At 34.5% G+C, this 575,005-nt stretch overlaps 2 protein-coding genes and 1 long non-coding RNA gene across 4 annotated transcripts in view; 1 reads left to right on the top strand and 2 right to left on the bottom strand.

Annotated features, from left to right (window-relative positions):
- LOC141549998 (guanine nucleotide-binding protein subunit alpha-14) overlaps positions 1 to 32,301 on the bottom strand; it is a 266,321-nt gene extending 234,020 nt beyond the window's left edge. Inside the window, exon 1 of the mRNA XM_074280104.1 lies at positions 31,211 to 32,301. Within this exon, the coding sequence (XP_074136205.1) occupies positions 31,211 to 31,334 (124 nt within the window). The 5' untranslated portion in view covers positions 31,335 to 32,301. The remainder of the gene's footprint in view (positions 1 to 31,210) is intronic.
- A 13,069-nt stretch (positions 32,302 to 45,370) lies between these two features.
- LOC141554813 (uncharacterized) lies at positions 45,371 to 59,600 on the top strand. The gene is made up of 3 exons (XR_012485967.1): positions 45,371 to 45,879; positions 58,625 to 58,720; positions 58,845 to 59,600. It is a non-coding gene; the product is annotated as an uncharacterized LOC141554813 (long non-coding RNA).
- A 16,647-nt stretch (positions 59,601 to 76,247) lies between these two features.
- On the bottom strand, positions 76,248 to 472,681 carry LOC141550000 (guanine nucleotide-binding protein G(q) subunit alpha). Of its 2 annotated transcripts, none has more exons than XM_074280106.1 (7): positions 472,408 to 472,681; positions 328,279 to 328,463; positions 191,187 to 191,341; positions 167,884 to 168,012; positions 162,472 to 162,601; positions 90,951 to 91,104; positions 76,248 to 76,540 (listed from the first exon to the last, which is right to left on the bottom strand). In XM_074280106.1, exons 1-7 carry the CDS (start codon positions 472,541 to 472,543, stop codon positions 76,350 to 76,352), a joined length of 1,080 nt encoding a protein of 359 aa, XP_074136207.1. In that variant the 5' UTR covers positions 472,544 to 472,681; the 3' UTR covers positions 76,248 to 76,349. The 2 variants fall into 2 exon arrangements, with proteins under 2 accessions (XP_074136207.1, XP_074136208.1); XM_074280107.1 differs by lacking the exon at positions 472,408 to 472,681 and adding an exon at positions 341,783 to 341,868.
- Between the last annotated feature and the right edge of the window lie 102,324 nt (positions 472,682 to 575,005).

A 575,005-nucleotide genomic window follows, 5' to 3' on the forward strand; every position in this document is an offset into this window, starting at 1 on the left:
CTTTAAAAGCAACATCATCACCAAGAACAGAAAAAGCAAAAAATACAACAAAGTCAATTGTTAACTCTAAACAAGTAACCGATTAGTTAATAATGTTAATTAGTTAATAATATAAATTAAAATATTACTTTCCTTTATAAATTTTCCAATTTTGATATGACCTTCCATGAATTAAACTTGATTTCTGAGAGTTTTGATATTAGTAAATCTTGCCCTAATTTTGAAATGCTAATTAAATACAATAGGTAAACCATTATGGCCAAACTTTGAGAGAGAAAAATATTATCTATTCAGGGTTGGCCCACTCCAGCTATTAGTATGGCATCCTGCCCGGCTCAAATGGCCGTTACCTTTGTAACAGCTGTAGTTTCAGGATTTTTCAAACCAACATGCTAACCTAGCAACTCTATTAAAATGCAAAGTACACTAGAAGATATTGATTTCTTCCTTGAAAACACCTAAAATGGGATTAATTTATTCAGATCAATACAAGTATTGTTGTGTGTGCTAGGTGCCATACTATATTCACATTGAGGATAAAAGGCAAAAACCAAAAATAGCCTCTGATTTCAAGATTTTTTACATACTAAGGGGCAGAGCCTTAAGACCTGAAGTCAGGAAAATCTGAGTTCAAATCTAGCTTCAGCAACTTAATAGTGAGAGAATCCAGGTAAGTCATTTACCTTCTGCTTGCCTTAGTTTCCTGATCTGTAAAATTGAAAATAATAATTGCACATCTAATTCTCAGGATGTATTCTATATATGCATTTGTCTGTATATACATACACACACACACACACACACACACACACACACACATATATATATATATATGCATATATATATATATATATATAATTATTACTAACAACTGAAAGTTATGTGCATTTGATAAGAATACAGCTCTTCTTGTTGTGCCTGTAACCTTTTATTTAAGCATTTTCTGTGTAGTAAAAGAGAATAGTTTAACTAGAATGTTAGTATATGTTCTTTTTAGTGACATCCTCCTTCCTGGAGCTAGAGAAAAAACAAACAAAGCAGAGAGAATCTATAACAATGTTGCATGAAATTTGTATTTTAAAAATATCTGAGCTTGGAAAAGTGCCCAGACTTTAAAACAAAAACAAACCTTTTGCTTCTGTTTTAATTAAAAGTATCCATCAGTGGAGATCCCTTGTACACAGGTGAAAAGTTTTAGGGGACATCATTTGACCTATAATATATCCAAATCTGTATAATAAACCTGTGAAAAAAGTAGCAGAAAGGGGGACTCCTGATAAGCAGGAGTAGAAATGTATAGGTAGGCAAAACTTTATTTCTTACATTTACTTTTTCATGCTCATTTTCTATCCTATCCACCCACTAACTATCCCAACAATGGAAACTCCCTAAGGGCAGGGACTATTTCATTTTTGCCATCCTAGCACTAATACTTTCTCCTATACATAAAGAGAATTTGGTCAATATCCCTTTTTACAACTTTAATATTTAATAACTTTGATATTTATGTAATTCTTACTAAATAATTCCCAAATATGTATACAAAATTTAACATCCATTTTCTAAATTTTAAGTTCCGAATTCTCTCCCTTCCTCCTCTTTGAGAAGGCACACAATTTGAGATCAATTATACATATGAAGTTATGCAAAATCTATTTCCTAATTAGCCATATTGCAAAAGAAAATGTAAACTGGAAAAAAAATCCCACTAAGAGTAAGTGGACAGAAATTTGTGATAGGGAAAAGGAATTGTCTCAGTTTAGCTAAGGTTGAAGAATCTCAGCGCAAGATTCAGATTGATGCTAGAGTAGCTTTCTACCAACTTTGAACCAGCCCCAGTGAGGAGCCCTAAAGTCAGCAGCATGGAAAAGAAAGAAGGGCTGTATTAAAGTATCTACAATTGTTGACGACCTCACATCCCAGGATATATTAGGGATGTTCTCTTCCTCCCCCCACAGCACCAGGTTTGGATTTGATCAGGCATGCCAGAGTGTCAAGGAAACTTTCCGCTAAATTCTCTCATACCATATTCTTTTTTACTCCAGTTTACTTTTTCCTTTTAATTCTTTTAAAATTCCCTATTGATTGATTTAAGAAAACTCCAACACTTTCTGCTCCTAAACACACTATAATTTTAGACCTATAATCCAAATAGTCCATTTATACTATATCTATCTCTCTATATATCTAGTACATACAATTTTTTAAATGATGTTACTCCCTTTGGAATATGAGCTCCTTCAAAGGAAGAAACATTTTTGCCCCCTCAACTAAAGATTTCTGGCACTTGGCATAATGCCTGATATATAGGGAATGTTACACAAATATTTATTGACTAACCCTAAAAGATTTTATTATCATCTAGTCCAAGATTTCTTATCTTTTTTTGTGTCACAGACCACTTTGGGAGACTGATGAAGCCTATGGATAATAATGTTTTTGAATGCATAAAATAAAATACAAAAGATTTCAAAGAAAACCAATTACATTAAAAATAATTTTAAAAGCCTAGTATTACAAAGAAAACTAATTTTATTAAAATGCCATTATTTTAAATTAAACAAGTTCATACTTTAAATTACAAGTGTTTGATCTAGTTCAACCTTTTAATTTAAAAATAAGTAAAGTAAAATAACTTGTCTGTGAGCACACAAATAGTAGAAGATCTAGGATTAGAAATAAAATTTCCTAATCTCTAGCATTAGTCCACAGCTATCTCTCACTTTGTTTTTCTAAGAATGAGTTGTTTCTCATCTTCTTCCTGAATACTCTGCCAAATTAGACTTATAACCCAGTCCAGAAAAAAGTAGGCAGTAGCAATAGAGTAACAGTCTCTTTTAAGATGCACTCATTCAGATTCTTAATCTCATTATTTCTGGAGAAACTGAAGTCTATAGAATTAAAAATAATACTATAACTTCAGATAACATTTAAGACATTTTCTAATCAGACAAAAGTTTCTCCCTATTTCAAATATGGAGTACTCTTATAGGTCATGATTCTGAAGTATCACTGTTACATTATTTAGAAAACTACTGTAAAAATGGTATCTGACACCATAAAATGATTATCCAAACTTTTTTGTTAAAGATTTTTTTTTAAGGACTAAAGTAGTAAAGATGACAGAGCCATGAAATGCAAAATGGCTAATTTCGATTATATTAAATTTAAAAGGTTTTGTACAAACAAAACCAATGCAGTGAATATTAGAAGGGAAGCAGAAAACTGGTGGGGGGGGGGGGAGAATTTGCATACAAGGTTTCTGATAAAAGCCTAATTTCTAAAATATATAGAGAATTGACTGAAATTTATAAGAATACTCCAATTAAAAAACAGTCAAAGGATATGAATGACAATTTCCAATTTTATTTTGACATCCAGGATTTAAGGAATGAGGACCTTCTTTTTACATATAATAGGCAGACAAAATTTTCCATTCAATAATTAGAGAAAATGCTTAAAATTTCACAAGGGTTAAAATATATTGACAAACTCATACTTTACTGATAATGACCAGTAAAGATTCTTTCCTTCAGGGTCTGTTTTCAAAAGGAATGGGGCAACAACCTTCTTCTAAGAAAACTATTTTTTAATGAGCATATCTATCAACCAAAAGTATTTATTCATAATTGTTCATATAATAATAATAATGTCAGTTGGTGGGAAGAAAGCTAGTCTTGAAAGTAGCAAATCTTACCATACTGTTGACACATACTGTTGCTTGATTCTAAGCTTGTCATTTAAGGCCTTTCTGCCCTAACAACTCTATTCTGAGAAATTGCCACCTGCATTGGAGTTCCTTATACTAAAGAGGTCTTAGTATTTTCCTTACCGAATGATAAAATTTCGGAAAAATAATTCCCCAACTTTGAGGGGAAGTAGAGAGTAAATCTTAGTAAGTCAGAGAATTCCAGGAAAGGATTCTAACCTTTCAGATACAGTTACTACAAAGTCCATTTGCAATTTAACCTATCATGCCATTTTGAGGAAGTTAAAAAAAAACTTCCTTAAGATTACACCCAGTTAGATATTGGCAAATCCAAGACTACAAGCTGTACTTCTCTCCTCCTGATTTGTAGGCCATGGTCAGTTTTTCTTCTATGAGAATAGTTTCCTCATGTGAGCACTTTTTAGCCATTAATAAAGTTATTGAAAATATGGTCCAAAATTTTTTTTAAGAGGGTAGGTATTGGAGCAGCTATATAGTACAGCAGAGGACCTAAGTCCAAATCTGGATTTATACACTTAATACTGTGTGATCCTGGAAAAGTCACTTAAGCCCAGTTATCTTCCTCCCACTCCTATCCCCCCCTCCAAAAAAAAGGGATAGATATTCTATGAGCAAGGAAGGAAATTTCTCCAGGACAAGATTTAGAATAAAACCTAATAGACAAAATTTAGTTTTTTTATGTTCATTCAGGAATAATGAAATGATGGTTTTGATAAGGTAAAAGTCATTCATATTTTCAATGGTTCTCAAAATTCTTTCAAATATTTATTATGTGTATATTTTTAATATTCAAGATTCAAATTATGCTTCTTTCTCATTGAGTGACAGGGTAGAATCCTTCATAAAACCAGATTTTTGTTGCCTTCTTTTTTCTTTGTTGTTGAATATTAGACTAATCATTTTTTTTTCTGAAATTAATGCAATCTTGTTAGTCCTTTAAAATGGGTTGTTAAAATTCAAATGATCCAAACACAACCATTAAGTGTAAAGTGCATTTGCTTTAGAGTTCAAATTCTAGGGCTGATACTTAGATGACTTTACTGAAAACAGTTACTTCTTTTAGTCAAATTCTTTATCTGTAAAATGAAGGAAATGAACAATCAGTGGTTTCAAGCTCAAAAAGAGCTACTGAAATAGAAAAAAAATTTCAATTCCATAAAGTTATTAACATTATCTAGATTTTATTATATTTTTATTTATCTTGTTAGACATTTTCAATTACTTTTTAATCAGGTTCAGAAAGAAATTGGGAGTTTTGAAGGTCCAGATTTTGACCCCTTTGACCCTCTAAAATCTCTTTGTGCTAATTTTTTTTTTAAATCTGTGAATCTCCTATTCTTTTATTGCAAAAGTAAAAGCCTAAATATCTTGTAAACAACTTGAAGACAAAGATCAGATTATATATTACCCTGTATCCTCTTTCCCAAAGTCAAATAAATGAAGAAATCTGCCTTAGATAAGCCATTCATATCTATAGGTTACAGAACAAATAACTGAAATCTAAAACACTCTACCCCAACAAATACTCTCCTGCTGTGGTTAACCTTTTCAAATCCAAAACAAGAAGAAAAAACTGAAGCCCTGAGTTGTGATAAGAATATTGGCCTGGATGACAGAAGACTTGACATTTCCTTCATTACTAACTAGCTGAACAACCTAATCTTTGAACATCACTTGCCCATCCTCTGAGCTTGTTTTTCTCATTTTCAAAATGAAGGGATTTGAGCAGAATGCTATTCTAGGACAAAAGTAATATACTATGTCCCAGGCACTGAGCGATAGCCAGTGAAATTACATCCTTGAGGGCAAGCATTGTCTCATTTTTGGTTTTATAATTCCAATACCTGGCACATAACAATAGGTTAGTAAATACTTCTTGGAAAATTATTATCCAATCTAACAATTCAGTTAAAATGAAAAAAATTATGAAGCAGCTACAATTGGCAAAGTTTTATGATTAGTGCTAGGAAAGAAACAAAAAGAATGGAACAAGCCTTTATTAAGTGCCTGCTATGTGCTGTGCATTGTGCTAAGTGCTTTATTTATATATATTATCTTGATTCTCAAAACAACTGGAATGGGGTAGGGAGGTTGAGTGTTATTATTACCTCCATTTACAGTTGAGGAAACTGAGATAAAAAACATTAAGTCACTTATTTATGGTCCCCCCAACTTGTGTGTGAGGTAAAATTTGACTCCATAGAGCTTTCAATCAAGAGAATTGTCTCATGTGTAATATATGAACATATGTGTATACATACACACATGCATATATATGTGTATATGTATATTCAATGCATATATATGTACACACATACATAAACAAGTCAAAAGAGGATTATAATTTACTACTCATGGCAAAAAGATGTGTTACCACATAATGAAAGAGATTCCCAGGTAAGCAGCAGTGCAATGAAGCAATCAATGTACCAAGGTGTTTCTTATTCCCAAAGAATATGAGAAAAACCATTTGTCTATCCTGTCCTAAATAAGTCTGGATTTGGGGGCAAATAATCCAGTCATCTGGAAAACTGGTGAGCAATTAAGCAATGAGATATATTGCACCTAGAGATACCTTTTCCTGGATGAGAATTTTCTAGGATTCAAGAAATGAATCTAATTTTCTCTAGAATTGACAACCTTTAAATTTTTACAAATATTTGCAAAGTCTTGTTCATTTGTGACCAAAACTTAAAATCAAGTCAGTTATGTTTCTATTACAACTAGTTAATAAGTTCTACCTCCTGTGACTTCCATGGTGTCCTGAAAAACCAGAAACTCAACTATTTTAGATTCCTATTGCATGCATATGCAAACTGAATCTTTTAGTGCCAGGCTGATGAACCAATCCCCACATTACTCATGAAATTAAAAACATTTTTCCCTTCAGCTTCAGTGTGCATTAAGTAGTAGGGGTGTGGAGGGGAGGGAGGAGTCTGAAGAAATGGGAATTATAGTGTAGTGAAACAAAAATAAACCAATACCTACTGTGTACTTTAGGGCTGAGCAGATGCTTAGAGAGAGTTTATGAGGGAAGATTTCCTGAAGGAAGTTAGTTTTATGAAGTGTTTTTTTTTTTTTTTTTTTTTTTTTTTTTTTTTTTTTTTTGAGGCTGGGGTTAAGTGACTTGCCCAGGGTCACATAGCTAGGAAGTGTTAAGTGTCTGAGAACACATTTGAACTCGGGTCCTCCTAAATTCAAGGCTGGTGCTCTATCCACTGCGCCACCTAGCTGCCCCTATGAAGTGTTTTTAAGACATGTGTCATCTTGGCCATGCCAATTTCACCTTTGTAGGACTAATCTTCATTCAAATGAGAGAATTATGATTTCCAAGATCAAGTCTATAATTCTAAAAGGGAGGGGAAGGCTTACAGATTCAAAGTTGGAAGAGATCTTAAAAATCAGTTAATCCAACCCATTTTACTAATAAAGCAACTGAGGTCCTGACAGGCTAAACCACACCCAAGGTCATAAAGAAAATGATGGAGCTATGATATAAACCTAGGATGCTGACTCTAGATCCAACATTGTTCACACTGAGTCATACTGAAAAACTCCTAAGGCAATACTAAAAGATCATATCCTGGGAGAGAAAAGTGGTGAGAAATCAGGCTAATGAGTGGGAGAACTCTTGAGCCTGGAGTAGTTAGCAGAGTCTTGGAGAAGCCTTTATATTGTGGAATAATATCTCTTCTTGGGTTCTTTTTCCTCCCTTGCTGAGTGTCCTCTTCCCCGGATCCTACTAGCCCATTCTTTAGTATAGATAATAGAAAAAGAGATCTATTGTATACCTTGTTGAATAAGTTAACAAATAAAAAAAATTATGAAACATTTACTGTGTACATTTTGCCAAATAATGGAAAAACAAATACAAAATAAGCTTCTACCCTAATATTCAAAGAAGATGAATTAAATCTATATGGGAAAGTGGTAGCAGGCTGGTTAATATTTAACAACTGGATTTCCAAGAGGAAAAAATATGTGAAGGACAAGTTTCATCTGCATCATTCACATTTTATCCATCACTAAATCTAGACAATCATCAACACAATAAATCAAGCTTATATTTGTAGTGCTGCCAGTTACTGGGTTGTATAGCCCACCCCAAAATTTAATAATAGACAGCTGGTTTTGAGCCAGCTCCAGCATACTCCTGAGTGATCCTCAGAGAGAGGTATTTTGATGAGTGAAGGTCAGATAACCTGTGGAGTTATAGGGCAATTAATTGACATTTCTAGAAAGGGTACTGCTGATTTGCTTACTGTTCTTAGTCATTAAGAAGATGCAGAGTGGAATGGAGTTCTATGCCATGGAATGGCTAGGGAGCAACATGATGAGTCTGGGTTGAGTTTATATATGATAAATGCTCACCAATCAGAAGCCTAAGGTCAAGTCTATTTAAGAATAATGTCATTTGAAAATTCTAGAATTTCAGATAGCACCAACATTGTAAATTCTAAAGAATCTAAAGATGACAGTTTGTCCTTAAAATGTAATTTTGGGGGAGGGAAATACTCTTAGGAAGTGAAAAAGTGGATACCCCAGCACAGTCCCTAACAGAGTTTGGTTAAGTCATCAACATTTGGCAGATATTTTGTTTGTGACCTTGATGGTTAAATAGAATAAATATTATGGGAGCTTGAATACAGAACAGCTCAATTTGAACTGAAAGAAGGCTTCAGAAAGAATGTGGGATTTGAAGTGAACCTTGATTGAGAACATGGTTTGAATATGTGGAGGCAGATTATGTGGGGGCATTAATGTTAATTTTTCCTTTTCTTTTAAATATTTTATACTAAATCAGCTTGAGACATTCATCATCTCTAGATGCTAGTGCTGCTGACTAGCTATGATCAAGGGTGATGAAAACAAGATATGAATTGAATGATTTGATGAAGAAATAAAAAAGCTGTCTGCCATCATGCTGAGCTCAAATTAAAATGCAGTACATGGACCAGAGCTTTACAGTAGGATATTCAGTAAAAACAGGGGAGAAAGTGATGGTTTGCCTCTTTAATGACAGAGAGAAACAGCAGGGGTCTATTCTGTAATACTTTGTGCCACAAGGGGCAAATCAATTTACTTGTACATCTATGAGAGGGGGTGAGGGGAAGAAGAGTGAAAGGAAAAGGGAAGGAAGGAGAGGGAGAAAGAGAGGAAGAGGGAAGGAGAGAGACAGAGGCAGAGACCAAGAGAAAGAGACAGTGACAGAGACAGACACACATACTATATATACACACACACACACACACACACACACACACACACACACACAGAGAGACATCAAGAGAGAGACAGAGGGAAGAAAAGAAAGATAGAAGGAAAGAGAAAGAAAGATAGAGAGAGAGGAGAATAAAAATGAACTACTTTTCCCCTCAGAGGGAACAGGCATGCAGCTTTCTTTACTACCTTACATTGTCAATAAGAAATAACCATGATACTAGAAATATTCCCATAAAGGAAATACTTTTGGTCATTTCCACCAAAGTTTTGTTTTGTTTTGCAGAGAACATGAAAGTTATATAATAAATAAAATAAAATAAAAATAAAATAAAAATCATTCAGGATTAGAAAGGCATAGAGAGTATTTGATCTGTGTGAAAAATAAATAAATGAAAAAAGAATTTAAGTATTTTCTACATACAAAGTACTGGAGATGCAAATAGAAAACTGAGAAAGTGCATAGACAGAGTTACCACATTAATGAAATCAATAAACTATAAAACTATAAAAATCAAGTCACAGTTGATGCCTATAGTACATCTGGCTAATGGTCATGTATTATATTAATTTAACTTCTTGCAATCTGAAAAATAAGTTCTATCCCTGAATTGAATTTCTTACAGGTCCATTAAGGCACAGTAACAATTTACTTAAAGGAAAGATGAAAAGAAAAAATATGACCACAAAAAATTAATACCTTAAATTCTTTGCATTACAAATGATCTTAAAACTACATTGCCCTTCAGCCCTCTATGTAGTGGCCAGAAACTGGAAACTACGTGGATGCCCATCAATTGGAGAATGGCTGAATAAATTGTGGTATATGAATATTATGGAATATTATTGTTCTGTAAGAAATGACCAACAGGATGATTTCAGAAAGGCCTGGAGAGACTTACATGAACTGATGCTGAGTGAAATGAGCAGGACTAGGAGATTGTTGTATACTTCAACAACAATACTATATGATGATCAATTCTGATGGACGTGACTCTCTTCAACAATGAGATGAACCAAAACAGTTCTAATAGAGCAGTAATGAACTGAACCAGCTATACCCAGCTAAAGAACTCTGGGAGATGTCTATGAACCACTACATAGAATTCCCAATCCCTCTAATTTTGGATTTCCTTCACAGGCCAATTGTACACCACTTTAAAGTCCAATTCTTTTTGTACAGCAAAACAACTGTTTGGACATGTATACATAGATTGTATTTAATTTATACTTTAACATATTGAACATGTATTGGTCAACCTGCCATCTGGGGGGAAATATTAGAACAAAAGGTTTGGCAATTGTCAATGTTGTAAAATTACCCATGCATATATCTGGTAAATAAAAACTATAAAAAAAAAAACCAAAACTACATTGCTCTTGCAATTCTTATTGCAAGAAGAATTTTCTTCTTTGTTACAACTTTTTATACATTGAAACATATTTTGCAAGTTAAACATAAAGATGTTAAGATGAAGTTAATTAGGAGACAAAAAGTATTTAAAATATTTTATGGTTACATAATTTTAAGAGAAGATTGATCACAACAATCTTCTAATCCTAACAAATCAGAGGATCATAGATTGAGAGAATTTTAAAGATCAAGTCCAATCTTCTCGTTTTACAGAAGAGAAAACTGGAGTTCAGAGATTCCAAGTGATTTACCCAGTCATACAGTTTTTGTTTGGGGCTGTATTCAAATTCCAGTCTTCCCAACTACAAAACACTGCTCTAAAATTAATAGATCTCGCTTAACTTTAATAAATGAAGCAATAGCTGCTCATGGATAATACCAAATGACTTTGAATCTCATGGTTTGGAACTAAAAAGTATCTTATGAAGCCATCTGGTCCAATAACCAATATTTATTTTAGAAATGAAAAAAAAACAAAAAAAAAAAAAACTGGACCAATTTGTTCAATGCCACAAGTAGAAAGGCTAGTGTTCAAATTGAGGTTCTCTTGCTCCAAATTCAGTGCTCTTCTCACTGACTCACTTCAATAATAATGAGCATTAAACATGAGATACACTGGAGCCACAGGGGAAAAAAATGGGGAGGGGAGGGGAGAAATGATATAGTCCTGTTCTCAAGAAGCTTATAATGAATAAATCATACTCTGAGTGAACCATGGCAGTCTCTGACCTAAAACTAAAGTCACTTGCCTTAAAGCTCATGAATCTTTCTCCATGACCTAAAGTGAATTCTTTAGGAAACATACTCTTCTCAGAAGGGTAGAACTAGTAGCCATCATGTAGATACACACTACATATTTCTGTAAACCCATATTCAAATCTGATCTATCCTGTGTTGTTCAACATGCTACTAGGTCCTGCTACTAGGAGATTAAAGCCTATATTAACTATCTGGTTACAAGAAAATTCAAATCTGTAAAGTAAAGGTGTATGAGTCACAGAGTCCATTCACTTATAAGGCAAATAGCAACTATATGTACCTGTCCATGGTTACACTATAGTCCAAAAAAAGTATTTCCTTTCCTCCATGGGATAATAAAAAGTAACTAAGTTATTCAGGAGTGGTAAATTCAGTACTTTTACTTCTGACTTGAAATTATTATATGAAATAAAATTAAATGGTATTAGAAAAAATCCAATATTTTAAAGTGCATGATACAATCAACATTGTTAACAATGAACAAGTAAAATTTGGAGATGTAACAAATGAAAAATAAATGTATTCTGAAGATGGATTATGCATTCATCTAAAGATATAACATCTAACATTTCATAATTTTAAAAAAGCAAAATGTTCTTCTCACTATATTTTGAAAACAAAGCATCATTTTATAGTTTACAATGATCTTAAAATGAGTTTTCTAAATTTAAATTAAATATTTTTGTTAACTACATAATATACTATTATGTATATTAGAAACTAGAGATCAAAATCATAAGGTTTTCAACATCTGAGGCAAATTCCATTGGGGGTGAAAGAGAGGAGAAAAATATCTTTGTGATTAATGTTCCTTGAATATCTCATTTGGGTTTTCTTAGCAAAAAATACTAGAGTGGTTTGCCATTTCTTTCTCCAGTTCTTTTACAGATAAGGAAACTGAGACAAATAGGGTTAAGGGACTTGTTCAGGGTCATATAAGGGTCTGTGGTCAGATTGAAACTCAGAAAGGCGAGTCTTCCTGACTCTAGGCAGGAGCATTATCTACCTAGCTGCTCTTTTTTTGGTGTGTAATTGGTAATGTAACATTGCATGATTTGATTAATTATATGAAGATTTATCATCCCAGCCCAAATCAAATGTTCCTTGGGCAGCTGAAACTCAAATTGTTCAAAATAGAATCCACTGGTTATTTTAAAAAATAACCTCCCTGAAAATTCTCCCTATTCACTATTTCTGTCAACATTGTTTTTTCTCATCTTTCAGGATCATAATGGCAACTTTATTGTAGATCTCTCCCTCTCCCCTTCTCTCCTCTCCCCTTTTTTCTCCCTTCCTCTCCTCTTCCCCTCCCTCTTCCTCTCCCTCTCTCCACATTTCATAGGCAACTACCAAATCTTATTATAATCTCTTGAAAATGATTCCATCTCTCTGCTCACATAGCTACTCACATAGCTTACCTAGCCTATTACAAAAGCTTCTCAATTGATTTTCCTGTTAAACATCTCTCCCCACTCCAATTTAGCCTCAAGTAGTTTTTCTTAGAACTAAATCTAACCATAATACTCCTCTCAAACTCCATTGGCTATTTCCTCTAGGATGAAAAATAAACTTCTCTGTTTAACTTTTAAAGTCCTTCATGAACTGATGCTAACCTATCATTCTAGCCATCTTTACATAATATTCTTTTTCATAAACTTGATAATCCAGCCAATCTATTCTTCACACATAGCACTCAATTTTCATCCTTGAACCTTTGCACTGGCTGTCTCACCACATCTGAAATGCACTCACTCCTTCTCTTTGTCCAATAGAATCCTTCTCCAATTTCAACCCCAAATTTAAGAATCACTCCTAGATGAAATCCCACCAACTCATCCCCACCAATTTCTAGAGCTTTCACTCACTAACTTTCTTGTATTTATTCTCTCTCTCTCTGTGTCTCTCTCTCTCTCTCTCTCTCTCTCTCAATACACATACACATATGTCTGTATATTGGAATATAAGCTCCTTTTTAGTAGGGGTTGTTTCATTCTTTGTGTCTAGGATAGTATCTGGCAGAATAGGTGCTTAATAAATGCTTCTTAATTGATCAGTGGTTGAGATATAATAAGGACAAAAGTTATATTCGTATTACTATTATCAATTACTACTGAGGAGGTTAAAAATATGGTAGTCAAGATAATAGATGTAGAGTTGGAAGGGACTTGGAATGGGGAAGGGTTGGTGTGGAAAGGAAGAATGGGAACCATATTCTTAAAGTTATTAACTTATTAGTGAAGAGAGTCCATAACTTGGAGGCCCATAGATAATGCAACAAGGATCCAAATAGGATGGAGCAAATTTCTGAGGAGAAGTTGCTGCTGAGAGATGGCTGCTGAGAGATGGCAGCTGAGGGGGTTTAGAAATGGTAGTGGGAAACAATACACTGACTCATACTTCTATCCCTTATATATTAGTGAGTACAAAGAGTACTGTCCTGGACCAGGCCTAACTCAGGCTAGTCCAATGATTCAAACTCAGAACTAGACTGGAATAAGGCACCATAGATTCTAAAATGTAACAAAAATATTTTTTCCTGTTGATGAAGAATAAAAAGGGACATAATTCCCAAGATTAAGAAAAAACTAATTTAGATAATAACTACTTCCCTCCACATCTTCATTCACCATAGCCACCTAGGAACAGTAGACCTCATTCTAGAAAAAGGCCTTCTGGGGAGTAGAGCAGAAAGCTATTTGGACAGTCTGAGGAGAGGAGAGGGTTAGGAATCTTGTCTCCCAGGGAAAGGAATTACATTTTCTTGGGAGGTCAGTATGTAAGACAGAGTCTTGGCTTCCATTCTCATTTCAACTCAGCTGGAAATTTTGCTTGTCTTAGATTAATAGGATAGGTCTTTTACAATTAATCACCCAGCCTCACTACAACTTCAACACTTCAAAGATCTTTGATTTCATCTGCCTGAGTGCACTCTCCATCAACACAGAATGACTCAATAGATGGTCTTCAATTAATCATTTCTGTGTTTGTTTTAAACTAAGATATAGGTCATTTCAAGACATACACAAAGCCAAAAAATCACTACTAGATTAAAACATGACAAAACAGGGCTTTTAAATATCTTAATGGAAGACTCAGATTCCCACATAATAGATCTAATTAACTTTATGGACATTAAAATCGGTATAAAAAATGAAGTGACATAAGGTTGACCTATTTGGTTATGAGATGAGAGATGCCATGTCCAAGTTCAATAGCAGACTGATTGCCAACATTATAACTAGCACTTATATAGTGCTTTAAAGTTTGCAAAGCACTTTACAAATATTATATTTTTTTCTCATAAAACTTTGGCCCTGGTATTCATACTTTAGCAGTACCCTCTTCCCTAAGACCTCTCTGATTAGATGGTAGAGTGGGGCTCCTCTTAGAATCTCCACTTAAGGAGGGTACTCTGGTTATCCATCTCTTCATTTCCCTCCTAGTTTTCTCCTCATTCCCTGAACCAGTATCTTCCCTTCTCTTCTTCCTCTCCAGCTTTTTTTTTTTCTTTCACTCAAGTAAGGATTATATCTGAAACATATGAGTTTAATAAATGTTTATTGGCTGACTGACAAGATTTATCAAGAAAGTTAGTCATAATTCACATTTTTATGACATCTTAAGGTTTACCAAATACTTTCTTCTTAACAATCCTTTGAGGTAGATAGTGCAGATGTTATTGTTGAAAGAGAGGCAAAATGATTTGTCCTCATTTTCCTTTTACTTTAAAGTCAGTTTCTCAAAGGAAAGTATGATCATAGTATTTTTGATAATATGTTTCATTACTCAAATTCAGAAGAGGAAATATAAAAAGATTGGAACATTTTGGGGAAAGGGAAAAGGAAAAAGTTAAGATGGGGAGAGAGAAGGAAGGGGAGACAATGAGAAAGATAGGGGGAAGGGGAAAAGAAGGAAAGGAAGGGGAAGAGAACAGTGAAGGAAAAAACATCAAAATTTCACTATAAAATTCTAGTTCGGAGCTTGAGAATTATTGATTATGATGTAAATTTCAAGAGCAAAGAAAGAAAAACATTGGACATTGCTCTTTCTAGGTATTGTCAAGAAGTCTTGTTTGCAATGGAAAAGACAAAGAGTCTATGACTAATATGAACAGTGATTTTTCTCTTCTCACTATTTTCTCTCAGCAGCCTTGAAAAGAAAACCAGGGGTGGGAAGGACAGTGCAGAGCTTAGGGAGTAACAAGACAAGGTCACACTTCAGGGAAGCTTCAAGGGAGTAACTAAGAAAGCATGGTACCACATACCAGGAGGGGACCAGAAAAAAGAGACTTGCCCTCTTTACCATCATCACCAGTGCCACTTTTATTCCCCACCTCCACACCACTACTCTATATATTTATTTTTCACTGCTTAGGTTTACACTGAATAATAAATAGGCCCTCAGGCTAACATCAGACAGTATCTTGTAGAATATTAGCTAAAATCTGGCACTGCCTCTGTCATACTCTATTGTCTGAATCCATAGAAGAAAATATGTATTTTTTGGGGGGGAACAAAAGGTTTTACAAAGGTGAATGTTGAAAACTATTTTTGCATGTACTTGGAAAAAATAAAAAGCTATTAAGATATCAAAAAATAAACCTTATAAGCATTAAAAATTTGTATTTTTGCCAACAATTGGTCATTATGAGAAGGTAGACCTCATGAATATGTAGGTAGATCTTGGGAGAATTAATCATTAAATATTTATTTAGTGCCTACTACAAGCTGGGCACATAGTTGTTGAATGCTATGGCTAGGAAAAAAAGCAAAAGCTAATCACTGTTTTCAAGGGGTTCCCAATCTGGAGTACTCTTTTTTTTTTTTTTTTTTTTTTTTTTCCCTGAGGCTGGGGTTAAGTGACTTGCCCAGGGTCACACAGCTAGGAAGTGTCAAGTGTCTGAGACCAGATTTGAACTCGGGTCCTCCTGAATTCAGGGCTGGTGCTCTCTCCACTGCTCCACCTAGCTGCCCCCTGGAGTACTCCAAATCAGGAGTACCTGATCTATTTAATCCTAAATAATTATGTGCTTTTACATGAGATAAATGACTAATTAAAAACCCATATCTAAGTATGAATAAATCTGACTTTAAAATGTTCAATCTCCTGCTCAAATTACTTCAGATTTATTAAGGTAAAGCTGTTTGATTTTCATTTTGTCACTTAGATTTTCTAAGGGAGGGTAAGGGGCAGTAAAAACAACATCAAATCATCATAAATATATTCAAGAAAACTAGAGAGTTAATTTTAGAATTCTTGGCAATTGTCTATATTTTGCAAGGTACACATTTCTATTTGTGGTACTTCATCGTGGCATGACAGAGAACACAGGAAAGAAATTCCAATCTAATATAAGCTCTCATAGAAACCTAACATTCTGGAATGATTTGATGAATGGTGTTGAATGTCAGAGGACATATCTAAATCAGAAGTAGCTCATCACCACACTGACAAAAAGTCTTCAAAAAATGTGGCTCAACATTTTATATCCTATCTGCTAAGCTACTACATATTACTGAAGAAAATATATACAGAATGTAGATGAAATTATAGGTACTTGATTTATCAAACTAGGTAATTTTGTAAAAAAAAAAAAAAAAAAAAAAAAGCATGGCCTTTGAGAAAACTGTTTCACACTAGGGGAATTGACAAGAATCTACTAATTGAATACTGGAAAAGACAGTGTCTGATTCAAGAAAGGATATACATATCATTATGAGAAAAGTCTTGCTTAGCAGCCCCATATAGGTCTGCCATGAACAGAACTAAGACTCAGTTTTTGCAACTGTGGAAGGTAAAGGGCAATATTTAGTGATCTGTATTAGGTGGTATTGATAATATGTTTTTCTAGAGCCAATTAATTTGCTGTTATTCAGTTGTTTAAGCTGTGTTTAATTCTCCATGACTCCACTTTGGAGTTTTCTTGGCAGAGATACTGGAGTAGTTAGCCTTTTCCTTCTCCAGCCCATTTTACAGATGAGGACACTGTTAAATATGACTTAACAATGACTTACCCAGAGTCATACAGCTAGTAGGTATGTGATACCACATTTGAACTTAGATGAGTCTTCCAGATTCCAGGACCAGCACTCTGTGCACTATGGGGCCACCTAGCTGCAACTAATAACTTTATATACCGCACATGGGTTGGTCTCCAGCTAGTTGGGAGCTTGAGAATTATTGATTATGATGTAAATTTCAAGAGCAAAGAAAGAAAAACATTGGACATTGCTCTTTCTAGGTATTGTCAAGAAGTCTTGTTTGCAATGGAAAAGACAAAGAGTCTATGACTAATATGAACAATGATTATCAAGGAGTCTATAGTATTCTTTGAAAGAATGGAAGAAATGCTCAAGAGGGAGGGGGGAAAGGAGTAGAAACTAAACAGATTAATTTCTGGAAAAGGTGAAAGAATATGATTTGGAGAAGAAACAGTTTAAACACCAAGGAAATATAAGAGGGTCAAAGTTATTTTCGAATAAATAGAAATGAATACTCTGTCAATGAAGCAACTTTTTGGACTCCATGGAATCAGTAGCAACACAAACATCCTCAGGAGAAGGAACAGTTAATATTGGCTGCAAAAGATGTCCTTAGGGTAGGCAGTAACTTGTTGAGGAGTAGAAAGACATTCATATATCAACATCTTGTAAATAAATTAGATATATGGTCTTTCCAGAGTAGGTGTCAAAATAGTTTTTAATCAAATGAAATAATATACAAAATTTAGCAAAATGTTGATAGCATTTACAATACTTCTGTAACACAGAAACAATAGGATTTGACAGAGAGTAAAAAACAGTTATAAGGGAACGAGGCGGTGCAGTGGATAGAGTGCCAAATCTGAAGAAAAATCTGACCTCAGACACTTGACACTTACTAGTTGTGTAATCCTGGGCAAAAGAGAGAGAAGGAGATAGAGCAAGGGAAGAGGGGAAGAGGAAGTGGGGAGACAAACAGATACAGAGAGAGACAGAAAGAAAGGAAATAGTTACAACAGGCTGGTTTGCACCTGTAAGATCCTGGGTAAATCAAAAAACCTCTCTGAACCCCAGTATCCTCAACTATAGAAAAAGTTTCCCAATGACCTCTAAGTTTCTTTTCAGCTTTAAATCTGATTGTGTGATGTGATTGATTCAGTGCTCTGTCTCCCCATCAGCTGTTTCATGCTAGTGCCCCAGAATCTCTATCTGTACTATGGAAAGGCAACTGATCTTTTCAAATGAAGAAACACTTTGTGCCACTTGACTTGGATGCAATTTGTTGTACAAAGCTTTACTATAATCTAACATTAATTATAGAGGCACATCACGATAGCTGACATGGGGGCAGTGATAGAGGACTTCAACCAGGCAGACCTCTGGTAAAAGTTGAGAAAAAGATGAATTAATTTAATGATGATTTCATCTATTAAAAGGTAGAAGCAATTGAGGGGAACTGCTATTCTGGACATAGCTAGTACAGGAACTGAGGTTCTCAGAGGTTAAATAGTTTACCCAAATCACATAGGTAGAAAGTAACAGCATTGAGATTTGAATGTGAGACCTCTGATTTTAAAGCCAGCAGGTTTCCTGCCGCATCATGCTTCACTTTAGAGTGTAAAAAAGCTGCTCATGTTACCTAGTGATGTTATTTTATAGGTAAGGAAACAAGTCCAGGAAGCAATAACCACCCTATCTTGGAGCATATCATGGATAAAGATGGGTCAGCCAGCATGATGTGACAGATCTCCTTAATTTTAGAAAAACAACTTTCAAAGTGTTTAAAGAATGCAGGAAATTGGCTCAGGTGCAATGAGCTCAAAAATGACATGATAAGAAAGGAAAAAAAGAGCTTTCTGAAGTGACAGACTTGTCTGCAGAGAGATCTCAACCAACTAAGAATTTTAAAGATATGTACAGAAGGAGCAGGTAAGTGAAGACAATTAAAAAAAAAAAAAAAAAAAAGTTATAGCCCCAAAGAAGTGTTGGGAATGCTAAAGCCCAGGGTGGAAATAGGGATTTTCAATGAATGCCAAATACAACCAAAAAATAACTTTAAAAAACAAAGCTATGCTGAGTACAAAAAGAAAAAACAAATGTCAAACTTACTTGGGGTAGAGGAGAGAGAAAGATAGGATTACTTAGTATTAATTTGGTTTTAAAGAGTGAGCACATGAAATAGGAGAAGAGAGATTCAGAAATACACAGAGGAGAAACAAGATGTGTAACATTTATTTTCAAGTTTCTGAAGATAAAAGGATATACAAAGTACAGTTAGAACTCATTTACAAGAAAAAAGTCACTTTGTTTTCAATGACCAAAATAACACTTTTACAAAGAAATCTTCCCTTTTGTCTGGCAATACAAATGCTCAATGCTCTCAACCCAGTTCTTTAAAACTCCATCACTAAAGACAAGCCCAGATTTACTAATGTCTTCGTATTAAATTAATCCAATTAGGAAGATGGCAACAGGAAGAAGAATGGATATTGTCTAGATGAGTCTAGTTTGGAGAAAGAGGAGGAAAGTGACAAAATCAGAAAATGAGCATCAAATGACAGATTATAGCAGTTGCCAAGAATTTCAGACTTAATAATCATCATTTAGTAACTGCATGAGAATAAAGAGGGGGAGGAAGTAGTGACAAGAAGTAATCTCTCAGAAAGATACTTTAAAGCAGAGAAAATTTGAGTTAAATCATGTTATTAATAAGCTTAAGTCATTAGTCTAAGGAGATGATTCTTTTTCTCCCCATGTAAAGTACATTCTTCTATGTTTGACATAATTTTAATACTTGTCTTTCATAATAGTCTGATTCATTTGCCATTTTAAAATTTGGTTCTTAAAGTTTATGGGCTTGAATTCTTTTATGCAAATTTCAAAAGATAATATAGAGTATCCAATCTCATCTCCATTTGCTAACGACAAGTTGTTTCTGAAGATGCAAATATATACTTGGAGAACTGAAGTTTAACAATCAAAGACATGTCAAATGGAGTTTTTGGTCTTTTAAGCACTAACTTTCCTTACTCAAAGTGATCTTCTTTGATCTTTTAATTTAACACACGGACTAGTCTCTGGAAACTTCTCAAAGTTAGGTTCAAAACCTGTTATGATCCATTTGTAAGTTTTAAAGGAAAAAAAAATTAGGTTATGTATGTGACAAGAGTCAAAATTAAATTTAAGCAGACATTCAAAATATATTTTCAAACATGAACAAAATATTGCCAGTTCTATATTGAAGAAATTATGCAGGTTACATACTCAGACAGTAAAAGGGGTATGTAATTATATTATTGAAAGGAAGCTGGGAAGCCGTTAGGGACAATGAGGCATTGCTCTCTCTGAGATAGGCCATGTAGCATGTATGTTAAAGACCATGCCTAAGTGTGAAGGAGCAGGATGATTCTCCCAAAGCCCCCACAGCTATGAATCATAACATACTTGAAGGAATTGCAAACCAGCTTTACTGACGCAGATGTTGCTTGTGAATTGGGAAGGAAATAAATTGGAGGCAAGAGGGAAGAGGAGAGAGGTCAGACAATGCACCTCCATCTCAGTCTCCTTGTATCCTTATCATCCTCTCATATTAAGGGAAGAGCCATCTATTCCCTATTGAAATCAATCTATTTAGAACTTTCCCCTTATTTGTCAAGAATAAATATCTTTGCAACTCCCACCCATTGTCTCTAGCTCCATCCTGGGAAGAACAAGTATAATCTTCTGAATGAAGAAGGCCCTCAAATAATACCAAGCAGAAGTTCTTTCCCTCCCTTCCTTCTCTCTGTTCCCTTTCCCCACTTAAGGCTTCTCTCCACCAAGCTAAACTACCCACATTCCTTCAACCAATCCTCCCAATGGAGAAAATAGCTGGAAATTATGATCCCAGATGACCAGGAAACTGTATTAGTGAAGCAAGGACCAATCAGGTCCCAGAGATCTTTGTCATTGACCTACCTCATTTTGATTGGAAGAGATGGGAAGTGAAGAAATAAAAGCTGAAGCCAGACCAGCTTGGGGGAAATTCTTTTAGGTCAAGACTTCCCATGTCATGGGTGAGAGAGAAGAAATAAGATGCTAGATCCAACTGGTTCTCCTTCTCTGGAGGTTGTCCAACTTGCCTCTCTAAAATGTAGTGTTCAGAACTCAATATAATGCTCCAGGTGTGAGTTAATACAGGCAAAGTCCAGGAATCCCGACACCTTGATGTTGCCTAAGATTATATTAACTTTTCTAGCTACCATTTTGCATGCCCTCCATATGGTCAATCCTGTGGAAGATTTACAAGAAGACAGACAAGAGAATTACACTATGAAGTATGATTTCTATTATTGGAGATAGTATCAACATTGACAAAATCACAGATTCACCGAAGGAAAAAAGGAACATGGTCCTATTGAGACAAATACTTTAAAGTATCTTGTAGATCATTTTTCACATAAACTATTACATTCAGTGATCCACATGGTTTTGCTTTTACTTACTGAAACCACTGACCATCAATTCATTATTGGCTAGTCTCATCAATAAATTGACTATATCTAGAAATTGTCTCTCCACTTTTTCCTTTGTTTCACTATAAGTTCACAATCCTATGATTTGTTGGCCTTAGAAGATTCCTAAGATCTTTTCTCCTTAAAGTTATGTAAACCAAAAATTAAAATGCAAATATACTGGAACAATTGAAAGGAAGTATATATTGACAAAGTGTTTCTACTCTAAAGGAGAAGTAACATGTCTACTAAGACCCTTATGTCCTCAAATATCAAAGAATTTTAGTAATATTGAGAGTCTATGGATTTTTTCATTTGAATCTTTAAATTTTATTTTTAATTTATGGAATAAAACAAGCATTTTCTATAACAGTACAATCAAAAACTTTTACATGAAACTAATTGTAAATCTACCTCGCACAATTTGCTATACAAAATTATCATGTAAATTTTTCTCTCTTTTCCTCTTTCCTCTCCTCACCCTACAGATAGTTAATAATTTGGTTTTGATGAATTTATGGGAAGAAAGAAAAATGAGGATAGAGGAATACACTAGGGAAAAGAATTAGAACTTAATATTTATTTCACATAAGTATGTCAAGAAAAAAAGAGTATACCAACATAGAGGAAGAAAGAGGAAGTGGGAATTTTTGCCTGAACTGAACAGAAGACAGTACACACAATAAAACAGAAGGAGTTTGAAGTAGAAAAATAATAAAAATCAAACAAGGAACTATGATGAAGAACCAGGAACAAGGAAAATAGCATTTACAGAGGGTAGATAGAATAAATGGCAGATTAATTTTATGCAAAACAATTATCACCTTTAGAAAGGAGATTATGAAATAGAAGATTAAAGTGATGAACAAAATCCTTTACATGCGGTCTGAAGGAAAACGAAGAAGAGAAAGGTAGAATGGAAGCAGATTTCTCATAAGTATTGAGCACACTCATACTCAGTAGTTTCTTCACTGTAAAACAAAGGGGTTGGGCGGGGTAGGAGGAATAGGGTCTCTCACATATTATCATGTCTATCCACAGTGCAGATCATCGTTCCTGGCAATATAGTGAAGACCTATTAAATGATTTTTTTTTCTCTTTAATTTGTAACACTATTGAATTGTTAGAGAGGGAGGATCCAGGTGTTCAGCAATAATTTTACTGCCCTTTCCTACCCACTTTGTCTCTGGAGATGTAATCAGTCACACCCTGTTACATTAAATAACCAGCCCATTCTAAGTTTAAGAGCAATATTTAGCCCATCAAGTCTCATAAGTTCCTCCTGTGTTCCTTTAGGGAACCGATAGTTCCTTAACCAAAATTGCTCAAAGCCCCCAAGTCAAGAATTCCTAACATATGGGATTTTGTGCTGTGATTAGAATTTACTTTTTTTCTTTAGTTAATCCCTCTTTGAGAATTGAGGCAAAGGTATGTGATGGGCGTCTGCTACTAGGCAGTCACTGGCAGGAGAAGCTGGAGAAAGAAGAGACTTTTTTTTTCTTTTTTAAGAAATTATTTTGAATTTATGGAATAAAACATTTCCATAACAGTATATAACAACGAAGATGATTGCACATGCAATCACAAATCAATTAAGTACAACTTGCTATTCCTTTTAAATATATAATAAACTTACCATGTAAACTTAAAGCCACCCTGATGACTACCATTACACAAAAATATTGTTCAAAGATCTATCCTTGACCTTTTCTCTCACAATACTCTCTATTTTGGTAAACTCATACTACTGAATGGCTTCAATAATAGGCTCTATGAAAGCAATTGTACAATATACCTTTTTTTGCCTTTTAAAAATTCATTTTATTTTATTTTTAATTTATGGGATAAAATAAGCATTTCCATAGCATATGACAAAAAAAGACAATTGTATATGAAACTACAAATCCACTATATAGAACTTGCTACTACTTTCAAATATACAACAAAAATATCATGTACATTTCTTTTATTTCTTGCCTTTTTGTCTTGCTCCCCCAAGAATGGCTATCATTGACCACAAATAGGTGTGAGTGAGTGTGTGTGTGTGTGTGTGTGTGTGTGTGTATGTATACACACACACACATATATATATATATATGTGTGTATATATATATATATATATATAATTATTCTAAACATATTTCTATTCATCAGTTCTTTCTCTGGATGCCCTTTATAGGTAATTTGGGCATTTATAATGGACAAAATGACTTATTTTGAGTGGACCTCTTTTTTTTTTTTTTTTTTTTAAACTTTCCTCAATCCTTAAGAACATGGTTATAACTGATAGTTTCAGCTAATCTTTGCTGAGAGATGCTTGCAAAGATGATGGTCCTCTTCATCTCTTCCCTCTTAGTTATAGTTAAGTCCTAGTCTGTATTTTGTCTTTTGCCTATGAGACTTGTGCTGTCAATCTTTTTTTTTGGGGGGGGGGGCTTAGCTCTTGATGTTTCCACTTCCCATGCCCTGAAATCTCTAATTCCAATTTAGCTCACTGAGTTTATATAGTCCTCATGGGCCAACCCCTTTAAATATTCAGAAGTTCTATGAAGAAGTCTGATTCACATCGTGTGTATATATGGGGGAAGGGGGATGTGTTCTAGTTCTTTTTCCTTTTCTCTCTAGGTATTTTAACTATTCTTCTGCTAATTTTATTTTGCATCATATATGCATCATGTATTTTGCATCATTTCCTCATCATATTTATTTTTGTTCCATGTCTGCCTTTGTTTTTGTTTTTCTTTTCCTTTTCCTATGCCTTTCACCTCACAATGTAGCTATACTTTAAGGCCTAACAGGAATAAACTGACCAGAGACATCAGAGAAATTCAACCATTCTTTCCACTCAAAACAGGTTTTTTCTATCCAAGCTTGTCAATGATTGGGGACTGGTTCCAAATTATTTTACTTTAAAATGATAGAAAAAAAAATGCAGTCATTTACAAAAATTAAATTCAAACCACTTACAAAATGACTCTCCTTATTTCATCAGCGACCTTCCTAAAAGTAATTTACTTTGCTTCTCCTTCTTCAATTTAAAGGTCTTTTTTTGTTGTTTGTAAAACTAACTATTCTTTTGTTTTTGACATAGAACCAAAGAACAATAGAGTCAGAAGAGACTTCTGGGATCACCTAATCCAAGCCTCTAAATCACAAATCCAATCACAATATCCTCATGTGTGGGCTTTATTTTTGCTTAAAGACTCACCATTACCTAAGGCACATATTTGCATTTCTTTTTTGGACAGCTCCATTAGAAGCAATTTTTTCTTATGTTAAACTGAAAATCTTCTTGGCTCTTTATAACTTCCACCCATTAGTCCCAGTTATGCCTTTCAAAGCCTGTCAGAGCAAGTATATTCTCTTTTCTCTTTAGTTCTTCCACTTACAACAACTGAGTTCAAATAACTGCCTCACTCCACCAAGATTTCCTTCACTCATTTTTTGTATGTCATGTTTTAGACTGTCCCATCTAAAATGTGATGCCAAGAACTAAACCTAAGCCTCCAGATGTAGTATGATCAAAGCAAAGATAAAGGAATTATTTAAAACATATTTTGATAATTGCATTTTAATATAACTAGTTTCTTTTGAATCTTGTATATTTTACTTTAGGCATTTGGAAGCATTATTCTGAAAATTATCATCCTATTTTCCATTATTCTGAAACTAGATTTCACCAGACTGCCAAAGATGCTAAAATATTAAGAATCCTTGCTCTAGACTGCAGCCAAATATTAATTTTCCCCTCCTTCTATACTAACACTGTTGATCCATACAAACACAATGACCTTGCCATCCTATAAAATCCCCAAGTCTTTATCACAAAGAAAAGTTTAGTAGCTACTTTCCAGAATTGGCATCTTCTCCTTCCTGTTCTTCTTTAGAATGTGGGGTTTGGTGGTATAGCTTTAACTCTCAAGTAAGTCTCCATAAAGTCATTGTGTTTTTCTCTGATAAGGCCACCTCCTATTCCATTATTTATGTATAACAGCTGAAAGAGCATTACAATAGAAATCAAGATCTGCAATTAACATCTTAATTTTAAGAACCTGAAGAGGAAGGAGAAAGAAGGAAAGAAGGAAAAAGAAAAAAGTCAAGGATAAAAACAAATTATCAGGAATGGTACTAAGAAATAGTTTTGCTAAAATATAGAGACAGAGACACACACAGAGAGAATATTAAATGAAAATTAGTTTCCTTCTATCTTCTTTAGAAGTAGCAATTCTTCTCTTTCCAAAAACATTTCAGTCACTTAAAAAGAAAAATCCATTTGAATTTCCAAAACACACCACACACAAAAAAAGATTTTTCACATGAATTTGCTGCCTGAAATATGAGCCAGATCAAGGCATGTCACAGATTAGGTTTCAATAAGATTATATATTGGTAACTCTGATGAGGGCGTAGCCCCCTTTAAGATTCCTTGTCTGATCTACCTTTGGGACTCATCTTTGATTTACAAGATCTGATCAAAACCCCAAGGGGAGAGATCAGTATCTGAGCCAGTTTGGGCTTGTACCCAACCCCCCACTATCTGCTCAGGTTTCCCCCAAAACAGTTTCTTCCTTATCTGAAAAGCCCACCAAAAATCTGGCCTTCCAGGAATCAACCTGAGTTCCGCTCATATGCTCCTTTAAGCAGATAAAGGCAGCAAAAGTGGAGTTGTCCTTTGTCAGAGAGTTGATAGATGCCAGCAAAGATGCTTTGCATCAGAGACTCTCTGTCCCACCACTTTCGGCGTATATCTTCCTCTGTCTAATGCCTCTTACTAACCAGACTTTAACCTTGCTTCCAAACCTTGCAATAAACCTTGTTTTTACCCATCTAGGTTTTCGGGCCTATAAATTCATTTACAGGGGACTCTCACCGCCACTAGACCTGATTTAACTTTGTATCCTTGCGCCGAATCCTAAGGGTTTGCAGGGGAGCTCCATGTGACTCCCTGTACCCCGATCCTGCCACTAGACCTTAATTAATCCTATTGAGGCATATACCTCACCATTAGGTATTTACCTCAATTATTTGGTTCCCTGTTACCTCATCAACTCAACTGCTGCTCTTCTCCAAATGATAACTATAAAATAATATGCTACATTCTTTTACCGGGCAACATTTAGATGATGTTTGGAATTATCTTCTAGTTTGGTGCTGCATCCTTTAACAAAAAAGTAAGCTTACTAGCAACTGGAAAAAATGCAATTTAGAAGACATTAAAGATCCTGCTCAATCACACTGGCAACTGGAATAAATCAATGACGAGCTAAATCCAGGGAAACAAAAAGATAGGAAGATGAAGAGATAACTCAAAATCTTTGCTTTTGTTTCCCCTTACTAGGTCTGAGATATTTTTCACTTGCTAATGAATGAGGAAGACTGCTCTTCATTTCTTTTTATCTCCTGTTCTTACTACTGGAGAAAATGATCTCTAGCAATTATTCATTATAAATCCATTATATCAAATCAATCTATATTGCCTACTTCCAATTATCCTCCATTTGATGTAATTTTTAAAAGAATGTGGGTGAATTTGTGAGAAGAGTACTGGCCTGGAAAGTCAAGAGACTTGGGTTCTAGGTCTTAGCGCTAGAACTAGTCAACTATATAATCTCCAATCAAGTGGCTCAGTTTCTTTACCTTTTACATGATTGACAATAGGATATTTAACAACCCTAAGGCAACTAGTCAATATCAACCTTAATCAAATATACTATTTTTTTAGTTTACATAGGCTAGAGAAATTCATTATTAATGAATGGCTAGCCAAGACAAAGTAGTTTCCAGTCCAATTCTGATTCACATTGAATTACCAGAATGGCCATTTAGTGGATGTCTCTATCTCTTCCTTCATTATGAAAGCAATAGGAAGAAGGAATGAATTTTCCCATAATACTTTTTCTAGAACATTTAAGATAAAATACAATTTTATTTGAAAATTAATCTTCAGGAGTTTGCCTGACTATCTGATTTATTATTTAAAAAGGAGCTTTGTTTAAGGATGGGTTGATAGAGTTTAGAGTTACTGCTGTTTTAAAAAGAAAAGGAAAAGGGAACATCAATGAATAATTGTTTTTTAATATTTGCTTTTTTTCTGAACTTAAACATCCCTTTCATTGGGCATCTCTCTACATTGAATAGAACAGAAAAAGATAATTCTGCATGATATTGTAGAACTCTGCAAGATTTTTAGTAAAATTCATACTCAATCTACAGCTTTCAAAGCTGTCTTGCTCGTCTGTAGTTCTGTTTTTTCTTTTGTTTCCTTCAATGAATCATGTGTTGAGAATTCATAGAATAAATTAGAAAGAAGTCCAGAAGGGAACAGAACCAAACAGAGCAATGTTAGAATTACTTATGACAAATTACCATGATAAATGTTTAAATTACTGTGATACATTTTTAAGTTTTCTGTGTAAGGTATGGAGGATGAAAGGAAAAGTAATGACCAAGGAGAAGGGAAAGCTTTTAGAAGGAGTCTGAGTTGGACTTTAAAGGATGAATAGGAATTCAAAAGGTAAGAAGCTATGAATGGAGGGCATAATCAGATACAAAGAAAAGCACAAAGACATGAGATATGAAATTAATGGGGCATTTTTAGGGGAAAACAAATTGTCCAGTTTGGCTGAAACAGAGTACATGTAGAAGAGGGGTTACGAGGTAAAGCTAGAATGACACGTCACCAAACCACCAAGAGTCTTGATAAAATTTTATTATTGGTAAAATACTGAAGATTTTGAGAAAAGTGATGAGACTACATATATGTTTAGGGAAGCAGAGTCTGGCAGTAAAATAAAAGAATGACCAGAAAGAAGATTAGGTGGAAGCAATAAGACCTGTCGAAACAACTTCTAATAAAGTAACACCGGGACAATAAGAATGCATTGTGGTAGGCAGATAGGGATAAAGTTGCAGAAATAGAACTGATTGGACTGTGTGTGAGGGAAGAATCTAAACCATCAAGGTTTCAAACATGGAAATTGTTTTCAGAATTCAGAAATTATCATCACAAGAAGGGGCAGGTCTGGAAAGATCTGGTTTGAATACTGCTAAGGTTGGTAAATACCTTGGTAGATAGTTAAAAATTAAATTCTGGGGTTTGAAGAGAAATTAGGGCTGGGGGAAAAAAAAGACATGGGAGTCATCTCTCTACAGGGGAGCGTTGAAGCTATGAGAAGGAATGAGATGGTCAAGGAATCAAGAACCTTCAGAAACATCTACCTTATAACAACTGACAGTTAAATAAAGAAGAAAGTTTCTTCAAATAAACAAGATTTAATGAAATAAAAGATGAACTGAGGAAGTGCGTTGTCTTGAAGCCTTAAAAGAGAAGATAATCAAAAGTAAAATATGAGCAGGGAGTTCAAGGAAAAAATAATTACAAAGATCATTGGATATAGTGATTAGGCAGTCACTGTGGGTTCTTAGAGTTTTCAAAAAAACAAAAAAAAAAGTAGCCGAATTTCATTATTAGCTAGAAATTGGACATAGGGGTGAACTAAATAAAATAAAATTCAATGGGCACAAATGTTCCCAAATATACCTTGAGTTTAAAAAAAAAAAAAAAAAAACTTTACAAGATGGAGAAGACATAGCAAGATATCCCTTTGTCTAAAAGTCAAGATCTGGGTGGGGAAGAGAAATTTTAAAGGAAATATTTGGAATGTTTAATCCTAAAAAAAGACTTGGCGATAATAGGAAAATTGTCTTGTACAAAAGATGAGCTTAATCAATGGCTGGATGAATTCTTATGGACACCTTGAATATTATAGCTTATCTGTGAATACCACTGGATCTGGGATTTTAACAAAAAAAGTCTCATTTATTGGCTAAAAGCATAGGTTTTTAACTTTTTCTGTTTCATGTATTTCTTTGGCAGTGTAATGAATGAAAAATCTGAAGCACACTTTCTGAGTAATTAATCATCACTTTATTCCTTAGATCTGCTAATAATCAAATTGATAGCCAGTGGTTTCTCTTTGTATTTTATGGTACAGCCATGAAGAACTAAGATACTTTTGGAAAAGGGGGTGCCACTTGACAGGTGAAAATCAACCCTGTGTTGGTGGACATTTAAATAAGAGGGTGGGCTAAAAATCTTTAGTTCTTCCTGCTGAGAAAGTGGATCAATCGAGAGACTCAAGCCAACTTCAGCAATCTGGATAGAGACATTCTCTATATACCTACCACTCTAGTCAGTTTTTTTCTTCATTACCTGGATCACCAGGTAACAACAATAGAAGAGAAGCAAGGACATGGGCTTGTTCTCTACAGTCAAGAATTTACCTAGATTAGATTCTGTTTACACTTCAAACAGAAGTAAGGTCTCCTAGTTGGGTGAGCTCTTGACCAAGATTGAGGAACAAGTACCCCAAAGATTAGAGCATTTTCCTCTATCAACTATGCTTTTCAGAAATTGACTGAGAGACCTATAGGGACCAGCCTCACAGTGAGTAAATAAAAAATCTGAACCCTAACTAATAATGAGATAATTTAAAGAAATAGAATAGAAAATAATTTATCTCAACAGTTTCGTGATGTCTATAGACATCATCAGAATCATTTTTAAATGCATAAAATATATAGTTATGAAGATCAATTGTATTGCAGGAGTTATCAAATTTTAAACAACTGGCGTTTTCTGACCTTGTTCTAGAGTTGACTGTTCTTAAGAACTTGTTTTAGAGAATTAAGTTGTTTTGAAGCACAATGATTCAATAATGTGCCGAGGATCACATAAGTATAGTAAGAGGTGGTAAAAAGCCCAAATGTTGATTTTACTCCAAGCCTAGCACTCTACGGACAAACAAATCTGTCATAGTAAAATAGTACATAAATATATTAAAATGAGATCCAACATAGCTTTGTCCGTCTGGAAAACAGTGGGAACACACAGACGCACACACATTAAACCACTTGCGGAGCTCTGCTGTGCTGGCTGGGTTTCCGACAGCAAAGTTCCAGAACTTTTTATATAGGGTGAACAACCCCAGAGGGTTTCCGAAATGACAGCCAGGTCTAAGATCAGTGGGGCTTGAAAAAGTAAAATGAGTATTGGGAAAATTTGAGGAGGGAACAGACTATTCTCAGAGCATAGAGCAAAGTGGAATGAGCAATGGCATTGTACTCTACCCCCAACAAATATTTTTTCATGTAAAGGCCACCTCCAAGGTTCAATCCAACTGGGTCTTCGCTAAGGAGGTGAGAAAGAGGAAAAGGGACATTTATTATTTTAGGAGGAAAAGGGAAAGTGGGAAGGCAGCGGGTTAACAAGTAGTCAAGTCCTTTGCCCGGGTAGTGTGGTAGGGTGGGCTGTCACCGTTATCAAGGGGAGGGAAAAAAAAAAAAAAAAAGTTTCGTGGAAGGAACTTAGATCTCAAGTTTGCAAATCACCTGACAACTTTTACGGAAAAAATGAAAAATATGCCAAACAAGAAATCAGAGTAATTAGATTACTAGTAATTATTCTTACTGTGTGGCGTTGGTATTTCCATCCGAGCATCTTCTGAATGGGAATGATCAAGTCTATGGAGTGTGTGTGTGTGTGTGTGTGTGTGTGTGTGTGTGTGTGTGATGGGGCTCAGGGGGACAAATTTGCACCCCACAATGCACTCACCTAGCAGCAACAACTTGAGCTCTCTGCGCGCATCCTTTTTGTCCCTGCGCAGCTGCCTCTCAATTTCAGCACTAATGCGCTGCGACTCCTTCTCCTCCGCGGACAAGCAGCAGCAGCCGGCCATGGTTTCGCTCTGCCCTCTAAATTTGGGTCGTCTGGAGCGTCGGGACCAAACTTAGAACCGACTTCGAATTCTCTCCTTTAAAGTGGTTTCTCTTTCCTCAGCTTTTCCAACACCAATGTAATCGAAGGATTAATAAACAAGGAAGTTTATTAGTATTGAGGGGGTGGGGGGGGGAAAGAGGAGAATTTCTTTTTTTCTCTAAAACACGTCCCAAGAGCTAATCCGCTCTAAGGGTTTCTTTCTGGTTGGCTGAGAAATAGTTCCTCAGAAGCAGAAACAAGGCAGATTCAGGGCTCCTTGAACTCCAGGGTGTCGTTTGTGCGGAGCGCGCTATCTGCTCGGGTCCGGAGTTGAAATAACCTTATTCGTTTCTTCCGAGATCAAGAGAAGGTCTCAGTTGGCTTTCTGCAAACTCGAGAACTACTTCTTGTATGCGCCTGAGAAAGTGGACCCGAAGAGGGGGCCGCGCTTGGGAGGAGGGGGCGCGATTCGCGCAAAAGTTGGGGTGGAGCGCCCAGGCACTCCGAGAGCACTGGCCAGAGGGAGCAATTGAGGAGTAGGAGACAGCCTCTTCAGGAAGCTAGGGTAAGAGGACTGGCTAGGGATATTCAAGCCCTAAAAGCAGAAGGAGCCGCCACCCTTCTAGCAGACAAGGTGTGAGGGAAAGGTTTCTGGTTTCTGCTGTTCGCGATTGAGGAGGAGGCGGAGCGTCCAGGAACACTACGATGCAGCTTCTGTTCTCAAGCTGGGCACCCCTGCCTAATGGCGTCTGTTAGCTATGAAGTGGATCCCGGTGGGGCTGAGGGCCGCTAGCTTTTCGGACTAAACCTTCCGCACCTGCGCTGCTCCTGGCTCTTCACTGCTGCAGGCGCTTTAGAGGAGTGGCAGAAAAGTTCAGGGTGCCCTCCTTCCTTTCCTCTGCAAATCCGGGTTCTGACAGGTGAGGGAGTTTCCACAACTCCCCAACAACGGAGAAGGCTAAAGAAAGTGAACGCACGAGGAACACAGCCAAAGTCTCACTTGAAGTTGAGACGCCTCAGACCTCTAGCGTTCCTCAGTCAAATTTTCCCTAGATAGATTGCTCTAGAATTCCCAAATAGCTTTTGTAGAGATAATCTAAGGGTACCCGCTACAGCGATTTGGAAAGTGTTAAAAACCCCTAGGCTAAGGAGTCCTCTCAGCTGTATTCCACTCAAGAAGTTAAGAAAAGGCGCGAACAAATATTATCTCTGGGTCCTGTCCTTTCCGCACGCACCGGATTTGGAAAAGGGCGTTCTGGAGAAAGGAAATGGAAACTGATGAATAGTTTGCATATTTTAACATAGCAAAAAAAAAAAAAAAAAAAAAAAAAAAAAAAAAACCAACAACCCTTCTGGAAGTTAGAGCATCTGAGCAACACCTGACGTTTTCTTAATTCAAAGCAGTTGCATGACACAGATCCTTCTATAAGTCTGTCCACCTAAGTTATTTTATTTGACAACTAGATGTAAGGGTTTTTCTGCCACGCACTTTGATGAATATTTGTGGGTATGAGATATATATATATATATATATATATATATATATATATATATATATATATATACTTGAAACTTGAATATGCAAATAAATGGGAAATACTGTAGGGACTAGATGGCTGGCCTGGGAAGCCGGAAGATCTGTGTTTAAGTATTGCTTTTAACGCTTGGTCGTTAGTAAGCAAAGTTTGTCTCACTTAAGCTTTCCATGCCCCCAGTTGACGGTTTAAAGCACAAAGTTATAGATGTACCGCTTATCTGCAGAGGAAGTGGGATTTCTACCAGTGGAATCACCTAAACTGATAAAAATCATTGATGAGGAGCAAACAAAAAAAGTCAAATCTAATAGGCAGAATGCATCCGCATCCTCCTCCTCCTCCTCCTCTGCACCAACCGAGGCATCCAGCACAGGTATATCTAGAGGAGAGAGTAGAAAAGAAAATGTGAGTAACTAAAGTTTCTATTACTTCAAGTCTTTGAGTCAGCATTTGCACTGTAAACATTTTACAGCGGCAGATAATTAGCTTGTGATGCCTAATTAAGAACAGGCAAATGTAAGTTTACTAGGAGAATCGTATCTTTTAATCATTGATAATTGGGTAGTATGTTCAGTGAAATGAGTTGCGTGTCTTTTTTATAGAGCATAAAGAACTTGGCAAGGTGGAACTATTTTGCTGCAGGGTTGTACTGTTTATTTTACAGTCCAAAGAATGTAAACTAGTCATGCATTAAAAACTTATTATGTTCATGCATTCTTAAACGTTTGCGGCTAATTTCTTCCCCCTTTACTATAATAGAAATTGTCTGGTGCTAACAGTGACCCCTACCGGAAAGTAACCTGACTTGAATCCTAAACTATCTAGACTGCTGGAGTGTGCTAACCACGCATTTTCACTTTTTTCAATTTCATTTTGTATTTGGGCTGTGGATTTTTAGAACTTTCAAATTAATAGTTGCTTTACATTAGATAAGATTAAAAACAAAATTAGAAAACAACAACAACTTTACATCTGCTCAGAAAACAGAGTTCTCAGCCATTTGTGCTACCAGCTGCCAAAAATGTCGAGGGAAGAAAAAAAATCCAAGATAGGTAGTAGGATTTCATTTCTCTTTAACAAGAGTTGATTAAGAGCATTGGCCTGGGGAATCAGGGGTCCTGGATTATAGTGGTTCTCTAGAACTAATTGGTAAATTATATAACCTGCCAGTTCATAAACAGTTATTAAGTATCTATTATGTGCCAGGCATTGTGATAAGCTCTGGGGATATAAATGTTAAAAAAAAAAAAAACCCAACAACAACAACAACAACAAAAACAATAACAATAACAACAACAGTTCCTGGAGGACAGGGGAGGAAAACACAGAGAAAGAAAATTAAAAAGGGAAGGAGAGAAATATCTGGAAAGGGACTCTAGAGTCATAGGAAAAGTCGGAGAGGTCCCCAAAGCACAGCCAAGTGAGAAATAAGATCTAATCATGGATCCACCCAACAATCAAAGGAAACTAACTGATCCGCTAACCTTAGGGCAAGTCATTTAATTTCTTCACCTTTAACAGCAAGTTATATCAGATAAGGTTTCTTAACTTGGGATGGGTGAACATTTAAAAAATGTTTTAGTAATTTCAATGTAATGGGTTTCTTTTGTAATCCTAATTATTTTAATTTTATGCACTTAAAAACATTGTTCTGAGAAGAGATCCATAATCTTTATCAAGATGCCAAAGAGGCCCAAATTACCAAAAAAAAGAATACGTATGAGATATATATAGATAGATATATATATATATATATATATATATATATATATACATATATATATATATGTGATAGTTGATAGATTTTAGAATTGAAAGGAATTTTAGAGATCATATTTTCAATATATTTATCTTACAAATGAGGAAACTGAGGTCTAGAAAGAGAGGAGGGGCAGCTAGGTGGCGCAGTGGATAGAGCACCAGCCCTGAAGTCAGGAGGACCAGAGTTCAAATGTGGTCTCAGACACTTAACACTTCCTAGCTGTGTGACCCTGGGCAAGTCACTTAACCCCAGCCTCAGGAAAAAGAAAAAAACAAAACAAAAACAGAAAGAGAGGAAATGAATTGATTTTCCAAGGTTTTCAGTATTTTATGAGATTTTGAATTCCAATTTTTTCTCCCTTTCTTCTCTTAGCCTTCTCCAAGATGGCAAGCAATCTGGTATAGGTTATACATGTGTAATCATGTTAATCATAATTCCACATTAGTCATTGTGAAAGAAGAAACAGAACAAAAGGGAAAAACTATGGGGGAAGGGAGGGAGTGAAAACAGTATGCTTTGATATGCATTCATAGTCCATAGTTCATTATCTAGATATGGATAGTATTTTCCACCATGAGTCTTTAGGAATTACATCTTGGATCATTGTATTGTTGATCTCTGCACAATGTTGCTGTTACTGTATACAATGTTCTCCTGGTTCTTCTCATTTCACTCAGCATTAGTTCATGTAAGTCTTTCCAGGACTTTCTGAAATCTACCTGCTCATCATTTCTTATAGCACGATGATATTTCCTTTACATGCATATCCTGAAATTTGTTGAGCTGTTCCTCAATCAATGGACATCCTCTCAGTTTCTAATTCTTTGCCACAATAGAAAGAGCTGCTTTAAATATTTGTGTATATGTAAGTCCTTTCTTCATTTTAATTATCTCTTTGGTATTGCTGGATCAAAGGGGCACAGTTTGATTGCCCTTTGGGCACAATTCCAAATTGCTGTCTATAATATTTGGATCAGTTCTAAGTTCAAAATTCTTTAAAAATGTTGAGTACACTGAAAGAAACTGTACAAAATATAGCTGATTGTTTTACATACTATCTATAAAAATACAGAAAAGGTCAATTGCTCATACCTAAAGGAGGAGGCATATAACTTTAGCTGGAAAATAAAGTTAACACTAGTCAAATTTTTCATCATACTGATGAATGTTTTAAAAATAATTGTTAATAAAATTGATATCTATCAATTGAGGAAAGGGTAAAGTGTGGCACTTGAACATAATGGATTGTTATTACGATAACAACAATGAATATGAAGAATACAACAACCTTTGAACAGGTTATCCATGATGACCAAAAATACTCTTTACTCCTCTATCTCTTAGAATCTCTAAGTTTCCTTCAAAAAACAGCTGAAATGTTCTATCTGAGGCCTTTTCTGATGCCTTTTTTTTTTTTTGCTAAATTTTGTAATTATTTATATATGTATATGTTGTATCCCCCTAGTGTAATGGAAACTGCTTAAAGGCAAAGGCTATTTCATTTTTGTCTTTCTATCAGCTCCTGACAAAGTCCTTGGCACATAGCAGTTGTTTGATAATTGCTTGTTGCTTGCTTAACTAATTGATTAAAAACCAAGCTAGAGGACAGTTGAAATCCTATATTCTCAATTTGGAATAGGAGTGATTCTAAAACACAAATTTGGATCTGAGAAAGTTTGAGGTAGAAAAAGGAGCATGAGATTGGTTTATAATGCCTATGGGAGGCTTAGTCACAGGTCTGACTTAATCTGATTGATATTATGGAAGGTAGATTTGTCCTATTATTTAGATATATTACAAGGGAAGTATGGAATGGAAGGGTTAGGGACCATCAAACCAATCTACATATACTGTATGGCAGCTAGATAATGCAGGGAATAAATCACTGGATCTGGGAGTCAGGAAAATCTGAGTTCAAATCCCAACTCAAATACTTAGCTACATGACCTTGAGCAGGTTACCTAGTCTGTCCCTATCTAATAATAGCACCTTCTAAAAGATGATGAAAAATGTTGGAGGGGATGTGGGAAAACTGGGACACCAATGCATTGTGGTGGAATTGTGAAATGTCCTAGTCTTCAGGAGAGCAGTTCGGAACTCCAAAGACCAGCAGTCTTACTACTGGGTCTGTATCCCAAAGAAATCATAAAAGAAGAAAAAGGACCCACATGTGTAAAAAGTTTGTAGTAGTACTTTTTGTGGTGGCAAGTAATTGGAAACTGAGGGAATGGCCATCAATTGGATAATGGCTGAATAAGTTATGATATATAAATGTAATGGAATATTATTGTTCTTTAAGAAGAGATAAACAGGCTAATTTCAGAAAAGTCTGGGAAAAAACTTACATGAACTGATACTGAGTGAAATCAGTAGAACCAGGAGAACATTGTACAAAGTAACAGGATAATTGTGTGATGATTAACTGTGATAGACTTGACTTTTCTCGCAGTGTTGTGATTCAAGGAATTCCAATAGAGTTGGGATAGAAAATGCCTTTTTTTCCCTTTTTTCTCTGATTTTTTTTGTATATCATGAAAAATATGGAAATATATTTAAAAGAACTACACTTAGCTTGCTGTTTTGAAGGGAGGGAAGGGAGGGAGAAAAAAATTGGAACATAAAGATCTTACAAAATGAATAACCTCTCAGTGATGTAAATGATTCTGTTAGGCTATCAATTGCAGAGAAGGTACCAGCCTGCAATGGGGAATGGTGAGGAAACAAGAATTTCTTAAGTGCCTACTATGCCAGGCATTAAGCCAAGAATTTTACAGATATTATTTCTAATTTTTTCCTTAACTTGGAATTCTTTATACCAGTGAAAGCACAAGCCCAGTCCTTCTCTCCATTCTATGATAAAATATATTATGAGTCTGAAATAATCAACTCTTAGATCAGGGGGAAAATCTATTTTTATGACAGGAGCTAAGTAAACTTTTTTTCCATTTTCTGACCAGTTTTATCCTACAAGTTAATTTTAAAGTTAGTTTGAAAATTCTAAATGCATTTTCCATAAAACAATGCTTAAATAAATGATGATCAGGTCTCTAGGTCAACTCACAAATGCTTTTTAAGAGTTAACCCTTAATGTATTTGAAATCTAAGTCCTATGTGCAGTAGCTCATATAATGTGATAAGAATTAGAATATATGCTCTCTATTTTTTTCAGAATAAAAGAGATGTCCTAGATGAGGGGTTTCTTACCCCTTTGGCTGTCTGGTAAAATTTATGGATCCCTACTCAAAATAATATTTTAAAATGCATAATGTAAAATATATAGAATTGTTTAATCAATTTTATAGACATATAGTTATCAAAATATTTTTTAAAGGTTACAGATCTCAAGTTAATAATTCCTATTTTAGACCACAGCTTTAAATGGACTTTTGTCCTTTGATTTCCTCCTATTTCACCATATTCCTCTCCCCAATCCTATTATTCTTAAGAACCCAAGACTCTCATATTACCCTAAAATAATCCCACTGGAATATTCAAACTCACTGAATATTAATGACCTAAAAGTTAATCAAACTCATCTTCTTCATATCACAGAGAAGAAATTGAGACCTAGAAAGATTTCCCCACAGTCACACAGTTAAGTCCATGACAGATTTAGGATTAGAATCCAGCTTCTTATGAGCTAAATCCCCTTAAAAACAGAATTAATCTTTAAGTAAATCAATTCATGCAATAGTGCCTCATGTATATAATATTATGACAAAATAATCTATGGCTGATAGTTTGCCTTTTTTGGCAAGGCAATTGGGGTTAAGTGGCTTGTTAGGGATCATAGAGCTAGTAAGCATTAAATGTCTATCTAGCTGTCCTAATTTGTGATAAGTAGTCTTAATATTATAGAACTACGAGGTCTTTAGGTTGAAAAACATCTCAGTAACCACATAATCTGATCCAAACTTTTAAAATGAATATTTATTAAGCACTTACTATGATATGTCAGGCACTGAACTAAATGTTTTTACAAATGTCTCATTTAATTCCCACAGCAACACTGAGAAAGAGGCTATTATTATTCCTGTTGGATAAATAAGGAATCTGAGAAAAAAAGATCAAGTGATTTGCCCACAGTTACACAACTAGTAAGTATTTAAGGCCAGATTTGAACAATATTCCCAATTCTAGTATTTGTATTCTGTCCATTGCACCACCAACATTTCAGAGACACTTTCTATACCCACACTAGACTAGTTATTAATTCAGTCTTTCATTAAATACTCCTAGTGAGGACTTAGCCACTATCCCTGAAGTTGATTTTTCTAGGAAGGAAGTTTCTGGGAAGATGATAAATAGCTTTCCAAATATCCCCCATAAACAAGACAAAATAGTACCTCAGGGTGGACATAGAGTGGTAAAAATAAAGAGTTAGGATAGAACAGTAGTCTTCCTGGACAACCTGCAAAGATTCAAAGAAAGATAACAGGAGAGAGGTTTAGCCCTTATGAAGTAGAAACACTTCCAAGTAAGCTCCACTGAAATAATAAGTGGGCAAATGTAACATGCCCTCCCGGCAGTTACTATTACCAGTCTGTCCTAGGCCCAACAGAATACATTTGACCATTGACCTTTGCAGTGTCAATTCTACCTGGCTCGCCTCCTCTGAGGCCTTCAAAGGTCTCTGGCCACAATCTCTTAAATCTATAGTTTAATAACCAGTAGCACACTCAAGAACAGCCACATGTAATCTTAAAAGCCTTTATTATACATACTCACATAATGCCCTGACTTGTTAGCTCCCTAGTGAACACCTGGTCTGAAGACCCACGTGTTCACTACCAAACTCCTTACCTCTCTTGGCTATCCATCAGCTTGGCTCAGCTACCCCAGGCTAGGGAGCCGGGTTAAAGAGAGTGACTTGCTGTCTGCAGTGGGCTTATAAAGGGCCTGTGAGGTCACACACACCGCCAACCAGTGAGAGAGCCGTCACCCATTACGAAGCTATCTCAATATGGCCAGGATCCCACCCACAGGGCAGTCCTATATCCACAGAGAGTACTTCTGGGTAACTCAAATCTCCTGTTGTGCTGTGGCTGCTCATTTAAAGGACCCTTACAATCCCTTCTCTTGTTTTGCGGGAACCGCTCATCTCATCAAGCTAAACTTTTAGCACCAGCTGTAGTTCACTTGATCCATGAGATGACAGAGTGTTATGCCCAAGGAGGTACAAAGCAGCAGATCAGTAAACAGAAGTATGACAATGAGAACTGGGCTCAACAGTGGCCAAGTGTTCAACTCATTTGTTAAAGTCGTACTCAAGGAGATAATAATCCAAAGAGGTTGGATGCCAATGAGGTAGGATGTCAGCACTGAGGTGGGAAGTCAACAAGGTAAAAACATCACAATTCTAGTTAACAATTAAATATTAGTGAGATGGGTTGTCACAATTCTAATTACATTTATCACAATTCTATTGCACTTGTCACAATTCTAGACCAATTCTAGTTTCTCACAATTCTCTATTGCACTTATCTCAATTCTAGATCAATTCTAGTTTCTTACAATTCTTTATTGCACTTTTCACAATTCTAGATCAATTCTAGTTTCACGAATAAAGGTGCACATAAGCAAAGTCATGTCCAGAAACATTGTCTCAATAACAATGGCAGGTGGGGGCATTGGTTTTTCACCCACTAATTTAAAAGCATAGTCCTTAAATAGAAAGCACAGGGCAAAGCCTCTCCCCAGGCCACCATATGGCAAGTAGCAATGGGAGGAGCAAGCAGGCCCATTGTCCATTTGCAGTCTTTATATTGCATTTCACCCAAGACAGTCCATTTCAGCTGCAACACTGGAACTGTGTCTGGTGTCTCTGGTGTCACGGTCAGGAGGGGCATTGCTGCCATCAGTGTCTGAAGGGCTGCTGACATCTGGCTGGTCCCTCTGGGCTGTTGTCTGGTCCTTCTCTTAGATCCCTAGGTCACAAATGTCTCTGGTGGGGATCAACTCCTCCGCTGTTGGATCTGCATCTAGAATGAAAGGAATGTACCCAGGGCCCCAAACCCTGGCCCAGCTTGGATCTTTCCAAATGCCATCCAGGCCTTTCCACATCACAGTGGAAACAAAGTTGTTGTCAAAAAGACAAAAAAAGTTAGGCAAAAATCAGTCAGTCTGTCACTTAGCTGCACTTTCTGTGTATGCCAGAAGTGCATTGCTAAGGTAAAATGCAAAGAAGTTAAAAACGTAAAACCAAAATAACTTAAAAATATAAAATTGAAATAACTTAGGAATGCAAAATCAAGAGTTTAAAAATGTAAAATCAAAATTTAAAAATGCAAAATCAAGAGTTTAAAAATGTAAAATCAAAATTTAAAAATTGCAAGCAATCACATATATGTATTGCCACATCTTGTGCATATCCCAAAATTCCCTTCTCTTGTTTAGAAGAGAACATCTTGGGGATATAGTCTGTCCAGTAATGACTTGACTGGTAGGATTATAAGAAATGCCAATGGAATGGGCAAAATCAAATTCAATGCAAAAACATCTAAAAGCAAAATATTTGTAAGCCAATCCATAAACTGTCTTAAATGCATGTGAAATTTCTACAATGGAAAAATGGTTGATCACATGTCTCGCTGCTTCTCCAGATTGGAATGAAACCATAATGTCCATTGATCTTAAATTTCAAGCCATAAGGGTTTTGTCCTATAGGGAGCATAGGAAAGTGAAAAGAAAGATAAGCTATGGAACCTTTTGCCATGCTCCTAGCTTCCTCTTTAGTTATCACAATTTGCAAATGTAAGACTCTAGCAACCTGATCATAAAAGATATGATTTGAAAGTCCACTCTGAAAATGGACTTGTAGGGTACAATATTTATCTGAGCGCTTTCTCAATCGCTCTTGAAGTTCTTTAAAGAGCTGATAATATATTTTTAAAACTACAAATTTTATTTGAGCTGTGGTAATTCTTTGTACCACATCTATTGAATAAGCTGAATTAAAATTTCTTTTTACATACCCACGTGCAAGGCTTAGAGCTATAGCCAATACATTTTTACACTCTGGGGTGGTTTCACAACACACATCAATTTATGCATTGATATGAAAGATATTTATTTTACCAGGTCTTGTCTCAGATAATTTTACTACTTTCTCAATGGCTTTTATTAAATTTTTTACCACAAGCATTGGGTAAAATTTAAATTTTTTATCTGATTGTGCTGGAAAGTTCACCCACTTCATACTGTCTCCTTGATGAAGGATTTCAATGGGTGCCCTTTTTGTAACCAAATTTGATATTTCCAATACTTTTTTAGTCATTTTTTCAGTCATGTTAAATAAAACCAATTCAATCTCTCTTAGAACTCTCTAGAGCTTCTTTTTTAAGATGGTATTGTGAATCTAAAATACTGTTTGCTCTTAAAAGTAGTTCCACCTTTACTTTTGGAGATACGTTTCTCACAGGAGTAAGGTCATCAGCCACACTCTTTTGATTCAAAGTAGCACTGTTCTTTATGCCATGTGACGAGGTCATCCATTTAAATCCTCTATAAGGCTCATCTGAGTTAATGCTGGGCACTGAAAATATAAATTCCTTCATATCCTTATCTAGAGAAATAGAATTCTTAATCCTAAAAGACCAAGCAATTGAGGAGATGGAAGCCCAAACTGAAGAGCTTCTACTATCTCCACGTGTCCATTTATTTTTCTTAGATCAATAAACATTCTCCAAACTTAACAAATTTAGGGGAATCCCAGGGACTTAGAGAAGCTTGTAAATGTCCTTGGTTAAGTCTTTTCTGTCCTATGCCTAATGAAATTTGAATTTTCTCATTTTTTAAGAAGTTTCTTCCCCACTGGTCAATGGAGGACCTTTCCACTGTAAAATAAATAAGTTTTACTGTTTTAAATTTAAATTTCCATTTCCAAGAGGTAGCACTAATTTTAACTACTATAGATCCTTTTATATCTGATACATAGGTATTTACTGTGATTTTTAACCAATTACCAGTCCAGCTGGCACATCTAATAACTATATTACTTACATCTGTGTCTGCCAACCTTTTAATGGTATGCCATTTATATAGATGGTGAGCATAGGTCGGTCAGCTGTCACAGCTGCTGTCCAGTATATTCCTGAGTTTTTCTGCTTGGAGTCAGAACGTGGGTGACTGTCACCAGATTGCTTATTAGGTCTGTATCAATAAACCGGATGCTATTACTTCCCCTGGTTGATAAGTCACACATTGTCTACCTGTGTTAGTGACTGGGATATTATCTACACATTCCCCAGTTTCCCACATCAGTGTATGAATGAACACTGTTTTGTAAGTACTCTCAGGAGGTGAAACGGTCAAGCCTACTGTCTCTGGAGGGGACAAGCCTCCAGGGACAGTAGGCAAGGGATCCATAGGCTGGAAAGGAACAGATTTCACCTCTCCAGGGGGTGTCTCAGTTGTCCAGCTGCGTACAACTCTATCCTCCCTAATTGTAGTCCCTTTCTCCCATCATGTTGCTTCCTGGCTGATTGGTCATGTCTAGATATTGGACTTGGAGGCACTCTCTGGGTGTGGCATCGGCTGCCATCATGCCCCAAGTATTTTTTGCCTGGGGCTCTGGAGCTGGGCCCCTCATCCTGTTTCCCTGAATCAGTCTACACTCTGATGCCCAATGGAGTCCTCTGTTGCATTTTGGACATGGGGTTTTGGGTCTTGTTCTCCCAGCCTGTTTTCTCACTCTGTCTCTATGCCAACATTGAGCTTTCAGTTGGCCTACTTTACCGCATTGAAAGCATTGACAAGTTTCTCTGGAAATCCCTTGCCAAAAGGGATCCTGTCTCCCCATGTTGGGATCTTGGGAAGTCTGCACCATTGCCTGGCTATAAAAGGTATTTGTGCCCACTGTGGCACAGCATCTTATGATCTCTTCTAAAGGAGCATCCCTATGTAGTCCTAGTATAATCCTTCTACAAACCTCCTTGGCATTGTCTCTAGCAAGCTGCCTTACCAAAGTGTCTGTTACTGCATTTTCACCATTAGTCTGTGTGACAGCTGTCTGCAAACGTGCCACAAAATCAGCAAAAGGTTCATTTGGTCCCTGTACAATTTGTGTAGGTCTCACCCTTGTCATTTTTACTGGGGAGAGAAGCCCATGCTTTGATAGCAGCAGCAGCAATTTGCTCAAATGCTGTTATGGAATAATTAATCTGTACTGAAGCATCTGCATAAGAACCTATACCTGTTAGTAGGTCACAGGTGATTGAAGTATTAACTCCACTTTGACTATTTTGTTGGGCTTGAATGCTACAGAGCTCACTAAATTCAGAAAACCACAACAAGTTTTGTCCAGGTTCTAAGCACACCTTTGCAATGATTTTCCAGTCACTAGGGGTTAAGGTTTCATAAGCCAAATTGTGTATTAATATCTTAACATAATTTGATGTAGCCCCAAAGACCATGCAAGATGTTTTTCAGGTTTTTAAGGACATCCATATTAAAAGGAGCATATCTTCTACTCTCTTGACCTGCAGAATTATACTGTTGAATCACTGGAAAAATTTGAAGTTTGAAATCATTATCTACTTCTTTTCTATTTCGGATCACTTCAATAAGCCCTTTTTCTAATCTAGTTATAGGGGTTGGTAATTGCTGGGGGGGAGGTACTGATGATGTCACCGCCCCTCCCACTACTCCTCCTCCCTCAGTCCCCGAAGGTGGAGTTGATTTGGGTTGATCAATAATCTGCTCTGTAGGAGGGGTTGAACTTTCTTCAGGACAATCAGAGTCAACACACCCTGACTCCTCATTCAAATCAACTTGCCCTCTGGCAATGTCTTGAGTTTGCTTATCTTCTATCTTTTGTTCCTCACACTTCCTTCTCTGTTCAGTTTTAGAACTTTTCCTTCTCCTAAAACCTGCTTGATAGCTTAAGTCTAATTGAATCACGTTGTATATATAAAATACCTCTGGGGAAACTGAACAAGGCTCGTTTTTTGCGTAAAATTCTTTCATTTCAAGTCCCACTAGCTTCCAGTGATCTACAGTTAGTTTTTCTTCCTTTATGAACCAAGGGGAAGTACATTTCAATGTGTCTAAAAGATTATCAATCTGTAGGCAGGTTACAAGTAAACTCTTCTCCTCAATTATCTTAATTATATCCTCTATAGCATTACTACTAGGGAAGGCTGGAGCAGGGGCTGGGGTTGGAGCAGGGTCGGCTGAGGTCAAGGGAATGTCTTTAGCTAACATCTTAACAAGGTAAGTTCCTTATTTGTCTATTAGAATACTCACCTAATCTCCTGAAGGACTTCAGTGGAAGTAGGGTGCCGGCCTCACGTTGGATGCCAAAATGCTGGAACTCTATCTTCCAAGAAATCAGCCGGAGTCAGGATCACTAAACATCTTTATTCTTGATCTTTTACGGTCAAGGTCAGGGGATTAAATCTAGCAATCTCCACACACACCTTCCTCCCTCCAACGCTATGAGAGAGACAGAGAGAGCGTCTCAATTTCCTCTTCCTCTTCCTACTTCTCCCACATATATCAGGCAAGCCTTGGGGCTAGCTGATTTGGGAGGTGGCCCCAGCCTAACCCCAAGAATTTTGATCTCTCAGACAATGTGAAAAGTCAGGTGTCTGAGTGGGGGAAGAATGAGGGAATCTCTACTGATAAGGAACACCAGGCCCAGCTGTATTAACTAGATACCATGATTAGTGATAAGGAACCAATCCATGCCTGATGAGTTTAGAAGAAGTAAGATGGGGACTTTGTTGTCTATGGGCACTTACAGGAAGATGGAGCTCTTGGTTTCATGTTCCAGGTCAGAAGGGAGAACTTAAGGAGGATCTAAGGCTGGAGGCATTATTTTCATCACACACTCCTTCACTCACACACACATCCCAGAACTAGAGGTGATTACTGTAACAAACTGCTATAAATAAATTTTAAAATGTGTGGGCAAATGAAAAAGAACTCAACCATAGAAAATTACTATGGGAATAAAGAAGACCAGGATTTATCTTCAGAAAATAATGCTACAGGAAAAAAAGCCTCTCCTGTACCCAAGTAATGACAAATGATCATCTGCCCAAAAAGAATTCATAGAAGTATTCCAAAAAGACTTTAAAATGGAAAAATAAAAAAAATTAGAACACTCTAAGAAAAACAAGATTATGAAAGTCAACCAACTAGAAAAGGAGATCCAGAGTCTTAAGGAAGAAAATGAACTCCTTGAAAATGACCTCTTTAAAAGACAGAAGTATACATCTAGAAAGGTATAAAAGTCTTCTCAATTCTAAATTCAGAAAAAAGTTAATGGGAGAGGGAGGTTTTTTTCCTTTTGGGGTCTTATTTTCTTATTTTCTTGGGTTGTCCTAGGAGGACTCCAGTTCTACTGCAAGTTTTATTTGTTTTTCACTGGTCCACATTTGTCCTGAGGTGAAATTTTACTTTGCTTTTTTTGGGGGAAATTTGGAAAGTTTGAAATTTTCTGACCCTCTCTACCATCTTCCCAGAACCCTCTCTTTTTCCTATTTTGCATTTATGTTTTAAATAGATAAATTAATCAACTATTCAACTAGTTACTTTTTAAAGGGAAGAAAAACAGGTGGAGAAAGAAAGATGGACTTTCTACTTTGGGATCACTCTTATTACTAGTTTATCCTAACATAAAAACTTGATTTTTCCTTTTTATTACCATCTCCTCTTTTGCTCCCCATTCTATTTTCTGGGGCCAGATAGAATAAGTTTAATCCTTCTTCCATAAGAAAGCTCTTTGGATATTTAAGGACAGTTATAATGTTGCCAGCTTCCAATAAGATATCAAACACTGAATCCTTTCTCAAATTAAACTGCCAGACATTCCAATTCTACTGCACCCCTTGGGCTGTCCACATAGTTTGAATGCCAAATGTATGCTTGCCAAAAAGACTACTTTATGGGGAACTCACAAAGGGGAAGTGCTTACAAAGTAGTCAGAAAAAGCATTATAAGAACACTCTTTAAGTTCTCTTTTAAGAACTTTAGAATTGATTATATAACATAGGAGATACTGGTACAGAATAGGTGCTGTCCTCTATGAGCAAAGCAGAATTGAATTAGCTCAGAAGAAACTTGGGGTGCATAGTTAAAGAAGTCACCACAAATATTCATAGGTACTATTTATGTTCAATCTGTGGCCAAGCATTTTGAGCTGATATTGTTCTGATCAGCCAGTTGGACATACTGTAACTCTACTAACATAGCAATGTCATTTTGGTCTTCTTTGAAAATGAAGGATAATAACCAACCAACAATCAAAAATTATCTTGGGCATTATTGTTCTCCTAGTTCTGTTTATATTAATACATATTCCTCTCAACGATGATGTTCTATGATTATACAGGGTGGCCCAAAAGGTAATATGCTAAGATTTTTAGGCCACCCTGTATGCATTAATGGATAAGCCTAGTTCCAAGAAAAATTGAAATGTAAGAAAAATTTGCTCTTTTATACCCTCTCTCCTGTCTCTGTGTGTATATTCACACATATACATTACACACACACACACACACACACACACACACATATATATATATATATATATATATATATATATATATATATATACATACACATGGGCACATTATGTCTCTTACTTTCTCTTGATTTCTCCTCAAATGTTCTCCTAACACCAGATTTATCTTACTATATTCCCTCAACTTTTCTTTTTCACTACTAAAGCCTCTTCTTTGTGGTTGTTTTGAATATTAATGATCGAGAATGGTTGTTATTACTTCAAGATAATGGTGACATCACTCCAAGGAATATTTGCATTTTAAGAGGGGAAAAAAGTAGCTTAAACCAAAAGAGCAAAACTAGCAATAGGGGATAGTTTTGCGGTAAATATATATTTTTTTTTGTACAGGAGGATTTTTCAGCACCATAGCACATCTACTTACATTGGAAACCACTTACATTGTCTCTAGGAAAAGTTAGTCTTATAATGAAGCAAATTTTGTTCAGATGCCTAATTTTAAGTATATTTTCCTCAAAAATCTCTTCTTTTGAATCTCCCCATTCTTGCTGAAATATTTCCAGTCTTTAAATTTTCAACCTTGGAAGTATACAAGTTTCATTTTGTTCAAATTAAAATGATTTTCTTTCATTTATCCAATGACTCCTCACTCTCCCTTATTTTACATATCTAGTCCGCTGCCAAATCTTGTCTATTCTACCTCTAATATATGTCTCAGAACTATATTTCTTTTTGTTCATTCACAGAACCACTATCCTAGTTCAGGTCGCAAACCTTATATCTGGACAATTATAATAGCATCTTAATTGACCTTGCTTGTCTCAAGTTTCTCTCTTCCCTGTTACATATTCCACAACAATGATAGCATTATTTTCCAAGCACAGATACCTCTACTCAGTGAACCTTAGGGGTTTTCTATTACTTCTAGATTCAAATACAGACACCTCTGTTTGGAGTTACAAAACTTCACAATCTGATTCCAACCTACCTTTTCTATGTTATTCCTTTTTATATACTCTTAGTCTAGTCATTCTGGATTTTTTTATGTTTTCTATATATAATACTTAATTCCTCTCCTTAAATTCTTCTCCTTAAAAACTACTTGCTTATATCTTTACTCATTACTTACCCTACCAAAAACTTACCTTCTTTCAAAACTCATTCAAGTACTACTTTTGATATGAAACTTTCCCTTATATGTGATACAGAAATTGCCTTGTATTTTTGTACACATTTTATATGCGCTTATGTATTCCTGTCAGTCAATAAGAATTTAAGTTGTAATTAATTAATTACATGTATTTAATTACTACATATGTAATCAGTTATATACAATTAATATAGAATTATATATAAATGTATGTAAGTTGAATATATGATTAATATATATAATTTTATATAAATATATAATTCAAATTCATAATTAAGTCTATTAAATAAACTATTATTTATTTGCTACATGTGTACCAGATACTATATTAAGATCTGAGGATAAAATTTAAAAAAAATTTCTGCTCTAGAAATTCAGAATCTAATTGGGAGACAGTAATAAAACAATTATGTACAAACAAGTTGTATACATGATAAAAAGGAAATAGCAGAGGGAAGGTACAAGAGTAAAGAGGGACTGAGAAAAGCTTCAGATAGAAGGTAAATTTTATCTAGGAAATGAAGGAAGCTAGGAAAGCCAGAAAATAGAGATGAAGATGGAAAATATTCTATGCATAGGGCACAGCCAGAGAAAATAAAAACAACACTCCCCCCCAAAAAAAATAATAATCGAGAGGATTGTCTTATTATGAAACAACCAGGAGGCCAGTGTCAGGAGATCAAAAAACAGAATGGGGGAAAAGTATATAAGGTATAAGAAGATTGGAAAGATGAATGTGGGGATGGGGAGAGAAGCTAAGTATAAAGGACTTTAAATGCCTAACTGATCTTGGAGGCAATAGAGAACCACTGGCTTGTATGGAGTTACATACTTGATCAGAACTATGCTTCAGTAAAATGGTAGCTAAATAGAGCATGGATTGAAGTAGTAAAATCAGGATTTGCATTCAAGTCCTGTGATTTCAAGTTTAATACCCTTTCCACTCTATCATAGTGTCTCTAGTACTGCTTTCTCATGAGAATGATCCCAAGAGAGATCCCCAAAGATGTGTATGACAAAAGTAGGGAGTAGGGCATCACAGAGTGTGCATAATAACAGACAATCTGAGTATTGTATCAGTGGATACTAAGCATGAAACCAATAGGGCTTCAAATGCATTGGATAGATAATCTATGGTTAAGAATCACATGTGATGAGAAGACCTGCTTTAGTTCCCCATTCACTGATGGATCAGAAAGCTGTAGAGGTCATTTAGTCCAACCCTTTCATTTTATTGTGCTTAGCATAGTAGTATGTGCTTAATAAATGCTACTTAATTGACTGATGAGGACAGAGATCACCAGAGTTTGTGACTTGGATAAGACCACGTGGGCAGGAAGTGTTAAAAGTAGGATTGGGACCTTAGTTTTCTGACTCCCAAGCCAACATTCTCTACATTAAACTGATTTGGATTCATGAAACATCTGTGTTAATAATATACAGTGAAACATTAAGAATTATCACATGTTCCTATTTAAGAAGCAGTCACCATGAAGAGATTTAAAGAACAACAAAGAATACTCATTTATATTTCAACATTTTCATTGATCTTCAATCTCATCAGAATACTCCTTCCATGTTTTCTCGTCCTGTGGGATTCTCATTCTTTTGTAAATGTTCCATGATGCCTGCAACCCTTAGTCAATATAGTTATCACAATCTCAATAAACTCTCTTCCTGATTTTAATTATCAAGCTGACTTCTTCCATCATGGCACCATGCCTCTTTTATTTCTGAGAGCCAATTTATAGAGAGAATGAGGTTAAGACTGTATAGGTGAATCTACCAAATACAGGGAATGGGTTAAGAGCTGACTGTCCTGGAGATGCAATTTAGAATTCAGCGGCAAAGTGAAGTATATTAAATATTACTTAATCAGACTAAACAATTTCTCTTCACAATAGATGCTTTAAGTGTTTGGGTATTGCTGTTTTAAAGAGTAATAAAGTTTCACTCCAGTTGTCTATTTTATTTTCTTTGGCATTTCCAATCCTCTCTGACAGGTAATTTGTAGTGGTTGTTACATGCCCTGCAAGGAACAGGCCCAAAAAAACTTGCTTACTGGTCTGAACAAATCTGTCATCTCTGATGACCCTAAAGCAACAGTACCCCGAAGAGGATTCAGGTTCACTCAATTTCTGAGAGTGTTACTTAATGACGTCCGATTTTCATTTTCACTTTATGGCCAGGATTTTGATTCAAAAGCTGCACTTCCAAATGTGTAGTAGAGTTAAAAAATCTCATCTTTTGAAAAAATATTTTAAATTAGCTTGGGACAGCAGTTTCTCCTATTAGATTGGCCAAACTATCAGGCCTTTAATAAGTGCCATTGCTTGCCAGACAGTTGGCATGAAGATGACATCTTCTTACAATTCAGATGATAAAGCCCTCATCTTGGCATAAATACATTTTTTTAAAAAAAGAGACAATAATTCATACTAAATAGAAGAAAGAAAAAGAGAATATTATTGCGTAAAAATCATGTGCAATTTTTAGCTAAGTTGGATGAAGCAAGGAACTAAGACAAACTTCCATGTAGTGAAAGCTTACTTTTCTTAGGATAGCAATTTTAGGTCATATCAGAGAGTCATTTTACTGGATAGATTGCCATCACAAAGGAGATACAGAAAATGTTGTCACAGATCATAGAATCTTGGTCCTAGTGATAGAAGGGATCTTCAAGATCATATATTCTCATCATGCATTCATTTCACATATGATGAAACAGATTTAGAAAAGTACATTGATTTTCACACAGGTTGTAAATCACACATGTAAAATTGGCAGATGAGATTTAAACTAGATTATTTTTACTCCAAAGCTACTGCTATTTCTATTGTAGTTAAATCCAGATATAGATGTAGTTATAGGTGCATGAAGAGAGATGGAGATTGACAACATATGAAATAGCCCGAATAGAGATTTGAAATGTTGAGAATGAGAGACTGAATATTTGTCATAAGGTCTTTTTCTTGATCTAATCTAGTTCAAACTGGCTCAGATCATCAGGACATCAAGCCTAAATTTGCCTTTTTGCCACTTTTCCCCATTGTTCCTGGTTCAGTTCTTTGGGACCAAACAGAACAAAATTAACCATTCTTGCAAGTGACAACCTTGAAAAATATATTTGACAGCCATTGTGTTCCCTGTGAGACTTTTCTTCTCCAGGATAAATCTACCTTTGGTTTATCCTTATGTAACATTGACTTAAGTCAACCATCCTGAATGGTACTCTATTTCCTCCTCCCATACTTAATTTATTTCTCTGAAGAAAATCTGTGAGTCATTTTACTTTTTAGAAGCAACTTTTTTATTTGTTCATTAGTCATTTTTCAGTTATGCCCAATTGTCTGTGACTCCATTTAAGGTTTTCTTGGCAGAGATACTAGAAAGATTTGCCTTTTCCTTCTCCAACTCATTTTACAGATGAAGAAACGGAGGTAAACATGGTTAAGTGACTTGCCCAGGCTCAGTAAGATAGTAAGTGTCTGAGGCTGCATTTGAACTCAGCTTAAATTGTGTGGTATAGGTTGGCTGTGTCAGAATATAAGGGACCTCTTAAATTTGACTTTGACAGTAGACATCAACAAACATAAACTGAAAAAAGGTTTTATTCACTGAACACTTATTACTAACTGAAAACATTAATAAAGAAGAACTTAGAGTTTAGTGCTAACCTAACTCTTTTAGGTATGTTCCTCTATATAAAACTAAGTTAAACTAATCCCAAACCTCTCAAACCCAGAATTTTTGTTTGCTTCCAAAGAGTACTTTTCAAGTAAAGTCAATCCAATGACATATCTCAGGAGTCTGAGTAAATTAGGAGATAAATAAACACATCTGAGGTCAGCTAAGTAGTGCAGTGAAGACCACTGTGCCTGGAGTCAGGAAGATTCATATTCCCAAGTTCAAATAGAACTTCAGACACTAGCTGTGTGAACCTGGGCAAGTCACTTAACTCCATTTGCCTGTTTCCTCATCTGTAAAGTGATTTGGAGAAGGAAATGACAAACCATTTCAATTTCTTTTCCAAGAAAATCCAGAATGGGATCACAAAGAATTGAAAATGACGAAGAAAACACATTTTTGCCTTGCCATTTTATATTTAATGTAGGCTTTTTAAACATTAGAATTTTAAATGAGGTATAGCTTAAAACACTTTTTTTTTTTTCTTTAGAGTTTGCTGAGAGGAGGATTGACCTCAAATAATCTTAGCCCCTGGTCTCCCTAAAGACAGATGTTGAAGGATGGGGCTACTAGAACTGCTTTCCAATATTATGACCCAGCTGCATTTCTCTAAGTTACCAAATAATCACCAGGGGGACCTCTACAGCTTCCTTTTTTTTTGAGAGAAACAGCATGACTGGACAGCTTCTCCAGACAGAAAGGATAAAATGGTCCATGTTTGTTTATCCCATTAGGGATCCAAAGTCTTTGTCAGTGAATTAAATTGTAGAGAGTGATGTCTTCTGCATGATTTCATAGCTTTCTGGCAGGAGATTTCTAACTAAATGACTTTGCAAAACCTCTTCCAGCAGGAGATGATCTATGCTTTTGTCTCTGTCGAGTCTTTACCCTTCCCCCCCTTCTGTTGTTCCTAAACTAAGTCCTTTGAAAATTAGTTCATTGCAATGTACATAAAAATGGCTTCTTTATCTCTTTCCTCTCTTCTCTCCCCCACCTTCCCCCACCTCTATCTGTCTCCCAGCCCATCTTTCTTCCCTTCCCCTCTCTGTCTCTGTCTTTAAAAAAACAGAGAATTGACTTTAAAAGCAGTCAGAGGTACCATATAGGGAATTTAAGAACTTCTCATTGTTCCTCTCCCCCTTTTCCCCTTAACTTCATAGCTTCCCAATTGTACTTCATTAGACTGATTTCAGTTTCATTTTTTGCAGTTATATAAACTTGGCAACATACAGCTATTTTATATTTCATTTATTCTTCTACGTTCTTCAGCTACAATGCATGTGTAAGGAGGGAAAACTACTACCAAAAGACCTGAAGTTTTCCTTCCTGTTTTTTTTAATAGGTTAAAGTAGGGCAATAATTAAGCTATCATCTAACTCCCTATACTACCAGAATCTATTTCTTCTATGTACACACCTTAAATAAAGCATTTGAAAGATAAACAAATTGATCTAGGATTAATTATGATCAATCAATGAGAAATTAGAACTAAAATATTCTATTTTCTTTTTCCCCAATTCAGTTTCATCTGATTAGATTGGATTTTGGTTCAAGAAAATATGGCATCATGGAAAAAAGGTTTGTTTTGGAGTCAGGAATTTGTTTCAATTAAAGTCAACAGATATTAATTAAGCAACTTCAGTGTCAGTCAATCAATAAGCATTTATTAAGCATTCACTGTATTCCAGGCATTTTGTTAAGCAATAGTGAGACAAAAAGAAACAATAGACAGTTCTTGTCTTCATGTAGCTCACAATCTAATGTGAGGAAGAGCAACTAAATATGTACAAACATATAAAAAGAAAAAATAACTGAAGAATTAAGAAGGGATCTAAAAGCCTTCCTGTAAAAGGTAGGATTTTTAATTGGAACTTAAGGAAGTGAGAGGAGCCAGAAATTATGCTAACCACTGGCCCTACAAAGACCATAGTGAAAACAGTTCTTGCCTTAAGAAAATGCATATTCTATGGAAAGACCTGGATTCATGAACTTTTCTCATGTGAAAAAAGGCAATTCTCTACTTGTTTCCTTTACATGTCTACATGTTTTAGATTGATTTGTAATATTCATCCATAGAGGAGATTCTATATCAAGAAATACACTGTCCAATGGAATCACATTGGATAAGTATGCATCAGAAACTAGAGACTTGGGAAATCATCACAATATTGTGACATAAAGCCTACCTCTGAAAGGCACATAGATGGGAAAGATAGGGTAGCTATTGAAGGATCAAATACAAAACATTTTGCTTGGCATTTCAAATTCTTCATAACCTAGCCACCTTCTGCCCTTCCATTGTTATCACATCTTACTCCCCTAAATATACTCTTCTGTTCAGTGGTACAAGACAGTTTATCTCTTGGCTCTTGACATTTTCTTTCATTCCTGCAACACTCCTCTTCCTCCATTCTGACTATTGATCCTCCTGATTTCTTCCTTTAAGTTTCAACTAAAATACACCTTTTTCAAGGAATCCTCCTCAATCCTTCCTAATTCTAGTATCTTCCCTCGTTAATTATCTTCTATTTATCCTGAATGTATCTTTCTTTGTGTAAATTTGAGGGCAGGGACTATCTTTTTCCTCTCTTTATATCACATAGTACATAGTAGATACTTAATAAATATTGATTGATTGGTTGGTTGAATAAAGCAAAAATAAGTAAATAAATTAAGCAAAACTTTCACATTGTCTCCATCTCTAGGCGCTTGATAGGGCAGCTTGAATTATTTGACATTTGTGTGTTGGAGCCTTTGGCAATTTCTTGGCTCTTAGTTTCCATATTTCCAAGACGATGATTCATTTCTTATACCTTATCTTCCTCCCTTATCATTTCCCCAGCAATTTCTTTTGTGACCAAGACATTTTTGAGAGTACTACAAATGGATTTAATGACCATTCCTGGCACCTAGCTACTGGTCTTATATGTCTCTGGGAGATTAATGAAAAGCTGTAACTTTTGTTGTTTCCTATCTAGTGTAAAAGAATAGCCCAATTGCTCTTTAATCTAGAAAAGACTTTGTGAAATAATCATGGAAAGTCTATCTAGGGGATCCTGAACAGACTTTTAAGTGTCTATTTTCCTATATGTATGCATTCTGCCTGCATAGAGGACATTTTGTATAGGCCAGTGGTTCACTGTAGCCAAGAATATATTTAAACAAATGGGATACATGGAGCATTCAGGGAACACTAGTATCTTTGCCATGCCTTTGGTGCCCACCTTTCAATCAGCTCTCACCTCTCCTTCCAAAATGGTAAAATCATCTGGGCAGATAGTTTAGAGTAACTAACAGACTTCAAACTCATTGGGGAGTTATGGGGAAATCTTCCCCTGGTAGAATGGATGGACGAGAACAATTTCTTACAACAGCCATAAGGTAGTTGAAGAAGATGTTATGAAGCCTGGATAGACATTGAAGATATTAAGGACATCCACTGAATTCCAAGCCATCACACTTCAGTGATTCTGGAAGAGAAAGTGAGGCTGGTTCTGCCTCTAATTCATGTAACAGTCAAAGTATCACTCTATAATATCATTGGTCCTCTTTGAAACAAAGGATCAAAACTACCTCTAACCAAGTAGGCAGCTAATACACATTGAGAATTGTATCTAAGTGGCCTTAGCTTTTTTACTTTTAAATAGTATTTTATTTTTCTAAATAGTTTCCAACATTCACATCCGCAAAACCTTGTTTTCCAAATTTTTCTTCCTCTTCTCTCCCTAAACCTCTCTCTAAGACTTCAAGCAATTTGATATAGGTTAAAAATGTGTAATTCTTCTAAACACATTTCTACATCTGTCAAGCTGTGCAAGAAAAATTAGATCAAAAGGGAATAAAACATGAAGAAAGGAGAAAAAACAAGTAAGCAAACAACAACAAAAGGTGAAAATACTATGTTTTGATCCATATTCAGTCTCCATAGTTCTTTCTCTGGATGTGGTTGGGGCACTTTCCATTACAAGTGTGACCTTAACTTTTAAGTGTTCTCTCCTAAGCCAAGTAAAGCAGAACTTTCTCATATTCTGATTATTTTAGCCTTTCTGCCTTAGGTAAACACTAACAATTGCTAGAGAAAGAATGAGTTGGGAGAAAGTAAGTGAAATTCATACCATGAAGAAGGATCAAAGGATCTTAGAGTTGGCAACAAGGGAGGAGCCTTGAAAGCCACTAATCCAGCTTCCTCAAATTACATAAAAGGAAACCAAGTTCCAGAGAGGTGATTTGCCCAAGGATGGAGAATAAATCTAATAGTAGTCTACATTGGCCAAAAAAACAAAAACAAAAACAAAACCTTTTTCATTTGCAAAGTACCTTGCAGTTCAAAAAATGCTTTTCTCTCTTGATCTCTGGGAAACAGGTTCTACAAACGAGTTAAGTCTCAGAGAAGTTGCTTGATTTGCTTTAGATCACAAAGCCCAGAAGTATCAGGATCAGAAAAGTAAATCTCAGATCTTATATATAATTATCTTGTATAATATTCTTTCTCCTTTCTTATAATGTAACAGATAGAAAATAAAATAGTAGTTAGCATTTGTATGGTGCTTCAAGATTTACAAAGAATTTTACTTGTGTTATTTCTTTTGATCTGCATAACAATCCTGTTTACTAGTACTATTATTACCCCCATTTTGTAGCAGAAGAATTGAGTCTCAGAGATATTAAATAACTTGCCTACAGTCATATACCCTATTAGTGTCTTAGACAATATTTAAACTTGGTTCTTCCTTGTAAAAAGGCTGAAATTTGTGTTGCACTGAGTCCAAGCACTTGAGGCTAATTACCAATTGGACAATACTCTATTAGCATATGTTTGGAGAATGACGTGGTCCACTATCCTGTGCAGGCTTGATTTGTGTGTTTACTGTAAATGAAAAGAGGCATCGGAGGGTGGGGTAGGATAATCGGGATCATTCTTTGTTGGTGGAGAGAGAGAAAGGAGATGTGGAGATTCCTATATCTAGTCTCCTGACAGAGATCCCAAAAGACCAAGAATAAAGACTTTTGCTTATCCTGACTCCTGCTGATTCTAAGGTATCCAGGGTACTAACTCAAGTCATTACATTTCCTGACTCTAAGTCCAATACTCTATCTACTAGACCACCTAGATACACACACACACACACACACACACACACACACGTAGATTTAGACACCATTTGAATACAGTCATCGATAATAGATTTATAATAATTTCTTAAGAGAGATTCAAGTTTGGGTTAAATCTATAACCTTTTGAGGGTTAGAGTAAGCTCCTTTGGGGCAGGGATCCTACTGCACCTTATTTTTTATTGTATTTCCCTCAGTGCTTAGCAAAGTATATTGTATATAGTAGGTACTTAAATTTTTTTTGTTAATTTCTGACCACCTCATACCTATCCGATTGGCTAAGATAACAGGAACAAGATAATGATAAATGTTGGAAGGGGTGTGGGAAAATTAGAACATTAATGCATTATTGGTAGAATTGTGAACTGATTCAGCTCTTCTGGAGATATTCTGGAGAGCAATTTGTAACTATGCTCAAAGGGCTATAAAACTATACATATCTTTTGATCCAGCAGTGTTTCTACTGGGCCTGTATCCCAAAGAGATCATAAGAAAGTGAAAAGGACCCGCATGAGCAGAAATATTTGTAGCAGGCCTTTTTGTGGTAGCAAGGAAGAGGAAATTAAGTGGATGCCCATCAGTGAAGGAATGGCTGAATAATTTGTATTTGAATGTATTGGAATACTATTGTTCTATAAGAAATGATAAACAGGCTAATTTAGAAAGTCTGGAAAGACTTACATAAACTAATGTTGAGTGAAGTGAGCAGAACCAGGACACCATGTACACAATAACATGATGAACAACAATGATATATTTAGCCCTTCTCAGCAATATAGTGATCCAAGACAATTCCAATAGACTTAGGATGGAAAATGCCATACGCATCCAGAGAAAGAACTATGGAGACTGAATGCGGTTTGAAACAAACTATTTACCCCTTTTTGTTTTCTCTTTGTTGTGGTTCTTTTTTTTTTGATTTTTCTTTTACAACATGAGTAATATGAAAATATGTTTAAAAATTACTGTACATGTATAATCTATATCAGATTGCTTGCTGTGTTGGGGAAGGGAGAAAGAAGGAAGGGAGGGAGAAAAAAATTTGGAATTCAAAATCTTACAAAAGTGAATGTTAAAAACTATCTTTACATAGTTGGAAAAAATAACATACTGCTAAGTGAGAAAAAGATATTTGTTAAACAAATGCATGAATGATAATCTGATGGGTTGGCTACTTCTAATTCATTAAATCTTTGGAGTTGCAGATGTACATGTGTAGGCTACCTGTCACAGTGACACAGTTTATATTAATTGGTTATATAACTTTTATATAATTTTATATATATATATATATATATATATATACATATGTTCAATATAATTTTATTTAATTTGTTTTTATGAAATATGGAGTACATGTAGATTGCATTATTTGTAACCACAGAATGATTTTGGTCAGGTTCCCAAAGAGCTAATAAGGTAGTATTTATGGCATTCAGAGTAAAGTTTGAGATACAGAACCATTGATGTCAATAGTCAAGTGGGAAATCCCAATAGAAACTAAATACATAGGTTAAGGAAAGGTGGACTTACTTGTCTGTTTGCTTCCTTCTAGAGGTATTAATAAATAACCAAAAATTAAGACTTAGAAAGACCAGACAGTAAAGACCAGACCTTATCCGAAGGCAAAAGCAGGAACCAATAAATTGAGGTAAGTAGAGACTAAGGTTTTTGTTTTGTTTTGTTTTTGGCATTTAATGATTGCTCAAATACCTTAATGATTAAAGCATATGCTTCTCATAATTTGTTGCCTGTATCATTTTTTTCCCTTGGAGATTTCATGATTTCCAGCTTCTTATAAGAAACTATGACTTCTGGAGAACCTCCATCTGTTGAAGATTCTCTACAGGACTCAACTTCTGCTTTCTAAAGTCCTAAATTATCCAAGATCCAGGACACCTGAACTAGTGATTAAAATTTCTCCTCCTCCAACCCAGTGGCTATTATGTAATAGCTAGTTAATTTAACTTGACTAGGAAGCAGTAAAATATTTCCTACTCAAAGACTTCTTGGCTCCATAAGACCTTTTAGGGGGAAAAACATTTAAAGTCATCTCAATTGGGCTCTTATCCTGAAAACACATCTGGCCCTCTCCATTTCATCCAGTCCAAGTCAGGGGCTGAAGAAATATTAGAAGAACTGGCTGTTTATGTAAGTTTGCCACCTCCAAGAAAGCTTTTTGCTACCACAGCAATTAGTTGTTAAGAGAGCCTGTCTGAATGGTTGGGACAGTTATTTTCAATTCTAAACCATGTGCTTGCTGTTGCCAACGGTTTTTTGGGCTAGGAAATAGGACTGCTAGTCTGTTGAAATTTTGTATGTAGGATAATTATGAACAGACTTTCTAACCAGAGGTGGAACTAGCTCCAGCTAATTGTTAAATTTTTAGTGTCACCATTTACACTTTGGAAATCAGAAAATGCTGTTAATAAGGCCTTGATTTATTGTTTTGTTGATTGTCTAGAGACTAAAGGAGGTGTTAATGATGCAGATTAAATTTAAAAATGTCTTGAGTGCATATGTTATTGCTCCAGGCTGTTCAACATTTATCTGTACCTCCTGCCTTCTCTGCCCACATTTCCTAAATTCATCCTATAGCCAGTGTATAACTTCCTCGGTTTTCCTGGCAATTCAACCCCTTCCTTCCACTCATATCACAAGCTTAAATTTCAAATCAAATTCTACAAGGCTCACAAATTTTGGCATCCAACTTCCTTCGATCAGAGATCCTGGGGTGATTTTCTTCTTTTATTAAATAACTTTGTCTGAGACTGTTCTAGTTGGTGCAGTAGGATGAACATTGGGCTTAGAGTGAGAAAGATTGGAATTCAAATATGACCTCAGATATGTGATCTTGTGTGATTCCCTCAACCTCAATTTGCCTCAGTTTCCTCATCTATAACATAGGGATAAAAACTTCACCTATCTCACAGCAGCTATTGTAAGAATGAAATAATGATATTTGAAAACCACACACAGTTTTTGACATTATATAAATGCTCCTTCCTTCCTTGCTTCCTTCCTTCCTTCCTTCCTTCCTTCCTTCCTTCCTTCCTTCCTTCCTTCCTTCCTTCCTTGCTTCCTTGCTTCCTTCCTTCCTTCCTTCCTTTTTTCCATCCACTCATACATCCATTATGATATCAAGCCCATTGCTTACATTAATTTGGCTTACATTTCTAGGCATGTGTCTTATTATCTTTCAGGTGGTCTACATTTTAGTTGAACCCAGTTGTTCTTGAATTCAAGAATGGCATCTTCCCCTTCTGTACATCACACAAGCTGTGCCCCACTCACTGCCGGGGTTCATCCCCTACTCATGTTTGCACTTTAGAACCTTCTAAATTCTTCCTTTTCCTTTCTTTAAGAAGCCTTTTGTCAGAAAGGCAGATAGGTTCTGCTCTCTTTTTTTGGAGGTTATTGGGGCTAAGTGACATGCTCAGGGTCACAAGCTAGTAAATATCTGACACTAGATTTGAACTGAGGTTTCTTGACTCCAGAGCTGATGCTATATTCTCTGTGTCACCTAGTTGCCCCAACAATTCTGTTCTTAAGGAATTTAAGGGATTCCATACCTTGGGGGTTATGACACATGCATATGATACAAAATAGAATTTAAAAAGGGAAAGAGATCATAATGTTTGGGAGTATGGGAAGAGGGAGAACATGAAAAAAGCAGGAAGGATCAGGGAAGGCTGCTATATTGCAGAGAATTTGAAACGAAGAAATTGTTATCAATGTTTGTCTTAGTTGCTTCTGTCATCTTCCACAGTGTGACAGTGTCCCATTCACTCTGTATATAATATTACACTCAGATGCCATATCCCCCAATTGATGGGTACTTACTCTCTAGGAGGAATAAAATAATTCTTTGCTTTTTTGGTCAGTTTTGTTTAACTGATTTTCTTTATTACAAAGGAGGGTTCAGTGGAAGGAAGAATAAAGGGATATGATTGTGGTACAAAAAAGGGGCTAAAAAGAGATTAAAAAAGGCTTCAGTGAAGCATATAAACAAGTATTAATGAACCTTGATGATGAGGTAGATAATTAAAATCTGATAATTTTCAATAATTATTTAAGTTCTTACTATGTGCAATGTTCAATAAATTGAAGGACTGCATTTTCCCTACTTCTCTCTCCGTAATTGTTGGTGTATGCATTGTCATTTTACTGCTCTTGGATATGCTAATAAATCTTGATAAAGACAAAAGTTATCCACAATTTAACCTCTGATTAATTGAATTTCACGTGTATTTCAGTAACTGAAAAATGGAAGGTAAGGAAGGGTAAGATTTTGAGAAAGAGTAAAAGAAAAAGATTAGAGGCACCTAATCAGTATGAGAGAAGCAGAGATCATTCAACATTTTTTTTTTTTTTTTGACCTCTTGGTTATTTTATTCTGAACAAGGAAGTGATGTCATGTATCCATTGCCTTATTTCCATTGAACTTAGCTGATTTCATTTTCTTCTCCCCCTCCCCGCCTTTAAATTCTAGGCTTATGGGTGTATGGCCACATACATGTTTAATATATGAGTTATTTTTTACTTAACATTTATGAAGCAACCACAAGTTCTTGCCTTGCCTTAAAATATCCCCTCTCCAACTCCAGGACCAATGCTCTATTAACTATTATCTATATCATCATTAAGGCATTGGGCTTGAATGTTGCCTCAACTCTTTTGAAAGTTCCTTAATTCTGTACCTCAGATTTTTCATCAGTAAAATGAGGGGTTTAAACTAAACTTCTAAGAATCCCATTGGATTCTTGATCTGTGAACCTATAATCTTCCACTGCTTGAATTGATCCTGAGCAGGAGGGGGGGGGGGGAATATCTGTCTACTACTAAATGATACAAGTCATACATATCATTTGGAATCTGAAAAAAAAAATGTATTTGACTATAAGGATTTGGGATTGGACAGAAATGTATTTATTCTTGGGGATCCAAAAAAGACTATGAACACAGACAGCCTCCAATTAGAAACCTGTTCATCGAAGAGCTCTACAAAGGTCTGCAGAAATTTAATAAAGTGATTAAACAGAAAAATATAATTTAACCATGTCTTTGAACACAACAAAATAATAACAAATCATTGTACTGGTATATCTTTTAATTTAAATTACTTTAGAGACTTAGACAATTATCTAGAAATAGTGGTTCCCTCTTTCTTCTTTTTTTAGTGTTCTAAAGATATATATCTTAGGAGTCATCTGGATTTTATGAAGCTGACTTCATTTTTTTTTTACACCTAAGTATTCCCTCTCATATCTTGTAGTTAATAATCCTTTGCATTTGAAATATCTTCAAATCATTGATTCATCTCTTTTTAAAATTCCTTTCTCTCTCTTCCTTCCTTCCTTTCTCTCTCTCTCTTCTTTTTCTTCCTTCCTTTCTCTCTCTCTCTCTTCTCTCTCTTCTTTCTCTCTTCTCTCTCTCTTCTCTCTCTCTCTCTTCTCTCTCTCCTCTCTCTCTCTCTCTCTCTCTCTCTCTCTCTCTCTCTCTCTCTCTCTCTCTCTCTCTCTCTCTCTCTCTCCTCTCTCTCTCTCTCTCTCTCTCTCTCTCTCTCTCTCTCTCTCTCTCTCTCTCTCTCTCTCTCTCCTCTCTCTCTCCTCTCTCTCTCCTTTCTTTCCTTTCTTCTGAGGCAATCAGGATTAAGTGTCTCACACAGGTTACACAGCCAGGAAGTGTTAAGTGTGTGAGGTCACATTTGAATTGAGGTCCTCCTGACTTCAGAGCTGGTGCTTTATCCACTATAGTACTGCTGCCTCCTAAGACTTACTCAAAGGACACAATTTGTTTAAAGTTAATGAGTTGATTCCTGAAGGGAAATATCAAATACAAAGTATTCACTGAGTGAAATTAAAGAAGGGTTTCAAACAAAAATAAAATATAAATATTTCAAATGGCCAGAACAATATTTGTGGGTGTTGTTTTTTTTGTTGTTGTGAATTCCCGACTATTTTTTTTCTTCTTTTTTATAGGGTAAAGGTATCTTCAAGGAAAGATTGTTATTTTAGTCATAAGGTCAAACTTGTCTCACACTTATGAAATTAATGGTTATGTTGTAGGCTATCATATGCTAAAGAATAAGCTTAAAATCAAAGGCAGGTGGAAACCAATTTAGCTTCAAATGTCTTACCTGTGAAACCAAAGGGAAAGCTCTGGTTAAGATCTATAGGAGCTGAAATTCCAAGAGACAGATCCTTATGGTTGTCATTAACAACATAAAACATAAAACAAAACAACAGAAAAAAATCTGGGCTTGTATTATCGGTGAACAGATATGTGGATAATCCAAAGATTGGCACATAATCCAAAAAGTCATGGTACTGGGCTTTTGAGTGTGCCTTTGGATTTAGATCTATACAGGTCCTGGGAAATCATAGGCATTGAACAGGGGGTAGGGATGGAGGGAAGATCATAAAACCTCATTGTAATTTGTCTGACTTGGGGGTAGCTTAAATTAAAATCCACTATTGAGATCGGGAAGAAAGGAAGAAAGGAAAGATGGAAGCTCTATGTATATTCCTTATATTCTAATATAGATCTAGTTATCTTTTGTCCTAGAATATAATCAAAGCCCTAGCCCAATTCAATCTGCCCACTTTCTAAATTTACTATGTTGTAGTTTATACTTTCATTGGATGGACAGATTTCTATTGGGTGTGTGAGGGGGAGAGACAGGGACCAGACATATGATTTCATTAGTTCAGGAAACTCCCATATGAGAAACTCCTTTTCTCAGTGCAGAACTTCCACCAACTTTACATAAGTTGTTGCCCTTTAAGTAGGTGACTTGCCTAGAGTCACATAGCTGGAATGGGTCAAAAGTGGCACTTGAATCTGGCTGTGAGAATAGCTCTCTAGCTAGTCTCTGGAAGAAGAAATAACTGATGATAATAGATTTTAATATCTCATCTGCTTAATTAGATTAGTAAGGACTTGGGAATATGATTTATTATAGATGAGTCTCAATGCAAACATTCTTCCTATCCATGGGAATTAGCTGTTTATTAGCACACATATACATTCTCAGAATTTTAGTGAGCTAAGACCATTTTTAGATGCTCTTCTATAGCTGGAACTGGATTAGATGTTAGGCACATGTACAGGGGTTTAGTTATCCTGTATTTCAGACTATATAATCATCTGAGTATGTTACTCCAGAGCCTTTTTCTCTTATTCACCAAAAAAGATATCAGCTCAAAGTTTCTGGCAGACTGACACACATATGCACAAAGCTGAACATAAAATACGGTTGAATTTGCATTCCAATCCTCTGATTTAAGATCCATAAGATCCGAAGGACTAAAATTCTAGGACACAAATCCCTATGACTAGCTTCCATCACGAACAAAGAAAATTCCTTTTCAGTAGGATTTCATCTTTCTAATAAAGCTTCTTTGTTTTCTGATCAAGGCATGACAAGAATGATCTTTTGTCCCTCCTGACTCCATGTTCAGGAGTTCATGAAAGGGAGAATGATGCCAAAGAAAATATTCTTACTATCATTTTGATCAGCCTAATTCTTCCCCCATGTAAGGTCGGAGTGCCAATATTGCACTCAAGTATTTTAAAGATGGCAATAAGCAAAAAAAGAAAGATGGTTTTGTTCCCGAAGATTAGTTTGTTGTGGATCAGTCATGTCCAACTTTTTGTGACCCCATTTGGAATTTCTTGGCAAAATAAAAATGGTTTTCTATTTCCTTTCCAGATCTTTTTACAGATGAGGAAACTGAGGCAAACAGTATTAAGTGACTTTCTCAGGGTCACACAGCTAATGTCAGATTTGAACTCAGGAGGAAATGTCTTGTTGACTTCAGTCCCAATGTTCTATCCACTGTAACACCTAGCAGCCCTTACTATTTTTCAAACTAATAATGGCTGAGTCCTCTTCTGTCAGGATGATGCCACATAACTACTGCTCCACTCCTGATAGACAATAGGTCCCAGTGTCTCTATTGGCAAGGGTTTGATTATACTCATTACAAAGCTTCTCTTAGCAGTTGCATCAGATTACATGCAAATGGATGGAGACCCTGAGCAGAACATCAGTTTGGTATTTTAGCTTTACCTCTCTGTCTACTGCCTTTGAATATTCCTAAAGGGACTATAATGGTATGTACAAAAAGTTCAAAAGACCTGAAGACTCTTTACAAATAATATAAATCCAGAGTTCTGATAATGAATATTGTTATCTCTCAATAGAGAGGTGATAAACTAGATACGTAGAATATAACATATTTTTGGACATGTCTAATATCAGAATTAATTTTGACTATGCATATTATTTTTCTTTTTTCTTCTCTCCTTCCTTCCTTCCTTCCTTCCTTCCTTCCTTCCTTCCTTCCTTCCTTCCTTCCTTCCTTCCTTCCTTCCTTCCTTCCTTCCTTCCTTCCTTCCTTCCTTCCTTCCTTCCTTCCTTCTTCCCTCCCTCTCTCCCATCTTCCTTTCTTCTTTTCCTCCCTCTCTCACTGTCTTTCTCTCCTACCTTCCCTCTTTCCCCTCTCCTTCCCTCTTTCCCTTCCTCCCTCTCTACCTCTCTTCTTCCTTCTTTCTTTTCTTCTTTCTTGTTTTCCCAATAAAAAAAGAGAGGAAGAAGTAAGCAAGAGACAATAAATTATTATTTTTAAAAAAAAATCAATAAGACCACATTATTCCAATGAATGCCCTTTCTAGATTCTTGAATCCTGGCCCATTTGCAGGGACTTCAAGTATCGCCACAGGTATATGAGAGGACAATAGAGCAAAAGAGAGAGGCTCTTCTCTTTGTTTCTTTAAAGGCTACAAGAGAAGGGAAAGCAAATATGCTAGACTCTGATGTTTGGATCTAGAAGAATTCTCAGTCCAGGCTTCGTATTTTATAAGTGAGAAAACTGAAATCCAAAGAAATGATATGACTTGTGCAAGGCCTCTAAGGTGCTAAGTGGAAGATCAGATTTTGAATTCAGATCTTCTGCCTCTAGAACCAATATCTTTCCATTGAACTATGCTGCCATATTTATTTTAAGGCACTGGAATTGCTGAAGAAAGTGATCTTCAATCTAAGATCAATCTTCCATCTGCTCTTTTGCAAAGTCTTGAACTGTTTCTTAGGGCTTTTCCTGATAATGACTGTATGACATATTTCTTAAGGACATTCTCATTTAATTCTTAGAGATAGAATTAACTGAATCTTCATTAGTCATGGTATCTGAGGTAAGGGAATCATTGAAAGACAGAATGCATATAAAGGCATCTAGGTATAATGGATTGAGTGCTAGTACTAGAGTAGTTAACCTGAATTCATACCCTACATTTTATACTTACTAGGTCTGTGATTCTGGCTAAATCACAAAAACTCTGGAAAGTGTCTAATTTTTATTATTTACTAAATTATATAGTTTGGCATCTACTTATTGTTCAGTTGTTTTCAGTCATGTCCAATTCCACTTGGAGTTTTCTTGGCAAAGATACAGGAGAGGTTTAACATTTCCATCTCCACCTCATTTTAAAGATGAGGAAACAGAGGTAAACAGAGTTAAATAACTTACCCAGGGTAACATAGCTAATAAATGTTTGAGGCTGTATTTGAACTTAGAAAATTAATCTTCCTGACTCCAGCCTTAGCATCTAACCATTGGACTACTCAGCTGCCTTTTGTCATCTACATTTTACTCTCACATCCCTGGCTCTCCTGGCTGTTGATCATTTCTTCCTTTGCTCCAATTCTGAATGACTCCCATCATCTGCATTCTATGTTCTAGCTTATTGCTACCAATAGAACTGGAGAAAGTCACTCAACCATGCATATGTGTTCATTATAAATTTATCTTGTTTCATTTCAATAAGGGCCTCTGCAAAAAAAAAAAAAAAAAAAAAAAAAAAAAAAAAAAAAAAAAAAGGCAATCATTTTACTCTTCCTAATTGATTCCCTCTTCTCACAATGACTTTTCCAAATAGTTTCTTTTCACCTTAATCTTTCCACACTAGTACTCCCCTAATCTCACAGGATTCACTTTATGGAAGCCATTTCCCATGAGTTTCCTGCCTAATCCTTGACATTGTATTACCACTTGAAACCATCCTCATTATCTCCTACTTTATTCCAAAATCTGATGAAGATGTGATGCTTAGTGCCCAGACTAACCCCTAATCTCCCACCTTCTCTATCAAATTATTCATACAATTACCCCCTCCCTCTTCATTTTTGATCTCTCCATATTTATATATTCTTTCCTGCTACCCTAAAATGTGTCCATCTCCTCCAATCTTGAAAATAAAAATCTCCAATTCCTGTGATCTCAAAATGTTGATTTATTCTCTTTCTTTTCTAAGCAAAAGATTTTGAAAAATTGGTCTATATTTATTACCTCTACTTTCTTTCCCCTCAGTCTCTTCTTAATCCTTTGCAATTTGGCTTCTAATGAAATTCTTCTTTTCAAAATTACTTACTTTCCATATCTATAGGTATGATCCTTCTTTTTCTACCTCCTTTGCTGGTTCATCAATATCTTACCCTCTAATTGTGATTGTACTCCAAGACTCTGTCCTTGGGCAGTCTGCTCCATCCATATTTAGTGACATTTTTAGCTTATATAAGTTTCATTTTCATCTCTCTGCTAATGATTCTATCCTGGGTGTCCCCTAAGTACAGTTTTATATGTTCAAAGTTTAAAATAGCACCAAGACTTTTGAGAAATCCTCTATATTCAGCCCAGTTTATCTCCTGAAAGCCAACCTTTCATGACTAACTTCTATTGGTCATTTAAAAGTAGTTGCTCTAAGGCACCTCAAACAAAAATTTCTAAAATAGAACTTTCCTCTCAATCTCCTTTGTGATCTTCAGACTTACATTTTCAGCCTCTACAATGCGGAAAGAAATCTCCAGGTTAACTCCATTCCACAATGAGTGAAGCTTTTTTTTTTACTACCCTGCTGATTCTACAAATTGTCCTTTTCATATATGACACTGACCTGAGGGTAACAACTCCAAACTATCCTTAGGGAAATCCATAGTGAAGCAAGAGATTGATCTAACCTTCCACACTAAGCAGGGAAAAACTACATTGTTCAGATGACAATATTTGGTGGAATAGGAAACTTGCATTAGTTCATATTCAAATGTGGAAAGGCTCTAAAGGTGAGTTAGAATTAAGGAAGAAGGAGGAACAAATGAGGGCAGATTACCTTTGGGAAATTTCCACTATTCTTCAAGTGATACCTTATGAATACCATGCTCTCAGAAGAATAAAAATGAATAAACTAATGAGGAATAGAAGGATGCAAGGTAGACATATCTAGGTCACAGTGTGTCTCTCAAGACACAGTGTAAAAGACATAATGAAGAATATGTTTAACTGGAATAGGAGATTGACTGATATATCAAGAAAGAGCAGCAAGGGAGGAACAGGCTATTACATTTATATCCTAGAGATGGAAATAGAACCAAAAGTCATCAAGGATGTCAGGAGGGACCTCTGTGGAGGATTTATGGAACACAATCTTGTGAGATGCAAAAGTTTAAATGTTTTGAGATGTATGAAGGCTCATACAGATCATAGCAATATAGATTTAAATCTTAAAGGGACTTTTGAAGCCAGAGTTCAAACTCCTTATTTAAGTGTTTTAAGGTTAACTGATTCAAATCACATTACACAGTTAACATCTAAGGCAAGATCTAAACTTACCTTCCTGAATCCAAGTCCAGTGCTTTATTCACTTAATTTGTGACTGTACAAATTGCCAAATTTGGCCCTTAGGCTGTTATTAAACTCTGAATTTATATAATAATTTGGTGGGCCCATAAATTTATGTGTAAGTTAATTAGATGGTATAGTTATGGATAGAGTACTAGACTTGGAGTCAGGAAAATTTAAATTCATATCCTACCATTAAAAAAAATGTAAAACCTCTCCCAAAATCAATGCAAAGCCTAGTAAAAAACAACAACCAAAAAACCAAAACCAAAACCAAAAAACAAACAGGCAGCAGTCTGGATTTGGCCATCAGATCTTATTGTGCTGACTCTTGGATTATATCTGGTCTCTCAGAGATAGACCCTTCTGGAAATGATCAGAAAGCAGGTGGAAAAAAACACAATATAAGAGAAGAATGGAGGCAGAAGAAGAAAAGATCATTAATAAAAAGAAATTACTTTATGTAAATCGTATTGGACTGCAGAGACTTCCAAGATGATTAACTGGGAGACTTCTCTCTTAGTACATATTTTTTTGTTAATATATCAATTTACAGTAATTGGCTGAAATAAATTTCATGGAATTTCTTTTAAAAAGATTTTTCTTCAGTCTTCCCTTTCCACTGAATTCTATCTCACATGGTATGCTACATAGAGAATAATGTCAGAGGTCACTTAGCCATGATATCAGGTATGTTGATTAACAACATGTTTTCTAAACAGTTACCTACTTAGAATTTATGACTCTTGACCTGCCCTGAAGACCAGGTCAATTCCAATTCATACTTACAACTTTAAAGGATCTAGCAACAACAACAACAACAACAACAACAACAACAAAAAACAACCCCCCCAAAAAACTATTTGACTGGTTTCCCCACACACACACAGATTATGTATAGATAGATAGATCTTTTAACCCATAAATCCAAACAAATTTTGACTTTCCCACATCCCTATATGCTCTCATCTTAATTCCAATTTTGTACCAAAGTTGCTATGTAGGAGTGTAAGATCTTGAATTAATAAAAATAACAAATATTCATTATTCACAGAATAGTGAGAAATGTCCAGGAGGTGCAAGTTACTTATAGAACATTATTAGTGAGAATGTACATGCAAAGAATAATGTAAAATGCATCATCATCAAGGAACTATGGAAACAGAGAAAGAGGTGGTTTGACTTGGCCATGAAACAAGTTTGAAAGATATTAGATGGAAAGTGTGAGTGGTGAATTTGTACTTCAAATGTTGAATAAACCAGAGGGAGATTTCTAGTGGACTGAGTGGTTTAGGTACTCAGAATTCATAAGACATGTCTAAAGATCATAGTGGAGATGGAGGAGACATGAGATCTTTCTTCCTGCTCTCCCCCCCCTTTCACTCCGCCCACTGTTCAAGGCAGTGTCCACAGTGAGGTGTCCTGGTTTAGTTCAGTTCCATGTGTTGAATACATATGTCTTTTGACATATACATCTCATACCTGAAAGCCAGGACAGTTCAATTTTATCCTTGGCTTTGTGTTTAGCTTATCATGAATATCCACGTTTTCTTGAGAAAGCCCTTACCATCATCATCCCAGAACCACAAACTCCCTACAGATATGAGTTCAATTTCTGACTTCAAAAGTCAAAATTATTAAGCAACCACCTTTCATAGGGTAACCACAACGAAGTCTTATTTTCCCCAAGGTGAATTAAGATGCGGGGATGCTGGCATTGCCATATTTGCTGCGTGATCGGAGAATCTGCAAAGTACACTGTACCTACAGACTTTAAAACTGTCAGCCCCACAGACTAGAGGGAAATTATCTTTCAAAGCTGCCTCATTCTAACTACTTTACTCAGAAGGCAAACAACTCTTTCTATAATTGCTTAAGCAACTATTTCAGAGGAGAAAAAAACCAAATTTTAGAATCAGATTATTAACTGTGAGAAATTATATTTTTTAGGGAGAAGAGTAAACAATTTATCTTGTTATCATAGAAAGAGAGCTTCTACTCAGAAATGTATACTTACTGAATATAATTTTAGGAGAAAAAATTTTGGAGTGGAGAGTTTGTGTCTTCTCTTAGGGGTTAAGTGAGTTCACTACTCACAAAACTAGTAAGGTAGCACTATGAATTTAGGCTTTCCAGGGTTATCAGTCAGCTCTCTATTCCTACTGCCACTGCACAAATCAGATGCCAGGCTACATTAGTTAGTAGAAGTGATTTCCCATGTCAGTCGAAGCAAAGATCTGGATTTTTTTCTAAATGTTTCTATTTAGGAAAAGGCATGTAGTAGTATGAAACATCGTTTAAGGAATAAAAATATTTATTCCAATACTCATCATCATAAAAAGCGTTCTAGGACAAGTAAGCTGGGGAATTTTGAAAGAAGCAGAATTCAAGGAATGAAGAATACTGTAGTACAAAAAAGTATGGCCAAAAATACTGTATTTTTAACCAGCAAGATCATTTGGGGTATTATTATACAACATTAGTTTTTTTTTTTCCAAAACTATTTCCCCATCCCCGAACAATAGACAGTACATGCATTTGAATGACATTTTAAGAACAGCAAGTATGATTCTTTTAAATACTGCAAGTTAAAAATGTTTCTGACAAAACTCCCTAAATATACATATCTCTAGTAAGGGCTTCCATCACAACGGCAGGTGAGGAGTCCAGCAATAGTCGTGTTTTAGACCATCCTTTGAGGGGGAAAAAACCTAGCAAAACATTTCTTACAGTTCAGCTCATCTGGTTAATTTTTGCATAATACTTCTCACCCTTTCCCCCTAATCAGTTTCCAACACTCTCTCTTTACCTCTCATTTCTCTCTGCCCCCTCCAGCAATCTTTCTTCTCCCACCCACCCCACCCTAGCAAAGGGTTATATGAAATTATGGATTTCCCTTTATCCAGGAAAGACACTGATTATCCGAATGGATGTTTGAATTACTGATATGTGCCATTTCCTTTGTATATATTATTTTGTCTATAACTGAATCATTTGGAGGAGCGAATATATTATATGGGGTAAGGACAAATCTACTCCTTTGAACATACAATCCTGAGAAACTAGTAAGACAAGTGTTTTCTACTGAACTAACAGTAGTAATTGGGGAGGACCAATAGAGCAGTTTGTTTTCCTGTGAAAAAACCAAAACAAAGTTTAGACAGTATGCCACATAGGGATCATATATGTTAGATAGCAAATGTCTGAATGTCCAAAGGATTGTTTGCTAACCACATACAACTAAATTTCATTTTCTTTTTCTAGTTTGATGTATCAAAAGGAAATTTCAAAGACAAAGATAACCAGAACAGAGCTATTTAACGCTACATATGCTGACAATATAGACAGACAGAAAGACAAACATTATTAACTTTTTGCTTTTTTTTTTTTTGAAATCATATGTGATTCAAACCAAAGGCAGATCTTTGAAAGGCCAATTTAACATATGCTGTATATACCATATTAGTTTTATTCATCATGGTGGTTGTTAATTATCAGTAAAGTGGTTGGTAATCCTTAGTTTCAAGAATAGCAGCAATATACATTACAGTTTTTGGGTAGACTTTATTTTGTATGTGTGTTAACATTATGCTAGGTTTTTTTTTTTAAAAAAAAATCATCTTTTTTTATTCTTTTTTGTGGAGGATTGAAAACAGAAGGTAATTAGGATAAGTATCTGGAAGGTCATTTGCAACCAGTAGCTGGGAGTCTTGCAGTATCATAGAATTCAGCCCTTTCTCCCCATTTAAAGTTTTTGCAAATCATGCAGTCAGTTCTGACTGAGGTCCAACATAAAAATCCCTGCCCCACTTCCAAACTTAAAACAACTGAAATTTACAATCATGTGGCAGTAAGATTTTTTAAGTTACAGTTCATACATCTTGACAATCAAGATCGTCTGAGTTATAAAAAGTAAATTGCCCATTAGCTGCATTATCTTCTCGATAGATCAGGACGGTGCCAGCCAATTTGTCCAGTAAAGGCATGAAAAAGTTAAGGTTTTTCTTAAAACACATATTTATGCAATACAGATTCCTTGTGCTAGTGAATATCTAGAATATACAGATTCCCGAGAAGGATTTTAAAAAATATTTTCACTCTATTCATGACATTCAACAAGAGTTCTTTGTTACGGTAAAGTAAAAAGTCAACAGTTGTGGGGCTTATTTTTGTTGTTGCTGTTTGCGAGTGTGTGTGTGTTTGTGTGTATGTGTATGTATGTATGTTTCCCCTCAGTTTCTGAATTGAGGCACAAACTTCTGGACATAAGCTCTGTAAGGCATAGTAGAAACCACCAATTTGCAAATAACGAGTAATTCACTGTGAGTGGGAATTGCTGTGTCACTCAAGAGGGGAAAAATGCTTTGTAAACTGGTACACTGTGATGTGTTGAGTGAGTCATGAAATGGTGGCTTGTCTTGGTATGTGGAAGAAAAAAGAAAAAAAATAGTGTTTTTTTTTTTTTCCTAAAACATTCCCAAGTCATCTCAACATTTGCCACAGGCCCCATTTACCTACAGCTTCAATAGAAATATTCCAGTGGCACACTCTTAGACTCTCGCAATCACAATAGAACTACTGAGCATAAGTAAACTTTTTTTTTTATACAAAACTGAAAAGAATCTCCCCCCCACCCCCAGACCCTTCAAAAGTAAAACAAAAGAAAGGAAGATCCTTTCAACTCCATTGACTAGTGTGGATACAGTTCGGTTTATATTATAAATCACTGCAACCAGGGTGATCAATTTATTCCCTCATTAAGAGAAGGGATATTGTCATGCACCCTAAGATCAACAGTGAAGACACAGCCTCAGTTGTGCATAGCAAGTTCCATCCTAACAATGACCAATGCAACAAGCTTTGCTCATTTTGTAGAGCTTTGGGATTGTGTATAACTGTCTATGTCTAGCTTTATTTATTAAATAGAGTATCTCAATTCCCTACGACTAATACTTGTGATGAGGTTGGATTTTTCCCACTGAAAGTATCCACGTGCCTCCAGAGAGTTAGTGTGTGCGATAAAATTGCACGAAATTCATCACCACATTTGCAAGGAAGCAGTGGTGTATGGCCATTCAAAAATTTCCTTAATAAATCACAACAGTTTCTAAAAACCACCTTTCTAATAAAGGCCATCAGGGAGGTGACGCTAAACTAAGCTGCAAATTGGCCAATTTGATTTGTAGAAAAGATAATCTTTCAATCGGGAATCAGTGGGCAAAAATCCTATCGAGTTGGAGACCATGTTTGTAACAGCTCCAACAGAACTTAGGCATTTTGCTGTGAAATGGCCTTTGGGTCTTAAAATAGGTAATACCTCTGCTCATGAATGTGCAAATGATCTTGGATAGCACAATGCTAGTACCGCTCTGTATGATAAAAATATTTTTTTTGTTTGTTTTCTAAATGGAAAAAAAAATCCTTAGTCAGAAATAAACTGACAACTTTACATTCTCCTCTCTTAAAAAAGTAAATAAAATAACATTATTCAAAATGTGAATTAGCTATAAGACAGACAATACAATTATATAGATACATATCAATATAGCACATTCAATCTGCCAAAAAATTAATGATTACAAAGCCAGTATGGATGCTGCCATATATATAGAGATGTATGTATGTACAATGATTATAGCATTCATAATTGCACTATACCTACAACCAGTTTTTGTTTTAAATTACAGATTTTTTTTTTTGAGGGAGCAAAAAATAAGTAACCTTTGTTTCTTGGGGTTGGGAGAGTTAAGAATGAAAACATTCCATTAATGTTAATTAACTTTGGTACTCAACTAATACATCATTAATTTTTCCCCTCTCCTCTCTGATGCCCCAAACTGTGATTTCCAGGCATATCTATCCTAGGTCCTAATGGTATCCCAGCAAATCAGACCAGCATCTGACTTAAATGGAAGCTTTACTAGTCTCATGATTTATCATTTTAAATCACATTTCAAGTGAAGCTACTTCGTAGAGGCTCATTGATATGTGATTTCTTTTTCCTTTTTTTTAATTGCACATTTAAAGTTCCCAAGTTTCTTCTTAACAGGTTCAATTATATAAATAAATCTTCTATAGAACACTGAGAGGCTACTTTAGAGTTAAACCCATTTAGCTTCCCTAAATCCTTGGAACTAGTCACCACTTAAATAAAAGTTTCTCAATTGGATAAGCAGTCAGTGACTCCCAATCTTACAATTAAAAGGTGCCATTATAATACTATAAACATATGTTCTCAGCTGCCTGACTCTACCTTAGAGGGAGTAACTAAGCAGAGTAAAACTGTCTTCAAGTAAAGAGAACATAAGCAGAGTTCATGGTGCACCTCACAGCATGCTCAAGCAGTGCTGTTCTGGATATCAAAAATGGAGAACTTCCATGAGGGCAAAGAAAATGGTGGACCATGAGAGCTGAATCTCGAGTTATTTATTGTCTGGCGGTTGTCTTAGCTGGTTCTTTCTCAACCAGTTCATTTTAGCTTTTCAATCTTGGTCATATTTTATATTTTATGATATTAGAATTTCTATTTTTATTTTATTTTTTATAAAAAAGCCAGTTTTGGCAACACAATTTTTATTTCCCAAAAGAAAGTATCTTAAAAGTGTGAAGTAAACACACTCAAAACAAAACAAAACAAAAAAAAAAGGGGGGGGGGAGTTTGAAATAGGAAGGAAAAACAAAAAGAAAAACAACTACCCTAACTAACAAAGTTCCAGGCTACAATCACTAGGGAATGTAGTGTCTGTTGGCATATTTGTTTGGCATCTGCAATTTATTTTAAAAAGTCAAAAAGAAAAATGGCACACAGCAAGTTAACAGGAGGGTCACTTTTTTTTTTTTTTTTAATCTTTGCAATTACATTACTGTCTTCTGTGCATTTCTCTGAATCACTAAGGTATGGATGAAGGTAAAATTCCAAAGAAATGACACTTTACCATTTGAGGATTATTCAGGCCCAAAATGAGAAAAGACAGTATCAAAAACCATATGGATTTTATACCCAGATCAATAGTTTAAAAAGCACAGTAGTAATACTTCTGATCCTTCAGAAAAAAGTACATACTGTTAAATTAGGTTCATGAACAATGGCTTGAAGGACATTTTTCCTGTCAATATCACTCAAGAAAAAAAGCTTTACTGAGGAATACAACTGGGAAAAGAAGGCTATTGTAACCTCAAGGAAAAAAAATGGAGAGAAACAGGCAAGGAAAGGGAGGGAAATAAACTCTTTATACTCATTATCAAAAAAAAATAAAATAAAATAAAAAAAAGAAAAAACCCAAACCCCTATCCTTTGTGAGTGCATTATTGAGAATTTAAAATACATTGAGTCACAAGGTTTTGTCTAAAAAAAAAGAGAGAGGAAATGTGCTGGAAATGTACTTCAGCATCTTTTGTTTTTCCCTCTCATAGTTTAAATAAAATCATAATATTTACTATAAACTCTGTGGACACTTGCACAGAGTTCAGGACAGCAATAAATTAGTATTATGCAAATTGTTTTTCACAGATAATACAGTCCCTCTTGTATTCATCAGTTGGCCTCAAGGTTTTAGAAAGGAAAAGGAAAGAGGCACGTCTAGATACGTCTATGAGGCACATCTAGACCAAGTTGTACTCCTTCAGGTTTAACTGTAGGATGGTGTCCTTGACGGCAGCAAAGACAAAACGGATGTTTTCGGTGTCTGTGGCGCATGTGAAGTGTGAGTAGATAATTTTGTCACTGTCTGGGTTCAGATCGACAAACATCTTCAAGATGAATTCTCGTGCTGCTTGTGCATCTCGCTGGGGTCCTGTGAGCCAAAGAAGAAAGGGAGAAGTTAATTCTACCTGAGTAAAATTTCTTCTGAAAAAAAAAAATCTTATATAGGATTTCCTAGGAGAAGAAGGGGAAAGGAACTTCTGAAAGATGTGGTATCATCTGAATAGAGCCATAATTAGGAGGTTTTTTCTTTTACCTAGAGTGAAAAATGTAGAGGAATAAAGGTATTTGGAAAGTAGAGGCAGTGGAATATTATATATTTTGTCTATAGGCACAGGTGAAGATGTCAGAGACTGTGCAGATTGACCCTTACCCTCATAGGATTTGGAATGATGGAAGTGAGAGGGCCTCTGTGGCAATGTTCCTGGGATTGTACCTTACAGTGTTGCAATGTGGCGTAAAAGCCAGAAATAAGGTGAAGGGATGATGAGTCATGGGGAGAAAGAGTATCCTCCCAGAAAAGACATACACCCTCCTCCCTGGAGGAAGAGGCAATCTCTCTGCCATGGGACAGGCAGAGAGCTTGGATCAAAATTTCATTTGTCCCAAACTTGTCATGGATCTATATCTGTTATTCATACCTATGCCTTCAATTTATTCAATAATTCAAAAGCATTTATTAAGATCTGTGCTATAAAATAATCCATATGAACTGATCCAGAACAAAAATAAACAAGAAAAGAATATACCCAATGAGTACAACTATATGAATGAAAGGAATAAGAATAGTAAAGCAAGTGAACTTAAATCTTATGATCATGCTTGGACTCAAAAAGTATTAGAAGGCAGCTTTCTTCCTTCTTTGCAGATAATATCAGATTCTTTGGATGTATTGGTTAGTTTTGATGAGTTTTCTCCTCTTTCTTTATTAAAAGAGTGGGAGAACAGGGATAGTCATACACTGGGAAATAAAAGTTATATATAAAAATATCAATAAAATTCCATTTAAAAAAGACCTGTGACATATCTATATCTACCATTAGCTATAAAATAGAAAAATTCATGTTCACTATACTTAAGAAACTTTCAATATAGACAAAAAATATGGAATATAAGCACATTAAAAAGTACATAAAAATACAGAAAGGGGGTAAGAGAGAGAAGGAAAGAGGGAAGAAAGGAGGGAGAGAAAGTGGGGAGTGGGAGAAAGGGGAGAAGGAGGAAGAGGAGAAGATGGGGGAAGGGAGAGAGAGAATATGTTTCTTTTAAAGGCAAAGAAATGGAAGCTCAGAAATTTTAAGTGATTTGCTCTGAATGACACATGGGGAGTTTCATAGAGTCACTCTCTTGATTAATTTCCATCCAGGAGACAGACCAGTTACATACTTCAAGTAAACTTAAGCATGGAACATTTTTTTGAAAGGTGACAGGTCTTAAAATAATGACATGGACTGATGATGTTAATTTGAGAAGGTCTTTTAGGTTGGGGAAAGTCTATGAGCAAAGTTGGAGGTGAAAATGAATAGGATGCACTCCTAAGCTATTCAGTAGAATGACTTAGCAAAGAGAGGAAGAATAACAGCAAAAAGGAGAGAAAAATTCAAGGAGATATGGGAAAATAGAAATTAACAAGCATTTATTCAAAGCCTACTATGTGGCAGTCATTGTGTTAATCACAAACAAAGGCAGTCTTTTCCTTGAAGGAGCTATGATCTAATGGGGAAGACAAGCAAAGAACTATGATGTATATAGAAAAAATCTATATAAAGGATAAATTGGAAATAAATACAAAAGGAAGACATCACCAGTGCTGAGGGACTCCAAAAAAATTAATAGATAAGAGGTCATAAATACAAGGCTGAAGAGTTTCTAATTGAGCTGGGATATAAGAACAAAGCCTTTATAGGGGCTAAATTCTGCCAACACCATTTTGAACATATCAAATGGATAACATTCCCTTCTAAAATCAGGCCTGTTATACTAGCATATCTAATAATATTCCTGTAAGGACCCGCTTTGTAGATTACTAATGTCTACAAGAACATTGCATTAAAATTACTATGTGATAACTATGCTTAGTATGAGACCCAACTAGAAAAACTAGGTACAGGTATATAGATGAAAACTAGAAGGATGGCAACAAACAGTTGGAAGATGAAACATTTGCTATTTTCTTCTATAGTGACTTGTTCTCATCATTGATGACTTTGGAAGCACCACATTTAGAGAAAATTCATAGTGCTCATAGTGCTATATGATGCAAATAAAATGACTCTTAAAATATAAAGTCAGAAAAATCAGCTGACCATTTCAAGTACACATAGAAGAAATTTTTATTGAAGGGGATATATTCTGAAAACACTAAAGTATTACTTTTAACACATCAGAAATTGGAAACAAATCATGGCTAGTATTATTACCAAAAAATGTAACTGAGAAGAAATCATCAACTACTAAGTCATATAATTGTTTTTTTTACAATCTCTTTAACATTTTTAAGAAACAGAAAAGGAGAATAAGTGAAGGGACTTGGAGGGAGGGGGGAGGGATACTAAAAAAAAAAAGGGAGGGTTGCGCGTCACAAGGGGGGTCTGTAAATTAAATATCAGGGAGGGGGATCAGGGGGGTCAAGGGAAAAAGCATAATCTGGGGATAATATGATGGCAGGAAATACAGAATTAGTAATTTTAACTGTAAATGTGAATGGGATGAACGATCCCATCAAATGGAGACGGATAGCAGATTGGATCAAAAATCAGAACCCTACAATATGTTGTCTGCAGGAAACACACTTAAAGCAGGGAGATACATATAGAGTAAAGGTAAAAGGTTGGAACAGAGCCTATTATGCTTCAGGTAAAGCCAAAAAAGCAGGAGTAGCTATCCTTATCTCAGATCAAGCAAAAGCAGAAGTAGATCTAGTTAAAAAAGATAAGGAAGGAAACTATATCCTGCTGAAAGGTAGCATAAATAATGAAAGCCATATCAATACTAAACATATATGCACCAAGTGGTATAGCATCTAACTTTCTAAAGGAAAAGTTAAGAGAATTGCAAGAAGAAATAGACAGTAAAACTATAATAGTGGGAGATCTCAACCTTGCACTCTCAGATTTAGACAAATCAAACCACAAAACAAACAAGAAAGAAATTTAAAAAGTAAATAGAACATTAGAAAAACTAGGTATGATAGACCTTTGGAGAAAACTGAATGGCAATAGAAAGGAATATACTTTCTTCTCAGCAGTTCATGGATCCTATACAAAAATAGACCATATATTAGGGACATAAAGATCTCAAAATTAAATGTAGGAAGGCAGAAATAATAAATGCCTTCTTCTCAGATCACAATGCAATAAAAGCTACACTCAGTAAAAAGTTAGGGGTAAATAGACCAAAAAGTAATTGGAAACTGAATAATCTCATCTTAAAGAATGACTGGGTGAAAGAGCAAATTATAGAAACAATTAATAATTTCACCCAAGATAATGACAATGATGAGACATCATACCAAAATCTTTGGGATGCAGCTAAAGCAGTAATAAGGGGAAATTTTATATCTTTAGAGGCTTATTTGAAGAAAAATAGAGAAAGAGAAGATTAATGAATTGGGCTTACAACTTAAAAGGCTAGAAAAAGACCAAATTATAAACCCCCAACCAAAAATTAAACTTGAAATACAAAAATTAAAAGGAGAAATCAATAATATTGAAAGTAAAAAAACTATTGAATTAATAAATAAAACCAAGAGTTGGTTTTATGAAAAAGCCAATAAAATAGATAAACCTTTGGTAAATCTGATCAGAAAAAACAAAGAGGAAAATCAAATTGTTAGTCTTACAAATGAAAAGGGGGATCTTTCCACCAATGAAGAGGAAGTTAGAGAAATAATGAGTTACTTTTGCCCAACTTTATGCCAATAAATTTGATAACTTAAGTGAAATGGATGACTTCCTCCAAAAATATAGGTTCCCTAGATTAACAGAGGAGGAGATAAATTGCTTAAATAGTCCCATTTCAGAAAAAGAAATAGAACAAGCTATTAATCAACTCCCCAGGAAAAAATCCCCAGGGCCAGATGGATTCACATGTGAATTCTACCAAACGTTTAAAGAACAATTAGCCCCAATGTTATATAAATTATTTGAAAAAATAGGGGATGAAGGAGTCCTACCAAACTCCTTTTATGACACAGACATGGTACTGATACCTAAACCAGGTAGATCGAAAACTGAGAAAGAAAATTATAGACCAATCTCCTTAATGAATATTGATGCTAAAATCTTAAATAAGATATTAGCAAAAAGACTTCAGAAAATCATCTCCAGGATAATACACTATGATCAAGTAGGATTTATTCCAGGAATGCAGGGCTGGTTTAATATTAGGAAAACTATTAATATAATTGACCATATTAATAATCAAATTAATAAGAACCATATGATCATCTCAATAGATGCAGAAAAAGCATTTGACAAAATCCAACATCCATTCCTACTAAAAACTCTTGAGAATTATAGGAATAAATGGACTATTCCTTTAGAATAATCAGGAGCATATATTTAAGACCGTCAGTAAGCATAATATGCAATAGAAATAAACTACAACCTTTCCCAGTAAGATCAGGAGTGAAACAAGGTTGCCCACTATCACCATTACTATTCAATATAGTACTAGAAATGCTAGCCTTGGCAATAAGAGCCGAGAAAGAGATTCAAGGAATTAGAGTAGGAAATGAGGAAATCAAACTATCACTTTTTGCAGATGACATGATGGTATACTTAGAGAACCCCAAAGACTCTGCTAAAAAGCTACTAGAAATAATTCAAAATTTCAGCAAAGTGGCAGGATACAAAAAAAACCTTTTTAAGAAACAATTGTATGTGTGTGTGTGTGTGTATATATATATATATATATATATATATATATATGTGTGTGTGTGTGTGTGTGTGTGTGTGTGTGTACATATATATATATCAAGGGTATGGAAATATTAAAAATATGAAAAGAGAGCAGTTAGTCTTTTGAAGAATGATCTAATAATAGAAAACATTTCAGTAATCATAGGATTGATGAAGAGGCATAGGAAATAAGGATCTTGCTATATGTAATATTTATTAATTCAGAAAGAAAAAAAGGAGAGAAAGAATGAAAGAAGGAATGAAGGGAAGCTTAACTAGATAGCCTTAATGGTTTTTTTTCCACTAATCTTCATATACATATGAAGATTTATATAAGATCCTTTATTAAATGCAACCCACAAAGTTAATTTTATTCAATAATCCTCTTATTATCAATTGAAGTAAAAGAAGTTCAGAGTCACAGAGGAGATTCTTCCTAGAACCTAAGAGGGAAAGGGGTTTTATTTTCTGTAAATGAGAAAATTGGATCAAATTATTTTAAGGTCCTTTCTAACTCTAAATCTTGGTGAAGGCCTTCAGAAATTTCTGCTTACAGCTGGCACTGTGATGATTATATAAAATGCTACAAACCTCTTTAATGAGATCATCATTCAAAAGTGATCAGACTAGCAATCTACACAGGAAAAATCATAGAAAAACTTATTGCCAAGAATATGACATGAATTTGGTTAGGTTTGTGTTTAGTCCATCAGCATCCATTTATCATTCATCTACCTTCTCTCTCTCTGTCTCTGTCTCTCTCTCTCTCTCTCTGTGAAGTACAGAGGGCCAATGAACTAGATAACATAATTAAATGGGGGTGGGGGAAAAGACAGTAGGCTAGATTGTATTTAGGAAATGAATTTGAAAGGCAAGAGAATCCCTTTCTATTAAGCTGAGTTGCTCCTTGACACAAAACTCTATATTTATGACACTAATATACTATTAGTACTGCTATATGACTGTGACTCATGGAATAAGACAGTTCCAGAAGAACTGTGGCTGATGTCAAGGACAATAGAGAAATATAGGATGGATGCAAGTAGGCACCATATTTCCAAGAGGCATTTGCTTACCACAAAATGGCATAAAAGAAATCATCTGTGAATTGTATAAACAGAAAAAAAAAGGTAGATTAGTCATATAGCAAGAATGGGGATGACAGATGGGTACCAGTGCAGGCCACATGCCATATATCAAAGGAGTACCCATGAGATAGATGTCAGACAGCTCCTCTATGGAGGATTCATGGGAAGACAAGACAGAAACAGCATAGAGTTAAAAGGCAAAAAGTATTGAAAGGAGCACTCTTGGAGAACATACCCTTATTGATGAGCTCATGGATTTACTGAGGTATGGAAGCATAGACTTACTTTTGCCTTTAATTCTATCCTAAACTATCCTAAATATGGGAAATATCAGCTTCATTTTCCTTTCATCTATTATCTTTATATATTAATACTTATTTTTATAATGTTCTTTAGAAATAAGCCATTCCACAAAATGAATTTCTAGATAAAATCACAATACTCTTGTATCACTTCCCCAGACTTTCAAAATGAATATAGTATACAGAATTTAACCTTTTCCTGGTGAATTAGAGTCATTATCAGACTACAGTGCTGTCTTTGAGTTGTGCCTGCTTTTAAAATCTTTCTCTGTTCTTCTTTGCTGCTTTCATGAGGCTTATTTCCCTTTCCTAATTGTCTGCTAATGAAGGCTAAGGAACTAGATAACCAAGACTATTACAACTGTGTCTAAAATGAGAACAAATGAACTCTGAGAACATAAATAACATGCAGGAGTTTGAGTGCGTGCACTTTGTGACACCTATTTTAGTGACTCTTTATTCTCCCTTACTTCTGGGTCCTTGACTGTATTGTGTGTAGACAAAGCTACCCAATAGGTGACTCTGGGTAACTTAGGTATCATACTGTATTTTTATTTTCTTGTCTTATACACTTGACCTTCAAGTTTAAATTCCTGAAGTTCAAAGATTTCACTAAGGTAGTTTTTCTTTTCTTTCAATAATCAGAATAATAATATACCGTTAGGTATTTAAGATGATAGGATTTAGAGCTCAAGGTATTTAAAATGTCATTTATTTCAACCTCTTCATTTTCCTGATTGGGAAATTGAAGGTTAAAGAAGTATCATAAACAAAGGATGATATTTAAAAATTGATTGGAAGACATTATTAAGATATTAAAAAGTTGATCCTGTAGTCAGAAAGTAGGTCAAAGTAATACTTCTGGCACATATTAGCCATGTGACTCTGAGCAAGCCACTTAACCTCTTGATAATTAGAGAAATCTCTAAGACTAAAGTGCAGAAAAGATGGCCAGGACATTATACAGACATGCTATGAAATTATAAGTATTCTAGATATCCAAAGTGCTCTGCAGTTATGTGAGAATATGAAGCGGCCTGAACATAACGACATTTATAACTTCTTTCTTTCTTTTACAATTGGGGTTAAGTGACTTACCCAGGATCACACAGCTAGGAAGTATTAAATGTTTGAGATCAGATTTAAACTCAGGTTCTTCTAAGTTCAAGGCTGGTGGTCTATTCACTGAACCACCTAGCTGCCCCTCTGAGTATCTGTTTTCACAAATGCTTTCTTCATGGTCAACGTTGTCTAATCATAGACATGCTGCTGGGGGAGGCAGCAGGAAGTCTTTTCAGAGCAGTCCTGAACATAATGGCTCCTGGTGGGATCCTGGTGGGAACTTTGGATGGCCACTTGCAGCACCCGAGATCATCATGGCAGGCCCAGAATGCTGTGGGGGCAGGCTTTTCCTAATATCCTATATTGTATCTCATTTAATAAGTGTTTTTATAATATTATAAGGATGGATAAGCATAGGGATAGGATAAAATTCCTCCCCCCCCTTTCTTTTCAGAAGGACAGTGTGTAAACCAAATCTAAGTTTTAGATCTAAATGATGAATATGAATTTTTATTTAGAAATCATGTAGTTTGAAATAATTTCTACCCATAGTTACCCAGAAATAAATTGCTAGGTGCTACCTATGTCAATAGTGGAAAGTAGATTGGATTTGGGATTAGAGAACTAGGGTTCACATTTTGGCCCCGCTTGCTTATTAATTTGTAACCTTAATGACTTAATCTCCCTGGGCCTCAGTTCCTCATCTATAAAGTAAAAGAGTTGGGCTAGATGACCTGAAAGATCTCCTTCAGATCTAAATTCTATTATTTTTATTTTTAATGATTTTTAATTGGTAAAACAGTAATGTGTACACAAATAGAATTTAGGGCAAGAAAAGAACTTAAAGATTATGTAGATTAATTCATTAATGAGTAAATAGACTCACAGCAATGATATGATATGCTTAACAAATTAATGTCAGGACACACCTCCTGATATCAAAAATCAAAGAAAGTCTTTACAGGCTAGAACTTTGGAATGCAAATTCTATTTTTCTAATCAGTGCCATTTCACCTCCAATTCCCTGCCATAGCCCCTTGTTGCCTTTAGCATAGAGATTATCTGTGGGTTCAGAAGTATAGAAAGGAGTTTGTAAGAATAAGTGATGGCCAGCTCCTGATCAGGGCATGTAAATGAATCATGGAATAATGGAGCTAGAAGGGATATTCAAAATCATTTTGATACACCTGGCTCCCAGGCTTGGAGGGTAGATCCAAATGCCTAAAGTTACACTTCACTCCCTTAGACTGTTTGTCCTAGACAAAACCTTTACTGAAGAAATGAAAACTTCCTCCTTCCTCCTCTATTCTGTTCTTATAATTCAGGACTTGGACTCCTAATGTATGAATGCTCTGTTCCACCCACATACACACAAATACATAAAATTTATGTGTGTGTACATACACATATAGTTTATGAAAAATATATAACAATTTGCTTTTCTTGCTCTAGGTGTTTTGTGTTGTTTTTTTTTTTTATCTCTATGAGGAACTCTCAATATGGAAGCTCCCTTTATTGAGGCAGAGTATCAATTATTTTGTACCATTTAGATAGATACATGGGGAACTAAGAGATGATGTAACTTTTTACGATCATCTAACTAGGACATGAAAAAGGCTGGAATTGAATGTAAGTCACCCTGCCAGGATAGTGATGAAGGCCATCTTATTGTCCCTCACAAGAACTTCTTATGTTCTCAATTTATTAATCAAAATAAGATTAATTATCCCAATAATTTGTTAGAATATTATGAGAGTAATAGTAATATAGTGTTTATAGGATGTAGTATTAGGTAATGAATAAAGAAAGGGCTGGCTTTGGGGTGCAAGAAGGCCTGATGAGCCCTCAAACACTAGCTCTGTGTGATCAAATCCAATCATTTAATGACTTGGTGATCTAGGCACCTTTCTAAGTTGATACATTATGCATGAATTTCCAAGGTGAATCTGAAAAGAGCATTTTCATTCTGGGAGTACATTATACCTTAAAAGTCCTGCCTCCTCATTATGGTTTTAATGTGTAATGACACCACATTGTAGTATTATTAATACTGACATTCAATTAAAGAATAAATTGTAAAAGTTCTAAAAACTGATCTGGAAGCTTATTGACTACTTATTTTTTCAAAGGAACATTTTGATTTACCAACAACTTGCCTATAACTCTTTCTTAAGTCAAGGGTTCTTCATACAAACAAAGCTGTGAATATTTTCTAGCATTTGGGAGTAGGGCTCATGAGAACAATTGTACAATTATTGCATGTTGATTATGCCTAGAATTTTTACTTGAAGTCCCACTGAGGGCAGCTAGTGGATAAAGTGTAGGGTCTGGAGTCAAGAAGACTTATCTTCATTAGTTCAAATTTGGCTTAAGACATTTATTAACTGTATGAAACCTAAGCAAGTCATTTAACTCTATTTACCTCAATCTCCTCATATATAAAATGAGCTAGAGAAGGAATTGGCAAACCCCTTCAATATCTTTGCCAAGAAAACCCTAAATGGGGTTATGAAGAGTTAAATAAAACTGAAATAACCAAACAATAAATGGAAATGGACTCAGACAAGGAAGAAAGCCAATATCACTAAATGACATTGGATTGCCATGACCAAAAAATTTATTACCTAGCAAACAGGTGAGAGTGATGGGTCTATTAATAACAGTAATAGTAGTGGTGGTAGTAATAGCAGCAGCAGCAGCTAGCATTTATTTAGCATTGTAAGATCTGTAAGGTACTTTACAAATATTTTCTTATTTGATTCTGGCAACAACCATGAGAGGTAGATGTCATTATTGTCCCCATTTTACATAGGGAAAACTAAATCAGACAAAAATAAGTGACTTGGCCAGTATGGCAAGGGCAGGATTCAAACTTAGGTCTGCACCCTGGGCAAATCACTTAAGCCTAATTGCCTTACAAAAAAAAAAAGTTACAATTTTGAAAGCCTTTAACAATCCATGATTACAATTTTGTCCCCCCTTTATTTGTCTGTTTGTTTTTGGCAATTTTAAAAATTAAAGCTCCCTTTCCCCCTTTCCCCATCCAGGCAACCGGGTTTAAGTGGCTTGCCCAGGGTAACACAGCTAGGAATTGCTAAGTATCTGAGGCCAAATTTTAACTCAGGTCCTCCTGACTTCAGGGCTAATGCTTTATCCACTGCACCACCTTGCTGCCCCTAAATTAAAACTTTTTATTTTCAAAATATATTTGTGGATAATTTTTGATGTTCACTCCTACAAAACCCTGTATTTTAATTTTTCCCTCTCTTTCCCTTTACCCCCTCCCTCGGTTGGCGAGTGATCCAGTATATGTTAAACATGTGCAATTCCTCTATACATATTTCCACAAATACATTATTACAATTAAAAAAAAAGTATAACCATTAATTATTATATTATTAGTTTAAAAAAACCTTACTAGTTCTAAAGTATTGTTTACAAAAATCATGAGCTACTCAAGTTTTATAGGGAAGAATTATTTTCTAACTTCAAGTAGTAACAGAATCAGGATTTAAGAATAAAAACCAATTTCAAGTTTCTTGATGTGCTTCCTATTTATGAGCATAAATCATAGTGTCTGATGAAATCTAATTTATAATGAAATTATTATAGGTATCAAATCATGCCCTAAATCCTGCAGACAGTATGGTAATTTGTGAGTTTACAATGTACAATAGAAATGATAATTCTACTTACTAAAGATAAGTATCAAAGTGATATTCACTATAATTTTGACTTTATAACTGTATAAACACAGATGTGTGAATTTTATAATTTAACTTATTTTAACACACTTATTATGTTTGTTATTAAAAACAACACAATGGAAAGGGCTTGGGTTTTTCTTGGTTTTAGTTCCTCTCATAAGAATTATGATGTTCTCCCCATCTAACCAATATTTAGATTCGCTAAAAAAAAAACCTAAAACATTTTATTTATAGTAGATGGGTGTGTATGTATTTGCTTGTGAATTCCCACAGCATATCATGTCTCTCTTTTGCAATTACTATTCTCTGAATATATATGTGTATAAATCCCTTATGAAATTATCATAGGCATCACAGTTTTGAAAAGAAAAGTGCTTTCATCATCTATCTCCTATAGGACCTAGAGACATACTATCTTTCACATTTTCTTTGAAGAGTGGTAGTGGTGATAAAGCATACTTGTGATTTCATCAGCAGAGTGAATTCCTCAATGAGAAAACTACTACTGCAAATACACAAGCATTATGGTACTTCCAGTCTTAAAAGAGTTGAGTGGGCATTGAGGGACCAAGTTAATAGTCATTTATCAAGTTCTACATGAGCTACTATGATCTTAATAAATATTTGCTGAATGGATGGATGAGTGAATGTTGAGGTAGGTGTTCGTTAACAGTAGCATATTTTATTTAAAAATATCAATAAATTATTTTTATGGCACCTATCATATGGGGGTGAATTGAAAAGCAAGGAGAGTTAATGAAACTAATGGCTGGGGAAAGTTATTAGAGAAAAGCCAAATGAAAGGAATTAGGAAGAGATGGAGAAACAGAGTAGTTCCCAGGCCTCACTGACATTTCACAAGAGGAATAACTAAAAAAGACACAAAATGATTTGATGCTCTAGGTTAAGATGAAAAAGCTTGCTCTGAAATTTGTTTAAATTATGCAAAATTGATTTGTCCATTTTTGTTCTGCTTCCTCCAGTGTTACTAACTTTCCAACCTGTGTTGGAGAAGCAGATGTCTAATCCTGGTAGTGGAGAAGGGGGTGAGTAGGGATGAAGAATGACCACTTTAAAGTATTCTAAGATCTTCCCTATAATTGATTTGCACACAATTCTAAAAGATGGGGATGCAGCTCAGAACCTTCTAGGCAGAAAGATACAAGTTGACAATTTCAATTTTTCTGAAGTTTAACTTCTAAAAAAATTGGTCTTTTGTTCTGTAGAAATGCCTTTCCTCCCACTGAGCAGCTTCTCCTTGCTATAGCTTTTACTGTCTAGAGATACATTCTCAGGAATTTATGGCTCAAGGCTAGCAGTAAATTAAGAGCAATAAAGAGAAAGACTATTATACTTAGGGAAGAATTTGCTTTTACAGGAACAGCAAAACATAAAGGAAAGTGTACCTATGAGAAATATGAGCCCCATTTCTTACTTAAGAAAAAAGCTATTTCAATACCTGGGAACATCCAGTGTATTACAGTGAAAAAACTATGTGTCTAGAAGCTTAGAAAGCTAAGTCAGAGTTGTGATTCTCTTGTGGGCACTTTTATTTCCCTTGGTCTCAGTTTCTCAGCACCAGTACAAGCACACAGTAAGTGATTAATGAATGCATCTTAGTTGAAGGCTCACTTTCTTCATTGTAAAACAAGGAACATGTACTCAGTTTCTAAGGTGACTTCTAAAATTCTATAATTTTTCATATATTTAAATTTACAATCCTCTGGTAAGCAAAATATAGTTATAATGTAAATAATATGATTTAATGTCTGTGAAGAGATTAAAATTTAAATATCTAAGGGTACTTATTAATTTATGCATAGTTATAAAACCAACTAATATTATTTTTTTAAATTGAGATTATAAAAATGTAACAATATGACTCTGAGGCCAAGTCATCTCATATCATGTGTATGTGTGTATATGTGTATGTGTGTGTGTGTATATAATATATTTTTCTTTTGTTGTTATTCATTTGTTTCAATTGTGCCCAATTCTTCTTAGCAAAGATACTCAAGTTGGTTACCATTTTCTTCTCCATTTCATCTTACAATGGGAAAACCGAGGCAAACAGGAAGAAGTGATTTGGCCAGGGTCATACAGCTAGTAAATGTCTGAGACCAGTTTTGCATTCAGGAAGATGAATCTTCCTGATTCCAGGCTCAGCACTCTATTCACTGTGCCATCTAGCTACATACATAATATGTGAAACATAAAAATGTATTTATTATCTTTTTTCTCTGACCACTGCATTATTATTATATGCTCCAATATATTTTTATAATGTGTATGTGTTTTAATGTCTATTTTGCAACACAAGCAATGAAACTTAACTTACTTTATCAACATCCAGAAAAATGGCTCACAAAGGGAGAGATTGAATAAATTATCATTGATAACCAGTGATTTAAGTAACAACTACTGTATTTCACAATGCAAGAGTCGATGGGAGAACAAGAGGTGAGATAAGAAGGATCAAACATACTGTCTATCTTCCAATATTTTGTAATCAGTAATATAGTGGGGGAAATGAGGTTAATACACTTAGAATAGCTAACAAATAATATAATGCATCAAAAAATTCTAAAAATAATATAATTCAGACTTATATAGTAATATATATATGTACACATATATATATTATATGATTTTATATAACTATATATAGTGTTTTAAGAATAGGCCTTTTTCTGGCCTTGCTCCCCATTTTCCTTCTCCAAAATTCTTTCATATTTACTTTGTTTGTATTTTGCATTCAAAGATTGTGTACAATTTGTTGTTTAGTCATTTTTCAGTTGTGTCTAACTCTTCATGATCCCTTTTGGAGCTTTCTTGGCAGAGACATTAGAGTGATTTGCCAATTTCCTTCTCCAACTCATTTTATAGATGAGGAAACTAAAGCAAAGAGGGGTAAGTGACTTGCCCAGTGTCATACAACTAGTAAGTATTTGAGGCCAGATTTGAACCTAGTCTGACTTCAGGCCTGACACTCTATCCACTGTGCCACTTTGTATATATACTATGTGCCATGAATAAATGAGCTTTGAAGCGTCTGGTGAGTTATGATGATATGGTGTTGATGAAAGTCACTAAGGAGACTCATCAAAATTCGGTTTTCTATTAGATTTATTTTTTCTTCTTTCTTAGCCTTTTAGATGATTAGATATTACTTAACAATGTTCATTTTTCTAGAATTTCCGTTTCATTATAGAGAGTAATCTTCTAACATCATTAAGAATAGCCAAAAGGGAAAACATTAATGGGTAATCTATCCATCATGATGTGCAGGTTTCCAAAGGCAATGATAGGATAGTACTGGCTGCATTGTAATGTAATAACAGGGAAAACCAGCTCTTGCATCGTCTACTGCCCTGGAAAAAATGTTATTAGCTAGAGTTCCACCTCTTTTGAAAATAGAGAGAGAAAGAGAGAGGGACTTACCATCATATTCTGGGAAATAGTCAACTAGATGAGAATACATAATTTTCTCCTCTAGAAGATCTTTCTTGTTTAGAAATAGAATAACAGAAGAGTTCTGGAACCAGGGATATGTGATAATTGTCCTAAATAGTGCTTTGCTTTCTTCCATTCGGTTCTGGAATAAAATCAGAGAAACAAAAAGTGAATGATGTGGTAACCAAAGCTGCTGGTTTTATTCATTCTTCAAGACCAGCCACGTTTATCTCTTGAATCTAATTCATGTAGCATAGAGTTTTTATAGCTTCCAACAGAATTTGTTTTTAAGGGATTCATTCGATGTCTTGGCTGTTTTCTTTAAGCAAACTCACGAGCAAACTCACAATGCAGAAGGAAACAATAATAACAATAAAAAGACATGTAAAAAAACTTTATGATTGTAACAAAAACTAATCAAAGCCCTGAAGTATATATGTGGCTAGTTTTACAGTCATATAACACCACTAAAAATTATACATACTAAATCAAAGCATGAAAACTGATGTAAGAACTAGAAACCATTTTGAATTTCCTAGAACCTTGTGTTTTGATGTTAAGCTTAATTGTTTATGCACTGCTAAAGTACAGGCTGGTTTAATATTTTTGTCACAGAGTGTATTCATATTGAGAATGTTATAAATATTTATTAATGCTTATTTTTCTTGATATACACAAAAGGAAATAAAAATATATATTACATACATAGATACATACATATCTGTGAATAAATTTCTTATTTTACATATATTCTTTTGTTACATATATATTTATATATTTGTATTTAAATTTATGCTATTGTTCAGGTGTTTTCAGTTGTCATATTCTTGGTGATGCCATCTGGGTTTTTTTTTTTTGGGGGGGGGCAAATATACTACAATGGTTTGTCATTTCCTTCTTCAGGTCATTATACAGATGAGGAAATGAAGGCAAAAAGAGTTAAGTGACTTGCTCAGGATCATATAACTAGTAAATGCCTAGAGGCAGATTTAAACTCATGAAGATGAATCTTCCTAGTTCTAAGTCCAACATTTCATCCACTGAGCCACCTCATCACCCATTTAAAAATATATGTAATATACATTTACATATTTATATTTATCTATTATCTTTTTGCCTATAGTTTTTTAAACAACTAAATACCTATGGGGTATGCAAAATGTTCCATTAAAAATACACTTGATACTTGTTAAAGATGTATACATGTACATGTACATCTATATCTATCTTTATTATTTGTATAACATCTGTGATAACAGTGGAAAGAGCATGGAAATTAGGAAGTCAAAAAAACAAGTTCAAATCCAATTAATCTGTCATTAATTCTATGCAATGTTGGTCAAGTCCTTTAACCTCTGCACCTTTCACCTCTTCATCTACAGAAAAGTTTCAACTTTTCTGTAAAATAAAGTTCTTGGTCTAAATGAAGTTTCTTCTGTTTCAAAATCTAGGATCCTTTTATTTATCTATTTTTCAGAGTATTTTTCCTGGTTTTCATGTAGAATTGTTGAAAAACATACAAACATTAATTACTTGTAGTTTCTGCCCCCAAAATCTTGGATCTCCAAAGTCAATCTTTGTTACAGCTCTTGTCAGAAATGTGTATGGACTTCAAATGATCAATCTGGTTGCTAATCAATACCAAGTACAAGTCAAATAATTTTCATTCTTAAGATCTGTACTTGTCATCTAAGAACCTCTTTTTTGCCTTCCCCACACAGCCTGGGGCTTTGAGTCAAAGATTCCCTCCTAAAATCATTTCCCAAACCCATTTATCTTTATGCTACATAGTTACAGATTAACAGCCACAAAGTGAAAGGATGTGAGTTCAGATACTTTATTAAATGTACAACTTTTGGCAAGTCACTTGACTGACCTACCTCAGTCTCCTCAAGTATCAAATGAAGAATAATCCTTTATCTTTCTTTGTATCCCCATCACTTAGCATAGTGCTTGGTATACAATAATGTTTTCTAACTGACTAACTACTGCTATGATCTTATGACCTTTACGGATGATGCTTTTAACCAATTTCTGAGTGGAATACCCTTGTTATTTCATTAAAGAAATTTTTTTTCAAAAAAATTCCTATAAATTTAGTTGAATGAATGAATGATATAAATAGATAAACGATCCATGTGTGACCAGCAATTCAGGCTTGTAAACATTGTCAACTTATTTGACTTGCTAACATAGAATCATCTTTCCCTAATATTCATGACAGTGAATTAGGAGGCAAAATAGAACCGTTTGCATAACCTTCTGATCGCTGTTCCAAGAAATCTCCAGGAAACTAGGCTCAGCAAACATGATTATTAGGCACTTAGCATGTTTTCATTTTTGTTCTGTAAATTGTGCCAACCAAGATGAAGTCAAAACAGCATACTTGGCTGTCAGCCTCCATGCTTCAAGTAGATTGTTCACAGTATCCTTCCCTCATTATCTTTTTGCCTATAGTTTTTTAAACAACTAAATGCCTATGGGGTATGCAAAATGTTCCATTAAAAATACACTTGCTACCTGTTAAAGAGACTCATTTATTTGATACACTTCTTCAGATGGACATAAATTACAATGTTGCTCATAACTGTTTATATGCCTATAAACCTTGAACAGCAAAAACTAGTATATAAAAAGCATACCTGTGTCTATACAAATCTACATCAACTTCTCTGGTTACTAGAGTCCAACAAATCACAGATGTTTACAACCTCAGAATTCAGTCACTGAGAAGTGGGTGCTTAGCTTAAGAGTCAAAAAGTTTTATAATTTTAGGCTTAAACCATAGAAGAGCAGATGTCTTAATGACAGAATCACAAACCCAAGGAAAATTCTTTGTACCATAAAAAGACAGAATCATATATTTTTTAATAGAATATTACCACATGATGGAAGAATTGGGATCCAAATCCACATTTATGGCTGAAATTGGTGATTTCTAATAGTAGAAAATTCCACTATCATAAAGAATGTACAAAATTTAATTTTGTTATTTTTTCACTGCTCACTGAAAAAAGTGTATTTTGTTTACTTTTTCTCTCAATATTTATCTATATATGTTCCCTCTGACCCAGAAAAAAGACTAGAACCATAATCAGCAATTCTGGAGCCTACAGTAAATTCCACAAAATGATTCTGGAATAGAAACCACAACAGGTACCCTCACATTAACTTTTGAAATGATGGCTAGAATTTTTCTTTAATCATGATTTTCAAGTAGTCTATTAATTTTTAAATTATCTCTCCTATTTCCCATTTTCTTCTTTTTTTTCCCCCATTCTTTTGACATGAAGTCTCATAGAGTCAGTTTTTATATGCTCAATTATAATTTTTAAGAAATTAGCTTCTTCAGTGATTTTTTTATACTTCTTTCCCCCATTTGGCCAACTCTATTTTTTTTTCCTGAGGCAATTGGGGTTAAGTGACTTTCCCAGGGTCACACAGCTAGGAAGTGCTCTGTGTATGAGGCCAACTAAGTCTATTTTTAAAGTGTTATTTTCTTCAGTATTTTTTGTACCTCTTTTATCATCAAACTGCCAATCATCTTTTCATAATTTTCTTACTTTGCTCTCATTTCCTTAATTTTTCTCTACAACTTATGATTTTGAAAATAGATTGTTGGCTCTTTCAGGAATTCTTGTTGAACTTATATCCAATTCACATTTTTCTTTGAGGCTTTACTCATAACTTTTTTACTTTCTTGTCTTTTGATTTTATGTCTTAATTTTTCAGGTTCTTTTTTTCCCTTTTTGGTGATTTGTTTATTTACCCATCCTATTTCTTGATTTTGAATTTTATATTAAAGTTGGGCTCTGTTTTTGGTGGCTGTGTGTGGGAAGAACATATTCTTAGGTTTTAGGTTTTTGTTTTTTTGGTTTTGTTTTGTTTTGTTTTGTTCTTTTTTGTACTACCATTTTCAAAGTTAGTTCTAGGGTTTGGAAGCTTTTGGTGCTTTCAGGTGGTATGATCTGAGGAGAGGTATGGTCACTGTTCTCCTGATATTCTGATTATATCTCCTGATATTCCTTACCCAATCCCTTGGGATTACATGGATACTCTTCCTTGAGGTCCCTGATTCCTTGTGATCCAAGGCAATGATTCCCAGAAGGACTCCCATTCCCTCTTCATCAAATGTATTCCTATTTGCCCTTAAGCAATGACCTAAAAGTGAGTATAGACAATGGAATTGGCAAACATTGTCTGATTCTGCATTTGGTATTAGCATAGAGGTCCCTTGAATTCTCTTTCTCACCAGTTGCCAGGCCCTTTACCATCCCTGATATGAGAGTTCTTGAGGCTGTTTCTGCTACTTTTATCTCTACCTTCTAGTTCTATCAGTGGTGTTCATCTACATGGGCTCTGGGCCAGCCTCCTAAGTTTTGGGCTGTAAGAATGTCTCACTGACCTTTTGTTGGCTCTGCAACCTCAAAATTCAATTTCAGGTGTAATTTTAAAGTTGTTAGAAGGGGGATGTTCAGACAACTCAGCTAAGTTCTTTCTCTATTCTACCATTTTGGTTCTCCACATTAATTTTTTAAGACAGAAGTGTGGAGAGGTGGGTATTGAACAGAGGACAAGAACTAAAACTTGAAACTTTGGGAAACATAATGCTATGGATGAATTTCCTTGGGAAATTGTCCCTATGAGTATAGATTGCAAGATATCACAAGGTCAAATCTGAGGAGGTCACCAATATGGGAGAAAGCAGTACAAGGAGGAGTTCATTTAAGGGAAGTGGAAGAAGGGTAGCATATTATCGAGTAACTTCCTTTTGGCTCAGCCTAGCTATTTCTAATATTAAAATAAGGAATTCTTGAGAAGGAAATGTACCTTACCAAAGCAATATCTATAATACCTTAAAACCTAATGGAGCTGTCCAAGGCATATGAGAAGTTAAGAGCTTTACCTAGGATCATAACCAGAATGTGTCAGAGGTTGTGTTGAATTCAGGACTTTCTGACACCAAAGTAAGTTCTCTATCTATTTTGATAGCCTATATCTCAACAATTTCCTATATCAACTGGTTATTCTTCTTAAATAGGCACAATATATTGTTTCTATCTGTTGAAGGATTATAAGTGCTATTAGTTTCCTTCACATTTAGGTTCCATTGGGACAAAGCTCCATTTGCACCATTGTAGTTATGGTTCTGTATAGGGCTGTTATTCAGTGTCAAACTCAAGAAGAAATGAAGATGACTAAACTGTACATAACCACTTTGTTTTAAAATAATATTATTTATATTGTATTTTTATTTTATTTCACTAAATATTTCCCAATTATAGTTTAATCTAGTTTGGAAAATACTTGGAAGTGTTGAGGGCTGAATGTGACCTATGCCCTGAAGGTTTGACAACACTGGATTAGGACAGTGTTACAATGTCTCAGATTATGGTACTTTTAGGAGGTAGAATATAATCTATTCTGCCCAGAAAAATGCAACCCCACCTGAGAATATTATGATCCAGTCACTGGAGGCAGGTATTACATATTTTAGTCATATCCTTTAACTTAATTTTTAGTAATTTTAATTTCAAGGAGGCAGTTTCTAAGGATTCTTGTAACTCAAAGGTTCATAGTTGAACAAGAAAATGAAATGAAATGAAATGGAATAAGAGCTATCAGAATTATGAAAAAGCAAATTTGAAGTTGTTTCCATCAAGGAAAAGAGACTAGAAGGAAAACCGCATGTCCTAAAAGCTCTAACTGATGTTCAGTAGAAAGAAGCCTACCTCTAATCATTGTGTATACTGGCTCTAGCAGTGTGTTATCATTAGTTAAAAAGGCACACAGAACTATGGAAGGTTCTTTAAAATATATGAAAAAGGCAAAAGTTACATATGTTTTCTCTTATATACTTCTAAAAGTTCTTTCTCAGAAACCCACACTTGTGTCTTTAGTAATTTCCACATTCAATGCCTTGTCTCATTTTTACGGATAAAACTTTGAGTAGAGAAAGAGTTATGTGTTAGGTAACTGAATTTAGAGCTAGGAAGAACTGTATTTAAATTCTTCCTCTAACAGTAATTATATGATTCCAGAGGCAACTCATTTACCCTCTTATTTGCAAAATAAGGGGAATGGATTTTTTTTGTCTCTTCTACCTCTAAATCTAATATCCTATAATGTAGGATCAAGATTAAAGCATACCTTTTGTCAAGGATGTAAAAAACAATAAACTAACATGTCTTTTAAAACTCCCTAAACAAATTCATCTTTCTAAAACCCATTTGTCATGTCCATGCTTGTTCAAAACCCTCACTGATTCTCCTCTGCAAAGGGAGACAGTTCAAATTACTTTGTTTGACATTCAAAGTCTTTCACCATGTTCCTCCCTTCATAGCTTTACAGCATAACCTCCAACTACTCTACACAAACCCTATGCTCCACTCAGACTGGTCTAGTTACACTTTTGACATCTCTTGGTCCCAGTGTCCTTATCTGCAAAATGCAGGGGTGGGATTAAGTGACTTCTAAACTTCTTTTTAGTTCTAAATGCATGTTTCTATGATACTGTCCTCACTTAATGTATTCTTCCCTCAAATTGCCCTTGATTTCCTTTCTACCTCTTTGAATCCCACTCTTTAAGGCCCAACTCAAAGCCTTTCTCAACAACACACATAGTAAGGTGGTAAAGCTATAATAACAAAATGATAAAATTGTTCTCATCCTCAAGGGGCTTCCATTTAGTTGGTGCTGCCCATCATTTATTTTTAAAGAGAAAGGACCAACAATATCAGGAGAGTGATGTTAACATGCAAGTGAATTGGATTTAAGTGAGACAGAGCTATACAGAATTATTATGCAGAATCATTAGCCTCACTCTTTCCTTTAGAGTCACTGAGTTCAGTGGCAAGAGATAGGTCAAGATCTGCCTAGGATGCAGTGGGATAATCTGGACTTTTTTTTTTTTTTTAAAGGTAAGGCCTTTCCCTAATCTCAATTTGTCTGGGGTAATACCCATTAGTAATTAAAGACTAGGTAAGAATTAAAGCAAAAGATGGCCAAGTTGGCCTTCAGAAAAGAATCCATCTGGGAAGGGAAAAACCTCAGAGTTTCTGACTAGAATAGAAATAATTGCTATTTATACTCAATCTGAGCCATCAAACCCAAACAACAAGCAAAGGGAAGGCTTACATTTACCTTCTATAGCAAAAACTTCTTTGCTCAATCAATCAATGAATCAATCATCATTTATTAAACAACTTCTAGGTGAATGACCATCCCAGCTGATGGGGACTATTTCCTTTTTTGAACTCTTTTAGAACTGAGGATCTGTGCCATTCATTTGGCTGAAGTGATATCATCTTACACTATAAATTAGCTCATATGTTACTTTTCCCCAAATATTGCCAGAGAGATCAGAGATTGTGTCTTATGTGTTTTTGTTCCCTACAGTGCCCAGAATTGTGAAATACTCACAAAAAGGTACTCAATAAACACTCACTGGTTAATTGGGTTCAGATGAAGAAAATGAAATCCAGATGAGGGAAATGTAATTGCTTTACTAACAATGAGAAACACAGTTTCTGTACACAATCAACCATGCACAGAGGCCTTGACCAGTTGTGGTCTAAAACTCATAACTAATTCCTAGTACCACAGCTCCAGAGACCACCACTTCCTCCTCAATATAAGTTGATATGGCCATTTCTTTACTCTTTTGCATTCCATTTTTTTGGGATCCCAGCTAATTCTGTTTTAGTGTAAAATTTTTTCTTCAAGATATCTAGTATTTAAGGCAAATTCAGGAAGACAAAGAAGTGAATGCTGAGATGATAGGAGGATGGAAAAAGACACTGAAGAATTTCAACATGAGAGAGTCATGAAAGTTCTGGCTAAAATATTTCATTTTTTCTTTTGAATCACTATCATTGCTCATTAAGGAAGAAAATTCATCCTGTTAGGAGTGAGTGGCATTTCTTCCTGACATAAACTTTATTAGGATGGAAAACTCAAGAAAATGCAACTATCTATGGAGAACATACGAAGTCCAATCTTATGCTGTATAGGTGAAACGTAATCACACATTTAACAACAGCAATAATAATAATTTCATTGGAAATATACAGATGATGATGATGATAATGATGATGAATTTTATTCAATTTATATGAATGACATTGAAAATATATTGAATAATACTCCTTTTTTGGCTTAAATTAATTGATAATGAATGGTGATGTTTAAATTATAGGTAGGCTTGATAATTATCTGCCTGAAAAAAATAAAGTGCTACATGCTTCATTTCAATAATTGAACTTAAAGGATAATGTCCTCATTTTGGATTTGAAACTATGTTCTCTAAACCAGTAATTTTTCACTCTACACCTGTGCTTTGCCTCTTAAAAAATTGAGGGCTCCTTAGTAGTGTGTTACTCTCTACATTGAACAAAACATAGTGCATTCTGAGGAATATATTTATTGCATTTGCACAAATTTATTTGAGAAATAACTAACTATAGAGCTGCAGAGTTTCCCTCAAAGGCATGCCATCAAGAAGCAATGAGGAGGTATGGTGGCAAGGACATTGGATCTGAAGTTAGGAAATCTTGGGTTCAAATCTCACTCAATACCCTTGATCTGGATCATCCTTGAATTTTTGAATAAATTTCTTTGTAAAGCCTTAAACTAAATCTAAATCTATGAGGGAGTAGATTTTGTAAAATAAGCTAAAGAAGGACATGGCAAACTACTACAGAATCTTTGCCAAGGAAACCCTAAAAAGGGTCATTAAGAATTAGATATGATTGAAAAACAACTAGCAACAAGAAGCTTAAGCCAGAGAGGGCTTAAAAACTTGCCCAAGATCCCACAGTCTTTTTGTCCTTAAACTGGCCCTCCACACTGCATCTCATCTAAAACAAAGTTACTGGCAGGAAAGCACTTTGCAAATCTTAATGGACTACATACATGTAAATTGTTATATTAACATATTATATTAATGTTTGCTTAGTTGAATTGACTTATTGAAATGTCTATTAACATGCTGAATGTCAGGAAGTTTTCACTTTGGCAAACTATGGCTGTATAAATTCTGCATATCCTCAAAATGCAAATCGACAACTCAAATTAAAAATAGAAAAAACAAGCACTGAAGGTAACAAATGAATCATTAAGTACCTAACCCTAAGATTCATCATCTTCTCATAGGAATCCTATAGAATCAGCAGTCTTTCTTTGTGGCGAGAATTTACCATAGCACCTGACACTTAAAGGCTTGCTGACAGATGGACTGGTATCATTCAGAATTCTCCGGTTAAACATTAGCTTCTTTTAACCAGTATTAACCATTTTCTTATTGACAAGCATCAAGTCTTGGAGATCACACAAGTATTCTCGAGTTTTCTGCCAGTAAGTGAGAAAAAAAAGAAAATGAAGTGGCACAAGCTGATTCTACTTTTTTTTTTTTTTTTTTTTTTTGGTATAAAATGCCTGCTATTTATCCAGGGTTTTAGACTTAAGAGTGTTTGCTTAAGTTACCTTCCTTAATGTCCTTACTATAGTTCTATGATCTATGAAGTGCAAGGAATGGACTGTTATTTCAATTTCTTAAGGATGGGGAAGTTGAGGACCAGAAGAGTTAAGTGATGGCTATAGGGTCAGTAAATGTGAGTACATTCTGGAATGCCTCGACTCTTAGCTCAGTGTTCCATCCTCCACTGCTTCACCGAGAAGTGGACACTTGGCAATGATGCAATATTAATAGCAGGAGACTTCACTGAACCCTCTGCTGAAAAGCCAGATGAAATCATTAGTTATACTCAGACAAGCAAAGGACAGATAACAAGCCAGTGGAGAGGATTAATGAGTATGTCTGGGAAATGCTTTGTAGCAGCAAGATTGCTCAAGAGAAGAAAACATTCACTGTGTCGTTTTACAATGTTTTTTAACATGGATCTTCTGAGTTAGACAGTATGGTAACATCCACCTCTTACACAGTTCACTTTGATACCTTTACATCTCCAAAGTGAAAATGCACACAGGCCATACATTTTACATTTTTAAAAGAATTTTTTTTGAATTAAACATCAATCAATTAACATACACTTATTGAGTACCTACTGTGCATCTAGGAATTGAGCATACCAAAAATAAAATGAAACTCTCTCTGCTTTCAAGAAGCTTCTAGTCTAAATGGTAATCATGTTTATTATCCTCTTTTGCTATCCAGCCTTTGAAATAAAGGTCAGAAAAAACAAAGAGAAAACCCCCCCCCACAAATCATCAAAGCTAAACAACATATTAACTAAGTCTATCATTACATGTAGTGTTCCAAATCAAGAGCCCCTTACTTCTGTAAAGGAAAGAGAGAGAGGTGCATTTTCTCATTTCAGAAAGTGCATTTTTTATGATTGAGTAAAGAACTCGAAGGTATTAGTGGGGAAAAGGAATCCCAACTGAGTACATTCAATAATATCCCATTTTAGACATTATCCTTCACTTTTTAAATTGCTGTAGCAAGATTTGCATGTCTTCAATCTCTGCCTTATTAAAGTCTAACCTACAAGTAGATCTTTAAAGGGTCTATTTTTAAAAAGATCAAGGCTGGCTGACCCTGCCTTTGTATTTAATGTTCTGCAGCCAAGGCAAATTCCATTCAAAATGTATTATCATTTATAGTTTACCAAGTCCGCAACCATTTGGGAATCTAAGTTACTAATAAGAATTCTTTCTGGGCTTAGCCTATGTGTTTTAAGAAGTTATTTTATTTTCAAATGACTACTGGATAAATATGCCACATCCTCAGAGACAATGCTAAAGCCTTAGGGGGGAAAATTTGCAAGCTGGGTCATTTGTATGTTTTTTCCCCTCCCTGATCATTCAGGATAAAACTGTTTGTTTGACTTTGTATCCTCCTCAGGATCACATCATTATGTGTCCTATCTGATGTAAATACTACAATAATGCAAAACATATTTTATGCCAAGTTCCTGTTGCTCAGAGAGAGAGAGAGAAAGGAAAATGAAAAAAAAAAAAGACATAAATCTGTTATCTGAGAACACTCTGTAGGTTTTTTGTTTTTGTTTTTGTTTTTGGCAAGTACAGTGTTGATTTCAAAAGTTCTATGAAGGCTAGTTTCTAAGGTGCTGTCTTGCTCTGCTCTTTGCTTCACATTTCCAGTCTAGCTGCAAAATATGAATGTTATAATGAGTTGGAAGGAACTTGGGAAGCCAACTAGTTTAATCCCCTTCTTTTTCAGGTAAGAAAACTTTTTTTTTTTTTCCAGAGGTTAAATGACTTTCTTTAAGTTCATAGCGTAAATAGCAGACTAGGCACTCAAATACAGGTACACTTACTCCAACACAGATATAGAATTCTTTTCATTTTAGCATACTGCCTCTTGCTGGTCAGTTTTCTCCCAACTTCTCCAAGCCTGTGTTTCAGAAGGCACATTTTAAAAATACATACAGCTGGAAAAGTATCTGGGTTTCAGATACTCCACTCACTTGGGAACATTTTTATAAATATTTTATAAGTATTTATAATATTTTCTCTCATCTTAAGATTATCCATTTATCCATCTCTCCATCCATCTGTCCATTAATATATCTTTACCACATGCAAAACACTATGTTAAGTATTGACGGAAATTGAAAAAATGAGACTTAGTTCATGTCCTCAAGGATCTGAAAAATCTAGTATGAATGAGACTTACAAAACAACTTATAATTCAAGCTAAAATAGTACAAATCCATAAGTTAAGCACAGCAAGGTGCTATGAATTAAAAAGGAGGAGAGATCACTCTCATCCTAGGGATCAGAGTTTGACAAGGAAACTCCAAAACTCAGAAAAATCCTTACAGGAGAAAATCTTCTTGGACTCTGCCTCAGGGAGGGGACTCCACCCTAAGCACAGTTTCATCTTTGTTATCTGGCTCAGTCCTGAAACCCATTGAATTCAATTCAAATTCCAATCCTGGCTGAAATCCAGCCAGGAGCCAACCTGGGACTGTACTCACAGCCCCCTTTGTCATTATAAAAGAGCCAAGTTGGAGTCCTCTCTTTGCAGAGGTACATGGCAGCCTTATGCCTGGCATGCCCAGGATCTCTGCCCACTGGAACCCTGGTTCTGGTGCCCTTTTATCTCTACCTTCAACTTTATTAAATAGACTCTACTTCCAAACCCCATAATAAACCCCTTTTATCAATCTAGATTTTCGGGTCTGTAAATTCCTTCAAGGGACTCTTGTGCCACTACTAGACCTCATTTAACTCTGTATCCTTGCACTGAATCCAAAGGGGTTGCAGGGGAGCTCTATTTGACTCCCTATACCCCGAACCTGCCACTAGACCTCAATTAAACCTAATTTCCCCCAATTCTAAACCTTATCAAGTTTTTAATGGAAGAGCTACCATTTTGCTATGCCTTTAAGAATTTTTAGGATTTCAGAAGATGGGGTTTGGGTAGGTAGAGAACCTTTTCAGACAAAAAATGTCTGAACATCTGCAGAGTAGTCAAAGCACAGAGCATATTCAGGGAATGAGAAATAATTTACTTAAGTTGAAGTGTATAGTATATGAAAGGAAGTATAAAATAAAGCTTGATAAGGTAGACTGGAGTTAGACTATACACAGTTTAAATGTCAGACAGAGAAGTTTGGACTTGATTCAGTAGGCAGTGGGGAGCCATTGAAGGTTTTTTAAGCACTAGAGTGAAATGATTAGTTGTGTGAAGTAAAAAGATAAATTTGGCAGCCTTGCATAGAATGAATTGTAATAAAAAAGAGGGAGGCAGGAAGATGAATTAAAGAGCTATTGCAGTAGTCCAGGTGAGAGATAATGAGAATCTGTACTAGTATGGTAGCAGGGAAAATGAATGAATGAAGGTGATAGAGGTGAGAGATATTATAGGGAGAATTGTCAGAATTGGCAACTAATTAAATCTTGGGGAGGGGAAGAGGAAGAGGAAAAACTAAAAGATGATGCAGAGAATAGGTAACTTGAAGGATGATGATTCTGTTAAAAACAAGGTCATTAGAAAGAAGATCAGGTTTTGGAGGAAAAATGAATTTGGATTTAGACACAGTATCATAGAGTTAGAGGTAGAAGTAATGTGGTATAGCCCTTAGGAAGGATATAGCAATAACCCCAAGGCTACCTGGTTTGGGAAGTGATGTAGTTAGAAATTATATATTTTTTCTCCTAGGTTATATTGCCCCAGTTTATTCTATATAATTAAGATGCTGAGCCCCCAAATATTGCTGGCTGTCAGATAACAGTCTGTTGGTCAGTGAAACTAATCAGCAACAATAATGAAGTACTTAAAGTTACATAGGTGAAGAACAAAACTGGGTGTCTGCCACTTGACCCAGTACATTTCAGGCCTAAAAATACACCTCTGGAAAGTGCCTGTGAATTCTGCCCAAAGAACTATAGGTACTGCATCTGTGCACAGTCAGAACCAGACCACTTCTCAACTCCACCTCTAAGCCATAAAAATAGCGTATCAGTTACAATTATAATAAACTTTTCCCCTTAAGTTGGAGATAGGTCTGAGCCTACAAATTATTTTGAGATACTGGTCTGGAACCTCAAAATTTTGGGGTTCCCTTGAATCTAATAGAAGAGAGCTTGGGGACCATCAGGTCCAAATTTCTCATTTTACAGATGATGGAAATGGGATCCGGGGAAATTAAGTGCCTTGTCCACACAAGAGGTAATCTCAGAGGTAAAATTTGAAACCAAATCATCTGACTTCAGAATCATTGTTTTTTGGCATTGTTCTACATTTAGACCCTGGTGTAATATAGGAATAGGGATAAGGGGCTGTACCTATGATTTCATTGGTTAAAAAAAAAAAAAAAGAAAAAAAAGAAACAAACAAACAAAAACTCCCAGGTAAGGAAATTTCTTATACTAGTATAGGTTTTGTACCTTCTCTGCAACCTGTGGTCTTAAACAACTTCCTTGAGCATAGGGAAATAATACACAGATGGGAATTGGAAGCCCAAAACAGAGACTGGGATAAGACACACAGAAAGAGTTGTAGGTGTTTGAATAAATGAGAAGGTGAAGAGAGAAAAGATGACCAAGAACATAATATTAGGGAATGTTTATGTTAAGGCTGGAGGAAGAGGAAGAGGAACCAGTGAGGGAAATTCTTGATTTAAAGCTGTGTCACTTCTCCCACACATTGACATCAGTCCCAACACACATACACACATAGAACACATTAATGAAGTCGATGAATTATGGCATTTAACTTTGCCTCCTAACAATACTTTTTTCCATTATTCTGATTGGTCAATGGGCATAGCAATGATAGCAAGATGTAGGCTGAATAATTTTATCTTAAAGCTTTTCTTAGTTGAGAGCCAATAATAATTTGAAATCAAACTTGGCATAGTCTTTTGGCATGAAGATGACTCCAGAAGGTTTACATATTATAATTTCAGCATATGAATACATGTAAGGCTCTTACACCGGATGTTTACTGAAGAAATAAAATGGGATACATTTGGTTTACACCTCCAAGCCAGGCTTTGTGAAAAAGTGGGAAGGTTCTTGATCTTTCCCCAGCTCATTAGTTGAAATCTCTTTAGTGAGAAAGAAGTTTAAAACACATTTTAGCTTAGGTTGTGCTATTAGGAAAAGAAGATTTATAGAAAAACTATAGGAAAGAAAAAAGGGAAAGAAGAGGAGCAGATAAAAGGAAGGTTGTAGATGAGATATCTAAGTGGAACAGTGGAGAGTGCTGGACTTGGAATTAGGAAGATGAGTTAAAATCCTGTCACAGATATATTTGTTAGCCCTATGAACTCTAGGTAAGTCAGTTAATCTCTGACTGCCTCAGTTTCCTCATCTGACAAGTGGGAATAATAAGAATATGTACCTCTCAGAATTGTGAGGTTCAAATGTGATATCTGCAAAGTACTTAACACAGTCATGCTTAGCACATAGTAGACATTTATTAAATGGATACCCATTAATAAATGCTTATTTTTGGCCTTCTTCCTAGAGACAGAAAAGAATTATATACTGACACTATATGCTGAGCTTTTTTTTGGATGTCAGTTGCTATTGAAAGTTCAAGTATTTTTCTGGTGTTTTAATTTAACCAAGTCAACAGGGAGCAATTTGTTTTCAAAAACTATTTGGTCTCTATTAGGATCAAAGATCTAGAACTGGAAGAGTCTTGTTGTTTATTGAGAACATCTTAATTTTATTGAAGAGGAAACTCAGGCCCAATGGGATTTAAAAGACTTTTCTAAAATTATACTGGTAGCAAGTGGCTGAGCTAAAATCGTCTCCTGGGGCTTTAAGAATATCTTTCTTTAAGTATATCTTAAGTATATATTCTTTCCACTGTACAAAAAGAATCCTCTGGGGATCATCCTATTTCTTACTCATGTGGTCTGTCCCCTTTCCAATCATGGGTTATCCGAAAGCCACTCCATGTCCAAGGTACTTTTAGGTCTATATCTACAGCTCATGAGCCCCCATTGGTGTTTTATTTTGTTTCTATTCAAAGTATAAAACACATAGGAATATATTTAAGAAGACAAGTTATCATAAATGGTTCTATCAAGCAGGATAATCCCTGGCCACTACAAAAAGGGCAGCCACAAACATTCTTGCACATACAGGTCCCTTTCCCTTCTTTAAAATCTCTTTGGGATATAAGCCCAGTAGAAACACTGCTGGGTCAAAGGGTATGCACAATTTGATAACTTTTTGAGCATAGTTCCAAATTTCAGCTAAACAAAATTAAGAAAAATAATCATATGAGCCAAGCATCCCAAGATACTTTTTTCTCCTTTGGTTCCATGCCTCTTGGTTGCAATCTGTTTTGGCCATCTGCCTCCACCACTGATGTTGGGGTATGGCTTTGTCTTTTCCACACAATACTTTAGTCTAGGGAACCATAGGCATCTCTCCCTGTTGTTGACCTATCTTTGTCCTTTCCTTTATTTATCTCCTGCTCCAGTTTTCTTTGCCATTTTTCTTACAGTTCAGCTGTAATGCAGGATCTACTGAACACTACATAAAGTTATCACTTCTGTACTTCATTTTATGTCTATCATCCAAATTGAACCTCTTAATCAGAATAAACAAATCTTTCTTCACATCAGGACCACTGTCATTCACTTGCTATATAATCAGGCCCCATATAAGTGAATAATGTGTGTGTGTGTGTGAATGTGTTTGGTTTTTCCAGGATAGGGCTACCAGAATCTTGAGAAAGGGATCATCACCTCCCTGCTCTATGATGTGATGTCTCATATTCCTACATTACACTGGCCTTTTTTATTGTCATATCACATTGCAAACTCATATCTAATTTTCTGTCAACCATTGCCCCAAGGTCACTTTCATCATAACTTCTTTCTCTTCTACAGAATATTTATGGTTCAGATAACATCCCTGTACTGATGCAATTTATACTTTTTCCAAGCTAAATATCATATTGATGGATACTTTCTATATTTAAAATCTCTTTGAATCAATCATTTCTCCCATTAGCATATAGTAGAAGGTGTGTTAGGAAATATCAGAGCCCATAATCTCTCTGATGAATCTGAGTCAGAAGAAGAGTGGTAGTAGAATGGACTGTAGCACATGACCACACTCATGCAGCTATCATAAAAAGGACAAAAAAAATTTTTTTTGGGGGGGAGATTGAGGCAAAGAAAGCATCTATTTCTCTTCCAATAGTCACTATATATATATATATCTTTTTTTGTTTGTTTGTTTGTTTCAGTATTGACTTACTAGTTTGAATCTATTCATAGGATCAGTTTCTTACTTCATCTTCAACTCTTTGGATTTTATACTCTGTATAAACCCTGGTACCAGGTACTTTATCTAGCCTTTTGGTTTAAGCCTTCTTGAATTTGGATTAAGTCCATCAGTTTGTATTTATGAAGCATTTACTATGTGCTAGATTCTAAGGGTCTGGGATTCAAAAAGAGGCAAAAAACCCCCCAAAAAACAGGCAAACAATTTTGTGAGAAACTAAGGGACAGACATAAAGGAGAAGAGAATTCTGTCTACAGAATACAAATATGAAAAGGCATAAAGACAAGAGTTCAAGTGTGCATGAGGAAGAGTAAGGTCAGTATAGATGAACTGTAGACCTTTTTTAGGTAGGGAAAGTGTTAGAAGTTTAGAAAGGCAGGAAGGGGGACAGTTTGTAAAAAAACTTGATATTCCAAACTAATTTTTTTCTTGGCAAAGATGCTAGAATGATTTGCTATTTCCTTTTCCAGTTTATTTTATAAATGGGGAAACTGAGTCTTTCAGGATTCAGTCACACAGTTAATGAGAGACTTGAGACCAGATTTGAGACCAGTAAGATAAATTTTCCTGACCACAGACCTGGCACCCTAATCACTATGCCACCTAGCTGCTCATTCTTTGCTTTAGGAAAATCATTTTGACTGATTAGACTAGAGAAAGAAGATGCTTGAGGCAGGGAAATCAATTAGAATTATTGTGACAGTCCAGGTAGGAGGTGATTAAAGTCTCAAATACAGTGGGGACTGAGTAAAGACAAGAGGACTATGTGAGAAATGTGAAAGTAGAAAAAAAAAAGGATTCTAAATCCATCATTTTCTCCTGGAAGAAACTTCTCTACCAAAGGGTTGTTTGTCCTAATCAAAAATACATGCATATCTTCCTATGGAAGGATAGATTATATAGGGATAGGAAATAAACTATCCAGTTTCCAATTCTAGATAGGATAGGAAATAAACTATCCGGTTTATCCTCAGCATTCAGAAGTCATTATTTCCTCAGAGTTCAGCTTTCACCTCTTCCAAAATAAAATAAAAACAGCAAAGAAACAAACAAAAAACACATCCAGATATTCAAAGAAAAAAGAAATGGGACACAATTGCTTTGTACTTCTAGATCAGTTTTTAGGAAGACACAGAATAGCTCCTCTTTAAGTGATTTTGCTTCAAACTGTCATAGCTAAGATATGATGGTGAGGGGGTGTCATCATTAAATGACTCATGGATAGAGATAATGGAAAAGGGAGGGTACCAAAGAACGCATATAACGAATTCCACGAAGTGGACACATAATTTAAATTTTCACTGAATATTTCTACTGGGCTGCAACTAATTGTCTTGTTTTACCTATGATTACAATGTTGATTAATGTGAATTTAAATAGCACAACTACTTCACAGGAGTCATAATCAGGTCCTAGCTATTACAGAGACTGAAAAGACCTGGCAACCGATTGGATGTGGGAGGTGAAGATGAGGACAGATTGAAAGTTGATTCAAAAGTTTACAGATTTATAAGGAAGTCAGAAAGAATAGCAGGTTTGGGGGGAATGAAAACCTACATTATTTTAAGTCCTATAAGAGCTTGTTAAACAACTAAGGTTATGAATTATGACTAATTCTATAGTTGAAGGATATCAAATATAGAATCCTAAGGAATGCTCTGGAAATGTGTCAAAATTAGAGGCAGAACTTGACTGAGTTTGCATCTGTTGCCATCCAAATGAAAAGCACAAAACCAATCTGTTTGCTTATAAGACTAGGTTCCTCAGTAACACTGCATTAACAGATTACTATTGGGTTAAGCCATTATAGATAGACATCCCCATAAAAGAGCCAGTGGAGAGGAATTTACAGATTAGGCAGGTAGCCAGTAATAATTCTTCCACTCTTGGCTTTGCTCCTTTTTCATAACCCTGGGAGAAATACCAATAGAACTCATTGGTGGGCTCCAGAGATAACAAGAAATAACAATAGAGTACTAAGACATAATTTGAATTAAACTTTATGTTGTTTTATAATGAAAAAACAGTGAATTAGCCATATTTATACCACCAGAAGACAGTTTATTTAATTACCTGATTCCTTTCAACATTGAAAACCAGATACTTGGATTTACCCCAGGAATTAGACTCTCCTCCCAGTATCAAGGGGGTACCCAAGGATAATACCAATCTGTGATGTTCTCAAAAGGCTATTACATTTATCTCTCAGTTTTGCCCTTTTGTAGTTGGAAGATAGTCATTTTCCTAGTTTAGGAAGTGTGGTCAGTGTGGATTTGTCCAATCAGAATCTTAGTTTAAGCTGCTTTACAATGGGAAACTCCAACTACCTGTCTAGTCTGCTACTCAATAAAAATCCCTTCCTGATTCCTTATTATCTCTAGACAAGATTGAATATAAACTTTTCTGTTTGACATTTAAATCTCTTTAAAATCTGATCTCTTCTACTTTTTCAATTTTCTTATACTAAGACAAATTCTAATTAATTTAGGGCCTTCCTCACTACGAACAGAATTTGAGATTCTGAGACCTTTATAAAGTTGTTGATAACACACAAAAAAAATGTAGTTGGAGATAGGCTCATTTTTTTTAATCTATATTTTTTAGTTATTCTGTCTCTCCCCAAGTTGTGAATTAGGTGATGCAGGGGATAGAGCATTACACTAGGAGTCAGGAAGATGTTAAACTCTCATCTCTCCCACATAGCAGTGTGACATTGGGCAAGTCACCTAACCTCTTTGCTTCAATTATTTCAATTGTGAAATAGGTACAATAGCACTTATCTATTATGTTTTTGTAAGGATGGAATGAGATAGTATTTTTATGGCGTTTAGAAGGGTGCCTAATACATAGTGGGTACTATGTAAATGCTAATTGTTTTTTTCTTCTTCTTCATTTAAACTGTAGGTGTGTTTCTCAAATGACTTTGTCAGATACATGTTTAAAATCAGTTTATTAAAAGCCTTTAAGTTGTTATTTCCATCTACTATCTTCTTTTAGTTTAGAAGCTTAAAAAATTCATTTGGAAAAATGATTGTCAATTTTCTAACTTTCCTCCTTTTATTCAAGGTATTTAAAGGAAATGATTTTTAAAAATATACTTCTAAAATAGTCAATTCTGTCATCCATAATCATTGGACATGGAACTAGTATATATAAATATGATCCATATAATATTTACTTTTATTTTAGTTGAGAACTTTAACTATTTCTAACTCTCAATCTTATATCTGAACTTGTTAGCACGGAGCAAAATTCATTTTTATTTTCTCTGCCCACTTTTCACTTGTCCCTGATTACTGCAATGGCCTCCTAACTTCTAATTATTTATTTTTCCTTTATCTTTCCTTTATCTTTCACATTCCTATAGAGAAATTATTGGTTCTCTCTTGTATTTAAGAGCTAGTTATTTATTGAATTAGGACCAAACTTTCTTCCTCTTTTCCACTTTTTGCCTTACTCCACCATCTTGGCTCTGCCTCCCTGCCTTGTATACTTCTTTATCCAGAAATCTTGGAACTTACCCAATCAGGCTAAGAGGATTAGTGGATTCCTATTTGGTCAGACAGACCTGGGGTAGAAGTGCATTTCCTCTTTGATATCTCTGACCAAAATTTGGATAATCCAAGTTAATAACCCCCAAGACCCTAAGTTGAATGAACCCATATCTCATTATTATATTCATTTGCTCATTAATTGTTAACCAATGAGATTTTATTGCCACCCTTAGGAACATCCAACTCTTTCAAGGGTACATAAACTGTGAGCCCATTGTCATGATTCATTTTTGATTCAAGAGACAGTCAAATAATTTTCCTCTTATTAATAAAACACTAGAATTATTAATAAAATTACTAATTGCCCAGAAATGATATCTCTGGACTTTTAGAGTGACTTTTTTAAAAAAGAATTTTCCTGGTGTTTGCTACTTACAATATCATTCTCTACTCAAAAACTCTATTATGCTTCCCTCTTGCCAATATGAAAAAAATATAAATTTCTTAGCCTGGCATTTAAGGCACACTGCAATATGATTTTTATCTACTTTTATATTTAATTTACTTTCAAATTATCTTCCTATATGCACTGTTTTCTAGCTCGGCTGAACTATATTATTGTATCTTATTTTCTACTCTCCTGACTCCATGTATTCATGTGGGTCAGAGGTATTAAACATGTAATCCAACACATGCAACCCACAACACTCCTGAATGTGTCTTGAACTATATTAAAATGTAATTGAGAAATATTTAACAAAATCAAAATACAATAAAATATAGATAATTCTAATTTGTGGTTTTCTAAGTCAATATGTGGTCTGCAGAGATCCTTATGTACACTTTAATGTGACTAATTCAGGTTAATTCCTTTATCAGAAATATATTCCTTCCTCAACTTTGCTTATTGGAGTCTTTCTTTTTAAAGCTCATTCCAGGAGTCTTTCTTTTTAAAGCTCATTCCAAGTACTTTCTCTTTCATAACGTGTTCCCTGTTGACCTTACTTTTAGAGTATCCCAGGATACTTTGATTGGATCCAGAGATAACTTTGCTCCTTCCCTATTTGTGATGAGTAGTAAATTGAGGAGTAAATTGTGGTCTAAACCAAGATGGGTCAGTTGCTTTCTCTCTCTCCTTCCTTCCCCAAAGTAACCAATGGCGGTTCGGCAGCAAAGGAATTTGCTACTTAATGCTGTATGGAAACATAGTCTTTATTGATTAGAATGAAAACACCGGAGAGCCGGTGGGCAAAATGGTTGCATGGTATAAGGCCATTTGCAAAGAGAAGATCCCCGAGTTCTCTCTTTTATGCAGTGATGTAAATAAGATAAGGACTCTCTTTGTTATCTTTTGGGGACAGACAGAAGTCTCTTCCCAAAAAGGAATTTCCTGATGCCATTTGGTCTATCTGAGCAGATTAGAATGGGGGCTGTAAAACCCTGGCCACCTCAGATAGCCCAAACTAGTTTGACCACATCTTGTATCAAAGGTCCAAGTCCCAAAGGGAGTTGGAGATCAAACAAGGAATACCAAAGGGGCTACCGCCCTCAACATTTGAGCTTTGATTATTCTTATTGAACACATAGTAACTATCATGAGAATTATTGTCATCAGTAACCTACCCAAATTTATGTCTACAAGATTTAAAAGCATGATTACACATTTATCCACAACTTATGTAAAGAACACAAAAATAAATGCAACATATTGTTGTATGAAAATATTAATACAGTTTTAACTTTTTGAAGTAATGATGAAAATTATGTTTCTCATCATTTGGATTGCAAGCAGAACAAAAAAATTTTTTTTCTCCTTAATTTCCAGCCTTGGTCTTCTTCCCTTCAATGTTCATAGTTCCCAAGTGGGTGCTAGACCTTTAAGATTCTCCTCTCTCTTTTCCTTAATAAAAAAAAAATAATCAGTTTTCTTTTATTCCCAATGCCCAGGAGAGGTGAACATATATGGAATCAGATCTTCTATCCATCCAATTTTCAGTGACATTGATGTACATGAATATACCCAGATGATTCACATGTATAAAGTTTCCTTCTAGATGTTTTCATTCAACACACCAAACCTTATTAGCAGGGAAAGGAAGCAATCACAGTTAAATGACTTGCCCCGGATCACACAGGACAGATTAGAACTCAGGTACTCAACTCTAAGGTTAGTGGTCTATCTGCTATCTAACTGCCTCAGATATACCTACATTTGAAGAAGATATACCTACATTTGTTTCTTTAAATTCTATCTGTTCAAAGTAAGTATGGAATTCTCCTTTATTTTGTTTTCTCAGTGATCTTACAGGCAATATTTCAGAGGGACTTGTTATATACAAGAGGAATCAGGTGACCAGAGAGACAGAAACAGAGACAAGAGATGAGAGAAACTGAGAAAGAGAGAGAGAAAGGGACAGAGAGATGCTACTTTGCTATTTGCTAACAGTTCTGAAAGGAAATTTGGTTGTGAGACTTTACAAACCATTTTGTCTTTGCTTACAACACATGTGATATTGTTGGGAATGTGCAGGCTTTTGATGAGACAAGGCGCGGGTGAAGTAAAAGAATTTACTAAATTATAAGTAAAATTAGAAGTTTAAGTTTATTATAAATCATCAAGAGATCTCAAATGGAGCAGAACTCTTTGATGGAATTAGAGTTCTGTCCATTCTGCCCATCTGCCCATCTGCCCATCTGCCCATTCTTCCCACCCTTGTATAAAAGATTAGAGACAATACAGAGCTATAGGGTTTGAATAGGCTTCAGTAAGGCTATAGAAAGTTTGATTAGTGATAGTTCAAATTGTATAGAACTTAAGTGGAGGTACTTAACGTGAATTCAGTTCTATTGAAAGTTAGGTGGGGGTACCTAGCATTAGTTCAGCTCTATAGAAAACTTGGGTGGTGTCAGCTGAACTCTATAGAAAGGTAAATTAGTGGTACTTAACAGAGATGGGGTTGGGCTGGCTTCTTAGGTCACGATGTGTGGGAAGTTATTTTGGGGGGGTCTCCAGGCTCAGTTTCCCTTGTCAGATTCCCATCAATATGACATTGTAAATTAACATTAGCAAATCAGGCAATACTTATTGAATCCAGCTTTGTACTCAGCAAAGGGTTATACAAAAGAAAATTTCTACTGAAGCTCACAGTTTAAGGAAAGAGTCCTTAAACTTGGGTCCAACTGCTATATTGTTGGTGGAACTGTGAACAGATCCAACTATTCTGGAGAGCAGTTTTGAACTATGCTCAGAAAGTTAGAACTGTGAATACCCTTTGATCCAGCAGTGTTTCTACTGGGCCTGTATCCCCAAGGGATCTTAAAGGAGGGAAAAGGACCCACATGTGCAAAAAATGTTTGTGGCAGCCCTCTTTGTAGTGGCAAGAAATTGGAAACTGAATGGATGCCCATCAAATGGGCAGTATATTAATAATACAGTATATTAATGTTTCTGTAAGAAACAACCACAAGGATGATCTCAGAGAGGCTTGGAGAGATCTACATGAACTGATACTAAGTGAAATGAACAGAACCAGTAGATCATTATACATGGCAACAACAAGACTATAAGATGACCAACTCTGATGGACGGGGCTCTCCTCAACAATGAGATGATTCAAACCAGTTCCACCTGTTCAGTGAGGAAGAGAGCCATCTACAACCACAGAGGACTGTGGGAACAGAGTGTGGAACCCAACATAGCATTCTCACTCTCTCTGTTGTTATTTGCTTGCATTTTATTTTCTTCCTCAGTTTTTCTTTTTCTTCCTTCTAAATCTGATTTTTTTCCCCTGAGGCAATTGGGATTAAGTAACTTGCTAAGGGTCACACAGCTAGGAAGTATTAAGTGTCTGAGGCCAAATTTGAGCTCAGGTCTTCCTGACTTTAAGGCTGGTGCTCTATCCACTGCACCATCTAGCTGCCCCCTTGATTTAATTTTTCTTGTGCAGCAAGATAATAGTATAAATATGTATACATATATTGGATTCAACATGTATTTCAACATATTTAACATGTATTGGACTACCTGCCAGCTAGGGAGGAGGGTGGAGGGAAGGAGGGGAAAATTTGGAACAAAAGGTTTTGCAAGGGTCAATGTTGGAAAAATTACCCTTGCATATGCTTTATAAATAAAAAGATTTAATTAATTAATTGATTGATTGATTGAATCTTGGGTCCAGAAAAAGAGTACAGGGATGGGATGTTAAAATATTTTAATGTATTTCAATATAAATTATTTCTACTGTAACCTTATATATTTTACTTTATGCATTAAAAAATGTTATTCTTATAAGTGGTTCATATGATATGCCAAATCGTCAAAATGCTCCATGATACAAAAAAGATTAAGAACCCCTGATCTGAGGAAGAAGATAATTCCAAAACAAATTGAATTATATAACAAATTGAAATATATAATTATAAGCCCAAGTGACATAAAGAATTGCATATGGCTGGCTACTGCTATAGAAAATCATATTAAGGGTGTATCATCAGACAAGAAAGAATAATATAGGAGAATCACAATTCCTAGAATGTTACGTGAAAGATGCTGTATTTTGAAGATATCCATTTTGTCAAAAAACATCTTTTCTTCCTAGGTGAACAAAATTTCATCATCTGAGAGTGTGTAAATAAAGACTTAAACCATAGTTCTATCACAGAACTTCCCAAGAGTCTTTCTTAAAAATGCAAATAGGAGTGTTAAGCCATTATTAGTCAATAATACTTTATATTTGTAAGTCAGTTTGTTGCTTATCAAGGAGCCAAGTGGGACAAGAAAATGTAAATGGATAATAGGATACAAGGATTTACAAGGATAAAGTGGACTATAGGATATATGGATTTTCTTGTTAGACACCAAGTCTTGTAGCATTAGCCAGGGAACAATATGAGGGTACTAGATTTTGAGGGACAGGGAAAGTAGAGTTGAAAGGGAGGTGAGAAGTGAACTCCTGATTTCAATCTCTATTGCAATTTTGTTAAGGGCAGGGAACAACTGAAGGGGCTAGAAAGTGAGTTTTGAAGTGACATTTTATAATTTCATGGTTCAAAGTGGTCTTTTAAAATGTATCCTTGCAAACTGTGGCCCAACAGTAAAAACTGGTGGAAACCATGCAAATGAAATAAAAATACATTCTATTGTGATGTTTAAATGACTTCTCATTTGTTTGGCACACACTTTATTATCTCACTGGCATTGTACTTTGGAGTCTATTGTTATGCCTGCTTGGATTTTCCTATCCTTTCTTTAATCTTGGACCTTAAAGGCTATATGTAGCAGTTTCAGGGAATTGAAAAGCTCAAATCTAGGTAATAAAATTATATTAGTAAAACCTGATTGAGCTAAACTAGAAGAATGCTGGCAGAGATCAAAGGAATTGCTGCTGTTCAGTGAAAAGGAAATGTTCTTGGCACCCCAATTAACTTCAGTAGCACTTAAGGACAAATGACAGTACTTTGTAGAGCATGAAGTCTTGTGTAAGCAGCAAAGTAAATGTTGGATGTAATTGCCTCCTATTAGGGAGAAGTGGTGAGGTTGATTACAGAGTAGGTAGGCTTAAAGCCTGGTCTAACTCAGGAGAAATGACCAATGAAAATCTAAATTTCAAGTCTCATCCTGGGCTGACTCCTGAATCATTCTATGAACACTGGAGATCACTGTTAAGCTCTGTATTACATTCTCCCTGACTTCTCTCTTGATGCCTCTAAATCCATAAAATAAAAACAGGAATAGGTGTTATAAAATGAATAAAAATGACTTGACACTATTTTGCAAATTAAGTAGTGAATCAAATATTAGATTGAAGAATTAGGGAGGAAGGTTTGGATTCAAATCTCATCTCTGCCACTTAGTTCATTTTTAAATGAGAATAACTTCACCTAGAATACTGTTCTCATAGCACTGACTGAGGCTTATAGGAGCTCGTCACGTAAAAAACAAAACAAAACAAAAAGCCAATAACAATAAATTCCATCAGTTATTGTTCCAGTAGAATATGAAGGCATTATTTCCTTTTTGTCTTTGTATTTTTAGGCCTGGGAAAGTACCCTGAATTATGAAGTACTTAATAAATGCTAGCTAAATTAAATTGAATACCTCAAAAGACCAGATGTGTACTGTCATTTCCGGATCATGTTGACTGCTCTCTAACCATGATCTTCATCTTTCATCTACCAGAACTTCAGATTCTGCCCCTAGAACCATTCTGGGCTTTGATAGGTGACCTTTAATGTTTTATTGAACAGAACTAGATCTCAATGTTTTATCACCATTTCTACTTTTCCTCTCAGTTCTCCTTTGTTCTATTCAAATGTAAGGGCAGGGTCTGTCTTGACAGAATATTTTACCCTGGTGCTTATCACATTCCTTGCTAAATATAAGTGAAGAATAAGTGCTTAATCAATTCTTTGTCTAGTATGACCTCAATATGCAATTTGAAAGAATATAATGGAAAGTGAGAGAGTGAAGTTGACACTAAGTACCAGCCCCTGTTTCTTGGAGATCGTGATTTTTGTTGGCTGAATGTGAAATTTTAAATATTCTACATAGTGCTTCCTGCTGTATTTAAGTTTGTTGCATCATTTAAGTAAAGATCTAACTACCAGTGTACCAGGAGTCAAGAGAAGATAGACATTATATAGAGGAGAATATAGAATCTGAGTGCTAGATAGGACTTCAAAAAACTATCTAATTTAGCTCATGCCTGAGTAAGAATCCTTTCTACAAGGTACTCAGTAAAGTCATCATTCAGCTTTTGCTTGAATACCTTCAAAGAGAGGAAATCAATTACCTTCTTTCCTCTTTCTTTTTTTCTTTCTTTCTTTCTTTGAGGCAACTGGGGTTAAACAACTTACTCAGGGTCACACAGCTTGTAAGTACTAAATGTCTGAGGCCAAATTTGAACTCAGGTCCTTTCTCACTTCAGGGTAGGTGCTAGGTTAGAGCATTATAGGTAGGTGCTCTATTCATTGTACCATCTAGCTACTCCTAATCAATTATCTTCTAAGGTAGCCCATTCTACTTCTGGACAGCTCTAATAATTAAGAAATTTGTCCATACATTCTATTGCAATCTGTCTCCATGTAACTTCCATTCTTTACTACTTCTTATATTTTGCCCTGTATGGACATCCAGAACAAGTGAAATACTTGTCTCACATGACAATCCTTCTTATAGGTAACATACTTGAAAAAAGCTCTGGGCCAAGCATCCTTAGCTTCTTCAAATAATTATCCTGACATGTTCAGAAGCCTTTTCAGCACCTCCATTCCCTTCAATTCACTTATATCTACCTTTTCTAAAATATAATATCCAGAATTGAATTTAAGAAACACAGATATAGTCTGACTAGAACACAGGATAAGAGGAATGGTCTTCTTTGTTCTGAACACTGTCTTCCTTGATGCTGCCTAGAATACTATTAGCTTTTTTTTGGCTACCATGACACCCTATTGACTCATCATGAGCTTAGGCCAGTCCTTACTTCCATCCCCACCCCCTGTGTAAATATGATCAACTCATGCTAAATGAGACTGGTAAGTATAATTTGCCACACCCAGGGGATTTTTCTGACAAAAGCCCATATGTCAAGGGCCTAAAAGAAATAACAATCTTCTCAAGGAAATCAGGGAAACAATCTAAAATGAAACTTAATACATTCTATTCTTTCTTGTTTGCTTTTTCTATGAATCTTAATTTTGTGAGGAAAGTTGAAATAATTTATCTGAACCTCTTAGCTATTTGTTCAGCATTTTTTTCTATAGCAATACCAAGTCCAGATAAGAAAATGAATATATTCTTTTTGATTTTACTGTTTCTGAAAGAAGAACTTCATCACAGAACTGTAGGTTAGAGACTTAGAGCTGGAAGGGGCTTCAGAAATCATCAGTTCCAACATTTTATAAATAAACATACTGAGGGACAGTGAAGATATATAAGATTAAGTAATTTGCCCAGGTCACACAGGTAATAAATGGAAGAATTGTTTATCAGTCAGCTAGATAGTGCAGCAGATAGTGTGTGGGGGCTTGGAGTTAGGGAGAATGGAATTCAAATCAGATGCTTACTAGACATATGACCTTGGGCAAAACAACTATTTTCCTCACAGTTCTCATCTGCAAAATGGGGATAATAAAAGCACCTAATCTCTTAGGAGTTAGGAGGATAAAATGAGATTATTATTGTAAACCACAGTGATTGACACATAATAAGGAGTATATAAACATTAGCTATTATCATCGTTTATTACTATTATCTACTGGGTATCTAATAAACTATTAAGCATCTACTTAATTACTAAATAAGTGTTATTTCTAGTTCATACATATTAAACAAGATTATACTACTAATAAATACTTACTGAACATTAGCAAAGCACAATACTAGGACACATAGAATTAGGCAGGGAAATCAATCACTAAGTAAGAATATAAACATGGAAAAATTGATATAAACCCAAAAGAAATGAAATTAACATTATAAGACTTAACTAAACACCAAATTAAATTTCTAATGAATGTATACCTTTGGATAATTTGTGTTAATTCTTCTTCAATTCATTACTATGAAGTCCAAATGCAATTGCTTTCCATACTTCATTTTTTTTTTTACCCTATGGAGTCAATGGAAGTCTCCACGTGGAAAGATGTAGAGTAAGATATCAGGCATCAAACTTTAATACATTTCTTGGGGATGGAAAATGACCCATTATACCCAGGAACTAGTGCCACATAGCTTGGCATTATGGGAATTTGCCTAGCTTTTTTTTTTTTTTTTTTTTTTTACCAAGGTTGACTATCGTACATGGTTGAACCTGCTCATTTTTTTTTTTTTTTAAATCCATTGCATCTGGAGGTGTTTCCAAGAGAGTGGAAATATTCCATATTGCCTTAAGGACTTTCCTAATTGAACCCAACTGCCAGAAACAGTTCTAAAAGGTGAGAGTAGAGGAAATAATGTGACTCACTTCAGAGAACAAGCAGCTTATGTGTTTTACATTCTGGAATCAACAGGTGACTGTTGAAGACTGATAGGTGTGTTTTCTGGACTCCAGGTGTTAATAACTGTGGCAGGGATTATAGGTAAAATGAAACAGGTTTAACCCAGAGAAAAGGAAAAAGAGGCTGCTGACCTCATTAAAAGCAAGGCTACCCCCCCATAGTAACCAAGGGTTACAATCTGTATCTGAGTCAGCAGGATTTCATTCTCTCTGGTAATAAATAAGAAAGACCTTTTACTTCCTGCAGTTTCAGGTTGACAGACTGTTGTCATAGCAACCAGGAAAGGGAGCCAAGGAACAGTGACCTCCAAGAAAACAGGTTGCTAAAGTTATTATATGAATTCCAAAAGGAACTGTTACTCTGCCAAAGGAAATGTAAAAAAAAAAAAAAAAAAATTGGAATGAGCTATGTCATTGGCCTGAATTATGATGAATTCAATTTACACAGCCACTGTAGAGCCAATTTCATCAACCCTGCATGTCAGATCACAAATATTCTTTGGATTGAATGATAAAATGACATGGGTTAATGCCCATGGACAAACAGTAGAGAGAAATAAGAGGCTGGAATAGAGAGGGGCTCTGAGGCCTCTTCTAGTTCTAGCTCCATGATCTATAAGTTTATGAATAAAAGATCACATTTGTCACTTGAAGTCAGTAAATCACTTTGGTTTATGTTTTACTTTATGAAAGAGTTGTAAAATGGAAAGAAAACAGTCTCCCCAAATGCCTTACTCTTTGATACCTTTTTCATGTTTGCACGCTAGAAACTGGATCACTACTAGACTCAAGTGGCATATGAGGACTCTCTGGTGACTATAGTTACTATTGTGTTGCTAACATAACTAGGATGTGTATAGAATCACAGATAGGATTTGTAAAGCTAGAAATGTCCTTAAGAGATCATATATTAGGACCCTCTCATATAGATAGAAAATAAAGCAACCCGCCTTCCCTCAAGAACTGAAGTGTGCCTAATATTCATACAGTAAGCAATAGAGCCAGGACCTGAATCTGTCTTATGACTCTTAATTCCTCCCTCTTGCTTGTTCTTCCCCTTCAAAGATGACTATTGTTTTCCTTAGATTTCCAAACTCTGTTTTACAAACTCTATAGAAATATTATGCAATGTTATAATGATAATATAATCTACTAGTAAACAGAAGCTCCCTTAAGGTAGAGGCAACGTCATGCACAAACTTCAAATATCTCTAATATATCACAAGACACTGGACCACCATATATATATATATATATATATATATATATATATATATATATATATATGTTATATCTTTATGTTACAGTAAAGATACTGGGAGGAAGAATCTATTACTTAGGAACTTCCCTCTCTCTTATTAATGCTCTTCTCCCATTAGTGAGCTCCATATAAAAATGCCTGCAAATGGAATGCCATGTTGGAGGATTAGAAAGTAGGTCTGTATAGATGGATCAAAATGTATATGGCAAGGAAATACCGTGAAACATTGGAAATGTAAGAAGGGGCCATATAGTGAAGAGCTTTAAATGCCAAACAAGATTTCAGATTTGATCCTAGAAGTACCTAGAAGTCACTTGCGTTTTAGTAAATTGGGGTTGCCATGGAAAGCACAGACCTGTGCTTTTAGGAAAATCATTCTGGTAGCTAAGTGGATGATGGATTGGAGTGGAGAGAGATTTGAGAATGGGAAACCAAACTATTATAATCATTAAGTAACAAGATGCTGAGTACCTGTAACAGAAAGGAATTATGTACAGGACATACTGTGAAGGTAGAAACAAGAAGACTTACTAATAGAGTGGTTATGTAAGATATGCCCAAGTGAAGAGTTGAGAATGACACCAAAGTCAGAAGTCTGAGCAACTAGAATAGGAAAGCCTTCAATAATAATAGGAAAGTTGAGAGCTAGGGAGAAAATGAAAAGATGGATGAGTTCTTTTTTTTACACATATTGAGTTTGAGATGTCAAGAAGTCAGTTAGTGAAAGGAGACTCAAGTTCAGTGAAAAGATTTTGGCTTCATATCTATACATGCATGATCCCAGAAATGCTTGTGTAAATGTTATATTAAAAAAAAAAACCACACACACAAATTTTATTAACTTTTTTTTTTTGTTGTTTTTGTATCATTCTTTCCTGACATTCACGCTACTGAATTCCCTTTGTAATGAGGAAAAATAGAATACACCTAGTAATGTACTGGTCATTCAGCACTGAAAATCTGTAATCCCTCACCTCTCTCTTTAGAGAAAGGAGATATATCATCATCTGATCTATTGAACTAAAATTGGTGATTGTAATTAATCTGAATTGAACTGTCTTTTAGTATTACTTTGTTTCACATCATTGTATTATGTATTATATATATTGTTCCAATTGTTTACATTGTTACAAATATTCAATTGTGTATGATGTTCTCGTGATTTTGTTTTCTTTCTTTTTCATATGCAATTAATTTCTTGGATTTCATTGGGTCCCATGCAGCTCTGTCATTTATAAGACTAATTTAGCTGCCTCCTAATTAACTTTAAATTGAAGTGAACCTCACAATAAGGAAGGGATTTATTAGAATTTAGTTGTTTTTACTTATAGTTCTTTAAGTAAAAGGCATTATCAAGAATTTGAATACAATTCTTAAATCAAGAGACCAAACAAGACCCAGATATAATATAGTACAGTGGTTCCCATTTACAAGTTTGTGGACTCTTCAGAGGTTCATAACAATGGTGCAAGGGATTTGGTCTAAATAGTCTGTAAAGGAATTTGTAAACAACAAATAATCATAATAAATATTATTAGTATTATTTAAAATTATCCTGGGGTTCATGACATATTTTATTTTTGTTGTTGCTGACAGTGATACTCAGAACAAAATGAATTGGGAATCAATGATGTAGTGGAAAAAGAGTTAGCTGTAGAGTTAAAAAAAAACATGGTTTCAAATATTGGTGCTGCCATTAATTCTTGCTGCCACTTTTAGTGTGTTACGTCTCAAACCTAAGTTTTGTGCTCTATAAAATAAGAAGTTTGGATTAGGTGAACTTTAAAATACTCTTCAACTCTGACCCTCAAATATTATTATATGTGCATTAAATGACAATGCTAAGGAACTTAAAAAATCCACAACTGAAAAACAATGTCACCGATAAATAAATAAATAAATATATGTATATATAATAAAATGTGGCAATAGTGCTATCCCAATTATGATAAGGAGAGAATTCCACACATGGTACCAAAGCTTGAGAAATCTTAGTATATATTACATTAGTACAAGAACTAATCTTGGAATATTCCAGATTAGGGCTTTGAGGGATTGTTTTCATTTTAGTGGGATGGATGACAATTATTTTCTTGAAGACCCATCTTGAATAGAGGCAAGTATCAGGCAGGGAGGGGGACTGAAGACCTGGTTTTGATCACTCATTCCAGTTCTTATTCACTGTTTGACTTTGGTCAAGTCTCATAATTGCTCCAAGAGGCAAAAATGAGAATAATAATATTTGTACCACTTACCTCCAGGGTTTGTGTTAACAAATCACTTCATAAGGTGTAAGAACTATTATTATTATAAGATGATATTCCAATTCATAGTGATCTGCCTCACTACCTGAAGTCAGAGAAATTATTTTGTTTGCATCATTTATTTAGCATTTATATACATAATATCTGTTGATAACTTTGTATTGTTTATATTTTTCACTGGACCATGCCAGGGGTAACTTGGAACTTAATGCATAGTAGGTATTTAACCAATACTAATCAATATATTGATTGTGTTTGAGTTCATGTCTTACATAGAATCACAGAATGTCAGATTTAGTATAATAGTCATGTGCTTCAGTGTACCTCTAACAGAGGCCTGTAATTTAGAAGCATTTGGTTCAGGTGTGACCAAAGTAATATGCTAAAATTCATTTCTTAAACAGATTAGATGAACTCATTACTTGGGTTTTATGAAAAAGTATGTAAAAATTTATTGATGTACTGCATTCAAACCAGCTGGTGCTGGCACATAAAGCTATGTATTTCATGCACATTTTAATTGCTTTAAATCTTCCTGAAACTAGTCGACTTCAAAACTGGAAACTTAAATAAAGCTGAATCCTGATGAATGCAAACTCAAGTGTCCTGAACTTTGTAATTTTTTTTGGTTTCAATATACATTCAAGTATTGGGTGGGGAATATGGAAATTAGTTCAGTTAAAATGCTAGAAACTCTCATTTGTAGATCTTGAGATAAATTGATTCAAGACATGTGTATGTGTGTGTGTGTGTGTGTGTGTGTGTGTGTGTGAGAGAGAGAGAGAGAGAGAGAGAGAGAGAGAGAGAGAGAGAGAGATCTTGATCTCTCAGGAAAGTCAGTACATAATGATGGAAAGCATGCAGAACCTGGAGTGAGGAGACATCTGAGTTTGAATACTATGTTTTTATTTTTGGTATCACCATGGATAAGACACCTCACTTCTCTTGATCTCAATTTCCTCATACTTAAAATGGAAACAATAAATTCTAGAGCATACAACTCTAAGAGTTGTTATGAGGACCAAACCAAAGTAATATAAATTTGAGAATAGGATGTAAATGGCAGTCATTATTTTATTTTATCATTTTACTATCCTTAGGCTAAACCAGACATGGTTATTTTGTTTTATGTTCTCATGTTCTCTGGAACATTCTTCTTTATCCAATATAAATTATCCTTTCCTGTGAAGCAACACACACACACACACACACACACACACACACACACACACACACTTCTTATTCAAGATTATACAATGATCAGTTTTGATGGATTTGGCTCTTTTCAACAGTGAGGTGATTTAGGACAGTTTTTAATGGTTTTGTGATGGAGAGAGCCATCTGCACCCAAAGAGAGGACTGTGTGGACTGAGTGTGGATCACAACATAGTATTTTCACTTTTATTGTTGTTGTTTTGTTCGCATTTTGTTTTCTTTCTCTTTTTTCCCCCTTTTGATTCCTTTTTTCCCTTTTTCTTATACAGCATGATAATTGTGGAAATATGTATAGAATAATTGCACATGTTTAACATCTATTGGATTACTTTCCATCTAGAGGATGAGGGGGAGAAAGGGAGAAAAAAATTGGAACACAAGGTTTTGCAAGGGTGAATTAAAAGCTTTACAACCCCCCCCCATATAATTGTTGTTGTTCACTCATATCTGAGTCTTCATAATCTGAGGGACCACACCATATCAAGTCCTTTTGACCTGAGAGGCTCATCTTCTAATACCATGCCTTTTAGCATTTTAAAATATTGTCCATAGGGTTTTCTTGACAAAGATACTAGAGTGGTTTATCATTTCTTTCTCCAATTTTTTATGCAGGCAGGAGTTGTAACTTGCCCATAGTTAGTAAGTATCTGAGATTAGATTTGAACTTTGGTCCTTAGTGTACCACTTAACAGCCCCTTACACATATACTTACACACATACTATATATACATACACACATATACATATATACATACACACTGATATACGGGGTATTTTGTGTTTTTGAGATTTTTTTTATGTTATCCTTTACTTTATTAGTATTAGCAATTAACTAGTAAATTCCCAAACAACTTGGTACACAGCATTCTAAAATAAGACATTGATGCTGAATGATCTACAGCTTCACTGATGTGGTTGCTTACTTCGGTGGATGCATAATAGAGTTCCTCAGAGAACTCCTCAGAGGTTAGAGTAAAAGAATATTATTTGTGCTCAGATTTATACTTCCATATTCATTGAAGCCAGTAGGTGGTGCAGTAAGGCTTCCAGGGAACAATAGATAGAATATGAAGCTTGAAATCAAGTAGAGTTGAATTCAAATCTCCCCTCAGATTTTTACCAGTTGTGTTCTCTGGGCAAATCTCTTAACCTCACTGTCTTAATTTCCTCACCTGTAAAATGATGGATTTAGACTTAACCTTTTATGTCCTTTCTAATTCTAAATGTAGATCCAACTGTGCATTTTAATTGAAAGAATATATAAATAACAAATAATACTAATATAAATATAATTTATTTAAATACCATTTAGTTTAAATAGTACTAAACTTTGTAAGGTTTCAGAACAACTTTCCCTCTTCATAGTAGTTTAAGAAAGAAACTCTAAACAGTGTATCCAGAACTTGAAAGTATTTGAATATTCATAGTGTCTTCCCAGAAATGTTTCCTTGGCATGCCTCCAGCCTATCCATAAAATATAAAGTGTTTCAACTTCCACAGATGAATGGTAACAGGATATAATATTTTATTGGAATTGGCAATTTCAGCCTCATCCCCATAGCCAATCAGTCAACCTTCATAATGTTTCTTACTTCCATTGACCCTTTCCCTCCACTCACATGCCTATCATACTGGTTTAGGCTTTCATCACCTCTCAACTAGACCATCAGAACCTCTTTAGTCAGCCATCCTGACTCTCCTTTCTCTCCTTTCCCATCAATCTTCCAGCCCACTGCCAAATTGGTATTACTTAAATAAAGGTCTGACCATTCTATCACCCTATTCTACAGTCTATAGTAGTTTCTTCTTGCCAAACTCCTCTTTTCGGCATTTAAAGCTTTTCACTCTGATTCCAATTTACCCTTCCTGGCTAACTGTACATTAATCCCTTTAGTGCATTGTACATTCCAGCCAACCTGGCTTTCCTGCTGTTCCCTGTACATGGCATTCTGTGTTCTGTCTTTGAACCGATGTTCCCCATACGTGAAATGTTCTCTCTCTTCTTCTTTTTATAGTTTCTGTGTCTCTTTAAAGTGCAATTCAAATGTGACCTCCTAAGTGAAATAATTCCTAACATTATGAGTTTTTAGTATTCTCTCTCACTCCCAAATTCCTCATATTGGTTGTAAGTATTTATTTTTTTGGGCATATGTTGTCTCCTTTGATAGAAACTGCCCTCAAGGAGGCTAGAGATTGTTTATGTCTTTGCATTCTAACATGTTTCATAAATCATTTTACTGATTTCAGACAAATTGAAATGAAGAACAGTCACAGCGCAAATGACAGAAAGAATCTTGTCCTTTAATTAAGAAATGTGGAGTAGTCTGAGTTTTGTTGCTGAGGACCTATGGCAAGACCAATGTCTCTCTGAGTTTCAGTTTCCTCATTTGAAAAATGAGATTGGTAAGACCAGGTAACTTTGAAATTTCTTTCCAATTCTAGATCTATATTCCTACAATTCCATCCCCAAAATGATGTATTGAACGAATTTCTCAGTTCTCAAAAATCTAGAGCATCCTGAGACCTTTATATTTTCTACAGAGAGTATGTGGTTTGTATGTGGTGGTTCTGCTAATAATTGGAAAACAGCAGGAGGCTAACACATTATAGGAAACATTAAAAGAAATCTCTTGTATTTTTTCCCTAAATCTAATGTCACATCCATCTCCAGATTCTGCATGTTTTCTCAGGCTATCCTCTACCTGGAACATTTCTGTCTCCTTTTTAGCTTCTCTGGCTTCCTTCCAGTCTCACTTTCTACCAAAAAACAAAAACAAGAACAAAAAACCCTTTCTTAGTTTGCGTCAATCCTAATGCCTTACTTCTAGGACTATGCCCAATTTATCTTGCTTGTACATATTTGTATCTAGTCTCCTTCATAGGATGGTGAGCTCCTTGAGAACAAAGATAGTTGTTGTTGTTGTAGTTTGGGCTCTTCTTTGCATCCCCAGAATTGGCACAGTGTTTGCCACACAGAAGTAATAAATGCTAGTTGACTGATAGATACAATTGTATCTAAGTTAGTCTCCTTTCATAGAATGCCTAAAACTAATTGGAGATGTAATAAACAAAAAGAAAAGAATGGAAAAAGAAAAGCATCACATTTGCTGTGCAGGTTTTTAAGATTAGGATATTCTGTTAGTTCAAATGTGCAGAGACCTCTTTTACATTCATTATCAGGACAAACATAAGCAGTTGTTCTGAACAAGATCATCAACACTTATTGAACTGTACAGAACACAGAATCAGACAGTGTCCTTGTCTGCTGAGTTCACAATATAAACAGACAAGACAAGTGAGAAATAAAGCACACGGGAGGAGGATAAGCAATTCTTTTTGCTTAGAGAAAAGATAGGTAAATCTGTAAATGATCAAGTAGTCTAAATTGTCTAAAAATGGAAAAAAGTATAAAAGCTATGTGACTTTTTAATCTAATAAACAGCTACAAATTCATGATGCTTTGGGAGAAAAAAAGTACTGTCAACCAGTATCATTGAGGAAATGGACACACAAAGGTTATATTAAAAGATAACAAGAAAAATTATTTTACTCATTTCTCTTTCCTTTTAACCTTTCTCTTCTTTTCTTTTTTTTTCTTTTCTTCCATTCTCATACAGAACAGTTTTATTATATGACACACTATTATATATTATTCTATTATTATATAACTATGATGAAATATGATGCAATCTATCATACCATATCATACTATACTTGAGTGTGCTGGTATCAGCACAAATTTTAAGTGTGAGCAGTTATATCCTCAAATTGAAACTCAAGTTAATGTTTCATTGATTATTTAGATTTTAAAATGCCATGGGTGCATTTTTTTCTCTCTTTTAGAGAGCTAGTTGTTAAATGATCAGTATACCTTTGTGAAGGCTGTGCTATACTGCGAGAGACAGTGTTACATAATGGGTAGAGAAGTTAGTCTTGCTAATAGGTCTCAGATTTTTTTATAGCTATGGATTAAAAAAATCACAAATGAAACCATCCTTATTCCCAAGGAATTTATATTTTTTTGGGGAGGATGGTGGAGTGATACAACATATACCAGGTAAGTAATTCATGTAGTCTTCTCACCCAGACTATGAATTCTTTGAAAACAGAGATGTTTGCTTTGCATCCCCAGAACTTGCACAATATCTGCCACATAGTACTAATAAAGCTTGTCTTCTGTTTTAATATAAGGTAGCTGTTTGCCTTAAAGTTATATAGGCAAATCACTTAAACTCACTGGGTTTCAGTTTCCTTTTATATGAAATTAAGTTTGTACTTGATAACCTCCTAGGTTCTTTCCAGTTCTCAATGTGTGAAACCATACTACCCTATATCATGGAGGAGTTTTCAATATTAAGGAAGCAATTTGGAATGGTGAAAAGATCATGAGTCTGGGATTGAGATCTGGGTTATAGTCCTGACTCTTCTACTAACTGGTTGTGTAAGTTTTACCAATCCACTTAACTTCTGCTACCTTCAGTTTTCTCCTTTAGAAATGGAGAGGGACGAGAAAAGATTAAGCTGGATCATTTCTAAGGTTCCTTCCAATTCTAAAATTTTATGTGCTCTGGGGGGGTATTTAATAATGCAAATACACCCACATAAATATATATATTTCAGAAGCAACAGATTCTTTTTCGTAAGGTTTATGAAGGTTTAGGAATGTATGTTAATTTTCACATGAAATGCTGTGATTGTAACTCTAGTACCACCTAGTGGACATTTAGTTGAGTTCATTCACCATAAATGTGGAGCACATAAAGTTCATGAAACTACCCGACTGCTGCTGTTTATCACAAGATCGAAGTTCTGGAAGAAACTTCAAACGCTCTTAACAGTCTGTTCTCCCTGATTTCAGGAAGAGTTAGAAATAAATCATCTTGGGAAGATGAGAATCAATCATAGTTTTATGACTAGGATTACGAGTACATGGTTTGCTGGGTTAGGATAAAAGCATTGGAATTATAAGCACTTAAAAAAAAAATACAAAAAACCCTACAAGATTTCCCTTCCTCTCTCTTTCCTCTTCCCCCTTCTCTCTCTTTCTGTCTCTCTGCCTGTCTCCTCCCCTCCCTCATATACCCTTTTGTGCATATGTGTGTGTGTGTGTGTGTGTGTTTGTATATGCACATGCATATAAATAGGAGGTGAATTTATGGAGACTGAACTACTACTAGAGAAGTTTTCTTTGTCTTAAAAAAAGGTAGCTTTTCACATGCTTTATTAATGTCAAATGAACTGAATGCCTTTGGATAAATTTCTTGATATTTCTCAGTTTCCTCATTTGAAAAATCAGATTAAATGCTATCCAAGGCCCCTGCCTGCTATAATATCCTATGGTTCACACTGAGCAAAATAAGTTTCATAGCTTATATGTAATTCATAAGGCTATAAAAGGCATACAAGAAGTGAATTGCCATTGGCAACCCATGAAAAGCCTTTAACAACAGGAAGAGAAATACTGTATTTACAAAGAAGAAAAACAAACACTTTTCTCCCTTGTGTAGCAACCTGCAGGGGGTTGCTTTCTACCAAGAAATCACACACATTTGATCAGACAGCTGGTTGCCTCAGATATTTTTTTTTTACTTTGATCCAAAAGGGGAAAAAATAAAACAATTGTGAATGACATGATAAAACTCTCTTACTTACAGCAGAGCCCCAGCAATTGGGGGAAGAGGATTCTGTAGTAAGGTACAGCTATACATATATTTTGTGGACACAGTTTTGATGCTATAGTTAACCATCAGATGGCATATGTGAAACTATTACAGCTGGCTCTTTCACCTCTGCCTCCGGGAAGCTCCTTGGGAGTAAAGAAATTAGCAAAAGCCCTTTGCTCCTGTTTTAGTATGAATGCAGAGATAAGGAGGACTTTGGGACCTCTGCCTATTGTATGGTACATCAGTTTGTCCAAGGAATCTCTAAGATGCCAAACATTGTGATAGGTGCAGAAGGGCTTAAAAAAAAAAATCAAATGTCCTTTTCTTCTCAGAGCCCTAGTCACAGTCAATAATAAGAAGCAACAGTGTTTTTCTTGTGGCTCCAACCTGTCCTTACAAATTCTTCTCCTCTATCTTCTCCATAAATGCATATTTTCTCCCTATTAAAATCTGTACAGAGGCTCCAGGGTTAGGAGGGAATTTAAAGATTCCTTCCCTGCTTTAAAGTTTAATACTCTCATTTTGGGGAGGAAGATCCAAAGAGGTTAAGCAATCTCCATAAGTTCATATAGGTAGTAAGTAGGAATATGGGATTTGAAACCAGGTCATTAACATTGATTGTAGGTCATATTGTTGTTGAACTACTTATTCACCATAAGGGACATGTGACTGCTCTGCCTATGCTATGACAGAATATGACAGACTTCTTTAAGGGGTACTTGATTTTAAATGGAGGAAAAATCCAAAAAATAAAGGAATTACACTCCAATGGTAGAATTTTAATTATACAGTGAACTGGGGAAGGAGAGAGGCTTTCTTGGGGGAGGGCAGTTTTCTAAGTACCCCTAAGATCATGCCCTATGGGTGATCCACCACTTGCATTGACACATGAAATTCCTTGATAGGGTTAACTTCATTTAGATGATAGGACAACAATAAAAATGAAGACAATAGCAATGCTATTTAACATTTATGTAAGGTTTTGAGCTTTATAAAGTACTTTTCTTTGATTATTCAATTCAACAAGTATTGACAAAGCACCTACTATGTACCAGGTATTGCACTAATCTCTAGAATGACTAAGACAAAAATATGAAAGCAACTTTTGGTCTCAAGAAGCTAACATTATATCAGATTGTCTAATTTTATCTTTATAATACCATTACAAAGCCAATTTTGCTAGCATTTCTAGCTCCATTTTATTTATTTATTTTAAATTTATTTATTTAAAATTTTTTTTTCTAGCTCCATTTTAAAGATGATGAAACTAAATTTCATGATTGGCTCATGGTCATATGATAAGTATTGAAAGTAGATTTCAAATCCAGATTTCTCTTGATTCCTAGTTCAATGTACTATACCATAACACAATTAGAGATTAATACAAGGTAGGATATGATTAAAGGTTAAAATGTGTGGTATAGACCCTAAGGATAACAGGAAGTGAGAATTTTCCATTGCACTTTGAGAAAATCAAAATATTTAGGGGAAGGCTATTCTTTGATGTGATAAAGAATTCTTTAATGCCTTTTTTCAGTTGAGAGTAGAACAGACTTCAAATTGGGATATAGTTTTTAAGCTCTTAGGATCATTTCTCATATTCTTATTCTGAAGTACAATACTATCAGAAACTTATCAAGAGATTATTAGTAAATAACTATACTAGCTTAGAGAATTTATTTATTCTTTTAATTTTTTCTGTGACTTTCTTAGCAACCTCTAAAATGTATATTCTTTTCATTTTTAAAGGGGGTGATGGGAGGTTTATTGAAAAGGAGTATAGAGATTGAAAATGGCTAGGAATCCCCAATGTAGTATGTGGCCCCATTCTGTACTAGTTTCTGATTTACCAGGATTGTTTTGCTATTCATGTTAGAATATATGAGAAGGACTCACCTTGACCTATTTAGCAATGTCAATTTAGACTGGAGAATGATTCCCCTTATATGAACTCTCTAGCCCACTCCTGCAGAGGGATAAGTTAAAAAAAAAAACAAAAACAAACCTATATAATTATCAGGATTTTTTGGTATAATTGGATTATGTCTAGCATTAATCAGTAAAGCTAAAAAAGGTTGCATCTTGGACCTTTATTTTTGATGGAGATAAAAAAAAAAAAAAAAAAAGATTGAGAATTCATTCCAAGTGCCATGTAGGAAGGAAAATCAAAACTAGCATTTTTGAATTTTACTGAAAAAAGTGAGCAAATTTCTCAAAAATAACATCATTAAACTGTGGATTAAGAATAGGGCTTCAAGGTGGTTCTTTGTTAAACTTGCTAAAATAAAAGTCCATTGGCAGTAGTAGGTGGTCAATAAATATTTATTAAGTCCCATTATAGCAGACATTTTGTTAAGAACCTGGGATGCAAAGGAAGGCAAAAGACAATCCCTTGTCTTAAGAAGCTCACAGTTTATTGGAACAGATGACATGTAAAACAATTTTGCACAAACAATAAATAAAAAATAATCAAATGAGAGATGGTAGTAGAATTAAGGGGGTAAGGAAAGGTAAGATTTTAGCAGGGACTTAAAAGTAGCCAGAGAAGCTAAGAAATAAAGATGAGGAGGAAGAGCATTCCATACATGAACAACAGCCAATGAAGATTCCTAGAGTTGGGAGATGGAGTTTCTGGCTCAAGGAATAGCAAAGATGCCAGTGTTACTAGGTTGTAGAGTAGTTATAGACATATAAATAAGGTAAAAGAAAACTAGAAAGGTGGAGGAGGAAGCAGATTTTGAAACTCATAGAGGATTTTATATTTGATCTTAGAGGTGATAGGGAGCCACTGGAATTTACTAAGTAGGGGGTGACATGAACAGATCTCTCTTTAGTAAGATCACTGTTGAAATTTTAGAGGGATCCTGGATTAGTATTTTGATCAACATATTGGGTGTGTTCATAACAGACTTTACTGAAGGAACATCAGCTAATCATACTTGGAGCTTTAGTTATGTCCACAAAACTATAGAGAGGAAAAATCTGTCCTCTTTTAAAATAAACAGAAAAGAGCATTGAAAGAAGGAATTTGTCCCTCTCTAGATGCCACCCCTCAAAATTATTGTAGAGGAAAAGTCTAGATAGGAATTCATAGACTTTGTAATTTTCATCTGTTCCTTGATCACTGAGTATTATCTCAATTGAAATTTTTAAACACTCATGACATTCAGAAAAATAACATAAGATAAAAATTCAATTAGCCCACTTATTTACTTGGCAAGAATAAGAATCTTAATGGCAATTGTGTATCCATGTAAGTAATCTGGTCAGTTGACCAGTGAAATAGTCAGTGAAATGATTAAATGAATGATTTTAAAAGTTTCTGTCTAGTTTTAGAATTTATATTTAGCATCTTGACATTCAACATTAATAATTCTAGATGCATATAAAGGAACTATGCTTTCATGTTAAAGTGATACTACTTAAATAGCATTTAAATGAATTTAAATTTAACTTTAGTTTTTAAGAAGTATACTTCTTTTACTCAGAGAATACTAAATACTGTTATTCTCTGAATAAAAGAAGTGTACTTAGAGAATAATAGGATGGGTAACAGTATATACTACTTACAAGGAAATTTCAGTTTTCATTCTTTGATTTTTCCAGTGTTTCAGATTTATAATCTTTCCTAGTGTTTGAATTTCATAGAAAATCATTTGTCAAATCTTGTTGTTTCTACCTCCATACTATTGCCCCTTCTCTATGCATACCACTACCATCTTCAGACCCTACTCACCTCTCACCTAGATCAAAGCTTCTTAAACTATGGGTCACATCTATAACTGAATGTGTGTGTGGGGGTGAAATTATGAGTCATTATAAGTAAATGTTTGGTTTGTATACCTATTTTATATGCCTATATATCCATGGTTACATAAAAATTTCTCAGACAAAAAGGGAGTAAAAAGGGTTTAAGAAGATCTACTTAGATAACTGTAATAACCTTCTAATTGTTCTTCCTTCCTCAAGTCTTTCTCCATTCCAATTCATCCTCCACACAGCTGCCAAAGTCATTTTTCCTTCATCACAGATCTGCACCCTAATCAATAAACTTTAATGGCTCCCTATTGCCTCTACAATAAAAAAAATACTCTTGTTGGTTTTTAATGGCCTCAATCTCTCCAACTTCCATGGATATGAATTCTTCCTCAGCTTCTCTTATTGTGCCAAAATGGCCTTATCTCTTCCTTACACATGGAACTCCATCTCTTGTACACTGGAATGTACTTTTTTTTTTCTCACTTTTCTCTCTCCTTGCAAGGTCAGCTCAAGCACCACTATTCCTACCAAGCCTTTACTGATGATCACATTTATATGTCTGGCATCTATATAGCTAGAGCCCTCCATTCCAAATTAACTTGTATTTAATTACTTTCTATTTATTCTGAATATGTTTATATATGTACCTCTCTCCCATTACAATGTGAAATCTTTAAGAGCTGAGATTGTTTCATTCCTATTAACTATATTCCTAATAACTAGCATAGTGCCTGACTTATAGTAAACAAAGTTTGTTGACTGGATTGATTAATCCATTCATTTCAAAGTCATCCAATGTATTAATAAATATTTATTGACTGATTACACTGAATTCTGGACACACAGAGATCTATTATCTATATATCTGTAATCTGTCAATCTTGTTTTTCTTCTTATTCTAGGAAACAAAAACCTCAATCTCAAAGCAAAGAAGAAAGATCTATATTGAAAAAAGAACCTTATCCTGAGTGTATACAAACTGGACTTTTCCTCTTCCCACTATATCTTATTCCTGCAAATGATATGTGCTAGTGATCTGTACAGTTACTTGGGGGAGGGATTTTATGGCTCTTCATTACCTCTAGGTTCAAACAGAAACTCCTTGATTTGGTATTTCATCCCCTTTATAACCTGGCCACAACTTGCCTTTCCCTCTTGATTGTACTTTATTATCTTTCAAGCCTGCCACATTCAAGCCAGCGATCTGGCCTTCTTTCTGTTTCTCATACCCAAGACTAACATCCTCTGAAGTCTTTGTATTCTTTGCCTCATGCTTAGAATACATACCCTTCTTACCTTTTTCTCTCAGAATTCCTAAGTTCTTTAAAGTACTACGTTTTTTAACATTAAAATATTTTAAAATTCTTAACCAAGAGAAATGATCATGATTACTAAATATCACAAGTACCTTGCCTTTCCTTTTAAATAGATACTAAATTTGACATGTAACTTCAAAGCTGTCTTGCTTGTTCTTCTTCCTTTCTTCCTTCTTTCCTTCCTCTCCCTCCTTCTTCCTAATTCCTCTCTTCTTCTAAATACCCAAACTGAAAAAAAGTAAAACTAAACCCTTGTAAAAATATGTATAGTTAAATATGCCTAGTTATAACAGTGCTGAGTCAGGATTCCATAGTACAATGATGGAGGCTAACTTTTGGTCTGTAACATTCTTTTCTCTGGTGGGGGTTGGGAAGGGTTATTTTAAGAATTATCCTCAATAGCATTCAATCACCCATCTAGTCACTAACTACCAGAACTGCAGCATTTCTCCATCATAGACTTTATATGGCTGGTAATTCTGAAAACATGCTGCAGCCATCAAGTCTTTGATAATAATATCTGAGATATTAGGCAGGTTTCTTTGGCTCATGAAGTTGTCATTAAAGAGGAGTACCTTTAGATCTAGCAGTGTTTCTACTGGGCTTATATCCCAAAGAGATCATAGAGGAGGGAAAGGGACCCACATGAGCAAAAATGTTTGTGGCAGCCCTCTTTGTAGTGACTAGAAACTAGAAACTGAATGGATGCCCATCAATTTGATAATGGCTGAATAAATTATGATATATGAATATTATGGAATATTATTGTTCTGTAAGAAATGACCAACAGGATGATTTCAGAGAGGCCTGGAGAGACTTACATCAACTGATGCTGAGTGAAATGAGCAGAACCAGGAGATCATTGTACACGGCAATAACAAGAATATACAATGATCAATTCTGATGGATGTGGCTCTCTTCAACAATGAGATGATTCAGGTCAGTTCCAATAATCTTGTGATGATGAGAATCATCTACACCCAGAGAGAGGACTGTGAGAACTATGTGTGATTTACAACATAACATTCTCACTTCTTTTGTTGTTTGCTTGAATTTTATTTTTTTTCTCATTTTTTTCCTTTTTGATTGGATTCTTCTTATGTAGCAAAATAATTGTATAAATATGTATACTTATATTGGAGATATATATATATATATACTATGTTTAACATATATTTGATTACTTGCCATCTAAGAGAGGGGGTGGAGGCAAGGGGTAAAATTGGAACACAAGATTTTACAAGGGTCAATGGTGAAAAATTATCCTTGCATATGTTTTGAAAATAAAAAGCTTCAATTAAAAAGAAAGAAAGAGAAGGAGCACTTCTCATTGCTTCTACCAAGGCGGGATATACAACTTGTTAAATGAATTAAAACTTAGGGAGAGAGAAAATCATGTTCAAGGGATCAGGCATTGATTGATTTGCTGGATAGCCTGAAGATGCTTTGGGTGTTTAAAGCCAATATATGAATGACTATGATGATGGTTTTGTGGGTTTTTTTCTCCATTCAGTTAAGATGAAATCTTCAAATGTGGCTTTTACCATGAGGAGCTCTTTCCTTTAGATTTTATAGTTCTTGTAGGAAAAGTGAACATATAAGGCAGGAACATGGAGGTGTGCAAAATAACCTCTGCAAAAAGGACCGTCATGATGGATGATACTGATTGCGTCATTGATCAGAAGCTTAAAATTCAGAGCTAAAAGGAACTTAGAAGTCACTTAGTCCAAACTCCTCACTCTACATATAAGGAAATGAGGCCCAGAAAACACAAGCGACTTGTTCTTGTAATAAAAAATGTCAGATCTAAGATTCTGAACATCAGTCCAGTGACTAGAAATCTAGCTCTTTATACAATTAAGAGTTTCTGTGAATCTGGGTATCAATACAGAGGTTAAGGTGAATCAAGTCTTTACGCTATTAAATATTTCTTCTGCATCTGGTATCCACTGGAAAAACCTTGGGTTGCTTCAGCAGGAGAGAAACCTGCAGGGGTAGAAAACCTAAATGTAAAGGGGTGGTAGTACCTTTCAAATCTGAGAAATGGAAGGCAGTTTGATACTCAACACCTTGGCAACTCCCTCTGCTAAGTTGACTCTGCTCTCTGGAGGACTGGAGAATGGGGCAACAAACTTTTCCCAATGCTTTCCTTTATAGAAGGTTCAGAATTCTGCTGGAACTTTCTATTTTCTATCAGTGTGTACTTGTGCTAGATACGCCTAGTTGTCCCTTTCCCTTCTACTTTCAAAGTTTTTTTGGTGTGTTCTTGCCCCATTAGATCGAAAGTTCTTTGAAGGCAAGGACAGTCTCTTTTTCTTATTTGTACTTAGCACAGTACCTGACACAAAGTAGGCGCTTAATAAATGTTTGAATTGAATGGAATAGGCCCTTTGCTGAGGATGGGGAGATATGCCCTACTGCAATAGTCAATGTTCTGTGCATACAAATTCCTCTTTGGTCTATTACATATTGTTGGAATTTCATCTCTTCCTTCTCAAAGAGGCATTTCTCTTAATTTGGCAAATGATGAGTGCTGGCTTGGGTGCTATGGGGACAGTTCAGACCAATCCAACGTGCTGGGAAGAATCCCAGGAGTAGATGATAATATCATTGAGATTAACTATCATCCCTCAGTCCAGCAGATCTTGAAATGCCAAGTTTGTGAATCACTGAAATACTGTAGCAGCATTATACAAGTCCAATGACAAACAGCCCAGTATTCATAAAAGCTGTACTAGTTCTGGAAAGCCACCTGATGCCCAAGTCAGAAGTCTGATTTCCACAAAGTAACAATTTATCTTCACAGCATAGCCAAATATTTTAAGACTTTTAAGATTTATAGCCTCTTCCCTGGGGTCCTTATGATCCATAATACTTCAGGCATTATGTTTAATGAGTTAAACAGTACTGTCAAAAAAAAAAAATCAGAATAAGGTGGAGGTTAGGGATGGGGTGGGAAGCCTGACTTGTGCCAAGGATTAGGATAATCACTGAGGAGGGGGATGGGAGTAGGGCTTACAACCCTGAAGAAAGAGGGTGAATGCTGAATTAGGACCAAAGATAACATATTATGGGTTCTTACATTGGATTCATGGACAGATTGCAGGAAGTCTTTGAACTTGAACTAAAAAAAAAATCTTTCTTTTCACTTATCTAACTAGAATCTAGCATTTCTTTAAATTATTTAAAAACATGATTCTGAGAAGGGGTACATAGATTTCATTAAACTTATAAAGGAGTCTATCACATAGCAAAAGATGAAGAACTGCTTGTATAAGCAAAAGTCTAGCCTTGCTAGAACCTAATTTTCTCTAAAGAGCTAAAATCCAAGTTGTATAGAAATGTTGGTAATCCGTCTCAACTGGTCTTCCAAAATCTTTGGTCTTTTTTTCAAGGCTTGTGGGTATGATCCTAGAGATTGGACATACCTTTCCTGACTTGGCTAAGATGGAAGAGTAGTAGATGTATAACTCCTTTCTCTTCATCCTGCCTCTCCCAGATAAATGAACACTTGTAGTTCCAACCTGTGTTTCACTAAACAGGATGTTTTCTTTCCTTTTGGTCTGACAAGTCCCAGAGAGAAATCTCTTTGGCAGACCCTTCCCAGACTGGAAGGAATTGAATTATGTTATTTTTCTAGGCACTGAGTTGCCTTTGGAATGTTTTTTTTTTTTTATTACATATGATTTTATAAACATTTTATACACGTGCCCTGGGAGCTTTTAGAGAATGTCATGCATTTTAGAAATCTAATAAACAAAAACATGTTAAAAAAAAAACTCTGAAGTTTTTGTGTATATGTTATGGAAGTACCAAAAAACAAAAAATCAGCAATGTAGGCTACAAATGACAGTTCTTTCATTATTAATACCCCAAATAAGGAAACAGCTAACTAAATTTGTAAGGGGCAAAGCTGAAAGAAGAGAAGAAAACATATGTGTCATTAATCCTGGATGTTAGGAACTCAGTTTAATGAATGTACATTCAGAATACCAGCCCTTCCTAATTCAATATTGTATTTTCCCTTTCAGTAAATTGATGGTCTGCATCCCATTGGAAAGCAAAGGTGTACATTAAGCAGTGAATTTTGGTTTGCCACAACCTTAATGAATTCTTGAGTTCTTGAATTTTCTTGAACATTGACACGGTTTACATACTAAAGTAAGATTGGCATCTACTGGGAAAAGGAAACAGGAAATTAGCTGCTAACTGTAGTCTATATCAACATGTGGCAAACGACCACCTGCTGACCTACTATCATAAGTATGGATATACATATATGTATATTTGCACAGTATGTAAATAAAACAGGTGTATATCATATATGTATTTGCACAACACATGATTTATATACATATATGTACACACATACATATATACTCACATATATATAGAGAGATGTCGTGGCTATTTATGTAGAAACTTGAGGATTCCCTCATTTTATAAAGTTGGAAAAAATGAAATAATTTGCCCCAAATTATGCACACCACTAGAATTTGTTTATCAAAACAAAGAATTATGGAACCGACCTATCCCAGTCCTGTGATTTTCATTTGTTCAATGTTCTGATTCAGACTCTGTCCTCTCTTGTCCAAAGGCACAGAATTTGCTTCTTTGTCTCCAGTGTTAAGTATCTAATCACTGACCTATATTGGCTCTGATCTGGGCAAACTAGAAAACTGTAAAGTATAATAAATGTAAGATTCTGTCACTCAAATGTATCCATTTGAAAGTGGGAGTGGGGGAGTAGAGGTGAAGCTGTGGGTTCAGAAGAACAAAATACAGGTTTAAATAAAGTATCTCTGACATATATGTTTAAAATAACAGGAGATTCAATGTTAGCTAACAACTAGGTACATAACTTAGTTCAATTACTTGTTGAGTAACATATGCTAATTGAGTAATAACATTCCTTAAGATGTTCACAAATGGAACAGAAGATGCATTAAAATCCATACAGGACAGAGATTTCCTACTGATGGCAATCTTATTGCTTTCAGATAATACTCTACTCATACAACTGAAATGGACTTTAGACATCTAGTTCAGCAGTTCTCAAAATTTTTGGTCTCAGCTTTTAAAAATTATTGAAGACTCAAAAGAATTTTTGTTTATATAGGTTGTCTCTCTCAATATTTACTATATCAGAAATTAAGAATTTAAAAATATTAATTTATTTTAAAATAACATGATAAATCTATCTAACATGTTCACATGAATAACATTTTCATGAAAAAATTATTTGCTAAAAAATTAGTGAGAATGGTAGTAATGTTTAATATGTGGCTTAACAGAAGACATCTGGATTTTTATATCTGTTTCTGCATTCAATCTTTTGAAATGTGCTCTTTTGGCTTAAGTATATGAAGAAAATCTGGCCTCATATACACATATGTTGGAAAAGTATAAAAATAATTTTGATCACATAGACTACTTTGAAAGGATCTTGGGGACTCCCACAAATCCTCAAAGCCTACTTTGAGAACTACTAATCTAATTTAACAGTCTGATTTTAGAGATGAGAAAGCAGAGGCAAAGTTATTTGCTTAACGCCACATAGCTAATTAGTTTTATAGGTGGGATTAAAATCAGGCTTCTGGAATTCTAAATCCTACTATTATTTCTCTATTTCTGAAAGAATAAATAGTAAATGAATAGGTTAATGAAAAAACATTTGTTAAATACTTATTATATGCCAACTAGGATACAAACACAGAAGCAAAGCTATTCAGTTCTTGAGCTTATATTCTAATAGGAGGATATAAAACATAAAAGAATGAAATAATTGAGATGGGGAATTTTTGATTTAGAATGTTATGATGATACTGAATAGAGGCAGAGAAGACAAAACTGACATGCCTTCTCTATTTACAATGACAGTATTTATTTTATTAGGATTCCAGAATTAGAAGGCAATTAGGAGGCACAGTGGATATAGAGCATTGAGCCTAGAGTTAGGAAGATATGTGTTCACTTGGGGTCTCACACACTCACAAGCTCTGTGACCCTGTGCAAATTACTTATCCCAGTTTACCTTAGTTTCCTCATCTGTAAAATAAGCTGAAGAAAATGGCACTCTAGTATCTTTGTCAAGAAAACCCCAAATGAGGTCCCAAAATGTGAGACATGACTAAAATGACTGAAAAACAACAATGAATTGCAAAGATATACATAAGGTACTAAGATAGCTCCAGAGAAGTTGAAAAGAAGTGAAATAAAATATGGAAGGAGCTGGCCTAGATAGGGTAATCAACATAAAGTAGTCATTAATAAGCATAATATGTACCTTAAGGAGGCATCCTGGAAATGAAATGGTTAAATCTTCCAGGATTTCCTTCTCCCTCCCCTCCTTTCTTGGTCTGGACCTGTGATTTTATTGGTATAGCAAACTCTCATAGAGAAACATCCTCCCTTGAAGCAGACTAAATAACTTAAAGTCAAAGAGTGGCCTGGAGCGGTGAAAGATAAAGTGACTTGCCCATGTTTTAGAGATAATATTGCATGTTTCAGAGGTAAGACAAATACAAACATTTGGAATAAATGACCCATTCTCGAGGACCTTTCTTTATGTATACTACAAGTTTATAATTCTTTTAAAACATTTCTTCACATATTTTTACATTTTAATTGAATCACTGTAGGGAGTTCTCATACCAGGACTTTCCCAAAATTACTCAATAATATGTCTTCTCTTCCCTCCCACCCACCCCCCAAAAAATCAACCAAACACTGACTATATCTATGACTTCTACTATTTATAATTTGAGACTCCAACATTCTTTTCAACATTGTCTACTAACCTGATGAGATGATTAGCTACTAGTTTAGAAATAAAAATTAGATGAATTCTTCTTTCACACACACACACAAAATAAAACAGCATAGTCTAGTAGACAGAAAGCTGACTTCAGAGTTGGGAAGACCTGGGATAAAGTCCTAGAGACACTGTGTGACCTTACTGACTTACTCAACTTGTCAGTGATTTAGGCAATTCTCTAAGACTAAGCCTCAGAATAGTTGCCAGATTTGTAGGATAGAATTTCCCCACTGGGAGTTCCTTACACCAGTGAAACCACAGGTCAAAACCTCAAACCACTTCTTTCACCACTATTTTAAGATTTATTCTTTGAGTTGAGTCAGGATATCAGGTGCCAAAAATCAAACAAGAGCTTGTCTCTTTTGACAAATAACTGTTATTATTTAAATCACCCATTCTAAACATATATAGTTAATATTCTGGACTCCTAATTGTTAAGGCAAGTTATTGATTACTAGTTGGAAATATAGGTTCATACACTCATAATATGAAGAATAGTACCTTAGAGATAATTTATTTAGTCTTCATGTTCCCTTACTTTCTTGCAGGCTGATGTTAGGAAAATCTATAACCTATACATTTACTATACATCCTTATTATTTATATTTCTATTAATTCATCTATTGTAAGCATACTGTACAAAAATATCAATTTCTTTGGAGATTTAACTAAAGATAAAGTGTTAAATCTTGAGGAAATACATTAAAAAGTAAATCTTTCATTTAGAAAGGCGTGATCTAATGGTCCATAGGAAAAAAAAAAAAATTCAAGCTGGTTAAATTCATGGTTTTAAAAATGGCCAATCGAAGAATAGGCCCTGGCTCAGGACCTGATATATTGTCATTTGATTGTATATTGGTGATTAAAATTTCATTTAAGCTTTTCCATCTCAACATTCAGATTTTTTTTTTTTTTTTTTTGAGACAAGCAAATTGGTGCTAAGAGACTAGCTGGCTGGTCTCAGTAAATCTCTCCCTTCTTTAAATGTACTCCTTCAGCTGCATTATTATGACTAGTTAAAAATGGCTTCATTTTTACAGACATGTTTTGGATGAATCAGTGTTCAGTATAAGAAATATTGATCATGTGTTATGTGGTCTCTTCAATCATTAGTTTGTACTTATTTTCACAGAGACTTGTACTTTCATCTTTTTTCTTCTAAGAAGTTGCTGGGAAATGAGAAGAGATCCTAAGGAACAGTATTTTTTAAAACAAATAAACAAAAGCCTTGCAAGTTACATAAGCTTCCTAGCTAGAGGGGGATTCTTCAAAAGGGATTGTAGTAAAATAGATAAGGATTTGGAATCAAGAAAGGCTGGATCTGATTTCTAGCTCTCTTGTTTACTACTATGTTGGGAAAAAATCAAAACAAAAACCCAACCCCACCCCACCCCCAACATTTTAGCCCCAAAGACAGGCCTGGACTAGGACAGATTTTTAATCTCAGGTTCATAAATTTGTTTAGATAAGGTCTCTATGGTCCCTTTAAGTTCTAATTCTATAAAACTATATTTTATGAATTTGTTTTTAAAATTCTCTGTTTTTTTCTTTAATATTCTTCTATGTCCCTAGACATAGTTATCCAATTCATTCACTCAGACAACGTGATAATAATAGCTAGCTACCATTTATATATTGCTTATTATGTAGGAGATAACTGTGCTAAGCATTTTACAAATATCATCACATTTGATCCTTACTACTGTGATACCTATTCTTACCCCATTTTACAGATGAGGAAACTGAGGCAGACAGAAGTTAAGTGACTTGCTCAGGCTCACACAGATGATCAGTGTCTGAGACTGAATTTGAAATCAGGCCTTGCTGACTCCAAGCCTAACACTCTATCCACTATACCACCAAGCTGCCCAATTTAATTTTATTTAACTTATTAAATTTCAATTTTAGTAACTATTGATTAAATGCTAGGCTCTGAGAGCTGACTCTTGAATACCAGATGAATTTGCATTTTATCTCAGAAGCAATAGGGAGTCATTATAACTTTTTTAGTAGAATAGTAAATGATCAGACTATATTCAGTAAAATCTGGAAAGGGGAAACTGGAAACATTTCTGTCTCTTGATTTCCTTGATTTTTTCAAGTCCCAGCTAAATTGTATCTTCTATAGGAAGTCTTTCCCTGTCCAGTATATAGCTTGTTTGTACATAATTGTTCGTATGTTAACTCCCTCACTAGTTGTGAGCTTCTTGTTCTTTACCTTTTTTTATGTCACTAAACTTTAACACAATGATTGGCACATAGTAAGCATTAAATAAATGTCTGCTGACTATTATTATTACAACATTTAAAATTTATTAAGTGAACTCAATTAAGCCCTTGTTTGGTATTTGAGACTAAAACATTATTCCTCCAAGTTCAGGAAATGGGATGTCATCAGTAATGGGGAGGGGATAAATGTCTGCCTTTCACTACTTAGATTTAAACATGATACTGTAGTTTTTATAGTGTAATATTCTTTCCTATGGTACTCTTAACACCTCACATACACAACTGACACACAAGCACACTCCTTTTCACATAGGACAGCACTGGCACAAAGGCACTTTTACATCACAGATAGATTCAATGCATTGAAATCATGCCCTGAAAAGTTTGTCTATCATTTTTGAATGTTAGACAAGATATCAGCATGTTGCTGGAGAAAGGTAAATTGCAATGTCATGCCCTTGTTTTCACACAACACTATCCTAATTCAATACTTCTTACTTGGATTATGACAACAGCTTCCTAATTGGTTTTCCAAGTTCCCATCTCTCATCTCTTACTCTTTCTTTATATAACTTCTTTCTAAAAAGTTCTCTCCCTCCCATTACATGTAAAAATATTTTTAATCTTCATTTAAAAATTGTGAGTTCTAAATTTGGTCCTTCTCCACCTTTGTCCTCTCCCTAAGAAGAGAAGCAATTTGACATAAGTTACACATGCATAATCATATAAAACATTTTCATTTTAAAAATTCATATTATGAAAGAAAACACATAGCAAATATTTCCTCACTAGTATTTATTTCATTTAGGTTGCCTGATTTATTGGCATATAATTGGAAAAAAAGTTTCTGATAATTAATTTCCTCCTCATTGGTAATAAATTTGCCCATCTTTTGATACTAGTAATTTGATTTCCTTCTTTTTTAAAAAAATCAAATTAACCAACAGTTTATCTATTTTATTATCCCTTCCATAAAACAGTTCCTTCTTTTATTTATTAGTTCAATAGTTTTCTTACTTTTGATTTTATTCATCCCTCTTTTGATTATGCAGATTTCCAATTTGGTACTTAATTTGCCATTTCTGTGTGCAATGTTCTCCTGGTTCTATTCACTTCACATAGCATCAGCTCATGTAAGTCTCTCCAGGCCTCTTTGAAATCACAGGATTTTGATTCTTAATTTACTCTGCTATCTATTTCCATTTTATAGGTGAATTTCACATTCACAGTTATGATTACTAACAATGTATTTCCCTCCATCCTATTTTTATGGTGTCTAACCTCCTCTTTCTCCTTTTACTATAACAGCCTCCTAATTAGCTTTCCAAGTTCCCATCTCTCATCTCTTACCCTTTCCTTATATAACTTCTTTCTAAAAAGTTCTCTCCTCAAAAGTGTTTTACTTCTGACAACTACCTCTCTCTCTATGCCCTTCCTTCTATCAACCTCTTCCTTTTCTGTTATCCCCTTCCTCTTCCACTTCCCTGTAGAATCAATTCCAATGACAATGAAGTTGAAGCACTCCCTTCCACCTCTCTCCTTTTCCCCTTTTGTTCTTCTTTAATATGAGATAATATTCTACCTCTGTCCTTTCCCCTTCCACCATGTATTCTTTCTCCCCATTTCATTTTATTTTTAGACAATCATCTCATATTCAACCCCATCTATGCTTTCTATGTATATTCTTAACTTCCCTAATAATGAGAAAATTCTTAGTTACAAGTATCATCTTCCCATGCAAGAATGTAAACAGTTCAACCTTATTGAATCCTTTGTATATTCTTTTTCCTGTTTATCATTTTATGCTTCTCTTGAGTCTTGTATCTGAATGTCAGATTTTCAGTTCAGCTCTGATCTTTTCTTCAGGAATGCCAGAAAGTCCTGTATTTCATTAAATATCCATTTTTTCCTCTGAAGAATTACAGTCAGTAGTTTTACTGGACAAGTGATTTTTGGTTAGCTCCTTTGCCCTCTGGATTATTATATATCAAGGCCTCTGACCCTTTAATGGTAAATTAAGCTGGTAAATCCTGTGCTATCCTGACTGTGCCTCCATGATATTTAAATTGTTATTTTTTTTTTTTCTGGATGCTTGCATCCTGAATATTCCTGAGAATTTTCATCTTGGGATCTCTTTCAGAAGGTGATTGGTGGATTCTTTCAATTTCTATCTTACACTCTGGTTCTATAATATCAGGACAGTTTTCCATGATAATTTCTTGAAAGATGATGTATAAGTTCTTTTTGTGAACATAGCTATAAGATAATTCAATATTTTAAAAATTCTCTCTCTTGGATCTATCTTCCAGGTCTGTTGTTTTCTCAATAGGATAGTTCACATTTCCTTCTACTTTTTTTATTCTTTTGATTTGGTTTTTATTGTTTTTTGATGGCTTATTGACTCATTAGCTTTCATGGGGTCATTTCTAATTCTTCTTTAGCAAGTTTTTGGATGTTTGGCCAATTATGCTTTTTTAAAAATTAATTTTATAATTATACATTTTTTTGACAGTATATATGCATGAATCATTTTTTTAAACATTATCCCTTGTATTCATTTTTCCAGATTTTCCCCTCCCTCCCTCTACTTCCTCCCCTAGATGACAGGCAATCCCATACATTTTACATGTGTTACAGTATAATCTAGATATAATATATGTGTGTAAATCCAATTTTCTTGTTGCACGTTAAGTATTGGATTTCGAAGGTATAAGTAACCTGGGTAGATAGACAGTAGTGTTAATATTTTAAATTCAATTCCCAATGTTCCTTCTCTGGGTGTCGTTGTTTCTGTCCATCATTGATCAGCTGGAAGTGAGTTGGAGCTTCTTTATGTTGAAGATTTACACTTCTATCAGAATACATCTTCATACAGTATTGTTGTTGAAGTGTATAGTGATCTTCTGGTTCTCCTCATTTCACTCAGCACCAGTTCATGCAAATTTCTCCAAGCCTTTCTGAATTCATCCTGCTGGTCATTTCTTACAGAGCAATAATATTCCATAGCCTTCATATACCATAATTTTCCCAACCATTCTCCAATTGATGGACATCCATTCATCTTCCAGTTTCTAGCCACTACAAAAAGAGCTGCTACAAACATTTTGGCACATACAGGTCCCTTTCCCCTCTTTAGTATTTCTTTGGGATATAAGCCCAGTAGTAGCACTGCTGGATCAAAGGGTATGCATACCAGTTTGATAACTTTTTGGGCATAGTTCCAGATTGCTCTCCAGAATGGCTGAATTCTTTCACAACTCCACCAACAACGTATTAGTGTCCCAGTTTTCCCACAGCCCCTCCAACATTCATCGTTATTTGTTCTTGTCATCTTAGCCAATCTGATAGGTGTGTAGTGGTATCTCAGAGTTGTCTTAATTTGCATTTCTCTGATCAGTAGTGATTTGAAACAATTATGCTTTTTTAAGGACTTATTTTCTTCAGTGAGCTTTTATACTTCCTTTTCCATTTGGTAAATTTTGTTTCTTTAGGAGTTGTTTTCTTCCATGAATTTTTATACATCTTTTCCCATTTTTCTGTGCTTCCTTTACCAAGCTGTTAGCTCTTTTTTAAAAATGATTCTCTTGCACTATTCTCATTTCTTTTTCCAAATTTTCTTTGCTTCTCTTATTTGATTTCTAAAATTCTTTTTGTGCTCTTCCAGTAAATCTTTTTGGACTGATTTCACCTCACTTTTATTTCCTTTGAAGACTTGCATGTATATGTTTTGACATTGTTTTCCTCTTGAGTTTGTTGGGGTTTTTTATCTTATCTGTCACCATAGCAACATTATATGATCAGGCTCTTTTCTGTTCTTGTTGCTTGCTCATTTTTTCAGCCCATTTCATGATTTTAACTTTATGTCAAAGGTGGGAATTCCTCCCATGGTAGAAGGGGCATTGTCCCAAGCTTTAATTTTTTTGTGTGTAGTTATTTTCAGAGCTAGTTCCTGGAGTCTATAAAATTTAAGTTCTTCCAAGTATGTTTTAAGGAGAGATATGGTCACTGCTCTCTTGATCTATAACATGATTTATGAGCAAACTCAAGCATTATTTTTCACTCTAGAACTATGACCAGACTCCTTGCTCCCCTGTAGCTGTGACTTCTTCATTTGAGTCCCAGTGCAAGCAAAGTGTCCCCAATAATCTCTTTCTGACCAGTTGTCCTGTTCTCACCATTTGTGTGCTGAGAAGGTAATCCCCTTCCCCCTAAGATCTGCTGCTGGCTTGCCAGCTCACCCTGTTGTTGGTTTGCTAAGTACCGTTGGCTTGCTGGGTACCTCTTTTACTGCTTGCCAGTGTGCTTTTTGCTGCTGGCTTAAAGTGGGCAGCCTGAACTGAACTATACTTCACTTTCATCCAACAAGATATCCTTTCTTATCAATCTTCTAAGTTGCCTTGGATTGAAATGTTGTTTTATCCTGTCCTTTAATTGATTCTGCTTCTCCAGAATTTGTTTTAAAGTGTTATGTTAAAGTTTGAAGACAAATTTGGGAGAAATCAAGTGAGCCCCTGCTTTTACTCTGATATCTTGGATCCTCCCTTTCTCCACATAGTTTCTTAGGCATTCTTCCTGTGATACAGTTCTGATTATGACACACCTTTGCTCAAAAATCTTCAGGGGACCCCTACTATATCTAGAGTAAAAAATACTCCTTCAGCATGGCATTTTAAGCCCTCTATATTTACCCCTACTTATATTTTATTTTAGTTAACATACCTAATGAAGAATAATTATATTTATTTTCTCTGCTATTAGTAAAATAAATGGTTTTTCAAAAAGTTGTCATGTATTCTGCAAGTTGGTCATCAGAGGTTAGGGTTAACACCTGAGGAACCAAGGTGTTTGGTTTTTTTTGGGGGGGGGAGGAGTCTAAGATGTTAATTTAATATAGTAGTGACATTTGGAATATTGCTAGACTGGCAAAATGTTAATACATGAGTATTTTTGGACAGCTGAGAGAGAGACATTGTTCATTCCCTTACTCCTGTATAATTCTGAGCCTGGAAATGAGAACTAGCTTTGTTGGAAGACCCATAGCTTTACTCCCATTCCTTAGTTTTCTTTATTAGCTGACAATAGACTATATTCACAATTTATATACTATTATTTATTTTTAATTTTTTAAAAAAGTCATTATACTAGCTGAATATTCTGCAGTGGGAATTCTTTTTCTGCTGTAGTTTGAAATAAATATTTGATGAGTTTCCATCCAACTATAAAGTTCTATAATTCCCTTAAAAACATATTCTCAGTTTGTCACAACTGTGACTATAAAGATTCTGCGACTATATGAAAAGAAACATTGCAAATTCTTATTTGAAGTAATCTAATCATAGTAAAATTATGCTACTTATGGAATATATGCAGAGCAAGGACTCAAAAAGTGACATTGATTGGGGAATGGCCAACCAAATTGTGATACACAATGGAATATTCCTGTGTCTTATAAAAGTATAAATATGAATAATTCAGAGAAGCAAGGAAAAAATATATGAACTGATTAAAAAATGAAGTAATATACCCAATGATTACAATATATGTAAATGGAAATACCAAAAAAAACCTAAAATGAAATGATATAAATTTATAATAACTTTGGAAAAGAGAAGAGTAAATGCATCTCTCCTTATTTTCTTTGCATAGGTGAGGGAATATAGACATGGAACATTGCATATACTATCAAAATAAGTTGATGATCTAGGTTAGTTTTGCTGAAGTGTTTTTATTTTTTGTTGTGATGGACAATTCACTAGGTAGGGAGGGATATATTTAGAAAAAGTGGTGATGAAAAAAAAGAAATGATGGTGATATAAGGACTAGAGATATCTACAATTATTTTAATAAAATTTAGCAAGACGCAAGTAGAATTTATCAGCTTCTGTGCACTATATTCTAGGAAAGCATAGATTTAGACCTAGCAGGGATCTTAGAAGCCATTGATGGAAAAACACACAAAATATTTAAATGACTTGCCCAGCTTACGTAGTTTTTAAGTGTCTGAGTTGGGATTTGAATCTATGTTTTCATGACTCCCAACTCAAATGGCCTCTCCATTACATCATTCTAGCTCTCTAAAATTAGAGGCATTGTGTGCCAAATGCTTCCAAATGGAGAAAAGAAAGAATTTCTATAGCTCTCTTCAGTTTAGGAAAAGACAGAAAAATTCAGGTGTGAAGGATGGATGTGGAAAGGCAAAGTTTACTGGAAAAAGTACCCTCTCTATCCTGCTCAAATAATGCTGGGATCAATGTAACATCCAGCCAATATCTGACCAACTTGACAATGTTTGAACACCATTAGTTAACTAATATTTATATAGCACTTTCAAGTTTTCAAAGACTTTTAAAATATTATTTAATTCAACCCTAACACAAAAACCTATAAAGTTGGAACTATATTATTCTCATTTTATAACTATGGGAACTAAAACATAAAGAGGTTTGTGAAAAATTTTAATAATGCCAATAAAAAACCAAAAGTTAAAGAGATTCTGCCCTCCAGAAGCTTATATTGTAACATAATGAAATGATGCCAATTTCCAGTAATAATCCATAACTAGGCTGGGTGTGGAATCCTTACTACCAGACAGACTAAGCCTGGTGGATTTCTTGAGCTCAGGAATTCTGAACTGCAATAAGCCGAGCTGATCAGACGTTCAAACTAAGTCCAGCATCAATATGATGAATTCCCAGAAATAGGGAACCAGCTACCAGGCTGCCTACAGAAAGGATAATTAGATTAAGTCAGAAGTAAAGCTCTTATTTTAAAGAAGGGAAAGGGACCTGTATGTGCAAGAATGTTTGTGGCAGCCCTCTTTGTAGTGGCCAGAAACTGGAAACTGAGTGGATGCCCATCAATTGGAGAATGGCTGAATAAATTGTGGCATATGAATGTTATGGAATATTATTGTTCTGTAAGAAATAACTAATGGGATGATTTCAGAAAGGCCTGGAGAGACTTACATGAACTGATGCTGAGTGAAATGAGCAGGACCAGGAGATCATTATATACTTCAACAACAATACTATATGATGATCAATTCTGATGGACTTGGCCCTCTTCAACAATGAGATGAACCAAATCAGTTCCAATATAACAGTAATGAATTGAACCAGCTACACCCAGCAAAAGAACTTTGGGAGATGACTATGAACCACTACATAAAATTCCCAATCCCTTTAATTTTGTCTGCCTGCATTTTTTATTTCTTTCACAGGCTAATTGTACATTATTTCAAAGTCTGATTCTTTTTTTTACAGCAAAATAACTGTTTGGACATGTATACCTATATTGTATTTAATTTATACTTTAACATCTTTAACATATATTGGTCAATCTTCCATCTGAGGGAGGGGGTGGGGGGGAAGGAGGGGAAAAATTGGAACAAAAGGTTTGGCAACTGTCAATGCTGTAAAATTACCCATATCTGGTAAATAAAAAGCCATAATAATAAAAAAAAGAAGTAAAGATCCTGTAGAATCCTATAGGATAGTTCTGTAAGTTGTCTTCATACTTCTACTTGAGAAAGAGAGACCCAGTTTTCAAAAATCTGTTATTAGCTCTATATTGGACAGGTATTTTAAAAATTTGTTTATGCCATTATTTTGGTAATATACCAAATCTTATGGTTCATGGAAAGAGTTAGGGCTGACATAGAAGTAATAACATCAAGAAAACCTTGCTAATTTATTGTATTACTTGTTTTATTTTTTTAATTTATAGCCTTATGTTTCTTTTTTTTCAAATTTAAATAAGCTCTAAGTCTTATAATTTGTACTTTTAGATACAACTGCTACAAATCAGTGGTTCTCTTGATAATAAATCCTTCTGGTATTTGTCCCCGGGTGACCCTTCTGCATCTTTAAAAATTCTGGATATATGCTTCTCTCCTCCAAATCCTTTATTGCCTTCACTACATCCAACAGTCTCCCCATGCTTCATGTCCACTTAGTGCCTTTAAGATTATCTTCTCTCCCTGAAGCTTCTGTATCATTTAGTTACGTCTAAAAGTACATACATATATTGGAATTCTGGAGCTACAGACCATTTTATCTGGCCTCTTTCACAGAAGAGGGATGTTATTTAAGGACAATACCCTTGGTTGGACCCTATGGACACTGGCTCTTACAATACCTCTATTTTGTAAAGGTTGGCACATTGTGCCATATCGGGTATTTGAGTTCACAGAACAGTACTGGAGGAAGAACTGTGCTTAGTGTATCTATCCCCAATGTTCCAACTCCTTTGAGGGGGTGGTTCTTTGCTGACAGATGGGTTATAATTTTAAAGGGCCTGTAAAGATTTGCAAAGATATTGTTCTTTACTCTCCCTACTTCCATTGACTCCCTGTCCTTTGGAAGCATGGAAAAAAGAGGCCACTTTTCCACCTCATTCCTGTATCCTCCCCTGTGGGCTTTACATGCAGATTGTGTTCTGCCAGCAGCTGGCACTTGTTCATGCCCACTGTGATGATTTATTTTTATTAGAAAACAAAGTATTTCATGGATTCTTATGGCCAAAGAATGCATCACTTGGGGCCAACTTTCTGATAGTGAACATCTTCCTATTTAGGTCTACTTGTCCTCAGGCAGCAGTCTGTTCCCGACACCAAAACTGAAGATTCAAAGATCCTATTAGAGCTTCTAGTCATTGAGTTTTGACATCTCTTCTAAATCTTTATGAGATATAGATCAGAAGTCTGATTATGAGTAAACTGAATGACAAAAGATAGATATTATTTGAGTTTTGCATTGATACCCACAATATATTAAAAGAACTAACGGATGTAGAAAGACTCTAGATACAGAGTAAGAGATCTTAGTTCAAATTTAGGTTTTGCCATTCCCTGATTGTATATCTTATTTGGATCTCAGTTTCTTCTTGTCAATATTATGGGGCTGGCCAAGGAATCATCCAGCTCAAAAACTAAGTACATTTGATTTCCAATGGAGTGGATATATCTTCTATGGAGGCTTTTATGGAGGTCATGCCTAAGACTAGCCCCTGATGGAAAGATTTATTCCGATAGAAGGGCTCAATCTGTACATTTGAAAAAAGAGCCTAAATGATGAAAAACTGTCCTGATATTCTAGAACCAGATGGTAAAATAGAAATTGAAAGAATCTATTGATTACTTCCTGAAAGAGATCCCTAAAAGGAGAACTCCCTAGATTATGGCCAAAGTCTAGAGTTCCCAGGTCAAGAAGAAAATATAGTATGTGGCCAGAATGAAACAAGTATAGTGTGGCCAGTCAGAATAATGCAAGATTTAGCAGCTTCTATATTAAAGATCAGAAGGTTTGACATATAATATTTCAGAGACCAATGGAGCTAGAATTATAACTAAGAATCACCTACCCAGCAAAACTGAGTATAAACCTTCAGGGGAAAAGGTGGACATTCAATGAAATAGAGGATTTTCAACCATTTGTGATGACAAGACTAGAGATGAACAGAAAATTTGATTTTTAAATACAGAACTCAGGAGAAGTATAAGAAGGAAATCAGGAAGGAGAAATCATAAGGTTTATCTGTTCACATTCCTAAATGGGAAGATTATCTTTGTAACTTATGAGAACATCTGCATTTTTATGGCAGCTAGAAGGAGTATATATAGATAAAGGGCACAGAGGTGAGTTGAATATGAAGGGATAATATTTTTAAAAATAAAATAAAATCAAGGGGTGAGAGGGGAATGTATTGAGAGAAATGGAAAGGGAAAGGTGGAATGGTGTAAATTATCTGCCATAAAAAAAGCAAGAAAATGAATCATATTCTCATTAGGATTATCTCAAAGAGGAAATAACATACACACTCAAAATTAGTATAGAAATCTATCTTACCCTTTGGGAAAGTAGGAAGGGAAGGGGATAAGAGAAGAAGGGTATGACAGAAGAGAGGGGGAGGGGATGGTCAGAAACAAAACACTTTTGAGAAAGTACAGAGTGAGAGGAAAGAGAGAATACGATAAATGTGGGAGAAAGAGTTAACACTAGTAATTATGAAAATAATTTTAAAGCAAGTTTTATTGATAAAAGCCTCATTTCCCAAATGCATAGAGAACTGAGTTAAACTGATTTTAAAAAGAGCCATTCCTCAATTGATAAATGATCAAAAGATCATTTATAACCCAAAGGGTTATAAAATCATTGACTTAACAATATCACTACTAAGCATGAAATCCAAAAGAGATTTAAAAAAAAAAAACTTATATGTATAAAAATATTTATATCAGCTCTTTTCTCAGGCCAAAGAATTGGACATTGAAGGGATATCTATCAATTGGGGAATGCCTGAATAAATTGGGGCATAGCATTATGAAAGAATATTATTGTTCTATAAGAAATGATGAGCAGGATGCTATCAGAAAAACTTGGGAAGTGCTCCAAGAGCTTAAGCAAAGTGAAATATACAGTGTACATTTGCTAGTAATAGCAAAGGTGTGGGATGATCAGCTGTTGAATGACTGCTATTCTTAGCAATACAATGATCCAAGACTACTCTGAAAGACTCATGAAAAATGCTACTCATACTCAGAGAAAGAAATAATTGCCTCTGAATGCAAATCAAAGCATACTTTTTTTTAAACTTTCTTTTTTTTTTTTGAGAGTTTTTTCCTGGGAGAGAGGGAGGCCTATGTTTTGCACAACTTCACATGGACTTTTACCTTCTCGATATGTGGGAAGATGTGAATAGAAAGGGGGAGAATTGTGAATTCAAAAGTTTATAAAAATTGTTTTACATGTAACTGGGGAAAATCAAATATTTAAAAAAATTATGGAAAAGATAGCAAACAAATGCAAAAGAAAATAGAAGGCAAGGAGATATGCAACAAAGAAATGAATAGGGGGAAAAAAAACTCCAAAAAAGTAGAGAATTGTCTGGGAAAATTTAATGTTAAAACTATTTTTACAAAGATACTAAGAAGCTATTTGCCTATGAAAATACTCTTTCCTTTTTCAACTTCATATCCATATGAGGCCAGATTTTCTTTATCTATTTCAATAAAAACAAAATGTAATACATTGAATGAAGAAGCAGATATGAGAATCCAGCTGCCTTTTATTAAACTAGGTTTTGCAAATACAGACACTCTTACTTTTTTTTGTTTCAGAAAATGTAGTCCTTTTTTGACAAGAATATTATTTATGTTAACATGCAATAGGCTTTTTATCCTTATTTTAATTTCTAATATGGTTTATATATATATATATATGTGTGTATATATATATATACACATATATATATATATATATATATGTGAGCTATTAGACTTTTCTTTAGTAGTAGCTTGGGTTTTGGGTCACAGCTTTGGCACTTACTTGCTATGTAAGACTTAGCAATCCCTTTAATTTCTCTTTGGGCTTCATTTTACTCATCTGGAAAATGGAAGTTAAAGTAATTATACTATTTATTTCACAGGATTGTGGCTTGTAAGCTTTATAGTGCTTTATATAAATGTGGTTTATAATTATTTTATTCTTCCCTTTCTGATTAGCTGCACAATTTGGGGAGAGCATGGATAGAACTAAAGAGTCAGTATCTTGAGGAGTCTTTAAAATGTTCATCTAAGTCCTTAAAAAACTAACATATGCCAATAAAATTCACAAATGTTATTTAGTATAATTTATAGAGATTTCCATTACTAAGAAAGCACACAAGTAAGATTATTGTATAATGCCTAAAGTCCTTTGAGATCCTATATGTTATATAAATTCAGTTAGAAGAAATCAGGCTGGCCGGTGAACTCATGTGATAAATAAGAAAGAGCAATGATCCTGAAAATGTCTCCCTTCCCCTCAGAGTTCATACATCTGAATGAAATCAGTGAAGAATTAAAAAAAATACTTGATCAAAAATACACTGATAAACTGAGTTATATTTATGTAACTAGCTGACTGCTGTAATCATGCCTGAAGTAGATGGCCCTGTGCTTGAAGTCACCATGAAGGAAAGTACAAAAGGTTTCCAGATCAGCATCCCAAAAGAGGGCTAGTGCCTCATCATTTCAGTCCATTATTAGGAGGTCAGACAGTCAATAAACATTTATTAATTCACTATTATTACTGTATTAAGTGCTGGGGATATAAAGAAAGGCAAAAACAGTTCCTACTCTTAAAAAACCCATAATCAAACTTGTGAGAGATATGAAAAAAAATTGCTTTTATGTACAAATAAGTTACATGCAAAATTAATTGGACATAGTCAATAGAGAAAAGGCACTATAATTGAGGGAATTCAAGAAAATTGTCATATATAAGGTGGGTTTTTAGCTGTGACTGGAAGGAAATCAAGGAAGTCAGGTGGTAGAAATGTAGAGTGAGTATTCCACGCATAAAGAGCATCCAGTGAAATGCCCAGAGTTGAGAGATGAAATGTCTTCATGAAATAGCAAAGAGATTCATGCCATTGAATCAGAAAATACTTGGAGGGGTGTGATGTATGGTATAAAAAGACTGGAAAGGAGGAGAAGGTCAAGTGGTGAGGGACTCTGAATACCAACCAGAGTTTATATTTAATTATGAAGGTGAGAGGGAGCAACTAGAATTAATATATTGAGTAAGGAGAGTGACATGGTTAAACCTATGTTTTAGAAAGACCAGGTTGATGACTGAGTAGAAGATGGGACTGTATTGAGGAGAGACTCATCCCAGAGAGACTACCTAAAAAGCTGTTGTAGTAGTTGTTATTTATCCTTCATTTGGAGAGGACTAATAACTTCTGGAGGTATACCTTGACTTGGCACATGAATTGTGCAATATGAGACAGCATGAGGTGGACACCTCTACCAGGGAAATGTCAGCATCATGAGAAAAGGGGTTATATATGATGGACTTTATGAAAGTGAAACTGATAAAAATTAGTAACATATTGGACATGGAGAGTATGAATGAGGAATCAAGAATGACAACTGAGGTTGTCAGCCAAGGTAACTGGGCAGACAGTGGTACCCTCAGCAGTTACAAGAGAGGGAAGGAAGGAGACTGTTCAATTTTGGATATGTTGAATTTAAGATATTTAAAGGACATATAGTTTAAGATGTCCAATAGGCTGTTAGAGATGTGATACTAAAGGTCAAAGAAGAAATTAGAGCTGGATAAGTAGATTTTAAAATCTTCAGCTTAGAGATAACAACTGAATCTTTGGGAACTGATGAGATCACTAAGTACAGTCTGATAGATAGGAGGAAAATCAGGGGTAGTACTACAAAAACTTAGTTATGGAGAAGAGGGTGATCCATAGTGTTCAAAGTTACAGAGAGATTACAAATAACTTTGGAGAGAGCAGTTTTGGTTGAGTGAGGAATTCAGAAACTATATTATTAAAAGTTAATAGTGAGAAGAAAGGGGCCAGCTAGATAGCAAAATAGGAGCGCATTAGCACTGAAGTAAGGAGGACCTGAGTTCAAATCCAGTCTCAGATACTTAATACTTACTAGCCATGTGACCCTTGGAAAGTGCCTTACACACACACAAAAAAAAAAAAAAAAAAAAAAAAAAAAAAGTGAAAAGAAAGTGAGAGGAAAGGAAGAGGAGGCATCTATTATATAGATGACATTTTAAGTTAAGCCATAAAAAAGAGGAGAAATATGGGGCAGATGATAGCTAGAGGGAAAACATGGATCAAGTGAGAGGTCTTTGTGAATGGAGCACATGCAGAAATTTATATCAAAAAGTTCCAGAAAAATCCACTTGTCTGTTCAGTTGGAACAAACAAAAGCACAGCAATACAAAAGTTAAAGTATAAGGTATTCAGAGTATTTTTTAAAAATCAAAAGCAAAGACACAATCTAAAGGCTCCTTTTTTTCTTCCCTTCAGCTCTCAGTTGTTCACTTTTTCTACCTTTCTAGGATAAGAACAGGACTATCAGAATCTCTTCTCAGATCATTTTTGTAAGTATATACAAGGTGAGGAATAAAGAAATCTCCTTTAGATTAAAGTGATGAACATGAACTTTCAAACCTAAGGATAATCTTTCAGGAATTTCTTTTTATTTTTATCCTACCAATGCACAGAATATATTTTTTAAACCTTAGGAAAAAATAGAACTCCTTAGCTATGAGTATCCTTAAATGATTTAGGGGGGGATAGTGAGAGGTAGAACTTTATAGATAAGGAGAATTCAAAAGAAATGCCCAAATAGAAACAAGTTTATGAACGTGTTCTCACATTGCTACCAGGAATGAATTTGTAGATATGACCAGAACAATGAGTAGCATTTCCCTCTCCTCCATTAGTTTTCCTGACATTAATTTCTCCTGGTGCCCTTGCTTGTCTGATCTCTTCTTTTTTAGATCATCATCCTTTTCCTTCCATCTTAGTGTAGGTAACCAGAGTTCTGTTCTAAGCCTTCTTCTTTCTCTCTTTATATACAATTTTTTAAAGTTCTAATCCATTTTTACAGGTTAAATATTATTTTTGCATAGATGATACCTAAGTCTATAAGTCCACTCAGGATTTCTCCTGAATTTCACTCTTATAATGTCAGCTACCCATGGAATATTTCCTGAATGTCCTTCAGGCATATCGTACTCATGTTCAAAATGAAAATATCCTCACTGTAAAATCCAGTATTATTCTGTAAAAAATATCACTATCTTCTCAGACAGTTAGGCTTGGAAGATGGATGGATGTAATAAACATTCACCATGTACTGAGTACTGTATGAAGGACTTTACAAATATTATTTCATTTGATCATAACCTCAGATTTGTTACCTCAGTCATCCAAGAATCTTTCCCATTTCTCATCCTTCTTATCCAATCTTGCCAATCTTATTTCTACAACTATAAAATGTATAAACAATGAAAAAATGCTAGATACAAATTAAAAAGGCAAATAAACAATTAAATATAAGAAACCGCCTAATTTAAAACTTGATAAACAGGTTAATTTATTCTTCCTGTTAGGTTTTTTTTTTTTTTAAACCATGGATATTTCCTTTGTTTTAAATTAGTCTGCAGGGTACAAAGCATAGGGAAGTTGCATAACAACAATAAAAAAAGGCAAATTGAAGCATCCCTGAGATTTAAACCTGAAAACTGGCAAAGATGATAAAAGATAGAAATAGTCAAAGCTGAAAGAACTCATTAATATGCTGTCAAAATGGTCCAAATGTCCTGGAAAATAATTTAGAGTGATACACTTTAAAAAAAAGTTACTAAATGTTTTATACCATTTGATTCAATAACTCTTCTACTGGGGCATATGCTTTGAAGAGGTGAGAGATAGGAAAAATAACTCCCATATATATCAAAATATTTTATTTTATTTTATTTTTTGGTATTGAACATTTCTTTTTTAAAAAATAATATTTTAGGGGCAGCTAGGTGGCGCAGTGGATAGAGTACCGGTCCTGAAGTCAGGAAGACTTGAGTTCAAATTCGAGCTCAGATTTAACCCCAATTGCCTCAGCAAAAAAAATAAATAAAAAGAATTAAATAAAAAATAATATTTTGTATTATCTCCTAATTATGTATCAAAATATTTAGAATAGCATTTTTGGAGCAACAAAAAGAAATGGAAACAAAGTGAGTACTCAATCAAGTGAGAAATAAAGAGCTGAACAAATTGTGGTATATAAATACTCATTTATGTGATATTACTGTATTGTATAAAAAAAGATGAAAAAATTTATAGGAGCATGGAAAGATTTATGCAAAACTATATGATCAAATAAAGTAGAAGCAAAGAAAAAATATCTATACCAATCACAATGTTTTAAAGAAAAACAACATTAAAAGACAGCAGAATTCAGATCAAATACAATGTCCAATTTTGCTTGGTATCCAGACTGATAACCAAGCACATGTTCTTCTTTTTGTTAGAAAGGTGGCCTACAAATTCAGAGCTGGCTTTGTTTAGCTGCTTTTCTTTATTGCTAAGGAGCAGCCTATTAGTGGGAGGGAGGAGAATTATTCAAAGAGTTGGCAGTTGGACAACTGAACAAACCACATTCTTAGAAAGAAGCATTTCCTTGATCCAGATACTTATTCTAAGAACCATGACAAAACTTTAAAAATCTAAAGGCAGAGAAATTTAGGCAAAGGATATCATACATTAAGCATGTGGTCAGTATCTGATATTTTGCTTTCAAATATGATCAGGATGTAGATCTATATAAGGGATACTCATATAACTTTTATCAAGGATATATATAGAAGGCAAAGTGATGCTGAATTGCTGGCATATTGTACATGAGATATTTGTTCATTTCAACAACAAAAAAGACAGAAAGTTAAAATGAACTGAGACTAGCAGCTCCTACATGTCTTGTAAACATGTTATTTCCTTGAGAGTAAACACAGAAAATATACCAAGGTTTATCTCAGTCAACCTTGGAAGATATAACACCAATTTTTCCACATATTCTAACCTTTAAATAAAGGTAATTTAATATGTATATGAAACATATGAACTTTTGCAAACACCAGATTAAATTTTCCTAAATAAAACTAACCCTTTAGGGCAAAGAGCTTCCTCTTCTTTCCAGCAAGACTACCCTTTGAATCAGAACTAACTATTCCAACAGATAATATCTTTAAACATCCTGCACATAAGTTCACCCCAGAAGTCCTGATTAGCTTACAAAGCATAAGGGAACAATGCCTAAATTATGTTAACAAAAGAGGAAACTTTTACATTTAGTCCACATTGCATTTGTCACTTGGAATCTTTTATTTTTGTGCACACACACACACACATTAATTATTGCTAACCTCTGAGTTGTGAATTCTCATTCAGCTAAGTTAATATGACAGAAATAGATCCCAGCATTTACCATGAATATCTCCTAGATTGCACCAACCAAGGGCTCAGACTTAAGTGATTAAAAGTCTTATCCTCTGTCACATGTAAACCATTTTTAACTAACATCTTTTCATGTATAGAGAAAAGTCACAAAACAATTTAAACATTTGCAAAATAATTCTTTATAGTAGTGTATCACTTGTTTTCATCTTTTTGCTCACAAATTCAAGACATGAGAACAAATCTCTAAACATCTAGCACAGGTTAAGAGGCAACATTCTAGAGAATTCCTGAACAATCTACAAAAGCAGAGAACAAATCCTCAAAACAGTTCATAATATCCCTAAATTGGCTTAGCTACAGTCATCCTCATCTAAAAAAAAAAAAAAAAAAATCAAGCTTCAGATTCTCTTCAGGACTATCTGTCCATCATTGATAAAAAACAAAACAAAACAAAACCAAAAAACAAACAAAAATCCCAGGTTAATTACCATACCATAAGATACCCAGATCTACCATTCAAAGGAAGCTATCTAGCACATAGTAAGAACTAAGTGCTTGTTGAAATGAAGTGAGTACAAGGGGTTAAAATTAAAATTGCAACCATATCTGTTCATACATCCTGGTAAAACAGACTTGATTTAGGACATATAAATATATATGTTCAAGTTATACATATATGCTTCTATAAACATATACTATGTATGTGTAAATACAGAGACTTATTTGTGTATATAAATAAATCACATTATGGTTTCTCAAAAGTTTTAGCACACATAGGCATCTAAACTGGACATATACTGGGGTTTTTTGTTGCATATTAAATAGATCCCAAAGTCAGCTAGCAAGAGATCAGGAGAGAACATTTGTTTTTTCTGTTCTTATTTTCTCTTCCTCTCCTTTTCTCACACCCACAATCACATACACACCACCACTATCACTTCTATTACGTACTAAGAATATAATCGATTAGTAGCATTTCCTAGTATGCACTTACCTCATTGTCTGACTCCACAAGAACTTGATCATATTCACTAAGGGCTACTAGGAACATAATAGAGGTGACATTTTCAAAGCAGTGTATCCATTTTCTTCTTTCTGATCTTTGGCCCCCAACATCCACCATTCTGTAAGGGTGAAAAATTACAGATCAATTTCAGGTAAGGAAAACTTAAGAAAAATCAATACATATTTATTTAGGGAATTTTGTTCACTAACACAAATAGCAGGGTGTAATTTGAAAAAGAAACAACTTGTTTTCAGAAAGTGATATTAAATTCAACAAGTAGTCATTGAATGAATGCCAATTTGTGTGGTAAGTTGGAAAGAGGAGTGTTCTGAGTAATCAAATATACTAGTTAATAGAAAATTTTTACATATATCATACATAGAACATTCATTTTATGATTATTCTCTTTATCTTTTTTCAATTCTCAAGCATTTGTTTTCTCCCTCCAAGTACTCCTCTACTGGGAAAAAAATGAAATGAAGAACAAAATCCATGTAGAAAAGAAGTATAATAAATCAAAACAAGTTCCCATAGTTGCCATATCCGAAAATGCATGTCTCATTTATATACTATATCACTGTCTTTCTATTATGATGTGGGTAGCATTCTTCAAAATTGGAATCACAGTAGATTGTTACATAGGCAATCAGTTTTAAAAGAATGAATCCAAGAAAATGAAATACACTAAACCAGTGTCATTCTAAAATTGTAGAGCAAGTAATTTAATATTTCTTTGATGAGATAAATGTACTTGTCTTTAGGGTGGCCACAATGATATTTTTATATTTTTATTTTTTTTAACTTTTTAATTTTTTTCTGAGGCTGGGGTTAAGTGACTTGCCCAGGGTCACACAGCTAGAAAGTGTTAAGTGTCTGAGACCAGATTTGAACTCGGGTTCTCCTGAATTCAAGGCTGTTGCTCTATCCACTGCGCCACCTAGCTGCCCCCCACAATGATATTTTTATAAACAATGATGATCACCATTTTTTTCAAAGTGAAAGAGTCCATTAGAGTCTTAATGAGAGTTGCTAACCAATTGAATTCTAGGAAACAGAATTAACTGTATTATTTAATAATAATTTGTATGTGATAAGAAGGGGAAGGTCATTGTTTTATTCTTTTAAAAGTTCAGTAAAACTCAGAGATCAATAATTATGCATTTAAGTACATGACCCTGACCTGAAATAAGAAAAAAAACTTTAGTATTCTGTGTCTTTGGCCATACACAGTAGGAAATACCTCATATGTCATAGACATCATCTGAACATAAATATTCAAAAGTATTATCATGTATGATAAAACATGACATCCCTTTTTTTTTTCCTAGCCTGAAAATTGTATAGTCCAATTTTATATCTTCCTTAAGGAATAAAGGACATAATTTAGAAGTGAATTTAAATTTCCTTGCAAATGACTTTTTTTTTGGCAAAATGTTCACATCTACATTTGTTGTACATGATTATACATCATTTGTAATTTTTTCTTTTTCTTGCCCTCTCAATAGATAGGGAAGGGGAGAGAATTTGAAATTTAAAATAAAATAAAATTGAATTTTTAAAAAGTCCACATTTACTATCAAGTCAAACAGTATGGATTTTTCCAATGAGAATTCAAAAATAATGAATGTCAGAAATTTCTAAGTTTTAGTCCTGGGTTTACCACATGTTGAACATCTGGAGACAAATTGCTGAACTTTAGCTTCCTCTCCTATAACACAGGCATAAAATTTCTGATCTACTCTAAGGATGCCAATTAATTAATGTAATAGTTATTTACTTTTAAGTTGTTACTTTTGTAACTTTTGTTTACTTTTAAGATGTTACTGGTCCTCCTATCAATGAGGCATTCAGTTTGATTTATCATTATTATAATAATATGACAGAAATCTTACCTTTTCTAGGACAGCCTAATCTGGGACAGAGGAAAGAGCAAAGGGAGCCTACTGTTGTAGCAGTTTTTTCGCTGCCTGGACATTCAACATCCCTTAGATATATATCAGGAGCTTATCATTAGGAGGTTGAGCAATAATTCCTGGCATGGAACTGATACTAAAGTTAATTAGATAACAACCATATTTGTTAACTTAATATGCTAAATCATGACTGAAAGTCGAACAAAAACAATTCTCTGTCAATATATTAAATTTCCCTGAACTAAGGAAATAAATGCTAATTTAGCAAATCATAGTATTCTACATAATAAGAAGGACTTAGAAAAAAATACTTGTTACACACATATAGTTTTCCAGCTAGCCCTTTTTCAGTTATTGATTGTATACATACGATTTGATAATTTGATAATTTCAATAAAAACATAAAAAACAGTTTCTGAACATTGTGTCTGTATGAACTACAAGGGGAAATTAACTTCTGTTGGGAAAAATGGTAGGAATGAATGTATAACAGGATAGTAGTCTAAATCCAGAGAACATTGATTTTTGTTGAGGAGATTAATTCTAGATACAACTAAAGCAAGAAAGTTGTATGTAGAACTGGATCAAATCAAGATCCACAAAGTCGTTCACAAGATCTATTTTCCCTAATGGCTACCTTAGAGGCAGAACTCCATTGCTCTGAGGAAGAAAAGAAATAATAATTGGTGGTAAATACTTCAGACATATATATTTATCTATCTGTGTATCATCCTTTCTCTCTTTTTTCTCCTTCCTTCCTTCCTTCCTTCCTTCCTTCCTTCCTTCCTTTCTTTCCTTCCTGCATTCCTTCCTTCCTTCCTGCATTCCTTTTTTCCTTCCTTCTTATATTAGAAAATAATTGACCTCTTAGAATTCCAAGAAAATCTGCAGGGGCTTTATGGATATCTAAGCTAATGATCTTAAAGATTGAGAAAGCATTGGAATATACCTCAGTCACCAAATTCAGGAAGATAACATGAACAAAAAGGGAAGAGAGTAGGCAAAGTGGCCCAAGCCACATTTGAAAAAAAATGAGGGTATGATCATAATGATTAGAGCAAACATGTTAAACTTCCTGTGCTGAAGATTTACATATTGGAATATTGATCTGGAATTAAATGTGAATAGCAAAAGTATGTATATACCCAGTATTCAACTGAAAGAATAATGTACAAATGATGAAAAGTTAAGGATAGTAGATTATTGGAGACAGACTATTATGAAAACAAATGTGCTAGGAAGTCATGTAACAAGGATTGCAGTCAACAAATAAGCCACAATCTTAATTTGTAGGATCCAGATTGGATCCCACATTACTGCAAATAGTCAGGAAGCAGAAAATTCTGTCGAATGATTCAGTGATTTGATTGTTATAAGGAAAAGACCCTCACAATTGTGGTATAGGTTAGATATATGTTTTCATTTTAATGAATTATGCCAAATTCAAATGTGGATGTGAATGTATAACCCAAAGAAAATTATTCTTAAAGTTCTTCTACTAAATTAAATTAGATGTAAAACTTAGAAAGTAAGACTCTTGATGAATTTATCTCAGCATAATGACTTTTAGTTGATAGAGCTGAATATAAATTAAAGACTTAAAGAGTGCTTCCACAAATTTTGGTTCAGGAGCAGGGTATAGAAAAAAGATAACTGAACTTAGAAATAGACCTGCATTTAAATGCCAGCCCCTATCAATAGTACCCATATAACTTAGGAAGGTTATCATCTCCCTAGATCTGTTTCCTCATTTAATCATTTTAATAATTATTATATTACTTATCTCAAAAGATTATTTGGAAGAAAGAGTTTTGAAATCTTTAAAGAATTCTATAAATATGCCTCTAAAAATAGGAAAGAAATGACATAAGATGATGGACAGTAAAGATAAGAATAATAAATGGAGGAGGTTATCAAAATAGAACATTTTTAGGTCTATGTAGAATACTGTAAATGTTAAAACACTTCTCTATTATCTCAACCTGGGGAAAAAAAAACAAATGAAAAACAACTATTAGGTGCTTATATCTGAACCAGAGTAGGTTTTTCATCCCACATAATTTATTTCCAGATCAATTGTACAAAAAAACTATTGTTGGTGGCATCTCATTGTCCTTGTTACACATTACATTCTCTAGAACAGAATCATGTTACTAAAAATGCTTTGATAGATCAATTTGTGAAATGTGAAATAAAGAATAATCTGGATTGATGATCAATCAGTTCACATATGCCAAGTGCCTTAAAGATCAAAATTTCCATTTTTAAATTTGTTTTTTGAAAATTTTATTTTTTTCTCAAAATCTTTCATGACATGAACTAATAATTAAAACATAGATATTAAAGCACAGATCTTTAAAATGCAAGACCAAGAAGCTATTCCATTTGGTCATTGTTTTACTGGCATGACTCTTCTAGCAACTAATGGTAACCATGAGACATAAGGTAAAAATTAATTTAAAAAGAGCAGGTCCTAGACTGGTATAGGATGATAAAAGACCTGACTGATCTTAATTAGCCTATATTTTCTTTTTAGGTACACTGGCAGAGTATACATCCACAGGGAACTTTATATATTCTTGCTCAGACACATATTCAAGGTGACAAATTACTACAGATAACAGCTCTTCATTTTTCAAAGTATAATGAGAGTTGGATTCTAATTAGGAGTATAATCAAATGACTATAGAAGAAGAGATTAAACAGAGCTATATCTACATAGCTTATTTTCTCCTTACTTTTGGGAAAAACCCACATGATATTATTTTAAAATTATCATCGGTCAAAAAACATCGATGGGTGGCAGTTTATTTCTCATTTGCTTTGTAACATGAGGCCAACTAATCCCTATCAGTCAACAAATGTAATGTACATTTAAAAATATTCAACTTTATAAATAAATGTTTTTTTAAAAGTTATTTGATTAGTAGTCAAAAATCCTGCATGTGGTAGAAGTTAATTGAAAGCCAATATGAAAATCTCTGTAACATACAATTTTTCCTTTTAATAGCCTCATAAAAGCATCAAACACAGCTTATGTACTTCCAATAATGGGCAAGTTGCTCAACAGCTAATATGAATTTATATAAGAACAGAATCAATATTTATCCAATTGAGTTTAATTCCACTTCCTACAAACATAAACTTTCTTCTATTTCTCCCTTCATGGAGGTATCCAATAAACCATGAGGTTGTTTTAATCAAGATTATCTTTGTCAAAAGTCCTGTATTTGGTAACAGAAATAAAGTTGAGGAAAGCCAATATGAAAATCTTTATAAACAAAATTTTCTCTATTGACAGATTAATAAAGCAAAGTAAAAAAGAAAAGATTATTTTAATTACCAGAATCATAATGATAATTAAAGGACAGTTTAAAATAAATTCACAGTTAGACCTACACAAGCTTTCATTTTCATTTTCATTTTACAAATTTTCATTGTACACATGACATAATTAGAAAATGGGTTTTAGGGACTAGATTACTACCTGAAAATGACGCTTTGTAAATCAAAGGGATATTCAATGATCCCTGTAGTGGGGACTCGAACTCTAAGGACATCTTGTTGAGTAGGCAAATAGGCAGGATCTGCTACACGGTCCAAGTCGTTAAGATAGCTACAGGTGGGAAGAAACAATAGTGATATCAATGACACCATAATACCAAATTCTATTAAGAGAAAGGGTGGGAAGACAAAGATGGGAGGAAGAAAAAAATGAAGAGAGAGCTGAGAAGAAAGAAGGGATATCTGAGAAGTATAAAGGAAAGAAAAAACTTGCAGTTATTAGGAGGATAAATAATACAGTTTGTAATTACCCAGTTTTCATATTTTGTCTCCTTCCTCTTGTCACCTTTGGACTATTTTATTACTTATTGGGACAAATTCAGATGTGATTCAAGGAGGAGAGGAAACAGGAAATTAAAATGAAATCACCTCACTTCTTTGCTAGTTAGCAGCTCTGGTAGGGGGTTGGGATGCAGAAGAAGATAAAGCTAATGTGTTTTTTGGATTATTTGTGGATTTCATCTATAATTGTTATTTTCACCACTGATTGCGAAAGTTGACAAAACTGAATGAATACTAGCTAGTCTATCTGCAGGATACTAGAGTAATTTCCTTTGGATAAACCTTATTATCTCCCAAAAGGACACAAATTCTTAATTCAATATTCTCTAATGTAAAAGTTGCTCTTCATGTAAAACTGGATACTTAAGAAAACACACTGTTGATATGAAACTCTTAGGATAGCAGCTAATATACTTATAGCACTGTAATGAATCCTTTTGGGACAGAAGCATCATCTAGTGGAATTCATTTGATTCTATGACCCCTCCATGTTTCTTCTACATACTCCAAAGTGCTCTATTATATACATTTATTAAATTAAAATGAATGAAAATTAATTGTAAATTAAATTAAATTGAGTTTTAAAGGATATCACTTGTTATAACTGGAGGTATTCTGAGGAAGTACAAAATACAGGTACACCATTCTAAATGGTACCTAAGTAACTCCAAAATTAATATAATTTTCTTAGGTCCTAGGAAGACAATGATGCATTTAGATTGTCTTTTTCTTTTTGAAGAGGTCACTTTCCCCCCACAGTTCCTGGATGTGGGCTCTAAAATTTTAAGATTCATAATTTTAAAATACTTAACTTATTTTGGAAATTAAGGAAATGTGTTTAGAAAAATTGCACATTTTAAAATCTATATTGGATTACTTGTTGTCTAGGAGAGGGGGAGGAGGAAGGGAGAAACATTTGGAACACAAGGTTTTGCAAGGGTGGATGTTGAAAACTATCTTTGCATAGCAAGTATTTTGAGATGTAAAAAAAAAAATCAAAACTATTATTTTAAAAAAGAAAATCACAAATAAGTCTTAAACCAAAAACAGAATAGCTAAAACCAATAAACAAACCCTAGTGATTTGAGATTTAGAATAGAAAGAACTACAAGTCCTTTCAAGTTATGGAAGTAAAATACATAAATAATACCAGTGAAAATACTATGGACATTGAGCTGTCTTATAAAGAATTTTTAATCTCTACACAGAAACATAGTTTTAGTATAGCTTTTATAGCTATCACATTGCTTTCCTCTCTTCCCTCCCGCCCATATTCATGAAATTGTTTGGGAATGAGTAGAGGAATGATATAAATCCTTAAATACTCTTCTGTTTTGCAGTATCATATCTTGAAGCATTAAGAATCTGTCAACTCACAGAATTCGGAGATTGAAAGAGATTTTAAAAGACACCCTCATCAGAGGATTTTAGATCTTAGATTTGGAAGGGATCATTATCAATCCCTAAGTCCATCTTAGTTTATAGATGAAAAATAAAAGCCCAGAAAAATCAGGCAACTTGCTCAAATGAAATCTATATTAAATGACATTCTTGGAATAAGGATCATATCCTTTTTGCAGTATGGAAATTCTTAATATATTTTTACTTGCTAAGAAGATTTTAAAGTGTTCCATTAAAGCATTACACTTACTTTCTGATCAACTTCAGTCCCTCAAAGGAAGGAATAAGTTCCTATTAATGAAAGAATAAGACTGGACCTGGGTTTCATTTCCACAGAGAAATCTAAGATATGAAAACTCTACTAACTCAGACTTCTCTGCAACTTAACAATAAAGTTCCAAAGGCACTAAAAGGTTAAATGACTTGTTCAGGATCACATGATAGTATCTGTCAGGGGTAGGACTTAAACTGGGGTCTTCCTTGCTCCTAGGCTAACTCTTTAGCCACTATAACACAGGTGCTTCTCTGACTACAGAGGGGAAAGAAAATAATCCTTTTTGTTTTTATTCATTCATTTAGTTGTGTGAGGCAATTAAGTGACTTCTTCAGGGTCACATAGCTAGGAAGCATTAAGTGTCTGGATCTGAATTCAGGTTCTCCTGAATTCTCCCGGGCTGGTGCTCTATCCACTGCACTACTTAGCTACTCCAATGAGATCCCCTTTTTGAAATCCATTATTCATAGGGAGCACTCTCTAAATGTATAAGTTATAGAGAAGTTGTAGAGACAGGATCCTCATGGGGACAGATCCAGGTTTCCCTATACTTTTGGAAATCATAGATCCAATCTTCTATAGCAGGGGTTCTCAATCTACGGCCTGCGGCCCAGATACGGCCTGCTGAGGACGTTTTTGCTGTCCTCTGGGTTATGGCAAATGGGCTGAGGGGCGGAGACAGAGTGTGAGTTTTTGTTTTTACTCTAGTCCGGCCCTCCAACAGTCTGAGGGACAGTGAACTGGCCTCCTATTTAAAAAGTTTGAGGACCACTGTTCTACAGTATCATTCAATGACTTCTCCTAGGCAACTAATTATTATTCTTTTGGGTCTAACCTCGAACAAGTGAATGTTTCTTAAGATAGCAGTTTATACTCCTCTGATTACTTTGAAGCAGTATAATTCCTTTAAATATGAGAGCAAATGGAGATTTCAGATGGGGAGGGAGGATAGGAAATAGGGTGAAAGAAATGTAAGGGTAGAGATGGCACTTTAGATTTGGAACAATGGGCACTGTCTCAGAATGTGGTCTTTATGTATTGATAGGTATAACTGGGACACAGTATTTGGTTTTGAAGATTTTCCAAAGTATATGACATAGATTCCCTTTAAGCACAAAAGTCAATCAATTAATAATCTATTAAGCAAATACTATACTAAGGAATTGTACAAAAAGAGGCAAAAGTAATCCCTGTCCTCAAGGAGTTTCTCTTCTAATTCCTATGCTTCTCAGTAGCTAGGGTTTTTCTCACATGTCACATTTACAAAGTGGACAAAAATATGAGTCACAGTATTAATAGATTTAGAAAACCTGAGAAATTTTCCAGTTTTTCATGTGTTGATTTTATTTTGAAAAGCTAAAACAAAAATCCATTTTGAAACCTGTGCTGCATATATTCAGCTACATACTGTACAAAGAACAAGCCTGTCAGAAATTAAATAAATTTGAAATTATACTGGAAAGTTTACACTGAAATCTATTTGCTACAATGGATAATCAATGGTTACTTACTTAACTTATTACACTGGGAACTACTGTTACATCTGGGATGTTGAGTTTTTTGAAAAGCAAGAATTCTTTTTGTGGTGAGCAAAAAGCTTGACATTAAATTTCTTTTTTAAAAAACAAATGTTTTATTGTTGTTCTATTTAAAAACATTATTGTCACATCTCAAAGAGTGTTTCTATCTATCTTTCTCACTAAGCCTTCAATAAAATCCTTCCTTATAACAAAGAAGCACAGTTAGATATAACAAATCGATACATCAACCAGGTCTGACAAGGTTCATTTTGCAGGTAGAGTTCACTACTTTGTTGCTTAAAGAAGGGAAGTAAGTTTTGCTATTAGTCTTTTGAAATCAAAACTGATTACTGCACTAATGAGGGAGTCTTGACATATTTCAATGTTGTTTTACCTGATATTCTTTGGTCATTGGTTAAATCATTCTTTTGCTCCATGAACTTGTGTATTCATGCACTGACTTAGTTTCACAAAGACTCTACTAATATGTGAATCCACAGACTACCCTTTGATACTCCTCTTTTAACAAGCAATGATATTCAATTGTGCATGGGATTTACAGAAGAAAAGCACATTAAGTGGGGCATCATTTTGTCACAGTGAAGCCTGGGAATCTTGGTCAATCTCAATCTCAGCTCAGTAAGAGAAAATGCATTCCTAAGGAACATGGATTTATACATGGTACCTGATTTTAATTCCTGACTTTAAATAAATAAATAAAAATAAAATAAATCATGCCTATCTATAAATATGAAATCATGATTTAAGTCATCTGTCTGTCTGAGACGTTCCAAAATGTAAAGGACCAATTTGCAAGAAACCTAATTTTTTTTCCCTCCTGCATCTCGGTAGGATAGCAGAGTAGCTGTCTGACCTATGAAATACTGAACAACATACAAATTTGATAAAAGTTCAGCCCTCTAGGTCTTTTAACATGAAAATTTTATATTCAACACTCTAGGTCTTTTAACAATGCTTTGGTATTTGGGAAGTGTGCTAAAAGAATGTGTGATTATAGTCTTAACCTCCTTTAAAGATCTCTGACTTAATACTTGAAGGAGCTATAATTTTGTCAATGGAGGGAACTCCTGGTATAAAAAAAAGAACTATTTCACCAAGACAATTGCTCATCTATAACTTAGTTGTTTAATTCTAAGGAGTCATGTAGAGTTCAAATGGCTTGCCCAGATTCACAAGGCAATAGGTGGAACAAATACCTTTCAGACTCCAAGACCAAATCATTGTGCTGTTCCATAAACTTAATATCCCTCTTAGAACTAAATTTGCAGACAGCTGGCAAAGTAATACCCTAGAATAGATACTTAGTATTTAATAAAATAAATCCAAACATCAAATGAACAAATAAAATATATTTTGTTTTAGTTGGGTAATTTAGTTGTATACTTCATAAGCCTTTGGGCAAGTCCTCAGATTCCTGACAAAAACATTTTTTTCTTCAACTGGATGATCACCCTATGTGTTTTCAGATATAGTGCAATTATATGTCCATAAAGAGGCAAATAAATTTAGTATTTAAAATAGGATTCCAGTCTAATATGTCAAAAGAGAACATCTCTACATTCTAATTATATAATGGTCTTTTGTAAAAAGTGAGAATCCAGAGGCTTCCATTCACAATACCTCATCACAAGATTTCATTGTAATTGTGAAAACAATCTAGAAGTGTGACAGAAGGATTTAGAAATCCATTTTCAGGTGTCCTGATTGGTGAGTTAAAACAAACTCACCTAACCCACTCTATCTAGCCAAGCCCCAGACCATATTTCACATTCCATTCAGTTAGGGCCCACTCGTGCATTTCATTCCCAGTCTCCTGCCATATGTGTACTGACCTCCCTGCTTCTCCCTTTCCTTTTCTATCTCTTTCTCTGGAAACAGTAATCTGAAAACTACAATTGTCATTGCAAAGGCATTGACAATCCAATCCATTTTCCCCAGATGAAAAACTCCCTGTTGCCTTCCAAAATGTTAGCTTCTGAGATATGAGAACAATCTTGCTTTGGTATTTATATTCTCAGCACCTTAACAACTAATGCATGATATATGCTTGATACTTTTTTATACTTGATACATTTTAAAAATACAAATACTTGATACATTTTTAAAAATTAATTGAAGGATATGAAAATCTATTTAGGATACAAATTTTGGTTTTTGGTCATTCACAAATTGAATGATATAGCTCCAATGAATTAAGAATTGATTTTCTGATCTTACTACAAGTTGAAGTTCTCCCATTTTACAACATATCCCTAGTGCATTTTGTTGTTGCTAAGTTGTTTCAATCATGTCTGACTATTTATGACCCCATTTGGGGTTTTCTTGGCAAAGATAATGGAGTGATTTACTATTTTTCTCTCCAGATTATTTTAATGATGAAGAAACTGAGGCAGAGTGAAGGGTTATGCAGCCAGTGCCTGAGGTTGGATTTTTACTCAGACCTTTCTGATTTCAGGCCCAGTACTCTGTCCATTATGCCTCCCAGCCATCTTTATATGCCAGGTACACAGCAAGTGCTTAATAAATGCTGGATAATTAAGTGACAATCCTGGTAGGGTTAGAGTTAACAACTTTTCATCCCACAGAGTGTTTTCTTCCATCTGTGTTTTTGCATGCCCTTTGAAAAAGACAGAGAACTCCTGTTTCATAGAATGAACTCTATTGCCCATTTCTCCAGGAGAGAGATAAAATGTATGTAGCTCATGTTTACAACACATCCTACTCTGCTGGAGAGACAAGAGAGAGGGAGTGTATCTGTTTCATTTGTCACATTCTGAGAAAGATACACGAGTTACAATCTCTTAACCTTATTGTACTCATTCATTATTTTGTAAGCCCTGAACAAAATAAAGGCTGCTATGGGAGAGAAGGAAGGGAGATGGCATAGATTATTCCATTCATTTAACCTTTTAAAAAAAATCACCCAGGTTTGAACAAATTTATATCACAGAGTAAATTCACAAAGTTAATTATAGCTATAATTTGTTTTTTAAAAATGACTCCCAGTGGCTGCTAAGGTCATTCTCAGGGGGTTGCTATGGTGACAGGCACAAGGTACATTACCAAGGCGATGTATGTGTAACAAATGGTTGGCAGAAGCTCTTTCCTGACATCGGGAAGCAATGGCTAACATGGCACATGTGAAACATATTACTAGGATAACCGACAGCTTCATGATCAATGCCAGAATATAGAAGTCTTAAAACTACCCCCTCCAAAAAAAAAAATTCTTCAGCATAAAATATCACCTAATGCTGCTTTTTAAAAAAGTCACAATTCTTTATTAAAAAAATAAAGTTGGGGAAAATGTGATAGTTGTTCATCATTAAAAGAGGGATGAGATGCTTGGGTTGATTCCAGCATGGCATGGAAGAACTGGAATTTGTAGGTCTCCCTTCTCCAGTATGAACAACTACAAAAGGGCTATTATATGCCTGTCTATGCAATGGCCTTTCACATGTCATTTCACTCTGTTTATGAGAGTAAGTAGTAATGTAATATCAAGGAAGAATTGTGTAAATGCTATACAAAAAGAGAGTAAGTAATCATAAGAAGGATGGCTAGAAAGGGAGGCAGGTTTGCCATGTAGTAGTTTTGAATGATAGACAACCCGTGTTGTCCATTAATAATTTCCTTACAATTGGAGGAAGGCTTACCAGTATATTAAATGCAGGAGTTATGGGAAAACCATAAGCAAAAGTTACCCAAGATGAGAAGGCATGGATAGATTTTGCTTAAGCTCAATATCTGGCAAATTATGATGGTGATAAAAAACATTAACTTCACTTAGCATTTACTACATGATAGGCACTGTGCTAAGCACCTTAAAATTATTATCTCATTTGATTCCTGGGGGGGTATTATTATGCCCATCTCACAGATGAGGAAACTGAGGCAAATAGAGATTAGGTGATTTACTAGAGTCAGACGCTGAATTCAGATCTTTCTGACTCTATCCACTGTGTCATCTACCTGTCCCTACAAAGTAGATGCTTAATAAATATTTATTGACTGATTAACTGATAGTGAACTGTAGCATTGCAAATTATATGCACTGAAGAACTAAAGTACTAAAACATGTGAGATTCATATTCCAAATGCAAACTTATGATAATAATAACACATATTATGTTAGGTTCTTACTAAGTGCTAATGAGATAATGAGATATTAGGTTCTTACTAAGTGCTAAGTCAGTACTTAACAATTCTCTAGTTCCGGCCTTTACTGGGAGTTTTACTTGTGAACTCCTGGGGAGGAGCTTGCATGCTTAGGAGGAGCAAGTTCATTGGTTGAAGTAATTTTTCCCAGAAGCCCTTGCGTTATCCCACACCCATTCTCTGGGAGGATAAAAGAGGGCGGCACTGGAGAGATAGAGAGTCTTGTCTGGACCAGACTTGAGGCGGCTCTCCGGAGGAAGAAGAAGTCTCTCCTCTAGACCAGAGAGCAATTGGCAGTTTCTGGAGACGACAGCATGTTACAAATAAGCATCTGAGGTCAAATTTGAACTCACCAAGAGGAGTCAAAGACCTCAAAGTCGGTTTGTTCTGATATTGTAGTCCTGGGGAGCTTAAGTCATAAAGGCTGTATCCAACTAAGAATTGATAGGTGCATAAAAAAATCATAAAGAAGAAGCACAGACTTCTTAAAAGCAATTTTTTAAAAGAGAGAAGAAACTAGGAAATATAAGACAAACGTTAGCAAGTGAAATACATTGTACTACAACTGGGATTTTAAAAAACCTATCAGAAAAAAAAATTAGGCATAATCCTCAGTCATAAAACCAAAAAGGAAAAAGTATCTCTGGGTGGCAAGAGGAAAAATAAATCTTTGGTAACATTTGGTTATCATAAAAAGATCAATAAATCATAAAATATCATAAAAAGATAAATAAAACAGAGTCTTAGACTAAAGAAATAACATAATCCAAAAAATGGAGGAATTCTCCAGCACCTGATGTTACCTCCATTATAGTATAGCTTTTTTACTCACATTACTAGTATGATATAAAGCTGAAGATATGGGACAGTTAAGAATTCTGTCAAGCTTCTTACACTTTAATTATTGAAAAGAAGGTTACAGAAACTAGGTTTGTTTTATTAAAAAAATTAAGAGGAGGCCTCATTGTGATAGTAATATTGTTAAGGGAATTAAAAAGCTAGATCACTCTTCTAGGCTTTAGGAATCATTATCAAAAGCATGGAAGCCAAGGAGAGAGCAGAAATCCAGTGATTTTTAAGAAACTATAGTTGAGACTGAGGAACCAAAAAGGGTCATTGGAAAAAAAGGGAGATAATTGATGTTAAAAATCCATTAACATAACAGTGGAATAAAGTTGCCACTAGAAAAGGAAGAGGTTCAAAGAGTCTCTTTTTTGCTTGCCTCATGCACTACACATCTAAGTCTATTGGCTGTTTTCAAATCTTTCACACCTGTTTGATGTGATCCCTGTTGCTGAGAGGCAACATAACCCTTTTATCTACTTGGTTAGTCATAAAAAGGTAAATCAACACATCTATTTTCATCTCATTCAAGAAGAAAATATATTTTGTGGAGGTGAAACAATTTTTTGATTCTCTATCAATTCTAAGTATCCAAATGATGGCAGGATTTTTAACTTTTGCCATAAATAGTTTTCATTTATTAAAAAAAGTGGAAATTAAAAACAGCAACAACAAAAACCAAACATAATAGTGGACTCTAATTCTTTTGTTTGTGTGGCTAGGAGGTATAGTGAATTGTGTTGAGCCTAAAACTAGGAAGATTTCAATTCAGAAATGGTTCAGATCTTGGACAAGTCCCATACTTCTGGTTGCCTCAGTTTCCTCAAATATAAAATGAAAGTAATAGCAGCATCTACCTTTCAGGGTTATTGTAAGGATCAAATCTGATCACTCAATCAATATATTTTTATTATAAGCTAGGCATTAGTGATACAAAGACATCCCTAGCTATGAAGTAACTTACATTCCATCTGGGGAAATAGCAGATACATACAAATATCCAAAATATACATATTAATTGGGAGCAAGACAGGTATTCATTACTGAGGGATCAGAAAAGGTCAGAGAGAGAAGGTGGCAGCTGAAGCCAGGATTCAGGGCTGCCAGAGTGATGAGGGAAAATACTCTATGAATGGGGAAAGCCTGTACAAAGGCAAGGAGAGAGAAAATGAAGTTTCATAGATGAATACTGTAACAGCAACTGGACTACTGGAGTCATGGATTTATAAAATTCATTTTTTGGTAGGCTATTAGAGCAAGATATAAAAGGTTTGAAATTCTAAACAGAAGAAGCAATAGGGGAGCATTGGAGGTTTTTGAATGAGGAGTGATGAGGTCATGAAAGGGGTACAGTTTCTAAGGGAAATATCACAGTAATACTAAGATCCCCTGACCTTAGAGCACTATTGTTTCAATAATCTGTATGCCAATGATTCTAAAGTCTTCTGGCCTTAGGAGAGTCCTACCAGCATTGCTGACTACAGTATAGATCATCTGCTGGTCAGTGATAACCAAGTTTGTGAGACAATAGTGAACAAACCACCCCTCAAACCTATCTATAAGCCCTAAAATTAGTAATAAAAGCTTTGGTTTCTCTTTATCATACAAATTCATCTTCTTTCTCTTGGTTCTTTGCTAAATTCTTTTGCAACTTAGCCCACTTCAAGTGACATTACAATTACAATAAATTTTGCCCCTTGATTTGGAGAAGGGTTCAAACCTGCAAATTCTTTTGAGATACCTCCTGACACTGGTCTATGATCCCAATCTTTGGAGTCTTCTGAACCTCAACATTTGGTGGCTTGTATGGGGAGAGTCTGATATCCCCTGGCTTCATCTCCTCCTTATCAAGTTAAGTTCCCCATTTTTTTCTCCCTCAGTCCTATAGCTAGGATATCCTAAGCAACTGGGAGAAGGCTAGTCTGGGTCTTCTTGGGTTCCACACTCAACAAATTTTCCTTGACTGGGGATGCCCAGACTTGGAATTCTTGCAATTTTTGGCAAAGTTCTTAAGGAATCTTTGCCACCTTTCCACCTTCTCAGGGATGCCAAAGAACATGTGGTACTATAAGATGGCTTTTGGCAAAGAAATTTTATGGCTTTTGGCAAAGATGGGACAATCTTCTTCCATGTCATTTTTGTCTGTGTCTGTCTCTGGGCTGAATGTCTGTGTCATGTTTGTTCTGTGAGCTAGATTTGCTACCTAGAAAGATTTAAAATGCAGTCAGCAAGAAAAAAGTTCTATGTTATCTTTAAAATGCTGGGAAAGATTTCTTAACATTCTTGATTCCCACCTTAAAAGAGAAAAAAAGCCTGAATCCTTCCTGTGGACCCTACCTCTGACCAAGCTGGAAGCTTCAGAAATAAAGGTAGGTGATTAAAATTATAGAACTGCTAAAATAACATTTTAGCAGATTCTCAAGGTTTTGAGAGCAATGATTAAAGAATTTTGCAATTAGTCATTTTAAGATTATAAGAAAAAAAATTCCTAAGACATTGGGGATAATTCCAGGAATTTACCCCATTCTAAAAGAAGGGAGTGAAAAAGAAAAAAAAAATAATAGATAACTAGCAATGTTTTGCTAACCCTTCCATGACTCCTATCTTGTCCAGAGTCCTCTTCTGTTCCATTGGGAAAGCACTCAGAAGGTATGAAAGGACCCTCTCCAAACTCTGATCACTCAGCAAGCTCCACTTCCTGGAGTCCTGAGTGTATCTCAGTAATGTGGATTGCTAACAATATCGATATAGCCCAAGTGCCCCTGTTTGCTAATCCTTCTCATCTCATATCAGATTAAGAAAAGAGAATGCTAAAGAACTGTAGGAAAACTCAAATTCTGCCTCACCTGTAAATATGGGGGGAGCAGCAATAACTGTGAGGACCCCATACAAACTTGCCCAAATACCTCCCCAACCCAGCTTGAAGGAGTGGGGAAAGGAGTTGGGGTAAGGCTCCATGGTCAGTAATACCTGAATTCTGGCACCTGAAACTACCATCAAAGGGAGAGCTTTGCACATCACCCTATTCTTCAGCAAGCTTTGTCTAGTACCTGCCTGGGAGGAATCCAGGTGCCCCTGACAGCATGCAACATGGCAGGTGAGGTGAAAAAGCCAATCTCTGCATTTGGTAAACCCATCATTCTCTGTTTCAGTTCTAAGTATGTATTATTACATATTAGTTATGTAATTTATGGCAAATTATTTTATCTCTGCCCAGTTTTCTGATTTGTAAAGAGATATAATAATGACTGTTGTTATTAAGATCACACAATTGCAAAAGTGCTTGAGTGTAAAACATATGCTATATGAATGTTAACTGCTTTATTGTATATAATTGTATAAACTTTACATGGGTTTTTAGATGTGACATACTTATGCCAGTGTTAAAATAAGTGCGTGTGTGTGTGTGTGTGTGTGTGTGTGTGTGTGTGTGTGTGTGTGTAAACTAAATTAAACAAATTCAACCAAATTAAGGCCTCCCTAGGACTAGGAAGATAATGCACAGAAGAAAAAGAGTTTCATTCCCTTTTTGCCCCTTTCCTCTTTCCCTGACTGCAGCAGGGATAAATGGATGAAGGGGTGAGAAGGAGAGAAAGAAAATCTACTCAGTTCAGTGAAATTTGTTATTTGAAACATAATAGTAAAAGCAGTTTTAAAGGAACCCTAATCAAAACCCACTAAAGGGATATGTAAATTGTAATCATTTACACTGACAGTGTTAACAAAAGATTTAAGAGTTTGAGAACTTTAGGAAAACAGAAAAGCAGTTCACTGTTATTTTTAAAACTCTGGCAACAAACAGCCTGCTTTTGGGTTATTCAGAGTCAGACTTAGGAGGGTCCTGTCAGTAAAAACTGGCATCTTAACCCTTTCCTGGCTCACAAAAGAGAAATGGTTTGTGTGAACTGGAAAATAACCAAATGGCAATTCAGTTTGTCTGGAATGTTTAATTAGAATTTAGGGACTCTCATGAACTAAAGTTGTCAGTTTTAAATTCTCCTACCAATTAACATGGACAGTTCTCCCCTCAAACCTGGTTCATTTCTCCCCACTCTCTCATGGAAAAATCCTGCCTCATATTTTATGGAAAAAAAATTGAGAGCATCACTGAGAGTTCTCTCTTCTACCTTCCATCTAATCCAGATTCCTTCTGCTACCATTTCCTCTTCTACATCCATCTCACAAGAAGAGGTAACTTCTCTTCATGCACAAGGAATGCCATTCCATCTCATTTTCTTTAGCAAATTGTCCCCTCTATTATGCTTACTTGTCTTAACTCTTTCTGTGTATACTATTTCACTGTTGCCATAAACATGTTCACATCTCCTCCAACCTTTAAAAAGATGAAAAACAAAATAAAACAAAACAAAACATTTCTCACTTGATCCAGCCATCTCTATTAGCTATTATCCCACATCTCTCTTCTCTTTTGTGGTTAAACTCTTTGAGATCTGTGCCCACAATAGTTGCCTCTACTTCCTTTCTTCTCATTCTCTTCATAACTCTATACAGTCTGGCTTCCAAATTCATCATTCAATGAAACTGCTTTGTCCAAAGTTACTAATGATCTCTTAGCTGATAAATCTAAAATCTTCCTCTTTGACCTCTTTGTAAGCTTTGGTACTCTTGATGACTTGATACTGTCTTCTTTTGAGATTTTTAAGACACTCTTACCTTGGTTCACCTGAACCTTTTACCCTACCTTCCTGACCACTCCTTCTTGGTTTCCTTTCTTGAATTTTTATTTAGATCATACCCACTAACTGTGGGTATCTCACAAGGTTCAGTCCTGATTTTTTTTCTTTTTCTTCCCATTAAAAGCACTGGATAGAATACTGAACCTGAGTTCAAATTTGGCCTCAGACAGCTATGTGACCCTTGGTAAGTTATTTAATCTTGGTTTGCCTAAGTTTCCCAACTGTAAGTAAGGATAACAATGGCATCCACATTGCAGGATTTTTTGAAGATTCAAATAAGATAATATTGGTTTGGCATAGTATATGGCACATAGCAGATTTTATATGTTTATTATTCTTCCCTCTCTTCTACATTAGATCGGATCAATTTTCAAGGATTCAATTATCATCTCTAGGTTAATTATTCTCAAATCTCTTATCTAGCGCTAATCTTTCAGCAGATCTTTAAATCTGTATCTTTACTTGGCTACTGGGATATGTCAAACCAGATATTCCATGAACATCTTAAACTAATATCTTCAGAATTGAATTCATTATTTTTCTGAATATATAGTCTCCTCTTCTGAATTTCCCTGTTACAACTGAAGGCACCAGTATACACCCAGGCACCCAGGCTCCTAACCTGTCATACTTTACTCTTCACTCTCTCACCACCCTAAAATCCAACTTATAGACAGGTTCAATTGATTTTTGCCTTATGAACATCTCTTGAACACACTCCCTTCCCTCTTCTGACACTATCACAACCCTTATACAGGCTTTTATAACCTCATTCCTGAATTACTCTAATAGCCATTTGATTGATCTCAAATCCTGCCTTAAGTCTTTTCCAACTGTCAAACGTTCATGAGCTGTCAAATCAATGCTCTTAAAACTCAGGTCTGGGGACCTGTCACTTCTCTACTCAATAAACTTCAATGGCTTCTATCACCTTCTATATAAAATATAAAATCCTTTGACATTTAAAGCCCATCATAATCTTGCCTCTCCCTCTTTTTTCAGTCTTGTAACACTTTAATAATCCCTGCATGTTTATTCTGGGATCTTGTGGCATTGGCCTTGATTTTCCCCACATAAATATACTTTATATCCTAATTCAATATTTTCGTTGGTTGTCCTCTCATGGCTGGAATTTTCTCTCTCCTCATTTCTACCTCTTAGGCTTCCTGGTTTCCATAAAGTCCCAGTGGAAATCTCACTTTCCACAAAACAGCCCCTCATGATCCCTCTAAATTCTAGTCCCCTCCCTCTGTTATTACCTTCCATTTATCCTACTTATACTTTGCACATAGTTTACCTGTTATTACCATTAGCCTGTGTGTTCCTTGACAGAGAAATTTTTTTTTTTTGGGGGGGAAAGGGAGCCTTTCTTGTATCCTCACCTAGTAGGTGCTTAATAAATGTTTACTGACTAACAAGATCATAGGTTGAAAACTGACAGTCTAAATCAGTCATCAAGTCTAATTCTCTCACTTTATAGAGGAATGACTGGAGACAGAAAAGGAAGCAATTTGTTCATGGTCACACAAAATAGGAGATGATAGAATTACGATTTGAACTCACATGTTCTCATTTTAAAGCTAGTTCTCTTTTCTCCATAGAATGTTCTCTCTCAAGTCTTTGGATTTGACACTCTTATAATTTAACAATAACATATTTCTATAGAACTTTAAGTTTTACAAAATGCAATCATGTGTGGTATTATATCCCTATTTTGCAGATGAAGAAAATTAGGCTTGAAGAAGGTTAGTGACTTACCTAAAATTTTATTTAAAATTTGTGCGAAAATTGGAACCTGGGTCACTGGAGAAATCCAAAATTATTCACTATACCAAAGGGGCTCCTTTAAGGATAGTAAGACAAGGAAATAATAAAAATAAAATAATACAAAGAAAATTATATGTGCCATAGGAGAGGTACAGAGAAGGCCTATAAAAGTTCAAAATGAGGGAGAGATTACATCCAAAAGGCAGACCATAGAAGCTTCACAATGAAGACTGAATTTGATAGAATTTTAGAGCATCAAGGAACCTTAGAGACCATCAAACCCAACCTCCTACTTTTTCACATAAGAAAACAAAAGCCAAGAGAAGCTTCAGGCTTTGCCTACTTTCAAACTTAAGTATTCTGACTTTCCCTTCTCAGGATTGTTTTCATCATGCCATTAATAAATGTTAAGGAAGAAAAGGATTTCAATGAGAGATTCAAAGGATGAACATTCCAGATCAAAAAAAGGAAGACCAATGGGCAAAAAAACCATTGACTTTTTTATTTAAAAATATCAAATGAAACATTGTGATTTATTAAAATTAGAGATAATTATAAAATAACAGAATGGAATTTATATCTCGGAGGACCAGAGACTTTCCCCCCTTCCCTCTGCTCCAGTGTCTTATATTTTGATTTACTTTCAATCTGAACTCCAGATAAGCATTTCAAAGAGAAGCATTAGAAGAAAATAACTTCAGTATGTATTTGCAATTGCCACAGTCAGAAAAAAAAAAAAAAGAGTAAATAGGTATACTGATAAATGACTGACATTATTAGATAATTTGCTATAGTTATAATGAAGCTACTTTAAAAGGAAATCCTGATTAGAAGTAGGAGATAATCTGATTCAGGCACACACAAAACCAAACAAAATAGAAAACCAGCCAAGAATATTCTCCCTAGGAGACCTTTGGCAACTGTGTCCCCTGCATTAGAATCATACATTAATTTGCTGGCCACAATGTGCTGTGTTCTTACAATAATGCTCCAAGAATGGAGGCACAAACAAACTGCCAAGTTGTAAGCATATGGCAAATCAATTGAACAAAAGCAAATCCAAGTGTTTTGCCATTATCTTCCACCCCTTTTTCTCCCTCCCAGGGAAGCCAGGTTAATGGATAAGATAAGGCACTGGCCTTGAAGTCAGGAGATCTGGGTTTCAGTCTTAGCTTTTGTTACTTGCTATGTGATTCTAAACAAGCCACACAGTTAACTTCACTTTTCTCAGTTATAAAGTGAGTATCAAAATATTTTTACTACCTACTTAACAAAAGTTATGAGAAGTATTTTGTAATCATTAAAATGCTATATATCAAGGTGAGTTGTTGAGAGGCAGCATGAGGTAAAAGACAAGCGGGTTTGAAATCAGGAAGATCCAGTTCATTTGAATCCCACTTCTGACAAATGGTGGCCATGACTCTTAGTAAATCAGTTAATCTCTTAGTGCTCTAAGAATCTCTCTAAGTCTAGAAGTTGCTGAGAAGGTACCAACTTATACTACTAGGAGTTTCCTCCATCAGTGAAATTACATGTCCAGTCTCTATTCCCATCAATATTGCTTATGACCAAGTGTACCTGATCTAAAGCTATATTATATAGCAGCAGTCACCAAAACCATTTGGTATTGGCTAAGAAATAGACCGGTAGATCAGTGGAACAGATTAGATACAAAGGACAAAAAAGGGTACATCTATAGCAATCTAATCTTTGACAAACCCAAAGATTCCAACATTAGGGATAAAAATTCATTATTCGGAAAAAACTGTTGGGAAAACTGGAAATTAGTATGGCAGAAATTAGATATGGATCCACACTTAACACCATATACCAAGATAAGATCAAAATGGGTCCATGATTTAGGCATAAAGAGGGAGATAATAAATAGATTAGAGGAACAGAGGATAATCTACCTCTCAGACTTGTGGAGGAGGAAGGAATTTATGACCAGAGGAGAACTAGAGATCATTATTGATCACAAAATAGAAGATTTTGATTACATCAAACTAAAAAGTTTCTGTACAAATAATACTAATGCAAACAAGATTAGAAGGGAAGTAACAAATTGGGAAAATATTTTTAAAAACAAAGGTTCTGACAAAGGTCTCATTTCCAAAATATATAGAGAACTGACCATAATTTATAAGAAACCAAACCATTCTCCAATTGATAAATGGGCAAAGGATATGAACAGACAATTCTCAGAGGAAGAAATTGAAACTATATCCACTCACATGAAAGAGTGTTCCAAATCACTACTGATCAGAGAAATGCAAATTAAGACCACTCTGAGATACCACTACACACCTGTCAGATTGGCTAAGATGACAGGAACAAATAATGACAAATGTTGGAGGGGATGTGGGGAAATTGGGACACTAATACATTGCTGGTGGAGTTGTGAAAGAATCCAGCCATTCTGGAGAGCAATCTGGAATTATGCCCAAAAAGTTATCAAACTGTGCATACCCTTTGACCCAGCAGCGCTACTACTGGGATTATATCCCAAAGAAATACTAAAGAGCGGAAAGAGACATATATGTGCCAAAATGTTTGTGGCAGCTCTTTTTGTTGTAGCTAGAAACTGGAAGATGAATGGATGTCCATCAGTTGGAGAATGGTTGGGTAAATTGTGGTATATGAAAGTTATGGAATATTATTGCTCAGTAAGAAATGACCAGCAGGAGGAATACAGAGAGGGTTGGAGAGACTTAAATCAACTGATGCTGAGTGAAATGAGCAGAACCAGAAGATCACTGTATACTTCAACAACGATACTGTATGAGGATGTATTCTGATGGAAGTGGAAATCTTCAACATAAAGAAGATCCAACTCACTTCCAGTTGATCAATGATGGACAGAGGTAGATACACCCAGAGAAGAAACACTGGGAGGGGAATGTAAATTGTTAGCACTAATATCTGTCTGCCCAGGTTGCATGTACCTTCGGATTCTAATGTTTATTGTGCAACAAGAAAATTATATTCACACAAAAAAAAAAAAAAAAAAATATTGCTTATGACCATTCTTTTCTAACAATGTGAGTTGAAATTGCTTGATAACTTTACCACTTTGCTCTCCTAAAATGACTGATAGCATATTTAAAGATATTAAGCATATTTAAGAATAAAAATGTTGTAATCTAGACTAAAAATGGAATAAGTACACCACATCTGGTACTCATCTGAATTGTCCATGGAAGACAAATGTACAATTCTAAACTTTTGACTGGCTTATAAGTACAAATCTAGAATGATTCTTAGAAAACAACTTCTACGAGATATCAGACAATGGATAAAAATAGTCAAAATAAACAATAGTTTCTTATATTATTGGTACCTTTTTATATGTTATTGGTATTTTCTTTAGCTAAATTCACCTTGGCTACTTTTTTATGTTCAAGTAATCACTACTAATTTACTGTGCTGTGGTTCAATTGGTTTAGTTATATTCAGCTCTTTGTAACCCCATTTAGGGTTTTCTTGGCAAAGATATTGAAGAGGTTTTCCATTTTCTTCTCCAGTTTATTTTACAGATGAGAAAAGAAGGTAAATAAGATTAGTTGTCAGGCTATAAGTGTCTGGGACCAGATTTGAACTCAACAGGATGAATCTTCCTAACTTCTAAGTCCATTACTCTTTGCACTATGGCATCACCTACTTGCTTTATTGTACCTTGATTAGCTCTAATTATAAGGTTGTTTGCTTTTCTTTACAAGATCCCATTCATAGATGGTTCCAATCTGTTCTCAATCATATGGTTTCTATCTTTACACTGCCTCTTGTTCGCAATATTTTTTTCTGAATTCGTATAGATTTTTCACTACTTTTTGGCCAGATTATTTCAACCTGTTTTTAATTCTTATTAATTAAAGACCTTAGACTTCATGTTAATACTGAGATACGAAATAATGGATTCTTTGAAACTTTCCAGAATTTCAAGAGATGTATGTGTTTTCAAGAACAAATCAAAGCTAATACTATTCTTCAATTTATTTGGTACCACTTATCTAATTAATGAGTTAGCCAATTTTCTTTCACCTACTCTTGGACCATTTCACACCTTTATTACCATCAGAAAGTGGATAATCAAGAACAGGAGAAACTCAAATCAGTTTACTTTTTTTTTTTTTTTCTTTACAAGTAACTACAAAGAAAGGTTTTTCAAGGAAGAAACCTGAAACTATGGGTCAAATGAAGTTTCTGAAATATCTGTGGATTTTACCCCTACAAATATGGATACAACTTTCAAGCTGTTAACTGCAAGCTTTCTAACTCCTCTCCTACCTCAAATTTCCTTTTAAAACCCATGGGCATAAAAAGCCCCTACAGACAACTTAGATAAGGAATAATGATTTTCAAGTACATGTTCAGTGATCCCTAAAAGTTCTGATCAGAAAGATTTAAGCAGATAGAAATTTATATTCTGGCTTTAAAGCTCTGCCAAAGTTAAACGGATTCTTCAAGAATGTCATTTGCATCATCCTGAAATCATATAGCTTGTCTATAGTTTCAGAAGTGAAAGAACTGCCTATGTGTGCATTCCTTTTGTGTTTGTTAATTAAATAATCTGTATTCACTATGATCCAAAGTAGAACTTCAGCTGAGAGAGGTTTAACTCTGACTTCCCTGACAACAAAAAATTCAGAATGGTAATTTAATCACATTATTTGGTATTTGGAAAATCAACCCAATTTTTTTTTTTATTTTCAGCCATATTATTAGCCAATTCATATTGTCACACAATAAGTTTTATTGACTAGAGAAATGAAATGTGGCAGTGACCAGTTCCTTCCTTGATTCCATTACACTTGGTTGGACCTGGTTGCCTGCCTGAGGGATACTGAATGGTAGTTGAGAGAAGGTGGCCCTGATTATAGAAGGACTTTGCATAAAATTAGTTTCCAGATACTATGATATTTGGATTTTTTGTTCTGTTTTTTGAAAACTCTAAACAAGAAACCCCAAGTGAAGCAAAATTGGAAGGAGATATATTACAAGTTTGCATTAAAAAAAGGAATGAAAAAGAAAAAATAAGTAATAACAGCTTTTTTGAATGCAAAGAGACTCATTTTCATATGAAATTTGCTTGATATTTGGGCATGAATGATCTGTAATAAACATGACCTGAAGTCTGGTTCTCATTATCCAAGTCAGTTATTCCAGCATCTGCTGTGAAAGCATTTCAGAAACACATGGAACACGGCTGCATAAGAAAGAATCCAAGAAACCACAGACTCAAGCTGTATGCTTGCAAAGGCAACATGCTTTCCACTTTCCTCTTTTGTGAAAATACTAAAAAGGAAGAATTAAGCATCTCAGAATTATAACAGGGGCAACAGGGAAAACATATCTATTTTTGCTTCTGTATGTCTAGAAAAGACAGTGTCGTATAGTAGATAGAGAGCTAGTCTCAGAGCCAGGAAAGCCCTATCTGTTATTTAACCACTTAGTGTCCTAGGCAGTGCTCTGAGATAATTTTTAAAAATAATAATAACAATGGTAATAATACTTAGTATATGCACAGAAATTTAAGGTTTTACAAATCCTTTAATATTTAATACAACAACCCTGTGAAGTAGGTATTATTATTATCTTCATGTTACAAATAAGGAAACTGAGGTAGACAGAGATTAAGTGACTTCCTAGAGTCACACAACTAGTTAAAGCCAGATTTGAATTTAGATTTCTGAAAGGAGTCAGGAAGTCACTAGAGTTCACTGGTTCTACTTATTGCATCTAGCTACCTAATTGCATACTAGTTGATCTTTATCAGGAGATTTCCTTACCAGGAATTACAACCTATACTAGTAAAATCTGGACCTACTGGGGGGAGTAAGGAGGGTAAGGAGAGGAGAAAGTCCCGGTAGCATTTTTGAGGTAGATTTTCATACTAGTCATTTAATCCCATGTAGGAAACTGATGGTGTAGAAACTTTCATTTAAACAAAACTCATCTGCAACATGTACTCTTAGAGGGTTACCTGTGTTACTGAGAAATTAAGTGTCTTACTCTTGGATATTTAGCTAGTAGGTATAGACACCTGGAATCAAATCAAGACCTTCCTAACTCCTCAGTTGGCCCTCTATATACTACAACCAGGAATGTTTGCTAAGCTATCTTACTTTATCCTGCACTGGCATGTTTCCCAGATGGTGGCTTTCCTAGTATGAGAAGGGCATTATCTGATAGACCTTTTCTTTCTTTACATGGGGGGGGGGGGGCAAAAAGCACTAATTCTCAATCAATTCCATAGACACACTCTCAGGGCATCCCTGGGATAACTGAGAGAGCACCACTATAAATAATTGTAGGACCTCACCAGGAGAGCTACAACTAGTAGATTGTGAAGATGATCACCAAGTTCTCAATGAAGGACCTCCTGGAAGAGTGCAAATCAAGAAATGCACTAGGTGAGCACTTACTTCATTTCTGGTATGGTGTTTTGATTCCCAGAAGCAAAACCCCATCAGGAGGGGAAGAATAGGCAAAGATTAGAAAAAGAAGCACAGGGAAGAAATAAAACATACGCAGAAGGGTAAAAAGTACAGGAGAGAAAAGATGAGGGCTAGAGGAGAAAGAAATAACTTATCCCAGAACAGGCACCAACAGAATAAAGTGAAAAGGGGAAAGTGATATTAAAAGGTTGAGTAGCAGGTAGAACTGATATTGCAAGAGGTGAGGGGGTGGTAGGGTATGGGTAGAGAAGAAACATAAATCCAGAATCATGGTTAGGGAATGTAATAGAATGTGATGGAGTTATTGGAAGCTGAGATAGCAGAGAAAGACCAAAGAGGAAAGGAAACAAACCATAAGGAAATGGAAGCCTGAACAAATAACTGTAGAGGCAAAAATACTGCAACAGCTGAAGATGTTAGGAGGGGAAGAAAATGGTGGGGGGAGGGAAGACAGGCTAAAAAAGGAGAAAGGCTAAAAAATGAATGATAAGAGCAACAAAGGCATTCCAGGGAAGACACAAAATATTTTAACCACAAAAGACATGTGGGCTAAATACTAGTCAAAATATGATAGGCTCTTATGAGTATTCCACTTCATATTCCAAGAATTTTCAACTCAAGTTTTAATACTACATTATAGGAAATATTTTAGTCAAAAGATACTGTTATAGATTACCTAATAAGTTATAGAGATAATAAGAATTAAATCACAAAGAGAACCGAATTTTTAAGTGGGAACTCTACCAATTATATCCAGGGCATTGCTGTTTCAATGCCAATTTGCCATTTTCCTGAGTGTACTGCACAGTCTCAGAAAAATAAAACAACAACAAACTACTAATTTGAGATTCCACAGAATATTTCCCACTGTGCCTTTGTCTATATACATCCAGATCAAGTGAAAATTCAACAAATAATTGGTTTGATGTTCAATGAAGATCCAAATATGGTTAAGTAACAGGCTAGTAGGGGAGAAATCCATTTTAAGGCCTGATTGAATTGTTGTTTACATTCATCACATTAACCAGATATAATTGCCAAGTCTTTACTTCCCTTTCTGCTAGGCAGACACAGAAGAAGTAAGGAATAGATCTCTCTAGGAAGCAAATCATTCTCAGCGCATACTATTTTCTTTGACAGCTCACAAAATAATTTGGGAATGCAGGTATAATTAGACTCGCACACAATGCTCATGAAAAGGAAAACCTGCCAATCAGAATGATGCTGCCTTTGGGGGAAAAAAAGCAGTAGATTCTGTGTGACAGCCAAAGATAGGGTAGTTTGAAGTTTTTTCCAGGAAGCTATAGAATCAAGCTTGTTTTTTGTTTGCAGTTTTCAAATGTGTGTAGGTGTTTTGTAGCATCTGAACAAGACAACAAATTTCTACTGAAAATTATTATTATTATCATTATGCTATTTCAACATCACAATGGAATGTGTACTTGGGAAGAGCTGGTTTGCAATTTGGGAAGGAGAAGGGAGGGTGAAGTCATATCCCTCCATTCCTCAGTTACTTTGGAATCAATCAACAAGTTGCCTCCTGTATTCCAGGCATTGTATAAAGCAATGGAGATACAAATTAAATGAATGAAAGGATCTCTACTCACAATGAGCTCCTTCATAATGTAGCTCAGAACTATATGTGTATAAAATTTTATGTCCACAAAAAACAATTTTGAAGTTTAACTCAAATGGAACACTTAATAATAGAAGTTTTACATTCTAGCAGAGAAACATGTTATCCCAGCAAATATCTAAATGACACGAGGAGAAATAGCCAAGGAGCCCTCATGACATTTACTCACTATTTGGTTGAGTCAGATAATTGATATTCTCGTCTTCTATCATAACATTCTTGGATTCCAGGATCATTCCATAAACTCTTTATTGCATCTACATATGGATTCTCAAAAGCAGACACCTTCTCCACATCAACTTCTCGAACTAACTGTGCATGGGCCTGTTTCCAAAAAAGAAAACAACAACTTTAATTCTCTTTTAGTCATCTTTCATTTGAAATGCTTATGTTACATTTATTGGTCATATTTCTTTTCATAAAATAGATAATTTTTTTAAAATGATGATCAACCAAATTCTTTTGTACAGATCAATCTTTTTTTTTTTTTAAATGTTGGGTTTTGAAAGATAACCCAGTTTCCAGTTTTTTTTAAGAGTAATCCTTGAGAATACTATGGACATGATTAAAATTAATTGAAGACCAAGTTTTGTTCAAACCTTCAATAAAATGCTAATCTCTTATTATCTAATTATCACAAACTTGGTGTAGTTAATATTAAAAGGAGTGGGAAGAGGGGGAAAAGTGGAGAATAAGAAGTTTAGACTTTATTAGTTGGTTCATATTAATGTTTTCCTACTTGTATCAACTAACCAAACATTCAGTTAACTAGAATTCTCCAATCCCTTGCCATCTTCTAATTTTAAAAAGACAGGAAAAACAAAACAACAACAAAAATCTAGTTAAATCAGATATTTAAGTCTTTTTTTAAAGGAATATTCACAACAATTTATAGATACATTGTAAGGTCAGTACATATTAAAACATTTCTCCTATGCCTACAATATTCTATAAAAACAATGATCTTCAGAAAATCTACCCTGAAATATTATAAGACCATCAATTTAGTTAAATTTAATTCAACTCAGTTTCCTTACCGGGGAAACAGGAATATCAATTAGCACCTACCTTACTGGGTTGTTGTGAAGAAAATTGTAAAGGACTTAGAACAGTGCTTTGCATATACTAAACATTATATAAATATCAGCCATTGTTATTACTGTTTCAGTTGGATGAACACTTAAGAAACTATATGAGAATAATTAATCTCCATCTTGGCAATAGAGGACAAAAATGAAACATCTTTTCTTCAATGAGTTTAAACTCATTTGGGATGATGCAATAAGCCACATGGTTCAATGGAAAAGTATTGGATTTGAATTCTGGCTCTTTGTCACTTACTACTTGGGAGGCTGCAAGTAAGACCCTTACTTCTCTGAGAGTTTGTTTTTTCATTTGTCAAATGAGTGTAGTTGAGCTACATGAGCTCCAAAATCTATAATCATATAAAAACAGAAAGTAATAAATCAAAAAAATTGATAAAGGAGAGAACATGAACATCCTGGGTAAAAGGAGGCTTTCATGAATATGTCAAAGTTGAGATGAGGAGAGTGTGCATTCCAGGAATAAAGGGACAGTTTAGGTAAATGGCCGGAGATAAAAGTTATGGCATCCTAAAGGCAGGGAATAATTAGTGTATTTTTCATAGAATCTGAAAGGAACTAAAATGTGATATGGATAAAAAAGATAGCCACAGATGGATGTGAAGGATCTTAAATGCTGGGCTAAGGAATTCCAACAATTCTCTTTTAACCTCTAATTATTTAACTAGCTTTAAGTGGCACTTTTAGGACATGCTGTATTTTGCCCTAGGACCAGTTAGGTGAATAGTCAACAAGCATTGATTAAGCACCTGCTAGGTGCAGACATTGAACAAAGGGCTGAAAATACAAAGAAAAGCCAAAACAATATTTGTCCTTAGAGGAACTCAGATCAGAATAGGGGATTACTTGCCATAGGTAAATCAATGCTGGGAGAAAGAGGAATAGGGAAAGGCATTTTGGAGTTGTGAGTTGAGTTACTTTGAAAATTTTAAAGCAGAAAAATGACATTCTCAGACCTGTGCTTTAGGAAGGTTATTTCAGTATATGCGTACAGGGCAGATCAGAGGGAGAGAAATTTTAAGCAGAAAGACCAATTAGAAGGATGTTAAAATAGTCCCAATTGAAAGGTGATAAAGGCTTGAATAGGGTGGTAGTAGGTGTGAGTGGAGAGAGTGAAGTGTTTAATCAACACACAAAAATTCAGTTATGTTCATGATACTATATTAAGGCTAAAGAGTATTTAAATAGATACATTTTAGAAGGATTTTTGACAATGTTGAAACAGAAATAATTTTCTAATTAAATATCAATTGTCTAAGAGAAAAAACCTAAACTGACCATGCGTGCTAATCAAGACTTTACATCCAATATGTTAAAATTAAAAAAAAAAAAAAGCCTCGCATACTTACATATAACCATAATAACTCTAGTAGCTTCAATATTTTGAAAATAAAGCTTATACATTAAAGAAATCTCTCGTTTCAAACAAGTCAAACATTTGACACATGTAGTGGCTAAATCCTATCATTTCTACCTTGCTAACATCTCTTATATATTCTCTTCTTTCCTCTAACACTGCCATCACCCTGGTGGAGGCCTTCAATCACCTCTTACTTGCATTACTGCAATAGCCTGGTGGACTCTCTTCCCTGCTTTTAGTTCATTCTCCATTTAGCTGTCAAACTAATATTTCTAAAACATAAATCTGACCAGATTATCAATCCCTTTTTTTAATAAACTCTAGTGGTTCTTTATTGCCTCCAGGTTCAAGTATAAGATTTGGATTTTAAAGCCTCCCATAATCTGGCCCCTTTCACCCTTTCCAGTCTTCTTATACCTTACACTCCCCAAATACTCCACAATCCACTAACAATGGCATTCTTCCAGTTCCTCACACATGACACTCTAATTTCTGTTCCCAAACATTTTCACTGGCTGTCTACCATGTTCTCCCTCTTCATTCCTGCCTCCTAGCTTCCCTGGATTCCTTCAAGATTCAGCTAAAGTCCCACCTTCTATTTGAAGCCTTTCCTTGCCCTTCCTAATCTTAGTGACTTCCCTGTGATATCACTTTTAATTCATTTTGCCTATATCTTTATAAATTATGATTCATATGCTGTATCCCCACTTTCCTTCTCCCTCTCCCTCTCCCTCTCCCCCTCCCCCTCTCTGTCATCCTGGCTGAGTTTTCAGACTTTTCTGAACTTCTAATGCTTCCTTAGCAATTTGTTATTACATGGCTTGGGTGAGAACCATGTTGAATGCTTCCCTTCCATTTGTGCAGCTAGATGGACATGGATCCAGGAAGACTTGAATTCAAATGCTAAATCAGATGCTTAGTAGCTGTATGGCAAGTCATTTAGCCTTTCTCAAACTCAGATTCTTCACCTGTAAAATGGGAATAATAATAACACAAATCTTCCAGTGTGATTATGAGAAACAAATGAGATAATTCATGTAAAATGCCTTGAAAACCTTAAAGCACAATATAAATGCTAGCTAATTGTAGGACACCAATTCTCAGCACTCCAACTCTATTATGATCCTCCAACCATTTGCCTTTTCTATGCCTACTCATGAGATGTTGAACATTCCTAGAGAAATTTATGCAATGGTGTCAAGTTCTACAAATTCATAATACTTAGTCTTAACTGAGGTCTCATTGCACCACAATAATTCTTATTTTCTCCTGATTAAATTATATCAAACCTCCCATGATACCTGTTCTAGACCTCCTCAAATACCCAAATTACTCCCAAACCTCTTCGTCCGAACAGAATATCTCATCTCCTACTTTTCTAATAAAATGAAGGCCATCTCTTAAGAGCTCCCACTTGGTTTCATACATGGTCTATTTCTCTATGTCTCTGTCTCTCTTACTCCTTCTAACTTCGTGAAGGTTCCATTATCTCATATCCTTAAAAGAATTTTATATGCCTCTGATATTCCTTCAAGCTTTCATGGAGTGAAAAAGTAGGAAAACATATTTCAAAAGGCTAAGAAATGAGTGGATGTGAAGAAACAGAAGCAGTAAGCATAATCAACTCCCCCCTCACACACAGTGTGAAATTTGGCAATGAAAAGGAAGACAGATATAGGATGAAAGAATGGTTACAAATGATATTTCTCAATTTCTAAATTTGATAGCACTTTCTGAGATTTCTTCCTTTTAAATATTTCTGCAGCTTATGACATTAGTGACCACTCCCAATTTCTTGGATATACTCTCCTTTTGTCCCCTAAGTCAGGAATTCTTAACCTTTTGCTTGTCATGGACCCCTTTGGCAATCTGGTGAAATCCATGAACCCTTTCTCAGAGTAATTATTTTCTAATATTACTAAGTACTAAATCAGATAAAGGTTACTGAAAACAAGGATGTAAATGTTCCCTTCCCCCACCCATCCAAGTCCACAGATTCTTCAACCTCATTCATAGACGTAAAGTTAAGAACTACTTCCCTAAGCACAGTACATAGCTTACTACTGGATATTCATCTTTAACTAATTTTTATTGCTATCTTTTGTTTTTTTATATCACCTCTATTTCTGAATATATTTCCCATTTACCCTGTAGGCCAATTCTTTTAAAAAAAAGAATAAGATAAAGAAGTAGAATCAAGATGGTGAGAGGAGACAGATCTTTGTCTGAGCTCTTACTTGATTCCCTCAGATCAATATCAGATTAAGGCTCTGAACTCATTTTGGAGAAACAGAACCCATAAATATTTGGAATGCAACAAAGTTCCAGGGGAAGACATTTTGGAAGAACTTCAAGAAAGGGATGAGGGGTGGGGAGGGAGGTGGCCCAGTGCAGACATAGTTTAAGAAGACCCAGGGCAGCCCAGAGAGAAGAAGCTTCCATGCACTGGGAGAATCTACTGGGAGGCTCTTAATCAAAATACAGCAGCATTGGCTACTCTGTCCCGGTTCAGAAACCAGTGAGTGGATCCGCAGACTAACTGTGAGACTGCACTACTACAGAAGGCAAATAGTACCATTGAATCCCCTGAACAGGGGACTTGACCACACCCACTCAGCACAGAAGGAAGGCAGCAGCACCAACCCCAGGGCAGTGTGAAGCTTTTATCACCTGTAGAGGAAGCTTGGGACAATTTCCTCTTTGCCCTAAAAGCAGACTTCAACCTTTAATAAGAAGCAAAAAAGGAAAAGAGCTCCAGCCATAAATAGATTTTATGGTATAGGGAAGAACAGACCTCAAACTGAGGACACTAAAGACAAAACATCACCAAATGAAGGCTCAAAGGGTGATATGAGTTGGTTTTCTTCTCACAAAGCTCTCTTGGAAGAATTTAAAAAAAGATCTTAAAAGAGAGTTAGAAGAAAAATGAGGAAAGGAAATGAGAACTTTTAAGGAGAGCTTGGAAAAAAGAAACAGAGATTATTTGAAGAAAACTTCCTAAAAAGAGATATAGAAAAATGAAAAAGTAATCTGATTCCTTAAAAAATAGATTTAATGAAATAGAAAAAGAAAACAACTCCTTGAAAAATAAAATTTGTGAAATGGAAAAAAAATTAATGAACAAAACAACTCATTTAAAAGTTCAATTGGCCAAATGCAAAAGGAGATAAAAAAGTTAATGAAAGGAAATAATTCACTAAAATTAGAATTGAACAAATGTAAGTGAATGACTCAATGAGACACCAAGAATCAATCAAACAAAAAAAAAAAAAAAAGGAAGAAGAAAATGTAAAATAGAAGAAAATAGACTCAGAAGAGACAACCTAAGAATTAAGAATTATTGGACTACTTGAAAACCATGATGAAAAAAAGAACCTAGACAATATCTTTCAAGAAATCCTAAAAGAAAACTGCTCTGATGTACTATAATCAGAGAGTAAAATAGCCATTGAAAGAATTCACTGATCATTTCCTGAAAGAGACCCCCCCACAATGAAAACTCCAAAGAATATGTAGTTAAATTTCAGATTTATCAGATGGAGAAAATACTGCAAACAGCCAGAAAGAAACAATTCATATAAAAGGGAGCCATACTCAGGATTACCCAGAAGCTAGCAGCTTCTATTTTAAAGGATCAAAAAGCCTGGGATATAATATTCTAAAGGGCAAAAGAGCTTGAACTACAGCCAAGAATCAACTATTTAGCAGAATTATGCATTGTCTTTCAGGGAAAAAGATAGACATTCAAAGAAATGGGTGAAATTCATTTTTTTTCATGAAAAGAGTAGAACTGAACACAAAATTTGATCCTCAAATACAGAATTCAAGAGAAGCATAAAAAGGTAAAAAAGGAAAGGGAAAAAAAAACTATGTTTTTTAAAGGTTAAAAAGTTTACAGCCCTATACAAGAAGATTATATATTTATCACTTAAGAACTGTATCTTTATTTTTTTTATTATGGCTTTTTATTTACCAGATATATGCATGGGTAATTTTACAGAATTGACAATTGCCAAACCTTTTAGAACTGTATCTTTATTCAGGGTATATTTAGGCATAGTTATAATTTGACTTTATTGTGATAATATAAAAAATAAATTAGAGGTGAAAAAGGGATACTGGAAGAAGAGGAAAGAGGAGATAAAATGAAGTAAATTAAATCACATGAAGAGCCAAAAAAAAAAAAAAATTAACTGAGGGAAAGAAGGGAAGGGGATGAACACTGTGTGAACATTAATCTCATCGGATGTGGCTAAAATAGAGAATATAAGACATATTTAATTTCATAGAAAAACTTATCTTACTCTATAGAGAAGTGGGGGGAAAAGGGCAAAGGAAAGGGGGAGGCTAATAGAAGGGAGAACAGAAGTAGAAGGGGAAAGGGATAAAATGGGGTAGAGGCTGAAAAGGGGATAGCTATTTAAGGGAGGTATTGAGCAGAAATAAAAAAATTCAAATGAACACAACTCTGAGGTACTATTATACACCTCTCAGATTAGCTAAAATGACAGGAAAAGATAATGATGAATGCTGGAAGGGATGTGGGAAAACTGGGACACCAATACATTGTTAGTGGAATTGTGAACTGATCTACCCATTCTGGAGAGCAATATGGAACTATGCCCAAAGGGCTATCAAACTGTGCATAACTTTGATCTAGCAATGTCATTACTAGGCCTGCATTCCAAAGTGATCATAAAAATGGGGAAAGGACTTACATATGCAAAAATGTTTGTAGCAGTCCTTTCTGTAGCAGCAAGGAATTGGAAACTGGCTGGATGCCCATCAGTTGGGAAATGGCTAAATTAGTTATGGCATATGAATGTTGTGGAATATTATTGTTCAATAAGAAATGATCACTGGAATGATTTCAGAAAGGTCTGGAGAGAGTTACATGAACTGATACTAAGTGAAATGAGTAGAATTAAGAAAACATTGTCTATAGCAACAATAAGATTATATGATGATCAGTTCTGATGGATGTGGCTCTTCAACAGTAAGATAATTCAGGCCAGTTCCAGTGGACATGATGGAGAAAGCCATTTGCATCCAGAGAGAGGACTGTGGTGACTGAGTGTAGATCACAAGCTAGTATTTTTTTTTTTACCTTTTTTCAGTTGTTTCCTTGATTTTGTTTTATTTCTAATTGTTGTCTTTTTTCATCTGATTTTTCTTGTATAGTATGATAATTGTGGAAATATATATAGAAGAACTGCAAATATTTAACATATATTGTATTACTTGCTGTCTAAGGGAGGAGGGTCAAGGGAAGGGAGGGAGAAAAAAATTTGGAACACAAGGTTTTACAAGATGAATGTTGAAAATTATCTGTACATATATTTTGAAAATAAAAAACTAAAAAATAAAGAGAATATTAATCTAAAAAAAAAAGAAATGATAAGGTACTATGCAGAAATGACACTGATTGTTCTTATAGTGCAGCAACATTCTATTACATGGAATTTGGCACTTCAACAATCCTGGGATAGAACACAGTGGATAGAACAACAAACTTGGAGTCAGAAGGACTGTGTGATACTGGGTAAGTCACTTAATCCTGACTGTCTCAAAAAAATTTATTGGAGAGAAGGATGGGGGCAGAGAGATTGGGAAGAAGATTATTATGATAATCCATATGAATGATGGTCTAAGTATGGACTAAGATTGTGGCCACACAAATGCAATGAATGGGGAAGTTATGAGATCAGTGGGTATATCCCCAATGCTCTATCCTAGGTCCTCTTTTCTCTTTATATTCTCTTCTTTGATGCCATTTGATCTAAACTGTCATCTTTATGATGATGACTTCTAGATCTTTATCTTCAGCAAGTCCCTTTCTTAAATTTCAGATCTTCTAGTTCTACATATTTGCAGTGTAGCTATCATCAAGAATCTCTCACTCTCTTATCCTATTTATCCTATCATATACTGAATCTTGTCATTTTTATCTTAATATCTCTTCCACTTGTCCCCATCTCTGCACTCACAAAGTCAATAGATTCAAATTTCATCACTTCAATTGCAGTAGAATTTTTTTCTCCCAGAAGTTTCTCCCCATTCCAATCCATAACTGCCAAAATAATTTTCTTAAAAGCACAAATATGAATATGATTACACAAGATATTTCACCAGCTTCCTATTAGTTCAAGTATTAACTATAATTTCCTCTAACTGACATTTAAAACCTTCTATAACCTGGTCTCAAGCTACTTTTTCAGCCTTATTACATATTATTCCCCTTTCATTCCAAAATGGTATTTTAACTATTCTTTTAGACTCCCTAATTTCCTTTAAGGATCTGCTAAAACAATATTTTAAAATATGAAACATTTTCTGATCTTCCTAGCTTCTAGTGCAATTAAATCAACTTATACTTAGTAAAGCATAAACCTATATGTGTACATACTAGACTTTTAACTAGATTTTAAGTGATTTGAGAGCAGAGACTTTCTATTTTTTTCTCTATGTATCACAAATGTATGTTGTCTAGGATACACCACGTACTTATAAATGCTTTTTGAATGGTTGATTGATTTATATAATGGGCAAGAGTGGTCAATTAACTGGAGATGGGGAATGAAGTAAAGGGAAAAATTTAAAAAGAATCCAAGGTGACAAGCATGTGACAATACAACCAAATGGAAGAAATAATTTTAGCGAGTTCTCCATTGAAAGTAAAATTAAAGAGTTAATAAGCTTTGTTTTATCATGTATCCATCAACAAAAAATACTTTGTGAACCATTTGGCTATCTCACCTAGAAGTTCTCAAAATGAGAAATAACTATGATGAAGATAATTGTTATTAATTCTAATTATTGTATTATAATTTATTATATTATATGAAGAATTATAATAATTAATTATTTTAATAACCCATATTCATTGCAGAGCTTGAAGAAGTAAAGAAATTCCATGAAAAATGTCCATGAAGGGACATCAAAGACCACTTAAGTGCAGCCACCTCATTTTTCAGTTGAGAAAATGGAGGTTTAAGGAAGTACTACCTGCATAGAAAGTAAGAAGAGGCTCTAAACCTAGACACAATGATCCAAGAAAATTTAAATTGTACTGTGCTGGCAGAATCAGCCATGGAAAGACAGGGAGTACTCTAAAAAAATGACATTCTAAAGTCAAAAAGAGAAACAATTCTGACCACAAGAACAAAGTAGAGTTATTGAAGAGATGATGTGGACATATGGGGAATTTGTTATATCCAGTTTTTTAAAATACAGTATAGAAAATGGAAGCAAGAGTAAGTAGATTGTGGATGATGAATATATAACATAATATAATCCTCTAATAGTGTCATCAATGTTATAACTCACACTGATTTAAGAATGATGAAGAAAATAAGAAAAACTAAGGTAAGTTTGTCTTTAAAGTTCTATACATCATAAAAGGATAGGATATCTCCTTCATTTGATGATGATAATTGAATACAGAGATACTCAATTCAACTTAGCAAATGTTTTCTTTGAAAAGAAGTGATCTTTGGACTGGAAAGCATAAAACAAAAATGGAAAATAGAGATTTTAAACCTAATCACTGAGATAGGAAGAGAATACTTACTATTCTTGAGATGTTCAAGTTTATATTTACCTGGCCCAAATTACATACTAATGATTAGACCCTCCAAATTAAATTATTTTATTTTAATGAAAGATGGCATAGTAGCTAGAATTGTCCTGAAAATCTGGAAGATCTCAGTTCAAGTCCCGTCCCTTGTACACAATGGCTGTGTGACCTTTAGTTATTACTTCTTAGTGTCCAGGACAATTTCCTAAATGTGTAAATTTCACATATGTACTTGATTTATACTGGTAAAAAGAGTTTCCTACTCATAATTATCTACACCAATAAAATCAAAGGACTAGGTCCAACACACACACACACACACACACACACACACACACACACACACACACACACACACATTTTAATTTTTAATTATGTCAAAGGATATAGGGTCATCCTTCCCATTCTCTGCCTTGTGTTAAGAAAATATGTCTCAGAATGAGGATAAATAAAGATAAAGGTCTATAGACTACTCAGAAATCTCATGCTTATATATCATAAATACTTTTTTTAAGAGACTAGGAAGGCAGGAAGGCAATGGGTACAGTGAGCACCAGACAATATTATAAAAATGATTTTAATTCTTAGATAGAAAATGACTGTTTATTGATGTGGAAGTTACTTCTAAAGCAACATCTTTTGTACAATCAGTCCATTAACTTGTTGGGGAGAAAAATAATTCACAATCAAATTAGAAGAAAACAAGGATAAGAAGCAATAGTAGACAATTAAAATAACATGAATATAATTTGTTTAAACAAACTATTGACAAAAATTGGAAAACAGATAAAGGAACAGATACTGACACAAATATTTTCCTACAGAAGTTTAATCAATATATAACAATTGCTACAAGAAGGGAAAGAAAAGTTCCTAGAAACTTCCTTGACTAGCAAACATTTGATCTTTTTGCCAAGTTGAGGGGAAGAAAGGGGAGTGAGGAGGAAACATCTGTTTAGAATAGAAATTCATTTGCAAAATCTTTATAGAGGAGAATGACAGAAGATTATGAGCACTAAATCCAAAGTTATAAGAGAGTGAGAAGTGTTAGAGGGAAAAAACAAATCTGTAAAATGCTTGGATTGATGCCCAATTATGCGAAATCATCCCAAATGCATTTAAAGTTGAAACTTGAAGACAACAAATAAAGGAACAGTGAAAAACAGCTGTCAACATTTCTATAACAAACTATTTTCTTCATCAGTGACAACTGAACCATCATATTCAAATTCATCAGAATTCTCGCTGTGCTGCCTGAAGATATAGAAAAGGCACTAAAGAAAAAGAAAAGAATAGCAGCTGGACCAGATCAAGTACATAGAGAAGAGATTCATGCTTCAGGCAACAGAATTTTGAGAGTATTAAAGAACTTAAGTCTTAAGATATCTGAAAAGGGAAAACAAAAACAAAAGCAACTGGGGGAAGAACACATATGGTATCACCACCAAAAAAAGACTATTGAACAGTCATCAATAACTACGGAAACATATGCCTATTTTCTCACCTCTACAAAATCTTATCAGAATAATCTATATGTGTATCAAGGGCATCATGAAAGAAAATATGAAAAGGGAAAAGAAAGACTTTCCAAAAAATGATAGCCTAGTAGAAAGTATCTTTATAACCACACAATTGACTCAAAGTTGGAGAGAGAACAAGCTCTCACTTTTTAATTGTTTGTTGATAATAAAAGAGCCTATGTAGAATTAAAGTTTCTTCCCCCAACAAAGTGTTTCCCATCTGTATATTAAGATGAGACACCAAAGATAACACTACACAACAAACATCAGAGTATTAATTTAAAAAGCAAAAACAAAGCTAAGATGTAGACCCAGTAAGACATAATCTTCAAAAAATGTTTTGCTTTTTTTAACTTTCATGGAATATATCTAGCACAGAGTCTGTGTGAAAGAGATTCTCTTCATAAATGGTACCTTTCTCCAATTGTTTCTATTTGTGAATGATGTCCTTTATTCATCAGGCACCAAAACCTTTTAAGCTAGATTAGTAACCATTTACAAATCCATGTGGGAAAAAAGTAGAAATTGTCTAGTCTCTAATAAGCCCTTAAATGCAGAGTCCCATCAAGCAGGTTCATTAATACATATATCTTGGACAGGCACTGGAAATTTATAATGACTCAGACACAAAACTTTACACAGGAGGAAGAGGGAAAGCTGCATTGTATTTGGAAAATTGTCCAATACTTTTAAAGGTCTTAAAAGACCAAAGATCCCTTAAATAGAAAATATAACTTTTAAATGTTATGAAAAATGCTGGCTATCATTAACACTAATATTTTCCCAGCAATTCTATATAGTTATAAATAATGGAGAAATATGATCTCTGAAGAATAAAAATTATAATGCACACAAATGGCAATGGAGAGTTATGTATGATGGATATAATTATTACAAATGATGATCTATGTATAGAACAGGCATAAAACATATTACTTAAATATTTATGGAACTATTACAAAAGACAGGCAAGATCATGTGGGGAGAATGAACAACAAATTGACAATCCATATACTGGATTGGTCTTATAATGTTAACGTACATAGAGGAAGATCCACAGTTCCTTCACTGGAGAATTTATATGAGGATATAGGTGAGAGAGAACTTCTCTCATCATGAAATGAGAGAAAGCATGAATGAATTTCCATCTTTTTCACTGGAGGGAGTCCCTATAATGATGAGATCACAGATCCACTGAAGTATTATGATATAGGTATTGTTTTAAGCTTTACAACGTTTTTTCTTCATAATGATCCCATAAAGCAGGTAACATAATTACTTTTATATGTCCTACACAGACAGGTAACTGAGACATAGAGTTTAAAAGATCCTGTCTGACCAGTATAAATAGTAAACTATTAAGTGTAGACTCTGATCTTCTTTCTATTCTACTATAGAACTCTGAAATTTTTAGAGTTGGAAGGTTATCTACTCTGATCATCTTATTTAAAAACACACATGCTAAGGAGAAGCTGATCAGAACAATATGATCTCAGTACATTGTACTATAATTTGACTGTAACAGTGATGTCATTTTGGTTCTCTTGGAGAATAAAGGACAACAACCACAACAAAGGAGTAACACATGCCTATTAAGTTCTGTTACCAAGAGAATCTGAGGAATGTTGTTCACTTGAGTTTTGGTGTTCTGAGCTACAGTAGGCTAAAAATTAATCCAGGGGTCACACCAAATCCAGAACTAATATGGTGTACCCTTGGGAGTAAAGGGTTACCAGTAAGCTTAAGGAGGGGCAAATGGAGAAGATTAAAATTTCTGTACTGAACAGCTTTGAAATGGGTTTAGGAATGATCAGCGTATTTCCAGCCTGAATGGGATAGGGAAAACTAGTTCGCAAAAACAAAATAAAAACAATAATAATGAAAAATACAAAACTTAAATTAATATTCTGGTTTTTCATAGTTAAAATTTAAGAGTTACATGCAAGTCTAAAATATTGCTAGATCCATCATGAGGAAAACGTGGTTACGTGATACTATACTAAGTTACATCAGTTATCTTTTCTGTAACATGGTTTTCTCTTGGTAGTCAAGAGGTTATAGAAATTTGCAATGATAATGTGTCCACAAAGAGTAACATGAAAGATACTATCAAAGAAATACATGAAGTGGTATAGTAGATGGGGCAGTCATATAAAAAGAGTGATATATTATATATAGTCTGAATACTTCAATGGTAAAGCCAAGAGATCTAGAAGAATACTCTTATATCAGAGAGAATTCCTGTGAAAGATTTACACGAGACCAGAATGGAATGGTTTGTGATGTACAATTATGGAAATAATACATTAATGGGGTCACAGAGAAATCAAAAATTTTAAGTATATAGGTGGTTCCTTCATCAAATACACATATTCAACTTATCATAAGACTACTTTTATTATATTTTTGGAACATATAATTGAATAAGGTCAAGTCTTATTCTTGTTATGTTACAAAATTAGAATCACTGGAGTCATATTTATTTTGTAGATATTTTCTTTAAGACCTATCAGTTTTTAAAGGAATTGTCATACCCTTAAAGCATCCAATTGAAAGTAAATTTGCCTCGATTTTCTAATGAAAGAAAAAAAGTCTTTAAAAGATATTGTTATTCCAGAGTATGCTTTTCTCATGTTTAACTAAAGTATGGCTGATAATCCTATGGTACAATCATAAGATTGAATTAACTACTTCCTATTATCCATAGGAATAAATGAAAGAGAGTATTCTTTAAACTGGGTAAAAACTACATGGTGATGTAGGCTAGTATAGGTAATGATTCTAAAATAAATTTCACATCTACTATTAGGCCAAAAGTGTCATTTGAAAGGCATACTCTTTTTGAATCTGGATCATAGTTCCCTTTTGTCCGAGAAAACAGTTTTGACATATAATACACTTTTCATTCTTTTAAAATGTATATACAGTACCAGTGTGGCATGGGACAATAAATCAAACCCAGTGTTGGATAGAAATGATTCCTGCTGGGGAGAGAATTTATAAGAATGACAACAATAACAATATTATTAGTAAGTACTTGCATATCCCTTTAAGGTTAGCAAAGTGTTTGAAAAACATCATCACACTTTATCCTCATCACAACTCTGGGAAGTGGATGTTATTTTTATCCCTCTTTTACAGAGGAGAAAAAAGAGGTTTAGTGAGAATATGTGACTTTTCCAGAGTCATACAGCTGGCAAGTATATGAGGCTGGATTAAGAGCTCAAGTTTTTCTAATTCATGTTCAGCACTCTATCCATAGTGCCATCTACTTGTCTCATAATATAAACAGTTCATATAAGTATAAACAATATAAGCAGATATGAGGAAAACAAATTATTGGCTAGAGTGCTCTGGGGAGAAGAAGTAGGAGGAACATGCTATTATTTTCATCTTTACTGTGAGCAATATTAAAAACATTTCAGTAAAATTAACATTGTCAACAAATAGCAGAGTGATAAATCTGTCAGAAATGCTTTAGTTATATTTAATTTAACAGGAGGGAGCTAGTAAATGCCTGAGCCAGCTTGGACCAGTTCATGAGAGCCCATTATTAAATTTTCAGTGTGAGTATTTACACCTCAGAAATCAGCAATCACTACAAATCAATCATCACTAAATTACATCATTTATTGTTTTGTTAATTGCCTAGACTTTAAAAAGTGTTAATAATGTGGAATAACTGCCCCTCCTCCAGGTAGTTAAACATTTACAAGCACACTCCTCTTTGCTCTATAAACACTACTTGAGTTCAGCAGGAATACAGCAGAAGGCTCAGCAAATGAAGTCATCACTATACTGGAGATCTTGACTATAGGGTAATACTAACAATAACAAGGGACATTTATATAGTGCTCTAAGACTTGCAAAGTACTTTATATCCAGTATCTCATATGAATGTTGAACCCTGTAGTTCACAAAGTGAGTGGGGTAAGTGAGATTATAACTCGAGATTTTCAGGTGAGTGAGTGTATTAATCACTCACTTTTTTTGTGTGTGACCATGAGATTCAACTAGGCAACATTCCAGTTCCAAGATTTTATGAGCTCTGATCTTGGGACAGTAACTTTCTCTTACCCAGGTCCTTTCTTTGTCTGGTGGGACCAGGATATTTGACATCTATGAGCTGAAGTATTTACTATGTTCATATCACATGATTCACATTGCTCAAAGCAACAAGGATAAAAGATACCACCATGTTGTTGTCCCCATGCCCAGAAAGAACTCCTGCTTAACCTCTCCTATTAGAACCCTTATTTTCTTTCAAGATTCAACCATCTTTAGTTCATCTTCCTCATATTATAATGTATATGCTCATTACAAAAGAATAAAAGAAACAGTCCCTGCCTAAAGGATCTCTAGTCTTGGTAAGGAAATAAGACAGATACATATGAAAAAACTGATAAGGCAAGATACTATGAGTGAATAATAAAATAAGTCATGCAGGTTTTTGGAACTATAAGAATTTTGAAGAAGAAGAAAAAAAAAACACCAGCATGCGTTAGTTTGAAGGCTGGCTTCATGAAAAAGATGAATTGTCAGACTGGCCACCAAAAATGTGGCAACGTACACAATTTGACTAGGTCGAAAGGATGCGGAAGAGAACTCCAGTCAAGAGAAAAACACTGACCAATAGCTCAAAGGAGAGTAGAATAGGATACACTTTATTGGACTGATGTGTATTGATTTTGATGACAACTCATTCAGTGATTTCCCGTCAAAGATAAAATATCAATTCCTTAGCTTGACATTTAGAATTCTTCATAATCTGGCCCAATCTTTCTTTCCAGGCTTATTGCATATACCTTCTCTTTAGATATTTTACATTCTAGCCAAATTGTCCTACTTCTTTCCAAATAAAGCATCTTTCTCATTTTACTCTTTATCTGCTCCTCTTCCTGGTTTCAACTCCACAGAACAAATGTCACTTCCAAGTTAAGCTCATTATCTCTAATTTCATCACCAGGCTGCTAACTCAAGTTTTGATTGACACCACCTTTCTCAGTCTCACCCTTCCATTTTGATTAGAAAGATGAAGGGGTGAAAGTACCAAATTCCTCCTCATGCCATCCTTTATAGAACTGGACTATTTGGACTTAGTTCATTCTGTATCTACCACTCTTCCAATTCCATTGAATAAGATGTTTTTATTCTGGGGACTTCCTGATGTCCTCCCCTTTGCTGTTCCTTTTGTGTAGTTTCTTCCCCCATTAAACTATAAGGTTCTTGAGGGTAGGAACTGTTATTCTGTTCATTAATTGTATCTCCAAGTACCTGCACAATAAATGGCACATAGTAAGTCCTCAATAAATGTTTGTTGGACTGGATTGGATCTTGTACCATGCTGTACCCTAAGCCCAGGATGAACTCCTTCCTACCTTCTCCTCTTAGAAGTCTAAGTTTTTTTTTTTTTTAAAAGTTTACCTCATTTGTTACTTCCTATGGGAAGCCTTGTCCTTGTCCCTCAGCTGAGGGACAGACAATACTCAATATTCTCTCATTTAACTTTCATGACTTAATGACACTTTCATTTTTATGTTGGCAACCATGTACATTTGTGGCTATACACAGTAGAGGGAGAAAAAAGAGAAGTGTCACATGCAAGTTTATATCCACAAAAATGAAGAAAGTATTCATAAAAGTGTTTATGGATCCATTCTGGAAAGTTCTAAAGTAATATCTTAAGTGCATTGCGAAAGAATTGAAAAAATGAAAAAGTGGTTAAGTTTGTGGGTAAATGGCATGATGATTACCATCCCTCCACCCTCTTTCTGGGGTTCACCAAGGAAGCATCCCTACCTCCCCTTGGCTTATAAAGAGAAAAAAAAATAAGGCAACTTGCCCCATGGTGTCACACTGAGTGAGATTTCTGAGTTCTGACTAGGGTTGCAGACTCATTCTGAGGCATGCGCTTTTCAGGGGAACAACTGAGTTCAAATACTGAGCAGAAAAATTAAAGATGGAAAGTTTTCTTTTTCACTTTTCCACTTTGGGGTTTTTCTGACATTACCTATCCCTCCCTGTCCCATCTTCTCCTCTCCCCTGAATTTATGGGTTATTGCATGGTAATTATGTTAGGAAAAGTATATATTATAAAAATTAAATTTTGTTATATAGAAGTATATATAGAAAAGTGCATTTTTGGTGTTGCAGGAACTTAACCCCTTATTTCCCATAGTGTTTTTGAGAGAATGTTGCCCTGGAAAAAGTTGATAGACATAAAAGTGTTAACTTTTAAAAATTATATCAACCTAACATATTCAGGCACTTTCATATCCCACCTAAATCAGAGATCTACTCTAAAAATCAAATTACACCTATAACCATAATAAAAGAAAAATAGTTCACTGTTAGAAAAGAAAGTGTTTTTACCTCTTATTTTAATTAAAAAAAAACAATAGGATACGAAAAGGCAAAATAGATGTGTGTTTAAAATAAGTGTAAACATTTTAAAACTCTAATTCCTTCCATTTAAAAAAGACAGTAGAATTTGGCCTAGATGATTTAATCTGGAGTATTGGCTTTAGGAATGCTTTGGAAGCAGGTGGCTGCCTCTGAGGGCACCCAATGGGCAAAAACAAACAGATAGATAGATAGATAGATAGATAGATAGATAGATAGATAGATAGATAGATATAGATATAGATATACACATACATAAACATACATACACATAGAGTTATGTATAGAAATATCACCAAGATCAAGGTTTTGTTATCATTGTAAGTTTTTGAAAAATTCTTATTTTCGTTCTTTTTAAAACAATTAAGTTTTTTTTTTTTTACATTGCCTTTCTTACCCAAAATATTTCTCCCCTTTCCCCTAGTCAGCAAGTCATGCTATAGCAAAGAATAAAAAAAATCAGGGCCAAAATAGCAGAGCAACAAAACTAGGCAATATATTTTTGGACAAGTATATATGCATGTATACATACATACATGCATACATATATGTATGCATATTATATCTATATACTTAACAAAACAGATAAACTTTGAGGCAAAATATGAAACAAAATAACTGAAAACAATTGTACATGTACTCAGACTCATTTATTTCAGATTTGTTAAGAGAAAAAAAGGCTGTATGTTTTAATAATACAATACCAAAGCCAATCCCACTCACTAAGCACAATATTTGTTGTTTCTAATTTTGTTTTCCATATTGTAGTCAATGTGTACATATTTTTCTTATGGCTTAGCTTTCTTCACTTAGCATCATATAAATCTCCCCCATATTTCTTTAAATTATTCATAGAAGTAATTTTTTATGGTATAACAATAGTCTATTGCTTTCATATGCCACAGTTTATTTAGCTGTTCCCAAAATGCTGGGCACATAATTGGTTTCCACTTTTTTTTTTGTCACTGAATATTTATATATATATAGGTCTTATCTTCTGGTCAATGACCTCTTAGGGTATAAACCTAATAGTGGGATCAGTAAGTGACAGGACAGGAATGAAACTGAACTTTACTTGTATAATTTCATGTTGCTTTACTATACAGTCAGCTTATTAAGGACTCTGGCAAGAATTTGCCAACAATGACTGTGAGAGTTCCCACCCCTGTGACTGTCACAGGACAATCTGTTCTTTATACAGATGGACAATGGAGGTGCTCTTGAACTCCTGGGGTATAATCTTCTCCTGCCATATAACCCAGGAAAATTTCAGTTAACTTTTGTATGAAGAATGGACTGCCTTCTCTACTTTCCCCCCACTCCCCTCATCCCCATAAGTCTGAAGGAGAATAAAATCAGCTACACAAAAGGAATCTAATGGCACTCAAAACTTCTTTAGTGGAACTTCAGCTAAGGAGGGATTAATTTCAGAAGAGGTAAATGGTCAATGGCTTTAGTACTGATTGATGATGGAGTCTTGAGAATATTATACAAATGTTCAGCCCATCTCTCTAGAATCACCTCCTTATCACTAATCAATGTGGTTCAACCAGAATTGAGTAACTGACATATCTCATGTCTTAAGCCCATAAGTAGCCCTCAGGACATTATAAAAGCACTTTGCAATGTTGCTATAAACCTAAAACTGAATTTCATCTGCCTTCTCACTGAGCCAGGAATCCTACATTTCCCTAAGGCTGACACTTCACCTGGAAGACAGTCATGCATGTGAGAGCAATGTTGCTTCGGAAAAGGCTGAGGAGCAGTCAATATGGTGTTTGCTGACTGCCAAACTCTAGGAAAAAATATCAGAAACAGAAGAAAGGTCTATGTACAGTATGTTTAGATCTGACCAAGGCGTTTGATAATGTCAGTAGCAAGGGTATATGGAAAATTATGCCAAGTATCAACCTAACATAATTGGTTGCCCAGAAAAGTTAATTTCATGATAGCAGGCTTGCCTGGATTCTGGATAATAAATGATGCTCTAATGCTTTCCCAGTTATCAGTGGAGTGAAACAAAGCTGTGTGCTTGCTCTCAAGCTTGTTAACATGTTTTCAGCCCTGTTAAAGCTTTCAATGAGTACAAACATAGCATCAAGGTCAGTTATGGCATTGATGGTAAATTCTTCAACTTGAAGAACTGAAAGGTTGCAAGCCAAGACTAACGTAGAGTTAGTATTGATGCATAATTTTTGTTTGCAGATGATTGTACACTCAAAGCAGCCACAAAGCGGAGATGCAACAAAGTATTAATCAATTCTCTGCTGTACTAATTTTGGCATAATAATTAACACAAAAAAAAATACAGATACTCTACTGGCCAACATCACATCATCTACATGTGAAACTATTGGTTACAACAAATGAGTAAGTTTTGAATTCTAATAGATAAATTCACTTAAGTTGGCAGTATACTTTCCAGGGATATACATATTGCTAATTAAGCTAATATGTGTATTGTCAGAGCTCAATGTCTGGAAGTTTCAAGGTCCTGCTGTCTCTAAATGTAATCTTTCTCTGGGAGGAGATCTCTTTTCTGTAAAATCTTTTCTCTGTGAGCAGGTTTCTTAGGAGCTCTGAATCTCCTCCAGCTCTTGTCCTTCCTCAATCCAGATTCCTCCTCCAGGCCGCTGTGCCAACTCTGGCCCAGACTCAACTCACTCCAGATCCAATGCTGCCCTCTTTTATCCTCCCAGAGAATGGGCGTGGAATAACTCAGGGGCCTGTGGGAAAAATACTTCAACCAATGAACTTGCTCCTCTTAAACATGTAAACTCCTCCCCAGAAGTTCAAAGGGGTAAACTCCCCTTAAAGGCCGCTACCAAAGGTGTAAACTAGAGAATTGTTAAGTACTTAGCACTTAGTAAGAACCTAACATGGGAGGTTCTGAAGGAAAATGTGGGAGAAGAGATAGTATACTGACTACTAAACTGAAGTTCAATAGAGCTATTGTGTTGACCTCATTGTTGTATGCCTGTGGACAGTATACCAGTGACATACCAGGAATTGAATTACTTCCATTTGAATAGTCTTGGGAGGATTCTGAAAATCACCCAGCAGGAGAAGATACCAGGGAAAACACTTCCATGGTGATCAGAAAAAGTGATACCCTCACTTTTTCTCATAAGTAAGAACTCTTAAGTTCTCTTAAGAACTGTAAATTTTATTGTGTGACATGGAAGACACTGGCACAGGACTGCCTAGTATAGCATATCCTCATCAAAGAAAGTGCTGTGGTCTATGAGCAAGATAGAATTAGGGTATCACAAAACAAATGTGAGATGCACAGATTTAGAGATTCCATTCCAAATGTTCACATGGACTATTTGTGCCTGGCCTGTGGTAGATCATTCTGTTTCACACTGATCTAATCAGCCAGCCAGACATACCAGTGATTATAACATAATAATGTCATTTTGGTCCTCTTTGAGAATAAAGGACATCAATCACTTTTGGTTGATACAGTAGCACCAACACTTCCACCAGCAGTGAATTACCATGTTTATTTTCCCACAGCATCATCAACTCTAATCCTTTTCATTTTACACTCCAAATCCTATTCCCTAATCCTAATATCCTCTCCTTATTATACAATGTAGGAAACTGGTCCCAGGGAGTTAAATGGCTTAATTAATTAATATTAACACAGAATTAAGATTAATGCCAATCCCTCTTGCTTGCAGTCTTTATTTTCACAAACAGTTTTCATTCATTTTTCTTTCTTCTTTTTTGGTGATTCTGAACATTTTCAAATGAGTGTTGACCTTCTGAATTTCTTCTTTTGAAAGTTGTTAATATTTTTGACCTGCTAGGGAATGGTTCTTAATTGTTGAAACATAAAGATTTAAAAAAAAAAATCCTCTTTTCCCCACATATATGTAAAACAAATTTTTACATTGTTTTTAAAACTTCCAAAAAAAAAAAGTTCCAGATTCTCTTCCTTCCTCCCCCACCTATTTGAAATTATGCAAAACATTTCTACAAAAGTCATCTTGGTAAAGAAAATATAGGTTCCCCTCAAAAAAACCCTCAAGAAAAATGAAGTTTAAAAAAATGTATGCTTCAGTCTATATTCAGATACAAGTTCTTTCTCCTGGGTATGGATAGCATTTTTCATCATAAGTCTTTCTGAGTAGTCTTGGATCACTGTATTATTGTTGAGAATGCAAAGTCATTTACAACTGATCATCCTACCATATTACTGTTACTTTGTATACAATGTATTTCACTTTGCATGATTTAGGAGCATGAGCTCGGATTTTCCAGGTTTTTCTGAGGGCATCCTGCTCATCTTTCTTATAGAATGATAATATTCCATCATAATCACATATCACAATTCATTCAGCCATTCCCCAATTGATGTGCATCTCTTCAACTTCCAATTCTTTGCCCTGAGAAAAGAGGTGCTATAAATAATTTTGTACAAAAGGATCCTTTTCTTTTCTTTTTATTTAATTTTATTTATTTTATTTTTTTTTAGGCTGGGTTAAGTGAAAAGTCACACAGCCAGGAAGTGTTAAGTGTCTGAGACCAAATTTGAACTCGGGTCCTCCTGAACTCAGGGCTGGTGCTCTATCCACTGCACCACCTAACTGCCCCCTTCCTTTTATTTTTTAATCTCTTTTGGGATACATGCCTAGAAGTGGTATTGTTAGGTCATAGGGTATTGCATGATTTTATAGTCCTTTGGGTATAGATCATAAAGATTTTAAATGTCATTGGGAAGTGCATCTTCCCAATCTGTAGTTCATGGAAAGACAGAAAGTTTTTGTTTATTGGAAGAAGCAGAATGAGGTGGGGTAGTTAGATTCATCACAGTGTAGAGATACCCATATAAGTTAGGAGTAATGAGAGAACACAACACAAATCTGTAAGAACTCAGCATCTTTCTGAACTGTGAGAGTTGTGGCTTGGACTTTTGAGACATATCCAGATGGAAGTCCTAGTCTTAGGAGGCATAATTAGACACAAAAAAGTCACTCTGGCTAAAGCCCCTGATTTAACACTTGGGATTCATTAGCCCTGAGCAACTTGGCTAGACAGCTTTAGCATTTTCCTTCTCTTTAGCCTATTTTTTTTCTGGCAGGCAGACCTTTACTGCAAGAAAAGCTGAGAGTCTATGGTTTTTGCAGGGAGTAGAAGGATATATATTAATAGTTTGAGGTTGGTATAGGCATCCTCTTTATTTCTGCTCTCAGGTAGGAAAAATAACAATGATTGTAGGATCACAGTTCCAGGCAGGAAGTTACAATGACTAATGTAATGTCCTCAAATGGGATACTTCTGGGTATAGGTATAGCCAGGGATGACCATGTTGAGCTTTAATAGTCATAATTGCCAAATCTGTTTTATCCTCCATCCTGAGTAGCTATCTAGATCAACTTGATACGGTAAGAATCTGTATTTTTAACATACCCAACAAATAGTAATTCAGTTTCTACATGAAGACCTCCAAGGATTAGCAACTCATCATATCTCCAAGCAAATTACTAAACTCTTAGATAGCTCTGATAGTTAGGAAGTTTTTCCCTAACATTGGCTTCTTTTCAACTTCTAGCCATCATTCCTGGTTCTTCCCTCTGGGGGTCAAATAGAACAAGTAAAAATCTATCCTCCATAAACCAGCCCTTTATGAACTTGAATATAGCTATCGTGCCCTCTCTGATTCTTCTTTTCTACAGGCTATAACATAAGTCCAGCTCCTTTACTCATTCTTCATAAGTCATGAACTCAAAGTCTTTCATCATAATGATTGCCCTACTCTGTTTTCCAGTTTATCAATATTCTTAAGACTGTGATGCCCAGAATTCAACCCAGTACTCCATGTAAAGTCTGACAAGGGCAGATTATAGTGGGATTATCACCTCCCTATTCCTGGAAACCATGCCTCTCCTAATATAACTAAGAATTACAAGATTTTTTTTTGTTTTTGTTTTTGTTTTTGTTTTTTTGGCTGACACTTAACATTGCTAACTCATAATGAGAGTGCAGTCCACTAAAACCCCTAGATTCTTGTCAGAATAGCCACTGTTTAACCATGTCTCTCTATCTTTGTATTCAAAGAATTGAATTTTTGTACTTACATGCATTTATCCCTACAGAATTTAATCTTCTTAGATTTAGCCTAATATTTCTTTATATAAGACAGATATTACTTTATTTCATTTATTAGAAACTCAGGATTCTTATAGAAGATTTAGTTATACTTCAGGCTGTCTTATTATTGTTATATTCTTTTTTCTCTTTATTTGGAGTTCTCTAATAATTTCCCTTTATTCTCCAAATATCTTTTGATTTGGAAATGTTTTTTTTTTTTACTTTTCTGCTTATTTATATGTTCAGTTATTTGTTTCCCCTTTATTTAAAGTTATTTTTTTCATAAAATTTCTATCCTCCTTTTTTGTTGTTGTTCTTTTACTTTATTTGGCACATTCGTTGCTATTTTGAAGTGATGAAGAGGATATACACATTCACAATACATATTTGTACATATACACACAAAAACACATGTTTATGTATAGCTATATATTATGTACATGTATATATTGTGTGTATATGCACATATACATATGTATATGTGAGTATTTATATCTATATATATACATATAGAAAGTTATTATATTTCATCTGATTGATATATTCTAGATATTAAATTATGTTCAGAGTTAATAGTACGGGGAATTTTTTTTCTATCAAAAGCCACTGACCTTTAAAGGATTATTTAAAAGTCACATGAATAAAATTAACTTAATTATCTGTATATGTGTGCTTAAAGAAAAAAGAAAGAAACAACAAAAGGCATTTTTAAAGCATATGCTTTGTGACAGGCAATATGCTAAGAACTGAAGATACTTAATATTTCACCCATCTATTTTTACAGTTAGGAATAGAGATTTTAATGTTAGTACATAAGTATGATAGTATAAAAAATTCAATTATATATTATGTTCAATTAAAGAGGAGAACAAATATATAAAAACACACCCATATGGAGAAAACAGAAAGAGGAATGGTCTTGAACCACGTTATATTTAGCCAATAAAAAAGTTTGATTACCTACTGTGTACAAATGCTATGGAAAACACAAAGATAAATATGACAGTATTCTTTCTAATGAGGTACTCATAGTCCACAAGAGAAGAAAAGGGTAAGAAGCACACTAACAACTGTAATCCACGGTAGAAGAGAAAAGAACAATAAAGAACAATGAAAGGTTTTAGAAAATGCTGTTGGAACTTAAGAGCAAAAAATGGTTGGAATGAGTGCTAAATGGAAAGAGTGCTAAATTTAGAATACAGGAGGACCTGGGTTCAGGTCTAAATTTAGTCCCCTAATGCCTTGCAGGATCTTGGACAGCTCATTTAATCTCTTTAATCTTTGAATATACAAAAAAGAATGAATTAGACTAGACTTTGAAAGTCTTTTCCTATTCTAAATCTATAATCCTGTAATTGAAGGAGGTAAAACCAGCCTAAAAAAGAGGAAATGTAGAAAGACATTATGGATCTCTCCAACAATTTCAAAAGCTGTCATATAGAAGAGGGATTAGATTTATTCCATATAGCTTTTGTAGCCTAGGATTAGAAGTAACAAAAAAAGTAAGAAAAAAAAATTGGCTTCATCAAAGAATATCAAAAGAGCCACTCCATAGGAGGTGACAACCGATTTGAACCTTAAGAGGCAAAGAATTATGGGAAGCAGGAATGAGGAAAGAATCCATGACAAGTACTTGAGATGGCCTTTGCAAAGATAGGAAGACATATGAAAATAGTCCAACATATGCCAGACTACAGAGGGCTTTAAGTGCCAACTGAGGACTCTGTTCTGTATCTTGAAGTTAATAGGAAGTCACTGAAGTTGTATGAGTAGGGGAACAGCCCAATTAAGTTAGACATCTTAAGGAAAGTCAAGGTGCTTAAGCAAGATTATATTAACAGTTGTTTAGAGGATGGCTTGAAGAGAGAGAGGAAGACAAAAAGTAATGTGAAAATTGGATAAGGGTTTAGTTTCCACAGAGTTATGAAATTTAAATTAGAGAAGTTCAGAAAAATGAAACAAATCAGAAAAATAAAATTGAAATCTAAGAAATGGAGCCTAAAAGTTAAGCTGATGTGAAACAAAGGAAACTATTGGAGGGAAGTCATAAATTAGAACAAGAAACATGCTATGAGCTGCAATCAAGGATGGGAATTCACACTTCCGTGGAGGAATTAGTCTCAGCCAGTGGGGAATGAGAGGAGAAACTGAACTATGTCCAAATAAGACCCAAATAAGACCAGTGATTTCATTGATGTAAAGAACTCCATAATAAGGAAGTTCTCCCATCTACCAAAGCAGGTGACAGTTTTCCTGCAATTTGCAGACTTGGACTACTGTCTCTCACATCCAGGAGAGGGTGAAATTAGTTGCCTTGGGTACAGATGTGTGCTGATAAATGATTAACAACTAGCTTTCAAATATACTTTTGTTTAATCTACATTACTAATATTTTCTTCATCACTTTCTTAATTTTTTAGACAAGGAGCAAAATGATAAATCAGAGAAAGAACTTGAATTCAGATTTTCTTAAATTTTTAGACAATGAGCAAAATGATAAATCAGAGAAAGAACTTGAATTCAGATTTCAGGCTTTCAATCTACTATATCAGGACTTATTAAACTTTTTCCACTTGCAACTCCTTTTGGCACAAGAAAATTATAAGTATATAAAATAGGTATAGAAATCAAATATTTACTAGTAATAAATCATGATTTCACAAGCTCTATAATCAGTTACAAGACCCCCTATGGAGTTGTGAATGACAGTTTAAGAAGCTACATCAAGATGCTTCTCTCCTGTTGATAGCCAATCAACTATTTATGCAATGATTATGCATCCCTTCTTAGACTTATTTTTTTTTTAACATGAGAATAATCTTCTCATTTTGAAATGGATTTCTACTCTTGGGAAAAATATTTGGAAGTCAATGAATTTGGGGAGAAAACAATGGGTCAGTCTAGCACAAACAGTTGCTTTTCCCTCAGCAGACAGATTTCTGAATTATACCAGAATAGAAATAGCCTTATGAAAATAGATATCATTCTTAAAAAGATTCATAAAACTTGGTTTAAAACGAGAATCACAAGATTGTATCTCTGAATGGGGCTTTATCCCATATGAAAAATTTACTGCTTTTACCATAATCCATTCAAAAACAAATGCAGACTATAGGTCTCAACACTCTAGTCCACAGAGGCTTTCATTCTAATATATAAATTGTTTTCATTTTCAAAATCATTCATCTAATCTGGGTGACAACATTATATAGAGGAAAGCATATTGGATTTGAAGATGAGAGACCAAGGGGAATACATTAACTTTTTTGAACTTTAGCTTATTCATCTGTAAAATAGGGATAATAATACCTGTAATACTATAGTTCTCTGAACATTACTAGTGTGACAAAAGTTTGCTGCTTATGATTTGAGAGAAACAGATAAATCTGGCCCCAGCTTTGCAGAGGTTCCAAATAAAGGCTTTTTGAGAAAAGCGAGTACATTAGGAGAAAAGCAACCGCTTCTCTCCACCTACCCATGCTCAGAATAATACCATAGGGTAGTAGAAGTGAATTTCAGCCATCATCACTTGTGAGTTGGTCATTTTATTTCCTATAACTTAAGTAACAACTTTATTTAAGAAGAATTTGAAAATGATAAGATGACTAAAGGAGTCAACCCAAATGTTCTTAGTCATTGAAAATATTAGGTGGAAGAAAAGGAGCACATCCATCTTACCCTATTAAAACAAGAAAGGAAATCATAAGATTATAGGTTTGGAACCTGAGTGGTCATTTAAGTCTCACCTCCTCATTTTGCTGACTTAGAACTCTTTAAATTAATCATTTCATGTTACACAAGAAATAAATAAGAGAGTTGGGACTTAAGAACAAGTTTCCAGATTCCAAATCATATACTCTCTTCACTCTTTTCTCTGTGTTAAGTATATGTGTGATGGTAGGATTGTGGGAGAATAAAGTAACCCGTTCCACACCAAGGAAAGCTTTAAGACAAAATAAAACAAACAAACAAAAAAACCCACAACAACTGTAAAGCTGTGTAATATGTCATGAATTCTCAGCAATTTCCAAAAGGAATAAAACTTATTTGGCAACTGCCATTTACAAAGTGCTATGATGTAGGTGATTATTTTCATCTCCATTTTGTGAATGGTGAAGCTGAAATTCAGATAGGTCTGACTGACTTAACCATAGTCACATATATATTGAGTCAGTAGCAGGATTTGAATTCAGCATCTGAATGATTCAAATAGATTCATAGTCTAATGTTTTTTTTCCAAAATGACAAGAAGTGAACCTGGAAACAACTATTAAAAATTATTTTGATCAGTGTTGATAACTTTGTGTTGCCATTCTTTGTCTTTGTGTATCATTTTTGTGCACCTCTATATAAACTTCAGGCGAGAGACTTTTTTATCTGAGGGTAATTTGTTATACCCTTCTTCATAAACACATTCCCAAAGAATAGCTGATCTACTATCCTTTGTAGATTTTTCTTCATGTTAGGCTTATAAATTTCTGGCCTGCATCTGTGAGTAATGTAAACTTTGGGTGCCTGGGTGACATGAACTACTTACTGCTAATGGAATATATTTGTGCATAGAAGGAATAAAGGACTGCTTCATAAGGTTTAAGAATGGCCCCATACTGTCCAGAATATGGCATACAGTCATTACTATAATAAAGGGTTATCATGTTAACATTTACTTAGACATATAAATGGAACTGCATTTGCTATGTAGTTAACAAATTTCCATGTCATTTTATAAGGCATCAATTTCTCTTCTCCCAGTAAATTTTTAACAAAACAAAGAATGAAAAGGTAAGATTTAGAAGTTTTGCTCAAGAACAAATAACTCCCTTTTAATGATATTCTAGTCTGTTAATTTCTGAATTATTTTGCTAGCTGGGGAAAAAAAATAAACATTCCTTCTTTCACCTGTCCTTAAACTATACACCTATTTGAAATGTTTTCATGAAGAACTCTGGAAAATGAGTGTGAACCACTACATGGCATTCCCAATCCCTCTATTTTTGTCCATCTGCATTTTTAATTTCCTTCACAAATTGTACATTTCAAAGTCCAATTCTTCTTGTGCATCAAAATAACTGTATGGATATGTATACATATATTGTATTTAACATATACTTTAACATATTTAACAAGTATTGGTCTATCTGCCATCTGGGAGAAGGGAGTGGGTGGAAGGAGAGGAAAAATTGGAACAAAAGGTTTTGCAAGGGTCAATGTTGAAAAATTAACCATTTATAAAAAAAAATGAAATGTTTTCATGTAATATCTCATATGGTTAACACTTCCTTTGTCAGCTAATCTGACAACATCTGTTTGATAACATTCTGATCTTTACCCTAACCAGTCTATAGAAACTGCTTTGCAAAAAGCAGATAACCTTTTACTAACCTCTCGTATGCCTGTTCAATACCTGCCAGCACTTGCAGTAGAGTACTTGACAACATAAGATTACTACTTCCTTTCTTTTTCTAGGTTTTGTAGACATTACTTGGATATATCTTAGAACTCTTTGTACTTGATGTCTCTGAAAATCAACCTCTCTAGTGCAAGGGCTTAATATGCTATAACTCTAATTCTCTTGTTTGAAACAAGATAGAAAATTAATCTCTTTTGACCTCAGGATTAAAGGTGGGGGAGTATGAGGAGTCAGTGGAAAAAGAAATGTGATAGGGAAAAAAGAAATGATGGGTCAGTCACTAAAAAAAACCCCAAAACCAAACCAAAACAAACAAACAAAAAAAAAACCACATTTACACAAAAGAAGAAGAAAAATCCAAGATTATATAAGGGAAAAATAACAAGTCTCTAAACTCAAACTTCTCTTTAATTTTAAAATTCTTTTGACAAATATAAAGAGGATATAACAGTGCAAGTATTAAAGTGATAGAAAATCAAACTTGATAAGAAGGAAAAATTCAGTCAATGAAGCCTAGCTAGGGGCTGATAAAAAGCAAAGTCAAATGTGGAATTAAATTTAAAAACTCTTCTTTAGTTCAACTGGATAAATTAATAAATAATATTCCTCCTCTCTAAAAGCCCTTTCTAGAGGCTTCCCATTCCCATCCCATAGGTCAAAGACAAAAGGCTTTTCTTAATTAATTAAGGGTGGAAGCTAAATTTTATAAATAAAGAATAGCTCAGTCTAGTAAAGAATATTGTCTTCTTACTTCCTAAATGTGGAGGAAGTCCTTTCTTTAACTAATCCCTGAGGCTATGGTTAGAGAAGGGAAAGGCATCTTTGCCAAGAAAACCCCAAATGGGGTCATGAGGGGTGGGACCCTATGGAAACTGAAACACTATAGCACTATAACCCACCCTTCTCTATTCAGAAAAAAATTGCTAACATTATGAGAAAGAATCCCTTTTCAATCCTAGAAGAGAGAGCTCAAAAAAGTTATTAAGTGGTGAATATTGTTAGGACTGTTAGGGTGAAAGGTTATATTTCAACTTACAATCATTTCCTAGATCAAAAAGACTATAAATGTTACCTCAAATCACCTGGAGGGAGCCATGTCCTGAGGGTAGGTATGGATGGACTATGACTTTTTCTCTCTAATGTAGAAATGAGTTGGATTTAGAATAATACTAAATTAAGTTATTTCTGGTAGACTTATACCTAAAATGCACAATATTAATATGATTATTCTTTGATATAAGAAACATATTAACCAAGGTTAGCCACAAGAAGAACTAGGATAGATGGATAATTTTAAGCCAAGGAATCATATCCCATAGCATTTTGATCTTCATTCCAACTCAGTTATAGCAGAAAGATAACTTTTCATTGGCCTATTTTATTTGAATTGCTTTACCTAGACAGAATGTCTCAGTGGGAATTAAAGATTAACAGTTATATACTTTTCAGAATTCTGAGGTTCAGCTCAAGTACTAAGTATTCTTTGAACTTTGAACATTCTGGATCACAATACTCTTCCTACTATATGGTCTCTTCTAGTCCCCACTGCCTCCTACTGATTGTGATTTAGTCACATACTGTCTTGCATTTGTCTTTAGATCTCTCCACCCCATCATCTCCAACCAGGAAAATGATATAATAGAGCTTTAACCCATGTGGAGGCTATACTATAGTACATGTGCCATGTAGCCCAGGCAATTTCCGGGCCATGTGTGCCTCAGCACTATAGGACTTGGTGGTTTCTTGGTTTTATATTCTTCTCAAGCTCAATCCCATGACAGTGGCAGAGAGGTAGGGTTCAAAATCAGTTTTAAAAAAATAAAAAGGTTTTAGTTTGTCTTCTTTCTTTAACTCTTCTGTCTAGGAATATGTATGCTCTCTCTTAAAAGAATTCTCATTAGGGCACACCTCCCCCCTCCTTGTAGCATGATGCTGGCAAGGACATAGTTATATCCACTTTGTGTTTCCTCTTCTGAGTATAAGTGACAAAAGAAAGATCCTAAGATAGACAAGTCCATGTCCATTTCCATGTAAACCTTGTAATTCATGAGGATGGGAGATACTAACTAGGCTTTCAGTTAACTGCATGACGGCAGGTGTCCTCTCTACATGTACTAAAATACATCTTGTAGGCAATGACTATCAGACAGAGGATAAACTCAAAACTTGGCCTGGCTTACCAAAAGAATAGCTTTGTATCCTTGGCACTTAGCACAGTGCCTTGAATATAGAAAGGCTCCATAATTACTTGTTGACACAGAAGGAAAGCAAAATATACAAGAAGAGATAATTTTTATTACTACCTTGTTAAACATGTTTTTAAAAACTGCATATAATGAAAATTCACATGTTCTTATACAATATTCCTTTCATTCTTAATGTATTGAAAATTTTGTTGAAAAGCTCAAAGTTTAAAAATATCTTTCAAAAAAACACAAAAAATACTTTTTGCATAAAAATGCTTGTTGACTAACTTGAGAAAACTAGAATTTAAGGAATAATCCATCTATGATCTAATTGAATGAGATTTTGAATGAGATTAATTTATTTAGATTATAGAATGCCAAGGTGAAATAGTAAATGACTATATATCAATCTCCTTAAGTCTCAATTTCCTGGGACAGAAGTATCATTACTATTATTTTACTTCTTTCTTAAAGTTTTATTTTTCAGTCAACATGTAGTTGCTTTTATTCATTATGGTTTTTTTTTTGTTTTGTTTTGTTTTGTTTTTTTGTTTAGAGGAAATAAGTAGTTATTCTACACCTAAATTACACAATACGCTGAGGACCTTCCTGCTTCCCCTCTTTTGGGGAAACCATAGGTACCAAAATCTAAGCTTTAATTAAATTAACATTCCCAAAGTTCTGGTGGGGAGTATAAATGTTACCAAAAGTACAAGAAAAGGAGTTTAGCCCTTTTGGGGTGGTGATGGTGGTAATCAGTCTTCCTATGCATAACTTTCCCAAAGTTAAAAGGAGCCTTTATGTAGTGAGAAAATACCCTAAAACTCTACATTATCTGGGCCCAGCAACAGTTCTTATTATAAAAGCCATAAGAGACCATCTAGTACTCAGCTTCTTAAACTATGGTTCATGACCCCATAAGTGTCTTGTAACTGAATGTGGGGGTTGCAAAATTATGATTTATTATTACTAAATGTTGGATTTGTACTTATACTTATTTTATATATCTATATACTTGGGGCCATATAAAAATTTTTTGGGTGAAAAAGGTAATAGTGGAAAAAGTTTAAGAAGCCTTGATCTAAAACACATATTCACATGTACATCCCCCCACACACATATACATACACACACACTCTTTAACTGGAAAGGTTAAGTGACTTGCCCAACCAAAATAGTAAATATCAATCCATTTCCAAATCCAACATTCGTTTGTTTGCAGTGTTGTCTTTCATAAGTATATGTCTTTCTTTCCCAATTAAATTATAAATTACTTCACGTCAGAAATTATCTAATCTTTGCTTTAAAAAATTATTGTCCTAGCACATATACAAGTAAACACTTTCTCAGCTTGCCAATGTCCTGCTTACAGTGTGTCACCCTCAACTGAATACAAAATTCTACATGTAATCTGTAAGACTGACACATCCAGAGTTTAAAATTTAGTCAGAATTGCCATCTTAAAACATTAAAGGCAATAAAAATTATAACTTTTCCTACAGATACACTTGCAGCTATGAGACCTTGGAGTCAGAAATGTATCTGATTACCTGATGGTGCATATTAGTAGCTCATTCATTTAAGTATCAGTATTTGGCATAGAAACTGATATTCCCACCAACCCACTCACTAGATGATGCCTTTCCTGTCTTCCACCCTCACCCCCAATCCTTTGAAGGCATAAATAGCTCTGAGTTAACTTGAGATAGGTCATCATATCCTGGGATTCATCACAGTAGCACAGTTCAGCTGACTGAAACCTCAAGATTATAATATCAAAACACAAATAGTATCTCTGTTCCTTGATCTGTCTGAAGGGATCTGTGATTAAGTTGCACTCATTCTGGAAGAGAAAGGAATAAGTATCTATCTTACTCTTTGCCAAGCACTGTGCAAGGTGCTTTACAAATATTACCTCCTTTGATCTTCACAATATCTGCAAAGTAGGTAGTTATTAATTATCCCAACTTCACAGTTGAATAAAGTATGGCAAACAGCCATTAAACAAATTACCCTGGATCACAGAGCCAGTAAGTGTCTGAGATTAAATATGAACTCAGGTCCTCTGACTTCAGGCTCAGGACAATGTACACTGTGCCAACTTACTGTTTTCTCTAGTCAGTAAATACCAATTCAAATCCTACCTTTGAATCTTACCTATATAATTTCCCTGAGTCTCAGTGTTCTCAACTATAAAATGACAAATAGCTTATAACATCCCTTCTTGTTCTAAATTAGAACTTCTTAATCTGGGATTTATGAGTCTGCTTTTAACAAATATGATTTTGAAATTATTTTAAATATTTAAAAATATTTTTTAAAAATATATTTTAATGACTGTTTTCAACCCAAATCTTCATGATCCCATTTGAGGTTTCTTGGCAAAGATGTTGGAGTGATTTACTATTTCCTTCTCATTTTATAGTTGAGGAAATAAGGCAAAAATGATTAAGTGGCTTGCCTAGGTAAATGTATGAGGCCAGATTCAAACTCAAAAAGATGAGTCTTCCTGATTGTAAGTCCTATACTCTATTTGCTGCACCATCTCATTGTCCTTTTTGATGACTGTATTCTACCTAATATAATGGACTTCATGGATCATCCTACATATTTTCCTTTATGCATTTAAAAACATGATTCTGAGAAGGAATAAGCTTTACTAGACTGCATAGATTTTCCTGTGGGTGGAGCTGCATGTCGAGTCTCTGAATCCTAAATTCTGCTATCTAACATTATTAGCTGACCCCCACTCTGACAAGTACACTCTAACTGGAAGAGGGGCAGGTGGAGAAAAAGTTGTATCATTTACAACAGCACAGCAATAATAGCTAACATTTATAACCACCTCCCAACAACCTTAAAAAGAAAATGCTCCTATAATCTCAATTTTATAAATGATGAAACTGAGGTCCACAAGGTTCACTAATTTGTGCAGAGTCACACAGCTAGTGAATGGCCTAGGAAGAATAACAAATCAGGTTTTTCTGACACCTACTCTAGCATTGCCTGCCTTCCCAATGCAAACAAAGCCTCTGTGCTAGGTACTGGAAATAAAAACTTCCAAAACAAGCCCTGCCCTCAATTTTCCACATAAAGAACTATCACTGGTTTAGTCAACATTAGAAGAAAGAGAAAGATAACAAAATCAACTCCCCCAAAATCAACAGCATTTCCATGTAGCAATAATAAAATATAGGAGCAAATAATAGAAAGAAAGGTCTTATTCAACACAAATCTAAAAAGCATAAATTATCTGGGAGTCAATCTACTAAAGCACCCAAGACCCATATAAGCATAATTACAGAACAGAAAAGAGAAGGGGAAAAAATAGAAATGCCATCCTGGAAATGAACCGAGGGAGTAATTTTTGAAGTTTTGCTAAATAATTATATGTTGGGTTTAAATCCTAAAGGTTAAACCTAAAGGTTTAACAGTCTGTAGTATAATAATTCTTTCTCCAATAGTTAGGAAAACCAGATTCTGGTTCTAAACTTGCTACTGCTGGTGAGATCTAGGGCAATTCAAATAAATTAAATTCCAGAAATGTTCAGTAAGCATTTATTATTCAAGGCAAGTCATAGCCTCTTTTAAGTCTCACTTTCCTGATCTGTGAAATGTTGCTCTAAGCCAAGACTTCTGAAACTTTTTCCACTCACAGCCCTTTTTCACCCAAGAAAATTTTACATGATCCTGGGTATATAAGTATATAAAATAGGTATACAAGTCAAACATATACTGATATTCATAATTTTGTAACTCCCATATTGAATTACATGACCCTATATGAGATCACAACTCAATTTAAGAAGTTTTGTACTAAGCCAGTGGTGTCAAACTTAACTGGAAAATGATCCCTGCAGGCAACATATTACTTTAAAAAATCACAAATTAACACTATCTTTGTTGCATTTTAATTTATTTTGTTAAACATTTTCCCATTGCATTTTGATCTGCTTCAGGCTACTCTGTGTAGTTTCCTGGTGGATCACAGCCTGTTTGACACGTCCAATCTAGGTGATAGGGTTTGGATTTGTGATTTCATTGGCATAAGGAACTCACAGGGGTGAAACATACTCTTTTGATACAGAACAGATCTTCTCTATAAGTATTGCCTTAGGGAGCTGCTTAGAGTTGTCATCTATCAAGTAATCTAGTGAGACTTGTACTCAGGTGTTTCGGGCTTCAAAACCAGCTCCATTTACTATACTGTGCTCCTAATTAATTAAATTAGACATTTCTTCCAAATTTAGATTTTTGGATTCCTTCATTTTGTTCTATCAACTACTTAATCAATCAAACAGGTAAAAAATACATAGTAAGTTTCTAATGCATACAAAAGCTTCTGTGCTAGGCACTAGAAATAAAAACTTCTCAAACAGCCCTCACCCTCAAGAAAAGTACATTCTGTAGGAAAGAAAAACAAGTATACATAGACAAAAATATTTACAAGTATACAAGATTTTCTTGAGACAGTGGTAGTTGGAGAAGATCAGCAAAGATAACTTGGAGAAGGAGACCCTTGGAGTAAGCTTTGAAGGAAGGAAGAAGCAGAGACTAGAAAGGGAAGCATTTCTATGCAAGGGGAATGGCCTATGCAAAGGCAATGGAGATCTAGTGTTACATAAGGTGAACAAAGAAACCAGTTGGATTGAAGTATAAAAGAAATTAAAGTAGAAAAACACCCCCCCCCCAAAAAAAAGTCCAGAAAGATGGGTTAGAGTCAGAGCATGAAAAGTTTTAAATGCCAAGGAGAACATTAATAACTACTTAAAGGTAATTCAGGGTAATGATGTGGTCATAGCTGTTCTTTAGGGCTGACATTTTGGCAGATCCATAGGGTATGGATTATATGTTGGAGAATTTGGAGCCAGGGACATGAATTAGAAGGCTATTGAAAGAGTCTGGATGAGAGGAATGAGGGTCTGCACTAAGATGGTAGCTTCATGAGGGTAAAAAAAGCAGAATTGGGTAAGAAACGCTATGAAAATAGAAGAAAACAGATTTGGGAAATTTTTGTGGAGAGGAAATGAGGAAAAGATGAGTTGATGTTGCAGAGCAAGATGAATAACTAGAAAGTTGATGAAACAATGAACAGTCTTTTAAAATTTTATTTTATTTATTATTTTTTGCTGGGGCTATTGGAGTCAAGTGACTTGCCCAGGATCACACTGCTAGGAAGTGTTAAGTGTCTTAAGACCAGATTTGAACTCAGGTCCTCCTGACTTTAGGGCTGATGCTCTATCCACTGCGCCACCTAGCTGCCCCAATAAACAAGTCTTTTAGTAAAAGTTACTTGAGGACAAGAACTATATTCTGCTTCTCTCCACCCCACTCCAACATCTCTCTTTCATTTCTCCTTTATACTCTGTGGATTTGCAATTAATGATGATTGCTAAAGGAAAACCACTTCTGATCATTTGCCCAGAAAACTGCCCTGTATTAGTTATGTACAGTGCACAGCATTTATGTTCACTGATGCAGCACAAAATCCTTCACTTTTTGGTGTTTGAAAATTAGTTCTGGTATTACAATGATCATCACTAAAAGTGGGGAAATTATTAATTAGCATCACATTTTAAAACCTTCAGTTCAATATAGTTTGATGGAAAACTATTAGTAAATGTTCTGAGAAGACATCCACTTTCTATGTGTTGAAGACATCATTTTCTCATTCTATTAGTATTCAGTCCTATGCCCAGGAGCAGCTGGTGGGGCAGTGGATGGAGTACTGGTTTTAGTTAGAATTGACTTCAAATTTATCATGAGACATTTACTAATTGTGTGACTCTGGGGAAGTCACTTTAACTCCTCTTTGCTTCAGTAAACAGAAATAAAAGATAACATCACCTATTGTGCCGGGATGTTACAAGGACCAAATTAAATAATATTTATAAAGAACTTAGCACAGTACCTTGGACACTGGAGGTGCTTAATAAATGTTTCTTTTCCCCTTTCTTTCCTACTCTATGGCTAGAAACACTAAGCATAATTATCTCAGCACTGTTATGTTTGGAATACATATTTCATATGAGAAAACATTAATTTTACATGTAAAATTACTGCCAAGCCATCATTCCTATCCTTCTTATGCATTACTCTTTCCAGAAAAGGTGTGTACAGAGATGAATGGAACAATGTCATGTTATACATACACACAGTCACACTTTAAAGATTTTTTTTTTTTTTTTTTTTTACAATTTGGTTGGCCTAACTTCAGTTCCCTAAGAGTATCTCATATGACTTAAACTACTTCTTTGTTATTGCCCTCCTAAGCTTGTGTCACCTAAATTCATTAGTTAGTGACTATAATTCCCTATTGGCTCAGTGTCACATGATATCATGACCTGAGGTGCCTCATTTCTGGGTAATTCTGAGGATACAGCACATTTAGGTCAAAGACATCCTTTAAAGAAATTTAAATGGATCCCACATCTCCTGTAACAGTTAGAACATATTTATTGACTCATTCTACTTTTTTATTTCTTCAATACAGGGCATAGAAATATGAAGTGAATGGTTTTTCAATGGTTTGTAGAAATAAATGTCTCATTTCCATTCATGAGCTCTACATAGTACCTATTCACAATTAGAGGTGTGACTCAATTTACTACAACGCACCCCATTTTGATTTTATTAGATGGAAATATTTAACTGGGGAGTTATAATAAGAATAACAAATATATAGCAATATATGCCCCCCATGTGCCTCTAAATCAATACTAAATATTTCCAATGTTCTTATCCCCCTAAGGCCTACTTTTCCTTTGTGCCCTCTAGAGCTCCTCTTTTATTATCAACAAATAGATAGCCCTTCATATTGGCCCTGTGCCTTACTCTCTCTTCCCTCCCTTCCTCCATTACTTTGTATATATTTCAACATATAGTGTAACATAGGTGTATGCTATCTTCTCACCATTCTGATAGAATGTGAGCTTCTTGAAATCAGCAATTATTTATCTTTTCTTTGTATTACAATATAGGAGATAGCACATAGTAGCTGCTAAATATGCTCATTGAATTGTGACATTAAATCTAGAGTTGTCCCCCTTCTTTATTAAAATGGCTTAATAGTGTAGGGAAAGAACAAAAAAATAAAATCAAACTTGAAGTTATAGTATGTGGTATTTTTGTTTTGCTTGAATTCAGATATCCTACAACAAAATTCTTGCCACAATTATTTCACAACCATTAGATTTGTAAACTATGATGCTTTACAAAGTAACACATTTTATGCACTGGAAATATAGAGAGAACAAATGATTCTGTGTTAAGTCTGTGTACTCTGAGGTGGGAATAAATCGATGCGATACAGCTGGCAAATGATTTGTACTACAGATGCTTGGTGTGGGAGTCTGTGGCAATAAGGTGTTTGAAAAAGAGAAAAAAATATGGTCAATAAAGATAACACTCATATGTTTTTTCCAAAGTAGATTGGAAGTTCATGAAAAAATCACCTTCACACTATTTACTTGCATTATAACACAAGAAGATCATAGGAGATCACAACTTTAGGGGTGGTAGGGATCTCTATAGTCCCATCTTGGGGCAGAGTACAAGTTAAAACCCAGGTCTTATACCTGTTTAATATCAACTAAAACCTTTATTTCCCACTTATTTTCTACCTACAATTATTACTATAATTTATGGAATATTTAATCAGTCATTTAGTTAACAGGTATTTATCAAATGCTTACTATGTGCCAGGCACTGTGATCTCGGTCCACAAAATGACTCTTTCCCTTAAGAGTGGAATTGTTCTTTTAATGCCCATCTTTCTAAACTGTTATTATTGATTGTTTCAGTCATGTCTTTTCCTCACATCTTGGCAAAGATACTAGAGTGGTTTGCCTTTTCCTTCTCTATCTCATTTTGCAGATGAGGAAACTGAGCAAAGAGGGTTAAATGACTAGCTTAGGGTCAACCAATTAATAAATGCCTAAAGAAGAATTTGAATTCAGGTCTTCTTGATTCCAGGACTGGTGCTCTACCTACTGTGCCACTTAGTTGTCCCTTTCTGAAGTAGCTGATTATATATCCTTAACTTCTTAGGGACTAGGAAGCTATCTGTCACAAAGATTTATAAAATCTGTACTGTGGCATTACAGAGAAGAAAACTAAGGTGATCTGAACTGGGAGAGCTCACACTAGTGCCTGATCCTTCTCTAAACCTCAAACAGCATTTAATTGTCTAATTGTTTAAGTGTTCTCTAATTAACATGTGTTAAGTTTGTTTAGTCAATTAGAATAGGCTCCTTGAGAGCAAAGACTGTATGCCTTAGACTTCTTTATACCTTCTCAGCACAGGAATTAAGAAGCCACAGTTTCCCTCTTGAGCTCCCCTTAGATGTATATTTATGTACATATTTTAGATATGTAAAAAAAAAGAGAGAAGAAAAAATGAATTGGGAGGCAAGATCCTATAATTTTATATTAATTATATGAAATTATTATAGCACACCAGAGGGCTTGATAAATATTTTTTATTTGTTTTCAGAGGTCTTTTTATTTATTCCTTAGCCTCTGCAATTAATGTCACTCTTAGAAAGACATTACCTTTCCTAATATGAAAGTTATTCTAATTTCCATTTTTAGTAGTTCATATTGAAAAAGTTCTGTATTTTCTCAATAGAGTACACATCAGTTTTATGATGGCTTCTTTATAAAGAAGAAATTTCCTTTTTAACCAGTAAGTCTAGAATAATAGATGAGGTTTTTCAAATGAGGTATATTCCAACTGCTTTACATTAATCACTAGATCATTTAGGTTATTTCATGGAAGTTGATTATACACAATCATATTTTGACTCAATAGCTAAATCTTTACTGTAGATCAAATTAAAAGCCTAGGGAGGACAACACAGTATGTTTTGCTCTTAGAAAGCATTCAATATTCTGTCTTGGTATATTTGGAATTAGGGATCCAAGAATTAACTAAATAGTGACAGTTTGTAAACTGCACCCCAATTTTTTAATATATTAGAACAATTGTCATGGTATGACAACTGTGCATTTGTAGCTGCTGAAGTGGTGAGAAGAAAAGTTTTATAAAGGGACCAGGGTTAATCACATTTTTGCATACTTTACCTTTTCTCTCTTGTAACTTAAATTTATTGAAAAAAATCTGTGGCTATTAAGAAACTAATTGGAACACATGATACTAACTGTTAATAGATGAGATAGTTTGCTTTTTAAACCATTTATCTAAAGCCTGAGATTATCTGATGATAATATTTTTAAGTTTAAATATAACCATGGCTTTGTAGCTTAAGGTAAAGAACAGAGTAAAGGTAAAGAAAAGGGTAATTTAAGAATTAAAAATTACTACTTCAAAACTTCAGGATAACAAAAATGTACATAATATTATTCATTATAATAGCTTATATGTGTATAGTTACAATAAAAGTAGTAGTAGTACTTAGCCTTTAAATGCTTTAGAGCCTATAAACATTTTACAAATAATATCTCATTTTAACCCTACAACAACACTGAAAGGTAAGTACCATTATTATTCTCACCTTTGTTGATGAGAAAAATGAAATAGAAAAAGGTTCAGTTGACATGCCTAGGATTATGTAGCTAATAAACATCCAAGGCTGGATTTGAACTCATATCTTCCTGATTCCAACACTATCTATTGTGTTATCTAGCTGCTGTGATTTATATATGTCTTAATCAAAAGTTTCAGTACCATATTCTTGGCCAGATATACTGTAATTCTGCAAATTCTGCTTATTTGAACAAGAATTACAATGTACCTTGGAGAGGAAAATTGCCCTCCTTTTGAATGTTGTAAGCATTTTACTTCATGGTATGGCTGTAGACTGAAGAAAAGAGCTGGTTGTAAATATATGAAAGTTAGCTACATTCTGATAACAAAAAAGTATTTCCAAATATTCTAACCATTGTCTGTTTCCCAAACATTTTAAAATTCAGGTTCTTATTCTCTCCCTTCTACTTTTCTTCTTCCTTCCCACACTTCACCCAGTCTCTGTCTGTCTGAATGTGAGTCTAGTTGTCTCTATTACTCTCTCATAAGAGGGATGAAAATAATAAAACTCTGCTTAAGAGTAAATAGTAAAGATATGAAATATGATGTTTTATTTTGCTTTACTATGTATATTTTTACATTTTAAAACTGAGACTAGATGGGAGAGAGAAAATTATTAATTATTAATTTTTTAAAAAGTAAAAGTAATTAATAAATTCATACTCAACCTAAGGTTGCCACAAAGATGTAATTTATTTTTTAAGAGGGCAAATGTAGTTATTTAAAATTTACTGAGCATTGAATACTATATCATGAAAAATGACAAATCATATAAGCATTTTATCCTCTTTGCTTAGGACTAAGGTGTCATGGCACAAGTTACATAGAGTAAAGTTATTTTCTTTACTTTTAAATTTTTTCTACGGTAATACTTTATTTATCTGCTATTTTTAGGGAATGAACTCATCTACCCTTGCTTGCATATCAATGTTTTGTGAAACAATACTAAAATTGTTTTAAAATTGTACATCAACGTTCTCTTAATAATTTCCAAACATCTATTCACTCTAAACTAGTGTGACCCTATGTTGCTTTATCTTTCTATTTGGCATGCTGGATCAATGTTTGTTGATTGAGACAGTTTCTGGGCCTTTCTAAGTCTACTCACTATGGTGACTATTTTCCATCAAATAAACTTCTCTAAAAACTGGTAGTAGAATCAATGCTTCCTCCCCACCATTTACCATTTTTCTAAGTTAAAAATCTTAGACCGATTAGCATTGTTGTAGCCACATGTAATGTGTTCTCAGTTTTATCCTTCTAATTTGTTATTGATTTAGACTTTTGCTCTTGTAGTTCAATTATCTAAATGCAGACTCTGATTTTGAACACTAATAACCAGTTCTTTCTTATCTGTAAAATTAAGTGATTCATTTTTTTGTGTGCATGTGTGATATGATGTTCAATACATTATGTATCCAAAACTTATTTTCTGAAGAAAAATGGCATGTAGTCATTAGATTTCTAAGTAATTCATAAAAATGCTGAGTTTCCTTTAATTCTTGATCCTGAAACATTTTTCTTTTATTTCTTAACCTTTCTACTGAATGCCAGAAATTTATCAAAATGTTTCTAATTGTTATCTTTTGTGGAAAAGATGGAAAAGTGATGGATTTTGAGCTTGTTGAACCTTCAAATGGATCATTATGTGGGGAGGTCTCTTAGTGAAGGGCCCCTAGGATTAGTACCCCTCTTCTTGTACCTTTCTATCTCTGGGAGATCTCATAGTCTTTGTCTTTGCCTCTTCCCCTCCCTCTTTTCATTGGTGATTTCCTCTTGGAACTTCTATTTTGAGGAAGTGCCTCCATCCAGACTTCTTTTGCAGCTCCACTCCTGATCCTCTAGATTTTATCATCATGTATGTAACCACCATATGTCCTCTAGCTTTTTCAGTCCCTTTTTATATGTTGTCCTCCCTCATTAGAATGTAAGCTCCTTGAGGTCAGAGAACAGTTTTTCTTTTTTCCTTGTATTTTAATTCCCAGTTTCAGGAACATGTGTTCTTCTAAGTACTACTGACAATTGCTTCTAGACTTGACTTGTCCTTTGCCTTATGATGTTTAAAATTTGTGTGTCCAGGTGGCTTGGATAAAGATTCAGATGACTTAAATGACACAAAAGTGGAAAAGATAGCTACCTAAACGAAAGAGTCAGAACCCAAACATTTTTCAACAAGATAGAATGATGTACTAAATGCTAGTAAAAGGTAAGATGAAATATTACAGGTACAAATATAAAGTCCCTCACTGAATTGGGAAAATACATCACAAGTAAATGAGGAAATATGGGTAAGAAAAAAGTGTATGTGAAAACAACCAAAGGATTTTAGAAGACAGAAAGCTCAATACAATTCCACAATGTGAATAAAAAAGTATAGATGAAATAATATGTGTAAAATAGCTTGTAAATTTGAAAATGCTGTATAAATATCAGCTCATGTAAATAAATAGTTAAGCAACATATGATCCAAGAAAAAGACTGTGATGTTCTCTATATATGCTCCCTTGATCAGATCTTGACTGACTGACAGGTTTAAGCATTTCTGGGGATGAACAGATCACACCATTCTAGACTAATTTTGTATCAGTCCTCTTTATGTTTTCTGTGCTCTACTGAAACTGGACTGACTATTCTTCAAACTTGACATTCTATCTCCTTCCCCTGTATATTTGTTCATGACATTCCCTATACTTGGAATGTGTTCTCTTCTAATTGCCACCTCTGAATCCTTATCTTTTTTCAAGGGTCAGCTCAGGTACTATTACTTTCCCTCCTGCACTTTTTGTTCCAGTAAAACTGGCCTACTTTCTATTCCTGGGATATAGCATTCTGTCTTCTTCCTGGATGTCCTCAATGCCTGAAATGCTTTCCCTCTTTTTCATTATCTCTTGTTCCCTCTTATGCTTTTTTCAAGGCTCATCTTTAGTGCTACCTTTTTTCATAGGTGTCTCCTAAATTCCTCAGCTATTGCCTTCTCCATATTACTTTGTAGTTTACATATGCATAGTACATATACACAGATATACATATATTACATAAAATAATTCTCAGAATAATTCATTTAAAGGCATAAAAGAAAATATATAGGATTATATAGGAAAACAATTATGTTGAAATAGTTATCAAAATATATGTTTTTAAAATTCAGATCCAAATTAAGAACCTCTGATATAGAGAATCTCCTTGCTAAGATGAATGAGTGAATGAGGATACACTTGCTTTCTTCATGCAACCAAAGGAAAAAGAAACAGTAACCTTATTCTCTAAAATCGATTGCAATCTTGGCCCCCTTTTCTGGCATCCTAATATCGTTACAGTGAAAGAAGAGCGATCCTTTTTAATTTTTATCCATTTCATAGATAAAATCCATTTTATCCATTTGATAGTGATTTTAAAAAACAACAAAAATGGATAATTTCGATAAATCTCATGGTTATGTATCTTGCCATATTTACCTAAACTGTTAAGGAAGATAATTGCTGACACCATGATAGCTATAATAATTACTTAACAGAATGGAAGGAGAAGATGGCATAAAAAAGAAAAAATGAGGAGAATAAGAATTGATGCTACCTGAAGGTTTGATGGAGGCTTAAAAAGCCTGATCTTTATGGTTTCTTTGAATAATTAATAACAGAATCTGATTATTAGAATTTACTAATTGGGAGTTTAGTTTGAAGAAAAGGATAAGCGGTTTGAACTCCAGGCAGCCAGGAAGCCATAACTAAATATAAGGGATTAAATTGGGGAGTTCAGGTATAGAATGTAAGTTTGAAAATATCAAGGAATCTCATTATGCATCTTTCATTCTCTCCCCTCCCTCTCCTGTCCTCCATCCTTCTCTTTTTTACCCACTCCCTCTTCTCTTCCCCTCTCCTTTTCCCTCTCTTCCTCTCTCCTTCCCTCCCCTCAAAAGATCATGACAACTTAAATCCGAAAGTATTTATTCAATTCTATTCAATGAAATAAGCTATTTGCATAGACATATTGATACTTTGCCAAATATATGAAGACAGAGGAACATTTTCTTTTGCCTTTCACATGTTTACCAATGCAATTTCCTGTCTAACTGATAGGTATGTGCATGCTCTTCAAGCTGTAATATATTTAGAAAATGAAGTATCATCCTTTATGTGGTGTACTTGTTATGATTTTTTTATATTTAAAAAACTGAGCCCTGGAAACATGCTACATCAAGACTTTTATGAAGGATTTTAAGTGTATGAAAATTATTTTTGGAATTTTTATCTGAAATTTTGGGAAGCCAAGAGGCTTTTAAGTAACATATATGAAATATGAAAGAAAAAATATCTTAGCTTCTGTGAAATCCCTATTTACCTCTCTCCACCCCCCCTCTCTCTCTATATATATACACATACATACCATATATATATATGCCTTGTATACCCAATAAAACTTTGCAAAATATGTGAAAATCTATTTTCATTAAGCTTTGATAAATAAATAACTATGGGAAAGACCAAAATTCCAAGCAATTTTCCAAATTGTTTTGGTATACTAGAATCTTATTTTGTTGAAAATTTTATTTAGCCATCTGTTGGAGCTTACAATTTTAAAGTCTATTTGCTTTATAGAGATTTTATTGTAATAAAATTATATCTATATTTCATTCTTTTCAGTCCTAGTCATACTCATAAGCTTTTTGAGCCTTTTTATATCATGATAATAAATTTCTTGTGTATTCTAGTTCTTTCTGCATGGGAGGAGGGGTAGAAAGCTGCCTTATTTTCCCCAGACTTTCAAGGTATAGAGTACTTCTAAATGAATGCTAACCTCAATGATGAAGACTGTTATCACTTGCAGCAAGACCATCTGCTCAAATTTACAGCTTTCACCTGTTGTTAGATTCCTTTTCTCCTATTCAGATCCTCTTGTCAAATTTGATAGTCAATGAATTTTGATGAAGTTCAGAGCAGAAAAGTGCCTCCCCTCCTTACCTCCTTCTTTCCTTCTCTTTTTTCCTTTCCTCCTTCTTTCCCTCCCTCTCTTCTTTCCTTCCTCCCTCCCCTCTTTCTCTAATGAGCTTGCTGAGTAGACCATTGTTTTCTTTTCTTTGTAAGTAGCCAAAGAATGAAATCGTTTCTAATGAAGCAGCAGTTTAACTATAATTTGTTCCCCACCCAGGAACTTAGACATTCTTATCTGCAGCTGGTTAGAAAGTGGTACAGTTTTTTCATTTTTGAAAATGCTACATTTCCTCTTCATTTTGCTATTCTCAATGTATTGAGCATTCAATAAACATTTATTGAATTATAGGTTGTTAATTTTCTAGGTAATAGTTTTGAACCACTTGGAATCTCCAGATTCATTTAGAACTCTACCTCTGTTCTAAAGGTCCGACTTAATCCTAGGAATCTAAAAAAAAGTTAATATTCCTCCAAAAATATTCCTCTCTTCTTAAAAATAAATGGATCCTTTTAATCATTATTCACAGTCTACCAGTTGTATAGTTGGCTGATAGTCTCATCTGAAGTGAGGTCCAGGGAATGCCAAGATGGGTATTAGTTCACCTATTATTAATGATACATACTCTCTTTTGCACCTCCCTGAACTGAATGTAGAGTAGGGGTCATTAGGGAAGAGTGGTAAGATGATTAGAGGCACTTGGGGCATGTAGATGATCCAACATATAATAGTCATTGCTGAGTCTTAACAAAGTGCTGGCTTGAGTCAGGAAGACTTGCATTCAAATCATTCCTAGGACATGGCCTAGCTAAGTGATAATGAGAAAGTGATTTAACCTTTTTCAGCTTCAGTTCCCTTAACTGTAAAAGAAGGGAGAGTTGGATTTGATGGCTAGATCACTGATCTTTTGACCCCTCCATGACAATGCAAATAGCCTAAACTGAGTTGGAGTTTTGGCTTAAGATATTTGCCTTAGAATGATATCCTCTCACCATTCAAGATTCCCAATCCTTGTTATATACTCACAAGTCCACCAACATTTCTTTATACACACTGAAAATATGCGGGTCTAACCACAAGAGAATGAAGGAAAAAAAAGTTCAATATTTCTTAACATCACTCCCCCTCCCAAATCTCCACGGGAGATTTTATTGACCTATAAAAATCTCTTTACATACAACATATATTAGAAAACCTTTTCTTAACAGCTTTGTGGTGAAAGACCAGCATTAAAAACATACCCAGGAAGCATTTAAATAAAAAAATTATCCAGAGCTTCCTCCTGAAGTCAAATTTTGCATTGACATTTCTAGCAAGGGCAAATGGTAGGGGGAAAATGCTTTCAGCATCTATTTAAAACAGCATGGCCACAGAGGAATGATTGGCAACTGAACAATCATCTTTCTGCAATTTTCCCACAATAAATTGGGCAAAATAACTGCAATTTTGAACAAATGTTCCTTCTGGGGAATCTTTCTGAGTTAACGGTATGTTTTATTCTAATGCTCATTTTCTTGTTACCCCCAACTTGGTTACCTCTCAATAATTTTTATTGAAATGAGGACCAAGCTATTCCCACCTTTCATTTGTTTCTGAACTCCAAGGATGGAGTCAATTCATATGACAAGTAGTTAAAACACATGTATACAATTAAGTAGCCAAATCAAGAGTGACAGGAATGATACTCATTTTTATTTCAGTGAATATATGACAAGAAGAGTCTGGTGACTTATTCACTACTTGTAAGTATATAGAATAGGGCCCCACCTTTTGAACTCTTTAAAATTTAAAGATTTAGAAAAACTTGGAAAGTTCATTTCAAGGGAGGGAAAAGTTAAGGTATATAACAAGCACAAGAGTAATTGTAATGCAAGTACATCTTTGGAGTAAGTTCTTTTTCACTCCCTTAATTTTTTTTCTGAGAGAATTCATCCCTTTGGTTTCATAATGATCTAAAAGGTTTTTTTCTATTTGGTGTTTTAAGCTTGGGAGTGCCCTCTACTGCTGAAACTAGATCTTTAGTTGTGTTTGCTGGGAAATTTTGTAGGACATTGGGAGAATTGTTAAGGGGAATGGTTTCTCTACCAATCTGGACTGATATATCTTACCAATCATCTCATGACTAATTGGCTAGGGAGCCTCCTCTCTGAAAATCAGATCACCTCAGGAGAAGTACTGTTCTACCCAAAATTACATTCATTGTAAACTCCAGTACTGTGTTTCCCACATAGAGAAAGTGTTTCAAATGTAATTATGTTGCATGAAAAGAAGCTTCTCAAAAGTTTGCTTTAGTTTCCATTTCCGCTTCAATCAGCTTGACAAGGAATCATTCACACTATCCTTCAGTTCTTACCCAAGCATTATAAATCTTCCAAGCCTTATGGTAATATGGCTAATTTACCCTGACCTCCCTGCTCTCATGGAAGTGAGGAAAGGAAGATTTCAATCCATTGTGTGACATCCCTAAATTAGTCAGTAATAGATTCTACAACCAATATTCTGTAGCTAAGAAAATAGGGCAGGTTTATATCAACACAAGTTTAAACATGCTAATGGATGAAACTGATTTTGGGGGATAAGAATAAATACTTTAAGACTAAACAGCCTTATAGCCTTATGCTAGTTTTGCCTGGAATCTGAGGTAGGAATCTATAGATGAAAACTGATGGCAAGGGGCTTGCATGATGTCTGAGACAGCAGGTAACAGTTAGTTGGCTGAACCCTGAATTTCATGCATGGGCTGTGGCTGGCTCTGACGTTCATAGACCTTAGGATGGGGGCCCTTTTGGCAAGCCTCTCCAGTGATTTTGAATGGTTCAAGTTCCTCCAGAAGACTGAGATCAAAACAAGCACTATCCACAATCTTGATCATAATTGTGGGAAGATTTATTACTGATCTGTTCCTAAAGTAGAAGTCTCTGCCATCAAAATCCAGAAATGTATCTCTTAGGCTGGTATTTATTTTGATAGAGTTAATGAAAAGGGAGGGATAGTGGATAAAGCGCTGGACCTAAAGTCAAGAAGATCTGAGTTCAAATTCAGATTCAACACATCTTACCTGGATGACTCTGTCACTTAACTCTGCCTCAGTTTCCTCATTTATAAAATGAGCCACAGCAGGAAATGGGAACCAATCCAATATCTTTGCCAAGAAAATCCCAAATGGGATCATCAAGAGTCAAATATGGCTGAACAACCACAACCCAACAACAACACACAACAAATGCAAAGGGAACAGAAGTTTTTAGTGCTCCTAAGATATTGGCCAGAATCCTCTATAGAGTAACATCAAATACAAAATTTGGAGGCTTATCAAAGGAATGAATGTGTGCAATTTGGGGCCATACCTAGCCAGTGGTATTTTCTTAAAAGGAATATAGTACTGAAAGTCACCAGAATCAACAGATTTTAATAGACTAATGATGAAACATATTGTACCTTTTTTTTTTTCCTTCACAGTAGAAGTGTAGTAGTGTTGGTGCAGAATGAGATGTACATTGTGAGGGCCTATCAATGTCTTGATGTGTTTTTCTTAACACTGTAGAATTTTCTGCTACAAGGGAATGTTTTATTTGGGGAAGTAGTTGGAAAGTTATAGAAACATAGAATATAAAGATCCTTCATTAAAACTCAGTATATTTAAGATTTGATGGGAAAATTTGTTTTTTGGGAGGTTTCTTTTCCTTTTGGGGGAGGGGAAGTTTGTGTTTTTGTTGTTTTGGTTTGTTTTTTGCTAGAATTCCTGTTTTTTTTTTTTTCTCCCTGAAAAGAAAAAAACAAGGAGAGTTCCATGTATTTTAGTTCTTTTGAAGGGATGTGGGAATAGTGATTATAAGGGCTCATTAATTGTCAGAAGCAATTGTTGGACTAAAAGTGACTTGAAATATGTGGTACTAATTTGCCCTAGGTGTTTTCTAAACTTAAAAATCTTTCATGGCACAATCTTTGATTTGTTATTTAATTATATGCTTCAGGTGGGCAATGGAAATTTCATATATATGTAATTCATCTGGCCTGAATAAAGGAAATAGGTTACATTAGTAATGCATGCTGGGAAAACTAGAAAATACACTAAGTTCATTTGGGGACATTATTTAATAAGCAGTTTAATCTGAGTTGGGTTCATGTCCTTACATGAACCTAAAAATCCATTATAAGTGAAAAAATTCAACCTCACTATATTATTATAGGGCTCAAGAACTGAATGGAACAATAATTTGTAAACCATGGTGATATTCATTTTAGCTGTCTTGGCACAGATTGTAAAGTATATAATGCAAGATAAAGAAGATCTCTGTGAAACACCATTAGGAGGTAATCTTGAAGTCTTTCAATGAGACTTAGGCCAATTAGAATTTTGAGACACAGCCCAATAGCAATGGAAATCTTTGTATAACCCCATTTGGTACACAATGCTACTTTTCAGACACAGTGGTATAGAAGGGATAAAGGAGGTGAGGAAAAAGGAATCAAAATGGAGAAACCTATTATCCTCCCCTTAGTATAGCCATTATTTTTTAAAAAATGAACAAATCACATAATAGTAATACAGTTATTTTACAGGAGTACTTCATTGGCAGTCCTCCTGAAATCCTATGGCTATCATGTCTTCAGAGAAAATGTGAAAAATCCAGAAACACTATAAGTTAAAAGTCATGCATTTGCTTACTCAGAACTGGAAGGGACCTTGGAGGTAATTTATTCCAACAAATACTTGAGTAGTAATCTCTTTCATAAATGCATATTCCACTTTCTTTATGAAGATCTTCAGTACTGAGAAACCCCCTATCTCCAGAAGTAGCCCAATCTATTCTGAAACAACTATAATTATTAGAAAGTTTCCCATTATTCTAGCTGAAATCTATCCCTATGGAGCTTCTGTTTATTATTCCTAATTGTTGTCCTTTGAAGTCAAGGAGAGCAACTCTATTTTTTTCCCTTTTATGTAAGGAGGTGAAAGATAGAGAACGTACTTCTGCCAATATTCATAGAATCTCATATTCAGGTAAACAATTCTAAGTAACTTCAATCACTCTTCATAAGGCATGTTCTCCATTCCTCTCTCCATCCTTCTTGCCTATTTGGTGATCCTGGAAAGCATTAAAAATTACAGGGCCAGTGGCTGAAATTAATAAATGGGTAAAAAACAAAATTTATTAACAATTATATGCCAACCATTATATCTGAGTTCTGAGGATTCAACTGTAAAAGCAAAGACATTCCCTAATGGATATATTCTAATAAGAGGAGAAAACACAGATGGTGTAATGGTGTATAGAAAAAGATTATAGTTTGGAAAGTTACAGGATGTTGAATAAAACTATAGATGAGTAAGTAATGGTTTGATTATTAGTCCAGGGCTGGAAGAGGGAAAGAAAAAGGTGAAACAGTGTAGAAGATATCAAGAGAAATATGATGAGAGCCAAGTGGACAGTTACCTGCTCTCTAGATATAGTGAGCTAAGTAAGGCATCCACTCTAAAGGTGGGAATTCCAGAGCTGAAAAAGTTAAAGTCTTCTAGGGATTCAGGAGAGCTTTTCTTTACTTTGCAAGAGAAGAGAAGAAAAGAGGCAATTGAAAGGGGCTGATGTTGACTGGGAGGGAAGAAATGGGAGTGATGAGATCTTTAAGTAGGTGGGAAGGTGTAAGGTCAGAGGTACATGGAAGATTAAGATTGAACAGGAGATCTCCCTTAATCTGAGGCAGGGCAAAATCAGTGTGGAGAAATCAGCAGAGGAAAGGATAATTGAAAGAATTCACATCTGGGGCCTCCATTAACCTAGCATCACAGATTTATAGCTAGAAGGGACCTTTAGTCCAAATCTCTCATTTTACTGAAGCTCAGTCAGTCAACAAGTATTTATTAAATACTTATTAAAAAATAATTTGATCAAAGTTACAGTTACTCATTTAAGTGGAACTTGAATCCAGAATACCTGACATTAGAGTCCATGATTTCTCAACTGCCCCACATTGAAAAATAAATATTCTATAATGAGGGGTAAGATGAAGTAAATGTCTTGTTCAATTTAACCAATGAACATGGCTCTCCACTGAGTGTCTTTTTTCCCTCTAATTGGCCAAACTACCATTAAAGAACAAAATCCTTTTACCCAGTGCTACAAAGACCTGCTGAGTTGCTATCTAAGTGTTTCCAAATGGAGTGATCTTGGGGTTTTAGGTTTTCCTAACAAGGATTATCTTCCTTTCAACACACCATTCTAAAATTCCAGTCCATATTGACCTCCAGGGTTTGCCTGGCCCAGAAGGCAGTGGGGCCAGTTTTACCTAGTTCTATCCCTTATTTGTTCAAGAAAACCCTGCATATATTTTGGCAAATAGACTGCAAAAAAGCGGAAGCGCTAATTATTAGCAAGCGAGCACTCAGTAATAATATAAACAACAAAATGCCTTTTCTGGGCTGCTTATTCAATGGCTTTCCTGTTGCTTGTGCCACGAAAAACATGATGGGAATAAGCAGAAGGAGATGGAAGAGGAAATGACTTCTTTAAAGACTTCATCCTGTGGGCAGTGTTGGCTTATGATTTGCTAGAATAGGATATCAAAAAGGAAGGGTGGGTAGTTTAAGTTTTAAGGAGAGGAAAAAAAGGCTAGAGAAACTTTGAAGCTGTTAATTTTGTATAAAGTGGATATTTAAGATAATGCTTCACTGAATAAGCTCTCACACTTTCCCCTTTCCCAATTTTTTTCCCTGAAGAAAGGGGGCATCAAGAGAGAGAACCAAAATAAGGGGTTTTTAATAATTTTATGTCATGAAACCCTTGGGAAGTCTGGTATGGTCTATGAACCACTAGTCACAATGTTTTGAAATCCCTGAAATAAATACAAAGTGTCATAAAGAAAATCAATCACAATGAAATGTGGTTATCAAAATACATTTTTTAAAGTTCATGGACACTAGGTTATGAACCCCTATTTTAAAAGGTTAAAGAATTGTGACCATTGATGATAAATGTCTCTAAACCTAACCTATTATCAGAACAAAAGACTCACAAGAGTTTCTGTGATCTTCCTAAAAATCCATGTCCAGATAAGGCAATGGGGTCACTGGGATGACATAGTAGATTATGTCAGAAATCACTCATACATTTTTTTCCTCTTAATTTGGAACTTAAAAACCAAATGAAATGAGCATTTATGTATACAAAGTAGAACAGGAAAATATTATAGATGAAAGTGAGAATATAACATATAGCTTGCTTTTCTTTTTATAAATACATGTATGTATGTGTACATATACATGCACACATTATACATAATATAATTATAACAATAATGATATATTGTGTATTTTAAAAACACATAGTATCTATAAAAATTTCACATGGAATGTTCAACACTGTCCTTTCAAAGTTTGTCTGTACTTTCTTCTGGGCTTCCTTCCATTCTCTGCTGTTCATTGTTTTAAAAAAAAAATCAGAAGCCATCAGCTTCAGTGCCAGATTTGCAACATATTTTATGACCTTAGATAATACTTAAGCTCCATATCCTTCAGTTTCTCTATCTGTGACAATGGAAATGTCACTGGCTTGCCTCTGCTATGTGAAGGAACCATAGAACCATAGATTTAGATGTGGAAGAAACCTTGAAGGTCTTCTGGATCATTTTTTCAGATAAGGAAACTGAGGCCTGGAAAAAGTGACCAAAATTTAATAAAATTACACATTAAAGCATTTTGAAAGATAGGCACAATATAAATCATACCCTTAGATTTATATAGTGCCTAGTCTTTATAACCACTGTCCTACAGCAACATTATACCCTATCTTTTCCTCTCAGAAGTTGAGAATTATATATAAAAAGAGAAAGTTCTAGGAAAATATAATTTTTTTAATATGCTAAGCACTAAAATACTAAATGACCTTCTTTTAAAGGGCAGTTCCCACTTCCTTAGCCAATCCCATCTTTTTATGCTGTTCTATCCAAATGACCATCATTGATCATCAAGGCATTATGCTGGAGTCTAACAGTGCAACTCTATTAACAAGCCTCCCATTGCTGGCATCTTTGAGGCAGTACTTAAAACCTGAAGTTGGCTCAATTCCTCAGCTGACTGCTGGGATTCATATTCTACGCCAAAGTATAGAAAGTCTGGCAGCTTTCTACCTCTTCCAGACTTAGCTTGGCTGTGGTAATACCGGAACAATTGGTCTCATTGCCCTCTGAGATGACAATTAATTAGTGTTGTGGGAACAAGGAACAGTCTATCTGGGGAGTTCAGTCTTTGCCCATCTGAGGGCTGTGGCATTGGCATCTCAGCCAAAGCCAAAACATCGCACATCTTAAGACATGCTGGAGATTGCTGTTGGCTTCCCTTTGGGCAATGCTGGAAGGGAATTGAAAACAGATCTTTCCCATGATCTTTCACTTGAAAATAAAACAACTACAACTAATAAAATAGAAATTTTAGTGCACAATGTATTGTAATGGAGAACATCATAGAAAAGCAAGTCTGGGCAAAAGAGGGAAAATGTGGCAAAGATTTCCCAGAGAGTTACTCTATACTACAATATGAAGAAAGACTTATAGTGAGTTGGATAGTAGCCCCATTGAGGAAAATGGAACTAGTCTGGCAATATCTACAACTGCCAGCATGTGTTATTAGGCACTAGCTTAAAAAGTATATTACTCAACACAGTGTGAAGAAGAACATATGACTCATCCTGTTCTCTCCTTAGTCTATAAGCCAGCAAAGGACATTAGTTACTTAATCAGAGCAGAGAGTGATTACTCCTAAGGCCCTCACAGAAAAGAGAATAATACCTCACTGGAGACAATGCTGAATTGAACAGAACTTAATTATAATACAATCATCCCAAGACTTCGAAAAAAAATTAAAATGAATAATTTTTCTTTAAGGTGTGGGGGGGGAACAATCTAACAAGTTGTTCATGGCTACGGACAAAGAGTTTCAAAATATTTGTTTTATTCCCTCAATATATTTTAAAATATAATAAATTTTGAGGTATCAATACCATTTTATCTTTTACACAAAAGCTTCTGACTATTCTGGGATCTTTACCAGCTGTCAGGAAGTTTATAACTGCAGGTTTACATGCAATGCAATTAGATCAATATTATTATGATTAGAGCACACAGTATATTATTAGGATAAGGTTCAAGGGAAATTCAATGGTATCTGGAAGCAGTATATATTCATGCATATCACATTTGGTAGAGATGAGAGGTAAATCTAGATGAGTTAATTCATCAATGAGAGTATTACCTAATATGAAATTCCCCCTATTCCATCTAATGTGAAACATATGGAGGTTACCTATAACTTAAAGTCTTGGTAGAGGTGAATGGGGGCACTAGGTGACTTGCCTATGATCACACAGCAACCATGGATCAATAAAGACTTTGAACCCAGATCTTCTTGACTCCAAAGCCAGTATTTTATCCCTCTCTTATACTATTAATATACTCTTAAAAAAAGAGTATATTAAATATCCTAAAATACAGAGATTCCATTTTGAGCTAAATATAGGTATATAGCATGGGTGGGTAGAAAAATAATCCAGGAGTTCAAAGTCCCACTTCTGATACATAATAGTGATATTATCCTGAGCAAGACACTTTGCCACATTCTAAAACTATGAACTGCAGAACATGTATAGGTTTGCATGGGCATAATAAGTTTCCTTATAAAAAAACATCATATATGAACGAAATCTCAGGGTTGTTCAAAATATAAATGTACACGTGTACATATAATAGGAAAAAAGTATGTATCAAAATATTTTTTGCTTGACTTTTGTTAAATTCAACAATTTCCACAATGACACATTGTTCTTCTTTCTGTGTAGATCTCAGGAGTTATCATTCTCTCCTTTGATTAAGGAAATAAAAGAATCTAGATAGTTACCTAGCTTAGATAAACTTTGATAAGCCATATATTAAGCATCCCAGATTTCTAGATTCTGAGGCCTGATCATGTTCTTGTATACCATAAGCTCCCTACTTCAGGGTGAATATCTACTTCAGAGGAGTAATTTTTACATACACACAAGCAGAAAGACACACACACACACACACACACACACACACACTACTACTACTACTACTACTATTACTACTACTACTACTACTACTACTACTACTACTACTACTACTACTACTACTACTACTACTACTACTACTACTACTACTTCTAATCAAAGAGGATGCTTTTGACAATATTGTTTGGGCATATATAAGTAGGGGTGAGGAAACCAATGCATGCTTCAATCCTTCCCATGCTCTTTATGAGGAATTGTGAGGTGCTTTGCTCAAAAGATTGTCCCATTACAAATCAGGACCATCTAACAGGAGTTCTCAAACTACAGCCCTCGGGCCAGATGCTGCCCGCTGAGGAAATTTATGGCAAATGGGCTGAGGGGCAGAGACAGAGTGTGAGGTTTTGTTTTAACTATGGTCTGACCCTCCCACAGTCTGAGGACCAGTGAATGGCCCCTAGTTAAAAAGTCTGAAGACCACTGATCTAGCAGTTTAAGAGTTATAAGGCATTTTTTCACATAGACCTGTAAGGTTGTTAAGAATCTTCTAAGTTAACTTTCTATATCTCCATCCCTGTGCAACAGAGTGATAAGAAATTAGATAGGAGCTTATTCTATATAAATTTCCCATGTCTCCACCTTTATGTTCCCACACCCATCCAGTTTAATATAAGAAGCCCATGACTCCCTAATCTATCACTTCTCAGCCAGAGACAAAGTGCCAACCTATATCCAAGTTAGCATTTCCAAAGAGGTAATTATTTTGGCTCAAAAGGCTTTCTCTTTTAGCTCTGGGCTAGAATAAATAAAGGTTCTGTTTTTCATCAACTAAGTGCTTAAATAAACAGGGCAATTGCCAATGTCAATAAGATATAGAAAGCAAGATTTTTACTGAAGATGATCTGCAGTGTAGTTCCTCAACAATCAGATAATCAAGAATCCACAGTTTAAAAAAAAAAAAAAAAGGAGGGGAATGGGATGAAGTGATTGAAATCCTCTGTGATCTTGGACAAGTCACTTAATCTCTATTTATCTGTTTTTTCATTTATAATGGGTGGGAGTTAATAATAGTCCTATCTCTCAGGGTATTGTGAAAATCAAATGAAATAATAATGGCAAACTGCTTAGGCCAGTGCCTGGCACATAAGGACTATATAAACGTTAGCTATTTATTCATATGGAGCAACTAGGTGGCACAGAGGAAGATCACTGGGCTTAGAATCAGGTAGACTCATATTCCTGAGTTCAAATTTGGTCCTAGACACTTACTAGCTGTATGACCACAGGTAAGTCATCTAACCTATTTGTCTCAGTTTCCTTATTTGCAAAATGAAATGGCAAACTCCTCCAGTATCTTTGTCAAGAAAACCCCAAATGGAGTCACAAAGTTGGACACAACTGAAATTTATTAATATTATATTATTATTGTCATTGCTATTTAAAGCAGAGTCATCTTCCAAAAAGAGGTGAAATACCTGTGATATCTGTGTATTGAGAAGATCTTTTATATAGGTATGGCTTTTAGTTATTCCTGAGTGTTTGCTTGCTATAACAATAATAATAAAAATTATAATACAGGTTTCTATCAGATTTTAAGTTTTGAAAAGAGTTTTCCCCTCAAACAATGTTATGAAAATAAGAAGTATCATCATCTCTTTCATTTATTGAGAAAACGAGGCTATGAAAATCTAAGTGGCTTGGCCCATCATCATTCACAATGAGGCTTGGGAATGGATGGGGAAAAGGGACTGAAAAAGGGTTTTTGAGAAGTCCTCTCTTATGAAACAATGGTAATGCCTAGTTGGAAAGAATTAAATAATAGTAGTAACAATTAACAGCAAAAAATAATGCAAATAAGAATGCACCTAGTTCTGCCCCCTTAAGTAAGGTTAAGTACATACCTAGCTCCCTGATAGATGTAAAGATAAAACGCTGCACTAAATTCCATTGATGATTCATTAATGTTGTTATTCAAATAATATAATTTGGTCATTCTAGCAACATAATAAGAAAACGGCTGTTATGCTTGAGTTTTCTACTCATAGAAAAACAGGCTTCAGAGGCAATGGTGTGATGAGTGGAAAGACCAGCCAAAGGATGCTGAGGCAGAATCTCCATAGCAACACATAACCCATCTCTGCCCTTCCCTGACCTTGGAAGATACCCCATAATTGGACTTTGATGTTCAACACAAACAAGTGCAGAAAGAATATTCAAAGCACTACTTCTTTCCATGCCAAGGTTAAAAAAAAAAAAAAAAAAAGAATAAAGAACAAACTAGACTTCCCCCTCCTTGGGGTAAGAATCAGGACCTCACACTACCTTTTTTGTTCACTTTCCCTTGTTATTCCCCTCTTCACTAAGTCAATTTGTACTATAACAATTTGTACTTTCTGATTTGAGATTTTGAAAGTTCTCCAGTAATTTGAACTATATATGCTGTCTTTCCTATTTAAGGGCAAACTTTTTGAGAGCAGGGACTCAGTTGACCATTTATTTTGTGAATGCCTCTAATACAATGCTTTTGTGTAGTAGGGTTCAAATATAACTGATAGCTGATAAGGCAACTATCAGACTGTAATTCATGGTTTTGCTTTGTAGTTGTTGTTTAATAAATAATTATATACCTTTATCTGGAAATAAACAGTTTTTAGAATTCCCTACTTTCCTTGAAAGCTCAAAAATTTTGCAACAAAAAAGCCCTGAGGTGATAATGTCATTGTTCCCAAATTACCTAGTATTCTTTTCATATATTTTTATATAAAGTGTCCTCTTCACTTAGAGAAGCATAAATCATTCTGATATAAACTAAGATCTTTTGGGGAGAAGGGTTGGAAAGGCATGCTCTCCATACATAGCTAAAGACAGGACATGAGAGGTATAGATAAGTGTTCCTTTCCAGTAAGATAGTATTTTGTATTTTTATATAAGAACTTCTCAAAGAGTGAAAATGTATTGGACTTTGATATTCTGCATTCTAACATGTTTATTTCTGTTTCCTTGTTGTCATGACAAAGAATATTTAAATTAGTTTTAGAATTCATTTAGGCAAAGAGTCCAAATTTTCTATAATCTTCTAAATGTGATAAAGATAAACTATTTTGTAAACCAAAGTTAGGGATTGAGATGTTTAGTCCCTACTAAATTCTTCAAAATTGTAGGTGACTCCAAAGGTTTTTATTAATATTTAAATATAGTTCTGCACTTCAAAACTCAGAATTTAGACAATAAATATTAAAAACAAAAGCAAAGAACAATAATTCAGCAGATGGAACCTAGAACCTCAAACCACCAAAAAAAAAAAAAAAAAAGAAGAAGAAGAATGTCAGTTCTTTACACACTTGCAGAACTCAGAATCCAGCTTTAATTGCTACAGATTTGGCTACTTCAAACTTATTCTTTCACTTTAAATATTCCCTTGAGACCAGAAACAAATCAACAAGATATTAAAATACCCTATTTTCCTTGCCCAAAGCTGCCCTACTCATTCATGCATAAATTTCTGAATGCTTTTTGTAACTTAAGGAAATGAGAAATATTGAAGCCTAACTCTTCCCTAACTTTCCTCCCCTCCGTCCATAGCCATACTCTCCAGAGGCTTAATGTATTCTTTAAAGATCTAATTATTAATGAACAAAATTGGAAACCAAAATGTTCTCTAAGATGATGGGATCCATCTTGACTCCCTAGGAAATATAATATTAATTGTAATCCAACATTTACCACATAGCAAGAAAAAAAAAAAAAGGTGCAAAGATATTATCTCACTTGTAAGGAATGACTATTGATGTGCCTAAGTGACTATCTTTAAAATGCGTTTTAAACAATTAATATAAGATTTGCTTAGAGAATTGAAATGGCACAGAGGAAAGGACAATGGATTCAGAAAATACAGTTTTAGGTTTAGGCTCTGTCCTGTTTCTGTGGCTGTGGATGAGTCAATCAACCAGTCTGAGTCTTGCTTTCTTCAGATACAAAGAAGGGATAATAATACTTGTACTACTTGTTTCACAGATGTGAGATAAGGACTTCATAAACTATTAAGAATTATATGACTGTGGGCTATTATCATTAATCTGTTTCTTTTAACATAGGGTGCTGATGCATTTATTAAAAAAAAAAAAAAAGTACAATTTTATGGAGTATAGAGCTTTTGCAATCTTTTACCCAAATGGAAAATAAGCACTTCATGGATAGAAAAATCTTTTTAACTAAGTATGTTACTTTTCTGCTTTATAAAATAAGATCATTTGATGTTATGTAGAAGGCACAACTATTCCTCTACCCCAGGACAATATCTGGCACTGGGAACCTAATGCACTATCCAGAAGGTACTAATCCTTAATAAACTTTGGTTGAATTTATCTTTGGTCAATAAGGTGATGAAAAATTGATAAAAAGGTGATGTAATATATATCTTGATATTTAGATGGAAAACAAGAAAAAAAATAAACTAAAAATATGGGATTTGAGATAAAAGGAAAAAAAAGAAGAAAAATATATAAAAAGAATTGTGGGAGAAGCAAGTAAAGTAAGAAAAAATGTAGAGACTATTTTACAAATGACTTACATGGCTAAACCCAATTAAAATATGTTTTGCAAAAAGTGATCATTCTCCTCCAGGAAACTTAGGCATCATGTTGCACTTTAGCAACTACAGGAATCACCACATTAAGTTTTTAATGACTCATCTGTAAACAAAGGCTAGATGACCCCTTGCTTTTTGTTCAGGTATGAACTAGAAGGCTTCTGAAATCCCTTGCAATTCTGAGAGTTTCTAATTCTGTGGTCATTTTTTGTCATGCTTATATATTAAATAGTTTCTTATATTTAAAAAAAAACTACTTTAATACAGGACATTTTTGCCCTTGTCTATTAAAATGAGATATGACTGGAGAAAAATGTCAAAAAGTTGCAACCATAGGAACAACAATAACAACAATCAATCCTTAGCTAAACATGCAGAAAGACAAACAGTTCAGACACACAGCAAGATATAAATCCCCATTACTGGAAGCTTTTTGTAATGCTGAGTAAAGACCAAAAGTGGCAACTGATTTTTTCATTTTCTAATGAAGTTCTATGAATTCACCCCTGTTAAAGTGGAACAAAATGGATGCCAAATGAATTTGTTTTGTCATTTGCTAAAATTGCCTTTACCTGTTTCAATAAAGGAAAACACTTTTAAAACTGTATTACCATTAAAAAAAAGATTTTAATTCAGTTTTTACATTGTTGCCCTTTCCTTTTTGCATCCTTTGATTTATTATCCTCTATTCTCTTCAAACTAATGGAAGGGGGCATAAATATGAATAATCTGGAAATAATCACTTCCACTTCCTCTTAGAATCTACCATGATCCATGTAGTCCCTACTTTTAGACACAATAAATTCAAGAGTTGTTTGCTGTCTTAAGGCAATCAATTGTAAGGTAAGATCCTGACTGTTCACGTTTTTATAGGGTAAAAACAAAATACAAAATTAACATTAAATGGGAAGGAGGCAGAAGGTTAAAATCAGGAAGCAAAGTAATTAAATGTAGGTCAGCATTAACTGAGCAAAGCAGCAACATGCAAAGTAGTGAAAAGCAGGACCTGCCTGTTCTTAGATATTAAAAATGAAAATTCACTTTTCCCCTTTTCTTTTTAAATAAAGATACAATGTGGAAACATCTCTGTAGGAACTGGGAAGCTGTCCAAATTCTCCATCCTGTGACCACCACACCCTGTCCTGCCCTGACTCCCTGCAAAGCACCTCCTATTAAGAATAAATAGCTTTCCCATGGATACAAAATATCAACCTAATTTGAGAAGACCTAAAGCTGTCTCCTCTCATCACTTTCCTGGTGCTAGGGAAATAGTTAAGAATTTCAGATGCAAAAATTTACCTAGTTTACATGTGTGGGTAGAAATTAGGGTAATCCAGAGGCCTTCTAGCAATGTAAGTAAAGAAAACTTATAAATAAGATTTATTACAGGTGAATCACAAACTTGGTAAACCACCTAAATAATATTGAATGGGTTAGGGATGACATCTAAAATCTTTAAAGTATTTTCTTTGGGTATGAAGCATTCTGTTGACATTGATCCTATTTTGGTCTTGTTGCTATATGTACCCCTTAGCAATTCAAAGGAGCATGAACTCAAAAAACCTTTCACCATGACTGAGATAAAAGAAAGACTATGAAAGATAAACTTACATGAATAAATCCAGTTTGGGGGAGGTTGCTAGTTATTTAGATGCTCCTGTTTTCCAAGGACTTTTGATTTAAGTGCCAATAAACATTTTTTTGAGGGGCTGATTATTTGGTAGTAATTAACAAGAAATCAATTAATTCAACTTATGACAATTCTGAAATCTGAAGGTTACCCAATCTCAGCTACTTTCTCTACTGATTACATAATTACAGATGGCCTTATATTAGCTTTGCCCTATAAATTATTCAAATCCCAGTTGTCTAATTTGCAGATTATCTTATTTCTTTGCTTCCTTTCCAGATACTTTACTTTTGTCCATTGCACTATTTTTTTGTATTATCTTTTAGAAACTCCACTTAATATATTATTCAAAGCTTGATTATCCAGTCTGTAGATTATCACTTTCCTAGCTACCTATCTACCTTGAAATCATAGCATTTTTCCTTCTCCAAAGGTAATGAAAGGAAATGTAATCAATAAAGTAATCTTTTATTGGAATCTTTTAAAAATTCTTTTTGAAGAGGCAGCTAGATAATGCAGTGGATTAAGTACCAGCCATTAAGTCAGGAGGATCTGAGTTCAAATGTGCCCTCAGATAATACTTCCTAGCTATATGACCCTAGGCAAGTCATTTGACCCTAATTACCTCAGCTAAACAAACAAACAAACAAATAAATAAATGAAATAAGTAAACATTCTTTTTGAGGGAGACTGAAATAATTTGTAAAAATCACAAATGCTAACATTATCTAATAATCTCTGAAATTTAGTCTGTTTCACCTTTCATCAGTATATATATTATCAGAGAGCTAGACATCCTGACAATATAAACTTCCCTGTCTCTGGAAGAGAAACCACTGAAATGTTGAGAAAGTACTTGGTTCACTCCGGGTCTGGGTTCTGAATCAGATTTCCCAAAATGTTAGCCTCTTTGTGGAGCTTTCTGGGGTGGAGAATGATGATGCTGAATTGATTTTAATGAACCATTGTGTGCTGAAGGTGCTGTTGAAGCAAATCATCAGGCATATTGAAACCGTTAGGGAAAAAAACTGGTATTCTACCAAAGAAGGAGTTCCATGAATTCTATCTACTTTTGTAGCTAGAATTCCAAAAGTACAAGTTCTTTTTAAGGTTCTTTATGCAGAATGCCTACCTATGGCTGACCTGCTTTACCAGGTTAATCTTTGTTGATAATGGAACTCTATATTGTGCAATTCTTCAGGGAAAAAGAATTGGACCTGGGTCACATAGCTTTGTGCTATCAGCGGTGTACATTTCTCTGAAATACTCTGTGACTATATTACATCGCTTATCTAAGTGTTTGTTTATATGCTGCAGGTCCCAGAGCTATCATATTTGTTATACCTAGATGTTTAATCCAAATGGACAGAGGAAAATGGGAATCTAGAGAAAAGAATGACTTTGCCAGATTCTAATGTACAGAAATGAAAAAGAAAGACCTTTAGACATTGCTAAAATGTATATCTCATCCCCCTACCCTCAACAATGAAAATAATTTTATGGGAAAATCATGTTGAAAGAACAATGAAGCTTTTTTTCCCCCTAGGTTTGCAATGATGGCACACATTTCAAATAGCACTATGCTCTTTTTACTTCTATACAACTTCCCAAAGTTATGTTTAATTTCTTTAAACAGAGCTGTCAACTCTATTTGTACTAGCCTCTGATTTACAAAGAGTCCATGCATCACAGCAAGCCCTAGAAGAAGGATGGCAGTTGCTTCTTGTGCCATTTCTATTTTCCTCAGAAGTAGGATGGGTCTAAGTCTTCAGCTTGTTTTCCAAGGTCAGTCAGCAGATACTCTCCTATTGCCCCACTTATAACAAGTGGATAAGTTCTAAGGATAAGCAGTGGGTTACTTTACTAGAAATTCTTGCTGACTCATGGAATCAAAATATCACCAATGCTAGACAGAACGATGGCATTTCAGTTGTTCTATAATCCTGGACAGTGGACTGTGGGGTCTGTGGATAAATTCCAAAGAGTCCTTGAACTTGGATGTAGGGGGTGAGGGCTGGGGAGGCAGAATGTGTATTTTCACTAACTTCTTACTAAAATTTAGTGTTTTGTTCACTTAAAAATGTAGGCAGCAAATATTATTTTTAAGAGGTGTACAAGAGATTCACCAGATTTCTAAAGGGACCCATGACAAAAGAATCCCTCCTCTAGAAGATTTGTACCAGAGTTATATAGGTGTCCTGTAACCAAGACAGTGGATAAGGCACAAACATAAAGGGCCTGCTTCTTTAAATCAGGTTGGTTCCAATCACTTTGTCTTTTCTCTATTCCTTTTTATCACCTAATTTCACTACCATGACCTCCTGGGACTAATTTTAGCTCCCACTACTCTGTTGAAACTAGCTCCTCAGATAAAATAAAAATCCCCTCTTTGACTTTTTAAGTTATTTATGAATTCATCCTGGAGTGGGAGCTAAAATGGTAGAGAGAGAGACCAGGAAGTTTCTTGAGCTCTCCCTGATTTCACTTGGAAACATTAAATTAAATTCTAGAGTGACAGAACTCACAAAAATATAAGTGAAACAAGTTTCTAGCTTAAGATAACACAAGTACTTCAGGAAAATTCTGTCTCATTTATTATCAGATCTCTTCCAGTCTTCTTATACCTTACTCCCTGATCACATATTCTGTAGCCAGTTACTCTTCGCTTCTTCTTACAACTCCAAGCATTTCACTAGCTGTCACCCATGCCTGGAATGCTCTCTCCTTCCAATACTCTATGATTCTGCATTTAGAACAATGCCTAGCACATAGCAGAATGTTAATAAATATTGATTATTTCAGTGATTTAGGGAACTCCCAAAACACATCTTCTCTCAATTCTGGGAATTTTTCTGGCTGTCCTCCCATTCCTTGAAATATTGGTCCACCCTTAATTCTGAAACCACCTGTCTAGCTTGGCTTTCTTCAAGACTCAGCTAAAATTCTACTTTCTGTAAGAAACCTTTTCAGGTCCCATTAAATGCCAGTGCCTAGCCTTTTAAGATTATCTTCAATTTATACAAACATATATATACGTACACACATACATATATATGTATGTGCATAAACATATACATGTGCACACACACATATACACACACAGAGTTTATATATAGTTATTTGCAAGTTTTTCCCCCATTAGACTGTTAGTTCCTTGAGGACAACAACTTTATTTTGTCTTTATTTGCAATCTATTGTTTGGCATAGTACCTGGCCTATATTTAATATATACTTAAATGCTTGTTTATTTTACTCCAAAGTCACCAATGGTCTAACTTTTTTATGGAAATAGGAGGAGTGGGAGAGACAAGTAGGGAAATTATTGAATTATGAAATTGGAGGTTATTTAAAAATTCCTGAAACATAATTTTAAGTTCTTTTGTTCTTCCATTTTATTATATGCTATCCAACTGTTCAAGGTCTCTCCATTGAGCCCTACCATTTTATGCCTGCCTTCTTTTGCTCTTTTTTTTCCCTTCTTGCCACTAAAATGTATTTGACTTATGTCTAATTCTCTCCCTCTGGACTCTTGACCCACTTTCCAATTTTTGACCATAAAAATTTGTTAAACAGAAGCTAATATTTTTATGGCTATCCATTATAGTTACACATCTGTGCATTTTAAATGGAGGCAGAGTCCTAAAGAAATTTCTTTATACAAATTAAGGATTTTTTTGGTTAACATTTCAGACACTATGGTCAGTAAACTATTGATACTGTAACTAGTAAAACCCAATAGTACTATGTGAAACAGTTGAACTATATCACAATTATTTGGGATGGAAAGATCAAAAGCAGAGGAAAATGAGAGATGAGTGATAAGTATTGTTAGTAGATAAAACTGGTCACAGTTCTATTGTCTTTACCAAGATTTATCTGACCAATGAACAGAGCTAAACCAAGTAAGATTTGAGGAGAATAGGGAAAGAGATTGCCATTCTATATGGATACTCCAGCAGGGACATCCCTGTCATGGCTCTTTCTGTGTAATGTACTTACCTGCTAAGAAAGTTACTAGTTGCAGGGTAGGAAAGTGGGGGCAGATGGGGCAGGGAAAGAAGGAGAAAACAACTGTGGTATGTCTATATTTTCTTACTTCCCAACCCTAGACATCTTATATATCCTGTGTTTGATACCTTTTATGGAGTAGAATATTTACTTACTACTAGAAGGATATATCCATGATGATACAGTCATTCAACAACTTTTGCTTAGAATCTATGCCTTATTTCTCTCAAAGTATGTTTTAGAATCCAATATTCTACACAGTTTAATTTTTGTTGCAGGTGGGTGGAGCTTTGTGCCCAAATCAAACTCTAGGAAGCCACCTACTCCAATTATCATTAAAAATTTCCTGCTTGGAGATGATGTGCTTCCTCCTCACTCCTACCTGGAAAAATATAGCTCATTCCAAAGATTTCCTTAGGAACAGTCCCATTCTTGACAGGTTTCAGTAGAGCCCAGAAAAATAAAAAAGAATGAATTGGCAGAACTCTAAGGTTCTCTTTATATCTTCCATTCACTGATTCTACAAGTCTATCAAAGATCCCCTTAGGTTTGAATGGCAGAGAGAACATAATTTCTGATAAAGGAAGGCTTATCTCAATTCTTTAATTGAAGTGTTGTACTTTTATGAGGATATTTTAAAGCCTACAGAGGCCAATCCTTCTATTGAACTCAAATCCTCAGAAACCATTAACTGTAGTACTTCCTTATCAGAAGTTATTTAGCTGTTTTGGGATGAGGTGTCACATTGTATTAATATTCTACTTTGTAGTCGAAAGAAAAGTAATTCAGTTATTTGTAACATCTTGGGAAATCAATAACCCTTCAAGCCAACCATTCAGGGGTAATAAGAAATGGTGGCACACCCCCAAATTATATTTTTAAAATATCATTTTAAAATAACAGTTTATCAATTACTTTATAGCTTGCTTTTACTATTTTACAGCAGCAAAGAATTTGAGATGGAAGGGACCTTAGTAGCCATCTACTCTAATTCTTATCCACCCCCCCAAAGATTTTTTAAATGTAGAATTGAAATAATAAAATAAGTAACTTCATTCCTTTGGGTCTCAGTCTGCAAAATGGGTTGGTTGGATTTGATGATAAAGATTCTAAAAGTGACATACTTGTGATTCTTACTAAATTATTTCAGTGATGTAATGGGCAGCTTATGCACTTACTTTCTTGTCTTGTACTGAACAGTCAAAATATCATGAGAATTTTTAAGATGAAAAAGAAGTGAGTCCCATACATTCACAGGGGAATTTCTAGTTTGGCCAAAATGTAAAGGTTAAAAGGTGGGTAAAAGTTATCAAATATAAAGTAAACACATTTTCAGAATACCTTATTTATGTGCTTTCCATATTCCATTTTTCATTATTACCTGTTTCATATTAGCACACAACTTTTTTTTTTTAATAAGAGAGATTATGGTTGATTCTTTGTAACATAGCAACAAAACATTGGGGCTATACAAAACTTTGTTTTATGACAAGATTCAAGGTTCAAGAAAAAGTTTAATACAGGACAATTTCAGCTCTGGTTTGGTTTATAGAATAAGACAGATCTGTATAACAATTTGTTTAAAGGCAAGACAAGATTTTTAAATGCCCTATCACAGTAACATGGAAAATCAACTTAAGACTGGCAAAAAGGCTTTAGTAGTCATTTGATGGGTAAGGCATGATGGATAATGTGAATAGAAATAGCTGGACTTTAAAAGGGTTTTTGTTCCTATCAGTTTCAGCACTTTGCTATGTGACTTGGCAAAAATTATGTCACTCTATATTGAAAAGGAAATAATGTTAAAAACAACAACCATCAAAAAGAACCTTTAGGAGGGAAATGTACTAAATTAATGCACTATCATTACTGTATTAGTCTCTGAGGCATGATGGTTTAATCCACCTTTTGAATGAGAAAGACCATAGGAAGACTTTTTTTTTTATTAACAACTTACTTATTTTTCTTTAATAAAATATATTTGTAAAGTGCTTTGTAAACCTTAAAGGGCTATATAAATGATAATTGTTATTACTATTAATCATATTTTATATAATAAGTAAAAATGACATGCCCAGGTTCACAAAGCTGGTTCATTTCAGTTCAATTCAACAAATATTTGTTAAATCTTCACTTTATGATAATTCTTGCTCTAGATGTTGGGGAAAGAAGGCAATAAAAGTAAATGGCGGAAGCTGCTTGAAAGTAGAGGCTACTTGATTCATTGTATTTGTATTCTTAGTGCTTAGTAAAGTGCCTGGTCCATAACATATGTATAATTGATACTTATTGAGTGATTAATTGAAGGACTTAACATTCTATAAGGATATAACATGAATATATAAAAATAAGTACAAGATTACTTAAGGAGGAGAAAGTATTAACAACTGAGGAGATAAGATATGACTTCATGGAGGAGGTAACTCCTGAGATCTGCCTAAAAGAAGGGAAAAAAAAAAAAGAAAAAGGATTCTTACAAAATAAAGTAGCAGGGAGGGCATTCCAGATCTGGCAGTCAATTTATGCAAGTTTATGGAGACAATAGATGGGAATTCTAATGATAGCAAATAATCCAGTCACTTTAGAAATCAGAGTATTTAAAAAGGGGCAATATGAATTAAAGCTAAAAATACAGCATTAAATACTAAGTTGAGATGTTTGTATTTTATCCCAGAGGGAACAGGAAGCAATTGTGATCAGGGAAATAATATATTAAGACATATGCCTTATAAAGATTATTTTGGTAGTTGTGAGGCAAATGTATTGAAAAAAGGGGAAGCCTGGAATCAGGAAAACCAAGTAGAAAGCTATTAAAATGATCTAGGAGAGATATGGTAAAGGCCTCAACTAGGATAAGGGCTGAGTTGAGAGAAAGGGGCTTATATAATAGAAATTATAGAAATAGCATGGTCAAGACATGGCAACAAACAGTGTAGAAACAGAGGCAAAAATTCAGAAGGACTGAGGATATGTGGGTGTCAGTCATTTATTAAGCCCTAATTATATTCCAGGCATTGTGCTAAGTCCTAGAAATAAAAAGACTAGCAAAAGACAGCTCCTGTTCTCAAGAAGTTTACAATCTAATGTTGTGAGAGTAGGAGATAACATATAAACAATTATGTAGAGAGAAGCTATATGCAGAATAAATTGGAAATATCAACAGAGGGAAGACATTATAATTAAATGGGAACAGGAAAGTCTTCCTGGAGAACATGGGATTTTAGCCGGAATTTGATGGAAATCAGGGAAAATAGATGGCAGAAATGAGAGCAGTTAGACATAGAGGAGAATCAATGAAAATACCAAGTTGGAATATAATGTCTCATTTGAGATACAGCAAGAGATCCAGTGCCACTGAATCCCAGAATAAAAGGTAAGGGAGTATAAGGTAAAAGAACACTGGAAGAGTGAGAAGGGACAGATTATAAAGAGATTTGAATACCAAAAAAGAGATTTTTGTTTGGTCAGATCTATATTTTAGGGAAATCACTTTAAAAGCTAACTAGAAGATGAATTGGGCTGTGGAATTACTTGTGGCAGGGAGACTAACAAACAGGTTATAGAAACAGTCCAGTATTGAAGTGAAAACGGGTTATGTGAGAAATGTTAAAATGTAAAATCAAAAAGGTTATGGATGAAAATTCAGCAAAGGAGACTGAGAAGAATGGGTCAGAGAGAAGGAGAACCAAGAGAGGACAGAATCATGACAAAGTAGGGAAAAGAAATTATCCAAAAGAAAAATCTGGTGATTGACCATGTCATACACTACAGAGAGGTCAAGAAAAAGGACTTAGAAAAAGAAATTAAAATTAGTAATTAAGAGATCATTTTTAGAGAGAGAAATTATGTTGAATATAAGGAGTTAAAAAGAGAGTGAGAAGAATGGAAATAGAGGTATCTATTGCCTTTGAAAGGAATTTAGCCACAAAAAAGGATGAGAGAAATGGGATAATAGCTTATAGGGAGAGATGGAGTGAGGGTTTTTTGAGGAGAGGGAATAGGAAAGGGGAAAGGGACTTCGAGAGGGGAGAGGAACTGTGATGAGTCTTGAAAAACACCCACACCCAGGGGTCATGTGGATGAGCATACAGTGGTGCTCTATCTGAAAGGTTGTTATAAGCCAGTATACTGTGGTGTGGACAAGGGCTTCTTTCTCCCCATTTCCTCCATCCCAGAATTGTTGTGAGTTATGACACTATGGGCTAGATGCAAGTTACTGTGGATTAATTTTATCCCAGATGAACAGGACTGAAGCATATAGCTATTGGCTTTTTGGGCAAATGTATATAAGAACCACTCTAAGGATTAAATGGGAGAACCCTGACACCTCATGAAACTTCTTATGAGCTTTTACTTCTTGAGCACTTTTACTTTCTTGAAGATTGCTTTAATTTAACAGTTACTAAGAATGTTGTATTTAATTTCTTTTAACTGAATCCTCAGGCTCTGGTTGATTCTTTGTTCTAGATGTGGATCTCCTTCCAGGACAATGATAAACTAGCTAGAGAAGACTGAAATTGGATGGATAGAGAAGTATGGGAAGAACTGGGAGACAATAATATCCCCAAAAGTCCAGAGACAAAAAGCCCAGGAGACCCAAAAGTATCTAAGTGGATGAAAAGTGAGAAAGAACAACTGAGGTTGCAAAGCCAAGACTGGAACCAGATTTCTTGATTCTCTGTCAAATGTTCTTTGCCATACACTGCTCCGGCTTTTCGACACTGACTCAATTTTATCCTGTGTGGTTAGATATAGTGTCCCCAAAGCCTTAGTGCAAAAGTTTTCAGCTGAACTAAGACTTTTGAGACACCCTGTAAATATATATTTCCTCTTCTTAGCAGCAAGAATTTTGCCTTTGCATCTCCAGTATATGAATCAGAGTGAGCCTTCAAATGTTTCCTGAATGATTAAATTGATATAGTTGCTGAAAAAAAAGGCTAAAGTCATAATCTACAACTGCCTTTTCTATAGGAATTCAGTAAGAATGTTGTTTGTCCTTTCTTCTCAAAGAGGACCATGACATCCGGAAGCTGATGCCATGGTATACAAATGAACTAGATTGAAGTGAGGGAGGCTGTTCAAGCTCACCTGCCTTCCCTTCCCTTCCAGGACCATCTGGGTCCAGTAGCTAGACATATATCAAGAAGACTGGAGATGGCTCAGGGTGAAATAGGAGACCTTGGCCTTTTCAAGCTAAGGTATTTCCCAGGCCTCAGTTTGATTAAAGCTGCTCCCATTCAAGTGATTGAAGTTAGGTAACAATCGAGGCAAAGAATCTAGTCTAAACAATGACCAAATAACTTGGTTTAGGACCTTTTGGTGGACAATGAGAATCAGATTGGGTTTGGTTTAAGGCCTGGTCCTTAAGAAAGATATGCACCTGCTAAACTCCAACATATCCTCTTATTTTCATGTTCACTGTTTTCCTATATGTCAAAGCTGGAAGCAGCCATAGTCACTTTTTTAAGTTGAAGACTGGCTCCTTAAGCCATGGTGCTTCAGGCCAACTTGTCCTTCCATCTTATTCCAACTAAATGAATGTTAGTCACCATTTCTTCTCACTCTAAATTAGTCATAGGAGCAAGAATCACAACCTCAGGCTTCCTTGAATTATTCACAAAGCTGTAAACTTGTCTTACTCTATGTGACAAAATACTCTAATGGCAAAATAAACTTCAGCCTCCAAGAAGTTTAATCTTGTAACATTTATTCTGGCATGTACTGTTTTTTATGCTTCCCTTTCTTGGTAAAATGGTTACCAATTAAGCATACTATCTGAGCAGTCCTTTGGACTAAATATAAAAATAAGAGCATCTGAGACAACTCTGACCTTTTAAAAGCATAATTTTAATTTTAAAAAATAGCTTATTAAGGACCTACTAAGTGCCAGGCACAGTGCTTCCTGTTTAGTACAATCTAATAAAAGAGACAAATATGCAGGACTAGAAAGAAGCTGGAGAAGCCAATTTGGTCTGGAAAATCACTGAGAGGGTAAATGGAACCATAGACCAGTGATTTGACACTTTCTCTTCAGAAGCAATGTAAGTGTTGATTGGATTACAGTTTTCAGAGTCAGAGGGAAAATGCACAAAATGATCTTTTTAAAGAAGCATGGTCCCAGGAAGTTCTGAACAGAGTGACTTGACTCCTACTTAGTATGGTCTTTGAAAATCCAGTTTGGTTCTCTAGTTTGAAATCCTACAATTATTTTTTGATCCTATGATTCATATAATTTCATGGAATAGTCATAGGCCTAAGGCAGATGTAATGGACATAAAGGACAAAAGAAGAATTATAAAATAAATTACAGCATATTTATCCATTTGTCAACTGATGATCAGTGTCAATGCCTGCTTATATGCAACAATATCATTTAGTTTAAACACACACACACACACACACACACACACACACAAACACACACAAAGCAAATAAACAAACTTGTCTACTTCATAAACCAAGACCTACCTAATGCTATGTGACATACGCTGATTAGTAGAAACTTTAGATTTAATAGAGAAGTAACTTGCTCATGAGTATCCTCCAAAATGACCTTACTTACTCAAATGATTGTAAATTGTTCAAAAACTCAATAAAACCATAATTGCTAGATGTTGAAAGAAACAAATTATATTATCTAGTTTAACTCATATCTATTTATTTGCAATTATCTTGGATTTGTCTACTTTTATTAATATTAATTATAATACTGAATTTGTTCAAATGAAATTAGTCACTTTAGATTTAGTTGAAAAATAAAAATGCAATTTTTGAGGGGAGTATATAAACAATATATGGGAAATATAATGTTTCTTTTGTCCTTAAGTTTCTAACCATTTTTCTTCAATGATGGGAATAAAACAAAATTCAAAACACTTGGTAAAAATAATATGATATAGTAAAATGTGTGCTGGACTTTGTAGATATGACATGTCAGTTTGTGTGGCATGAGCAAATCTACCCATCTGAAAAGTAGAGATAATACTATTTGTGTTATTTAAAGGATCAGAAGAAATTTCACATTTATTTATTTACTTGGATGCTTTGTAAATCTTAGCAATGTAGTAGCAACATCAGTTATTACTATTATCTCTGCATTTCTGGTTATGAGATGCAATTGTATATCCTGTTATATCCTAACACAAACCATTTGTTCTAGCAAAATTGGGTTTTTATTCACTAAACATAATTTCCTCTTAATACATTAGGAATTCCTCTTAAATGTTACCTACTGTTCAAGACTAATGGAAACCTCTCCCTTTCCTCCATGACGCCTTTCTATTTTTTTAAATTTATTTTTTATTAATTTTTATAATTATAACATTTTCTTTGACAGTACATATGCATAGGTAATTTTTTTTTAACAACATTATCCCTTGTACTCCCTTCTGTTCCGAGTTTTTCCCCTCCTTCCCTCCACCCCCTCCTCCCCTAGATGGCAGGCATTCCCATATATATTTAAATATCTTATAGTATATCCTAGGTACAATATATATGTGCAGATCCGAATTTTGTTGTTGTTGTTGCAAAGGAAGGATTGTATTTGGGAGGTAAAAATAATCTGAGAAGAGAAACAAAACAAAACAAAACAAAACAAAACAAAATGGTCACAGTTTACATTCGTTTCCCAGTGTTCCTTTTCTGGGTATAGCTGATTCTGTCCATCATTGATCAATTGGAATTGGATTAGCTCTTCTCTATGTTGAAGATATCCACTTCCATCAGAATACATCCTCGTACAGTATCATTGTTGAAGTATATAATGATCCCCTAGTTCTACTCGTTTCACTCAGCATCAGTTGATGTAAGTCTCTCCAAGCCTCTCTGTATTTCTCCTGTTGGTCATTTCTTACAGAATAATAATATTCCATAACATTCATATACCATAATTTACCCAGCCATTCTCCAATTGATGGACATCCGTTCATCTTCCAGTTTCTAGCCACTACAAAAAGGGCTACCACAAACATTTTTGCACATACAGGTCCCTTTCCCTTCTTTAGTATTTCCTTGGGAAATAAGCCCAGTAGTAGCACTGCTGGATCAAAGGGTATGCACATTTTGATAACTTTTTGAGCATGATTCCAGATTGCTCTCCGGAATGGCTGGATTCTTTCACAACTCCACCAACAATGCATCAGTGTCCCAGTTTTCCCACAGCCCCTCCAACATTCATCGTTATTTGTTCCTGTCATCTTAGCCAATCTGACAGGTGTGTAATGATACCTCAGAGTTATCTTAATTTGCATTTGTCTGATCAATAGTGATTTGGAACACTCTTTCATATGAGTGGAAATAGTTTTAATTTCATCATCTGAAAATTGTCTGTTCATATCCTTTGACCATTTATCAACTGAAGAATGGCTTGATTTCTTATAAATTAAAGTTAATTCTCTGTATATTTTGGAGATGAGGCCTTTATCAGAACCTTTAACTGTAAAAATATTTTCCCAATTTGTTACTTCCCTTCTAATCTTGTTTGCATTAGTTTTGTTTGTGCAGAAACTTTTTAATTTGGTGTAATCAAAATGTTCTATTTTGTGATCAATAATGGTCTCTAGTTCTCCCTTGGACACAAACTCCTTCCTCCTCCACAAGTCTGAGAGGTAAACCATCCCATGTTCCTCCAATTTATTTATGATTTTGTTCTTTATGCCTAAATCTTGGACCCATTTTGATCTAATCTTAGTATGTGGTGTTAAATGTGGGTCCATGCCTAGTTTCTGCCATACTAATTTCCAGTTTTCCCAGCAGTTTTTGTCAAATAATGAATTCTTATCCCAAGATTTGGGATCTTTGGGTTTGTCAAACACTAGATTGCTATTTTTATTCACTATCTTGCCCTGTGAACCTAACCTATGCCACTGATCAACTAGTCTATTTCTTAGCCAACACCAAATGGTTTTGGTGACTGTTGCTTTATAATATAGTTCTAGATCAGGTACAGCTAGGCCATCTTCATTTAATTTTTTTTTTCATTATTTCCCTTGAAATTCCCTTTTGTTGTTCCATATGAATTCTGTTGTTATTTTTTCTAGATCATTAAAATAGTTTCTTGGGAGTCTGATTGGTATAGCACTAAATAAATAGATTAGTTTAGGGAGTATTGCCATCTTAATGATATTCGCTCGGCCTGTCCAAGAGCATTGAATGCATGACGCCTTTCTAAACTAAATGAATCCTTTCATGGTCTCCAATGCACTTTATAGTACGTTATTTGGTTTTTATTACTATCCAGCTTTTATCAATTATTCTATCTTTTTTTGTGTGTGTGATTATATAATATTCCCTAAATAGATTAGAAGTCTTAATGGCAGGTGTTATCTGTCTCTTACTTTGCCTTAGTCATCAAATTTAGCACTGTGCTTTCCATATAGTAATTGCTAAATAAATACATGTTAGTTTATTGAAAAATTAAATTTTTTTTCAAAATTCAAATAATCCATACTTTATTTTTATGATCTTGTACATTTCAGAACATTAATCTCAATACATTGGTTATAATTATCTTTAGAGAAATCCATAGTAGTGGAAAAGAGATTGATCTAATCATTCATTAAAAAAAAACCAAAGTAAATGAAAAGCACATATGGCTCTATAAGCAGATAATTAAAATGGCCCATCAATATACACATATTGATGTTAAATTGATGTTATTGGTGTTAAAGATGGACAATGCACTAAATTCAGAACTGAAAAGTTGGGGGAGATTGGGCTAGATTGCATTTGAAAATTATGCAGCACTTTCAAAGATCCCAAAGTGTTTGCAGAAAGAAAAGTCTAATTCTTTAACACTAATCATTGACTAATGGTTTATATGATTCTAAATATGATGGAATGCCATCAACTTACAAGAATCAAAGTAACAAGTAAATTAAGGAACAATGGAGAAATATATGATGATTTTAGGTAGGCTGCAAGCATATAATCAACCCAATGTGCATCCAAGGAATGAAGAAAAATGCATTAGCAATGACATATAATTCAGGAAAATGATGTATACAATAATAATGAGAGAAGAGACACTGCTAAATGGTATACTATTGTCCTAAAGAATATATAATCAAGAAACCAAGTAACCAAGTTACTTAAGGACAGGGAATTCTTATTTGTTCTCTCTCTCCCTGTCTCTCTCTGTCTCTGTCTCCTCCCCTCCTTCCATATCTCCATCTCCATCTCCATCTCCATCTCCCTATCTTTGTCTCTATATCCCTTGTTCCCTCCCTCTCTGTCTCCCTCATTCCCTCCCTCTCTCCTTCCTTCTGTCTCTATCTCTTTGTCTCCCTATCTTTCTCCCTCCCTAACTCTCTCTCCTGTCCCCTCTTTTCCCCCTCCCCCTCTCTCTTTCTCTGTATGTGTATGTCCTTTCTAAGCATAGTATCTAGCACATAATAGATGCTTAATAAACTTTTTTTAATTGACTAAATATTAAAAGAGCAAGAAGACTTCCAATGGACTTATTACATCACCTATAGAAGATTTATAGGCAATCATAGAAAAGAATCATACAAAATAAGGAGGCATGAAGGGATTGGGTTCTATATCAGCAGAAAGGATACCCATATGAATGAGATCATGGATTCCACAACATACTGAAGTCCGGTTTTCTCCTCCTTTCTTCCCTCCGAATTCCTAATAAAGACTCTTTCAAAAAGACTATGAAAGTTATTTAAATTTTAACCTGGGACAACTAAGTGATTCAGTGGATAGGCACCAGGCTTGGAATTCAGAAGACTCATCTTCCTAAGTTCAAATCTGGCCTCAGACATTTACCAGCCTGTGACCCTGGTTTGCCTCAGTTTCCTAATCTGCTTCCTGTGAGCTGAAGAAGGATAAGACAAATCACTCTAGTACCTTTGCCAAGAAAACCCCCAAATGGGGGTCACATAGAGTCAGACACAATTGAAAGGATTGAAAAACAACAAAGTAATCTGTATTACTATTTGACAAAAAAATGAGCCAATCTTTTAAAAGTGAGATGGCTAATCAGGCCACAATAACCACCAAGCACAAAATGCTGTATGCCATGGTATCATAGCAAAAACTGAAACGTGAATAAAAGTGTTCATGTCCTGCTCAATCTCTCCTTTTTAACTCATTTGCTATATTTAATATGACTTTAAGGAAGAAATTAGAAAATATTGGCTGAAAATATAGAGGAAAAGTTGGGGGTGAGTCATGTTAAAATATTCCCACCTCTAACAGGTACCTCCTTTTAACCTGACTTTAAATAAAAGACCATCATATGGATTAAAAGGTGGGAAATATGCATGGTAAAATGGGAAAGAGACCTTAGAAGAAACATAGAGTCTAACTCCCTCATTTAGTAGATGAAGAAACTGAACCAGAGATAGATTAAGTGACTTGATCAGTGTCATACAACTAGTAAGTATCTGAGACACAGTATTAACCCAGGTCTACTATAATCAAACCCCACTGCTCTATTAAGCATGGCACAATGCTGCAGGAAATCAATTTAAACAGATTTTTCAAACCTATTAGAGGCTAAATAAAATTATTTATAAGAAATCCTTTTAACTAAACTTCTCCTATGTGCACTGGGCTAAGAATTCACAAGCATGGAGATTTTTGTGATTGACCATTTTTAATACTAAGACTCTCGAGAATCCTTAGCACAAGCTACTAATGAATCATTAGCAGTAAAGTTTCTCAGTAATATTTTTATAAAGTGATTAAAGCCCCTAAAATTATGCCAGACTAATGTCTCTAGGAAATATTCTTTGCTAGCTATTCAGAATCTCCAATCTTCCAAAATCTGTCTTCTCCACTCCATTTCCTGGAATAAGCTATGCTTATTGTTACTTTATCATGATTATTGTTAAAAATACTACTTAGTGCCTTAAACACTATTCCTCATTGTCTCAATAATGGAAATCGTTGTGCCTAAGCAATGAGAACTAGCAACGAGGCTTTGAAAAATAACTATTTTCAAAGAGTACTTAAAATTTCCATTCAACTTGACAACTGACAACACATACTTAATTCAATTTCCAACCAATTCTGCACATAAGCTAAGTAGCTTGGTATGGTGGTTAAAGGACTAAATCTGGAATCGGGAAGCTCCAAGTCCAAATCCCACCTCAAACACTAAACAGATGTGGAACCACAGGCAAGTCACTAAACCCATGAGATCTACAGTTTTTTCCTCTGCAAAAAGAGAATAATGAAATTTGTAACTTGCAGGATTGTTGTTGCAAGGCTTAAATGAGATAAATAATGTAAGGAGCTTTGTAAATCTTTAAATATAAATATAAATAAATATTTATAAATGCAAGCTGTTATTATTATTACATTTGGAGGGGAACTGCTTCACTTCAATTTAATTTCCAAATTAGGGGATTATAGTCACTTCTGATTGGGCTGACTACATCAAGTACCCAAAGCTACAGTAGTCAGTGATTTTTCTTCAACAGAGATTAATTTGGGGGTGGGATGGTCACAATAAGGCAACACAAAAAGTGATTCAGGACAGAGAAGTATTTTTTTGGGGGGCAACTCAAAACATGTCATGTTTTTAATCTAAGATTATCACAATCTCATTTCACACTTTTAAACCACACCAATTGAATATGAGACTATAACTGATATTCATGATCACTAGTTAGCCATTTCTACTGAGGAAAGGAAGAATTAAGAATTGATCTAAACACAGAAAAAAAGAAATTTAGACAAGACATTCCCTTTATGCAACTGGTTCTATTTCCTCTCCTTGGACTTTCCAAATTTTACTCATCAATCAAGCTCCAACACAAGTTCTTAGAGATAAGTTTTCTTGTCTCTAAATACCTACTTCACTGTTAGGACCTCTGTAATTCAATTTAGTTCAGCCAGTATTTATTAAGCCATGTATGTGCCATGTATTTGATGAGGTAACAAATGATGAGGTTAATACCTAATGGTGAGGTATATGCTTTAATAGGATTAAAAAAGGTCTAGTGGCAGGATTGGGGTACAGGGAGTCACATGGAGCTCCCCTGCAGCCCCTTGGGATTCAGCGCAAAGATACAAAGTTAAATCAGGTCTAGTGGCAGCGAGAGTCCCCTGTAAATGAATTTACAGGCCCAAAAACCTAGATTGATAAAAAGATGTTTATTGCAAGGTTTGGAAGCAAGGTTAAAGTCTGGTTAGTAAAAGGCATTAGATAGAGGAAGACACCGAAAGCGGCAGGACGGAGAGTCGCTGATGCAAAGCATCCTTGCTGGCATCTTTCAACTCTCTGCCAAGGGATGATTCCACCTTGGCTGTTTTATCTGCTTGAAGGGGCATATGGTGGAGCCCAGGTTGATTCCTCGATAGCCAGAACCCACCAGGTAGGGGAGTTGGGCTGCCTGAGCAGATCATTAGAATGGGGCTGAAAACCCAAGCCAGCTCAGATCTGGTGGGGGCTGGGTATAGCCCAAAACTGGCTTGACAAGATCTGAAAAATCAAAGATCAGTCCCAAAGGAAGCTGTAGATCAGAAAACGTTAGGATTACTAAGTGAGAACTCAGGTTGTCTGGATAGTGACAAGGTGAGAATTCAGGTTGGACAATTACAAGGTGAGAACTCAGGTTGACTTGATGGAAGGAGCAGGCTCATTGGCTGAGGTGGTTCTTCCCAGAAGCCCTTGCATTATCCCACGCCCATTCTCTAGGAGAATAAAAGAGAGAACAGTGGGCCTGGAAAGTGAGTCTGCCTGGAGAAGGATAAGAGCTGGAGGAGATTCAATAAGAAGACTCTGCATTGCATCAGGCTTGATGGGGCTCTCTGCAGGAAGGGAAGTCACTTCTCTGGACAAGAGTTAACAGCAACTGCCTGGAGACAACGGTTTTTTACAGGAAGAAGAATCTGTCGGAGAAATTTGAGTAGAAGACACAGCAGATCTCTTCCCAGAGAGCGATCCAGCAGCTTCTGGAGACGACAGCTCGTTACAAGACAAGGAATCTTAAAGGGCGCTACGCCTGCATCATATTTTATTAGTCACTGAATATTTTTTTAAAAATTCACCATACAGTTCTACCTATCAAAGAAGTGTTTATAACAACATCTGCATGTTCTTTAATTGCTGTGTGGCTGTTATTTAAATATAAAATTCTCCATTTGGAGTTCAAAGGCTGGATTCCTTGCATCTCTTCTGTCTTCTTACACTCTACTTATTCCCTCTTAATCTAAGATCCAGTGATACTAGCCTCCTTGGTCTTCCCCAAATAAAGATATCCCATTTCTCAACTCTATGTATTCTCAATGGCCTTCCCTCATACCTGGAATTTTCTCTTTCCTCGTCTTCATCTCCACCTCTTGATCTTAGACTCCCTAAAATCTCAACTAAAATTCCATCTTCTTTCTGTAAGATACCTTTCCAGTTTTCCCCTTAATACTTTTTTTCTTCTCTCAACTGATTATCTCCAATTTACAAACACACACACAAATATGTGTATATTTAATATATTATGATTAATAATTAATATTAATTAAATTAATCAAAACCATTAATTAATAATAATTACTATAATAATATATAATTAAATAATATACATACACACATATACATCCATCCATCCATCCATAAACATACATAAATATCTTGTTTGTACAGAGATATTTATATATTGTTTCCTTTCTTTCTCCCTCTAGTAGATTGTGAACTCCTTGAGAATAGGGATTGGTTTTGGGAGTTTGTTTTACTTTTTTTTGTTGTTGTTTTTGTTGCATTTTACTTTTTATAATCTTGGAGTTGGAAGAGGCTCCAGAAGCAATCTGGCCTAATCCATACCTGAAAAAATTTAATCTATGACATACTCAAAAATGATTATTCAGTCTTTGCTTAAAGACCTCCAGAAAGAAGAGGGGAGGGATGGATAGTAGAGAGAGACGGATAAACCATTCTGAAGTTGCCCATAACCCTTCTGGATAGTAAGTAGCTCATTTATTTTTACATCATGTCTAAATCTGCCCCTCTGAAACTTTCTGTGATTACTCCTCATTATGCCTTTTGGGGTCAAAGATGACAAGTTTGAGGATCCCTCTTCAAAATTATATCTCTTTAAATACTTGAATAGGAAGCAAAGAAAAAATTAGCTTTTGGATTACACATTGGGGAGAAAAAAAAGTTTGCAACCCAAAAAAAGTTTTAGAAAGGATTACACAAAATTATGTGTTTGGGTTAAATAAGTTTTAAAAGTTTTTGCATAAACAAACTAATATAATTAAAACTAAAAAAGGAAGAAGTAGCTAGAAAAAAAAAGGTTTTTAAATAAGTTTTCCTAGTTGTTTTACTATACAAGATATATAAAGGATTTATTCAAACTTATAAAAAACAAAATTAAGAGTCATTCCCCAAGAGAGAAATAGTTAAAGCATATGAACAGACCCATTCTCTGTCTGCCTTATTTTTATCAATAATATTTTATTTTTCCAAATACATATAAAGATAGTTTTCAACATTCATTTTTGTACAACTTTGTGTTCTAAAATTTTTTACTTTCCTCTGTTCCCTGCGCCTTCCCAAGACAGCAAGTAATCTGTTATGAGTTAAATATGTGCAATCTGAACAGGATATTCTCAAAGGAAAGCATTCAAGCTAACAATAAGCACATGGGAGAAATGCTCTATTTTACTAACAATTGAGAAATGCAAATTAAAGTAATTTTAAGATCCTACCTGACATCTATCAGACATAGAAGACAAAAAAAAAAGGAAAATGACAAATGTTCAGGTGGCAACAGGAAAATAAGCATGGTCAGTAGAGCTGTGAGTTTGTCCAGCCATTCTGTAGAGCAATTTCAAGCTATGCCCAGAAAGATACCAACCTGTGCTTATATATCTTTGGACTCACACACACCACCTATAACCCAAAGAGATAACTATTTGCTAATAGATTGACTGACTGAATAATCAATATTAGGCAAAATATGGTCATATTTACAGCAATTAACAAAAGCAACAGTCTAACTTTCCTATTCAGAAACTTTTCTGAAAAAAGATAAATGATTACAATTTTTGACTATTTAAATGTCAATACAAAGGAAGGAAAGACATTGAATAATTTGAATAAAATATGCTAAACTTCTGATCCTTTGATTTTAAAGATCATAACTTAGTTTTTTTAAAAATTGCATATAAGCCCCCCTTTTTTTGGTTAGTAGGAATTTAAATAGTATTTGAGGGCAAAAGTATCTTTCTGTTTAATAGGAATTTAAATAGTAATTGAGGGCAAGTATCTGACAAGTGTTTAATGCATCTTTGAAACAGAAAAATGTGAAAAACGTTCTCTTCTATGTAGAATATGTCTTTGGAGCTTATGCATTATGGTTTTTTTCTTTTAAAAGAAATAAAAACAGCTTGAAAACCCTGTAATAAACCCAGATCATGTGAGGAATCACAGCCAATCATTGCTATACACAACAGGAGCATCTTCAGTGAATTATTACTATTGTGCATCATAATAGAGGCTTGTAACTTTGACAGAGATGCTAAAAATCCTTCTCTTCACCCTATTTTGACAACATTCAAATCACTCTTGTTTAAGGTCAATTTGTCCTTAAGATTTCATGTTCAATCATTATTGCAGGGCCTATTACAAGTTATTTCCCCCCCAAGATATTTGTGAAGGAAAGCTTGGTTTACTGGGAACTAACCTGAAAGCATACTACAAAGTCATTGCTGTTGCGGTTTCTGAATTATATAAGCTAGTTGCCCATAGGGATAAAAATAAGTGATAAATGAATAAACAAAATACTTTTTTCTTCCCACAAACACAGGGAATGACTATGACTTGCTGGACTTGAAAACTCAGCTCAAATCTCAATTTATGTAAAAGATCATCCCAGAACTTCCCCACTGCTGATGTTTTCTTCCTGAGATTATCTCCCCTTTACTTGGTATTGTATGTTGTATTTATCATTATTTGCTGTCTTCCTCATTAAGACTGAGCCTCTTGTGGGCAAAGGCTATGTTGTTTGCTATTGTCTGTAGCCTTGGTGCTGCGCATAATAAGTGGTATAAGTTATTGTCATTGAGTCATTTCAGTAATATCTGACTCTGTAACCCCTTTTCAGTTTTTCTTGGCAAAGATATTAAAGTGGTTTGCCGTTTCTTTCTTCAACTCATTTTACAGATGAGGAAACTGAAATAACAAGGGTTAAGTGATTTGCCTAGGGTCACACAGCCAGTAAGTGTCTGAGGCCACATTGAAGTCAGGTCTTCCTGATTCCAAGGCCAGGACATTCACTATACCACCCAAGCTTAATAGAAATTTGATGACACAAAATTAAATGAAAACAATTAAGTTATCTATCTGTTTGGTTTTTTAATCCAAAAAATCATCATTTTAGAGCTTAAAAAAATTTTTTTTAAGATTTTTATATTAAAGGGAATTTTCCCAAAGTCACACAGATCATCAGAGAAAAAAGCCAAAATCTGAAACCAGGTCTTCTTGGCTTCAAATCCAGGACTCTCTCTATAGTAGCAAACTGCATTTATTAAGTACCTATTATGATCAAGAGATTGAGTCATTAGAAAAATAAAAATAAAATGAAATATAGTACTGGCCCTTGGGAGACGCTTATTGCTTCTTTGGGGGATACAATATATACACAGACACGAAAGTCTCTTGATTACTTGATCCCTTGAGAAAGACGGAACAAGTACTAATAGTTGATGAGCAAGTCAGCAAAGAATTAGCGTTTTTCAGTCCTAATCCAGTTGTTGGTCAGTCAGTTTGCTTGCATTCATCATAGCTTCTAATCATAGGGCTCCAATTTGTAACTGGATTTGAAAGGGTCAAGTCAGCTAAATGCGACAATCCCAGTCTGGTTATTTTGTGCATGGATTAACATTTTTCTTCATTGTACAATAAAGAGTTCTATAATTCATTTAATGTCCAGGAGTGCCCCCAGAGCACATTAAGGAAGCCTGCAGAATCGATTATCACCAAGGGGAAAGGTGATAAGAAATTACCTTATAATTGGTGGGATTTAGAAACAATTCATCAGTCAGCCCTTCTAATAAACAAGCAGATGTGACAAAAATGCTGTGACTCTGAGAGAAAATAATGTGATAAAGCCAAAGTGTCAGGGCCCCAGGCAAAAGTTCTCTTTTCAGAGCCTGAAACTTTGGAAATGAATGCAATAAGTGACAAGCACCAAGAATTCTGAGATTCTTTCTCTTTAGGCCCCAAGAACAGACACAGAGATGCTTCCATATGTCAGATTTCAGGGATCTCTCAACACAAAGGAATTAAAATCTCATCTTTTTTTATTTCACTCTTCCCAATTCCCTCCACCCCCTCCACCTATTCTCCTACTACTCAAAAGGTCTTTTTTAGGATAGACTATTTTAAAGTTGTACTGCCTAGGAAGCCTAATACATATCTCTTCTCCACTGGTGATGGGGTATAAAAATGAACATGGATGTGACCCATCTCTTGTTATTTAGTTGTTATCTTCTATTTAATTTGGACACTCTGTTCTAAATCAATGCACCTAAAAAAAAGAACTAGATCCTGAAGATAAAAGCATTAAGGTAAAAGGCACTATGGAAATTCCTGCTTTATACATAGCACCACAAGTTTATATGAAATCTTTAATCTTTTAATTTTAATTTTTAATCAGGATTATGAGTTTCTTTCTACTTGATAGGTATTTTAAACAAGAGGATGATCTGCTGAGGGTAGGAGAAATGATCCTCCTTGATTTTCATTAAAAGTATGGTCTAGGTGGTTCTGTAATGATGAATAGACTAGATGAAAGCCAACAACTACAAAGTTAATCCAAGGACTGAGGATGTACCAGTAATGAAGGAAATGAGGGGAAACAATTTTTATTCTGAGGCATGTGAACTAGAACTGCATTTGCCAGAAATTAGATTGTCAAATGAAATTGTTGTGCCAGGAAGATCCATCTACTGGTAGAACAGAACATATAGGCTACAGAAAGTCCAGAAAGGAGCAAAACACTAGGATGTCAAGTAGAAGATGTGATCTTTTCATCCAACTATCCATGAATTCTGGTGTCTGGAATCAGTTGGCCTTTTCCCCTTCTTAGGGACATGAATGCCAGTTCTATGAAACTGAAAATACAAAGAAAGAGGAAGGAAGGGAGTCACTATTTTCTGACTCTTTCATCTAAATGATCTCTATCTCTTATGAACCTAGAAAAAAATAAGACAGAAGCAAAACTGTATTTGTGCAGATAATAATAAAGACTAAAGCCAAAAGTGATTATATATCAAAAATACTTAAATGCTAAATACACTATTTCTCATAGCATTTACTCATTATATGTAAATATGACCTGTGTGTGTCTAGCATTCATATATGTATGTATGCATATGTAATATACTCTTATGGAAGAAGAAGAATATTGGCCACATTTGGGAATCTGCTCCCAAAGTATGCTAGAGATCCAAATTGGCACAGAAGGTGCCAATCTACACCAGTAAAGGGAGGTACAGGAATTTTACTGGGAATTCTCTCTACTAATGACATAATAAATCTAGTCAAATAAATTACAGAATCACAAAAAGGAACTGAATAACAAAAAATTCAACCCTCTCATTTTACAGATAAGGAAACTGAGGTTCAAAGAAGCTACTTAATCAAGATCATACAGTAAATGGCATAACCAGAATCTGAACCCAGATTTTCTGAATCCTTTTTCTCCAAGCAATGTATACTTCAGTCTGTAATAAATTGTTTTGTGAAAGCTAAGAGATAGCTCTAAAATAGAAACATTCAGGTTTATAGCCTTAGAAATGATTTGTATTTAGGAGTAGAAAGTACCTGATAACAAAAATAAAACATTTGAGTGATTGGTCTGGTTCAGTAATTAGAAATATGAGAGGGACCCTTTCATCTGTAGGCCACCACTTAAGTAATCAAAAGCAATTAGCTGTTTTAAATTATCAGTTCATTAATAGCCAAGAAAGTCTCAACAAACATATTTTCATTCAATCATCCCTCTTGGTCAGACAGGGGAGGTAGTGAGCACAAATACTATTTTGGTGGTCTCAGGACAGCCTCTATCATGTAAGGTCCCATCAGCTTTCAGACTATCTGGACAGTTCACCCTGATGATTTCTCATTGAGTTAGTGAAAAGCAATAAAAAAAAAAAAGTCCTCCAGGACTTTCCAGAATCCTGATTCCATCTTATTAGAGAAAAATGGAGTATTTCCTTTGGATGATGTTTTGAATCGCTCCTTCTGCACCTTCATGAACTAAGAAAAAAAAATTTTTTTTGTTTCAGCAATCTCCTTCCTCTTTCCTTTTCTACAGGAACTTTCTGTTCCAGTCAAGCTAATTCTGCTCTTCCCTGCAAGGAACATTTTCAATCCTGTTTCTGTACCTTTGCTCTGGCCATTCCATCAAGGATGCCTTTCCCTCTTTATAGGAAAAGGCCTGTATCCTTTAAATTCTCCAAAAAACATCTTTTCTTATCTTTTTCTTAGTAGACACCCTATCTTTTCCCTATTTTTGGATTGTGGTACTTGCATAATCAGTTTGTGCCATTTAAATTTTTCTCTACTGATTTTGAGGATCAATAATTTTATATTTCAATGCTTTGTGTGTTTCATAAGCTCCTTGAAGGCAGGAACTAGAATTTCTTTTGCAATAAAGAGTTTCTTTAAAAAAATACTCACAATACAGATTAGTGACAACAGTTGAGAACTTGGTATAAGGGACAGAACAATGGAGACTTAGAAACTGAAGCCCTGGTTTGTTTGTTTTTTTTTTACAAGTTAAGTGTTCATAGGCAAGTCATTTAATTTGTTTGAATCTCAATTTTCTCATCTACAAAATGAAGGGATAGATTAGATGGTCTCAGCTCTAGAATTATGATCATATGATTTTAAATTCCTACTACTATTAGCACAGTAGATCTCTGATAAAGAAATATTGATGGAATGAATGAACTAATCTCAGATTGTAGGTGAAATTGCTGTTTCTTCCTTTTTTGACTTTACAATAGGTCTTCTCATGGGAATTTGTCCTAAAGAAACATCATGCTTTACTATCATCAGTATTTATTTAGGAATCATTTGATTCTACATCTTAACAATGATATATGTCTGAATAAAAGATATTTTTACTGTTTTTAAAGATGCTTTTGGTTTGTATCAAGTTATTCTGAAGTAGTATAGAAAGGAACATTCCAGACAATCTGACAGATAATATTTCCTTTCATCAAAGACAAAATCACAAACAACAACATCAAGTAATTTCATCAAATAAGGAGATATCCTAGAGCAATATAGCAAGTAATTGAAGTACAAAAACATACTATGATCACAAAGAACACACTATACCTCTTATAAGGCAAATCACACCTGAAAGATACTTGGATATTTGACTACTTTCACTGGTATATGGAAAAAGAGTGGCAATCATCCATGGAATTTGCTGAAAAGACACCAACTTGTTTTCCTCTTCACAATATGACCATTCCATATGGTTAATATAACTAATCATAATAGCAGATGGTTGTGGTTAAGATTGTCGATCAGTATTTGAATTTAGTTCCCATTCCTACCTTTATAGCTTTAATTTTATTTGAGAATACATTTCAATATCAATTAAGTTGGAAATTAAAGAGGAATTATCAATGAATAGAGTTTGTACTTAGATCTCAAAAGCAACTGAAAAAAAAAACCATAAAGATACAACAATTAACAAGTATTTAATAAGCACTTATTATGTCCCAATGGCTATGTGAAGCATTATAGCTACAAAGACAAAAGTGAAAATATTTCTGCCCAAGAGGTAGCCAACTATCATAAATCTAAGGAAGACTTTATTTGTTTGGGCACAGTGAATTAGCTTTAACTATAGAGTTATATATTAGATATAACTATTTGAAATATAAGGCTGATTCCCTGATTGCATCATTTAAGGTAATTGTCAAAAAAGAAGATAAAATAAGTTGTGCTACCATAATTCTTAAAATTTAGTATTTGATAATCACCTAAGCTATATAATTAATAACAAGATTTTATTCTTCCCCCTCCGGATTTTTGTCTTTCCAAAAAACTTAGCTTTATAGTAAGGCAAGACTATGTCTTTGATATCTAAGTCCTCTTTTGAAAAAACTTGAGGAGTTATGCTACTTATGAATGGATTCTCTGGACTTCTCCTATTCCTTGCCTAATAAAATACCATATTCCTTACCTCCACCACTCCTACCTTCTAGTTCCCCTTTATCTACTGTCAACTGTTAGAATATATAAACTCCTTGAGGGAAAAAAATGAATTAATTGCTTCTATCTGTACAAATCAGTGCTTAGCACAGAGAATGAAATACAGTACTTAATATGTTATCTGTCTATCCACCTATCTATCTATCATCTACTACCAATATTATCAGAAAAAGATTCCAGTGAATGATGCCTTAAATGAGTAACAATTCTTTTCAGAACACTCAAAAAAAACTAATAGCCAAGGAACTATCTCAAGATAATGGGTGACTGTCAGTACTGGAAATAAAACTATGAAAAACCTCAAGATTTTTAATGACAGCAACCAGATTCATTCATTAATGGAGGAAAAATTCTTTCAATTGAGATTTGTAGGTGACTTCTCTAGCTCTTGCATACTGTATGTTCCTGTGGAGGAGGAAAGTATTCCTCCCCCGCAGTCTGCAAGGCAAGCTGCCTTTAAAACTGTTATGAACCAGCTGTCACTCATCACTCTGCTGGCCATTTTACTCAACTCTGTCTCTGTTCTGAAATATTTAGAGGAAGAGAAAAGGGAAATTGTTATAAAGCTGAAGGGAGGTTAGCTGAAGAAGAAAATTTTTCTCTTCTTAACTAACACAGGAAAAGAAATAAGCTACTAAAATAGCCAAATTTCCTATAATAGTTGGACTAAATAGTAAAAGATCAAGATTCTTCTTGCATATAATAAGGGCACATACCCAAAGAGTGTTGTTTTTCCCAATCCTTGTTCATTCTTGCTACTTCATGTTTTACTCATATATTTAATCATATTACCTGTCAAAGTTCATTCCTCCCATAAAGGCAGAAGTAGAATGTAATTAACTTAGCTTTATGACAATACTGACATTTCAGCCACCCTTATGTTTTCATTATCAACTTACACCCTAAAATTCTGGTGAAAATATATGAACTACAAAAGCTAAAATTCTTATCAGAGAAAGGTGGCCATGCTTGAAATATATTCTAAGGAGGTCAAAGAGAGAAAGATCTGACAAACAAAGATTCATAGCAATGTTTTGGTTTTTGGTCACAATTAAAAAAAAAAAAAAAAAACAGGGAATAAAGTTAGTTTCTAGCAATTGGAAAATGCCTGAACAAATTGCTATATGAGCAAAACAGAAAATTATTATTAAACAAAACAATAAATGTGAGGAATTCAAAAAAACATAGGAAGATTATACAAATTGGTGTAAAAAAAAAAAGAATGAAGAAAACAACATATGCCATGACTATAATAACATAAATGAAAAGAACACTAATGTGGAGATTAACAATAAATTAACTGCACTGGCCAAACCTATGTTCAGAAAGAGACAAAGATAGGTACCTCCCTCCTTTCTGGGAAGAGGTGGTGAATTATGAGTGCAGAATAGTGCATATACTGCAGGACTTGCTTAATTGTTTTGCTGGGGGAAGGCTTAGGAGTTTGAGAGAAGGTGGAAGGGAGGTGAGAGACAAATAACTTTATGTAAAAAGCAGAAGACATCAATACAATGTTCATTCTTTAAAAGAAAGTGATGTAGCCAAAACCACGGAGAAAGACTTAGTTATTAAACTCTGATTATATGTCAAGCACTGAACTAGTTATAAGAATTCAAAGACAAAAATCAAATAATTTCTGTCCTCAAGTAATTTAACATTCTATTAGGAGGACATAGGAAATTAAATATAAAACAAATACAAAGCAATCTCCAGAAAAAGGACATAAGTATTTATATAGAGTGTACTATATACCAAAATACTTTATAAATATCTGTGCTAAGACTTTACAAATATTTCATTTGATTCCCACAACAATCCTGTAACGTTGGTGCTATTATCATCCTCATTTTATAGTTGAGAAAACAGACAGAGCTGACTTGCCTAGGATAACATAGCTAGAAAGTGTCTGAAGCTGGATTTGAATTCAGGTCTTTTTGACTTTAGCACTCTAACCACTGCACCATTTAACTGCCTCAAGGTACTTAGGAGAGCACTAGCGAGTAGAGCTAGTACAGCAAGATAAGGTTACTATTGAACAAAAGTTTTTAACCTCTTTTTAAGTCAGATATTTATTTGACCTTATGGTGAAGCCTATGTACCTCCCAGTCTCAGAATATTTAAAAATGCATAAAAATATAGAAGATGACAAAGAAAGCCAATTATACTGAAATAATACCCCACCAAAGTTCAACACCCTCTATATTAGGAATCTATACTCTAAAAGTGGCACTGAAGTTAAGCTTTGAAGACCACTAGTGCATCTGAACACACCAAATACAGGAGATAACCTGAGCAATGGAGTTGGGAAATGGAATTTCATACTCAAGGTCAGCAAAATGACTTACTCTGCATGAAGTGTGTAGAGTTCAATGAAGCCTGGAAAAAGCAGGCTAGAGATAGATTTTGAAAAGTTTTAAAAGTCAGAGCAGTTTGTATTTTAACTTAATGGCAAGAGAGAGCACATGACACTTTTAAGCAGAGGAATGAAGAGTGTTTTAGGAATATTAATTTGGTAGTTGCTTGGAGAATGAACTAGAGATGGAAGCCTACTGCAAAAGGATAGGTTAAAAGTTGTGGCAATGAAACTGAAACGCCTTAGTAAGTTAAATATGGGAGGAGAAAGGAAGAGTGAAGATGTCTAAAGTTGCAAGCCTGGGTGATTGGACCAATGGTACTTTTCAACAGAAATAGGAAACTCAAGAAGATGGGAGAGTTTGAGGAGAAGATGCAGAGTTCTGTTTTAGACAAAATTGAGTTTGAGATGTGTTTGGGACTATGCTACTGGGTCAATGTGAAAATCTTCTTGTAAATTGATGGCAAAAATGAATGTATCATCACCTCTTGGCCATGTTATATTATATAGTCATTCTATATTTGTACAAGAAGATTGCACAAGAAGTGAAAGAGAGGCGGGGGGGGGGAGAAGGAGAGAGGAAGGGAGGAAAGGAGGGACAGAGAGACAGACAGACACATATAGAGAGTCAGAGAGAAAGAGAGACAGACAGACAGACAGAGAGAAAAAAAGAGAGACAAAGACACACACACATACAGAGGGGTGGTGGTTATTAGGTCAAGAAAATCTACAAATACTTCAGCCAAGATTTCTTGCTTAGACCACTCTTCTGAAGGACTAGGATTTCAATACTATACAGAAATAATTCTCATTTTTGATGGGAGGGAGCAAGTATTTTTAAACTTTGGCTATTTGCTAAAAAGAGGGAAGAAATAACTACTTTCCCACTTAACCACCCAATGCCTTTACCTAATGAAAGAGCAGAGAAGCAGCTTAATGAAGTATCTAGAAAGTTGATCTTGAATCTTGGAAGACTTTAGTTCAGGGACTCCCTCTGAAACATATCAGCTGTGTGACCCTTAACTTCCAAGTGCTTCCGGCAGCTCTTTTAAGATTATAAATTCCTGAGAAGATGCTGATTTGAATTGGTAGAGATCCCATGCATGTGAGCAGGTCCTATCCTATGATCCTATTAGGAAAGGGGAAAGAGATAAGACTGGTGAGGAAATTCCTTTGCCAATGCAAGTCAGCACCTTCTCTTTGTGGAATCTAGAGTGAAGAAAGATACTATCTACATCCAGAGAAAGAACTGATAAATAGAAGGATGTATAAAATGATTTCACACACACATACACACACATTTGTGACTAATGATAGCCATGGGGGTGAGAGTGAGAAGAAAAAAAAAAAAAGGGGGGGGGGAGAAAGTTATATAACTTTATTAAATACTTAAAGGGAATAGCAAGTTGTATACAATACATTTGCAATTTCCTGAGCAATCATCTTTTTTTAAAAAATTCTACTATGCTATGGAAATGCTTGTTTTAATATATAAATTATTTTTTAAAAAAAGAAATTAAGTAGCTTCTTTGGGATCATATAACTAATAAACATCAATGGTAGTATTTGAACACAGATATTCCAGTATCCAAGATCATCTCTTTGCATTATAACTTCTTCATGATCCTATTATCTGATCCCTAATATCCTTAGCACATTAACCCTTCAGTGGATCCCAGATCTCTTTCATATGGCTTTTCAAAAGTGCAGATTGCAACACATTTACAAGCCTGTGGAACTTTTACCCATTTTCTATAAATCTTTCAACATTCTGAGAGATCTTCTGGCTTTGTTGCTATCACAAAGATAACAAGGTAGCCCATGCTGTCCTCCATCTCTCTCAGTATATGATCAGTTCATCACCTTTCCCCACTGTTTAATTCTCTGACATTGCCCTCTAATTTCATATATACAATTCATCCCAATCCACAAGTACTAAGTGTATCTATTTCTGGAATGTGGTTCTCCCCTATCCACAATTTTCATTTCTTAGAAATTGTGTTTTTCCTTGATTCCAAAACCATGTCACATCATGAGATGAGAGAGAATGTGGGAGGAACATTGATGATAACAATGTAGGGGGTATTTCAGGAAAATTTGGAATCATTTAAAGATCTGTATAGTCATGGCTATCGAGGTGCATGCCTGTGTTGCCTGCTACTGGGGAGGGAGGCTGAGGCTGGTGGATAGCTCCCAATTTTGATATAAATTCATGTGCCAGGAACTATGGTAAGCACTGGGGAATATCAAAAGATAGTTTCTGCCCTTAAGGAGCTTATAATCTAATGGAAATAGCTTAAGTAGGGCTATGGCCACTAGTTGTCTGCACTAATTTTGACCCTAATGTGATGGAACTTCAGGAACAGAGGACTACCAGACTGCCTAACAAGGGACAAAACAGCACCAGTAAGAAAAATATTTTAAAAAATATTTAAACATGCACCTCGGCAGCACAGTGGCTAAAGTACTTACTGGTCTGGAGTCAGGAGGATCTAAGTTCAAATTTGGTTTCAAATACATAGTAGCTGGGTGACCCTGGGCAAGTCACTTATTTGTCTCAGTTTCCTCATCTGTAACATGGGAACACACTGGAGAAGCAAATGACAAACCATTCTAGTATCTTTGCCAAGAAAACCCCAAGTAGAGTCATGAAGACTTGGACATGACTGAGCAATATAACAATAGCCTTAAGTTACTAATATTGAATAAGTATTAATATTTGTTTCATGGGTGGATGTTGTATTTTCAAAGTAAGCAAGATAGTGAAACTCAGTCTCAAAATAAAACTTTGTACAATTTCCGAAAGGTAATATAAGCCATTCTTTTCACCCAGTTCAATTCTAGTTTTAGCTCAGTATGTGTACTTTTTGTACATACTGCAAAGCAAAAAGTACACATACATACATATGCACAAGAATATATAAATATATATACATACATATATTGATAGTTATACATACTCAAATAGCTACACAATAATAGAACTGTTATATGAGTTGTCCCATCAAGCTCCTTATCGTAGCTTAGAAAATAAGCATTTTTTTAATCTCCTTCTTTTCTTTGAAAAGTAGAGTACAGGAGGGAAACATTGCATACACTGTCAAACTGTTGAAGTGTTTAGTTTTGCAAACTAACTTTTTTTTTCTCTTTCTTCCTTGTTTTGGAATGGCCTTCTGGAAAGGAAAGCAGGGAGAAATTTATTCAGAAATCAAGGTGATCTAAAATAGAAGACATCAATAAAAATAAAATAGGCATTTTTTGTCTACTTGAATTTTTTTGTTGTGTGAACACTCAAGCTGAAAAAAAAAAGAAAATGAAACAATGAAAAATATCTATTAAGACAATAATGATTGCTAATAATTACATAGGGCTTTAAGGTTTGCAAAGATTTCTTTGCCTTTACATAGTCAGATATATGTATATGAGTATATAAACATACATGTGTGAATATATGAATACACACACACACACACACACACACACATATATATATATAAAATCTCATTTGATCCTTACAACAACTCAGTGATGTAGATACTGTTATTTCCCCCATTTTACAGATGAAGAAACTGAAGTTTGAGTGCCTTTCTAGTAAATGTCTAAGATCAAACTAAATTTTTTCTGATTCTAAGTTTAGCACACTCCCCCCTATGACACCTGGCTTTGGGGAACCAAATTGTTTCTCCATCAATGATAGAGGAACTACAACATTTGAACTCTAAGATCACATTCCCCGATATGGTTCATGAGGAAGTGGAAATATCATTAAGCAAAACAAAGACAGGAAGGGTAGCTAGACCAGACCAAGTACATGCAGAATACATCTGTACTGGAACTGGCATAATTTTGAGAGGATCAAAAGATCATATCTCAAGATACCTGGAAAAAGCAAAGTTCCAAATGATGGGGGTAAATATCACAGATATTATACTATACAAAAGGATGCACTGAAAAATTATCAATGACTACCAATGAATATGTGTTTACTTTCTCATCTCATCTGGGCAAAAACATCATGAAAAGAAATAACACACATCAAAGGTACTCTTTAAACTATAAGAAGGAAAACAGAAATGATCTTCCATAGCAGAAAAAGACTTTTACAAGCACATGAATGAAATGAAAGATAAAGAGACTTCAAGATTCCAAGCTAATTGCTGAGTATTTTTTAAAAATATTAAAAATGTTCTGGTAAAGCAAAATGTTGCCTTAAAGGCCATCTTCTCTCCTTGTACCTTAAAGAATTTAATTCACCATCCACAGTTAATTCCCGCTTGCTTTCCTTACTATTCTCCTCAGATCAAAAATACACAAAGACACAAAACTCCCAACTAGTCAGTTCCTCTAATAAGTGAGCTTCCTGAATATTACACAGCTCCACCCTACAAACACATCAAATTCAACTGAACCACAGAGAGATTATATTCTTATAACTGTGCTGCCAAGCATGATCCCATTGCATGAGAAATGCAAAGAAAAACCAAGCACAAGGCAAAAAGAGAATGAAGAGGAAAACAAATATTATCATAAAGAACAAGCTAGAGTTCTGAGATCTTTTTTTTACTTTCCTGGTGTGGGTATGGAAGCGAAGGTGGGTAGTGGGTGGGGTGTGGGGGGAGAGAAGAAAAAAATTAAAGAAAATAGGCTGTTCCCTCTCATTTTCTAGCATAAATCTTTTCCTTGCTCACAGCCTTCTATTAACAGAATTCCAGGGGACAGAATGTAGGAAATCAACTTCTTACTTCCCTACCACCAATATGTTACTTTTTCTTCCGGTTCTTAAAGGCCATCAATTCTCTGTCTTTGTAATATCAAAAGTATTTTTCTTCAAAAAGAAAGTCATTGACTTATAAAAGGTAGGGAATAACTTTAAAAATTGCTAAAAGTGACTGATTACAAAATCAGAAAATTATGAAGCATTCCTTTCTTTGGGATATGTGTGTGTGTGTTTTAAATAAAAGGATATGGTTTTACTCACCTAAAAAAAGGAGGAAAAAATGTACCCATAAATAGTAGTATTATTATTTTATCAAAAGGTTCTTTTGTGAATTTAATAATTGTTGATACTGAAGAAACCACAAAAAGCTTCCTCTTAATATTCAAGCCTTTAATAAGATAGTAATCTATTAAAATACCATGCAGTGGCTCAAACATTTAATAAGAAAGCAAAAATAATTTTTCTTTCTCAAGACTAAATTTATTATGAAAACCTGTCAGAAAAGTATCTTTACCAATTTCATCCATTGAGATGGCTGCTGTGAAGCAGAAACATTAAAAAGAAACATTACATAGTAAATTATGTCTAATATTACTATTTTGCCTCATGAAAAAATGATTTCTTAAAAATTGATAAAGTATTACTTATTTTTAAGAGTAAATTTAATAAGCACATGGAATCCAGGTCTAGTGAGCTCCTAAAAATGGACTTTTTCAATGCCCACTTAAACAACAAAACCAAAATTTCTGAGGGGAGAATAGGTTGCAAAAGAAAAGGAATGAGATGAGAAATTTTCATGTTCCCAACATTTGATGTTAGGAAGAAAAATAAAGATGGAATAGAACTTTGAAAGAAAATTGTCTGTGATTGTTATGGAAAAAAGAGACTATATAACATGCTACTGCCTTCCAAATATTAGATCATCTTCTTTTTGCCCACTGGATCCTTCCTTAAGCAAAGCTCCAATAGACTTCACTAGAAAGCAATCAATTTCTTTTCTCCCTCCTCCCCTTTTCCCCCAGAAAAAGAAAAAAAAAAAGCTGACTGGAAAAGTTGAATGGGTACCTCCCACGTGTGTGGAAGAGCTAAGTGAGAGAGCTCCAATTGATCGCATAACAAATAGATGAATCATAATGAGTCCAACATACTCTGACAGACAAGCTTATGCTGCTAAAAAACTGCATGTGGGTTAACTGCCTACTCTGCAAGCATTGAGGTGTCTAAAAGCAATCAGTTTTTTAGCTCAGAGCCTAAGCTTTTCAATTTAAGGAGGGGGGTGCTAAGTTGTTCTCACTTTAAAAAAAAAAAAAGAAAGAAAGAAAAAGTGAGTTTTCTATGCTCCATAAGGGGATATTTATATTTAAATGCATCACAAGGATGGGCTGATAAATATTTAACAACTGGCTCTCCAAATAAGGGAGGGGGGAATACACCATTTAATCTGCTTTATTAGCATTCTCTCTTTTCTGAAGTCTAGACAATCAATATAACAATAAATCAATCCCCGGGCTGAGTGTTTGCCAATTATTCCAGGCATGAATGCTTACACTGAAGATTTCACAACCAGATCCCAGGAACTGGCTCCAGCCTACTCTTGTATGTCTCTATTTCCTATTTGTCTAATCAATCACTTCCTAGTTTCACCTGTTCAGTAGCAAGTTAACATTTTTAACTGAAAAGATAATTAAATCCCTATGTAGCTCTGGGTTACATGAACCAAAGGAGACATATGAGTAAATGGGACAAGTTTTCCCAGGCCTTTTTAGAAGGACAACTGTGACAGGACAGTAGAGACATTTGAACTCGATTATTTGGGCTATATCAAGTAGGAACAGTAGTATTCTGAAAACTCCACTTCCACCATATTTAGGGATAACCTAGGACACATACTTAAAATCCTGGAACATGCCTTTTAATTCCCAAAGACTTCACATCATTTTCCATTTCTAAAACCTACAAGCATCCAAATATTAATAACTGGATAATTCAGCAGTTTCTTATGTTTTAATATGATTATCCCAGGCAAACTTGCTTTTAAGGAGGCATAAAAATGATTCAGTTATAGACATTAGCACTAATAAAAGTGACCAATACATAGTAAGTATATTTGTTAAAGAAATAAAGATTCATCAAATTGCTTGGCCAGTAACCCCTAACAAGTTAACCCCAATTCTTATAATGAACATAAAGTATCTTTTGTTCTCCCAACAATTCCAATTCTAAGCATTCCAGATAAAGTAGATGAGTAGAGTTCTCTTGGTAAGCTATTATATAAGGGTGGCACCATGGACAGGATGCTGGACTTGGAGAGGAAGATCTGAGCTCAAATTAAGCCCCAGACTACAGGTTACAGATTGGGATAATGTAAACTAATGACAGGAAACCCTTGGCAGGTTTAGGATAAGAATGAGGAAAATCCCAGTTCCATTCATGAGAGGAGTAATTCTGTGGCTATTTTGCTTTAATCCTGTATGAGGATTAAATGCAGCTCAAGATGCTGATGCTAAGCCACTCTGCTTGCTTAAGTATAACATGTTCCTTATGCACCCATTCTAAGACCACTCTAACCAATGCTGTAAAAAAAGAAAAAAGAAAACAAAATGAGGAAAAATATGTGAGAACAGGTGTTTGTCAAGAAGTGAGAATGTTACATTAAAAAATGTCAAATAATCAGCATGTGATGTTGAATCAAGAAGCATTTACAGAGATTTCCCACATCACCTCCTAGAGTCCTTGTGTACTCCCTTCATGATATCATACAACATTAAATCATACCTTAGTATTTATGTGTTTGTGATATCAATTGACAGCTCATTCTTCCTCCTAGTTTACTTAGCCAAAATGTATTTAATTTTAGAAATGCATTCTCATAATACGTTAATCCCTCCAGTCCTTAAATCAGTGTGCTTATATCCTTCTATGAATTTTTTCCAGACACTTCACTTTCCTTCTTCCTACAAATGAGATGCTTATACCAAGTTTCATATTCCAAGAAATTTCAGTGCCTTTGGGCACTGAAGTAATCATTACCCCCTTCATATTGATCCTTTATATTGGTCACTTTGTTTCCCATACTACATTTGAATTTTCTGATTTAACTCTCCATGATTACGGTCAAAGCTCTTGATGGTAATGCTTCTCACATTTCTTTTTTCATTATCTGTGTTTCTAATGATTCTTCCAGATGTACTAGATTAGCCATCATGTCTTCATCAAGTTAAAACACATTTTATTTCCTAATCTAAGTGCTCCTAATCACTGAGTCTACTTGTCCTTCTTTTTGTTGCTTCTCCTCTAAAACAACTTGCAGTTATTTTGATTTATAGATTTTGATAGGCTACTGTTTAATATCCTCTTCATGCTAACTGAAACATTGGGTCAAATTCAGCTTAATCCTTGTATTATATACACAAACTCAATCAAAGGCATTGTTAACTTTTAGCATTGACAACTTTGCCAGATATCATGATGCCCCATTTTTCTAGCAGTGTAATGATGTTTCTTTTTTTCTGAATTTTTTTCTGAATTTTTATAATTATAACATTTTCTTTGACAGTACATATGCATAGGTAATTTTTTTTTTTTACAACATTATCCCTTGTACTCCCTTCTGTTCCGAGTTTTTCCCCTCCTTCCCTCCACCCCCTCCCCTAGATGGCAGGCATATGTAATGATGTTTCAAAGCCAATTTGCATTAATTTAAAATTAAGATTTTAACAGGCCACTGCATAACATACTTTATCACAATTGAAAGAAAGGATGACAAACAATACCTAACAAAACCCTTGGGGTTTCTGTCCAATAGAAATGTCCAATATAAACACGTTTATATGTGTGTGTGTGAATTTATATATATATACATATATATGTCTGTATTAAATATGAATTTATAGACTTATGTGTGTATATATCTATACATGATCTCTGATACATAATGTGTGTCTATATATGTATATGTATATATGTATGATGTGGAGAACAGAATTCTAATCAGTTCATCCAGCTCTATTAACAGTAACTAAATCCATCCATCCATTGTCAAAGAGCTAGGTCAAATTCTGAGACTGTCTTGATTCACATATCTTCAGACAAGTCTCAGGCTTGGTCAGTCACCACCTGGATCCTCCTTGATACCTCCTGGCCTCTTCCTAATTTCTCCCTGGTTATTTCCTTTACTCCCCAGACTCTGTCTTTGCTCCTCCTCTCCCCTGAGATTTCAAAGTTCCTGAACCCTGGAAAAATGTTGCTTAATCTTCTATGATTTCTGTCTTAGCCATATTTAGTAAAATGCATGAGTCATGTAATAAATAGAAAATCTTAGTGACCCATGATAAATGTCTGACATGATTTCTTCATGTGAACCATTAGTCTCTAACAGTCTAAAACTACGCTCTCTTAGTCTCCTAATCTATACACACACACTAAACACAAGATGATTTTTGGGAGGAAGCAAGAGTAGGGAGGGAGAAATGGGAAAAGCTTTGCTTCTGAGATGATATTGGAGCTGTGTTCTAAAAGAAGGTATAGATGGTGTAATGTATCAAGTGATGGAAGTGGTGCCAGAAAAGACCTGAATTCAAAATCTAGCCTCAAATGCTTATTATCTGTGAGACACTGGCCAAGTCACTTTAATTTCTCTCCTTCCTTGTCTGTAAAATGGGAATGACAATAGTTCTCATCTCATGAGGCTGTTATAGGGTTTAAATGATGTATGTAGTTCTTTACATGAAGTAACAGGTCAATCTTAATGACTATAATCATTGTTGTTGTGACAGCCATTAAAAGGAGAATTTAAGAAGACATGGAGATAGGTGATGAATGAAGAATAAGCTGTTCCCAACTCACGTTTTAACATAAACAGTCTAAAAAAGTAGCATTGTCACTGCAGGTCTTCAGTAAGAGAATGCCACTTAGGTACTCTGACAGGCTTATCCAGAACATGGAATTTTGAGTGCAAGAAGCCAGTTTATTATGCCTACATTTGGCATCAGAAGTTTCCCAGAAACCTCTAGAGTTGTTTAGGTTATGTCCCTGGGGAGGATGCTCTGAACAATTAGCAGCAACTTCTTCCCAGATGCTTACTCTACCCTTGAAAACAGCAGCCACAGAAACATCTGAAGGAGAAAATGTGTTGCCAAAGAACATTACCATAGCAATAAAGATTCAAATAAAATTTTACTGAAGAGGCATAATCAGAATATTCCTTTTTATATTTTTCAAGCTGGCACCACAATGAATAAAAAATATTTGTCCAGAGATTTTTCAATGGGCAATCTCTTCATTCAAAAGCATAATATAATATAAAGATAATAGCTTCCTTTCTCCATTTGCCTACTTAAGAATTCCCTTATCTATCTTATTTCATAAAGTCTCCTTGTCTTCCTACTATGTAAAAATCATTTACTTTACAAATTAAAATGAATATTAAGCATTACTTCTGGAAATACTGTTATTTTCTTTCTTTTTATTTTTACAATGACCTCTGAATCAATTTTTCAACCCTCTACCATAACATTTATATAAATTATTTTACCTAAACACTGGCATTATATTTTACATGATGTTATTACACTTATTCTTTCTTCCAAAGTTAAAATTTTCTTCATTTCTATGTTTCTTCTCCTATAGAAAAATTTTGAGTGATTTTATTTTGTTTTGAAATTTTTATTCTAAAAAAGGCTTCCAAAATTCTTAGATTATCAACTTTTATGTTAAATGAGGTAGTTTTATTTTAAAATTCTGGAAGGGCATTTTACTTGTAAGTAATATTTGTAGGTGAATTTTGCAAAAAAAAAAAAAAATCACATCTATTACTTGGTTCAGTCTTGGTGGATGGAGGATATATCCCCTTCATATTTTGAAATTTCAGTTTCGAGGACCCTGACAGTTACTGTAAGGCACGTAAATCTCACCTCATGCTCTGGAATAAGAGAAGAAGATGAAAAAAAGTATCATTTCTATTTCTTCTTCAGCTACATGGGGGGGGGGGGGAGCAATACTGGAGCCTCACAAACAGTGTTTAGAAATGCCCATTTAAGTACTTCTGACTCATCATCCCCAAGACAATAGAAAAAAATACACTTTTGGATGATATTCCACATATTTTTCTGGTTTTCTTTATAGGTCCTCCAAAAATTTCCTTCACTCTTTTCCTAGCACATTTTAGACTCTGGGCAATTGATCCAGGAGGTCAAGTCCCTTCTTTGAAGTAAAGGAGAACTTTGAAGCCAGGTCATCACCGCAGGCATGAAGCAAGATGAACAATATACCTTTAATTACTCATTTCAACAAACACTGTCTTTCTTATAGTCCAAAATTCTTAAAAAGACTGCATTGAGAAAACCTTTTCCTTCCCCTTTCCCTTCCCCCAACTAGAAATGAGATAATCCTTAATGTTTTGTACTACATTTCTTATTAGTTTACTTGCTCTTCTTTATCATTTTTCCTTTTTCATTGGTTCTTGAGACCCGGACAATATTTAAATCAGTTTGCAAATTAAAATAGTTTCCAAAATTTATTAAGTACACAAATACTATCTATCCCATATGATTAATATGCTATTCCCCTGAATACCCCCAGCACCCATAATTAACTTTCCCTCCCTCTTTTTACTACTTCACATTTCACAGGAAAATCTATTCCCAAGAGCAGAAATGGCAAACAACATTAAGGGAACAGAAAGAGGAAGAATATAACTTTTCCTTCCTTGTAGAATCACTATCTGTTTTACACTGGTATAACCTGATTTCTTTTAGGTTCTGACCACATAAAGCCTAGTTCTTATGCCTAGTTCAGAGCATCATGAATGTACAACAGATATGAACTCTGAAAGTTTGGGTTCAAATCAAGTTGCTACTTACTTAAATCTTATGTTTTGGGGATATTGGTTTCTTTTTAAGTGTAAAATGAAAGGATTGAACCTTTAAGGCTGCTTCCAGGAAAAAAAATTCAATGAACTCCATAGGCTTGAGACAGGGACAATATCATAATCACAATACACATTCATTATGAAATAACATGGTGTAACAAAGATGAAGGGTGAACATTTTATTAACAAAGGAAGCTAATGAATGCTCATTATTATATGAGTGAACATGACCAAAGAATTCATCCGTGTCGCCACTTAGCTCTTTTAAACTTAGCTAAGATTTAGTCAGCAGACACCCCTATTAATTCCCTGGACAGTTCTTTGGACAGGAGGCACACATATTGGAATTTTGTACCATTACTGAAATTGAAGTTAAACATACTACTGATTTTCTAAATGGTGGAATCTCTGATTGAGGGATTCTTCCTACACCTCCATTTTAAAAAGGGTGTCCAGGCCAAACATGTCTTGACTTCTCTCTAGGTTGTTTCCTGACATTTCCAGACTTTTCTCCACAAAATCTCCATAAAAGGTACCTTCCGTAGTTTTTCCCACATCTCCCTTTTCAGTTTCCTCCTATGAGTTATCTTCTACCATTAGAATGTAGGCTCCTTGAGGGCAGAGACCATTTTTCTTTTTGCTTGCATTTGTACACAGCCTGGCACAAAGTAAACACTTAATAAATGTTGACTGCTGACTTGTCTGACTTAGGGACATTTGTAGAGATGAATTCACAAGTAAATTAAAAAACTTTTCTATATAAACTCCATTTAGAAACCAGTTAATGGTGCAGTTAAAAAGCAAAAATTCCAATTAAGTGTCCTTTGAGGGAACAGCTATTAAAACAATTTTTTAAAATTTCTTTAATGATACATGAAAAATTAAGGACATATTTAAAAGACCTAATGGTGTAAACAACGCATAGAAGACAACTTCATAAAAAGAACTTCTAAATAAGACTTTCTGTAGAGTCAATTCCTGATTTTCCAAAGAAAATAGTAGTTAAACAAGATTATACAATGATCAATTCTGATAGACGTGGCTCTTTTCAACAATGAGATGACTGAGGCCAGTTCCAATAATCTTGTAAGGGAGAGAGCCACTTGCACCCATAGATAACTGTGGGAACTGAGTGTGGATCACATGTTATTTTCACTTTTTTGTTGGAGTTTGTTTGCACTTTGTTTTCTTCTTCATTTTTTCCTTTTTGATATGATTTTTCTTGTGTAGCAGGATAAATATATAAATATTATTACATATATTGGATTCAAACATATATTTTTTAACATGTTTGGCATGCGTTGGATTGCTTGCTATCTAAGGAAGGGGAGGGGAGTAAATTTGGAAACTCAAGGTTTTTCAAGGGTTAATGCTGAAAGATTGCCCATGAATGTGTTTTGAAAATAAAATACACGTTGCTATCGATATATATTTTTTTTTTTTTTGCTATCAATATTTGGTAAGAAAGTTTTTTCTACATGAGTTCTTGGGTACAAAGTTTGTAGCGTTGCAATGTGCATGAGTACAAGGAGGACCCACACAGATGAAATCATAGCGCCAAAGGATGCTTTTCTTTATCTTTTTTTCCTTTCCATGCATTTTCTATCAATACATTTTATGATTGGAATAAGGGAATGGGAGAGTAGATAAAAAGAGGAAACATAAACACTATTCAAACCAGCTGTGCTTTTGGTTTTTAAAAGAAGGTTTGTATTAAGATTAGATGAGGGAGGGCATAGTAAGTAATATTTTTCTAATGAATGCTCTTATTTAACATCAGCAAGCTTTTGTCCATTGTTACTTTACATGCTCAACAACATTTACCATATAAATGTAGTGAGCAATTCCCCCCACCTCTTAAAAAAGTTTTATATTTAATATTTTTAAGGAAAAACAATTATAATTTTAAAAAAAACACATATAGCACACCATGCCAGAAGCTTTGCTGTGTTTTACAGGAGCTATTTATCTACATTACTATGATTATCCACATCTGTTATTACAATGGTGCTTAATTAGGATGGAAGACATACTGAGATCCTATTTTAGGGAGTGGTGAAAGCTTGGCCAACACATCCCTATGCCCCATTAAAATGCGATACTATAGCAGAACTTGACTAATTCTCTCTAATAAGAAAACCACCTACTAAAGGCTATCATGTTTGGAATATTATAAAAAAAAAAAAAAAGCAGAAGATTGTGATACCAAAATAGATAAACAGATGGATAGACAAAAAGATAAAGATGTTAGATAGATAGATAGATAGATAGATAGATAGATAGATAGATAGATAGACAGACAGACAAACAGACAGATCAACTTGAAGCATCAGAGGATATGTTCAGCTCATACATTTTGTTAAGCATAGCTTTGTTTTTAATTATTTATGATGATGCTCCATTGAAAGCTTTGTAAGACTAATGAAGCCTTTGGAACATGAAACTTCAACTATTAAATCTTTGCTTACACTGAGATGAAACTGCTAGGATTACATGGGTTTCTCTTTTTTCAGTGAGAATTGTCACGTCTGCATGAAGATCAACAAAGTGAGACCTTGTTAGATCTGAGTAGAAAATCCAATTTGGACCCTAAAGTAGCAAGGGCAAAACATCCCTGAAATGTTTTCACTTTTCATCACATCATCACATGGTTCTACTTTTCTGCTTCCATTCATGTTATCTTTATCAAAATGCCTTGTCTGATGAGCAAATGATTCTTTTGGGTTGTGGTTCTAAGTGTTGATTAGGCTTGACAGTTGGCTCAAAGGCATTACTTCCTAAGAGAATTTTGCCTGGGATTTTCATTAGGGCTGTTTTGTACCTGTTCTTTACACTTTTAGTGTATTTTATGCAAGCTAAAATGTTCCCCAAAAGGTGCCTGTGGATGAATTGAACCAATTATGGCATCTGTGTTGTTGGACACTACAAGAGCCAACAATTAACAAAGTACATGATGGAAAAAATGAATCATCTTGGAATCTGTCATTTTTTCCCCAACTCATTGTCATTCCATATTTATTTATTCATACCCATTCTTATTTAAATGATAACAATGGTACAAAAAATGATCCAGTGGTATAGGTGTTTATGTTTGTTCAGAAGGAAATGAATTTTGGTAAATTCTTATTTGTTCTCTAAATTAAAATTCAACATTCCCATGAAATTTTCCTTGACTCTTACTTGGTAACACTCTTTCCCCTCAGATCTTTCATCATACTTAAAAAGTGCATTTTAGACATTGTGGTGAAGGAAAAGTACACAGCCTAGTGAATGAATGTGTTGAGGTAAGAGGAGGCATGTTGAGATTGAAAAATAACTAAGAATCCAAGTTAGCTGAAATACAGAGGCTATTAAAGGAAGCAATGTGTCTGCGTATATGTGTGGGGGAATGTATAAAAAGTAGGTTGGAGTCAAACTGAAGAGTTTTCTTTTTATCCCAGAGACAGTCAGTGAAAGTTTTTTAACATTAAAGTAACATGGTCAGATTTAGACTTTAGTTCAGATTATTTTGACAGCCTTGGTAAAGATGGACTGAAGGAGGAAGAAACTGTGAAATTAAGTAAGAGTGAACAGAAATTATGATAACTAAAAGGAGTAACAATAAAAACTTAACCTTGAGTGGACAGAAAGGGAAAGAAACAAGGGATCCTATTGATTCAGATATGAAAGGCGAAGCAGAAAAGAATCAAAGATAAGTCAGTAGTTAGTCACCTGGATGACTAGTAGCCTGGGAAACACAAAACAAAATAGAAGACTCTTCTAGCATTAGACCATATTAAGTCTCAATTGTTTAAAAAAGTCTCAACACACATTACTAAACAGTTTGCTTTCATACTGCTCTTTCCATTAGCTCCAATCCTTCCCCCCCATAGTAAATATTGATATCTCTTATTTGCTGGTCTTACCCGAGTCTCAACAAGGCTGATATGAAATGTTCTGAGCTGGCTACTGCTTTAGTACTAGTTTGACCCTGGTACCACCCATATTGCTGACTCATACGGTATCGAAACAATACATTGCACAGGAAATTTGGCAGGAAGACCACAGAGGGTTATGAGTATCTAAAGATGGTCACACTAGGGACTCTACCATGACAAATCAACTTAGCAATGTCTAGCATCAAGCATTAGGAAAATAAAAAGACAGTGGGAGGTAGAGGGGAGAATCAAAAAGAAAAAGGAAAAGAAAAATTGAACTTTTTAAAATGGGCAATTAACTAGATATCAATTATGGTGCTACTTTCATTGCTAATTATACCATTAGGTAGAGAAATAAAGTACTTTTCCCTTTGATCTCTCATGATATTTCCTACTTTTCCTATATATTTATTATCTATTTTGTATTAAAATAATGATACATACTTATTAAAACTAGGCCTTTAAATCAGAGGGGAAAAGGAATACACAGTTTAGTGGCTAAGGTTATTTAGTTTAACTTTCTCGATTTACAAGTAAGGAAATATCTACAGAGATGAATTAACTTTCCCAGGGATATAAAAGACAGTAAGTGGTAGAAACATAATTTGGACTCAAGTTCCATGATTTCAAATCCAGTATTCTTTCCATCATTCTGTAACATGCTTCCTGCTTAAATACCTAGGAGCTTGACAAATTTCTACCAATTCCCATGTTTAACCTCATTAGATATAATCATTATTAGAGAGTATTTAAAGGCAGATGCAATTCACCACACATTAGAGCAACCACCTTCCTTTGATTTTTTTTCTGAATAAAACTCATCAGATATCTATAAGTCACCTAGAACTTGCCAGTTGCCTAAGCTGAACCATTAATCTGGTGTTCATCCAGAGTACATGGATCAGGTTAAAGTAGGAGTTCAGAATGACAGCAGGGCTGCATGTCTTGTACCTTCTTATGGGTTCTGTGGAACTGGGGTGAATTTGTGAGGAATCATTTTTCTTGTGGCCACTGGAAAGGAAGCATGTCTGTACAACTCTGGTGAGCTGGAAATGAGATTACATAAAATTTGGTTATCTTGGTTTGCCACAGCCTACCCTTAATGTCAAACAAGTAATGAAGTGTAAACTTTAGGCCATGAAGCATTCACTATAGAGATAAGGTAAAATGGACCAAGCCAGCTCACTCAGTAACCCATAAAAATGTAGCCTTAGAATTTCCATTTTATGAATTTTGCAAATTCGTCTCATGCCCACCAACTAATTTGTTAGTGAATAAAGAGGAAAAGCAATAAAATGTTGTTGCCATCAAACAACAGAGAGTACTCTGTGTGATTTACTTTGGAAGTTTGGTGTGGCAATGAGGCAGAGCTGTACAGAAGAGAAACAAGGTTTGGTTCGGCAGAAAGGTGTGCTAACTAACAAAAGCCAGGTCCAAAGAGGTCAGATAATACCAGAAGGTATAAGAAGATACTGAGCCACAGAGAATGGAGGGTCAAGGAAACAAAGATCCCAGTTAGGAGTTGAGGAACAAAAGGTGGAAGGATGTCAGACTACAGGCAATGGAATAGATGTGGGGCATCTGCAAGTCAAACAAAGACTTTTTATGAAAGGAGCTACAAAGATAATTGATGCCCAGAGTCAATAATCCACTTAGGTTATGAGTTAGCCCAAAGAGAAGGCCTTTAAATGTTACATATGTACACGTATATATGTATGTATGGTGAATAATCCTATGTTGTAAACACAGTCTAGTGACTTGCCTAGGATCATATAGCTAGTAAGTATCTGAGGATGGATTTGAACTTAAGAAGATGAGTCTTCCTGATTCTAAGCCCAGTGCTCTAACCATTGCATCAGCTAGCTGACCCAATACAAAGTATATTACTCAGCTATTATATTACTATATTACATAATATAGTATATTACTTGTCTGTTGCCACAGGGTTTCCTGTGATGAAAATGAACTTTTAAAGAAGAATATTTATAGAGAAGCAATTATAAATTTATATAATATTGATTATATGAAATGCTTTATTGTATTTTTATTTTATCATCATATTATGTATGTGGATTATTTGTATGTTTTAATTTTATATATCTGTATATTTTCTTATCATTAAGTATTTGTTTATAAATGCTGTGAAGATCACTGTATGATTAAAAATATCTTTAAGACTGTTCATTTTAACTATTAGTTGAATATAATATGTAACTTGATTATTACATTTTATAATATATTTGGCTATTATAATATTACTTGACTAACATATTATAATATACAATATATTATTTGGTTTTGTTTTTTTCAGTATGTTCATCAATGCCATGGATAAAGATAAGAGACAGTTTACTGAACTTATAGATGGCAGAAAGCAGAGGTGGATATAGAGAGGAACAACCAGGATAATAAGGTGATTGAAGCCATGTCACACATGAAATACAAAAGGTAATATAGCACAATATAATTAAACTGAATTAAGAGAATATTTTTTAATTTCTGAGTATTATCACAGTTCCCTAGACTAGATCTAAACAAAAACATAGAATGTTTTAGTCTGAAGAAAAACATACTTCCAAGAGATATGGTTGTTATTTTTGCATTTTTAAACTCAGAGGAACATAGATTCTCTTGAACTGTAGTTTATGAACTTGTGTTGTTAATATTTTAATAATTATTTTAATATGATTGATTTAATTCACAATCCTATGTATTTTATTCAGTTAAAAACAATATTTTGAGAAAGGGTTCATAGGCTTCACCAGAATGCCAAAGGGGACAAAGGCACCTTTAGTCTGCATCTAGAAACTACCTCAAATGCCATAGAATCCCAAACCCTCATTTTAAGGATAAGAAAACTAAGGGCTGTGGAAGCTAAACAATGTGTCCATTTCCATACAGGGAATAAATGTCACAGATAAGGTTTGAATACACAAAATCTACAAAGTCAGTTTTCTTGCCTTTCAATAATTATTATGTTGAAGTGGGATTTGGTTTATTCTACTTATTCTATTCCAACAGAAAAGAAGCAATGGGTAGACATTGGCAAGAATCTAGGTTTTGGCTTAATGTGAGAAAAAAAATTGCCTAACAATGAGAACCATCCAAAATGGAATAGCTTGCCTCAAAAAGCAACACTAGTTCCTGATCATGGTTGTTCAACTTAAAAGTCTTGTTGAGGATATGTGTTGAAACAAAATTTACAATGGAACTACAATGCTTTCTAAAGCACAAGTCCTTCTCTCTGAGCAAAAAATATTTCCATGGTTCCTGTGTCCTTCACATACAAAAAAAAAAAAAAAAAATTTTTACCAGCTTTTTCAAGATCATTGTCATTATTACTATATTGAATATGTTGGCACTAGAAAATGAACCAATACTTTTCAAGATGGAGAGAATTTATACCTAAGATAAGGTTTGGACCAAAAAACCTTTGAGGTCCATTCTAATCCTAAAATCTTAAGACTTCATTATTTCAGTTTAATGCCAAAAAAAAATAAAAACATTTAGTTGGAACATGGAAGTGAGTGTAGAGAAAAGGACAGTTCCAGACATTGCTTTTTATAGTTAATATTTTTTTTTATAAAAAGCAATGATACCATTCAAAAATATCTTGGAAAATATCATTTAACTATATTGATATGTGATATACATAAGGTCCATTTAGCCAACATCACTGCACAGTAGGATAAAATGAATCTTTACTATGTCATTATTATTCCTTATTTATGACATTATTGCCCTTTAATTCAGTGTCTAAGATTTGACAATCAGGTCTTTTTATGCAACCAATGAACAATATTATGTACTGTACATCTAAAAATTAATATATTTGTTTCTACGATATATGTTTAAATTACAAATGGAAACTGGCAGCTCTGGAGCAAGGCATGATTTTCTAGTTTTTAGCTCCAGAGATGATTTTGTAATGTGCAGAGAATTCAAGCAAGTTTTCAACACTTTCAGTAGACTTCTTGTGGCAAATTTCTGGGCAAAAATGGACAAGAGTTACATTGAATGACTAGGGCTAGATGGGTTGTGTGATTTGCATGGCTATAGACAATGTTCACAATATTGATATTATTATCATCAATAATGTTGTGATAAGATCACAGATCTTTTGAAATCTAGGGCATAAGTGATCATTACTGCATAATTTTCTTTCTTTCTTTATTTTTTTGCTGAGGCAACTGGGGTTAAGTGATTTGCCCAGGGTCACACAGTTAGGAGGTGTTAAGTGTCTGATGCCAGGTTTGAACTCAGGTCCTCCTAACTTAGCTACCTCAGTACTGCATAATTTTCAACAACTGAGTTGAGTAGCCTCATACATAAACACAGGGATAATAGTTCTCAGGCACTAAGGAAAGAAGTTAGTATAGCATCTAGAGGTCAAATGACCTTTATATAAATGGCATTTTGAAAATAAAGTATGTTCCAACTAAATGTTAGGTGGCACAGTGCATAGAGCACCAGCCCTGAATTCAGGAGGACCAGAGTTCAAATCTGGTCTCAGACACTTAACACTTCCTAGCTGTGTGACCCTGGGCAAGTCACTTAACCCCAGCCTCAAAAAAAAAAAAAAAAAAATCTAATGAAAATAAAGTATGGCAGTCCTGATGGGGTTAGAAGCCTTTTGTTTTCCAATATATTCCATCTAGATTAAGAGTGATACATTCCAGAAATTTTGGCATTCCAGTAAGTCTAGAAAAAATCATCAGTTGATCCAAGATACATTCAAACCTTTTAGACAGCTAGGATAGGCATTTCACTGGAACAAGTTCAGAGAAGAATAAAGATACATTCTGCTTGTAATGGGGCTGCAAAAACAGTCACTCACAATACTCTGTCACACTCTGCTTTTACTTTAGATGACTATAGAAGACATAGAGAAACTAATCAATTTCTAGACTTCAAAAGAGATTCTGGTGGTATAATGGGTGAAAACTAATCCTTGCTTATGTTTTATAGACAGACAAAAACCATACAAGATAACAAAACTTTAGACAAAGCTTACATTATTTGGTTGAGCCCTAATTCAAAGTTGGTTATGGGAAAACTTGTATACAACTCCTTGTGTTCTTTTTTTTTTTTTTTTTACTAGTCCCGCAATACATCCCAAAAATGTGACGGATTTTGTGGGTTTTCTTTTTTTTCTTTTCCTCTCATTTAAATCATTTAGCACCATGTTTTAATACAATTACAACTTTGTAACTTGTAAAGTGTTTGTATGCAATTGGATTCTTTACATACGCCTTTTAAACTAGGAAGTGTCACACATTCAGTAAATACACACAGATTGATGAAATACAAAAAGTAATATGGCACAACATAATTAAACTGAATTATGAGAATAATTTTAATTTCTGAATATTACCACAGTTCTCTAGACTAGATCTAAACAAAAATAATTCCCCCAAATTTTTTATGCCAGGTTAAATGGGGAAAATTTTGTTTCATGTACTTTTTAAATTCAAGGAAATTATGGTTTTCATTCAAGTTTTTAATACACTCTCTGAGGAAGAAAATTGGACAAGTGATTAAATATGCCTTCAGCTCTTAAGAGTTTTAATTCTTAAATAATGGAAGAAGTGGACTGGTATTATAAAACACTATATCACTATTGCTTCTGCATAATTATTTAATCTAGAGTTAGTCCTCTTAGCTTTAAAGAGAATTCTCTTTAGACCTAAAATAATCCTATATTCATTTGCTAGCATTCTTTAAAGGAAGCACAGAGCCTCTATACTAATTTATACTTGTCAATTTACTCAATGAAATACATCCAAAGGGCCACTGGACACTGGTCTACTTATCCTTACTTGCAAGCTGTTGATACAGTTGGGAAGATTACCAACTGAACCCCACAAGTGTGAAAGATATTAGAGGTCTAGTTAACAGTCTGTAGACCCTGTTTAAAATAAACCTTATAAAAATAAAATCACTTCATGAAGGTTAGATATTTATATTATTGATAGAAAATTAATGTTCCCAGAGGATCCAAAAAAGTGTTCTTCCCTAGATCAAGGTGAATGGAAAGGTCATTATCAATAAACCTAAACTAATAACTTTCAAAATATGCTTCCAAAAAATTCTAAGGTCTTTTCAAATACATGTAGAGTTAGTTTTGTGAATTACTATGTCTTGATAAATAATTAGTGTTCTCAGGAAATCAAAGATCTAAGATGAAAATACATTGAAAGATTATGATCATTAATCTAACCACTTTTAAAATATACCAAACAAATTCAAAACCAATTTCCTCCCCTCCACCCATCCCTACATAGAATACTTATTGAATCACAGCTTTAGAGTTAGGAAACCTCTAAATCCATCTAGATATTTATAATTGAGGAATTTGAGTCCTAAGATTAATTAAGGGACTTGCTTAAGATCCCACAGGTCACAAATGACAGTCAGGCTTGATTCCAGCTTCTGTGATTCTACATCTGATATTCTTTCCCTTGAACCACAACTGTTAGTGTTTATCTTCAGTTTTTAAATTGAACTATAATTTTTATTGCTACTCCTATCATCGATGGTTAAATTTTACATTGGGATTATATTAATATAGGCCATTTTACTTGTACTTTCTAGCCTTCAGAACACAAAATGTGTAATGGTGGGTAGGCTGTGGTTAACAATGACTCTTTGCTTTCTCTAAAAGAAAAAGGGAAGTTTAGCACTCTTAAAGCTATCTGAATGATAGCTTTTTTGGTTGAGAGATGTACATGCATCAAGATTACTCTGACACCTGATAAATTGGAAAACATCAGAAAGAATTAGCTTTAATGTAAATGGGGCGGGGCAAGAAGGGAAGAAAGAGACAAAGGGGAAGAAGATATGGTTTCCTATTTTCTATAGTATTTCTCACATACTTGGGACAGATAACAAATTGATAAAGAATTAGGACTAGATTTAAAGCAAAACAACAAAATAACATGGATTATTTATGGAAAAATGCTCCTTAAAATGAAAGCCCATCTTTTTTCTTTTAATACCAACATTCTTTTTTTTTTTTTTTTTTTTTTTTTTTTTTTTTTTGTGCGAATATCATTTTCTTGTTGCACAATAAACATTAGAATCCGAAGGTACATGCAACCTGGGCAGACAGATATTAGTGCTAACAATTTTCATTCCCCTCCCAGTGTTTCTTCTCTGGGTGCAGCTACCCCTGTCCATCATTGATCAACTGGAAGTGAGTGGGATCTTCTTTATGTTGAAGATTTCCACTTCCATCAGAATACATCCCCATACAGTATTGTTGTTGAAGTGTACAGTGATCTTCTGGTTCTGCTCATTTCACTCAGCATCAGTTGATTTAAGTCTCTCCAGGCCTCTCTATATTCCTCCTGCTGGTCATTTCTTACCGAGCAATAATATTCCATAACCTTCATATACCACAATTTACCCAACCATTCTCCAACTGATGGACATCCATTCATCTTCCAGTTTCTAGCTACAACAAAAAGAGCTGCCACAAACATTTTGGCACATATATGACTCTTTCCGCTCTTTAGTATTTCTTTGGGATATAATCCCAGTAGTAGCGCTGCTGGGTCAAAGGGTATGCACAGTTTAATACCAACATTCTACCAGATAATTTCAACACTTACAAATATGCAACATTATCCAAAAGGTCAATGGAAAGTAATATAGTGGGTATGAATAGGCTTCAATATATAACACTTAAGAAACTACAAAGAAAACCCATAAAAAAGGATGTCATAAAAAAATGCAGAACAGGAAAAGAAAATGGACTGCTCATGTGGCAAAAGAAAGATCTAATCATTGAATAACTCATGAGCTACACTGATATCCTCATTAAGTCAAATTAATGCCAGGAAGGTTGCCAGCACATTGAATGGATCCTTGCAGTGAACTTATGGAGAACATGGACAACAGTTGCACAAGATGGAAAAATGTAAATGAGTTACAATCTGTATGTGGCAGGGAACCTCTTCATTAGTGATCTTAAAGCATTTGTTAGCATAAAGTATACATTTTTCACAGATTAGTTTGGGTGTTCATGTTTCGAATCACCACTAGGACTATAAATTCTTTGTGGCTCGAGGTTATGTCTTAGGGGCTCTCAAACTAGGGCCTGTGGGCCACATGCGGCCCACTGAGGACATTTATGAAACCCACCAGGTTATGGGCAATGGGCTGAGGGGCAGAGACAGAGTGTGAGTTTTTGTTTTTATTATAGTCTGGCCCTCCAACAGTCTGAAGGACAGTGAATTGGCCCCCTATTTTAAAAGTTTGAGGACCACTGTGCTTAGACTTTTAAAATTATCCAGATTGGTGCCAGGCATATGTTAAATGTTCATTAAACTGACTGAATCATTTTAAAACAAGAAAGACAGAAAGAGGATAGTAGAAGTCAAGCTAGGAAGAGAAAAGGTAAGAGAGTGGAAGGATAAATAATAAAACTTAAAAGTTGAACAAAAGAAGCAATAATGCTATAAAGATAATCATAAAATTGAAGAAGGGAATTATAAAACTTACATATTAAAGATGCTACATTGCTGGACATTTTTCTCAGCTAACAATCTTAAAGGAGAGACAAGCTCCACGTATCTTCTCTACATGGACAACATTTACACTTACATATTAAATAGATTTTAACTTTATAGCATAAGTTCCTGTAGCATAAAAGTTGAATTACCTTTGTGGAAGTCAAGGTGGAGGAAGAGATCATATTTATTCATTCATTTGTTCATTCAATAAGCATTTTATGTTGAAAACGTGCTCTGTGAAAAGCACTGTGCTAATCACTGAGGATTCAAAAAAGCTCCTTTTGCTTTGACTTCAGTCAACAGACAAAAGCTGAGATTTTCTCTACTTAATAGTCTAACACTTCCCTACTTGTAAGCTCTCTGCATACAAGTACTAAAAAATAAACAAACAAAAACCATGGAATAGACAGATAAACAATGCTGGGTTCCTAATCACCAATCTATACATATCTGCTAAAGTGACATTTCTTGAAGTCTGACCATATTAGTTCCCTTTTCAATAAACTCAATGGTTTTCTACATTTCTAGGATCAAAGATCTTAGGCTTAAAGTTACTTCTAAAGTCCTTTCCAACTTGGCTCCAACCTACCTTTACAATTTTATTATACATAATTGCCTTTACTATATACCATATGAACCAGACAATCTGATCTTCATTCTCTTCCTCATTTATTACCCTCTACCTCCTATTTCCATTTCTTTGCATTGGCTGTCCCTCATTTCTGCAATGGACTCTCTCCTCATCTCCTTCTCTTATAGTCTCTTGTTTTCTTCAAAACATTGCTCAAGTAGAAAGAAGCCTTTCCTGATTCCCCCAGCAGTTAGTGTACTTTTCACTCCCATCCTTAATTAACTTTAATGTATTTTATATATACATATATTTATATACACATATCACACATGCACACACATACATACACTCATGTATATATATATTTACATATACATACTTATGTATGTAATACATAAGTATATATATATATAAAAGTATATATACTTACATAAGTATATATATACATATATATATAAAATCATAAGGGATATATGTGTGTGTATGTATAAACTTCTAGGAGTTTCCCTTTCATTGGGGAAAGCAATGCAGCTTCCCATTGGAAGGGGAGCTCTTAGATGTCAGAAATGGCTTCTTTTTTGTGTTTGCACTCTTGTGCCTAAGAGAGTACCTGCCACATAGTAGGCACTTAACAAATCCTTCTTACAAATAAGTTAGTGTCAGTAATGGCAATAGTCCATTGGCTCACTGAACAAAAAAGGAATGTTATCTTTTGCTATTAAGAACTATTCTTTCTTTCTCTCTGTCTCTCTCTGTGTCTCTGTCTCTGTCTGTCTCTCTCTTTCTTTTCAACACGTGGTTGATCAGCAATACAAACAAAGATACAAGCCAGTCCCTTATCTCAAGGAGTTCACTGTCTAACTGGGGACACAGCATACTAACAACTGTGTGAATACAAATAAGATATTTAGAGAATAGACTGGAGATAATCCATAGAAGGAAGACATTGTAGTTTTGAGGATAATGAGAAAAAGCCTCTTGCAGAAGATAATATTTTAGCTGAAATCTGAAAAAAGCTAAGAAAGTCAGGAAGAAGAGATGAGAAAAAAGAAAATTTGAGGTATTAATGATACCCAATGAAAAGGCACAGTGAGGAAATGCAATGGTCCTCAGCAAAGGACACCTATGTCAATGGATCAAAATAATATGTGAATGAAAATAAGGTGCAAGAAGACTGGCAAGGTGGGAGGAGGCTAGGTTTAGAGGAATTTGAAGGACAAGCAAAGCATTTTCTATTTGCTCCTATAGGCAATAGGGAGCTGCTGGAGTTTACTGAATAGGAGGGTAACACATTCAGACTTTAGGAAGAACATTTACATAATTAAGAAGATAATGGACTGGAATGGGGAAGAGACAATGCATGCAAATCAATTAGAAAGTACCACAAGTATCCAGATATGAGGTGTTGAAAACCAGGTTGGTAACACTGTCAGAGTAGAAAGAGGGCATAGACAAGAGATGTTTTTAATGGGATTTGACAACAGATTGGATATATCACTAACTCAAATCTTAAGTCTAAAATATAGAAAGACTTTAGCATGAGCCAATCCTGAATAGACAAGTACTCAAAGAATAAAAGCAAAGAGCTTTCATAAGAACAATTACAACCCTAAATAACATATGAAAATATGATCCAATTGCTAAGAGTAAGAAATGCAGATTAAAAAAAAAAAACAAAAAAACCAGCTCTTCAGTTTTGCACCAAGCAAACTAAAAAATATGACCAAAGCCTGGAACAGTATTGACAATTTTGGAAGTGCTGTAAAAGACAGTCATGGCAATGAACCCTTGATGGAACTGTAAATGTGTTGAATCAATCTGGAAGTCAAATGAGAATTATACAACAAAAGTGATTAAATTGTCCATATCATTCCACCCAGAGAGACACCATTTCTTGGCATATACCCATAGAAAGTCAAAGCCAGAGACAAATTTATGATTTCACAGTAATAAGTACTCTAAGATAGCAAAGAGCTGGAAACAAAGTGGAAGCCCATCAATTGGAAAATGGCTAAAAACTACAGTGTGTGTGTATTCACATGTACACATACATATACATATATGTCATTTTTGTTAATTTAATTGATGGAAAACTGAGGAGTTGTTTTTATTTGTGTCTCTCTTACTCTTAGCAGCTGTATCATATTTTCATATATTATTTAAGTTTGTGATTGTTCTTATGAAAACAAAGTTAACATGAATATCAGTATGTACTAAGCAATAACAAATATAAGGAACAATTATATGACCTGATACAAAGTAATCAACACCATACACAATGATTATAACTATGTTATTGAAAAGGATGCTATTTTCGGTGGAGTTGCAAACTGATCTGGCCATTTTGTAAAGCAATTTGGAAATATGCCCAAAGAGCTATAAAACTGTGCGTACTCTGATTGAGCAGTTGTCACTACTGGGTCTGTATCCCCCAAAAAATCATAAAAGATGGAAAAGGACAAACGTGTGCAAAAATATTTGTAGAAGTTTTTTTTTTTTTTTTTTTTAATAGTAGCAAGGAATTAGAAATTGAGTTGATCCCTGAGAAAATGGCTGAATAAATTATGGTATATGAATGTAATGGAATAGTATTATTCAACAAGAAATGATGAGCAGGCTGATTTCAGAAAAGTCTGGAAAGACTTACAAGAACTGATTCTGGTGAAGTGAGCACAATCAAGAGAACATCATACACAGCAAGATTAGGTTATGATCAACTATGACAAACTTATCTCTTCTCAGCAATGCAATGATCCAAAGCAATCCTATTAAGACTTGGGATGGAAAATGCCATCCACATTCAGAAAGACAGCTATGGAGACTGAATGAAGATAGAAACACGATATTTTCCCCTTTTTTGTTGTTTGCCTTTTCTTTATGATTTTCCCCTTTGTTTTGATTTTCTTTTACATCATGATAAATATAGAAATATGTTTAAAATGATTGCACAAGTATAGTCTATATCAGATTGTTTTTATCTTGGGGATAGCAGAGGTAAGGAGGGAAGTAGAAAAACTTGGGGCTCAAAATCTTATGAAAATGAAAGTTGAAAACTATCTTTACATGTAATTGGAAAAATGAAACACTATTGAGGGGGAAAAGGAATGCTAAAAGAAAGTCTAACTCTAAAAATTCTTGAAAAACCAATGAAGATCCCAGAGAAAGATGCCATTTTCCCAAGATGGCAGAGAGATGAGGGATTACTAGAATAAAAATTATCTGCAGCATTGAATATCATTGTGTCAGATGCTTTTAGTTAACTTTTCTTTGGAGAAACAAATTCATATAATAGACAAAAGACATCAATAAGATGATCAGAATACAAACAAGCAAGCAAAAAACCCCATAACAAAGTATTGTAAGAAAGCTTTAAAGGGAAAAAAAAAAAAAAAACAGTTGAGTCCCCTGCTCTTTTGAATGAGGTCACACATCTCTTGATCACTGACCTTTTCCATGACTATATTCAATCAACACCTCTTCCCCAACCTCAAAAATGAACAATGATAGCTTCATTTTTGAGCTTATGTATCTTTTTCACCATAGCATGCTGTTCTAAATTCTAAATTATAGTGTCTTGCCTCTGAGATTATTTCCAATTTATCCTGTCTTTGTATTTGTTTGTACAAAATTGCTTTCATGCTGTCTTCATTAGACTCTGAGGATAGATACTGGCTCTTGTTTCCCCCTTTTTTGTATTCCCATTGCTTAGCACAGTGCCTTGAACATAGTAAGTATTTAATAAATGCTTAGTTTACTTGCCTCAATTTTCTATAGAACAACTAGATCAGGAGACTTCCTCAATGACTATCTCATTAATCACGTTACAGTTGGGAAATCATCCACAGGATACACACACACACACACACACACACAAGTTTTAGATCTGACACTTGCTAGCCATGTGGCCACAGATACCATAAGTCTCTCTTCACATTTATAAGCCTTGACATTATCATCTACATAACTGGGAACAATATTGTTTATATTGCCTATCTCACAAAGTTGCTGTGAAAGAAGTACTGTGTAAACTTTAAGTAATATATATATATATATATGTCTGAATTATTATTATTCCTCACATCCTAGCTCTCCTGGCATTACCATACCAGCTACAATTTATCTTTAATTCATTCACTCCTATGAAGTATTGACCCATAATATTCAAATGAAACACATAGACACATACTCCAACCATCCCCCCAAATTTCAAAGGATCATAGCAATGATATAAACAGACTCTACAATCAAGCACATCAATTATATAGACATAATTCCCACTTCTCCCTCGCTTGACTGTGATGGCAATCTGTCTAAGGAGACTAAAATAAAAAATATTTTCTAGCCTTCACTAATCAAATCAGACAATCTTTTAAATTTGTCAGACTTATTATGTAATCAAAATATCATTTACAGCCAAAGGATATGTTTTGTCTAATTAATAGAACCCATACTTTTCATTCTCCTTAAGCTTTGTCAATTTTCTGTATTATATTTTTTAAAAATCCTCTATGGCTACTACCATGCTAGCTCTCTTATGTGTCTCCTAAAATTGGAGAGGGTGGTTTATTGGTCCCTACTAAAAATTAAGCATTCAGAGTACTTTGAAAATATCTGTAAACACCAGACCAGTTGTTATACTATATTACATAAGAACACTTATGAATTATTGTTAGGTTCTTATTAAGTACTAATGAGATGAGATATTAGGTTCTTACTAAGTGCTAAGTGGGTACTAACAATTCTCTTGTTCCGGTCTTTAAGGGAAGTTTTACTCCTTTGAACTTCTGGGGAGGAGCTTGCATGTTTAAGAGGAGCAAGTTCATTGGTTGAAGTATTTTTTCCCAGAAGCCCCTGAGCATTCCAACAACCCTAAAAAAGAGCTCCTAGACATTCTATCCAGCACATATTACAAAGTGTCTTCAATGTGAACTTTACAAATTATAAATTATAAAACATCAGATCTAAAAGTCTTTTTAAGAGATTATTTTATTTCACTCATCTCATTTTATGAAGAAACTGAACTACAAAATTGCTCATGGATACAGAACGGTTCTTGCCTGGGGTCATATAGGCCAGTACTAAGACATTTTCTTTGCTTAACCCCAAATTCAGTGCTCTCTCCATTATACTACTCTACCTTTGCAACAGAGAGAAAAAGTTTATTTTTAGGGAAGAAAATGTATGGTTCACTGCCCCAACAGATTAAAGACAGAGAATGAGAGAACTTCATATTTCCTATCAAGTAATATCCCCTACTTTGTCACTACCCCCCAACTTCCTGTTCTCAATGGAGAAGAAAGAAAAGAGGGTAAAACGATTTAATTTAAATTAAGAATACCCTAACTATTCTCTCTATGTTGGAAGGTAGGAGGTCATGAAAAGAAGGCAAGACAGAAGTATAGAAAGGAAGAGCAGCATCCTGGGGAAATAACCTTCTCTCATACGAGCTAGAAAAGTCATGCTGGAGTATACAAACTCAATTTTAGATTAAACCTAGAAAGGCTATTAACACACGCACAGGTCCATTGCTGTTATCTTAAAGATCAGGCACATATATTCTTGTCTCCTATCTATGAGGGCTATTAATAATGTTCTGAAGACAGTAAGCACTCAAAAAAAGTTGTCAAGTGACCAAAATGCATCAGCATGGCAAAAAACAAAAAATGAATCACAGAGAATTAAAGGAAATTAAACCAAAATATACAAAGATAATCTTCTAAATAAATGGAAAATAACTATAAAATAATGATTCCCTTCCCAGAGAAAAAGGTTATCTATTTTTTATCAAAATCTTCTTTACACCTCAAAACCATTATAGTTTTTACAAGTTACAAAGGAAGTATGCATTATGCAAGGAGATGGCATACTTATCAGTCTAATAATACTCTGCATCTCAGGGAGGGTGATAGACTTTTTGGTATACTACAGTAATGTCAACTCCTGTAAGTGGCTTAGAACAATTAAACAATACATGAAACTAATGCATATGAATCTAGATTTATTAATTAAACAGTAATTGAAATAATATACTTAAAGCTTTACATATGAAAATTAAAATCAGGAAGATACAATATACATTGTGTTTATGTAAATGAGCCTTATATACATCATATAATCAGATTTTTAAAGTCTCTAATGAAGAAATTTTTATGATTATACTATATGACAAAAAGTATACATTATATACTTTAAAAGTATATCAATTTGTTGATACATAGTTTTTTTAACCTATTTCTGCAAATACAATTATATATGGCTGAAACATATAAGAAAGTGTTAAAATATGATTTACAAACATAATTATGAAGCAAGTATAACTATATGTGTGTATATCAGAATGTGGATAAAATGAAGAAAAAAGTATATAATTCTTACAAAAACAATAAGTACTTTATACCATCTATAAATTCCTCATAATATATATTAGTAATATAAAGAGAACACAAAGATAACAGCAAAATGATGTATAGGAAAGGAAATATATAGGTGTTTCTTGTATCCCAAATGGCCCACAGACATCCTTCTGTGCATCCTTCACTCAGTTTTAATTAAGTTCAGTTTTTCTCCCTAATTAGAAACAAAAGCATGACTTTAAAAAAAATTTTTAAAGGTTCATAATTCAGATTATGGTTGGTTTGTTTGTTTGTTTGTTTTAATGCTCTTTCAGGAATTAACCAGAAGGATTAAAGTCATTAATTTTTCAATTTTCTATTGAAATAAGTGAGACTTGCCTTTGTCCTATAGTTGCTGGTAATAGTTTTAAAAGAGTCCATTGTAGCCCTGTTCTTCCCTACCAAATACAGGATGGAGAACCCTGAGTTTCCAATACCATCATAGCTGTTATAACAGTTCAAGATTTGTTTATGTTGCACATCTCCCCTTAAGATAGTGAGGGTTTCCAGAAAAAGCCTAAGAACTTTTGTGTTTGTTGGCATTTTGGCTTGTTTGTTTGTTCTGTACCATTCTCCTCACTGAAACAGAATCAAATTTATGATAGGTCAGAGGATCAAACATTTAGAACTGGAAAGGACTTGGGAGGTCATCTAATCCCCTCATTTTACAGATGAAGAAATAAAAGTCAGAGAGATTAAATAATTTCTCAAAATCACACAAGCAAACAAAAAGGCTGTTGTAATTTGAACCCTAAATCTCTGAACCCAATATTCTTTGCATGATGTTACACTACCTTTTTAGTCACTTATTTACTGACATTAAGGTAAATTTAATTGTTGTTATGAAGACATTTTTTCCAGATTCAGATTATTAAACTGTTTTCTGGATGATTTAGCAGGGTTTTAATCTCTCCTATAATTAAATTTAGTAGCATCATATGATGCTGAATTATCCTCACACTATCCTTTTGAATTTCATTATCAAGTCTTTGATTCATTCTATGCAAATTTATTAAGGGCCAACTATATATGCAGGTTGCTACAAACTTGGGAGCAAACTCACTCATTCCTACCCTCAAGAAGCTTATGTATTGAGAACACCATGTATACATATAAACAAATATACAAGATATACAAAGAAATTTGGGAAAGTAGGAATTTTAAGAAGTACAGGTGAAGAGGTGAAGAAAGATTAGATTCTTTATGGGCATGAGAAACAAATCTAGGAAATAGGATGTCAAGTATGAGGAACAGAAAGCAGACCAGTGGGACTAGAAAAATAGAATGAAGGGGAATGATATCTAATAAATTTCTAGAAGCAAGCTGGAATCAGATTGTGATTTTAAACACCCAAAAAAAGGCATTTTTGTACAAATGCTCACCCTAAAAGCAGTAGAGGCAGTAGAGTGCTTCAAGCAGGAGAGTAAATTTGTTCAGCCTATACAGTAGAAACAGTGGGAGAAATCATGAGGAAATTCATCATCATAATTCTTGGTTATACTTCCCACTACTTGATTCATTCCCACCAAAACTGTCCTTAGTATTACTCAATATGGTTTGCTAGACTTCTTGTAGGCCTGTCTTTGGCTTGCCCTCTCCTTATCATGTTTCCCTGAAAATAAGAACTATGATTAAAATACTGTAACTTTTTTTTTTACATTTCTTTTTTTTATTATAGCTTTTTATTAACAAGATATATGCATGGGTAATTTTTCAGCATTGACAATTGCAAAACCTTTTGTTCCAGTTTTTCCCCTTCTTTCCCCCACCCCTTTCCCCAGATGGCAGACAGATCAATACATGTTAAATATATTAAAGTATATGTTAAATACAATATAAGTATGCATGTCCATATAGTTATTTTGCTGTATAAGAAGAATCAGACTTTTAAATAGTGTACAATTAACCTGTGAAGGAAATCCAATATGCAGGCGGATAAAAATAGAGGGATTTGGAATTCTATGTAGTGGTTCACACTCATTTCCCAGAGTTCTTTCATCGCGTGTAGCTGGTTGAATTAATTACTGCTCTATTAGAACTGATTTGGTTCACCTCATTGTTAAGAGAGCCACGTCCATTAGAACTGATCATCATATAGTATTGTTGTTGAAGTGTGTATAATGATCTCCTGGTCCTGCTCATTTCACTCAGCATCAGTTCATGTAAGTCTCTCCAGGACTTTCTGAAATAATCCTGCTGGTCATTTCTTATAGAACAATAGTATTCCATAACATTCATATGCCACAATTTATTCAGCCATTCTCCAATTGATGGACATCCAATCATTTTCCAATTTCTGGTCACTACAAAGAGGGCTGCCACAAACATTCTTGCACATACAGGTTCCTTTCCCTTCTTTAAAAACTCTTTGGGATATAAGCCCAGTAGTAACACTGCTGCATTAAAGAGTATGCAGTTTGATAACTTTTTGAGCATAGTTCTAAATTGCTCTCAGAATGGCTGGATGTATTCACAACTCCACCAATAATGTAACAGTGTCCCATAAAATACTGTAACTTATACAAATATTCACATGTAATAAAGCAATCATTGTTCTCTTTCAATTTACTTTAATAAGTATTTATTAAATTTCAAAAATATTTATTAGAAATGTTGAGTTGTTTTTGCTTTTGCTCTTATTTCTGTAGCATATTACTGACCATAGGTTTTTCCATTGGCAAATATTTGGAAAGGTAGAGATGAAACACATTCTAGCTATCCATCTAGATCCATAATAGAATTTAACACTGTGATGTATTTTTCTGCGATGGAAAGAATAAATAAGGTCTCTAATTCAACTCTAATTCAACTAAAGAAACATTCATTAATCACATTCTGTCCCTTTTAAACACCATAGACACATCTAATCGTTGTGTTTTATGCTCCCCCAAAAAAATGTTTGCTCCAATCTTTTGGAGCAAACACACTATTCACAAGAACAGACATCACACATAATTGAGGTCTAGGGTCTAAGCCTTTGTTGATTCTTGCTCAGAGGAGCTGTAAGAGAGATCAAGTAAAGGTTTTAAATAATTTCTATACAGGCATATTTTGATCCATAGTCAGGGGTCAGAATAGAGATAGCGTTAGTGGAATATGTCATCAATTGAAATAACTAACAATCAAATAAAGGATGGAGAACCCTGAGTTTCCAATGTCATGACCCCACTTAGGGTGGTTAACTAAGTGGTGTGGTACATTATAAAAGTGGGATCAATACTGCTTTTTTCTATTTCTATTCAGAACATTTAGCATTTAGAGAAGAAAACTTGTTTCCTTAGCCCAGCATTTTACAAATATACTGTTATTTTTGATTAAAAAGTTTATTTACATCAAAGATTATTTCACTTTTCTTTGAAACCCTTTTATAGTCCACTGACTGGATTAGGCCTGATAAGTACTTAATAAGTGACTATTGATTGATTGATCATAAGAAATGCCTAGAAAATGCAGATGAATTTACTATTGCTACAACTGGTAAAACTACTCAAAATTACTCTTATATTTTTATGTCTTTTAGCTCCATGGTCTAATAAGAATAATTCAGCAACATCTTCATTTTATCTAGAAGAAACTCATCTTTAAATGTAACTAATATGTATCATCATCATTATTGTTGTTATCATTTTTTCTTCAACTTCAAGCAGTGTGGTTTAACTGAAGATAGGTATATGAGCTATAAACTATCCAAAGTGAGCCAAAAAAGAACACAAAAGTCATATCCTCTAGCTGATGGGAAGGGTGTCTTTAAAAGGAAAGTAGAATTACTATGACACAAACTATGAAGATAGTACTTATAGGCAGAGGTCAATGAGCAGTCAAATCACATATGCAGCATAAAAAGGATGGCTGGTCTTCATCAATCTTATCAGTCAACACTTAAATACATGCATAGTAACACCATTAGCATGCCCCTTTTAAAGCAAAGACCAACACATATAAAACCACATAGAGACAGAGGCTCAAAACACCTACTTGACTGTTCTACTGAAATGAGATGACTAGTTTTATCCCAAAAGAAACAGAAAAATGAAGTTTTATGCCATAGAGTAGCATTGTTCTGCACTGAGAAATACCAGTGTTATGGTGGTATTGTTTTCAGTAAAAAAAAATAATAATAAAAACAATCTTTGACATCGCCTTTAATGTTTAGTCCTCACATAGAGGATTTTTTAGTTCTTTGCGCCAGTGGTATCAAACTCAAATATAATCATCGGGCCACATGCTGAGATAGAAAATGATACACTAATACTATCTGTAGAATCATATTTTTATTCATTTTATTAAATATTTCTCAATGACATTTTAATCTGGTTTGGGATATTGCTATTTTAGACAACAGATTGCCACCAAATTGGAAAGCACAAAACAAAGAGAAAATAAAAATTCAGGTAACCTTGCTCAATTCTTCTCATCTTCTAATGATTGTGAAGATCATAGAAGAAAAATCCTCTGAAATCAAGTCCTCTTATGCAGAATTCTGGAGCCCCTAAACAGGGGTTGAGTGGAAAAATAAATGTATATTTTGCAAAGTTTATTAACTTAGTAGAGCCCCATTTCACTCAGCCCAGCTCTCACTGCTGGCCTTGGGAGTTCCATGTAAAGTATGAAGAAGGAAAATGATCCTAAGTCTGAGTGATTACAAAACAATGGAGCAGCTCCCTGACCATTCCTAAATGAGTAACCAGTAATAAAAATGCCATATTAGTAAATTGAGAAAAATTAAAGGGTTATTATGGCACTCCATGACTAACATAGCCACCTTAAGGAGAAAAGAAAATTACACCACAGGGAGAGAGGGAAGATGTGTGAAATAAACATTACAATGTTAGCAATTAGACTTTGCTTCTGCAACCTGCCCATCAGGAAAGGAAAATTATAAAAGCCCACTGCTCTTTTTTCCCATGGGGCACAAAATGCAGGACAATAAACTCAGGGGGCCACAACCTGGATATCTAATACTTAAAGCTCATTATCCTTCACAAACACTCTAGACAATATCTGTTGGTATAATTTATCCAGAGTACGTGAAATGGAACTTAAATTTTAGGATTACAGAGCTGGGGATAACAAGTGGGTAAGAAAAGAAAGTCAAAGAGAAAAAAAATTATATTTTATGATGGTTTTGGGGAGAAGAAGTCCTGAATGCTCAAAGAATAAAGAATAATACTGATGAGATAATTACTTTTTTCTTTTTCTTTTTTTGGCTGAAGCAATTGGGGTTAAGTGACTTGCCCAGGGACACACATCTAGGAAGTGTCAAGTGTCTGAGGGTCAGACTTAAACTCAGGTCTTCCTGACTTCAGGGCTGGTGCTCTATCCACTGTGGCACCTAGCTGCCCCAAGAGATAATAATTCTTGATACATATTAGAGAATGTGATGACATACCCATGTCAAGATAGGAGTTCATATATCATCTGGAAGGTCATTCAGATAGTTCTACAAGGCAGGGTGGTACAATGGATAGAGTGCTAAACCTGGAATCAGCATGATCTTAGCCTGAATCTAGCCTGATACTCAGTAGCCATACTCAGTAGCCATGTGATCCTGCATAAATCCCTTTCCTCTACTCCTCAGTTACCTCATTGAGAAAATAATAGCACCTATTTCTTTGGGTTATTGTGAAGATTAAATGAGGTAATGTTTGTAAAGTGTTTTGTAAACCTTAATATGCCATATAAATGCTATTGTTATAATTATTATTATAATCATGATTGTATACAATAATTAATTTTAGTATTATTAATTGTATTGATTATATAATATAATAATTATAATAAACAAGAATTATTTTGTAAGATTTGTAGAAGTCAAAAGTGACTCTAGAAAAAAAGCAGACAAAAAGAACCAGATTAAAATGTAACTGAGAAATATTTAATAAAATAAATAAAAATATGATACAACATAGATAAAATGTATCATATCAATCTCAGTATGTGACCCAATAATTCTATTTGAGTTTGACATCACTGGTGTAAAGAATTTTAAAATATCCTATTTGAGGGCTTTATCATTAAAGAAGATGTCAAGGGATGTTTTTATTATTTTTACAGAAAATAACTACCACCACAATACTGGAATTTTCTATTTTTGGTGGGGGGCAGGGAATAAAGGTAGTCATCTCATTTCAATAGAATAAGAGTCAACTAGGTGTTTTAAATTTGGGGGGGGAGGAGTATAAGTGGTCATTTGTTAAATATTATACCAAATACAGAAAAGTAAGGCAATGATAAGAAAATTTTCTGTGGTATCAGGGTTCAGGACTTACAATCTCTAAATGTTTAGATAATTTTAATTTTACCCATAGTGAAAATTACATAATTCTTCAAAAAAATCCAAAAGTAAGTCAAAATCAAAAACCTTTGCCATATAATTACAGTATCAATAATTTCTTGTAAATGTTTTTTGAATCACAGAAGAAATTTAAATGAAGTTGAACTTAATGAAACCCATACTTTCTACTCCTGAGAACAGCCTTAAAGTATTTTACATGAAAAACAAAGTAGTCTATTGAAGAGAAGGTTTCACAACCTATCTACGCACTAATCCTGTCATTTTCAATAAAGTGTTTCTTAATTTCTAATAAGTTTGGCATGGAACTAACTTAAATCTCTCCTGCCTCGAACAAGAAGACTATGAGGAACTATAGGTCATTGTTTTGTTTTGATATTCATTTCTACTTACTATGCCCTTGTAAAATTCTAGGTTAATTAATCTCACTTCAATTCCTTCTCAACTCTGCATGCCCCTATTGAAAAGTAAAGCTTGAAAATTAATTTTGAAGTGATAGTACTGATTATTATCAATAATGATTATAGCATTTACAAACTGTATTGAGGTTTACAAAAGGCTTAACATATCCCCATCTCATTTTAAAGGAACAGTCCCTTCCATTTTAGCATCCTAATATCATCTTACTTTTAAAAATTGATTGTGAACTTTTCTTAGCAAAGTTCCATAAATGACAGAAGTGAGAGAGTGTGGAAGAAACAGAGACAGAGAGACAGACAGAAAAAGGGAGGGAAGAAGAAAAGAGAGAGGAAGAGACAAAGAGAGTCACTGATAGACAACTATTTAAGACAGATTTACTAAATTACAGATATGTTTAATTACAGATAGCATTTCCATACTCACATTGTAATAAGTCTTCAATGTTTTGAAAAATTACAGCTTATTTTTTCTGGATTGACAAAGGGACCAAGGATCAAGTACTTTGTATTCGTCCTAAAGCATATCCAAGATTTATAGTTTGAAGAAAATATGAGCCATTACTAAGAAAAAAAAGCTACTCAGATATCCTCACCCTCAATAAGAATATTAAATTCAATCAAGTATTTGTTGAACTTTAGTAAAACTTCTTTCATTATCTCCATTATGTAGCATAGATGTATAAAAAAATGAATTGTCTTTTAGTATTTCTTTAAAATGAAAAAAAAAAGTACTGATTGATTATATTGTTATGGTAATTTCTTGTGCAGAGTTCAAAAGCATGATGAATTAATAGCTAAGTCCTCTGAAATGTACTAGGGGAAAGGTCTGTCTAGTTTTGTTTTTTGTTTTTTCCCTTCTCCATGAAATAACAGTTTCAGGAACCCCTTGGTTTGTCAGAAATAATGGTAGCTTGAATACTTCTTTTTATGTTGTTCTTTTTTACCAGAAAAGATCTAGAGAATGCAAGAGCATTAAGATGTGCTGGCCAATGTGCTCTCCAAAGTACTATTAGAAACATAACAGGTATTTTAAGGGAAATCTCAGATATCAAACATGATACCATGTACTTCAAATACTGTCTCAGTCTGGGTGCCTAGGAAGCTGGGGTATAAACCCAGCTGTTGTGTCTAAGCATAAAAATTACATTTTTTTTTAAAAAATTACACACAACAGATTTTTAGGATATATGTGGATTATTTGAATTCCCTGGTGGAAAAAGCACCTACATATTATTTTTTAATAATAATAGTATAATATTTTCTCTTTCCTGGATTGGCAAAATGAGCCAAGACATGTGTGGGATTATAAGACATGGTCCTTGTCCTCAAGGAATGTCCCCTTGAACAATCCTACTGAAGGCAGGATACTATATACATATGAAAAGATAACAGGAAAGGCAATTTACCATGACTGCTATATGAGTGATATCAACAATAAATACTCTAGAGGATAGAGAGGTTCAAATCCATAAGATCATCTTTCCAAAGTTGTTGATATAAATGACAGATACACAACCACGTTGATAAGCTTCCAGGTATTTTGTCTCTTTTTGTTAACAGTTGATGCAAATAGCAAAGGCAGTGAGGCAAGAATAAGTCAGAAAAATTTATGAGGACAGAAGAGATACCATAAAATGTCATAACTAAGGATGGTTTCTTTTGAAAAAATAACCTGAACCAAACAAAGCCCAGGGTCATATATGTAGAAAAAAAGGAACCAGCATTTATTAAGTACCTGAAATGTGCCAGACTGGGATAAATATATCATGATGATCAATTATGCATAAATACATCCTCTGGAGTTGTCAATTCTCTTTTGGGATAAAAGAGAATTTTTTTTAATTTTATTCCCATAAATGAAGATATTTTTGTTTTCACTTTTTAGTCAAGGAAACTGAGGTAGATAGCAATTAAATAATTTCCCCAGAGCCACATAACTTGTGTATATATGAGCCAATATTTGAATTCAGGTCTTCCTGTCTCTAGGCCAAGCTCTCTATCCACTATATCCATTGTGCTACGTACCTACCTTTTATACCACAGTTATCCAATAGGTACTTAATAGATGTCTGTTGACTGGATTTGGCTAAGTGCATAATACTTAACCATTTTTATAGCTCTTTGTCCAGTGACTGGTAAAGGAAAATGTTAAGTAAGAATTGGGAATAAGTTCAAATTCAAGATAAAGCAACAAAGTTCTGGGGAATAAAGGAAATGGGGGAAAAGAGGCACAGATCTGCTCCTTTCATTAAAAAAAAAATCCATATCCTTTAGTTTTCAGATCTTCCATGTAAAACATAACTTTAGATAGTTATAGGCAATCTTGAATGCAAATTTTGATACAAAGTTGTGGAAGAACAGGCCTTTACTTCTGAGAAGTAAAGATAAATTATGTTATTTCCATGATTACTATTACCTTTGTTTCCTCTGGGTTCCTGTGGCCAATTTCATACTCAAGCAGAAGCAAAAGCAATGCCAATGTTTTGGCTCATCACATTCACAACTTAAGATCACTTTGCAGTAAACATAAATATTAATTCCCTGATGTCTTTGAAAATAGTTATTTTAATATGTAAGCTATAGCAGTTTTGCAAAACATTGCCTTTGAACCCACAGTGAATATGGTAAAGCAATAAAAATTTGAATTCAACAAGTAAATAGTAGCGTTTTTTAAGTACCTGCTATATATAAGATACTGCTATAAAGCTTTATATCCAATACTATATTTGTTTTATTACATGCTAACTAGTACTGAGCTATTTTTTTAATTGTAAAATTGATTAGTACTCCATCTCAGTTGTAATTATCAACAGAAAATTGCATTGAAAGACATAAAAAACTATCAATTAAGATGCAATTGTGTCATTTCTACATAATTACCATTTATACACATATATGCATCAATCTGTATTTTAGATGTATATGCAAACATTAACCGACATATGTACACATCTCTGTGTCTGTCTCTGTCTCATTAGATAGATAGATAGATAGATAGATAGATAGATAGATAGATAGATATAAAAAGAAAAAGGTATATAGGCTTATAGATATCCCTAATCTTTCTCCTGAACTCCAGTCATGCATTATAAACTGCTTACTGGGAATGTATTTTTGGATGTTTCAAAATCTTTTTAAGCATGTCTATAGGCATCAAAATCAATCTCTCCTCCAAACTTCTCATTTTTGATTAGAATACCCCCATCTCTCAACTACAGTCTCTCCTCAAAATCAACCCTGCCTCTTTCTTTTCCTTATATCCAAGTAGGTCATGTGGGCTCCTCATCTGAAACATCTTCAGTATCTGTTCTTTCTCTTCACTCACATGAACACCATCCTATTTCAGACTTTTATCATCTTAGAGTAGTTTGGACTTTTCTAAGAGCATCTTAATTGGTCTTCTCTTCCATGAACCTCTCCTTTCTCCAGTTCATCTTCCATTAATCTAAAATTCTGATTTCACCATTTCATTCTTCAAGTGCAAAAAGCTTTAGTAGATGGCCATTGCCTTTAGGATAAAATATAAAAACCTCATTGAGCACAATAAGTCATTTAAAATATGCTGCCTTCTAGTTGCCACCAACCTTTTCAAATTCTTATTTTCTAGCCAAATTGCAATATTAACTATTCCCTAAACCTGATTGTCCAACTCTCTAAATTTGCACAATCTGTCCACTGTGACTGAAATATAATAATCTCCCTTCTTCATTCCATTCTCTAAGGATCATTTTTTCCCTTCAAGATTCAGCTCAGGTGGCTCCTTCTTTATGAAACCTTTCTGGAATTCCCTATTTGTTATTTTTCTCTCCTCAAATTGCCTAGTATCATACTTATCAAAGCTTAGGGTTCCTTTTGCGTCTATATCCTCAATACAGGAATAATGCATTGTATATAGATTTGTGTTTAATAAAAGTTTTTAACTGAATTTTTATTCAGTTTAGATATAATTTTTGGTATATGGTGGATACAGGGTAGATTATAAATTCCTTAAAAGTATATTTGTATCTCCCAAACTGACTAGACAATGCTAAAGACATAGAAGATCAACAAAAATTTCCTAAATTAAATTAAACAAATCAACAGATTTAAGCCTAAAGGCCTGGCATTCAGCTATTTTGTAAACTTCATTAAGATTTTATTAGTCTTATTTTCAGTTTTGAAAAACAAAAAGTCTTTCATATAAGTTCCTATTCTGATGCTTCATCATAGCATGGAGATTTCTCTGGGATGCTAAAAGTCATACCCCCTCCAAAATCCATGCTCTGATGTATTTACAACCAGAAAAGCTTTGGTTGAGTATGAGCCTAAGAATGAGATCATGACTTTGCTATTCAGTGAACTTTAGCTAAACTTTAAAGCTTAGCTAAATTCAGACACTCAAAAAAGTGTCCTTGAAGTGATTACTTTTTTGGCAACAACCATCTATTAAGAAAGTGAAAGATTGTGATTTGCATAGAATGTAACATGAACATTGTAGGGCACCATGGTAGTAATAATCATAATTTGAGTGACCAGATACTTTCACAAACAAAAGACAAACAACTTAAAGAACAGGGAATCATTATTTTTTGTGTCAAGTCAAAAAAGTAGTTTGGAACATGGTCCACATGTAGATGTTTGAAAATTTTAACAATAGATGATTATGCCTTTCCTGGCAAATGCTATGTAGCCAAATGAATTTTTATATAATAAGTGGGTAATAGAAACCTCTAAGGATCCCCAGGAAACTCTCCAAGATGTAAAACAGTTGCCACTCTGAATTGAATTAGCCAAAGATCTCTCCACACCAGTGAAATTACATACAGATCCCATACCAAAATAATAATAAATATGACAAATAGCACTGATGCTTATCACTTAAACCAAATTCCTTGAATTCCTAGAATTATCTATAAAATATTCTAGGTTAATAAAAACAAGGCAAATGACAGGTAAAGATGAAGTTGCTGACATCAATAATTAATACCTCCCTAATAACTTTCTATTTTATATAGGTTCATCTGATTGTCTCTTAATTAGTCAGAATGTAACAATCACAGGAGCAACCAGTACTCAAGCATTGTTTTTAAAAAAATAATCAAAGATGAAACTTTTCAGGATTATTTCATCTGTTAACTAAACAAAAAAAAAAAAAAAATCAATCACAGCAGTATAAGACTAGACCAAAACTACACAGAGACTCTCGATATGATAACTAGAAAATCAATTCTTAAGTTTTAAATGTTTGGTTCCCAGAAAACTGGGTAGCCTACTCTAGTCTGCTATAATAGTCCAAATATTCAGCATCCTCAACTACCCTCTTTGGCATATCTTGTCAAATAAACATATAGTAATAGGCACCACAAAATATGACTTTTAAAATACCAAAGACATCTTGAACTTTTACTTTCTTCCCTTAGAATTTCGTTGATTTGGGGTTGGTTGGTTTGTTTGTTTTCTTTTCTTTCTTTTTTTTTTTAAATGAACAAGGCTATCTTGAAATGAGCTCTGTATTCCTATAAGGCTTGGTAATAGTCACTGCATTAAGCTTACATGGAAGGATGCCACAGTGCATGAGGAAATAGTTAATAGAAAAATAAAAGGGGAAAATCCCGATTTTCTATTGTTCAGATGTGAAATGCTTTTTGAGTGGTAATTTAAACCCAAGATAAATGGAATTCCATTATTTTGCTTTCAGAATTTAATCACAAATGGTACTATATAGCAGGGGATTACACCTTCACATATCTTTCACTTTTCCTGACTGAAGAGTTCCTAGAATCACAGAGGTCATCTATTTAAATAGAAGTCAAAAAAAGTTTAATTCTAAACTTTAGATTACCATACATTCCTCACTTCTTTCCAGAATTTAATGCTTTGATCAATGACACTCAAACATCTCTCAAGTAATAAATATATATATATATATATCTTATTAATTAGAGGTGATTCATTCTCTGTACTTATTATGGATGGACAACTCCAGACAAGCATAAAACTACCAAGGAATCAATTCAATGATGATCTCTGATGTCAGCATAAGATTATTCTATACCACAGAGCATCTGAACTTTCACTAAAAGAAACCATCCTATTTTTTAAATTATTATTTTAAAGACAAATGCCTCAAAGGCATTTATCTTCTTGGGTTGATATGATCTATTTTGCTGCCCTTTGTAGAAGCTGAATTGTGCTGCTTTGATTTCATTTTCAAATCTAGATACATGTACATATAATCTATCCACTTTATTCTCAAACTTTGAATGAGGATCAATACAAAGCATTAGCAATGGAAACAAACACCATAGTTAAATTCAAATGTCAGTAGGAACTTGTATTAAGGGTCTATCCTAGATGTTTGTCATTGCTCTTGAGTAGTTTCAGTCATGTCTAACTCTCAGTGAGGACCCTCTCTCCCCGACAGGCTGATCTGGAGTTTTCTTAGCAAAGTTTGTCATTTCTTTCTCCAACTCATTTTAGAGATGAGGAGGGGAAACTAATAGAGTTAAGTGATTTGCCCAGGGTCATATAGTTAATAAGTATTTGAGGTCATATTTGATTCTAGGGCTGGCATTCTATCCACTGTGCCATCTAGCTTGTAGATCAGGAGTCTTCAAACTATGGCCCGTGGGCCAGATGCGGCCTGCTGAGGGCATTTATGTGGCCTGCCTATGGCAAAATCAGACTCGAAGTGATGTTCAACCTAAACTCGTATTAGCAATGCACACTTCTGCCACTGGACTGGGGCGGTGGAGAACAGAGCGTGAGGCGCTTCACTGTCTGAGGGACAGTGAACTGGCCCCCTATTTAAAAAGTTTGAGGACCACTGTTCTAGATACTAGAGAATTTTTTTTTGTTTTGAACTGCTGACATTTTTGATGTAGGGAATTTCCAGTGAAGACAATTCCAGTCAAGAAATTAGTTCAACAAGTTGTTGTTAAAGTTATGGTTTCAGAAAGTTTTCTAAAGTTCATAACCTGATAATGGTTAAGTGCTTTGCCCAGGATCATGCAGGAGAGTATATTTAAGAAAAAGGATTTGAACCTAGGTCTTGCTGATTCATATTGCCTCTAGAAAAAAAAAAAAACAGAAAGAAATGAAGGGAGAAAGGAAGGAAGAAGAGAGAGAGAGAGAGGGAGGAAGAAGAGAGAGAGGGAGGAAGGGAAAATAGGAAGGAGGGAGGAAAAGAAGAAAGGAGGATGGGAGAGACAAAGGGAGGGAGAGAGGAAGGGAGGAAAGAAGGAAGGAAGGAAGGAAGGAAGGAAGGAAGGAAGGAAGGAAGGAAGGAAGGAAGGAAGGAAGGAAGGAAGGAAGGAAGGAAGGAAGGAAGGAAGGAAGGAAGGAAGGAAGGAAGGAAGGAAGGAAGGAAGGAAGGAAGGAAGGAAGGAAGGAAGGAAGGAAGGAAGGAAGGAAGGAAGAAAAGAGGGAGAGAGGAAAGAAAAAGGAAAAAGGAAAGGATTTTCCCCAGATGGAAGCTATACACCTTGAGGGCAGCAACTTTTTTTGGGGGGGGTGGGGAGTTTTCATCTCCCTAGAGTATCACATGATATATTCAATGTCTGATACAAAATAATAACAAAAATATTTGCTAATTGATGGAATAAACAATGACAACTTCTAATGTTGCAATCTCATAAATGCTAGATTTTTGATATCCATTAACAAGGAGCTTACATTCTCCCAGGCGTAGAATGTGGCAGGTACATAGATTAAGTATGCCACAAAATAAGGAATAAAGGTGTCAAGAAAGAGGGCAAAATGCCAAAAGAAAAATCTGAATTATAATGAATAATAATGATTGTCATTTTGTATGCATCATCCCCCATTTAACTATGAAACTAACTCATTCCTAAATCACATCTTTTCAGTATTTTTCCTAAAATTTCTTGCAGTCTGATCTAATCTATCATAGTCTTTTCTCCACTTCTTTCTTTCTTTCTAAACAAAGTATTCCTTAATATATGTGCTACTATATACTTGCAATATTTATTTATTATTGTTTAAAAATAAAAAACTCAAAAAATTTGTATTTCTTATCTAACCATTCCTCAAGTTAGTTTAGAAGGTGTCATTGACTTTCACAAGTGTATTTAGCTGGGAGTGCTAGATGGATGAAGGATGACATGTATATCTGGGTAAAAACAGATGTGAGATTGGATTGTTTTGAAAGAAAATTGAGGCTGCAGCCCTCCAATAGGCAAATCAGGAAGTTTAAAATTAAACCAGGCACAATGGCCCTAAGATGCTTTCCTTTCTTTGTAAATGAAGTGTACTGGGTGGGAGCTAAGACAACACAGTCAGCTTCTTTTTGAAGTTTCCTGGCTTTAGACATTTTGTCATAATTTTAAATTGGCTAACTTTACTTTGGGGTTTATACAAGCTAGAAAACCAAGTTTACATCTATTCAATATGCCACAAAAATAACCTTTAAAAGAAAAAAGCCCATCTCATTTACAATAATGTTCACATTTGGCTTTCCCTGGTGACACGAATATTAATAAATAATCATGCTATTAAAGTCTATCCCTTACAAGTAACTCACTGTTTACTGAACATATTTTTCTTTGGGTAGAGCTCAAAAAACTCTATTTCAGATGCTTTCAAAGAACCATTTGCAATGCAATAGTGTTTTTATCATGGGAATTGTGAAAAAAAAATTAGCAAAGCTTACCTTATTGTGTTCATATTTGTATGGGATTTTGAGTGTGTCCATGGCTCTGATCATAGCCTGCATTGCTGTAAAGATGTTCTGATACACCAGTTTTGTGAAACCTCTTTTGTCTTCATCAGAGTAACCTGATCCATGGATAATTCTCATCTGCTTGATGAATGTACTTTTGCCACTCTCTCCTGTACCTGAAAGACAAGCAATAGCAATAGCTCATCAATCTAGAGTGCTAAGACATGGTTCCTCAGAGAGAAGTCATATTGGGCTAAAAAGTATAGGATGGTTTTAAAGCCACATTGCATGCATAGTGCATAGAGGACTGGTCTTGCCATTAAGACCCAGATTTAAATTCTGCTACTGACACTGACTGTGACCATGAACAAGTAACTTAAGCTGCCAATGCCCACAGCATTTGAAGCAGCAAATTAGAGTACACACCAGTTTGCACTGCAGGAAGGAGTGATTTACAACAATAAAGTCTTTGATAGGAACCCTCTCAAACAACAAAACAGTAACAAAAAAACCCTCCACACAATAAAGACTTATATCAGCGAAGATTAACCTCTATTGGAGATGAAAATGCAACTACAGGCAGCTTTTGATACCTAATTTCATGAGAGATTATCTCCTCAAAACAGATGGTATCCAAAAACTATACCAAATATTCTTCTTTGAAGTGCAACATCATAAACTTCTTTTAAAAGACTGTTTTAGTCATGCTTTTTGTTTTCTACAACATAGAAATTTTCAGGAATGCCCTCCCCTTTGACACTGACCTTTCCATTATTAAAAAAAAAAAAGTTATGCAAAAATAATTGTCACTTAGGCCAAGCGAATGTAATCAAGATGACAATACTCCCTAAACTAATCTATTTATTTAGTGCTATACCAATCAGACTCCCAAGAAACTATTTTAATGACCTAGAAAAAAATAACAATAAAATTCATATGGAAGAACAAAAGGTCGAGAATTTCAAGGGAAGTAATAAAAAAAAAAAAAATTAAATGAAGGTGGCCTAGCTGTACCTGATCTAGAACTATATTATAAAGCAGCAGTCACCAAAACCATTTGGTATTGGCTAAGAAATAGACTATTTGATCAGTGGAACAGGTTAGGTTCACAGGACAAGATAGTGAATAAAAATAGCAATCTAGTGTTTGACAAACCCAAAGATCCCAACTTTTGGGATAAGAATTCATTATTTGGGAATTCAAATTTGGAAAATATTTTTACATTAAAGGTTCTGATAAAGGCCTCATCTCCAAAATATACAGAGAATTGACTCTACTTTATAAGAAATCAAGCCATTCTCCAATTGATAAATGGTCAAAGGATATGAACAGACAATTTTCAGATGATGAAATTGAAATTATATCCACTCATATGAAAGAGTATACCAAATCACTATTGATCAGAGAAATGAAAATTAAGACAACTCTGAGATATGTCAGATTGGCTAAAATGACAGGAACAAATAATGATGAATGTTGGAGGGGATGTGGGAAAACTGGGACACTGATGCATTGTTGGTGGAGTTGTGAAAGAATCCAACCATTCTGGAGAGTAATCTGGAATTATGCCCAAAAAGTTATCAAAATGTGCATATCTTTTGATCCAGCAGTGCTACTACTGGGCTTATATCCCAAAGAAAGACTAAAGAAGGGAAAGGGACCTGTATGTGCCAAAATGTTTGTGGCAGCCTGTTTTGTAGTGGCTAGAAACTAGAAAATGAATGGATGCCCATCAACTGGAGAATGGCTGGGTAAATTATGGTATATGAATGTTATGGAATATTATTCTTCTATAAGAAATGACCAACAGCATGAGTACAGAGAGGCTTGGAGAGACTTACATGAACTGATGCTGAGTGAAATGAGCAGAACTAGGAGATCATTATACACTTCAACAACAATACTAAATGAGGATGTATTCTGATGGAAGTGGATATCTTCAACATAGAGAAGATCTAATCCAATTCCAACTGATCAATGATGGATAGAATCAGCTACACCCAGAGAAGGAACACTGGGAAATTAGTGTAAACTGTTATCATTTTTAGTTTTTCTCCCCAGGTTATTTTTACCTCCCGAATCTAATGCTTCCTTTGCAACAACAACAACAACAAAATTTGGTTCTGCATATATATATATATATATATATATATATTATCTAGGATATACTATAATAAATTTAATATATATGGGAATGCCTGCCATCTAGGGGAGAGGGGAGAGGGAAGGAGAGGAAAAATTCGGAACAGAAGGGAATACAAGGGATAATGTTGTAAAAAATTACCTATGCATATGTACTGTCAAAAATGTTATAATTATAAAATTAATTTTTTAAAATTGTCATTTAAACCTGGAATGACCTTCCTCTCCCCCCCAAAGAGAAAAAGAGAGAAAGAAAGAAAGAAAGAAAGAAAGAAAGAAAGAAAGAAAGAAAGAAAGAAAGAAAGAAAGAAAGAAAGAAAGAAAGAAAGAAAGAAAGAAAGAAAGAAAGAAAAAAGAAAGAAAGAAAAAAGAAAGAAAGAAAAAGAAAGGAAGGAAGGAAGGGAAAGAAGAATAAGGAAGTGGAAGATGATATAAGGCAGAGGAAAAAAAAAGTAGAGCAATGAAAAAGGGTCTGCTCTCAAAGTTGGACTATAGAAAATCTTTCTTTTGTTGACAACTTTAAAAGTTTAGTGTGCCTCAGTTCCTCATGGAAAAAAAAAAGTAAATAAATAAATTCTGTGAAGTTAGAAAAAAAAGTTTAAGAACCATTAATACTATCAATAACATTTTTCAAGAAACAAAGTAAAACTAGTTCTCTTCCCACAAAACAAAATTTTAATAAGCCTTCCTTCTTATGTAAATTATTTGATCTGTAAGAAAGGACCAGCAGGATGATTTTAGAGAGGCTTTGGGAGGCCTACATGAACTGATGCTAACTGAAATGAGCAGAACCAGGAGATCATTATATATGGCAACAAGAAGACTATATATGATGATCAATTCTGATGGACGGGGCTCTCTTCAACACTTAGATGATTCAAACAAGGTCCACTTGTGCAGTGATGAAGAGAGCCAATTACACACAGAAAGAGAACCAGGGGACAGAGTGTGGAACCCAAAATAGCATTCTCACTCTGTTGTTATTTGCTTGCGTTCTGTTTTCTTTCTCAGTTTTTCTTTTTCTTTCTTCTTGATATGATTTTTCTTGTTATCTCAAGATAATTGTATAAATACGTATACATATATTGGATCTAACATGTATTTCAACATATTTTACATGTATTGGACTACTTGCTAGCTAGGGAGGGGGTGGAGGAAGGAGGGGAAATTTTGGAACAAAAGGTTATACAAGGGTCAATGTTGGAAAAAATTATCCATGCATATGCTTTGTAAATAAAAAGCTTTAATTAAAAAATAGTTAAAATTATTTGAAATGATTTAGGCCATTAAGACAGAATTTGGATCCAGAACCTCTGCTAAAGGCATTCTTTTAGTCAACTAATTAATCCCTAGATTCTAAACGGTTATTTCAGCAGAAATATGCAAGTCCTAATAAATAAAATTTTTAAATTGCACATGAAAAACAAACAGAAACTTGAGCAAGTAGAGATGGGGGAAGTCAGCATGCTTCATGGAGGAGGTGGAACTTGAGTTGGCTTTTAAAAGAATGAAGACACTTGAACAGAACATAAGGATCTATTTCAGGCATGAGAGATGGTGTGAAAAAAGGCAGATGGGTCAAAGGATCTAATGCAGAGCTGAAAATTACCTCAAAAGTCATCTATTTCAATCCCCCCTCATATTATAGAGGAGAAAATTGAGGTATGTGGAATCAAACGATGCCCCAAAACACACAAGTATTAGCAATTACCCATTGAGGAGGTCATCTACCTCCAGAAGAAGTACTCCTGAATGAAGACTCATTCTTAATTCTTAAGCATCTCACCAAAAGTCATATGGAAATTTTTCCACTGATGGAATAAATCAGATCATATCTCTTAGAATTACTCCACAAAGACCTAACTAATCATGGGAACTTGACCTCCAAGGATATGAAAATGTACCTTCTTTGCCAAAATAGGAGACTATAGATAAGGAACATTGCATTTAATTAATTAATTTTATCTTTTCTCCATATTTTGGTTAGTTTTATTGAACTTATTTCTTCCCCCATTTAAAAAATTCTTGGCTATAAGAAATGCTCTGGAAAATAAAAGGAGAGGGGAAGGGATACACTGAGGAAAGAAAGCTATGTAAAAATAAAAGATATCAATAAAATTTACTATTAAAAAAGCATCCATGGAAAAAGGATGGACTGGAAGGACTCAGGAATGGAACTGAGGACATTGTCCTTCTGGTTCTGCTCTCATTCCTCACAGGGAATGATATTATTAGAGACATCCTTGCTATGACTATCTGAAAAATCAGGCTACTATCAGTCTATTAATCAGTAATATAAAGACTGATGCCACTGAGAGTAAGATCTCTGTCACCAATGCTACCTTTGTACCACAGTACTGACCAAAGTCCCTCACAAGTGTCAGGTACTCCTTACAACTGGGTGGATGGACATTCCCATCACCATCACTCTGTGTCATCACAAAAGGGGAGTTAGTCCCACCATCCCTGGCCTTCACCGGCATTGTTCCCCTTATACTACATTTTATTGCCCATCTCCATGGCTTCCCAGACTGTCCCTCATGTCTGGAACATGCTTCCTACTCATATCTACATTTTGGAATCCTTTGTTCCATTTACTATTGAATATCTAGTAATTACTAATTCACCATGGCTCCCTTCTTAAATCTTTATACAATCTCTCTTCTGAGACTGCTACTTTAATGAGACTGTATTCATAAAAGATACCATGAATCTCAATTGCTAAGTCCACCAGCCTTTTCAAAATCATCTTTCTTGATCACTCTAAAGTTTTTAGCACTGTTGACTAATCTTTTTTCAGATGTTTTCTCCTTTGGCTTCTATGACATTGGGGTTTCCTGCTTCCCTTCCTAAATACCTTAAGCTTTCTTCTCAAACTACTTTAATAACTAGTTATCTATTTCCCAATCTATAAGAATGGATACTATCCAAGACTATTCTGTACACTCTTCTTTTTTTATACTCTTTTCCTTTGTGAATTCATATGCCTCCCATGATCATCTGTATGAATATAATTCTCAAATCTACATATCCATCCTTGATACTGCTCCAGAACTATAATTCCTTTACATCACTAAATGCTCACTAGGCATGTCTCATTACCAGTTCAAATATAATGTAATATGTGGAACTGATTTATCATCTTTTTCCATCCAACTCATCTGTTCCATTGAATTTTGCCATGCCTGTTGAAAAATACCACTATCTTCTCAATCACTCAAGTTCATAACCTTGTCATCATTACTGCCACTTCCCTCTTCTTCCTCATTTCCATATTCAATTAGTTGCCAAATCTGTTTAGTTCTACCTTTTCAATATATTTTCTATTCATCCCTTTTTTTTTCATTCCTACAGTTGCCACAAGATCAATCCTTTAGCTTCTCCCACCTGGACTATTGTAATATTCTCCTAATTGATCTTCCTTTTTTTCAGTAGCCATTCCCAATGCCTACAATTCTTTCTCTCCTTATCTCTACCTTCTGGCTTCTTTAACTTTCTCCAATTCCTAGCTAACATTTCACTTCTACAGGATACCTTTCTCAGTCCCTCTGAATGCTAGCACCTTCCCTCTTTTTATTATTTCTAAATTATTCTGTATATAATTTGCTCATTGTCATCTATATGCTGTTTCCTCCATTAGATTTTTTAATTCCTTGAGAGAAAGAACAGTCTTTTGCCTTTTTTGTAGTCCTAGAACTTAGCATAGTTCCTGACAAAGAGTAGATAATTAAAATTTTATTAAACATCAATTTATCAACATGTCCAATTCCTTTACATATTTCCCAGAAAGCAATCTTGATGCTACTTCTTGCATGCAAATTATCCTGGTAAAATTTTTCAACTTATGATTTTGATTCAATAGATTGCTTACACTTGTGATGGAAAGAGCCATCTGCATCCAGAAAGAGAAATGCGGGGACTGAATATGGATCACAACATGGCATTTTCATTTTTTTGTTGTTTATTTGCTTTTTGTTTTCTTTATCATTTTTTCCTTTTTGATAGGATTTGTGATATTTCCACACATAAATGATATTTGTGGAAATATGTATAGAAGAATTGCATATGTTTAACATATAATAGATTACGCACTGTCTGGGAGGGGGGGAAGAGAAGGAGAAACATATTGGAACACAAGGTTTTTAAAGGGTAAACACTGAAAACTATTTTTGCATATCTTTTGAAAATAAAAAGTTATTATTAAAAAATAAAATTAAAATAGAGATTGCTGTGTTCTTTGATTTGCAGGCAAGCCACATCACCAGAAAACTAGTATCATTGTTTAAAAGTGGGGTTTTCTGTCAGGGGGAAGCTTGGGGTCATTGAAAATGCAATTCAATCTCCCAAATGAAACCAATCCTCTTTAAAAAAAAAAAAAAAAAAAAAAAACTTTCTTTCAATCCTGTCCAGTTCACTATCCATCAATGAATTGACTCAATAGACTATGCATCCAAATTCATATCCTACTATGAACAACATATATTTTAATACTTATTTAGTTTTTCCTAGATTGTTACATTTGTCTCTTGATTTGGCTAGGGATTTCACTGATGATTTCTTTCTTCAGTGATACACCTCTGGTATCTGGTGCTTGATGCAATCAGCAAAATGTCATATTCAAACAGTAACTGGATCTCTTTCCCACCTATAAGGAATCTTTCTTCCATTTGGATTCTAAGCATGATATCTTCCATCAATTAAACACAATTAGCAATCACATGCTTAGTGTAAAAATTAGGTGTTAAAATCATTGAGCATTATCTATTCCCTCCCTTTTGGGGGAGAGAAACTGTGATCAGATCATGAAACAAAAGACTTTTTCAGAAGCTGCCTCTGGATTGGTTTTTAAAGCTGCAGAAACTTATTTGCCTCCTTTGCTTTCTCCTTCCCCCTCCCCCCACTTTTAACTTTCCACAAGGTTTAATGAACAACAAATGGCTTTGTTTCCACAAACAATGTGAAAAAAGTGAAAATACCTATTGAGATTCTAAACACAAAGAAGGGAACAGAAAGTGCAGGATGACCTTATGACCCCTGTTCTCTTAACTGTAATTTCCTCTCTTCACCTCCCTCAAATTTTCAAGAAGGGGTGGAGAGAAGAGAGGAAAAGGGAAGGAAAAGAACCATAGCATTTGTCCTAATTTCAGTTTTATTTTTTGGGTAGTTGGATTTTATTACTATCTTTATAAACAATAACTAATAAGTCAAATAAGTATTAAGAATTTAAATCCTCTTAAGTGATTGCAGATGTTTAAACAAACACACCATTCTTGTACAAAAAAGGAAAAGGAAAGATGGCTGTTAGTTTCCCATTGCTATATTCAACTATTTATTATGTTGTTGTGTTTTTTCCTATTACCATTCCTCTGCGAATTTCAGAGTTTCTTGAAAAAAAATTAATTCAACCATAAAATGTGAAAATGACCATCTCAGTTTTACATATGGATCTAACTAGATACTAACAGAGTTAGAGGCAGACAATATATGGAAATCATGTTTTAATCTCATAATTTCAATTTTTTACATGTAATAGAAAAAAGGACAAATTTTTCAGTAATTCTAGTTTCAACTTCCACATATCTAAAATGGGACATTGCATTCAAGACAAGTATTTTTAAAGTGTTGAGGAACTGAGATATAGAAATAAGGCTATGGAATGGAGTGTTCCTCATATAAATGAGATCCAGTTTATGAAAACTAACAGAAAAGCATCTTCACTTCCTCTGTGTGTTTGAATATTCTACTTAGATTCAATAAAAACCAGGGTTTCAATACAGTATGTGACACTTATTAGCTGTAGGCCATGGAAAAGTCATCTAACTTCTCTCAATCTCAGTTTCTTAACCTATAAATTGGGTTAACAATGGCATTCCAATTAGTTTTTTTCAAAAGAATATCTATAAAGTGCTATGAAAACCTTGAAACATTATATAAAAATCAGATATTATTCCTGTTCTTGTCATGTGTTTTCCCTACTCTGCCCCTTTCCTTTAAGTATATGTAAAAAGGCATTCAAATTATCTTCCTTAAACAGTCTAGGACTTGGTTTTCCAACATTATTTGAAAAATCAATCAGTAAATCCAAATCACAGTAAGAAAGCCAAAGTGATTCTAATACATTGTCATCAATGGTGAGATAGAAGAAAGGGAACTAGATGATTATCCCTCCTGCCAGTATTACTTGAGCAAGGTTTGAGTTCCAGGCCATTCAACAAAATAACAGTAATAGGCAAAATGGAATTTTTCTTGGTTCCTGTTACATTTAAATAATATTAATTAGATATGAAATCAAAGATGGGGAGAAGGAATAGGGGATAAAAAGGAAGGCAGGCAGAAAGGAAGGCAGGCAGGGAGGAAGAAAGGGAGAGAGGGAGGGAGGGAAGGACAGAAGAAAAAAAAAGGAAGAAGGAAAAGAAAAAAGGAAGGAAGGGAGGGAGGGAGGAGGGAGAGAGAGAAGAAGAAAGGAAGGAAGGAAGGAAGAAAAGAAGGAAGGAAGGAAGGAAGGAAGGAAGGAAGGAAGGAAGGAAGGAAGGAAGGAAGGAAGGAAGGAAGGAAGGAAGGAAGAGAGGAAGGAAGGAAGGAAGGAAGAGAGGGAGGGAAGGAGGGAGGGAGGGAAGGAGGAAGGAAGGAAGGAAGGAAGGAAGGAAGGAAGGAAGGAAGGAAGGAAGGAAGGAAGGAAGGAAGGAAGGAAGGAAGGAAGGAAGGAAGGAAGGAAGGAAGGAAGGAAGGAAGGAAGGAAGGAAGAAAGAGAAGAAGGAAGGGAGGGAAGAAATAGGTCTTAGAGAGATTGAATATACTGTGTCTACTCTTTTCCTGAAAATTTGTGTCTACTCATAGAGGACTGGACACTGTGATGTGAAAGTATTGCCTGCAACATATCCTGGTCATATGATGATGGACAAATTGAGGCCTAAGGATATTCTATGAGTCTATTAGCATCGGTGAATAGAATTCCCACACAAATAAAAATCACACATCCAGGACAAAACAAACAAAATCTTCTTTTAGTATGTGCCTATATTTCCTTCACTAAATGGGAGATGGTAGTTGAGAATTCTGTCCAGCTTCCTATCTCCTGGCTTCCTTCATGTCTCAACTACAATTCCATTTTCTGGAGTAAGCCTTTCTGGATTCCCCTTTAATGTTAGTGCCTTCCCTCTCACATTATCTCCAATTTATGTTGTATGTATTTTGTAGGTACACAGTTATTTCTGGGTTGTCTCGCTAATTAGAGTGGGAGCTCTTTGAGAGTAGGGATTATTTTTGCCTTTTTTATATCCCTAGTGTTTTACATATCTTTCAAATAATATTAGTAAGAGCAGTAACCATTCAATTATTGAGTTTATTTGGTTTAAAAAAAAAAGACTAGACAGGATCTAGTTTTCAAGAAGCTGTTCGTCCTAACAAAACAAAAACTTTTGCAAGGCTTGTATGATTTGTCTAAGATTTTAAGAAATTTCTAAAAGATGTTCTCTCCCTCCCACTCCCTCCTTCTTCCTCATGTTTTGTTGATTGTCTAGATTTAAGAAAATAATGGAGAAAAAGTTAATAACATGGATTAAACAGAAAAGTGTGTCTGAATGTTTTCAGAGAGCTGATGGTTAAACGTTTACCAATATACCCTTGCCTGCACTAACCATTTGCATTATCTCCCTAAAGTATGTCTACCTAGGAGTCAGTTCTATAGTTTGTCCATATTCCTGTGCATCAGAAATTAAATTTCAAATTCCTCCACTTAGTTTTTCATCTGAGAATAGTTCAAACAAATTCACTTCAGAAAACTCTACATGGTACTCAAGTTTGACACAAGTAACAGAACGTCATTTGTAATCAAGAACATCTGGAGGACCAAAGGAATTCTTTTATTTGGACTCTATGCTGGACAACCTGATCTAAAAATTTCTGGAACACTTGTAGCTATGGAGTATTTATCATAATCTGGGCCCTAAAGAGAAAGCACATTTGTGTATACATGTAGTTAGAATAACCATTGAAAGAGTGATTATGCCTCAATCATTTATTTATTTTACCTTTGTCACTACAATTAAACCATTGTTTATATAGGTGATTTGAAAATGCCAAGCAAGCAAAAGAATTCAGGTCCCTTTTATCTGCTAATCAATGTTTTCTAATATGAAGACTAAAGTGTTCAACTTAAAAAAATTATATGGGCTCAGTTCTATGTATTTCTTTCCTATATCTGCTAAATAGTCAATTAATTTTTACCATCTCTTCAACTTGAGTATCAATGACAGTTTGACTATTTTTTCATTAGTTTAGCTTTATTAAAAATATAATTTCATGGGTTATTATGTATCTTTCAAGAAAAGAATGAAGGGAAGGGGGAAATAAAAGCAAAGATGATTCCAGTGTACTACAGGGCTGTTAAAATAAAGGAACTATGATACAAAGTTTGGCAGAGTTCTATATAGGTTTTACTTCATTTAGCCATGGATGCAAGAAGCAATAATTTTGTCACAGCAAAGTAAATGACTCATGGAATCTTCAATATTCAATCCCAGCTGGATTCCATCTTCCAGCTATAAAATTATATAAGTCTCTGAGAACTTCCTTATTTACTGACTTGTACAATTCACTACTCCAACATGTAGACTATTCTTTTATTCAAAGCTAGATCATAAAATCTTTGAGAATGAGAATCAATCCTATCTTAGGCTTCTATATTTCATTCAAAGCTGAACACATAAAAAAGCAGTCAATGGAAACTTGCCTACATATTATCAAACTACTAAAGAATAAAGGCATACACAGATATTTTCTATTCTATCTGCCAGGCATCCTCTTGCATTCTTAAAAATGTAACAAATTTAGTTTAACAAATAGTTTAATATTTGAAGTTCAAAAGCAAGTTTCTTTCAAGGATCTGGTAGTTTAACACTCTTCCCATGACCTCTTTAACTTAACTTTGATTATATTGAACTTTCCCCTGATCAAACTTAGATTTTGTTGGAGCAAATAAAAAAGAAAATGACAAAACTTGGGAGATATATGGATTCTTAGTCCTCTTACAAAAGCTCTGCAGCCAGTCTGAAGTCTGAGATCTTTGATAATTTTCTGAAGAAGTATAATGTACAAGATCAATTTATATTTTAGTGTTATGTGAGTTGGATATCATCTGTGCCTTCAGTGATCTTGTTTTTTATTTCATTGGTTTTTTTTTTTTTTACTGAAAAAAAAAAAAAAAAGAAAGCAATTTGCTGTCTCCAAAATAAATATGATGTTTCCTGAAATAGTATTTATGATGCAAATGTATTTATGGCTAGAATCTGTGTGAAAAGTATTAAGGAGAAGACAAAGCATTTCTAATAGTTTAGAATTTTGAAAAGAATAAAGTAAGAAAAAAAAAAAATTAAAGGACCTCTAGAACCACCTATCTGCAGAGATTATCCCACATGGCTGGATTGCTTTCCCTCCTCTACCTCTGCCTTTTAAACTCTCAAGTTCCCTTCCTTCAAGGTTCATGTCATGTGCAACTCCGAGGAAAAGTCTTGCTCCCATTTGTTAGTGATACCACCTCTCCCTCAAGGGTGCTTTATATACTTTGATAGTACTTAAACTCACCTATATATATATTTTTTTTTCTTCTCTTTGATAAAATGAATGTTTCTTATGGGCAACTGTTTGGTTTCTATCTTTTTTTTTCTTAAATCACCAACATCTATGATAGTATACTAGATGTTTGTTGTTGTTTTTACAGATGAATGAAAAATGCTAAGCAAGTAGAAGAATTCAGCACCCTTTTTTCTGTTAATCAAAGTTTTTTACCATGGAGAAAAATATGTTCAACTTTAGAAATTGGTGAATTAAGTTCAGTATATTTTTCTTTTACTGAGCAGAACAATATTTTCATTTATTTTTACAATCTGTTCATGATGAACAGAAGACATTATTTAGCACAACATGAAAAGCAGCGGTTCCTATGTCAGATAAAACCAATTATGTTTCCTCAGCTGACATACAAAGTTTAATGAGACTTCCATTATGCTTTATCTTCAAAAGAAAGTAGAACTTTCCACTAGTAGCAAGTTTTGTGGATTGGGTTATGTCTAATCTCTCAAAGCAAAGGGCAATGAAAGGCACCAATAACTCTAGTGCCACAAAGGGAATATTAAACTAATGTTCCCCATGCCTTTGTGAAAATGAAATAGATCAAACTAATTTACATAAAATGGAGAAAGAAACACACCTTGTTTCCAAAATTGCACATTTCTGCCATAAAATTGTCAAATAACTTTAAAAGGCAAAGCAAACACACACTCGGGGAAAGTCCAATAAAAACTAATGCATCCTTTCAGGCAAATTTCTTTGGAAAGCAAGGCATAGCTTTCCCCAGGGAAATCATATGTATCTCCAAGTTCTGAGGTTTAACACCTCTGCCTTCTCTAATTCAACCCTAATTGAAGCACCTAGTAATAATGCTATACAATAATCACTTCATCTGGAGAGAAACTTTTATCTAAAGTACCTAACTGCTTTGGAAAGAAGTTGGATTCTTTGTTTTTTTTCTTCCACTCATCCTCCCAGGACAAAGCAGTAAAATCTTCAGCAACCCCCTTAAGGGAACATGATGTAATGAAAAAAGGAATCTGGGCTAGGATGAAGAAGACCTAGGTATAATCCTGACACAATCATTTTTTTGCCTCTGATTTTGGTCAAGTCACAATTTCTCAGTGCCTCTCTTTCCTCACCTGTAAAATGGGGAAAATGATGCAGGACATGTTATGAAAATCAAATAAGAAAATGTATGTGAAAATCCTTTGAAAACTTTAAAATGCTATATAAACATAAGTCATTATTCAGCACTTTTCCATTAGAACAAAATATCAGTTTTAAAAATGAAGATAGTTTGGGTTTTTTAATCACTTGATGTTATTAGATTACTGTGAAAAATATAATAATATAATATAAAAAATATAAAAATATAAATATCTCCAATTTGCAAAAGGAAAGGAAAAAAAGTTTCCCAAGACACTTCCTAGAGAAGCATCAAGTAGTAATAAGACTCAGAAGCTAGTTTAGTCTTCAACTCCCTTGTAAGTATTACAATAAATTGCATGTCAGTTTAAAAACAGATTAGGAACAAAATCTATCAGGATTATAAATCACATACTGAACTTTAATTAAGCTCACTAAGTTTATTCCACTAGAATAAAGATGGCAAAATTGTAGTATAAACTCTTAGCAATTCCAAAGTCCAAACCAGGATTATATCTAATTTCCCCTCAAGTTTCACCTGTACTGAGTACAAAGGAAAATTTTAATCAGAAATTTTCTTTCCTATTCCAAAAAACCTTTAAAAAATAAAAAATGTATATAAAATTCCACAGATCACCTGCTTTTACTAATCTGTTTTTCTTTTTTCTCTAAGCAGTCTGCTTTCTCTGCATTATCCTACAAAAAGGCCACCATTCTTTGTTTGGGACATCACAGTGTGCTACCATGGAAATAACTGTGATATCACCAATTTGGCATTCAAACTGCCATATTGGGTCAAATGGAAAGAAATAGGTTTTGACATGGCATATGAAGATCAACTGAAAGAATGGGTGGTTTTAGACTTGACAAGACTAAGGGCAACCAAATAGTATTTGAAGGATTATCATATGAGCAGCAAGATTGTACAGTGAATCAGATCCTGGACCTAGTTTCAGGAAGACCTAATTTCAAATCTTACTCTAGATACTTAATGACTATACAATCGAGGGCAAGTCATTTAAACCTTTCTGCCTCAGTTTCTTCATGTGTAAATGAAAATCCTAACACCACATTCTTCTCAGGGATATTGTGAGAATCAAAAAGAAAAAATATTCCTTTTCCTTTTTTTTCCTCAGCCCTTTCATGTTATTCATAATATCAGCCCTTTTTCTTTGTTTTTCTCCCTCATTTCCTTTTTTTCCCCTCTCCCTAAGACAACAAACATTCTAATATAAGATATACAATATAATATGATATAATATAATATAATATAAGGTATACAATACAATCATTTTAAACATAGTTTCTTAGTAATGGTGTTATTATAAAAGTAATATAACAAAAGGAAAAAAAGAAAGAAAAAAGCAAAATAAAAGTAAAATAAAAAGTGTATTTTGATTTGCATTCAGTCTCCACAGTTCTTTCTCAAGATATGGAGGGCATTTTCCATTTCAAGTCTATTGGAATTGTCTTGAATCACTATGTTTCTGAGAAGAGTTAAATCTATGATAATTGATCATTACCCAGTACTGCTGTTATTATATATAATGCTCTCCTGGTTCTACTCATTTCACTCAGCATCAATTCATATAAATCTTTCCAGGTTTTTCTGAAATCCTCCTACTTATTTTTTCTTATAGGACAATAGTATTCCATTACATCCACATCCCACAACTTGTTCAGCCACTCCCCAGTTGATGGAGATCCCATCAATTTTCAATTCCTTGTCACCACAAAAAGAGCTACTACAAACATATTTGCACATGTGGGTCCTTTCCTCTTTTTATGCTCTCTTTGGGAATACAGAATTTCTAATGTCATTTCTGGATCAAAGGGTCTAAGTTTTATAGACCTTTGGAGGGATAAAATATTTATAAAGTGCTTTGTAAACCTTGAAGTGCAGTGCTAGCTATCATTCTTGGATTTGTTTTGTTCTTCAAAGTAGATGACATGGATAGAAATTACAAAGAAGCAATTTTAATTCATACATGGAAATAACTTTCTAAAAGCTACAATTTAACAAGAATAATATAGACTCCTTCTGGAGATATTAAGTTCTACAATACTGAAGATATATGATACCATAGGCGGAATTCATCCTTAGTTCAAGGCTGCTTTTACATAAAAGGATCTTAACTTAAGAGTTTGTCTTGAGAAAAATCTGTTTTCAACTTCAATATATATATATATTTCAATATAGTTGGTTTCTTTTATCATTCCATGTATTTTATATTATATTTTAAAAGTTCATTACTCTGAGAAAGGGTCCATAGGCTTTCTTAAAATTCCAAAAAAGTGCTTATGATACAAAATAAGGTTACCAACCATTGCCCCAACTGATCTCTGAAATCAGATAATAATTGATTTTAACAAGACGAAAAATATCCCAATATATTATGTTAGATAATATGTTAGGTTAAAAAATTTAAAGACAATCATTCCTACCCATCTCATACTTTAATACTATGACTATAAAAGTCAATTAATATTATTTGGCCAAACACATAATGAGCTTTGTTCTTCCTCTTCATTCTAATGGAATGAACTGAAGCAAGTCAATAGTCTATGTTGAAAGATTTTTGTTCCCCCAGTTCAAGTGGTTCTTTTGGATAGGTAATTTTTTGCAACATTATCCCTTCTGTTACAAAATTTTCCCTTCCTTCTCTCTACCCCCTCCCCTAGATGGCAGGCATTCCCATACATATTAAATATGTTATAGTATATCCTAGGTACAATATATGTGCAGAACCGAATTTTGTTGTTGTTGTTGCAAAGGAAGAATTGGATTCAGAAGGTAAAAATAATCTAGGGAGAAAAACAAAAAAATGCTAATAGTTTGCACTCATTTCCCAGTGTTCCTTCTCTGGGTGTAGATGATTCTGTCCATCATTGATCAATTGGAATTGGATTAGCTCTTCTCTATGTTAAAGATATCCACTTCTCTCAGAATACATCCTCATACAGTATCATTGTTGAAGTGTATAATGATCTCCTAGTTCTGCTCATTTCACTCAGCATCAGTTGATGTAAGTCTCTCCAAGCCTCTCTGTACTCATGCTGTTGGTCATTTCTTAAAGAAGAGTAATATTCCATAACATTCATATACCATAATTTACCCAGCCATTCTCCAATTGATGGGCATCCATTAATTTTCCAGTTTCTAGCCACTACAAAAAGAGCTGCCACAAACATTTTGGCACATATAGGTCCCTTTCCCTTCTTTAGTATTTCCTTGGGATACAAGCCCAGTAGTAGCACTGGATCAAAAGGTATGCACAGTTTGATAACTTTTGGGGCATAATTCCAAATTGTTCTCCAGAATGGTTAGATTCTTTCACAACTCCACTAACAATGCATCAGTGTCCCAGTTTTCTCACATCCTCTCCAACATTCATCATTATTTATTCCTGTCATCTCAGCCAATCTGACAGTGTGTAATGCTATCTCAGAGTTGTCTTAATTTGCATTTCTCTGATCAGTAGTGATTTGGAACACTCTTTCATATGAGTGGAAATGTTTCAATTTCATCATCTGAAAATTGTCTGTTCATATCCTTTGACCATTTATCAACTGGAAAATGGCTTAATTTCTTATAGAGTCAATTCTCTGTATATTTTGGAGATGAGGCCTTTATCAGAACCTCTAACTATAAAAATCTTTTCCCAATTTGTTACTTCACTTCTAATCTTATTTGTATTAGATTTGTTTGTACAAAAGGTTTTTATTTTGATGTAATCAAAATTTTCTATTTTGTGATCAATAATGATCTCTAGTTCTCCTTTGGTCACAAATTCCTTCCTCCTCCACAAGTCTGAGAGGTAAACTATCCTATGTTCCTCTAATTTATTTATGATCTCATTCTTTATGACTAAATCATGGACCCATTTTGATCTTATCTTAGTATGTGGTGTTAAGTGTGGGTCCATGCCTAGTTTCTGCCATACTAATTTCCAGTTTTCCCAGCAGTTTTTGTCAAATAATGAATTCTTATCCCAAAAGTTGGGATCTTGGGTTTTGTCAAGCACTAGATTGCTATTTTTATTCACTATCTTGTCCTATGAACCTAACCTGTTCCACTGATCAACTAGTCTATTTCTTAGCCAATACCAAATGGTTTTGGTGACTGCTGCTTTATAATATAGTTCTATATCAGGTACAGCTAGGCCACCTTCATTTGATTTTTTTTTTTCATTACTTCTCTTGAAATTCTCGATCTTTTGTTCTTCCATATGAATTTTGTTGTTATTTTTTCTAGGTCATTAAAATAGTTTCTTGGGAGTCTGATTGGTATAACACTAAATAAATAGATTAGTTTAGGGAGTATTGTCATCTTGATTATATTCTCTCACCCTATCCAAGAGCACTTAATGTCTTTCCAATTATTTAAATCTGACTTTATTTTTGTGGCAAGTGTTTTGTAATTTTGCTCATATAATTCCCGACTTTCCTTATTTTATACTATCGACCGTTATTTTATTTTTTTTCTTTTTCTGAGGCTGGGGTTAAGTGACTTGCCCAGGGTCACACAGCTAGGAAGAGTTAAGTGTCTGAGACCACATTTGAACTCGGGTCCTCCTGAATTCAGGGCTGGTGCTCTATCCACAGCGCCACCTAGTTTCCCCTTGACAGTTATTTTGAATGGAATTTCTCTTTGTATCACTTGCTGTTGGATTGTGTTGGTATTATATAAAAATAGATTTATTTTGTATTCTGCAACTTTGCTAAAGTTCTGAATTATTTCCAATAGCTTTTTAGCTGAGTCTTTGGGGTTCTCTAACTATACCATCATGTCATCTGCAAAGAGTGATAGTATGATTTCCTCATTACCTACTCTAATTCCTTGAATCTCTTTCTCAGCTCTTATTGCTGAGGCTAGCGTTTCTAGTACAATATTGAATAGTAATGGTGATAGTGGGCAACCTTGTTTCACTCCTGATCTTACTGGGAAAGGTTCCAGTTTATTGCCATTACATATGATGTTTACTGACGGTTTTAAATATATACTCATTATTTTATGGAATAGTCCATTTATTCCTATACTCTCAAATGTTTTTTAGTAGGAATGAATGTTGGATTTTATCAAATGCTTTTTCTGCATCTATTGAGATGATCATATGGTTTTTGTTAATTTGGTTATTGATATGGTCGATTATGCTAATAGTTTTCCTAATATTGAACCAGCCCTGCATTCCTGGTCTAAATCCCTCTTGGTCATAATGTATTATCCTGGGGATGATTTTCTGTAGTCTTTTTGTGAATATTTTATTTAAGATTTTAGCATCAATATTCATTAGGGAGATTGGTCTATAATTTTCTTTCTCTGTTTTCAGCCTACCTGGTTTAGGTATCAATACCATGTCTGTGTCATAAAAGGAATTTGGTAGGACTCCTTAAATCCCTATTTTTTCAAATAGTTTATATAGCATTGGAGTTAGTTGTTCTTTAAATGTTTGGTAGAATTCACATGTAAATCCATCTGGTCCTGGGAATTTTTTCTTAGGGAGTTGGTTACTAGCTTGTTCTATTTATTTTTCTGAAGTGGGACTATTTAGATTATTTACTTCTTCCTCTGTTAATCTGGGCAAGCTATATTTTTGAAGGTATTTTTCCATTTCATTTAAGTTATCGAATTTATTGGCATAAAGTTGGGCAAATTAGCTCCTAACTATTGTTCTAATTTCCTCTTCATTAGTGGTGAGTTCTCCCTTTTCATTTTTAAAACTATCAATTTATTTTTCCTCTTTCCTTTTTTTAATCATATTTACTAAGGGTTTGTCTATTTTGTTGGTTTTTTTCATAGAACCAACTCTTAGTTGTATTAATTAGTTCAATGGTTTTTTAACTTTCAATTTTATTAATCTCACCTTTTATTTTTAGAATTTCAATTTCGTATTTCTCTGGGGGGTTTTAATTTGTTCCTTTTCTAGCATTTTTAGTTGTAAGCCCAATTCATTGACCTTCTCTTTCTCTATTTTATGCAAGTAGGCCTTTAGAGATATAAAACTTCCCCTTATTACTGCTTTGGCTGTATCCCACACATTTTGGTATGATGTCTCATTATTGTCATTTTCTTGGGTGAAGTTATTAATTGTGTCTATGATTTGCTGTTTCACCCAATCATCATTCTTTAGTATGAGATTATTTAGTTTCCAATTATTTTTTGGTCTATTTTCCCCTGGCTTTTTATTGAATGTAATTTTCATTGCATTGTGATCTGAAAAAGATGCATTTACTATTTCTGCCTTACTGCATTTGATTTTGAGGTTTTTATGTCCTAGTATATGATCAATTTTTGTATAGGTTCCATGAACTAATGAGAAGAAAGTGTACTCCTTTCTGCCTCCATTTAGCTTTCACCAAAGATCTATCATATCAAACTTTTCTAGTATTCTATTTACCTCTTTGACTTCTTTCTTATTCATTTTGTGGTTTAATTTATCTAATTCTGAGAGGGCAAGGTTGAGATCTCCCACTATTATAGTTTTGCTGTCTATTTCTTTTTGCAGCTCTCTTAATTTCTTAATTTAGATGCTGAACCATTTAGTGAGTATATGTTTAATATTATACTGCTTCATTATCTATGCTACCCTTTAGCAATATATATAATGCCCTTCCTTATCTCTTTTAATTAGATGAATTTTTGTTTTTGCTTGATCTGAGATGAGGATGGCTACCCAGGCTTTTTTTGGCTTTGCCTGAAGCATAGTAGATCCTGCTCCACTCTTTTGCTTTTAGTTTGAATGTATCACCCTGTTTCAGGTGTGTTTCCTGTAAACAACATATAGTAGGATTCTGACTTTTAATCCAGTCTGCTAACTACTTCCTCTTTATAAGAGAGTTTACACCATTCACATTTATGGTTAGAATGACTAATTCTATATTGCTTGCCATCCTGTTAACCCCTGCTTATGCTTTTCTCCTTTCCTTCCCTCTTACCCCCCCTACCCAGTATTAAACTTGTGAACACCACTTGCTTTTTCACAGCCCTTCCTTTTTAGTATCCCTCCCCCACCTTAAAGTTCCTCTTCCTATTTTACCCCTTTTTCTCACAATTTCTGTATTGCCTTCCCCTTAGCTTACTCCTTCCCTCTCACTTTTCAATGAAGTGGAAAAAGTTTCATCATAAATCGAATATGCCAATTGATACACACTATGTTCATCCCCCTCCTTTCTTTCTCTCAGATATAATAGGTTACCTTTGCCTCTTCATGAGATATAGTACCACCACTTTACCCTTTTTTATGATATATTGTCCTTTCCACCTCTGGTTTCTAGGACAAATTATACATGTGTTCTTTACATATCTTTATGGCAGAAATATAGTTCTCAAGATTTCTTTTTACCTTTTTAGAAATCTCTTGAGTTCTGTATTTGAAGATCAAACATTTTGTGTAGATCTGTTTTTTTCATCGAGAATAGATGGAATTCATTTATTTCGTTAAATGTCTATCTTTTTCCCTGGAAAAGGATGCTCATTTTTGCTGGGTAAATTATTGTTGACTGCATACCAAGTTCCTTAGCCTTTCAGAATATCATATTCCAGGCCCTTCGTTCCTTTAATGTGGACGCTGCTAGATCCTGGGTTATCCTTATTGTGTCTCCTCCATCTCTGAATTGCTTTTTTCTAGCAGCTTCCAATATTTTTTCCTTCATCTGATGATTCTTGAACTTGGCCATTATATTTCTTGGCATTTTGATTTTAGGGTCCCTTTCAGTAGGTGATTGATGAATTTTTTCAATGTCTAATTTACCCGCTGTTTCCAAAACGTCTGGGCTGTTCTCTTTGATAATTTCCTGGAAAATAGTGTCCAGGCTCTTTTTTTCCTCACTTTTTTCAGGGAGTCTGATTATTCTCAAATTGTCTCTCCTGGATTTGTTTTCCATGTCTGTTGTCTTTCCAATAAGGTACTTGACATTCTTTTCAATTGTTTTGTTTTTCTGGTTTTGCTTGACTACTTCTTGGTTTCTCCTTGAGTCATTCATTTCTACTTGTTCAAGTATGTATTTCAATGATGTCTTTTCTTCACTCACTTTTTTTATATCTTTTTGTAATTGTCCAATTGAGTTTTTAAGTGAGTGTTTTTCTTCTATGGAATTTTTTTCCCATTTCATCCATTTTATTTTTTAGAGAGCTATTTTCTTTTCCCAACTGACTAATTTTATTTCTCAATGATTTGTTTTCTTTATCCACTCTGTCTTTAAATGCCTGGGATGACTTCTCCAGACTCTCTTGCCAAGCTTCCCTTTCCTTTTCCCATTTCTCTTCTAGCTCTTTTGTGAGAGCCTTTTTGATTTCCTCTATGAGAGTTTTGTGTATTGAGAAGCAGATCATATCTCCCTTAAGGGATTCCTCTGGAGACAGTCTGCTTTTAGTCTCCTCAGGGTTTGAAGTCTGCTCTCTATCCATACAGAAGCTGTCAATGATTAGAGCCCTTTTAAATTTTTTTGTTCATTTTGTCAGAGTGGAAATCATTGACCAGAGAAACAATTGGTTTGTTTCGGGGGGGAGGTGGGAAATGGGGCTGGATGGTGTTAGCAGGCTTCTTCTACAGACTGTGGGAGACAGCAGTGAGGCACTAGCAGGACAGTGATGGCTGTGCTGTCTGTGCTCTGAGGCTCTAAGAACACAATGAGTCACTCCGGGTGGGGGTGGGGGTGGCCCGGTCAAAGAGACACTAGCTTTCTGGGGGTTTTATTCTTTACCTCTGGTGTAGACACCTTCTCTGCTGCTCCTGGCTTGCTGCCAAGACAGAGTATCCACTCTGGGGTAAAAGTCTTTTTGCAGAAACGGCAGAGATCGTACCCCTCCCCCTCTGGTCTGAGCTGTGTGAGCTGCCTGTCTCGCTCTGGCTTGCCTGCCCTCAGTCTGCGCCCACTCTGTTCGTCCCCTCCCCCAAGCAAACACAAACCTTTTCTGGCAAATTTCAAGGATATCTTCTGTTGGTAATTATTTGTGAGTTTTTTTTCTGGTCAAGCATTAATTCTGAGGCTTGTCATGAAGTAAGTTCTGAGAGAAAACACGGAGCTCAAGCAGCTGTCTGCCTTCACACCGCCATCTTGGCCGGAAGTCCAGGAAGTTTCTATTAATATTTTATATTGATCTACTACTATGCTAGAATTCTGTACCTTCTCCTTGCTTACCATCACATCTGGACTTCAACATGCTCCCTCTCAGATCTAACTGATAAGAGTAGGTATAAATTCCTCTTGGGAACAATTTAAGTTTGAGATAAAAATAAATAAATAAATAAACACTAATAGAATTTTTAAAAGGTCTAATACTAATTTGATTATTAGATACTTATTTCAATGTGTAAATTCAAGTGTGAGAACAATACTTTTTAAAAAAATTATGAGATAATCAGATAGGTACTTAACATTAAATACGTTTTGCCATGAGTTATTTAAAAGGGATTTATGAAATATCTATTGCATGTGTATCAGAGGTACAGAAAGATGTACATAAAACAAAAGAAACTATCTCTGCCCTTTAACAAATACCTTTTTTAAAAAGTCCTCTATATAAGCCATTGCTGAATTCACTTTTCTATGAGATGAGTCAAAATAGGATTTTATTTTAAAATTTCAGTCTTAATCTTACTCCAATAGGAAAACTTTCTTTTAGTTAATTTTATTTGAAGCTCTGGGTTCCTCAGTATGCCATTTGTAAAATAGGGATAATGCTTCATGTCCCTTCATTGGTAGGTTTGGAAGCAATAAATGTGTGAAGAACAGCTCTAGGATAAAAGGGTCTGGGATTTCATCAGCTTTCTATCCACCAATATACATGCATGATAAAGGCCGCTGTGTACCAACCCATTCCTTCTGAACATAAATGACTTTAGTAGAGAAATTTTAAAGCACATAAAGATTATAAGACCTAACCTCAGACAGAGAGAGGTGAAATGGTTTACCTAGGCTACACTGCTTCTGTTAGAGGCAGATAATGAATCTAGGTCTTCCTGACTGAGAGAGTCTAATACTCTTTACATGATATGATACTATCTTTATACCTTTAGTTTAGTGAATAGTTTAGTGAAATATAAATTACACAAGACCCAGAACCAGAAAACAATGGCTCTTCTCTTTCCTAGTCACATGGCTCAACAAGTCACTTAACAAGTATCAGCTTCCTTTTCTATAAAATATGAACAATATCTGCCTTTCCTAGCTTACAGGATAAATATAAAAATCATGTGAAATAATGCATGTTAAAGTACTTCATAAATTCAAATGTACATTTATAATAAAGTACTTTAATTCAAAAATTAATGTCACACTAATCTTCTACTAACATTATTTTATCAGTTCAAGTATTCTAAATGAATTTATGAGTGTGAATGTCACATACATTTCAAATCCAAATTTTAGAATTACATTTTCTAAAAGTCCTTTCAAAAATCTTAATATTAACCAATACTACCACAGGATAGAAACTGGCTTATATTAGACTCCCTAAAAGATAGTTACAAATCAAATCAAGAAGAAGAAAAATAGTCAACAAATATTGACCAAAAATACCCTTTTCCACATTTGACAAGAGATTATTTTATCTGTGTATATGAACTTTTGATAACAAAAACAATACATCTTTAATATTAAGAAAAGTTCAAACAGAGAAAACGTTACTCCTCACAGTTGATTTCCATTGTCATGGGATAGTTTACCAAAATTCTCCAAATATTCCTACTTGAAAATAGATAGCATTGTGTTGATTGCATCAAGTCTCATAACATTATAGGAACTCCTCAATGAGATCTTCAGTCACTCAAATGAGACTAACCTAGCAAATCACAGAGGAAAAACAAAGTGGATAAAGAATGCACTTTGCCCATAGATATAATGGAATCCCGTACATAAGGTAGCCACTTTATTAGTCCATTAGTGTATGTATCATATATGGGAACTTAAAAAATAATAAAGATGAACCAATAATTGAATATTTAGATGAAAGTGAACTGCATTAAAGAAATTGAACACACTTGTAATGATCCTAGTCAGAGCCTCAGTATACAGACATGAAAAACCCCAACCTTTTTAACATCAATTTTCCCCAATGATGTCATATCACAGCAGATCACAAAATATTAACATTTTACAAGAATCAAAATTACAGTTAATTCAAAATCCATGGGAACTGGAAGGCAGGGTGGGGTAAATAAACTCCATCACATTATATCAACAATGATTCTTTCAAAAGAACCACATAGTTTCTTCATTAGGAATTCTCCCTATGATTAAAATTACAGGACCAATTAAAAGAAAAAATTTCTCCATTGATGAAGATTATTGAACACAGGCAGAATTCAAATTCAGGTCTTTCAAATTCATTGTATCACATGAACAAGTCACTTAGTTACTTTCAGCTTTGACTTCCTCATCCATAAAATGGAGACAATAGCATGAGGAGCAAATGATACATATAGAGTAATTTGTACCTTAAAGAGTCACATAAATATAGCTTTTACATTATTATCATTATTATTTTTTGGATTTTAGGAAATTTTTTTGGAATTTTTTGGAAACTATAATATATGTAATACTGACTTGCAACCATAATGTATCATTAGGCAAATAGATAAATGGCAAAGCAAGAGAGCCAATCACGGGTCAAGAAGATAGGAAAGAGAAGGACTGCCCATTGGAGGACTGCCCATCTAACAATATACACGGAATATTCAAAGTCTTAGAGAAAAGCCTCCAAAGTTTTGAGTATCCATGTGAAGCCTCCATGGGAAGATTATAAACAGAAATAACACAGGATGAGAAGCTATGGTGAGTATAATCTTCTCCAATAAAGATAGCAGAGTAACATAATAAGTAGAAAGTTGAACTTAGAGTCAAGACAAATTGCAATTCAAAAACTGCCTCAATCATTTATTGTCTAATCCTAAGTAGGTAACTCACTTTTTGTTAGCTTTAGTGTCCTCTGTAAAATCAGGATAACAATAGCAGCCAATTCACAACACTATGAGGATCAAATGAGACAGCATGTATGAAGCACTTTGATAACTATTATCATTATAGGATTGTTGTTCAGTCCTTTTCAGTCATGTCTGACTCTTTGTGATCCTATTTGGTGTTTTCTTGGGAAAAATACTGGAGTGGTTTGTCATTTCCTTTTCCAGCTTATTTTATAGATAAGGATACTGAGGCAAACAGGGTTAAGTGACATGCCTAGGATCACATAGCTAGTAAGTGTCTAAAAGCCACTTTTGAACTCAGGAACAAGAGTCTCCCAGATTCCAGGCCTGGCATTCAATCCACTGTACAAACTAGCTGCCCCATTAGTAGAGGGAGCACTCACTAATAATATATGGTAAATTCTATGGTACTGTCCAGTGCAAAACATGGGCAAACAAACTTATAATGAAGCCGAGAAATACTTTAGCTGTTATTTACTGTTTGCTAAAATATTAACAGAAATGACTGAAATCGTCTCTCTCTTTCAAGGTTAATGTGTCAGAACTTTTTTTTTTTTCTTGCTCTGACTCTTTACTGTGAACTGCCTAAAAAAAATAATTATCTTTTGAAAGAGACTGATAGGGGAGCAATAAGGGAATTAAACTGCTGTGGCAAGAGAAAAAGTAATGTTCTAATTAACCCTTCAAAGAAGCAATGGGTTCCATATATGATGCCAGAAGTATAATTCTAACAAATAAAGATAAGGGGAAAATTAGAGATTCTGTGTTTGGTCAGAATGAAAGCACAAAATGATACTTACTGAAGGAATATATGTTGGAAAAAAGGGTGACCAATTTTATTTAATATGTTTGGCTGCTGATTTAGAAGGGCATTAAAAGTCCTATTGTCTATGCAACATGCAAAGGTCTAAAGGACAGGTCATCTGCATATTAGGTATTGGGACAGTTAAATATAAAATCCAAATTGGATATAGGTCTAATTTTCCAAAATAAAAGAGTGGGCACTATGCACATATATACATATACATATATACACACATATATGTGTGTATGTGTATACATATGTGTATATGTAAGTGTAAATCTATAAATATACATTCCTATATACCAGTATATATACATTCTCATAACCACACACATACACACACACACACACACACACACACACACAACACAGTAGAACTTGGCCTGGAATCAGGAAAAATCATCTTTCTGAGTTCAAATCCAGTATCAGCCACTTATTAGCTATGTGATCCTGAGCAAATCATTTAGCCCTATTTGCTTCGGTTTTCCCATTTGTAAAATGAATTAGAGAAAGAAATGTCAAACCACTCTAGTATCTCTGCCAAGAAAACCTCAAATGGGGTCATGAAGAGTCAGATATGACTGAAAAAAATTACTGAACTGAACACATCCACACATTTGTACATACAAACTCTTTTCCCACTTCTAAGCAAAAAGGATGCCAATGAACATTAAAATCCTAGCATATTACTAATTCTCTGCTAGAGATTTTTTACCAGTACCATACAACCTAGGGAGAAGGGCATTAGGAAATCATTTAGCTCTCACTTCCCAAAAAGAAAAAAAAAAATTTAAGCTGCAGAGAACCAGTAAGAATGGAACTCTTATGAAAAGACAAATTAATATAAATGAAAACACAAAACAGTTGAGTTTTTTTGTGATTAATCTGACAGAAGCTTGCAGCAGAGTTTATTAATTCACATATAGTAGTTGCTATTTAACACAGAAAAAAGGAAAACCTACCTGGAAATATCAAATAATGACATGAACAATTCTTGAGCACTTTAAATGTCAGCTTGTGGCTTATTTTTTAATTTAAACTCTGTCCTTCCAATTTGTTTTGCTTAATTTCCATGTGTTCCCAGCATACTGAAAGGTGTGACAAGCAGTAATAAGAATAATAACATACTCCATCACATCACTTCCTTTCTCTTCTTCCTTTTCCTTTCCAGCTACTTTTGATACACTCTAATGGTTAAAGTGAGATAGCCGTCTGAATAAAATTTTAATAGAAAAGATTCTTTTTTACACACTCTTCGGGTAAGTGATGTCTGAAAATACTGCTTTCTAACATAACAAATGGAATGTTGTGTAATTATAATGACTAAGTTTGGTCTCAGAAAAGAAATGAGAAAATGTAACTCTCTCCTTTCTCTGCAAGAACAGGAGACTGTGTCATCCAACTAGCATTTATTATCGTGTTAGGCACTGTGCTGGGTACTAAGGGTGTGCACATGTGCCCCACCCACCCACACACAGGGTAAAAGACAATCTTCCTAGACATTGCACACTCAGATTAAGCTTTGTAATGGATAGTTTTGCTGAAGATCTCCCCCCACCCCAAACCTTCTTTTACAAGAAAATGTTCATTGGTTAGAAGAAGGGAAATAATTATATTGGTATGTTATGTTGTATCATATATAATATCACATCATATTATACAGTGAAAACTGTATTCAGAAATTATTTTTAAATGGTATCAACATAAATTTAGAATCTAAAAACAAAAGTAAAGAAAATATTGCTTTCTTTCTGAAAAGAGTATACACTCTTTCCATTGAAGAATGGTACCTAGAAATTCATAACTGTGGAGAGGAAGGCCGGGGGTGGGGAGGAAAGCTCCAGTTTTAGTACTAAATTTGTTCCTGTAAAAGAAGGAACTGTACAAGGCCATATTGATGCTTTTTTTATTTTTGGCCTGGTTGCACACGTTATGATTTCCTACCATTTAACTGATAAAAAGGAACTGAAATCAATTACCCTTTTAATTTAGGACTAGCCTCTTGTCTTGCTCAATGGCCCATAGAATAGATCTAACAAAAGAGAAACATAAAAGGGGGGGGGCGCAAATCTAATACTAAAACCTGTTAAGAATTCTCAAATTCTTTGTAACACCTGAGATTCTGTGACGGTAGTGGACCCAAAAATGGAAATATCACAGTATTAGCCCTAGGGATTCTTCCTGAACTGATCTGAGTACTTGCATACTTCTATACCAATATACACACATGCCCCACACTAGTAAAAGGATGTTGGTCGGCAAAAGAGATTTTGGTATAAAGAGAATGATGATAGCAATTGTGTTTATGGGCAAGCTTTTCTCAAAAAGGTTCTATATTCAAAGAGAAGGGCGAAATGGCTAGGCAACAGCATCTAATGAAAGTTGTGCATCATGCAGGCTGCATAAAGGCTTGAACCAATAAAGAAAATAATTGAGAAGCAAAGGGTAGAATGCATATCATTATAACAAATAACAACAACAAAAAAAAAAAATGGAAACAATGAATCACTGTACTTTGTAAAGTTAAGTAATATCCCCAATTACAGAATTAATTCCTTACGGGGGTAAAATCATCATTATTATAGACTGACACACTAACTGGCATGTAAATTTTATAGCTTGAGATCCTCACTTTTTCCTCACCTTAAAATGGCACCAGAAGCTTTGTCTTCTACTTCATAGAATTGTAGCGCTAAATTAAATCTGGAAAGGACATTATGTAGTCTATCTAGTCTAACCTCTTCATTTCAGAGATTAGAAAAATGATACCCAAAGGAGTTAAGTAATTGTCTAAAATCATACAGGCAAGAAACAAGACTGGGCATTGAACTGACTGAATTCAATCCACTGTCCTTTCCAATACATCAAGCTGTATTCCAAAGCATACCTTCTTACCCAAGTATCAATTCAAAATGGTTCATTAGCCCAAACAGTGTTATTAATACTATCTTACCATGTCACAGTAATATGATCAAAATTAGCAAGCCTAAGGTCTTATTCTCTCGGTACATTACTTTTCTCAAAAAAAGGACTAAGGTCCTTGGTCATGGTATTTACTGAGCACTTAGTATGAATGAGGCTGCAAAAAGCACCTATGGGGAATAAAAATATTGTACTTTGTGGAATGTCCCATTATCCAGAGTTCCAAAACACTACTTCACTTAGGGAAAGGAAACAGATCTAAATTAACCTGCCACTTGACCATGTTGCTATGCATTCTCTCTCTAATCTTCACCGACTACAGCCTTGTCACCAAGAGATTAAGCACACAGTGTTTACCAAAGTCTAGCTGTGGCCCATTTCAGGTTATGAATTTGATACTTGGAGCACCTACTCAGAAATGTAACAACCACTGCAGGGAAGGAGACTTAGATATACTCCAAAAACTCCTCCTAGACTGCAGACAATTTACATCTGATGTGAATAAAAAGTGCTACCAAAGGTGATGGGTTTCCTTTCCTTTAAATTTGGAATTCTTGTGTCAGAGACTGGATAATCACTTATTGATAATGTTATTATAGATATTTCTTGAGGGGTATGGTTTGTACAGAGGTCCTTCACAGCACTGGGAGGGAACCTCAAGGATAGATTCTATGACTCAAGAGAGAGGAAGGGTTTTAACAAGAAGAGAAAAAGGAATTATATTTTATGGGGAAGGAAGAGCATGAACAAAGGTACAAAGGTGGGAGAACATAAGAGATGGTTGGAGAATAGCAAGCAGCTAGGTGGAGTTGGAATGTAAGTGAAATAATGCAGTTGGAAATAAGTCTGAACAGGTGGGTTCACAGACTTTTAAACTTAGTAGTCTCCTTCTTCTCCAATACCTCCTCCACACAGCTATCAAAGTAATCTTCTTAAGTCTTAAGTCTAACTATGCTACTCTCCTGCTTTAAATACTTTATAGCCTCCCAGGATCTCTATAATAAAACCCAAACTCCTCACACAGGCAATAAAGATCTTTCACAAGCTGATTCTGACCTACCTTCCTGGTCTTGTTTCATATTATTATTTCCCTTGTACAATGCTACCCTCTACTCAAACTGGTTTTCTAGTTGTGCTCAGAATTCTTTACCACATTTCCAGCACTGTCCTATAATAATACTTAGTCTTTATCTCTGCCTATTGGAATTCTTATCTTCTTTCAAAAGCTATTATGGTTTGGTTTCACTTTCTGTATGAATTCTAAACTCCATCACTTCTAATTAGTATTTTCTCTCTGCTCAAATTACACCAAATTGTAGATAGGTCATATATCCTTTCTTCTTCATAGGCTATAACCCTCTTAAAGGCAGAGATCTTTGATTTTTGTCTTCTAATCTCTAGAATCTTGCATGAGGCTTCCATCTAATAGTCACTTACTAAATCTTTGTTGAATTATTATACTAAATTGTTACTACATTATAATAGAAGCTCATTGGGAATGTTCTTTATAGTTGATTCCCCAGTGCCTAGCATAAAGAGGAATCAAGTGTAGATGGTCAACAAATATTTGAACAAAACAAACTAGGATTGAGGAGAAAGAATGGAACTGGAAATTCAGATTTGGAAGTAATCTGTAGCTAGATGAAAATGACAACTTGTTAATGGAACCATTTCTGCCCTCGTGAGGCTAGATCTACTTAGAAGGCAATAAGCAAGTGAGGAAAGATACTCCCCCCCCTGCCCTGACTGCTGGCCAGGAGTTAAAGGCAGACAACTGCAGCATCAATAGATAATGAGAGTCAGACAGATAGAGAGGAGGATTCCACTGAATGTTGGAATACTTACTCTAACCTTAGTTGTCACTAGCATAAAGGGAAAACTGGCATGGTGGTACACTCCCATTACAGCACTTGTCTGATTCTCAGGCATGTTCCCATCTCCAATTCTTCCCTCCTTGTCCCAGCAAGCAAAAAGAAGAGAGTATCACAGCAATACAAAAGTTCCTGAAAGAATCCCTTTTCTGCAACCCAATATGTAGCCCGACATATTGGGTATTTCATCATGACAAACTTTTGAATTGTGAGGGGGTTATCCATGTACCCGAATATGAACTAGTTGGCAGCAGTTCAGTCTCCCTTTCCTAAGTAAAAGTTTCTTAGAAATGGAGAGTGAGGGCTACAATAAAAACTATTCTGGGCTATTTCATTTCAGTGTTTACTGAAGAAAAGACATACATTTCTTCAGTCACTAGGCTCTGATGGTTGGAAGGATGCTGAAAAACATCAAGGAATCCTGTCATCCTCACCAAGTCTCCCATGGAATTCAACAGAAAGTTGGCTGATAAGATCTCTAAAAGGAGAAAGTGTTAAATAAAAGAATCAAGGAAAAGAAAAATAAAGATAAAGAAAAATATATAAATTATGGATTAAAAAAAAGACTAAGTGCCAACAGTAGCTACCCCCAGTGGTCAGCTCTGTTGTTTTCAGGAAAGATCCTATGAAGCACTGTCCTATCCAATGATCTTTTTAAGCCCTCCTTATTAATACAAAGAAAGTAGGATTTACGGGCTAACATGTGAAAAGCAATTCTGTCATTTTCAGTCTAGGAAACACTGAAGAAGTCAGTGAACCTCAATGAGCCTGTCTTCTTCTATACTACCCATTTCTACTTCTTGACTCGGCTTTTGCCAATTGTGGATTGGAGGCAGCTCAGACTTACTCTGAAGAGCTCTGAAGAGCTTGTTAAATTTTCAATGTGAACATTTTGACCCAGGAAATCAAGACTTGATTGATTGTTTTCTTAATTGTCTAGACCAGGGATAGGCAAACTATGGCCTGTCAAGCTCTCTGAGTTAAAAACAGTTTTTATATTTTAATATGATAAAACTTTATTTAAAAAATATAAAAACCATTCACAAGCCCTATTAAAAGAGGCAAGAGCTATATTTGATCCCTGATAATTTGATGATCCCTTGTCTAGACTTAAGAAGGTGATGGAGAAAATATTATTGCTATATATTATCAACCCTTCCCCAAGCAAATCAAATAAAATATGCAACTGACTTTAGTAAAATGACAAGGAAATAGACTGTGTAGATCTTCCTGAGTTCCTAGCCATATTTCCAACTATCTGATGGGCAGCTCCAACATCCAAGAGTATGTCACTCAAACTCAACATGCTAAAAATCACAATAGGCATCTTTAGGACCCTAACCTCACAACCAGCTTTTTCTTTCTGCTTTTATTATTTCAAATTCCCTCTCATAGTCATCATGAATCAAAACCTCCTACTTGATTATAAATTCACTGAGAACAAATATTCTCTTGCTCATATTTATATTTCCACAGAGCCTTGTAAATAAAGGTATTTTAAATATATTTGTTGAATTGAACTAAAAAAAAGATACAAAGTAGTAGAAAAGACTTGAAAATAAGTAGTAATGACTTTCATTTGTGTAGTGCTATAAAGGTGTACAGAGCATATTTCTCATGATGCTATAAATAGTAAAGATATACCCCATTTTTCAGATAAAGAACACTGAGTATCAGAGAGGTAAAGTGAATTGCCCAATTAAAGTCACACAATTAGTAAGCAGCAGAATTAGATTCAAACCCAGGTATTTTGTTAAAAATTTACTGCTCTTTCCATGACCCCATAGTGCTTTTCCTATAATAAACCGAAGGCAAGTTTTGTTTTTGTTTTTTTAATCCCACCTTGTATTTTTTACCATTGGGTTCTGCTTACTCCCTCTGGGTTTGTTTATCTGGATATTTTTATATATGAAATCTAGGTCAAGGTGCCCTCCAAATGTTCCTCATGTGGCTTTTCTTGAAAGCTCAAAATGAACTGTAAATTTATTAAGAAAGAGAAAAAAATGTTCACAATATGAAGGAAGCTTTTTAGCAGTGTTTAATTACCTAGGTTAGGTAAGCTGCATTTTTAGGAAGTAAAATGGAAACTGGATCCCTTTAAGAAAAGAAAATGGATGCCCTAGGATTTCCAGGGATGATCTAATTAAATTTTTGCTCACAATCCAAAGAAGTTCATAATAAAATGTGAAACAGAAATAAGATAAAAGACATAAAAACCCATAACCTGAGAGTCATGCTTGATTCCTTTCTTTCCCTGCCTCCCCAGTATCCAAGTTGTTACCCTGACTATTGATTTCACCTTTTCAGTTCCAGAATGCGCCCCCTTGTCTCCTGTGATACTGCCACTATTCTAAAGCAGGCCCTCATTTCACACCTGGATTACTGAAATAGTCTGCTGGTAGCTCTGCCTGTCTGCCTGCTCAAGTCCAGTCTCTCCCTACTCCAACCCATTCTCCACTCAGCCATTACATTTTCCTAAAATACAGGACCAATCATGTCACTTCATCCTCCCCCCAAAACATACATACATACACACACATATGCACACTCTGTCTGCCTTTCTGCCTGTCTCTCAATAAATTCCATTGGCTCCCTTTTGCTTCCAGAAGCAAATATAAAATAATCTGTTTGGCATTCAAAGTCCTTCTTAAGCCAGTTCCTTCCCACCTTTCTAGCCTTCTTACACCTTGCTCTGTAATATATACTCAGATTCAGTGACACTGGCCTCCTGGCTGTTCCATCAATAAAATACTTCACCCGTGGCTTCTGGCAACTTTTTCTGGCTGTCCCCCATGCCTGCAACACTCTCTTTCCTCCACTCTGTCTTCTGACAAGCCTCTCCACCAACTTCATTTAAATCCAAACTAAAATCCCACTTTCTATATAAGTAACCTGCTCTAAGGCCTCTTAATTCCATAGCCTTCAATCTCTTAATTATTTTCTTTTTGTCTAGTTTATAACTTGCTTTATATATATTTATTTGAATATTATCTCCCCCAATTGATTGCAAGCTTTTGAAAGACTGTCCTTTGCCTCTTTTCGTATGTTCAGCACAGCTTGGAAATGGCTTGGATCACTGTCTTGCTTAGAACAACTAAGTCTACCATAACTGATCATTGTGCAATGTTGTTCTTACTATATACAATGTTCTCCTGTTTCTGCTCACTTCACTCAACATCTGTTCATGCAAGTCTTTCCAGGATTTTTCTGAAATCCACCTACTTATCGTTTCTTATAAAACAATAGTATTCTACTATATTCATATACTACAACTTGTTCAGCCATTCCCCAATTGATAGGCATCCCTTCAGTTTTCAATTCCTTGACACTACAAAAAGAGCTGCTACAAATATTTTTATGATCCCTTTCGGATACAGACATAGTTGTAATATTACTGAATCAAATGGTATGCAAAGTATGGTTGCCCTTTGGGTATAGTTCCAAATTACTTTCCAGAGTGGTTGGATCAGTTCACAATTTCACCAATAGTACATTAGTGTCCCAGTTTTCCCATATCCTCTCTAATGTTTATTTTGTTCATTTTCTGTCATCTTAGCCAATCTGATAGGTGTGAGAGAGTATCTCAGAGTGGTTTTAACTTTCATTTCTCTAATAAATAAGTGTGATTCTCTTACAAAAATTTATATCCTCTCTACAATTGTCATATCTGACCTGTATCAGCAGCACAAAATACTTAACTAGAACAAGTGAAGGACTGGATCATTAATTAAAACAGAGAAGCTGGCAATCTTAAAGATTTTCTCAAAAGAAAAAAAATAAATAAATAGAAAGCCTTGGGAAAAGGAAGAGTTGCTTTCTAATGAGGACAAAGGAGATGATCAGTTAAGACAATGAATGAATCCAACAAATGAACCATGTGCAAGGTACAACAACAATGGCAAAGTGGATAGAGTGCCAGGCTTTGACTCTGGAAGATCCGAGTCCAAATCCTGCCTCCCATATCAGCTGTGTAATCTTGGGCAATATATCTAATCTCTGTCTGCCTCTATTTCTTCATCTAGACAATACAGATAATAATAATTGTGATAATCAAGTAAGATAACATAAGTAAAGTGTTTTGCAACCCTATAAAAATTGAAGATAGTTATACAAATATATGATAAGATATATAAACAATATAAATATATTATATATGCATATTATATACAAATAAATGATAAATATAAATTCTCTTCATAAACATTAGCTATGGTCATATATATATATATATATATATATATATATATATATATATATATATATATATATATATATACTATAAAAATTAAATAAAATTGCAAAACCTTTTACAAACAATGATTATGTATCTAGAAAACTAGAGACATCTTTAGAATCATAAGGTAGCTAAAGTGTCTTTATACCTAATAGAGGGAGAGGAAAACTTGCACAACATAGCTTAAGTATACTCTAAAATTTTGGAATATCTCTGGTGAGTAGGTTGTTGTTGTTTTCAAAATACTAAATGAAGTAGATTTTGCCATGATATTTTCAATGAGGAATTCACTTTAATGTACAGGGAAAAGCAGAAGAGGAAGAACATTAGCTCCATGACTTGAAAGTAAAACATCTTTAAAGATTCCAAAGGCTTTAGAAGAATATCTAAGCAAGAGCATGTGCTGGCCAGAAAGAACAATGATGTAATATTGATCAGATTTTTGAAGTTCATATTCAGAAAATCTGTTGAATATTACAAGATAGATAATATTCTTTATTCATCACCATAAAAATTCAGATATTAAAAGTGGTTCTGAGAATTAGAAAGTCCAAAAGGCCCAATAATGGACAACCAAACCAAAAGATGCACATAGGATATTACAACCCACAACTTAAAAATACAAAGACCTAGTAGAATGTTCTAAACTTACAAGACTTTAGTAGTTTTCATATTTCTAATGATATTTTCTCATAGCATTTGTTAAATCACTTCTTCAATAGTTTGTTGGTATCGTGCATAGTCTTTTTTCCCTTTTATTTATTTATTTATTTAAAATTATTTACAGGGGCATCTAGGTAGATAAAACACCAGCCCTGAAGTCAGAACCTGAGTTCAAATCTGATCTCAGAGCTGTGTGACCCTGGGCAACTCACTTAACCCCAATTGTCTCAGCAAAAAACAAAAAAATTAAATACACAGTAAGAAAAAAACAAAATATAAAAACAACAGAAAAGAAAAAAAATTGCCATGTGCCCAGCAGAACATTAAGGAGGATTCAATATATGTAACAATACATTTCCCCTTTAAGAAAACATATATAATTGAAGAGAGATTTCTTGTAGGTCTTTTAATAATAATTTTTAAAAATCTCCACTTGCTACCCTATACACATAAATTCCATGGTTTTTCACAATTTGGAAAGCCTATAAAGAAAAATTTAACTTATCTTTCCTAGCAAAAAATAGAATGTCCATAGTTACACCATAAGGTAATCATTAATACTACAAAATAAGAAAAAGTCTTGAATTATACAGGGAGGGCACCATTATGGGCATCTTTACCATGTCCAGAAGGCAATTCTCTATAATGAAGTATAAGTAGTGTTGAAAATCATTAATATTAAACCAATGAAAATATATCTTAACTCATATCTCTGAAATTTTCAACCCCACTGGAATCCTTATCTCATCTCTAGTATCTCATAAATGATAACCTTACTTTTTTTGTACTCGGTATTATTTCCAATTACATATAAAGGTAGTTTTCAACACTCGTTTTTTTTTTTTCCTCTCTCCTTTTCCTTTCCTTTCCCCAAGACAAAAAGTAATCCAATATAGATTATAAATGTACAATTATGGATAACCTCATTTAAAAAAAGACTCCAACTTCACATATAAACTAGTATTAATATTTCTTTGCCAATGTCTCTCTGCTTCCCTGATCTCTTTGTCATTTTCCCTCTGTCTTTTTCTCTTTTTTTTATTCCTCCCCACAAAAAAAGATCTTCATATAACATGACCAAGTCCAGTAGTTTATTAATCTACCCAGTTTTCAATTCCAGTCCTTGGGAATCTCCAATCTCAATGTTTGGGCTGATAATTCCACAGATATTTCTTGGACTTTATTTCCTATGTTTTCTTTTCTGTCTGCTCTTGGTACTTCTCTTAATTAGGTCATCTTTTTTCCCCCTCCCTTAATTATATTTTGTACTTTTTTTCAAATCATACTCCATACCTAAAATTTTGTTTCTCTTTTGTCAGTCCTGAATGCTCTCACTGGGGTTATATCAGTTCCTTGACCAGCTCAAAAACTGATATAATCTGCCTTACCAGGCTTACTACTAAACTTCAGCTGTTTAAAAAAATTACATTTTGATATGATTAGTATCTGCTTCTAAAGAGGATGTCAAAGAGAATATGCCCCAAACTCAAAAGGCTATTCTAAATATGAATATAAATTTATATACATATATATATATCTATATATGTATTTTCCTCAAAGTGTTTTCTTTGAAGACATAACTTACTTGGATATGTGAGTTCTAATATACACACACACACACACACACACACACACACATTTAAAGTCTCATTCCTTCAATGTCAATTTATATGTTTTACCAAGTACCTACAAGCAGCACAGCATATTAAATAGAGAATTAGAAGAACTGGGTTCATATTTCACTTCTGATACTAACCATGTAACCATGGACAAATCACTTCTTTTTTATTTTTCTTTTTTATTTTTTTTTTTACTGACTCATAAAATGGGCATCAAGCCCATCAATTGGAGAATGGTTGGGTAAATTATGGTACATGAAGGTAATGGAATATTATTGCTCTGTAAGAAATGACCAGCAGGAGGAATACAGAGAGGCCTGGAGAGACTTACATCAACTGATGCAGAGTGAAATGAATAGAACCAGAAGATCACTATACACTTCAACAACAATACTGTATGAGGATGTATTCTGATGGAAGTGGATATCTTCAACATAGAGAATATGCAACTCACTTCCAATTGATCAATGATGGACAGAAATAACTACACCCAGAGAAGGAACACTGGGAAGTGAATGTAAATTGTTAGCACTACTGTCTATCTACCCAGGTTACTTATACCTTCGGAATCTAATACTTAATGTGCAACAAGAAAATGGTATTTACACACATATATTGTATCTAGGTTATATTGTAACACATGTAAAATGTATGGGATTGTCTGTCATCGGGGGGAGGGAGTGGAGGGAGGGGGGGATAATTTGGAAAAATGAATACAAGGGATAATATTATTTTTAAAAAATTACTCATGCATATATACTGTGGAAAAAAATTCTAAATAAATAAATAAAATAAAATAAAATAAAATGGGCATCAAAAAAAAATAAGCACTGTTGTACATACCTTACAGAGTTGTAATAAAGCACAAAGAGAATAAGGTTCACCAAGTACTTTGTGAAACTCAGAGCACCCTATATATTTATGAAAGATAAACTCAATTGAACTCAGGATGTAACTACTGAATTTAATCACACTATTTATACACCTGGTCAAATTTATCTAGATATACTTGCTATTCATGTTCTTCTTTCCCCTCCTCTCCCCTCTCTCTTTCTCTCTGTCTCAATTAAATTTGGGTTGATTACACACATGTTTGGCCTAATATCATAGCCCCATCTTCATCACATGTGCAAATGATTATTAGAGGCAGTGAGTGCTCATTAGAATAGGTTGCAGGCCCCAGAACCTTGGGTATGAGAATTCAGAGGTTATGTGAGCTCATAGAGATTACTGGTAATTTCTCCCTGTCTGACTCTGGCTCCAGCTTCCCAGTAACATTTCCTGCACCTCTCCTGTCAGAACACCCTGCCCTCAGCCTTTGGTTCCCCTTCTCACAGATGGATCTCCTTAGCAACACTCAGCTTTCAGAAAGACCCACCCTTAGCTCAAATTATTCTCTAAACACCAGCTTCTTAAACTGGGGTTTGGACCCCATATGAAAGGATGGAAAATTGATTATCAGTAAATATTCTATTTATATGCTTATATATACCCAGGGTCACATAAAAATTTCTCAAGGGAAAGGGTGTTACAAGTGTAAAAAATTTAAGAAGCGCTGTTTCACACTATTACCCCAATAATTCTATATATCTGAATCTTATCCCCCAACTCAAAGTTGACAACAGGTAGATAAAATTTTGGTGTGTCTATCTTACCATTTGTTAAAAAGTTATGGAAGGAAAAGTTTGTCAGTATTTGCATATTTTATTTATCCATATCCTACAAGAGTATTTCAACTTAGGATCAATTTAGGTAAGGAAATGTATAGTTTTCATATTTGTATCAGAATTTTATTTCATGCCTACATACTAGCTATTAAAGGGCTAATAATGAATTCAGTTCTGAAAATCTGAGAAGAGAATGAATTAAATGTAAACAATGCACTTTTGGCTAAAGGAATTTTTCCCTTATATGACCAGATTCTTCCTGGGTAAGCTGTTACCTTTAGGTTGCAAAGGGATCATGGTCAAGACACTACAACTCACACTTAAAAGAAGTTCCCGTAGATTCTGGATACATTTGTGAAAGGTCTTTTCTCACATCCACCTGAATCTTGGACATACCTGACTGATTCTCTCATTCCTGATTATTGGCCCCTGTCCTCGTTCTCTGCTTGTCTCATCTGCATTCCCAGCTGCTCACTCACTTCACCCCACCCCATCACCCTATGTTATGGCATCGGCTCCAGTCCATTTGGCACCTTGCACTCTTGTCTCTTGCCTCCAGACTATCTCTGTGGGATACAACACTGCATTCTGATCCTAATCCATGACTCTGGGCCACTGGGTAACTAATTCTTTATCTCCTATGGTCCCACTGAAGGCTGTTGTTACAGACATTGGACTTGGATTAGAAAGACCAGGGTTCAAAACCCTCTTCCTGCGTTTATTAATTGTATCCCTTGACCAAATCACTTAATTTTTCTGTGACTTTATCTCCTTTTATATAAAATAGGTGATTGGACACAATAGCCTCTAAGATCCCCTTCCATGTCTAAATTTATGAGCTTGTAATATGCCAGTTCTCAAATCAACAGATAATTAGTCATAAAAGAACAATTCTCATATACATTAATCCTATACATATATTCAAGCTAACAAGTATAATATAAATAATTAAGAGGAAGAAATGTTAAGAAGGAAGAATAATTATACTGTTTCATTTCTACAAGATCTATTTCCTAAGGGCTTTCATACTTATTACTAATTTAGTTTCACATCAACACAGCATCAGTTTCACAAAACATTTTGAGATTAAAACTTCAAAAGAACTTATATAAAAGGCAGCAATGTCATTTTAGACTGACGTAGTTAATACTAAGATCATTCCTTAGGCTAAATATTCCATTGGCTAAAATGACCACTGACTACTCTATCAGGAAATGAAGTCTCCAAACTCAGAATATTTATCATTTGACCATTCTCCACAATGGTTTAGTTAGCTGTTTTTTTTTAATTACTTAATAATTTAAAAGGCAATATCTAAGAAGTCTATCAATAAATTATGAATGTTAGCAAAATATTAGATTTCATGGGAATGACTCATCTCAAAAGGCTAGACTGGTAAGACACAACATCAACAATAATAAAAACTCTAAAGGAGAAAGCTTAAAAGGTACTGTATATGCACTCACAATGATCCCAAAATGAGTAATTACACTCTCCAAGTTATTTTTCCTTGAACTATAATAACACTGTAAAATGAATTTAAAAATACATAAATAAATAAAAAAATTACTAATGGAGATATATATTTATTTTGCTTTTTTATCTGCAGAAAAATGTGTATGCTTTGAAAGGACAGAGACTTTTATTCATTCACTTATTTTTATTCAATAAATATGTATTATATCTGTATTATATGTTAGCATAGATGTGCCACAGATACAAAATCAGTAAGACATGATATTAGCCCCGAGGGACCTTAAAGTCTTGATGCTTGTCAAGAGATAGAGGCTTGTACTAGAAGGTACTAAAGCAGTTTGTTATACTTCTATGTTTCCTTTTCTGTTATTTATATGTCTATACTCCTCCACCTCCTTTTTAAGATAGTGAAATTTTAATACAATATCAGGATGATGGCATGATTGAAAGTAATTGACCTGTCTTTCACCCTGCAAAATCATTTAGATGAAATGAAGTTTAAAGTCCTTTCCCAATCTGACCAATATGAAGGCATTATCATTTGCAGAAACCTTTGCTAGTCAACGCCTATACTCCCAAGCACATCAGCTGATCTTTTTAATTTCTTAGAGAGAGAAAAAAAAAAGCTTATGAATAGACAGTTCATCTGTGAATGTTTTATTAAGCAAAGTAATCCTCTTACAATATTTAATCTGCCTATATTTGAAGAGATAATAAACTTTACTCAGTACTTTCCTACAGTCATCAAATCAAAGGGAATAAGTCAACCCAGATGACAGGAGCAGTAACAGAGTAATGGACCACAACATAACAATTATAAGACACCTTACACACTTGAACACTAACCTGATCCTTGCCACTGCCACAATAAGCTTTTGAAACTTACTATTATTCAGTGGATCTCATCTCCCAAAGAAGGACACAACTCATTAAAAACAAAGTCCTCCTTGAACAGGATGCTACCTTTGCCTCATAGTGAATTTACTACTACTTAATGTTCAAGCCATAGCAATAAATGGAAAATGAGCAATTTGATATGCCATTTAATTAAAAGATATAAAAGCAATATTTCTATTTTTATTTGGAAACCACAAAACAGCGAGTTTCATTTCCTTATCTCCTTGGTCCCCTATTAAGAGATCTTGAAAAGTCTAGTTAGCTTCGTCCTTTTCTTGATGTTGATATCAGAAAATGTTCATGTCATCACCAAGAGGGAGAGACAGCTGGATTTTATTAAAAAGAGAAAGCTTATAACTAGATTTTCATCCACTCAAACATTTTGCCTTTTTTTCCTTACAACTTGTGCAGCTGAAATGCACACAAAGCAATGTTTGGAGGACCCTGGTGTCTTTCTAGTCAATGGGAGCTCATCTCTCTTTCCTTCCACAAAAATGTCCAAGAAAAGAAATTATGTACCAAATGCATTGTTGTGAGTCTAGTTCAGCAACAACATTTGTCATTATTTTTTTTCCCTGAATTGCTCAAGTGCCATGATGGCTAATGCACAGAAATGGAACAAACAAACATCACAAGCATAATTAGGACTTTATGGATCAGATTCACCCTGAAATGACACTGAGTTAGTAGAATGTAACACAGGCAAGGCTTCTTAAACTTTTTCCACTAGCAACCTCCTGAGAAATTTTTACCTGAGCCTGGTATATGGGTATATAAAATAAGTATTCAAATCAAACATTTACTGACAATAAATTATAATATCATGACCCCCACATGCAGTCAACACATAGTACTTAATAAATGCTTGTTGAAGTATCTTGATCCCCTTCTTAGATTGTTAGTGTTTTGAAAACAGAGACAACGGACAGACAATAGCATGTCCACCATTACAGTATGTTAAACTAGCTTGAGGGATAGCTAAATGGAACAGTAGATGAAGTGCCAGATTTAGAGTAAGGAAGACCCATCTTTTCACATTTAAATCCGGCCTCAGACACTTACTGGCTGTGTGATCCTGGGCAAGTCATTCTGTTTGACTCAGTTTCCTCATATGTAAAGTGAGCTGGAGAAAGAAATGGCCAACCCTTCCAGCATCTTTGCCAAGAAAACCTCAAATGGGGTCACAAAGAACCAGCCAAACCTGAAAGGACTGAACAAAAACAACAAACTAGCTTAAGTGACCTAGAGATAGCTATTATCACTACAACAGGCTCCAAAAGAATTTTGGAGCAAGAAAACATATTAAAGATTATGTAGTACAACACTTCCATTTTATACAGATGAGCAAACTGACACCCAGGGAAGTTAATAATTTGTCAAAATACACCTAGCTCACTTTTGAGGCTCCATACTCTGGTTTCATTAGTATAGGGACTTCTATGAGAAAACTGGATTACCCAATGAATACTGGCACCTGCCTTATAATTCCCAGGCTTAAAGAGTTGTGTATCCTAGGAGGGACTTAGATGAAAGCCTTCTCTATCCCTGTCCTGCCATGATGCCTGCCAACTGGAACTAGGGGGAAAATGACAGAGGATAAGAATCCAGATTTCTGATTCCCAGTCTAGTAAATACTCTTTTCATTCCCCTTTTTAAATCTAATAATATTTCAACAGCCATTCCACAATAACTATCCTAATTAGAACAAATAAATACATAGCTAAAATAGTAATACTCAGAGCTCCAAGTCACATGCTCGATTTTATTATAAATTATTTTTGTCCATTGCTTTATTTCTGTTAGATGAGGCTTTATATTTTCTTCTAACTGTAGGCAAACATAAGGTCTCTAGATAAAAGACTTTAAAATACACAGAAGCAGATATTCCAGAAGCAAAAGTCAATATGTTCACTAGTCCTTTGGGGAAGGATCAAATTCTGCTGCACTTGGTATGTCTATTAGTAAACCTAAAGCTTTCTGATACCTGTAAAAAAACTGGTTTCTTTCTATAAGAAAACAGAAAATACAGTACAATATTGAAGCTATTCTCTGGATGGGACTGTCACTTATAATCCTAAGTGCCTATAGTGAAGGGCACTTCATAAATAACCATGATGAAAATGTCTTGAATTATGTGTTAATCAACAGTGATGGGTTGGCCAATAAGATGATTCAAGGCAATCAGAATAGAATTGTGATGAAAAGAATGATCTGCATCCATAGAGAGAACTAAGGTGACTGAATGTAGATCAAAACATAGTATTTTCACCTTTTTGCTGTTGTTCTTTCGTTGCTTGCTTTTTTTTTTTCTTTCTCATAAATTTTTTTCTCTTTTGATCTATTTTTTCTTGCACAGCATGATGAATATGGAGATATATTTAGAAGAACTGCATGTTTAATCTATATCAGATTGCTTGCTGTCTTAGGGGAGAGGAGGATAATGAGGAATGAATTTTGCAAAAGTGAATGTTGGCTCTAAGTCAGAAGGAGCTGATTTCAAATCTAGACCTAGATACTTAACATTTCCTAACTGTGGGATCCTGGGCAAACTCAATCCCAATCACCTCTTCCAAAAGTGGAAAAAAAATGGTTTAAAAAATTGAATGTTGTAAACTATCTTTGCATGTATTTGAAGAAATAAAATACTATTAAAAATAAAAATAAATAAAATATGGTTTGATGACTAATGAATTGTTAAGTATATTCACAGAAAGCATGGGAGATAAAATGATATGAATCAAATCGTAAAATAAAAATTTAACAAAAGAAAATATGAAAAGTTCACTTCAAATTAGACTATTTAATGACTTTCCCTATATTACAGTCTTTTTAAATACCAGCTAAAACCCCATCTTCTAAAAGCAGCCTTTCCTGATCCCCCTTGACTTGATGCTAGTGCCTTCCCTCTGTGATCATCTCCGTTCATCCCATGGAGATCTCCTTTGTTCAATGTTATTTGCATGTTGTCTTCCCCATTAAACTGTGAGCTCCTTGGGAGTACAGAATGGTTTTTGTTTTTATCTGTCTTTGTAATCCCAATGCTTGGCACAGCACTCTGAACGTACTAAGCACTTAATAAATGCTTGCTGATTGAGAAGAACAGTGAAGGGAGCAAACATTTATTAAACACTTAACTATATGCCAGATAGAATACTAAGTGTTTTATAAATATCATCTCATTTTATCCTCATAATGACCATATTATGTAGATAGGTCTGAATATATTTCATATTTTTAATGTGAAAAATTTAAAGTTTCTTTAAGTCAAGTATTACTGCCATGCTAAAAGCTTAACTTCTTTCTAACATTAGCCCACCAACCTATGGTATCAATACTTTTTCCACTCAAACGGTAAACACTTATTAAGTGCCTCCTAGACAAAAAAATATAATGATTTTGATTACTGTAAGTACACAGATTTAAAAAAAAAAAAAAAAGAATATGTGAAGAAAGACATTATTTGTATCCAAGGAAAGAAGTGATAAATAGAAATATGTATAGAATAAGTTTACATACACACACAAATATAATAACTACTTTGTGTGTAATAATTTACAATGAGGGAACAGTTTCATGATAACTGTTGTATATCTGAAGGAAATAGCAAGTTGTACATGACAGATTTGCAGTTTCACATGTAATTATCTTTTTTATTGCCTTGTGTTATAGAAATGCTTATTTTTTCCTTGAATTGAAAATTAAATAAAATTTTTAAAAATATGCCAGGTACTTATGAAACAAAGATGAAAAACAAGGAACTTATAATGAGTAGAGAACAGGCTATAGGTAAAAATATGATAGTAGAAAACCTGACAAAATATCCCAGAGAAAGTTAAGAAGTTAAAATGGTACTAGAAGACTTCATAGAAAAACTGCCCCTAAACTTCCCCTTCAATGAAGAGAAGAATTGCAACAGGTTTACATGAAGATTGTATGTTGTACAGGCATGGAGGGACATCTTATGAAAATGGTTGAAGGAAAGAGAATACAGGACTCAATCATGTTTGTGAAGAATAATCCTCTAACATACTAAAGGAGGGAGGGGGGAGAATTAATAACTATGAGTTCAAGTCTTCTAAAAATAAATTTTGAATTTATGAAAGGGAATAAGAGATATAAAATTAGAAAGGCAGACTATGGTCAGATTTCAAAGCAGCCGAAAATGTAATAGAAAACAGGGATTCATTGGAAGATTTTGAGCAGGGAGAGATGTGGTTTGTCCTGTATATTGTGAAGATTATTTTGTCAAGACAAACTGAAAAAGAAAAGAATTTGACTAAAGGGAAACCAGGTAAGAGATTTTTATAATCATCTAATGAGAGATGATGAAGACCTGAACTACAGTGGTAATAGCATGACTAGGCAGGAAGGATCACATACAATAGCTTAACAATTATGGTAAAAAGATAGAAATATATATTTGCGCATATTTGCTAAAATTTGGCCTCAAATATTTATCAGTTGGGTGAATCTGGGCAAATCACTTATCCTTTGTTTGCCTCATTTTCTTCAATTTTAAAATATGAATTATAAATATATACCTACCTCACAGAATTGTTGTGAGAGTCAAATGAAATAATATTTGTAAGACACTTAACACAATACCTGATTGGCACATAAGAAGTGCTTAATAAATGCCTCATTTTGGATGAATGGATGTCCATCAGTTGGAGAATGGTTGGGTAAATTGTGGTATATGAAGGTTATGGAATATTATTGCTCGGTAAGAAATGACCAGCAGGAGGAATATAGAGAGGCCTGGAGAGACTTAAATCAACTGATGCTGAGTGAAATGAGCAGAACCAGAAGATCACTGTACACTTCAACAACAATGCTGTATAAGGATGTATTCTGATGGAAGTGGAAATCTTCAACATAAAGAAGATCCAACTCACTTCCAGTTGATCAATGATGGACAGAGGTAGCTGCACCCAGAGAAGAAACACTGGGAGGGGAATGAAAATTGTTAGCACTAATATCTGTCTGCCCAGGTTGCATGTACCTTCGGATTCTAATGTTTATTGTGCAACAAGAAAGTGATATTCGCACACATGTATTGTACCTAGACTATATTGTAACACATGTAAAATGTATGGTATTGCCTGTCGTCGGGGGGAGGGAATAGAGGGAGGGGGGTAAATTGGAAAAATGAATACAAGGGATAATATTATAAAATATATATATATAATAAAAAAAAAAAAATTTTCACATTGAAAAAAAAAATAAAAATAAAAATAAATAAATGCCTCATTTTCTTCCCTTAACCTTTTAAAAAAGACACTTAATAAATGGCATTTAGCTGACTAACTCCACTTTCAAATCTCACTGAAAATTATTGATGTGCTAGTTTCCAAAATACCACTGAGCTACAATTAAAATAAATTAGGATTTGTGGCTAGACTAAGAGTTGGGTGCAGAGGGGAACATCCACTCATTGTGAGATATGTAAAACTATTTCTTCATTCCTTGATCTTTATTAAATGATCTTTCATTTCATCATCCCACATTTTGTTTTTTTATGCAGATCGAGCATAGGTATAACTTGGAATGCTTATAATTTAACTATAAGATTGTGGAAAAATTGAAGGTACTCATTGGAAGAAAGAATTCTTGACTGGCCTCTAGAAATAAAAATTCCTTGCAGTCCCAAGCTTGATCATAGTATGCCCTTACCATGACACTATCCCCACTACAAAGACATGATTTCCTTTCTCATGTCACTGGAATGCTGGAAGGTCTGAGAAAATGGTTTGAAGCTCCAGAAGGTTAATATTTTCCTTTTAGTACAAGCTGGATCCCTTTCCTTGAACAAAGAGCCTTTGGTTTCTAGTCTTCCAACCCTGAAGCCATGCATCCTGTGAGAGGATCAATTTCTGAGGCATCCATTTTAATTATCTTGGGCTGAAACTGAATGATTGCAGATCTCTTAATGGCACCCAAATATCCTCAAGTTCGTGGAGAATAATCCCCTAACATATTAAAGGGAGTGCGGGAATGAACAACTGTGAGTTCAAATCTTCTAAAAATAAGGGTCAGGAAAAGGACTTTACCCCTGAAAGGAAACCCTTTGAGTGAGAAATCACAGTTTGAAAAAGCCTTTTTCAAAAGTAAGACCCAGGTATACAACTTCATTTAAGTGAAAGTGTAGAGTTAAGAATACTGACTCAAGATGCTGGATTCAGTTAAAATAAATAAGTCAAACAGACTTCGTTTACAGTCAAAAAGACTTAGGTCTCAAACTCAGAATTCTTAATCCTTTGTGCCATGTCACCTCTAGCATTCAGATGAAACCTATGAAACCTTCAGAATTGTGTTTTTAATGCTTAAAATACATAGGATTACAAATAAATTCAATTATGCTGAAATACAATTATCACAATTTAAAACAACAAAAGTTCATGAAGCCCAGGTTAAAATTCTTGTCTTAAGAGTATGCAACTTTAAACAGATGCAAAACTCATGTAACTAAAATAATAAATAATGAATAATCACATATTTTATGCAAATAACTGCTGTTTTCATCTAAAGTACATGCCTGAAGCTACTGAATAAATGGTGGGTGAAAGGGGGTCCATGAACATATGTTGAGGAGCTAGCTATTGGAGTGGATAGAAGGCTAGACCTGGAGACACGAAGATCTGCATTCCAATGTGCCCTCAGAGAGTTACAAGATATATAATCTTAAGCAAATTATTTTTATTTCTATTTGCCTCAGTTTCCTCATCTATAAATAGGGATAATAACTGCACCTACGTCCCATAGTAGTCTCAAGGATCAAATGAGATAATTTTTATAAAGTGCTTTGCAAACCTTTATAATGCCATACAAATGCTAACTTTATTACTTTTTCCACCATAGAAATTTCTCTGCATTGAATCTCTGCATTTTATAGCAGAATAAGAAGGGTTAATGGGTTCAAATGCTGCTTCTGATTCTATCTAAGAGATCTTAGGTATATTGCTTAATTTTCTCAGGCTTTATTTCCACAACTGTAAAAGAAGGATGCTAGACTAGATTTCTTCTAAAGGCTCTCTCAACTTTATATGAATGATCCTATGATCCCTAAGGAAAGCTGAATGAAATGCTTAGTGGAATATGAATAGCACTTTTTCAGTTTAAGTGCAGATGTACTTAGCTGGCTCAGTGAATAGAGTGATGGTCTTGGAGGCAGGAAGACCTGAGTTCAAATCCAGCTTCAAACACTTACTAGCTCTGTGACTCCTGGCAATCCCGCTTGCTTTAATAAATCACTCCAGTATCTTTGCAAAGAAAACTCCATGGACAGTATAACCCATGGAATCACAAAGATTCAAGCACAATTGAATAGCAACAATAAGGTAGGTGTAAGAGATGTACTTACTACTTTTTTGATTTTTATAACGAGTCATTTTTAGTTATATAGCAAATCGGTTCTGGCATAGCTCAGGGATATGGAGTGATTAACAGAAATTTGATGAATCAAACAGTACAAGTAATAAAAATGGGCTCTATTTTTTTTCTGTTCTTGGCAAAAAAAATTATTCTATGAAACAGCTCTCTGGAACAGTAAGGAAAAGGAATATATGAAAATTAATAAATTATATAAATAAAAATCCATTTTTAAAAAGAGCTCTGTCTGATTGCTGATAAAATCAGTCTTTTTACTTTTTGTTTTTGATAAAAAAAATAAAAAATAAAAACAGAAATGTCAGTATTTTTACCTCTTGCTTTTCCCAACAGAGCCAAGATTTTCCAGGTAAGTTTTGGCAATTATATACCTTACACATCAATAATCTTTGCTTTCAAAGATCCTGTAACAAGGAGGCAGCTTAGACTAATGGATAGCAGGCCTGCCTCAGCACCAAAAGGTCCCGGTAATTCAGATACTATATCTGACCCTTTCTAATTCTATAGCTATGAGAAGCTGTTTAACCTCTCAGTACCTGTGGCAGTAAGACAAAAACTATTTGTTGCTGAGATATCACATTGGTAGAGAGAGTTTCTTCATTGGGAGTTTTCTCTATGCCAGCGAAATAACAGATCTAGTCCCATCCAAAGACAATGGCATTGGCTATACAGATTCCAGAGTCAAGATAGAAGAAGGAGAGACAAGAATAAAAGGTGTGGGAAGAAGGAGAAATTTTGTGTAAGCTCTACCTTTAAAAAAAATTAACAAACATGGTTCTGCAAACCTTTCTTAAAAATTGGAGACATTAACCCTGTACAGTTTGCTGATGCAGTTTATTCTCATTCACCCATATGTAACTAAGGCAAGAGGAATCCTGGAAACCTGGTTAAACTACTACATAACTGCTACATGACCCTGGATAAGTCACTCTATTTGTCCTTCCTTGTTAATGAAGTGGTTTTCCAAAATAATCTCTACAAAGTGTCCTCCAATTCTTACAGTCTATGATGCCTACTATCATCCTTTGTCCAATGATCACATGCAGATTGGCAATTAATATGTAAATTCATATTATCCTAAGGCAAATATCATTAGGAAAATAAGTATGCTGCTCCTTCCTTTCTATCTTCAGTATATACTATATAAAAATTAGTGTTTTTAAAATTACAGCTTTTTGTAAAACTTTTTTTTTTTTTACCTCATGAATACATTGGTATAGGATTCATAACTGAAGAAATGACCAGGTTAACAAAAACTTGACAGAAGTGGCAGGAAAGCATAGGGTGAAGGAGAGACACACAATGAGAAAACTCCCTCTCCAAAGCAGATTATCATCAAGCACTTCTCTCCAAGTTATAATCTTAAAGAGTTGAGTGGGAGACTGAAAAATTAAGGGGTATAGACAAGTTCACATAGCCAGTGTGTCAAAAGCAGACCTTGATCCCATCTTCCTGACCGAATCTTTGATTTATTCACAATGCCACACTATCCAAACACAAGTTACATGCTAGCAAAAATATTTGTGAGCAGCTACCTTTGGTTGTTGTCTTTGTTTAATCTATTTCCAAAGCTGAAGGATGAGTTTTTAATAGTCAAGTTATCCATCCTTATCCCCTAAAGGTATTCATTCACTTTGTCCTCACTATTTTGAATTTTTAAAATTATTTTCCTACATGGTTGTGGTTCTATGGGGGTTTGGGAATAAAATGCCAAGAATGATGACTCCCTTATTCACAACAGACAGGTCCTGCACAAAACTGATCCCTTTCTCCACCCCCTTTTTCCTTATCATATATGTAAACTCGGATCTCTTCACTCCAAAGCCTCCCAGTTTCTTAGATTTCTTCAAATGTCACTCTATAATTAAATGTTCTTTCTTGCTGTTTGTTTGTTCCAATCCTAAGAAAACTTACTTTGCAAAATTCGATTTCTACTCATTTCATTGTCTACCTACATTTCTAACTTCTTTGTATTAGGCTGTTGTCTTTTTTATACCTAGCTAGAGAGATAATGCCAAGTTTGAAAATATTGTATTTAAAAGAAGGCAAGAGATTAAAGCCACCAATCAATATCTTATTGGAAGAACACTTTAAACATATTTTCTGCATGATTATTTTCAAATACAAAACTATCTGTATTTTTTTCATGAAGAAATCAAAAAGATCTAGTGCTTCAAGTTAACACAAAATATGACATTTAACACATTGACTATGTTTAAAATAACAAGTTTCCTTCACATAACTATTAACTTTTTTGAGAATTTATTGGTCCAAATTAGGTCAAGTCAATCATTTTCCTCTTTTCCTTTTATTTTCTCTAGTTGCTATTATTCTCTTTGTTGTTTCAGTTGTGTCCAACTATTTGTGACTATATTTGGGGCTTTTTCAGCAGAGATGCTGGAATGGTTTGCCATTTTTTCCTCCTGTTCATTTTATAGACGAGAAAACTGAGGCAGAGAAGGCTAAAGTGACCTATCTAGAATCATACAGACAGAAAGTGTCTGCGACCAGATTTGAACTCATGAAGATGAATATTCCTGATTCCCAGTGTGGTGCTCTGTGCATGATGGCACCACCTAGCTATCCTATTATTCTCTACCTTTTGGAATTTGAAAATAATTTTTTGTATTTATTTATCACCATTCTCATTCTATTCTCCACCCCTCATCAGTAGACTATAAGTTCCTTGAGGACAGTGACTGATTCCTTTCTGTATTCCATAAGCCTCACATACTGCTGAGAACATAGTAGGTATTTAAATAAAAATTTGTTGAATTAAAATGAGTCAATTTTAAGAGTAAATTGAAGAAATTACATGTTGGTTTGTTACTAGAGAAGGAAAAATTTTCCCCCGGGGATGAAAATATGCAATTACATTTACACCTTCCTTTCTCCGTCTTCTTTCTGTAGAACTCCATGACTTTTCAAATAAAATTCTTGGGGAAATTCAGCAAGTTCATTGGGTAATTTATGCGTATCATCTTGACCCAGAAAATGAAGAAATACATTGTTAGAACAATTCTCAATTATTGAATAGAAGTGTATTTTTCTTCAAGCTAAGGAGATTCTTTGCATTATCAAACAACTTGACAAAAACCTTATAATTTGTTCAATATTTTTGTTGTAATTCTTAGAAATAAAGGGTTTCATCCTTCAAATAATAAAGATGATGATACTACTATTCTGAGAAACCAAAAATTGCAACTTTCTATTTCTCATTATCCAACAACTGAGAAATAACAGTTCATTCCTCATTACAAAGCTAGTCTTACTGCAATGTTAGCCTGTCTTGAAAATACTCAGAACTTTTGTCTTAACTCAGGTTCAAGGAGGTTCAGAGTACCAAAGCCCTGTATAGGAAGTTATACAGGCAGCTCTATAACTTAACTGTAGATATAATGTAGGGGAAGAAGCCTGATGGGCAGTCAAATAAAATATATACAAAATAATGGAAGGCCATCCCTTTTCCTGAGTCACCTCTGTAATATCCTGAACTTGGTGAACTAGCTGGAAATGTCTGAACTCATTGGAAGATGTAAAGTACCTATCATAGCTTTCCTACTTCAGGTAGTAAGTTTATTTCTATATAAAGTTCTGTTCAAATCTGGTCTAATGAACAGAAGGAGATAATTTTGTTTGGAAACTATTTGCCAGGATGACTTGGTTCAATGATTTGTAAGAATTGAGTAATTCAGGTAACTTGCCTAAATTAAATCTTTGCATAATTCAAAATCTTTGTAATGTGTAAATCTAATCTCCACTACTTTTTAAAAAGAAAACCCTCACGAATTCCCTGTGCCTACCAAATGTAAATCTCCTTAGTCATTTCCACCTGCCTAAATTTTACCCATCCTTTAAGACCTGATTCAAAAGCTGCCACTTCCATGTTCCCTTCCACAATACCCCTAATCTCAGGAATCTCATATAATTTCTATGTATATTTTGTGCACTTGTTATGTTCTGGTTTATACTAGGTTTTTATGGTACATTTCTGTCCCCTCTTTAATCATAAGCTCTTTGCTAGTTGTGTGACTGTTGATACATCAACTTAATGTTTCAGGTTCAATTTCCTTATCTATAAATCAGGATTAGACTATGTAATTTCTCTACCACCATTAGCTTTCAACTTATGATTCTATTTTCTTATGTCAAAATCACACTGAAATACCTCAATGTTAAAAATATGTATATACATATACATATATACATATATGTATTTATATTGAAAGAGAGAAATATAAAGATTCTAATGCCCTTTGATCTCACATCTGTTTTTTCCCATTCCATCCTCACTGCTACAACACCAGTTCAATTCTTCATTAATGCTGACATGTGGAGTATATATTACCACATGCACAAGATGGCATAATAGAAAAGAGGGTTGGGATAGGATTTAGGAGACCACAACTCAAATTATTTCTCAGTTACTTATTGGATATGTGATTGTGGATAAGCCACTTAATTTCACAAAGTTTCTGTGTCCTCATTCAAAAAATGGCAATGGATCAAAAAAACCTTTGCATATCTCCCCACACAGGATTGTAGGAAAAATCAAATGAATCCTTTCAACCCCAAATTTTGGAATTGGAAGGAACCCTATTTTATTCTCACAATACCTTAAAAACCAATTCTTTAAAGGAAAAAAATTTATCTTTTCTGTGACAAAATATTGTTTCCCAAAATTTTAATGGAAGAGAACAGATATTAGATACTTCAATACTGTGATATAAAACTAACCTTAAATCACACTACTCAAATCTAACTATATATAGTACTAACCAAATATTAACTAATTCTACATAATAAAAACTAATTCTAAATTCTCTCATGTTTTAGAAATGCAATGATTTTGGAGAAATTATTGCCTGGGTAGAGTGCTTTAGTTGATTGCCTTTCTATTGGATAGTACTTGAAATAAGTGGAATATTTGTAAGACAGAGATTTCTTGTTTTGAACAGAATCTGACTTGTATGTAGAGGAAAACATTTTAAACCCTAGAGATAAAGTTTTTAAGGCTGTTGTCTTAAAGTAATTAAATTCATTTTCCTTAGGCATATTTTTTTTTTTACTACAATAGGCCTTCTCTGTTATGAAGACATATTGGGTCTACTGCCAGATCCTGGCTCCACCCAAAGGAAGGCAAACAGTACACTAATATGACATTAAAATTAAATTTACTCAGACTAAAGTCAGGAAATTCAAACTTAAAATACCCATAATAGGGAAGAGTTAATGTGCTTTTGGGGATTGAGGCTGTTCAGGCCATGATTGCCAAGATGATTTTTTGAAATTTGGGTTTCACAGTTCCCAGACATTCAAAACAAGAACCAGAAGCTGGAGTTAATCCCTTCTGCTCCATGTATACTTGTTATGGTCTCTAGAGACTGTCATCAAAATTCAAAGGCCTTTCCTCCTTATACTCTCCACCCTCAATCCTACTCCTAACTACATTAAGTTGTTTAAAAGTTTTTCCACAGTATTTGCCACAGAACACTGAGGATTGGGCCTGTTACTAAGAAGCCCTGAGTTCAAATGATACTTCAGACTTTTACTAGCTGGGTGGGTTATTTAATCCTCTGTTTGCCTCAGTTTCCTCATCTCTAAAATGAAGATAATGGAAGTACTTGTGTCATGGGATTGTTGTGAAGATTGAATGAACTATTATCGTTTCAGCACATCACTGTTGTTCAGTCATGTCCGATTCTTCATGATCCCATATACCATACTATCCATGGGGTTTTCTTGGTCAAGATACTGTAATGGTTTACCATTTCCTTTGCTAGTGAATTAAGGAAAACAGAGATTGCATAACTTGTTTAGGGTTCCATAAGTAACAAATATGAGGTAAGATTTAAACTGAGGTTTTCCTGATCCCAGGCTCAGCTACCTAACTACTTATACATGCCTATATTTATAAAAACCATATCCATTTCTTATCCTGAAGCAGTTGATGGTGGTTCAATAATTATTTAATAAATGCTTGTCTCTCCTCCCTTCTTCCCTTTCTCTACCATCCTTCTTCAAACTGGAATTTTTAGTCATACAAGCAATAGTTTTTCACATAGAAAGTAGCTCAGAGATTACTTAATCCACCATCTACCCCAATCAAGAATCCCATCTCCCTCATCCCCAATAGATGATAACTTATGGTCCATATGAAGACCTCCAGTGGCTTCACTGTCTTCTGCCACACCCCCAAATTCCCATCCCCTAAAAAATAATCCATTCCATTCATGAGAAACTCTTAATTGTTAGTTTTTCCTATTCTGAGCCAAAATATGATTCCCTGTGATTTCCACCTATTGTTCCTACTTTTGCTCTCTGGATCCAAGGAGAAAAAAGCCTCATCCCTCTTCCATATGACAACCTTTTCTTTGTGTGAAAACAGTTTTCACATCTAATCTATCTGCTCTTCAACTCCCTTAAATCTGTAGGTAAAATATACCCTACTCTTTCAATCACCATAACATGGTCCACTTCTGGTCCTTTTTTATAACTCTCTGATCACTCCACATCTTTTAGAGGTTGTTTTCTAATAGCTGCCCTTTTCTCTAGCCATGGAAATCCCCCATAGATTTTCTATCATAGCTACTGCTTTTCTCTTTCAATTTTTCTTACATGATCTTCACAGTGTTACTGTCTGAAGCATGTGAATCCCACTGTAATCAAAGAGAAGCAACCAACTCCTTACCCTGGAATTGTGTATTACTGTATGCTTGGCAAGCCTAAACCAAAGGCAAGAAATAAGGCAATTGGAGAAGCCATTTAATTACTTTTGACCTCAATTTCCTCATCTGTTAAAAGAAATTTGAACTAATTAAAAATATCATATTGATAAGTGATGCAAAATGCATTAAATGCATGGTTTAATTTGATCCTCACAACAAATCTGTGAGAAAGGCTATTATTCTTCCAGTTTTACAAATTAGGAAATAGGTTCATTGTGGTAGGGTCACTCAGCTGGAGCTTCAGCTCAGGTCTTCCTAATTTCAATAGCACTCTATCTACTCTAAGGTCACTTTTAAATTCCATGAAAAACAGAATAGAAAAAGGGAGAGAAAAGAAAAAACAAAGAAGAACATGAGTAAATAATTGAAACATACAATGCTTTATGATTTACAAAACACTTTATATCTATTTTATCATTTGAGCTTCAAGCACTTTTTTGTATGTTTAACTAATCTTGATCCAATCCCATTCCTAAAGTAGCACTTCTGTATCATCTTGAGTCACTGCCCTTTTCTATAAATCCACCACCTTGTTTTATACTTTGTGTCAATCCTTAAAGTGGGTTTTGGACTTTTAGACAATCTATACTCTGGCTTTACTGTTAACTTATTATTAACTTATGTTCTTTGTTGTGACTATCAAACAACTGAGAATCTTTAACTTGGAGAAGAAACAACAAAAATCTTCAAGTACTTAAGGCCTATAATGTGAAAGAGGGATTAGACGTGTTCTACTTAACCCCAGATCAGAAATAGTGAAGAAAAGTTGCAATGAGGTAAACTGAGGGTAGAGAAAGGAAAAATTTCCTAACATTTAGAACTATCCCAATGTGGAATGGGCTATATCAAGAGGGAGTGGGTTTGCCCTCACTTGTTTAGATTTGAGACATACTGCAGAAGGGATCCTATTTCTATTTTTTTCTGAAATTAAAAAAAAATTTTTTTAGAGTTCCAAATTCTGTCTCCCTCCAACCCTTCTTCCACTCACTGAGAAGGCAAGACTTGTATCCATTATACATGTAAAGTCATATAAAAATATTCCCATTTTAGCCATGTTGTAGAAAGAAAAAAAAAATTGGAGGGAAAGATGCTCCAATCTACACTCAGATTTCATCAGTTCTTTGAAGGTAGATAGCATTTTTCACCATGACTCTTTTGGAATTGTCAGGAATCATTACATTGATCCGAGCTGATTAGCACTGCAATATTACCCCATGGTAAACCAAGTTCTCCTGTTACTATTATCTTCACTTTGCATCAGTCCATACAAATCTTCCCAGGTTTTTCTGAAATCATACTGATCATCATTTCTTACAGCACAATAATATTTCTTACAGCACATATACCATAACTTTTTTAGTTATTATCCAATTGAATTGATGGGCATTGAGGATATCTTTTTTCATTTACATGTTTAAACTAAACGGTCTCTGCAGTCCTAACTCTGAATTTCTTGGATTCTGTGAAATGTTTCTTTTCTCCTTTAAGTCCAAAACAGCCTTGAAAAACCATCCTTTATTCATGTCTCATTTCATCTTTCACTTCTATGGAAGGGGTTAAGCATGGAGTTCAAATGTTTTCCTCAGTTTCAAAGCCTTTGAAATCAGTCCAACACTAACTACTCTTTGTAGCCTGTATGTTCTTTCTCAGCTCCTTTTATTCCCATTTTCTGGTCCCTTTTCCATTCACTCCTCTTGGCCAAACCTAATTCTCAAAACAACTCTATAGTTGTTTGCTTGTCTGCCAGTCCTCCCTTTCACTGAAATTTCACTTCAGAGTTCACCATGGCCAACTATAAACTAAGGAGAGAATAAGATACAAAGTAAAAACAGAAATGTCCTACTCAAATGAAAGAACAGGAATAACCACTCTCTCTCTCTCTTTCCTCCCATATTTTCCCCCTCTTTTCAGTTTTTTCCCTTAAATTTGATTCTCTTTTTAGCAATGCAAATATTATAGGAATAAAATAAGTATGTTATTCTTTATTCACAATGCCTTCTCTGGACTCTAGTAAATAGAAGTTGAAATATAGTAATAAAGTTAGATGTTTTTAGCCAGAGGAAATAACTCTATTAATTATTTTTATGGTTCTTGTATTTCTTATAATTTTACTATATAAAATAATTCAGTCATCAGAAATAATGAACTCAAAGGGACCTTCAGAATGTCTGAAATCCCAAGTAAATATATTTGACCAAATTTAAGATAAAAGATTAATTTATTTTTTCTTAAAAGAGGATACCATTCATTTGCTGAAAAACAGTGCTACTTAATAAACACTAATGTGGTGTTCAGTACGGTGGTAGTTACTGAGAGTACAAAGAAAATAAAATAGCCTTTGACTTTAAGTAGCCAGCATTCTACTGAGGAGACTACAGTATCAATCAACAAGTATATATTAAGTATTTGCTCTATGCCAGGCAATGTGCTTAAGTGTTGGAGTTACAAAGACAAAAGTTCCAGCCTTCAAGGAACTTAAATTCTAGGCAGAATATGAAGGTATATAAGGAGATGCACAATATATATAGAATAAAGGCACTAGCAGCTAGAAGGATCAACAAAGGCAGAAGGTGAAATTTGAGCTGAGTCTTAAAGATCATCTTTCACAGGTGAATATCGTCACAATACTGCTCTTACTATCTACAAAGTGCATTTCACTTTGTGTCAGTTCATATAAGTCTTCTCAGGTTTTTCTGAAGCCATCCTGTTTGTCATTTCTTATAGTACAAAAATTAATTTATCACAATCATACGACAACTTATTCAACTACACCCCAATTGATGGACATCAAGAAGACTTTTTCATTTACAACAATTCCAAGAGATGGGTATAAGCAGTATTCCGGGTATATTCCGAGTATGGGCAGGCAAAGAGATGGGAAATGAAATGTCTAAGAAGGGAGGAGTTACATAATCTGACTCATAGGAAAATCACTGGTCACTATAGGGAGAATGCATTGAAGTAGGAGATACTCGTGGAAAGGAGATCAAAAAAGTAACTCTTACAATAGTTCAAGAGTAAGGTAATAAGAACCTGAAGCAAGGTGATAGGGGTGTGTGTGTGTGTGTGTGTGTGTGTGTGTAAAATCTAGAGAAAGGGAATGCACAATTTGACATGATAAATTTGTACATGCCAACTGCAAAATAAAGGTATGTTCTGCCTGATGTGACAAGTTGGTTCCACAAGAACACAATATTGTACAAGACATTGTTTCTGGGGATAAATTGCCTAGAAAATGATGGGACAGTCATTTGCTACTCTCTAGTGCCAGATGCAAATATAATAAAATACCCATCAAAATAATTAGGCATTAAACTCCTAGAAGTATGTAGTCTTTTTCTTTTTTCCAAAAGGAATAAAGTCAAATCCTTTTTCTTTAATGTTATAAGACTTTGTATAATGATATATCAATTAAGATTCTTTAGTATTCTGCTGCTGTACAGTTTCCTTTCTCTTAGACTGTGTCATCTATTTGGAACAGTCTAATGCAATAGTGTGTGGGGGGAAGTAATTTAAATTAAGGGTTATTAAGTAAGGCAATGATATTCGATGTATTTAATGTTTTTCCCAGACACTAACTCAAGTGCTTTCCATTTCCCAATCAGCAACACTGTTATGCTCTAATAGATCTGCCCATCAGATATGATAATTGGCCTTCAATTACATTTCATTCCAAATTAATCCTTGTAAGTGTACCAAAAGCAAAAGAATGATAATAGCCAAAGCAAAGACACTAAGACAACATGTTAGTCTTTAGAAGAGTAAGAACTTCTTTAAGCCAAACCTCGGGGAATCAGGAAAATTAACAGAACCAGCTTTGTGAGAGATACTTACTAACAGCATGAGTCTTCTGGGAAATCACTACCTGTGGGTGGGTTGGAAATTTTATAACTGAAGGTTTATGTTCCTACAGAAAGAGGAGGAGGTATTAATGTGGGTGAATGAACCAAATGCATGAACAGCTAGCTCATGTGCAACATCTCTTCATCACACTTTTCCGAGGATGATGTGGCTTGAGGTACACATGTGTTTTACTCTGGTATGAGTATTTAAAATACCCTACGGTACTATCCCTTTTTCATTGGGGAATTCTGATAAACTCAAACCCTGTTGCAGTTAGTTATGCCCAGTAAATCAGCTACAACCAAAATACCAAATGGAAACTGTGAACAGTAAATGAATTCTTTCAGATCACTAAGATACTAATTTCAGCCAAAGAACCATCATATGAGATTCATTCCACCAAATGCGCTCTTTGACTGCCTATTGGGTATTCTATATACATCATTTATATGCTTTCTCCTGCCCTAGAATGGAAGCTCCTTAAAGGCAGGGACTAAGCTTTGTTTTGTTTTTGTTTTCTTTGTATCTTCAGCACATAGTACAGTACCTGCCACATACAACATACTTAATAAATGTTTATTGATTGACTAATATGTGAAATAGATTTTAAGAATACTATAGCTCGGGGGCAGCTAGGTGGCACAGTGGATAGTGCACCAGCCTTGAATTCAGGAGGACCGAAGTTCAAATCTGGTCTCAGATACTTTAACACTTCCTAGCTGTGTGACCCTGGACAAGTCACTTAACCCCAGCGTCAGGGGAAAAAAAAAAAAAAAAAAGAAAAGAAAAGAATACTATAGCTCTAGAGCTAGAAGGGACCTCAGAAGCCATTTATTTAATCCAACTCTCTCTTTTAATAGCTAATTGAGACCCATAATGGTTGAATGATTTCCCAAAGGTCACATAGGTAAGAAGACTCAGAGGCAGGATTTGAACCTATATTTTCTAACTCCAAAAATTGTGCATATTTCTACTGTGTCAAGACTTTTTTGGTCCTCTCTCCTAATGATCTCATACATTTCTCTGTTAGTCCCTTACTCTTCAGAATCTCAAAGCAGTAATATGAAGATTTCTGCCCATTAAAAAGTTAACACAACTGCTAAAAAAGCCTTTTCTAACACTCAAGGATCAATTGATTTGAGAAGATGTCCTGTTATTCAGTATACCTGATGTAATTTTAAGATTTTCTAATACTAAGGTGTAAAACTAAGCACGAAGAACACAAAATACCCATCTACTAGCAATGTCAGAAATGTTCGCTTCTTTCCTGGAAATAAAAGCGAAAAGTAGGAACATGGAGAGAGCAAGGAAAAATCTCTTACAGTAGTACCAGGACTATGTTCAAATGGTTATACTGTAGATCTAGGAATTCTTAACCTGTGACAAAGGAAGGGGTAGCTTGTTTCTTAAAAAAATATTTTGATAACTCTATTTTAACATAATTGGTTTATTATTCAATTTAAAACATGACTTTAAAAAGGAATCCATTGACTACATTAGCCTCTCAAAGGGATCCATGAAGCTTAAAAAAAAAAAAAAAAAAAAAGAGGGGAGGGGAGGTAAAAACTCTTTGCTGTGGCACAATTTTTGCATTTACTTTGAGTGCAATACAAAAAGTACTGAAAACCAGCTGAATTCTTGCCCATCAGCCTCTCTGCCAAATTACTTAAGGCAAATGTCTCCAAATGTGGGATTTTGCCTCATGACATATATCACTATCATTTGCAAAGCTGTCAGGTGTCTTCTTACAGCATCAAATATGTCCTGCTTCCACAAAAAGAAGAAATCAGCACGCACACGCGCACACGCACACACACGCGCACACACACACACACACACACACACACACACACACACACTCTTCCTTTACCCCCAGCACTGTACATTTGACAAATGGTTGGCTTGCTAAAGGATTGCATTTTGGCAGGGCAGGGCACTGTGAAAGCCAACACCTGCCCGCCCCCACTCCACTCCACTCCACTCCATTCTATCCCGTGCCTGGTTATGAACTGCCAAGCTGTAGCATCAATACCCTGAAAGGACCTTTCTTCCACACTTTTATACACTGTGTGGTTATCAAAAGACTCTTCAAGTACACTTGCCAATAGCAAAGGCACTTAGAGCATTCCACAAGGCAGTAATGAAAGGCATAACCACAAGTCAGGGTTTCAGCAAGGATTAGTCCTTCCCTTAGGCTGCCAACAAAGCCTTGAAAATTATATCTTTAAAAACACAGATTATGGCCTTGTTGAGGGGTTACAGCTGATGTATGCAGTGGGAAGAGAAACATATCAACCGCTTTCACCTATACTCACACAAAAGCATTGCTGGAAGGGAAAATGTGTGCTGGCTCCAACTACTTTGCTCACAAGAAATCTTTATAAAATATTGTTTGGCACCCGACATTTCTACATAGGCTTTAAATAATATTCTTCTTTCTGGTCCACAATACTTAGCTCAATGCTAGGCTTCTAGCAACTTGTAGGAAACACATACTAGTTGAATGATCCTGATGCTATCTTACCCAGTTCTGACCATGAGATTTGAGCTCAATAGTTTCGCCCAGTCCTTAGAAAGGATATCTCTGCACAGCTGGTTATGTTTATTCAGAACAGGTGTCTCTTCCCCACCCCAAAGCATGTTTTCCTGCAGATTATGAATGTCTGGTCTGATAACAGTATGCAATGTGTGTCAGTACAAAGATTGATGTCACTCTCTCATACAATCCCTGGCCACCATCCCATGGTTCCATATCTATTCCACTCCTCTTCTGTGGTTCACCTTCCCCCCACAACTACACCCCCAACGTGATGCATTATCATTTCCTTCACTCTCCTGACCAGATGTGATTTGCTCAGTAATTATCTGTTTTACTGGGATAGGCTGGACACTTTGAGGAATAAGCTAATCCCTTTTCCCAGGGTTACTATAACTTGACTAGTATCAACTGTTCTAAGCCCAGAAATTGAAACGTTAGGCAAAGGGACTCATGCTACTCCCTTCTCCAGGGAGACTCATGTCATTCCTTTGCCTCACAGACAAAAGCCTGCAGTCTCTGTCTTTCTCTGGGGTCTCCAACATAGGTTAAGTTGTATACTGAAGTCTGTTGTCCCCTTCAATGAATTTTCCCAGAACTTAAAATGTCTAGTTACACTTCTGGCAATGAGTGTGGAAAAAAAAGAAAAGATAGGTTCAACCTCAGATTGCACATGTGGAATTTTGTAATTCTATGCTCCTAAGCCTGCCCCTAAATCATGAATTTTTTTCCTCTATTGCCCCAATTATCTTTATTTTGGATTGGTATTAAAGAAGACAGAGGTATCAGATATATAAACAGTTGTCCTAACCTCCCTTCAATGTAAAATAAGGATTATTTCACATATTAAACACCCAGAAATGTAAATGGAACTGCTCCTAGGGCAAAGCTGTGTTTTCCTCATGTTGTTAGATGCATTCAGACTAAAACTATTTTACATATATACTCCTAAACTGTGATTCTCATGCAGAGGAGCATATGAACCTTTGGATCTTTTAATATGGATCCTCTTATGTTCTGTTTTCTTTGCTATCACCCTTCACCAAAGAGTCAGTAGGAAGCCAGAGCCCCTAATATACCATTAGCTGTTAAGAGAAGCAGGAAGAACAACTCATTAAGAAAGATTCAAAAGTATACTACAGTTCAGCTCCATTCTTTGCTAGAAGTGAGGCTGGCCTAGCACACAATCTTCATTAGTGATGAAAGCCAGTAGAATGCAATCTTCCGGGCATTCTTTATTAAGAAAGAATTCCAATAAATATAAAACATGAAGAATAAACAAATGGCCTGTCTTGAGATATTACAGGATAAAAAGGCTGGAAAACAACTGTTTGGACAGGTATACATATATTGTATTTAATTTATACTCTAATATATTTAACATGTATTGGTTAACCTCCCATGGCGAGGGGGGGGGGAGGGGAGAAAGGAGGGGAAAAATTAGAACAAAAGGTTTGGCAATTGTCAATGTTGTAAAATTACCCATGCATATATCTGGCAAATAAAACCTATTAAAATATTAAAAAATAAAAATAAAAGGGCTAAATATTTATTGTTGGCTTTGGATTTTCATTAAAAAAAAAATCTGGAAAAAAAAAAATCACACCAAATTGGTAGTGTTTAACAGTTCAACATGATATTTTCTTGATTTTTTCATAGGATTCAAGTAAATAATACATATTATCATCCCAATTTCTATTCTTGACATAGCAACTGCCATATTCTGAACCCAGTTTGAATTGAATGGTGATTCAGCACCTAGGAGGAATGGATCATGTCTAGTTCTTTTCTATGACAGAAAGGAACAGGAATGGTGGGTGGGAGAAAATTCTTATCCCCATTTTATAGCTATAAAAACAGAGTACGGAAGTGAGTTACTAAATATCACTAATCAGCAATGATGGGACTGGAACTTAATAGCTTCTGACACCTTTGTCTCAAGGGAAGCTTCCAGACATTCATATCATCATTAAGTCCAGTATTAACAAGGCTAAGGTTATACATTATATCCATGTCTGGGACAATTAGTTTCACTCACAAAATGCCTGCCTAAATCTATCCCTGCAGCCATCCCAAATTTTTTCCTGGTGACCATATGGCAGTGGGATGACAGAGAAAAAATTTGTATACATGTGTGGGTATGTAGGTGTGTTTGAAACACCATAGATTGATGGATACAAATCCATCATAAATGCTTGAAAGAGCAACTCAAAGGCATATACCATTACTATATCAATGGTGTCATTTTTTCCCACAAAGGTCTTCAAAACCTTTTTTATTTTCCCAGCCTTAAAAAAAATAAAAAAATAAAAAACAACCACCAACAACACTTTATCCACTTCCACATACTCTAGTATTCAGCCACTCTGGCCTATTTTCTGCTCCTCACACGTGACACTCACATCTCCTGTCTATGTGCCTTTGCACTGGATGTCCTCCAAGCCTGGAATGCTTGGCATCTTTGCTCCTGCCGCTTAGCTTCCCTGGCTTCCTTTAAGACAGTTCAAGTCCCCACTTCTACAGGAGGTCTTTCCCAGCTCCTCCAGCTCCTTCCCCTCTAAGATGACATTTCATTTGTTCTACACATATTTTTCTTATATTTATCTAGTTGTTTCCACGTTGTCTTCCCATTAGAATGTAAGCTCCCCATGGACGGGAATTGCTTTTGCCTTTTTTTGTGTCCTTAGCTCCTGGTACATAGTTAAAAACCAAACAGATATCTGCATGTTAACTAAGAAAATCTGCAACATACTATAGTTTGGGATTTTTGTTGTTGTTGTTGTTGAGCCATTTCAGTTGTGCCTAACTTTTTGTGATTCCATTTGGGGTTTTCTTAGCAAAGATATTACAGTGGTTTTCCATGTCCTTCTCTAGTTTATTTTACAGATGAGGAAACTGAGGCACACAGGGGTGAGTTGCCCAAGGTCACATAACTGGTGTTTTAGGCCAGATCTGAACTCATGAAGAGGAGGCTTCCTGGTTCTAAGCTCAGACCCCTGCTCAACCTAGCTGCCCACTTTTGGATTACAAATTACATATATGATGGTGCTTCTACCAAAGTCTCCCTATGATGCCTCAGTGAAATGCAAAGTTAACTTAGGTCCTGAAAAGCTACCGCATCCTAACTTTGACCTGTTCTATCAAACCAGAAAAACTTCAAGTACAACCCCAGTCCTGTTCCCCCTAGTAGAATAGCAGCTCCTTGAGGAGAGGGGCTGTTTCACTTTTGTCTCCATATAGCCTTGCCCACAACAGGGCTTAATAAGTGTGTGTTGAATTGGATTTGATTGACTTGTATGTCAATCGTCTAAGTTAAAAAAAAAAAAAACCATCAATCAGATGATTGACTTTGGAGGGTGAAGGAACAGGGCATCTCACAAAACCTCTCAAGGTGTTAAGGGGACAGAATCTACATCAGTGTAAAGTGCTCATAATAATGAAATCATGGGTCATTCAAATATTAAAATATGTAAGACTGCTTTGCAGTTCTATTCTCCTCAAAAAATGTTTTAAATGGGGACATTTAAACAAATTTTCACTGTGGAAAGGAAACTTACTGACTCAGGAAGTGATTTAATTAATATAAGATAGTGCTGTCAAACTCAAAAGTGTCTTAGAAAGTCACAAATTAATGTTATTTATACTGTACTGTATTTTTATTTCTTCAGTTAAGCATTTCCCAATTATAATTTAATATGGTTCAGGATATATTTGGGAATTCTGCTGGCTGCCCAAGAGAATGATACTTTTGGCCTGGTAAGTATCTTCCTTCAAAATCCTTTCTGCAATTTTCAGTTTTAGAGAGTTGGCTAGGACACTAAGGTACTAACTACCATGTTCTGTGTCACAGTCAATGCGTCAGAGACAGGACTTGTATCCCAACATTCCTGATCCCAAGGACAAGTCTTTATTATATCATACTGCCTCCAAATTAATTCTAATGATCTCAAATCTATTCATAAAATATATAACAATGCTTTAAGTGACAATCCTATTACAATTAACACTGCCATATAAATGGTTGAAGTGGATGCTATACTCACCAGGCACTATTCTCCACCCAACTGATTTCCATAGATTCTTAACAGTTTCATCCCAATTCCATCAACTATTCTCATTAAATATTTAATCACATCATGCCAGTAAATACTTAGTTTGTGGCTGGACCTTTAATTATTTAGATGATTAAATGTCTCAGCCCTATTCAATGGGCAACATTCTCACTAAAAGTGAGCAATCCAAAGATTCCAAGCTTTGATGGCCCTTCCAGAAATACAAACTACTCTTCACATGGTCAAAACAAAACTCTCCTCTAAGAAATAGTTGCTCCTGGTGTTCCTCTAGCAACAGTTTTTCAATGCCCAAAGAAGGAAAGTTTCCCAACAGGGATGGAGTCAGAATGAAGATTAAGTCATAATTTCTTTTGGAGATGGCTTTTGTTTTGCTTGACTCTACTGTTTGTGACAAGTCTTACTTTCTTTTTTTCTTTTTTTTCTTAATGGAGGTATGGGGAGTGGGGGGAGGGGGGAGTAGGTAATTGTTTTTTGTTCTCAAAGAGAACCAAAACGACATCACCATATTAGAGTCCAGTGACAGTGTGTCTGACTGTGGTTGATGTGAGCCGAACAGCTCAAAATTCCCTGTCACAGGTTAGACACAAATAGTCCCTATGAGCATTTAGGGTGGCTTCTTTAATTTTGCCTAAGGAGTAGGGTTGTAATGCTGGGGAGGGAAAGCACATTTTCATTTGAAAAAATAAATTAGTGTCCAACAATTCAATGTTATCAAAATATCACTCAGACTTCATAAATATACAATTCCCAATATATGCCAAGATAGAGACTGAAAGCTTCGAGTATGAATCCAAAGATCACAATTAGTCAATGGATGACGGTAACATCTACAAATATGTGCAATGATGTCCTTGAAACAAAACAAATGTAACATAACAATAACCTTCCCCCAAAAAAGTTGTAGCTAAATACGATGTCTTATGATATAAAGAAATCAAATCTAAATGAAAAGAATACAATTAAAAGAAATTAACATCTAGGCAACACTTACCTTAAAATATACCTTCTGAATTGTAAAATGAACCATAACAGATTATGAAAATAATATTAATGAAAACTCTACATAATACTCCTCAGATTGAAATTTAACAAAAAAGAAAAATGATAAATGTTGGAGGAGCTGTGGGGGAAAAGTACATTAATGCACTGTTGGTAGAGCTGTGAACTGGTTTAGCCATTCTAGAAAGCAATTTGGAATTATGCCTAAAAAGCTATTAAACTGTGACCTAGTGATACCACTACTGTGTCTATTCCCTAAAGAGATCAAAGAAAAAGAAAAAGGACTCACATATGTAAAGATATATACAGAAGCTCTGTTTTTTGTGACAATAAATTGGAAGTAAATGGGGTGTCCATCAGTTAAGGAATGGTATATAAACATTATGGTATATAAACAGTATTCTGTTGCACTATTTTAAAAAATGATAAATAGAATGGTTTCAGAGAAACCTGGGAAAACTTATATGAAATGATGTAAAGTGACGTGAAAAGAACCAGGAGAATATGTATTTAATAACAACAATATCATAAAGATGATCAACTACGAAAGACTTAGAACTCTGAATTGTCACAATGACCAACCATGACTCCAGAAGTCTTATGATAAAACAGGTTACCCACTTCCTGACAGAGAAGTGATGGAGTCAGAATGAAGATTAAGTCATAATTTCTTTTGGACATACCACGGGCTTTTGTTTTGCTTGACTCTACTGTTTGTGACAAGTCTTTCTTTTTTTTCTTAATGGAGGTATGAGGGGGGGGGAGAGTAGGTAATTATTTTTTGTTCAACAATTCAATTTATACCTTGGAGACATCAAAGAAAGAAGAAAAGGACCCCAATGTACAAAAATAGTTGTAATATTTCTTTTGTGATGGCAAAGAATTGGAAACTAAAGGGTTATTCATCAACTGAGAAGTGGCTGAACAAGTTATGATATATGAATGATATGGAATAATATTGTGCTATAAGAAATTTAAAAAGCAACATACAAACTGATACAAAAGTGAGCAGAACCAGGAGAACAATTTATAGAACAAGAGCCATATTGTAAACATAATTAACTATTAAAAGGCTTAGCTACTCTGATCAACACGATGACTCATCATAATTCCAAAGGATTCATGATGAAAAATGCTATGTCTAGATACAGAAATAATAGACTTAAATACAGAATGAAACATATTTCTTGACTTTCTTTTTCCCCCAGAACATGACTAATGCAGAAATTCATTTTGTATGATTTCATATTTGTAATGAGTTTTGTATTTCTTGCCTTTTCAATGGTCAAGGGAGGAGATGAAGACAGAGTCCACTAACTTGAAGCTATTAAAAGAATGGCACTTCTCTGCCAAAAAGGAGCAAGAGATTTTATAAACATTTTGAAAATATATAGTAAATTAGTTGGAACTTAGAAAAATACTCCTGGAATAAATTATCACTTCACTGAACAATGATAAAGACAGGTAACAGGTATATATACCACTGAATTTTTTGAATGTAACCAAAAATGTCTTGGCTTTAGATGAAGGCTATTAAATAATAAAGATGCAAGAATGGAATCCTGAGGCCCTCCTTAGACAACTCAATGAATAATTTATTCACTAAGAAATATTGAATAAATGGCCATTGTGCTGTTTTAAGTTTTAAAATTGAGAAGTCACCAATGGCAATTCAGGACTAAATCATTGCAGACAGAAGTTATAGAAAAATTATCCTTCAGAAAATGACTTATTAATTTATATAGGTTATGCAAGGAAGTGACGAAATCATGAAATATATCATTGCAGATTTTAAAATTTTAGTAACTACTGCGAACCTGGACAAATATGATCAGGTGGATAAAATTATATACAAAAAGGTCGTTCTTTTTTATATACTAACAGACAACAAATCCTCTTCCTAAAAACATAAAATGTAAAATATTCTTGAGAATTTGACACTTAAGCTATATTAGAACCAAAGCAAAGAATCCCTACAGACAAAAATTCAGCCCCTGATCTGGAGATGAAACTCATAAAAATTTAAGATCAATGTTTTTAGTAAAAGTTACCATACTAAATACTCCTATGTTCCAAAATCAAACTATATGTACTGAAATATACAAAGATTTTCAAAGTATAGAGACTTACAAGAAGAAATAAAAACATATGGAAACAAGAGCAGCCACCAATCATCCCTGCCAGTTTCTCAGATACAGGCATTGCTCCAAAGATGCTTTCAGTGAATCTACAGAACATGAGTTTAGATTGCAATACTCTTACTCAATTAAAAAGGCTGTCATTTTTTATCTACCTGTTCAATAGTCCACAGAATTTTAAAAAAAGAGAAAAAGAATAATAACAAGATAGAAACTTATTTGCAGGCTATTTTCCATCTCTACCACATGAAATAAAATGATAAAACTGAACTTAAAAATAAAACCAGTTAAAAATTAAATGATACCAAAAATAAAATCTATCATTATTATATTTTTCCTATATTTGTCCTTTCTTTAATGGAGAGATGAAAATTGAACTTGGAGAGATGAATTAATGCTTTCAGATCACAAGGGCACAATTAGTGAGTTAAGAAAATAATTTGTTAAGTGTAGTACCTGAAAGGTTTGGGGTTTTTTTGTTTACTTTCTGTTTTTTTGGGGTTTTTTGCTTATACAAAATAGTTGTCTCTCTCTGTCTCTCTCTATCTAGGTGTGTGTTTGTATCTGTCTCTGTCTCTCTCATATACACACACATACACACACAGAGCCTAGCATGCTAAAGGAACTCTTTCATTTTCATTTTTCAAGTTCAAGTTAATGTTGTTGTTTTTTTCTAAATTTCCTGTCCTCATTTTGGAGTATCTTGGTTTAAGATAGTAAAAATTTTATTGTATACCTAACCTAGTTTGTTACAAATAAAAGAAAACTAGTGGTATCTATATACACATGTGCCTAAGTTATATAAATGACAACATTATAAAATAAAAGAGAAAATACCCTGAACATATAAAAGTGCTTATATATTAAGAGAAATCAATTCATAAAACAAGTGAAGCTAATCTGGATTATTTCAATAGCCTTCTCACATGTCCCTCCCCACTCCAATCCATCATCATGTAGCTATTAAAGTGGATTTTCTAAAGTGTAGGCCCAATTACATCACCTTCCCCCTATTCCCACTCAAATAACTCCGGTGGCTCCCTATTGCATTCAGGATCAATATAAAATGCTCCATTTGGCATTCAAAGTGTTTTGTAATCTACCCACTTCCTACCTTTCTTTCTGGTCTTCTTATACTTTACTCCCCAACATATATTCTTCAGTTCAGTGATATTAGCAAGTTGTTCCACCAAGAAGATACTCCATCTCTTTGCTGCAGGCTTTTCTCTGGCTGTCCCCCATTGTTAGGATTCTTACAAGGTAATAAGTCAGTTGTCTAATTTAGCATTAAAACTGGCTCAAGTATTCACTATTAGTAAAAGTAAGAATTTGAACCGACCTACATACTACAAATCCAAATTCTAAAATCATTCCTAAAGAAAAACTCTAGTGATATTCTTTTAACAACTTATCATAGAATCCCATCTTAAAATACTTTTTTTTTTTACATTTTGGCAATATTTTTAAAAGGTTTGGTTTTTTTTTTTTAAATAAAATAAATGTACATAAGCATGGACAACAGCACCCTCAGGCACATCGCTAAGCAAAAATTGGGTCAAGGATAATGTTTCTATAGGACACATTTATAATTAAATCCTTGAGGGAACCAAAAAATTCCCTTTCTATGATTAAAAAGCAGAACCAGATAGATGTATTTTAAGATTTTTTTTATAAGTAAAATATACTATGGCTGTCAGTAAGTCAGTCAACAAACATTTAATTAAGCAGGTTCTAAATTCCAGGCCCTGTTCTAAGCAAGGAGGATTTAAAGAAAAGGAAAAATAGAACTCCTATTTTATTGGGGGAGAGACAGAGAGCATATGACTATTTACATACAATCCATAGAAGGGTCAAAAAAGGTAATGTCAAAGGTGGAGCAGAGCTTAGGAAAGGCCTTCTGCAGATGGTAAGATTTAATAAGTCTTACAGAAAGCAGGAAAGCCAAGAAATGGAATGAAGAGGGACAGCATTCCCAGACTATGGACCAATCAATGCCAGGACACAATATTGAGAGATGTAGGTGAGGTACAACAAATAGGCCTCTCCCTCTCCCTACCCCCATCTCTTTATCTGTCTCTGTCTCTCTCTTTCTGTCTCTATTTCTCTCTCTGTCTCTATTTCTCTCTCTTTATCTGTCTCTGTCTGTCAGTCTGTTTCTCTCTCTCACTCTGTCTCTGTGTTTCTCTATCTGTCTGTCTGTCTGTCTCTCTCTCTGTCTCACTCTCTGCCTCTCTCTCACTGTCTCTGTGTCACTCTGTCTCTTTGTCTCTCTCTGCTTTATCTTTCTCTGTCTCTGTCTCTCTGTCTCTCTGTCTCTCTCTCTATATCTGTCTCTGTGTCTGTGTGTCTCTTTGTCTCTCTCTGTTTGCTCACTCTCTATGCAACATAGTATATATGGAATGAATAAGCTATACAAAGAATTTAAAGATAATGGGAAATGGCTTTAAAAATCAAATGTAGGATTTCTTATTTGATCCTAAAGGTAACAGAGAGCTGCTGGGCTTTTTTTGAATTGGGGAGGGAAAAGTAGTTAGATTTGTTCCCTAATAAAATTATTTTGAACATTGTACATAGTAGCAATAAGATTACATGATGATCAGCTATGATGGACTTAGTTCTTTTCAGAAATAAAGTGATTCAAGGCAATTGCAATAGACTTGTGATGGAGAGTGCCATCTATATACAGAGAGAGGAGTATGAAAACTGAATGTACATCAAAACACCTTTTTGTTGTTGTTTGCTTTTTTTTCTCTCTCATTTTTTCTCTTTTAATCTGATTTTAATTATGCAGCATGGTGAATATGGAAATATGTTTTTAAAACTGCACATGTTTAGCCTATATTGGATTCCTTGCTGTTTTGGGGAGGGAGAAGGGTGAGAGAGGGAGAAAAATGTGAAACAAAAGGTTTTACAAAGATAAATGGAGGAAATGATCTTTGCATGTATTTAGAAAAATAAAATACTATTTAAAATAGATATAGAGAATGAATAAATAAATAAAATTATTTTGGTGCCTCTATGTTGAATAGATTAAAGTGAGGAGAGAGTTAAGGCGGCCAGATCAATTACAAGGTTATTCCAACAGTGAGAGATGATGAAGGCCTGTATTAGAATGGTATCTTTATGAATGGAGAGAAAGGGAAACACAGGCTATTACAAAAGTCTTAGTACAGATGTAGGCTATTAAAGCTTAAATCCTTCATCTTTCTAATTTTCTGCCTTGTATTCACACTTACTAAGAGCTCCATGGGACAAGGATCTTCCAATGCTTCTTCCCATCTCCTTCCTCCTACTTTGTAATCATTTAATATATCCCATAAATCAAGCAATTATAGTAAAGAATGCTGCCTTGCCAAATGAGCCTAAGGGAGTTGGTATTCCTGCAGTTTCTTTTCTCCACAACTGAAAGAAATGAAGAATTTTGGGATACATTGTACACAGAAGATACCATGAAGTTAGAAATGGCAAAATATGATAACAGATTGGATATGTGGGTTAAGTGCAAGTCAGGGGTGAGAACTGACCCCAAGTTACAAGTGTGGATAATTGAGAAGATGATTGCTGCCCTTAACAATAATGGAAAAGTAGAAAATAAGGAAGGATTATTATTATAGCAGCAATTTCACAAGGATTTTAAACATCAGATATACTTAGAAAAAGATAAGATTATTGTTCTTTTCTTATTATGGTAGGGGAAAGGAAGCCTTATTTGAATCACATCCTAATATTGACTAAAAAATAAGAACTCAACTCTAACACGTTAAGAAAATGGATTCTACTTCCATTTTTACACAAATATTAGATTCATGAAAGGCAGGGAGAGGGGCCCACACTTGTAATCAGAAAGACATGAGTTCAAATTTTGCCTCTAAAGAGCTTATGGGCAAGACACTGAGCCTTTCAATGTCTCCAAGCAGCACTTGACAAATTATAAGTTAGTGATTTGCATTAGCTGACAGGGTTTCAGCACCAAGAGCTCCCTACATTGATAAATAAGATTCAAAACTAACTGAAGGTACCCTACTATATTAATAATGATCTATAACAGTGTCAAAATTCTGTGTCTTACTTTTTACTATGAAACTTAATTACCTTTTATTGATCTTTAATCTGTAATTTTCCCACAGGTAAGGTTATGTGTCATTTCAATTCCAAATGGCTTATATTTGATATAGGTAGATAGATAAATAGTTTATAAATAAACTAGAATTATCTTCCCACAATTTTAAATTTTTATTTAATTTTTTTTTGCTGGGGCAATTGGGGTTAAGTGATTTGCCCAGGGTCACACAGCCAGGAAGTGTTAAGTGTCTGAGGTCATATTTGAACTCAGGTCCTCCTGACTTCAGGGGTAGTGCTCTTTTATGGTCAAGGTCAGGGGATTAGATGTAGCACACCTTCCTCCCTCAAACGCAGGCAGAAAGAGAGAGAGAGAGTGAGAGAGAGAGAGAGAGAGAGAGAGAGAGAGAGACAAACAGAGAGAGAGAGAGAGAGAGACAAACAGAGAGAGAGAGACAGAGAGACAGAGAGAGAGACAGAGAGAGAGGAAGACAGAGAGACAGAGAGAGAGAGACAGAGACAGAGAGAGACACAGAGACAGAGACAGAGAGAGACACAGAGAGAGAGAGCGCCTCAATTTCCTCTTCCTCCTCCTACTCCCACCCCACCCCCACCCCACCCCCGTCACTTCCCCCTCTTTGTCCCACCAATCAAGTCACCATTATCCAAGTGCATTTGCTCAGTTCTAGCCATTTACACCAAGATATTATTTTTAATTTATGAAATAAACACATTTCTATATCAAAACATAACAAAAGAAGATGAATGATTGCACATGAAACTGAAAATCTATTATGGACAACTTGCTATTCCTTTTTAATATACACCAAAATTATCATGTACATTTTTTGGTAGATCATGCTACGTAGGTCCTTGTACCTCACCAAAACCTAGTAAATGTTTGGAGATGCTATATAATACATTCATAGTTCCTTAAAAGAAACAAACCAGGAAAAAAAATCAGATATGTATTAAATTTGGGGCAATATTTAATTGCTCAAATATATTTATATTTATTGAAATGTGATATTGCATTAACAGGCACTGTGATAAGCAAGCAGGTATTTAGATTTATAACTAGCTTATAATATATATACCCATGAAATGCATAATAAGCATGGGTATCTGCTTTGGACATCTACCCATGACTACCATACTCTTGCATAATAATATTTCTTTAAAAGAAATCAGTCAAGACAAAATAAAAATGATGGGTGTATAAAAGCTACTCCATCCATCTGTCCTTTAATCCTCAGAGGAAAAGAGAATAGGAAAAACGAAATAAAAGCAAATGAAAGCATCTATACTCAGCCCATGAAGGTGACACTTTTAGTTATAACATTTGTGAGGTAGAATTATGGCTGGTTCTTCATTCCATCTTTTCATTTTTCTATCTTGTATTCATACTTACTTATGATGATAGCTTCATGGGACATGAATTTCCCTATACTATTCCTCCCATCCTCTTTTTCTTACTTTGTGGTTATTTTACATAGCTCATAAATTATTTTAATAACCCAAGGCTAATAAAATAAGGAATGCTGTCTTGCTGACTTGATGGAGTTAGTATTTCTCAAACTTCTTTTCTCTACAACTGAGATAAAATGCATGCAGAAATTAAGCTTTCTCTCTAATAACTCCTCTGCTGTAATTCCATATCTTCATTTCCTCAGAATTATTTTAAATGTGAGGAATTTAATGCCTACTAGTAGACAGAAGTAATTTATTATGGAGGGCATGGGAACATAAGAGACAGTCGTATTATCTTCCAAGGCCACAACAAAATTGTCCCAAACAAAAAAGGATCTATTCTATTGACGACAAATTTTTAAAAATTTAAAGGTGGATTATATCACTCCTATGACTAATTATTATCTTAAAACTATTCAGTAATTCATATATACCCTGGTTTTAATTTTTTTTAATGTGTATGTATATGTGTGTTTACATCCCTATTCTTTTTTTGGCCAATATTTTTATTCTGGGCAGCTAATGTGATGTCTTTTTCTACACAATATTTTTTAGCTAGGCAATACAATTTATAAAAAGACTTTGGTTTTTGATCACTAATGTTGGCAAGATGTAAAACAACATGTTTCTTTCACTGAAGAGGATGACATTTATGAAGTGGAAGACTAAAGAGGAATTTATAGAAAATGAAAACTAGAAAAGGAACTACCAAAAGCCTAAGACAATCTTCTAAGAGAATGTTACTCATCTTATTAAGGGATTAGAAACATGTAAGGAGAAATATATGTGACAAGGAGCAGAATTATTAAAAAAAAATTTTTTAAAGAGGGAAGGGGTAGAAAATAATGCCAGATTCATCATTACCAAAAATTCACAATTAATCCACTTTGAAAAGACTTATTTTTCATAAAACTTTCTTGAATAAATTATCTAGTACCTCAAAATTTTTCCAAAAGGGAAAAAAAGCAATGAAGTGACAAAAGTAATGGAAAATACATGATGATGTTATGAAGGAAGAGATGGATTGGAGTGGTCTTATTGTATACAATTTTCTTTTCTTGTTTCTGCCTTGGTAAACTCAAGATGAGAAGATAAATAGATCAGTTAAAGCAATTAAATGATAAGTAGGGCCCAAGCAGGGCTGCTGGAAAGGGGGTCAAAGGAAAGACAATACTTCAAATCTCTCTAGGCAAGCATCTACAATTCAACCAAACAATTGACAGATATTAAGCACTTTCCCTTTGCTAGGTGATCCAGATGAAAGGACAAAAAAATAAAACTATCCTGACTCTCTGGGAGTTTGCATTCTTTGGAAGAGACAAGATATACCATATAAGAAGGATACTGAATGTTGCAGGGATTAGGAAAGACATAGTAAAGAAAATAATACTTGAACCGGGGATTCTATGAGGGAAGAAAGGAAGGAAGGGAAGAAGGGAGGGAAGGAGGAGGAAGAAAGGAAAGAAGGAATTTTAAGCATGATGGAAAAGATAAGCTGAAGTTCAAGTTGTAAAGAAAATTAAAATCAATTTTAAGCCTAATTTGACCCTAGAGGTAAAGGGGAAACACTGGGTAAACTCCAATGAGTAGAAGTGTGACACAATCAGAATGATACTTAAGGAAATTCACTTTGGCAACTGAGTAGAGTGAGGATATAGGTTTGTGTAAAAAGAGTAGAGTCAGAGATAAGAGATATTATACAGGTAGAAACTGCAAGATTTTTCAGATGACTGGATATATTGGACAAGGAATAATGGGAAGTTGAGGATAATTGAGGTTACAAGCTTGGAAGACAGGAAGAATGGTACAAAAAATAATTTCTTTGAGTAACTGACACAATGTCAGAAAACATTCACAAGGAAAGGACTGGGGAAAAGGTGTATTTGGTCAAATGCCTTTATAGAAATATTTTTTATCTTGGAATCCAGGTTGATTTACATAATATTAATATGTGTATTTTATACTTTCTGAGAAAATAGCTTTATTATTTTGATAGCTTTATTGTTTTTTAAATTTTAAGTTCTTATAAAGGTGGAAGTTAAAATAGTAATGAAGAGGAATGTCATGGCACTAATTTTTAGAGCTGTATTCAGCACTCCCAGGTCAATGGATCTGCCTCAGTTTCCAACCTCTACATTCACTCACTTACCTAGTACTCTTCGTTTTTTTGTTTTGTTTTGTTTTGTTTTTTGTTTTGTTTTATTTTTTTATGTTCTATAAATGTGTTTGTTGTTTTTTTTTTAAGTTGGAGGTTTTGAGTCAAACAAGTCTTTAGGTGCCATGTATCCACTCATATCATAGCTGTGGGTCACATTTTGGTAATTATTATATCTATTATGGTGATCTTTGATGTTACTATTGTAATTGTTTTGAGGAACCATGAACCACATGAACTAAGTGTTCAAGTGAAAGGAAGGGTGAAACAAAAGGACAAAGTCCATTGTTGTCTTATTTTAAGAAATTGCCACAGTCATCTCAAACTCTAGCAATCTCCAATCTAATCAGTCAGCAGCTATCAACAACAAGGCAAGATCATCAGCAGCAAAAAAGATTCTCATGTGCTGAAAGCTCAGATGATGGTTAGCACTTTTTAGCAAAATGGTATTTTTTTATTTAATTATGTACAAGTTTTGGACACAATACCAATGTACACATAATAGACTTGAGTATAATTTAAGCATAACTTTTACATGCAGTGGGAAACCAAAAAAAAATTTTTTGTCTCAGAAACTGCCAATGCTTACCACATGACTTTCTATAGAAAAAAATAAACAAGAAAGGTATTGAATTATGATTATTCCTACATGGCTTGGAGAACAGGGTGAATGTGAATGGCCACCCATTTCACATCTACAATTTGAATCGCATCCTTCACCATCATCACCATTACTCATCAAAATTTAATTTGGAATGGTTCAGTTAAGATTAACTCCAAGCTGCCATTAAGTGGTCCTAAGAAATTGTGTGCCTTTCCTAGCTGTACCAAACCTAATATAAAGCAGTGGTCATCAAAACCATTTGGTACTGGCTAAGAAAGAGAGTAGCTGATCAGTAGAATAGGTTTAAGTATATAGGACAAAATAGTCCATGACTATAGCAATATGGTGTTTGACAAACCCAAAGATCCCAGCTTTGGGGATAAGAACTCATTATTTGACAAAAACTACTGGGAAAATTGAAAATTAGTTTGGCAGAAACTAGGCATTGACCCACACCTAACAACCTATACCAAGATAATATCAAAATAGGCTCATGATTTAGACATAAAAGAGTGATATTATAAGCAAATTAGAAGAACAAAGAACAGTTTACCTGTCAGATTTGTGGAAAAGGAAGGAATTTGTGGCCAATGAAGAACTTGAATACATTATTGAATGCAAAGTGGATAATTCTGATTATATTAAATTAAAAAGGTTTTGTACAAACAAAACCTATGCAGACAAAATTAGAAGGAAAGCAATAAACTAGAGGAAATTTTTACATTCAAGGGTTCTGATAAAAGCCTCATTTCTGAAATATATATAGAGTTAAATCAAACTTCTAAGAATTCAAGCCATTCTCCAATTGACAAATGATCAAAGGATAAGAACAGGCAATTTTCAGATGAAGAAATTAAAACCATTTATAGTCATATGAAAATGTGTTCTAAATCATTATTGATCAGAGAAATGCAAATTAAGACAACTCTGGGGTACCACTACACAGATTGGCTAAGGAGAAGATAATGATGAATGTTGGAGGGGATGTGGGAAAACTGGGACACTAATACATTGTTGGTGGAATTGTGAATGAATCCAACCATTCTGGAGAGAAATCTGGAACTATGCTCAAAAAGTTATCAAATTGTGCATATCTTTGATCCAGCAGTGTTACTACTGGGCTTATGTCCCAAAGAGATCTTAAAGAAGGGAAAGGGTCCCACATGTGCAAAAATGTTTGTGGCAGCTCTTTTTGTAGTGGCTAGAAACTAGAAATTGAATGAATGCCCATAAATTGAAGATTGGCTGAATAAATTGTGGTATATGAATGTTATGGAATATTATTGTTCTGTAAGAAATGACGAACAGGATGATTTCAGGGAGGCCTGGAGAGACTTACATGAATTGATGCTAAATGAAATAAACAGAACCAGGAGATTATCATGCATGGCAACAAGATTATACAGTGATCAACTCTGATGGATGTGGCTCTGTTCAACAATGAGATGATTCAAATCAGTTCTAATTGTTCAATAAAGAGGAGAATCAGCTACGCCCAGAGAGAGAACTATGGGAAATGAGTGTGGACCACAAGATAGCAAAGGGCTATCAAACTGTGCATAACTTTTGATCCAGCAGTGTTTCTACTGGGCTTGTATCTCAAATAGATCACAAAGGAGTGAAGGGACCCACATGTGCAAAAATATTTGTGGCAGCCATTTTTGTATTGACAAAAAACTGGAAACTGAGTGGATGCCCATCAGTTGGAGAATGGCTGAATAAGTTATAGTATATGAATGTTATGGAATATTATTGTTCTATAAGAAATAATCAGCAGGATGATTTCAGAGAAACCTGGAGAGACTTACATGTACTGATCCTAAGTGAAATGAGCAGAACCAGGAGATCATTATATAAGGGAACAGCAAGATTATAAGATGATCAATTCTTATGGATATGGCTCTCATCTACAATGAGGTGATTCAGACCATTTCCACTGATCGTGTGATGAAGAAAGTCATCTGCACTCAGAGAGAAGATAGTGGAAACTGAATGTGGACCACAACACAGTATTTTCACTCTTTTTGTGTTGTTTGTTTGTATTTTGTTTTCTTTCTCATTTTTTTCCCTTTCTGATCTAATTTTTCTTGTGCAGGATGATATTTGTAGAAACATAGAGAGAGGAATTGCACATGTTCAACACATATTAGACCACTTGCCAACCGAGGGAGGGAGTAGGGGAAGGGAAAGAAAAAAAAAATTAGAGCACAAGGTTTTGCAGAGGTGAATGTTGAAAATTATCCTTGTATATATTTTGAAAATGAAAAGCTTTAATTAAAAAAAAGTCATGTACCTTTCTCCTCTAACTTCCTGCCTGAAATGTTATATCTGGTACTGCATAGGAAATGATCCCTGGATGTTGCAAAAATATAAAGAACAAAAATGATTCCAAAGAAGAGATACAAGAGTTTTCCAAGTTTTCAGATCACTTGAAATCTATCCACAGACCTATAGAGGGTTCTTAATCCCCACGTTAAGAACTTCTGTTTTAGAGCCATCTAAATCTTATTCTAGAAATCCTATAATTATGCTGGAAAAAATCCAATTTCCCTGGACTCTTTCAGGCCTGGATATACCAGGCCTTACCTAGATCTCCTTGAATTGCTCTAGACTTGATTCCTTTCCTCCCCCCCACCTCTCACTATCCCTAACCCCTCCCTTGTTTACAATTCTACTCATGTGGATGGATTAGAAATGTATTTGCTTCCCATCATAAAGTCTGCAGCAAAGAGAGTTTATTTATTTCAGTTAGGGTTTCTTCAACATTAGAAATCATTGATTAATGATCCCATCCATATCAGTGAGCAAAATAATATACAAATATAGCCTATGGAACAGCTTGTTTTAATAAGACAAAATTATGCCTGTAAAACCATAACTTTGGCCAGCCTTCAAATCTAAAACTGTGGTAAGGTATAAGAGATTGGTAAGGTAATCTGTTGATCTTATTTCCCTATGTAAACATTGGAAATTTTAATGATCTTCCATCCCTGAAAGTTTTCATAATAATTTTAAAAGTCTATTGAAAACATAAAAGTTTTATAAAGGTTAAATTATATTGTAAGGGATATTTTGTGTTTTACTTCCTCTAAAACTTCTCTTAGTGCTATCAGTCTTGAAGGCATTTCCTGAAATGCCTTGGAAAAATTCCCTTTATGTAATCAAAGATCTCCATGCTTCAGCTTGGTTCATGAAGGTCAGTAGTTTTGATCCCTGAAAGACTGTGGGCAAAGATTTAAAGAAAGTAGAAGATACCATTTACTCCCTCTCCCTGGTCAGAAGTAAAGTCTCCCTTATGTCAATTTCCAAAGCACTTTGCATCTCTCCAATAATTGCCGTATCACACTGTGTGGTGCACTGTGCTTATTTATAGGGTTAGGGGGCAGGATCTGTGTTTTTACTGATAAAGGGAATTCCCAGATTAGGGAACACCCTTTACCAAAGCACTGTCTTAAGATAAGTTGCCTATTTATAAACATGCTTTAATTCCCCAACTTAACACCCTCTAAACTCTGTGAGGTTAAGAAGTATATCTTTTAGGAGTAAAAAATGAAAGTATCTCAATTCTGATGGACGCGACTCTCTTTAACATTGAAATGATTCAAACCAGTTCACTTGTGCAGTGAGGAAGAGAGCCATCTACACTCAGAGAGAGAACCATGGGAACAGAGAGTGGATCACAACATAGCATTCTCACTTTCTCTATTGTTACTTGCTTGCATTTTGTTTTCTTTGTCAGTTTTTCTTTTTTCCCCTTCTTGATACAATTTTTCTTGTGCAACAAGATAACCATATAAATATGTATACATACATTGGATCTAACATATTGGGCTACCTGCCAGCTGGGGAGGAGGTGAGAGGAAGGAGGGGAAAATTTGGAACAAAAGGTTTTGCAAGGGTCAGTGTTGGAAAAATTGCCCATGCATATGTTTTGTAAATAAAAAGCTTTAATAATAATAAAAAAATGAAAGTATCACATAAGTCTAGCAAAAGGTGTTGTGTCTAATATGTTTTTGAGACATGGTTATTGAATGAATGATAAAAATTAGAAATAACATCCTTAATATTAGCTTTTTTTAAGTTCCTAGTGCTGTCATAGAACCATTGTCATGATAACATTCAAAAGTGTGGGCAGAATCAGTGACAATTTCAAAGGTCTGGAGATTTTTTCAGAACTATTTGAAATGTCAGTCATAAGAAGATTCACACTTTGTCTCCCCCCTGAATTATATAAAAGATAGCAGACTGTCATAACTCTGGAGACCCAATTTTTTAACTTGATAGCAATGGGTCCCTTCTGCCATCCAAACCTCTATGCCTCATTTCTTTCTCTTTAGATTTCATACATTTTCTTGATTCTTCCACATCTCCTAAGGGATCCAAAATATTTTTCTACTGTCTTTTCACTCTCTGCTTAAATATTGTGCATCATGTAACATATGTCTTTGCTTTTCAAATCATTGTACAAAGGTCATTATAAAACCAGAAATTTAAAGACGAAGGTCTATTCTACACATGATAATGTTCTGTGACTAACTCTCAAAAGTAAAAAAAAAAAAAGTAATGTATAAATTAACGTTAAGTTAATATATTTTCACTCCATTTGCAGGACTAACCTAATCATTTTACATGTAAGCTATATTATGGGTGGCAGTGAGAAAAGGGCATTGGACTTGGAACTGAGAAGACTTGGATTCAAATCCTACTATTGACAAAGATATATTATCCTGAGCAAGTAATTAACCATTCTAGACCTAATTTTGCTCTCTTTCTTTCTCTCTCTCTCTTTCTTTCTTTCTCTCTCTTTCCTCTCCCCCACCCTCCCTCTCTCCCCATGTATTCCTAAATATATATGAATGTGTATATACACAAATGTATTTTAATGTGGCCTTTCTTTTGCATATGTTTAGTAAACATTTCTTTAATTAATTCTAGTAAACCTGATAGAGAACATGGTTGCACTTTACATAAAGTTTAGTGTCAAACAAACATAAAGTAAATTATCTGAGATGGTGATTCACAGTTTAACCTGCCAAATGCAAACCTGAAACCATGAAGGAAGAATAACCCTTGTGAAAAGCTTAAATTTGTGCTCAGCAAAGATAGATTCAATAAAAATGTGGTGGTTCTTTCAAGTCACAATGTAAGTGCCCAGACATCAAAATCAATTGGTTTTGGTCTGTATGGGAGAGAAGTCAGAATGAATCTTTACAAAAAGAAAGCCTTAGAAAAGCAATATTCCGGTCACAGTCCAACTGGCCTTTTCCATTACATAAAACAAGGCCTCCAGTACGCTGAATGAATCCTTTCTGGAAGATTCCCAAGGGATATATGAATAAGAAGTACACAGGTTGAGCAAATGTAGACAGACTGCTATCTCCACCACAGAAGGAAGCGCCTACTTACATTAGATCAGGGATACTTTTAAGCTTAAGTACTCATTACTTCATGGCAAACATGAAGGGTGGTTTTAAGGAATTTGGAGATAAGTAGCAACTATCTCTTTGGGATTTCAGAATTGTAAATGGTGAAGCATGTACAATTCTAGCCTTGCCCCTTCAGATCTCATTTGCCTCTTAAGAATTCCTAAGTAAATTACCATTTCACAAATTTTAAATAATTTCTAAATTTTCACTAAAATTTAAGGAAATATAATCTTTCCTTATGCATCACTTTATTACTATTGACTTTTTTTTTTTTTTTAAATCAGAAACCTGGGGCAGCCAGGTGGTGCAGTGGATAGAGCACCAGCCCTGAAGTTAGGAGGACCCGAGTTCAAATTTGGTCTCAGACACTTAACACTTCCTAGCTGTGTGACCCTGGGCAAGTCACTTAATCCCAATTGCCTCAAAAAAAAAAAAAAAAAAATCAGAAACCTAGAAATCTAAAAGTTATATTTTTATAAGAATCCAATTTTTAAAAAACTTATTCTGCTTTTTCTATTATTTTCTTCTAAAGATTTATTTTTATAAATTGCATCTCACTTTCCACAATCTCATAAAAAATAATACTTTCCCCCCTTCTCATTTACTGTTTTTATCTTAAATTAAATAGAAATTGTTCTCTTGGAAATATCTATTTTTAAGTATCCAACAAAATAATTATAGTTAGTTTTTTTTTCAATGTTCAACTTACAAGGCACTGATTTAGCAATTGTTCAATCTGCAGGATTCAGTGGAAACTCTGTGTTGAAGAAAACTGTGGGATTTGTGCTCACATATGTTTATGGTCTTATGATATTTATAGAGAAGGAAAGATTCATTGCAGCCTCTGAGCTATCATTCTTTCCACCAAGCTGTTCAAAAATTTCCTATTATTAAATGTTTTTGTCAATAATTCTTTCTCTAGCTCTCCTCTGGGCCCTTCCAAAAAAATAACCTTACAATTTTGCAGAATAATAGCTTACCTGGTTTTTCTCAAGAATGTGTGTGTGTGTGTGTGTGTGTGTGTGTATACATGTGTATATATATATATATATATATATATATATATAGGTAGATTCAAACCACTTAAAATTAGGGGTAGGAACTGTAATTTGTGACTTTACTGATAGAGGGAACAACCAGGGAAGGAAACTTCCTTCATCAATGCTGGTTAGCATCTGCTCTGCTTCACAGCATTAGACATCAAGTGACTTGCCTGAAGTCACACAGCCAAGTCTTCCTACTGACTGACAGTCTTCCAGGCTGACTTTCTATCCACTACCTCAGAGGTGTCAAATGCAAAGTTAGTGGGCTAAATGTGGTCCACAACATTGAGTGTGTGGCTCAAACCAAATTAAAGTGTAACTGTAAAATGTTTAACAAAATAAATAAAAATACAATAAAACATAGATAATACATTTTAAAACTAAATCAACATGTGGACTGTAGGTATTCTTACCTCCGACTTAATGGCTCCCATTTCCATTTAATTTTGATATAATGCTGCATCTCATCTAAAGGATTAGTAGTCATGGAAATGATGCTCAATATACCCTTCCAAAGCAACTGATAGCCTCCACTGACAGTTTTCAAACCAAGGAGGCAGAAAATACACAAAAATCCCAAACCTTTCTTTTTCTAAAGCAACCTAAAACACAGAAGTAGATAAATTGTTGCCTTTCTAATTGGTTACACGACAGCCTTACTGCAAAATAGTTTAGTAAAAAAAGAAGAATAATTAATGTCAACCTCTAGACAGTGCTTCCAATATTTCAGTACACACAGAGTCTGCTTCCTGCTTACTTGATTACACGTGACATAAAAATGCATTCCTTACATAACTTATTTTGACCTTTCTATATGAACCAAATCAAATTGGTATTGGAGTAATATATCACGAGATCAAGCGGATTTCCTTTAAACTTGGTTTAATTGAGTCTTTCTTACTTTTGAATTTGCAGGCAACTTATAAATCCCTCAAAGTTGTAATAATTACATTCAAATACAATAGGAGGTGAGATAATGAATCCCAATAACATATCTGCAGATATTTTGCACTGTAAAACATGTTTCTATTTGCAAGTGAACACATGAATCTGTCAGTTGTTCAATCACAAATCTATTAAAAATGAATAATTTAATTGTGCCATGGAAAGGACTTGATTATAACAGTTGATTATACATGACTCTCAGGAATGACTGGGCTAAATGTAGATGTAGATCTACAAAAGAAATGTAAATAGACAGAAGAATCTGCCATTAAATCCTATTTTTAATCAAAGCCTCACCAAAATGTCCTTAAATATTTTTCAAATGCCCATAGTAGGCACTTAACAAATGTCTGTTGAACTGAATTCAGAAAGACTCATCATGCATAAATATTTTTTAAACAGCTTAAAAAAAGATAGGTTGAAGTGTAGGTCCTTGGACTAGCTTATTATTCATCCCATATTTATTACCTACTTCACTCAAAAGATTCTTATTACTTTCAATCTCCTTATTGCCATCATTTCCTCTTTACTTTTTCCCCTTTCGCAATCCAAGGGTTTCAGTGATTGGTGCTATAAAAATAGTTGGAGTAGTATAACATCTACTCCAAAGGAAAAAAACAATCATAAAATAGATTCTTAAAGAAGAATATGTTAACATTTATGCAACTGTGCATTATTCTTTATCACCTTTATGGAAAATGACTAGGTATAAATACATTTTCTTAAGAATCCATGTATTCTTGTTTATAATTATGGTTTAAAAAAAGAAAAACATTGAATGAAAACAGCTGGCAGGGATGCTCCAGAGTGACCCATCACTCAGAGAAAGGGTCATAACTAGAACTCATAGCTGAGAATACTCAAAAGCTATTTGGAGTCAATTGATCTTAGGGTATAGCTCTTAAGTCAGTCCTACCAATGAATAAGTTATTACCAGGACAAGATTCTTAGGAAATGCAGTCAGATCTAATGTTTAAGTGCTTTAAGATCAGAAATTACAATAGCAGGGGCATAAGAAACCAAGCTGAGCCTGACATGGCCCAAGCAGCAGGACATAAAATAGTATAGGTAGAAAATATAATTCATCATTAAAAATGAAGTTAGATAATATTACCTAGCATGCAAGTTCTGTTTCAGGCAAGTTCATCAGGAAAGGAATGATGATTCAAGATGAGAAAAAGAGTTTTCTAAGGGCCAAACTACTTATGAAACTCTTTATGATCCCATTTTTAAAGGGAGTTTTCTTGGCAAAGATCCTGGAGTGGTTTGCCATTTCCTTCTCTAGGGTTCCCATTTTACAATTGAGGAAACTGAGGTAAACAAAAGTTAAGTGACTTGCCCAGCTATCTCATGCAGCTAGTAAGTATCTAAGGATGGATTTGAACTCAGGTCCTCATGACTCCAGGCCCAGTACTCTATCTACTGGGCTGCCTAATTGCCCAAACCAGAATGTGGTGATGCCCAAAGAAAAGGTGAAAAGTTTAGTCTAAAGGTCAAGATGGCTTTGGGCTCTAGATAAAAATGAAATTTTATCATCCATTTTAGGCAAGACAAAAGTACTAGCTGCTTGTTCCAAGATCAGCAGCATAGAGTAATAATTAATTTTATGGAAGGGCTTACTTGGACCTCTGCTAAGGTAAGATTCTAAGCAGCTGAGCAAAATAAGAGAACGAATATCAAAGATATGATTAGATGGGAAATTGGACAAATGGGTATCTAGAACAAGTAAACCAATTCCCGCTAATTGGTATTTAAGACAAGGATTAAGCTATAAGAACCTGCCATATGAAAAACCTTAACTTTTCACTCTTTTATCCAGCACCATACATGATTTCCCATTAGTACTTAGATCTAAGAATCTGGTGTGATCTTGCCACCATCCTCCCAAGATGCTGAGTGATGAAGAAGAATCTAATGAAAGTTAAGGGAAATGATGGCCAAGCTTATGGAGCAAACTACTTAAGTGCCAGGCTAGCCATGTCACTACTGAAGAGTTTAGAGTGATCCTGGAAGTACTGACAGTATCTCTCTATTTGCCTGGTCTGGGGCCTGATGGCACTCCAGTATATATAATTGTTCCTGTCTATTCTACAAGGAAACAATAGACTCTTATAATTTATAGAGATCTAAAGCTTGAAGGGAGCAGAGAGACCATCAAGTTCAACCTGTCATTTTACAAATAACAACAACAGAAGCCCAGAGACTGGCCCCAAATCACAGAAGCAGTAAGCATCAAAGGTGGGATTTCAACCCACAGCCTCTGACTGCAGAGGCAGTTCTCCTTCTGTACCATGCTGCTTTCACAACAAAAGTACAATAGGAACTATGGTTAAAAAAAAAGAAATCAAAAAAATTTAATATATTACAGAGGAATACAGTGTCAGATATACCAGCATTTCTCTCACTGGCAACAAAAGAAAGATTACATGACTGAATTCTTGATTTATCTATTTATAATATCTTTATGCTCATAATATAACATTGATTTTCTGATTACTCTTTTTTTCCCTTTAAAGATTTGGTCTCTTTGTGGTGGCTAAGAACTGGAAACTGCAGGGATGCCCATCAACTAGGGGATGGCTGGATAAGTTATGATATATGATTGTGATGGACTACCACTATGCTATAAGAAATGATAAGTTCTGGGCAAAAATGTTTGTGGCAACCCTTTTTGTAGTGGCAAGAAACTGAGTGGATGCCCATCAGTTGGAGAATGGCTGAATAAGTTATGGTATATGAATGTAATGGAATATTATTGCTCTGTAAGAAACGACCAGAAGGATGATTTTAGAGAGGACTGGAGAGACTTACATGAATTGATCCTAAGTGAAATGAGCAGAACCAGGAGATCATTGTACAGAGCAACAACAAGATTATACGATGATCAATTTTGATGGACATGGTTCTTTCCAACAATGAAATACTGATGCCAGTTCCAATGATCTTGTGATGAAGAGAGCCATCTACACTCAGAGAGAGGATTGTAGGTTCTAAGTGGGAATCACAACATAACATTTTCACTCTTTTTGTTGCTGTTCACTTGTATTTTGTTTTCTTACTCATTACTTCCTTTTTTTGATCTGATTTTTCTTGTGCAGGAAGAGAATTGTATAATTATATTTATACATATTGAATTTAACATATATTTTGACCTGATTAATATATACTGGATTGCTTGCCATCTAGGGGAGGGGGTAGGGGAAAGGAGGAGAAAATCTGAAACACAAGGCTATGCAAAAGGGTCAATGTTGTCAAATTATTCATGCATATGCTTTGAAAATAAAAAAAACTTTTTAAAAATAATAAATAAATAAAAAGAAAAGAAATGATGAGTTCAATGACCTTAAAAAATAGAGAGATTTGCACAAAATAATGAAGAGTGAAGTGAACAGAACTAAGAGAACATTGTACACAGTAGCAGAAATATTAGGTTTTTTTTTTCCCTCAATAGTTTTTTACTTTTCCAAATACATGTAAAGATAGTTTTCAATCTTCATTTTTCAAAGACTTTGTATTCCAAATCTTTCTCCTTTCACTCCTTTAATTCCCCCCTAAGACAAGAAATAATCTTGTATAGATTAAGCATGTGCAATCATTTTAAACATAGTTCTATATTTGTCATGTTGTACAAAATCAAACTAAAAAAAGAAGAAAGAAAAAACCAACAACAACAGCGAAAAAAGATGAAAATGCTGTGCTTTGATCCATATTCAGTCTCCATAGTTCTCTCTTTGAATGAGGATGGCACTTTCCATCCCAAGTCCATTGGAATTGCCTTAAATCACCACATTATTGAGAAGAGTCAAGTCCATCACAGTTAATCATCACATAATCATGTTACTGTGTGCAGTGTTCTCCTGCATGTATTAAGTCTTTCCAGGTTTTTCTGAAATCAGCTCATCATTTCTTACAGAATAATAATATTCCAGGCAATACTGTTTTAAGAATGAGCAAATAAGTCATTTTGTTTACTATAAATACTCAGACTAACTATAAAGGACATCTGAAGAAAGCCACTATCAGCATCCAGAAGAAAGAAATGATAAATAAAAGTATGTATAGAATAATTCTATATATAAATATATTAATATATACAGAAATTTGTGTGTGTATATATGTATATGTATATTGGTGACCATCTCTAGGGTAAGAAGAAAAGGATAGGGAAAAAAAAAGAATGATGATAGTATGATAACTATTATACATTTAAAAGGAATATTAAGTTATACAGAGATTTGTAATTTCATGTGCAAACATCTTTTTATTACACTATGTTATGGAAGTGTTTTGCTTTATTCCATAAATTAAAAATAAAATAAACTTATCTTTTAAGTTTATTTTATTTTTAATTTATGGAATAAAGCAAAATAATAAACTAGAGTCATTACTAAGTGAAAAAAAATGTCTCACTATAGCGCTCAAGTTGAAAAAACAGAAGCTACTATATTATACTATGGCACTGATTCAGCTCTAATCATCATGGGAGCTTTGACCTCAATTTCCACACTTGTTTCATTTGCCCCTCCACAAAGGCTTATCATATTAATGACAAACTTAAAGCAGACAATTTCACTGGTTTATTATCTCACTGCAGCTCAGAATTCCTGAGCTCATGAGATCTGACAGCAGCAGCATCCTGATAAATGTTTAACAACCAGCTATACAAAAGAAAAAAATGTGCCCATGACATCCTTGTAAGTTTAACTTGCATTATTAACATTTTCTCCATCACTTCCTTGAGTGTAGGCAATCAACAGAACAATAAATCAAGCTCTGGTTTGTAAGTTTGCCCATTTTTGAGGTGCAAATGTTCACACTGAAAATTTAATAGTCACCAAGGGACAGCAGACAGTCTAAGCCTTAAAAGTAGCTAGGATTATAAGTATGGACCACTCATTGCAGCTGACTAATGGTTATTCTTTAATAAAATGACTAATAACTTTATTTGGTGAATGACTTAGGCATACTTTATTATGATGGATACAGTTCTGAAAAGTTTTGTGTGAAACTGAAATTTTAAAAATCAAATCATACTGTAGATGTATTAAAGGAATTTGTAAAAGGAATTCCATGATGAATTTCTATGTAAAGTGAAGAAGTACTTTGAAGTTTTCCCCTCATTTCTCAGCCAACAAATCTAATCTCTTATTTTTTTCCTCCAGTTTCAGGATTAGTTCTTCAGTGAGGTACAGCTAGTCATTCCCAAAAGCAAGTTAATGACCTCTAAAAGTTCCTTTTACCATGAGATTCAATGCCCTTTCTTTATAGGCATACACACACATATGGAGAGGCATATATATGCACATGTACACACATATACATAGACACACACAAATGGTTCACACAGACATATAAAATCTTTAAAGGCAGCTAGAATAGACAGTGAATAGAGAGAAGACCTGAAACCAAACACACCCGATTCAAATCTTGCCTCAGTACTAGCTTCATGATTCTGTTTGCCTCAGTTTCTTCATCTGTAAAAGAGCTGGAGAAAGAAATGGCAAACTATTCCAATATCTTTGATAAGGAAACCCTAAACGGAATCACAAAGAGACAGACCCAGCTGAAATGATTAAAACAATAACAAAAATAATCTCAAGTCCTAAATGAAACTGTTATTTTACCTACAGAAAACATGGGGCAGTATTTCTCCTAGCCCTTATCACCTCAGATTGAAATTTTATCTACCTCAAGATTGCTTATTGACTTCCTGAAGTCCTGATGACTTCATTTCCAACTACTCCCACTTAAGTATAAACAATAACTGTACAGATAAGTAAGTGACCAATTACAATCCACCAAGATCTTTATTTTATGCTTCACATTAACTATCAACTTTCCCTTCTAGCCTGAGTCATTTCCAAATGGAAGTGTATATAAATTTATTTTTCCTTTTGCTGATAATTAACTAACTTACTTTGTAAGCTCTTTTGTGATAGACCCATGGGGGGAAAAAATGTCAAGATGGGTCCAAATTATATGCAAAACTGTGCAAAATGGAAATGCAGAATAATATTTAGCAGAATTGGGATGAGGGGGAAGGTAGCCATTGCTTTTCCCCAGAGTGCATTTATATTCATTCAACAAAAAGAAGCAACTAGTTCAACAAATACTTAGCAAGAATAATTTGTTAGAAGAGGGAGTTATACTGTCTGGTACACTATAACTTCTCTTCCATGTCTCATACCCTGGCCAGCTAACTATGCCCAAGGCAAGTCCTCCTTTGCCCAGCTTGGCTCTAATACTTTATTTCCACCCAGTAAGTGGGTTCCCCACCAATAGTCTTGTAGCATCTTCAGGTCTAAAGTTTCTCACCAAGTCTCCCTTTACCACAAATGACAGTGTTTTGAAGACTGGTTGCCTTGGGGCCTATTTTGTGGTACTTGCCCCTAGACCTAAAATTTCTAAGTTCAGGAGACATCTGATTCTATAACAACAAATAAGTCAGAAATCCAAGTTCAAATATAGCCTGAGGTTTGACTGAAACAGAGTTTTGCTTTCTTTTCAGAAGAAAAATACCTTAATATTCTTATTAGGAATAAATAGCCCACCAATTTGGGTAGGAGTGAGATTGGAACATTTCCTTATCTAGTTAATCATGAAAATACTTTTCCTGGCTTCAGAATTAGGCTAATTTTCATTAGTGACAGAGTGATAGTAATAGACTGACTGGATTCTACTTCCTTCCTCCCATCTATTCTATTAGTAGGCAGTCTGACCATTTAATTTAAAGTACCACATGTTGGTTTCTTTGCTTTTTTCCTACCCATGCTATTTATTATTCCCTGGAAGAAAAGGTGAACATTGTTTCCTCTGATGCTGCCAATGGGGACTTCTTCCAAATGAAAGAAACTCAGAATCTAATATGAAGTCATCATTGACTGAACAATAACAACGATCTCATCTGGATCATCATGGTCAGAAGAGAGAAATTCAAAGAAGTCCAGGAAAGGGATGTGCAAACATTAAACAGAAAGAAAAAAGAAGAAATTAGGTTGCTGCTGCTATACACAAAAGCACTAATGTGATAATTATAGAGCTTACACTTATATAGCATTTTAAAGACTACAAAACTGTATATTTTCTCTCATTTGACCTTCACAGTGACCCTATGAGTTAGGAGCTGTTATTAACCTCATTTTATAGATAAAGATACACAGAGAGGTTAAGTCACAGAAGTAAGTGTTTGGACTAAAATATGAACCCAACTTTTCTCCATCTCAAATCCAGAGCACTATCTGTCAAAAATTGTGTCAAAAATTAACAGTTTCAGATATCCCAAAGTGGATGCTCCATAAACATCTCAAACAGAGTCCACTATCCTTCCCATCAAACCTTCTCTACAGCCAAAATCCCCTATTACTATAAAGGATACCTTCAAATGTTCAGTCACTCTGGCTCAGTGTCATCCATGACTATTAATTTATATTCACATATTTATCCAATCATCGGCTAAACTGTACTGTTTCTATCTAAACAGTAACTTGGGTCTATTTCCTCTTCTCTTCATTCACAATATCATCAATATTGCCTCTTGCTGGGACCACTGAAATAACCTTCTAAATTAGCCTCCCTGTCTCATTCTACTCCCCAACCACCTTCACTTTGCTACTAACGTGATTCTCCTAGAACACATGTCTGATGGACAGCCAGGGATTTCCTGGTACCTTCAGGATCATATATAAAATGCTCTGTTGGCATTTTAAACCCTGAATAATGTGGCTACTTTCTTCTTCCTTTCCATGCATTCTATGGCCTATTTGCTGTTCCTCACACAGGACTCTCCATGCCTATGCATTGGCTCCATGCCTGGAATCCTTCCCTTTTAGCCTTCCTGACTTCTTTCAAGAGTCAGCTCAAATCCCAAAAAGCTTTTCCTGCTAATGTCTTTCTCTCTGAAATCTCCTTCTACCTACTCTCTATATATTTTGTATGAATGCAGTTAGTTACATGTTGTCTCAGAATTTGAGCTCCCTGCGGGTACGGATCGTCTTTCACCTTTCTCTGCATCCTCAGTCATTGGCCCAGTGCCTGGCACACAGGAAGCATTTAAGAAGTACGTGTGCACTGATTGTAAGGTTTCAGAAAATCCACAATATACATAAAAATAAGGGTGTGGTGGTAAAGAAGCAGGGCACGTTTTCCTTACTGAACATTTTGGTGTTAAAATTTGGGTTGATTTTGCTGAAAAATAAAAGTCAGTTTCTAGAATTCATTACAGACCCAGACTTGGTAGGAACACCACAGTCTGTTTTCATTTGAAGGGTATATTTTGACATATTCAAGTCCCTGGAAATAGGTATCTCTGGAATCTGTGCTGAAAAATGAGAGTGCTGCAATTGCTCCATACCAACACAATTTCCACATTGTACACTTTAAAAAAAAGCTTCCACTTCTCAAGTGAATTTGGCATTGTACATGCTTCTTTTTATCTTTCTTCTTGCTTATAATATTAAACACAAATGGGCATCTTTCAGGGCATCTGTAGTCTAGCCACTGGTATTCTCCAAAGCTAAAAAGATCAACAGCTTTCATGAGATCTATAACAATCTACTATATTGTAGATCAAGGAGGGCAGATTTAAAACATAGGTCCTATTACTTATCATCTATATGACCCTGTAGAAGACACTTAAATTTCTCTGAGACTTAGTCTAATTTACAAAATGAGAGGTTGGATTGGGCTTCATAGATTTTCATTTAGCTCTTAAACCACTTATCCTTTAAATATATGTTCAGATCACTACAGCTTGGCTGAGTACTCAACAATCAAGATACCAGGTGATCTTAACTTGTACTTGAGAGACATGTGTGTAATTCTAGTATTATTCCAGGAGCATCAATGGAGAGCCGGGCTGAGAATGTAACAGAGATCAGGATTTCAATTCCCATTATAGTAGCCCTACTTATACATGGAATAGGTAGAAAGGCTCACGTAGATTTACAAGAAATGTATGATCTGATGAAAGAGTCTCCATAAGTCAAAGCTATGTAAATGGCCTAGAGTCACAGAATTAAATATTAGGAACTGGAAGGGATTTGAAAGGTCATTTAGTCCAACCTTCTTATATTACAGGTAAGGAAGCCCAGGGGGTTTAAATGACTTTCCCAGTCATAGAAGTAAGTATCAGCAACACCAGGGCCAGTTCCTTTTCTACAGTGAGGTGACATAGTAAATAAAGCACTAGACCTAGAGCCTGCATCTAAATGTAACCTCAGATACTAGCTGTGTAACCTAAGGAAAGTCACATAACCACTCTGCCTCAGTTTCCTCAATTGTTAAATGGGGGTAAACAATATCACCTACCTCCCAGGGCTGTTGTGAGGAACAAATGAGATTAAACAAAGCACTTAGCCCACTGCCAAGCACATAGTGTGTCCAGTTATTTCAATTATATCTTACTTTTTGTGACTCCATCTGGGATTTTCTTAACAAAACACTGGAGTGGTTTGCCATTTCCCTCTCCCAACTCATTTTACAAATGAAAAAACTGAGGCAAATATACTAATTGACTTTCCCAGAGTCACACAGCTAGTGTCTAAGGTCCCATCTGAACTCAGGTCTTTCTGACTATAAGCCTAATGCTCTATCCACTGCACTATCCAGCTGCCCATTCATGCTACATGTGCCTATCTACCAATGCTTGGCACACAGTAAGTACACTATAAATGCTATTAATATTATTATCATCATCATAATCACTAAACACATTGTCCTAAGTTCTTAGCCCAAGACCAAAGTTCTGTAACTGTGTCAGCATCTGATAGTCACCTTAGGCAGCCACTGAAGGGCAGCAGTATCTGGCATCTCATCTAATTCCAAATTCCAAAAAGACTGGCCACGGTGCTATCACTTCTCAGCCTTTTGGCTAAGATCACTGGCTATGATCTAGAAGTGGGAACCAAACAACCAGGCCCTAAAAGGACCTAATAGCATTAAGCATCATTCATCAAGCAGGATTAGAGAAGCCAAACTACTCTGCTTCCTGTTGAGTCTTGCCTCTGACATGCCCACAAATGAAGAATACAAAGTTCTGGTGCTGGAGAGGACATTAAACTGAGACATGCTTGGAGCTGCTCTGTCTGGTGATACCTTTCCGAACATTCTTTCTTAAGCAAGGACTAATATAGCTCTTGAGGAAAGCCGTAGCATGCTCACATCACACTGAGCATCCTACTTTGGTTCTTGCTAAATCCCAGGTTTCTTTCTTTATATAAGGAAATGAAAACAGCATTGTGGCTCCTCTATAACTCACTGCCTAAAACCAGAAGCTTTCAGGATTGTAACTGGAATAAAAGTACCAGGGATCAATCTGAATATACATTGTATGAAAATACACAGACACGTCACTATCATCTTCAGAAATATTCTATAAGTCTCTGATGAATGCAGCGAGCTAGGATTATTTCCTTCAGTATCAGCTTCACGAAGATCAGTAAATAAAGAGTCTCTGACAAAGAAATTAACCAAAATATCAATGACATTCAAGAATTCACTAGCCAAGATTGTAAAAATCATTCATTTTGTGCCAGACATTTCCATTAGTTATGTTTTAGATCCTTAAGAATATTTTGCGATAGAAGGACCAGAAGGCCTCCAATTTGTCAACATGGCTTCAAATTGTACTACCTAAACATGTCTAAAATAATTTTTCTATATTAAATGGAAATCTAACAATAAGCAAAAATACACGTAGGTCAATAGGAATTATAATTCTACTATTCTAAATGAGTTCTCAAATTAACTGAACTGTATTGCTGCACAATATTTTTTTAAAGGTTCTGAAACAAGTTGTTTTTTTTTTTTTAATCTATTACTTGTTTTTCTGCTCTATAATCTTTTATTCACTTTTTAGGGAGATCTAAATCCTAGACATTTTCTAAACCCTTCTTCAAAGCCCCATTCCTAAGGAAGACATACAGAAATCCATAGCTGAAAAACAAAGCCAGCACTAACAGAATCCATTTTCTAGCAAAGTAAATCAACATACAAATTAAATAACAGGCCTCTGGGGACAAAAACAGCACAAAAATTTCACTCACTTGTTGACTGAAAAATGACATAAGAAAGGCTATTTATCTAACAGCTGCTGCTTAAGTACAAGATCTTATATACACATGAGATAATAATAAAAAAAACAAAAGAAAGTGTTATACTTTCAACTCTCAAACATAATCTCCAAAATATTCAAAATTATCAGAACCTAAGAGACAGCATACTGATGAAGTTTGGTATTAATAAATTCAAGACAATACAAGGATGAAAAACTTGCTATAGTAGTTTCTAGAGGAAAATGTTAAATTGATAATAATGATCTTGAGGATGACTCAACAATTCAACTAAATTCAATAAACATTTGTTAAGTTCCTATTGTGTGAAAGATAATATTCAAGATGCTGGGAATACAGAAATAAAAACCCCTCCCTTTAAAGAACTTACATTCCATCTAAGAGATATAATCTGCACTCTTAACAAATATTTATAGACATCTAGCAAAAAAATTAAACAAATGCATGCTATAAGAAATGGCAAACATGATATAGAGAATCATGAAAAGATCTGCATGAACTGATTCAAAATAAAATGAGCAGAACCAAGTAAACAACCTATACAGTAACTATAACAATGTTGATAGAATAACCACAAAGCAATAAAAAAATAAATGTTGCAAATTTAGCCCCAAAGATGAGGTGTGATGGGGTATCAAACAGATGCATATAATATCAATTTTCTTAATGTATTGATCAATGTTATTTATTTTCTCCCCATCCAATTTCCTCTAAAAAAAAAAAAAATCTGTTATAAGCAATGGCTCTCTGAAAAGAGGATGAGACTGAATGTAATAAAATATCTAGGAAATTTAAAAACAAAAAATATCAATAAAAACCTATTTTTAAAATGAGGAAATGAAAAGTAATGGGGATGCAATATATAGGGGAAACACTCTGGAAAATATCAGGAAATGTCCTAAATAAGAGGGGGTCACAAACCTTGAAAGGAGTTGGGTATTCTTACAGGAGGAAGCAGGAGAGGTTGGGAGGCAGGAAAGAAAATTTCATATATGGAGTATGGCAAGTAGGCCAATCTCACTAGAATTTGGGGTCGATTTGAAAGTAACTAATATGAGATTAGTTTGGAAAGATACATCAAAATGAGACCACAGGGATTTAAATGACCCAATGAAGAGGATATATTTATTCAAGGGGGAAATAAAGAGCCCACTTGAAACTTTTTAATAAAAAAAGAATATGTTCAAATCTGTATTTTTAAACTATCCAATTGGTAACTAGATAAATGATGGATTGAAGGAATGAGAGACTGGAAGCATAGAGGCCAGTTAGAATACCACTGCAATAGTTCAGGAAAAAGGTAGAGATGGCACACTAGTCTTGTGCCCTACTCACAAGTATTGTACCAATGCCTTCAGCATTGGATGATGCAATATTGCACAATTGAACTTTAGAGCTTATAATCACATGTTTTGTAAGTTCATCTATATTAGCTTATTTAATCTTCACATCAACTCTTTGAGGAAAGGCAAGACATAATACCCATTCTACAGATGAGAAAACTGTATTTATAAAGGTTAAAGAATTTGGTCAGGGTCACCAAATCCTTTAACCCTTCTAAATACAGTTAGAAGGGCCAGACCCAGATCTTCTGGCTTCAACTCCATTACTGATCCTACTCTATCTTCATGCAGATTTCCTTTGGCTGATATAAGAGATTTTAAAAGCTGCACAAACTATTCAGTTTACATGAAGAGAAATATTAAAAATAAGCCTCAGTGTAGAGAAATTTTGGAGAATAAAGGGGTTGTGGTATTGACTAATGATTCATTTAATATTGTACATCATTGTTTATAGCACATATATCATACATATCACCTAAAAGCTATAATTTAGGGGATCACTCTAACACTCAAATAAGAGAGAAGGGAATAATTAACATTGTAATCATAGTTGATATTTGTATTTCACTTTAATGTGAAAGCACATTTAAAGCACTTTTTATACATTATATCCCATTTGATCCTGACAATAACCCTCTAAGTTTGGCTTTACTAGACTCAATTTATAGATGCGGAAACTGAGGCTTTAAGAGGTTAAAGAATTTATCCATGGTCATACAACTAATTAGTATCAGAGGACACATTCAAAAGACAGAATTTTCTGATCCCAAGAATAAATTTTTTTTTATGACAATTTGGAACTTATCCTCAAATCCTCCTTCTTTGACTTTTCCACTCATATATGATCAGTTACCAAATCAGTTACCATTTCTACTCCTACAATATATCTTCTTCTCTCCTTTTCCTCCTCTCCTTGTACATAACTACCACTCTAGTTGAGACCCTCAGTACTTCTTGGCTAGACTATTTTATTTTACCTACATATCTCCAGCATCTAGCCCCCCGCATATACCAGACAGTCGTTCAACAGAAATACATATTTCTCTTGAATTGACCAACAAAGGGGTGATTTCTACAGCAACGTATGTAGCTTCCATGGATCTGTGATATCATTGATGTATGAACTCCTATTAATGATGCAACGTACCTTTCTATCCAATGCCAAATCTTGTCCAGATAGTATCTAACTTATGGCTAAAGTGAGGCATGCTGTTTAGTGATATGGAATGAAATCAGGGAGGAAGTTTAAACAAGCCCTGCTCTGATGTAATGAGCAAAATATGGAGGGCAACTTGCCAAGAACTGAACCCATCACCAGAGTCACACCATCACAATGGCTGTCATGGATTATACTAATAGACATACTAATTTTGTGATGATTATACACCAGTAATTAGTCTTCAAGTGTGGGCTGATAAAACAGTACTATAAATACAAACCTAAGAATATTTCAGAAAATAGTTGCTACAAGATATACAGGAATGAAGCCATAATAAAAAACCTATGAATCTTAGGAAGCAAACTATATATTATATTATTCAATAAAAAGATTGATAATGAGAGGCAATGGATACAGGTCAGGCTTCAAGTCAAGAAAACTGGATATCAAATCATGTCTTTTTTACAGGTTAGCTGTGTTATTTGCAAGAACTAATTACTTCATCTCTAAGGTCTCCAAGCAACATTTTAAATCTTTAAATTACAGACAAGTCCCATAATCTCCATTGTTAGAGGGAGCTTACCAAGAATTTATTTCCCACAACAACATCACAGATTCAAATATCACTTCTACCACCACCAATACCACAAATGAAAAACAAGCCAAAAAAACCCAAAACAAAACAAAACAAAAAAGTCAACCGTGTATAATTCAATAAAGTAACTATAACATTTACAAGAATATCATTTATTTCTGCAGAAAATATTTTAAAGTATGTTGCTTTGACAGAAAAAACTCAAATGGAAAGATAAAAATTCATCAAAGACACTTATGATCTTGACAGCTTATTTTATTTTTCAAATCAAAAATAAACACGTTATCAAATTGAGAACTTATGTACTGTGGTATCAGTCATATAGTCAGGAAGTTACAAAACCTTAATAGTGGATTATATAGAATACTTGGTCAAGATCACCTTTGTTATTTTGATTAAATATGAATTATACATATACATGGGTACATATACATGTGTGTATGTATGTATGTATGTATGTATGTGTGTGTGTGTGTGTGTGTGTAAGTGTTGAACTAAAATCTGCTTTCCCGTAATTCAGATCCATTTATCCTAGTTCTTGGCTCATAATCCAAACAGATCTAATCTAATTCATCTTCCATATGTAAACTAACTGGCTGTCTCCAGTTCTTTTCCACCTCAGATTTAATAGTTTTAGTATGCTCTTATGGCAAAAATTTGAGTTTTTTCCCAATCCAGATCACCCATTTCTGAAACCTTGCCAGAGTGTAAAAGTCCTTTCTAAAATATATTATTCAGACAGGAAAAGATAATGATAAATGATGGAGGAGATGTGGGAAAACTGGCACACTAATACATTGATGGTGGAGTTGTGAACTAATCCAATCATTCTAGAGAGCAATATGGAACTATGCCCAAAGGGTTATCAAACTGTGCACACCCTTTGACCCAGCAGTGCTACTATTGGGTTTGTATTCCAAGGAGAAAGGAGCCACATGTACAAAAATGTTTGTAGCAGCCTGTTTTGTAGTGGCAAGGAAATGGAAACTAAGTGGATGCCCTTCAGTTGGGAAATGGCTGAATAAGTTATTGTATATGAATATAATGGGATATTATTGTTCCATAAAAAATGATCAGGGACTTCTGGGGTAGAGCCAAGATAGTAAAGCCTGGAAGCTGCTTGAGCTCTCCCAATTTCCCTAAACCACATGAAGCCAAGCTTGAGTCTGAGGGAATGAAACCCTTCTCCAGGTCAAGATAGACTGAAAAAACTTCAAGAAAGGTCAGTCTCACTGGGGTGAATAGGCTGTTCAGCCCAGTCAGATAGACTCTGGGAAAGCCAGTGAGAGGGTCTTAATCACAGCAAATCAGCAACTCAGACTCTCAGTTCTGGCTCAAAAAAGCAGTAGATCAATAGGGCAGCTCTTAGCCCCATCACGGAAGGCAAACTCTGGGAAACCAGGCTGAAATGAGCAGGAAGTTATCCCCTGCAAACACAAGGGGCCTCTGTACTCAAAGCCAAGGCTCAAAGCTGCACTAAAAGCTTGGAACAGCACCCTTTTTGCCCCAGGAGCAGAGCTCAATCATAAAGTTAAAAAAAAAAAAAAAAAAAAAAAAAAAAAAAAGAGGAAATAACAAAAGAAAAGGAAAGAAAATGAGCAAGAAACAGAAAAGAACCTTAAACAGAGAAAACTACTATGGTGACAGGGAAGACCAAGACAAACTCAGAGGAGGACAGAATTTTTTCCACAGAGGAAATCTCAAAGGGTGAGATAAATTAGTCTCAAGCTCAAAGAGGCTTTTTGGAGTGCTCATAAAAAAAATTAAAAGGCAAATAAAGAGAGGGAGAAGAAAAAATGTGAAAGGACATGAGAAGTATTCATGAGAGAGTCAACAACTTGGGAAAAGAAATGACCAGCAGGATGATTTCAAAGAGGCCTGGAGAGACTTACATGAACTGATGCTGAGTGAAATGAGCAGAACCAAGAGAATATTATACACAGCAATAAGATTACATGATGATAAGAGGTTTGTTGTTACTGTTTGCCCTTCAAATCCGAAGAGGATGGAGGGGATGCCATGACACACAAGTGAATTGGATTTAAGTGAGGGAGAGCTATGCAAGGCCAACTGGCTCAGATTCCCCTTCAGAGTCATCTGGGTCCAGTGGCAATATAGGTCAAGATGACTGGAGATGGCCCTGGATAAAATGAGATAACTTGGCTTTTTTAAGCTTAAGTCTTCAACAGATCTCAGTTTGACTGAAGCTGCACTCAGGGATGAAGGCTAGAAGCAAAAAAATCTAAATAAACAAATGAATGAATGAATGAATCTGGGAGGGGAAGACCCTCAGGGTTTCTGGTTTACTGCCCAGTTTTCTTTATTAAGGACCATGCCTTAAACCAAAACCAATCTGATTCTAATTGGCCACCAATAGGTCCTGGGCCAAGCCCCATTTGGTCATTGTTTGGGTCCTGATTGAATCAGATTGAAAGTAAATAGCAGTCATTTCTGCTTTGGCCAGAAAATGTGATGATCAACTGTGCTGGACTTGGCTCTTTTCAACAATGAGGTGATTCAGGGCAATTCTAATAGTCTTGTGATGTAGAGAGCCATCTGCTTTCAGAGAGAGAACTATGGGGATTGAATATGGATCACAACATAGTATTTTCACATTTTTTGTTGTTTGCTTGCTTTTTTTTTCTTTCTCAATTTTCCCCTTTTGGTCCGATTTTTCTTGTACAGCATGATAAATATGGAAATATATTTAGAAGAATTGCACATGTTTAACCTATATTGGATTACTTGTTGTCTAAGGGAGAGGGAAGAGAAGGAGGTAAAGAGAAAAATTTGGAACACAAGGTTTTGCAAGGGTGAATATTGGAAATTACCTTTGCATATATTTTGAAAAAATAAAAGGCTATTATTATAAATAAAATATATTATTCAGAAATGATAATACTCTGAATATGATCTGATCAGTTCAGAATACAAAAAAATTACTTCTCTCTCTCTGAACTCTATTCTTTGGTTACTGAAACCCAAGTTTACAATAATTTTCTTAGCTGTCACAACAAACTGTCTATTGAGTATACCAACTCTGCGACTTTTTTTTCACATGAACTTATTTCAGTTCTTGTGTCTTCCTTGCTGTGATCAACTGATGATTTTAATTCAAATTTAGCAATTTTTATTTATCCCTATTACAATTAATCTTACAACTTTAGCAGATAAAATACACCCTATAAGGATGTTGACAGTTCCTTATTCTGTTATTCAAAATATTACTTTTCCCTCCCATCCCCAAATTTCAGAAGCACATTTGCAATGCTTTCATCCATGTTATCAAAACAAATGAAGAGTATAGGGCCAAGAATAAAATCTTAAGTCACTCCTTTAGAGATTTTCTTTCAAGATGGCTTTCAGTCCATTCACCAAAAATAACTTTGGGTCTAATCAATCACAAAATCACATAAATTCTAAGAATTGGAATGGGCCTGAGACACCATGAAATTCAATCAATATTTGAACAAGGATCTCTTTTACATCAACAACAAAGTGATCACTTGATCTCTACCTGAAGATTCCAAATCATTCCATTTTTAGAAAATCATAATTGTTGAAAAATATTACTTTAGTTCAAGTCTAAATATGCTTCTACAACTTACACCCAAATCTCACTATTCCATTCTACCCACTGCTCCTACTTCTATTCCTTTGAACCAAGCAAAACAAATATAATTCTTTCAGAACTTTAAATACTTGAAGGTAATTAGCATATCCCCATTGAAGTTTTCTCTTTCTAGAATAAACATCCTCAATTGTTTTAACCCATTCATATGTCAGAATGATCTCAAGGCCCTTTGACACCTTGAACACCTGCTTCTGAACTCTTTCTAGCTTTTTGATACAACAATAAATCAATGAACTGTGGTTTCATTCGTATAGCTTGAATGAATGAAGATTACAACTCATTTATATTTGATTTGATGAGACAGCTATTTGGTGCAGTGCGTAGAGTGCCAGTACCTGGAGTTAGGAAGAAATCAGTTTAAATCCAGTCTCAGACACTTACTTAGCTGGGAACTGGGGTGTAAAGGCATTCAGGGAGGTCTGGCACCTCTGGTGTAAGAGCTTGCTGAGCTCTTTTCAGGAGTACTCACCTATCTTGGGTGGCCACTTTCAACCAACTCTCACCTGTGACTCCAAGAAGCTGTAGCATGTGCGGCAGACACACTCTGGTCTGGTAAAACTGCTTCAGCAGACTAACTAAACCATGCTAAGGGTATTCAAACTCGTCAATGATTTAACAAAATGTCTGTTCCAATGAGCAGGTAAAGATTTCCCCTAGCGCAATAGATGGATGAGAACAATTTGTTCCAATGGCCATGAAGGCAGCTGAAGCAGGTTCTGTGGAGCACTTAGAGGTTGCTAGGACATTAAAGATGCCAAAACCATCCATTGCATCCCAGGCTCTTGCCAATCATCTTGACTTTTATGTTGCCTCTGGACTTTGATGACTCTAGAAGAAGGAGTGAAGTTGACAACTTTGTCTCATTTAACTCCAACTTTTTACAAGCCCTTCCCCAATTGATATGATTAGACAATTGTCAGACAAAGAAATAAAAGCCATTTCTAGTTGTATGAAAAAAAAAAAGATAGATGGCTCTAGGAGAAAGAATGATGCTGATGATTTTGCACAGTCTTCCCTCACTCAAATCCAATTCATGTGCGTGTCATAGTATCACTTCCCTGATGTTATGATTCTCTTCAAGGACAAAGGACAAACAACAACCTGTGAGAGATAGTAGCTGGGGTAAGACAATGGAACACTTGAGGCTAATTACTGATTGGACAATTCTCTATAAGAATATGCTTGGAAAATGGCCCTTCCCACTATCCAGTTCTGGCCCAATCATTTGGGGAGGGACTAGGAGATGCAGTGAGACTAGCAGGGTCACTTCAGCATGGGAGAAGAAGAGGTGAGGTCGCAGAGATCCTACACATCAGCTCTCTTAATTTCTACTGCTAAAGACCTAGAATAAAAACTTTTGCTTATCCTGAGTCCAGCTGGTCCTAAGGCATCCAGGGTCCTAATGCAGTCACACACTGGGGCAATTTCAATTGTGCAATGGAGCTCCTTTTCTTTTCTTTCTTTCCTTTCCCCCCCCCCTTTTCTTTGTTCTTTCCCCTCCCCTCCTCTGTTTACATTGGATATCATACCTTTACTTGCAGGTGTTCTACTCAAAGGAATGAAAATTTTTTATTATTGAAACCTCACAAGATATCTTGGGGTTTATAGGCTAAATTTCTTTCCTAAGGACCATACCTTAAACCCAAATCACTCTAGCTCTCATTGATTGACTAACAATAGGTACTAGGTCAAGCCCTTATTGGTTATTTTTAGGGCCCTTATGAATAAATATAAACAGCAGTTTTTTCTGTTTTGGCCAGATATGCATACATACATACATACATACATACATACATACATATATACATTCAGGCTGACTAGATAAGTGGCCATTTTCTTCCTCATTTCTTACCTAGCCTTAAATCACTGATTGGGCATTGTTTCAATCAAACAGATATGGGAAAGACCTTAGCTTAAAAAGGTCATCTCCCTCTACATCCAGGGCCATCTCCAGTCATCCTGACCTAAATCTTGTGTCTAGGCCCAAGTAGTTCTGAAGAAGAAAGTGAGACTGGTGCCGGCACAGCCTGCCCTCACTCAAATCTAATACATGTCATGGCAACATCTTCCTAATGTCATGGTTGTCTTTGAGAAGGATAAACAACAGCAATCTCATCCACACCAAAGGATCCATCCCTTCCTTTCATCCATGGCACCTTTTCCCATCAATATGACTTTAAAAGCCTGTTGTTGCTGTTGTTCATTTCATTATTACAATTAGTTATTTGGGCTTTAGCCTTCTCGTTTCTTCATTCATTCATTCAACAATTTTCTATTGTTAGTGATGCTTGAAGAGGACCAATGACATCATAACCTTGAGTTCAAGGTACAGTCTGTCCAACTGTGAGTGATCAGACCAATAGGAGCTCAGAAGGCTCTACCACAGGTCAGGCACAAATAGTGGATTTCAAAATTTGGGATAGAGACGTCTCTAGACTTGTGCATCTCATATTTCCTTTGTGCTACTGTGATTCTACTTTGTTTAAAGGACACAGCTTCTTCTTTAAGGCAGACAAGCCATGCTAGGCAGTCCTGTGCCAGCATCTTCCGTATTTCATAATCGATAGTAAAGTTCTTCAGAGAGACCTTGAGAGTGTCCTTAGCATGCTTTTTCTGACCTCCACACGAGTGCTTGCTGTGTATGAGTTCTCTATTAAAAGTCTTTTAGGTAAATGTACAACTGGCATTCAGGCCACATGAATAAGGCCCTACTGTGTATAAGGTATTATATTAGGCAGTGGGAATACAAAGTCAAAACCAAAAAAAGCCTTTCTTATACTACTCTCCAAGAACCTTTTCGGTCTATTATATTTGTCTTAGGTTACCTGCCATAGCTTCTGTCAGCCACTGGGAAGAATCCACAGTTGCCATGGAAGTTAATGAGGGCAACTGCACACCAGCAAGAGGTTTCTAGCTGAGGTGAATTTTAAAAAACACACACAACACTACAGAACTTGGCCCAGCCAGATAAGCCTGAGTTTTAAACTCACACAAGCCCGTAAAACAATAAGTGTGACAAATTAGAATTCTCTTGTCTAAATCAACACTGCTGTTCACCTGATACAAGACACCGATTACTGAACCCCAAATCTCACTTGCTTTCTGTACAGCTGATGGACTTTGCTCCATATTTGACCTTTATGACCTTGGACAACTCCATTAAGCAATCAGAGTCTCAGTTTCCTAACAGAAGGCAGTTAAGATGATACAATGGAGATATAGTACTGGTCCTGGAATTGGGAAGACCTGAATTCAATGTGGCCCCCCACACTTCCTAGCTGTGTGACTCTAGACCAGTCACTTAAACTTGGTCTGCCTGGTTTATTCATTTGCCAAACAGAGTTGAAAATAGCCCTAATCTCCTAGGGTGGTATAAGGAACAAATAAGATAACACTTTGCATACTTTAAAGAATTATGTAAATACTAGTTATTATTATTGTTATTCAAATGAAGCTGTAGCTCTCAATGACCTTTAAGAGCTCATACATTTCTAAATGCTTTGATCATTTTTAGACCTCACTGCTACTGTCTATAGATCATTAAACTACATAACATTAACACTGAGCCACCTCCTGGCCTTTAGAGTTGCATATCTGTATCTGGACTATGAACCTCTGCTTGTTCATATTGTTATTTTTTCTTTATCATCACTCCCTACTTTATGACACCCTCTCAGGAAAAACCTCTCTCCAACTTACCTAATGCTGTAAGGGTTTAGTCATGACTTAGATTATTACAGCCTCTCTACCTAAGGGAAAGGCTGGGGAAGAAGAGGGAGGTGGTATGAAAATATACTTCCTTCATCTTGTTCATGTTCTTTTAAAATCAGAATTTCAAAACTAGCTCCCTCTTTACTCATATTCATCTCTTACCTGGCCCTTCATCATAATTAACTGTTATTGGATTGCCAGAATTTTATTTCTAAAGGAACCCAATTACTCTTGAACTCATCTTCCTTCTCCTATCCCTTCATTCTCAGAAACCTGCTTCCTGAAGTCTAGGGTACATGTTAAACTCTGCTCCACATTCCTTTCCTTATCTGTCAAAAATTCCCAAGGTTCTTGTCATTTCTATTTAACAGCAATTAAGCCAGCTTTATTGGATAGAATCCTATATTGTATTCTTATTGAATAGAATCAGCTCAAAAATAAAAATCCATCTTCCTACTTCTACAACCTGAAAGATGAAATTATGAACAAGGTGGGAAAAGAATTATTCAGTTGTTTTACTTTTATTAGACAGAGGCCTCTAAAAGTCCCCCATCATACCTATATTATGTCTTTTCTCTGATACCTTTGTGCTCTTCATCATTAACTCATCACCTAAATTATCCAAGGGATCTGGAGGTTCCATACTCTCATGATTATATCACAATTGTTTCTCCCTCCTTTGATCATCACTCATATGTTCTCCCCCCTGCCTCTCATCTTTAGGCTCATGGGTTTCCACACAAGTAAATATCAACTTGTTATACAATACTACCTACATCTACTACTTAATCTATTAATTTTAAACATAATGTCCTTTTTCATTACCAACTTTCAGTTATGAGTTGGATTCTACTAATCTCAGGTTTGGTGTGGTTGCCATTGCTTTTGCTACTTCACTTTCACATCAGTTTTTGAACTTTGCATATCAAACCATTCATCCAAATTAGAGAGTAAGTTCTGGGGTCTCAGTCTGGGACCTGAAATATCTACCCCTTCTCTTCTTTGCCTTACAGAAATTTTATCCATCTTTTATAAGATAACTCAAAAAACCTCCATGAAGCCTTTCCTGGGTTTTTCTAACCTACAGTGACCTCTCTCATCTCTGAACTCCTAAGCACTTAATAATGGAGTATGTGATTATGTGTTCTTTCATATGTATTTGAATTCATCTTCCAATGAAACTGCAAACTCCTTGAAGATTGCAACCACATTTTCGACTTATACTCCTATTATATGTATCCCACAAAAGCACAAGCCTGAACACAGTAAATAATCACTAGAGGCAAACATGAAAACTTTAAGCTATTGAGGTGTGATATTGGGTGACAGGCAAAAATAAAATGAAGGATTTAATTTAGAACAGTGCTTTAAGAAATGTAGTTACTAACACATTATAAAGCTATGGAATCAGTAATACAAGTATTATTATTTCCATTTTACAAATGAAAAAAAAAAGTTAAGCGGCTTATCTATGATACTTGTCTAATAAGGGGCAAATAAGGCTGAGTACAATTCAAATTTAAAGTTATCAAGGCTATTTTTTTCACTTTCTGTGGTGAAGTTACGATGTATTTTATATCTTTAAAGTCATTTTATGTTCTTGTCCATTACATCAGATCCTAAGTACTCTATTCTTCTCTTTAGCTTTACTTTCATTTCCTCCTGCCATTACTAGCCCCACCAGCCCAAAATGGAGGACATAATTTTGTTGCTTATGGAATACCTCATTGACCGAGAGCAGGGATATATCATCTGAAAAGGCAATCAGCTTCTGTACATCAACTTGTGAGATGGCACACGTTTTTTCAAATGAACTAATGTGAGTAAAACGCTTTGTTTTAAACCAGGAAAACTTGAAAATTGTATGTTGAACTTATTGTATATTTGAAAATATGCTGTAGATAAGAGGCTCATAGCTTCCTATACAATATTCTTTTTCTATTTTTCTTTGCATATGGAAATGCTCATTTTATTTATTGTTTATAAAGTTTAGAATCAAAAAATTAAAGTGCTTCATAAATTATAAGGTTTATATATAAATGCTAGCATTATTTTTTTCCTGGCTTATACCAGCATAAGATATAATGGGCAGCCTACCCTAGAAACTCTATTCAATGGCCTAGTATCATGGGGATTAACCCGGCTTATTTTGTAGAAATTGTCAGACCAAGCTAAAGGAAGGTTTATTCTACTGTATGCCACATTCAGCATTCCTTGTCCTTACTATTGCAATAGCCTTTTAACTTGAGCTTTCCTTTTCCCCAATTCCCTCTAGTCTTCCTTACATATACATTCATGAAAAATATCCTCCTGTGGCTAAACTCTTCCTTGCCTCCCATTCCCTACTGAAGAAAACCTCAGTCTGAGACTTGTCTGACTCCATTTTACCCTACCAGTTTCATCTCATAACTCCCTCTCAAATTCTCTTCACTTAACTTGGTTAACTAAAGTTTTCTGAATATATCCCACCTCTTTCTTTGTTGATGTCATCCCCACTACTGGGAATATCATTCCCCATTTCTACCTCTTGACATTATTCAGGACTCATATAGCAATCCCTCCAAAAACCCACTTGGCCAAAAGTTCTCTTTCTCATCTGAAGTCATTATACGTTTTCTTCTTCTAATGTACCTATCACATTCAAATTTGTATTATGTTTCTCTCAGTATATATATTTTTTGCACCATTAGATTATAAGCTCCAGGAAGGCAGGAGTCAAGTCTTTTCTAAACTTTGGGTCCCCTTGCAGATCTAGCATAATGTTCTGTATACAAAAGGCACATGATACGTTTTCAGTTAATGAATGAAGAGCTCTATTTCCAGAGTAGTAACCATGGTGTGTCACTGTGGCTGCCATAAACAGGATAGACTGCTGATGCATAAATGTCCGGTTTGGTTCACTATGTATGAGTCAGACTAAAACATTCTCTACCCTGTGACAAATTCAGAAACAGATTCTTGGAGCTCCAGTCCTCTAGGCATATTTAATTTAGCACCCTTCTAGAGACAGAGGGATAGGTAGATGTTGGTATGAAATATTTATTACTGATTATGAATACTAAATAGATGAAAATATTGATGTCAATACTTTGTCCTAGCCAAATTTGCTATGCTTTGTTTTAGCCTGTTAACAGAATTTTAGGGAACTGTAAGATTTGTAAATAAACATATAAGTATAACCATGAAATCATGCCCTTTTGCTCTAGAATAAAGAATGTCAATTTTTAAAACTCAATGACTTTTATTGGTATCTAAATATCAACATTGTAGGCCCCCTATTTTTTTCTATAAAGATGCAGAACTAGAATAATGTTAATAAAGGTTCTACTGAATACAAAAAATTTTAGAGATAATAATTAATTCATTTGATGATATAGATCACCCTTGATCCCTATTCTTCTATGAATATGGAATCTAATAGTTCTCCTACTTCTCTGCCATCAACAACCCTTCCTCCATATTCTATTGTTACAATAAATTTTTAAAGTTGTCCTCCCATTTCCCTGACTGCTATTTCATCTTCTTTGTTTTCCTCATCTGCCTCCTGCCCCTAAAACAAGAGTGTCCAAGGTTTTCTTTGACTTTCTTTTCTTTTCTTTCTACCCTTTCTACTTGGTAACTTCCTCTGTTCCTATGACTTTAGTTATCACGTCTATGCAAATAATTTTAAAATCTCTCTTTCTGAAAAATTACAAAACACTTGCCACAAAAATAAAATCAGATTTAAATAATTGGAAAGACATTCAGTGCTCTTGGATAGGCCGAGCGAATATAATAAAGATGACAATACTCCCCAAACTAATCTATTTATTTAGTGCTATACCAATCAGACTCCCAAGAAACTATTTTAATGACCTAGAAAAAATAACAACAAAATTCATATGGAAGAATAAAAGGTCAAGAATTGCAAGGGAACTAATGAAAAAAAACTCAGAGGAAGGTGGTCTAAGTGTACCTGATCTAAAGCTATATTATATAGCAGCAGTCACCAAAACCATTTGGTATTGGCTAAGAAATAGACCGGTAGATCAGTGGAACAGATTAGATACAAAGGACAAAAAAGGGTACATCTATAGCAATCTAATCTTTGACAAACCCAAAGATTCCAACATTAGGGATAAAAATTCATTATTCGGAAAAAACTGTTGGGAAAACTGGAAATTAGTATGGCAGAAATTAGATATGGATCCACACTTAACACCATATACCAAGATAAGATCAAAATGGGTCCATGATTTAGGCATAAAGAGGGAGATAATAAATAGATTAGAGGAACAGAGGATAATCTACCTCTCAGACTTGTGGAGGAGGAAGGAATTTATGACCAGAGGAGAACTAGAGATCATTATTGATCATAAAATAGAAGATTTTGATTACATCAAACTAAAAAGTTTCTGTACAAACAATACTAATGCAAACAAGATTAGAAGGGAAGTAACAAATTGGGAAAATATTTTTAAAAACAAAGGTTCTGACAAAGGTCTCATTTCCAAAATATATAGAGAACTGACCATAATTTATAAGAAACCAAACCATTCTCCAATTGATAAATGGTCAAAGGATATGAACAGACAATTCTCAGAGGAAGAAATTGAAACTATATCCACTCACATGAAAGAGTGTTCCAAATCACTACTGATCAGAGAAATGCAAATTAAGACCACTCTGAGATACCACTACACACCTGTCAGATTGGCTAAGATGACAGGAACAAATAATGACAAATGTTGGAGGGGATGTGGGGAAATTGGGACACTAATACATTGCTGGTGGAGTTGTGAAAGAATCCAGCCATTCTGGAGAGCAATCTGGAATTATGCCCAAAAAGTTATCAAACTGTGCATACCCTTTGACCCAGCAGCGCTACTACTGGGATTATATCCCAAAGAAATACTAAAGAGCGGAAAGAGACATATATGTGCCAAAATGTTTGTGGCAGCTCTTTTTGTTGTAGCTAGAAACTGGAAGATGAATGGATGTCCATCAGTTGGAGAATGGTTGGGTAAATTGTGGTATATGAAAGTTATGGAATATTATTGCTCAGTAAGAAATGACCAGCAGGAGGAATACAGAGAGGGTTGGAGAGACTTAAATCAACTGATGCTGAGTGAAATGAGCAGAACCAGAAGATCACTGTATACTTCAACAACGATACTGTATGAGGATGTATTCTGATGGAAGTGGAAATCTTCAACATAAAGAAGATCCAACTCACTTCCAGTTGATCAATGATGGACAGAGGTAGATACACCCAGAGAAGAAACACTGGGAGGGGAATGTAAATTGTTAGCACTAATATCTGTCTGCCCAGGTTGCATGTACCTTCGGATTCTAATGTTTATTGTGCAACAAGAAAATGATATTCACACACATGTATTGTACTTAGACTATATTGTAACACATGTAAAATGTATGGTATTGCCTGTCGTCGGGGGGAGGGAATAAGGGAGGGGGGGTAATTTGGAAAAATGAATACAAGGGATAATATTATAAAATATATATATATATATATATATATATATAATAAAAAAAATTAAAAAAAAAAAAATCTCTCTTTCTATCTTCAACTTCTCTCCAAAGTTTTAGTTCCATCTCCTCAACTGCCTGTGAGATACTTTTACTTGGCTATCACCCTGTCATGTCAAAATCAACATGTTCAAAATGAAATGCAACCTCTCTGCTAAACCTGCCCCTCCCTTAACTTCTTTATTTCTAAAGATGGCAACATCTTCAAAGTTACAAGGATTTAAAAATTTGGAGTTATTTTTGCTTCTTTCTTTTCCCTCTCTACTAATGTCCAATCTATTGCCAGGCCATGTTGATCCCATTTCCAAAATGTTTCTCACCTTCACAGCTTCCTAAATATTCTTCCCAACTGTATTTCATCTTTCCAAACTATCCTTCACACAAGTCCCAAAACAATGCTTTTCAAGTACAAGTCTGAGCCCGCCACCCACCTGCTCAAAAACCTTTAAAGACTCCCTATTGCTTCTATGATCAAATACAAATTTCTTATCCTGACATATTTAAAGATCTCAGAAGTTGAAACTGAACCTGCCATCCTGCTTACTGTACTTTTCTCCCAGTTAAACAGTAGGTACTAATGCTATTACTGCTGCTACTACAACTGCTACTTTTATATACTGCCTCCCTTACCTGGAATGTACTCCTTTTTCATTTCCACCTTTCAGAATTAATACTCCTTCCTCTTGGTGTCTTTCTTGGCCTTTCAAATTGTTAGTCATCTCTCCTTCCTCAAACATTTTTGGAGTAAGTGGATCTTTTCTTTAATTCTTCACTGCTTCTAAAACTATCCATATATGTTCATATTCTATCTCCTTCCCCAGTAGAATATAATCTCCTCCAGGGCAGTAACTGCTTCATTTTTGTCTTTCTTTGCCAGCACCTGGCACATTGCATATCATCATCATCATCATCATCATCATCATCATCATCATCATCATCATCATCTTCTCAAGCATTTAATGTAAAGCTTTAAGATTTGCAGACCATTTTACAAATAACATTTTAATTGATGCTCACAACTATTCTGGAAGGTAGATATTATTATTATCCTCATTTCATAGATGAAAAAATTAAAGCAAACTAGGTTAAGTGACTTGCCCAGAATCACATAGCTAGTTAAGTCTCTGGCTTTAGATTTGAAGTCGTTTTCCTGACTTAAGGCTACTGCTCTATCCATTATGCTACTTAGAGTTGCCACTATAAACTGTGTCACTATTGTTGGGATTTAACTCAATAAATTGTATTCAAGATCTCGGCTCTATCCTATGATTCTAGCCTATCTTTCAGATTTATATTTTATTACTTTTTTCACATGATTTATATTCCAGTCATTCTGGATGACTTTGTTCCAACCCTATTCCTATTTCACCCTCTCTTGTCCCAGAGAATTTGCTTACACTAAATAAAAACATCTAGATTTGAAATTTTCTTTTTTAACCCAAGTATATAAAACAGGGCAATGGGTTGCACAGTTTTCTTAATCACTATGATATAGACTCAATTCAATAAGGTAAAAGATCAAATGAGGAGAAGAGCTAAATTTCCTGACCTGTCAAAAGTAAATCTTTTCTTTTAAAGATGAATTTAACACTGTGTGTGACATTATTCTTCATGAAAATGAGATACAGAGTTTGGCATTTTTTAAACATGAAACTATACAAGATTCACCAACTTGTTTGGCCTTGATTTTGCTCTAAAAAAGCACTCTTGTTTCAGTTTCTGAGCTCAGTTTTAGTAGTCAGATAGCACTGTGGTCAAATAGTGAAGGTAAAAAGAAATTTATTCAAAGCCTGTGGTTTTCTTAGCATAAATTGAATGAAGATTAGCCTTATCTCTTAATTATTCCTCAGGCCAAGGTTTAAGAAGGAGGTGATTAAGAAGGAGGTGAACCCCATAAGAAAAACCACATCAAGAAAATATTTAACCCTAAAATGTTTCCTTTTCTTTCCATTTTAGCTGGAATAGAAGACCATGAAGATACAGTAATGTATAGGGTATACAAAATAAGTAATGTTTTTATAAACATTAAAGAATGGGAACAGTTGAGTACTAGAAGGGAAAATTCCTAGATCTAAAATGTGTGCAACATTAAATATTGAATTTCACTTAATATACCTTCACTTTTAGTGTAGCGCAAACTTAACTATAATAATAGCAATAATAGGGATAGAAGCTGGACCTGTCATATGACTGCTAAAAGAAACTCTCAGGTGAGGAAACACTAAAAGTTAGTACCTACTGTCCTTACATTTTAAAATAATTACCTAAAGCCTTGATGAATAGTCACATATCTAGTATGTGTCAGAGGGAGGAAGTACTTTTAACTTGAGACTTTCTGGTTTTAAGACTGGTTCTCTATGCCCTATTTCATATTGCTTCTACAACAACAACGATAATAATTGATATTTATATAGGATTTAAGGTATGCTATGTACTATAGGTATATTCTCTCAGTTAATCCTTCTTCCAAAAAACTAGTAAAACAGATGCTATTATCCCCATTTTACATATGAAGAAACAAAAACTGAGCAAAGGTAACCAACTTTACTTTGGGTCATACTGCTAATAAATGTCCAAGGAAGAACTGAACTGAAGTTTTCCAGACTCCAAATCTGGCATGTTATCCCAAACTTTTTCCACTCATGATTCCTTTTTGCCAGCAACCCCCTTTCATCCATGAAATTTTTACACAGCCCCAAGTAAATAGGTATATACCAACAAACATTTATTGATAAGTAATCATAATTACCCCCCACCTTCAGTTACATGACCTTATATGGGGTGGCAATCCACAATATAAGAAGTTTTATATTATACCACCTCATTGGCTGTATGCAATAAATAGAAGACTTACTTCTGGAGTCACAAAGAACTAGTTGTATGGTATGTACTAGCTTTGTAACCATGGGCAAATCATTTAATTTCTCAGTGCCTCTGGCACCTGGATGAATATAGTTTCTAGTTTACATCAACAGAGAAAATTTCTGCACTAAATTTTCCGTATGAATGAACTATCAGATACAGACCAAAAATAAATAAATAATGGAACAAAACATAAACAACTTTAAGGGAGAAAGAAATATAAGAACAGAACAATAAGCTGATAGCAGCAAGGTGTAGAAAATAGCTTGCTGGACATGAATTCTGAAAAGATTTGGGTTTAAATCAGGCCTGAGACACGTAATATCTGTGTGGCCATGAATAAGCCTCAGTTTTCTCAACTATTAAAATGGAGATAACAATTTCAGTAGTACCTTACTTAGGTCATAGACTTCTGGTGAGTATCAAATAAGACAATGCATAAAAAAACCCTTATAAAGCATTATTTAAATACCCATTTTCATTATTTGCTAAATCTCTGTTCAAGGAAGCTGCCCACAAGAAAAGAAAGAAAAAATGTTAAATGACCTTTATATATTTAACTTAATCAGTTTTATTAAAAAATAGTATATGTAATTCAACATGGCAAATATGGAAATAAGTTTAAAAGAATTGCACATATTTAACATATATTAGATTGCTGTGTTGGGGAGGAGAGAGGGAGGGAGAAAAATCTGGAACATGATGTTTTACCAAGATGGATATTGAAGACTATATTTGCATGTATTTGTAAAAATAAAAAAGTGTATGTAATCGAGCAATAAATATTTATTAAGCATCTACTTTGTGTCAGCATTATACTAGATGTTGAGGACAAGTACATAGAATGAAACATTATACATAGGAAGCAGATAAACCATGTTTTAAAAAATTCAACTCCTCCTAATATGGCATGTTTCATTCTGCTCAAAGCAAATGCCAAGGCAATCACATATTTACTTAAAAGAAATCTTAAGCATTAAGAAAAATGAAAAGCTAAGAAAGAAGCACATTTACAGTGAGCTCAGCGGCTAAGACAGACCTTTCATAGGTCAGGTTGGCTTAAAGGTACATAAGAGCTCTGTCCCGTTAGACTCTCCACAACTTAGAATTTATCACTGGGAATACAGCCATATTTAAGCTATTAGCATAGTGAGTACACATTTTAAAATGTGATTTCGAACTCAAAGTCTAAAATATCTGAGTCAGAGAAAGTCTCTACAACCAAGTTGCAAACCTCAGCTAGTTAATGGGAGGTATATTGCTGTGCCATAAATCCAAATACAGAAAGCAGAGGCATTCCTAGCCCTCGGGTAGAATTGCCAAAATTTCTTTTAGTATAATTTTTGTGGGTGAGAGAAAATAACATTACACAAGGGAACAAAAATTATTCCAGGCACTTCAAAAACATTTCCAGCCAGCATTAATTTTAACTATGGATTATAATGGCCAGGTTTAGAAGGAAGTACTGTGCTGTAATTGACCAAATTAAAAAAGAAATAAACAAATGCCATGTTACTACCAACTATATGCATGAGTCCCTTTCTCCTATGAGTCAGGTAAGATGGGGAACTATTATTAAGGGATACTACATGGATGACCCATTTTGTGCTGTAAAAAGGAAAGAAAATGTATATCTCTCTTCTCCATAGGCAAAATAAAACAAAACATCCACTTTTTTGAAGTTGTAGAAAGGGGAAGGCCTAGAAAAGAGGCAGATTTGTTGTAAATAAAATACCTCAGGATATGACCTTTTGGTATACCCACTGGAAAGATCTATAGTTATTTTCCCATCAAAAATCACATCCATGGAAGCTTTTTGGAGTACAGAATGCTGGAGGCAAGAAAAGAAGGCTCTCCTCTCTTCTGGAACCAAGGATAAATACTACTTATTCCTTTGGGAATCCCAAAGAAAGAATAAAACTCATTCTATGTTTCAAAAGAACAAGTAAAAAAACACTTCCAAACAACATATTACAATAGCCATTCATTGGACATATTTTCTGGATCAGAAAATGTACACATTAAACCTGGCTATTTGCTGCTGTAACAATATAGATATAAACTTGGTCCCAGAAACTTTAAATAAGAGTGGGTTTCGATGTGCTGTTATCCAGTAAAAAGTCCTCCCTATTTTATAAGACAGGTTCCTGCAAAGGTGGCTGTGAAGCAATAGCTAGTGTTAATGAGTTTTTTTTGATTGTCCCTGCCACATTATTGGCTCATATTGATTTCTGGTAAAACCCACAAGTCTTTTTCACATGAATTGCTCTGTAACCACATCTTCCCCATTGATTTCTAAGTTGAAATTTCCTAATGAAAATAGGGGACTTTGTGCTTCTTAAATTCATTTTATTTCTTTGTTCATAATAACTTTTTATTTTTCCAAATACATAAAAAGATCATTTTCAACATTCACCTTTGTAAAACCTTGTGTTCAAAATTTTTCTCCCTCCCTTCTTTCTTCCCCCTTCTTCTAGATAGCATGGAATCCAATATAGAGGTTAAACATGTGGAATTCTTCTAAATATATTTCCATTATTCATCCTGCCGCACAAGAAGAATCATATCAAAAGAGAAAAAAGAAAATATGAGAAAGAAAAACAAGCTAACAATCCACATTCAGTCTCCATAATTCTCTCTCTCAATGTGGATGGCTCTTTCTATAACAAACCTATTGGAATTGCCTAGAATCACTTCATTATTGAAAAGAGCCAAGTCCCACACATAATCTTATTGGTGCTGTCTACAAAGTTTTCTTGGTTCCACCCACTTCACTTAACATCAGTTTATGTAAGTTTATCCAGACTTTTCTGAAATCAGCATGCTCATTAAAATTCATTTTTCCCAATAGATTTTTCTCATCATTCTTGAGTCCTGTATCTTTTTGACCTCCAGAACTATTATAAAGTTAAGATATCTAACTACAGTTATTACTTCCACATTACCAGAATAGGAGGTGTGGTGCCCCTCACAATCTGGAAAATCCATCTAAAAATTTTGACCCCATCTTTGTGCCAAAGAAGTCAGATTTTTTTTTCTTTTATAGGGTGTTTGTAGTAACTTATCACAAAATTTTAAATTGATGTTATACAATACTATATACATATTTTATGTTTTTCTGAGTTTCTAAACTTTTCTATGTCATCTGCTAGCTTTCATGTGTAAGCTTCCACAAAACTGCCTCAAAATTCTCATTTAATTTCTTATATCAACCTGTGATATATCAAAAATTCAGTAGGGAAAGTTACAATGTGGAAGGGATAACTGTAGCTTCATGTCATTTGCAAATTTGATAAGTATATTAACTAATGCCTTCATCTAAGTCACTTATAGAAATATTATATGAATGGGTTCAAGAACAGAGCTACAGAACAGCACTTTAATATAGATCTTTCTCCAGAATGAAATCAATTCATTAATTACAACTATATTATTTTGATCATTCAACTAGTTCTGAATTGACTTTATCATACTCTAACCCAGAGTCCATAGAAAAGAAGGACACAATAAGTATAATATATCTTCATTTCAGTAAAATTTGTTTCTTCTAACATTAGAAGCTCAGTGGTAAAATTGACTGCATGACCTTGGTCTTAATATTGCTATGAGTGAACAAGTGGTTTGAAGGCCACATCTAAATTATAAATAGTCTGCCATTAATTTGGCAGGAATATACTGAATGATGCCACCTTAATTATAAGTTTTGGTATTGGTTTTATTTATTATTTATTCATTCAATAAATCTTTATTAACTTAAGCACTTATTCATGTGTGAAGCCTTTTATTAAATATTTGGAGAGAGAGAAAGAAGAACCTGACACAATACTTCTCATAAAACATAGTGCCTAATAGGGAGAATTGGACACTTATAGAAATAATTATAAGTTAGAATGTACAGATTTAGAAAAAGAGATTTCAAAGGAGTCTAGAAAAAGGAGGAAGCACTTAAGTTGGGGGATAAAAGGTGAGACCTATCCCAAGACAGTATTTAAGAACACGTCCTTGGGCTCATCCAAACCCGTCTCTGTTCTAAATGAGCACTAAAATATTGATTGTCTACATTGTGCAAATTAAGATAAGAGTTAAATGTTAATATGGAATATAACCTACTTTATAAGACCCAATAGGGCAATTGAAAAGTATTTATTTTTCAACATTAAAAAAAAATTCTGGATTTTAAAGCATCCCCCAAATACAGAGTAGAAAAGAAAAAGATTATGAAACTGTACTATGCACAATCTGCTTTTTTAAAAGAATATAATAAATTCAACATGTTCCATTCACAATTGTCCTGCCTATGATTCTTTCTGAACTTCCTTCAGTTTTCTTCTGTGCATTAAAAAAAGAACTTCAATGACTCTTTTCTTCCTTTTATATTTTATCAATCCTATTGCTAGATATACTCTCCCTTCCAATTTCACTCCTCAATAAAAAAAAGAAAAACACAATCTTTATAACAAGCACAATCAAGAAAAACAGATATACATGTTTGCCATGTTCAAAAATGAATTTCTATTTCTGCACTTTTACTTCACCACCTATCATCAGTCCTCTGGAATGATAGTTGGTTATTGCATTACTCAGAGTTCTAAAATCTTGGAAATATATTCAAGGAGAAATCATGTTTAGTTATACAAAACTGAAATTCCCTATGTAACACTTGATCAGAAAAGAAGAGAAATAGCCCATAGTTTTGACTGGTTTTTTTGTTTTGTTTTGTTTTTTTGTTTTGTTTTGTTTTGTTTTGTCTGTAGGGGAAAAAATGTACCTGGAAAATGAAGAATAGATATTTGGTTTGTGGTTTTTTGCTTTTTTCAGACATAGAACACATTAACACATAGAACACATTAAATTTAATGGTTTATTCTACTTATCAAGTATTTTTTTAATTTAAATATTCTAAAGGCTATCCTAAATCAAGTGAAAAATTTTATTTTATTCTTCATTTTAAAATCAAAAAAAAAGGAATACAAGATATAAATCAGTTAGAAACACCTTACCAGGAGATGTTATATAATAATTTTAAAAGCACACATATACAAATGTCTTTTCTGAAGTCAGGAAAAATACAGTTATCTCTGACCCAGTGAATCAGTGCTGGGGATGCACAGTATAGTAATTAATTCTTAGAAATAAAGAATTGCACTTTGATTAGTAACTACTAAATGGACTCCAGGGATTTTGAAAAACCCTAGAGAAGAGCTTGCAACTCCATAATAAATATGATTGTCTTAAGGGAAAATTCCACAAGAAAATCTGTTTCTGATCCAATATAGTTGATAAATTTCATTTTAAAAGTATTTTTAGTAAAACTTCCACTTATTTCTTTGAAGACAGTATTCAAGATATATCGCATAAAGCTTCTGTATAATCTGTCCTCCTGTGCCTCTTTCAAGTCTTGTTCCCAATCCTTACTTTCCAACATATTTGTACCTTCCCACAGACATAATGAGTTCTAAACAACACAAAAAAAATAAAAATTAAGCAGAACTAAACAGATAGGAAACAACTAATCATCAATATGGTGGTTATTTCAAAATAAATTACTGTGTGAAGTTAGAGCATCAACTGGTTAAAATAAGGATCAAAATTAATATCAAATTAAAAGAATAAAGATGAGAGGACCCAACACAACAGCTTCAACCCAACCTATTAAAATGAGCTATTGACTGTGAAAATAAATTGTAAAGGTAAAGACATTGATCTGAATATTCCTCTATCTTAAAGAAAATGCCTTAATGTAAAATTTCTACCACATGAGGACAAAATGGATCTGAAAGGTTTTTAACAAACAAATGCTTAATTTCCTTGCCAAGAAGAGTGTACATGAATCCTTTGCAAAAAATCAAAAAAGATTATAAACAGGATTATCTCTCTGTCTCTCTCTGTCTCTGTCTTTCTGTCTCTTTCTCCCCTCTCCCCTCTTTTTCACACAAACACACACATACACAAACAATCAAAAAAAGTAAAGGAATGAAAAAGTCTTCAAAAAATTTAGCATATGATTCAACAAAGCCAAGTTATTTGAATACTGTTTATAGATAGGAAGACATAATGCCATGAAATAAAACAAATCTACAAATATTTCTATGCCATTTTTCTTCAATAATGAAAACAATGAGATCACTGAATTTATTCTTCTAATCAAAAATGCACTCAAGAAAATCAAGTTCAGGAGAGAAACTAGATCTAATAACAACAAAAATAATGTTTTTAAAAAGGGGGGGAAATTCTTGCTGAAGACGACATAAAGTCAAAGGCACTCAAGTTTTCAAGATAACTAAAGAGAGGTAGAAAATACTGACAATACTAATACAAAGATGGGGTTCTGAGAATACATTAATTATTACTATTATATGTTAAAACTTTTTTCATCTTTGATGTTTCTATGATTATCAACATCAAGTAAGCTTACCAAGTTTTCACCATTATCATAAAGCATGTTTTAGTTTTTTTAAAAAATGGGAAAAAATGTTCTCTGGATGATGAAGCTCTCCTGTTTTCAGATAACAATTAACTGATTAGACTGAGCTCTGGTTCTCCTCAATAAGATTCACAGATTTGAAAAGATATTGGCCCATTGTACTACTTGGGAGGGGGAAAAAAAAAAGAGGATGAAAAAACAAATCAATCAACAAAACATTTGTTAAGGATCTACTATATGTCAGGCACATTTTGCTAAAAGTATGGCATCCATTTGGAGGCACAGTTTGTTTAATCAATCTATCAAAAGGTATATCTTGGAGGTAATTATTGTTGTTTGTCCTTCATTCTTAAAGAAGGCCAATGACATCAGGAAGGTAAGTCTTGCTTTTTAAGTAAATTGGATTTAAACGAGGCAAGATTGTGCAAAGTCACCAGCCTCACTTTTTCTTCTAGGATAATCAAAGTCCAGTGGCAAGATACAGGCCAGAAAGACTAGAGATAGCCACAGATGCAGTGGGAGACCCTGGCCTTTTTAGGATAATGTCTTTCCCAAGTCTGTTTTTCAACACCCATTTAGTGATGAAAGGTTAGATAATAATTGAAGCAAAAGAGGTCATTTTTTTACTTAGTTATAAAAAATATCTGGGAGGATGTTCCTCTGTTTGAAGGAGATTGAAGGGAAACTGAAAAGTTACTAAGGCAGGTGGGACAGCTTTAATTTTATTAAGTTGTCTTTTCTGAAATAGAGCCTAAGTATGTCTCTGTGACTTCATAGAATCACAGATCTTGAGCTGAAAACAACTTCAAATGATATCCACTGTAATCCTTTATTTATTATGAGGGACTTGCTTAGGTCACTGAGATAATGTTTCAGAGACAGTGCTCCTTCTATCATATCATTTGTACTTCACCTTTTATCTATTGATAAAAGATAATTCTTTCTGAAACCAAACAGAACAAGTTCAATTCCTATTCCCTATAATAGTACTACAAATATTTAAGGTTGTTGATCATGATCTCCTGAGCCTTCTCTTCTTCGGGTTAAACATTCTTAGTTAATGATCCACATATGGTAGAAACTCCATCTTTCCTCATCCTGGCTGCCTTGCTCTGAATTTTCCTTATACTGTGGAATCCAAAACTGAACATAATACTTTGGATGTGGTCTGACCAGAACAGAGTACAGCAGAATTATCATCTCCTGATTGCTGAGACCTATGCTTCAAATGTAGTTCTAAATTGCATTAATTCCTTTTATTACTTCTTGTCTTATATCCTGCTTGTACTTCATCAAAAACCCTAAATATTTACAAACTGTTGTATGATAAATTCTATCTTAATATCAATGATAACTTGTTCATATGAAGTGGCTTAAAAATATCTTGATAAAGCATATGATTATATGATTAGAAAAAGAGTTGTGTTAACCATAGAATGATGGTAAGAGATCGAGAACAGAAATTTAGTGGCATCCACAAAGCAATAAAATACTTATAATAAATCCTCTAAACCATAGGGCAAATCCTCTATGGACGATTTATGAAAAGATATAGACATGAATCATATGATGATGTATTGCAATCTGAAACAACATAGAGTCTCCAAACTGATGAGATCACAAATATATCAAAGTATGTTTGGGGATGATTTCTCTAAAGTAGTTATATCAGAATTCTATAAATCTAGGATGTATTTTTACCTCTACCTGTTAGAATTCTTCATCTTATTTAAGGGTCAGTAAAATTGCTACCTCTTACATGAAATCTTTCCTCATTTCCTTTAATTGTTTTCCCTCACTACTCAAATTTGATTGTATTTATTCATCTGTCTGCATGTAGTATTCTCAAGTAGAATGTAAGGTTCTTGATGGTACATAATACCATGCTTTCACATTGTAAATACTTTTTAAAAAAATGTTTAATTAAATTGAATGAAACTAAACAAATTATTATAATTACCATGTATGTATTATAAAGAAAATATTAATTAGCAATTATTATAAAGCAAAAATACTTGCCATGAATAGCTTGAATAAAATAACTCAGATTTATTCATAAAATACTGATACGCCATAACTAGAATGTGTCCCTCAAAACAGAGGTAAGCTTTGAACAAATGAAAGGAACAGAATATTTGTTATATCTCTTGACTTTGAAGCTAGCAATCATGCTTTCCACATGTACTGTGGTATCACCATCAGAGACAACACTGGACTGGATGGATAATTGGTCTTATATAGCATGACAATTGTCATTTTCTTGTGCCATTAAGAAAGAATTAGTGATGAAATTGGAGGAGAAAATTGGACTACACAAACCTTTATAATTGATTATTGGTTTCAAAAACCCTCTAATTATGACTCTAAATCATTCCGTGGTTTTTCTTTAGCCTGAATTTTCAAATAAGTTAATTCTCCTGGACCAATTTGACAGTGGAATAATGGAACAAAAAGTTGAATTACCTAAATGTTCATCTTCAAATTCAGATAGTCATGGTGATGACAAAGAATTCAGATGACAGAAGAAAGCTTTTTCATCTGACAATTTCTTTAAAATACAGAAGAATATTTTTATAATACACTGCTTTATTCCATCAATAATTTTAAAACATGGAAAACTAATTGGAATTATTTGTCCAATGACTCCATATTATTAAGCAGGACCCTTCTTTGTAAAGAATCAGGTCACAGTTAGCAAACAATTTCTTGCCAATGTAAGATACTTCTGTTGTAAATAAATAGTATGTCAACGGAAGTACCTTCATGACTATGGGGGAGAAAAAAATGAAAACCTCTACCCTAAGCCATATTAACTCCTAAGTGCATAGTCTTTTATGGAAGAAGCAAGAGAGCCAATATTGCTATGATAGGCTATATACATTTATGTGCACAAGTGTATATGTGTGTATATGTTTATGTATGAGTGTGTATATATTATTCTCTGTGATGATGAAAAAAAGAAAAAGAAACTGAGCACTTACCAGGCAACATCACAAAAGCTCCCCAAGCCAAACTTAATGTATTCTCCAAAGATTTGTCATTTTTCTAGAGCAAATTGCGCTGACATGCAGGAGTTAAGTATGGTGGCATTAGAAAATACAGTCTTCTGGGGGCCAGTTACACTACCCCTAACATCACCACAATGGAAATGCTCAGTCTACACCCATATCCACTTGAACACAATGTGCTGTACATGGCAAAGGGATCAAGGCTTCCAGGCTTTCCAGCATTTGGAATGGGGGAAGGAGATGTGGAAACTAATAGAGGAAGCAGGAGAGAGTAAAAGATTTTAAACTCTCATGATACTAGAGACATGAAGATTCAGCCATAGTTTATTGTAATATAGTACAGATCAAGAAGAATTGAGTTATTTGTTTGTGTTTGGGGGGAAGGGCAAAGGAGACATTGTCTATATAAATTGATAACAAGCTAATGCTCCATTCTTGTTGGGGTAATATTTCTAACTATTCATTGATATGCATTTTTAACTGAAAGTGTAAATGGATAAAGCTGATGTTCTCTTATTAAAGTACTGTAGTTTTCTTTCAAGAATGAAGAGTCCATGAATAAGAATCTAAGCCATGCCATTGTTAGAACAAATAACAAAAAACTCCGCAGGACAGAGTTGGTAAATTAAAGTTAAAATCTGTACAATTAACCTGGCATATATTGAAGGAACTCTTAAATATTAATTCACAGGAAAGTAAAACAGTATTGTGTATTTATAGTATCATAGAAAAAATGCTTTTCAATCTGCTAATCTATCTCAGTAGCAGGAATTGCAGGCTGCCTTACTCTCTGACTATATCTAAGTATGATTAGAAAAAGATCAGTTTGGAGAAAATTCAAATGATTTAGAAAATGGCATCTGTATTATTAAATAAGAGAGATTACCAGTTACTGGTAGGGGCAGATCTTATACATACATATGTACATATATGTTATAAATATAGAGAGAATTGCTTTCTTATTATCCAATAATTTATAATATTCTAATTTGAACACCGGAAGATGTTTTTAAAAATTATCAAATATGGGCTCACTATCTCTTTCCTGATAATTATGAACATAACACCAGTCCCTTGTAAAAGAGACAAGTACACAAATTTTGGTTAACAACAATGTATTCTGGTTTGGGAAGCAAAATAAGAAAAACCTGTTACAGGAATATCCCACCTAACCTCACTAATTGTTTCTGTGAAAATATGTTGGATGAAACAACATTACAAGAGCACTTAGTTCTAAAGAAACAATGTTATAAATGTGAATATATTAATGGGTGAACAAAATTCAAACTACAAAAGCTTAAATTAGTTTTCTTATAGGAGATAACACTATATAATATTTATAAAGGTAATACCACCTTCTCTCTTCCAAACCAAGAGCTCAAGGTGATGCCAGATGGTGGGGGCAAAGGCATAAGGAAGCCACCCTATATATTTCACATAATCAATTATCTTTTATATATATATATATATTTAATCCACTAGGCAATGAAACATTATTATATATACTTTTTTTAAAAAAACTAAGTCAATCTTACACAAGCTGGAAATGTAATGTGCTTGATGCCATACTTACCTGGCATGGGAGATATGATTTGTTCTATTTCTGACCTGAACTGATTTGCCCCTCTATAGGCAACCTTGTTAACCTCTTCCCAAACCCAGGGGTTCACTAATTTAACAACAAACTTAGTGCAGATATATGAAATACTTAGCCCCACTGCCACTTAAGAACTCCTACGAAGCCAAGCAATATACCTTTATACTGTTGGAAGAAAGATGGATCCATAGATGAATAAGGGATAGATATATGAAGGAGTTTAGCACAATCTGGAATTCCTTCCACATGACATATGTTCCCTGAAAAATTCAGCACCTTCTCTTGCATCTATTGTCTAACAGAGGTTTCCTTCTTCAAAAGATAAGCCAGCAACAAGCAAGTTTATCTCTCCTTCTGCCACTACCCCTCATCAGATCTGTCTTCCCAGCTGGCTATTTGTTTCATTAGAAAGTAAAAAGGGATATCACTTTGGCTTTGGGAAAAGATGGCTTCAGGGAAGGTCACAGAGCCCAACTTTCCTATGCATAAACTCTAAAATACTTACGAATATTATCAGACTAACTAATGATCACAAAATTCAAAGAAAAATTATAGTAAGTGGCTTTATCCAATGAATATGTTGGATTCGAGTGTATTAGGACCACCAAAAGGACCATCAGAAGTTGGAGGACTCCTTCACCCAAGAAATCAGTGCAATTGCAAATGAACAAACTAGAAGTCAGCCAGTGATTAGACCACAGATGTTCCAGCTCTGATCCACAGTGTTCTATAGCTTTTGAAGGGTAGAAAATCAGAGTGAGCAGATAAGGAAGTCCCAAGAGTTCTGGAAATCCACATATCTCTGATTGTGGAGCTGGAACCCAAAAAAAAAAAAAAAAAAGCAAGCAAGAAAGCAAGCAAGAAAGAAAGCAAGAAAGAAAGAAAGAAAAGAGAAGAGAAGAGAAGAGAAGAGAAGAGAAGAGAAGAGAAGAGAAGAGAAGAGAAGAGAAGAGAAGAGAAGAGAAGAGAAGAGAAGAGAAGAGAAGAGAAGAGAAGAGAAAGCAAAGCCCAAAGAGAGGATAAAAGTCTGCAGCAGTCTGGCCTGATTTGCTCCTTAAGGATAAAGAAACACTAAGAACCTATGAATTCTGAATCTGTGGGTGAGGAGCAGGAAATGTTTGATTAACAATTTTTGAGACATGGTCTTTGTATTAATGACCAAATTACTTTTCAGAGTAAAGATCAAAATTAATATCAATTAGAAGAAAGAAGAAAAATGGAAAGCTATAGCATATATTAAAACAACTCCCATAGAGTTTGAAAAGGGAAACCTTAAGAGAATCAGAAACCCATAATGCTCTGTCCATAGATGTGGAAATGGGACTGGTAACACTCTAACTAAAGGGATTCATGGTCTACAGAAATCTGAGTTGAGATGGTCCACCAAAACCTGAAGAAAATAGCACTTTGAATCTGGATAATCCAGGTGAGCTTGGAAAAGGGCAACATTATGATTAGATATATTAGGGACAGTAGAAGTGGGAGAAGCCCAGGTAATATTGGTCAGGAATACATAGGACCACCCCATGCAAGAATGTGTGAGGGAGTGGAGCCTGGCCCAGGCACAAAGTTACACATCAGAGGTAAAGTTGGGGATATTAGCAAAAAGGAAAAGCCAATTACTAAAAAATATTATAGAACCAGAATTGCCTAATCCAGAAAAAGAAACTTCCACAAAAAGTACAGAGAATCGAAAAAAAAAAAAAAAAAGAAAGACTTATTCCCAAGGATTGTGAGTGTATCTGGAAGAAATGAAGGAAGGGATAAATAAAACAAGCTCTGAGGAAAGAATAAACAGTTCATAATAGTATATAGAAAACTTCATTAGAATGGAATCTAGAAATCAAATAATGATCAAATACTCACTCCATGAAATGATAATAGAAACAAAATCAAAACACTGAAAGAAATTAAGAAAATATAAGGTATTTTCTCTCAAAAATAATTTACCTGCTAAAAGATCAAGGACAAGGTAACTTAAAAAAATCTTCAAAATCACTGGAAATAATGAAGATACAAAAAACCTGAATGCTGTAATTCAAGAAATTACAAACAAAAAGTGCCTACACCTACTACAACCAAATGATGAAATAGAAATAACCCACTGGTCACATCCTGAAAAAACATATTAAGATGATAACATCCTCGACTGCAACAGCCAAAATCTTGAGTTTCTAGGACAAAAGAAAAATATTACAAGCAGAAAGAAAAAAAGAATTTATAGAAAATTATTACATTAAGAAATGACACAATAAGGGCATGAATAGGGAATAAATAAGAAATAAGGAATGAAATTTAATTTCTCAGAATACTGAAATGTGAAAAGAAAAAATACACAAACAGAGAGAATGGGGGGGGGGGGGGGTAGGCGTTATATGAATCTCACCCAGCTAAACCAGACAAAATGAGTTGGAATACATATGCTTACCTGCCATCTGGGGGAGGGGTTGGAGGGAAGGAGGGGAAAAATTGGGAAAAAAAAAGGTTTTTCAATTGTCAATGCTGAAAAATTACCCATGCATATATCTTGTAAATAAAAAGCTTTAATTAAAAAAGATTATAAAAGGTATGACAACCTAAAAAAAAGGGAATACATACGCTTGTGCAAACATATACACATACATGCACACACAGAAACAAGTTTAGTTTAGAATACATTAAATTCAACAGAAAAATAAGGACCAAAAAAAGTGAGAAAGAGAAGCTTGTTTGGGAAATAAAAGTCTGGGAGGGAAGTCACAAATAAACCATACTTCAATTGCAGAAAGTGGATTATAAAGAAGGGATTAAAAAGAAGAAATTAGAAGACCAAGTGTTTGATAGCTGAAATGGAGAAATAGTGGAGAGAAAATGATGTAGAAGCAGATCCCTTCAATTATGTATCACTAACGTTTATTATATTCCTTCTTCACCTTCTTATTTGTAAAGAGTAATGATAGAGGTGGAAATGGGACAAGAGAGGAAAAAGCTATTAAAGCATATGATGGAGAGAAATACACAATTAAAAATCATAACCATTAATGCAAATGAGATGGACTCAGCAATAAAATGAAAAAGTATAGTAAAGTGGATTAGAAAGTAGAGTCTAACAATATTATTTATAAGAAAGACTTTAGAAACCCACAGACTCAGAACAGTTGGGTGGTGCAAAGAATAGAACACTAACTCTGGAGTGAGGAGAACCTGAATTCAAATATGGCCTCAGACACTTACTAGTTTTATGGCCTTAGACATGTCACTTAACCCTAATTCCCTACAAAGAAAAAAATAATAATAAAACAGAAAGAAATATAAAGACTCATACCATTTAAAAAGGAGTTGGAGCATAATTGCTTTATGGTTCAAATAAGCTTTTTAAAAAGCAATGGTGGAATCATGATCTTAGACAAGGCAACAATAGAAACAGTCATGATTTAAATGGTTAAAAGAGATTTAAAAACAAATTATCTATGTTTAATGATATCATAGACTATAAAATAATACGAATGATTTTAAAGAGATGTAGATATTTACACACCAAATGGTATAGCTTTTAGGTACTCTTAACTGAATTACAGAGAGAAATAATATCAAAATTATAATAGTTGGAGTACTCAAAGAAGCCATTTCAGATCTAGATCAATCTAGGTCCCCATCCCCCCCAAAAAAACAAGAAAGAACACAAGAACTATAATGGAATTTTAGGAAAATTAGGTTTGATGGATAGCTGACAGTTGCCAAATAGGAACAGAAAGGAATATACATATTATTCACTATTACAAGGCATCTTAACAGATGTACTCATCTTAACATATACTCAGACTCACCTCCCCCTAAAAAAATAAAAAAATAAAAATGCAAAAATTAGAGGAGTATTAATGACATCCTTTGCTAACAATGAAATAAAAAGTATAATAAATAAAGAGTCTTTGAAGAATTTAAATTTAAATGAGGGTTAAATAATTTAATCCTAAAGAACAGGTGGCTCAAATCATAGAAAATTAGATAATTTCATCAAAATTATGGCAACCATGTGACAACATATCAAAACATATAGTCAAAACAGTCTTTAATGAAAAACATTTATCTCCAAATATTTTCATCAACAAAAGAGAAAGAACAAATCAACGAATAAGGCATGGATTAAATAGAATTATTATTTATTATCATTATGAGATTATATAATTATTATTATTATTAAATGGAAAAATAGCAATTTTTAAAACATCAACCAAACACTGAAATAGAAATTTGAAAAAATAAAATAGATTAATAAAACTGATAGCAAAAACAAATGAAAACAACAAAACAAAATGAGTTAGACAAATGAATTGATACATAAGAGAAGGGGCTGGAGTTTTGTAATATATAAACATAAATAAAGCAGATGAACTATTGAACTATTAGCTAATGTCATTTTTAAGCAGGAAAACTACATTGTCAAAATCAAAAATGAAAAAAAAAATTACAGACCTCCCAAAAAAGAAAATTGTTTGAAACTCATTTGCCCACTAATATGCCAACAAAATTGACCGGTAAAATAGATGATTATTTACAAATATATAAAATGCCTCAGTTAAAAGAATAAAACCCAACTCATTTGAGGAATGCAATCTGGTAAGACAAAATTAATAAGCCATAAATGTTTGGGTAGGATAAAAAGTAGCAGAGGGATTTATAAATGAATTCTATCAAATATTCATAGAAACAATCAAATCCAATGTTATACAAAAACCACAAAAGAAGGGAATTTACCAAATTCTTCCATATATATAGTATTAATACCTGTGCTAAGGAGATACAAGGTCGAGAAAGAAAAAATATAGGGCAATAACCCTAAAGAATAATTATACAAAAATTTTGAAGAAAACATTGATAAAGATATCATATAACAATGTTTAAAAGTTTATGTGCTGTGACCAGATGTAAATTATATCAAAAATGCAAGCCTAGTCCAATATTTTTTTAAAACTAAAATAATGGGTCATATTCATAATAAGTTTAAAAAAACATGATGATATCAATATATGAAGAAAAGGCTTTTGATAATATGCAATACCCTTTATTATTAGAAAAATCAAAAATAATAGGAATAAATGGATCTTTCCATAAAATGGTAAGCAGAAGTTACTGAAAATCAAGTTAATAATCTGTAAAGGATAAATGCCAGACTTACATCCCAAAAAGATTTTAAATAAGAGAAAGGGACCTCTATGTGCAAGAATGTTTGTGGCAGCCCTCTTTGTAGTGGCCAGAAACTAGAAAATGAGTGGATGCCCATCAATTGAAGAATGGCTGAATAAATTGTGGTATGTGAGTGTTATGGAATATTATTGTTCTGTAAGAAATGACCAGCAGGATGATTTCAGAAAGGCATGAACTGATGCTGAGTGAAATGAGCAGGACCAGGAGATCATTATATACTTCATCAACAATACTATATGATGATCAATTCTGATGAACGTGGCCCTCTTCAACAATGAGATGAACCAAATCAGTTCCAATAGAGCAGTAATGAATTGAACCAGCTACACCCAGCGAAAGAATTCTGGGAGATGATATGAACCACTACATAGAATTCCCAATCCCTCTATTTTTTGTCCACCTGCATTTTGGATTTCCCTCACAGGCTAATTGTACACTATTTCAAAGTCTGATTCTTTTTCTACAGCAAAATAACTGTATGAACGTGTATACATATATTGTATTTAACTTATACTCTAACATATTTAACATGTATTGGTCAACATGCCATCTGGGGGAAGGGGTGGGGGAAAGGAGGGGAAAAGTTGGAACAAAAGGTTTTGCAATTGTCAATGCTGAAAAATTACCCATGCATATATCTTGTTAATAAAAAGCTATAATAATAAAATAAAATAAAATAAAATTACTGTAGATCAAAAAAAAGGATAAATGCCAGAGACCTTTCCCATAAGATCAGGGTTAAAGCCATCATTATTATTAGATATAATTCTGAAAATGCTAGCCATAGTAAATGAAGAAAAAGAAACTAAAGGAATAGCATAAAAGAAGAAATAAATTATTGCATTTTGTAGATTATATGATCAATTATAGGATTGTAGAGAAGCCTGAAGATTCAACTAAGAAATAACATTAAACAATAATTTAAGGAGTGTAGCAGTATATAAAGTAGGCCCACATAAATCATCACCTTTTCTATATATTATCACCAAAAGCAGCAGAAAGAAAAGGAAATGCATAAAATATTTGTAAATCTATCTACCAAAGCAATAAATGATTACATGACTACAACTACAAAACACTTTATGAAAATAAAAAAAAAAACACCTAAAAATTGAAGAAATAATTGGTCATGATTGAGACATATCAATATTATTAAAAATTACAAAACTATCTAAATTAATTTATTTAGTGCCATACCAATCAAACTAACAGCATTACTTTATAAACTTAGGGAAAAAAATTTAAAACTTAATCTAGAAGAACAGAATATCAAGCATCTAAAGGGAAATAAATGTGTGTGTGTGTGTGTGTGTGTGTGTGTGTGTGTGTGTATTTTAATGCAGAGGAAGGAGTCTCTCCATATTATATTTCAAACTATACTACAAACTATTTGGTATTTGGTTTAGAAATAGAAAAGTTGACCAGAGAACAGATTATGTGTGAACATACAAAAACAAGGAAACATAATAGTATAGTATTTAACAAACCCAAAAATACAACCACCACCCTTCTCACAAACACACACTACTATGTGTGAATAAAGAAGTAAAAACTCACTTTTTGATTAAAAAAAAAAAATGCTGGAAGAATTAGAAAACAAATCTATCAGAAATTAGGTTTACACAAGCAACTCATACCATATATCACCATAAGCTCCAAATAGATAGATTCTACATAAACAAATGTGAAAAGCCAGAAAAGATCTAGCTTTTAAAACCATGAACATAAAGAGAAAATTCTGGATCAAAAAATGTGATGAAAGAAGGAAGGAAGGAAGAGAGGGAGGGAGGAAGAGAGGAAGGAAATAAAATTTTGACTATATAAAACTGAAAAACTTGCATAAACAAAATCAAGACAATTGAAAATAGGAGGGAAATAGTTTACTAGGAAAAAGGGGGGGTGGGGAGAGAAACCTTTGAAGCAAGTTTCTTTCATAAAGCTTTGATATCTGAATGATTCAAATATATAAGAACTTAAGTCATTGCCCAACTAGTATACAAACAGGAAGTGATGAGGGGAAAATGAAGCTATTCATGTTGCTATTAAGCTATGTGAAAAATGTGGCAAATTACTAATAAAAAAAAGCAAATTTTAAAAACTCTGATGTTCTAATTGACACCAATCAAATAGGCAATAACTGCAAAAACTGAGAAATACAATTGTTGGAAGAGAAGTGAGAGGACAGGTACACTAATGTAATATTGAAGAAATTATGATTGGTCTAGCCAATTATGGACTGGTTCAGTCAATTTGTAATAAACAAAAAAGCCACTTAACTGCACATATTTTTTATCCCAGATAGTAAATTTATTTATTTTCAATACACATTACTTTATGAATCATGTTGGGAGAAAAAAAGCAAAGCAAAAGAAAAAACTATGGGAGTGATTAAAAAAAAAAAAAAAAAGAAAAAAAAAAAAGAAAAAAAAAGAAGTGAGCATAGCCTGTGTTGATTTACATTCATCCTCCTTATGTTCTTTTTTTTGGATGCAGATGGCATTTTCTGTCCAAAGTCTATTGGGATTGCTTTGGAGCACTGAACCACTGAGAAGAACCAAGTCTTTCATAGTTTGATCATCGCACATTCTTTAAGCATATATCTTTAGGATATCTCTTTAGGATATCTCTTTAGGAGATTACAGAAAAATTGTTTTGTGTGATAGCAAAGAACTGGAAACTAAAGTAATACACATAAATAGAGAATGGCTGAACAAAAAAAAATGTTATATGAATATAACGAATTTAGAGAAACTTGGGAAAACTTACAATCTAGAATGAGAAAAGCAAAATCAGGAGAAAAATGTATATAACTATTATAACACTGAAGAAAAACAATTTATTTTTGAGAATTTGGATCAATGAAATCATTATGATTCCTAAACATCAATGATAAAGTGTTTAGCCTAATTTGTGATAGAAAAAGGGTTGTAAGAGAAGCACAAAATGAGATATACATTTTCAGACATGTCCATGTGTAGATATATTTTGCTTAATTAAGTTTATTTATTTATTTATTCGATGTCAGTAAGAAATTTTTTTACATAATAGGAGTTGAGACAATTGAGAAATAGAAGCAGCATAATAACCTTAATAACAAATAATAATTTTTTTTAAAGAGTGCCCTTGAAGAATTTTTTTAAATACATAGAAAAAAAACAGAACAAAGTCATAAGGAAGATAAACAACTAGGATAGTTTTTAACTAACTATTGGATTTATAATATTCTTTTTAAAATACAAATGGGCATAATAAGGCTTTGTAGTTACATATATAATCCTCTTCTTTATTGAAATATCTGTCTTTGGTGTTCCCCAATTTCAGAATAAAGCAAATACTTTTATAAAGATTAAAATATATCCTTTCACACAAAAAAAGCAAAAGGGGATAAGGTGGTTGAAGGCAAAGGGCGGAGAAGAGGAAAGCTTATAGGTATAAACTTATGATACTGACCTCCATTTGCTGATTATCTTATTAAAGATTATTCCAACTCAACTTTCTGTCTACTCTCAACCAGAATGTAAAGGAGATTGGTGTCTTCTAGAATAATCCACTATACACTGTACTGCACAATTTTTCTATGGTAGGGTTTAAATACTGTAAACAAATTCCCAGAAACTGTTCAATGCTATTTTACAATAACATCCTTAATGCAATATAAGCAAACCCTACCTTAAGGACATGAAAATCCTCTATAATGTTTTTAATCAACTGTCTATGAAAACAACTGTCCTGTTGCTTCATTTAACATATTTATCTGAAAAAAAGATTAAGAACATTTAGGTGAGGTAAACTCATATTAATAAAGAGAATAAAAAACATATATTGGGATTGTTTTATGTAGGCTTTGATTCTATTAATATAAGTACCTAAATATCACAAGTCCCTTTCTTTTAATATATTTAATCACCCTACTTCCCTTCTTACCAAATAATAATCACATGATACTTGACAACATCAACTTGGAAGTTCCCTAAATACTTAGAAAATATAGGAATTAGAAAGTCTTAAAAATATCACTAAACACTTGCTTAAATTTTGTAGTCATAACTAATCTAGTCATTTAAATACATTATAATACAATGAAAGTATTTCATGGGTGGGATTCCCAGGAAAGGGTACCATCAACCTTTGTTCTGGTTAAAAGAGAAAAAGAGAACAGTTTTGTGGTTCATGAAAAACCCTTCAACATCTCTAAGGGATTAAAACAACACTTTGTTTCAATCCCTACTCCATTCACATAATCAGAGTCCCTCAGTCAATAAGCTTTTTTTCTCCATTCATTTTTTTCAATTACATGTAAAGATAGTTTTCAACATTTATTTTTGTAAGATTTCTGAGTTCAGAATTTTTCTCTCTCTCTCTTGTCTTCCCTTCCCTCCCTAGATAGCAAGCAAGACAATATCCTTTATACATGTACAATCATGTTAAATATATTTCCTTATTAGTCATATTGTGAAAGGCTCAGAACAAATGAGAAAAACCACGAGAAACAAAAACCAAATTTTTAAAAAGTGAAAATAATATTATTCATACTCCTAGTTCTCTCTAAATATGGACAGCATTTTCCATCATGAATTTTTTTGGAATTGTCTTGAATCACTGTACTGCTGAGAAGAGCTATGTTTATCATAGCTGATCATTGCACAGTATTGCTGTTACTGTGTCCAATGTTCTCTTGTCAATAAGTATTTATTAAATGCTTACTATGTACCAAATCTTGTGCTAAGTATTAAGAGATTAAAAAGGGGGGGGGGGGGGAAACAGTAAAAACAAAACTACCCAATGACAACCTCTTATTCTACTAACAGAATTAAAAGGTAAGAAAAAGTCTTTTTTAATTTTAAATTGGTTTAAGTCAGAAAACATTAAGAAAGGAAATTTTTTAAAATTGTAATTCTATACAACTTTTGGTTAAGTAATTTTTATAGCACTTTGGTTTTTAGCATTCTATTAAAATTGTATTATATAGCTTTTTATATATTTATCATTTACCTATATACCTATCTTATTCATATCTTCCTTTTTGCTCTTCCCCCAAAACACACACACACACACTGAACTTCTTGAGTTCAGGGAATCTTTTGTTTTGTCTTTATATCCTAAAGGACCTAAAATAGTACCTAGAATATTCTGAGCACTGAATGCATGTTTGTGGAATTATAATGAATTGAATTTGAACGGTAAAAATTATCAAAAGTAGTTAAAAGTAAAAAAAAAAAAGTGAAATTATTCATCAGAATTTCAATTTTATAAGAAAAAAGAATGTGCAAGGCCATCTTCTACAAGTATTTATGAATACACTACTAAGCTTCAGTGTTCATTTTCCATATGAGAATCAAAAAGTCTCATTGTAGCTCTTTTTCTTTAATTTGTGGTTCAATTATTGTTCCCTTCTGTGAAATATCTTGAATTTAATGATATTAATAACACTTTAGCTCCCAACTGTACTACCCGCTACACACTTCCTGGAAACAACTATTCCCTTTCAAATTATTTACAATCTGAGATTAATCCTGTAATAAAGGTGCATGGAGTTCTCTCCTACAAAGTATTCTATGTGTTTGTACATGTGTGTAAGAAAAAAACTGAAAGAGGCATAAAGAGACATAGCAACACTGAGAGAGACTTTGCATTCATACTGTTGACCAAAATGCTTTTTAGTTTTTAAACCAGCAACAACACAAAATATTCATGTGAATTCCATTCTCAATAGAGAATGAATCACAGGCAAATACTGGACCACAGAAATGTGTCTTTTTCAAACATTACTCAAATTGCCAGAGTCAACCCAAAAACCAATCTATGGGGAAGGAAAAAACTTTCAGTGTGAAAAAAAAAAAATCAGAAAAAAAGAAATATAATTTTTCAATATCATCAGCCAAAAGTCACCCTTAAAGATGGCAAGTAAATAGTAGAAAGCAAAACTTTTTAATTAAAGATTTACAAACACTTTATCTGAAAATTATTACTAACAAAAGGATTCAGGGCCTGTGATCAACACCAAAAAATAATCTTCTTCCATAGTTGCTGACATTGAAAATCTTTTTTGGACTCTTTTATCAATCAATAAATATGTATTAGGCAGATATCTGCTATGATAAGTATAGTGAAGGAGGAGCATGGAAAAGGAGGAAAGATTCAAAGAACCATCAGGCAAGCTTGCCATAAAATGACAATTTAGTTAGTAAAACAAGAATATGACTTTTTGTTTTAATCAAACAATTCAAGCTGCTAAGTACTGAATGAGTGGCCCAGGTAGGAAGTACCACAGTTATGGGAAGTTGAAGTTCTTAATTTGTAATGCCAATTCACCTCAAAACATTTCACTTAGGGGCATAAAGGGACTGTTCAGTAAGGATTTAATTTGTGCAGAAGAACCTATATGACAGAGCAACTGTAAAATGGGAATGGAAGCTATAAATTACACCTGTCCCACTATTTTATTTCATTCTGTTTATCTCTGACTGGCTGGAAAGGATCAGAAAAGGATGAAGAACTAAAATGATTCTTAGACATAACATAGTCTCTCATCTCATTTTTCATGTGAGGAAACTAAGGCCCAAGATGATAACAGGTCAATAAATAGTAGAGAATGTATTTTAACTTAGGTTTATTTGCAAATTGAGATCTTCTTATTGCACCATATGAATCCTAGAGTATTTCTTACTATAGATAGGAGTTAAGGGACTGTCCAGAGTCACACAGCTAATATTTACCAACAGATTTGAATTTAGATCTTATTGACTCCAAGCCCAGAACTTTAACCATTACATTACACTACCTCTTCACATTCATGTTTAATAACTATTAATTTTGTTCTAAATTTTTCCCTAAAATTTAAGCCCCAGCATTTTGAATTAGTTTCTAAAATAAAACTCAAGGAACAAGAAATGTATCTCAATTCTCAAGCTTAAAGAAATTGGAATACATACTTGCATATGTATATAGAATTGTTAGGCAATTCTATATACAATGCTGCTTGATATTTGTTAATTTCCTACAAATATACTCAATTCTCTTTTTCTATGCTGTTCCTGATGGACACTGGTCTTTATCTATTGGCCTGTCATGCAGGTATCCTAATTATGAAGAGTATACCAAACAAAAGGTGACTGATTAAAAACTTCCTATAATTTTATTTGTAACAGCTGTTCACTTGCAATAGTGTTTGAGTCTGAGAATAGATCTTTCTCTAATGCTATTCCATTCAGCAGGGTAAGAGAAAATATTCACTGTTTACAGTATTCAGTTATTGCAGCAGAGTTAATTACCAGCAATCACACATTTTACCTTATAACACCATTTCACACTTTTCTAGGATGTATTTTGCAAAGATCTCATTTGCTTAAGAGCCATTATAGTTTTCATCTACAAAATTATCACTGCCCTCCCCCATCTGCTAGGAAACTAGACCTTTAGCTTGTTAAAAATTCTGTGATAGGATTCATCTTGTGGGTGAAGAGCCCAATGCCAACAAATTGTTGTTACAAGCTTTGTGTCTCTGTCTTAACCTTCTTAAAATGATTTCTCACCTGTCCTCTAAGATGTCCACTTTGATCTCTACATAAAACTTCTGGACCTCACTAAGATGAATGGGAAGGGCCCAGCCACATGCTAAGAGAAGAATATGAATGCTCCAATAGGAAATTATAAAAAAAAAAAAAAAAAACTTTCTTTGGCAACATATGAAAGGAATTTAACAGGATTAAAATTTAGATCATCACGGAAAGAAAATGTTCCCCATTTTTCCTAACAAAGTGCTGCCCATCTACTCATAAATGAGATGGTTACTTTATGAGCCACCAAAAAAAAAGTGTTATTACAATAAAAAATAAGAGCCCAAGTAGTACTTACGGCAACTATACATCCCTGGGTTTCCAGGACAGTACCAATTTTAAGAAAAGTATCTTTTGGACTAGACTTTGCAAGAAGAATCTCATTTATCATGCCAAGTGTCCTGATTTTCAACTCAGAAAATATTTATGTCATCATACATAGATTGTAGACATTTCACCTTTAAAAAGTAAACAATGTTCTTAGGGAGAACAGTGGTGTATCTAAGAAAAAGAACTAGAAGGTTGCTTTATATTAAACTTTGTAATACTGAACTATTCTTATTCATATTTGTAATGCCAATTCTCCTCAAAACAATTCACTTAGGGGCATAAGGGAATGTTCAGTAAGGATTTAATTTGTGCAGAAGAACCTACATGACAGAACAACTGTAAAATGAGAATGGAAGAACAGTTATCTGACAGAAGTAATATAGACAATGTGTCTATATGTTTTAATACAAAACTTTACAACAATGGCTCTGTAGAGTTCCAACTTTTATTTTTATGAGGGATACTTAAATTTCTTTTAATTTATTTATAGCCAATTATATAAAACATTCAGAAAAGAGGAAATTTATTCAGAATTAAACCCTAATTTTTAGAGATACTTCTATCTTTTACAAGTTTAAGTTGTTGGGCTTTTTGCCAAAACCAAACCAAAACAAAACAAAAAAACCCACCATTAGATTTTTGAGGGTTGGTTCTCCAATGGTACCTCATTAAGACCACATTCTTGTGGCAACAGGGTGGTTTCACACTGGACTTGTCTGATAGTTATTTCTATGCTTTTAATTAGATTAAAATTACACCATCTAGATAAAACAAACAAAAACCCTCCCACCCATTCTTGACTTATTTATTTTGATAAATGAGTCTAAAATTCTTTAACCATGCCTAAATATACCTTTTTATTCTGACATCTATTAGGGCTATGCCTTTGTTGCATGTACCTGAAATTACTTGGTATTCGATTTATATGTATTTTTCTATTTATATGCATATGTACATTGCTTCTCCAGAGTGGAATACACTTCCTGCAAGAATGTCCATTTTTGTCTCTGCATTTCAATATGGAGCACAGTGACTAGCATATAATAGACATTAATGTTTGTTGAATATGCTGAATTGAAATGAATAAAATTGATATCTCACTAAATAGCCATATAAAAACATCTTGAATTATAGATTTTTTGTGATGGTGATTGTGGTTGTGATTGTTGTTATTGTTTTATTATCAACAATTGCCCAAAATTTATATCTATACATTCTGGTTTTTTTAATTTTATTTTATCTTTTTCTGGTTGACTACCAGAGAACAATTTTATTTGTGACCATTAATAAGAATTTTTATAATAAATTTTATCAGTATATTTTTTTTGTATACTATATGTATCATTATAATGGGACAGAAAAAAATGGCCATCAAAAAAAGAATAAGTTTTAGCTATTGGATGCAAGATATAAATAACCAGGGAATGTCAAAGGCTTGTTATTTTCTTGTAATGCTTATATCTTAAGCATGACTGTTATCATTTCCAAATCATATAACATGATAATGTACACTTTTCTAGATGTAATATACTATTTTGTATTAGTGCTTATAATCCTGGCATGCTTTTCTAACAAGTTGCTTGCAACAATTGCATAGTACAAAAAAGGAATCAAAACTTTACATATCACAGATGAAAAGAACAGTGTTATTTTTTCATAATTCATTCTTTGGTTTGCAATGTTCCAAGCCATTCTAGGGAAAGTCACAAATCCACATCATTCTAAAATGTTAGATCTTGCAATCAGATCTCAATTATTTGAGAAGATTAAGGTCTATGTTAGGTTTCCTAAAATTGGCTGATTTACAGGCCATGAATCTTAGAATTTTGCATTTTTTCAATTGTTAGAAATTAAAAAAAAAAAAAAAGACCATTACTAAAAAAAAAAAAAAAAAAAAAAAAGTTTTGCCAAACTACAATCTTTATCAATGATCCAGCATCTGAAGAATAAGAGCAATCAGGATTTATGAATTAGAAAATAGATGAAGACTAGATTTCCATTTAGAAACCAGAAATGTAACTAAATCAAGTTTCTGGGTAAATATCATTTATTAATTTAGGCATCTGAAGTTGTATTCTTAAATTTACCCTTGGAGCATCAAAAGGGAGTGGCTCATGTATAACTAGATAAAAATATACCTTCTTTGAGAGAATAATTAAAGAAGCAAACATTATGTAATTTACATATAGTAAATACCCTAGAACATACAACAAGGGCAAATTAAAGCATTTCTGTGGTTCATACAGCACACAAACAGATAGTTTTAATAAAAAGGTGGGGAGGATATATATCAGCATCATCAAAAAAAAAAGGGGGGGTAAGAAAGAGGAATCACAGAGTTATACAAAATAAAGAAAAAAGAATAAAAGTTAAAATGTTATATCATTAAGTGGGGGGGGGGGGGAATTAGTGGGATTATTTTAAGAAACAATAAAAAATAAGTATTCAAAGTACTTCTCCAGTACCATGCAATCCAGGAGCCATTTATGGTAAAGCTGGATTTGAGCCAAAATATCCCAAATTTTACAAGTCCGACTTATTAGAGAGGTAACCACAATTTCCCTTTTGTTATTTCTAATCATTAGCTTCTAAAACCAAATAGTTAAATTTTAAAAGGTGTAAGTCTACACAATTTCAAGTAACCACAAAATCACCTTGAAAAGACAAAGCAAATCCTCTATTGCCTCATGGCTTTAAGTAAAATGTTCGTCTTTAATGCCACTTAGGAATTTACTTTAAAAAACATTTTTACTCTGATATTATGGGATATTTTCCCATATCTTAACACTTTATAAATTAGTCTCCATAAGCATTTATATCTAAGCAGTGATGTGGTGCTACAATTTCTTATAACCTCAAATAGTAGAAGACAGTCCTGCACCTAATAGATACTCAAGCGTATGTCCAATGAATAGTGAAAGAGGGAATGAACACTCATTTTTACAGAAAAACACATCAGGTTTTCCATAAACCAAAAGCACATTATCCCTCCCCCCCCAACACACACACACACACATCTCTACTTCGCCAGTCTCTCCCAAGAACTCTAAGACAGACTCAAATTTTTCATTTTTAGCCTGAAAATCATAATAATCTCATTATGGATTGGTTTGTCAGTTTGCATGAAAAATACACATTTATCACATAGAACAAAGCAGTATAGCTATTTTAGGGTGTTTATGTTACACAAATCATGAATGATATATGCAGCTAAAATCACTTGACAATTTTACTTTATGTTCACAATACAGCAATCTTTAAGCAAGGTGTTGATTTTAAAGACTAAACTTTAATTTCAGGCTATACCACTAGTTTTAATTGGGAGGAAGAGATTTTTAATAAGGTGGAAGGGAAATCTAATAGGTTTCTAAACTATTTGAGATGGAAAGGAGGGATCAAGAGAATAACAGCAAGGTGTTCCCCAGATCCTCTAACCCAGGAAATTACAGTATATGTAGATTGTTCCCTCCCTATGCCCTCCTTAGAAAGCCACCACTAACTTTCATTTAAAAATAAAACGGGCTTATTCAAATAAACATAAAATACATATTTACAAGTAAACAAAATCTTCCTCAGCTTCTGAGGCCATTTGACAGTCTTCTCTCAGCTCTAAACTCCTGAGAAGCCCAACCACTGAAACATTTGTTGCACTATGTAGGGTAAGGGTTAGAAACCTTGGAACCTGCTGTTCAAATCATAAACAGAAACAGTTCAAGGCAGAATGCAGGTCAGGGAAAAATATACTTTTTGAAACAAAAGAGCTCAATATGACATATTTATGCTTTCTAATTATGCCCCTTTACAAGAGACATTTCCTCCCCATTCTTCCTCATTGGGAAGAAAATCTCATCTATACATTCGTGCAACTTTAGCTATTAAAAAAGTAGGCTTTGATTTGACTCATAGTCTTCATCACAGAGTATTGGTTTCTGCAACTCATTTTATTACCATGCCATTTTATTACATTTAACATCTTTTCCTTTAGTTCCTCTGCCTTCCATTCCCTCTAAACTAAGCATGTGCCAATCTGTCTAATCGTGTTCCAAAGTGAATCACGTGTTCTGCTTGCTTCTTCACAACATGTTATAAGTAACCATTTGTATCTTTCTGCCATTATTCTATTTTGTTCCTCCTCTTTAATTGACCCAACAGATAAACAATAAAGCTTCAATAGCAAAATAGCTTCTTGTAACAAAAGATAGAATGTTCAGATAAGATGTATGTTTCTTAGACTCTTGAATAACATTATTCTTTGTCCAACACAAAATTTTATGTAATGTATTTCCAACATTACAAGTATCTATAACACTAGGGCAGACATTTTTCAGGCCTATTATTCCAAAGCCCTATACTTTTCCTATCACTGTAATTACTAATTATGCCACACAAATATGTGAAAACTGATCGAATTTTTAAAGCCCTTAAAAAACGGTCCAAAGAAAGCATCAATATGGATTCCTATCTCAAAAAGGACATTTTCTTAGAATCCCCCTAATAGAGCAAAATTTGAAGATTGACTTTTTCCCCTGGTTAATAGGAAATTGTCCTACACTCTGCCCATTTTACTTCTGGCCCAAATGGGCCAGTTCCAAAGGTGTCAAATCACTCTCATTTTCAAGCACACAATAGGTCACTATTCAGCTCCATAAATGTAGCTGAGTGGTTGATTTTTGATCCTAAACTAGTACCTTCTTGCGGGTTGTCACGTGAAACTAAAAGCTCCCCTAACATCTACAATCTCTACCACTCTCATCACCACAATCCCTAACATCCCGATCCGAAGCCTTTCTTTCCTTTTGAAGGAGCAGTTCAGCTTGAGGAAGCTTGCCACCAAACCTTCTCTAAGAAGCTCCTCTTGCCTTTTCTTGCTCTTGCTCTAGTCGCTAGGTTGCAACAGAATTTCACTTCTTTTACAACATTTGCCGCCTCTTTTTCACATCTCACTTTAAGCCTCCTTTGCCCTAGCTTCCAAGAGCCACCACCAACACCCTTCCTCCATGTCACCACATCAAACCTCCTTCTGAAGTCCACCGTTTCTCTCACCCTACACCCTAAAATACATTCCTAATACATGCATCCAAGAAAGAGCTGTGCTATTATCCATAGGTAATGTCTGTACATAAATGTATATAAAGAAAGCTACATAAAACATGATCCACAGTATATGCGATATATGTGCGCGAACACATATTTTCCCGACTCCAGTTATCCTAACGGAAATAGCACGCTCCCACGGAGCTCAGGCAAAGAAACTGGGAGTTGAATCCCTATTTCTCACTCCCCCTCTCTCATCCCCAAATCCACATGCCCTGCCCCCCCTTGCCATGATACGACTTTCATTTGCACTGTGCCCACATCTGATACACACGCTTACACAATGCATAGCCCTTGTGTTTGCATTTGCACGGGCACATACTCCAGGGTAGCTTTTAAGGTGGAGGGTGAGGGGACATGGGGGGCGTAGGGTATGCATATGGAAAGATACGCTCCATAAGGGCACCGTGCGCGCGCGCGTGTATGTGCGTGTGTGTGTGTGCGTGTGTGTGCGCGCGTGTGGTGTGGTGGTGGTAGTGGTGGTGGTGGTGGTGGTGGTGTATGTGTGTGTGTTTTGGGTGCTGGGGGAGGGGTACTTGGTGAGCACATCAGCAGTTGGGGGTGCTGAGGGCAGTTGCCCAGAGGGTGAAAGAAGGGGGAGGAGAAGAGAGGCGGAGGGAGCCGAGGTGGATGGGGCAAAGGAAGGGAAGTAGTCGGGGAGCGAGGGGAGGCGGCTCTCCCACTTACCCAACAGCAGCAGCTTGAGCTCCCGGCGTGCGTCCCGCTTGTCCCGGCGGAGCTGCCTCTCGATTTCATCGTTAATCCTCCGGGCTTCTTTGGCTTCTTCGCTCAGGCAGCACGCCATGATGGACTCCAGAGTCATTCTTCCTAACTGCTTCAGACACAACCCCCCCAGTACCCCCAGAAAACACACGCGCGCGCGCGCTCCTTTCTCACTCACCGCCGCGGGCCGCGGCGGCTACTAACCCCTGGGCTGGGTGTGGGAAGAGGGACTAGGGGTGGGAGGGGGAAAGGAAAGGGTGGGGGGGGCCTGGGGTAAGGTAGGGTGGGAAGGGGAGGGGAAGGTGGGAGACTCCTGAAGCCACCCACTGCACGCCCGGCAAAGCCTGATCCCGGCGGCGGGGCCCGGACACAGAAGCGGAGCTCTCCACTCGGGGTGGAAGGGAGGTTAGGGAGGCGCAAGGAAGATAGGGGGAAAGGCCCGCTCCCCTTGGCCTCTCTCAAACACGCACCCCCCTCAAAGAATACAACAACCTCCCCCCACCCCCCACCCCCTCTATCTCCTGCCTCTGTCACTAGCTAGATCCAACTCCTCCTCTTTTAAATCATGCACCGAGCAACATAGAAACATCCACTAGGGCAGCGGCGCGGCTGCGGCGGTGGCGGCGGCAGTAGAAGCAGAAGCAGCAGCCGGCGATGGCACAGACACCAGAGCGCACCCTTTTCCCCTTCTCCGCCTGACACCACTCCCCCAGTGCCCCCCTGTATCCGAGATGACACCCGCCGGGATCCCTTTCCCACCCACCCCAGGCTCGCGCGCAAACACACTCACACACATACACACACACCCCACTCCTTCCTCCTCCCCCTCCTCCCTTCCCTCCTCCTCCCCCCTCTCCCCCTCCTCCTTCCTCCTCCTTTGCTCTCCGCCAGATACCCACCCCCTGGCCCTGATGAGTGGCTGATCAGCTTTCTCCCTCCCCCTCGCCACACACACACATTTTCTTCTCTCAACTGGAGCACAGATCCGGGAGGAAAGCGGCAGCAGCAGCAGCGACGGCGGGGGAGAAGAGGAGGAGGAGAAGGAGAAGGAGAAGGAAAAGGAGGTGTTGGCGGCGGTGGTGGTGATGGTAGTGAAACTGGAGGCTGGAAGAGGTGGTATTCCTTGCCTCCTCCAGGGTCTCTTTTATTATTGAAATTGTGGTGGTGATTCGTACAGTTCTCGTCTCTTCTGAGACTGCCTCTCTCACGGTCTCTCCACTTCCCCTACCCCTTCCCTGTTGGGGTTTCACTTTGCCTACTCCTTCTACCTCCTCTGCTGGTTTAAGGCTGCAGCTGTTGTCGGGGCTGTTCCTGCTTTTCCTGCTGTCTCTGGCTGAGAGGAGGGGGAGGAGAAAGAGGAACCTGTAAAAGGCCGGAGGCTAAGACTACAGCAGCTGCTGCCACCGCGCCCGCTGCCGCAGGCTGCCCCTATAGGTACTCTGAATCCAACCCTGGTAGTTACGGCCGCTAACCTGACTTTTCAAAGGCTTAGCCTCCCGGGCGTGGTAAGGCAGAAATATGGCGGCCTTTCACTGTGTCTCTCTGCCCACAAGACACAAATTCAGCTAGTTACACACACTCTTAGAAATCCCAGGGATTCAAACCTCCAAACCCACTGAACAGGCTTGCAAAGCAAATACCACTCCCCAGCAACATCACCAGTCTACAACCAGCGTGGCGCACCCCCAATGGCCATGAGGAACAGTGTCTTTTTTGTCCTGTAGGGCTGCTTTAAAAAAATGCTTTCTAAAAAAGATCCTACTTTCAAAAATGCCATTGAATTATAAACCACCTTACTCCACCTCTGCCTTTTAGGCCATCCTTGGAAAACTTAGACGTGAATTGTGGGGTGGGGTTGAAGGGAAGACTGATTTGTGATTAATTCTCAACTGGTAGGATGGAAGCGGTAACTTCCACAAAATTACTTCAGATTGAAATCTAAATCCTGAGCAGAGAAATGAAACTGGCAAAGTTTTCAACAGTTTTAGAAGCAGTTTTTGTAACTTTTCATGCCCATGAAATTCATTGTTTTTGTTTTTTGTGTTTTTTTAAACTAGCTTACCTCTCTTTTTTGAAAACGTGCCCGACATTTTATCGATAAGTAACCCCCTCTTTCCTCCTCCCTCCTTCCCCCCCAAACAGTGAATCTAAAACATCACAGCTCTTTAAGAATGCAGAATTATGTGTGACGGATTAACATAAACAATGATTAAAAATAAATAGCACAATAAACATGATCATTCCAGCAAAACCCCTCCAATTTCTTGTTTCTCTAGTTTTGATTGATAATGTTTGTTTTGATGTTGTTTGGCTACTTTGTCCTGATACTCTACTGAAAATAAGGTTGGGACTTACTGGGAATTTCAAGTTTTAGATGACCCCACAACTCAAGAAGTGAAACTACTCCTTCCTTGCTTACTGGAATGTAATGTTTTAAGGGTAACATATATCCTGAGGCTTTCCCTTTTCCTTTAAGTTTTTTTTTCCATGAAGATTTATTTGTTTCAACTTGCAAATCTTGGAGTGTCATTGCCATACTACTATTGGAATCTCCCACAGGTGGGGAATTGCATAAAGGGTCCTAGGAAGTGACACGGACAACATCATCTGCATGTTTTTAGGTGTTGGAATCTAAAACCAGGAAGGAAAAAAGATTCTCAAATCTACTAATTCCATATCCCAGCCCCTCTGCACTGCCTTTTTTAGGACACAAACAAATGATGTATTAAAAATCTGTCTTGTCTATGAGGAAGGCAAATTTTTCTTTCTGTACTGATAAAGACCTAATAAATAGCTACTAGACATGATAAATAATTAAAGTTTAAAATTAAGTGACTAATGCAGTTAAATATTCAAATTCAATATGCAGAATTTTAGAATGGCTGCAAGGAAAGAACTTAATTATTAACTTTTTTCATATATACTTACATATATATATATAGACATATATATATTTCAAAAAGATCTAAAAGACTAGGAAATCAAATGAGGATCAAGAATCTACCAAAACCAATGACTGGTGATTTAAGAAAACTTATTACAAAAGTGTCCAATGCATGAAAATATCCACTTTGACTAATTTGATACTTTATTTGGCTGAATTAAACAAATGGAATTATTACTTCAGGATTCGATAGACAAGGTTTAACACAACTATTTGAAATTAAGATGAATGAATACTGCCTTTATGTTTTAGAAGTATGGAGATGGAGGAAAATGGTTCTTCAATATTAAAGCAAGATAAAAGGGAACAAAAAATGAATTAGGGGTGGGGAAATGGGGAAAGAAATAGCTCTCCATGGGGAGAAGATTCTAGGTCTGAGTCTAATAATGATAATCTTTAATTTGTCTAGTGCTTTAGTTTGCAAAGCTCTTTCAATTATCTTACCTCTTTTGTCTACCTACCATCTTCAGGACTAATCTTATTACACCCCTCTCAAAATTCAATAAATTGATGTATATTCTTGAATTTGACAACCAACATCTCCTTCTATCTCTTTATTTTAACTTAAAATTGACTTCCCTAAGGACAGACAGCACATCCCCTTTTCCTTTAGGAAGTTATTCCTTCTACTCTCCAGACTCAGAGGAATGATAGGAAGTGTCTCATGATCCTTTTCACTTGTTCTTCTAGATATGTCTACTGAGCTTCCCTCAATGACATTTTTGTCTTTTAAACACTAATTTTTACTTTTATTTACTTTATTTTTACTTTTATATGTGAGATATCTGCATAATATTATCTGCTGATCTTTCACTGTACTGTTCCTACTTTTCTCAGTGATGAGCTCATGGTCTCTTAAAAAGACTAAATAATTCCTCACCCTCTTCAACTACAACTTTCTTTTCCATCCTTCTTCAGGCACATGGTCACCAATACTCAGAATTGTTCTGCCTCCAAGATCTGAAACTTTTAAACTTCTCTTTCCATCTCTCCCACTCCCTCAATTTACAAAATCTGCTCTTTACACTTATTGTGACTCCTAGTTGTTTGACTCTGTTTTCATCCACCTTTCCTATTATGTCTTTACTTTCCTTCATGCCCCTTTAACTATTACTTCAAAGATTCACAAATTACCATTTATCCTAGAATCTTTTGCCTCCAGGCCTTCCCCTATTCTAGACCTGAAAATTCTTATCTCTAGGTAGTCTATATCATGTGATTTTTTTCCACTTCATCTAGGCTATTGAACATTGCTGGAGAAACTCATAAAATTGAACTGATTTCATCCACTATAAATGTATGGCACATAACCTCAGTTAAGTCCTTACTGCTGCTCAATAATTCTTCTGCTCTTCCATTATTGACTCCCTGACTCATTCCCCAGAGCCATTGTTGCAATCTTTTTCTTCTCTTCTCAACCCCGATGATACTTCATCCCCATTCTCTATCCCTAAAAAAAATCTGATCTCTTCTCATTATGCAGATGGCTCAGGTTTTTGATACTCAACACCTTCTGAACTTCATCAGTTACCTTTTGCCTCTGACAGTAGAGCTGGACATTGGCTTGAATAAACTCTTCCCACAGCCTTTTTTAATAGAGGACTTTGAACTTTCAGAATTTTGTGGGTAACTTTTTATTTTCCATCAGCAGTTCAGCTTGCTTAAACTTCAGAGAACTTTATCTCCCTCCCCAATTCTACCTGCCCCTTCCATTTTGTGTATTGCCTTCATCCATTTTACATAGTAAGTTCCTTGAGGGCAGGCAAGGATACTTAATTGTATCCCCAGCACTAAGTATAATGTCTGACATGAGGTAGGTGCTTTATAAGTGTTTACTGAAATGAATTGCTTTATATATATTGAGGCCACCCAAAATTAGTATTAGTACCCTTCCTCCATTTTTCAAAAATTTTCAGCATGTTCACATATAATCTCTTCCTTCTGATTATAGAAGAATTAGCCTTCTTTCTATTTTCTTTATCCCATTTCTACTTCTTCCGGAAACTTGTTCCAGCTATTATCTCCATGAATGAATGAAAAAATATTTGTTACGTATTTACCCTGTGCCAAACATTGGGCTAATAACTGAGGATATTAATACAAAAGTGAGATGGTACCAGTCCTTAAAGAGTTTACATATTAATAAAAGGGCCCCACAGAAGGGTGTTTTGATTTGCAAAGTCTTGGAGATGGTGAGACCCACCTTTTTCCAGTAGCCATGGTAGTGATGAGGTGAAGTCTAGTTTGGGGGGCTCCCAGTATGGGGAACCAAAAATATGATGAGGTTTAGGTTTTGAAATTCCCTTTAGTAGGGAACCAAATGATAAGGTCTAGATTTAGGGAATCAAAATGAGATTGGGGTTTCTGGTGGTCAGGAGTTAAATTATAAGGTCTAGTGGCAGGTTTGGGGTTCAGGGAATCAAATGGAGAGGTTTGGCTCCCCCACACATCTTGGGATTTTATTCAAGGATAGGGAGTTTTGGGGAACCCCTTTCTGGCGGCATAGGGATTCTCTGTAAAGGAATTTATAGACCCAAAAACCTAGATTGATAAAAGAGGCTTATTATGGGGATTGGGAAGTAATGTTAGAAATCCTGACAGAGAGGCATAAAGTCTCATTAGGGAAATAGGTGAGGATAAAGGGAGGGTAGCACTAGAAAAGAATATTATTCCAGTGGAAATAGGCTTCCTTGGCATAGCATGGCATCTTTAGAATCTCTGCAAAAAAGAGGATTTTAGATTGGCTCTTTTATAATAGAAACTTTGGCTACAAGCTGAAGGGGGTCCCAAGTTGTCTCATCTACAAGCTGGGTTTCAGCTTGAGCTGAAATTTGAATAGAAAAGAAGATCTTTAATTGAATAGGGTTGGAATTCTTTTTTGTGCTGAAGCAACCCCACCTAGATAATAGATTGAAACTGTCTTGTTTCTCTCTGGTGGGGTCCCTCACTGAGGCAGAGTTGAAGGAGATTTTCTCCTTCAAGGAATTTTAGAATTTCAGGGTCCCTTCTTCAGTAGCATTGATTTATTTAGGGTTCTAAAACTGGGCAGCTAAAGATGAGAGGATATGAAGGCAGCTTAAAAAGTGGATGATGTAAAGATAAGGTATAAAGTGAATCCTAACTGAAACGAGCTAAATCTGGTGAGCCACACAAAGCATTCAGTAATAATTAGGACAACACAACCCAAAGCCAAGATTCTGAAGCAGAAAATGGCTAAACACAGCTTTGTAGAGGAGGCAAAGCAGAAGGGCATAGTAGATAGGAAAAGATGACCACCAATATAAATTCCCCTATTCCACTATCTCCTTCCCATCAGTCTGCAAACATGTTCAGATGAACCTAAACTTTTTTTAAAGTTTTTTTTAATGACTCTTTAATTGAATCCAGCTATCAGACATCTCTCTTCATTGGAAAAACTCTTTGAAAAAGTGGTATATTCTCAGTACTTCCATTACCCTCTCTTTCCCCAACCCTTTGTAATTCAGCTTCTGAAGCCCCAACCATACCACTGAAATTAGTTCCTAATTGTCTCCCATAGTCACCCAATCCTTTCTCATAGGAACTCAGACACAAAGTTGGAAGGGAACCCAGAAGCCATACAGTCTACCTCCCTTCACTTTATAGATTTTGGTTTAGGAAGGTCAAGTGACTTACCCATCAGAAACATTAGAAACAAAATTTTAATTTAAGGTCACTGTCTAGAGCTGATATTCTTTCCTCCTAATTATGCTGCATTCAACACTTTCCCTTTTTTAATCCTTATCTTCTGTGCTGTTCCCTGTAGCATTTGATACTGTTGAGTAGCTTCTCCTAATACTCCTTCTTCTACTTTGGCTTCAAAGACACCATAGTCTTCTGGTTCTCCTATCTCTAGTCATTATTTGATTTCCTTCACCAAATTCTCAGTTTCTTTCAGTAACTTAAGGTGCACAATTCCGAACTATCCGTTCTTCAGCCTTTGCTTTTATCTATGTTTTCTCTTGGGAAAACATCCTTAACTCTTATGTATTCAACTATAACTTCCTATCAGTGATTTCAAAATCTGTAACTTAGACCTTAATTTATCTCCTGAGTTTCAGATCCATATCACCAACTTCTTACAGGACATTTCCAGATGAATGTTCCTTTGGTCACCATAAACTAAATGTAGTTTACACATCAAGAAAAATCAATCAGACTAAAACTAAGTTTATTCCTTTTAAGATCTTTCCCTATAAACATGCTCCTCTTTCTTCTTCACTACTTCAGTCTTCACAATTCTTCGTCTAATCTCCCCAATTCAAAATTAAAATAAGCTCAAAATGGACTCAAAAGATGATATCATAAACAAATTAGTGGAGCATGGAAGAAATTACCTGTCAGATCTATTGATAAGTCAAGATTTCATAAACCAAACAAGAGATAAAGAGATTCAAAGATGGTAAAATGGAAAATTTTGGTTGTGTAAAATTAAACAAAATCAAAGAAGTTTAAAATTAGAATATAAATAGGAAAGTTAGAGGGAATCTTTACAACAGATTTCTCCAATGAAAGTCTCATTTCTAAAATACAAAAGGAAATGAATCAAATTTAGAAGAAAAAGAGCTATATCTCAATTGATAAATGGTCAAAGAATATGAATAGGTACTTTGCAGAGGAAGAAATACAAATTATGAATGGCTGTGAGAAAAAAAAATATTTAATAGGACTAATAATTAGAGAAATGTAAGTTAAAAGCAACCCTGAGATACTATTTCCTACCCATCAGATTGGCTAAGTTGACAAAAAAGGAAAATTACAAATGTAAGAAGGTCTGTGGGAAAACAGGTACTTTAATGTACTATTGGCAGAACTGTGAATTGGTCCAACCATTTTGTAAAGCATTTTGGAATTATGCCTCAAAAGTTCTTAAATTATGCATTGTTGACCCAACAAAGCATGAGGAGATGTCCTAGGAAATTCCTGAACAAGGTGGGATATATAAATGAGATAGGATACTATTGTGCTCTAAGAAATGGCTAAAAGATAGACTACAGAAAAATCTGGGAAGATATGAACTAATACAAAATGAAGTGATTAGAAAGAGGAGAACAATTTTTGCAATAATCACAATATTGTAAAGATAATTAACCTTGAAAACTTAGAAACTCTGATCAAGACAATGATTAATTACAATTCCAAAGGACCTGTGATGAAACATTTGCTCTACCTCCATAATAGAGAATGCAGTTTGAAGAATATTCCTATTTCTTGATTTCTTTTTGACATGCCTGATGCAAGAGCTTGTTTTACATGAATATCTATTGATGATGGAATTTGTTTTTCTTGCTTTCTCAATCTCTAGGGGAGATGGATAATTTGGCACTGAAAATGAAATAAAATAGGAGGGAAAAATCTCACATAGTATTCTTCATCACCAGCCTCTTACTTAGTTCTATCAGTTTTACCTTTACAACATTTCTTTTATCTACCTTTCCTTTCCTATTTTTCCTACTGCCACCACCCTATTATAAGTCTTTATTGGCACCAGATAAGTTTTAGAGGTTTTTCTGTATCCAGTTTCTTCCTAGTCCAATTCAACTTCATATTGCTGCCAGATTTATCTTTGTAATGCACTGATCTAGTCAGATCATTTCTCTGCTCAAATACTTTCAATGGCTCCTTATTACCTACTGAGTAAAACTCAGTCTTTACAACCTTATGAAAAATTTAAGGCTCCCTGAAGTCCAATGTCATTCTATGCTTTCCAGCCTTAACTCATAATACTTCTCTCAATAGGTTTATATTTCAGCAAAATAAAATGACTGTCAATAACTATAGAAATCTAGTGTTTGACAAACCCAAAGAGTTCAACTTTTGGGATAAGAATTCACTATTTAACAAAGACTGCTGGGAAAATTGGAAACTAGCATGGCAGAAACTAGGTATTGACCCACATTTAACATTGTATACCAAGATAAGGTCAAAATGGGTTCATGATCTAGGCATAAAGAATGAGATTATAAATAAATTAGAAGAACATAGGATAGTTTATCTCTCAGACCTGTGGAACAAGAAGGAATTTGTGACCAAAGAAGAATTAGAGATCATTATTGATCACAAAATAGAAAATTTCAATTATATTAAGTTAAAAAGTTGTTGTATAAACAAAATTAATGCAGACAAGATTAGAAGGGAAGCAATAAACTGGGGAAATATTTTTGCATTCAAAGGTTCTGATAAAGGCCTCATTTCCAAAATATATAGAGAATTGACTCAAATTTATAAGAAATCAAGCCATTCTCCAATGGTCAAAGGATATGAACAGACAATTTTCAGGTGAAAAAATTGAAACTATTTCTAGTCATATGAAAAAGTGCTCCAAATCATTATTGATCAGAGAAATGCAAAATAAGACAATTCTGAGATTCCACTACACACCTTTCAGATTAACTAAGATGACAGAAAAAGATAATGACGAATATTGGAGGGCATGTGGGAAAACTGGGACACTGATATACTGTTGGTGGAGTTGTGAATGGATCCAACCATTCTGGAGAGAATTTGAAACTATACTCAAAAAGTTATCAAATTGTGCATACCCTTTGATCCAGCAGTGTTACTACTGGGCTTATGTCCCAAAGAGATCTTAAAGAAGAGAAAGGGTCCCACATGTGCAAAAATGTTTGTGGCAGCCCTTTTTGTAGTGGCTAGAAACTGGAAATTGAATGCCCATCAATTGAAGAATGACTGAATAAATTGTTGTATATAAATGATATGGAATATTATTGTTCTGTAAGAAATGACCAACAAGATGATTTCAGGGGAAGCCTGCAGAGACTTACATGAATTGATGCTAAATGAAATAAACAGAACCAGGAGATCATCATACATGACAACAACAAGATTATACAGTGATCAACTCTGATGGATGTGTCTCTCTTCAACAATGAGATGATTCAAACCAATTCTAATTGTTCAATAAAGAAGAGAATCAGCTACGCCCAGAGAGAGAACTATGGAAAATGAGTGTGGACCACAACATAGCATTTCCACTCTTTCTGTTATTGTTTGCTTGCATTTTTGTTTTCCTTCTCAGGTTTTTTCTTTCTTTCTAGATCCAATTTTTCTTATGCAACAAGATAACTGTATAAATACGTGTACATATATCGGATTTAAAATGTATTGGACTAAGTGCCATCTAGGGGAGGGGGTGGGGGGAAGGAGGGGAAAAGTTGGAACAGAAGGTTTTGCAAGAGTCAATGTTGAAAAATTACCCATGCATATGTTTTATAAATAAAAAGCTATAATAATAAAAAAAATAAAATAAGATAAAATAACTGTACTCTTTACCCCAAACCTCAAATGTGTCCTATACTTCCTGGCTCTGTGCCCTTGCTTCTGCTGTTTCCTATTTTTGGAATGTCCTCCTTCCCCCTCTTTAGCTGTTAAATTTCTATCCATCTTTTATAATCCAATTCAAAAGTTATTTACTTAAAGAAGCCCAGAAAACACAACATTCTCCCTTAAAAATCACACATCACTTCATTTTGTAACTCTTAAATCCAGTTATATTATTTGGACTACTGTAGTTATCTCAATTAATTTATACACACACACACACACACACACACAAACAATTTTGTGAACTTGTGAACTGCTTCAATCATTGTGTAAAGCAATTTGGAACTATGTTCAAAAGTTTATAAAACTGTACATGCCCTATGAATTAGTATTATTAGGTCTATATCCCAAGGAGATCAAAGAAAAATGAAAAGGGCATAAGTATACAATAATTTTTGTGACAGCTCTTTGTAGTGATAAAGAATTAGAAATTGAGGGAATATCCATCAGTTGGAGAATGGCTAAACAAGTTGTGATATATGATTGTGATGGAATCCTAATGTGCTATTTAAAAAGCCAGATGATTTCAGAAAACCCTAAAAAAGACTTATATGAATTGATGCAAAGTGAAGTGAATATAACCAAGAGAAAATTGTACAATAATCAATTTGAAGGATTTAGCTGCTCTGTTCAATAAAATGATTCAAAATGTTTCCAAAGGAACCATAATGAAAAATACTATCTACTTCCAGTGAGGGAACTAATAAACTTTGGGTGCAGATTGAAGCAAGCTTTTTTAACTTTTTTTTTGCAACATAACTAATATGGAAATATGTTTTACATGATTTCATATATAATTGATATCATACTGTTTACCTACCCAATAAGTTGGGAAAAGGCTGGAGGAGGAAGATAATGTAAAATTCAAAATTTTTTTAAATGTCAAAAATAAATTATCAGTTCAACAGCAAACATTTATTAAGTCATTCATCAGGTGTAAAGTACTGGCTAGCTCTCTGGAGGGCTTCAGGGTCAGCCAGAGTCAGGATAAATCAAAGTCCTTGGTCTTTAGGGGGAGAAGTGAAAGAGGCAGGAGACAAGCAGAATCTTGGATTCTGGAGTCTGGAGTCACCAACTTTTCTCCTCCTTGTCCTGCCACCAAGTAACTCTGGTCTCTGCCCCTCCAACCTTCAATCCTTGCCTATGATTATCTTAACACTAAACATTTAGCAAGCATCAACAGTGAGAAGAGCCATTTATCCAAACATATGCTAATAGAATTATTGTCTCATAGCAAATAGGTAATTGGCCTTAAGTGCTCTGTTGTCTGATTCAAGCATACTTTTTTGGAGTTTCAGCCCCCTACAATCAGTCACTATTGCTTAGTGCTGAAGTTAAAAATATAAAAAATGAAACAAGCCAGCCGAAGCAAAATGAAACAACTGACAGATACTGGAGACTAGCAATATCCCCTCCATTATTATAAACAGTGAGTTCTGGCAGGACATAGGAGGAAAACAAAGATCTGGTAAACAGCATGAAAAGTATTATAAATAAATATTTATTAAGCATATATTGAATTATACTAAAGTATTCAAAGAGAGGCTTATAAACTGATGAGGGAGAGAAAATATATTAAAATAATAGCACAAAAAAGAAAAAAATAATTTAAAAAATAGCACAATGTAATATGTAATGTCCACCTACTCCTTTACATGGCCTACTGCATGCTTTCCACTCCTTGCCCCACTCCACCTCCTGGGGATAAGTTCATCTCCAGAGATTTCATGATCATGGAGATAGCTTTGGTAGATGAATAGCCTCAGTACCTTCAGTTGCCTCTGCTTCTCTAGTTGTAGAGTTGGAAAAGGTAGAACAAAAATCTCCTCCCAAAGTATGTCTTTATAAAAGGCTGAGAATTTCTATCCAAATTCTTCATGTCCCACCAGATGCTTGACTTGATTTCCATTTCATAATATCATGCCACCAAATCAGGTACCTTCTGGGGAAACCCATCTTTCACTTTTCATCTTCTCTTTGTGTATTATCTTCTCCTTTTGTAAGTTTCTTGAAGACAAGAATTGTCTTTCTTCTTATTATTTGTGATCCCAATGCTTATCATAATGCCTGGTATGTGGTAGGAATTTTAATAAATTTTTATTTAATTGTATCATATCATAAATTAGGTAGGCACAGGATAATTAAAGAATAAATATGGATTGAACCTATGATTCCATTGGTGTAGAAAGCTGGTGAGTTACTTCTACAATCAATTCAGATTGGCACCTTCTCTGCAACTTATAGTATTATATAATTGCTTAGAGCAAGGAGAGGTTAAGTGACATGAACTTGTATCTAGCTTTTTTGTCTCTAAAGAGCTTTTTTACACCTTTTTTATACTATTACACCATGGGGTCAAAGATGTGCGAGAATGCAACCATAAATCAGTTCAATAGCAGTGTGATGCAGTGGAAAGATGACAGGATTTAGGACTTAGTGGTCTAGGTTCATATACCCAGCTCAGCCACTTACCACTTTTGTGACCATAAGTCACTTAACCTCTCTGGAACTCAGTTTCCTCATCTGTAAAATGAGGGGTGGGCTAGATTCAAAGATCTCCAGGGTCCATTGTAATCTATGTTTATGATTATATGAACATTTCCTAATAGAACTAAAAAAGGACTATAACATCCAGAATTTCCATGGGGCAAGGTGAGGTGATTATTTTAAAAAGATGTTCTCAATGACATTTATAGTAAATGGCGCCACCTAGATGGAGACTTTGATAGATGGAGATTTTGACAGAAGCATTATCCCATATTTGGGTTATGTTTTGTACAAAATGACTTGTATCATAATAATACTAATCAGAGGATCATTTATTTAGAGCTAAGAGTGACCTCAGAAGTGATCTACTCCAAACCTCTTATTTTATACAAGTGGAAATTAATACTCAGAAATTAAATATTTATTCAAGGTCACCTGATCAGTAAGTCCTAGGACCAGCCTCCAACTTAAGTCTCCTGACTTCAAGTACAGTCAGTGTTCTTTCCACTACATCACACTACCTAATTCTAAGTACACTGCCATCAAGATAAGTCATTAGATACCATTAATTTAGGTGGAACAGTAGGTAGAGTTTAGGACCTGAAGTCAGGAAGATTTGAGTTCAAATCTAGCTTCAAATCCTGGGCAAGTCATTTAACTTCTGTTTATTTCACTTTCCTCATCTGTAAAATGAGGATAATAATATTACTTACCTCCAAGGATTATTATATGGATCAAGTAAGATAATAATTGCAAAGTACCTATCACATAATAAATGCTATATAAATATTAACTATCATTAATAATTATCCCAGTGAAGGGATCAAGGACTTATTCATACATATAGGGATCAAAATGATGCTTAAAACAAGGTAGAATGCCAATGTCATTCTCATGACTTGGCATCTATTGCTCTGCCTTGTTTCATCTCTAACCTCCCAGAATAAATCTGTCACCATATTGCTAAGTCAAGCCTGAATAATATCACCTTCTTCAGCCTCTTCTCCCCTCTGACTACAGGGTTGTAGGGCAGAGTATCTAATTCATCCAGATGCCTTCTTTTACAGGAGGCAAAAACTAGACTTAGTTCACTCCATTCTATAACTACTGCCTTGATGGTTTTCAACTCCATGGGAAAAGATTGCACCCTTCTCAGATGGTACCATCCCTTCTATCACCACCACCACCACCACAATCACTTTCCTGCCTCTTTTTTAAAGTTTCTCTTTTAAATTGTGTCCTTACTTCTTAATAGCAAATTTTGTTTAGATTGGATTGGATCACAATTCAATTTAATTCAACAGTATTTCAATCAATGAATCTATCAATTAGCATTTATTGTGTGCCAGGTACTGCATTTGCCAGGATGAGGGATATAAAGAAAAAACAGTAATAGTCCCTGCCCTACAGGAGCTTATATTTTAATGGGGAGATAATATGTACTTCAATAGGTACACACTAAATACAGGTAGAAAACAACCTTAGAGGGGAAGGCAACAAGAGTTCCCATGAAGGGAAGACTCATTTAGAAAGTAATATTGGAGACGAGTCTTGAAGAAATTCAGTGATTCTGAGTCAGAGGCAAAGAGTGAGAACATTCCAAATTCCTACATAAAGCAATACTCTGTTTTAGAGATATAGTCACAGAAATTAAAGATAGCACCCGCCATCAAGGAAATTATACTCTTCTGGAAAGCATAAGCAAAATAAATACAAGATTTGATAAAGAAGAAAATACTAGTAACATGAAAATTAGAAAAGACTTCAGGTAAGAAGATACACATTTAGAGCATTTAGAGACAGAGATGAGAAAGGATTATATTCTACACCTGTGGGAAAGCTTGTACAAAGATTGAAATGGGAGATGCAAAGTCAAGTTTGAAGGTCAGTTTGGCTGGTGAGTAAGCAGTAGGTACAAAGGGAAGTGACATGAAATACATTTGGAATGATAAACTGGAGCCAGATTGTGACAGTCTTTAAACATCTACCCAAGGAGTTTGTATTTATCCTGGAGGCAGAGTAAGTACTAAAGATTTTTGAAAAAAAGGAATGACAATGGCAGAGCAGTGTTTTGGGAGAATTTTTTTAATAACTTTTTATTTACAAGATATATGCATGGGTAATTTTTCAGCATTGACAATTGCAAAACCTTTTGTTCCAAATTTTCCCCTCCTTCTTCCCACTCCCTCCCCAAGATGGCAGGTTGACCAATATATGTTAAATACAATATATGTATATATGTCCATGCAGTTATTTTGCTGTACAAAAAGAATTGGACTTTGAAATAGTGTACAATTAACCTGTGAAGGAAATAAAAAAATGCAGCAGACAAAAATAGACAGATTGGGAATTCTATGTAGTGGTTGGGAGAATTATTTTTGCAGTTAAGTGGAGGCTCAATTGGAAACTAGTAGATAGGATCTCATTTAGGAGGCTATTGCAATAGTTTAGGTGAAAGGTAATGAAGATATGAACAGGGTACATATGTAAAGAAGTAAAAGAAATGAAGTGGGGGAGATATTTTGGCTGTTCATCCAATGAGATTTTTCAATTGATTGATTATAGAAGATTAAGTAAAAGAGACCTATCAAGAAGGACTCCAAATTTGGGACCATAAATGACACATCCTTAAAGAAAGATGGTATTACTCTTAATGGAATAGAGACTTTTGAAGAAAGGAGGAAGTTCAGGAATTTTGGGGGAAATAGTGAGTTCTGTTTGGGACATGTTAAGATACCTTTGAGTCATCAAGATGGAAATATTTATCAGACAGTTACTAAGGCAGGACTGATATATAGGATTTAAAATCATCCCATATAAAGAACTAATAACATTATAAAGAGGGTAAAGAAGGAAAATGACCAGAAGAGCTTGAAGAGCACACACAGTTCAGAGTCAAGACAGCCATAGCTAAAGCAGAACAATGAGAGCTTTCCCCAAGTTGATGAATTTTAGGGGACAAATTTAGAAGTCACTGACAGCCTTTCAGTAATATAGAAACAAGGGATTTTATAGCTCACAGAATCCCAGAATTTAAATATTAAAGTGAATATCAAAATCCATCTAATTTAATCAATACCTAAAAAAAATTCCTTTCTACAGTGTAGATGACAAGTAGTCAGAGAGTCTTTGCTCAAAGTCATCCATTGATAGGGAAGTTACTCCCTCTGAAAATAGTCAACTGCATTTTTGGACAGCTCTAATTGTTAGAAACTGTGTCCTTTTAGTGAGCCTAATTTGAAAGAAGAATTGACAAAATAGGAAGCTACCAAATATTAGGCTTAAGTGAACTCTCCCACTTATGCCCTCCCCACCTTTATTTCCAGCGCCCATGCAACAAACTCCCCAGAAACATACTTGTTCAAACATCCTGATGTTCCTGTCTCCCTACCTATGAGGTAGTGTTCCACTCTATTCCTTCAACTGTGGGAAAGGTTAGCCAGGGTGTAGTTAATAGCACTTATCCCAAACACATAATTTCATCAGTAGAGCATCATTTGAAACCTTGGAGAGGCAGATTCAAATGACTACTGAGGCCAAAACCAAGATTTTTAGAAGTGACTAGAAGAAAGGGAAGTGGAGGACTAAACTGAAGATGGATTTTTTTAGAAGCTTAACTAAGAAAGTTAAAGATCAAGTATGATAGCTTCAGGTAGTGGCAGGTTCAAATAAAGGATTTTTTTAAAGATTGGGAAAAACCTGGACATGTTTATAGGCAGCAAGAAAGGAGCCAGTAGGTAAAGGAATATTGAATACTAGATAGAGACTGCTGTCAGTCGTTCGGCAAAGTTTCTAGATTAGCAATTTATTAGAGGCAGTCACGTTGTAGTGGGAAATGCATAGAATCTGAAGACTGAGGGCCTAGATTCAAATCACAGCTTAGCTACTTATTTCTCTGTGTCTTTGGGCAATTTATGTCACAGTTTTGTGATGATCTCTAAAGTTCCCCCCTACTTCTAAAGTACTATTATACTATCTCATATCTGTTCTATTCTGCTCTCCTTTTCAGCTTCATAAAGTGGGGGAGGAGAGAAAATCAGCACAATTGTCCAGGTAAATATTTGATTACCTTCTGAGGTAGTGTGATCATCATCAGGAGTGTCATTTATACAGGTTTCATGTTTGCAAGACTGACCTTAATGTGAAATACAGTGGACTATCACTAGGCCTCACAATTTGGAAGACTGACATAGTCTTAGGAGTTTTTTCCTCTCTCTCTCTCTCTCTCTCTCTCTCTCTCTCTCTCTCTCTCTCTCTCTCTCTCTCTCTCTCTCTCTCTCTCTCTCTCTTTTCTGCACAAAGCAGGATCTTATACGAATACTCACTGACATAGAATCTGGTAGCCCAAGGGAATCTCCCAAGATAGTGACCTGGATCTTTGAAAAGGAGGCCTGCAAATTAGCTTTTTCTCTCTGGAGGGTCGTCAGGACTTAGGGATAGTTCCAGCGTTGCTTCCTCTCTTTAAAGTTGCTGTTTATTGGAACTATCTATCCAACACGGGCCTCTACCTGGACAAATAGTAAAACAAAAGCATTTAGCTAGATAGAAATGGATTCACCTTAAGAAAGTATCTGTTCAACTACTTGAAATCAGGTCCTTCCTCTTTCCATGATTTTTAAATCAAATCCCCGTTTGATTCATCACATCCAGATTTTTGAGATTTCTTTTACAAGATGACCCCATGGTAACTATATGACTGCCTCACTTTTTAATTTTCATGGTGACCACAAAAGCTTGACTTTCTCTGAATTCCATTTATCCTGGTACCATATTTTCAATAATCTAGGACTGATACAACAATCATAGGAAAAACCAGGCAGCTGAAATAACAAAGAAATGAGGACATAACTAAGCTTTCTAGTTATAAACAAATAGCTACGAGGAAAATGTGAGTTTTTAGTACATAGAAAGAAAACAAGGAGTAAATAGGCAAAATTAGCTCCTCCCAACCTATCTCTATAGAAAAATAGAAATAGTCTTCCTAATACAACTTCAATCATCTGTACATGTGCATATCTATACATTGGCAGACTACTATACAACAAGAATTCACCCTTGTTAGTTGATCTAGTTGTAAAAAATTAATAAAACAGCATGTACCATTGCAAAATAGATGGAGAATTAAAATTTATTTGGGGTGGAACTTCAAACAATTGCAATAACATGACTAATATAGAAATTGCGTCTTCACACAGAAATCATATTGCTTGAATTCTCGATGGTTGGGGGCTAAAGGGAGAGAGAATTTGGAATTCAAAATGAAAGTTAATTCTAAAAATAAATGGATTGCTTAAATTATTGCATAACATAAGAATATTAAATATTAAAAATCAAATTGTCATTCCTATAACTTTTTTTCAGATTAGTAGCCTGAGTTTTTTTTTTTCTTTTTTTGGCCTGGATGTGTTTCATCAGTCTAGGGGTCGCTTATTATGGAAATTCCCTTCATAAGTCTTGTTTGTCGCTTATACCCTTAAATAGTCATCTGAAGGACAAGGAAGGGTAATTGACTTCTCATGTTCACCAAGAAAGCATGTATTAGAGAAAAGACCAGAATTCATGTCTTCCTGACTCCAAGCCAAGCCCTTTTTTTATCCATTATGTCACATAGCCTTACCTTCTGAGTTTTATATCATGAAGTAAGCAATGTTTATTATTGGTTTCTTAAAAATTTTAAACTGAAACATGAAAAATTGATTTTTGTTCAAAATTCTCATGTAAATCTATATAAAATATTTTCATAAATTCGTTGGTCTTGCGAAAAAAAAAATATTTTGCAGATCAATTAGCACTAAAATGAGGAGAGAAAGGACTTAAAGGAGCCAAGATTCCCTACAAATATTCCAGTAAAGTTCTAAATGCACCAGAGGAAAATTTATATCTCAAATTGCTTATATCAATGAAATAGAGGAAAGACAGAACAATGAATTAGATGTGCAACTAAAAAAAAAGAGTAGCAAGAACAAATTAAAAATACCCAATTTAATGCCAAATTGGAAATTCTGAAAATCAAAAAAGAGATAATAAATTTATAAATAGGAAAATCCTTGACCTAATAAGTAAAACTAAAAGTTGATTTTATGAAAAGACAAAACAATAGAAAAACCCATTGATTAATCTGATTTAAAAAAGGAAAGAAGAAGAAAAACAAATTACTAATATAAGAAATGAAAGGTATGAATTCACATTCAGCGAAAAGGAAATTAAGACAATTGTTAGGAACTATTTTGCCCAATTACATACAAATAAGTTTGACAATCTGATTGAACTGGATGAATTTCTACAAAAATATAAATTACTCAGAATAGTAGAAAAAGAAATAAAATATTTAAATAATCCAGTTTTAGAAAAAGAAATTGAATAAGACATCAATGAACTTCCTAAGAAAAAAATCACCAGGACTGGATGAATTCACACACAAATTCTACCACATATTTAAAGAACAATTAATCTCAATACTATATGAACTATTTGAAAAAAATAGAGAAAGGAGTCCAACCAAATATCTTTTAAGACACAGACATGGTGCTGACCATAACCCAGGAAGAGTCAAAACAGAGAAATAAAATTGCCAACCAATTTCTTTAATGCAAAAAAATTTAAACAAAATACTAGAAAAGGGATTATAGCAATATGTCATAAGAATCATACACTATGACCAGGTAGAATTTATACCAGGGGTGCAAAGCAGGTTCAATATTAGGGAAACTATTACCATAATTGACCATATCAATAACAAAACTAACAGAAATCTTTTGATTATCTCAATAGATGCAGAAAAAGCCTTTAATGAAATATAGCACTCATTCCTATTAAAATTATTATAGTGCATGAAAATAAACAGAGCTTACCTTTAAATTATAAGTAATATTTATCTAAAATCCTCAATAACCTAATCTCTAATGGGGATAAACTAGAAGCCTTCTGAATACGATCAGGGATGAAGCAAAGATGCACATTTTCAACTTTGTAATGTAATATTATGCTAGAAATATTAACTATAGCAATAAAAGAAGAAAAAGAAATTAAAGGAACTAAAATATGAAATGAGGAAATAGAACTAACACTCTTTGCAGATGATATGATGTTATACTTAGAAAATCTTAGAGAATCAACTAAAAACTACTTTAGCAAAGTTGCAGGATGCAAAACAAACCCACATAAATCATTGACATTTCTATGTTAACCAACAAAGTCCGACAGCAAGAGATACAAAGAGAAATTCCATTTAAAAACTGTGGGCAATATAAAATACTTGGGAGTTTGCCTGCCAAGATAAACCCTGGAACTATTTGAACATAATTTTTATAGTTTTCATATTTGACACATATAAAGTCAGATCTAAACAATTGGAAAAATTTCAACTGTTCATGGTTAGTCTGAGCCAATATAAGAAAAATATAAGAAAAATGACAATTCTACCTAAATTAATTTATTCATTCAGTACCATACATACTAATCAAATTACCAAAAATTATTTTATAAACCTAGAAAAAATAATAATAAAATTAATCTGAAAGGAAAAAAGCTCAAGGACATCAAGGGACTTAAGTGAGGGAAATGCAAAAGAAGGTAGTCTAGCCATACCAGATTTCAACCTCTATTATAAAGCAGCAATTATCAAAATAATCTGGTACTGGCTAAGAAATAGAATAGTGTATTATTGGGATAGATTAGGTAAAAATTACCTTATAGTAAATGACCATAATAATCTAGTCCATAATATACCCAAAGATCCTAGCTTTTGGAACAAAAAAATCATTATTTGACAAAAACTATCAGGAAAACTAGAAAACAGTATTGCAGAAATTAGGTATAAGCCAACATCTCACAATATATACTAGGATAAGGTCAAAATGGGTATGTGATTTACATATGAAGGCTGATACCATAAACCAATTAAGAGGGCATGGAATAGTTTATATGTAAGATTTATAGATAAGAGAAGAATTTGGGAACTAAAGAAGATATAGAGAACATTACAAAATGGAAAATAGATAATTTTGATTAGATAAAATTAAAATGTTTTGCCCAAACAAAACCAATGTGACCAAAATTATAAGGAAAACAGAAAACTGGAAGAGGGATTTTGCAACAAGTACCTCTGATAAAGGCCTCATTTCTCAAATATATAGAATCAAATTTGTAAAAATTGCAAGTTATTCTCCAATTGATAAATGGCCAACTGCCAGATGAAAGGGCAGTTTTCAGACAAAGAAATCAAAGCTCTCATTGAAAAAAATGCTCTAAATTATTGTTGATTAGAGAAATGCAAATCCGTACAACTCTGAGGTACTATGTCCCACCTATCAGAGTGGCTAGATGACAGAAATGGAATATGTTGGATGTTGGGAAGGGATGTGGGAAACTGTGGGACAGTGATGTACTTTTGTTGGAGTTGTGAGGTGATCCATCTAATCTGCAGAGCAGTTTGAAATGATCCCCAAAGGGTTATAAAACTGTGCATACCCCTTGATTCAGCAATACCACTGCAAGGTCTATATCCCAAAGACATCCAAAAAAAATGGGAAAGAACCTATTTGCCATAAAATATTTACAACAGCTCTTTTTGTGGTAGCTAAGAATGGGAAATCAAAGGAATGGCCATCAATTGGACCATAGAAGCTGGGGTATATAATTGTAATGCAATATTAGTGTACTGAAAGAAATGACAAGCAGGATGATTTTGAAAAAACCTGGGAAAAACTTACATAGATTGAGGCATAGTGAAGTTAACAGAATTAGGGAAATGTTGTATATGATAATAGTAATATTATTTGATGAAGAACTGTGAATGACTTAGTTATTCTCAACAAAACAATGAACTAAGACAATTCCAAAGAACCAATGATGAAGCATACTACCCACCTCTAGAGGAAGAACTGATATTTAATACAGACTGAAACATGCTATTTTCACTTTTTCATTTTTTTCTTTTACTTAAGTCTTATACAAAATGAATATATGAAAATGTTTTACATAATTGCAAATAGGGAAGAGAGAAAGGAAGGATAGAATTTGAACTCAAAACATTAAATAAAAAATGTTACAAAACTTAAAAAAATTAAAATATACAAAGCAGAGGAATTTTAAAGAAATCTAAGTAGAAGCAACTCAACATTCTTAATCTAGTTTGAGACTACACAAGAAAACTTCCAGAAACATGCAGAGGCTCTGAACAGAGATAATTTAGAATAAGCAGAATGCACAGTATACCGGTGGTCTATAATCATAGCAGGAACAGGGCCACACCAGGCCAGCATAACACCTAGAAAGTCCTCTATTAGGAGCCATAGCAGAAAGCAGACATCTGATTAGGAGAAAAGGTTAGATCAGCCTCCAAAAATTGATCCTTAAGGCAGTCCAAGTTGGAATCACAACAGAAGACAGGGTCAGAGCAGTACCCATGCCTCTGCCATAAATGAAGACAAAGCCAAGCACCTGAACAGATTAGCATCCAGAAAGCTGTACACACATCACATCAAGAGATACAACAGGGAAAAGGTCCATAATAGCACCTGGGAAATAAAGACTAGGGTCACCCCAAGAGACAAAACCAACTTCAGGTAAAAACTAACCAAGGAGAAGGAGAAAGAAAAGAAGCCAAAGCAAAACCATGACAGGAGCCAAAACACAGAGCTTTCATTAGATGGTGGAGCTAAGTTTAAGCCACTACAAGCGGGTCTTGTCCACCCCCTTTCAAGACAATGGGAAGGAGCAGAGTCAAACTCAAGCACTAAGTTGCAATTTAAAAACCAAGGCTTCAGGCATAATTAAATGGAAGAACATACCAAATAGAAGGAAGAAATATTGTAAACTGAAAAAAGTTCAAGAAGTGAATTTTTAAAAGTCACTGCCGTTGCTGTGCACAAGTGCATATACATGCGTGCACGTGCACACACACACACACACACACACACACACACACACACAGGCCACAAGTAAAACTTGTAGGGGAAAAAAGTATCTTGGCTAGGAAAAGAAGACCTGAAGACACAAAATGTAATTTTAAATTAAATGAGGGCTATGGAGGAAAGAATGGGAAAGAGAATTAAAAGTTTAAGATAGAATACTATAAATAAATTAGGAGAGCAAGGAATAGTTTACCTATTAGATCTTTGGAGAAGGGAGAAAATTATGGCCAAAAAAGAACTAGCAAAATTATGAAATGCAAAATAAGCGACTTTACATTAAATTAAAAAGGTTTTGCGCAAACAAAATCAATGCAACCAAGATTAGAAGGGAAGCAGAAAGCAAGGGAATTTTTTTTTTTTTTAAACAGCCAGTGTTTCCACCAATGCCACTGACTTGGGATATTCCTCCTCATATATAAGGAGAGGGAATCTCCTGCATCCTAATTCCATTTAATCTTTAGTTCAACAAAATATTTACTTCTAAGATATAAAACAAAATATACAAATAGCTTAACTCGGTTCCTATAAACTGCAATCATTTAAAACACTATTCAAGTTCAAGTCTCAGGGCACAGTATCTGCTCAGAGCTTCATTGCTGGACCTAGCTGGCTGCACCAACCTATCTGCAAAATTGGCTCAAATGTCACCATGATTTCAGCCCCTGGGGAAAGTGAGGACCATTGCTGGCACCTGAAACTGAGAAGGACAAAACAAAATAGGAAAAGGCAAACATCCCTAACCATTCCACAGGGATTCAAAAGGAGAGACAAAAAGAAAATTATCCCTCCTACCCACTCCAGGTTCATTTCATGGTGTCCATTCTGTGGCTGAAAAGTAATCTTTGCTTTTTTGGACATAAGAGGGAGGAGAGAATATATAATATATTTAAATAAGCATATTCAATTACCTAGATCTTGTAGAACTTCAGGGGGAAATGAAAATTAAAGAACCTAGTCACCTCCTGAAAGAAATCTCAAAATGAAAATTCCCAGGACATAATAGCAAAAATCTAGAGCTTATAGTTCAGAGAAAAAGTACTTTCAGCAGCAGGAAAAAAGAATTCAAATAATAAGAAACTATGATTAGACATACATGAAATTGGTAATTATCACTCTAGAAAAAGGGAGAACTTAGAATAAAATATTGTGAAATTTGAAGGTAAAATTATTTCAGAGCAAAAATAATTTGCTCTAAAAATGCTGAGTATGATTTTAAAGCGGGAAAGTGGGATTCTGATGATTTAGAGGCTTTTAAATTTTTTTACTATTGAAAAGACCAGAACTAAGTTGATACTTTGAAATACAACCACAAGAGTCAAGATAAAACTAGAAAGAGAAACACTGTACTTGAATATTTGGAAACTTAAATTCCATTTATAAATTTATAAGAAGTGTCTTATCAAAGTCCTAATGTCCTTAATGAGTATCATAGAAGAAGTTAAATAAGACAAATAGAAGGCTTGTAGTAGCTTTTTTTTCCTGTTTGAATAGTTTTAAAAGAAAAGGGAGGTAAAAAGGACTATAATAGGAAAAAAGAGGAAGCAGGGGAAAGAAATTGCTATCTTGCATAATAAGAGTACATGAGATGAAGCAAACATGAAGCAAAGGGAGAGTCACATGAATTTTATTTTAATCTGAACTAGACAAAGAAGGTTAAACACACTTTCACATATACACCCACACACAAAAATAATTTGATGTGGCAATACATTAATTTTCGCATCTAAATATTTTTAGGAAAAATTCATTATTTTGCTTAGAGAAATAGAATATAAAAGTAACAAGGCAGCTCAGTATACTATTTTCTGACCTAGGCAAATCTAACAAAAAGATAGACAAGAAAAAAGTTAAGGATTTGAATAGTATTTTAGAAAACTTAGGTATGATAGAACTCTGTATTTTCTAAATGGAACATGAAAGAAATATATGTATTACTCATTTATATATAGACTGTGTTCTAGAGCATTAAAACTCACCAAAATGAAGAAAAGCAGTACAAAGTACAGAATAAACAAATTTTTTTTAAAAAATTTAAAATTCTATTTGGCTCAAAAAGTCTACAGAGAGTTTGTCTGGTATTTATTTTTACCTTTCATGGATCCTCATGCTTAGTACTCTTTGAACCATATAACCATGTAAACAGGTGTTAAACCTGTCAAAGGCAACTAATTGGCATAGTGGATAGAGTTCTAGACCTGGGATCAAGAAACTCATCTTCCTGAATTCAAATCTGGCTTTAGACACTTAGTAGCTGTGTAATCCTGGGCAAGTCACTTAAACCTGTCTACCTTAGTTTTCTCATCTGTGAAATGAAATGGAGAAGGAAATGGCAAGTCACTCCAACATTTTTTAAGATAAACCCAAATGGGGTCACAAAGAGTTGGAAAAAACAGAACAATAACATTCGTTCATGAATGTGTTTTTCCCAAGTTGGTTATGATTTTCCCTATATATAAAATAGAAGATGGATTGTTTTTCACTGCAGAGCCAGATCAAAAAAATAAGATTGGAAATCAATAGGCCAATAGAATAAATGCAGTAAAAATTATCTTAGTAACTTTCCCTACTTACATACATACACAATACACTCGTGCACATTCTAATATCTGATATATACACATATGTATGTATGTATATATATATATATATATATAGCTTCATGATCATTTTATTTTAACGTATCTCAGATCATTATGAAAACTTTGCTTTAGACCGCTCATTTATAGTCCTTGTGCATAAGCAAGCCTTAATTTGGAATTGGTAAACCCCTTTAATCTTTTATATTTAAAGATATAATTTACTCAAGGCAACTAAATTCCATTAGCCAAGGCAAGTTACTACTTTCAAGCTCAGAGAATTGAAACAAGTGATTGGCTGTAGATTTGGTTTTGGTTTTGTTTAGCTTTTTGCTTAACTAAGAGAACAGATTTTTGGATGGGCATCTTCAGGGAGAAGATTACTTCCAAAAGTCTAATTACTGGGGAAAAAAAGAGTTTAGATTCTTAGGAAGAATTTAAATCCTAGTATCAAATCTGTCTAAGGAAACAAAAAGGCAAGCTGTGCCTTTCAACCATGAACACAGGGAATGTCTCCAAAAGAAATAAATTTTAAAATGATTTTTTGAAGCAAAGAGACAAACTGAATGATGGTAAAACAATTTTCCTAGGAACTTTTCAGCTTATTCACCATTTAAATCTTTATAAGTTATCATTCTATTTCATTTGGTCTTTATATCCTGTCATATGATTAGTGTCTGACAGGCAGAAGGCCTGAAAGCTTAAATACACTTAAATTGTAGAATTTACCTCAACAACACATTTTACAAGATTTTTTAATAAGGCCTGGAGTATTGTGAGGCATGTGGCAGAATGTCAATGAGATGGCAGATCATGAATACACCTACATTCGACTGAAATACTACCCCAAGGTATTTATTTCAGTGGGTATCTTTCCAAATAGAATGGGTGCAGTTCAGCCAATTTATCAATCTTCAATTTCAAGAACACAGCTTCTGGTTTATCATGAATGTGAAGTAAGATAATGAAAGGTCATCTGAGGATTCTTGGAGCTTTCTTTTGCTTTCTTTGTGACGAGTGATTTAATTAATCCTTGGTCAAACCAGGTCAGTAAAGAAGGCCTGGCATCTCTGATTCCATGTGTGTGGAAGACAGGATGTGGTTAAATAAGTTAAGGAAATGATTCGTGCATCCTCAGTGCCTCATTTCCAATGAATTATAACTTTAATTTTTGACCTCCATATTTGTCAACTTGATAAAGTGCAAATTTTTAGCTAAAGCTATGACTGTGCCAAGCTGGGCATTTTATAAGACATCTATATTTGAATTTTCTGATTATGAAGTCTAATACAATTTCAACACTTCTACTTTCCTTCAAAGTCAGGGTAACTACTTTATGTCATTTTTTTCCATGTCTAAATTTGGATTGAATAAGTTCCCCCCAAATTTGGAGTAATTATTAAGAATTTTTTGTCTGTTCCACAAAGTAAAATTGATTACTTTTGGACATGTACATGCAAAATTCAATTCTAAGAATAAAAACTGATACCATCACCACCACAACACATTTTCTAATGCTTTAAGTTTTGCAGAATACTTTCTACAGAACAACTTTTCAGACAGCAAAAGTATTGCTATTCCCATTTTAAAGATTAGTAAACTGAAGCTCAAAAGGGTTCTGCTTGCCTAAAATCACAAAACTCAGCTGTCAAACATAGATATCTTTTAACTTAAAATCCCATGCTTGTCTCATATCAATTTTCAAAATTTATTCTTATGGGTGTTGATGTTTTATAAATTATGACTAGTTTATAACTTGGTGTTGCAAGGAAAGAGAGATGATAAGGTAGAATAGACAGAGAGCTGACTTCAGAGCCAAGATAACTATGGATTCAAATCCTTCCTACAACATATGACACTGAGCTTTTTAGTGTTCCAGACTCACATCAAAAAGCACCCCCTACAGGAAGGTCTTTTTTTAAATCCCCTCCCTCCCCCTTACCTCCTAACACTTCTTTCTAGATTGTTGTTGTTGTTCATTGTTTATCCTTCCTTCTCAAAGATGACCAAGATATCAGAAAGGTGATACCATGACATGTAAGTGAACTGAATTTAAATGAGGAGGGGCTGTACAAAATCACCAACCCCATTTTCTTCTCTGGAGTGAATCCAGTGGCAAGAAAGTGCCACTGAAGTGCCACTGAAAGATCAGGATGATTAGAAGAGTCCTGGATGCAGAGGGAGAACTTGGGCTTTTTAAGTTAAGGTTTTTCCCAGGTCTCAGTTTGATTGAGAGAATGTCCATTCAATGATTAAGGTTAGTTGAGAAATGAGGCAAAGAATGACCTCTTTTACCTCATCAAAAACAAATCAATCAATCTGGGATTAGAAGACCTTCAGAATTTTTGTCCAAAACAGAAACAAACAATTATTATTTATAATCATTCTGAGCCCTCAGAGCCCAAACAATGACCAAATGAGGCTTGGGCTGGGACCTATGGTTGAGACCCAGATTGATTTGGGTATGAGGCATGATCCTTAGGAAAGAAATCTAGCCCATAAACCTTATGATGTTTTGGGAGGTTTCAGCAATCAAAATTTATTCTCCTCTGAACAGAGTATTTACAGGTAAGGGTAAAATTCCCTTTATGGAGAGAGGGAAAGGAGGGAGGAAGATAAAAGAAGAAGAGAGAGAAGTGGGAGGTAAAGGAGAAAAAAGGAAGGAAGGAAGGAAGGAAGGAAGGAAGGAAAGAAGGAAAGAAAGAAGGAAGGAAGGAAGGAAAGAGCTCCCCTTTCCCAACTAGAATTGGCCAATTGGATCCCCAATGGGGCAGTTCCCACTCAATAGTTAAAGGCTAGGTAAGAATTGAGGTATTTTGCCTTTAAAAAAGAATAATAGATTAGAGATGGGAAAATCTTCAAATTTTTGGCCCGAAAATAAACAATTGCTATTTACATTCACTCTGAGTCATCAAAAAGTTACTCAACTATTATTGGCCAATCAGTGAAAAATCATGGAAGCTCTTTTTGATTCCCACCTCTGCTCCCTTACTCCTGGTATTTCTCCCTATAATACTTATTTACTTGGTATATTCTTTGTGTGCATGTCTCCAGCTATAAAACATAAATCCTTGAAAGTAGGGACTGTTTTCATTTTTGTTATTGAATAACCAAGTGTCCAGTACAATGTGATACAGTAAATGTTTAGTAAATATTTTGATTGCTAATTAATAAATTCATAAATTGCCTCCCCCACCCTAATTCTTTGATGGGGAAACAGAGGAGGGATTTTTTTTTTGCAATGCTGAATTAAATTTATTGAAAAATTATGGTTTTTTTTTTTACTCATATCATTCATTATATCTAAATTATGTACCTATATTGACCTTATTTTGTTATATGGTATGAGATGTTGGTCTATGCCTCGTTTCTGCCAGACTTCTTTCTATATTTCCCTGCAGTTTTTGTCAGGTAGTGAGTTCTTCTTGGGTATTTCTGTTTTCAACCTGTTTTGCTAACTCAGGCTTCCTATTTTATATGTTTATCTTGAGCAGTGCCCAAAATGATGCTAATTCCTGCCACTTTAGCAAAGAGAAGGTAGTCAGGGTCCACCATGAAAGTTCTTAAGAGTGAAATAACTTTAAACTCTTTAAAGCAAAAATATTATAGTAGTTTAATAAACAAATATATAAAATCCCTTATGAACTGGTTTCAACTGCTGATTGTGTCATTTATTGTAAAGATTTGTTCCAGCAAGGAACAGTGATATTTAATGAAAAAAAGTTGTTATTTTAGGGAGTGGCATATAAGGAAGGATTACAACATTTCTGAGCTATTGGGTTGGCTACTTAATTTTGCCTCAAGCTTATTTTTCTAACCAGTGGGTTCTAAAATGAAACTTCCCCAGCAGGATTATAATAATTTTCTGACATCAATATTGGGAAGATGAGAAAGACATCAAAATGAAAATAGAAAATGTTTCTTCAGAATCAAATATGTAGTTATCAAGTGACAAAAACCCAAATGAGACTGTGAAATATACTCATCACAAACATGTGAAAGGTGCAATTGACTTTCTTTTTTTAAAAAAATCTTTTAATGGGTATTATCCTATAATTCTATTGATATATTTTGTTTTCATAACTCTTCATTTCTAAATATATCCTTTCCTCTCCCCTAGCCAGAGATTCAACCATTCATATATGGAATTTTTAAAAGGAAAAATGGCAGTTCACTAAAATAAACCAACATATCAAGTGACTCTCAGATTATATGCAGTATTTCATATTAATAGGCCCCCACATCTGTAAAGAAAAGAAGAAACAAATTTGTCTCATTTCGTCTTCAAAGCCAGTCTTGGGCATTATACAGCTTTTGGTTTCTTCTTTATTTTAATTTATAGTAATTTAATATATGTGTATATTCATATACATATTTCTCTTTCTATATGCATACATATTTATATATATATATGTGTGTGTGTGTTTTTTCCTGGTTCTGCTTACTTTACTTTTTTGTCTTCCTATGATTCTTAGTAGTGTTTATAGTCATTGTAATCTTCTATCACATTAATGCATCTCAGCTTTTTAAATTATTTCTTGATAGGCATCTTCTTTTGTTTAGTTTTTTGCTTGTAGAGGGTCACACCAGTGGGGTATCTCTGGGAAAGATATAAGGCCCTCCAGCCCAGAGGGCTGACAATGTCTGGTTGGGCTCCCCATCTCCCCTAAGGGCTCTCAGCCTTCCTGAGAAGTCAGGGTGACAACCTATGTTGTGATTGAAGCAGAGTGATGCCAGGTGGCAAACTATGTACAATAGCAAGTTGTTCATGTGGTCCCATGTGCTCAGTGTTTTTGTTACATTATAAAAAGAGGAAAGCCCTTGAAATAAATGGACTCCATTTTCCCACCATCCTAGGAGTCCCACCTCATCACTTTTCCACTAGGAAGGGATATTTTAATCACTCTGGTGTCAGGGCTCTAGAAAGCAATGGTATATTTTGTCACCTCAACTTGGGGCTCTAGAAAGCAGGATGCAACATTTGCTAGTTTAAAAAGGAAATATACACACACAAGACTATATATACGTATGTATACATGGATACTTTTAGTATATATATGCTTAATATATATGTACATATATACATATATATATATATAGAATATGTAATCTTTCTATCTTGGTATAGAGTCAAAAATTATAAATATTTTAATCACTTTCCTAGCACAAAGATATTTAACTTGTTTTCTATAATGATTGGACAAATTCACAGCTCTAGCAATAATCCATTAGTATACTGTTTTTTTTCCTCCAATATTGATTATTCCCATGTAATTGAATTTCAGTAAAAACAATTAAAGACTTCAAATCCTTCAAGCCTTGATCATTTGAAGACAAGAGTCTCAAATTTTTTCAAGTATCATAAGGATTACCTCCAACAGAGCTGTGATAATGGTGCTATTAGTATCTTTCAATTGATGGAGAAAATACATGATGACAAATGGATACTATTTAGTAGTGCTTTAAAGGGTATTTGCGTTTTATCAGTTATAACAGGAACTACTTAACAATTTAAATGGGTCTGTGATTTAAGTGATGTAGAGATACCTTCCTCTGATATAGTTTGCAACCCAATCTGCCAATCTCATGAGACTGTATATATCTTCTTTCTAAGACCTTCATAAATAGTACATCCAATGTGCTTAGGAACTTCCTTGGTTACTCCTGATTTTGGTACTAGTAGAATATAAAAATTATCCATCATTTATTCCTAGTTCTTACCACATATAAAACATGTTTTTTAAAAAATTAGCATTATTGCTTCATAAGACAAGAAGCTGGAGAGGGAAAAATGATTTTAAGAAAATGACAGTTAAAGACCATCTAACAACTGCACTATGAGAAAGATAATCAGTAAGGATACAGTCTTGATTCTACTGAGCTTAATTCCTTTCATCTATGTTAGTTGTCCTGACATGCTGGTCAATCTTGAAGGAAAGTCTCTCTTATCTTCTTGTGGACTGGTTTTGGACTCAGGCCATCAGAAAGTTATATCAGTAATACAAGCCTGAACCAATTAAATCTCAGGGCAATCCTCCTTAAGAAAAACTAGCCTAACTTTCATAGCAAATGTTTCTCCTACCACACAATTTATAAACTCTTTTTTGGTGAGGAAAATATACACATATTTCAAAAATAAGAAACACATGCAGATTTGCATAAGATACTAACCCACTGTACATATTGTTTCATAATTATACTCAAAGATTTGATTTATTAGAAGAAAATGCTGCTTTAAAGGTTCACTTTCCAGCAAAGTATCTTTCCTGCATGAGACAAAATTATATCAAATTCCTTGAAAGAATAAACGGACTTAACCTTCTTTAATAACTCTTATTATAAATATCAAGAGTAGCATAAAACAGGAAAGTATGTACTCAAAGAAGGTATCTGTTATGGTCATAGAAGATATTCAGCAAAGAACTGAAGTAAAAGCAGAACTTGGTATGATTTTTCTTGTAAGATGATATTGAGCTGAATGCATTAAATCCTGGTTTAAAATCAGCTCCAATAGAACAGTAATAAATTGAACCAGCAACACCCAGCAAAAGAATTCTGGGAAATGAGTGTGAACCACTACATAGAATTCCCAATCTCTCTATTTTTGTCCGCCTGCATTTTTTATTTCCCTCACAGGCTAATTGTACACTATTTCAAAGTCTGATTCTTTTTGTGCAGCAAAATAACTATGTATATGTATACATATATTGGATTTAACATATAATTTAACATATTTAACATGTATTGGTCTACCTGCCATCTGGGGAAGGTGGTGAAATTGGAACAAAAAGTTTTGCAATTGTCAATGATGAAAAATTATCCATGCACATATCTTGTAAATAAAAAGATATAATAAAAAAATTAAATTCTGGTTTATTCCAGATCCTCTTAAAAGTCATCAATAGTCACTCCAAAGAGTTTGGCCAAGCTGTCCACATAGAAAAAAATAAGGTGGATGAGGAATATTCATTGGTTAAATTATGATATTTCCTTTTTGGCCAACTAAAAGAGCTTAGATAAATGGATAGGATAGAATAGGATAGATCTATAGTTAGATAGATAGATAGAAATATCAGATATCAGTGTATTATTTGCTTGGTAGAGAAGTACATAATGATTGACTATTTGTATTTCTACCTATTAATTTATCTAGACTGATGACTCTTAAGTTGTTCATACAATTTCAAATCATAACATTTTATATAGCCTTATATTAATAGATATATTTATATTTATAGATATAAAATGTGGTTGGATAATTAGTTGGTCTCATAATTGCACAGAAAAAGTATGATAGGATAGATTGTAGTTTGAGAAACTACAAAGTTATATTAGTGACTCCAAACTTTTCCCAGAAAAAACACTATTTTTCCAGTTATATTGTGTGGCTGAATCATGGAACACACCAGTTTCCAAAGATGTGAAGTTAATATCACCCAAAGAGCAGGTATGATAGGTATAGATAAATTACAACGCAATTTAAACAAGCAGTTAAAAAAGACATGTCCATCTCTATAGTATGTTGTCTGTAGTTATGTTCTCCTTTTTCGTTCAGAATTTGAACCCCCTCTCTTTGGACTCTGGGTGCAGAACTTTCAACTTAGATAATCCTGGTCAATATTCTACTTTCCAGCATTCTCCATACTCAATTTCATTCTCAATTCTATCTGTCTGTGTTATATTTCTCTCTTCTGTGATAAGCTCTTTGAAAACAGGGACTATCTTCACTGTTTGTATTTTTATTCTATGAGCTTAGAATGAGCACTTTTCTAATAGAGGATTCTGGGAAGATGGAGGTCAAAAAATTTCAAGCTCTCCAGATATCTCCCACAAACAAGATAAAATTGCAATTCAGGGAAAATGTAGACTGGCTTGAAACAATGAGAGTTGGGGCAGACTAGTGGTCCTTCTGTGATGATTAGAAAAGATCTGAAGAAAGACACCAGCACAGAAGTTTGGCCCCTGTGAAGTGTAAACATCTTCAGGATAATTCCACTGAAACATAAAGCAGGAAGTCCTATAACTAGCTGGGTCAAAAAGTAGCCTTGGCCACAGGAACTTTCATCTCCGAGACAGTTTGGGGAGTCTAGCAGCTGAGTCTGGGAAGATTGATGGAACCTTTGCTGATAAGGAACACTAGGCCCAGTTGTGCTGCCAAGATACAACCCTGGGGAAGAAGGAATTGGCAAATGCCTGTGAGTGCAAGTGGGGCAGAGATGCTACTAGTTGCAGGAATTTGCAGAAGGATGCAGTTGTTGGTTTGAATGGATTGGAGTAGGATCTGAAGATAAAAGTACCATACTCTATACCCCAGGACTAGAGGTGATCACATCAATAATCTGCTACAAAATGAGCTGACAAAGAAGGGACCCAACCATAGAAAATTACTATGGGAATAGAAAAGACTGGAGTTTGTCTTCAGAGGAGGATACTGAAGTTTTTTCTAAAGCTTTTCCTACCCCAAAAAGTAATGTCAAATGGTCACATGGCCAAAAAGAATTCATAGAAGAACTTAATTTAAAAAAAAACTTTAAAAATCAAATGAGAGGATCTGTGGAAAAGGAAGGAATTTATGACCAAAGAAGAACTAGAGATCATTATTGAACACATAATAGAAAAATTTGATTATATCAAATTGAAAAGTTTTTGTACACACAAAACTAATGCAGATAAGATTAGAAGGGAAGCAATAAACTGGGAAAACATTTTTACAGTCGAAGGTTCTGATAAAGGCCTCATTTCCAAAATATATAAAGAATTGACTCTATAAGAAATCAAGCCATTCTCCATTTTATAAATGATCAAAGGATGTGAACAGACAATTCACAGATGAAGAAATTGAAACTATTTCTAGCCATATAAAAAGATGCTCCAAGTCATTATTAATTAGAGAAATGCAAATTAAGACAACTCTGAGATACCACTATACACCTGTCAGATTAACTAGGATGACAGGGAAAGATAATGCAGAATGTTGGAGGGGATGTGGGAAAACTGGGACACTGATACATTGTTGGTGGAATTGTGCATACATCCAGCCCTTCTGGAAAGTAATTTGGAACTATGCTCAAAAAATTATCAGACTGTGCATATCCTTGATCCAGCAGTGTTACTACTGGGCTTACATCCCAAAGATATTTTAAAGAAGAGAAAGGGACCTGTATGTGCAAGAATGTTTGTGGCAGCCCTCTTCGTAGTGGCCAGAAACTGGAAACTGAGTGGATGTCCATCAATTGGAGAATGGCTGAATAAACTGTAGTATATGAATATTATGGAATATTATTGTTCTATAAGAAATGGCCAACAGGATGATTTCAGAAAGGTCTGGAGAGACTCACATGAGCTGATGCTGAGTGAAATGAGCAAGACCAAAATTTCATTATATACTTCAACAACAATACTATATGATGATCAATTCTGATGGACATCAACAATGAGATGAATCAAATCAGTTCCAATAGAGCAGTAATAAACTGAACCAGCTACACCCAGCGAAAGAACTCTGGGAGATTACTATGAACCACTACATAGAATTCCCAATCCCTCTATTTTTGTCCGCCTTCATTTTTGATTCCCTTCACAGGCTATTTGTACACTATTTCAAAGTCCAATTCTTTTTGTACAGCAAAAATAACTGTTTGGACACATATACATATATTGTATTTAATTTCTACTTTAACATATTTAACATGTATAGGTCAACCTGCCATCTGGGGTAGGAGGTGGGGGAAAGGAGGGGAAAATTTGGAACAAAAGGTTTTTCAATTGTCAATGCCGAAAAATTACCTATGCATATATCTTGTAAATAAAAAGCTACAATAATAAAAAAAGGAAAAAATCAAATGAGATAAATTGAGAGAAAACTTTTTTGAAAAAAGAAGAATCCCAGAAAAATTAGATTATGTAAAGAAAATCAACAACTGGAAAAGGAGATCCAGAATGTTATGGAAGAAAATGTCTCCTTGAAAAGTAGAAATGGGCAAGAAGAAACTAGAAAAGTTGTAAGAGACCAAAAAATAAAGCAAAACATATAAAGAATGAAAAAATAAAAGTTTGAGACATCTCATTAAAAAAAACAGATCTGGAGAACAGATCAAGAAGAGAAAACATAAGAATAATTGGACTACCCGAAAGCTATGAACCAAGAAAAGAATTTTGATGTAACAATATAAGAAATGATTAAAGAAATTTATGCTAAAGAAGAGAAATTAGAAATAGAAAAAATCCACCAATCACCACCTGAAAGAGGATGTATGAAAAATATCATAGCTAAATTCTGAATCCCCGATCAAGGAGAAACATTTATGAGCAACAAGAAAAAAACAATTCAAATATAACAGAGCCACTATTAGAATCACACAAGACTTAGCACTGGCTACATTAAAAGACTACAGGTCTTAGAATGCTGTATATCAAAAAGCAAATGAACTAGGGTAGTGGCCAAAAAATATCATACCCAGAAAAATTAAACAAAATACTGAATGGATATTGAAAATACTGAAATGGATATTGAAAGAATTGTCTGACTTTAAGGATTTTGCTACAAAAAGATTTGAACTTAATAGAAAATTTGACATAAAAGATCCAAGAGAAATATCACATAAACATCACAGATTAATTCCAAGAGACTCAATAAGGACAAACTATTTCTACATGAAAATATAAAGCATATGTCTAAGATTGTCATTAGTAAGATGTTACTGAGTAATTCAAAAGAAAGATTGGGGAAGAGCTAAGTATGATGTGATTCTAAAAAGGAAAAAGGTATAGAAAAAGGTAAAAGAGTAATTGTGATATAAATGAGGTATGAGAAATAGGGATACTGTCTCTGTAATGATACTGATACAGAAAAATTAGCAGGGGGAGGAGGACTGGTAGTTCTGCAATCCTATTCACATTGGCAATGAGTTGGAGTGAAATATATATACATTACTGAGGCAATTTGAGTTAAGTGACTTACCCAGGGTCACACAGCTAGGAAATGTTAAATGTCTGAGATCAGATTTGAACTCGGGTCCTCCTGAATTCAGGAATGGATAGATTGCACCATCTAGCTGCCCCTATATGTATGTTTTTACATATATTTGTATATATATAAAAACATCTAAATTTGTTGAGAAATAAGAGGGGGATGGAATAAAAGGCAGTATAGAAGAAAGTATAGGTTAATGGGAATGGGATAAAATATATATACATATATGTATATATATATATATATATAAAATATATGTGTATATATGTATATGTATATATAATATATATGTATATATAATGTGTATATATATATTATACACGAAATACATAAAACAATTATGTATACATATAACCAATCATTTTAACATATTTCTTTGATAGTGATGTTGTAAAAGAAAAATCAAAACAAAAGGGAAAAAACATGAGAGAGAAAAACAACAAAAAAGTGAAAATAATGTGCTTTGATCCCCATTCAATCTTTATAATTCTTTCTCTGGATGTGGATGGCATTTTTCATCCCAAGTCTATTGGAATTGTCTTGGATCATCATATTGCTGAAAAGGCTAAGTCTTTCATAGTTCAGCATCAAATAATCTTATTTTTACTGTTTTCAATATGGAACAACTTTTCATGACACAGGAGGGTTCCCAGGATCATTTCAAGGAATCAACCAAAACTTTTTATAATAATCTGAAGATTGTACTTTCACATTAAAACTTTTCTCCATTTTCCAACCTCATATCTGTATGAGGCCAGTTTTTCTTCATATACTTCAACCAGAAAAACTTGCAACCAATACAATGTCTTCTATTAAAACAGACATGAACAAGCTTTGCAAATATATGTTAATAAATGCTACTTTTATAATTCATTTGGAAAATATAGTTAGCTATTTTTTATAAAATATGTCATTGATGCCAACATAATAGGTTTATTTTTGTAATTAAAAATGAATAATAAATATTTTTGAAAATTTATCTGCTTCAGTTTTTATTATGCTAAGGCAAATAGATATAAACTCCAGAAAAATTAATTATTATATGTAACTCTCAGTGGCAATATTTGTCCATTTTCAGCCTAAAATATTTCAGGCAAAATTTTTAAAAGTTGGTATGAATGTCCATATTTATGTTTTAAGTAGTGTGTGAAAGAACATCTGCATAGAATTTCCTTAGACTTCCCTAGAATTCCTTGTATTGCACTATAATACCGATTTTTTTTAAGCAACTGGAGGAAAAAAATGTTCAAATATATGCCCACAAACCTCATCATAAATTTGCCTTACATGAAAAGAAGCTGCCTCTTTCAAAGACTACTATTTGATCTTTCAAAGAAAATAAAAAATAAAGAAAAATGTAACTTCTCAGAAAAATCCAATAAGTCCACATGGGCTTGAAGCATAAAACATTCATTGGGCTCAGTTCAAAATGTATTGCTATGGTGGAATAAGCACCTAAATTGGAGTCAAAGAATCTAATTTCAAATTCTGAATCTGCTAGTTATAATCTGGGTGACCTTAGGCAAATCTGCTTTTTCTGGGCCTCAATTTATCCATTTGTAAAATTACAGAGTGAAATTAGATAACCTCTTTGGTTCTTCCATTTTTAAATTTATGATTCATGATTGTAATGGCAGATTTTGTTAATTAAGCAAAAATTGGAAGTTAAAATCAATTATTCTAGACATTAATTTCTTCCCATATACAAATCAATCAATAAACATTTATTAAGCATCTACTAAATTCCAGCACTGTGTTATGTGCTGAAGATGTAATAAAAAGCAAAAATCATTCCTTCCTTCAAGGAACTTATATTCTTTTAAAAAATAATTATTTCACTTAATATTTTATCTTTTCCAATTACATGTAAAGATAGTTTTCAATATTTATTTTTCAAGATTTTGAATTCAATTTTTTTTCATCCCTCACTTCTCTTCTTCCTCCCCAAAGGAGTAAGTAATCTGATATGGGTTATTCATGTACAATCATTTTAAACCTATTTCCACATTAGTCCCATTGTAAAAGAAAAATCAGAATAAAAGGGAAAAATCATGAGAAAGAAAGACAAACAAAGCAAAAATGGCATGCTTCAATCTGCATTCAGTTTCCATAGTTCTTTCTCTGTATGTGGGTAGCATTTTCCATCACTTATCTCTTGGCATTGTTTTGGGATCAGTGTATTGACAAGAAAAGCTAAGTCTGTCATAGTGATCATTGTACAATGTTGCTGACTCTTTGTACAATATTTTCCTAATCTTTCTCACTTCATTTCAGCTTCAGTTCATTAATTGTTTCAAAGTTTTTTTATGAAATACTCCTGCTTATTTTTTTCATAGAACAAGAGCATTCCATTACATTCATCCACCACAACTTATTCAGCCATTCCCCAATTGATGGGCATTCCCTCAATTTCCAATTCCTTGACACCACAAAAAGAGCTGCTACAAACATTTGGCCACATATGGGTCCTTTTCCATATTTTTATAATTTCTTTTGAATGTAGATTCAGTAGTGACATTTCTGGATCAAAGGGCATGCACAATTTTATGACCATTTGGCCATAGTAAGAAGTTTATATTCTAAGGCAGAACACAATTTTGAATAAATTGTTAAGTCAATATGAAATAGTTAGAAAGTAATCCTTGAGGAGAAAACTGTACCTAAATAAATCTATAAAGACAATGCTACATCAAACTAATTGTCCTTTATATATCTAGGCAAAATAATAATTTTTAAAAGCTCATTTTATGGATGAAATGGCTTTAATTAGATTTAGCCACAGAAATTTTAAATCTTTCATGGTTTAGGAAAATTTAAGCTTAACTTTACAATAGACAGTGCTTTCATACTACATCTTCTCATTATATGGTTTGGAAAACTAAAAGCAAAGAAAGCTTCATTTGTGATCCTTTGTACATTTATGAAAGTTATCTTAGTAAATATTAGGTTCTTACTAAGTGCTAAGTTGGTACTTAACAATTCTCTAGCTCAGAGTTCACACCTTTAGTTCAAACAAGCAAATTCATTGGTTGTAAGTAGTTCCCATAAGCCCATTCTCTGGGAGGATAAAAAGAGGCAATATTGAGTCTGAACAGCAGTCTAGATTGGGATAAGAACAAGTCTTCCCAGGAGAACTTCAGGGAAGCTTGGGGAGATTCAGAGCCAGGATTCAGGAAGAAGAGGATTTGAGATTCTACCTTTGCTCTGGCCTCCCAAGAAATCTGCTCACAGAGGAAAAGATTATACAGAAAAGAAACCTCCTCCCAGAGAAGGATTATAATTGAGAGATGACAGACATTACATTTTGGTGCCCACAATAGGGACAAAGACTTTTTGCTTATCCTGACTAGGACTGATTCTGAGCCCTTCAGAGGAGCTAGCCCAGACTTGACATTTTGGCGCCCAATTTTCATTAAATCAAAAATTGAAGGCTAATCTTTCATTTTTCTAGGTATTTGAAGAGCTCACTATTCCAAGGTGGAAAGAAGAATAAATAATTCAAAACATTAAACATTTTGAATCATGTACTATATTTTTATTATAGATTTTTATTTACCAAACATATGCATGGATAATTTTTCAACATTGACCCTTGCAAAATCTTCTGTTCCAAATTTCTCCCTCCTTCCCTCTACCCCCTCCCCTAGATGGCAGGAAGTCCAATATATGTTAAACATGCTAAAGTATATCCAATATATGTATACTTATCTATACAATTATCTTGCTGCACAAGAAAAAATCAGATCTAGAAAGAAAGGAAAAAATCTGAGAAGGAAAACAAAAATGCAAGCAAACAATAACAGAAGAGTGAAAATGCTATATTGTGGTCTACACTCATTTCCTATATCTCTCTCTCTGGGTGTAGCTGATTCTCTTCATTACTGAACAATTAGAACTGGTTTGAATCATCTCATTGTTGAAGAGAGCCACATCTATCAGAATTGATCATCATATAATCTTGTTGTTGCCATGTATAGTGATCACCTGGTTCTGCTCATTTCACTTAGCATAAATTCATGTAAGTCTCTCCAGGCCTTCCTGAAATCATCCTGCTGGTTATTTCTTATAGAACAATAGTATTCCATAACATTCATATACCACAATTTATTCAGCCATTCTCCAATTGATGGGCATCTATTCAACTTCTAGTTTCTAGCCATTACAAAAAAGGGTTGCCACAAACATTTTTACACATGTGGAATAGAAGGCTAGTAGTAACACTACTGGGTTAAAGGGTATGCACAGTTTGATAACTTTTTGAGCATAGTTCCAAATTGCTCTCCAGAATGATTGGATCTGTTCACAACTCCACCAACAATGTCTCAGTGTCCCAGTTTTCCCACATCCCCTCCAACATTCTGCATTATCTTTTCTTGTCATCTTAGCCAATCTGAGAGGGGTGTAGTGGTATGTCAGAGTTGTCTTAATTTGCATTTCTCTGATCAATAATGATTTGGAGCACCATTCATATGACTAGAAATAGTTTTAAATTCTTTATCTGAAAATTGTCTGTTCATATCCTTTGACTATTTATCAATTAGAGAATGGCTTGATTTCTTATAAATTTTTAAAAAAATTTTTTTTATTCATTTTTCCAAATTATCCCCTCCCTCCCTCCACTCCCTCCCCCCAATGGCAGGTAATCCCATACATTTTACATGTATTACAATATAACCTAGATACAATATATGTGTGTAAATACCTTTTTTCTTGTTGCACATTAATTATTAGCTTCCGAAGGTATAAGTAACCTGGGTAGATAGACAGTAGTGCTAACAATTTACATTCACTTCCCAGTGTTCCTTCTCTGGGTATAGTTATTTCTATCCATCATTGATCAACTGGAAGTGAGTTGGATCTTCTTTATGTTGAAGATTTCCACTTCCATCAGAATACATCCTCATACAGTATTGTTGTTGAAGTGTATAGTGATCTTCTGGTTCTGCTCATTTCACTCAGCAACAGTTGATTTAAGTCTCTCCAAGCCCCTTTGTATTCCTCCTGCTGGTCATTTCTTACAGAGCAATAATATTCCATAACCTTCATATACCACAATTTACCCAACCATTCTCCAATTGATGGACATCCATTCAACTTCCAGTTTCTAGCTACAACAAAAAGAGCTGCCACAAACATTTTGGCACATACAGGTCCCTTTCCACTCTTTAGTATTTCTTTGGGATATAATTCCAATAAAAGCAATGCTGGGTCAAAGGGTATGCACAGTTTGACAACTTTTTGGGCATAGTTCCAAATTGCTCTCCAGAATGGCTGGATTCTTTCACAACTCCACCAACAATGTATCAGTGTCCCAGTTTTCCCACATCCCCTCCAACATTCATCATTATTTGTTCCTGTCATTTTAGCTAATCTGACAGGTGTGTAGTGGTATCTCAGAGTTGTCTTAATTTGCATTTCTCTGATCAGTAGTGATTTGGAACACTTTTTCATATGAGTGGAAATAGTTTCAATTTCATCATCTGAGAATTGTCTGTTCATATCCCTTGACCATTTATCAATTGGAGAATGGTTTGGTTTCCTATAAATCAGGGTCAGTTTTCTATATATTTTGGAAATGAGACCTTTGTCAGAACCTTTGCTTTTAAAAATATTTTCCCAATTTGTTACTTCCCTTCTAATCTTGTTTGCATTAGTATTGTTTGTACAGAAACTTTTTAGTTTGATGTAATCAAACTCTTCTATTTTGTGATCAATAATGATCTCTAATTCTCCTCTGGTCATAAATTCCTTCCTCCTCCACAGGTCTGAGAGGTAGACTATTCTCTGTTCCTCTAATCTATTTATGATCTCATTCTTTATGCCTAAATCATGGACCCATTTTGATCTTATCTTGGTATATGGTGTTAAGTGTGGATCCATATCTAATTTCTGCCATACTAATTTCCAGTTTTCCCAACAGTTTCTTCCGAATAATGAATTTTTGTCCCTAATGTTGGTATCTTTGGGTTTGTCAAAGATTAGATTGCTATAGATGTACCCTTTTTTGTCCTTTGTATCTAATCTGTTCCACTGATCTACCGTTCTATTTCTTAGCCAGTACCAAATGGTTTTGGTGACTGCTGCTATATAATATAGCTTAGACCACTTAGACCACCTTCCTCTGACTTTTTTTCATTAGTTCCCTTGCAATTCTCGACCTTTTATTCTTCCATATGAATTTTGTTGTTATTTTTTCTAGGTGATTTCTTATAAATTTGAGCCAATTCTCTATATATTTTGGAAATGAGGACTTTATCAGAACCTTTGACTGTAAAAATGTTTTCCCACTTTATTGCTTCCCTTCTAATCTTGTCTGCATTAGTTTTGGTAGTATAAACATTTTTAACTTGATACAATAAAAATTTTCTATTTTGTGATCAATAATGATCTCTAGTTCTTTGATCACAAATCCCTTCTTCTTGCACACGTCTGAGAGGTAAATTATCCTGTGTTCTTCTAATTTATTTATAATTTCATTCTTTATGTCTAAATCATGAACCCATTTTGACCTTATCTTGGTTTACAGTGTTAAGTATGGGTCAATGCCTAGTTTCTGCCATACTAGTTTCCAATTTTCCCATCAGTTTTTGTCAAATAATGAATTCTTATCCCCAGAACTGGGGTCTTTGGCTTTGTCAAACACTAGATTGCTATAGTTATTAACTATTTTGTCCACTGATCAACTAGTCTATTTCTTAGCTAGTACCTTTATATTATAATAGTAAAATCAATTATATATGCACTCTCTATGTATACCGATAACAGGAATACAGTTCTCAACAGTTCTTTTTACCTTTTTATGCTTCTCTTGAGTTCTATATTTGGAAGTCAAATTTTTTAGTTTAGTTCTGGCTTTTTCATTGGAAATAAATGGAATTCACCTGTTTCATTCAATACTCATCTTCCCTGGAAGAAAATGCTCAGTTTAGCTGGGCAGTTTATTCTTGGCTATATTCCAAGTTTCTTTGCCTTTCAGAATATCAGAATGTAGGCCCTTTGATCCTTTAATATGGAAGCTGCAAGATCCTGAGTAATCCTTATTGTAACTCCTTGATGTTTGAATTGTTTTTTTCTCATTGCTTGTAACATTTTTCCCTTGGTCCAATAGTTCTGAAATTTAGCCACCATATCCCTTGGAGTTTTACTTTTGGGATCTCTTTCAGTAGGTGATTGGTGAATTCTTTCAATGGCTATTTTACCTTCTGATTCTATGACATCTAAGCAGTTCTCTTTGATGATTTCTGAAAAATAATGTCTAGGATCTTTTTTTTAAATCATGACTTTCAAGGAGTCCAATAATCCTTAGATTATCTCTCCTAGATCTATTTTCCAGATCTGTTGTTTTCCCAAGTAGGTATTTAACATTTTTTTTCTATTTTTTTTTTTTCATTTTTTTGGTTTTTATTGATTGATTCTTGATGTCTTGAGTCATTCATTTCCATTTGTTCAGTTCTGGTTTTTAATGAATTATTTTCTTCAATTACTTTTTTACTTCTTTTTGTATTTGTCCAATTGAGTTTTTAAATGAGTTATTTTGTTCTATGGAATTTTTTTTCCATTTCACAAATTTTTTTAAGGAATTATTTTTCTTTTCCAATTCACAAATTCTGTTTTCCCGGGAATTCTTTATTTTCCCATTTCACATTTCAGGGAGTTGTTTTCTTTTTCCACTTTATCAAATCTTTCTTTTAATGAATTATATGCCTCTTGCTTCCTTTCCCCATTTTTCTTCTAGCTCTCTTTTAAGATCCTTTTTAATTTCTTTTAGCCTTATGTGTTGGGGACCAGGTTATATCACCCTTTGGAGCTTCATCTGAAAACAATCTGCTTTTTCTCTCCTTAGGGTTTGAAATCTGTTCTTCTCTATCACTATAGAAGCTGTCTATAGTTAGAGCTCATTTTGCTTTTTTACTCATTTTTAAAAAAAAACATTGGGAATCTGTTTTTAGAGCAGGGAGATTCCAAGCTTCCTCAACAGACATCTGGAAGCAGCAATGGCTGTGCTGGGATGTTGTTGAATCACTTCTGGTTCTGGGTGGATGTGGTCAGGTCCCATGAAACTCTGGTGCTTTGGGATACACTGTTTATATTTTGCATTTGTGTTGGATGTTTAATAACTTCTCTGCTGATCTACTGTCTTGAAACCAGGGCAGAGTAGCCAACACTGTGGTAGAGTTTCCCCCCATAGATTTTCCACTCCACAAAGATCACACCCCATCCCAGCCTGCTCAGAGTGTGCTGAACTCCATGCTTTGCCTCCCTGCCTGTGCCTGGCCTCCTCCTGTGCCCATGCCCAGTCAAAACAGACTTTTTCTGGTGATCTTAACAATTATCTCCTGCTGGTACTTTGCTGCACTCCCAATATTTGTGGTTTCTGCCAGTTCAGTACTATTTCAGAGGCTGAATTTCGTAACTAATGTGAGAGTAGTAGGAGAGTTCAGAAAGAAGTGTATGTCTTCTCCACTAACTTGGCTCTGCCCCCAATCATGTACTATCTTTAAAAAAATAACTTATCCTGTAGATTAAAAACCAAATTTGCCATGAAAAAAAAATAGAATGAATCCCCAGACACTTTCTTTTCTTATGTTTTCAGAGGAAAGTTCATTTTTATCTCTTCTTCTTTTCAATCTTTCAAAATAAAGTTACTATTTTAATTTTTGGAGGTTTTTATGCCCCAAAACTTGCAAAATAATTTAAAAGTGCAATCTTCCTATAATGGATTTAAACCATTTTTCCAAAGTTTTCCTTGTATTAATAAATACATATTAGAAATTTTTGATCCTTATCAATTGTCCTTCTAGAAATTTTTAAACAAATGATTTTCATATTATGCAACAGTGATCTAATAACTGATTCTGACTTGAGATTCATTGTTACATTTTGATTAAATAATTTCACTATCTTGAATAAATAATCAAGTACAAGTGCTTAATTTCTCGGGATTTAAATAATTTATTTCAATGAAAATGGGACAAAACTCTTTAGAAATGTTAAAAATGAGAGTTCAGTCATTTCTTGAAATTGTACAGTATTAGAAGAACAAAAGAAAATTCATTTGGCACAAACTCTTTGGGCGATTCACTGAGGGCATACATATTCCCACCAATATAAATTTGTTTAAAATCTATTTTCTTACATAAATATGAAAATGGCATTCTGGTTGATATGAAAATATGAATATTGAAAAATGCTAGAGATATTGAAAATATTGTAGACTTTGTTTTTGAAAGTCACATTCTCAATGAATACAAATCCCCCAAACAATATTGCATGAGAAATGTATTTTGAAAATTCAAGAATAAATGATGTGAAATGAAAAAAATTGGATCAAATGAAGAATGTATACAATAATTAGAAATGAAGGCAAGAGTTCAGGTCAAAGATGTTGTTCTTGTTTAGTTGGTTCATCGTATCCAGCTCTTTGGGTGCTCAAGTGGGGTTTTTGAGACAAAGATGCTGGAGTAGTTCACTACTTTCTTCTCCAGCTCATTTTATACATAAGGAGATGAGGTTGATGCAATAGCATCAAATGACTTGTTCAGGATTACATAATTAGTAAGAGTCTGAGACTGAATTTGAACTCAGATCTCATGAGTCTAGGCTAGCACTCTTTCCATTATACTACTTGTCTGTTCTCAGGTCATATTTATTGGCCAATGTTAATTTCAGGTGACTGAGTTTAAAATATATTTCCTTTTTGTTAAACAAAAATTATAAATTGAAATAACAGAATTAAAACTACCAAATTAATGACAGTTCTATTTAACTATTACATTGATCAAAATTGTAAAATCTTTCAAAATTGATTTTCTTTATAATGTTGTCATTCTTATTATCCTGGATCTGCTCATTTTACTCTGTATCAGTTCATAGAATTTCCTAATTTCCTCCAAAACTGTGCATTTTATCATTTCTTATGGTACAATAATGTTCCACTATATTTATAATACCATAATTTGCTTAGTCATTTTCTGAAAAAAATTTTTTTCTTTTTATTTCCTATTATTATGGAGAGAGTTACTCTAAATGATTTTATATGCAAAAGTTCTTTTATTTTTTAAAATTTCTTTGAGATATAAGCCTGGTAGTAGTATAGATAGGACAATGTTCTGCATGGGTTTGTAATATTTTGAGCATATTGTCAAATTGCTTTGTAGAGAGGTTAATTCAGAAATTCACCACAATACTATTTTTAAACAACTCCTTCAACTATTATTATTTTCTTCTTTGTCAATCAAATAAGAATGAGATAAAATCTCAAAGTTGATTTAATATGTATTTCTCTAATTATTAGTGATTTAGATTATTTTTTCATATAACTATTGATGGCTTGAATTTCTTCCTTTCAAAATAACTTGTTTCAAAATGATTCAGTGAATCCAGGAAGCTGCTTGAGCTTTCCCAGTTTCCCTTGAGAACCTCATGAAATTAAGCCTCTGAAGAAAGTCTGGGACAACAGAGCCTACAAAGAGATGGAATGAAGCAATTTTCCAGTTCAAGATAAGTTGAATGACTTTAAGAAATGTCAGTCTCACGGGGGTACAAGAGATGCTCAGCCCAGGTCAGACAGGTGTCTGGGAAAAGCAGTGGAAGGGTCTTAATCACAGTGGATCAACAACTGAGACCCTTGGCTCAATAAAACAGAAGCAGAACAGATGAAGGGAACAGCCTCCAGTCCTGGGGCAGCCTCCAGTCCTACCACAGAAGGCAAATTTTCAGCCCAGGAAACTAGGTGATAACAGGCAGGACTAAGTTAGGCTAACTCTCCCCTCCCCTAAATGCTGTGAGGAAGATACCAAGCACAAGGGGTTCTTGTACTCAAAGTCAAGGCACAAAGCTACACAAGAAGCTTGGGGTGGAGTTCCCTTTGTTCCAGGAGCAGAGCTCACTTTAAAAGTAATGAAATAGGGAAAAAGAAAAACAAATAAAGAAAATGTATAAGAAACAGAAAAAGAATGACCATAGAAAGCTACTATGGTGACAGGGAATACTGAAACATCAACTCAGAAGAGGATTAAATGCCTATATGTGAAATGTCAAAGTGGGACATGAATTGATCTTAAGCCCAAAATAACTTTCTTAGAAGAGCTCATAAAGTATTTTAAAAGTCAAATAAGAGAGGCATAATAAAAAATGGGAAAGGAAATGAAAAGTATGCAAGAGGGAGTCAACAACAAAATTAAAGAAAACAATTCCTTTTAAAAAATACAATTGGTCAAATACCAAAAGGAAAAAAAAAAACCCACCAAAGAAAACATCTTTAAAAATAGACTTAATCAAATGGAAAAGGAGATACATAAGTTAACAGAAGAAAATGATACATTAAAAACTAGAACTGAGCTAATGAAAGCTAATAATTCTATGAGACATCAAAAATCAGTAAAAAGAATAAAAAACTGGAAGAAAATATAAAATGCTTCATTGGAAAAATAGATAATTTGGAAAACAGATCCAGGAGAGACAATTTAAAAATCTTTGGATTACTTGAAGTCCATGACCAAAAAAAAAGGATTTGGATAGTATCCTTCAAGAGATCATAAAGAAAAACTGTCCTGATACACTAGAACCAGAAGACAAAATATTCATGGAAAGAATCCACTGGACACCTCTGAAAAGAGATCCCTCAAGGAAAAATCCAAGAAACATCATTGCAAAACACCAAAATTATAATATCAAGGAAAAAATACTGCAGAATGTCAGGGGGGAAAATCTAATATTGAGGAGTCAAAGTTAGGATTACTTAGGATTTGACATCATCTATAATAAAGGATCAGAGGGCCTGGAATAACATATTCCAGAAGGCAAAGGACCTTGGATTACAACCAAGAATCAACAGCAATACTAAGCACTATCTTTCAGGGGAGGAAATATATCTTCAAATGACATAGGGGACTTTCAATTATTTCTATTGAAAAAAACCTGAACTAAACAGATAATTTGATCTACAAACACAGGACTCAAGAGAAGCATAAGAAGATAAACAGTAAAGAGAAAAGAAAACATTATTTAAATATTAAACTGTTTACATCCCTATATGAGAAAATGGTACTTAAACTACTGAGAACTGTATCTTTTTTTAGGCAAGTTTGAGGGGGCATAGACAGTGAGTGAGGTATACATTGATTCTGATGTGATAATCTTCAAGTAAAAGTCATTAAGGGGTGGAAAAAAGGATTATTGTGGAAGAAAAAGAAAGGGGAGATAAAATTGGATAAATTAAATCACTCAATGAATCACAAAAAACCTATTGTCATAGAAGGAAAGAAGGGAGGAGGATGAGCATTGTCTGAAACTGAATCTTATCAGTTTCAGGTCAAATATGGAATAATTTACACACTCAATTCAGTGTAGAAATGTATCTTTCCCTCTAGGAAAATAGGAAGAGAAAGGAGAAAGAAAAGGGAGGGACTGAATAGAAGGGCAGAAACAACATGGAAAAAAAGGTAAAAGAAGGGGGGAAGGGTAATAGAAGGGAAGGCAGATTGAAGGAGGGGATGGTCACAAACAAAACACTACTAAGGAGAGGCAGAATGGAAAGAGGGAACAAAAATATATATAGGGAAAAAATAGGATGGAGGGAAGTACACAACTGGTAATCATAACTGAATATGAATGAGATGGACTCTCCTATAAAATGGAAGTGGGTAACAGAATGTACTAAAAAAAACAGTATCTTATAGCATGTTGTGTACATACATACAAAGCAAAAGCAAAAATAGATCTAATTAGAAAAGATAAGAAAGGAAGCTACATATTATTAAAGGGTACCATAGAGAATGAAGTAATATTGATACTAAATATTTATGCACCAAATGGTACAGCATCCAAATTCTTAGAAAAGTTAAGCCAGTTACAGGAAGAAATAGACAGTAAAGCTATACTAGAGGGGGACTTCAACCTCATCCTCTCAGATTTAGATAAATTTAACCACACCATATACAAGAAAAAAATTAGGGAACTTAATATAATCTTAGAAAACTTAGATATGATAGATCACTGAAGAAAATTAAATAGGGATAGAAAGGAATATACATTTTCTCAGTGGTATATGACACCAACACAAAAATTGACCATGTATTAGGGTTTTATACCTCACAATCATACATATATAAAACCTCACAATCAAATGCAAAAAGGCAGAAAGAGTAAATGTATCCTTCTCAGATCATAATGAAATAAAAATTACATTTAATAAAGGACCAGGCAAAGATTGACTAAAAACCAAATGTAAATTAAATAAATAGTCTAAGTCTAAGAATGAATGGGTCAAACAACAAGTGATAGAAACAATCAATAATTTTATCCAAGAAAATGGCAATAATGTGACAATATATAAGAACTTATGGGATGCAGCCAAAGCAGTTCTTAGAGGAAATTTTATATCTTTAGATGCTTACATGAATGAAATAGAGAAAAAGAAGGCCAATGAATTGGATTGTATGCCAATTTCTTTAATTTGCATTTGAATTTGATTAGAAAAGGGGAAAAAACCTAACTTACTTGCATCAAAAATGAAATGGGTAAACTCACAACCAATGAAAAAGAAATAAAAGCAATAATTAGAAGCTATTTTGCCCAACTGTATGTCAACAAATATGACAATCTAATTTAAATAGATGGTTATTTGCAGAAATATAAATTACCCAAATTAACAGAAGAGGAAATATAATACTTAAATAGCCCCATTTTGTAAAAGGAGATTGAACAAGCCATTCATGAATTTCCTAAGAAAAAATCTCCAGGGCCAGATGTATTTACAAGTGAATTCTATCAAAAATTTACAGAATAATTATACCATTATATAAATTATTTGGAAAAAATAGGCAAAGGAGTTCTGCCACAAATATGATGCTGATACCTAAATCAGGAGGATCCCAAACAAAAAAGAAAGAAAGAAAGAAAGAAAATTATGAATCAATCCCCTTATTGAATACTGATGCAACATTTTAAAATAAAATATTAACAAAGAAATTACAACAACTTAACAGCAGGATAATATATTATGACCAAGTGAGATTTATAAAAGAATGCAGGATTATCTTAATATCAGGAAAACTATTGGCATAATTGACCTATCAATAACAAAATTAATAGAAATCATATAATTATCTCAATACACATAGAAAAAGCTTTTGACAAAGTATAGCATTTATTTCTATTAAAAACACTAGAGATCATAGGAATAAATGGAGCTTTCTTTTCTTAAAAAAATGAGCTGTATCTATTTGAAACTATCAGCAAACATTATTTGTAATGGGGAGAAGCTAGAAGAATTTCCAATAAGATCATGGATCAAACAAGGATGCCCATTATCACTGCTATTATTCAATATTAGAAATGTTGGCACTAGCAATAAGAAAAGAAAAAGAAATAGGAGGAATTAGAATAGGTAATGAAGAAATAAAGTTATCACTCTTTGAAAATGAGAATTATCCAGAAACTACTCGAAACAATTTACAATTTTAGCAAACTTGCAGGATACAAAAATAAACTGACACAAGACATCAGTATTGCTTTATTTAAAATAACTGTAGACAAAATAAAATATGTGGGTGCCTATCTGCCAAGACAAACCTAGGAACTATATGAACACAATTACAAAATGCTTTTCATGTAAATAAAGTCAAATCTAAACAACAAGAATTATGTCAATTTCTCATAGGTAGATCAAGCTAATATAATAAAAATGACAATTCTACCTAAATCAGTCTATTTATTCAGAGGGAATTGGATATACCAATCAAACTGCCACAAAAATTATTTTATAGAGCTAGAAAAAATAATAACAAAATTCATCTGGAAAAATAAAAAGTCAAGAATATTCCTCCCCTCCACAAATGGCCTTTGTCATTTGACATTTGTCATTTGTCAATTGACAAATCCCTTGTCAATTTCTCTATTGAGGAGCAGCTCCTAACATAAATATGACCCGATTTCTTATCTATCTTAGATATAATGTATGTATCATAGAAAATTTCTCCAAAGAGTTTTTTTTTCCTACTTACACTTGTCATTTGAGAACTTTTTTCTATCTCTCCAGATGATCAAGAAGCCATATTAACACAACGATAATCCTTAAGGAAGTTGCCTCATTGGAAGAGCAATTTAAGTCTTGACCAACCACGAGTCAGTCAAGTCCTAAATTTGTCTTTTCATCCTTTGGGATGAGGAAAGGGAAGAAGGTACTGATAGCTACTGATCCTATCATACCTTTTGGTGGCAAAGTGCTAAGGATTTTCCAGAGGACCTTCCACATTTTAAATGCTTTTAGGGATTTTCCTGGACAATTCTTCTAGTATAAGCAATACTAAGGAGGTAAATAAAAAGAAATAAAAATTATAACCCCAAATCCTAAATTCCATCATAAAGAAAAAGATGAAAAAAAATATATAGAGGAGAGGAAAGTACAGAAATCTTTGAGCTTTTTTTCCTCCTTCTTGGGGAGAACCAAGTCTCAGAAGATCTCAATGATGGGTAATATCAAATCTTTATACTTTGTAGTGTGTCTCAATGCAAAACAGTGACAATGAGCAGAAACACCAACAGTTATACCAGTACCACAACACACATAATGACATTTGGGGGCATAGTCAATAATTTCATGCATTAGGGTCCCATGTAGTATGCAAAACTAGACTTTCTGAATACTACTCTTTAAAATCTCTCTTTCACTGAGAGTCACATCTGGGGAATGATGTGAAATCTTTTCTTCCTTCTGTATTCTGTGTCTTTTCCTTCTATATTCTATGTCATCTTCTTCCATGGGGACTAAAGAAGAATTCTCCCTTATCTCTATCCACATACTCAGAATTTTCAGAGTAAGCTAACAGACCCCCTTCCTTCCAAACAAATACACATTTATCATAATTATATGGTGACAATTTCATATACTCCCTACTATTAAAAAGCAAGGTATCTACCAAGAATAGCTAGCATACCTTGGTTCTCTATGTCATTTATGGGAAGTTATCAGAACCCTCACAGAGAAAAGGAAGTTTACCAATTGAAAAAGGACCTGAGTTATTTCTGTAGCACATTAAGGAGATATCTGAGAGAAAATAGTCCTTGAGGCCAAAATGTCTCTTCTTTGGGAAAGAAGTAAATGTGGAGAAGGTCAGTCAGAATCATGTATAAAAATAATCTATTTTTCTCAGGTAAGACTGTTCAAAAACTGGATGGGAGCAAAGAATACTCTTCTTCTTTGGTAGCAATGATTTTTTTATGGCTTCTGACCTGGGCAATCAGATGTTTGATGATGCAGCTATTCACTAGCATTGGAGAAACTTCTTTTCTTGAGATGGAAGAATGCTATTTTGCCAGGGGGAGATAGATTAAGGGACTCTTGAGTTCAGTGGATGCTCTGACAGATACAAGGAACCTGGTTGGGCAGGTATAGCTGCTTTATCCTTAGTTATAAGGATCATATGATCACATACCCAGCACAACATAACAATGAGACCTCAATGTTCTAATTGACAGTAGATACAATTCTTCATCTCTGTTATTCTTGTAATGGCTTCCACCTTCCAATGTTGTTTAGCATTTGATGTATCTGATGATTGGTAACATTCTCTACAAACAACTAAATTGAAAAATATTGACAAAATTCTTCCATTGGTCCTGACCAGTCCAATTCAATAAATGGTGCACAAACTGTGTACCAAACAGCATGCTAAGTTCTAGAGATATGATTAATAAAAAGAAAAACAGTTCTTGTCCTCAAGGAGCTCACAATCTAAAGCTTACAGAGAGAAGAAAACACGAGGAGGGGAAGGAAGGAAGACAGCAGGGGACACGTGCCTGGGGGCATTTTATATCCATAATCATGGAGATAAAATCAGGTAGAGCAGCCGGTGCAAAGTGGAGTGAGCTGAGAGTACATTTTGTCTTCTTCAAAGGAAGGCATTGGGAGGAATTTGTTACTACACCCTCTAATCCTCTAATCAAAGGGGAAAGACAACTTAAGGAGGTGATGTCAATCAAAGCTTGAGTTAGTATTGAGATAAGAAGTGAAGAGTTTCTTCTGAGAGGCCCAGCTTGTTCCATGAAGTTGAAGCCAGGCAGAGCAATTGGTACAAAGAAAAGTATAAAGGGGACAGCATTTGACTGTCTAGACCTATTCTTTCGAGACTTAAGACTACTTGGCCAGACTCATGGCCATTACTTAAGAATCAATCTAAGGGAAGATTTTTTTTCTGCCCAATCAAAATTGTTTCCTAAACCAACCATGCATTCTGGACCTCAGATCAATGAGAAAACTTGCCAAGATCTCCATTCCTGTTACCAGATTAGTGACTATTAAATTCTAGTAGCAATATCTCTCTAGTAGCAAGTGTAATCTTTGGTAAACCAGGTAAAATCATATCTCTAGGTAGATACTGATTGGACTGGCTAATGGAAGAAGTAGATTCCAGAGTCTGTGCTGGAAGAATCAATTTCTGGTATAGTTGCCACCTGTCTAAAAAAAAGCACTAACCAAATTAAGATAACTCTAAGGTACCACTACATGCCTTTCAGATTGGCTAAGGTGACAGGAAAAGATAATAATAAATGTTGGAGGAGATGTGGAAAAACTGGAACACTAATACATTGTTGGTGGAGTTGTGAACTGATCCAACCATTCTGGAAAGCAATTTGGAACTATGCTCAAAGGGCTATCAAACTATACATACTCTTTGATCCAGCAATGTTTTTATTGGGCCTATAGATCACAAAAAAGTGAAAAGAACCCATATGTGCAAAATTATTTGTAGCAGCCCTTTTTATAGTAGTAAGGAACTGGAAACTGAGGGGATGCCCATCAGTTGGGAAATGGCTGAATAAGTTATGGTATATGAATGTTACTGTAATATTACTGTTCCATAAGAAATGATCAGCAGGATTTTTTCAGAAAGGCCTGGAGAGACTTACATGAAATGATGAAGTGAGTAGAAGCAAGAAAACATTGTATACAACAATAAAATTATGTGATGATCAACTCTCATGGACTTGGCTCTTTTAGACAATGAATGATTCAGGCTAATTCCAATAGACTTGTGATGGAGAGAGCCATTTGAATCCAAAGAGAGGACAATGGAGACTGAATGTGGATCAAAGCATAGTATTTTCACCTTTTTGTTGTTATTTCTTTGCTTTTTGTTTTCTTTCTCATTTTCTTTTCTTTTTGATCTGATTTTTCTTGTGCAGCTTGATAATTATGGAAATATGTATGAAAGAATTACACATGTTTAACGTCTATTGGATTACTTGCTGTCTTGGGGAAAGAGTGGGGGGGAAAAAGGGAGAAAAAATTTGGAACACAAGGTTTTGCAAGAGTGAATGTTGAATACTACCTTTGCATATATTTTGAAAATAAAAAGTTAAAAAAGGCACTAACACTTGAGAGACCCAAGAAAGTGTGACTTTTATTGTGATGTTGTTGTTCATAGTCATATCTGACTCTTTGTAACCTCATTTGGGTTTGGTTTATTTGTTTGTTTTTGGAAAAGATGCTGGAGTACTTTGCCATTTCCTGCTCCAGCTCATTTTACAGATGAGGAACCTGAGGCAAACGGGGTTAAGTAACTTGCTCAATGTCATATATAGTTAATAAGTGCCAGAGGCCAAAATTGAATACAGGAATATAATATTTCTGATTCCAGCTCTCTATCTATTATGCCACTTTGCTGTCCCAGGAACAAGCAAACAACCTGTCTCAAAAGTCTGATATTAACCGAATGTGGGGCAATGTTTGTGTTGGAGACTGTCCTGTACCAATACTACTAATTCCATACATATCATATCATTTAACCTGTTAATATTTCACTTTCTTTAACTGTATAATGAGGATGTTGGACTCAATGATCTCTTTCCTTCTATGATCCTATAACTACAGACAAATAAAGAATATGAATGACCAAATTCCTGTTTCAAGAATTTTATCAGGATCTTTCTTTAAATAAATTTGAATTTCTTTCTATTATCAGGTTTCAGCAGATTCTGGCTGTGTACCCTGGCTATTGTATTAGATAAAGCATACTGGGAACTTACTCAGGTCAATTTACAGTTTGAATACCTCCTTATTTTTTGATTCCACAATTACTTGTTTCTATGTTCATGCTTATTTATGTTGGAAGGTTAATATGTCATTACAAGTTTCTCTTTTCTTAAGAAAGAGTATTATAAACATTTTGATTTAGTGACCCAAACTATTGTTACTGGCAATAGAAACATTAAAATGTAATTTTCAGTAGTGTCTTAGCAAAATCATAATTGACTGAATCTTAAATGAAAAAATGGTCTACATTAGGGTCTACAGATAGCAAGACATGATATTATGCCACAGTTCCTTTTTATTGTCCTGACTCAGTTTCCTTTATTATCCTGACTCAGTTTCCCTACTTGTTCTATTTCAGTTTATAATTGTTCTGCTCAGTCCTGCATAAATGACCCCTCCCTCTTAAGCAGAATATGTGATAAGGATAAAAGAGCTTATGTTTTCAAATATCAGAATGCCTCTCCCCATCCCAAGCTATCAGAAATCAGCTACTGTCTTATCTAGATGTCTCTCTGCATCTCCAGGTGCCTCACCCTATTATGTCATCCCCCTCTCTGGTGGCTCACCCCACCCTATCAGAGTTCCGTTCCAGCTCTCAGCACCCTGACTCCACCCCTGCCTCAGTCTACCCCCTGAATCTGAGCAATGTGTATATAGGGCATTGAGAATTCACATTGTTTGCTGGATTCTTGGAGATGATAGTCTCATTCAGACCTGGGCCCAAACTATGGATCCATTTGGTCCCAGTAAATCTCTCCCTATTAAATAAATTATTAAATACTGTCTAATCTTTATCTTGCCACAGTTTCTCCAGCATTACAATGATTACATTAAGATAAAGGAAAAATAAATTTTTCCATCCATTGTACTAATAAAATCATGTTACCTTTCTCAGTGTAATACATTTCTAGAATATTAATGCAAAATAAACATTGATGAGTTCAGTGGTATAAAAAATTTTCTCCAAGAAATATTTGGTTCTATGTCCTAACAATGCTTGTCCACTCCCTTTTGCCTATCTGAGTCTCTTAGGTTAGAGACTCCCTCAAGAGAGAAAACAAAATAGATTTTCAGGCTATACTCTATATAAGGCAAATATTTTTAAATTTTTGACCATTTTTCACTCTTCTGTATTAAATTCCTTCATAGCTAAAGTTGATATGAAAACTAAGTAGGATATGCATGTACTTGTTTACAAGATGGCAGAAATTAAGATTTAAAAACAAGCTTGATGTTCTGAGCTGGGCCTAATTCAAACCATTTCCCTACTTTTTTAGATTGTTGGAATAAAATAAGGCACTGAGAGATCATTCAATGGTTAACAAAAAAGATGAGTTAGACATAGAAAGAAAAGGATTTTCAACAAATACAGGCATTGAGGATGCATCAAGTTGATTCAGCTGAAAGAAGCTCTCTTGCTTGAGTTATTTATCATAATCTTGAGCCAATCATCAAAGAGCATTTCTAGAATTCCTCAAGACTGCTTTGTACTCAGGAGATGAGGAAATTAAACTAATACTTTGAGCTTTTAGTTTTCTAAGCCAATCAAATCTTAAGGATGATCCTTAATACCTTTTAAGGAAATATTAGCCTGATTTGTATAGTGGTAGGGATTAGGATACTACTCTTATCAAGCTTTTCTCTTTAGAATTCCATCAAAATATATCAAAATCCCAGAAGTAACTGTGGTATAATAGATTTGTTTTAAGAAGATTAACATTCAAATTCTTGCACTGCTTTTTATTAAAATTGATCTTATGTAGTTATTTAGCATCTTTATACCTCAGTTTCCTCATTTGAAAAATGGAGTAGTCTCTGTGATCACCATCTCTTTTTAGTGTTGTGAGGATCAAATAAGATGAGGTATATAAAACATATAAAGTTCAGCTTTTATTATTATTACTTATGATTTACCAAATTTACTGAACCAACCATGGTCATGTTGATATGACTTAGGAATTCATCTTTCTGAGAGGAAAGGCTCACTAAACTAAGTGAATAATGAGCCTGTAATCATTTACAAAACAGAAAGATGTTCATGATTGAATGACAAGATACTCCTAAGGGAATACCTTTGCCTTTTTCAATCTTCAGTTCCAAAAATAAAATAACATATTGCATTTTAAAAAATGTTTCATGTTTTTGCATTTCTCCCTGGCTGTTTTTAAATCTAATTTTTAACCCTCTGGCATTTGAAATTGTTATTAAGTTACTTTAGGGGGAGAAATACCATTTTTATTCCTAATTATATGCCATATAGAATTTATGAAAAATTCATGGTATAATAAGAAAAGCAAAAAAAAAAGTTTGTGAAGCTATGGGAAATGTATCAAAGTCTTGTGGTCATAACTCAAGAGCTGAAAGACAAAAGACCTGAGTTCAAGTTTTGATTCTACCTCTTATAATTATGTGATCCTGATAAGTGACTTAAATTCTTTGGATCTTACTTTTTCATCTAGAAAATTAATGAGATTAGTTAGATGATCTGTAAAATTCCTTTCAAGTCTAAAATGCTATTATTACCCTTCCTGAGTATTGAAGGTATTCATCACCATGTGAAGGGGGCATAAAGAGTGGTGTGCTTGTAAATTTTTAACAACTTGCTCTCTGGGGGGGGGGATGATATGTTGGAATGCATTTTAAAATTTATTATGCATTGCTAACATTTTCTACATAATTTTCTTAAGTCTTAGAAATCAACAAAATAATAAATCAAGCCCTCATTTGTTGTATTATGATTTCTGAGTAGTAAATGCTCACACTGAAAATTTAACATTTGGCTCTTGGAAACCAAATCAAGCCAACTCCAGCATCTCTGAGCTTAAGTATGGTTCAATGGCATTTCTCTGATATAGGGAAATGACTGGAACTTATACTTAAAAACAATAAAAAGTGTCAAGTGCTCATAAATCATGTTTGATGCCTACAATTGGCTTCTTTGTCCATGTGTTGGATGATGGGAAAAAAGATGAGCTAGTACCAATTCAGATAGAGTGGATCCTTCCAACATTTCTCTCATAACACATTGTCACAATTCTGTTGCAAGCTATTTATGGTCTCTAGAATAATTTAAACCATGGAACTAGGCAAATGCAAAAACCTGGGAACACTCCCACATGAGGTGATAATGACATAGAAAGGCAAAGTATCATACACCTCATATTTTAAATTTCAAATAGTTTTCTATGTCTTCATTCCTCTCATTCACTCCACAAAGTACATCCATTGGAAAGAAGCAACACCTACCTCCTTAGTAGGCCAATGAAGAAGGTCCACAATGTTGCAGTCTTCTCAGAAGCAGTATCTGCATGGGAACTGCCTCTCTCTTAGATGATCTTAGCATGAACCAAAGTTGTGTTACATTTGAAATGCTCTTCTTCCTCATTTTTAGCTTATAAAAACACTTAGCATACCATCTCCTACACAAAGCCCCTTCTTATTCTGCCAGTTTTGGTGCACTCCCTTATTAAAGATTATTTGATATCATATACTCTGGGTATATACGCACACTTACATATTTGTGTGTATATATGTACATACATATACATATATGAAAAGCCAGTTAAGTATTAAAGTATTAATATATATTTATTAATCTATCTATCTATCTATCTATCTATATTTATTTATATACATGTCACATATATACTTATTTATATCTAGTTCTTAATTGTGTTTGTTACTTTTACCTAACAAAGATTGTGAAAGACTTTTATATTTGAGGATTTTATATTTGATCCTGGGGACAATAGAGAATCATTGGAATTTACTGAATGGGGAGGCAAAGGTGATATAGTTAGATCTGCATTTTAGGAAGATTGATTTGACAGCTGAATGGAAGATGAATTGGAATGGGGAAAGATTTGAAGCAGGGGATCAATTAGCAGGCTATCATAATAGTCCAGGTATGAGGTGATAAGAGCATCAGAAAAAATGAGATGACATATATGAGGAATGTTATCAAAATAAAATCAATATGCCTTGGCAATATAAAATATAGATAGGGTTGGAAGAGAAAAGAGTTAAAAATGACAGCTGGACATGCCACTTTAACAAAGGCTGGTTATATAGGGACCATATATAGATAATATAATATAAATTCATTTATCAAAGCTGATAGCAAACAGAAAATCAGAGAAGTTATACCAATGAGAATATACCAAATAATATAGAGAGGGAATGAAATCTCCCACTTGGGATTGAGGTTTTCCAGAAATTTCAGATCTCATGCAAGAGAAATTCCCTGAAGTCACTAGTGTCTAAATCTGAGTACAAGGACATAATCAAGGTCTCAGCTCCTTTACATAACAACTTCTTCCCAGAATCTTTCTCTCCCTTCAGGGAACTCTTTCTGAAGAGAATTTAGAAATATAAGCCTTTTTTCTTTAAACTTAAAGCCAGCAAATGTAAAATCCTTCATTTTTCAAGCTATCATCAATTGGACCCCACATTTAGCAATACAAAGTTAAGTAATTAATCTCTACCAATAAGGAGATTCTTAGGCAAGTATTCTTTGAGTTCCTGTTAATATTCATTATCCTGATATGATCTAATTTCATCTAATTAACATTAGAAAAATAAATAAGATAAAAGTAAATTTTGGATGAAAATAATGGTGATTACAATATAAACAATAATAATGAGGAAGGGGAAGGTGAGTTGAAGAAGATAGTAAATTGAAGAAGGGAAAGATGAAAAGATTTATGTGACCCTACATCCTACATGACATGAGACCAAAATGTTTCAGGATCTAGTTCTCATGCTGACTCATGTAAAGTTAGATTCCTATGAAAGAATTCCTTGTTGAAAATTAGTGGCAAAGACATTTTTTATGGAATGTGGGGAGACTTTGGAAAATACTGTTTTGGGGCCTAACATTTAAAACTATACTCTTGCCTGATTACACAAGAAAGCCAATATAGCCAACTCTAATAGTTTATTAACAACTAAGTTACATACCAACCAAAGAAATAACATAAGGGGGGAAAATGAGAGTTTTTGGAGAAGAAAACAAAACAAAACAAAAAGAGGAGCTTTGAAAATGAGACTCCAGATATTTTTCAGATCATTGATTTACTAGATAATAAACTCCCAGAGGGCAAAGATGGAGTGTGCCTTTCTTATCTTCCTAGCCACTGCTTAGGATACATTGCCAACATAATTTCTATAGTCAGACTTTAAATAAATATTGCTGAGTAAATAAACAACTTCTGTCAATGTCATGTTCTGATAATATTCTTCACTTTTAAAAGCTAAATTTTCTACCCTTCCTATTATCTTCCATGTATCCTGACCATTATTTCTCTTATTATGGCCCCATTTGTGTTCTTATTCTTCAGTGAGCAACTTCAACAGTCTCCTGGCAATTGTTGTAGATAATATATATTCTCTGTCTCTGTCTCTGTCTCTGTCTCTGTCTCTGTCTCTGTCTCTGTCTCTCTCTCTCTCTCTCTCTCTCTCTCTCTCACACACACACACACACACACACACACATATATATATATATATATATATATATATATATAAATGCACATATCTAAGTAAATTATTTTCCCAAAGAAAAGAAGTTGGGGGTTCAAAATTATATCACTGGAATAATTCACATCCATGGGGTTTTGTTATTATCCTTTTTCTGCTTTTACATTGTTATTCAAACCAAATATTCTCCATCTTCCATGCCTTTGAGATTAATTTTTCCAATTTGTCATCAATACCCAAGGACCTCTTTTTTTTTTAATTTAACAAACTGATTTTACTAAGTTATTAGAGTCAGAAATATTTTATAACCTGATAGGTAATTCACAACTCTGGGCTTCTGTGAACCCTCTTAGCTAGAGTGTATAAATAAGACTATCACTCTTTCAAAGCTTATCACCAATTATCATAGCATCCAGCCAGGTTAGTAAAGATCACTAATGAATGGATTAATTATCAAATACATCACTTAAAACTTCTTCCCTTCCTCTGTAGAATTCCTACTCCATTTGAGACAACAAAGAACTGAATCTGGAACTAGTATCAAGAGACTTGGACTGGAATATCTCTTTAGTCACTTAGCTCCATAGCTAAGGGCAGGGCATTAGCCTCTTGGACCCTTTCTTTCCTCATCTTGAAAATATTTAGAATATTAAAATATAATAAAATAAAATATATAAATATCCTGAACTTTACATATTTCAAAACACTATATAATTCAGTTGCAATATGATTTTTAAAGTTCAATTCAAATGTCCTTGACTATATGAAGTTTTTCCTGAGGCCTCCTAATCCCCAATTTCACCTTCATAAAAATCTTCAAATATTGCTTATGTTTGTTACATTTCCCATGTGAATTTTATTGTTGTATATTCTCTCAAATTGTGTTTATGGTCTAACACCTTCCAAGAATAGAGCCTCAAAAGTGAGAATAAAGAAACCATATTCTATTCTCTAAGTAATGAAAAGTCATTTAAATGTCTTGAACAAGAGAGGAACACATAATCATACTTTTGGCAGTATGAGTGAAGGTGGATTAAAGAGACTAGAAAGAAAGCCAATTAGAAGTCTATTACAGTTAGAAGTTGAAAAAGTGAACAGGCTTTATTTTTTATATAAAAGATAATCTTGCAGTAGAATTTATGGCATGTGACAACTAATTGTATTTGGGGGATTAGCGAGGGGGAAGGGTATAAAATAAATTCTTCAGTTCAAGCCTCAGAAACTGAGAAGATAGTGATGTCATCAAGTCTTATGGGTACATTTAGAAACAAAGATGCTGTTGTCAGTTTTGAACCTATTGATTGTATAGGATTGTTGGACATCCAGATGGAGTTTTTAATAAATAGGTGAAAATATGGGTTTAGGAAGTCAGGGGAGAGGTTGAAAGTGTAGCTATTGATATGGAAATGTTATACATAGGAGTGATCATTGAAACCATGGCAGTTCATGAAGTTGACAAGTTATAGGATGTAAAATAAAAACCAAAGAAGGCCCAACATAGATCTTTAAGGGAATTAAGTAGATATTAAATTAAGATATTAAAATAAGATTGTGCAAAAAAGTTGTAAAATGGATATCATTTAGAAAACTATGATCTCTAAAGGAGGTGAAGCAGTAATGTGACAAGTTCAAGGAATCCTCTATAGGAGGAAATACAGCAGGAAATATCTGGCAGGCAGTTGGAGAAGTAGGACTGTCATTCTGAGGAGAAATTAGGCTGGTCTATATAGTTTTTAAAGTCTTCTATATTAAGGTGATAATTGAATCCAGGAAAGCAGATAAGATCATCATAGAAAAAAATTGTAAAGAGAGAACGTTCAGGACAGAGCCTTACCATTATAGCCATCTAAGGGTCAGGAAATAAATAATGAAGCACCAAAGAGACTGTAAAGGAACAACCTTAATCCAGAAGAAACATGTACTGAAAGCCCAAGGAATAGAATATTCATGAGAAAGGGTGACCAACAATGTCAAAAGTTGTGAAGAGATTAAGAAGATAACTACAGCATCTTTAGCATTTAAGAGGTCCATTTGAGAAAGCATTTTCAGAATAGTAGGATCTGAAGCCAGTTTGCAAGAGATTAAAGAGTGAGTAGGGGTGAGAAGTGGGTAAGTAAGTAAGGATTTACTTACTTGTAAGTATATACTTGATAGTATATTCTTGTATATACAAATATACTTGTAAATATATACTTGATATTTCACTTGATAGAGAAATGGAGTCAAGATAGGCTATGATAGTTTGAGAAGATGGCAAGATAAAGAGGAAAAAATTTAAAGGATGGTGGGATAGACCTGTTTGTAGGTAGTAGAAAGGAAAAGATAGCCAGAAAGAGAGACAGAGACAGAGACAAACATATAGACAGACACACATAGACAGATAGGGAAGGCTATTAACACATACACAGCAGGAGAGGGGGAAGGAGACAGACAGAAAGACAGACAGAGATAGACCATCAGAGAGAGAGACAGACAGAAAGACAGGCAGAGAGAGAATAATTAATTGGGAAAGTTAGTGGATGAAATAATAATAGTAATAAATTTGTATAATTTTGTATCAGGCATTGTGCTAATTGCTTTATAATTATTATTTTATTTGATCCTCACAACAAATCTGGGAGGTAGATGATATTATTATCTCTATTTTACAGATAAGGAAACTGAGGTAAACAGGTGAAATTATCTGCCCAAAATCACATAGGCAGAGTCTGAAATTGTATTTAAACTCAGTTCTTCCTGACCTTAGGCTTTGGGCTTTGTGCATAATGGTACCATCTACTTAAAAGGACAGGAAAAACACAGGTAAAGGGTTAGCTATGACAAAGAGAAGAAACCCCTCATTATTGTTTGAGATTCTCTAATTGGATTCACCCATTCCCTGCCTCATCTTCAAGGAGTCTGGAATCCTGTGTCCTTATTTCCTCATAAGACAAAACAAACTGATAAACAAACAAAAACAAACCCCTTGCCTCAAGTTCAGATATTGGTGGATTGGGTCTTTCAGTATTTTAGATTGTAAACTCCTTGAAGATAGACATAGTTTTGTTATTTTTACCTTTGTTCTTTTAGTCCCTAGTGGAGTGCCTTTCATATGAAAGGTGTTTAATAACTCCTAACAATGCTTCTAGACCTCTCAGCCCTAGTGATATACGCCAGGAGTCCCAGTTCTCCTCTAGTTAGCTGAAAGCTGGATACACTTTAGGAAGGGCCCCGTGGGAACTGTAGGTTTGGCTCCAGAATCAAGCAGAATCAGTGATACTACCCACCACCAGCACAATAAGTTCCCCAAATCGACTCACTGAATAAGGAAAGGACCTCCCAGGGTTTCTAGTACAAATCATGCTCTCCATGATATGCAGAACTACCTTGGCCCAGGGAGTATTTGCAGGGCTTTCTTAATCAGGATGAATAATCCTTCTAAACCACCTTCATCTTCACTCCATTTTGTGGGAAACAGTCTCCTAATAAATAAAATAAAGGGCATTCCTGTGGAGATTGAGCTCCATGAGATTCATAAACTTAGGAGATAGGGATTGTGGTAGAATGGGCCAGCTACATTAAGTCTCTAAACTGTATTTTTCTTTGAATATAATTGTTCCAATGGATTAATTTTTAGAAGTCAAAACAAATCAAGAAGCATTTATTAAATTCCTACTCTGTTACAGGTACTGTGTTAAGCATTGATGATAAACAGAAAAGCCAAAACAGTTCCTGCTCTCAAATTGCTCAGAATTGATTCTATTTGAGAGGAATTAACATTTATCCAGCCTTGATTATGGTTGCTCCCAAATCTACTTTTGGTCCTTTATCACACTCCTTGTCCACATACCATTAGCATAATGCTCAGTAGGAGGGATCCTAGGAAGTGTGGAGGGCATTTAGATCAGCCCACTTTCATTTCTCTGTTTCCCACACAACTGAGAAATAGGACCTTCTATAAACTAGTCTAGCCAACCTCCATGAATGTATCTTTTTTCTGTCCCTACACAACCCATTATCTTCACGGCAGCCTATTTATTCCCAATCCTTAATACTTTTGTTCAGTTGTATCTGATTCTTCATGATCTCATTTGGGGTTTTCTTGGCAAAAATACTGAAGTGGTCTTCAGCTCTTTTTCCGAAAGAAACAGACAAATTGGGATAAGTGCCCTGCCCACGGTCACACAGTTAAGAAGTGTCTAAGGTCAAATTTGAACTCAGGATGATGAAGCTTCCAGACTCCAAACTCAGGTACTCTATCCACAGTGCCATCTATCTGTCCAATATATTTCTAACAATGCAATTGGCAAATAAAACTACAAGTTGACTTACAAGATCAATATTTTGTCTCACTGAGTATATTCATTATATTTTGGGGACACATTTTGATCATCAGCATCTGAATGTTGTGACAGAAAGCAGGAACTATAGGCAATGACCTTGAAGATTTCATCAGCTTCTTTTCCATTCTAAGGATCCTTATTATCAGCAGTCAAAAACTATGGCCCAGTGTTTGGTGTCATTTAGCCTATTATTCTGACTTTGGAAAGATTATTGCCTTGATAAGAAAATAGAGTAGAAATTGCCCAGGACCTTGTTGGCAGAGCAGTGCAACTCTATGGCTTTTTACTTTCCTGAATAGTTTTCTTTATCTTGTATATGTCCCTAGGGACATCATATGTGACAGCATCTTTATAGTCAGAGATCATGACACCCTTATGGCTATAACATTAAGAAATCCTAATGAGGCTCTATTCTCTACAGTGGGTCACAGAGGTATTTATTTAGTAGCTTTTCTATATTCATAGCAAATCAGTGGCAGAGACATACACAAAAAGAACCATTTCTTTTCCTGCTTAGCCCTTATGCTACACAGTTTTGAATATGCAATCCTACCTTTCAAATTAATTCAATTGTTTTTATTCCCTTTTGATCTTATCACATATTGATCTTAAGCAATGGTAGGAACATGGTGCCCACATTTCTTGTTCCTAAATTTAGATGTTCTTAAAGATAATATAATTTGACTTCTCAAATATAAATCAGAGAAGTTAGTTCAAGGAGAAAAGTATGTCTTGCAATCAGAAGCAGTTGTTTGCTCTATTGGGAGAATATATTATATATTATATAAATATTATAAAAGGATGTTACATGCCAAATGGATTTGATTTATTTTGATTCATTACAAACCATACTGTTTCAATTCATACAAAGAAGTTGAAGATATTAGATGCTTAGCATATTTTTAAAAATTTAAATTAGTGATAAAAAGTAGCAATCCAATCTAAGTTACACTTCAACTTAATAAATATGAGTAAAGTGACATTAATATGTTAATGCCAAATTGGATATAAAAGACCTCTTATCCATGGTTTTAAGTCCATGAAGATAATTACAGCATAGAATCCTAAAGATTACTTGTAGATTTCCTAGAGAGTCACTCCTGATTTGAACTACTTTGAGGATTGGTAGTTATTCCAGGGGCTCATGAGCCCCTTATCAATGTGTTTGTTTTTACTGGACTATTCAGAGCATTCATTATTAGTTCAAAGCAAAAGCCATTTAATCAAACAGCAAAGAAAATTAGTGACAAGTACCACTCCCCTGTCTCATGTATATCTGCAAAGGGTTATACTTTCCCATAGTTTGCCACACTACTGGTAAGAGATATTGTGTGTTTTCAAAGAATACAAATAGGCGATTGAATGAAGGGATTTTATGTGGTCGGGACACATACATGACTAGAAACTAATGCCTCCAATATCACTGAACCATTGATGTTCTCTGGAGATATTATCAGTTAAGTAACTGTTGATGGTACAAGGGTCTTCTGATTTGAATTGTTCTCTCACATGGTATAAGCTGTTCATTCCTCTTGCTTTGATTTTCCCTGGGAATCTTTGTTTCTGCTGCCAGGCATCATCATTTATCTTCACTCATATTGTAATAACTTTCCTGCAGGAGGTCATTGAATCTTATAGTTCAGTGACCAGCCTTAGTTCTTTGGGATGTAGACACACAGAGATAAAACCAGTCACTAAAGAAATTTTAAAGTCTCTCTTTTTAATACTATCTTTTCTCTCCTGCCAGTTGAGTCTCTCAGCCCAGCTTTATGTGATCAGAAAATTCCTTTTAATTTCTATCATCCTCTGTTCCAGGCAAATCCTTCTCAGGGTCTCTACTTTAGCAAAACTACAAAGGACTTAGGTAAAGGTATGATAAAGAGGCTTTTCTCAACTTCTCAACCTACTCCTCGTTTTCCATACAAATCAAACTGAAACATGGAAGACTAAAAGGACTATTGATCTTGCTCTATTTACCTGTAGAAACAAAATTACTGATTTTCAACAATTGTTATTGTTAATGATTACTTTGTAAAGCACTGAGTTCTCAAATATTTTGTACTAAAGACAAATAAAACTCTGCTTTGTAAAGCATTGAGTTCTCAAATATTTTGTACTAAAGACAAATAAAACTCTGCTTAGTTGTTGAACATGAAACTCATTGAAACACTGACTACCAATATTTAGCAGGTTCCATCAAAAAGAAAATTTATGTTGTATAAAAACTGCAAATAAATGTTTCTTTCTTAATTAGAGAATTATCATAAGTATTTGGGAGTTTTTAAGAGTCAAAAAGTAATAATTTTTTAAATTATTTTTTTCTTCCTCATTTCAAATGAAAATATGGGTGTAGGAGGCAGATCTGGGATGACAAAGCATAGGCAGGGACCCAACTGAATTCTTGAAACATTTCCCTCCAAAAATCTTTAAAACAATGCCTCAAACTGAATTTTGTAATGGCAGAAACAATAAAAGATTGAGCTCAGACTTATTCTAGCCTACAAAAATGTAAGAAGTCATTAGGAAAGATTTGTAACACTAGGGTGGAGATCTAGCCATAGTTCACAATGTAGTTGCAACAAAAGGGCAGCTATATCAGCTTTGGAGTTCTCAACTCAGAAATGATAAAAGGGTCGAACAACTAGACAGAAGGAAAGAAAGGGTCTCTTTACTGAAATCTGGTGCCCCTGGCACTGATTGGCTACCTTATTGCTCACATGCAATTCTGGGTCACAGTTTCAGGAAGGAGAGAATGTTAACAAGATGGCTTTAGGAAAGCAGGAATCTTTGTCATAATTCTACAGCCAAGAACATCACTAGTGCTAGCAATTGTGGGGGAATAAGGAGCTTTTCGTGGTAAAGACCAGAAATCGAAGCAAGAGAAGAGTAACCACTTCTCTCCTTGGATCATACTATGTTGGAAGCACTGAAAACTTGCAGATTTAGTCTATAACTAGTTCTGAAAGTAACAAGAAAAAGCCTGAACCTTGGGATAGTCCTGTACTTCCAGATGAGTACAATTCAACTTTAACATAAAGTTCAAAGTCAAGAATTAGATTGGAAAAGATGAGCAACAACAAAAAAGGGCTTGATCATTGGTGGCAGGGAAGACCAAGACACAAACTCAGAAAACAATAATGTGAGATTAGCTACAACCAAAGCCTTAGGAACTTTGTTGAACTCAAGCATAATAAGGCTTTCTGGAAAAAAATAAAGAGATAATAGTAGTAGAGGAAGAATTGGGAAAAGAAATGAAAATAGTACAAGAAAACTAAAGAAATTTAAATTAATTGAGGAAATTAAGAAAAATATCTTAGTAAAAGAAGCACAGACAAAAAATATGGGGGAAAAAAAACAGAATTGGCCTAATGGTAAAAGAGGCAGAAAAATTCACTGAAGAAAAACCTTAAAAGACAAAAGAAGCCAAATTTAAAAGGAAGTACAAAAATCCATAAAATCTTAGAAAATAACTTCTTAAAAAACAAAAGTAGCCAAATGGGAAAAAGTGGTATAAGAGCTCAGTGAAGAAAATAATTCCTTAAAAACTAGAATTAGGGGCAGCTAGTTGGTGCAATGCATAGAGCACCAGCCCTGAAGTCAGGAAGACCTGAGTTCAAATCTAGACTCAGACACTTAACACTTCCTAGCTATGTGACTCTGGGGATGTCATCTAAGCCCAATTGCCTCAGCAAAAAGAGAACAAAACAAAACAAAAACAAAACAAAAAACAAAAACAACAACAACAACAACAAAAAAAAAAACCAACCCTAGAATTTGGCAAACAAACAATGACTCTGTGGGAAATCAAGAAACAATAAAACAAAACCAAAACTAATTTTTAAATAGAAGAAAATGTGAAATATCTCATTGGAAAAAAAATCAAGAGAGATAATTTAGAAATCATTGGACTACCTGAAAGCCATGATAAAATAAAATAAAAAGATTCTGAACATCATATTTCAAAAAGTTATAAAGAAAATTATCTCAATATCATATCCAAGGATAAAGTAGAAATTGAAAGAATTCATCAATTAGGTCCTGAAAGAGATCCCAAAATGAAAACTTCCAGGAATATTATAGTTAAATTCCAGAGATCCCAGATTAAAGAGAAAAATTTGCAAGCAGCTAAAAAGAAGTTCATATATCATGGGGCCACAGTCAAAATCACATAAAACTTAGCAGCTTTCACCTTAAACAAACAGAGGGCTTAGAATATGATATTCCAGAAGGCAAAGGAGATGTGATTAAAAGCTATCCAGAATAAGCTTCCCCGCAAAACTGAGTATAATCCTTTAGGGGGAAAATGGATATTTAATGGAATGGAGAACTTTCAAACATTCCTAATGAAAAGACCAAAGCTGAATAAAAAATATGATATTCAAATATAAGACTCAAGGCAAGTATAAAAAGGTAAACATAAAAGAGAAATCATAAAGGAATCGTCAATAAGGTTATATTGTTTACACTCCTCTATGGGAAGGTGATACATGTAACTCCTAAGAATGTTGTCATTATTATGGTGGTTAAAAGGAGTTTACATAGACAAAAGGCATGGGATGTGTTTATTATGTTGGAATAATCTCAAAAAAAATGAAGGGGTGAGAAAGAGGGATGCACTGGGAGAAGGGAGAAGGTAAATAGAAAAATTGTTCTCAAGAAAAAGAACTTGTCTAGTGGAGGAGATATGGGGGCAGAGATAGAAGGTAATGCTTAAACTTCATTGCCACTGGAATTGATTTAAAGAGAGGAAGAATACATATACATACTCAGTTGTATATAGAAATCTATCTCACCCAATAGTGAAATGGGGAAGGGGAGAAGAAAAAAGAGGGAGAGAAATGATAAAAGGAAGCATGGATTAAGGAAGACAAGGGTTAGAAGTAAAACAGACTTTTGTGAAGAGACAGGATAAAAAAACAGAGGGAAGAAACAGAAGAAAATGATATATAGAGAAATGAACAATAATCAAAACTGTGATTGTGAATGTGATAAGCTTGCCCATAAAACAAAAATGGATCAGAACCCAAAATCCAATAATATGTTATTTATAAGAAACACACTTAAAACAGAAAGATACACATAGAGTTAAAATAAAATAAAGCAAAAAATAATACAGAATCTAATTTGTTTCATCCGAAGTAAAAAAAATGACAGGTAAAAAACAATCATTATCTCAGACAAGTAAAAGCAAAAATAGATCCAATTAGACATAATTAGAGAAAGTACATTTTTTTCTAAAAAATACTACAAACAATGAAGTAATATTAACAATTTTACATTGGGTTTCTCTGATAGTCTTAATTTCCAAATAGAGAACTGAGTTAAATTTACAAAAATAAGAGCCATTCCATAACTGATAAATGGTAAAAGGATATGAATAGGCAGTTTTCAGAAGAAGAAATCAAAACTATCTATAGTTATATAAAAACTATCCTAAATCACTATTGTCCAGAGAAATGAAAATTAAGATAACCCTGTGGTACCCCAACTCACACCTATCAGAAATGACAAATGCTATAGGGGATGAGGGAAAATAGGTACATCAATGAATTATTGGTGGAATAGTGAATTGTCCAGACATTCTGAAAAAGTTTGAAACTATGCCCAAAGGATATAAAATCATGCATAACCTTTGACTTAGCAATATCACTACTATCCCAAAGAGATCAAAGGAAAAGAAAAGAATCTATATGTGCAAAAATATTTGTAGCAGTTGTTTTTTTTTTAATGGTGGCAAAGAATTGGAAATTGAAAGGATTTTCATCAATTCCTCATCAATTGAGGAATGATTCAACAAATTGTGGCATATGTTTGTGATGAAGTACTATTGTGCTATAAGAAATGACAAGGGGAGTGAATTCTGGAAAACATGACAAGACCTATGTCTATGAACTGTTACAAAGTGAAATGAGAAGAATGAGATCATTATGCATAGTAACAGCAATATTGTAATGATGATCAACTGTAAAAGCCTTGGCTGACCTGATCAACACAATAATCCAAGACAATTTCAAAGGTCTAATGATGAAAAAATCCTGTCCACTGCCAGAGAATTCTGAGTACATACAAATTGAAGTATAATTTTCTCTTTTTCTTTTCTTTCCTTTTTTTGCAATGTGGCTAATATGGAAATACATTTTACATGATTTCATATGTATAATTAATATCATATTGTTTGTCTTCTCAGTAAGAGGAGAAGGAGGAGTTAGGGGGGAGGGGGAGAATTTGAAACTTAAGATTTAAAAAGAAAAGAATATAAGAAGTTATATATCCATACACATATATATCCATCCATCTATATACATAAATATATACATTCATATAAATATAAATATGTGTGTAGATAATTCGTTGCTTAAGCAAAAATCTATTCTCAGATTACTTATTTGAAGGTGAACTGGTCTATGGTCTCTGACTGCTAGATTCCTGAAGTCTTTGACACAGGCACACCCTTGTGTGAGAGGGAATGACTCAGAGAGTACTCCCAGGAATGTGGCTTCTGCTTTCATAATAGTTTAACCTCTAGCTAAAAAGATATTAGACTTAGGCTAGTAAAAGACATAGCCACATCTAAACATGATACTCTGGGAACATACACATCACAAGTGTTCTGAGTGTAATTCCCAGAGAGAGGGTGATTATCAGATAATACAAATGCACACCAACAGACCATACAAGGCCCCAAACCAGCCCCAATCACAGTTGTATTGCCCAATTACACTTGCAAACCTCACCTGGTTTCTTCCTTTGCTACAATCTTAGACATGGTCTCATTGTGATCTGCAGAATTACAGTGACCAAGTTTCTCAAAAGACACCAACCCTATTCACTAAGTTCTCTTTCCTTAAATACCCTGGCTACTAGAGTCATCTATCAAGTGCCAAAGTAATTATTCAATTTTCTTTTCTCATAATATCTTACCCAGTGACATCTCCCACTCATTGTCACTGTTGGTATTGTCTGGGAACATCTCCTATGTACCACCTAAATCTCCCAGTTTTGTGATGCTTTTTTTCTCCCCATTCTGGAAGAGAAAGCATGTGAACTAACTCACTAAATATTATCTCAAATTTCACATGATTAGATGAACTTTCCAGTTACAGAAAAATAAAAAGAAACATAATGGGAACAGCTAGGTGGTAGAGGACCTGAGCTTAAATTTGGTCTCAGATACTTAAGATTTCCTAGCTGAGTGGTCCTAGGTAAATCACTTAACCTCAATTATTTCAGATAAAAAGAAAAGTAAAGAAAAGAAAAGAAAAGAAAAGTAAAGTAAAGTAAAGTAAAGTAAAGTAAAGTAAAGTAAAGTAAAGAAAAGAAAAGAAGAGAAGAGTAGAGAAAAGAAAAGAAAAATAATAATGGCAAAAGTGATATATTCCTTTGAAAATTAGAAACCTAATTAACTCAACCTAATTAAATCAATGTATTTGTTCTGATAGAGAATATAAATTGAAAAATTGTGGAATTGAATTGAATATTGAGAGGAAAGTAACAAAACAGAAGACAATCCTAATACACTATTTTTACTGTATACTTTTTAGAAGTAGAACCAAAGACTTAGATTTGGAAAAAACTATAGAACCAATGTGTCCAATCATTTTAAAGATTAGGAAACTGAGGTTCAGAAACAATAAATAATTTCCTCAAGTTCATGCTGCTAGTTCAAGGAGAAATTTGAACCTAAATCTTCTTAACTCCAAGTCTAATGCTCTATCAATGAACCTACATGACTGTGTAGCAGGAGGTATAGATGATCCTTTCCACCTATTCTGTGCAATCTAGTGTACTGGACTGTAGGAGAAACAACAAAGAAAAGTAAGATGGGGTCTCTGCCTTTATGAGATGAAATATATCGAGGAAAAGTTAAATGATACCACAAGATAATAATTCAAGACACAATATTATTGTTTATAAAATAAGTGACAATATGTTCAGAAGGCATGGCAGAATAGGGAATAATATATCTACTATGGGAATACTATGACTAATATGAGAGTAGGAAATACTGTGTCAATTATGTGCCAAGTACTTTGTAAATATTATTTTATTTGATACAACAGTTTTGTGAAGTAGGTTATTGCTGTTATTATCTTCATTTTGTTGTTGGGAAAACTGAGGCAAGAAGAAGTTCAATTACTTGCTCGGGATCACACAGCTAATAAGTTTGGATCTTGGGTTTTCCTGATTTCAGGATTAGAGCTGTGTGCACCATGACAAGATTTAACTCCCTTAAAGGTAATAAATATCACTGGAGAAGAAAATTTTCAAAGGCTTTGTAGAGAAGGTAGGGCATGAGCATAGTCACTAATAATTTATCATGTATAGTAAATTAAAATCATGTGTATAGTAAAATAGGTATCTTAGTAGGAGGACATTGCAGCTTAGAAAAATAAAATTATTTTCTCTGGGCCATACAGCAAATAATTATTTGATGTGGGACTTGAACCTTAGGTTACCTGACTCTAGCTCTTACATTTGACTCACTGTACTGTAGTAAGAGCGAATTTTGTAATAGATATTCGCCAAGGTGAAAACTGTTCACACTTTTGATCACAAATGACCTAAAGTTGATTTTAATGTCAAGATCTTTAGTGGCTTCACCTTGAATTTCTGATTAATTTTTCCCTTTTACTTTGCTTCTTCTCCTTCTCTTCCTCCTCTTCCTTCTTCTTTCTCTTCCTTCTTCTTCTTCTTCTTCTTTCTTCTTCTTCTTTTTCCTCCTCCTCCTCCTCCACCTCCTTCTCCTCTTCCTTTTCTTCTTCCTTCCTTCCTTCTTTTCTTCCTTGCTTCCTTCCTTCTTTCCTTCTTCTTTCTCTTCTGCAATTCTTGTAGATTTCCATACCATGGAAGGGAGAATTTGTAAGCCTGAAATTGGAGGGAATACATGGTGTGGCAGGCTGGGACAGAAATGGTGCTCTAATCTGTTCTGTTTTCTGGCCTTCTATATAAATAGTAATTCCTATCTTCTAGACAGTTCTGTTGACAGCTCTATAAACAATAATTAACAGGGAGAAAATAGGTGAAAGGGATGTCACTGTGATAATTTGTGTGTGTGTGTATGTTAATTAGTTCTTGTCTTACTACATTGTGTGTACTCCTGGGGTGCACAAGGAAGTCTGCAAGATTGCCTAAGAGTCTGTGATCAGTGTGTTACTAAGGAACAGTGGAAAATTGTTCTTTCATGTTGAAGGAAGGCCAGCTTAAAACAAATTTGGATGATCTGCAATTTGGTGCATATATTATATTATTGATATTGGTTCATTTTCTGTGGTTCCTTTCAGGATTGTGTAATTTCCTTTTTATCTCTGTTGATTTTATAAATTGGGTTTTGTTTTTGTTTTTGCTTTTCCTGAGGGTTGTAGGCTGGGCTTACTTCAGACTCATCTGGTGGTTTGGTTTTAAAAAATAATAATGGCAGCTAGCATTTATATTATGCTTAATATGTACTGACACTGTTACACACTTTACAAATATGATCTCATTTGATCTTCAGAACACCCCTGGAAGGTAAGTGCTAGAACTATTCCCATGTTATAGTTGAGGAAGCTGACACAAAAGGAAGTTTAGTGGTTTGACCAAAATTGCACAGCTGGTAAGCATCTGAAGCTAGATTGAACTCAGGTTTTCTTGATCTCAGGCTCGATGTTCTAACCACTGGGCCACCTAGCTGCCTCTTTATGAAATGAGAAACTTAGTAGACCATCTATCAGTAAATCAACAAGCATTTATTAAGAATTAAGTAAATTATTAAGTGCTGGGGATACACAGAAAAACAAAAGATAATCTAATCCCTGTTCTCAACTTCTAAATTTTCCCAGAAGCAAATATTACCTGATTTGTACCTTAAGAATGTAAATATTTGAAACTATTTCTTACTAATAAAATAAAAAGATAGTCTAGTCCCTGTACTCATGATCTAATAAGGGAGCCAACATGTAAGCAACTATGTACAAACAAGCTATATACAAGATAAATTGGTGGTAAGCAATAGAAGGAAGTTACTAGCATCGAGAGGGATGAGGAAAGGCTTCTTGGGAAGGTAGGATTTAGAGGGGCATGAAAGAAGCCAAGGCAGGCAGGAGGCAGAGATGAGGAGGAAGAGCATTCTAGGCATGGGGAAAAGGTTAGAGGAAATGCTCAGAGTTGAGAATGTAGTCCCTTGTTAATAGTAAATAAAAAGGTATGGGGACAGCTAGATGGCACGGTGGCTAGAGTCAGGAGAAGCCGAGTCCAAATCTGGCCTCAAACACATAATACTCGCTAGCTGTGTATCTCTGGGCAAATCAATTAACCCCAGTTGCTTTGAAGAAGGAAAGAAGGAAGGAAGGAAGGAAGGAAGGAAGGAAGGAAGGAAGGAAGGAAGGAAGGAAGGAAGGAAGGAAGGAAGGAAGGAAGGAAGGAAGGAAGGAAGGAAGGAAGGAAGGAAGGAAGGAAGGGAGGGAGGGAGGGAGGGAGGGAGGAAGGAAGGAAGGAAGGAAGGAAGGAAGGAAGGAAGGAAGGGAGGGAGGGAGGGAGGGAGGGAGGGAGGGAGGAAGGAAGGAAGGAAGGAAGGAAGGAAGGAAGGAAGGAAGGAAGGAAGGAAGGAAGGAAGGAAGGAAGGAAGGAAGGAAGGAAGGAAGGTTACAGCCAGGGCAGAGGAAGGAAGAAAAGGAGGGAGGAAAGAAGGAAGGGAGAGAGGGAAAGAGGAAGCAAGGGAGAGAGAGAGGGAGAGAGAGAGAAAGGGAGGAGGAAGGGAGGGCAGGAAGAAGGAAGGAAAAAAAGGAGGAAGGAAGGGAGGGAAAGAGGGAGAAATATAAAAAACTCAACAGTTAATAAAAGGAGTTTATACAGTTATATAGTGTGCAAAAGATACTTTGCAAGGATGGAGGCAAGGCCTTCCTTCAGAAGGTCTGAGTATTAATCTTAAAAATCTGATCCTTGTGGTGGATGATGTCAAATCTTTGCCATTCATCAGAAGTTTCATGATGTAAAGAAGTGACAATGAGAAGCAGAAGAACATTAGGGTCAAAGTGTAGATAATGGTACTTTGGCCCAGTCAGGTGAGCTCATCATGAGTCAGAGTAAACTGTAGCAAGAAACTCTGTCCTGGTGTCAATACCGAGAACTGCCTTGTATCACTTTAGTGCTCCCTTTTCAGATAGGACCTCTCCTTCCATGGAGGACCAATGTTGGCAGTGGGGGGAAGACAACCAAAAGTTTGTCCTTTTAGATATTTCTTTTTTTTTTAGTTTAATTTTTTTTTTATTTAGAATGTTTTTTCCACAGTATATATGCATGAGTAATTTTTTTATAATATTATCCCTTGTATTCATTTTTCCAAATTATCCCCCCCTCCCTCCACCCCCGATGACAGGCAATCCCATACATTTTACATGTGTTACAATATAACCTAGATACAATATATGTGTGTAAATACCATTTTCTTGTTGCACATTAATTATTAGCTTCCGAAGGTATAAGTAACCTGGGTAGATAGACAGTAGTGCTAACAATTTACATTCACTTCCCAGTGTTCCTTCTAGGGTGTAGTTGTTTCTGTCCATCATTGATCAACTGGAAGTGAGTTGGATCTTCTTTATGTTGAAGATATCCACTTCTATCAGAACACATCTTCATACAGCACTGAAGTGTACGGCGATCTTCTGGTTCTATTCATTTCACTCAGCATCAGTTGATGTAAGTCTCTCCAAGCCTCTCTGTATTCCTCCTGCTGGTCATTTCTTACAGAGCAATAATATTCCATAACCTTCATATACCATAATTTACCCAACCATTCTCCAATTGATGGGCATCCATTCAACTTCCAATTTTTAGCTACAACAAAAAGAGCTGCCACAAACATTTTGGCACATACAGGTCCCTTTCCCTTCTTTAGTATTTCTTTGGGATATAAGCCCAATAGCAGCAATGCTGGGTCAAAGGGTATGCACAGTTTGATAACTTTTTGGGCATAGTTCCAAATTGTTCTCCAGAATGGCTGGATTCTTTCACAACTCCACCAACAATGTATCAGTGTCCCAGTTTTCCCACATCCCCTCCAACATTCATCATTATTTGTTCCTGTCATCTTAGCCAATCTGACAGGTGTGGTATCTCAGAGTTGTCTTAATTTGCATTTCTCTAATCAGTAGTGATTTGGAACACTCTTTCATATGAGTGGATATAGTTTCAATTTCATCATCTGAGAATTGTCTGTTCATACTTTTAGATATTTCTTAAGGACTTCCCTTAAGAAGTTCTGTGGGGGCTGAGTAAACCGTTTTATCCCTTCTTGTTACCAGAGAGCAAGTCATCACCTAACAATGCTTTTGGTTGTTTCTCCATGCCCTTCTTGGGAATGAGTTATCCAGTAACCATTGGGTACTATACTGGCACAATGTGTAGGGTTCCCATCCATTCCAGATGACAGCAAGTAAAAGAATACCTTGAAGCTGCTTTTGCCTCTGTCCATGTTGCTGAGACCTATATTATTGTCAATTCTGCTGTTGCTCTGACTTATACAGTTATCTACTCTGCTGCCTATTGTCTCTAGGACCCACACAATTGCTCACTCTGCTACCTATTGCCCATGTGTCACACTGCTAAAGCCAATTGCTTACCAATTAAGACAGAGCCTAGCACTTATCCCCACCTTTATCTTATGCTATAGCCTGAGAACTGTCACAGTCATTACCACTGTCTCCTTATGCTGGGCTGAATCAATGCTATTTATTACAGAGTAGTCAGGGGCAGGGGTGGGAGACAAAGGGTAAAATATACAGAAAAATCTCTGCAATATGGGCCCCTATTAAAAGCCTGGAAATTAAGTAGTGTGTGCATCCTTGTCAGGAGCATGGAGACTGATGGAGGAACTGAGTTGAGTGAATACTTTAAGAATCAGAATTCTCTGGTGTTAATTTACAAAGATTTTTTTCAAAGTTTTCTCTTTTTTGTCTTATGGCATCAATTTGAATTACTCTATATCTACATAATACCTCTTTTGGTATTGGGAGTGTTTTTTAGTTAAATGTATAGTTTGCTATCTTGGTCCTATGACCCAGAAGTATGTTTTTTAAAAAATTATTTTATTTGAAAAAGCAGAGTAAGAAAAAAAGAAAAACAGAAAAGGAATACAAAACAACATAAAGCAAAACAAAAGAGAACATTGTCATGTGCCCAACAGATTATGAGAGAGAATTCAAAATACATGACAACAAATTACTAAATCAAGAACATATATAATATTAATGCTATATTCATGAATGTCTGTTTTTTCTTTATTTCCTTGTAAATTGTTCTTTTGTTCTCTGCTGTGCATCTCATTTACTTTATTCTTTTTTCCCCCTCTCATCCCCTCTCACCTCCAAGCAAGCTACAATTAAGAAAAGATATATATATATATATAAAAGTATATATATATATATATACATATTATATATATATCCTTTGTCTTCTCTCACCATTTGCTTTCCCATCCTTCTTCCCCCTTTTATCTCTTTATAGATTTTGGAGGGTGCTTTACCCTTCAAGGTATATATGTAGTTTTGCTTATTGAACCTATTCCTGATGTGAGCCCATTCCCAGAAGTCTCTTAAAATGAAATCTTATCCATATTTTCTTTCAAGTTCTTCCTGTGTACTCTAGTAATGTGGGAATTAAATTTATGGGTTAGATAAGCTAGCTAAAGACATGAGCTAACTGTCTTAAATCACTAGCTCTGACAATCAACCAAAAATAAGATACTTTGACTTAATAACACTTCTTTAGAACTCATAAATCAGTGCATACCTTTGATCCCATTGTGATGTATGTATGAAACAAGTTATGAAAAGTATAGGGCTATCATGTTTCTCTTCAATAGTAAATAATCTTGTTCTGGTTAAATTTTACCATGTGCTGACCCCCATAAATGACATTCTATCTCTATATCTATACCTTTGTATATACACTGTCCCTGTGCTTGGTAATGTACTACTGTTCTACTTTTATCTCATAAAATATGTAGTTTTTTCAAAGTACAACTTTCAGTATTATTTTCTCCAATTGGCTAAGACTGCTTTCTCCTCACTATTAATATCTTCCCTCAGGAACTATGTATATTTATATATGTGTGTATATACACACATATATAAATATACATATGCACATGCACATATGTATATGTATATATATATGTATGATCATCTATGCATATCTATATATAAATGTGTATACACACACACACATATATATATACATATGCATACATACATATATATTTAATTGGTCACCTTCCTCCACCACCTCCAGGATATTACCACATTATAATAATAATAGCTAACATTTATATAGTGCTTTCTATGTGATAGGCACTTTGCTAAGCACTTTACAATTATATCTCATTTGATCTTCAAACAACCCTGGAAGGTAAATGCTATTATTATCTTCATTTTACACATGAGGAAGCTGAGGTTAAGGACTTGCCCAGGGTATTACAGCTAGAAAGTTCATTTTTGAACTCAAATATTCCAAGCCCATCACTCTTTCTGCTGCATTCCTTAGCTGCTCTAGAATGTTATAATTTCTTAGAGCAAAGCTTCTTAAACTATGGGTCATAAAACCAAATGTGAGGGTCACAAAATATCAAAATATCAATCAACTCTGAAAAACAATGAAAATGACCTGTGTCCTGCAGTATTAGAAATTACACTATTTTATTCTTTATGTAAAAATAAACAAGCTCATCTATCTCATTAGTATGCAAATTTGCTTTAATCTTTAATAAATAATAAAATTATATATATACCAAAGGATTGTTTAAAAATACATTTCTCTATAATTTATTATCAATAAATGTTTGATTTCTATATATATATATTTTACATCTGGGGGTATGTAAAAGTTTCTTGGGTGAAAAAGGAGTAAGTGGCAAAAATTTAAGCCCTGTTCTAGAGGGCAGGAATTGTTTTATATTTCTCTGTTTCCAGAAAATAGAATAGTTATGGAACATAGTAGATGCTTGATAAATATTCATTTAATTAAATTGAACTGTTTTGAATTGAATTGCTTATTATCTTTTAATGACAAAGGTAGGCAACTAGGAAAATAATATCAAAATGGTAAAGAAAGATTTTGGACTGAAATTTAACAATGTAATTATTAGATTGAAATTTAACAATAACAATAACAAAATATAAGACTGTTGTGACAAAATATACCTTGAGAGACTTCAAGAAAGAAAGCAGAATGAGAGATTATAAAACAGCCAGTTCTTCCAAATTAGATTAGAGACACCACCAGAAGTGAAACTATCAGAAATCCTGAGGAGGTAACATAGTATAGTGGAAATAGCATTGACTTTGGCATAAAAGAACCAGAGCTCAAACCCCTCTCTGATACTTACTATCTGTATGACCTTAGGCAATCACTGATCTAGTATTGCAGTTTCCTTCACTGGGAAAATTTGGAAGTTGAGTTAGTTATTGGCTCTTAAAATCCTTTCTAATCATCAAAAACAATAAAACCAAAGAAGGGTTTGATACAATGAACAAAAAGATTAGAATAAAAAACATAAAAAGAAAGACTAACTGAAACAGCATTTACAATTTCATTAGACATAATGCTAGAAATTCCTGAAGTCACACACCAAGATTTAAAGGGGGAAAAAATTAAATCAGAGAAGGAAATAAGGAAAAGAATTAGATTCAGCTAAGAAAACTCAGGAGCAATAAAAACTCAATAGTCTGAAAGTTAATGTAAAAGAATAAATATCAAAGAAACAGACAAAAACAGATGGTGGGTGGCAAAAGATGGAAAAGATTTTTTTAATTAGAGTATTATTTAGCTAAAAAAAAAACAACTGGAAAGTAGTACAGATAAAAGAAAAGGATTTGGAAGGCAGATCAGAAAAAGGTACCCCATAGGGTTCATGACAATTTTAAAGAACAAAATAATTTATTCTATTTCAGAGAATTACACTAATATACAAACAAACTGCTCTGAAGCTTACATTGTAGTTAGGTCACACACAAACACATACACACACTCACACAGAATTAATAGAACCATGACCAGGAAAATGTTCAAAATCCAATTAGACATTTCATTGTCAAACTTTTAAAATAATTACAAAAACAAAGAAAATAGATGAACTTGGGTATTGGTGACAATGATTTTATAATATAGAAATTATGAGTGAAATTATCCTTTTAAAAAAAGAATGGAGCATAAAATTTGTAACATTCTTCTCTAGAATATAATCTTCTCTGGGAGCAGGTTTCTTGGGAGGCTTCTGGGAGCAACTTTAGTTTCAGTTCAAAGTAATAATCACCTCAAATGCAGCGAGGGATTAAAGTCCAAATCCTTTGCTGTTTCTTTCCAAATCTTATCTCCTTCACTTGGGGCTTGGCTAGTTTTCTGGAGGCCTTTGGGATCTTGGTATCAGTGTTCTCCACAGGATGGCCTGCCATCACTTCTCTGTCTTCCTCCGTTCTGCCCATTTTGTGAATCTCCTCTACTAAATCCTGTCTGAATCTCTCAAAGTGCATTCTGGTTGAGGATCCTAGCTTTTATATGCTGTTTTAAAGATGTGAATCTTGTGGAATTATAGTAAGTATTAAGTACATCTAGAGAACTATTAAGCACCGTTAAGCACCCTGCTAAACAACCATTGTCTCTGTCAATTCCACTGACTTAGCACCTTATAAGAATTCTAACAATTGTGCGATGTGATTATAATTTTATTTCATCCAATTCCTCAATGATTAACTAGTCATTCTTCAAAATACAGGTGTGCTTTATTTTATACAAATTCTATAAGAGACATGAAAAATAATTAGAGCAGTGAGGGGGCTGATGGATAGCCAAATGGGCATAAACTATGCTGGACAAAGAAACAGAGTTCTTAAGAGCAATGGTCTACAAATGGGACCTGATGCATCATAAAGAGTTGTAGCAAGACCTCAAGGGATCATAGCATGAACTCAAAAAGAATATGACTAATCAATTAAAGGTAATAGCTACCCTAAGGTAATACATAACATTTTCATGGAACTATAAGGTTTGCAGAGTGCTTAACAAATATTATTTCATTTTATCATTACAACAGCTCTGGTAGATAAATGCTCTTATTATTCCTATTTTACAGATGAGGAAATGAGATGGAGAGTGTTTAGATGATTTATTTTTTTTCCACAGAGAAAATAAGTATCTGGGGTCAAATTTGAACTCAAGTTTTCCTGAGTCCTAATCTAGACCTCTGTACCACTTGGCTGTCTGAGAAAGTAGGGAGTTAAGTTTTATCTTATTTTACTTACAAGAGTCACCTATAGAGTTTGTCTCCTCCAAAACTATACCTTTTCACTCATTATACTCAGCACTCCCCTAATCTGGCCTTCTATCAGTGCTGTATTAGTATTGTTCATTCATTTTTCATGATCACATTTGAGGTTTCTTTGGTGAAGAAACTGGAGGGGTTTTGTATTGTTCCAGAGTTCTAGGGATATTCCACAGGAGCTGGGATATCTTTTCTCTAATGTTATATGTTTCAACTCTCATTCTGATATGTCCCCTCACTTTTTAATCCTAGCTGTGTCCCAGTTTTATTTAAACAATTAACATCTATTAGCTTTGACCAAGAGGTAGATACTTCAAAGACCGAGAAAGGACAAATGCACAAATATTTCCCTCCCAATACTTACTGGTGCATTTTTTCCCATACCACTTTATAGAGAATGGGCTTAGATGTAATGGACTTTCTACACAGAATTTGCCCTACCAAATTCACTTCCAAATATGTAATGGAAGATAGATTGATTAGTCTGAATCTCTGATATTTCCATACTGGACTAGTCAAATTGATTAGAATTTGTTCCTGTGAAGGGCAGGTCTGACTGATACTGGTACCTTGTTTGTTTAGATTAGTTGCTGGAATTAAATGAAATACTTGTAAGGCATTAAATAGTTTAAAAAAAAAAAGAAGATTTACTTCTCCGTAATATTGCAAAAGATATTCACCAAGTTCATTTCAGCACTTAGATTATATCCTTCCCCTCCACATAGAAATGAATCTGATCAGTAGGGTGATTTGTGTGGTCTTGGGAAATTCACCAAATTTGAAAGGTTCTAACTCCATGTAACCTTATGTACCAGTAGCCAAAGACCATCAGGGAACTGTTGAGAGAGATTCAATTTAAGCTTTGGCTTCTTAGGTTAGTCAAGTCCCAACAACTTTTCATGGAAAATCTAGTATAATAAAAAAGGGGAGAGAGGGAATTTTGGTAGATGGTTGTCTTATCACAGATCCTCACCAATTGACTTCCAAATAATTCTAGTGTAGACTCTGGGTCTCAGACCTGGATGGCTCACTTTCTTAACCTTTGAAAGCTCACCAAGATGTAGCCATCTCTAATTTTTTTCACCTAAGTTAGGAGAGAATCAACATAATGAGACAAAGAACAGAACCTGTGTGCAATTGATTGATTTAATCTTGGGGCCTTAGTTTACTTTTATAAGATGGAGGAAAGTGGACTTAGCCTTCCAACTCAAAATCTATGAAAACATAGATAGAAGAGGAGAAAAATTCTTGGACAACGGGAATTTACTGATCTATCAGTTCTCTAGGAAAAATCATAATTATGGAAGAGGAGTCAGAATTTTTTTTAAGCTAGGGCCCTGAAACTGGTAGGATGTTAGCACTTTCAAACCTTTATACTCTATACTCTAGAAACAATTGAACTTTGCTCCTAGTCAATAGGCATTATTTGTTAAAAGAATAAGCTCTGGAGCTTCTAACTCTTAATCTGTACACCTGCTATTGCCTTAGTTTCCCAAATCTTATATCTAAAATATCTGCATATATAAAATTTAGTATATATAAGATTTTGGTATCATTCTCTAAATACATATTATATGTTATATGTATATACACATATATACATGCATACACACACACATATATATATATATATATACATATATATATATAATCTCTATATGTAATGCTGTCTCCCTAGCTATAATGTAAATATTTCCAGAGCAGCCCCTAGCACAATTTAAGTGCTTAATAATGCTTGATGATTGATTAATTGCAGTTGAAAATCAAGTGATCTCCTTTCTAGTCTAGTCCCCTTCCCTCTACCTCCTTTTCCCCCACCTCCCATTCCCACTAGCCTCCTCAGGATTCCCATTCCATATAGCATAAATAAACACACAAACACAAAGTATTATGTAGGAAGAAGAGATTTTCATACACACACACACACACACACACACACACACACACACACACACCAAACCACGCATTTGCTTGAGTCTAACCAGCCTATGAAATGAGGAGCATCTCAAACTCTTTCCCCAATACCACACAGACTCCTGCTCTGCCTTGTTGAGTCAGTACATTATTCTAAACACACAGCCCTAGATACCACTTCCTCTGACCTATATTTTGACTTAGTCTTCCCCATATTGATTAATTCTCTTCATGACCACACCTGATATCGAGCAGACTGGCTTCCAATACCATCTTATCTTCTTTACTAGAATGTAAACTTTATGAGGAAGGATACTCTCTTATATCTATTTTTGTACCTTGCCCCTCCCAAATACAGCATTGCACATAATCAGAGTTTAATAAATGATTGTTGACTAATAGAAGTACCTGAATGACTAATATTGAGGTATTTACTTTTTAGTACTATAGCCCTGGGGACAAGTACTGAATCGAGTTTGAGGAACATTTTCTGAAGAAACACAAAAATAGAAACCTGAATACGCAGGGTCAGATTTTTGCATGCACCTGTCCACTATTTTCCAACAAGTAAATCAGGTTTTGGAGTATGAGTTTCTGTGGGCAAACCTTGACATTGAAACTTAAAGAATGTAATGTATTGGGTGAAGTGCAAGGAAGCAAAACAAGCTAAGCTTAAGGAGAAGTCTGCAAAGGGGAAAGATGATAATTGCCAATGAGCACACACTGTACTCGATGTTACAAAGAGATAAAATATGTGATGGGTATCAGGAAGAGAAGAGTAATTATACTCTATCAATGGAAGCTGAACAAGAATGATGGTGAGCTAAGGCAAAACATTTTTGGCTGAATTGCAAGAAAACTTTATAAGGATAATTAAATAATGGAGCCAGCTGCCAAGAAAGTTTGAAGGATTATTACTGGTGGTATTCACTCCTAGATTTGACAATCAACAATTGAGAAGGAAGCAAAGAATAATGGCTACTATTCACCCACAATCCAAAAAGAGACTCAATTGTCGTCAAAGCCTGTCTCAGTTGCAATGCCATAGTTTTGCTAAACAATTTGATGTTTATTTTGCAACATTTATCTTATTGCAGCAAGTCACAATGTTTCCCTTAATGACTTGTTATGGTGCTAGAAATCCAAATCAATAGCAACTATTTAATTAAAACCACTGGATTTATAGGCTATGATTTCATTTTTTTTTTCCTAATTATTCCCCTTAGATCACAGCATCATAGTAAGTGATCCAAAGCACCCTCTACAACCTTTTATATTTTGTGTGCTATACAACAGTTGAATGGAGGATTAATTGCTTTGTACTGCAGTTTATTTTTCTTTTCAACTGAAATTTCTGTACAATATCAGTTGGAGAACAGGTTCAAATAGGTTAATAGCTTTATGACACATTAAGCTGGATTTGATTCTAAATGTTTATACTACAAATGTCTGAAACTAATGGAAATTGCTCTTCACCTATAGTCATTAATAAGTGTCTTCATATTTATCAACTCCTACTTGATACATATATTTGAACAACAAACATACACGGGGGAAAGCTCTCAGGCATGATACTTGTGTTCAGCTTTGTGATTGTTGTCTAGGCCATTTCCTTTCCAAGTATAACAAAAAAGAATGTTCATTGTTTTTCTTCTTTAATACTCAATGAGAATAAAGGATCTTTTTTCATATCTCTGATAAACAATTGCAATGAGAATTTCTGGTTTTATGTCAATTGTTTTTATTTTTCAAAATAAAAGATGGATTTTGTAGCAGGAAGCAACTTGAGAAAATTGAAAGTGCTATGCAATTCCTCAAAAACAATTCAATCTGCTTTTTATTCCATATTCAATTCAGACCCAACTTATTGTCTATTGTTAATGTCTAAGAATATCTTAGACTCTAAGTATATTCACTGGTGAGATAATTCAGTTGGCTAGCCATGCAGCTGTATGATATAATTTGGGCAACATGTATTCTTTAATAATTTGGTTTTCACTTTGTGGACTGTGAAAAAATCTCTTCTGAGTGACCATGGATTGCATAGAACAAGTCTTACAATATTGTTTGATGTGGCCAAGACAATGCCACACATGCAATGGGATCTACTATACAACATTTATTACAACCTCTTCAGAATTTTCATGGGTTGCCAAGTTGTTGAATTTTCTTTGTTGCTTCTCTTCTCTTCTATTCCAATTAAATACTTTGCTATTTGGTTGATGATTCCTGACTGATGTGTTCAAATAGATCCTAAAACTGAAATATCTTTCTCCATTCTTCTCATTCCTCATTCTGTTGAATTTCCTACTTATCCTAATAGCAATTCTTTCATAATTTTTTTCTATATCTCCTTAGTCAATGATAATCTTTCCTCTTTGGACCTCACATAGCCCCAGGAATTTTACCTTTTTTATGGATTTATCCTGTATTATTTTGTATTTATTTATTTTATCTATATGCCACTTATTTGTAATGATTATTTATCTGTATATCATAATGTACTACTTGACAGGACTACTTGAATGGAATATAGTCCAGTGACACTAGCCTCCTGATAATTTCACAAAATAGACAAGCCTTCTATAGACTCTGGGCATTTTTTACTAGCTGTCTTGCATATCAGAAATGTTCTGTCTCTCCTGTCAGTTATTCCTGACTTCCTTGGCTTCCTCCAAATCCCAACTAAAATCCTACCTTCTATAGAAAGTCTTTCTCAATCCCTCTTAATTCTCATGCTTTGACTCTGTTATTTCCCATTCAGCCTGTATGTAGTTTATTTGTACATTGTTTTAATTGTCTTCCACATTGGATAGTCAGCTCCTTGAGGACAGAGGATCTTTTTTGCCCTTCTTTATATCCCCAGAGCTTAGAATAGTGCTTGGCAGATAGTAAGCATATAATAAATGTATATTAATTATTGACTGAATAGGCATTAGTTAGGGAGTTTTAACAAATAGCAAAGTATTTAATTGGGACAGAATAAGAAAAGTAAAATCAACAAAGTGCATCATTTTTATATTTTTCTATCTCCCCCCAACACATAAAAACTACAATTTCCTATAGGTTCAATCATCCACTAGCAATAAATTTAAACCTCTTTTCCTAGGTAATCACTGAAAAACTTTGCTCCAGAGTATGTGGTATCATCACCACTTTTTGTGGATTCAAAATTTCCTAAAAATAAGATTACTTCTAGTTCTGTTGCTCATCAATCAGGCAGCTTGGTGGTATAATAAATGGTATGCTAGATTTGGAATCAGGAAGATTGAAATCCAATTCCTACTTCAGATGTTACTTATCAGAAAGGTTTAAGTAATTTATTTTAACCTTAGTTTTTTATCTGTAAAATGGGGATAATAATGGCATTTATATTCACAGATAAAATGAAATTTATGCATGATCTACATCAGTTATGAGAATATCCACTTAGCTGTCATATGAAAGGTCTGCTCAGGCAGCTGTAAAGTTTTATTGATTCTGCCTTTTTTTTTGATTGTCCCCAGATCTTACTCCTATATGAACTAGGGGAGCAAAATTCCAATGACCTCTTTTTTACTTTAGGACATAAAGAGTGTGTCTTCTATATGATGCACAACTCCTACTGAATATTTTTTTTAGCTTGATGATAAATACAGTTCTTTTCAACTTTTCAAATTCTGTCAGGAAATTGCTTTGAAGATCTGAAAATCTATAAGTTACTGGAATTCTTGGAGGGGAAGGACAATATCTGACATCACAGTAAAACCCATGTTTCCCTTGTGCAAACATATGCTATATCTATCTATCTATCTATCTATCTATCTATCTATCTATCTATCTATCTATATAAATTCATTTCTATACTTCATTACTTGAAAAGACTATGATTTTAATCAAATATAGCATGTACTCATAACTGATGTATATCACAATGATAATAATAATAACAGAATTTATGTAGTATTTGACATACATTGCAAAGTGCTTAACATACATCATCTTATTTTATCCTTGAAAATAAGCATTACTATTATCCCCATTTTACAAATGAAAAAAACTAAGGCTGAGAAAAGTTACTTAATCCTTTTGATGTTAAATAATATCTGAAATAGGAGTTGAATTATTATCTTCCTGATAATCTAGCATGCTATTCTTTGTACCACCAAGCTGCCTTACTACTATTCTTTACCTTAGCAGATAGTTTTGTGAGTTTCCATGCCCCAAAAGCACTTTATCCACTGTACCACCTAGATGCCCTGATACATGTTGCAGGAAAAACAAAAGTCCAACTAATCAATTTAAAGGTGAGAAAAAATAAAACTTATGCTAAATGAAAATTCAGAGGATTTCAGATGGTGGTAGTCAAGGTCTCTTTTAAGTCTAAAAATCCTATAATCCTCAACTTTATGGGAAATGGATTTTTTTCAAAAACATTTTTATCTCATTTTATCTTTATTAAGCATTTTTATCTCATATTCTAGATTCATAGAATTTTAGATTTGGAAGTGACTTTAAAGAACCTAAGACCTTTATTTTACAGATGAGGAAGTTAAGGTCTAGAGAAAGTAAATAATTCACCTGAGCTGCTAATACAAACTTTTGTAACCCACATGTGGTTGAGAATCAGGAGGTGTGATTTTTCCCTTTAGACCTGTCATTTTTACTTGCTATGTGATCTTAGGCAAATTGGTTCTTCCATTTCCACATCTGTAAAATTAAAGTCTCTGACAGCTCCAGGATTCTGATTGTTTTCTGTCTTCAAATATGTGTGGGGTCAATTGTCTAACCAATAAAAGGAAATGGACTTATACCACAGCATAAATTTCCTGGCAATGAGCATTATTAAATATTTAAAATGGATTACCAAAGAATGTTATATATGTAATCTTCTCTTGTAGAGATCTTTAAAAACAGGTGATTTAGACCTATGAGTGATATTTAGTTTTTTACTTGTTTTGATAGTACTCAGTGGAAGGAAAGGGATGGACAAGATTAGTTTTCAAAGTTCTCACTTATTGACTTCCAATACAGTATTTATCTTCCATAGTCTCTCCCTCAGCAACCAAGCAAACCTGTTTGTTGTCACTGTGTTTGTTACTTGATTCCTCCCTCTCCAGTGCTACATACTTGCATGATCCCTCCTTTCTACATTTCCTTTCACCGAATTAAAGAATTTTAGTAAGATCTCCTACAAGAAATCTTCCCTTATTGATCTCACTTAATTTCAATAAGTTCTCTACTCCAAGTTCTTTTCACATTATCCTGTTCAAATTTGATATATTTTATGCGATGCTGTCTCATTTGCTTTAGTTTGTTCTGTCTCTATAATTAAATTACGTCTTCCTGAGCAATTTTATCTTTAACACAATGATCTGCAAATAATGGTTGAATTTCAATACTTCCTTTAAGCATATGCAACACTCAAGCGAATCTATGATCTCATGCTTGTGGATGTTTCCTTCAAGGATGGATACTGCCACAAAATTAATACCTGCCTATTTTATGTAACTTGTTGATTAATCAAGCATTTTTAATTGTTTACTATGAAACAATTTCCATAAATATACCCTATATGTTAACAGCTTTCTTCTCATTCCTCTGACATTGTGTATTTAACAAATAGGTGATGCTGCTGTCCCTTGCTTGCTCCAAATCACCATAAGGACCTGGAACTAAGCAAGCCTATATTCATCATGATTGTATCAGGGGTTTGCTGGAACCAGTTAGTTTTAACTAACGAATGTTTTATTGATTGTTTCATTTTAAGAAAGCATTAATAAATATATATGTAGAAACACCTGGTTCTCAGAGAACTGACAACTTCTGTCAGTTGCTCCTCTATTTGAGTAGTAGCATTCATGTTAATAATCAAATTACTATGGTCAATGTTAATTTATCCAATAAGCTCTATAGCCTCCATCCCACTGGGGAGAAAAAACAATACAACTTCTTCCTTAGTCTGTTATATTTCAAAGAATTTATTATTTAAGTTGGAGGTAAATTGGTAAATTGAAGGCAGTCACACGAATGACCAGATAAGTATAGTTATTTATTTAGTATTTTTATAGAATCAACAAAAGGAACAAGATAAAACATATATTAAAAAACAACTTCTATACAGACACCTGAGCATCTTTTCATGAACCTCAACAATTCTTAAGCAGTTTAAAAGTATGTCTCAAACTCAGGAGCTAAAAATGACACTTCAGTTGTCCAGATCCAGACCTCTCATTTATTGCATCCATTGAAGGTGAACATGTTACTCCTGCTGCTGCTCCACCTGTAATGATGATTGGGAGACAAATGTCTAGATGAGATATGAGTTGTATTTCACAACCAAACGTAACTTGATGGATACTACAGCTTTTCTTCTCAGATCTCAGACTACATTAGTGCCTTGCCCCTTCCACTTCTTGCTGGACATAGCCTGAAGAAAGGCAAGGAGTCAGGCCAAGGCTCTATCTACCCCAAAATAATCTCTTCCACCTATCTCAGAATAAGGCAACTTCTTCCTCTTACTGCCAGCCTAATCTCTCAGCTGAGTTGTGGAGAACCTCCAATGGAATGAAGAACAACACTCTTCAGGCCTTCTATTTCCTGAGGTACCTGTCCATTTAGGGATGAGGAAGAGAAAAGCTGGTGGAATAAAACTTCTTCCCTCCTTGCCTTTTTCCTGCCTAATCACCTGCCTTTGGAAAGATGAGGAGCTGTAAAGTGGGGCCTCCAATCTGACCATATGATTCCCTTCTTATATTGCATGGGCTCCAGTTCAATCTTAAACCTCTGTTGGTTAGGAAAAAAAAGAAAGAAAAAGAATGAGACCACTCAATTCATTGATAAACATTCTCCTACCTGGCAAAACTTTCATATCTCAGCCACTTCGCATTCCTGTAAATCATCATCCAAATGTCATTCCCTACTACATGATTCCTTGCACCCTAAAGTATCAACCTAACTTTACCCAATCCTTCCTCTACATTTTATGGAATGTGTTCCATATGCAAGAATCACCACCTCATCTTAAATCTTTTCTTCTACCATTTCTTCCATCTATTAGCTATCCCCTCCCCCAACACAGCTTCCCTGGCTACCCTTTCCATTACTGGCTTTGCTCATTCTTCTTTTTTTTTTCCTGGAAAATATTTTAGAATTTTATTTTAAATAAAGCAAAAAAAATTGTAAAAATACTGGCAGGAATCTATTTACATAAATACTGTAGTTAATCCTTTTTTAAAGGCAAGAATCACTTTTTTTTATTAATAGTTTTTATTTACCAGATATTTGCATGGGTAATTTTACAACATTGACAGTTGCCAAATCTTTTGTTCCAGTTTTTCCCCTCCTCCCCCAGATGGTGGTAGGTAGACCAATACATGTTAAATATGTTAGAGTAGAAATTAAATACCATATATGTATACATGACCAAACAGTTGTTTTGCTGAACAAAAAAGAATCAGACTTTGAAATAGTGTACATTTAACTTGTGAAGGAAATCCAAAATGCAGGTGGACAAAATTAGAGGGATTGGAAATTCTATGTAGTGGTTCATAGTCATCTCCCAGAATTCTTTCGCTGGGTATAGCTGGTTCAGTTCATTAATGCTCTATTGGAACTGATTTGGTTCATCTCATTGTTGGAAAGGGCCATGTCCATCTGAATTAATCATCATACACTATTGTTATTGAAGTATATAATGATCTCCTGGTCCCTGCTCATTTTACTCAGCATCAGTTCATGTAAGTTTCTCCAGGCCTTTCTTAAATCATCCTGTTGGTCATTTCTCACAGAACAATAATATTCCATAATATTCATATACCACAATTTATTCAGCCATTCTCCAATTGATGGGCATCCACTCAGTTTCCAGTTTCTGGCCACTACAAAGAGGGCTGCCACAAACATTCTTGAACATACAGGTCCCTTTCCCTTCTTTAAGATCTCTTTGGAATATGAACCCGGTAGCAACGCTGCTGTGTCAAAGGGTATGCACAGTTTGATAATTTTTTTGAGCATAGTTCCAAATTGTTCTCCAGAATGGCTGAATGTATTCACAGTTCTACCAACAATGTATCAGTGTCCCTGTTTTCCCACATCCCCTCCAACATTCCGCATTACCTTTCCCTGTCATTCTAGACAATCTGACAGGTGTGTAGTGGTATCTCAGAGTTGTCTTAATTTGCATTTCTCTGATTAATAATGATTTGGAGCATCTTTTCATATAACTAGAAGTTTCAATTTCTTTATCCGAGAATTGTCTGTTCATATCCTTTGAACATTTATCAATTGGAGATTGGCTTGATTTCTTATATATTAGAGTCAATTCTCTATATATTTTGGAAATGAGGCCTTTATCTGAACCTTTGACTGTAAAAATGTTTTCCCATTTTATTGTTTCCCTTCTAATCTTATCTGCATTGATTTTGTTTGTATAAAAACTTTTCAATTTGATATAATCAAAGCTTTCTACTGTGTGATCAATAATGATCTCTAGTTCTTCTTTGGACATGAATGCATTCCTCTTCCACAGATCTGAGAGGTAAACTATCCTATGTTCCTCTAATTTATTTATAATCTCATTTGCTCATTCTTCTTACTGATTGAAGTAGGGGAGTTGGAATACTCCTTGTTCCCCATTTTCATGCACGTTCTTATCCTCCCTATCTATCACTCAGTAACCTCTCTTCCTTTGAGATTTATACTATTCATATTTATGGCCCAATCAATATCTAACAGAATTCAAGATCATTCCTCTTTCTTTTTCAATGAATTTTGTATCTGAATCACTCCTCATCACCTGCCCTCATATTTGAAGATTTCAGTATATATATTGACTTTATCTCAAACACTCTTAAGCATTTCATTCTTCAATCTATGCACTTCCCATGAGCTACTTCTCCATTCTGACTCATTCAGACACAAAGATGATCATATTCTTGTTCTAGAATTCTGAAGTCCCCCTCTTCTACCAAAAGATATTGGTTTTTCATCTCTCGTTCTGCCTTCCCTTATTCTTTGGCCTCTAATCCCTTGATCTCTCAATTCTCTCCTAGACCATCTTCTTTGAACTAATCACTCTACTATTTTTCACATCTTAAGTCTTGGGTGAACAAATTCAACTCTTCACTGTCCTTTTCTTCTTCTTAGTATATCACTTCAGATGTAGATCCCATCAACCCATGAATTTAATTCCTATCTCTCTGCTTATAATTCTCAAAACTACCTAAACTCTCTGACCTTCAAACTCACTTCTCCAACTATATTTCAAACATCTTGAACTGAATATCCAGTGGACATCTTATACTCAATTTGTTCAAAATGGTACTCATTATCTTTCCCCTTAAATCCTGGTTCCCCAACCCTATCTTCTCTATTATTAGACAATAATGCCATCCTCTCAGTGCCTCTGGCTTGCAACTCTGAATATCATCTAGACTCCTCATTTCATCTCATTCCCATATTCAATATGTTACAAGGGTCTATGGATTTCACCTTTGCAACATCTCCCAAATATACCCATCTTCTCTCCTCTGATGCTTCCACAACTCTAAGGTAGATCCTCATCACCTCATTCCCAGATTATCACAGTAGCTCATTGGTGGGTCTCTTAAGTCTTTCCCTATTCTAAGCCATACTCTATTCCACTATCAAAGAGATTTTCCTAAAGTACAGATCTGATCATGTCACCCTTTCCTACTGCCCCCCTGTCCCAATAAACTCCATGGTTCTTTATTGCCTCCAGGATCAAATACAATATATTCTGTTTGGCATTCAAAACTATTTATAGTCTAGCCTTTGCTACTTTTCCAGTCTTGTTATGCCGTATTCTGAAATGCATACTTTTTAATCCAGTGACACTGGTCTCCATGCTGTTCTACAAGCAAGACACTCCATTTCTCAGGTTCACGCAGTCTCTAGATGTTTTCCATGATTGGAATGCTCTCCTTTGTCTACTATAAATACTTATCTCTTTGGATTCCTTAAAATCCCAACTAAAAGCCCATATTCTATAGAAAGCTTCCCCCATTATGTTTAATGTTGATCATTAGCTGGAGATGTTGAACAATATTGGTACTGACATTCTCAGCCTTTCTCTGACCCCAGCAGATACAGAGAAGCTGTGATGAATGGAAGGGTGGCTACAAGTTCTTCTTGGAGAGTCAAATAAAGGAATGACAAAGTTAGTTTTGTCAAAGTCTGTAATTGCCTCAAGCTACTTTACATGCAGCATATATACATATACATGCAGCAAATTTCATTATTTAGTATCCATGTTCTTAATGAAGAATTATATTAATGATAATAGTTAACATTTTAGAGCACTTTAAAAATTTGAAAAGTCTTAAATATTATCTCATGTTATCTTCATAATGTGGGTAGACAGATGATATTATTATGGCCCATTTACAGATGAAGAAATTGAGGCAGAGAGAGGTTAAGCCTTGTCCAATGGTCCTACAACTAATGAGTATCTGAGAAAGAATTTGAACTAGGGACTTTCTGATTCTAGATCCAGTGTTTTATCTTTTTTTTTCTGAGGCATTTGGGGCTAAGTGACTTGCCCAGGGTCACACAGCTAAAATGTGTTAAGTGTCTGAGATCAGATTTGAACTCAGTTCCTCCTGAACTCAGGGCTGGTGCTCTATCCACTGCACTACCTAGCTGCCCCCAGCATTTTACCTTCTATACCACCTCAGTATTTTAAATGCAATATAGGGAATTTTTTTTAATCCTAGGACAATGAGATGCAACTGAAGTTTCTAGAGAAGAGAAGTGGCATGGTAAACAATGTAATTTAGGAATATTAATTTGGCAGCTGTGGGAAGTACAGATTGGAGAGGGAAGATATTGAAGGCAGGGAGACCAAATTGGAAGCTTTAATAATATTTTAGGGAAGAGTGGTTTAGATCTGAACTCAGTTTGTAGCCATGTAAATGGAGAGAAGGAAACAAATGTGAAACACATAGAAAGATAAAATCAATGAGATATCAATTGTTTGATTATAAGTCATGAAAGAGAGGGAAGAGACAGTAATAATACAAAGGTTATAAACCTCAGCAACTGGGATGATGGTAGTGCTTTTTGACAATGATAAAAAAAAAAGTTAGAAAGAAAAGGGGGTTTTTGGTGGACAATGTTGAATTCCATTTTGGAGATGTCCAATTTGAGATCTCTTATTGGACATATATGTGGAGATGCGCAGAAGAAGTTAGTAATGTGGGACCAAAGCTCATAAAGGAGATGAGGATTGAATATGCAGCTGTGTAGACATGAACATTTATCCTATGACAGCTGATGGGACTGACTAGAGAAGGGCTTCTAAAGCTTTTTCCACTTGTGAACCCTTTTTTCTTGAGAAATTTTTATTCAACCCCAAGTATTTAGATATATAAAATAATTATAGAAATAAAAAATTTCCTAATATTAAAGCATAATTTCACAAGCCCCCACCATGGGATTATGACTTACAGTTTTTGAAGCTTTGTATTAGAGAATGTAGATAGAAAAGGACCCAATTCAGAGCCCTGCTGTACATCATACTTAAGGAGTGTGGAATAAATAATGATCAAGCAAAGGAGACTAAGAAAGATCAGTCAGACAAGTAGAAGAAAAATCAAGGAAGAGATTGTTGTGAAAGGCCAGAGGATAGAGAGTAGATTTCCAAAGGCTCTGGTCAAAAGTGTCAAAGAAGTCAAGAAAGATGAAAATTGAAAATGGTCCATTAGATGTTTCACTTAAAAGAATCATTACCAAGAATAAAGTTGTAATAGAAACATCAGAGGTTTATACCATAACCTCATTTGAAAAATATTATGGAAGAGAATAATGGAAGATTATGAAGAACAATTTCTCCAGTAAGAAGTGATAGAAACAAAAATGAATCTATAAAAGCTTGTTGTTTGATTCACTTAAGTGAAGTGATTCTAAGAGCATTTAAAGAACGGAAGGAGCTGGAAGCAAATAGACAAAAAACAGGAAACATCTAGAAAAATATTTGTAATAAACGTTTTTTTCCATCAATACAATAGAACTACCACAACTGAATTCAACATCCAAGTACTCAATATACTAGTCAGTAAGTCAATAAGCATTCATCAGATACCTCCTACATGCCAGGAAATATGCTAAGTGCTGGGGATAGGAAGAACAGCAAAAGACAATCCCTCCTCTCAAAGAACTCATAGTCTAAGAGGGAAAACAATATGCAAACAATTATATACAAACAAGCTATATGTAAAATAAATTATAAATAATCAGCAAAGGGAAGGCATTAGAAATAAAGGGAAATTAGAAATATTGCATTAAATAAATAAGAAACAGAAAGAGCAGTTCTCAGTTCAGACAGAAGATAGATGATAGAAATATCTCAATTTTGAGGGCACTTCTAAAGATATCAGAAAGAGATAATGAACAAATGTGAGGATTTCACTGATGTTATTGCTACAGAAGGAAATCATGAGGGTAGAAATAGTTATCAAACCATATGTCTATTTTCTCTTCTCTACAAAATCTTTATGAAAATAATTTATGCATGTTTAAAGGCTTCTTTGATAAAAATATGAGAAAGAAAGTCAACTCACAGATGATATCCTACAACAGGTCAAATCTTAAGTTGTACAATTGATTGAATGATACAGATAATACAAGAAGAGTCTATTTTGCCTATTCTTTGTGACTGTCTAAAAACATTTGATTCAGAAGAGCCTCATAAGCTTTCTTCTAACATAATGTTTTCAATGCATGTTAAGATCACACAAAATAAGGGGCAGCTAGTTGGTACAATGGATAGAGCACCAGTCCTGAAGTCAGGAGGATCTGAGTTCAAATTTGGTCTCAGGATCTGAGTTCAAATTTGGTCTCAGGTTTACACTTCCTAGCTGAGTGACTCTGGGCAAGTCACTTAGCCCTAGTTGCCTCAACAACAACAACAACAACAACAACAACAACAACAACAACAACAAATAACAAAAAAATTCTTTCATATACCGGTGAAGTGATTCATTCATACTTATCTGATTATTGATATAAAGTAAGCCATAAAACTCACCATGGATATTTGTTATAATCAAGAAAGATGTCCATTGCAGAAAATAAATGTAAGACACCCACTCCATATAGAAGGTTAAGTCCTACAGATGCTTCTATCTGCCAGTGACATTCTACTGAATATATCAAACCTTGGAACATCACCAAGTCTTCTAAATGAAAATTTTAAAAATCAAAAAGAGCTTAGCCTAATTATCCAAAGAAGGAAAATATGTAACAAGAACTTCTATTTTTTGAACTATGAAATATGATTGGCTAGTCATACCTCTCAAGCTGGTCCATCAGTAGCTATGTCTTAGACAGATACTGCAGATGTGTAATTAATTTAGCCCAGAATCAAACAGGAGCAAGAGAGCAAGCTATACACTAATGCATAAACTCAATATCTCTCACCTTCTTTCTAAGTCTAAATCCCATGTTTTTAATACTAATGTTCTTCTGGTGATACCACATGGTTAAAAATGATGGAATATAATATAATCTTATTTACAGAACAACCAAAGAGCAATGGAGAGATTCATGGTGACACAAATATGCTATAGCATACTAGTTATAAAGAACTGCATACAAAAAGGAGCATAAAAAATATCACCCAGATGCTGAATAACCAGACAAGAAGGTGGGTTAATTATGTAGCAAAGGGGAGGAATAACAGAAGGACAGGCTATATCTTGTATTAGTACTCACTTAAGGTCATGAGAAAAACATCTCACACTTTGATTAGACACCCTGTGGAGAATTTACAAGAAGTTTTTTTGAAACAAGAGCCATAGATAAGAAAGCATGAATGGGTTGCATTCTGCACCAGTGAAAAATAACAACATCATTGAGATCATAGTTCCTTTGAAGTATTGAAGCATCCAGTTGTCTGCTTAGAATTGTCTTCTGTAATATTTGGAACAATATTATTCTTAAATTATCTCCCAAGCGCCCCACTAGCATCCTCCTTAATTGCCTTTCTGTTGTATGGAGTCAACTCCAGGATACATAACATCTGGAAGGTCCTACCAACCTGGTAATACTTTGAATATAGATAACATTTATCCAAGGACCAGCCAAGACAAGTATGGCGAGGCTTGTCAATGAAAGGTTGACCAGTAGGTGCTGATATCTTTTGACCATAGAAACTTATGAGGAATGCATGTACTAAGATGTGACAGAAATATCCCCACCTGTAAAATATCAGATTTTTTGAAATACTGAAGCAATATATCTTTTAAGTACAAAGATCAGAGAGCTAGACTTTACACACAAGTGTTAATTCTAGTGAATAAGTTCAAGAGGAAATAATGCGATGACAAGCTCTTCTGCCTGGATGTGGAAGCCAGATGCTTCTCTGGGCACCATTTCAGCATATCTCAGCAATATTCTAAGGTGATTCCTCTTAAGTTGTACAGTCAAAGGAAGGACAAATTTATACCAGCTTCAAAGTAAATATAACCAAACCCTAAGTAGTATTGGGTTATAAAGACATATTATCCAATTTCTTTCCCTTGTATAGCCACATCATGGCTGCAGAAGTGGAAGGAGCAGGTGAGCAGCTCATACATGGCAACAGACAACACATGGCAACAGCATCCACGTGAGGTTGATTCAGATTAAAATGCAGCCAATCTGATGCTTGGGGACGTTATTAATTAGGAATGATAAAGATGACATCTGGCAAGACTCCATAATTTGTGCCTATGTGTAACTGCAGGGAGCTATGTGAACTGAGAGCCTCCTTTCATTCTGTGTAGCATGTCAGCCATTCATTCTGACCTGTTGGAAAGAACAAATAGGGCACAACTATGATACTATGTTACCTTCTCCCTCAAGTAACTTACCGTGGTTAGGCTTAGGACTCAGCATTAATTACACTTGCGAATATGATGAAATTGAAGGTGATTTAAAAACAAAAATTATTTTTAAAAAATTTAGCCCTAACCATACTGTATATATATAAGAGTTTTCTGTGTGCACTTGGTACTTGAGATGGGGGTGGGAGTGTCCTGAGTACATTTCCTTGTGTCAATTGTTGCAAGCACCTTTTTTATACTTGTGATATCAATACATAAAATGGGCCACATTCCCTTGGTGCTTACACTTCATCATAATAAATTAGACTATGGTTGGAACCTGGGTTAAATCTCACATATTAAGTGCTTAAAAAATTCTAAAGCAGGTGTTCTTAAACCTTTTTGTGCCATAGATTCTTTTGGCAGTCTGGTGAAAGGATGCCCTTTCAAAATGATGTTATATAGAATTCAGAATGATATATAAAATTACAGAGAAAATAATTTTATTGAAATAAACATTTATCTAAATGTATATATATAGATATATGAATATATATGTACATTTAATTTCAGAGACTACAGTTAAGAATCCTTTTTGCAAAGTGAATTTGGATAAATCACTCAAACTGTCTGAACTCTCAGTTTTCTCATCTATAGAGCAAGAAATTTGGACTTGATAATCACCGAAGTCCCTTTCAGTTCCAAAATGCTGATGAGAAGACTGTTTTTATTATCAAGTTGGAACAAAATCCATATGGAAAATGCCTTTTGTATTACAAAGAGCTGTGAACTAGAAAATCTAAAACTAGAATGTCACACATTTAACAATCATTTTGCAATTATCACAGGATGTCACATAGAGGAAAATCAGGAAATCAGATAATACACGTTAGTAACTTGTTTTTGTTATTTTCTGTTTGAACATCCAGAGAAATAGGAGTGGTTGACACTGCAGAGATCTCAAGTGATTATTTGAGTAGTTGTAACCAGGATCAAAACTGATAAGCAAAATTCTTTGAATAGAGAAACAGAAGAGCTGATGGGCAAGGGAGTGCAGGGAAGAAGCAAATAAGCAAGCATCTTTTCCTATTGTGTATTTGCAAAGTTATTGATTGCCCTGGTTTTAAGTACTAGATCCATTTTTATGACACTTCCATTCCAGTGTGTGCTTTACTGAGGAATGCTTAAACTCATGACCTAATAAAGTCCTTGCTGAAATGATTTTAAATTGCTGTCGAAAGAGAAAGGCCAAATATGAATTTAGACCAAACACTAGTCCAGATGTTCTTCCCCTTCACACTCACTTCAAAATGGAATTGGACTTGAACCATTATCTAAAAACTTTGTGGAAACCAAAGGAAGATTGACAATGGCCTATTCTCTATTCTTTGCAGGGATGTAAAATGAAATATAGAAAGATAAATAATATATATATACATATAAACACTCATCTGTTTTTAAATATTTATACTTGGGGCAGCTAGGTGGCGCAGTAGATAGAGCACCAGCCTTGAATTCAGGAGGACCTGAGTTCAAATGTGATCTCAGACACTTAATACTTCCTAGCTGTGTGATCCTGGGCAAGTCACTTAACCCCAGCCTCAGAGGAAAAAAAAAAAAATAAATAAATATTAATACTTTATTTTTCCAGTTACAACTAAAAACAATTTTTATAATTATTTTTATAATTTTGAGTACCAAAATCTCTCCCATCTTCCCTCCTTGTCCAACTCATTGAGAATAAAAGCAATTTGATAATAAATATGTGCAGTCATGCAATCATATTTCCATATTAATCATGCAGAAAACACACATGTATATATTTATATAATATATGTGTGTAAGCATGTATTTAGCCAATGAGAAAGTGTTTTGTTTGATTCTGAACATATACATATATATGTATATATATATATATATATATGTGTGTGTGTGTGTGTATATATATATATATATATATATATATATATATATATATACATACACCAAAAAAATTTGTTTTCTTTTTTCCCATAATGGGGTAGAGATTGAGAGAGAAAGAAAATAGATTTTTTTTAAAGAGATGTGTGAGGATTTACAAATGTACCCTCAAAAAATTTTCACATATAAATGTTTAGGTAACCTATAGCAGCTAGTTGGTACAGTGAACAGAGTATTGGATTAGGAATTAGGAAGACTCATCTTCATGAGTTCAAATCCAGTCTTACATGTTTACTTGTTATGTGACCCTGAGAATGTTACTTAACCATGCATTTGCTTCAGTTTCCTCATCTATAAAATGAGCTGGAAAAGGAAATGGCAAACCACTCTAGTATCTTTGCCAAGAAAATTCCAATTCAGTTAATAAAGTTAGACGACAATGAGAAAATCATGGAAAATCACATATTAAGATGTGATTTCTATTTGTTGAGATTATTTAAGTTATCTAGACAATTCCCGAGTATTTTTCCTTCAATTTACTTTACTTAATTATCCAAAGAATAATCATAGATGTAATAGAAATCCAGAAGAGAATTGATTTCTAAGACTTGACAGAGCCTGACCAATCCCAGGTCTTCTTGCAAAATTATTTATTGTCCCATGACAAAAATAATCATTAATAACATTGTTTTTATTACTCTACAGAATTACTATTTGAAGACTCACCATATCACATCATTATCTTCCTTTAGATTGACACTGAAAACCTCTCATCCAGGAAGAATACTTCAATTAATCAAATCCATTTTCCAACTGACCTCAATCTATTCCTCTCTATCAATGCACAAATACCATTCCAATGAATTTTAAGCATAATGAAACTTCTACAAAATCAAGAAATCTTCAGGCTCCAACTCATATACTACCAATAATAGTCAAAATAATTGAGTTTCAGTTTAACCAGACATTTGGACAATCCTATATAATTTATGATTTAAATTAACTTAAATTGTGTTCTCTGTACTTCTGTTGATTATATTTTAATATCTTTTGCATTGACTATTGTAATAGCCTCCAAATTAGTCTTCCTTCCTAAAGTCTGTTCACTTATATATCCATCTCCCATCTGACTACCGGAGTGGACTTCCTAATGCACCACTATGAGGATGTCATTCTTCTATGTTGAAGACTTCTGTAGCATTTTATTAACTGTGGAACAGTGAGCAGAAGACATAGGGTTTAAATCTGGGCATCATTGCCCTTACAATCTATTCTGGCCTAGTAGCTCTGTCTCTTATTACTCCTTTTACAGATTCTTTGTTTTAGCCAAATTAAACTACTTTTTAAATCCAATATTCTCATTCTTCCTTCTATTTATCCTCCATTTCTTTAATGGACTTTTCCTTTTCCCTCCAGTTCCATTTTTACATTTCTTTCTTTCATAATTCCACTAAGATCCCATTTCTTCCATGAAAATTTCCTTAACCATCTCTCCACCCAATATGAATCTTATTTGTCACTGCTCTGATTTTTCAGAGCA

Source organism: Sminthopsis crassicaudata, chromosome 1 (assembly GCF_048593235.1).
Source record: "Sminthopsis crassicaudata isolate SCR6 chromosome 1, ASM4859323v1, whole genome shotgun sequence".
NCBI classification, from domain to species: Eukaryota; Metazoa; Chordata; class Mammalia; order Dasyuromorphia; family Dasyuridae; genus Sminthopsis; species Sminthopsis crassicaudata.

Bases quoted from the DNA above. Each gene is read 5' to 3' on its own strand.
- LOC141550000 (XM_074280106.1), bottom strand. From the start codon at position 472,543: ATGACTCTGGAGTCCATCATGGCGTGCTGCCTGAGCGAAGAAGCCAAA. The intron at 168,013-191,186 runs GTGAGTAAATGT...TCCCACCTGTAG, and splicing joins TTATCTGACTCAACCAAATA to CTATCTTAACGACTTGGACC. The intron at 162,602-167,883 runs GTAGTAATCTAG...TCACCCTTACAG, and splicing joins TTACAAAGCGTCATTTTCAG to AATGGTGGATGTTGGGGGCC.